The sequence below is a fragment of the Oreochromis aureus genome, linkage group 12 (genome assembly GCF_013358895.1).
Source record: "Oreochromis aureus strain Israel breed Guangdong linkage group 12, ZZ_aureus, whole genome shotgun sequence".
NCBI lineage: Eukaryota > Metazoa > Chordata > Actinopteri > Cichliformes > Cichlidae > Oreochromis > Oreochromis aureus.
The window spans coordinates 37,855,503-38,432,218 of NC_052953.1; the positions used below are offsets into that span (position 1 = coordinate 37,855,503).

The 576,716-nt window shown below is 41.1% G+C and overlaps 10 protein-coding genes and 3 long non-coding RNA genes across 18 annotated transcripts; 7 read left to right on the top strand and 6 right to left on the bottom strand.

Moving 5' to 3' along the window:
• The first annotated feature begins 1,643 nt into the window (after positions 1-1,643).
• Positions 1,644-18,062, top strand: LOC116327390 (serine/threonine-protein phosphatase 6 catalytic subunit-like). Its single transcript, XM_031748973.2, has 7 exons — positions 1,644-1,788; positions 9,482-9,577; positions 9,747-9,812; positions 9,925-10,066; positions 13,214-13,293; positions 14,714-14,923; positions 17,174-18,062. The coding sequence occupies exons 1-7, from the start codon at positions 1,714-1,716 to the stop codon at positions 17,420-17,422; spliced, it is 918 nt and encodes a 305-aa protein (XP_031604833.1). The 5' UTR covers positions 1,644-1,713; the 3' UTR covers positions 17,423-18,062.
• Positions 18,063-19,692: 1,630 nt separating this feature from the next.
• On the top strand, positions 19,693-42,311 carry golga1 (golgin A1). 4 transcript variants are annotated; one of them, XM_039620743.1, is made up of 25 exons: positions 19,696-19,922; positions 20,740-21,022; positions 24,029-24,119; positions 25,299-25,373; positions 27,991-28,092; positions 28,999-29,096; positions 29,174-29,206; positions 31,363-31,491; positions 31,662-31,831; positions 31,988-32,099; positions 32,195-32,278; positions 33,528-33,653; positions 33,847-33,942; positions 34,678-34,773; positions 34,932-35,027; positions 35,244-35,384; positions 36,182-36,256; positions 37,112-37,201; positions 37,312-37,414; positions 37,531-37,691; positions 37,915-38,076; positions 38,192-38,251; positions 38,579-38,803; positions 38,915-39,001; positions 39,422-42,311. In XM_039620743.1, the coding sequence occupies exons 2-25, from the start codon at positions 20,894-20,896 to the stop codon at positions 39,497-39,499; spliced, it is 2,619 nt and encodes an 872-aa protein (XP_039476677.1). In that variant the 5' UTR covers positions 19,696-19,922; positions 20,740-20,893; the 3' UTR covers positions 39,500-42,311. The 4 variants fall into 4 exon arrangements, with proteins under 4 accessions (XP_039476678.1, XP_039476677.1, XP_031604826.1 ...); XM_039620744.1 differs by lacking the exon at positions 31,363-31,491 and having other exon boundaries at positions 19,693-19,922; XM_031748966.2 differs by lacking the exon at positions 27,991-28,092 and having other exon boundaries at positions 19,700-19,922.
• A 3,337-nt stretch (positions 42,312-45,648) lies between these two features.
• On the top strand, positions 45,649-48,249 carry rpl35 (ribosomal protein L35). Its single transcript, XM_031748974.2, has 4 exons — positions 45,649-45,792; positions 46,255-46,391; positions 47,294-47,375; positions 48,060-48,249. Exons 1-4 carry the CDS (start codon positions 45,790-45,792, stop codon positions 48,207-48,209), a joined length of 372 nt encoding a protein of 123 aa, XP_031604834.1. The 5' UTR covers positions 45,649-45,789; the 3' UTR covers positions 48,210-48,249.
• A 1,483-nt stretch (positions 48,250-49,732) lies between these two features.
• On the top strand, positions 49,733-54,942 carry LOC116327392. Its single transcript, XM_031748975.2, has 4 exons — positions 49,733-50,650; positions 53,111-53,220; positions 53,320-53,538; positions 54,047-54,942. The coding sequence occupies exons 1-4, from the start codon at positions 50,202-50,204 to the stop codon at positions 54,241-54,243; spliced, it is 975 nt and encodes a 324-aa protein (XP_031604835.2). The 5' UTR covers positions 49,733-50,201; the 3' UTR covers positions 54,244-54,942.
• Position 54,943: 1 nt separating this feature from the next.
• On the bottom strand, positions 54,944-106,866 carry LOC120443059. 2 transcript variants are annotated; one of them, XM_039620751.1, is made up of 6 exons: positions 106,748-106,866; positions 95,325-95,400; positions 60,127-60,326; positions 58,821-59,045; positions 57,187-57,328; positions 54,944-56,210 (listed from the first exon to the last, which is right to left on the bottom strand). In XM_039620751.1, exons 3-6 carry the CDS (start codon positions 60,269-60,271, stop codon positions 56,081-56,083), a joined length of 642 nt encoding a protein of 213 aa, XP_039476685.1. In that variant the 5' UTR covers positions 60,272-60,326; positions 95,325-95,400; positions 106,748-106,866; the 3' UTR covers positions 54,944-56,080. The 2 variants fall into 2 exon arrangements, with proteins under 2 accessions (XP_039476685.1, XP_039476684.1); XM_039620750.1 differs by lacking the exons at positions 95,325-95,400; positions 106,748-106,866 and adding an exon at positions 63,789-63,928.
• A 3,917-nt stretch (positions 106,867-110,783) lies between these two features.
• LOC120443061 lies at positions 110,784-119,016 on the top strand. Its single transcript, XR_005615109.1, has 3 exons — positions 110,784-110,923; positions 112,200-112,312; positions 118,835-119,016. It is a non-coding gene; the product is annotated as an uncharacterized LOC120443061 (long non-coding RNA).
• Positions 119,017-119,145: 129 nt separating this feature from the next.
• olfml2a (olfactomedin-like 2A) lies at positions 119,146-145,067 on the bottom strand. Its single transcript, XM_031738791.2, has 8 exons — positions 144,793-145,067; positions 132,105-132,368; positions 131,348-131,455; positions 131,026-131,202; positions 129,128-129,365; positions 123,801-124,100; positions 123,404-123,589; positions 119,146-121,514 (listed from the first exon to the last, which is right to left on the bottom strand). The coding sequence occupies exons 1-8, from the start codon at positions 144,859-144,861 to the stop codon at positions 120,904-120,906; spliced, it is 1,953 nt and encodes a 650-aa protein (XP_031594651.1). The 5' UTR covers positions 144,862-145,067; the 3' UTR covers positions 119,146-120,903.
• A 5,048-nt stretch (positions 145,068-150,115) lies between these two features.
• Positions 150,116-280,249, top strand: nr6a1a (nuclear receptor subfamily 6, group A, member 1a). 2 transcript variants are annotated; one of them, XM_039620540.1, is made up of 12 exons: positions 150,116-150,209; positions 150,765-151,107; positions 192,127-192,174; positions 230,957-230,980; positions 263,939-264,169; positions 267,445-267,500; positions 268,362-268,522; positions 269,174-269,404; positions 270,823-271,077; positions 273,365-273,486; positions 273,567-273,719; positions 274,980-280,249. In XM_039620540.1, exons 2-12 carry the CDS (start codon positions 151,041-151,043, stop codon positions 275,108-275,110), a joined length of 1,479 nt encoding a protein of 492 aa, XP_039476474.1. In that variant the 5' UTR covers positions 150,116-150,209; positions 150,765-151,040; the 3' UTR covers positions 275,111-280,249. The 2 variants fall into 2 exon arrangements, with proteins under 2 accessions (XP_039476474.1, XP_039476475.1); XM_039620541.1 differs by lacking the exons at positions 150,116-150,209; positions 150,765-151,107; positions 192,127-192,174; positions 230,957-230,980 and adding an exon at positions 245,853-246,118.
• On the bottom strand, positions 200,579-211,470 carry LOC120443011. The gene is made up of 2 exons (XR_005615061.1): positions 211,007-211,470; positions 200,579-202,212 (listed from the first exon to the last, which is right to left on the bottom strand). It is a non-coding gene; the product is annotated as an uncharacterized LOC120443011 (long non-coding RNA).
• Positions 280,250-329,371: 49,122 nt separating the features above from the next.
• On the top strand, positions 329,372-346,288 carry LOC116319456 (nuclear receptor subfamily 5 group A member 2). The gene is made up of 7 exons (XM_031738794.2): positions 329,372-329,612; positions 331,065-331,183; positions 331,523-331,664; positions 332,205-332,860; positions 340,074-340,193; positions 341,099-341,246; positions 344,334-346,288. Exons 1-7 carry the CDS (start codon positions 329,591-329,593, stop codon positions 344,585-344,587), a joined length of 1,461 nt encoding a protein of 486 aa, XP_031594654.1. The 5' UTR covers positions 329,372-329,590; the 3' UTR covers positions 344,588-346,288.
• A 1,197-nt stretch (positions 346,289-347,485) lies between these two features.
• Positions 347,486-384,408, bottom strand: LOC116319451 (adhesion G-protein coupled receptor D2). The gene is made up of 15 exons (XM_039620577.1): positions 384,337-384,408; positions 384,188-384,243; positions 383,913-384,039; positions 383,625-383,728; positions 383,294-383,396; positions 380,542-380,695; positions 375,086-375,219; positions 373,832-373,947; positions 371,754-371,874; positions 355,467-355,508; positions 355,295-355,348; positions 355,054-355,201; positions 352,817-352,875; positions 352,696-352,726; positions 347,486-350,426 (listed from the first exon to the last, which is right to left on the bottom strand). Exons 1-15 carry the CDS (start codon positions 384,370-384,372, stop codon positions 350,419-350,421), a joined length of 1,293 nt encoding a protein of 430 aa, XP_039476511.1. The 5' UTR covers positions 384,373-384,408; the 3' UTR covers positions 347,486-350,418.
• Positions 384,409-405,999: 21,591 nt separating this feature from the next.
• LOC120443188 (adhesion G-protein coupled receptor D2-like) lies at positions 406,000-422,370 on the bottom strand. The gene is made up of 10 exons (XM_039621304.1): positions 422,101-422,370; positions 421,832-421,889; positions 421,516-421,740; positions 420,803-421,432; positions 419,142-419,264; positions 418,307-418,401; positions 416,977-417,267; positions 411,804-411,915; positions 406,236-406,370; positions 406,000-406,112 (listed from the first exon to the last, which is right to left on the bottom strand). The coding sequence occupies exons 1-10, from the start codon at positions 422,143-422,145 to the stop codon at positions 406,000-406,002; spliced, it is 1,827 nt and encodes a 608-aa protein (XP_039477238.1). The 5' UTR covers positions 422,146-422,370.
• Positions 422,371-472,837: 50,467 nt separating this feature from the next.
• On the bottom strand, positions 472,838-477,868 carry LOC120443198. Its single transcript, XR_005615227.1, has 3 exons — positions 477,815-477,868; positions 476,591-476,800; positions 472,838-473,135 (listed from the first exon to the last, which is right to left on the bottom strand). It is a non-coding gene; the product is annotated as an uncharacterized LOC120443198 (long non-coding RNA).
• Between the last annotated feature and the right edge of the window lie 98,848 nt (positions 477,869-576,716).

Consider the following 576,716-nt stretch of genomic DNA (forward strand, 5'->3'; position numbering starts at 1 on the left):
CGCGGTTCACAAATAACGGCTCACTTGACCGCGGTTCTATGCATGATGCGGTGAAGACATTTCAAGTGAAGCTGGTCTTCTGAGAGTCACAAATGCACCAGTGCAACTCCAAAAGTTGGTTCTGTTCATCTGGACGTAGCGTTTTGTGGGAGAAACGTTTCGTCACTCATCCAGGTGACTTCTTCAGTCTCAGCTGACTGCAGGTTTCCCCAATCTTATAAACAGTACATTTGCATAATGACTGAAACCAGCCCACTGAAGGAACAATGGGCTGGGAGGTCAGTTCCTTAATCATAATTATGCAAATTCTCATGACCATTGATCAACAACCACTGACCAAAACCCACTGATCAAAGAACACTGATCAATGTCCATGAGTCCCATTCACAGAGAGTTGGGGAATGGCTGCAATCACAGCATTGTAAGATGGCGAGAGATGTACCCTTAGGCCCCCTCCTCGATTCAGAGATGGTCTTTCCCTTTTCACGTAAATGGCCTCCTGGACTCCGCGCTCAAACCAGCGTTCCTCCCTGTCCAAGATGTGGACCAGTGCAGCTTGCCTCACTTTCCCTGTTGCCAAGTAATGTTGAACCAATTCGGCGCAACAGTGTTCCCAAATGGACACTTTGCTGATAAACTGAGCGCACTGAGTTCGCACAGCGCTTTGGTGACTTTGAAGCGCAAAAAGAGAATTTCGAGCTGTTTCACAACCCATTTACAGTTGACGTGGAAACTGCACCTGTGCAGATTCAGATGGAGCTGATTGAGCTGCAATATAATGGGACACTCAAGGCAAAGTTTGACACTGAAGGGCCCACACCGTTTATTGTTCCATTCCTGAAGTAATGCCCCAGCTCCGTCTACATGCGGCTCGAACCTTATGTATGTTTGGTAGCACATATCTGTGTGAGACGCTGTTTACAGTGTTGAAGATTAACAAAACAGGAGTCGTCTCACTAATGAACACCCGCAGTCCATCCCGAGCATCTCGACAACACAAGACCTCACACCAAACTTAAACGAACTTGTTGCCAAAAAAAGATGCCAAGCATCCAGCTCTGACAAAATGGCATAAGAGCAAAGAAAACTGAATGATTTGTTGTTTTCTTAACTTTTGCTGAAAAGCAGAAATTTTATTTAAATTTCCAGTTTGTTTTTTGCATCATGTTCATATTTTGAATTTGCATCATTTGGCAGGAGATATTTTTATGAAGAGCAAAATATTTTAAGTTTATTTTATTTTGTATAAAATGGCACAATGGCAACAAAATCTCATTGTTTTGATTTGTTGTTATTTTAGCGTTTACTTAAAAGCACAATTTTCATTTATTTTGTCCTGGGGGTATTGGCAGCATGTTCATATTTCTAACAGGATATATTTTTATGGAGAGCAAAATATTTAAAGTTGCAGTTAAAGTTTTTTTTTTCTAAGTTTATTTATTCTGGAATATTCCTGTCTATTTTTTTTCATATTTATATTTAAAAAACACTGTTTTATGTGTTCAGTAAATGTTTATCTTGTTTGGCCCGCGAACCTAGAGTGTGCCTTGAGTTTTGGCCCCCTGTGCAATTGAGTTTGACACCCCTGGTTTAACGTAACAGAGTTGCATATACAGTCATATCATATTTCGGTTTGTGACGACTTTGAAATGACGTTAGAGAGGAAAACGCTGAAGTGTTGCAGGAAGTGACGTATATAACTGTCTGGGTACAATGGCACCTCTAGATTTGGATAAATATGCAGAGATTGCAAAGCAGTGTAAATACCTCCCAGAAAACGATCTTAAGGTAAATGTGACTTTCTTGACGCGTTTCTGATGAATCCGTGTTGTGGGCTGATAATAACGGCGCACTCTCACTCCTGCTGTCTGTTGGAATAGCGGAATTAGCTATAGCTAGCTAGTGATGCTAGTCTGTTGATTTCAATATCTCAGACAGTAAATAATAATTTATCTTAGCTGTCATAGCACAGTTAAAGTCTAGTAACATCCTCTGAGATGTTATGGGAGCAGGAGCGACAGTGGCCTGAGGGATTGTTATTTTTTTTTGTAAGGTACAATAATATCAGCAGTGAGCCGATGTTGCTAGCTGTTATCATGTGGGCTGACCGCTGGGTTTTTCTCACCGGTCTTGGTTGGTTTCAAACGATTTTAAGAGTAGCTGCAGTGACCAAGAGTACCGTTCCTTTCCATCCTTTCAAATTCAGTTAAACTCCCCCGTAGTAGCCAGTGACAGTTTCATAGTTGTTATAGTTGGTGAAAGTCATTGTGAAACCGGGAGACTAGTTAAGCTAATCAGCGGTTTGTGAAAGAAAACAATAATTAATGTGCACTCAAAGTTATTGTCAAGATCTGAATTTAAAGGAAGCAGTCCTTCAGTTACTGCAAGTGACACTGACTGGCTACAAATAAGTTTTAGGTGACCCGTCACCTACGAGCAGAGGAAAAAATCGATACAGTAGTGTCATGATACTTTACATGATTATACTTAAAAGGATACGGGGACACAAATTATAAATATTTTATTAAACACACAATTATACTCTGGCAATACTGTGAACAATACAGCTTATCTCATGTGCCACCATCTGGAGATTTAGCTGCACAAATTTGCATCAGATTGGCTGAACTGAAAAACAGGAACAGGTCTCTCTTGTAAATGAGACAACACTGGAAGAATTCAGCTTGACAAACTACCTCCTAATTTAGAGCAAGCTAATAGTTCAGTCGCACAAGTACAATCAGAACCCAGATACTTTCTTAATCCCTAAGGAAATTCTGTGGTTAAATTTGCTCCAAGACAATAATATCAGTAACAGACTGAATTAAAGTTACAAAATAAAAGAAATAATATGTACAAATAGCTCAATTATTAAAAAAAGTACAGAGAATAAACTCTGAACTGTAAAATGTTGTTATTTGTTATTTTTACTGTTACTTAAATGTGCAAACGCGTGTAACTATTGCACTGTGTGCTGTGCATTAGATCAAGGAGTTCTACAGGGAGAGATGCAGCGAGTACAGGAAGGATTTCCTGTGCTGTTTTTTTTTGTTTGTTTGTTTTTGTAACCTTTCTTGTAATTTTATTTAGGTGGTCTTGAGCAATAGTTGTCCAAGCTTTCTGCGGGTCTTTCAGAGTTTGTATTTTGACATTGGTTACTTTTTTTGACCAAATTATACATTTGATTAGCACATCTCATTAGATGTAAACATCTAATTGGCAACAACTTTTTTTTTTTTTTTAACTTTTTATTTTGTGCTTTTCCAAATTAACAGTACACGCAGACGAAAGTCTGAAAAGGAACACAAAACAAAAACAAAACAAAAACAAAAAACAAACAAACAAACAAACCAAAAAGGACCAAAAAAAAAACAAAAACAAAACAAAACAAAACAAAAAACAAAACAAAAAACAAAACAAACAAACAAAAAAAAACTAAAAGTTATAACATACACCTAATCTGTGGGGGAAAGAGAATAAAAAGTAAATATACGCATATATATAAAGATGGGGCCAGGAAAGCCCAAGTTCCGGTCCTCTCACCGGCAGGTCCGGTTCCATCCACAATCATAACCTATTTGAGTGCAAAGTGGGAATAGAGGGGCCCCATTCTCTCGGGGCTCAGCCATCCGCCTTATGGGGCTGAATAAGTCTTGTAGGCTATCCATTTTGCCCACTGTTTTCGATGTTTGTCAGATTTCAGTCTCAGAGTGTAGGTCATTTTCTCCATTACATATATTTCCTCGATTACATCTGTCCATTCTTCCAATTTTAAAGGGTCACTTTTCAACCAGTTTTTTGTTATTACCTTTTTGCTTGACAACAACATAATTTTGAACAAGTATTGGTCCTCCTTTCTTACATTTTCCCATAATCCAAAATACATTACTCGTGCTCTCACACGGCACTTGTACCCAGCCTCTCTCTTCATTGTTACTGCAATACTTTCCCAATATGGTTTGATATGTTTACACTTCCAAAACACATGGGAATGATTGGCGTCCCGGTCTCCACATAATCTCCAGCAATGTTGGGGTATTTTCAGCTGCTTACTTTTAATATGGGGAGTAATAAAGAACCTAATCACATTTTTCCAGCCATATTCTCTCCATCGTCTAGAGCTGGTAGAATTATGCTGTGGGAGACATACGGATCGCCAGTCATCCTCTGACAACTCAAGATGTAATTCAGATTCCCACTTTTGTTTGATATATAATGTTTCATTCCTATTCAAATTTTGCAGACCATTATATAATTTCGTTAAAATTCTTGGTGGAAGTTTTTTATATGCGCCTGTTATTATTTCTATTATATGGCTTCCTTCTCTCAAGAGCTTCTTCCTAATTTCTGTATTGTAAAAATGTCTTAATTGAAAGTACCTAAATAAGTCTGATTTTTCCAGTCCAAATTGTTTCTGTAGATTCTCGAAGGATTTGAATGTTTTCCCGTCTATTAATGTGCTCATTGCTGTAATTCCTTTATTGACCCATCTTAAGAATGTACTATCCCATTGTCCACTTTGGAATTTTTGAGAGTATGCAGGCCAAATCAGTAGTTTACAGTCTTCTATAATTCTATATTTCTTCACTATAATCCACCAGAGTTTAATAGTGAATTCAGTAATGAGATTTACGTTCGTAGGCTGTATAGTTTCCTCTCCCAATCTTGCTTGTGGATCACATGATGAGCAGTAATCCGGTGAGCAGCAGTAAACAATATATCTCAGTTGGGCTGCATAAAAATATTCCTTGAAATTTGGGAGGGCAAGTCCTCCTTTTTCTTTTCTTAATTGGAGTGTTTTAAATCTTATTCTTGGCTTTACCCCTTTCCAAATGAATCTACTAACTAATTTATCCCATCTAACAAATTGTGCATCTGGTATATGGACTGGCAATGAAGTGAATAGATACAGTAGTCGAGGAAGCACACTCATTTTTATTGCCTCTATTCTTGAACTAAGGTCCATGACAAGGGGAGCCCATTTAGTCAAATCTTTTTGAATTGTATTACTTATCTTTACATAATTTGCCTCGTATAGTGTACTTATTTCGCTAGTTAGATAGACACCTAAGTATTTAATCTTATTTGAGTCCCATTTTAATTTATATTCATTTTGAATTGAATCTTTGGGGAAATAATTCACACAAAGTACTTGGGTCTTTAAAATATTTAGTTTATACCCTGAATTTTTGCCAAAATATTTTAATGCTTTAATCAGTTGGGGAAAGGCCGTATCAGGATCCTGTAAATATATAATTATATCATCTGCAAAGAGACCTATTCGTTGTTCAATTTTAGAAACTAAAACCCCTTTTAAGTCTGCACTTTGCCGTATATACTGAGCCAAAGGCTCGATGTACAGCGCAAAAAGGGCTGGACTCAGGCAGCAGCCCTGCCTGGTTCCTCTGAAGAGCTCAAAACTGTCTGTCAGGTCCCCATTTATTTTAACTCTAGCCAATGGCCTGTAGTACAAGGATTGTATACACTCAATGAAAAGGCTGTTGAAGCCCATTCTTTTCAAGACTGCAAAAAGAAACATCCAAGAAACTCTATCAAAGGCCTTTTCAGCATCTAAGCTCACTAAGACTGTTGGGATTTTCTTTTTATTAACTTCGTTAATTATATGCAATGTGCGTCGTATATTATCTTGTGTTTGTCGCCCCTTAATGAATCCTGTCTGGTCTTCATCCACCAGATCTGGGAGAAACAGCTCTAAGCGTCTTGTGATTATGGATGTAAATAATTTATAGTCCACATTTAAGATGGAGATTGGACGATAAGACTCACAGTATTCCTTGTTTTTATCTTCTTTTGGTATGACTGATATAATGGCTTCTTTCCAGGAGGGTGGAATTTTAGCGTGTTTTAGTGTCCAGTTAAAAGAATTTATCAAAATAGGAGCCAGGTCCTCTTTAAAGGTTTTATACCACTCATTGGGGTATCCATCACTCCCTGGACTTTTGTTAGGTTTCAATCTCCTTATTGCCTTATCCAGTTCTTCTTTAGTGATTGGTTTAGTTAAAAATTCATTTTGAGTTATCCCGATAGAAGGAAGGTCTAACTGATCCAAGTACTCTTCAATTTCTTGTCCGTTTTCCTGATCGGGTTGGTTATACAATGTTTTATAATATTTTTGAAAGGCATTTTTTATCTGTATTGGTTCATATAGTAGTTCCTTAGTGTTTGGATCTCTAATCTTATTAACTGCATTACTTATTTGTATTGATTTTAACCGTTTAGCCAGTATTTTGGTTGCTTTGGAGCCAGACTCATAAAATGTTTGTTTTGTGAATCTCAGTTTCTTCTCTGTTTCCTCCATAGACAGATCATTTAGTTGTTTTCTTACATCTTTAATTTTTTCAGCCAAGTCAGCAGTCAAGTCTGTATGCTGTTTTTCTCTAAATCTCTTAATTGTTGTTCTAATTTGAATTGTGTGAGCTTTTTCATTTTTTTGATATGGGTAGTCCTTGATATCAGATACCCTCGAGTTACTACTTTAACAGTATCCCAAATTATTGTTGGATCCATCTGTTCATCCTTGTTGTCAGCAATACAGAGTTGTAATTCTTTTTAATCTCTTGTACCACAGATTCATTGTTAAGAATACCAGTATTTAATTTCCACAATGATTTCTTATTCTGATTATTTAAGTGAATAGTCAAGTGTATGGCGTTGTGGTCTGACAGATCAGCTGTACCGATACTACATTCTATGACTCTATATTTATCGCTTCTGTTTATCAAAAAAAGTCTATCCTTGAGTGTACCTTATGGGCCACTGAGTAATGTGTATAGTCTTTCTCCAGAGGGTGTAATTCTCTCCATACATCGCAAAGATCTACTTCTTTTATAAGTAAATTAAGAGCCTTAGATTTCTTATTTTTGCGTCTTTTTAAGCTTGTAGTATCTTTAGTATGATTTAATACACAGTTCCAGTCGCCCCACATATCAGAGTCCCTTCACTAAAACTAATAATTTTTCTGATAATTTTGGGTTGCCCTCTGGAGGCATACACATTTATCAGGGATACCACATTATTACTAATCCTTCCTTTAACAGCGACATATCTACCATCCTTATCACAGATTACCTCTAACATTTCAAAATCAACCGTATTAGAAATTAAAGTTATAACTCCTCTTCGTCTGCTATTCTTACATGAGCTGTAAAAGATATTTACATAGCCAAACTTTTTAAATTTTTCATGTTCTTCTTTCGACATATGAGTTTCTTGAATGAATATAATCTGCGCCTTGTGTCGTTTCAATTTAGATAACAATCTACTCCTTTTAACCGGATTCCCCAGACCGTTGATATTGATCGAGATAATGTTTATTTTACCTACACCACTCATGACTTGTGCAATATGCAGTAACCATCCCCTCAGAGTTGAAAAAACAAAAAACAATATTACTACACATAAAACAAAAAGTGATCAAGAACTTGTGACTCCCAATCAGTTGGAGAGGGCAATCTCCCCCCGTGACCCCGTTGGTAGGTCTAGGGTACAAACCTCCATAAAGGGAGGGCCCTATAGAAAGTTTGAAAACTGAAAATATTGTTCCCATCTTATAGTCCAACGTATTTACCTCCATCCGGTGCTGCTCCTCCCGTGGTTTGAATTAATGAGGCAGCTCTATGGTATTCTAATCAGTTACAGGGGAAAGATGTCCCTGAACTACTCAACATTTCTCTGATATTCCTTCAGCTTTTTTTAGCTCTCTGCCCCGGGAAGTAGTTTGCTCTCGACTGGAAATTGGGACCCGCTTCCACTCTCGACACCTTCTAATTAACGCGTCTTCTTCCTCAGATTCCGCCGGGATCTGTACATCATATCCTCGCCTCTGCAACTCCAAAGCCGCATCTCGTGCACTGCTGTAGTATCTGGCTCCGTCCGCCAATGAATCCGCATGCTCGTGAAGGGGGGGGTTTGGAAGCGCACACCAGCGATCCTTTAGTATCCGTTTAACTTCTCTGTATTGTTTTGCGCTTTTGGACAATGTCTGGTGCATAGTCATGATCAAAATAAATCATCTTGCCTTTCACCTGAATTTGCTTCTTCTTCCAAACTTCTCGAAGTATAAGTTCTTTCGTTGTAAATTCCTGGAAATTAATAAGAATCGGGCGTGGGAGTTCTCCAGGGCGCGCTTTCCGTGTGGGAATACGATGGGCCCGCTGGATCTTGAGTTCCAGCCCGTCTGGGATAAGTATTTCGTGCTGTAGTAACTCCGAGACAAAGTCTTGGACGGATCTCCCCTCGGCGCCTTCCTCCACTCCAAACATGCGTATGTTATTTCTGCGGGATCTGGACTCTAAATCCGCCAGCTTGTTCTGAATTAACTTCTGTGCTGTCAAGCTTTGGATGAGCGCTTCAGTTAACTCCAATGTCATGTCTTCTATATTTCCCACTCGATCCTCAGCTTCCCCCATTCTCTCCGACAAAGTTTTTATGTCTTCTTTAATTTTGTCAAGTTTTCCGCCCAGCTCCTGCTGTAGCGTGTTAATATCTTGTCTCAGCCTTTCGTTATCTTGTTTCATTTCTGTTTTCATTAATTCGATAGCTTTTAGTAGCTCGCCAGCTGAGTCACTAATTATACTGTCAGGGCTCGTGCAAGCTTGTCCTGTTGCATTGTTAGTATTTGTTTTTGCGGAGGAAGTGGCTTTGTCCTGTCCCCTTGGCATTTTGGCTTCCTTCTGCCTTATTCCTCACCTACTACTTTTGTCTTGCTCAATGAAGTTGTCTGTTGACGAGTTTTCGGTGTTATCTATCCTGATTGTAGGGAGCAGCCACCATACACGTCCTCTCACTACGCCATGACACCCGGAAGTCCCTAATTGGCAACAACTTTATTTTTCAGTGTGAACAATTCCCAGCACATTGCTACACTTAGATGGAAAATCCACAGTGAAACACTATCAGTTATGACTGGCCTGGGTGGCTGTAGGTCAGGAGGTAGAGCAGGTCATCTACTGATCGGAAGGTTGGTGGTTCCATCCCTGGCTGCCCCTAATCTGCTTGCCAAATATCCTTGGGCAAGATATTAACCCCCAGTTTCATCCATCGGAGTATGAATGTGTGTAAATAGTAGCTAGAAAGCACTTAGAAGCAAGTGCTTGTGTGAATGTGGCATGTTGTATAGAGCAATTTGAGTCCTCCGGGAGAGAAGAAATACGCTATAAAAGAATCAGACCATTTACAATTTACCTCCTCAGAGGCCAGATCTCAACATTATTAAAGCAGTGACTAAAAACAGTAACAAAAAGCAGTGAACATCCAAGGAAGAACATTAGAATGCTTCAAAAAGCTTGGTGAACTATTCTTGAAGACCACTTGGTTAACAGAGTTCAGGCAGAATGAAAGTAGTTGAACTTCCCAGTCGCTCAGGAAATGCTTTAGATTCATACTTCTATTATGAAATTGGTTTTATTTGCAAACAGTGAGTGGCTTATGTTTTCTGTCTGTTATGCTGTGATCTGTGCAGAGGTTATGTGACTACGTGTGTGATCTTCTGCTGGAGGAGTCCAACGTGCAGCCCGTCTCCACTCCTGTGACAGTGTGTGGGGACATACATGGACAGGTAAAAAGGGTCTCAAAACACCCTGATCACTGATGTTTCTAAGCAACATGTTTACACTGACTCTTAACATAGTTTTCACCTTTTTTAATGTTGGTCTGGGTTTTAAATAAATAAATAACCAGGTAAATAATAAATAATAAATAAATAAATGTTTATGTCTGTGTTCTAGTTTTATGATCTTTGTGAACTCTTCCGAACTGGTGGCCAGGTTCCAGACACAAATTACATCTTCATGGTTTGTTTCTTCTATTGAGTTTGGAACACATTTATAGAAGCAGCTTTCTTAATTCGTTCTGTTTAACAGGTATGTTGGCACAGTGTCTGTAATAAACCTCCGTCATCTGTAGGGTGACTTCGTCGACCGAGGGTATTACAGCTTGGAGACATTCACCTATCTGCTCGTGCTGAAGGCCAAATGGCCTGACCGCATCACTCTTCTACGTGGAAACCACGAAAGCAGGCAGATCACCCAAGTTTACGGCTTTTATGGTGAGTTTTGATTCACAAAAGCTGATGAGGAGTAACCTTTTTTTTTACTTTGGAAAACAACAAATGAAATAATAATAATATAGAACTAACAAATAGATTGTGTTGAAATAGGACCAAAAAATCAAACAACAAAACAAAATATTTTTTTAAAGCTGCTTTTCACAATATTTAGTATATATAACATGCACAGTACTTTGCAAAAGCATTTTTCTCCCTTACTGATATAATATTTTTGCATATTTGTCACACTAGCGCTTAAACCAGGGGTCTGCAACCTTTTACACCCAAAGAGCCACTTGGACCCGGTTTCCACGCAAAAGAAAACACTGGGAGCCGCAAATACTTTTTGACATCTAAAATGAAGATAACACTGTATATATTGTTTTTTATCTTTATGCTTTGTGTGAACAACTAAGGTGTGTTGCTTATGAAATCCATGAAGTGCTACAGAGAAAATTAAATTATATTTATGTAATCAACACATTTTGAACTCTTGAAGAAATATAACAAAAGCAAAGACACCCAGCTGAACTAAAATGATCCAGCAAACAAAAACTGTTGTCAGCCGCCACCCTTATATCGCCTTTGGGCTGTTGGAGCCTTGACCTGACTCTTAAAAATAATTGGAAAAAGCACTATGTTGCTGAAAATGAAAATAAATATTTGCAAAATTCTGCCTAAATATGTATTTTACCTGGTTAATGCGCGCGGCGGGCGTGGTTTGCAGCGCCGCTGCAGGGGAGGCGGACGCACCTGAGCGACACCCGCAATCACGCCTCGCTGCCTTTACGTCTGCGCTATCTATGCTGTTGTGTTGTTGGTGGTGTATGTCGGGCTGTGAGCTGAAAAGCTACACCCGGCTGTATGCGCACAGCAACCGTGTGTGAAAAGTGCCCAATAAAGAGATGCTCAAAAGCATGCTCATGGAAACATGAGTGATTTGTTTACAATGAGACTTCTGCTCCTGAACCTCTGCGCACAGAGTCCGCAAATCGGGCTATCTGAAGTCAGTTTACGCAGGACTGTAAGCTGTCATCTGTCAGGCGTGAGCGGTGTTTGTCTTTAACATAGTTCACGGTGGAGAACAGCTGCTGACATAATGTGGATCCGAAGATCCATAATTGGCCTACCTGGGGTTGAAAGTCTCGATAAATGCACGGCGTTTCAAGCGGGTATACCGGCTTCGGCGAGTGTGACGCTTATTTTGAGCGATGAAAAAATAATAGAATATAATTTTATTTTTATATTTCAATATCACAATAATCTTCCAATTTAGAACTACGAGTTAAAAAGAACTAACATAAATAAAATACACCTCAGCTAAATACTTCTCATTTATTTGCCCAAACCAGGCGGAGCCGCACTATAAGGACTAAAGAGCCGCAGGTTGCCATCCCCTGGCTTAGAGTGTCTAGAAAAGCGCTATACAAATGCAATCCATTATTATTATCATTATTATTATTATTATTATTATTATTATTATTATTACTATTATTACTAAAATGTTTAAGATCAAGCTAATGTTTATATTAGACAAAGATAACCCAATTGTTAAACTGATGGGTTTTTTTATTGAGGGAAAAGACAATCCAAACATACCTGTCCCTATGTGAAAAAGTCATTGCCCCCTCTTATTATCCACCTTTATGGTAAGGTGAGTACAGTCACACCCAGGCCTGATTCCAGGCTGACATCAGACTGGAAACTAAGCCAACTACGGAAAACCACAGTGAGCACCATTATCCACAAATTGAGAAAACTTCAGTGGTGAACAGTGGCAGGCCTCCCAAAATTACTCCAAGAGCACATCAATGACCAGAAGGTCACAAAAGAACCCACAGCATCATCTACAGAACTTCAGGCCTCACTCGCCTCAGTTTAGCTCAGTGTGCATGATACAACAGTAATAAAATTCTGCAGTGAAAAGAGACTCTGCAGAAATGGCATCCAAGGCACAAACCATTGCTGACCAGAAAGAACACAACGGCTTGTCTCACATTTGCCCTGATCTTGGTGATCCTCAGCACTTTTGGGAACAATTCAGTTCAATTTTATTTATATAGCACCTTGAGGCAACTGTTGTTGTGATTTGGTGCTATATAAATAAAACTGAATTAACCTCCTAGGACCTGCCGTCCACATATGTGGACATCACATTTTGGGTTATTTAGACCAAAATACTCAATTTTGCTCTACATGGGCCTGATATCCACTTACGAGGACATCATACTGCTACTGTTCTATCAAAATTTTAAATGAATATCCTCATTTGTGGCTCTCATTTTTCTTAAAAACAAAAATAAGGTAAAAAAAAAAAAAAGAAGGTAATTCTTTGTTTTTACATTCATTGGGCCCCAATATGCCCAAATATCAAAGAGAAATTAAAAATGCATGTTGTGGAAGAGTTCGGGTCTTAGGAGGTTAAACTGAATTGAAAATGTTCTGTGGACTGACGAGACAAAAGTTGAACTTTCTGGAAAGTTTTCATCTTGTTGTTTAATCTGATGTAAAACTAACAGCATTTTATAATAGACAACATCACACCAACAGTCCAATGTGGTGTTGGTGGTAGTGTGATGGTCTCAGGCTGCTTTGCTGCTTCAGGGGCTGGACGACTTGCTGTACTTGATGGAACCTTGAATTCTGCTCTTTACCAAAATCTGAAGAAAAAAAAAACCTGAAGGAGTATGTCCGCTATCACTTCGTGGCCTTAAGCTGTCTCATCACCAACAAGTCCACCTCTGAATGGCTCAGAAATAACAAAATGAGGCTTTGGAAAAGCTTACTGAGTCTTTACTGAAATCAGACTGAGATGCTTTGGTGTAACCTTAGGCAGGACGTTCATTATGGCTCGATGAAAAAACAACTATGCAGAGAATGGTGGGCCAGAATTCCTGACTTTAAGGTCTCATTGCTAATTATCCCTCACTCTCTCTCTTACACGGACCCCCCCCACACACACACACACAGGGTTAGTTAGCTTTTTCTCTTAATAAATGATATTGTTATTTAAAAAATCTTTGTCTAATATTAAAACCTGTTTAAACAGAACGAAGTAAAAACAGTAGAAAAAGAAGCAGAAGAAGAACGAAATCAACAGATGGCGTTGCTTCTGTACCACTCAGCTCGCTTTTTTTATTCTTACAGATGAGTGCCAGACCAAGTATGGGAATGCAAATGCCTGGCGTTATTGCACCAAAGTCTTCGATATGTTAACAGTTGCAGCTGTGAGTATTCCACTGTTAATGTAATTTGTACTGTTATTACATCTTTCCAGATACATGACAGTGCTTATGCTTTCAAAGTGATTGTATGTAGGGAATGACAGCTTTTCAGAAGTGAAGCCAAAAAGTCTGCATCACTGAACACTAAACTGATGTGCACCAGCAGTTATCACAAGATACCAAAAGGAGAGGTTAGAGGTGCAAAACAGTCAGACAGTGAGACAAGGGAAGCAAAACTACATCGAATGGACCAGAGACAGACTGTCAAAATAAAACAGGAAGCAACAAACCAGGGAAACGCCTAACAAAGAGATGAAGATACAATGAAGCGCTAGATTAAACTGACAGCCAAGAAAGGTAAATGGATTGGTTCTTATATAGCTCAAAGCGCTTTATACAACTAATTCATTCACCCAATCACACAAGCACTTTTTCTAAACTGTTTAGTGCTTACTGTCTAACATTCATACACATTCACACTCTGATGGATGCATCGGAGAGCAACATGGGGTTAATATCTTGCCCAAGGATATTGCAGGCATGCAGACTAGTGGGATCAAACCGCCAATCTTCCGGTTAGTAGCTGACCTGCTCTACCACCTGAGTTACAGCCACCCCTGTAGAAAAACAAAAAATGAAACCAGGGATGAAAACTCAAAACACTTGGTCAAAGACAAAGAAGCATGCCAGCATGAGGCCATCTCATCTTTTACAGCATCGACAGGAAGGGAAGGGGCTAGCAACCGAACTTTAGAAAAAGATCAAACGGCAAATGTTTGAGAATGCTGTGTTGAGAACGTTTTTCTTAGCCAACAGTGTCACTTAGAAATATGATCTGTTTGTTTTTAGTTCAGTTGAGGTTGAAGTTCACGTTTGTTTATTTCGTATCATTTTATAAAAACGGTTTTCTCAGGGTGCTTGTTTTAAATGAATCCCTTTGCTGTCGGGCGAAAACTATGGCATCTTGATACTTTGCTGTCATTAACCACCAAGGAGTCTTTTAAACTCTGAAAATCACCCATCCCTTAGTCACTGTGAGACCTAAGTAACCAGGTTTAGTATTTCACAACTTTTTAAAAAATTTCTGTATCTTTGATGTCTTTGTTAAGTGCAGCCATGCACAGCACACAGCACCCTTGTCGCTCTCTAAACACTCAGTGGAAGTCAGTCTGTCACACACGGTTGCTCTCCTTGTCACAGTGTAGCATGTCAGAACTGCAACTCTTCAACTTGAGGAGATGAAATGTTAAATTTCTTGTGTTTGGGTGCTTCACCGTCATGTGGCACCTGTTTGCCATGTAGCACAGGGCCCCACATGGAACACTGGCTCGCATGTTATTGTGTGCTCGTGTAAAGTCTCAGAAGTATGACCCTATAACGCATCTGCGATTCCGACTATTCTTCTTGGCTTGTTTTCTTTCAGCTGATGGACGAGCAAATCCTGTGTGTCCATGGAGGGCTTTCTCCAGACATAAAGACCCTGGACCAAATTCGAACCATTGAGCGGAACCAGGAAATCCCCCACAAAGGAGCTTTTTGTGATTTGGTGTGGTCAGACCCTGAAGATGTGGATACCTGGGCCATCAGCCCCAGAGGAGCAGGTTGGCTTTTTGGTGCCAAGGTCACAAATGAGGTTGGTTTGTTATACTTGATTACTTTTGATGATGTTGATGTAATAAATGTCCTGCTACATGAAAATGTGTTTTTAGGTGTAAAATAATAGCTGTGAAAATATGTGGTTGATTACTATTGCCACAGCTGTAGTCAGATTCCCAACTGTATGAACTCATTTCAATGTTATCCTCTTGCTACATACAAACTGTAGCAGGCCCCGAGCTACTTTACCCATACTCCCTTCCACTTGCAAATGGCAGAGATCAAGCTCACCCTCAGCAGTTTGGTCAGCTGCTAAACTTTATTCATAATGAGCTGTCACTAGTGCTGCACAATTTTGCATAAAATGAGAATCACGATTTTTTTGCTTAGAATTGAGATCACGATATTCTCACGATTTTCTTTTCCAATATAAATATTTATTGCACTTATTAACTGCACATCAACTTCGTAACAGTTGAGACTGGACATAAAAACAATAAATGTCTCACTTGTCTACTCTTACGTACGAAACCTTAAAATACTTTTAACAATAACATTTTGAACAGTATTCTTTGCGTGTGTAAGGTGGTGAGAGAGGTAGGTAATAGGTATGGTTCTTAAAATGTAAGCCACAAATATTAACAAAATATAACGCTTGACATGACAATATGATAGTTGACCATGGCAGGACCACAACAGAGAACATAGTCCTTTTTTTATGCAGCCAGCTGCTTAAAGGTTTTTTGCCAAGAACACAAGTCGGTCAACATTTTGAGGCTTCAGTGAGGAACAGAGACACATTACAATGTTCCCCACTGTGCTGAACACCCTTTCAGAAGGGGAACTTGTGGCAGGAATACAGAGGTATTTTTTTGGCCAGTATAGACAGTCTTGGAAATTCTCCCTTGTGTTCCCTCCACCAGACTAAGGGGTCTGCTTCACTATCAATGTTGCTTAAGAGCAAATATGACTGTAGTTCTGACACAACATCTTGCTCAGGCTGGGATGGCGCCCCATTGCCTTTTGCTGCTTTAAGGAAGCTGCCTAAGGTCTTTCGGCTCTTCTTCATGGGGACAGCCGGGGATGCAGTTTAGGTGGGACTTTGTTTAAAAGAGAGAATATAATTGACAAAGCTCATCTTAACATTCTATTTCACACCACAGCGTAATACCTTTAAAACAAAGTACAATATCTAATTTTTTCTAATAATTTAAAATGTGTGAATATCATTATGAGTCTGATGTGATCTGATGTAAACATAATTACCACAACTGAAGTTATGCCAGTCATCTCATGTGTCAGTCTGGCTTTGATGGTAGTTTTTTTGTCCTCATGGATGTAGTCCATCTTGAATCTTGGATCCAGAGATGTGGCAATTTTGACTCTCATCGCCTTCTTTGAAACCAAAAAACTTCCACACGGAGGAATGAGAACCTTTTCTTGGAATTAATGTGGGGTTGTCATTCTCACCGCCATCAGCAAGCTTTTCCTCTTCGCTCATTGTGTTTTCTCCCCTCAGGCAGTTTCTCTCACGTGCTCTCCGTTGTTTTTTCTCTGCCAGCTGGCTTCTGTATCACGTGGTATCAGGCTCCGCCCATGTCATTTGTTGAGCAGGAAGAGTGAGCGCTTGTTTTCATGCAGATTATGTCCCGGATCAAAATGCGGTACAATCGTCATCTTTTCTTTCTTTTTTTTAAATCGTTGTCATTTGGAAATGAAATCGCACATGAGTATGAATTGAGATCGTGATTTTCTAACGTTTAATTGTGCAGCCCTAGCTGTCACCCTTGGCCTCTTCAAAGCCACGGGGCTCTGCTGACACAAACTGTGAACAGTCTGAGGTTAACTGGGATCCAGACTTGGTGTGTCAGCAGGCCACCATAGCTGGATGAAAATGTACTCCTGTATTTGAAGTACTTGTAAAACTAACAGCGTGCCAGAGACATGTTAAACTCAACTTTATATAAATGATGTAGTGAACATGAGGAGAGCGATATCATGTGAACAGCTGAAGTGAAACAGTGTTTACGTGTTTGTATAGGTGTAAAAACAGTTTGTGGCAGAGAAGTAGATTTTTTTTCGAAATAACATTTTTCAGTAACTCCTTCGACTTCTCTTACTATGACACAATTGCAGTGTTTGGAGAAATTTACCTTACAAAATCAATTTCTCACTTGAATTAGTTCATGGCAGCAGCACAGGATTACTGCATCCTTGTTTTGGGATTGTAATCATTTTTTTGCCTCCTCCTTTTCTTCTCTCGTCTCTTTCTTTTACAAAACTGCAGTTCGTCCACATCAACAACCTCAAGCTGATCTGCAGGGCTCATCAACTCGTCCATGAGGGCTACAAGTTCATGTTCGATGAAAAGCTGGTAACCGTGTGGTCAGCTCCCAACTACTGCTACCGCTGTGGCAACATAGCCTCCATCATGGTCTTCAAAGACGCTAACACGAGAGAGCCCAAACTGTTCAGAGCAGTGCCCGACTCTGAAAGAGTCATCCCGCCCCGAACAACAACACCTTATTTCCTGTAACCAGGTTAAAGCTCAAACACAGGCATTTATGCAGTGCACAGTGCTGACGGGGACAGTGGCATCAGCACTTCAGAGCCCATATACATTTAATACATTTAGAGTATCTAGAGTGCATTTTTGGTGCCAACTGTCAATTGCTACTCCCACTCTGTGCATTTAATACCATTATTCTGCAGCTTAAATCAGTACAGCAAAGGAGGCTTGCTGAGCAGTGTCCCACTGCTGGTGTGTAACAGAAAAGAAGAAAGTTGGCTAACCCCTGTAAAATATTCATATTTATAAATCAACATAAGTTGTCACTGCTAAGCAAACTGTGGGCAGTGTCCTAAAGACTCTTCTATTTTAGTTTCTAATGTAAATACAGCTGCGTGTCAGAGGAGAGCGCACTGCACAAACGGAAACGTATCTATCCAACCAAGTTTCAAAAGGGGTATCCTCCTCGTGTGATATCACAAATGAATAAATATGTAAACCAGAGAGTTGATGTATTAAATAAAATGTATTCTTTCCCATCTTTTTGGAAATATCAGTATTGTTAAATCTATGGTACCCAAAACATTCTCTGTAACTTTCAACAATCTGCTCTTGTAATTATATTTTTTCTGTGTGTTGCTTTAAATAAAGAAAACCAAAAAATTCAGATTGAACGTTGCTGCTTGGAGGAAGAGCCAAGAATGACTCCTCGGTTCATCTGCACTCATGAGCTTTACATGTTTGGTATTAGTGGTATGGATGGTATATCCTGGATATTGTGAAATGCCCAACACTTCATTTATTTTTGGAGTGTCATTTATTTAGGTAAAAGAAAAACCAAAACTCAGGCACTGCGTCACAATTCAGTTTATACTGAGTGCATGAACACACAGGTGTTGTAAAAGTTACAGCATTTTGAGTTTCATGCTTTTAAATGACACCAACTCCATAAAAAATACACATAAGACTGTTTTTATGAAGCCATCAGGAAAAAAACACCAACTGGGGGGTTCTATGATTTTTGCACGTTCATGTCTTACAATTAAACCCAAAAAGCTGAGCTGACAGATTTCTTCCTTTAGTAAAGCAGTTTCTTTATCATCTGGAAAAACTGAGACATACTGTTGAAACTTCTTTACACAGACAGGAGAGTTTCACAGGTCCGGCCCACTTAAGGTAAAGTGGACTGTATGTGGCCCATCATGTTAAATAAGTTTGCCTGAGCTTCCAATATATTTAGCTGTATGAAAAGTTGCATTTAAAATCTGCCACAAATGTTACTTATTTTATGGTTGCTACTTTTCTGCAGTGCTAACTAAAGGGCTGCAGCCTTTGCTGTTTTGACACAGAATCTAAAAAATGATGTTTTTTCTGTGTAAACAGGGCTGTGGGACGTCTTTATCTTCTTATTGCTGAGAATTGTAGCACATATACAATTTTGGAGATGCTCTGATGATGCAGTCATTTGCAATTAGTATTTGGCACTTTTCGGACTTGCTCAAATCCTTACACGTGGCCCCTTTTCCTGTTTCCAACACATCGAGTCTGAGGACAAACTGTTCAGTTACTCCCTAATGTATCCCGCTCTCTAACCGCCATGATGAAGAAATAATCAGTGCTATTCACTTAATGTGTCAGTGATAACATTTTACAGAAATAAATGTAAAGGATTAAAGAATTAATAAATAATACTTCACAGTTGTCTTTGAAGGCTCTCGGTCATCCAGGTCATCGTAGTCTAAGGAGCGAGGAAAGAAAAGCGTCTGGACTTCTTTGAGTTGCTTGAAGACGTTTCGCCTCTCATCCGAGAAGCTTCTTCAGTTCAAGGGTCAAATGGTGGAGAGTCCCAGATTTAAACCCTGTGGGGTTAAACTTATGAACTTCACAGTTCATAACCAATCGGAATTTTAATGACTGCTAAAGTAATTGAATAACTGATTCATTTATTTTTTTTTGTCTATTTATTTAATGCATATACTCTAAACCCTAGACTTTCTGTACTAATACAGGGCAGTAAATCTCAGGGTATTCACTGGATTTCATTTTTCCAAGACTTACAGTGGCTATCGCAATCTATACAATCTAATCGGCGGTTATCACAGTAATTTTGTATACAGTGCTTTTACATACGGTTTCTAAATCTTCCTGCTGGTTTTACATATCGTTTATATTTTATTTTTTTATTGAGCGTCTCTCTCAAAGCCACCGGGGATTCCCCGCTTAATTGTGATTGCTCTTAGTGCCTACAGGGAGCGCTACATTTCCCCACCTCTAACTCCCTCTATCCAATGAGCAGAGGGCTAATCGTGACGTCTTCAGTCATCTGGGGTGATTACGTGTAAAGTCTCTTGTATGAGCTGTAGCTCGCTGACTAGCACTGGCTAGCATCCCGTTGGAAACACAAAGTCTATAGCTCATATTACGGACTGCCACGGCTCCAGCCTTCCTTTCGGTGTTTGTAGAGAGCAAAAAAGGGCGTTTCACGCTCGAGAACCTCACGAAGTGACTTTTAATCGAAGTGAAAATGGTAAGAGGAAGGCGACTTCAGTGTACGGGCAGTGTAACGTCAGCTAGCATCACCGGTGGTAATATTAACTCTTATTGTTATGGTTAGAAGAGCTAGATGGCTAGCTGTCTGTCAGAATAGACTCTCATACCGTACTTTGTTTTTTCCCCTTAATTAATTGAACCCCGGGTTTGTCTTTGCTGCAGTTTGCGACTAAACTCGTTCTTTAGCTGTTGAGTAGGGTAGGATACTCTGGAGCCAGGCCAGGGGAACCGATTTAGTTAGGAACTGCCCAGAGTCAGGGACAGTTGTTGTGATGAGTAACTGTAAGGTTTTCAGAGCTGCAAGAAAAGCCACATCAATGACACAAACGTTTAAAGGGTTGGTACACTTGCAACAGGAACCACACAGAAACCTGTGGTCTCCTCGGAGTAACCAAAATGATTGGACAACTGGTGGAACCATGCTGGCTTCCCCGTGCCATGTCTGATGGGAAAACAGTCTGTTTTACTGCCAGTGAAAGTTTGTCAAATAGGGCTGTTAGTGGGCTGTAGTGTAGCCAAATGAAACGGCCAGGATTTTGCCCGTCATAGATGTGAGTCCAGCACATCTACCACATGATTCCAAAAACTGGATCTTGTTCTGGACTCATTTCAGCAATGTGACAGTGGTCAAGGTTAGGCTTCTGAAGAATGTATACAGTCTCCATCTTAAACACTCAAATAACACATTACATATCCTTCCCTGTTGTGATTTCCTAACATCTCATACCACAGTCACATGTTGTGCACTAAGCTTGTTCCTGGATATTTAATAACTTTCTTTTCTCATTTTGTAGATTTAGCAGTATGGAAGTACTATCAGGAACCTCCTTCAGGTGTTACTGCATAGGGAAGTGGTGCTGTCTGAGGCGACACAGCAGGGAGCCTTAAACTCTGAGCACTAGGTGAAGAAACTGAACTGCACCCAAGAAGAGAAACTGAAAGAAGAATATGTTTGCTAAGCTGAAGAAGAAGATTGCAGAGGAGGCGGCCACAGCACCTCGGAGTGGTGTCCGCATACCCCGTACCATCAGCAAGGAATCTATCACCTCAGTGGGAGCAGACTCCGGGGATGACTTTGTAAGTTCTTTAGAATTTTGACAGTTTGGTTAATAACATCAACCATCTATTAATACAAAAACGGAGGAGTAGACTTCAGACTTGTCCTTGTTCTTTTTGCTTTAACATGACAGAGAACGTTCACCTCTGGGTGGTCAATCAGTAACAGTTTGCAATATGTTTTCCTATATTACTTTAACGTGTTCACAGATCCTTGGAGTGCTGCTTTGCATTAAATATTAAATGACTGAACACAGAGATGATTAAGAAGTACTGTATCAGCAACAAAGTAAATGCATTTCACTTTGTTTCTTTATGCTTTTGAACTCAGTTTTTCCCACGTTGACTCTCATGCTTATTTTTTTAGTTTCATATTGTGTTTCACTTATTTATTTGTTGTTCCCTGTTTTTGCTGCTCTGCAGTAGTGCATCTACTAGTAGGTTTGCTTATGCATTTAAATTGTCAGTGTCAAAGCTCAGATAGGAAGGCCTCACTGTGCTTCTCTGGCAGCTCCTGTTGATGCTGAACATTGTGGCCCTGGTACATTAGTTATCCTCTGTGGCTGTCAGCAGAGCCATTCCTGGGTAGTAGACCTTAGTTTTGATGGACATGCCTATAGTAAAGGTGATGGTAGAGTGGAGATGGGCTCTTTTGTACTGATTGTGTGTCTTCATGGTCATATTTGAGTCCAATCTTAAGACCAACACATTTAATGCAATGTTGTGTATGTTATGTTATTGTACTTGACTGTTTTCCTTATTTAAGAACGTCTTTTTAAAGACAGTTGCTTCCATCATAGTTTGTTAATCAGATCCATCTCATTGTTAAAGCTCTGTTAGTAGCTCTAATAAGTAGCTCTCGAGAAAGAGGAAGCCAGACTCCTGAGGCTCAGTTACAGTTGGCTAAATAATTTAGTGAAGTTGCTTAGTCGCGTTACAGCTGGCTGATATGTTACTTTGTGTTTTTGGTTTGTAGTATAACAAACATAGTAGCATAGCTGCACACCCTGGCCAGCTTGTCTGCACAACTCTTACTGCTGGCACATGTATTTTTCTGTCATCCAATTCATTTTGTTAGAGCTTTCTTGCAGCTAACCAGCATTTGTCATGTGACCCAGCAGAACATCTTTCCATGAATTAAAACACTGGTTCTCAGATGGCATGCTGAGTCAAGTCCTTGGACTTGGAAACCAAGCAGGCCTTCTGTTAGAAATCTAGCCTACTTTGAAAGGCACTGGGCCCGACCCATAGACGGCAAGACTCAAGGAGTCTGCAATGGTCTGCCCATTGTGGCAAAATCCATGTTAATAAAACACTGGCAAAACAGTCAAAGAAAACTAGAGACACAATAACGGCAACACTCTCCAATAACATAGTGTAGATGTCCTGGTACACTGAGATGCTAGAAAGGCTGTCAGTATTGTCTTTGTTTGAAAATACAGTTACAAGAAGAATTGATGACATGTCAGATAGCATAGAGGCCTTTTCGTGCGGACATGGATACAGGTGTGCTTTGGTATATCTTGGACAAAATCTCAAATGACTGAACACTATAGAAGAGTGGCGTTCATACCTCCAGTAGAGCTCCAGAGACTTGGAGAGTTAATGTCAGGGCACACTCCAGAGCATATGCAGAGCTTTGCAGACTGTCATCTACATGTTGTAGCTGTTAACTGACAACAGTGGGCCGTGTTAAAAATATGCGGACTGTCCTGTACCCTAATCTTGTTTGTTGTACTTCTTTGTAGTGATGTAAAAACAGAGTATGAAACCATTAAAGTCGTGCCATGCTTCTCAGGGTGTTTTTCACCTTTGGTGTTTATCCTGTTTCTCTCCTTCATGGTGAGCCCACTTTTCAGCCAGTCAGCATTTGTTCAGTACCTGTTGTAGTCACATACTGCACACAGACTTCCAGTGTGATGGCACTGGTGTTGCTACTGCTTCAAAGTACAGGTCCTTTTCTACTTGCCTATGGTGTATCATGTAATATTTCTAGATATAACTACTATGTAGTTATGTGTTTTAAGCCTCAAGTTTCAAATCCTGCATAGTGCTTACATTCTATTAAGTTAGACAACTGACCATGTTTTAAACTTAATGAATACTAAACACTCCATATTTATCCCACTGTGAGATTTGTGATTAAGGTCATGGAAACTTGCTGGTCTTTGTTAAAACTTCTATCAGGAATGTTGGTGTTACTTTTGACTCAGCTTTAACTTTGGATACTGATGGTAAAGATCTGGTTTGTTCTCGCTTCCATCATTTAAGAAATATTGCCACGTTATGCTTGGCAATATTGGTGCCACTCTCTAAACTTGTCATTCATGCTTTTACTTTAACTAATAAGGATTGAAACAAAATAGCTATCTCAGCAAAACCTCCTGGTAACCTCTTTTGCTGGATGTGCAGAGTGTTACTGTGAGACTTCTAACAAAGTTGTCCAAGTCCACTGCTGATTTACTTACACTGGCTCCCTATTAACTTCAGAGTCCACTTTAAGATACTGGTTTTGACCTCTAGAGCTCTGCATGGACACGCACCAGTGTACATGCAGAGCAAACCCTCACATCCATACTTCTCCAGCAGGTCACTGAGGTCATGCGATCAGAACCATTTGACCGTCCATCACACTAGGCTGAGATCTAAAGGAGATGGAGCTTTTGCAACAGGGTCCAGGGCTCTGCACACTCTCCCTCTGAGCCTGACATCTGTAGACTTGGTGATTGCTTTAAAAAAACAGCTAAAACTCATCTTTTCAAACTTGCATTTGTGTAAATTTTTGTTTTTATGTTCCAGCATTATTTTGTTGTGAAGCACTTGGTGAAGTCTATCATGAAAGGTGGTATATAAATAAAACTTTGTTTTGCTGAAATCGTGAAATATTTGGCACCTTTTCTCTATAAGTGACTGAAAATACTGGTAAATCAGAGTGGCTGTACATCTTCTATTATTCTAACCAAACGATTGACCAGGTCCACTTCTATAAATGTCTGTATGTCTGGGTTTGTTTTTTGTTTTTTTCAGGCATCTGATGGCAGCAGCTCCAGGGATGACCTTCCTGCCCAGCTCCTCAGAAGAAATGATCAGATCCGAAGGCTGGAGGCCAAGCTGTCAGGTATGATGCACAAGGCTAATGTAAGCAGCTGAAGTGATGCAGTGTGCAGTTTTTAGGAGCAATCGGAGTTCAATTTAAATGCACGTACGCCTTGTATCAGTAATGGAGAAGGCTGTAAGCAATATAGCATGTCTTAAATGATAATAATAAGATGAGAACATCTAAATGATTTCAGTTTTATCTCACACAAGTTAAAGATGCATATGTTGAATATAGAATTATAACGAGTACAGACATTTGAGGATTCGCTGCATGAGACTGAGGCCTTTCAGCCAGGAGAAACCATGGAAACAAACAAGAAAATCATATATACAAATTTGCATTTAGACTTTTTATGGTCTTGGTAATAGAGTGTGAATGCTTCATGTTTATGAGCCTCACAGCAGTCCTGTTACTGCCCAGTGTGAAAGCTGGAGTTATTGTGAGCGTGTAAAGTGTATTATACGACTAAGGCAAAAGTCTGTGCTTAATCCCATTTCAATCAAATGGCAAACAGGTTTGAGTAGCAGGTGGGCGAGGCTGAAACAGATTTTTCAGAGCTGTTTGGCTCACAGGGATTACGTGTACATGCATCGACCTTCATATGTGACACATATGAGAGAAGATGAGGAAGAGCCTAATAGGCCAGTTTAAAGCAGGGCAGCTGATTTCTCTGCTCTCCATGCTGCAACGCACAGGCTGATGGCCATGAAGTGATTGTGTTAATGTCTCAGTGTGAATATTATTTTTACTATTTAACTGTGTGTGGCTTGTTTTTCTGTTGTAAATAAATATTGAACTACTTCTTTTTTCTTCTCAGAATAATGGCATCTTTTTCCTTTAGGTAGCTTTAATGACTTTCAATCCCTAGAAAAAGGTTAAAGGTGGCAGATTCTCATGCAGCCTTTAAACCATTATGGTTTTGTCAGATAAGCAAATCATCAGTATTTTTACCTTCCATTATTTCTCAACCATGTTTTCCCTTTTGTTTTCCCCCACTCCTTCTGTTCACCTCCTCTCCTGCTTCTCTCTTAACTGTCATCTGCCTCTTTCTCCTCCTTTGTGTGTGTGCCTCTTTCTCCTTGTTTGTGCGTGCGTGCATGCGTGCGTGCGTGCGTGCGCGTGTGTGTGTGTGTGTGTGTGTGTGTGTGTGTGTGTATTGTTGATACCCCACCCTATCACCCTACTTCCCAACACTAGACTACGCTGAGCAGCTACGAATTATGCAGAAGACCAAGGAGAAGCTTGAAATTGCATTAGAAAGGCATCAGGATTGTACGTACCTCTACTCTCCTCCCAATTAGCTTCCTTTCTGTCTCCTGTCTGTCAGCTGTACTAAACATTACCTGACACATTATCACTCACAGAGATGGTTCAGGGTTCCAGATGCTAATATCTTTAGAGGCTTTCTGTGGAAGTGCTCTTTTTCTTTTCTTTGAATCTAAAGTAGGATTGTTTTTTGTTTTTTCATACCACTGGTATGTAGTGTTCACAGCACTGATTCCAGAGCCATGCTTTGTCTGTCACTTTGCTCTCAGTTTGTTTGCTTTTGCTAAGTGGTTTCTCAAATTTGCCAGAAAATATAGCAGCAGCTCCAAAGGCAGACCATTAAAACCAAAGCTCCCAAACACAGTGTTTGAATGTTTGTTACAATAATGGTACACACGGTCAACATTTGTTACATTCTGGTCTATTAAACCTGGTACAGCCACCTATATACAATGGGATGCAAAAGTTTGGGCAACCTTGTTAATAGTCATTATTTTCCTGTATAAATCGTTGGTTGTTACGATAAAAAAATGTCAGTTAAATATATCATATAGGAGACACACACAGTGATATTTGAGAAGTGAAATGAAGTTTATTGGATTTACAGAAAGTGTGCAATAATTGTTTAAACAAAATCAGGCAGGTGCATAAATTTGGGCACTGTTGTTATTTTATTGATTCCAAAACCTTTAGAACTAATTATTGGAACTCAAATTGGCTTGGTAAGCTCAGTGACCCCTGACCTACATACACAGGTGAATCCAATAATGAGAAAGACTATTTAAGGGGGTCAATTGTAGGTTTCCCCCCTCTTTTAATTTTCTCTGAAGAGTAGCAACATGGGGTCTCAAAACAACTGTCAAATGACCTGAAGACAAAGATAGTTCACCATCATGGTTTAGGGGAAGGACACAGGAAGCTGTCTCAGAGATTTAAGCTGTCTGTTTCCACAGTTAGGAACATATTGAGAAAATGGAAGACCACAGGCTCAGTTCAAGTTAAGGCTCGAAGTGGCAGACCAAGAAAAATCTCGGATAGACAGAAGCGACGAATGGTGAGAACAGTCAGAGTCAACCCACAGACCAGCACCAAAGACCTACAACATCATCTTGCAGCAGATGGAGTCACTGTGCATCGTTCAACCATTCGGCGCACTTTACACAAGGAGATGCTGTATGCGAGAGTGATGCAGAGGAAGCCTTTTCTCCACCCACAGCACAAACAGAGCCGCTTGAGGTTTGCTAAAGCACATTTGGACAAGCCAGCTTCATTCTGGAATAAGGTGCTGTGGACTGATGAAACTAAAATTGAGTTATTTGGGCATAACAAGGGGCGTTATGCATGGAGGAAAAAGAACACAACATTCCAAGAAAAACACCTGCTACCTACAGTAACATATGGTGGTGGTTCCATCACGCTGTGGGGCTGTGTGGCCAGTGCAGGGACTGGGAATCTCGTCAAAGTTGAGGGACACATGGATTCCACTCAGTATCAGCAGATTCTGGAGACCAACGTCCAGGAATCAGTGACAAAGCTGAAGCTGCACCGGGGCTGGATCTTTCAACAAGACAACGACCCGAAACACTGCTCAAAATCCACTAAGGCATTCATGCAGAGGAACACGTACAACGTTCTGGAACGGCCATCTCAGTCCCAGACCTGAATATTATTGAGAATCTGTGGTGTGAGTTAAAGAGAGCTGTCCATGCTCGGAAGCCATTAAACCTGAATGAACTAGAGATGTTTTGTAAAGAGGAATGGTCCAAAATACCTTCAGCCACAATCCAGACTCTCATTGGAAGCTACAGGAAGCATTTGTAATTTCTGCAAAAGGCGGATCTACTAAATATTGATTTCATTTCTTTTTTGTGGTGCCCAAATTTATGCACCTGCCTGATTTTGTTTAAACAATTATTGCACACTTTCTGTAAATCAATAAACTTCATTTCACTTCTCAAATATCACTGTGTGTGTCTCCTGTATGATGTATTTAACTGATATTTTTTATTGTAACAACCATTTATACAGGAAAATAATGACTATTAACAAGGTTGCCCAAACTTTTGCATCCCACTGTATTTATAAACTCATTTGTTGAGCTGTGTCTCTGACATTGTTTTAAGTTACTGTATTGACTGTGATGAACTAAAAATGGGGCTGATAAGAAATATCAAAACCCGGTTGGGTTGAACAACAAGACCAACTTGCTTGTGACTCAGTAAGTGTAGAAATATAATTTTTCCACTTTGTTTAGAGAGGAGGATTTGATAACTTGGTCTGTGTGTAGCTGCTGCATGTGGCAGATGCTGATGCAAACAGAGTTTTTATACCTGCTGTAATACAAGCAAAGCTAAATATATTGGAGTATGCAAATATTATATGTTCACACTAAAAGCCTTGAGCATTAAACACACACTGGCAGAACTTCCTTTTTTAAAGTTTAGTAACAGGTGATTTGCAAAATCTTTAAATGTTAAACTTGACTTTTTGGCCATCTATTTTAGCAAACTGACTCGGTTAATCTGGAAACACTTCAGTTTGTCCCATCTCTTCCCTTGAGTACACTCCAACCTCAGCATCTTGGATTGCAGCTGCTGATTTTATTCCTTGTTCTGCTCTGCAGCCTTCATGAGGGTTGTCCAGGTTCAAGTAGAGCGACCCTCATGCTCACAGCAGATCTCAAGACTAGAAGAGAATCCACTGACCCCAGCTGCTATCGAGGATGGTAGATTTGGAGAATGCCCCGAAATGATATTGGGGACAACCACAACAGCAACATGGCCACCAACCAGGGAAACATAAGATGTGAAGCAATGGAGCTGGCTTGCAGCAACTAACCATTCAAATTAAAAGCAAAGTGAATGAATAAAATTAAATACACTTAATATATAGTACTATAATATTGACAAAACTCTGAACTTTGCCTAAATGTTAGGTAAACATCTTTTTGAAAACACAAGGATATCTGTCCTTCACAAAAAATAATGGATTTGTTCAGGGAGATAAGTGATGTAAACCTTATGAAAGTAGCACCATGGATCGTGTGGCGAATGAGGAACTGGTTAGATGAGAGCTTATTGGACCATCCAGTCAACAACATCCTGAATGAGCGAATCTCGGAAGAGTTAAACATTGCATCCTTAGCACTAAAAATATCAGCTGTTCTCTCAAAGTTCTCCCTGAAACCTCTCGATTTAAAGCCCCACAGCGGCCTCTCTGCCGTCACTCCCTGCTTACTTCATAGTTTTCATTCATAGTAAGATGGACTTGCTGTTCTAAGATTATTTGTCTTGTGTTGTAGTAATGTGAGTTGAACTCTGCAGTTTCTAGGCGTTCTAAGCTTTTAGTCTAGATAACTTCATTTCTTTAGGGTGGGTTTGTTTTGTTCTGCACAAATGTCGTGATAGCATCTTTACTATCTTTCTGTTTCTGCCATGTGTCACGCATTCCTCGTCTCTGCCTGTTTTTGCTTCTGGGATGAACACACTTCTTAAACTGACTCCAACTTTTCACAGCTACTAACGGTGCCACTCTCTGTGCTGTTTAACATTTCTGTTCTGCTTGGTACATACAAACCTTTCTGTGTCCTGTCTGTCTGTCTGTCTCTTTCTCCCTCTCTCTCACTGCTCAGCATCCATAAAGAAACTTCAGGAACAGAATGACTCTCATCAGGCCAGCAGAGCCAAAATGGCAGAGGGGATGGCTTTAGCGTTGGAGAAGAAAGATCAGGTAAAGATGCATTCTGTCTCACTTATTATAGAGTTCTGATTTGTTCACACTGAATACTTTCTATCCTTCTCCTGCAGGAGTGGATGGAGAAAATGGCCAATTCAGAGAAAGTAAGTTACATTTTCTTGTAAAACATGTAGAACAAATATAATTCACGGAGGTAACGTCTTAGCTCTAGTAGGGAAAAAGTCCAGTTGTATAAAAATCTATGGCAAACTGGACCTTGGTTTCTTGTCCGTTTGACCTCAGTAAACACCTCTCTGATGGGTTTATGGGAGCAGTTGTTTTAGGTCATGCTAAATATGAAAGGATGTTCAAAAGAATGATAAAGCCCGGCAGTTTGTTTTTGGGGGGGGGATGACATTTCTGTCGCTGATATTTCTGTGCTGTTCACTGATTGGACTAAATGTTAAACTTGGTCAGATTTCTTAAAAATAAAGAAGCATTATTTGTTTCACTGGCACAAAGAGGGTCATATTTAAATAACAGAAACAAAATAAGAAGCGTGAAAAATGCATTACACCTGCAGTTGGGCAAATTGTCATTCTTTAACACCGATATTGCCTCAGAATTTCAGTCATTACATCCCTACTAGAATACCATTACTTTTTGTTTTAAACATGGGTTCTGTCTTCTTGGTAACCCCTTTGTAATATGCTGAGTTATTGCTAACAATGTGCAACTTTTGGTGTATATCCCATCACAAAGAAGATAAAGGAGACATTTTCCTTGTGTGGGGTAAAAGAAGCTGCGTAGTAATGCTAGAGACCTTTAGAATTGGTTCTTTCATAGCATTTGTCTTGTGTTTCACTGTGGGGAGCGCCCCCTGCGTGACCTCAACAAAATCTCAAATACCATCATACCAGCTCTTTTACACTTGCTCAGTGACACTGGTGTCAGGAGTGGCCAGAGCAGTGTTATATAATAGACTGTCATAGCCTCAGATGTTATTCAAACACCTCTTCTCTTGGTGACAAGTATACTATTGGGCAATAGCTAAACAGATTGGAGTGCACGACTCTGTCACTGCTTCTTTGTTCCCAGCTTTTCAGTTGCAAATTGGCTCACGAGAGGTAGCAGTGCTGTCCTGTAGCTGATGCTGAATCTAAGGTACCACTGGCATTTCTATCAGGAAGAAATACATCTTTACTTTTTACTCCAAGTTAACTGAAAAACGGTAATCTTCTTCTCCGTGCTTTTACCTGGTGGCTTCACAAACTGTTTAACTGTTTGTAACACTCATAGCCTAATCGCTAATCATGGCTATAGCTTCTGTGTGCTAGAGCGTTGTCTTACAGCAGCGGTCCCCAACCTTTTTTGCGCCACGGACCGGTTTATGCCCGACAATATTTTCACGGACCGGCAATGAGGTGTCGCGGATGAATACAACAAAATAAAACTAGTGCCGGTACCGAAAAAAAGAAGATTTATTCATAACACACGTAAAAAGACCCAGGAAAACCGAGTTAACGATAAAACGATAACAAAATAACGTTGAAAACCGATAAAAACCCTGAAAACCATACATTTCACACCTGAGCCTCAACTCTCGCGGCCCGGTACCAAATGACTCACGGACCGGTACCGGTCCGAGGCCCGGGGGTTGGGGACCGCTGTCTTACAGGACTCTGTATGAGCATAAGTAACATGTTTGAATCATAGGCCATCCCATTTCAGTGCTTCATGGCAGTGATCCCATCATTTCTTCAGGTTGAAGAGAGTAAGGCATTCTCCACCTTCAAGGTGTATTTGGCCACTATTACAGCCTGCCATGTTGGTTTTATGGTTTCTCTTAAAGGGAGTTTCTAAGAGGTTTGTGCATAACTGCCTTACCCCACACATTTGCTAGGTTTTACCAGTTGTCCCACCCTTTTGAAGCGCTGCCAGGGACAGTTTCCATCTAATGCTTGAATTACTTCAGCGTTGTAACTTTTAATCTAACTGGAAACCACTCTTAACCCTACACCATATCCTCACATGTAACCTAAGAAATGAAACTACGACTAGATGGCTTGGAAGGTTACTACGCAGTGCAGGCTTCCTGCACGAGCTTGTTTTGACTCTGTCTGCCAGCAATAGAGGTGGGCCCTGTCCTGACAGGAGTGTAGCCAGCCAGGACGGGCTAGTGTATTGGTATTTGAGCTCTTGGTGAGGCCATCACTGAACCGGAGTCATATCCATAATCTTAAGATTCTTGACACGTGCATGAATCCAATAAATGGTGCATGCGAGAAACGATATTTACCACAAAGGTGTGTTTGTTTAGGAGAAGGCTGCCCTGTCAGCTCGGCTAGAGGAGATGATGGAACAAAGCTTAGCACTCTTTCAAAAAAGGGACGACCTGGATGAACTGGAGGGCTTTCAGCAGCAGGAGCTCGCTAAAGTTAAACACATGGTGCGTACATGTGGTGTGCCAGCTTCTTCCTGACATTTTGTGATTACGGAAAAATGGCAGTCAGTTATGTAGTCGTACATTGATTGTACCTTAGTCCAGGACTGGCGAGTCTCTACATTGGTTTGAAAACACTTTACGATGTGGTATGATGGTTGGATTCTGTTTATCAGTTGCTAAGGAAGGAAGAACTGCTGAGCCAGCGAGAGCGGGAACTTCAGCAGAAGGAGGCTGATATTCAGTCGGCAAAGCGAGGGCTGGCCGAGGCTCGGGGGAAGCTCCAGACTCTGGAACGGCAGCACGAGGAGAGCTGCAGACTCAACTCTGAGCTGGAGATAGAGCGGTAAGGAAAATGCAACAGTCGGTTTTTGAGGAGGGAGTCGGCATTTTCAACATTTAATCGCTTGTTCTAGAAGTGAGCTTGGATTCGTTGTGGGACTGTGATTTATTTTGTGACAAAACACTGTAATTCAAAGAGCATTTTATTGGCTCCATGTAGAGAAGAGCTGCTGCTGCTCAGAGAGGAGGCTGACAAGAAGGTCGGCGAGCTAGAGGGACGATGCCAGGAGCTGCAGTCAGTCATCCAGCAGGTTTCTGAAGACTTCCAGAAGGTCAGCACACTACTACTGTACTACTACTACTACTACTATTACCACCCTCTCCAAAACTGCTTATTCACTCGTTGTTTGTTGACTTTGTTTTTCAGTCACAGAGTATGGTTTCCACGTTGGAGAAGTCCCTCCATGAATTACAGACAGAACATGATGCTCTGAAGCTGCAGCAGCAAAAGGTCAGAATGTGAGAGGCAGTAAAAATGTAGTGCCCTGCAGCTAAACATCGACAGTCTGTGTCTAACTTGTTTCTTAGTTCATACTTGTTTTTTTACGTCACCATTTTACAGTGGAAAAGCAAAAAGGTTGTCCTTTTCATTTATTCACAATAATATAAACCTGTACTATCCCTCTAAATAAATATTATGAGCTTTATTAGAGCACACCTGTGCCTATTTGATTTGATAAGACATGAAAGTAAAGGCACATCTGTTTTTATGAGGTGCCAGAGCAGAATGGTGTATGTCACAGTGAAACCACAATGCCTAGAAGAGATTGTCTGTATTGTGAGAGAGAATTGTTAGATTTGCTGACAAGAATAAAGAGAAGTGACCAAGGGCCTTGGTAAGACAGATGAGCAAAAACCCAGTGGTTACTCTGAATGAAACCAGCAGTCTCTTTGTGAACTGGGGAGAACAGTGTGTCACTCCACCAATCGGACATTTACAGTGAAGAAACCAGAAAAAACCTTTTCTTCACTAAGATTCCCAGCACAGTTTGTCAAAAGGTGCCAAAGTCCATCTATGAGATGTTCTAAGGAGCTTGGAAAGAAAAGCAACCAGACTTCTTCAAGTTCCCTGTAGACGTTTCACCTCTCGTCTGAGAAGCTTCTTCAGTATCTATGAGATGCAAAGTCTTCTGGTCGGATGAAAGAGTTTCAACCAGTACGTGTGGCATAAAGTAAACACCCAGTAAACACCCATCATGTAGTGGCAACATGATGCTGTGGGCTTGTGTACATGTGACACAAACTGGGAAACTCGTTGGAGCAGAGGGATGCAAAAACATGTCATCCTGCAGGAAAACCTTTGCACCTTTGACCTGAAGCATTGAGACACTCAACTGCAAGACTCAGGGAAAATTCTGGAGCGGCTCAGTTGGAGTCCAAGAAGACTTCAGGCTGTTCGTTCCTGCCAAAAATGCTTCGGCAAACTTGTTATTTTATTTTGAACAAAATTCACAAAACACCCCAAAACTTGTTATTTTTTCCGTGTTTACGTTCTTGTTGACATGTAAACAAATTGAATCCTCTTCAGTGAGTCACACATCATTATGGTGTGTGGAAGGAAGAGTTGGTGTGTGTGTTTGTTGGGGTTGTCAGAAAATAAGAGTGGATCACATTAGATTGTTCCAATTGTTTTAAATGCCGTGTCAGTCTTTTACAGCAAATGTTCTTTACCTGTCGTTGGCTTGTTGCTCCATCATCAGGCGGCTGTGACAGTGGAGGACAAGGAACGCTTGTTGGTGGATCTTCAGAAGAAAGTAACATCGTTGGAGAGACGTCTGCGGGGGAACCTGAGCCAGGATGAGCACCTACAGGAGCTGCTGCAGGAGGTTAAGAACAGTCTTGGGTTTACTTTATGACAGTAGTGCATGGCTCTCAGTTGACATGCTCACTGAGGTGTTGTGTTTTATGGGCCCACTGATGATGACCAAACAATGTCTTTATAGTCAGGCTTCATACTGAGGAAAAAAAGAAGCTAGAAGCACAAATATAAGTTTATAACTTTTTTTGTTGTCTTTCCAGAAATCTAGTCTGGAGCAAAGTCTGGACGAGACGAGAACAGAGCTGCTGGCTGTCCGGACAAACCACGCTGATACTGTCAGCTCTCTGGAGGCTCAGGTAAAACAGCACATTCATTCATGATGGAGAACATTATATGGGGCCTAATACACAAACCCTGTGTAGATAAATGTAATGTAATAGTCTGATCTTGTAGTCAGCGGTGTATTACCTTAGAGGGAACATAAGATTGAAGCTGTGTAAAGTGTTACCAGCTGAACAGAAACGCCAAGATGAAAGAAAAATAAATGGAGGCTAAAATTTAATGTTTTGCATAATATCATCACTATTTATTTAGTCTAAGGAGCTTGGAAAGAAAAGCGTCTGGACTTCTTTGAGTTGCTTGAAGACGTTTCACCTCTCATCCGAGAAGCTTCTTCAGTTCTAAGGTCAAATGGCCGAGAGTCCCAGATTTAAACCCAGTGGGAGTTTTCCCCCAAAGAGGGACAAAAGGACTCCCTGATGATCCTCTAATCACCTGAGCCAAGGTGTGAAAGCGGGTGTGGGTCCCAATCAGCCAGGGTTTCTGGTGAGCTCATTGTGAAACCTCTCGGATGAGAGGTGAAACGTCTTCAAGCAACTCAAAGAAGTCCAGATGCTTTTCTTTCCTCGCTCCTTAGACTACGATGACCTGGATGACTGAGAACCTTCACAGACACTATTTATTTAGCTTTTCTTTTTAAAATGTTCCCATTTAATTTCTCACATTAGTTATGAAGTTCTTTTTTTTTAATTACTGGTTTATTTCTGTTGTTCTCTTTTTAAAACAGCTGCATGTTTATTTACTCCTGTTAGGTGTCGAGGATGAGTGTCACTATTACTGAGCTGCAGACTCTTCTGCGACACAAAGACGACTCATCCAGGGCCTACAGAGAGAGGACAGACACACAGGTAAGCGATGACACCGCTCTGAGGAATAATACATGATAAAAGGATTCTAAGCTGAGATTGGAAAGTGAAATTGAAAAGACTTCACATGGTTACATTTTGTATGATGAAGCCTTGATGAGTATCCATTCATATCATGTTGATTGAATTGTGGTTTTCAGATAGCTCAGCTGGAGCAGCAGGTTGTAGAGAGCAATGAGAGGCTGAGCAGTGCACAGCAGCAGATCGCAGAGAAGCAGCAGAACATGGAGAAACTGGTGAGCACAGTTTGAGCCTTTAGAAAGGAGCCTGATATTCCCCACAGTGGGCAGCAGAGAAGAATTATTTACTAAAGGCTACAGTGTGCTGTTTCAAAGTCTGATCCTGTTTGTGCTCAGTGTTTTGTTTCTTTGAGGAAAAACGTGGACATTCAGCATGATTACAGTGAAAAGTAAAGAGTGCATGTCCAAACATACTTTTGTCCGTGTGCACAGCAAGGAGAGCGGAGTGCAGAGAAGGCCTTTCTGGATCAGCAGCTGTCTTTGTTAGAGCAGCAGAGTCAGGAGAAGATGAGCCGGCTGGAGGACTGCATCACCTCTTTACAGAAGGACAAACAGACACTACAGAGCAGGCTGGTATGTTTCCTCAGTGTCATTTGTTTTTATTCTGTTTGATAAACCAGTGTCTAATCTGTACCTGCAGACCCCAGAGTGAACATGGATGTTTTTCATATGGGATTTCCAAAAGAAGGATTAATCAGTAATAAGGTTGGACGGTGTGTAAAAAGTTTCCAACCGACAGTCGTCAGTCCAATACCAGACAACGAGGGATATATTCACACAGGCGCAGACTTTCGATGGGCGGAGCAATGATAATCATTTGATTTGCGCGTTTAAAATGTATAAGTTTTGTTTGGAGGAAATATTTTACTTTATTTTCTTGTTTGTTTTAGTGTTAATATAGCTATTTTTGGATTATTCATTTATGTATTTAGTTGGGATAAAAGGCTTGGAAGAGACATTTTGATTTTGAACTTACTAATTTTGTATTTGCTGTTTGGTCGAGTGTGTCAGACAGACAAACACTGGAACGGTCTGTAAACACGTTATAGTGGAAAAAAGAAACCAGTTTCTCTTTGTTTCCCTTCCCACCATAGTGTTTTTATTTAAATAAATGTTTTTGGTTTTTTGTGAACATAGGCTGCTGCCTTTCTTTCGTTCTGTTATGAGTTTGAAATGAATCGCTGCATTTGGGCGCACTCTGAGGAGGGTGCTGTTAAAACAGCTGTTATTTTTTCTGTTGCCTTTCTTAGATTCAACAAACATTATTAGCGAACTTACTCAACGAATAAATAAATAACTCTTTTAAAAACGATATATTCGTCCAATCACCAACCTTAATCAGTACTTGTTATGATGTGCACATATGGCAGGCTGATCTGGACAAGCGGATGAATGAGGTGGACTCTGTTCTGAAGCAGCGGACAGAAGAACTGGAGCAGTGCAGGGTAAGAACCACAACACACTGCTGGGCTGTTTTATTCAAGAATATGTACATGTATTTAATTTAAACAGTGATAACTGGGGGATGGGGTGGGGGCAAAACGAAAACTACTGGGACATAAAGAAGCTGAACAACCACAGAAATGGTCCAATCCAGAAAATGGAGCACAAGAGAAACGATCAGAAAATTCCAACACAATAAAAAGTTGTTTTACAACAAACAGCTTATTTCTGTTGGTTCGAAACCTCCATATTCTTCATAATGGAGCAGTTCACATTATTTGTCTTCTCTGCTGAATAACATGTGAGTTTTAGTTTTTTACCCCTCAGCATTAAGAGGCCGCCGTGCAGGCTGGTGGCTGGCTTGGACACCTGAGCCTGTCAGTGTGATCTACCAAAACTCTGAGCCTAGTCTGAATGTTCATTAACCTTTCATTTTCATTATTATCTTCTGCTTGATAGAAATCGAGTGTAGATTGTATCTAGTGGAAAGATTTTTCACTAAATGTTGGAAACGCAGTGAAGCAACACTTTGTTAGCCTTTGTGTGTTTCTGATATATCTGGTATATAATTATAATTTTGGCGGTTGTTCTGGAGAAGCGCAGGCTTATTGCTCACCCTGTTGCTGTTGTCACTGTTACACTGTATATTACTCACTAATATTACCAGTGTTCACATTCTTTGGCACATTTATTTCATTAGTCATCGTGTGTCGTAAGTTGTAATCATTTGTTTATGGCGCAGCTTTTTCACTCTGTCAGATGAAAAATAAAACTTTAAAGTTTATTTTATTTAATGATTTTTGAAAAGAGCGGAGGTTATTTGTAGCCCACATTTTTGGCCTGTTTGTGTTTCCCAGGTGGAGCTAAACAGCCGACAGACGCTGAGCACGGAAATCGCCAAGGCTCTGGAAGAAACCAGACGACAGAAGGAGGGCCTGCAAACACAGGTCTGTGGATAAACACACAGCACAAACACGAACCTAGGCTCTAATGAAATAATGTAGTAACTCTGTGTGTACATCACCTCACTGTTTGTGTGTGTTGTGCTTGATGTCAGGTTGCAGAGCTGAGTGCGGCTCTACAGAGCTCACAGCAGGAAGTGACCACTGTCACCGAGAAGCTAGCACTCAGAGAGGATGACATCAGATCACTCCAGAATGGTACACACATGTGCACTAAAGATTTTTAAAGACATGGCGCTTACTAAAGAGTCTGTTTTAGAATAATAAGAGTTTAAAGCTCTTTATGTCTCCAAAATATTGTGTTTGCGTTGCAGAGGTGCAGGGGCGACAGGCATCCCTGGTGGAGGTGCAGGAGGAGGCTGAGCGGCTGAGAGCCCAGCTGGAGCAGGTGGAGCTGGACAAAGACTCCCAGGTCACCAGCCTGAAGGAGGAGCTGCTCACACAGACTCAGCAGCTGGACAGCTGCCAGGCTCGGGTCAGCACCTGCACACGCTCAGACGTCTTTGAACATACTTGTCTCATATGGAAGTAGTACACAGTGCTGTATTTTATAATGTGATGGGTGTGCAGGTGATTTCCAGGCATTCACACTCATGAGCTCAATATTTTATCTTGATGGAATTTCTTGTTAAACTGAGACGGACTGAGTACTTTAATCAGATTGAATTAACAGTCCGTGTTTGGTGTGAACTGTCTAGATCTCCTACCTGGAAGTAGAGGTGGAAACCCTGACCGAGCAGCTTCACAGTCATAGTGTAGTCTGTGAGGAGGATCAGAACGGCAGTGTGACCGTGGATGACCTGGATCACATCCAGAAAGTCAACAAAGAGCTGGAGCAGGAGCTCAGTGACAAGAACAGGGTCAGACGCTTTTTGGCAATTCACATTTGGTCCTCCAGCTATGAATGAAAAAACTACATGCATAAAGGCAGGTAAACTCACCTCCACACATAAAACTCTCTGATGATGTTTGCAGACCATAAAGCAGCTGCAGCAAAGACTGGCAGAACTGAAGAGGACTTTGCAGAAAGAACTGGTAAGACACAATGAATGTTCAGTTTACCTACTGACGCTGGCTCAGTCTTATTTCAAAGGCAAAAAAATGATCTTTTCTTTGACCTTTTCTATTGTCTATCTATTCTACTTTTCTATTGTCATAAAATTGCCTGGATAAGCCAGAATCCTGCGTCATACAGGCCTCGGGTTCCAAAGAAATAAAAAACCTGTACTGTTGCTGTAGCCTAAAACAATCAAGTTTTTTCTTAATTGTTAAATTTGTTATTGATTGGATTCTGCCTGCTTATCGAGTGTAAATGCAGAATGGATGTGATTCTTGGTGCTTTTCTCTCTTCGTGCTCTGTAGAAATTAAAACCCGAGTCAGAAGCTGAAGGGAAGGAGAAGCCAACTGAAAGCAGAGCAGAGAAACCAGAGAGAGTTTGTCCTGACCCTGCACCTGCATCCACCCCGAGTCCCCCGACCTCCAACACCACAGTGACCAACACCTCTGACCTCAATGACTCAAGAGAAATTAATTTTGAGTATCTCAAGCACGTCGTCCTCAAGTTCATGTCATCCAGAGAGGCAGAGGTAACGACTGCGCGTGGCTCTGCAAGAGTCTGGTTTATGTTCACTGCATGACAGAGCCTAGCTGTGCTCCACACTCAGACTGAAGGTGCGCTGCTTGTTTTGCTCTGACAGGCATACCAGCTGATAAGAGCTGTATCTGTGCTGCTGAACTTCAGTCGAGAGGAAGAGGACATGCTGAAGCAGACTCTGGAGTACAAGGTGGGCGAATTCTTTGCAAAAAGACATCTCTACAAATCTCTGTGGGAAAACCTTTCTAGACTCAATCACTAGTTTCAAGTCTTATGAACATAACGTATGTTAAGTTTTTAAATTGTGCTCCAAGAACTAGAAAAGAGGCTCAAGCGTCACAAGTCACTAGCCAATGAGCATGTGGCGTCTCTTGGTCTGCCTCTCGACTGTCACATCTGGTTTTCAGCTTGAGGTTTCATAATGGGATTGTTGTCATTGCAGCTTCCTCCATCTCTTCTATACAGTCTGTGGTAGTTACTGTGCTTTGCCTTTATAGAGCAGACCAACCTCTCGATACAGCCAAATGTCATCACGTGTATTATAATGTCTTCACCTTTGCTGCCATGTACTCGGTCTGTGCTAATGATTACTATTCCGTTTGTGTTGAAGATGTCCTGGTTTGGATCGAAGCCTTCTCCAAAGGGAATCGTCCGGCCTTCTATCTCAGGATCAGCTCATTGGAGCTGATTTTACAGCAGAAAGAGCTGAAGTGATGAAGAGACTGAGAAAAAGACAGAGTACCTTCTTCCTGTCTAGCTCCCAACACTGAGCAGGACTCCAGCCTCCCAGTTTTTCTCTGGCTCTGTGGGAGGTGCTGATGTGCGGACAGAGGAGGGGCTGCACATCATCATTTAGGGACGAAGGCTTACTCATAATCAGTGGTGATTTTTAAATGACAGTTTTGATTTTTCTTCAATCATATGACACTAATCTGATGTTTTCTTGTCAGCAAAAAGTGAGTTACTATGTGAGACAGTGAGACATCACACAGAAGTAACACTATGACTGTTATTTTTGGGATCGCCTCGTTTCTGTCCTTTCTGTTGGAGCAAACATCAGCGTGACATGAAGCGATCTTGTTCACTGGACAGCTAGTTTAGTCTTTGGTTGCTGAGGGTCCTTTAGCTTGTTGTTTATCACTTAATTTTAAATCACAGAGGGCTTATTTAATGAAAACGTGTCACTTTACTGACCTGTACAGTTGGCTTTAGTATCAATGAGTTTATTTCATGGTATATAAATGGTTCACACTGGTGTCAAAGGACCAGCTGTTCTCACATTCAAGAATGCTGCATTGGAATCTGAAGAGTTAATCGGGGACCAGGTGTTTGGGTTTAATGGATTCATTTTGCTTCTCTGGTTATTCACTTGTTGTTAATCCTCCATTAACAGCTTTCCTTTGAGGACCTGATAGCCACCACTCCATTTCTCTGCCACTGAAGAAGTTTTTGGTCAATTGAGTCACCCAGAGACCGAGAGAAATAAAACACAACCAGTTCAAAGATTGGTCACATAAATATAGAAATTGCTCTAATTAATCAATACTTTCATTTGTTTTTTTAAAATTTGCTTTTAATAATTTTTGTTGTAAATTGTTAATGACAAACTTTAAAGGTGAATTAAATGGCCTCCTGTGGTCTACCTGCAGTACCTGCTTTGCCGTCTAAGGTGCAACAAACCACACTTTGGGACTCAACAGTTAAAGAAATCAAGGCTGTGATCAATGTCCAATATGATCATCATAATCTAAATTTTTCCTAATAGATGCCAATGCTGACATTTCTCCAGCTACCATGCATGGTGAAATGTAGTCGCTCTCTGTACTGTGGTGAATTAGAGATTTAAGATCACCTGTGTAATACCAATATGTGCCACAGTGTGGTGCAGTCACATTCTGATTTACAGAGGCAGCCTGGGAAAGAAAACTGATCTGTTTCAGATCATTATGTGTGTTATTATGTGAAAGCTGTTTGATACTCAGAGTACGATCTCTACGGGCTGTTTTTCTTTTTCTCTCTCCTTTAACACCAGTGTGAAAAATATAGACTGTATATAAATTCAACTGAAATAATACAAATGTGGTCAAAGTTTTCATACATTCATCATGTACATGAAGTAATTTATGGCTTGTATTTCTTTGAACTAGTTTTTTTTTTTTCTAGGGATGAATCATTTTACATCATACATGTTTCATGACACAAGGATACAGTCTCTCTCTCTCTCTCTCTCTCTCTCTCTCTCACACTCACACACACACACACACACGTCTTTATGTCTTTTAGCTTCACAGAGTCTATTAACTTCTTGTTGGTGATTGTTATTGACTAAAATTGCTAGTTTCTCTCTGTCATCATAAAGTTTTTGTTTGACAGCACTCACTCCATCATCCATTACTAAGAATAATGGGAAGTCCAAGATCGCAGAAGGAGCACTGTGAATTTACACAAGTTGGGAACGTCTCTTGGACCCATCCTTAAACAACTGTACTTTTTTTTTTAAGATCATCAGTTCAACAACTGCACATAAGTACAAGTTATTCCAGTGTCTCACCACCTCACCAATGTCTGGAAGAAGAGCCGACCTTTCATTTTGAAATGAGGCACATTTGGTTAGGAATTTCAGGAGCAACCCAGAAACCACCAAGGCTCGGGTCTGCTATGAACTGCTAACAGCTGCTAATAACAGCGTCCACAATGAAGTGAGTTTTACATCGCCATGGACTGAGAGAGTGCTGACCAAGAAAGAAGGCCCCACTCCAAAATGGACGTCTGCAAACTTGGCTAAAATTTGAAGGACATGAAGGAGCCAACTGCTCTTTGGAGACAATTCAAAATAAAAAATAATACCACCCAACAATACAAAACCCAATTCTTCTTCTTGTTTTGTTTTTTGTTTTGTTTTTTAAGTTATTAAAGACATGTACTGTATAACCACTCCACCCTGGAAAAAGAACCGTTGAAAGAAATCATTAAAGTCCAGAATGAGAGTTTGTAAACTCCTGACCGCAGCTGTATATGATAAAAAAGGTAAATGCTCTGTAAATAATGAAGGACATGCTCTGCCTTCACCTGCCTTTGCTGATGTAAATCAAAGTACATTCCACTTGGCTGTTTATAAAGAGAAATCTGTACATACTGTATGCATTGAAAACTTTATAAATCAGTGGATGTCAACAGTTTGATGTGATCGGTTCATAGTATTTATCGTTATCATAGACCTGAGCCCATACATGTTTCTGCCCGAGCTCGTCACACTGTCCACAACGGTGTCTTGTCCTGAGTGTCAGTCATGTGATTTGAAGTTTTATCTGTTGAGTTTGTATATAGAGAAAGCAAGAGTACATCTTTGAATGCAGATTTGCCATCATGTTTTATTATTACAGGTAGCAGACTGATGTGGTTATGGACACTCCATCAGCTTTTATACTCTGAGAATCAAAGAAATGATGAATGCACTTTTGAACCTGGTTGATTCTGCTGTGTTAAACACTCAAACAGCTTTTCTGCCTTTTGTTTTTAATGACTCAGTGATGTTTCTATGGCTGTTTTATTCTGTGACTCTTGGAGGCACCGCTGGTACCGAGTAGCTCAAAGTCATTCAGAAGGACGTGTTTGTTGTGTGGAAGTTGGTGGAAGCAGTGCTGTGTGTTGGTCTGATTATTCACATCAGCTTTTCAACAGCTGTGAATGTCCACTTTATTTAGATCATAAAGCGGTCTTAATTATGTGTTGCACACTGTGGCCACCATGATACCACACATTGGTTTATTATTATTATGAGGCCTCACCATTTATTTTTTTTTATAGAAGTGACCATATTTGGCCAAAAGGGTGGAATGCTAAGTTCTCAGCTAATGCTAGCAAACACACATTCCTGTTAATGATTACAAGTAAACACTAAACAAGTAAAACGATAATGAAATACAAAAGCTTTCCTTATCAGAACTGAAGAACAAGCTGATTGGTACCAGACAAGATAAAATCCATCAGATAATCCATTAAAATATCTCCAGTTTTGTGATCCTTGTAGTTCAGTTGGTAGAGTGCCATCAGCTACAGTTGTTAGCATGCTGCTAACTGTTATATCAGTATTCCAATAACCAATTTATGAAAAAACAAAAACTGTATGTGTTATGGTGGTGTTAATCCAAAGGCTTTCCAATGCTGTAAAACTGGCATTTGAAAATGGGACACTTCATGGTCTGACTTCCTTTTAGTGGTAGAAGTGGACACTAGAGGAACTGCAGTGATGGTTTGAACTTATAAAGCTTCAGTGTTTTTTCTGCCTCTTTGTTATCCCTTTAAAGAAAAATTGAAATTGAAAAAAAAATGCAAACCCACACAGATTAGAATCCTGTGTCCACAATTTATAAACTAAGGTGGATTCACGGTGCCTATTTTTGGTCATCTACAATTAGCCAGACCCCGTTCAGATTCACTCCCCCCAGCAAGACTGTCCTATGTTTGTAATAATTCTAATACACTTAAGCACAAGACAGAGCAGATCATCGTGCAATGAGCTGAAACATTAACCTGTTATTTATTATTATTATTTGGTTTTCATATGTACCTGTTTTCAGTGATTTCAACTTTAATAGGAAATTAACCAGACAAATAATTCTTTCTCTCTTTTTTGCCATATTTTTCAAGTATGAAAGAGTTCTGGAGGTGCCCCTGATGACCATGCAGATGATGGTTTTGGAGTTATACCGGGGAAAACTGATGTGTCAGGGTTTTTTTCCTAGCAGTAAACAATTAAGCTAAACTTAAAGGTAAATTAAAGGATCACGTAGTCTAGAGCCCTCTTTGTGAAGTAGTTTGGCTGATTAGTTGGGTTTGAAAAACAGCACCTGCCTACAGCCCAGCTGGAACTATACTAAATAATGTTATAATAAATACAGTTTAAAGAGGTAAAGGTGTTGGTTGCATTGAAGTATAAACAGAAATACGATTTATAAATAAAGTGTAATGTCCATGAGTGTTGGCAGTGCAGTTATCCTCCAATCAGGGTGGAGGTAGGGCATGTTTGACAGCCTGTGGGTAAAAACTTCTGTTGAGTCTGTTTGTCTTCGACCTGATGGACCTGTAGCGTTTACCAGAGGGAAGGGGGAAGTGAGTGTCCAGGGTGCGAGGGGTCTTTGATGATGATGCTGGCTTTCTGCTGAAGTCTGCCAGTATAGATGTCTCTGAGGGGGTTAGTGAAGTGCCGATTGCCCGCTCTGCTGCCCTCACCACCGCTGCAGTTTCCTCTTGTCCTCCGCAGTGCAGCAGTTGAACCAGAGTGTGCAGCAGTAAGTCAGAAGGCTCTCAATGGTGGAGCGGTAGAAGTTTACTAGCAGTCTTTGGGGTAATTGGGCCTGACGTAGTTTCCTGAGGAAGTACAGCCTTTGTTGTGCTTTCCCTACCTGGTGGGAGATGTTTGTGGACCAGGTAAGGTCGGCCGAGATGTGGACTCCGAGGAACTTAAAGCTTTCTACCCTTTCTACCTCCTCCCCATCAATGTAGAGGATAGAGTGCTCAGATCGCTTTGTTCTTCTGAAGTCGATTACCATCTCCTTGGTCTTGGCTGTGTTCAGATGCAGGTTGTTGTCGTCACACCATTGGTTCAGATGCTGAACCTCCTCTCTGTAGGCTGAATCATCGTTGTTGTCGATCAGTCCTATGACAGTGGTGTCATCAGCAAATTTTATAATGGTGTTACTGGTGTGGATTGGTGAACAGTCATGGGTGAAAAGTGAGTATAAGAGGGGACTGAGGACACACCCTGTGGGACACCCACATTCAGAATGAGGGTGGAGGAGGTGTGCTCTCCCATTCTTACGTTCTGGGATCTGTTGCTCAGGAAGTCCAGTATCCAGCTGCACAGTGAGCTGCTGAGTCCTAAGTTGCTTAGTTTATTAACCAGTTTGTGGGGTTGAACTGTATTGAAGGCAGAGCTGAAGTCCACAAACAGCATTCTCACATAGGTGTTACTACAGTCCAGGTGTGTGAGGGCTGTGTGAAGAGCTGTTATTATGGCATCCTCTGTCGACCTGTTTGCCCTGTATGCAAACTGGTGTGGATCGAGGTCTGCAGGGATGGCAGCTTTAATGTGTGACATGATGAGCTGTTGAAACATTTGGCAATTATGGGTGTTAAAGCAACTGGACGATAGTCATTCAAGCAGCTCACTGTGTTCTTCTTGGGCACTGGAACGATGGTGGCTGACTTAAGGCAGGATGGTACTACAGACTGTAGCAGTGAGAGGTTGAAGATGGTGGTGAAAACCTCTGCTAGTTGGTCTGCACATGCTTTAAGCACTCTACCGGCTACACCGTCAGGACCAGCTGCTTTCCTCGCGTTGACTCTGCGCAGTGTGGCTCTGACCTGGTGCTGCTCCAGCTGGATGGGAGCGTCGTCCCTCTCTGTAACGGCAGGATGGGTGATGGTGTCCCTGTTTTCTTGGTCAAAGCGGGCGAAGAAATGGTTTAGGGTGTCAGGTAAGGTGATGTCTGGGGAGTTGGTTTGTGTGCGACTGTCTTTGTAGCCAGTGAGTGTCTTGATCTCCTGCCACATGTTTCTGGAATTCTTTGTGTTAAAGTGTTCCTTGATGCGCTGTTTGTATTTGCGCTTGGCTTCTTTTATGCCTTTAACCAGAGATTGGCGTGCCTCTTTGTAGACTTGTTGGTCTGAAAATGAAAATAATACAATAATACAGTTGTACATTTTTGGTTTAGCGGCTTAATTTGGTCTGTGATTATATGAAAGTTATATAAAAGTGTTTTCTCCTTTCATTTGTTTGTACCAGTTTTGCTCCGGAGGAGTGTTCCACTGGAAGCGATTGTACTGCGTGAGTGGGTTTGTTGTTGAGTCCTCCGCGCCACGGTGGCGCTGTTTGCACGGTGAGACACTGAAATGACGAAGAAAAAAATCTCCGGAAACTGCTTTTTGTGAGCACGCGGTGCGTCCGGCCTTTCCGACGGAGCAGCGAAAAGGAACATGGTGGGGAGCTCTCACTCTTCGATTAACTGCCAAATTTTGGTCTTTAAGAGCCGCAGAAACCCGTCTGTTTCGTGCTATATGCGTTTATAAACTTCTTGGGTACTTGTTAGTGCGTATGTTGATAGGTAGGCTGCTACCAGAATAGAATAAAATGATTTATTACGGAGCGCTAGTACCGACCAGCGCCGCTCAGCTCAGTTGCTAACCTGAAGCTAGTGGAAAAAATAGCGACAAGTAGCTACTACAGCTGCGTAGTTTAACTGAAACATTTGGTACAAATAACGTATCCTTGTTAATACTGGTAGCAAATAGCTTGAATATTTCCCCTAAGTAATGCGAATGTGTAACGTACGGATGATGTTAATGTTAGCTCGTCTTGACTTGTGAATGTTAGCCGAACTGATGGCGTGTTAGATGCCCATGCTCTCCTTAAAATGTGTTTGCTTGTTTTCTGTGATTCAGGCCAAAATCAAGGCAAGAGATCTGCGGGGCAAGAAGAAGGAGGAGCTGCTAAAGCAGCTCGACGACCTGAAAAATGAGTTGTCCCAGCTGCGAGTGGCCAAGGTTACTGGGGGAGCTGCTTCCAAACTCTCCAAGATGTGAGTACTGAACATAAATCCAAATCTCAAGCGCAGCTTCCTCCTACTGAACCAAACCAGATGAGCCTTAACTGGTCAGATACAGATACTAGACTGACCAGAGTCAGGGATGCATGGGATGTGACTCATTTACCATCTGATAGAACTTGAGTAAATAATTTCCCAACCACAGTTGTAAGGTAATGAGAAATGTTCAGTTCTGCTGTTGTTTCGCTGGGTTAATCTAGCTAATAGGTTTGGATTCCATTGACGGCTCAGTGCTGACACTTAAAGAAGTACAGAATAAGTAATGGATGGCCAATGGAAGTCAGCAAGTTCAGAGTTGGCACACACAATGAAAGAGTTATCCTGGGGATACTTTTCTTTGCTATAGGTAACCCCATCTAAAGAAATTTGCATTTAGTTTAACAGAATTTTATATGGATGTTGATTCAATAACATGTGACTGCTCAGACTTTTAGCTCTGGCTGAGTTGTTGGCCATGTCCCTTTTAAGGTGTTTAGGAAGCAATATTCTATTAAAATGTGTAATTGAAATACCTGAGGGTGAATATGAACAATGACTCAAAAGCTAAGAAGAACAAATGAAGAAACAATATAACCAAAAATTATTGTTTAAAGACCCACGGATTTGTCTTTAAGTCTTCATTTTTGCCTTAACATCGGCAATTTCATTGACTTTGGTCCAGTATTTTAAAAGCTTGTTTGTACATTGACATGTGGTTCACTTTGTTTTTGTTGCCTGACCTGAAACGCATACACAACAAGAGATTTGTTAGAAACATTGCAGGCACAGTTGTAGTTTTTTTTTTTTTTTAAGTATATTAAAACAGCTTATGTGCTCTTGTCTTGGACACTTTCCTAAGTGGTTGCACGGCTGATTTTCCTGTTTATTCTTCACAGCCGTGTTGTTCGCAAGTCCATCGCCAGAGTCCTGACTGTAATCAACCAGACACAGAAGGAGAACTTGAGGAAGTTCTACAAGGTGAGCGCCTCCAGCTGTTCCCATGTTAAACCCACTAACATCTGCCTACTTCACTCTTCTCCTTCGATTCTTGCTGATGCATTGCAGCTGATTACCAAAATTACTTGTGACTGTATTTGATATTAACAAGTGAGAATTCTAAACAAGGTACGACCGTGATTGTGATTTGCCTGCTCTTCATGCCAGTAAGAATTACAAGTTAATTAAATTAATGTTTTTGTTACCACAATTTGAAAAAATGAAGTTTGTTTCCACCAACATAAATTTATAACAGTTAACATTGTTTTTTTGACTAAAAAAAGTAATCACTGTTATTAACAACAAGATTACTGACTTTTCTCCATTTAATCCAGGCTTTAAGATTGAAGAGATGTGTAATAGTGTTTTTGTTTGTTTTAAACACAGGGTATAAATCCTGTAAATCCTACTCTGACATTAGCCAGAGTAACGTTTAGGAACTTCTCCTGTATCACTCATTGTTCACTCTTACATGTTGTAAGTTTTAGTCAAGTGTAATCACAGTGTGATGTTTTGATGCATTAATGCAGCCATGCTGAGTTGTTTGCAGTGAACCCTCACACAAAACATTTTTCTCTCTAAAACCTGACACACCCGTGTTTGCAGATGGATTTTTGATTGTGATTTATGCTTTATAGTTTGACTGAAACGTGACTGTTTTTGCAGGGCAAGAAGTACAAGCCCCTGGATCTGAGACCCAAGAAGACCAGAGCTCTGCGCCGCCGGCTCAACAAGCACGAAGAGAGCCTGCGCACCAAGAAACAGCAGAAGAAAGACCTCCTCTACTCAATCCGCAAATATGCCGTCAAAGCTTAGAGGCATTTTCTAGTAACAAAATAAAATCTGTGGAAAATACTGTTTGTGTTGTTTCTCCATAAACACTTGCATGCATACATGAACCAGGCCATGTTTATATGTTATAGTAACGTTTCAGAAGTGTGCGCCTGCTCTTTAGTGTCTTTGTTACAGTCAGAGGGATTATTTGGCTTGTTTTGTCTGGAGCCTCTTAAAAATAAAAGTAGGCTCTGCTCCTCATTTGAACAGTCTCTACTGTGGAGCTCGAATCACTTTTTTCTGAACTATCCAGGACTTGCATAGTGGGCTTGTTTAAATGGGGAAAATCTCATTTTTGAACCCAATGGGTTTGGTTTTTTGTTTTGGTGGGGGGTTCAAAAAGGAGATACCTGAAGTTAATTTCAACAGCAATTCAAAGGGACATTTTGTGTTGCGTATTAATCTAATGACCTGTGTATAGCCAAAAGGACCACTAGAGGGCAGCACACTCAGCGCAGTAACATCCCAAATACGAATGGCTCGTGCTATGAATTTGTGAACAGTCTTTATTTCAGAGGCACTGTGGCAACTACGGACAACTGAGTCGTAGCACCTGCTCAGTATCAGATCTATCATGTCTACCAAAAGCAGCTCAGTGATGGTGCTGGGTTAAGTGGCACAACGCTGGAAGTCTCACTGCTGCCAATAACATATTTTACTGGAGCTGGTACACGATGTTTGGGGACGTATATGTATACCATTAGTCAGCAAACAGTGCCTCACAATATATGAACTTGAACTATTTAAAGTTATACAACCATTTAACTTTGTGGGGGTTTTTTAGGGCAACATGATTTCTGCCACAAACAGACACGCACATTCAAATAGATCTGAGAAGACAATCACCAATTCATATCAGACTGAGATGGTATAGAATTAATACAAAAGGCAAAAATTGATGACATGCAGCTCCTGGACCACCTGCTTCATGTACTTTGGGTGCTGGCTTTCATGCTGATGTGACTTTACACGTACAACTTATCTAAACAACTGTCTAACCCTTGATGTCAGTGATGTTCCCTGGTGCAAGCAGCTTCTTTCAGGAGGATAATACTCCCTGCTGTACTGAAAACATTGTTCGGGAATGGTTTGAGGAACATGAAGACAAGCTCTTCGTATTATCTACAGACAGTGTTGGGAAGGTTACTTTTAAAATGTATTCCACTACAGATTACAGATTACATGCCCCAAAATGTATTTTGTAACGTATTCCGTTACGTTACTCTCTTTGAGTAACGTAACGGAATACTTAGGGTTACTTAATATATTATCAAGCTACAACTACATGAATGTACTATTGCTCTGTGATTTATGACTATTACTGAAGGTTACTTGCCATACTAATAACAACTAGATTTTTAAATATAAATATAAAATGAGTAACAGTAGGGTGGACATTAGGTAAGGCTGCACTTTTTGCAGCGATCTCGTATAGAAAACTGTTCTGCATGTATATAAAACAGGTCCGTTACTCATATTTTGTACTTTTAAATACGTAACGCCGGTACATGTATTCCGTTACTCCCCAACACTGTCTACAGATTCCATCGATCTCAATAAATTCAGCATCTGTTGGATGTGTTTGATTGACAAATCCACACTCTATCTCTCTATAGAAGCTCTACCTTGTTCACAGGTTCAGTTCAGTTTAATTCAATTAAATCTTATTTGTATAGCACCAAATCACAGCCACAGTTGCCTCAAGGCGCTTTATACTGTAAAGAGCCTGCAATATTAATAATTAGCACCTCTAATAGTACTAACTGGTGCTAATCTCTTGAAGCCAGGATACCTTCACAGGTCCTGTGAAGTATGCATTGTATCAGTGCTGGTCTACTGTGTACATAAAGTTAGGAAAATGGTTTTAATGTGTGATGATGGAATTCTTCCATGAGGACACCAAGCTTGTCTGTGTGTATTTCTGTGTATGTAGAGGCATTAATCTGAGCTTAGTGAGTCTTAGGAATGTGAGGAATGGTAATCACCTTTACTCTAATTACTTTTCTACCCTCACCATACTGTCAGCTACACTTTAGGTACCTCACAGCACATAACTCGCCCTTGTCCACTGCTGCGGCTCACACTGTCAGTATGATTCCTAACACTGTCTTCCTCACACTATCTGTTTGTTTGGGCCTGTTTTGCTCGACTGCCTCCTCTCGTGGGAGATCGGCTAACAAGGCAGGCTGCTTCAGAGTCAACAGCTGCAAATGCATCATGGAGAATGGCAGCGGAGTTATAAACCTGAAGGCTATGGGAGATGCAGATGGTTTCCTGGGTCGTTTGAAGCCCGTGGCAGCAGGCAGTGTGGTCCCGGTGGACAGAGAGGTCCTCCTGTCCTTCAGCCCATGCCAGCATTTCTCCCTGCCAGATGACTTCATAGGAAGTGACTGCACCGATGTCGCAGCGTGCCTCATTGTCAGGTAGAACAGACGCATTACTATAGCAACCATGTAGATTTATGTCACACCAACTGTTTCTGGAGACTGTATTCGTTGCAGCACGTCTCTCTGTGAATTTGAGCTGTGAACAGTCCTCACCAGACTGTTTCAACCTCTGGTAAACATTCCAATAACCTCCAGTGGTTTCCACCATTGATTAAGGCTTCCTTTGTACATTGTGTGTGGATCCAATCCCAGGAAATGTTGAGCTGTAGACACTTCGCTTCCTTCACTCTGCAGTCATTTCTGAAGGAAACGTCTTGATTTATGTAAAGGAAACACAAAAACAAGGCAGTGACTCACAGCTTTTCAGCGTTTTCAGACTTTCTAAGAAAAACATTAAACATCTTTCTTCCATAGTTGTAGACCTGCTTTGTGAATGTGAGCATAGGTTTTCTCTGGAGCACTAAAGGCTGTCTTACGTCTCGCACAGGAAATTTTAACTATAAGACACCTATTTTCCCACATTCTAGTTGTTAATGCACCATTTGACCTTTTCCAACATCAGTATTGATGTCTTTAAAGGAACGCATGCTCAAACAATATTAGCATTACCTGACATAAACTGGAAAATACTGCTGTGAGTTTCTCTGTTCTGGATTGCTTAAAAAAATTCTGTGCAGGTTGCTCAGGTAATTTTATCCTGATTGTCCTATTTTGTAAACATGTTTGACTCTGTTGTGCTGTTTTGTGTTTTCATCATTCCAGGGATGGTTATGCACCGAGCTGACTGTTTATGTCTAACATCAGGCTTGTCTTGTGTCTTCATGAATGTGCATGTTCAGCTATAGCAAATGTATTTTATTTTCTAAACACCATTTTAATAGCTCAAAGAACCTTGAAAATCTTTCCAAACACTGCTCATTACATCCTCCTATTGCTCACCGAGGACTGTTGTAGTAGTTCATCTGTTGTAAATGTATGTGTTCTAAATATTGGGGGAGTGTGTCCCCAGCACTCCCCCCTGAAATCTACACCATGTTGTGACTCAAGAGGCTGTGCAGCTGCTGACTAAGATCACAGCACAGTGTGTTTGGGGGTAAAAAAGGCCCAGTTAAAGGAATTTACTGAGTGATGTTATAGTCTTATAGAAGTCATCTCTTTCCTTCAGAGTCTTACTGAGGAGATGAATGTACAATATTGTGCAAAAATCTCAACCCACCTCTCGTTTCTTTATATTTTAGCCCCCTTAAACCCTCAGCTCTAATGGGATGTGTTTTTTCTAGCCATTGTAAATATGCAGTTGTAGACTAATTGTTGCCTCTTTCTTTACTCTTTTAATTTTTTAAACTGAATTCACAAAAGTCTCCATCTGATAATTTAAACAACCTGTTTCCTCTAAATCCTCTTAAAGTGATGTTTGATCATTTGTGATGAAGGCGAGTGGTTTTTTCCCCATAAATGTTGTCAGGTTAGAGTTGAAGTCTTTCAGTCCAATGCTGTGAGTGTTGTGTGTGTATCGACACTGTAGCATTATTTCAGTACAGGTAAACTGAAAAGTTGCAAAGTGCAGTAGCTCAAAGTACTAACAATGAGAGGTGAAAGTAGTTCTTTAACTGCTTGTCGTGTAGCATGTTAGTGAGTGAGGTAAAGTTAGTACCTACCTGGTAAAATCTTTGCAAACACTAATAAAGAATGAAAACCACTTTGAAATCTCCATCCATCTTCTTCCTCTTATCCGGACCAGGGATGCAGGGGCAGCAGCCTAAACAGAGAAGCCCAGACCTCCCTCTCCCCACCTCCTCCGGCTTGTCGGGGAAACACCAAGGCGTTCCCGGCCAGAGATATCATCTCTGCAGCGTGTCCTGGGTCTGCCTTGCTCAGGAGGCATCCTTGTCAGATACCCGAATCACCTCAACTGGCTCCTTTCGATGTGGAGGAGCAGCGGCTCTACTCTGAGCCCCTCCCTGATGGCTGAACTCCTCACCCTATCTCTAAGGGAGAGGCCAGCCACCCTTCAGAGGAAGCTCCATGTCCACCTCTTGTATCCACGAGCTCGTTCTTTCAGTCACTACTCACAGCTCGTGACCATAGGTGAGGGTAGGGACGTAGATCGACCGGTAAATTGAGAGCTTTGCTTTTACACTCAGCTCTGTCTTCACCACGACTGACCAGTACAGCGTCTGCATCACTGCAGCACCAGCACCAAACCGTCTGTCGATCTCCCGTCACTCGAAACAAGACCCCGAGATACTTGACCCTTTCACTCAGAGTGGTCACTACAGTGGTCAGCTATTCAAAGGCTGTTTCCTTGTATTTGTGTCAGTGTTGATGGTATACTTAACATAAACCACTACATTGGACACTGATGTGTCTCTCCATACACATCAGTTGTCCACCTGAGTGGGCATGTAATAAACTCTTTGAAAAGTACATGTTTTAAAAAATGAAGTTCAAAAGGTGCCTCAATCCAACCATCCTCTGTTGTTCTTGTGTGAACAGGGATCACAGGCTCGGCGGACACATCAGCCAGTATATCAACTATGGAAACCATGAAGGGAATGAGTTCCACTACAACGACACACTAAAGCTGCTGTCTGTCTCCTACTTTGGTGAGCCTCACTAACACACTCATCCAACACATACAGACGTTCGCTACTGTGCTGCTATGACCCGACAGCCAACCCCTTCTTTTTCTACTCATGTCTCAGCTCACAACAAGGACCCAATGACAGTCGTGCATTACCACTGTAATCCAAATCAGTCCACGTCTATCATCCAAGAGCAGAGCCTGAACAGCAGGGAGCCCCTGCAGATCTGGGTGGAGAGCCTCTGTGCTTGTCCAAATGCCTGTGCTGTGGGAGATCTGGGTCTAGGCACCATCTTCCTCATCATCCTCTCCTTCAGTGGAGCTGCATACTTCCTCTTTGGTAATGGTTCGAATCCAATAAGTAATCCAAACCTAACAACTTACAAAATATAACAAAATGAAGTATTTTGTTACATTTTATAATCATGTTCACTCCTCAGCAGGAGCATGAAAGTGTTGCTTGGATTAAAAACAACATTTAGTGATGATGTTTATTGTAGATCAGATGTCAAAGTTCATGACTGTTCAAGATGAAAGTGATACAAAGCAAATACTGAGAGTGTATACAAGTAACAGAGTCCAAACATCAGGCCATATGCTCATTTAATTTCTCTGTGCAAAGTTTTGTTTAAAAGAGTTTTTTATAGTTTCTTCCACATCTTCTGTCAGAGAGAGGGGAACGTAGATGTTCACATAAACATAGCCAAGTTTCCAGTAATGCCATCAGCTGATGTAGAAGTAATCCCTGTGAGCCTAAAGCTCGGGCTCTCATCTGCTCTAAATACTTGTTTCTGCTTGTATGTCAGTGAGAGTCGCTCCCAGCTGTTGTTCCTTCTTCCTGCTGACAGGCTCCTGTGCACTGAGACCCTTTCGCAGCAGCAGTGGTGCCCAGATCTCTCCAGAGCACAGTGTGTGGTGCACGATCTGCTACCTGTGTGCCGACAGGAGGCCAGCAAGAAGACACTACACAGATGCGGCAGATTGCAGGCAGGACGACGAACACTGCAGCACGCCTCAGTCTGGCTCTGTTCTACAGTGTGCTTAAGGCATAAAATCACACACTTCTTACTGAACAAGTCAGTCCCTGCAGTTGTTTTGTTGAATCCTTAATAAAAGACACTTTAACACTAACAATCAGCAGTGATGATAGCAATAACATACTATCACCTTAAAAGGAGAACTTTAGTTTTAACCAGTAAGTTTTTCTTTGTACAATTAACAAATCAAACAAAAAAGAAATTTAACTCCAGTTCATTCATTGCACACTGCTGTTGGAATAATTGGGACTTTAAACTGAGTTTGTTTAGTCAGTCAAGAGATTTCATGTAAATAAGATGTGAAAATGCATGTTTGGCCTGCCTTTTTTATTGAGCCACAAGATGGCAGTAATTTACAGGATGGATGCAAACAGTCATGATAGAAACTTTACAGACGGCTGTTTTAGCTGTAAGGAAAGAAATGACTTTGACTTTACGTCGGCCATGAATGATCAACGATCAAACACTGCTCATCCTGCTTGTCCTGACAGAAGAGAGGACAAGACAAGTGACTGAAAAACAGGCTTTGTTTTCTGACACATCAGTGTGTCCCTATTGACTCTCATGTTAAAAGACTAAAATATAGCAATAATAATAATGGACTGCATTTATATAGCGCTTTTCTAGGCACCCAAAGTGCTTTACAATTCCACTATTTATTCACTCTCACATTCACACACTGGTGAAGCGAGGCTGCCATATCGCGCCATCGGCCCCTCTGGCTAACACCAGTAGGCGGTAGGGTAAAGTGTCTTGCCCAAGGACACAACGACCAGGACAGAGAGAGCAGGGGTATTGAACTGGCAACCTTCCGGTTACAGATGAGCTTCCCAATTCCCTGAGCCACGGGGAAGTTACAATAACCTGTAACTTGTCCACTTGGGTTTATAAAGCCTTAAAGTTAGAACAGTGACAACAATAACCAACAGGTGTACCAACAACAGGAGCTGTAGCTGATAGTGGACTGCCTGTCAGCAGACAACTATGGACTGTGTACCGGTGCCTTTGGATCATTTGTTTCCAGAAGGACTGCAGACGCAGAAACATCACACATTGTTATTATAAATATAAGTAAATTAAATGAGCTTTTTGTTTTATACTAAGAAACAAATGTCTTTAATGAAACAAAATAATCCACAAATTCTTCTATTCATTGATGGCTTCTCAGTTATTACAACACGAAACACATAATCAGGTAAATCAGGTAAACTGAATAATCATGAATCCTAAAACTGATAAAAGTCCAACATCCGTGTGAATGGAAGAAAAGCTGACTGTGGAGCATAACAAAATAAAATGTAAAATCACTGACAAACCTATATAGCTGTAGTTACAGGTGAACACACCTGACTAACACGGCCTTCAAAGTGACTGTTTGCAGTCTGGAACTGCTTGATCAGCTCATCACATGACTTCAGTGAACTCTGAGGTTTCTATCGCTCTATTAAACTCAAGTCTTTGGTCGTGGTTTGTTAGCAGTGTCCTGTTCTTTTCATTCTCGCGCTCTCCGTTTTCCACATTCTACGTTTTTCTCGTTTGCCTCATCTCGTCACTACAGCTGTCATTTATCCAGGTTTTATTTTGAAATCTGCTCCACTAACAGTGATATGTATTGCACTGGCATGTTGTCCACAGAGATCTCATTAATTTGACCTTTTCTCAAGTGTCCCTGCGGTGCATATACACCGTCGTCCATCAGTGGTCATCCGGCTCTCAGAGCAGAGCGTTGATGCTATATTCTGAGAAGAAACTACACCACCTCATTAGGGAGCCTGTGTGTTTGTGTGTGCTGGTCATGTGGTTATTCTTTTGAGTTAAACTGGCTCCGAAGGTTATCCCCTGTGATCAGTTGGTGTCTGTGTTGTGCTGTGGATTGCTGAGTCCTGGATTAGGCTCGTCTTCACTGGTGTGTGATGTGTGTGAGATGGTTAGTTTGACCTCATCTTCTTCAGCGCTGGTCTCCTCTGATAAATGCCTGCAAGGAAACACAACGAATACGTCCCAGTTTGAACCAGTATGATAAATGTGCGTGATACATAGAGCATAGTATATGTTTGTGTGCATATGCAGGAATACCTTAGCTGTTCCTACGAGATGTTTTAGACTATTTTTTAAAGCTAACTAATGTTTTGTTTTTTAGTTTGTCACTGATCTTCACCACATCTGGAATAAAACGTTGCTAGCCAGGATGTAATGGTGCAATAATTCCATCGTTCCTTTTGGAAGTTTTTGTTTTTTACTGATGATACTTTGCGAAATGTAATGAAAACGTTTACAGCAGCAGGGGGCAGCATTTTACCAGCAACTGTGTTGAGATGTTCCTGATTTCCTCCATAAATAAGAATATAAATAAGAAGAAACTGAAATAAATAAGTAGGTGTTCTTAAGGGTTAAGTTCTGGGTACGTTGATATACTACACCCTCTTGTGATACAGTTTCATGTTATATACAACTCTGTCGTGGTTGAATATCAGTTCCTATCTCCTGAACACAATGCACTGATGGGAATAATATACAGTCATTCTGCTTACACCCGGCTGTGTGGGAGTACTGCACTTGGCTCTGAAAAACAAGACAATGTTGTAAATGCTTAATAAACACCCAGTTCCAGTGAATCCCAGGGTCTCTCCCTGTCACTGCACTGTTATTTCACAGAGCTCCTTTTTATAAAACATCCTGTAACTTTATCCTTTTTTCCTTCTTTGTTGCATGGAACAATGCCATGGATATAACAAATCCCATTTAGGCCCAGCGGACATGACTTTCCATGCACTGCAGTTGCTCTAATTGCTTGGGAAAATAGTTTTTGTCTCCCCACCCTCGTACTGACATCACTTCTGAGACCTGTTTGGGAAAGCAGGGTGAAGACTACAAATTTTTATCCCAAACAAAGCTGAAAGTGATGCAGATTAATTGTTTCCTATGACTTAGAACAGCCTCTGTGCTCATACCTTATGTCCCGTCCGTCTCTGTCCTGCTTCTCATCTTCACACAGTGATGAAGGCAGATATAGATGGAGCTCTGAAACCTTTGTGGAAGCAGGATGCGTGTGTCGAGCCGGCCTCTCGCTGTCGCAGGGGGTTCTCGAGGTCTCTGTGCAGAGTGTGTGTTTCAAAGAGTTTATCACTCTAAGACACGCAGCTTTGAACTTAGACACATCTACACTGCAGATGTCATTTACCGCTTGATCTGGGTGATAGATTGGGCATGACTACATCTGAACAACTGTGTCTGCTTATCACTAGAGGATATCCAAAAGGCAATTACCCAAACTGCAGCAAAAACATCCATTAATCCAAATACACCAAAGCCAGTCGAATAATAGAGAAAGAATGCAAAACAGAGACTTTCATGTCAGTTGGCAATGAATTAGATTATTTGCTTAAGTCACCACAAACATCTGTTTCTCTCCAAAGCCAGAAGAAGAATTCATATACGCATGTTGTCTGGATATGATTATAGAAATTTACAGGCAGATGGAAGCTGTTGTGTTTGTGTGCATGTGTGTTGATCAAAAAGCTCTTTTAAGTGGTTAGCAGTGTGAAAAAACAGCAGCTTTTACCATCATTATTAACCAAACACATGAATACCAGATAGTTTTCAATAATAAAGACAATATTGTGTTTGTTTTATCAAATCCTCAAATCAGATCTGGTTTATTTTCATCAATCAAAATATAGAAGCTGAACATCAAAGACCTTTCTTAAATACCTATACATGAATCTGAATGACATCTATGTCTTACTTCAAAGAGCATTTACTAGGGTCAGGGTTGAGTTTGCTTAAAAATCACATTTTTAAAACCATAAGGTTACATTTCCAATGATTCATTTTGACATTAGAGATTTCATTTAAGAACTTTTATAATTGATTGATCCAAATGGTAACATTTCTATGAACAGAGGGACGTTAACTGAAGCCTAAGCCTAGATAGGATGGATGAATGTGAAGAGGCTGTGACCTTTCCCCCAGGTGGCATACCCAAATGGAAATCTGTGACATTATATTGTCAATGAAATAATTACTTTGAAGACAAGGAGCAGGTTTGTTAACTGACCACATTCAGTTTCTGTCTTTATTGGTCAACAATAAGACAGAATCAGTCTGCTGTTAATGTGGGACTGAATGGGCTCAAGTTGTGAATGAGATGTTTTTAATAATGTTTTTATGATATGGGGAAAAACTGTGAACATCTCTTTTTATCACTGCACTGAAACACTGAACATGAACACTTGAATGCAATCGCACATTTTTCCTGGTTGCAAGGAGGCTGCAGTCCTATTTGTACTTTAGTGTGACCCATGTTATCTTATAATGATGGAGCCAAGAAAAGCTGAGGAAATAATAACTTTTTAAAAAATATTTGTATTCATACCAAAGTGTAAGTGAGAATAAATAGAGTTGTGTGGAGCATTTTTAGGTCATTTTCACCTGTTAAACAAACATATTTATGGATCTAGTGTAGAGTAGAGTAATCACTAGAATTAAGCAAATGTAACATGTAATGAAAGCTGTGTGCCTGCTGTGAAGTGTAAACTGAAAACACATTGTTAACGTCATTAGCACTGGACGTGGATTCATTCACCTGTTCTTTCATCGACTGGATCTTTGCTTTGGCTCACAGTGGGAGCTCCACTTTGTGAGGTCATCTCAGGTCTGCTCCCAGTTTTGGACCTTGATGCTGGCTTTGCTCTGCTTTCCAGCCTCACCCTGATGCTGCTGAACAGTTTCTCATTTCCTCCCCCTCTGCTCTGTGGGATCACCCTTCCACTGCTGGGCCTCTGCAGGAGGGGGCAGCAGTACCCCTGCACTGTCACAGAAAATTGGAAAATTACTGTTCATCACATTATATACAATATTTAACAAAACAAACAGGAGTAACAGCACAAAACAAGTTTTTATTCTCCTGATATGTACACTTGTCTTTTCCTTTGGTGGTGGCAACATGATGTATTGGGTTATGGTTAGTTATCAATGTGCCACTGCCAAAGAACATGCACCACCAATACAGGCTTTATAGGTATGTTAAGGAAAAGGGAGACCTTGGAGAGATGGCGCCATCATAGTCCACATTGAGATAAATATCTTGTAAGTTCCTTCTTAAGGGGAAGCTCAAATTTTTAAAAAGTAAACTAAAATGAATAGAAACTAAACTTAATGTTAATCACAGCTGAAGGTGTGCTGTGGTAGTCTTGTAACATACAGGTGGAACTGTCGTGGATCAGATTTGTTCCTTGACGTCAAATAAAAAGCCGTGACAAAACACTGCAACATGTGACGTTACATAACATGGAATGACCTAACAAATACCAGCATTAAAAAAAATATGGAATGACATGACAGGAATATTTATCTTTCCACTGCAGCTGGTCTGTGTAACACTGACTGCAGTGACAGCATGTTGTCAAGACTTGACCAAGGTCCTGCACCATGAGTAAAATCAAATCAAACGAACAAACAATATAAATCATTTACAAAGAAAAAGTAATAAAAATAAAAATTGAGTAAAAATATAGCAACTAATATAATATATAAATTATAGTCAAGAATAACAAAATAATAAAAGTAAAAGATATGCACTGCAGAAAATGACACGGTACGTTACAGCTAGTCTGAAGCTGAACAGCCTAATGAAAAGAAGTGTGTTTTCATTTGGGAACTGAAGACTGATAGTGAGGTAGATGATCTAATCTGAAGAGAGAGAAGCTTCCAGAGTTTTGGGGCTGTGACTGAGAATGTTGAAGCCAAGCAGGAATTTGTAATTACTGGAAGGTACTGAGAAATAAAGTTAGCAGCATGGGACGCAGAACTGCTAGATACCATGGAGTGAGGCCATGTGAGCACTTGTATATTATCCACAATATTTTAAAAGTGATACTGCATGTAGTCACCTTGCAGGCCCAAACGCTCAGAGTCTCTGGATGAAAGCCACGTGCCTGTAGAAGTCCTCAGTCTACGTGGAAGTAGGTGGAGTCCTGTACCCTCTTGAAAGGATTTGGACTGAAAGTTCCTTCTTTGCTCACTGTGGTCATTCATGCTTTCACCTCTATCACAGTCCTGCCGTCATTCATCTGTCAGCAAACATGTTTAACTGCAAAGACAGACAGGACACAGGCAGTGAGCATCAAATGTACTGTACCTTTACTAGGTTTGTTTTTGAACGCTATTACATTAAGCACTTTTATGGGCCTTACAATTCTCATGAAATTAAGGAGTTACATGAAGAAAAATACTTCTAAGAATCTGCAACAAACTTCGTAAGAGCTGAAACATTAAAAAATATAAAATCTGCATTCCCAGAGTAAAACCATGATTTACATGTTACAACATAATGTGTCAACCACATGGCCTGGCCTGAATATTTCTTACTCTGCATACAGGAAGTCTGTAGGCTGTGCACAGGGCCTGGGACATCTGTACCGCATTAATTAAAATTCTTAAATTATTCATCTAAAGTCTCTCAGCAATGCAAAAAGTCATGAACAATTAAAAAAACAAACAAAAACGTTTTATTTTGTTTTCCTGTGCACACTAAACAACTCGACCAAATGTTTTTGTGTGTTTGTTTCTTTATAGTAAAAAGTCGAGAATGCAACCATTACTGCTCCATCTGCACGTTATTTTCAAATAAACGTAATTTTTTGGTCCACAAAACATTTGTGTAAATTTGTGTAAAATGCCCACAAAACTAAAAATTTCCCTAATGAGCCAAGATGACATGTTGATATATGAAATTCAACAGTCTGTAAACCAAAATATGAAATGTATTATAACACATGACTGACAACAAGACAGCAAATTCACTGACTGATTATCAGTTTAGTTACTCTTATGCTTCTTTCAAAGAATGCATACTCTTTTACTCCTTCACTAATTCACAATGTTGCTTTTTGTCATGAGATCAATTTGTTTGCATATGGATACATGCGTCTGGTATTTGTTAGACAAAGAATTAAAATTAAAACCTTTAGCGAGTGCGGTAGTTACTCAGATGTCTGTTGCGCACAGATATCTGTATTTCTCCTAGTGTCAGCCTACATCCAGCCAAACCTCATGACTGAGAGGAGCGAAAACAAAAATACACTCAGGAGTGTGCATCACCTCAGGGTCAACCCACAACCTCTGGGATAAAAATAATTGTAAACAGGGAGGGCTAGATTAGATTAACCCAGAAGGACCCTCTGGTTGTAATCTTTGTACACAGATATCTGTATATAAATATCCAGAATGGGCAGGCAAAAGACAAGTTACTGGTACCAGAAGGTTCCCTGTTGTAGTCCATCTGCAGCCTGAAATTCATCGACCAGTCAAATTTGAGCAGACTTTGCATGTATCCAGGTAAACAGTCCATGTGGAGAGCAAACGATGTCATTGCTCATTTGCAATCTCAAAAACAGTGACTATTGTTTGATGAGACTTTTTAAATAAATGTATCTGTGTTTGTTTGGGTCTGGACAGGAAGTCTGTGGACTCTGGAAAGAGAACTGAAAAAAAAAAACATAAAAAAACCCCCCATTAAATATAAACAAATGTAAAAATTGTGTGTCACATGTGAATGTGTATGTAATAATTTGTTGATGGACAAAATGTATAAATGATATACTTGATTCTATCCATGTCTTCTTTTTTTGTGTTTTTTTTGCAATATTTCACTCCAGCTTATTAATCAGCCAAAGACTCAGAGTTTTAGTTCATTTGAAAGTCTGACTCCGTCCACCCTAACCAGGGAAACTCATACAACAGTTTTAATTGTTGTTATCCACTTTCCACCCGATCCTTACTCAAAGTTTCTCTCTGACGCCTCAGACTTTTTATCTGATTTAGCAGCTCTGTTCTGTCTCTGGTTCGGTCTCCTTCCCTCGACACCAGCTGATTGTGGCAGATTACCGCCCCTCCCTGAGCCTGGTTCTGCCGGAGGTTTCTTCCTGTTAAAAGGGAGTTTTTCCTTCCCACTGCTACCAAATGTTTGCTCTGGTCATTTTGGTTCTCTGTATTATTGCTAGGTCTTTACCTTCCAATATAAACCACCTTTAGGCAACTGTCGTGATTTGGCACTGTATAAATCAAAATGTTTTGAACTGAATTAAACTGAGTTTTTAAATCACAACGTGACGGTTTTTGTGATTGTTCTTGTAATTTAAAATCCAATGTGGTAGACACAAGCCAGTGCGTTCCCAGGCTGCTCCGTAACCTGGATAAATGGGCAGGGTTGTGTCAGGAAGGACCTCTGGCATAAACTCTTTGGAAAATCAAACATTGAGTTCATAAAGAACAAGAAGAAAATCTAGATTAACTAGATTTGCCTCTGGTGCTGTTTGCCAGTAGGGTGCCAGTGGAAACTGTTGGCCAAAGACAAAGAGAGTGTGTGTGTGTGTGTGTGTGTGTGTGTGTGTGTGTGTGTGTGTGTGTGTGTGTGTGTGTGTGTGCGCGTGGAAAAGTACAGTGGTGTGAAAAATTATTTGCCAGTTTTTCCGATTTTGTATTTTTGTGCATGTTTGTCACATTTAAATGCCCGGTGTCAAAGCAATGGACAAGACAAGAAAAGTGAAAGACAGTGCAGGGAGGGTGGAGTGGGTGAAGACAAGTGTTAGGGATGTGACAGCAAGAGCAGCAAAAGTGAAAGATAAGGGAATGAAAGTAAGCTTTACAAGATTGTAGTGACAGGAGACTGAGCTGGAGGTTGCAGATTTAAAGATGTCAAGATTAAGTTAGAGAGGTAAGGTTGAGATGGTGTGGACATGTGCAGAAGAGGGATGGAGGATAAAGTAGACAAAGCATGTTGAACATGGAGGCAGGAGGAAAAGAGGAAGACCTCAGCAAAGGTTCATAAATGTAGTGAAGGAGGACATTCAGAGAGTTGGTGTGACAGAGGAGGATGCTAGGCTGAGATGGAAGAAGCTGAGACAAAGAAGTAAGCTTTCAGTACTTTGTGTCCTCTTTGTCATGTTGTTCAGTGTGTAATCCTTCTGTTTCTGTATGTAACTCAGTATGGTCCTAAAAGAAATAAAATGCTACCTAACCACAACCACATGTAACAGCTGGGTGCCCCTCCCTCACCCTAGGTCATGCAGACGGCCTCTTCCTGTTCTCCCAGGTGCTTGCTAATAGTGGATGATCCGATTGTTCAGATCCTCTCTCTAATAATGTGGGGCCTTTATCTTGCAAAATAAAGAAGCTTGAAAAGACTGCTGCTGTGAACTGACACTATCTAGATAACGCTGCATTTTGTGGTCAGCAGTAGACTGACTGACTTGTGATTAGAGAATAACCATTTGTATAAGAAGACTTGACAGATGTTCGTTTCTAACCTGGGACAATCCTGGCCAGGGGTTCACGCAGGTTTTTACAAGCCTACTTTAACAGCCTCATGGATTTTAAAGTAAAACAGACGGCATGCACCTTTGGAACGGATTTGGCCCTTTGGTTTCAGTGACTTGGACTTGCGGGGTTATCTACAGCATTTTAACAAGAAGCATGTGTGTGTGGCTAGAGTTACAGTTCATTACACTGTCTTTCAGCAACTTTCTAACTATGATAAAAGTTCTGCTCTTACCTGCTCTAATTCAAGTCTTTCAGCACGTCTCCCTGAGGAACCACATAGTGCAGTGTTGAATGAAATCCCATTTTGTAATGTTCCTCTGAGTATGGATCCACACCCAAATGCTGATTTTAGGAGCAGGCGTGTTACTGTAGTCCTACTCCACTGTTGCTAAGGAGCCGAGCGCTCGCTCTCTGGGTTTGTTTGTGGTTGGTAGGGGTGCTGGGGAGGTGGGGTGACATGTTTTTCTTCTGTCATAGTTACGAGCCTTGGTTTGTACGTTACAATGGAATTATAGTCGGTATGACTGCTTTCTGGTTACCATGTTGAAGGTCTTAAGCTCGACAATGGGCTGAAAACAGCTGATGGGGTTTATATGATCACACTCAGCATATTCATGATTTGACCTGTGGTGTTTTTCCTCCTTTCCACTGGGTTAATTGGTGGGAACTGTGCTGCTGGAACATGGCAGCAGCATCGAGATGCCTGTTAGTCCTGTGCCAACAGAGCTGTGGTTCAAGCTGTTAAAGCGTGAAAATGAAATCCAAACCAACTGTTGTAAACTATCCCAAAGTACAAGGGTTTATGGGTAACACAGACATAACATAAAAATCTGAAATGATGCTCATTATTATCTGATGTGAACACCTAATCAGGACCGTCTGAAAACGCTACTCGATACCAACATTATTCCAAGTTAGAGCTTGTAATGGCACATTTACATATAAAACCAGTTTATAGATGTAAAGGCTCTGTAAATAAATTACATGTAATATTCGCATTAAATGAACCTTTCGTGCTTCTCCTTATTTTCTGTAATAAACTCTTACATATATACTGTTACGTACATACTGTGGTGAATGTTCATATTAAGCATGGCTAAAACTTCCAAATAACGAGCTCAGTGGATGTACAGGTAATCGCTGCGAGCTAGAAACTCAGATTTCAGAATCCTCTGTTTTTTCTCTCTCTGTATAATTTCAGAGTGGGCTTAATGTTAAAAGGGGAGGGAACTAAAGCATTTTGTTTCAGAGAGAGGATGAACCGAGTAGCTGAACTGTGTGATTTTAATTGTACAGTGCAGCTACTTTAATGTTATTTGTCATCTTTTAAAAATTAACATTTATTATGAGTGAAACACTTGAGCCTAGACTTGCACTTGCAGCACTTTATTACACCCTACCTTGTTTTGTTGTTTCTGCGTTATGTGGTTTTGTGATTGGCTGAAACTGACCATGCTTATGACTGGGTGTATGTATGGATGTAGATGTATCTATATAAACAATACATGTTTCACTGTGAAAGGCTTCTTGTCTTATCTTTTGTTCCAAGTTCAATTCATAGATTTGGGTTGGGGAATAAAGCCATTCAATACAGTTTTTTTTTTTTTTTTATGTCATCAGTAAAGTAAACACAGGCAGACAGACACATATCCTCCAGTATGTGGTTGTGGTTGTGTCTACCTTTATCTTTGGTCTAGAACTCATATTTTAGTTTTACTTGAAGTATTTTTTGGCTGTGAGCTGTTTTTACTGCAGTAAAAAGGGAAAACAGCAGTTGGAGATCAATGGATGACCAAAATTACTGCCACCGTGTGAAATAAAGATGCAGTCTTATTGCCTTTGAAATGATTGCTGAGAAGATGGGGAGAGGACCAGGTGGGCAGCTACTCACAGGCAGGTAACATCTTCAGAGCAACTTTGGTCCAACAAGGTGGCAATAAAATGACAGTTGGCATGCTATCACTTATATTAGTATGGGATTGAGCTGACAGTTACAGTAATACAGCAATTAACGTTGATAAACTGGGAAAAATCTCAAATGTGCCACTGTCACATACACAGAAATTCACAGTAACCAGCATCCAGCAAGAACCTAATAGATTTAAAATTCAGAAATCCTCCACAAATAGTGATGTACTGTCTCTGCAAGAAAGTGATTTACGTGCAAAACATCACCAAAATGTGAGCACCGGGAAGCATTGGAGCAGTTATTTGAGAAATTTTTCTAATCTGTCTGAGAGACTAGCACGTGTTTCGCTAGTCACAAAGAGGTTGCTTCCTTTTACTCTAATATGAGTGAAGCATTCAGACACAATATTAAAACCACTGCCAGCGAATGATACAGATCACCTTGTTAAAATGAAATGCTCTGCTTGGAAACATCGTTTCCTAGCAATCATGTGGATACTTAGACACATATCACATCTAGACAGAACAAACAAACCTTCCTCTATGGAAACAGCACTCCCTGATATCAGAAGCCTGCCCCTGCAGGTTGATTCACCACAAAACCTACTCAGAGTTGGCTTGTACAAAAGACACTATGGCATCCAAATTCATGCAGAAGTCTTGCCTTCATCCTGCAGTGACTCACAGTTTGTTTTGGTTTTTTGATAGCATGAGGTAGACCTGCACAAGATTATACCAAAGATTTATAGACTAGAGCACCATTTTATGTGAGCATTGCAGAGACAAGAGTAAGTGCATGCAAAGATGCATGGCTGGGTACTGAGCTGTGTTACAGTAAGGCAGCACATGCTTTAAAATGCCTCATTGACTGACTTTGAATTGAGCAGGATTTCATTTTTATTTGGGTTTTCACCAACACCATTTTATAACAGTGCAATCAGAGATGTCCTGCAGGCAGCAACATGAGGGAGTATAACCCAGGCTGTTATCAGCCAAGGTAATAATTCAAAAGGTAAGCTACTAAAACTAAAGACGTCAGCTCAACATTACTCAGTGGATTTAAGGTGCTTTTATCACCACATCATACTGATTTAACCTAAACTGAGGGCAGGTGGAGAAGGAATTCATAAAGTCTGCACTAGGGATGGGTACCGGTGTCCGGTGCCATGATGGCACCGGTTCTGACATAAACGGTAGTAACCAGACCGAAAAGCAGCGCACATTTCGGTGCTTTATTTCGGTGCTTTTTTTTTCCTGAGCCAATTCTAGCCAATCATTTTACGTTTCCGAGGATAGTAGGCGGGGCCAGGTACGTACGTTCTTTCAGAGCAGAGCTACAGATTAAAAATGTCCAAGGCGAAGCGGTCAAAAGTCTGGCTGTACTTCACAGCAAAAGGTGCAAACTCAGCAGCCTGCAACAAGTGCTTTAAGCTGATACTGTGATACTGTCAAAGGAGGTAACACCTCAAATCTGATGAAACACCTGGCGACGCATAGCGTTTTTTTTTAAAGCCGAGAAATTTGCCGTGTTTGATAGCTTGCTGCGAGACCTCACACCGTGCACATCTACTGCGGGTGTGGTGCCTGTTATCGGACCTGGAGTTAGCAACATCCCCCCAAAAGAGTAGAGTCCTGGCCCCTAGCCCTGTCAGCATAGCAGAAATGATGAGGATGATGATGTCAGCAGCAGCCGTTCTCCTCTGCGTGAGTAGCTTCATGTTGTTCGTGTGTAATTAACGTTGAGTAGGCTAACCACATTATTACATTAATGCATGTAAGGTGAACTAGCAAACACCGTCGTAGTTACATGTGGCTGTCTTCTTGTTTGATGGCAGATACTCCCTTCACCCTGGCCAAAAAGGCTAAAATGACCAAAGAAAAAGTGGAAAACAGTTAAACATGAGAGGTTTTTGGACAAAGTTTGTGTTTTTTCCATTGTTTAAGCACTGCTTCCAGCCAAGAGTGAGACCATATATGCCCTATAGCTGCAGAAAAGGCTAACATTGTTATCTTTTTACAAAAAAAAAAACAGCTGAACATGAGAGGTTTTTGGACAAAGTTTGTGTTCTCCATTCTTTAAGCACCGGTTTGAGCACCGTTTGAGCACCGGCACCGTTTCAAAAGTACCGGTTTGGCACCGGTATCGGATAAAACCTAAACGATACCCATCCCTAGTCTGCACTGCATCTGTCTTCTGCTCCTCTGCTCTGGATAGTGCTGAGGAGAGTTTGTGGCCCTCAGGAGCCCATGTTAGTTTTCATTTGCATACAGATTACATACAGAGCTGTTTGGTAACATTTATATCTGGTAAAGAAAACTGAAGCTGAGCTGACGATATGGCTAAATGCACAACATAGCATTTAGCTGAACAAAACACCCTGTCACAGGGAGTTTCCTTCTACAATATGTTTTGTAATGTTGCATCTGTACAGCACCAAAAATCAAACAAGATTTGTGGGGAGTTCAGACCTTTGGTTTAATTCAATAGTCCAAAAGTATCGTGGAAACTCTTTTATACATACATGTTTGAGTCTCATGAGGAATCATACGCATTTACATAGTTTTAAATCTAAAGATTGGATCTTACATCCAAGTAATAAAAACTGTCTTAACTGGAGTGGTGAAACAACAGAAATATTCTGTACACAGGTAATGTTATTGGTGGGCTGTGACTTACAGAAAGGCAAGCTGAGATGAAGTATATCAAATCTGTTAATAAGAGGCTCCCTGCCTCACAGCCTCTTAGTTCTGTGCTTTCATCCTTTCTTTTGTTGGGGGGAGGGGCTTCCACCTTTATTAGATCTGAAAAGGAAACAGGGAAGTAGGGAGAGAGGAAGACCTTGAGTCAGAGTCAAAAGCAAAACTGCCACATTTAGTTTTGTGGCATATAGTCTGCTGCTCGACTCAGCAGGTCCCTCCTTTGTTAATGGGACTCGTACTCACCCATGATCAACATCATGCTACAGAGACCAGTGGAATCATAGTCATACAGAGTACAGCCACAAGATAGCAGCAACTAGGAAAGACTGATTCCCACAGGCGAGAAGCTTTGTGGCAGAATGCTGCTGGAAAAGAAAGAAGAGATCACTTCGGAATATTTTAATTCATGTATATTTTTAGATCTCGATGAAATACCACTGGATTATATTATATAATACATAAATGAACACAAATCTAATCCAACTGTAAATAGTATCTCTGCCCTGTGAACTTCTCAGATTTATGAATAAAGTTCACCAGGAAAATCAAAACTGTAAATCAAAAGAATGAGCCCAAGCTGTGTGAACAACCAGGAAACAAAAACACAAGCTCTGACAGCAACAGAGGGACAACACTGTTTATACATGGAAGACTGGGGTGAAAAACAAGACAGGAGAGAAAACCAGCTATCAGAAAAGACTCATACTAAACATGATACAGAGGCAGTGAAACACAGCTGCTCACAAGATAACCAATTTTAAGGAGGAAATACAGATCGATAACACCTTGGGAGGCTAAAATAATTAAATAAAAACAGGAACCAAACCGAATGTAACAAGAAATACAAACCCAGTAACATGACACACAGACCCTTGGCTGCAATACTTGTAAGGTCTTTACCTTACTGTAAAAAGCACCTTGAGGCCGTTGTGAGTTGGTGCTACATAAATAAAACTGAATTGAAACACACTGTCTGACTTGGTTCTTTACGAGGAGTTTTTACTTGTCTTTGACCAAAAAACGTGTCCATACACAGATGTTATTACACAGTAACAATGTAATTTCATGGCCTTGAACATGTCACCAGACTTTAATCTTCAAAAAACAGAGTGTGTGCAGTTTTGGAATCCATTCAATGAGGATGTTTATGTTTAGCACATTGGAAGATCAGCCTCATCTACAAGATTATATTAGAAAACATGTGAGTGCTTCCCACAGGCCCTGGGGACCGTGTTTCACATGACCTCTCACCACCACAGGAAAAAAGCGCTGCAGTGTTTTTCACCTGCCATTAGCTATTTAAGGCAGTTGGATGTTACGCAGCTCTACTGATCTGTGGTAAAGGCAGCTCAATAACACTGAGCAATGAAAGGACATCAATCATCTGCTTCTTTCTGGGACCACAGTTTAATCTGTTGCTGCAAGAGGAAACAAATGATCCCTGTGGGGAAATTGTGTTGCAGCAATAATAAACTGTATGAAATAGTTTTCCTTCTTTCCTCTCTCTCCTTCCAGCTCGCCCCTACTCATTAAATGCCTCACATCTTTATCCACTTTATCGGTTTCCCCATTGAAGCAATTAAACCTACCAATCCTCTGGAAGTCCTGCCTCCTCAAGCCATCGCCTTACTCAGATGTCACCACTACAACCACAGTGCATTATATTCTTAACTGTGATTTCTTCTTATGGCCCCTTTTGGTCACTTGGGCTAACACATGAAGACATGTTAATTTACACATCCAACACCAATTTAGAGTCACAAAAGAGCAGTCACACAGGAAGGCTGGAATATACTTCATAACTGGAATATCCAATAAAATGAATGAGGGTTTTATCACGGGGTCTGAGTAGTAAGCATTACTCCAAGTCATTTATACAAAATGCCATTCCAAGGGAACCTGCTAACACGCCAGCATGTGACAAACTGAGAACACAGATTGTATAAAAGTGTACTAGTACAGCGGTGCTTTTACCTGACTGCTGCTAACATTTGCTAACATTCTTCCCTGTGTGTGGGTTTCCTCCTACAGTCCAACATGCTTGTCAGGTTAATGAATGAATCTAAACTGACTATAGATGTAAGTATGTGGAAGTGTGAATGGCTGTCTTTCTGTGTTTTTCATGTGATGGACTGGCAGCCTGTTAATGGTGTACCCTGTGACATCAGTGGAGGAAGGAACGGAGGCATCTTGACCACAGTGCTTATACTGTAGGGCTACTTTGAGCATGTTAGAACTGCAGATAAATCTACAGTAAATGCACTGACACATGATGCTACTGAGATTTAATCCACATGTTAACCCTGGCAACACTCTGATGTCCAAAACAATGTATGTTTACACCCTGGTTGTTAATACGAAAGAAGCACGTCTTTCCACAGCCGTCAGTCTTCTACATTTCCAGTTCTACAATGAAGTAGAAGTTGGCAGTGAGTACATGTTGCTGTAAAACCTGCCGTACATCCACCCATTGTCTGTCTGCCAAAGGGTTGGCTGGTAATTCATATGAAGCTGGTTTTACTGTTATTAGAGCACAGAGGGGCTGCAAACACTTTGTTTGGTGTAGTTCTTATGACGCATTATTAGAACATGTTAATTCTGTTACAATAGTCTGTTAGAAATGAAAATAACTTACGGGATTTTTTTGGGAAGTGTTTACTAGAAAATTAAACAACTGCTGTTATTTTTCTGAATATTTTCCTTGCTCTCTCAGTGGACGGATTTCTATGGTTTGGGAAGGCTCAATAGAGTAGTAATAATTTTATGCAATAAAATATTCTAATTTTACTGTCCAAATTTACTAGATCACCTGTAGCACACACGGGGTCATATCATTTGTCATATACGTCAATAAAATCATCTAAAAGGCACAAAAACACACACACAGGTATTGTCGCCCCTAATTTTAGGTCTTTACAAAATCCAAATGCATGAGTTAGAAAAATAACGTCTGTTCAGCATAAAACTGTTATGAAAGGAAAATATTCATGCAGACGGGTTTTCTTCTTACCAGCTTTTTAATGCTTTAGGCAGTTTAACATGAATTTGGCTCACTTTTGGGGCTAGCCTCATCTGGCCAGTGCAGAAAGTACAGTTTTTGGCACTTAACCTTAACAAATGCAGTCACAGTCACTGTTTGGTCAGTCAAACACCCTGAGGGCTCGTCTAGACTTGTCACCAAACACCAAGCACTGCCTCAAACAGTTTTGACACCATAATTCCAGGTCTGTGATGCAATGCCTCCGCACTCTGGGCCTATGCAGCTGTAATACAGGAGACGTTTCCAGGAACTTTTTCCTCTCAGCTGTTTCAAATATTTAAATTAGACAAATGTTTCTGAAACTATTTTGCTTTCGATTCACTTTATATGGTTTGTGGTTCTGCAAAACGACTGCATTTGTTGCATAACTGGAACAGATTAGATCTGGAAAAGCTAAGAGTGTCCACAATTGCTTACTGTTTGATATGGGCCTGTGTGACATTTTCTCCCCCTCTGCCTGAGGAATCCCCCCTCTGAAAGGATTCCAGTGGGAACTGATGAGTGCAAATGTGGAAATATTTCACAACACTGCTGGCCTTGTCTAAAGAATCATTATGCCATTTACTTCTTGTCATAATTTCAGGGTGGGGGATTGGGGGGGTGGGGGTTTCCTGGTCAAAACATGATGTCATTGTGCATTTTCTCAGACTCAGAATATTGATTGCATTGTTCTTTGTGGGTGGGGGTCAATGAAGCTTCACTGGGTCAAACCTCCCACTCATCTTGGACAACACCGAGGAGGTGCTTCACTACACCTCCTGTGTCTTCAGCTGGGAGAAGTGCTACACTGTTACATGCTCACCGCTGCTAAAGCAGGTATGAGTAATGAAGCAAAAGAATCACCATGAAATCTGCTGTTAGCCTGAAGCTGTGTTTGTGATGAAAGTGTTTAGACATGGTACAAACTCTAAGGCATAAAAGGCAGATGAAAGACGCATGATCTGCTGTAGGCATAGAGGCCTTTTTATTTTGGCACACTAGAAAATGTGTTTCAGAATCAAACACAGTGTTTGCCTGCACACTATCTTATTTTATTTAATAATAATAAAAAATCCTCCTGAGCTTTTTCACTATTGATGTGCAGCATGAATAAGATCAGTTTTAAACTGCCATGGTATAACTATAGCTGTTGGGCACACTTCAGGGAACATTCACTCCTGGGCCAACAAAGATATTGGTGTGGTGGACATTAAATTTAGGATTAAGACTTTGTCACAGCAAGCAATCCAAACCATGCAGCAACATATCAATGACCTTGTGTTCTTAATGGGCTTATCTCATACTATGTCTTGGCTGAAGTTTGGTTCATTTTCGTTATATTATTTCTGCCCTAGAATGGTGTGCACTTTTTAAAGAACAGTTCCACCCTCATCTGCCATCTTCCCTGTGCTAATTTACATAGAAAGATGCAGACTCAGATTAAGCAGACTGAAAACTGACCTTCATTTAGGTAGAAGCAGCAAATACATAAGGCAGATGACAACAGAGTCAAATAATCCACACTGTTACAAACTAAGCATCAAACAGCAACACTGAATAACAGAAAAGAAAGTCCAAACCCAAAACACTGGATCATGACAATATTAACCCAAACATAGCTCTCTAACTGCCAGCCAGGTTGCACATCATATGCTAGATCAACTTCAATAACTCTCAAAACATTGCTGTTATTTAGTTTTCTATTTCTGTTTACATCCAAAGTACAGAGCTGTACGTTTTAGTTTATTAGAAAGACTTAGATATTCTGAACACGGTATTTCATCTTTAGGTGGAAACTAGTTTGCTAAAGTCCTGCTCCTTCTAACTTTGCTAAACCATATAAGTCCTCTTTTTCATGGATATTGGATGTTAACATTTATTGGAACACCTGGAAGAGCGGCCACGTTGATTTTTATTGGAACTTAAAGAATCTGGACTGCTTGCTTTATTTCGGGAACCCTACACTGTAAGAAATGTACATAAAAATTACAGTTAATAACTGTAAAATGGCAATGGTAAATTACCATTAAATCAAAAATAGTAATTGATTGTAATATGGACATTACATTTCTGTAAATTGGAAAACGGTGATTTGCTTTTATTTTTACACTGCTAATATGTTGAAAATGGTGCTATATAAATAAAATTGAATTGAATTGAATTGAAATGAAAAATATATTAATGTACTGTAATATGGCACATTGTCTTTGAAAACAACAGGAAAAATCTGTAACATTATTTACAATTAATCACCCTACAATTTACATAATAACTCTGTATGAATGACAATCTTTCCTGCTTTTTTCATTTGAATTTACGATTTACAACTGTATGTTAATTACCTAAAACATACCGTACTTTTAATTTTAACAAAATGTCAAAACATTGTTAGAATTATTGTGAAAATTACGGTGAAATGTTTTTAATATTAACAAGTTCAGGCTGTTTGATAAAACAGTATATGTTAACAGTACATACAAACAACTACTACTAATAAAAAAATATGTATATTTCTTTAAGTTCTAGAGTCTCACCAAGTATAACACAGCTATTTACAATGAAAAAAAATATTTCGTGGTATAGGGAGTTTTAAATCATGGATTTACCACTGTTCAGTCCGTGTTCAATCTGTTTGAGTGTGATACCACCTGCTGAAATTAAAATGAATCGCTCAAAATGAAATACAAAAAAAATAATGAAATAATGTGTAGTTTGCAAGGTCAAGAGCAGTCAATGAATGTATTGTAAAAGCTGTAACAATCAGTTTCCTTAAAGTCCATGTACGTTTGGGAGACAATGCATCACGTGTCTAAATCGTCACATCTCTCTCTCTCATATATATCTATCTATATATATCTATATATATATCTATATCTCTATATATCTATATCTCTATATATCTATCTCTATATCTCTCTCTCTCTCTCTCTCTCTCTATATATATATATATATATATATATATATCTGTCTCTCTCTCTCTATACATATATATATATATATATATATATATATATATATATATATATATATATATATATATATCTCTCTCTCTCTCATATATATATATATATATATATATATATATATATATATATAAACTTATGTTGGGATTTAGAGATTCTTTTATTGCTGCCATATACTCTGCCTTATGATAAATGCATTAATAACATGTTCTACAGTATTATTTTATCAGTAATATTGTTTACAGGGTTCATATTGCATTGAATATGTTTGTCATCACATTCATTCTATTCACAGGTTGAGTTCATTCTATACACAATGCATAACTGTGCTTGTTTAGAGTTGATGTTCTATCCAAGAGGGTTTTAAGCTTCACTGGTGAGAGTGTCCAGGTGATACATGTTGAGGGAAGATGAGAACATAGCAGGTTAATTGCATGCATGCTTACAATACACATAAATCTAGTAGCAGGCCTGAGCGAAGGCCCAAGTGTCTTCTGCTTCTTATTTGAGACCTGCGCCAATTCTGTCTACTTAGTGATTGAGGACGAGGGTCCATTATTAGCCCTTAGAGGCCCTGAAGCTTGAAGTTATTACCTTAAAAGGAAGGTGTTATCAAAGAGAGAAGTTATATGTCTGTTTATAGTTATTAGAGATGTACAAGATGTACTCTTGTCTGTAAACAATGACTGGACATAATGTATTTTTGACCTGTATCGACGTGTATGTGGGGGTGTGATCCTCTATGCTATAAAACCAGAACTCAGTGTATTTTTGTCAGAGCAAATAAGCCATATGCTGATGGTTGTTCTCCGTTGTCAATAAACTCATCGTTTGATTGTACTTTTCTGGGCCTCCGTCGTTTGTTGTCTGGTCTACAGTTGATCGATCTCGCTTCACTTAACACCCAGCACGCCCCTGCGGGCGGTTTATCCTTCAAGCTCGGGTCCTCTACCAGAGGCCTGGGAGCTTGAGGGTCCTGCGCAGTATCTTAGCTGTTCCCAGGACTGCACTCTTCTGGACAGAGATCTCCGATGTTGTTCCCGGGATCTGCTGGAGCCACTCGCCTAGCTTGGGAGTCACCGCACCTAGTGCTCCCATTACCACAGGGACCACCGTTACCTTCACCCTCCACATCCTCTCGAGCTCTTCTCTGAGCCCTTGGTATTTCTCCAGCTTCTCGTGTTCCTTCTTCCTGATATTGCTGTCATTCGGAACCGCTACATCGATCACTACAGCCGTCTTCTTCTGTTTGTCTACCACCACTATGTCCGGTTGGTTAGCCACCACCATTTTGTCCGTCTGTATCTGGAAGTCCCACAGGATCTTAGCTCGGTCATTCTCCACCACCCTTGGGGGCATCTCCCATTTTGACCTCGGGACTTCCAGGTTATACTCGGCACAGATGTTCCTGTACACTATGCCGGCCACTTGGTTATGGCGTTCCATGTATGCCTTGCCTGCTAGCATCTTGCACCCTGCTGTTATGTGCTGGATTTTCACTGGGGCATCTTTACACAGCCTGCACCTGGGGTTTTGCCTGGTGTGATAGACCCCAGCCTCTATGGATCTTGTACTCAGAGCTTGTTCTTGTGCTGCCATGATTAGTGCCTCTGTGCTGTCTTTCAGTCCAGCTTTGTCCAGCCACTGGTAGGATTTCTGGATATCAGCCACCTCCTCTATCTGCCGGTGGTACATACCGTGCAGGGGCCTGTCCTTCCATGATGGTTCCTCGTCTCCCTCCTCTTTCTTGGGTTTCTGCTGCCTGAGGTATTCACTGAGCACTCGGTCAGTTGGGGCCATCTTCCCAATGTATTCTTGGATGTTCGTTGTCTCATCCTGGACTGTGGTGCTGACACTCACCAGTCCCCGGCCCCCTTCCTTCCGCTTAGCGTACAGCCTCAGGGTGCTGGACTTGGGGTGAAACCTTCCATGCATGGTAAGGAGCTTTCTTGTCTTGATGTCAGTGGCTTCTATCTCCTCCTTTGGCCAGCCTATTACCCCAGCAGGGTACCTGATCACAGGCAGGGCGTAGGTGTTGATGGCCCGGATCTTGTTCTTACCGTTCATCTGACTCCTCAGGACTTGCCTGACCCTCTGCAGGTACTTGGTGGTTGCAGCCTTTCTAGCGGCCTCTTCATGGTTCCCATTCGCTTGCGGGATCCCCAGGTACTTGTAACTGTCCTCTATGTCTGCAATGTTGCCTTCTGGTAGTTCAATCCCCTCAGTTCTGACTACCTTCCCTCTCTTTGTTACCATCCGACTACACTTCTCCAGTCCGAACGACATTCCAATGTCACTGCCGTATAGCCTGGTAGTGTGGATCAGTGAATCAATGTCTCGTTCACTCTTGGCATACAGCTTGATGTCATCCATGTACAGGAGGTGGCTGACAACCGCTCCATTTCGTAGTCGGTATCCATAGCCAGTCTTGTTAATGATCTCACTGAGGGGGTTCAGGCCTATGCAGAACAGCAGTGGGGACAGAGCATCTCCTTGGTAGATCCTGCACTTGATGGTGACTTGTGCTATGGGCTTGGAGTTGGCCTCTAGTGTTGTGCGCCACATCCCCATTGAGTTCCTGATGAAGGCTCTTAGGGTCCTGTCGATCTTGTACAATTCTAGGCATTCCAGTATCCAGCTGTGGGGCATTGAGTCATAGGCCTTCTTGTAATCAATCCAGGCAGTGCACAGGTTGGTCAGTGTGGTCTTGCAGTCTCGGCTGACTGTTCTGTCTACCAGTAGCTGGTGTTTTGCGCCTCTGGTATTCTTGCCAATCCCTTTCTGTGCCCCGCTCATGTATTGACCCATGTGCCTGTTCATCTTAGCCGATATGATGCCTGACAGGAGCTTCCATGTAGTACTGAGGCAGGTAATTGGTCGGTAGTTGGATGGGACCGGTCCCTTCTTGGGGTCCTTGGGGATCAGGACTGTTCGACCTTCGGTTAGCCATTCCGGGTGTCTCTCGTTAACTAGCAGCTGGTTCATTTGTGCTGCCAGACGCTCGTGGAGTGCAGTCAGCTTCTTCAGCCAGTAGGCGTGAACCATGTCGGGCCCTGGTGCTGTCCAACTCTTCATACTGGAGACCCTTTCTTGGATATCTGCCACTATGATGGTTACTGGACCCTGTTCAGGGAGGTCGCTATGGTCTGCCCTCAGATCCACTAGCCACTGAGCATTGCCGTTATGGGTTGCGTCCTTCTCCCATATGCTCTTCCAGTATTGCTCCGTCTCCAGCCTTGGTGGTGCTGTTCTCTTATTGTTCCTTTGCCACTGAGAGTACATCTTTGCTGGTTCTGTGGAGAACAGCTGGTTTATCCTCCTGCCTTCTATCTCTCTGGTGTACCTCCTCAAGCGGCTGGCCAAGGCTGTGAGTCTTTGCTTGGCAGTTTCCAAGGCCTCAGGTATGGACAGCTTGCTGTATTTCTTATGCACCTTCTTTGTCGCGCCTTTCTGCAACTCCGTTAGTTGGCTAACCTCCCTCCGTGCTACTTTGATCTTGATAACTTAGATGAGGAGAGTACTATGTTAGCTGTCTGACTGTGAGGTACTGCAACAGCAGAGGGCACCAATACCCCTTGGAAGCGTGTAGTCCACCAAACCAACGAAGAAGACGATGGTGCCACTTCTAACGGTCTAAAGGGAGCCCAGCTGCACCCTGCCCCGAACCAACAACCTTCTCTTTCAATGTAAGTATATCATTAGACTTGAAACATATATCAGCTGTAACAATAGTTAGCTTAGTCAGTTTTCTTGTTGCATTGAAAGCGTTCCTCTGTTACAGGCTTAGCTTTCAGTCCCGTTTAGTTTTTTGGAAAGTTCATGCTAATGCAGCAGGTTGAAGATTTTAGCTAGCTTTACTGTGAAATAAACGCCAGTTTAATTTACCAGGAGCAGCTAAAGACAATGTTCCTTTTTGATTTCTGTGCCAAGTCAGTGAAGTCACTGAGGGGTTATGTATTTCATTGCAACCTGCTTCTGCCATCCTGACCATTGTAGAGGAAATTTAAAAAAAATATACGAGTTGGGTCAGTCATATACTCTGAATAAGCTCACTACACTTCTTAAAACTAAAACAACATTATCTGATGAGGGTATTTCCAAGCTTTGTGAGGTGGTCAAGGGATCCAGAAATGTGTAACAGGTGAGGAATCAGCTGAGTCTTCATCAGATGTACTGTGTGACATTAGTGATGGTCAGATATTCAAAAGTATTATTATTATTTTTTTTTTTTTTTAACCAAAATCCATTGTGTTTCAAACTACTGCTATACCAAGATGCCTTTGAAGTTGTTAATCCTTTAGGTTATCGAAATAAATAGATAAAACTGTAGTTAAAGGAACCTTGTTTTGCATGCTGGAGATAATTTGGGCTCACATTGCACTGGTGGCCTCTGCTTTAGTCGTGGAGCAGAATGCACCATAGAGATGTACAACTCTCCTGTTGAACACCTCAAGACTGAAGGTACACCAGATATAGAAGGAGTAAAGTTTGAGTCAGTTTTCAACTGTTTAAAATATTTTCACATCTGTCAGCCAGGTTTGCCATTTTGATTAGGACACAAAATTTTTATGGCATTTTGTCATATGATGTTGCGCTGTTTCTTAAATTTTTTTGTGAAAAAAAAAAAAAAAAAAAAAAAAAAAAAAAAAGAATGGTTCACCCACCCATTCTGAATTAGAGCATTAAACAGTTTAAATACTCTGACTCTGATACCTCTTCAAAGCCGTGTGAGATCAGTCCTCAAACAAACTCTCAGCACAGTTAATACAAAACTGGAACTTTTTAAGGCTGTTGCCTCTCATAATTGATGACGTGGTGGAATGGAAGATGGAGCAGATGATTTTTACCCCACTGCATCCAGACTGCAAATGAATCGCGCATGTGCGAAGCCACTGCTGGCATGTGATGCGCAGCAGCAGAAGAAAAGGACCTGTGAGGCTCAGTAACAGAGATTTTATTAGAAAACTACAGACATTTTACGCTGAAAAATATAATTTTTTTCCCAGTGCATCATGATAACTTCATTTCAGTTTGTTTCTTTTCATCAGCAAATAAAGGAGGTTACATATAAGCTACTTTTTTTATTGCTCAAAACTTGTCTGAATACAAACTGCACTTGTTGGTCGACTGTGATGTATGTGGCTGAAGAAAACAAATTGCTGTTATTTTTAGGTTGTACAGTCCTGATCAAAAGTTTTAGACCATTTGAAAAATGGCAAAAAATCATATTTTGCATGGTTGGATCTTAAGAAGGTTCCAAGTAGAGCTTCAACATGCAACAAGAAGAAATAGGAGTGAGGCAAAACATTTTTTGAGCATGCAATTTATTAAAAACAACGCTTAAACTGAAACAGGCTGTTTTACAGCTGATCAAAAGTTTAGGACCACACCTCCAAAAAACATGGGTAAACCCCCAAAACAGAAAGTTCCAAACTTGAACTCAGTAATTAATTGGTCCGCTGTTCTTGTTGATTACTTCATGCAAGTGTTTCCATGAGGTGAGTGGGAACATTTCTCCAAGTGGTGAAGAAGGCCACATGAAGGGCGTCTACTGTTTGGAACTGTTGTCCATTCTCAGTTGGATTTAGATCAGGGAAAGACGCAGGATGGTCCAAAAGAGTGATGTTATTCTCCTGGAAGAAATCCTTTGTCCTGTGGGCATTGGGTACTGTAGCGTTGTCCTGTTGAAAAACCCAGTCGTTACCACACAGATGAGGGCCCTCAGTCGTGAGGGATGCTCTCTGCAACATCTGGACATAGCTAGCAGCCTTTTGACACTCCTGCACCTCCAGAAGCTTCATTGTTCCACTGAAGGAAAAAGCATCTCCCCAATCATTGTGGCGCCCCCTCGTCTGTAGGGCATAGAAAACATCTCAGGCGGGATCTGCTTGTCATGGACCTCCATGTCCGGCGCGCCCTCCACGCCATTCACGGCCAGCACGTCTGCGACCCGCACGGCCAGCACGTCCGCGAACGGCGCATCGTAGATCAGGTGCCACACCTCGCTGTTGCTCACAGCAGCAGCGCCGCCGCCGCCGCCGTCACTGGACCCGGGGCAGGCCACCGGAACCGTTTCGCCGCGGCTACCGGACCTGTGGCAGGCCACCGGAGCTGCAGCTTCGCCGCCACTGGATCAGTGGCAGGCCCCCAGAACCGTTTTGCTGCTGCTGCCGGACCCATGGCCGTCCGCCGGAGCTGCAACGTTGCCGCCATTGGACTCGAGGTAGGCCTCCTGAACTCTGTTGTTGTACTGATGGGCCGCCTGAGACTGTTTTGTGGCGTTTTTCTTTTTTTTTTGCACCGCTGCGGGATGCGCGGTCTGACTTTGGGACTGTGACCTGGGAGGGGTTGTTGATTTGTTGTTTTTGCTTGTTTTGGTTCTGGCCCTCCGTCCTGGACCCCCCACCGCCCGCCCTGGGTTGGTTGTGCTGTGATTTTTGGTTTGTGTTTTTGTTTTAGGGTCGTCGGGAGTCGACCCTTTGAGGGGGGGTACTGTCAGGGTCCTGGGTCTGAGCGACCCAGGATCCCTGGGCAGTCATGGACTGGTGATGGTGTATGTATTTTTGGTGTTGCTGCTGCTCTTTTCCATGCTTGTAGATGTGAGTGTGTGTGTATGGGTGCAGGTGTGTCTGTACACTGGTTTACAGGCGCCTTCAGGCCTGGTGGGTGTGGCCCTGCTGGGGACTGGCCACACCCCGGCTACACACCTGCCGCTGATCAGGGCTCGTCGGGGAGCTACTTAGGAGAGTCTTGGAGCTCCCACCGACGCAGGGGATTGCTTGAGACTCCACGTTAGTCACCAGTTTAGGTTTTGTCGTTTAGTGTATGTCTGCCATTGATAAGTGTGCTGACGGCTGCCGCTATTGTTCCCTGCAGGAGGTGCGTGGGAGGCATGAAGAGCAGCGGGCACCGGGAGTGCCGACACACCGGAGCAGAGAGCACAAGGAGGATACGACACGGGAGTCTGGGGAAAACACGGGGATTTATTGTTGTTTTGCACCATACACTGTAAATAAACACACTGTCTACTCATAGAGCTCCGCGCCTGGGTCCTCATTCCCTACACGCCCCACGGTCTGCTATGCCGTACCGTGACAGTTAGCCCTGTGACAGACTGGTGACCTGTCCAGGGTGTACCCCGCCTCTCGCCCTATGAAAGCTGGGATAGGCTCCAGCGCCGCGACCCTGAAAAAGGATAAGTGGAAGTGAATGGATGGATGGATGTTAACTGTTTAATTTAATCATTGTCTCTACTGGTTTTTATTAATGTTTCTAGCAAATTATGACAAAAAGTCAAAGAATGTAAGTTTTATGCCAGTTAGCTCTATTATGTTTATTACCTCATTTGTTGGACCTTAATGTTTTTAGACGACATTCTGGCTGCAACAGCTGCCAATAATTTCGTGTAAATATGAACTTTTGAATAAAAAGGCATGTTTTGTATTATACAGCTCTTCTGTGCTTTGTCAATAGGAGACGGTAAACAAGCTTATTAAAATGTATTTTAACTGGTTTACTTTATATTAGTTTTTTATTTCAATGTAATAATTGCACAAAAACCAAAGTTCACTGTGAATTTTACATTTATCAACAAGTATACCGTTATGTATTCTGCATTATCACTATATTTTCCACGGTGAAATTCTGCCAACCACAGCTGCCAGTATTTTACCGTAATATTCAACTTTTTAATATTTATTTTATACAGTTTCACTGTATTTAACAAAGTAAGACTGTAATCAGGTCAACGGAATGTCTGTTGTTTTCACATGAATTTATGTTTAAATTCAGTCATTTACTGTAAAAAAAAAATAAAATTATTTACTGTGAAATTTAAGATTACCGAAATAGGATACCGTTTTGTGTTCTACATTTACAATTTATTTTTTACGGTGAAATTCTGGCAACCACAGCTGCCAGTAATTCACCATAAATTCTACAATATTTTTTTTACAGTGTAGGAGTGTTTGGACCCAGAATTGGCCAATAATGTCAAAATTAACAAGTGAAATACTTAGCAACCTAAATGAAAAAAATATAATTCATATGTCTGAAAAGGTTTACATTCAATGAATCACCCATATTCCAAAGAAGTGAACTCTCCGGAATGTCTTAAGAAAAAAAAACAAGTACAGTTTCAATAACACATGTATATCTCAGAATACCACATTCAGGCACTAAACTTTCATATCCCTCTACAGCATAGCGTTGCCCTGAGGCAACAAACCACATTTTCATGCCTTACACTGGCCCTTCAAAAAAAAAAAAATCACTTTTTTTTTTCCCCCCTCAAATAATGCTACCACACACATCTCTTTCCAATAAAATGATGAGTTGAAGGTGGTGTGACTTTCATTTGGAAGACCCCTTTCTGCAAGCTGCACTACATGAGAGACATCTCCATTAGGAGGTAAGATAAAGATCACTATTTTACATGTTTATAGTGAAATAAATGTATAATAAAAAATACTTGCATGTGCATGAATATGTTAAGAAGCATATTTGATTGTTTGTTCTACTTTTTAAAATTTATTTATACAGTAAAACTGTTAATTTTCATTCGTTGCCTCAAGGCAACACTGCGCAGTTAGCCCAATTTTTTTCAGGCAATATAATGCATTTGCATATGTTTGTACAGATGTGTTTGTGTGATGTGTTATATGATCATAGTATATGTTTTTTCCTTTACAATCTACTCATAATTACAGGACATTGATGTTAATACCTTTTATGGAAGGAAACCAAGGGAATGTGCATTTTCTGTCCTCAGAATGTGAGGACAGTGAGCTTTCAGGGAGTGACAGTGAAGTGGAGGAGTGGATCCCTAAATGAGGTTTGAGGGACACTTAGGAGCTCAGGGGTCAGGGGTCAGTTGGTAAAGTAACTGTGCCTGTGTGTGTGTTAGTGCCCACATAGCAAGCAGGTCTGGCCAGGATCTGGTATCAAGTCGGCACTGCTGGCTGACTTCTGGCATGATAAGACGTATGTCATCCAGATGTGGGCCAGGCCTGGCATAGATGGCACTGTCTATGTGATGGCATGCCACATCTGGCTTGATTGTGGCTTGGTTTATGTGGCCCAGGCCTACAGAAAACAGGTCTGGCCCAGATCTGGCATCAAGCTGGCACTTCTGACTGACTGGTGTTTTGGCAGAGTGTATGTCAACCGGATGTGTGCCAGGTCTGGCAATGACGCCACTGTTTAGGCAATGGCATGCCACATCTCAGGTTGTAGAGCAGGTTACAAACTGATCGGAAGGTTAGTGATTCGATCCCTGGTTCCTCCAGTCTGCATGTCAAGAGTGTGAATGTGTATGAATGTAGTTAGGAAGCACTCAGTTAAGCGAAAGTGGGTGAATGTGGCATGTTGTATAGAGCACTTTGAGTAATCTGGGAGAGTAGAAAAGCGCTATCAGTCCATTCACTGTCTGAACAGTTTCGGCATGTTACTTTTGCACTGTTTTGCATGTTCTGGCACATGTTGTTATTGCATGGCTTGATTAAGGTACACATTAGGCTGACATCTGGGGCCAGAGCTGAAACCGTTCTGGGCCAACACAGTGCCAGCAGTGTGTCTGCAACTGGCCCATGGCTGCACACCACCTACAGATGTGTAAGCACATTGTGTGGGCCTGATCCGGGCCATACCAATTTTGCTGTGTGGGTGTGTGTGTGTGTGTGGTCGTGTATTACTTATTGTTGTGGGGACACAAATTTCTTTACACACTCACATTGTGAGGTCTTGCCTACTTTATGGGGACAAATTGCAAGGTAAATCATCAATTTTAGGGTGAAGGCTTGAGTCAGGGTTAGGGTACATGGGGTTAGGGTCAAATGTTGGATGTATTTTGGTGTTTTATTATTCTGTGAAATGTTTACATTGTTTATTTGTTGTTTATTTATTTGTTCATCCTTGTTGTACTAATACAACTTATTATAGAATAACTTGGCATTTTACTACCCTTGTCACACAGTGTTGCCTTGAGGCAACAAACCAATATCTTTGGGGGGGGGGGTGTCAAATTTTATGATTGATATATTATTAGTGACCCTAAAGCTCCCCCAAAATAGGGAGCAATATTTTTTTCCCCAAAAATTAAAAAGTCATGCAGTAGAGGGATATGCAGTGTCAGGATTGAGTGTGTAGGCGCAAATGAAGGACACCAAGGACGAAACAAAAGTGAGGCTTTAATCGCTGATAGAAAGAGTCCAAAAGTAAGCTTAAAGCAAAGGTTGGTCGAATCACCAACTCAGAGGAAAATAACGACACTTAAACAATTATTAGAGTCCAAAATAAAATAAAAAATCCACAAGAAGCAGTGGAGCTCATGAAATAGTCCAAAACAGAATATTCACGAAAAACACTGGCGCTCAGGGAACAGTTCACAAACAGTTCAGGGAGCCGGACTGGAGGTTGACAGCACAGGAGTCCAGGAAGAAACAGTTTAGGGGGCCGACAGCATGAAAAGCGGCACTGCCACAGGTGACAAAACATTTCAGGATGCCAGCCACATGGAAGGTGGCGGCGGCGACAGAGCAGGTCAGGAGGCTGACCGTGTGGAAGGTAGCTGCAGTGCAGGGGAAGCAGGTTAATGGCCTGGAAAATGGCCGGTGATGATGTGGTGTGGTGGATGAATTTGGCCGTGCTGGACGTAACAAAAAGTGGCTCAGTGTTTCAACATTCGGAAGGAGGAACTGCTCTCACAGCTAGAGATTGACGAGTGCGATGGAAGAAGGATCGTTGAGTGCGAGAGCAACTGACCTGAAAGATAGGATCATGGCAAAGCTTGAAACTTGGATCCTCCGTAGCCAGTTACCAAGACTACGTGAAGTACCCTCAGAAGATCTCCTAGATGATGTGATTGCAGCACTACGGGCGATACCTACCGTGACCAATACAGAGACTAACCAATTGATCTACACTACAGCAGCAGGATTCAGTTGAACACCCACAAGGAGCAGTACATTCCATGGAGAAGTAGACTAGAGGCCAAGATCAAGGTAGCACTGAGGGAGGTTAGCCAACTATCGGAGCTGCAGAAAGGTGCAATGAAGGAGGTGCCTAAGAAGTACAGCAAGCTGTATATACCTGAGGCCTGGGAAACTGCCAAGCAGAGACTCACAGCCTTGGCCAGCCATTTGAAGAGATATACCAGAGAAGGCAGGAGGATAAACCAGCTGTTCTTCACAGAACCAGCCATGGTGTACTCTCAGTGGCAGGGGAACAATATGAGAACAGCACCACCAAGGCTGGAGACTGAGCAATACTGGATGTAGAGTAGACATCCAAGAGGAGCTGAGGAGTCAGCTGAATGGGAAGAACAAGAGCAGGGCTATCAACACCTGCCTGTGATCAGGAACCGTCCTGGGATAATCAAGATCAGGAAGCTCCTGACCATGCATAGAGGGTTTCACCCCAAGTCCAGCACCCTGAGGCTGTATGCTAAATGGAAGGAAGGAGGCCAGGGATTGTTGAGCGTCAGCACCACAGTCCAGGATGAGACAACGAACATCCACGAATACATCAGTAAGATGGCCACGACTGTCCACGTGCTCAGTGAATATGTCAGGCAGCAGAAACCAAGGAAAGAGGAGGAAGAGGAGGACCCATCATAGAAGGACAGGCCCCTGCACGGTATGTACCACCGGCAGATAGAGGAGGTGGCTGATATCCAGAAATCCTACCAGTGGCTGGACAAAGCTGGACTGAAAGACAGCACAGAGGCACTAATCATGGCAGCACAAGAACAAGCTCTGAGTACAAGATCCATAGAGGCTGGGGTCTATCACACCAGGCAAGACCCCAGGTGCAGGCTGTGTAAAGATGCCCCAGAGACAATCCAGCACATAACAGCAGGGGGCAAAATGATAGCAGGCAGGGCATACATGGAACGCCATAACCAAGTGGCTGGCATAGTGTACAGGAACATCTGTGCCGAGTATAACCTGGAAGTCCTGAGGTCAAAATGGGAGAGGCCCCCAAGGGTGGTGGAGATTGAGCCAAGATCCTGTGGGATTTTCAGATACAGATGGACAAAATGGTGATGGCTAACCAACCGGACATACTAGTGGCGGACAAGCAGAAAAAGACAGCCGTAGTGATTCTGAATGACAGCAACATCAGGAAAAAAGAACACGAGAAGCTGGACAAGTATCAAGGGCTCAGAGAAGAGCTCGAGAAGGTGAAGGTAACAGTGGTCCCAGTGGTAATCGGAGCACTCAGTGAAGTGACCCTCAAGCTAGGCGAGTGGCTCCAGCAGATCCCAGGAACAACATCAGAGATCTCTGTCCAGAAGAGTGCAGTCCAAGGAACAGCTAAGATACTGCACAGGACCCTCAAAGCTCCCAGACCTCTGGTCGAGGACCCGAGCTTGGAGGATAAAGACCGCCTGCAGGGGTGAGCGGGTAATACATATATACCGTATTTTCACGACCATAAGACGCACCGTACTAAAAGGCGCAGTCTCAGTTATGTGTGCGGTTACTGTATTTAACACACATATAAGGCGCACCTGATTATAGGGCGCATACAAGTATGCGTATTTAAAAATAAAGCGGGAGCAAAACTTAGTTTGGTACTCACATTTTTATTCTCGTAATCGTCATCAATCAAACCCATCGAAGTCCTCATCCTCTGTGTCTGAATTGAACAGCTGTGCTAAATCTCCATCAAACATTCCAGGTTCACTTTCTTCACTGTCAGAGTCACTTTCCGTGCCGTGCGGCTCCTCGGAAATGATGCCGGCTTTTGCGAAAGTTTGAACAACAGAGCCAGCAGACATGTTAGCCCAAGCATCTACAATCCATTCGCAAATTGTGGTGTAACTCGCCCGGCGCTGCCTTCCACTCTTGGTGAAACTGTGGTCTCCATCGGTCATCCATCGCTCCCACGCCGCTCGCAGCCTAACTTTGAACGGGCGGTTCACACCGATGTCCAGCGGTTCCTTTGTCAGGCCTCCCAGAATGACAGCAAGCTCACAGTTCATTTGTTTCACTTGTTTTTTCACATCAGCTGTGAGATGGGCACGCATAGAGTCACAGATTAAGAGCGATGGTGATGCGTGGAAAAAACCACCTGGTCTCCTTACATACACCTCCCTTAGCCACTTTTTCATCATTTCCTCATCCATCCAGCCCTTTTCATTTGCCTTAATGATGATTCCTGCTGGAAACTTCTCTTTAGGCAAAGTCTTTCTCTTGAAAATCACCATAGGCGGCAGTTTCTGTCCATTAGCATGGCAGCCAAGCACAACAGTAAAAGAAGACTTTTCGTGCCCTGTTGTGCGTATCGCTCCCGTGTGACTCACCGGGATGTCGAAAGTGAGCGGGACCTCGTCCATGTTTGTGATGTGGCTGGGCTGGATGTTTTTGTCGCCGATGTGTTTGCTGCAGTAGGAGCGGAAGATGGCCAGCTTTTCATTATAATCCGCTGGAAGTTGCTGCGCTACCGTAGTCCTGGTCCGGATGGAAAAATGGCACCGTTTCATGAAACGAAAGCACCAAGACGGACCTCCTTGGAAATGTTCAATTTTCATTTCTTCTGCTAGTGAAACTGCTTTTAGCCGAATGGTGACCGTCGAAACGCTTCTCCCACTCGTTCTTTGCTCGATGATCCACCGCTCGAGTCTTTCCTCCAACTCGGGCCACCTCACCTTATGACCGCGGAAACTCAGCTGCGTTTTCTTGACCTGCCGGAGCTTGTTTTCTAGCTTCCTCCACTTGCGAACCATCGATTCGTTAATCTTAAATTCTCTCGCCGCTGCTCGATTTCCATGTTCCTCCGCGTAGCTGATGGCCTTCAGTTTAAACTGTGCTTCGTAAGCGTGTCTCTTTGCCATTTTCAGGGTTGTTAAAACAACGATGTTCTGCATAACGCACATACCTGTTCTTTTATACAGCTATGTGCGATGTATATACCAGTACAGTCAACGCCCACACTTCACCCTTTAGCATTCTCATGGTGTTCTCTACTACGTCCTCATTACAACACACAGGGCGCACTGCACTATAGGGCGCGCCGTACTTTTTGAAGAAAATCTAAGACTTTTAAGTGCACCTTATGGTCGTGAAAATACGGTACATGATTCAACCCTCAGCTCCTCCATTCCCCCTGCAGAAGTATTCTTGGGTAAGATACTGAATCTCAAAGTGATCAAGCAGATGAAATCAAGTGAATCTGTCTGTGAGATTAAAAAAATAATGCTTAAGGCATAAAATAAAGTGCCCTGTGAATGAAGTGAGGCTATAGAAAAAATGCCTTAAGTAGTCAGCTAGAATAGAAAAGCACTATGTAAGTACTAGCCAATTTAATATTCATTTAATATTAAAATTGTTTCAAGGTCTTTCTTCTGGTGCTTTGTTTCTACTTGTACAAGAAGTTCTGAACTGACCAAACTGTAATGTTAATGATGTTTATTCAAACACAGAGGTAAGGCTGAAGGTCATTCTTTAAATAAAAATCAGTCAGGTACGTCTTGATGCATGCTCAATCATCCAGGTAAGTCAATCTCCAAAGGTTGATTCTGTTCATCTGAACGTTTTCAGTGGGAGAAACATTTTGTCACTCATCAAAGTGACGTCTTCAATCTGAGACTGAAGCATTAACATTATTCATCTTGTTACAGTTCAGTATTCTCCTGGGAAACCCTAGGTTGTGTTATTTTTAAAGTACTAATTACTGTTTGAGCATGAAGACGTTCATTACATTTCAGTCCAGTTCAGCTGCTCAAGTTTAACATGTTCTGTATAAAAGTTCAAATTTTGCCCTGAATGTGCTCGTAAAGTCCAACCTGTTCAACACAGAGAGATGGATGTATGCCCAATGATAATCCTGCATACAGGAGGAACATCATGGCTTTTCTCAGATTTAACCTGAGCCTTACTCGAATGATGAAAGTGTATGTGTGTATGTCTGTTCCTTAAACCCTCCTAGAGATGTCAATCAATCTGGATGAAATTTGCTATATAAACTGCCTGGGGAATTAAGATTATCAACCTTTATACAGGTTTGGGAATTATTTTATTATTATACCACTTGAATTAAAGAAACTATGTATATTATGTGTAGCTGATCTCAAACCAAACATCAACAATATATCTATGTTTTGTGTATGTTGTTGACATTATGTCTCCGTTATGTTATGTATATGTTGGTTAATACATTTTGCTAAACAATTGTTAGTGCAGCGAATCTTGCAAAATTGAAAGTTTTTATTAGTGGAGAAAGACATTACTCATGGGTGGAGTGTAGCAGGCAAGGATTTTCACACGTGCTTGCCAGTGTGAACCATATATCATGAGTGTTACAAAATGCCTAAAGTGCTCTGACCGCAGAGATGAATTTCAAATTAAAAAAATGTAATTCTTTGTTATGCTTTTAAAAGAAGAAGTAATGCTTTTGCACATAAATTGTGTGTTCTAAGAAAATAACCCTTCACACGATCCAAAGGCAACAATCTTGATTTATTTCCCATTGTGAGGTCAGTTCTGCAGGGACAGTCAGATTTATGTTTTCTGATAATAAGCCAAGTGAGATCTAGTGATTGCCACAGCAAAGGAATGTGTGTTTGCATGTCTGAAACAGCACAAGAATCCAAGGTAAACAGGTAATGTTTATAATATGAAAATGCACATTTACACTATCATATATTTTACATACTATAATCTATATTTTTATATGGATTAAATGATATAATCAAAAGTTTAAATTTAATGAAAGAAAATGATCACCCAGCTCTAGATAGCATCTTTCACCATATGGAAAAGAAATAGTAAAAACTTATAAAAGATTTGCATAAGATGTGGCCTACTTCATATAGTGAATCATATAAGGCTTATATGATTTACTCATGAAAGTGGCCACTTTCTCATTACTTTCATATATTGTTGTAGTAAGTATCCAAAACATACAAGTTTCATTTATATAATTTTTCTAGGGATCTTATATCTGTTTTCACTCTTGTATGCTTTTCATACAAGTTTCACACAAGACAGATACAAACTTTATAAGATTTATATATATCGTTTCCATATGGGTCAGCTCATTGCTTTGGATTCACAGCCTGCAGCTTTTGGCTCAGTGTGATCACACTCATAAGCCTAGTTTGCAACAACAGGCAGCCGTTTTCAACCATAAACGATGAATCCACTGTGTGCAACTAACTCAGCACCAAATGTCAGACACAAAAGGAGTTTTCAGCTGGTAAACTGGAGCAGCAGAAGCTCTCACAAGGCAGATAAGAACTAAAAGTTAATCTACTAGCCAAGCAGCAACATGGCTTAACTTTGGGGGTAAACTATGGTTAACTTAGCAGAGAGTTTTGATTAGTAGACTTTAGACTACACAGAATACGGACATGAAAAGTGAAGCAGGGGGTGGTTCCTGTCGTTGGATAAAGAAGTCTGAAGCAGCTATAAGGAAATCTATGGTAAAACATGGCTGTAGCTCAGAAGGTGGACCAGGTCCAGTTACACTCGCAGTAGCACAGGAACAGAGCGGGAGGGAAAGAGAGAGAAAGAGAGCCAGGGACAACAACGTCACATTAGAAAGGTATCCGGTCTTTAAGTCTGACGTCACTGGCCGTGTCTAGGCTCAAACTCAGCTGCAGGTCCATAAATCAAATGATCACTGCGGCATCACTGAGAGTTGAAAAACTATCTAAAGTCTTTCATCTGTAATAAAATGATCAGCATTCTGCTTTACTAGGTGTAACAATTGAGTTTAACATCCAGGCATCCATGAAAACGAAACGGAATTTATGACGTTTAACGGAGTTAGAAATTAGCAGCAAGTTAGCTCGCTAGCTTCCATCTAAATACAATATAGCATGTCCTGATTTTGGAAACAAATTCAAATGTACAGCTCTGCTATCACTTCCAACATAAATGAAGACAGAAAACTAAACAGCAGTGATGTTTGTAGGGTTACTGAAGTTTGGCTAGCAGTATATAACGATGTGCTACGTGACCGCTAGCGACACAGCTATGTTAGCATAATATAAACACGCAAACTTTATTCCACTTGATAAAAGTTAACGTGAGTTTTCTCGGTGGTCAGGAACAAATGTAATCTCATGGCAGGATGCTGTAAACGGACCAAACTTCAGCCAGGAGAACAACAGATCCACAAGGATGAATTGGGTTAGTCATTCATATACTGCTGCATGGGCTGGGCTGTAGCTACATCGTAAGGTTTTAAAAACTGAGCTTTAAAATGATTAGTGGTAATAAAAGCCGAGGGAGGTCAACAGTGATCACTGACTGTTTTTAGGAGCTTTTTGAGATTAAATAGAAGAAAATACAAAACATTAAACATGTTAACAACACAAAAGGCATATTAAACGCAGACTACTTTAGGCCCGGAAACAAGATTCGTCACGTCATCACTTAAAGACCGGATAGTAATCATCCACAACTATTTTCAGTTGTGGATGATAAAGGATTCAGAAAGTTTATTCATGCAGGCCCATATGACAGAGAATGTGCATCTTCTTTTTGTTTTGCATATTTTAATTTATATTTAATTGTGTTGTGGTTTGCAGTGTTTTGTGTTGTTTCACTTTAAATTTGTTTAAAAGGAAAAAGCTGAAAATTTAAATAGCTAAAAGTGGAAATGTAAATTGTTGTTTTTTGTATTATATGATTTATTTATTACATTTTATGTGGAGTGACTAAATAAAAGTATATTTACGGTGGCCCCTAGAGACAAAGCACGTACAAGCTCCAAAACACGTACGAGCTCCAAAACACGTAAAAAGTCCAAAACACGCACAAACTCAGAAGCACGCACAAACTCCAAAACACAACGGAGGTGCTCCAGGATGCTAGGGGCAGTGTTGAGCTTTTGTTACCAAGTTGCTACACAAGCCAAGAAGTACCAACGACCGGATTTGGTGTGTGGTAGTAACAGGTAAATGAACATTTTCTAAAAATTATTTGAATATATATGAGTGCCTGTGTATAAATACACAGGCACTGGAGTTTGTACGCGTTTTGGAGTTTGTACGTGCTTTGTCTCTAGGGGCCACCGTATATATCTATATGTAAACATATAAGTAAAACCATTAGTAATTTACATTAGTAATTTCTTTTGTGCATAATTTTATATTGTTGTTGATAATAAATTAATTAAAGCAACAAAACCACCTAAAGAGCTGGTTGGGAGCCGAAAGATCCGGCTCTTTTTAGTGAGCCAAGCCAAAAGAGCCAGTTCTCTAAAAAGAGCCGGAATTCCCATCACTACAGTCCATGGTTTTTATGTCTCACTTTAAACAGCTAAAATGGCCAAAACACTAACATCAAACTTCAAATTGGATGAACAAACCACTGAGAGACACTATGGTTATTACATACATCTGTTATGTATACGTCATGATTTGATTCATGAATCAAAACTGACCTCAGGCTGCCTTCTGTTAACTAATTTAAACTAACATTTGCTTGGATGGTAATGTCAACTTGCCTGGTAACTTGGCGAAGTGACTAAATTGGCCACTTTCATTTTTTGCTTGATGCCAGATGCATACCCTATAGCGGTGGTGTTTAGAACGCCACTGCTATACACTCATACTTGGCTAGAGCTTGTTGAGCTGAGAGGCATGCAGCTGTTTCTGGTTGTCTCTGCCTGCATTTCTGTAGGCCACTGCCTACAACTAGCAAGCTGGCCAACCTTACTGTAGCTTGTTTCCTGGCTATATTGTAAAATTATACTGTTATAAAAAAGATAAGCATACAGTTAATATCAACCACCTTTTTACTATGTGCTGGATGTCAGGAGGGCCTATTTGTCTGTTGAAATGCTTCGTGGCCATCTTTATGAACTTAAACACATTCACAAACATCCTCTGCATAGAACTGCTTGGTCTTATGCGGAGGATGTATTAAATAAATTGTATTACATGCATGCTAATTGCTAATTTTGAAGTACATCTTAATAAACCATCAGACAGTAAAGATAGCAGAGGTAAAGGCATGTAGCAAAGGTTTCAAAACCTATCTAAGACAGGAAACACCTGTTACACAAACTCCTAGGACATGATCACACGTATAGGTTTTAGGTCTCCTGTATTTATTCACAAAACCTAACCCTAGCCCACACTGAATGAGAACAAATTTACAGCAGCTGGAAACAGTATTTATAGCCAACATAGTTACAGGACCAGCTAAACATGGATGAACTGGTTACACCTGAAATTGACATTTTGATGCGTCACATGAGAAGTAACAAGATTCTGGCCCCGTGTTGACCTCCTGACTTCCATTTAACACATTTGGAAGTCAAATTACTTTGATCAGATTTGAGCTCATTTTTAGTGAAACAGCCTCTTGGCTGTTCCTGTGTTACTGTTTTGTTGTGTGCTGGGATATTAACACAATGTTCAGGGGCTTTTCACCTTTTCTTATCCAAAACACCAAACACACAATCTTAACATGACCTTACTCTCTCATTTCTAATCTGAACCAGTCTAAAGATTTCCAGGAAAGACCATATTGTACATACGTGTTGTGATTCTTACTGGTAGAACAATCAAACATGGATTTTAACACCACAGGGAAACAAAGATTCCTCAGAACAGAAAGAAATATGGGCTAAAATGTTCCTTTACGGTTTCTACAGAGAGGAACAACCTAAAAGAGCCAGCAGAAAATCCTGCTGTTGTGAGATTTTAGAAGTAATTTCCCAGTTATAATTATAACTTGGTGTATACCAATCCACAGAAGAGACAGGAAATACTAAAGTAACAGTCCACTTAAAAACATCGTAACACGTTCCAAATGTCTATAATGACAACATTGTTTTGTTGTTTTGTGCAAGCTGTTAACTTTAAATTATAGCCTAGTTATGATTTAAAGTTAGGCAAACTCTATTGGCTTTGTGAGTAGGTGCATGTAACATTTACAGTGGTACTCTCATCATTTGATCAAGTAAAACTTCAAGTTTTGTCTCATATTTACAGTGTAATTAAAGGCCGGTCCGTGAAAATATTGTCGGGCATAAACCGGTCCGTGGCGCAAAAAAGGTTGGGGACCGCTGTCTTAGAGCACATATTAAAATAACAGACAAACTATTCACAATGTTGCAACGATTATCACTAAGGTGCTGCACTTCTCTTGGGTCCCCACGAAAAATTTCCTGCTGCCATCTCTGATAGACATACGAATGTGTATATCTATTATAGTAGTTGCTATGGTAAGGATTAAGCACAGGGCACTACAGCGAACACAGAAAGCATTCTTGGCCACCTCCTGTATGCTTGCTTACTTGCACACCAGACTGTGACCCACTTACAGATGCGCCATCATACTGTTAGCCAGCAAGGTCTGTAGTCCACCCCATGTTCCTCTTAACAACTAATAATCCTGCTGGTAAACACAGCAGCATCCAGTCTGTGTGCTTCTTAAAACCCCAGGAAACTCTAATGTACATTATAGTACGTATGAAAGAAATTTGGTCCAATTTACTGACATCCTCAGTCCGTCTGTAATGACTAAAAACTGCACACTCTCTAACCACGTGTTTTATCTCCCCAGCAACCATTTCAGCCAAAGACGATAGGATTTTATTCTGGATTGTTTTGCTGGTGAACGTTTTTGGCTTTTTGTTCCGATCTCCTTTTAATTTTTTCTGTTTTATTTATATACCCCTAAAATCCCAATAACAGTCACCTCAAGGTGCCTGTAAGGTAAAAACCGTACAATAATACAGCCACAGGGTGACAGGGTTGCAAACCGTGTTCGACATTTCTAGAAGAATTGCCCTCGGTCTGCTCTGGCGTAGCCGGCAGCCAGCGGAGCCTGCAGGCTTGTCACTGCAGCCCACTGTGGGCTAAAGCAGGACTTTAAACCTGTTATACCTTTGAGATAACAAAGGAAAAAATGTAAGGATAAGCTCTGGTGGAATTGTTCTATGTTTGGATTAAAAAGGTATTAAGACACATTCCTTTAAAGACTGATTCAAAGAAACTCTCTCCAAGTTTGTTGGCTTGTTTTTGAAAAGATCATTAACTCATGAGCTGTTAAACAAGTTGCCAAAGTCTTTAAAGATTCAACTAAGCTTCCACAAGTCTCCACTGGCTACCTGAATGGTCAGCTTCTGGAAAACACCCTGTAAAACACCACAGAGGAAATGACTCACCTGGTTACCAGTTCAACACTGCTGATCCTGGAAAACTACCACTTACCTTCTTATTTGCTGTTGTTGCTTGTTTTCATTTGTGTTTTAGTTTTGTTGTTGCTCACTTTTTCTGCTGCGATCGGCTGGGGTGAGACAAGGAAAACAGGACAAAAGACATGCTGTGAAAGAGAGCCAAAGATTAATAACAAGTATGATTCAGTGCAGAGAGGTCTATTAACACATAGTGACTGAAGAAGAAACACCCAGTGCATCATGGGAATCCCCCAGCAGCCTACACCTATTGCAGCATAACTATGGGAGGATTCAGGGTCACCTGGTCCAGCACTAATGATATGCTTTAGCAAAAAAGGAACGTTTTAAGCCTAATCTTAGGAACAACAAGTAGGCCTGCAGTGTGAGAGCAAAGTGCTCTAATAGGGTGATATGGTACTACAAGGTCATTAAGATAAGATGGGGCCTGATTATTTAAGACCTTGTATGTGAGGAGCAGGATTTTGAATTCTGGATTTAACAGGAAGCCAATGAAGGGAAGCCAAAACAGGAGAAATCTGCTCTCTCTTTCTAGTCCCTGTCAGTACCCTTGCTGCAGCATTTTGGATCAGCTGAAGGCTTTTCAGCGAGTTTTTAGGACATCCTGATAATAATGAATTACAGTAGTCCAGCCTGGAAGTAATAAATGCATGAACTAGTTTTTCAGCATCACTCTGAGACAGGATATTTCTAATTTTAGAGATGTTGCGCAAATGGAAGAAAGCAGTCTTACATATTTGTTTAATATGTGCATTGAAGGACATGTCCTGGTCAAAATGACTCAAGGTTCCTCACAGCATTACTGGAGGCCAAGGTAATGCCATCCAGAGTAAGAATCTGCTTAGATACCATATTTCTAAGATTTTCAGGGCCGAGTACAATAACCTCAGTTTTATCTGAATTAAGAAGCAGAAAGTTAGCGGCCATCCAGGTCTTTATGTCTTTAAGACATTCCTGCAGTTTAACTAATTGATGTGTGTTACCTGGCTTCATGGACAGATAGAGCTGCGTGTCATCTGCATAGCAGTGAAAATTTATGCTATGTCTTCTAATGATGCTGCCTAAGGGAAGCATGTATAATGTAAACAGAATTGGTCCTAGCACTGAACCCTGTGGAACACCATAATTGACCTTAGTGTGTGAAGAGGACTCTCCATTTACATGTACAAATTGGAGTCTATTAGATAGATATGATACAAACCACTGCAGTGCAGTACCTGTAATACCTACAGCATGTTCTAATCGCTCTAATAGGATATTATGGTCAACAGTATCGAACGCTGCACTGAGGTCTAGCAGGACAAGCACAGAGATGAGTCCACTGTCAGAGGCCATAAGAAGATCATTTGTAACCTTCACTAAAGCTGTTTCTGTGCTGTGATGAGCTCTGAAACCTGACTGAAACGCTTCAAATAAGCCATTCCTCTGCAGATGATCTGTTAGCTGTTTGACAACTACTCTTTCAAGGATGTTTGATATGAAAGGAAGGTTGGAGATTGGCCTATAATTAGCTAAGACAGCTGGGTCTAGAGATGGCTTTTTAAGTAAAGGTTTAACTACAGCCAGCTTGAAGGCCTGTGGTACATAGCCGATTATTAGAGATAGGTTGATCATATTTAAGATTGAAGCATTAATTAATGGCAGGACTTCTTTGAGCAGTTTTGTAGGAATGGGGTCTAAAAGACACGTTGATGGTTTGGAGGAAGTAATTATTGAAGTTAACTCAGAAAGATCAATTGGAGAAAAAGAGTCTAAATGAATATCAATGGTACTGATAATGTTACATCTGTCAGATAATTGTGTGGATGCTTTAAGCATCCACACTATTGAGTTCCTGTTTCTCTTTATTCTTTATACTTTATTATTATTATTCTAGTTGCCACTTTTTCATTATTTTTTTGGCACTTAACTACTTCCACAATTTTCAGCCGATTTTCACCGTTCAAATTTTAAACTATTCTGCTATTTCTGCTAATGATCGCTATATCTTTTGGTGTTTATTACTGTTATACTTTTAAAATATTCCACTTTTTCCTTTAATTTGTCCCATTGAAATGAATGGGAAACTTCTGCAATTCTGCTAAATTTTGCTTGTTTTGAAACTTAACTACTTTTTCCTACTTTCACGTAGAACAACCATTCAAACTTTAAAATGTTCTCAAATTATTGGGCTATTCAGGAATAAATCAGATTTTTCAAATCTTTTACCGTTTTATTTTTATGCCTCTTAAAGTTTTGAGTTGGAAAATTGTGATTTTTCACAAAATACATGCGTTGTTATGGTTGCTATGCACTTGGCTTCCAGTGTGCCACTGTAGGTTTCGCAGTCTTCTCTTCATGTCCGAACAACTTCTTGCTACTTGCTCAATTTTCACTCAACTTCCACACATTATACATCAAAACGTAGGTATTTTTGCTGGCTTTCCGAAAATGTCACCATCATTGTTGTGAGACTTATAGAATTTTGGAAAATCTCCTCAGAGCAACACAAAGTCTGAAAACTCTCCATAGAAAGTCAATGGAGAGTTTGTTCAAAATCACCGCTTGATTTCTGTAATGAGAGGCATATTCGAATCGTCATATCTCCTTAACGAAGCGAAGTTAAAACATGAGGCTTGTCCCAGTATATCTTCAGACACTCCTGATGCTCACAATTCAAGAATTTTTTCTCACCTATTACCGTTCTGAGATGAGTTACACTTGTTTGAGCGTAGGAAATTAGTCCTTCGCTCAGATTTCTTCAGATTTCAAACTCTGAAATGAACCACTTTTTTTTTCTCTCGTCATAACTTTTGTTGGATTTCCACAGAGACCTGAAAATTTCCATGATTGTTCACCAAAGCCTGCTGTCTCTTACGGTGAAAAATGATATTGATACTCCAAATAGATTTAGAGTTAGAAAGCGTTGTTTGAGGGCAAGTCAAGGCAGTTTTGCTTTGCTCTACTCAGTTATGGTGCATTACAAGTCAAATATCTTTAATAATTCATATTTTAATGATACATTGTCAACACTTTAAGATTCCCCATCTCTTCTGAACAAAGCGGTGTAAGAATGACCGTTCTAGCCCCTATAGTTAGGAAATTATGGTCATTTGTTTGAGGGGAGTCGTCATTATGAGAAATAGACTGCAAAAATCCTGTGTCTCTCTGTGCTGCATGCACCTGTTTTGGCGGGAAAAAGTGCACAGGCTCTCTGATTGGTGGATTCAAATTCAGCAGCTCCCAGGCTGCTTGACTGAGCTAGAAACTTACTTCTCTCTCCTGTGTGTGTGTGTGTGTGTGTGTGTGTGTGTGTGTGTGTGTGTGTGTGTGTGTGTGTGTTTGTGTGTGTGAGAGAGAGAGAAAGAGAGGCGAGAGAGAGTTTTTATGGGAGCATCTTATTGTATGATTTAAATTCAATATATTTAGACTGGTTGACTGAATTTGATCCTGTGTGTGTCTCTCTGTGCATGTGTGTTTCCATATGTTTCCATATTTCTGATTGTGTGACTGTTACACTTTTTTTTGCTCAGTTTTTTTTCATTTAACAAGTACATTTGAAGGACCCTTAGCATGTTCAGCATTTTTTCAGCTGTCCATTTTGCTTTTCCAGTTTTTCTGTTTAAGTTATTACTATTGTGCTGAATCATACTATTTCTGCTATTTTATAAGATTTGTGCTAAATATAGTATTTCTACCCAGTATAGTATTTCTGATTAATTATAGTTTTTCTACCAAATCATATTACAGTATTTTTGCTTTTTATACCATTTTATAGGATTTTTATATTGCTTAATATAGTATTTCTGCTTTTTATAGGATTTGTGCTTAATACAGTATTTCTGCTAAATGTAGTATTTATGCTTAATCACACTATTACTATATATTTCTGCCAGCTTCCCAGCCAGCCAATCATATCTGAGGTCTGCAGTTTCTTCTCTCGTCATATCTCAGCGACGGATGTACAAAGAGTAATGAAAATCGCAGTCAAAGTACACCAAAGTCCGCTGATTCACCCAGTACAAGAATTATGCTCCTAGTCCACCTAGTTTTGGAGTTACACGACGTTTTGTAACTCAAAAACGGCGCTCTTTGCCTCACACCGCGATCTAATTCTGACTGCTCATCACCCTGTTTCCCAAGTGCTCACTGTCTTTCCCAGTGGCGCAGCTGGTAATGACACAGGTCTGCAACCCAAAAGTCGTGGGTTCAACTCTACCTTGGACAACATGTTTTTGCCCTACAAATTAATACACTATCACAGACCACTAATTCATATTCATCATTTATTACAATTCTGAAAACTTTTTACCAGCTTTTCTAATATGGACCTCACATTCTTCTTAACACTCCATGGCACAAATACTCTTCCCTTTAGGCTCTGTGAATGTGTGTGTGTATCAATATTTCTCCCATTTTAAAGTATTACTCCTCCATAATTGGATTTCTCTTAAATCAAAGTACTTTTACTACATCTTAGTACTTCTGCTCAATCATAGTATTTCTGCTAAATCATAGTATTTTGCCAAATCATGGTTTTGTGCCAAATCATCAGAATCGTGTTTATTGGCCGAGTATATGTGCAGACAAATACAAGGAATTTCGTTCCGGTAGATGGTGGCTCTCGAGCACAGCAATGTAAATCACACACACACACACACACACACACACACACACACACACACACACGTATCTATATATACATTACACATGCACACATACATACACAAAGCTGTGTAAACCAACTATAAATAACTAATCTAAACGTATATACATAAAATACAGAAATGAAATGAGGTGGAATGAATACTACAGAATGTACATAAGGTGCAGTTGCAGTCTGGCAGTGGGAGCAGTGTGACAGTTCAACTGTTTAGAAGGGAGATGGCGAGGGAAAGAAACTGTTCCTGTGTCGGGTGGTCCTGGTCTGCAGGCTTCTGTACCGTCTGCCAGAGGGCAGCAGATCAAAAAGTCTGTGTCCAGGGTGTGAGGGGTCTGTGATGATTTTCCTGCCCGTTTCCTGGTTGTTGAGAGGTACAGATCCTGGATGGAGGGCAGGGGCGCCGATGATCCTTTCTGCTGCCTGTACAGTCCGCTGCAGTCTGCACCTGTCCTGGTTAGTGGCTGCACCATACCAGACTGTGATGGAGGAGCACAGGACAGACTCAATGACTGCAGTGTAGAACTGGATCAGCAGCTCCTGTGGAAGACTGTACTTCCCCAGTTGTCTCAGGAAGTACATCCTCTGCTGGGTCTTTTGAGGATGGAGTTGATATTGGTCTCCCACTTCAGGTCCTGGGAGATGGTGGTACCCAGCAACTTGAAGATCTCCACAGTCGACACAGGGCTGTCTGATATGATGAGGGGTGGCAGAGTTGAGGATGTCTCCTGAAGTCCACTGTCATCTCTACAGTTTTAAGAGTGTTCAGCTCCAGATTGTGCTGACTGCACCAGAGTACCAGCCGCTCAACTCATCATAACATTTGTGTTATGTTATAGTATTACTACTAAGTGGAGGAATTTCTAAAATGTTACAGTATATGTGCTGATTACAGTATTTCTATATAATAGAATTTTGGCAAATCTCCTCACACCAACACAAAGTCTGAAAACTGCATAGAAAGTCAATGGAGAGCTTGTTCAAAATCACCACTGGATTTCTCTAATGAGAGGCATTTTCAAATCGTCATATCTCAACGCAGCAAAGTTAAGACATGAGGCTTGTCCCAGTATATCTTCAGACACTCCTGACGCTCACAATTCAAGAATTTCTTTCTCACCTATTACCATTTGGCCATGAATTGGGTTTGTTTGAGGGTAGGAAATTCATCCCTCGCTCAGATTTCTTCAGATTTCAAACTCTGGAAATGAGGCACTTTTTTCTCTCGTCATATCTTTTTGATGGATTTCCACACAGACCTGAAAATTTCCATGATTGTTCACCAAAGCCTGCTGTCTCTTACGGTGAAAGAATGATATTGATACTCCAAATAGATTTAGAGTTAGAAAGCATTGTTTGAGGGCATGTCAAGGCAGTTTTCGCTTTGCCTCTACTCAGTTATGGTGCATTAGAAGTCAAATATCTTCAATACTTCATATTGTAATGATAAATTGTCAATACTTTAAGATCCCCCCATCTCTTCTGAACAAAACGGTGTAAGAATGACTGTTCTAGTCCCTACGGTTAGGAAATTATAGCCATTTGTTTGAGGGGAATCCTCACTATGAAAAATAGACTGAACAAATCCTGTCTCTGTGCTGCATGTGTAAAAACAGGTGCACCTGTTTTGGGGGGAAAAAGTACATAGCCTTTCTGATTGGTGGATTAAAATTAAGCAGCTCCAGGCTTTTTGACCTACCTAGAAACATACAGGAAACACTGTATGTACAGCCCCTATTTGTTCACTTGCTTCTGCTGCTGCTGCTGTGTGTGTGTGTGTGTGTGTGTGTGTGTGTGTGTGTGTGTGTGTGTGTGACAGAGAGAGAGAGAGAGAGAGAGAGAGAGCCTTTTTATGGGTGTATCTTATTGTGTGCCTACTGGTGGTGGTCAGAGGGCCGGTGGCGCCAGTGTCCAGCAGCCTCACCTCTGTCAGTGCGCCCCAGGGTGGCTGTGGCTACAACGTAGTTTGCCATCACCAGTGTGTGAATGGGTGAATGACTGGATATGTAAAGCACTTTGGGGTCCTTAGGGACCATAAAAGCGCTATATAAATACAGGCCATTTACCATGTCCATATTTGTAATTGTGCAAGTTATTACTATTATGCTAAATTATAGTATTTCTGCTACTTTTCGGTATTTGTGCTAAATACAGTATTTCTGCTAAATCTTAGTGTTATTGCTTAATTATATTATTTGAGCAAAATCATAGTATTTGAGCATATTCTTTCTATTTGTGCCATAGCATAGTATATTTGCTGAATTACAGCATTTCTGCTATGTTGTAGTATTTGTCCTAAATCACAGTATTTGTGCAATGTTTAGGTATTTTTGTTTAAATAAAGTATCTATGTAATCTGGTACCATGGTTGCTAAAATCCTGTATTTCTGAAAAGTTATCTTGTTTCTGCTAAGTTACAATATTTATTCTAATTTCTGCTGCTAAGTTCTGCTATGTTATTGTATTTCTGCCAAGTATTATGTTTTCTTTACGTTATTGCAGTTCTGCTAAGTAATTACATTTTTGCTAAGTTCTTATGCTTCTGTAAAGTTATTACAATTTTTTGCAAAGGTTTTACAATTTCTGCAACTTTTCAGCTTTTTCAGCTAGTTTCAGCTGACAGCTTCAGCATTACAGCATCCACACTGCATTTTCGCAGGAAATGCAAATTTTTCTAGTTATGTATATTTTTTCTCTAATAGTTTAAATTTTATTTGTGAAGAAGTTCATGAAGTCATTACTAGTTAACGTTAAAGGAATGGTTGGCTCTGACTTTTTGTCAGCCTGGCTAAAGTGCTGGAAAAAAAAAACCTGGGGTTGTTCTTATTGTCTTCAATCAAGAGTTACTGATGACATTTTGATGGCTTCAGATGCTGGAAATCATACCATTCTGATTTGGTTAGATCTGAGTTCAGCTTTGTTGAGTTTGTAGTGACCCTGCGATGTTTAGTTTGTATATGTTACCTCAGTTCTTACCTGTATGCAGATGGCATTCAGTTCTCCTTTTCTTTGCAACTAACACGTTTTTACATACTTGTTATTTTACTTACCTGTTTGACTGCAGTCAAATATTTTTAAATTCTAATTTGAATTTAATTTGATCTTAAACTCTAACACAGCCTCTTATCACTGTTTCAGATAATGACACCCAAGTATCAAACAATGCCTTGGTTCTCCAAGTTGCTGTGCAAAGTCTAACTCTCTTTATGCTGAAGTTATCAGCTCTCCGTCTTTAGACACTCATGTCAAGAAGCTGACTCAGTCCTAATCTAAGAATCATTGCCAAGTTTGTGTGCGCCATTTCTAATGAGGAATTGGTGTAACTTGTTAATGCGTTTATCTCTTCTCATTTCATCTAGTGCAACTCCTTATTTACCTGACTCAACAAATCACCTTTAAATCTTTCCACAGTGCAGCTGTATGTCTTAACTAATTTTAGGAAGAGATAGCACATCTCGATTCATTTTAAAATCTTTTGACTGGCTCCCCGTTAGCTTTAGAGTCAATTTTAAAATTCTTGTGTTACCCTTTAAAGTTTTGAATTGTAAATCACCCCAGTGCATCTCAGAGCTTTCACTGACCTACTCTAACTGTTCCCTTCAGTCTGCAGAGCACACGCAGGTCTTTGTGCTGTGTTTTTTGTGGTGTATGGTACTTTGTGACCTTGCCTGTGAAAGGTGTGGTATAAATAAACTTTACTTATTAATAACACAACAGATAGTATAACTAATCAACAGAGACAGTCAGTCAGCACTCAAGGAATGTTCAATGTAACAGTTTCTATAGCAACAACATGCTGCATTCCAACAAGCTAATGTTTGTATCTAATGAATGATCTTATGGCCATGCTTCCTCTAAACTGTATCCGTCTCAAGTGGACCCAGTTTGAGACATGTTATGAGATGGGTACAAGACTTCAGAGTTGCACCACTGGACTTTAGTTACTTCCAGCATGGTTTTGTGAGAAAGAAAACTGGCTCACACACAGGCAACAAAAACACATCACTTCCTGTGAACTTTCCTTCCTATTGAGGAAAGACCGGACACAGTAAGCTGACTACAGGCTAAAGAACTGTGTCCTGTATTATTTATCAGGTGATATAAAACCATATAAAATCACAGATTATTTGTTTGATATCTGAACTCCACAAGCAGTATTTTTACGTTTTCAGAAATCCAGCCTTTGCAATTTCCTGAGCATACAACTCAGACAATTCCTCAGAAAGAATGTCCTGGAATTATTCAACCTTCTGTGCACACCCTGCTTTCCTCACTGTTTTACAAGTGAAATGAAGTGTGCTCTGCCAACATCTGGCAGTAAATCTACTTTCATATTTGACTGTTTATGATTCAGCCTGCTGTGATCCACCACATGATTCCTGTCTTTGAGAACGGCAGGATGCAGAAACTGGATTCCTCTCACTGATATGCTTGGCAAGATCATCTTAGTGGGTGAAATCACAGCTACGCCGGAATTCTGGCCGTCTCCATTCCTGTCCCCTGTCTCCAGAGAAAAAATTTCAGCTCACTTTTATCCCTAAAGCTGGGATTTTGCATGTGAGCTGAGGAGGTAAGGCTTAAGGAGGCTGTGAGGCCTCCACATGAAGATGACCACAAGCTGCTTTCTTTCGCTCTGTTCTCTTAGATCAGTGCAGGAGACCACATGTAAAAGGGCAGGGATGACTCACTTTTGTTTTTCCTAACTCCATCTACATTTACAGGGTGTCGGTTACATTCCAAATTAATTGGATTCACCGCATCTTGAGTACATATGATAATAAATGAAAACAGTACTTCATTTGAATTCTAGAGCTGATGGGAGATACATCAGCCATCATAATCCCGTAAGCAAAGCATGAGTCACCATGAACATATAGCCTATTGCACCTTATGTTTCACAACATGGGCAGCAGCCCGAGTTGTCTTATGTCACTTCCAGATGGTAATTTGACGTCTGTGCTGAATATTTGTCCCTGTGGGTCTGGAGGCATGATTTGGACCCCTGCACTGGTGTCTGTGTGAACCAACCACGAAGAGGGGATTACACAGGATCTCTTCCCTTTTGACCTGTGGGTGAAATTGATTTAAGCAGCAGTTGGCCTCAATGCATCATCTTTGCTGTCAAAAGTATGTCATGCTTTTACAAAGCGTCACTCTTCAGTGTGGTTTATTTTCAGCACTTTAAAGCTGACCAGGTTTTCAAACATTCTGTGCAGAGGCCATGCTAAGCAACACGCTGAAATTTCAGCACACTCCTGTATGCATATCTGCACTGAACAGCCTCTATTTGACCCAACATGTCAGCAGTTGCTCCTCTTCCTTGCATGTCACTCACAATCTTTTGCCTCTTCACTACCAAATATCAGCAAAAGACACTTTCACACAGTCCAATAAATGTTCTTGTTTCCTTATTCGAATCCAACGCTCTTTGGTTTCAAAGTATGCTTTTAGCTTCCTTCATTCCTCTTTTTTAGGAGTAATGAGTATGCACATATACTCAGAGTGAATTTTACTAGTCATTCATAACTTTTGGTTGGTTTACATTAGTAAAACACGTGCCACTTGGGAACCGCTGGACTTGGTGATTTGTGCTAACTGACTGGAAAGGTGTCTTTTTCTGTTTTCTACCATTATGGCTGTTTGCACCATCAGTCAAACGAGAAACTTAATCTTTTTAGGCTTCATCTCTGTATTGATTTGAGAAGAACAAATACCGAGTATAGTCCTGGCTCAGAGTATATGAAATAAAGACAGCTGCCTGTTTTGCACAGTTGGTACCAAACACAGCACAAAGCTGATGAATGTTAAGAAAACTGAAAGCTTGCTGTAAATGTGCTTAGCTGTTTTTGTTTTTGTTAGCCTGCAAATATAAATCTAACACTTCAGTCCTGTCAGTGATGCATTCCACATACAATTAAAAGCAGAGACTCTTCAGTCCACTGAATTTCCTTATTTATTCTAATCTGACAGTCTGCCTGCTCGTTCCTTCTCTGCATTGTTTGTGTTAAGCATGTTTAGCTAACATGAAACCCTGAAACAGTCACAATAATAATGCTCCTAAACTAGGAGAAGTGTTGGCAGGTCTCCGGCAGCTTCCTTCTCATGAAAAATGTAATAAAAGCCCAGTTATATGGTGTGGTCCAAAAGTGGAAGCCCACTAAATCAGCATGGATTAAACAAGTCCAGTTAAACCGGGTAACCTAGCATAATCAGACAATGTTCCAAAGAGCTTCTTATAACAAAAGGATTGTTCTTTTATTTTTTGGTTTGTTTTTAACAAAAGTGCTTTACACCATTTTCATATAAACACACACACACACACACACACACACACACACACACACACACACACACATCTGTGGCAGCTGAGCAGCCAAGCAAGTTTCTCACAGCTGCTGTTGGGAACAACTCGAGGTTTTCTGTCTTTCCTAAACAATTGGGATAATTAAGGAACTTGGGATTGCCAACCGTGCATTACTTAACAGTCCACCTCTGCCACACAGGCAACTTGAGTAATAGAGCAAGATGACAGAGATACTTGGTTTTCTAAGTCTTCATATCTTAATTAAATGTTCACTGGGGTTGAGATAACAACCCCAACAAGATAACAACACTTCTGTGTTCTTTAATTCAAGTGTTTCTTTTGGGTACACTTCAGTTAAACAGATGCAATATATCACATGACGCCTCTCTCTGCAGATGCAAACCAAAGGGACAAGCCTGTCTGCTTGTCCTGGAGAGGCAGGAAACAGACCCAAGCATGCAGACTTGGAGGCAAACATGAAGAAGAGAAGACTGACCTTTTTTTAAATGGCAGCAGCAAATCCACAACAACAGTAGAAACAGAAATTAAACTAAACTGAGGGCTTAAACACACATGAGATAATCAGGGAAAGAGACATAGCTAGGGAAAGTAAGGCACAGGTGAACAGAGTGAGTTAACGAGCAAGAAGGAAGCAAAACAGGTCAGGAGACTATCAAAATAAAACAGGAAACTAACGCTGAGACTGAGACACATGAGTTTGACCAACACAAATATAAGTGGCTCTGCTTTCACTGCTTTGAGATCAGTTATGATCTGCATATTACACGTGTAGAAGTGCGGTCATTGAAAATGAATAGTTATGGTTCCTAATGAGGTCTTGACAATGAGACCTAGGACAATATCTTGTCCAGGAAATCTAAGGGTTAACTAAAAAATTAAGGCTATGCAGGTTTAAAAATACAAGAAAGGGAGAGATATGGTTTCAAATATAGAGCTAGTATTAGGAGGCAAACAAGCCCTCTGTAATTTTTCATCTTAACTGACCAGTCATCTCTTACTAAGCACCTTGGGCAACCATATAATGGAGAAGAATTGTAATATCATCCTGTTCGTCTCCTTATCTGCACATATTTCCTGTCACCCACTGTGAAATCCCCGTATGTCTTACAACGTTATGTTCTACAGTCTGAAAAAGTCTGAGAGGGTCGATGATCCAAACTTCATTATCAGGAGGTGAATTCTAGGCATCATGCTGACATCTGTTTTTTAAACTTGAAACTATTTTGTGAACCTCGGGGCTCATAATGCATACACACTCATGTGCACTTACAGCAAATAATATTAATAAATAAGATTCTCATCCATGGATAGTTTGTTTACCCTGATGAAAGTCTTTTCATCATTCATGACAATTTGGATAGGTTTTAGACCCCCTTGACCCCGGTTTGATAAATTAAGAAAATGTAGCTCTCTGAACTATTATAATAAAAATATATTCATCTTTACTTGTGTAAAAAGTCTTCAACAAAAAAGCAATGAGAACAGCTATCAACTAGTGGAACAAAAAACTTCTCAAGGACAAAAGGAAGGAGACTGCTGGGGGTTTGAATATAATACACTGCACTAACAATAATCCCACAGTTCAGTTATAGCATCTTTGTTTCCTCTGGTTGACTCAGGAGACGCAGACGCCCCATCATGTTGGTTCCTCCCTGATGGCAGAGATGATAATAGGCTCCATTTTCTCATCCTACAAATGCTTTCACACAAAACGCTTTAACCTTCCAAGATTTCTCATTATGTTTATTAATAATTCAGAAATGCCCCAGATCACTTCCAGAAGTTCCCTGCACTATTGTCCAATGAATGAAGCCTGTGTGATTGTGTGCACGCAAGAGAAATATGTGTCATAGCTATTAGCCTCTAGACAACAGCTGTCTGTGGTGCAAGGAATAGTGGCAGTGGACAGAAACAGCAGAGCTGACCATCACTACAATGGTCTTATTCTTTATTAGCCCAGATTCCAGCTTCTGACACTCTGCCAGAATTCAGCACGGCTGATGAGGGATATGGGGGGAGGCTCGCTCTGTGCTGAGCTGCAAGTATGTGTGGGATTGCATGGAACCATCAGACTACACTTTGATCAAAGCCCACCCATAATGTCTCTTTGCAGCTGACATTTAGTTACACTTAAGTGGTGCTGAATACTCGAGCCTCATTAGAATTCCTAAAGAAAATCTTGGAGACACCCTAAAATCTTACAACTGGAGAGTAAACAAAGAGCCAAGACAAGTGAATGCTTGAGAATAAAACAATGCGATGGCATGCACTGAAACCATTACATGAACATTATGCAGCACTGACATACCAAAGTCAAGCAATACCACGCTTGCACAAGTGCAGATGTACTAAATATCAGCACTGCTCTAGTACAGGCCAGACTTCTACGTTTACTACCCACCTTCATTTTGATTCTAGGCTGTTGGATCTACATTATCAGGTTTGTTTAGATTACAGTTGGGTTTTGTTTTAGCCACGTACCTCTGATGTCAAAGTCATTATCCATGTCAGCCCAACTCTCACCTTGTGCCATCGGAATATGAAATTTATGTTTTTTTTTATTGTTCTTCGTAGTAATCAGGACAGAGATTATTCTGACAAATTCAAAAGCTATTTTCATTTCACTCAGAAACACATTTAGCCCGTCTTTCTCCTGTATGGGTATCTTGTGGTATAGATTCTTTGTTGGAAACTTTAGTTTGACTACTTGCACTGTCCCTTGTGCTCAAGTTGAAAGTCCCTGGTAAAATTTCAGATGCCAGAAATAAACTTTATTTTTAAATTGACCCAAATCTCAGGTGAAGTACCCATGACTGTAAAGGCAGAGCTTTCCATTGTCAGTATTTGATAAATCAACTTTACACTGGCTTCAGTTAAACATGGTCTTTAAATGATCTTGAAATCATGGTATTCTGTTTATACTGGCTCCTTCCACAGTATCCCAATATTTTTTGGAAATGGGACTGGACAACAGGTGTGTATTAGGTGCACCGTGAATAAATCCAACAAATAAATCTTGTATGTGACGAGGCAAAAAATTAACACTCCTTCAGCTGCAGAGTGGTGTTAATGTTTGGCTTTAGAGCTGGCCTCTGTTGCTGGGTGTGGCAGTGTGACAGAGAGTGGAGCTGAACTCTTGTTTGTGGGCTTTTATAAATGCCAGCCAAGAGCAGCTGTTAGGATGTATTTATCACCAGTGTAGTTTGCAGTATTCGCTCTGTTAACTGAAAGTTGAAAACAAAACCTAAACAAACTTATTGCAATCATTACTGTTGGACGTAAACAAAATTCAGGTCCCACTTGGTTATGGCGTTCCATGTATGCCCTGCCTGCTAGCATCTTGCACCCTGCTGTTATGTGCTGGATTGTCTCTGGGGCATCTTTACACAGCCTGCACCTGGGGTCTTGCCTGGTGTGATAGACCCCAGCCTCTATGGATCTTGTGCTCAGAGCTTGTTCTTGTGCTGCCATGATTAGTGCCTCTGTGCTGTCTTTCAGTCCAGCTTTGTCCAGCCACTGGTAGGATTTCTGGATATCAGCCACCTCCTCTATCTGCCGGTGGTACATACCTCACAGATAGGTACATACTGACACTCACTAGTCCCCGGCCTCCTTCCTTCCATTTAGTGTGCAGCCTCAGGGTGAAACCCTCCATGTATGGTCAGGAGCTTCCTGTTCTTGATGTCAGTGGCTTCTATCTCTTCCTTTGGCCAGCTTATTATCCCAGCAGGGTACCTGATCACGGGCAGGGCGTAGGTGTTGATGGCCCGGATCTTGTTCTTCCCGTTCAGCTGACTCTTCAGGACTTGCCTGACCCTCTGCAGGTACTTGGTGGTTGCAGCTTTCCTAGCGTGGTTCCCAGTTGCCTGTGGGATTCCCAGGTAATTGTAGCTGTCCTCTATGTTTGGAATGTTGCCTTTTGGTACTGCGATCCCCTGAGTTCGAACTACCTTCCCTCTCTTTGTTACCATCTGAAGATATATATGTGTGTGCTTCTCAAAAATAAAAGTAGAACGTGTTTCCAGTATAACTGGTCTGGAAGTAATTTGTCAGCTCTTCTCCAAGGGGGTTTCTCTCTGTCAGGCTAGTAAAAGAGTCATCACTGCTGTTCCACTTCTTATGGACAGAGTCTTGGAAGAATTACATGGCATGTTTTCACTAATGTATATCGATTTATTCACTCAGAGCACAATGTGGGTGGATGTGTATAAGGTCTGTAACTGTAATGCACAACATTTAGACTTGCAGTGTTTCTGGGGCAGAACAGGGAATGTGTGTGATGAAACTTGAATCCTTGCCCTGGGCAGGATGGGTCATCGCTGGAACAAAAACAAAGCAATAATAGAGCAACTGGTGGGGGGTGTTGAACAGCCTGTGTCCTTGGCTCAACTCTGAAATAACTAAGGTTGTAAAAACATGAGAAATTCTTTAAAAGCTTGGGCATCACAGAAAGAGTAGTTCTCATTCATTGTTACAATCTGAAGATGTTTTATCACATAATTAATCAAAAAAGGTCTGAGTGGAGCCTGGCTGGGTGTTTTTTCCTCATTCAGGTCGATTAGTGGGCAGACGTGTGGAGCTGCTTATATGAGGACTGTATTAATGCTCAGCTGTGACTGTGGTTCTCTCCCAGACTGACCCTGCCTACAAAGTAAGTCACTCGTACAGCACTTCAGGAGCACTTTCTCACTTTATTAAAAGCACTTTAACTAGCACTTGATTTATCACTGCACTTTAAGCATAGATTGGCACATCAATAACCATTTGGACACAATAGGTTTAATTGTTTATTGAATATTTATTGAGTATTTTAATAATTAGCAGGTAGCCTGTTGTTCCAGGTCCTGCACAGCTGCTCCCCATTGATTGTGGTGGTTGTCTGTGTGGAGGAGAGATTTGTTACTGGGAACAAATAAGGTCTACTGTTAGGTAAAACATAGGCACGTGTGTGCAAAGTCTAGAGGTAAGAATGTTGGTGCAAAGAAGCTGCTGTGAGATGTGATTACTCACCTGTGTTTTCTGTGTCCTCTCCGGGGTGTTTGGACAAATGTTTCCTCGGGGGTCCGGACACCATTCAAACTTCCAGGAGGGAAGGGAGTGTGGGGAATCTCTGTACGTGGGTTTTTGGTTTTTTTCATCATAAGCTTAAGGTGTAAGGTTAAAATATAAAAGATTTAATTAACAGAGAATGGTAAAATGTGTGTATATATTTACAGAATGTTGGTGACATGTTAGAATTTGGTAAAGTCACCTGAGAGTAAATAATGGTTTTGTCCTTACCAGCTGAGTTGGCTGCCATTTGTCATTAGATGAGGGAGTGGTTGCTGTTGTTGTTAGAAGGCTTAGACTGCCATTCAGTGCCATGCCTTTAGATATATGTGGACACCTCTGGCTTCCACCATACTGTGTCTCAGGCGTCGTCCTCACTGTAAATCCAGCCACAAAAGGCTGCCTTGTTACAGTGTGTTAGGAGACTCTATGACTGCGGCCTGGGTATATTTAGTCTCCAACCCCACTGAGTTGATGTCTTATTTGTGCTCTGTTGGTGATTTCTGGTCTGTATATAACCAGACTCATGAAGTAAAATAGGCCAGAGTACTTGCTATAGATTGTATATCAGTTCTATCATGCTTGGATTATATAGTTAAAGGTTGAGTTGGCTACGAGACGTGAGGTTGCGGATTTAGAGAAGCTGATAAACTTGACTATCCAAGTTGATATTTCCTTCTGTGCCAAGTCGTCTCCTTATAAGTGCAGAACTGAAGAAATCTGACAGCTAAAATGCACGCGAGGAAAAACAAACAGGAATCATTGCATCACTGACACTAATCATATTGATGGCCCTCACACTTTATAACACACTAACATCCATCTCCCTTTGAAGCCTGTTTGATCCAAGTCTGTTACTCAGATGACTGTGTCATCAGTTTAGGACCACCAGCATGTGGAGACAGAACCAGGAGGCCCTACACAGGACTGCTGATCGGAACCAATGCTTTAACCAATAGAATAAGAGCCACAGACCCTAAACATCATTCAGGTCAGAAAGTATTTTTATCATCTAAGCCAGCGGTCCCCAACCGTTTTTGCGCCACGGACCGGTTTATGCCCGACAATATTTTCATGGACCGGCCTTTAAGGTGTCGCGGATAAATACAACAAAATAAAACTAGTACCGGTACCGAAAAAAAGAAGATTTATTCATAACACACGTGAAAAGACCCAGGAAAACCGAGTTAACGATAAAAACGATAACAAAATAACGCTGAAAACCGATAAAAACCCTGAAAACCATACATTTCACACCTGAGCCTCAACTCTCGTGGCCCGGTACCAAACGACTCACGGACCGGTACCGGTCCGAGGCCCGGGGGTTGGGGACCGCTGATCTAAGCCATCACCTGTAAATTCAAAACCAGATATCTTGGTCCTTTTGTTGTTGGCAACGTGATGAATCCATCTGGCATTGGTCTCACCCTGATTTCTACGTCTCCCAGTTCAAACTGATACCCTCCAGTCTCTGTGACACACCTGCTGCTTGTGCTAATTCTCCCCGTTCCTCTTTATAGGCTCTGACTGCCAGTCGTTTATTGTAAGTCCTTCTTCATGTCTCTGTTCACCTTATTGAATGTTGTAAATAAACATTACTGTGAGGTTCTTTGTGATAGCGTGCTTTCTGGGTGCAATAAATCTGTAGCCATGACAGAAAAGGAATGTATTACACATTACCTGTTACTTTAAACTAATGCATTGCATTACTCTACAACATGATGCTCTGAGGTACACAGTCATACACAAGATCATTCTTTGAGTGTAGAAATATAAACACAAACCCAACAGCAAGGCTGAAGACGTCATAGTGTCTGCAGTGATTCATCTGTAGAAACGGGGGCTACAGTGCTACAAGCCTGACTGCTCATCACTGCGTCTGTTACCTGCTGGACAGCTTTGGCTGGTCGGATCAACATAAATTCAGCTCCAGGCGTTTTTCATGGCACCTTTTTGTTAGCATGTTGTCTTAACAGGTGCTGTATATAAGCAGCAGTAGATGGTGTGTAGTTTGCACTTCAGCTTTACGGTCTTGTTCATATAAAAGTTATGTGATTTCAGTTCACAAGAACTGAAATCACATGAGATAATCGTTGTCCAAATGCTGGAAAGAAAGGGCATTACTCTCTTAAACATTTGAGAATAATTTTATTGCAACTGAATAAGATTTATACGAATGAGTGGGCAGGAGTAACAGGATACCAAACAACAACATATAGGTAAGACAACTAGAAGCTGATAAACCTGTGGAATCAGCTGTCCTGCTAAATTATCTAAACTTTTTTACCCTCAGTACACAGGTAATACTGTAAGACCAAATAGTTCTTGGGCCCCCCGTGGCAACAATTACAGGCATGGCCAAAATGTTAGGTGGTAGAAACTTTAGATTGATTGTCCCTAGATTCTTGATCAGATTATCATAATCAGGAGTTTTCTGGGTGTGGATCTAAAATGTCAACTTCTGCTGCCTTCTTCTAGTCTCAAAATATCATTTTTAATCTCAGTAACATTTAAGCCAAATAAACAAGTGATTATATAATAGTTATATAATGACGGCAACTCAGCCACAATGTGGTAGGCCACATAAAACCAAAGAGCATGGTCAGCAGATGCATAGTGCACAGAGCAACTTTCTGCAGAGTCAGTTGCTGCAGACCTCCGAGCTTCATGTCTTTAGATTAGCTCGAGAACAGTGAGTAGAGAGCTTCATGGAATGGGTTCCCATGGCCGAGCAGCTGCATCCAAGCCGTACATCAGCGTAATGCAAAATGTCGGATGCAGTGGTGTAAAGCACACTGTCACTGGACTCTAGAGCAGTGGAGACAGGTACTTGTCTGACTGCACTGTGCCAAGTGTAAGGTTTGGTGGATTATGGTGTGGGGTTGTTTTTCAAAAGTTGGGCATGGCCCCTTAGTTCCACTGCAAGGAATTCTTAATGCTTCGGCATACCAAGACATTTGTCATATTTCAGTTTGAGTGAACAGTTTGGGGATGGCTACTTCCTGGTCCAGCATGACTGTGCACCAGTGCACAAAGACATAGTTAAGCAAGTTTGGTGTGGATGAACTTGACTGCCGTGCACAGAGTCCTAACTTCGTGTAGAGTGGAGACTGTGAGCCAGGGCTTCTCATTGAACAGCAGTGTCTCACAAATATGCTTCTCAAAGGCTGGTCAAAATTTCCCATAAACACAGCTGCTGCAGCTGATTAATCCAATACAGATAAAAGGCTCAACTGCTGAAAATACCCAAGTACACCCTCTAAATGTATGTTACCCCACAATGTATAGCTCAACCATTCTATTTCTACAGTAAATATCTGTACCATTGTATTCCGTTAAATTAATCAGACTATAAGTACACTACAGTAATTATGTGGTTTCTTTAAACCAGAGTAATTTTAGGGACTTTGGTTGTCCTAAATAAAACATCTACGTAATCAACAAACTAAAACAATGTAAAACTAACTGTTTCAAGTAATGTAGTTGAAATGTTTAGTGTATACTATAACTCCAGGAGCATAACAATAGACACTTTTACATCTCTGCAGTGCTGCAAATCTTTGAGTTGTTTTTCAAGGTTGGGGTAATAATTAACAGAAGTGAAGCCAGTTCAGCCTAATTTAAGAACTACAGCAGCTTTTGTTCAGCTTGTTTTATGAATTGTTTTTCTGTGCATTGCAGCAGCCTCATCTACTAAAGCACACTGTTCATTTTTCTTTTTTATTGCCTTGTTTATAGCTGTATTTCTCATTTCTTCTTATCATTAGTCAGGTATAAAGATTGCTTTGTTTTGAATTGTGCAACATTTGTCTTTGTTATTATTTCACAAAATAGCGTTATTGAAATGTGATGACAGCAATAGTTGCCAACAAGTGGAGCTGGGTGTGAGATTGCTTTGAAACCTTGATACAATTCTGCACAACTGATTCCAATGTTTCAGTATTTCACAAAGCCTGCCATTCATTACTGGCAGGGAGCGTACAGGGAGGCTGCGAGACGCTCGGACCAAGTTTGAAGGAAAGACATGAGGGGAAGAAAACTAACTGGCAAAGGAAAACAGAAGTTACATAACGATAAACAAACAGGAAAATGTGGCTACAAAAGGAAAACAGAGGGAGAAACACAGTGAACTAATAAACTGAAATATAAATAGTAAGTTCGACTGACCATGACGGGCTCAGACTCTTGTACCGTGTGCTTTTTAGTCAGTTTGTTTAAGGAATTGATAAACAAGTGACACTTCAAATGAATCCTCATACATTTTGTCTCAAAAGTTTTCCACCCAGATGAAAAAGGGTGGAAGGTGTCAGAGGCTGGATGAGAGGCTGTGGCTTTCCCTTGTCTTCACTCGCAGCCCCACCTTTGGGCAGGGCTCTCATTAACGCACCTGGTGGGCTCACCTAACAGCAGTCCAGAGATCATGAGCCAGTGTTAAAAGTCAGCAGCTTATCTACCCTCCACCAATTTGTCTGCTAACCACTGTTAGTACATCTCACTCTGGTTCTTGCATTCTGTGTTTTTTATGTCTCATCTACTTTCTGTCTGTGCCTCCAGTGTTGCTACGGAAACATTTCCGGTCTGAACACTCGCCTCTCTGGATGTTTGGATCCTGGACACACGCTCAGTTTCACTCTGCCCTCCTGCCTCCCTCACCGGAGCGATCGTGGCTCAAGAGTTGGCAGTTCGCCTTGTAATTGGAAGGTTGCTGGTTCGAGCCCCGGCTCGGACAGTCTCGCTCGTTGTGTCCTTGGGCAAGACACTTCACCCGTTGCCTACTGGTGGTGGTCAGAGGGCCCGGTGGCGCCAGTGTCCGGGAGCCTCGCCTCTGTCAGTGCGCCCCAGGGTGGCTGTGGCTACAATGTAGCTTTCCACACACCTGTGTGTGAATGGGTGGATGACTGAATGTGTAAAGCGCTATACAAATATGGGCCATTTACCATTTACCTTGGGCTGTTGGACATTCCCAGGTCCATCTCTCAATTCCTGCACAGTCGTCAAGGATGATCACCCTGCAGCCGTTCCCCTCCCAGGACACTCTGCGTCTACTTTTAAAATAAGTCCCTTGGTGTTAGGTTATTTAGTTCATCCTCACCCCGGTTTCCCCTTATCAGCTAATCATTCTCTCTTTCCATCCCAGAACACCTACGCCTGTGTTACATGTTTCCTCCGTCTCATGAATAGTTTAGGCACTCTAGTTCTGTCCCACACAAACATTTCCCTGTGAGACTTTTTCTAAATAGAATCTGTGTTTTGCGCCTCAGCCTGTCCGTGTCTCATTCTGCCTCTTTGGGTCCACGTTCTCGTCATTGGTAAAATCCTACTCTAAGTCTAGGCGGGGTATTAAAATTTATCTCAAGTGGATGTTAAGAGGTTAAACTCGAGCTTGAGCTCATTGAACAGATACAAAGAAAACAAATTCTAGAAACCAAGAATGTAAGCAGTCGGAATAGAAAGATCTGGCGCACACATGCCCTGATCTCCAAGAGGCTTTGGCAACATGCTGACTGTACAGCTTGGTTTAATGCACAATAATGAATATGAAGCAAGGTATTGCTAAATGTTCACTTTATCTTCTTATTTATGTAATATTACTTCAGTGATTTATTAAAGTCCAGATGCTGCACAGCTCTATTGTTCCTGATTACTGGCAGATGCATATTCCCCTCACACAACCAACAGACTGGGCTTCTTTCCTTGCCAGAGATGTTTGATCAGATTTGGAAAGGGACTCTACAGCTCCATTTGTTTATTTTATTTATCTCTGCATGTGCCAGACTACCTGTTATCTAGTCATGCCAAAATCAGTGGGTGTTTCAGAACATCTTTGTCTGTGCATCTCTGACAAAATGTTGATGCGAGGTCCTGACACAACCTCTCCTCCTCCATAATTTCCAAAGGCCTTCATTGTGTGTAACACAATGGCCTTCTTTGGTGTGCTTCTCACTGCCTAAACCTCAGGGAAGCCCCCCTTTGCAGAGAACATGGGACATTATTGAGTGTGTGCCAGTTCTCTTAGACGAGCTCAGAGAAGTGCTTCATAATTGGATTGTTATTCAGTATTAAAGAGGATTTCATGAAGCTTGGGGATAGAAAGAGGACTGATTCATTACACATTTCAGTGCATCTCTAGAAAGGATGGTGCCACATACTCACTGTCCCCTCTCTGCTCTTAGATCCTGTTCAGCTGACCTTTTCTTTCTGCTACAGGAAATAACCCAAAGGGCTTTAATTAAACACACATTGCCGTTCTTTACACTTGAGCAGTCGTGAGTCCTATTTCCGTTTACACTTTATTTTGAGCCCGAATGTGTTTGCAATATGTTACGTACTTTAAACTTTCTGTCTTCTACTAATAACTTAAAGCTTAACTTGAAAGATCTGTCACATGGCACGAATCTACATTTCTTTTTGGAAGAAGTCGCAGCCATACTATTGTGTGCAAATCACAAATCCACGGCACGCCAATCATCCCGTCGTTTCTTCTCTTGTCTCCTAATCATAAGCAGAACAAAGCCAGAGCTGGACAGTTTTTATTTCGGTAAAAGCTTTTTAATTCGTGTCCCAAACATGAAAATTCAAAAAAATAAAACATGGATGGATCTGCAACCTGATCGAATGAACACTGGAGGGTTCTGAGCCAAATGATTCGATTTGGTTTTGAAATCTTCATTAAATGCACTGGGTGAACATTCATTTGCTTGATGGGTTGGACTACATTATCAAACACATCTGATGTCCCTGACTGATTCAGTCTGTCATCACAAATAGTTTTGCTTTATACCTTTTTATTTGAGGGGCATGGTTAGGGTATGGTGTTATTCTAGAACTAAAGATTGATGCCAGAGATGATATGTTTGTTTTTTACACTCTCAGCCGTGTTCAGCTGAGTTATGCATGGATGTGTATGCCTTTATGTTTACACAGAGGTCCAGATTGTTGCAGGGCTGGGTGTGTATCTTTAAATGTGGCTGAATCACGCAAAGGAAGTTCCTCTTAGTGAAGAAAGGCCTCAGTACAGTGGAGGCCTGTGAGGGGGAGTGCCACCTTAAATGAACTCAATTCCACCCATCCACATGAATGATATTGCTCAATAGTATAATTTCTGGCTCCACAGTGCAACATAGGAGACCAAAGGTTTTCTATTAGAGGTACTGTGATGCCATGATGCTACATGATGCTAATAATGGGGAGGCTCTGCTGACATGAACAGGAGCAGGTCAAGATTTATCCTGATTTATCCATACAAGGCCACAAATTGTCAGCGTTCATCACCACAGCATGTGTGGACATCATTATTCCATCACAACATGTTCAGTTTTGTGATAGAGTTCATGACTGGACACACTGTTAGTGCCGTACTCATCAAATCTACAGTCTTTTCTTACACCCGTTAATGAACCTCGATATACGGGTGTAAAAATGAACATTTGAGTTCACCAACAAAATGAGGACCACATGCATGAAAGTACCACACCCATCATTCAGCTCAGTTTATTTTTGTGTCTCCCTCTAGAATTGCATGACTTGGAGCTCGAATTGGAAATGTTTAAATCTGCAGCCAAGATGCAGACAGCATGCCCTTATTACCATGACCCGGGGCTGCTCCTTATGCTGTATTTTGGGACTTCAGATCAAGTGGAGCATGGTGAACTTTACCCAAGAACTAAACACAGCTCATGAGAGCGATGTTCTCCAGAAATCAGAGCATCTGAGTCACTGGTGGTCATCAGCCTTCAAGAGGAGGTGGCGAGGGAGGGGCGAGTCCTGCCGTGCCATGGGATTTAACTGGTCGCTGTGGAGTGATTTACGAGGTTTACAACAAACTGTTATAATGGAAATTTTATTTCATGGCAAAGACACACAGCAGGTTGTAAGTGCTATGTTTATGTTGCATAACATATCTGTATAAAGACTTGAACTAATCACTGCAAATGGCATTACAGTTATGACTAAACTTGCAGAGCTCCGAGATGAAGCAAACACGAACGCTGTATAATCTTCTATAAAGAGTTACCTCATGGGCTTTAAAGCTTATAATCCTCAGTATATGTTGTCAAAACAAACAAACAAAAGAAAAAACATTCATGTTTTAATGAAGACGGCACAGCTAATGGTGACTGATCACACGTGTTCCTTTCCACTGTTATAAAAAAAATACTCAATAGTGGTCATAGAGTTGTCAATAAAATGAGTAAAGCTTCATATTTCTTTTATACAGAAATGTAACCAGATCCATGGAAAGAGAAAGCTGTATGCTATTGTCAAATAAATTCCTGAAAATATATACAAAAAACTTTGTGTACATCATTTGTTTTATCTTTCATATTTGACACATCCCTCAAAACAACATCAAAGAGACAGGAAGCACCGTGACGTCGGAGTAACAGTCAAAGTGGAGTCACAATCAAAGTGCTCGGTCTGAGGATGGATAAGATGGCAAAGTGAAAAGAAAGTATTTCACAAAAGCAGAACTGTAGAGACAGAAATAATCTCATTGGTTGAGTTAAATGCCAAAGGGAAGGAGCCTGACAACCCTTTCATACAAGTGGTGATATCTTGGATAGCTAAAACTTGCTGAGATGTTGGTGGTAGAAGCTGATCCTGTTGTAATGTTCATTGGCACATCTGTTGTTGGCTAACTGGTGAATTACTATAGATAGCAAGCTAATACCTAACAAGGCTGGACTTGTGGCATTGATGAAGGCCAAACTATTTTAGTCTTTATGCTACAAGTGTTACTGGACCCTCCTCTCTGTGATGTCCCACCACAGGTTTCTATTCTGCTTCTAGAACATGCCAAAGTGACCTATGGAATAATATCAGGACAATACTTTGAGCTTTCTAAGAGATGCACTGCACTTATGTAACTGACTATATAACACCACAAATACTACGCCTGCTTTTAAGAGCAGGTTATACTAAGCTTTATAAGGAAACATTTATGACTAAAGCTAAGCTAATCCATTATCATAGCGTACTTCACTCTGAACTGTTGAAAAGCACCAGTTAATAGGTTGGCACTGCTTACTAAAGTTTAGCCAAAGTTAATATGAGTCATTCAAAACAAGAGGAATGTTCTGCCACCTTTGACAGTGTAATCGAGTTAGGAGTAGAGAATTCGGTCAGTAAACTGGAGGAATGACTTGCACAGCACAAACACTGCTTCAAAATGAACTCATTTTGAGCTTCTGTGTGATGTAGAAACAACAGTTGTCTATTTTAAACTTTCATTTCTCTGTAGTAAAGCCTGCCAGCCTGCTGACATTTGATAAGTGAACATCTCTGAGCTTCTTGTCAACTTTAACTGAACTAGTGAGATTATTTCCACTGTTCCCTGACCGTGCTATTAACATATTGTACAGTCATATCCCAATACATGTTGGAGGCAAATGTGCTTCTTGGTACACTTTGAGGTCTGCTGTTTGAATAGCGTGCATCGTACTGGAAGGCTGGTGTAAGTTCGTCCTTTGTCCCGTTGAGTCCAATATGGCTGCTTCTAGGCTGTCGAATACTAAGAATCTTCTTTCAATTTCGGTGCCATGCAGGCGAGTCTACTGCTAGCAAATCTGTAGCGCAAACTAACTACGCTAACTCGTCAACAAAGTTCACCCGATATGTGACCTGGTGGCCGTTGTCCCAGGCGTACAAAAGTTTTTCCTTTGGGTTGTAGTCAATCTGGGTGGTGAAGGAGTACTCGTTGATAAAGGGCAGACGTGGGATGGCTTCAGTGTTGGTGTGGGTGTCATAAGCATAGCTCACTTCACCTTCTTTCTGGTTGTACACATTGACAGCATACAAAACGCCACAGATGATGAAGCAGTTTCCATAAGAGTTCCTCTTGAGGCCCGTTGTGTAGGTGGTTTCCTTTTTTAAGGACAGGTCTCCCGGATCGAGTTTACTGATGACAATCACCTCTTGGTCATTGTAGTCATAGTCAACAGAAGGATAGATCACCCACAGTCCACTTTCATCCACTGCAAAATCAATGTCGGAGTGGCCCCTCCACTTCCAGGGAGTGGTGTCCTCATAGACGACATCGTGCAGCAGTGTCCACGCTGCCACGTATCGCATCCTCAGGTCATACTTGATGATGTTCTTGGTGAAGGCCCGGTTATAGTAGAAAGCTCCGTTGTAAACCACGTGACCTGTGCCTATCCAGTTGTAAGGCAGTTTGAACAGGTTGCTCCAGCGCCCTGGGGTAAACGAGAAGATTCAAATGTTAGCTTTTGCTTATTTAGTAGGTAACCTTAGAAGTCCTAAGTCTCCTTTGCCAATGAGCAGCACTTTTTCCTGCATCGAGTCCAATAACTCAAAGACTGCTACACTGCGATATAAATAAAGAACAGAATATGTTTACTTGTAGTCAACCTACCTCTAGTCAAATCTACTAGATTGCTAGTAACTCATCAGACAGGCACAGGGTCTGGATTAAGTTACTGTCCAGCCCTTTTTATACGACTTTTCCACAGAACATTCAAATGGAAAACTTTTTAACCAAAGCTACAATGAAATATTGAAAGTACACGACTTCATTTAAAAATGTGGCAAGTTTGTGCGGGGGTTTTCAACCCTAACCCTCGATGCACTGGTGGTGAGAGGTTGTACTTTTTTTGGCCTTTTTCAGCTTTGATAGACTCAGTGAAGAAAAGACAGGAAAGCAGGGGCAGACATGCAGCAAAGGGCCACGGGTCGGACTCAAACCTGGGCCAGCTGCTCCCAGCTACATGGCATGTTGTCGCCCGCTCAACGCACTGAGCTAAACGGGTACCTGAGGTTGTACTTAATACTGGAGCTCGGCGATAGGCTGCAGTAGCATATGTTATGTCTATATTTAAAGCAACAACGAGTACATCTAATTTCATGATTTTTAAGAGTTTTCGTTCCTCAGTATATAAATTCCAAATGATTTTCTTTTTTACCAATTCAGCCTTGATTCTGTATTTATTAACTTAATAATTAAAATAGTATGCTTTATTATCATTTTAATTGTCCAGCACAGGAGATTTTGGTAGATGCATTAAATATGTTACAATGTATAGAAAATAGAAAATAGAGATGTAACCGACTGATACATCTTCATGTTGCAGTAGAGTGATTAATTAGCTTTCACATCCTCTGCTGTATATATAATTTCCCCAACTGCTATCCTAACCTTTCAACCACATGTCTAATTTTGATCATGATGATAACTGAGGGCCAGTGACGGACAAAAACAGTGCGTCCCCCACCCCGTTCCCCTTTATACACATGTGCACACACACTAGGCCCATCCCTGAGGCCATACGCTTAATCCTCCTCTGCTGTGCCCAGTTCAAAGGAAAGGCCAGAGCACATGTCAAGGAACAGCAGGCATCACCGCCACTCACCAAGATACCTAGTCATCCGCACACAGCTCTGAGCTCACCACGCTGCAGGACGCCTCACATGTAAGTGCGTTTAGAAAACCCATTGTCCAACCACATCTAGATCAACAAGTCAAATCCTAAAAGAGGAGATCATCTTAACTCTCTTAGAGAGTGTAATCCAATTCCTCCGTTGATTTGGATGTAAAAGGAGTGGAATTTCCCACCCACTGGAGCCATGAAACAACCAAGGCCTACATTCCACAGATCTCATCAATCTCACAGAGCTCATTGGATTATCAGCAAGAATCAGTGTCACAAATGTTAGAAGAGAAAACACAGCTATACGTTAAAGCAGTTACACAAGTATGTTGGGATCAAATCATGTAAAAGACGCAGTAAAAATATCTTTTTGTGAAAACTGTAGGGACTATAAGTTGCTTTAATAAACTTCAATTCAAACTGTAACGCAGACTAAGACATGGCTAACTTTACATTTCTAAAGAATTAGTTTCACCCTGATTGTAGTGGCTGCTCAAGCTCATTGGGGCATACATAAAGTTGAGAACACGATTAAAGTAATAATTTATTCATCATTTTTGTATCTAGGCATTGGGTCTTGGAGAGGTACAGGACAACAAATGTTATTTAGCTCAGTCATGGCCTGAGGATGTAGAGACATAATAGAGTTGATGCCAAACAGGTATTGTACAGAGCACTGTCAAAAGCACCATTTGCACCTTGTTTGAAGTTGTCCAGGTTCCGGAACTCCACGAGGTTGTTGCCGTAGTAATAGTTAGTGACGTAGATCTTGGAATCCTTGGCCAGGGGATCCTTCATCCAGGCACCTTCATTACGCCCATAACTGTGCTGCTTCTCTGGCAGTTCAATCGATGCTAAAGTCCCCTCACAGTTGAGGATCTTTCCTGAAAGTAACATAAGTAGAACATTCATCATGTATGCCTGGGAGAGAGTGACTTGCATTACCATGGGCTTAAATCAATTTCACGCACAGACATGTCCTGGCAGAGAGAATGTCCCAATGTTCTGCTGCTATAATGGTCTGTGTTACTGGAGTCAAAAGCCTGAAACCCAGAGCACGCTGAGCTCACTAACAGCAGAGGATTTATGACATACCTGCTCTGTGGAGATTAGGTCGGCTGTTGTTATTGGAGTTGTCGAGCATTAGCATGATAGTCGGAGCTGGTCTTTCAGATGCTGGTGGACTCTGAGTGGACACAGTAGTGGGTACCGAGGTGGTGGAAGTTGTGCCGCTGGTGGTAGTGGTGGTGGTTGTAGTTGTAGTGGTTGGAGCTGCTGTGGTTTCAGTAGGTTCAGCCACAGTGGACTCGACAGTTTCAAGGACTAGCTCAGCTTCTCTGTCCTCAGACTGGTTTTCTGTGACGTGATGGACTGTGTACGTTTTGGCAGAATGGTCTAAAATGGAGGGCAGAATCACACGAAGTGACATGATTGAACAACAGTGTTGGAAACAAGTAACATTCATTAAAAACTTCTACAGATTACATATTTAGTCATTTACTTTGTATTAATACAACATTTAAGTAGTTGAAGTTATTATTGCATTTAACTCTGAGTGAACGTGGCGTTCCTCTAACACTCCAGCCAGCGGTAGACTGAACATGAATGAGGCACTGAGCAGGTCCCAAAGGTCTCCTGATCTAAATCTGTACACTCCTGTGATCACAGTTGGAACGAGGCTTGTTTCCAGACTTGTTCTGGTTCAAGCCCGATCCACCCTTCAACCCACAGAACCAAAATGTGCCAGACACCACAGGACAATCAAGAGATTCTCTCCGCATGTCCAAACTGGTCAGAGCTCAGTCTGCTACTACATTAATTTGTGGCTAAAGAGTAAAATGTTACTGGATAAAAACATCTAGCTGAAAACACATACATAAATTTAAGAGTGCTAAACCTGCTTTGCAAGCTAGCTGCTGAAAAACTGATTGGAAGTCACACAAGTACAACTATAACTTCAAATTTCCAGTAGAATCATTCGCATATAAAAAACAACACTAACACTGTTTGTTCGTCTTTATGTAACTAAATACAGTGACTTCTCTGACTCTGTGAAAAAAAGTCTAAATCTAAAACTCCAAAGAGTTTGTTTTCATTGCAAATAAAGACTCCAGTGAGACTGCAAACCAAGGAAAGGCATCCCTCAGGCTGTGTGGTGACAGGAGAAAGTAATGACGTTAGCTATTTAGAGCTGTAAACAAGCAGTTTTGTGGCGATGGTTACTTTTGGGTTAGGTAGGTATATTGAGTTTTACCAAGGGCTTTTAAACCATGGATCATGGCACACTACACAGTGGATACAGCTCGTTGACAAAGGGACAAATGTAACAGCCTGCAGTGCTCCAGAAGTTCACATCTAAGGCAAATTATGTATGAATGATTCTGAATGATCCGGTTTGAGACAGGATATGAAATAAACTGTTTACCTGTTAACCAATCACTACCCATGTGAGTTGTTTCAGTCCTCTTTGTTGGGTACGATGGAGTGTTTAGCCTATTCTGAAGTTCTAGAATAGAGCTCATTAAATGCTGTATAAGGGTTAAAATCCCGATGCGTATCTAAAACAAAAACCAAGCATTAAATGACATATGCTTGACTACACTGTTGTCAGTGTGAAGACATCGCAGCAAAGAATGCTGATACTAAAGTACAAGATAAGGTGGCGATTAAAGAAAGAACTTCTGGGTTATTATATTATGGAAAATCTTTCAGTTGGCAATAAATGTTTCAAACATCACAGATCCATAGAGGACCATTAAACGTCTTTCTTATTATTATACATTTGCCCATAAGGGGGCACCTCAGAGCTTTAAATTACTCCAAAAATCATGGTTTGAAATAAAGTGATTGGTAAAGATACCTTCAGTTTATGTTATTTCTACCAGAACACCCAGATGAAGCTTTAGAAAGACAGGAAGCCAATAACCATGAAAAATTCTTCTCAATATCCATATTCTCATGGCTAAAGATGAGAACACTATTCATAAAAGAGAAGTGGAAAAGGAGGGAGATTTCAGTATTTAAGGTGAGAGCTAGAGAAGAATAGATCAGTATGTCAAGTTAAATTAAACTGCAGTAATTCTGTTATAGTTTTTTATTTGTTTGTTTAAAATTCGGATGTTCACCTGCAAAAACACCATGAGCACATTATGACAGCTGTTTGAAATAATGGCTGGAGTTTAAAAAATGTAGGAAGTAATAAAGTGTGCTCAATAGACCACATGAAATGCCCCCACAACCTGAGGCTTATGTGGGGATGATTCAGGGTCACCTGATCCAGCCTTACCTGTAATACCACACAGAGTAGATAGCTGGTTAGCCACATGTTTGTGAAAACGCCGATGTTTACTTTGTTTAAAAAAAAAAATGTGATTCACATTTGCTTCTTGTAACCAGCGCTGTTTCTTGTGCTCATAGTTATAGCATTAATTTATATGGTACATATGGTATTTATATGCTGTGTCTCAGTCTGCCCATCAACCTGCTTATTGGTTCCACTTGCACTTGTGCTACAGTCAGGTGATTTTAATTAGGGACACTCTACAGTGTGGATATGGACATGCTTTTACTTTTATTGCAGAAAAGGATGAGAGCACAATGATAAAGTACAAACTGCATCCAGGACAGAAACAACACCATTATGCTGCTAACAGGTTTTACAAGCACCTACACAGACACCATGCTAACGCTAAGGTAGCTAAGCTGACCCCAGCTCAGCAGTTGAGCAGCCATTCAATTCAATTCAATTCAATTTTATTTATATAGCGCCAAATCACAACAAAAGTCGCCTCAAGGCGCTTTATATTGTACAGTAGATAGCACAATAATAAATACAGAGAAAAACCCAACAATCATATGACCCCCTGTGAGCAAGCACTTTGGCGACAGTGGGAAGGAAAAACTCCCTTTTAACAGGAAGAAACCTCCGGCAGAACCAGGCTCAGGGAGGGGCGGGGCCATCTGCTGTGACCGGTTGGGGTGATGACCATGTGTGTGTCCTCATTAGGACAGGGATTTGTGTTGGATTTTGGGGACTGTAGCCTATTAGTTTATATTGTTAAATGGTAATATAAGACAGACAATGTCCATATTCAGGTCATTACATTAAAGTAAAGTGTTCTAGGTAACATGTGTAACGCATAATACTTTTTTGAGTAATGACCCCAACTCTTATAACAACAACAATGGGAAATTTCTGCAAAATGCACAAACATTTGACTGCAGTGCATGAAAACTATGTGCAGAAATGCGATGTCTTTGGTTTGCTGCTTAGCGATGGTGGTGACTGTCAAAGCAAAGCCAGTGAGAACCCAACGAGAATCGATTCTTGCTGCTTTGAGTGGTCAGTGAGAGAAGAAAAGCGCTATATAAGAACCAGTCCATTTACCATTTACCATGAGAGAATCCATAAGAAATGGGATAAATAAGTGATAAGTGATAAATAATGTGATAAGTGATAAGAGATAAATAATGTGATAAGTGATAAGAGATAAATAAGAATAAAAATAAGTGATAAATAATTAAATCTGAACTGCTGAGTTCTTATCAGTTCCCATCCATACTGTATACACACACTGAATGCTTACTCTCGTTGTTCTTCATTAAAAAACAAAAATAACAACAAAAACAAACAAATAAAACAAATGTTTTGCTCCTTTTCTTATAGATTCAAACTGCTGTTGCCATTAGTGGTTTTGGTAAAATGTACTCAGTCTCCTTCTGGTCCTCATACAGTGACTTTGGTCCTGACAGACAGATGTGGGGAGCAGTGCTACATAAGCAGAGACCTTCTTAACATCCTCCAAGCATATGGAGCTTATGGGCACCAGTGGCAACAATATTCTGAGAACATTACCAGAATCCTTTAGAAAGAATGCATGCTGGGTAAGTGTTCAAGGACGGGGCCTTCATCTGTGTTTAGTAAAACAGATGGGCTACACATTGCACTACTTTTGGTTCCATATAGATAAAAAGACCCTGTAAAATGCTTTGACATGGTAATGAAGATATGCAAGGCCATGGCACATGATGCCACGTTCTAAAGAAAAAGCATTGCCATACATCAGTCTCAGTCTGGAAAGGACTACTACAAGGTTTCAATGTCCCGTGAGGTCAGTTTCATCGTTAATATGCAAATGAGCACTGATTAATGACCATGTGTACCATTCACAGAGAGTTGGTGATTGGCTGCAGTCCAGGTTTTAGACTTTGGTTCCAAAGGTGACTCAGTCTCACAGACCCCCATGTTGAAATGGCTAATTTAACAACACTCTGAACGTGTTTACAAAATGGTTTTGACCTTTTTTTGTGTCTGACAGCTTTTGCAATCAGAATTGCGATCTGAATGCAATGTTGTGCCAAACACAGTTGGTTTCTGTAAATTCTCTACAGGCTCGTCTTGTTGGTTGTGACCTTTGTGGATAGTTTCCTCCACCATAACAGCTGCAGAGTGGGTGACTCAAGTTATCCACTTGGATAAGAGTGACGTTTAAAGGAAACTGTGATTGACAGGTGTGCTAACACAAAATGTGTGTCACTGTAGCCAAATGTGCCGAGACGCACATAAAGCATCAAGCTTTCCCGGATGAATAAAGGTCCCTGCACCCGTGCTGCAGATTATGGAAATGAAGCCGAACAGCGATTTGACAAGAGTGGGTGGGCTCTGTCAGATTCTCATACATAGCAGAACACAGCGTGTGACAACCTTATGTGCGTGTGCCCTGTGCAAACGCAGCATACCTATTCACTCAACTAGACTTAAAGAGGTTTGGAAGGAGTCAGGAAATGTTTTCTCTGCACTGGTGAGGGTCCCCTCACGTCATTGTGAGAAGTGAAGCAGAGGCATGTCATGGACATGGCAGCATTGCATTGAGACAGCATTCCATCAGCTCCATGTGTTTTGTCATTAAAAGATTTGTATTTCCTGCTCGCTGAATGTGCACCAGCAATCCAATTGGACACTCGCTGGAACAGCTTTGCTTGAAACAACACCGGAATAAATCTTGCATTATGGGGATCATATGTGCCACACAGTGATGGATTCCCAGTTTTATTGGCTCAAGTGTAGAGTTTGCAACAAAATTACAGCTTTATCTCACACTTATTTAAACATTCTCAGGAAGGCTTTCTGCTGTACTTTACTGGAAATCAAATCGAGCTCGTACACGCTCTGGTTCCATGACTCTGGCTGCAGGCTGATCCTGATCCAGGAAAGTATCACGTAGGGTCAGATTAGATTGCTGAGGAAACTAATTTGGATCGTTTTCAACACCCACAGTGGATCACACACAGATGATCGCACACACATGGGAGAGCAAACTCAGCTAAAGTGTGAACACGCTGTTTGTTTTAGCTCGTGGAGGGCGGCGTTCTACGAACACACCGCTACGCTCTGAGCATATACAGAGAACCAAAACCCTCACCTCCTCTGTGCTCATCCTCGTCGGCTTTGGAGGCCTTGTAGTACGTGATGCCCCTCACCACGCCAGGCTGGTGGCCAACCACCTTGGTTTTGACTGTAGGATCAGGCTTTACCAGTTTCCCATGCTTAATGACCTCTTTCTTGGGCTTGACAACCTTTTCTTTGGGAGGTTTGAGAGGGGGTTTAACAGCAGGGCTCTTTTTGTTGGGTATTTTTACAGCCTCCTTGGTTTTTGTAGCCTGGAAAGAAATTCACATTATGTCAGGATATTAGTAATAGTGGCCTGTGTGTTTTATATGTGCGTGATTAGTTCAACCTTCAGGTGTGAGCATAATGATGCAAGTAAGCGTAATATAACTGATGACTAATCTTACCATTACTACTACTACTCTTCTTTTAGAGGTTTACTACATCCTTCTCTTCCTCCATATTAATGTATATCTATGTTTGTTTATCTCTATTTCTCTCGTACCAGTCAAAAGTCTGGACACACCATCTCATTTATTGGTTTTTCTTTATTTTCGTTGTAGAGTCTCACTGAAGCCATCAACACTATGAAATATGAAACATGTTTTATATTTTAGATTCTTCCAAATATCCACCCGTTGCTTTGATTACTGCTTTGCACATTCTTGGCATTCTCGCGATGAGCTTCATGAGGTCGTCACCTTAAATGGTTTTCTGACAGTATTGAAGGAGTTCCCAGAGATGCTGAGCACTTGTTGGTCCTTTTGCCTTCACTCTGCGCTCCATCTCATTCCATACCATCTCCATTGGGTTTAGGTCAGGTGACTGTGGAGTTCAGGCCTCCATCTCTCTCCTTCTTGGTCAAATAGGCCTCACACAGCCTGGAGGTGTGTTTGGGCTCATTGTGCTGTTGAAAAATAAATGATGGTCCAACTAAAAGCAAACCCGAGGATGGCATGTGGCTGCAGGACGCTGTGGTAGCCATACTGGTTCAGTGTGCGCTCAATTTGGAATAAATCCCCAACAGTGTCACCAGCAAAGCACATCACACCATCACAACTCCATCTCCGAGCTTCGCCTGTGGGAATCCATCCATTTACCGTTTCTGTGTTGCAGTAAGACGCGGCGGGTGGAACCAAGATCTCAAATTTGGACTCATCAGACCAAAACATCCTTGTGTTTCTTGGCCCAAACAAATCTCTTCTGCTTGTTGCTTTTCCTCAGTCGTGGTTTCTCAGCAGCTATTTGACCATAAAGGCCAGATTCACACAGGCAAACAAGGAAACAAGGCAAAGGATGGCTACTTTGAGGAATCTCAACTATAAGACATATATAGAGTTATATATTATCAATTTCTTCTTTGCTAAATAATTCCATATATCTTGCTTCATATTTTTGATATCTTCAGTTTGTATCTACAATGTAGAAAGTAGTAAAAATAATTTCCAAACTTTTGACTGGTACTTACTGATAACAGTGGTTACATTTTGCAACTCTTTTAGATGCAGTATTCACCCATGTCCTTCAGCTTCTAGTTAAAGTGTTATTTCAGCAAATGTCCCCCGAGGAGACCCATAAATTCCTTTAAGAACGATGCACAATATTTTCTCAGCAATGTTTTCTTGAACATGGTTACTCAGAAGCACTAAAAATACAATAATACAAATGTGACGCAACATAGATTCCAAACCGTTTGTTTTGTTTGGATTATGACCAATATTTTAGCTAATCCAAGTTTGTAATGCCAGAACTCAGAAGGCTTTGATGACAAGGACATAACTATGAGCATGTGCTGAGTTTGATGTAATTTAATAGTTTTGTGATTTAACTAATCACACACAGTACTGCTTTTAAAGTCTGTCACATACCCGTGCTGGTAGCAGCACAAAGACGCTAGTGGCTGAAAGCTTAAACTCTGACGGTGTTCCTAACCTGTGCTTTGCTCTCAGTTGAGTCTTTCTGCAGCAGCTGCAGGCTGAGGCTGGAGATCTCCTTCTTGATGCTCATCATAATGTTGGAGTAGTTCTCGTATCTCTTAAACTGGTTGGTGAGGCTCAACATGCTGTCCCGGACGAATTCATTCTCACGTGTAAGGTTTGTCTTGATTGTCTACAAGACACCATCATTAAAGTGACATTTCTCTGTCCATGAGATTAAAAAAGAAAAAAAAAATCACAAAATCCTCAAAATTCCCAAGCCCATGCATCCTGATCGAGACTTTGATTATAAATATGTCAGTGTGGGTTTTGCCTACCTCTTCTAGGGTGTTCATCTGAGACACCACCTTATTGATGTAGGAGTGGACTTTTAAAAGATCCATGCTGTAAAGTGTTCCCTCGAGGAGGTCCACCATAGATTGGAGCTGTTCGTTCATACAATAAAAGGAGAAGAAACGGCATTAATCATCGTCTCCTCGTGACACAGCTGACAGCTTTATGTGCTTCTGTTTAACCACAGTAATCGCTGAAGTGCCCTCCAAAGGCATTTACTATGATTGCCACTGTTGACGTTCACTCTGCCTGAGTGCTCTCTTCTATCTCAGTCCTTTATGTTGGCAATCTACTCCTAAGTGCAGTCACTGCATGATGAGATTTATTAGGTTAATTCATTTTTCCAAGTGGAGCCAGAGACATCAGAGTGGCCTTTAGGTTCATGTGGTACAGTGTGCTTCCTCTGTTTGTGAAACATGATTGTGTGATTCTGTGCAGAGATGGTTATTATTGCTTTGCCTTTAGTTACATTTTGCTAACTAAACTAAACTAACTAAACTTAACCAGACTGACTAAACTAAAATAATGAAACTAAATGCTGTTTTGTTTTCTGTAAAATGAAATTGATTATGTTTACTTTCTTCATGACTTCATCTTTTCAAAACTTCACAGGATTTTCAGTTTCTGAATTTCCTGACTCCTAGTGGGGGGAAAACAGGCTCAATAAAACTGTTTGTGTTTTTGCACAAACGCATGCTGTGACTCTAATAATCACAGTGACTGTATGCTGCATGATCTCACCTTTAATAACTCAGGGGCCTGTTTCTTCAGCTTCTCCATCTTCCACTCGTTCTCACAGGGGTTGAGAGAAGACGGCGGGGCTGTGCACGAGCACTTACAGTCTGATCCAGAGCTGACCGTCTCCACTGTATAGAAGTCCTCCACACGTACGCTGCCACTCTTCAAGCGCAGACATGCATCCTTGCTCAGAGGGCGCATGATGCACTTACAGCGGCAGTCTGACCCTTCTGACGTCATGCGAACAGGCTCAGTCTCTCCGAAAATCTGAAAGAAACAATGTGATATATGTCATTTTCTGTGACATTGTGTCATATATGTTATTAGGTACTTTGCATACACAAAGTGGAAAATGTCTTCATTCTAATCCTGTCTTGAGCGAGCTGCTTCTGTATTGCTGATCTGGATGGTACTGTTGATCTACCAACCTTTTTCGGATTCAGGAGACAGACACTATCTCTACTTTCAAGATTAGGCTTCAAACTTTCCTTTTTGCTAAAGCATATAGTTAGGGCTGGACCAGGTGACCCTGAATCCTCCCTTAGTTATGCTGCAATAGGTGTAGGCTGCCGGGGATTCCCATGATGCACTGAGTGTCTCTTCTTCACTCACTATAGCTGTGTCCCAAAACGTCGGCTGCATCCTCCGGAGGTTGCATTTGAAGGCCGATTACGTCACAGCCCGGCGACGAAGGCTGTCCCAATTCGTCGACTCCTTCAAATGCGGCCGACAAATGCGTCCTTCATTTCCCCGAATTTGAAGGATGGCTCGGGTGTGTCCTTCGTGGCCCACCATATCCCAGAATTCATAGCGTGGTCCAGCCAAATTTCAGCTGCCAACAATGGCGGCCGCTACTAAGTTCTAAAATTAGTCTTATTAATCTTTCTGGGTCACAAAATAAACTTTTAACATATTTTCAGGCGAGAAAGTAGCTGTGTAAACTTCAAATATCTGCTTGGTTTATCAAGACATCGCATATTTGCAAAAGTGCGCCGACGTTTTCGGAGATGTCTGTTACCCACCCGCTGGATAGCAAACCGGGGGGGGTGTTCAATGGTCACTCCAGCCGGTGAGAGCAGCGGACTCCCGGCTTCATCGTTTTCAGACCCCCGCTCTTTCGCTACTCAGGTTAAACATGATATATAAGTCAAAGGAGTTTGCAAAGAAAAGCGTCTGGACTTCTTTGAGTTGCTTGAAGACGTTTCACCTCTCATCCGAGAAGCTTCTTCAGTTCTAAGGTCAAATGGCCGAGAGTCCCAGATTTAAACCCAGTGGGAGTATCCCCCCCAAAGAGGGACAAAGGACCCCCTGGTGATCCTCTAATCACATGCGCCAAGGTGTGAAAGCGGGTGTGGGACCTAATCAGCCAGGGTTTCGGGTGAGCTCATTGTGAAACCTGGCCCCACCTTGTCATGTGAATTCCTGAGGTCCGATGGCCCAGGATGTGAGTGGGCGTTAAGGCGTCTGGGGAGGGAACTCAAAACTGGATTATAGATGGCAGACAGTTGGTGTCGTAAACCACCACCTCTGTTCAAAGATGGTCGCTCACAGTGGACAGATGGCTTCTTTCACTCCTCTTTCAAACCATCTGTCCTCTCTGTCCAAAATGTGAACATTGGCATCCTCGAAAGAGTGACCTTTATCCTTAAGATGCAGATGGACTGCTGAGTCTTGTCCTGTGGAGGTGGCTCTTCTATGTTGTGCCATGCGCTTGTGAAGTGGCTATCTGGGACTCTCGGCCATTTGACCTTAGAACTGAAGAAGCTTCTCGGATGAGAGGTGAAACGTCTTCAAGCAACTCAAAGAAGTCCAGACGCTTTTCTTTGCAAACTCCTTTGACTACGATGACCTGGATGACTGAGAACCTTCACAGACATGATATATAAGTCACTCGGATAACTTAAAAATGTATTTGTTTGCCTTATTTCGGTGTTTTATTTGTTCCGGAGTAAATCGGTTTGGCTGAGATCAAAGTTATTAGATTATTAGATTAAAGAAAACTTTATAAATCCATCGGGTGGGTTCCTTCGGGATTTTCACACAGCTGAATAAACGTCAAACAAAGAACTGATTAAACCGAAGTGTGAGACGGTCGATAATTTACGCCAGTGTCCTGTTATATTTTAGATAGCAAGGAGCAGACGGCCGAGTTTATTAAACTCCACAGACACAGCGGTGACGCAAATCTGAAGGCTAGACCGTCCCATTTCACAGCCTCGCACTTCCGGCCTTCTCGGTCTTCGAAGGACCCGGCCCACGTAGACCGCGAAGGCCGGGTCCTCAGGAGGATGCAGCTGACGTTTTGGGACACAGCTTATGTGTTAATAGACCTCTCTGTATTGAATCATATCTGTTATTAATCTCTGTCTCTCTTCCACAGCATGTCTTTATCCTGTCTTCCTTCTCTCACCCCAACCAATCACAGCAGATGGCCCCGCCCCTCCCTGAGCCTGGTTCTGTCGGAGGTTTCTTCCTGTTAAAAGGGAGTTTTTCCTTCCCACTGTCGCCAAAGTGCTTGCTCATAGGGGGTCATATGATTGTTGGGTTTTTCTCTGTATCTATCATTGTAGGGTCTACCATACAATATAAAGCACCTTGAGGTGACTGTTGTTGTGATTTGGCGCTGTGTAAATAAAACTGAATTGAATTGAATTTTGAAGGTTGTGCTTTACTGTTCCTTCCTCTACCAGGGAATCCACAGCTTTTCCAGTCATCCAGTCTAATCCCTGCTGGATTTTAATGAGTAATGAATGTTTTTTTTAATACAGGGAAACAAAGGGAAGGGAAGGAAACTGATCTTGAAAAATAACAGCGTGTTTCCCTTCTCTGGAGTTTTAATGGCTGTGACTTGCAGGAAGACTTCTGAGACAAACATAAATCATTCGGCTGCATCACCAGCTGGCCTACTGCTGCCAAGCATGATGCCAATGCCTCTGGCAGGCCATGGCTTACTTAAAAAACAAGAAGCAAAATACGGCAGCCTGAGCAGACATTTTCAACCTGAGGCATGTGCAAGCTGACATGATGGAGAAACCTTTCACACTAGAGTTCATTAATCTTCAGATTTACTGGATATTTGATGAAACATTCAGGTGATGATGGTAACTTGGCAGTCGGAGTTCTCACACTGAAACATTTACACTCAGTTCTTGGACTAAGAAAGTTCTCCATAGTGTTCAGTCATGCCTTGTTTCAGGCTCAGGAGCCTGCTAATTCAGAAGACTGACATCTTTTCAAACTGTCCATTATAGCTGCTTTGTTGTTAAGTGATGCAAACAAGTTGTCATTCTGCCTAATGTCCTTTAAGACCAGATTGCGTGCAAACACAGAGGGACTGCAAGCTGTCAGATAAAGTCAGTAAAAATACTCAGATTTACAGCTTTATCAGCTAACATTGTGCTACTGAGTTTAGCCATCAGTAAAACATATAAAAATGATACAAAGCAACAATGTGAGACCAAGACTCCCCACATTTAATTGTAAACCACATTGTACGATAACAGTAATTGTTAATTACCCCTTAGGGATAAATAAAGTCTTCTGATTCTGATTCTGTAAGCAAAGGCTCATTATTTTACCTTATTTAAGTTAGCTAGGTATGTATGTACCATTGGGTGCTTGTAACTTCTGATTAATTGATGGCACTATAGTGATACTCACATGTACAGCACACTGTAAGCTGTTAGCTGATGCATGACAACTGTTATGATCTTCGTCTTTATTACCAGCAGAATGAATGAATGGCAGCATTTTGTCTAAACGTCTAAATTCTAATAATTGTTTTCTCGCTGTGGTTAAAAAAAGTGTTTCTCAGTCTGCAGAATTGTTTTTTCAGACCATAATTCAAAGTTATTACTGCTGGGACCATGTGTTGGAGGAGGTCCGGCCTGTCATCCCTCCCTAGAGAGATTTAGGGTGTGCCATAAATCACAGGACAGGTGCACATGTGGGATCACTTTGCTGAGATTCTTCATTAATGAGCTGTGGTTCAGCCCTCGCATGACTGAAGCTTGGAGGGAGGATTTGATCCTACGACCTCACGAGCCAACATCTTTGAGTATAGTGACTCTTTTCTAAGCTTCGATCTTTGAAGCTTTATTTGAAAAACACATTCACAGAAAGTGAAGTGTTCAAAGTGTTACACCTGCACACTTGAAAAGTTACTCTCTGAGCTGATCTGTTTGTTGTACACGGTGCAACATCCAGCAGCTAGCTGTAAATCAAAGACTTACACTACGATACATTTACTTTGTCTGTAAATGTGACAGAAGCCACCTCATAACTGTATATATTGTGTAGGCACTACTGGTGTAATGTTGATGATTTATGGACTATTGGAATTGTCACAACATGGCTTATCTCATGCACCACCGTCCTCAGATAGCATTAGCTAAAGACAGTTAAATCAACTCAACGGCAAAAAACTAATAAGACTGGACACAATTCAACTGGACCGAAGATGTGAGGCGCTTTATTTTGTTAATGTGACATTTTTTCACAAAGTTGGACCAAGGTAAAAGTGAAGTCGAATTCAGCAGAATTTGTTGCATTAACTGTGAGGTGATGCACGGGCTGTGGATTCATACATATGTGGTTATCTCACAGAGGACTGCTGCACACTTGTGAGGGTTAGCATCAGTTGGATGCGGTTAAGCTGGACTTCTGCGAAAGGTTTGAATGACAGCGCTGTCTAGTCTGTCTGCTTCACATTCCCATTTTCAGGATTAAAAATAGCTGATAAAACAGATACTGATGAATTTCACTTTCTGCAGTTTAAAAAAGGCGACTCAATATATCACAATGTGTTACTCGACAGCCTGCTGCTTGTACAATCACTTGTGCAGACGGCTCAATATGATGTTCATGTTGACTGTGTAGATGTGTCTCCCTCTCCTTTGACTAAGCTAACACGTTTAATATGGATACAGATGATTACTGGTTTGGTCAGAGGAAAACAGCTCATGTATTCATTTGTCAGCGTTTCCATTATTTGCATCTGACTGGCTGCAGGTCACTGAGAAAGACTCCTACACAGGTTCTATGGTGCTGAACTATGACACTTTGATGGCCTGCATGGTCGGACTGTATGGAAGCAGCAGGCTGACGACATGAAAATAACCTGCATGTTTGTTTTTCCTCATCTTTACATGCAAATGAGACTGTGAGGTATTAGTAAATATTTAACGTTCTCCACTGATTATTCTGGACCTTGCTACAATGCAAAACACAGCGAGTCGACTATTTACATAAAATCTCACTTATTTTTTATATTGTGGTCGATGGTATATTTTTTGAATTTGTGTCTGTGTCTGTGTCCTGGTCTGAACACAGCTTTTGAAGCCTTGTTGTAGTGCAGCCACAGCCTTAGTGATGGCAAAGAGGGTTAGTGGTAAAGGTGGTGGTGGGGGGGCTCATTAGTGAAGGAATGCAGGCCGAGTGATGGGAAAGGTGTAGAGGGTGTTTTGTTTTGGGGAGGGGTGTGGGGGGATGATTTCCCCTACTCTACAGTACACATACTGGGAGGGGGTCTTGATATGGGGCAGGACTCCTGTGTGCAGAGCCCAGGTAATCCTGACCCATGTCAAGTGTAAAGGCAGCAGGCTGACAAATCACACACATGAAAATAGAAGGGATTAGCAGATTAAACTTCTTTAGCAGGGGCTCTGCCTATGGCCCCGCTGAGCTGCATTGTTCAGCCCCAGCCAAACACCAACCGCTGCATAGCAACATCAGCTTAGCTTTCTTTAAGGTGGAAAATTCCAGCAAGATTGACTTTGGTGCTTGGTTTAAAGTCAAGAAGGACTGAGTCATTATCTTGTGGGCTTTTTTGTGGCACCTATTGTGAACAACCTGAATCCCTTTGCCGGTCAGAGCAGCTGCTTCCTCCATCTGTCAAAACAGATGTGCCTATATGCCTAACTGACCATCCAGCATCCCATGCCAAGCTGACCTATCAGCATGGGAACAGCCAACACAATTAACAGTGCTAATAATTAAGAGTACAGCGCATTTAACGCATGCTTTGAGCTCCGAGTCTTTGGCCTTGACCTATCAAGTGCAGTCAAGTTTCAGGTCAAAAAGAACACGGCTCAAATGTGAACTCATGTCTGCACGATGGGAGGAAAAGAGCCTGCACACTGCAAGGAGCTCTATTAGATCAACTGCTGCAGCCGTTAACAGCTAACGTGCCCTGACAGTGATGAAGTGAAACCCCAATTGTGCTCAGGATTGTTTAAAACACACAACGTGCTACACAAAAGGCATTCATTAGCCACTGAGTTTAAGTCAGTGTTTTGGGAGCACCGGCCTGTTGTATCTGCAGCTGTGCCCGTACAAACAAGGATATCCTCCCCTTTTAGAGATCTGCCAGCTGCTAATCACTGGGACAACTGTGTAGTGATGAAGGCAGGCATGGCAGGTACAGTATGTTCAGCTGCATCTTTCATCCTCCCTCAAACCCAAACATCAGCACTCTGTCTTTCTTTGGAACCACTTTTCCACAAATGCCCAGAGAGGGCACCGTGAGTTCTAACCCTAACCCTTCAAGATTTATAGCATGAACTATGCCTTTAAAATCCTCATCATCTCCTTTCAAGGGTACTCAAGACCCAAAGCGTGATCCACGTTCCACTCCAACCTGATTTTTAATCTAATTAGCCGTACTGAAGACACACTGTGCCAATACAAAGATTAACCTGGTATTTTTATTAAAGCCTTCAGTCTGGAGGTGAACCTTGAAGTCGCTGGTTCAGACAAAACTACCAGCATTAGCACGCGGATGTTAATTAGCTCAGCACAAAGTGTATCAAGCACTCGCAGCTTTTAGGGGTACACATCTACATTCCTGCTGAATCTGTGTATCTGAGCAGATAACACTTCAACCTTTCAGTCTCTACTGAAAGACATATACACTTTCATGAGTTTCATTGTAGCCACAGTCATTTTACAAAAGCTCAGAAAAGTACTAAACACAATTTTTTTATTACACATAATTATTTCGTCGGTTTTTAAGGGTGCAAATCCGCTGAAATCTCACAGATGCAAATCAATCTGTCATTGTGGCACTATCGTAATAACTTCAAGTACAAAGACACGCTTCCCTAATTATTAGTGTCTGCGTTGTGACTTCAACCATGAGTGGAATGATTGCTGTTGCCAAAGCCTTTTCTCCAGATGATTTCTCACCCCAGATGTTTATTGGAGCCATTAAGAGCTGCAAATTCCTTCAGTGTTCAGTGACACAGATCCTCTACTCCATTTTAAAGCCATTTATCCAACAAACTGATTCAACCGTGAAAAACAAATGCAATGCTTTGGTGGTATCAATGTGAATGCTATTTTTACTTGAACATAACTATTCGCACAAATTCTGACTTTTACATTGAAGTTAAAGCTATTTTATAACTTGTGCGCTTGGTTTATCAGCGTGTCCTCACAGTGAACAGGTTTCCACACAGTTCTTCAACAACACTGGCTTCAAAGTAAAAAAAAGGTCAAGTACGGCTAGCATGAAGAAACGCGCATTTTGAATGAAAACCTAGCTAACTAGCCATGACCGTGCTTAGCTAAAAACCTAGAGACCAGCAGATCTGATATTTAAATGAGATATCAGTCGGATACTGACCCAAGAAGTTTGATTAGATAATGATGAGGACAATGAATTCAGTTTTATATTGTTTTGTCTTTATTTTGCAATGCAACAGCAGAGCTAATGTAGCATAGAGGAAGCTAACAGTAGTTTACAGGTATTTCACGCTGCAACATCAACATCTTCTGTTTGTGTGTTTGTGAAAGTTTTTGACTTGTCAGCAAACTGTTGTTAAAGTGTGCTAAGATCCAAGCATGACCATGGATTACTTTTACCTTATCTAAACAATCAGACTATTGATACGGTGCAAAACCTGTTGGTAAGCTTTTAACATACTTACATAGTTGTCAGTGTGATTAAATGTTATTTCACTTTAGATGAAACAGGAGAAACAGCTGTGACTGTAGCCTAGTAACTCTGCTTTGATGTGAAATAAAACAAGTGCAAATGTATCATGAATGATTTATTTTTTCACTTTATTTATCATGGGCCTGTTTTCATTCATTATCTCAGTAATAAATTGCAATTCATATATTTGTGTTTATTTCTTACATTTAATTTTATAAAGTTGGTTACACAATGTTTTCATCAGACATATAAGAATGATTCCCAGTCCGTTCCTGACAGTAAGGGATACAGATGATTAAACACTGATATCAGATCAGTACTGGGCATCAACAGCAGAGGTCTCATTATTGGATCGGAATCAGAGAAAGCTGGACTGGGCCATTCCTCAACAAAACTAGTACTACTATTTGTTAATATTTGGCATCTCTTCTAAAAATACTTTAAGGAAACCTGCATTCATCCTGTTTTCCTTCTTTCACCCCAACCGGTCGCAGCAGATGGCCGCCCCTCCCTGAGCCTGGTTCTGCCGGAGGTTTCTTCCTGTTAAAAGGGAGTTTTTCCTTCCCACTGTCGCCAAAGTGCTTGCTCATAGGGGGTCATATGATTGTTGGGTTTTTCTCTGTATTTATTATTGTGCGATCTACTGTACAATATAAAGCGCCTTGAGGCGACTTTTGTTGTGATTTGGCGCTATATAAATAAAATTGAATTGAATTGAATTGAATTCACACAACGATGAAAAGAACAACACAGAGGTCACATGACTTTAACATCACCCCTGCTGACCTCTCTTGTTCAGTATGATTAAGTTGAAGGTTCTCAACAACTTCTCTGGTCTTAAAAGTTTCACAGTTTAAACGTGGAGTTTATGTTTCAGGTGAGGGAACCAAAAGTGCAAAAAAGTCATCTCCTTCCTGCTGTAGGTGTCCAGACGACTAACTGTAGGATGGATGTAGCTTCTGGGTCCGAAAAGCAAGGAGCCCTAAACTTGGATTGTTTTACCACCAGCAGCTGGTGACTCTCTGGTTTCAGGAAGGGTTCTGGTATTAAAGACATCTACGGGAAAATTACCATTGGTTATCTTGCTCTCAGTGAGCTCAATCTCTAGTTTCAGGTCTACTGATTAAAATACTGAGATTATTTGGTCAGTATCAGAGTCAGAGCGAGGGATAATCCAGAGTATAATCACTGGCCGAACAATTTTCCAGACACTGGTGTGTGCACTGTGTGAAGGCTTCATTAACAACACTTTACTATTTACTTCAGATTGTACACAGTAGGAGAATTTGCAGATAGTGAAATAAATCTGAAACATTTTTCTTTGACTCTTCTCTATTACAAATTGAGCTCACACAGGGTGAAAAGGGTCAAACTCTTGTAATATTTAAACATAAGAAACTATATAATGTATCTTTAAGGAAAGGGGCAATAATAAGAGAACCATGTGTACCAAGCAAAATCACATCTTAGTCAAATTCTCGTAATGTACAGAGCTGCAGAGGATGAACCAGTTGTGGGGAGAACAGGTTTTCTTCAGCCTCGGTGTGACAGACACACGAGTCTCTCATTTCCCACAGCTTTGTTTTAACCACAAACAGAGACTTGACTGTCTGCAGACTGATAATGTTGACTCTTCATCAACCTCCATGTGACACCCCCAATTAAATGAAGTCGTGTTGGCACAACACAGCATGACAGAAATGTCATTTCAGGCAACATTTGAAGACTACAAGGCAAACTGCAGCACCTGCAAGTCCATAAATATTTAATCGCGCCCAGTCTCTGCCAAATGGCACAGACTGTCTTGCTGAGGCAGACTCAGCACCCCACTCTGCTCTTTATTCCTCCCTACCCCCTAGTTGACCTTGTCCTGATTGTCCTCAGGTTTGTTTACAACCAAAATAAAAAGCAGGTGCATATGCCGGTTCCCACGCCGCCCTCCGGTGCCCTCGCTGCCCTCCTTCTGAGCAAGCTTTGTCTCTGACTGAAAGCACCAGTCCGACTACAGTAACAAGGAGTCAGCCATGACACTGCTGCTGCTCAACGAATGAGGCATGACTTGATACTGATATAGAGCTAAAATAATAACTAAATGGCATCAAATTGTTTGTGTAGATGTCATAAAAATCTCTATCATTTTCTGCTTTTGATGTAAAATTGTTGAGCAGTTGGGGACGGCTGTAGCTCAGGTGGTAGAGCAGGTCATCTACTAATCAGAACGTTGCTGGTTCAGTACTTAGCTGCCCAAATGTGCATGCCAAATATCCTTGGGCAAGATACCAAGTTTCTCCCCAATGCATCCATCATAGTGTGAATGTTAGAAAGCATAGAAAAAGTGCTTTTATGAATGGGTGAATATTACTATATAAGAATCAGTCCACTTGCAATTTCGAAACCTTACTTAGAGGAATCATAAAAATAAGTGCTACAAAAATCAAGGCAACGCTAAAAAAAACTGCAATTCCTAAAGTGACCAATTGAGGCTGACTGCATCCATCCATTCTCTTCCACCCATCTGTTTTTAGAGCCGTGCAAACATTGGGTGGACATTCAAGCTCCACACAGAAAGGCGCTGGTCAGATAGTGGAGTCAGATAAACCACACAGGGCCAGCGCAAACTGGGTTTTCGCAAAAAAAGCAACAACAACAAAAAAAAGTTTAGTATTTAAAAAGAGAGTGACAAGAGGAAGAGGAACTTTTATATGTGCGCCTGACCCTGCTGCATGTGTATTTCCAGGAGTTCCTTTCTCAAGGGACAAAATATAGAGAACAGAATATAATATTTATATTGCAAACTCATTTATTAACGTTTGCGTCACAGAATTTACTGCTAATTGCACCAAAAAACATCATGTCTTCTTTGTGCTCAATATTGGAATGAACTGACTGCACCTGTGTTAAGAGAATAGTACAGCATCTGTAAATCGCATGTAAAGCTAACCACACCTATTTGGGGTTTGGACTCACACACTATTTTGTGTATTTTAGCACTTATTAGTAGGTATTTGAGCATGTCTGAGGTACTCACACAGTCTATAAATGAGCATTCTAGTGTTAGCTGATAACTTAGTAATCCATTCACATTTCTGGCTGCAAAAACTCCAGGTTTGGAGGAGGTGAAGGGGGAAGTTCAAAAGCCAGTGTAATGTCACAGCACTACAGCGACCAGTTCCACTGTAACCTCCAGTCCATGTTATTATAAATGTTTCTCATAAGTGGACAACACATTTTAAAGCCTCAACATCAGCATTTTGTCTTTTTTTTATCTTTTCTGAACAAGCCTCAGGACATTTTTTTCCAAGCCAGAAATTCCAATATTTAGATGCAGGGGACTAATAAAATACTAGAATTTCATTCACTTAACCTGAAGCACAGACTTGTTGGATGGTCAGTTCCATTAAAATGCTCCAAAGCACAAACACAACGAGAAAACCGGCCGAGTGACTGAAATGATCAAAAGTGAGATTTAGCAGATGGCGTTCACCTACAGCTGCCTCTTGACACACCTGTCTATCAAAGCGACAATTTCCCTAACTTTGAGCCTTTGTATTAAAAAAGTGAGAAATGTCCCAGCTGTCAGACGTGTTCATGTGATCAGTTCTGGTAGTCCATGGGAACTGACTTGCTTTTGGAACTAAACTCAAGTCCATTAGAGGAACAGCGAGTTTGTGCTCTTCCTTATTGGCTGTTTTTCAGCCCCAGTGGCTGCTCATTGGTTACTGACTGTTTTGACCAAGTATTGTGGGTTGTATGAGCTGTTACCTAATTTATACATTTTGCCACAAGTAAGCAGACACCTGCTATTCCAGCTATATGTACTGTTGAAAGTTCCAAAATGAGTACGCTGCTTTGGAGTTTCCACGCATGGAGTTGCAGGCATTTGTTCAGCTTTAAAGTCAACATGAAAGATTCAGACGTTATGCTTCAAATGTTAGACGAGTTCTTTGGTCAGTTGGGAAGAAAAACATGTTCATGTAGCTGGCTTTGTGTATTGAAATGGTGCAAAGTGACACAAAGCTGAAAGCACTGATGGACACATTATCATTCCTCTTCACTGGAACTCAGGAAAGTGTTGCTAGTACTGCTACTCCCAATGTTACACCTCGAACTGCTGCTATGCATGTACCACTTGTACTAATAATGGGTTTTACTCTTCACTGACCTACACTGCTGCTAAAGGGGCCACCCTGATAGTATCAGCAGCAGACAATTGTTGACAGTCTCTCTCTCTCACACATATACAGACAATAGTGCCTCTGGTCTACAGGCATACTGAACATATGTTTTATCTTCTGGCAGTGTGTGTGTGTGTGTGTGTGTGTGTAACTGGATTAAGCTGAGGGAGAGTGAGGGCTTACTGTAGTCCAGCAGCTGTACAAACACGGCAGCCAGATATTACCGTTACCCCACTGAGTGCCATCTCTCCCACACTCTGCTGCCACAGTCCTGAGCGCACTGGAGGTGTCATTACAGGCACCTATGGTTACTGTTGTCGCACAAAAGCCCTCATTGGGAGGATTACCTCGAGCCACAAACAATGACACAGAACCCGAACCATCTGCCGACCTTAGACAGGAAATTTAAAGCTCCGGCTCGAGGGAGGCGTTCGGAGCCACTTATTTGTCTGACGGAGAGCCTCCGTGAAATGGATCACAGTCAGAGTTGCGCATGAGCACAGAGTGAGCGCTGTTAGAATTTGATTTGAAAACGCGCAGAGAAGTCCCACAAAGTAAAGTGTTCTGGGTCTGTTCTTACCTTGCTCTGTGAGGACGCATTTTTACACAGAATCAGCAGACAGGCCAGCAGCTTCGTATAGCTCCACATTTTCTCTCGTGCGTCAGTTTGTGCGCATAAAGTTTAGAAATCCAAAGCGGGAGGTGCAGCAGGCTTTCCAGAGCGCTGCGCCTATTTCAGCTCCATTTCCACTTTGCACAGAACAGGGTTGTACAGTATGCGGAGCCTGTGCGTGTGGATGTATGGATGGCTGGATGTTGGTGCGCACTCTGTGTTCAGCCAGGCGCATAGTGTGCATCATCCGTCATCCGCTATCTTCCGCGGATGGGAGGGGTTTACACGCTAATACCCATAATGTGTGTGTGTGTGTTCACTGTGTAGAGGACGGATAGCTTCGATTTAAAAATATGTGCTTAGAGAAAAAAAAAGTAGAACGATTATTATTCATAGCCACTAAATTAAACTACTTTATAAGTGACTGTGATTTGGATTTGTAGTTTTCCATCCGTGCATTTAACTGTTCTCCGACACTGCGTCGCTCTTTGCAAGTTTAAAGGCGGTGATGAAAGTCGCATAGATTTTCACAAGACTAAGCTCTAATATAAACTTGAATGCCTGTGGCGCCACCGTCTGGACATTGATCTGGCGCATTGTTGAGTACTTCTGTGACAGATCCCGAACAATCTACAGTACTGCGCAAAAGTCCCGACCTACCCGTGTTCTTGTAGCTCACCATTTTCAGAGGATTTTTTCTCAAGCCAATTAAATGAATCGTTCAAGCATACAACACATTTGTGTGAACACATATCAGAAAACCTCTGGCATGATTTTGTGCTGCTGACATGAAGCAAAAGACAAAGTTCTCAGACGAGCTTCAGTCTGGGCGCTTCTGAGGCTGACGGTAGTTCACCTGCCTGATGCTTCAGCCTCCTGTGGAGGAGCAGTCAGCAGAGACATCTGCAGGACATGAGGAAAATAGCATGTTTAATAATAATTGTAGATAGAGCCACTGCAGACTACTGTTATAGATCCTTATTTGGGTTTCCTTTGAAAACATCTGAAATGTCCCACTCTGAAGGCGAACCGCTGTTTGAGGGGCAGGAAAACTAACTAATTGTAAACGTTTTTGTGTGTCTAACACAATTATTACAGCTTTGTATTTTCAAATTAGTTGTTGGACTTTTTGTTTTTATATCAGTTTACTTTCTGTTTCCAGAGCAGGTTTGCTGATTTCAGTGTAGTTTTTATATGTTTCACTGTTAGCTTTAGTCTTTTTAATTATGATTGTATGGGGATATATGTTAGAGGTGAGATTAAAAAATCAGTGCAGGTAATGGAATAAAAACAACTCTTTCAAAGCCACTGACTCACACACATCTCAATAAACACCTCCATCAAAGCCTCGTCACGAACAAATATCACAACCTCCTTTTGTGTTTTTTTTATTTTATTTTTGTTGCTTTTCCAAGTTCAGAAAAATGTTTGTTTGATTTTTTTCAAGAGTTGAGTTTTTATTTTTATTGCAGTGAATAAAAAAGTGTCCTTCACATCTAGCTTTAGTTTAGTTTTGGTTAACTATGACAAACTTGGTGTCTACATTTTCCCCGTCTGAGAATAGGTTGAAAAAACTTTAAAGAAAAACAAGTCTGTTCTCTGTTTAAAAGAACCTCTAAAGCCAGGAAGTATCCTGGGCACACAGATGAGTATGAGTACCAGTGCAGCAACTGAAAAGGAAATAATAAAACAAGATAAACAGGACCCACAGAATTCCACTCGCCACTGGTTTCCTTAAAACCTTGGAGGAGTGTAATCAACCTTTCCCCCCCATTTTAATTCATTTTTAAGTTAATGTAAATTCTTTTGTGGGTTCTAAAATAATGAATTGTTGCAAAAGTGTTCTTTGAAACATTGTAATAAAGTACTACTGAGCACATCTTATTCCACGCTATTGTTTCATGCTTGTTTTGACCAACCTTGATCTGTTACCTGAGGACACTGATAGAAATCCTGTTATGTGTGTGTGTGTGTGTGTGTGTGTGTGTGTGTGTGTGTCATATAAAACCCCTGATGATCAAAGCGGCTGAAACAATAACAAACTAACACTGCAGGGGGATTATCAAAAACAAGGCCCCAAACCCGAATACTACTGTGCATCTAATCACACTCAATTCAGTTCACCAGTTCACAACAACAGACAATGTGTCAGGTAAAACCCAGCAACATTAGAGAGAAAACCCAAAGTAATGTGATCCTGTCTGAGCAGCAGTTATAAATAAATAAATAAATTTTTATTTATATAGCACCTTTCAAGACAGAATCACAAAGTGCTGCACATAAGATTAAAAGTCATAAAAAGATTTAAAAAGAGAAAATAAAACAGGCAAATAATTAACCAAAAGCAGTTTTAAAAAGGTATGTTTTGAGTTGTTTTTTAAAAACAGCTACTGAGTCCACAGTTCTTAATGCTTGGGGGAGAGAGTTCCACAGTCTCGGGGCCACATTGGCAAAGGCTCTGTCACCCTTAGTCCTCCTCTTAGTATTTTTTATAGCAAGTAAGCCCAGATCAGATGACCTCAAAGACCTGCTAGGGACATAAGGCTGTAGCAGATCAAAGATGTAGGCAGGTGCCAGTCCATGCACAGCTCTGTAGGTCAAGACCAGGATCAGTTGATGGTGAGTGGAAGGCAAAGCTTTTTTGTAAAAGAACCAAAAGTACAGAGTAAAGTTACTGACACATAGGAGTGGCAGTGGATTTATCACAGCTGTTTCTACATCATGATATTTTCAATTAAGGTAAGATGTCTGTGAAGGTTCTCAGTCATCCATTTCATCGGGTCAAATGGTGGAGAGTCCCACCCTAGAACTGAAGAAGCTTCTCGGATGAGAGAAGCTTCTTTAAGTTCGAGCAACTTAAAGAAGTCCAGACTCTTTTCTGTCCAAGCTCCTTGGACAATTAAGGTAAGGTTAGTGGGACTTGTAAAACATTATAAACATAAACATTAGAAAACAGAGAGCTGGCACTCCAAAAAACACGTATGAGAAATCCACAACAGCAGCTGGTGACCGGAGAATAACTCCCACAGGAAAAAAAAAAGACAACAACAATAACTCTGAGAAAGTCACCAAACTTTTTAAGCTGTTTTTAATCCCTTTTGATTGGTGAAATGTGAAAAATGCTCTGTTAGCTTTTATACATTTATACTTTTGTTGTCCCTCTTCCAACTTTAAAAGACATATTGATATCACGAGCTTAATTTAAGGATACATATTTTTTTTTCAACTTCTGCAGTGGCTTTATGCTATTATCACATAAACATAGAACTTAAATGGTTGGTTGTAATAACATTGCTTTTGAGTGAGGATAAATATGTGACATATGTTTTAAGCTGCCAACAAAAACACGTCGGGTAATATTAAATGTTATTAAATAAAAGGTAGGTTAATTATTCGCATGAACAAATGTTTCTCTGGTATGGTGGCTGGTAGCCTTTCAGCTCGCAACCCGCTTTTTCACACACAGAGACTTTGTGGAGAGACCATCAGAGGGCGCTACAACCAACAATTTATTCCTCGCCCTACCGTCTGCGACTCTCCGCAGGATGGCAGCAGACCTCATGAAACCAACTTTGACTGGTGGGTACGTCACTTTGCTCCTCCAGCTTTAAAAAAGCGCTAGTTGTTTACTTACAGGGATTCACGCGTAGTACACTCAGAGAAACGTAGCCAAGGTTAGAAACGTGCAAAAATGTCTTTCTTAAATTGCAGATGCAAAGCCGGAGACGCATTTTCTCCAGGCGAAGGAGTGGATCAGTGAACTAACCACAGGCTAGGACAGTTTATTGTGAGCGCACAGTGTCCTCAACACGTTTCCTTTTGTTTTACAGTTTTCGAGTAGCTAGCTAGTAGCAGCACAAGCTGATAAAAGCCCCCTTTTTCGTTTGAAAGAGACCCGAGAGTCCCTACCCAAAGTCTGCTCTGCATAGGCCCTTCCACCCAACCGCCTCCTCGGTCGTGCTGGTTGTCACGATTGCTACAGAAACACTGAACTACTGTGAACCGATTACATTAAGCTCGCACTACAATAACCTATCGCCAGTATGGGTGTTTAGGTGTTTCATTACCAAGCTTTATAATACTGCGTTAGTGCACCTTACAGCTGAAGGATATTAGTAGAATTCAGCTGAGGGGACAGTGACTTTAGTGGGCGAGCCTGGACCTTCGAGGCCCGTCCGAAAACCCGACGCTGACTCAGCGAATGTTAGAATCTGTCTGTGGTTACTAACAGAACAGCTGTCCGGTAACTATGATTAGCATTATCATGCTAGTTTTCGTCTTGTCGTGGTAAACGCTGGCCTTGGATTTTACCAGGGACCAGAAAAGGGCGGTTACGAAACTCCATGTCCCACAATTCCTTCAGACCAATAAGGCACGCTTGTTACGTAATATCTGTTGTGTGTTTGTGCTGCTTTCGCGTTATGTCGGAAAAACCACAATGCAAAATATTAAATAAACCATTCAGCAACAATGCTGAACAATCTAACGCCGAATGGTAATGAAAATAAAACGATTGAAAAGTTTTCAATTAGATTTAAAATACATTTAATAATAAAGAAATCTCACCTAATACTGTGCTTTCGGATGTGAGTTTTAATGTTCTCATTATGAAATAAACACACAAAAGTAATTCATTTTGATCTGTTCAAAGGTCTAACAAAAAATAAGTTTATTTGAATTATTTAATGAGCATAGTGAAGATGATATATTTCAGTTATTTAATTATTAGCTTAGGAAAGCAACTTCTGGGGCGTATTCTACCAAATCTGTGTCAGGCTTATGTTCTGGATGTTTTTCAAATTAGTAAAATGACCAGGAAGTATCTAAGTAACTTGACAAAAGCTGGTCAAATTCTCTAAATGCCAGGAAAAGTTGCTTTGGTGCTTCCTTTCTTGTGTTATTTTAGTGAGGATACACAGGACCACCCTTTACAAGGGAAGGAGATAATGCACTCGAGGCCTTTTCAGTCATATCTGCTGGGTTTCCTGTCATATGAGACACAGGATTGTAATTTTGAACAACCATTTCATTTTTCTTTTGTAACTGCTAGCCCATATGTCAGTGTTTTCATGGTTTGGATTTTCATTTTTTGTAACCCTTTCCAATAAATATTTCTGAAATACTTAGAATGTTTTTGAGACCCTAAATACAAATCTATTACAGAGCTGGTTAAAAAAGGTAGCATATAATGTGTTAGTAACTGTGCTTGGGCAACTGGACAGATGGACCTGGAGTAACACATCACTGTTTAAGTTGAGTCAGGCCTAACTACAGACAATTCAGCAACCGTCAGTCATCCATCACTTGGTTTCTCTGAGAATTATACTTCAACAGGAGTTTAATCAGACGTTCCTCCTTCTACCAGACACACATTTTGGAAGCTGGTAGGTGAAAAATTCGTTTTCTTGTAGGTTTTACTTTTTGAAAACTGTGACTTGACCTACTCTGCTCAGTTCCAACTCCACTCCTGAACTTTATTAGGGTAGCTTAGCTATTTGTCTTTTACTGGGCCTTAGTACAGCATCCTCTCTTAATCAAGCTGTTTATTTCCTTTCCTCCTTCCCTCTGATTGGCTGCCCCTAAAAATAAAACTTGTGGTAGGTGTGCTTCTGTTTACAGTTGGAGCTGTTTGCTTGAGATGCCCATATTAGGGACACCTGCTATCATCATAAAGTGTCTAAATTAGAAAAAAACTGCCTGAAACTGAGTGTTTAGAGCAGTGTGAAGTCAGAGTTTTTGCTTCTCAGATATACACTGACTTCATCACTTGAGCATCCGAAACTATACCCACTAATGTATAGAAATATTAAATCATAGATATGAAAAAATACTATGTCATTATTATGTGAAAGGATTTCAGTCATAATTATAAGATGATGTGACATTTTGCATAGAAGCCTTTATTCACGACTCCCATCACCACTAATTGATGTAAGAAGCTGCTGTCCACCCTCCTCGAGATCCGTAAACGCACCATCGGTGGGGGGTGTGGATCCTTGCTGACTGGAAGCAGGAGGGTCAAAGCATGGGACCGCGGTTCGAGTACTGAGGCAGTCAAGCTAAACACGGCGACCAAAGCAGCGCCAGCTTCACTTTAGACCGAATCGCCGGTGCTGTCATCCCGCCCCTTCACCCCTACGCGCGTGGTTCTTTCTCCGCGGCGCGAAGGGGCGACGTCGGACTCGGGCTGACTCGGGTTCAGTCCATGAAGGAGGATGGAGATACAGAAGAGGACGAATGGGTTCGACTACCCGGAGAGAAACGACGCCAAGCCAGTAAACGGTAGGAACAGCCTCCTTCGCGTCCGCACACGAGCACACGTAGCCCGGCTGCTGCTGTCCCGGGCACTGCTGCTCACCTCAAAACATGAGCGCGTGGCTGTGGCTGTGTGATCAGCGCCTCATCACTGCTGCTGCACGAGCCTTTCACGTGCACCGCAGCCTTTCTGAAGCGGCGCTGATGAAAACACAAGTTTAAAAAAGCAGCAGCGTGATTTTATTTTTATTAGGCTCGGAGATGTTGGTAACGAAGTTAGCAGTGTAGCGCGGATTGAGTTTGTTTTATTGGTAGACGTGACTTAATTGTGTGTGTGTGTGTGTGTGTGTGTGTGTGTGTGTGTGTGTTAGGGTTAGGTAGCAGAGTGAGAGAGAGAGAGTTGGCGCTGGGCTCGCTGGGAACAGAGGTCGGAATGTTTTTATTTGGAGGTGGTCAGTCAGGCTCGGGAAGATCGTAAAAGGTGAACTTTTGAACTTGGAGAATGCCCCGAAGCCTTTAGTCCTTTAAGTCCTCAAAATCCGGCACTTCACAGGATGGCAAAAAGGCCATAACAGAGGATGCGTCCATCCCCTCACTGCACCGGTCCCGCTGACTTTTGTTTACAATGGCACAGTGCTGCTGGAAAGGCTTCTTAATTCGGGTTTCTAATATTCTGTGATACTGACCAGCTCCAGGCTCAAACTGAGCCCCACAATGCCTCGCAGCAGACTGTCCCAGGCGCCAGTCCCATATCGTGCCCCCATGTGGGTGACTGAAGATTTATTGACATTTCCAAGATTAAAATTCCTTTAACCCTGCCAGCCCTGAGGACACTCAACGTGACTTATGGGGATATTGGGGTGGACTTTGTGTTCTGATCCACTTAATAAGTCTCATTATGAAGATTTAAGACTGTTTAAGAAACACATTACATAGAAATGTCCCCCTAAGAATTTTCCTTAGATTTCTGAATTTAATAGTAAAAGTAATGCATCCATTTTTTAGACTTAGTTTCATTTTAATAATAAAATTATTTCGTGAATGTACCCCAAATTATTTGTTAGTTTCAATTAAACATGAATAATTTAATATTTTTTAAAGTATATTTTGTGGTCAGGACTGCTGCTTGAATCGTTTTAGGCATTGTCTTTGTTTCACTGAAACAAATCCTCTGTGGGTTCCAGCAATAATCAACAGAATAATCAATAATGACAACAACAGCTTGAGCAGTTCTACAGATTAAATGATTTCAATTGTAGCATAAAAACACGAGTAAAGAAATACACCCAAAAAAGTAAAAAGTATTTTGTAAAATGTTTTGAAATCATTTTTAAGCTCATTGATAATTCTGTAAATAATGTTTTTCCTGCATATTGTTAGAATATGTCTCATCAAAATGTTTATTTCACATCATCATGTGAAATAAACATGATTAATTCATTAGTACCTGGTCTTAAAATTCAGGATATGGCAGGAATTTCTAAACATCACACATGACTGAAGGAAACGAATAAACACTTAATCTATCCGGTTATCTATCCATTTGATCATATACTGTAGATAAATGGATAGATTATTCCACATTTTTTTGGTGGTCAAACACAAAACTTGATGATTAAAAATGAACGTTCAGCTTTCAGCTGTCGTTCACACTGTAACACCAAACTGTGAAACAAACAATACTTATTATTTACCCATGAGTCAGTATCTCTAAAAAGACTGATAGCAGCTGATTCAATGGTCAGCGTTATCTTTGCAAACAAAATGGCTTATTTATCATTTATAATTGTTTGCAGAATAGAAAACAGGTAAACAGAAATGATAAACAGGAGTAAATACATGAAAATAAAGTAACAGACTGAGTATTTGTAACAGTATTTTACTTTGAATCGTTTTGGCCTGATGTCACGCAGCATCAGCTCGTATATCCACACATCCCTACTTTCTCGTTTCATCTGAGATTTGCTCTTGAATGTGATCACTTTGATACTTTTTCGTCAAAAGATGTTTAGCAGAGTAAGTATTGTTGTTTACTTTAATGTGAGTTTATTCAGTGTAGTAATATAAACCAATTTGTGAGCCTGATTTTAATCAAATACTTCCAGCTCTTCACTGCAGTTTGTTGCTTTTCTGTGTCATATGGAACAGTAAACAGCGTGTGTGCCCCCCCCCCACTCCCCTGCCCCCAACACACACACACACACACACACACACACACACACACACACACACACACACACACACACACACACACTCAGAAGGGACAGGAAAAAAAGGAGAAGATAGGTTTGATGCAGGGGTGAAGTATAAGTGTGGAGCCATGTTTGGGTCTTGGATGTGTGTGTGTGTGTGTGTGTGTATGGGGGTGGGGGGGTTGGGGGGCGGGGGTCTGTAGACTGGCATGAACTGGTTGAAACAAAGTGCTTTGTCAGCCCCTGCTCTGCTGGTGCATTTGTTGTGTGTGTTTTTCCCTTGGGGCAGAGTGAAGGGGGTAGCTGGCAGTGGGTGGGACAGGGACAGGATACAAACACCACCCCCCACCATCCCACCCCCGATTCTTGAATGAGCCAGGAGTACAGTAGAGGAGTGTGGGGGTGGAGTGGAGTGTGGGGGTGACGGGAATGTAGATGTGATCCATCATGTTGTGTTTTTTTCTTTCTTAACAACACTTTCTCTGCTGCCACAATATCAGTGTTAGCATCAGCACACACACACACACACACACACACACACACACACACACACACACGTGTTTTCATTTCATTTAAGTTAATCAAGACAAAAAACAAAAATCATTGTAGCACCTTCAGCATTATAGTGATTCTTGTCTTTCAGTCGAGCCTTTTTTGAATACACTCCCCACCAGGTGGTGTCGTGCTTGGTGTGGTGTTTAAAAAAAGAAAAAGAGAAATGTATCAAAGAGTGATAATACAAAACAAATATAATGTATGTTTCCATTTATAATGAAAAGCTCATTTTCCTCTGTGGATGGCAGAGAGAGTTCACTGTGCTGTAAACTGAAGAATGTTGGCTCAGTTGTATTTCATGAAACAGGAATGTGAAAAATATTTTCTGCATTCTGTAGACTCATATAGAGCCTTGAGTGTGCTCTTACTCTATGGCTGTGAGTATTTTGACATTAGATGGTGAGTGTTCATGTGGACGTCTGTGTTTTGTGACGGTGTGGACTCGCCCATATTGACTTAACATCACAGCGCACCATCTACACATGCATTCCAGGCGGTGGCTTTTAAAGAAGTGTAACAAGAATGACTGCTTGGCTGTCTGTGTCTGCAGTGGAGCGTAACCAAAGCGTCAGATCTCTCACAGCTCACAGGTTGAACTATTTTAAGTTTTAACAAATGAAGGTGTGTTATCAGAAGATCCTGTCAGTGCTGCAATAAATGCACATCGCTGCAGTGAAAAACAAACTAATAAAACAGTTGACTTTATAATGTGACCCTGGTATAGATTGGGTTTATCACACAGGCCAGTGGTCAGTGATTAGACAGATTTCTAAAATGATGGATTAATACAAAAACCTACAAAAATGTGCTGTTGTAATTACATTACAATTACATGTTTTGTTTTTAAAGTATATATTTGTCATTAAACATACAGAATATCCAGGAATATTTATATATTTTTATTTTCTTTATATATCAGCAGCTGTGAACACTATGATAGTGCCCTCAGTCGTGTCCAATGTAGAAATATCTCTAGATTTTCAGGTTTTCCTGTATCACTGCTGCATCTCCCTTGATAATATGATAAGACTTTAGTAACAACATCAGGATCTGTTTGCTCTTTCATGATTATCCCACATACCGAGAGGACATCTGGCCTGATTGGTTTAACCTTCTATTTAGATGTCAGAGGTCATTACAGCTAATCTCAATTTGATTCTTGACCCAAGACAACATGCGTCAAGTACAATCTGATTACATCTACTGCAAAATGTTTAATATAACCCAGAGACTTTTTTCACCCTCACAGGGAAACATTCACCTCCCTGATTTCATGTTAAGATGAGAGAATCTATTAAAGACAAGTTAGTCCATTATGAGTGGTGTAAACTGAGTCCTCATCAGTTCCAGAGGCCTAAATGCTGCAGTTCCTTCATGCTGATGGTGCTGTTTCCAGGCAACACATATTGCGGGTCAGCTGGTGATGTAACAAAATGGATGGGATAAAAGACAAATAATGGGGAGATTAAATTGGCTAAACACCCTTTTAAAGGAACTAAAAGAACATGTTGGATGGATTAATTCAATTTTCGATAATGTTCTGGTTTGGTGTTCCAAAATGTTCCCCTGCAACAAGTGAAATATTTTAGTTTGGTGCTCGATTATTTCCGTTTGCTTTCAAGTCCCCTAACAAAGATCTTGTCTTATAAAATCTTGATAAAATATTTTTCCAGTCCACTATGATGGTCTAAGCCTTTTCCACTTCACTATGCTGTTTTCAGTTCACAAACACTTCCAGGGCTTTTTTCGCCCTGAGTCTTCTCCTAAAGTTTTGCTTGTTGTTTTCTTGTTGTGTGTGCTGTGATGGACATGTTGGGGGAGGTGCGGATGAGTGCTATGGGAACGGCAACCAGGGATGTTGCTCTTGAAGCATTAATGGCCCTGGTCTCTGCTGACCTCACCGTAACCCAGGAAAGTATTTACAACCTTCACTTGATCCATGAGGTATGGGGCTGGGACTGCTCTCTCGCAGAAGTTTGCTGCCTTGATCCTGGCATAGGCTGAGCATCTAACAGCTGCTAATGAGCTGTGGGGGAGGATGATGAGGGAGGACATAGCATGCTGCTGTGAACCATATTTTGAGTGGGACTGTATTACAGTAAGTATAATTGGTCTGAGGCTGTTGGCAGTGCTTTTGCCAAGCTTCTGTTGTTTTTGACACGAAGCCTGGGCCAAAGGCTGTAAATGGCTTCAATTTGAGTTTGAATTTGGGTGGAAGATGAGTTTATAGGCAGCTGTAAAACACTGAACTTGGTATGCAGAGTAGGATGCAGTTGTCTGGGAAGTTATAAAAGAGCAGCTGAGGAACTACAATATTTCCATTTTAAACGGGAAAAATAGGGACTTCTGTTGCCACTTACTATAGCTAGGTGTCACTTACTGGGATATCTGAATCAAAGATTTGCCTAAAGCAGCTGGTGACACCCTGGAAGTCTTTAGGGAAATATGGGTCTTTCCTAATTGGCTAGTGGGTGATTGCTGGAGGTTGCAAGCTGTCACTGGGTGAAACTAGTTGCAAACAGTGTGCTGCAAAAACCTTGTGTTCTCATTTTCAGCAGGTTGCTGTAGTCATCTTTAGTTTGCATAATAGATCACAACTATCTGCAAATGCTTGCTAATAAATCAGGGAGCAGTAGTGAAACTTGAGAAAGTATGATACAAATTGGAAAACGAGAATGGTGACCTTCAAAGTAAAAGTTGCACCAACATATTTCCAAAGGTGGGTCAGTCAATGCCATGGTCATGCCAGTTTGGTTTTCAAAAAATCTCTGCATAGGATTGGTAGTTGTTTGTGTAACCTAACATGTACCCTTAAGTACGGCAGTTTTATAAGTCATGTCAGACAAGTTAGGTCACCTCAACTAAAAGAGTAGCCCGTACCCATTTCCAGCCATTGCAGGTCATAGATGCATCTTTTGAAAGAATAGGAATGGATGGAGTTGGCCTTCTTGAAAGAAGTTAGAAGGAACCATTACGTTTAGTTATATTAGTTAGTTCCCCCTCAGTTTAGTAAAAGCTAGACATGTTACTCATTGTCTGATGCAGATTTTTTTCTTTTTTAAGCGTACAGATTTCTAGAGAGGTCCTCACAAACTGTGGGATAAAGTTTCTGTCCAAACTTCTACAGCAGGTTTATCAGTTTTTAGGTATAAAGGGTATTAAAACCACCCTATACCACACCCAGTTATATGAACTTGTGGAGGGATTTAATTGGACATTGAAGAATATAATGGGCACATTGGGCTCAGACTAGGACCAGTGGTTGCCTTACCCTTACAGAGGGAAAGGACTTTCCAACTAGCACAGCAGGTGTTTTTGTTTCTCCTTACAAGTGACAGCAAACCAGTAGCCAAGTAGCAGAGGCATTACAGAATTAATAAGAGGCTTTGGTAAGGTCAACTATGAGCTATATATACCTGACAGCAAGAAAACGAAACATAAGGTTTTCCACATTAACCTGTTGCAGGAATTCTAGGTTCCAACGCAACAGTCCATGCAGCAGGTTAGGCAGCAGTGTCTTATTTTTGTCAGGAGAAGAACAAGTAGAACAGTTTCACCCCACAAACAAAGCAGAGCTGGGTTTAGTGTCTCTAACAAGTCTTCAGGCATCCCACCAGAAAAATCTAAGAACGCTTCTTTACAGGTTTTTCAGGAGGAATCTGGTTTTACAACACAGGTACAGCACAAAATACATCTGAGGGAAAATGCTCCAGCCTCCAGAAAGTTCTACAGAATCCCAGAGCTCCTGGTGCCACAGCTGGAGCTTGGGTAATTGAAACATCAACAAATGGTGAAGCCTAATTGTGCTAGTCCTAAAAAAGATGGATCAGTGAAGTTCAACTTTTAGCCCTTTTCCACTAGTACCCACTGGACTTAGCTCGGCTGACTCGACTCGACTTTTAGGATTTTCCATTAGGTGGTAGTACCAGATACCAGGTACATTTTTAATACCTACTCTGCCAAAATCCCAAGCCATCTGAGTCGCCGATTGGCCAGTTAGTGGTGTCACTCTTGAGTCCTGCACAAAAATCAAAACCAGCATTTTTGAAACCCAGCAAGAAGTGAAATGGCTCTCCAAAGTCAACACTGTGGTCCAGCGACGGTGTGCAGTCCTGTACCAACAGTTTAGAAGCAGGTATATCATCGCCTTGATGTCCACCATTGTTGTGTTGTTTGACATTGTGGGACGTTCAGCTGCTTTGCTACAACGACCCATATCACATTGAAGTGATACTCAGTTGTATTGGAAAATGACTGAATCTGATTAGCCGAGTGGGTACTAGTGGAAAAAAATTGGAATTAGTCTTCAAGTTTGATCCCTTACCTGATACCTCGCATTGATGAACTCTTGTGAAGGGTGGGGAGAAGCTGTGGCCACAGTACCAGAGACAAGGAAAGTGACAGCCTTCAAACTCCTTTTTGGACTGTTTCAGTTCAAGATACAGCAAAGTTTCAGCACCTCATGGACCAGGTGGTGATGGATCTGTGTGTTCTCCACCTCAGATTTGCTGGCTTCATGAGCGGTCCTAATAAATGTAATCAGACACAGAGGCAGGTGGAATACCTTGAATATGAGGTATTAATTGGACATGGACAAGTCAAGACTTTAAGTGGAGAAAGTGGAAGTAATTCATGCATACCAAGTGCCCACAGCAAAGAGGAATCTGCTGGCTTTTGTAGAATTAGTGGGGTGGAACAGTAAATTTATTCCCTACTTTGCAGAGAGAGCAGCACCTCCCTGGGATTGAACCACCAAGCTACAGATTAGTACCTGACCTGAGACTCCTACAGCCACCCCGTTCTCTTCTTTTATTTCTAAACAGCTCAGTAGTCCCCCCATGCTGAGAGCACTGGTCATTGGAAGCACAGTCAGGACACTGATTGTTTCACAGTCAACAGACAAGATACACACCGAGCTCTGTGCACATCGTCAGGAAAATGCTAAACGGTTACTCTTCTCATTACTTCAGCACACATGCGTTGAGTAAATGCCGCCTGTTTGGACACTTCAAGTTGGTGGTTATGAAAGGACTCAAGAATGCGTACAATGTAGTAATGAAAATGTTCTAAATTCAGTAACTTGCTGCTTTGCTTGTGTGAAACTAGAGCTGGGCGATAGAACGATAACGATATGTGTTGCGAAATAACTTTTTCTCGATAGAAAAATTAAACTATTGCGATAGGCCTCATCTCTCGTGTCCTCTTAAAAAAAAGAAAAGAACAGCCAATCCAAATTAAGTAGCGCAGAGCCGAACCAATCACAGCTGCAGCGTCACGTCACGTGACTTGTTAAGTACAGCACAAGCGCCAAGGCGCACATGTGTATTTGTTTTTGCAGCCGTGCAGCCCGGGTAATGAAGGAAATTAGTTTGCCGACTACAGAAAAATCAACCGAGAGCGTGAGCGAAGGTTACCGAAGAAAAAACAGATGATGGTTCCAATGCCGGAGAGCTTGTCGAACAGAAGGGCCACAGAAGTTCCGTAGTGTGAAGGTATTTCGCTATTTCAAGTCTGACAAAAACAGAGTAGCGCGCACTGTAAATTGTGCCGAAAGCAAGTCTGGAAATACAATAAAGCGGTGCATGCTCAATCTCTGACTGAAAGCGCTGATTCGTCATTCAGCTTTTGTCAGACTAAAGTAACTGTTAAAACTGTTTGAAAAGCTAAGCTATACAACAAGGAGAGATTGAGAATTTCCTTTTAGTTCTCAGTTTATTTGATATTGACAAAAGTTAGTCAATTTTGTCTGTTCTTCTGTAAAACAAACTAAGATTTATTTTTAGAATTAATATTTTCTTTCTAAGTGGAATTGACAATTTAGTCTGTTTTGTTTGTTCTGTTTTGAAACTTAAACTCTTTAGCGGCTGCCTTTTGTGTAGTTTGCAATATTTGCCTTTATTTATCTGAAACTGAAGTCTCATGTTCCTTAAGTACATCTACCCTGTTGAACTTATTATGGGAAATAAATATTTAAATCAAAACAAGCTGCTGATTATTTCACATTTTACTTGTGAGCAACGGCACATTTAAATCTTACAAATATAGTTATTTGGCTTATATCGTGATATATATCGTTATCGCCTGAAATGAAAAAAACATATCGTGATATGAAAAAATCTTATATCGCCCAGCTCTATGTGAAACATTAAAGCACTATTCATATTCAGTCAGCCCAGATAGTACATAAAATATGTATTTTATTTCTTGTTATATTATTATTTTTTACTCCTGAAATAGATGATTTTACTGTATTTTTTCACACTTAAAAGTGAATTAACGAAGAAAAAGTCTAGACTCTTGGGCAGGACATTTCTTTGTGTTTAACTGCGCTGCTACAGAAGCTTTATTTATTCAGGACAAAGTAAGAAAAGGCTGAAAATGCCAGAGTTTCCCAGCTAAAACTTTTTTTGTCATTTTAACATTAATTATTGCAACTAATTAATTTGAAATTCATTTTCTGTGAGCTCCTCAAGAGAAGCTGTACAGACGAGGACACATTACAGTCTGCACCAAATCCTGATTAATGTTGTTCCCGTTTGGTGTAAGGCCTTTTTTGAGAATACTGTAAAATGTTCTTAATGAACAAGCAAAGTTTCAGCTTTTTCATTCCTGTTTTAAACTCATTTATATTGCTGTTCAGCCTGTTTTTGTACCTGTAAATCAGCTAATGCCGATGGATTGTAATGGGACACATGAGCAAACTTAACAGTTGTAGGTTTTGGTTTTGTTCAGGAGTGGGGGTCGGTGTGAGCATGAGGGTTGCAGCAGTGGTGGTGTTGAAATTTTTTCTGTCAGTTAGCTGACAGACGACCACCACAGCCAACTAACATGAAGTTTATAGGTTTAGTTTCGAGCTGGTGTAATAGGACAATATCGCCTCATTTTTAGTGTAAAAAAGTGAAAAATGTGAAATACATTTGGAGCATCCTTACAGTGCACACTGAACCTTGTGGCTCCATAAGCAGACTCAACTGTTCCTGCTGTTTTGTGAGATGATTATTATCAGATGGCTGCTGCAGGGCTTAGTTCGCACAGTGCTTGTACACTCACCGGCTGTATGAGGCAGTAAAACTGTAACCCCTGGTATGATGAAAGGGAAGTTGCTCCTTTGAGCATGTCAGCCATGTGCCCCCCTTCCCCCCACTGACCACAGCCTGACCCTCAGTGTGACTACCGTCGGGCTTACCACAGATAGACACAACGTTCACCAGCTTCACACGGATGAATGCTCTATGAAACATTTATCCCACTGTTTCATGTCTAAAGTGGGTAATCAATTCAGTCTAATTATATATTGATGAATAATGATAAAAATAATATCAAATGATAACATGCATTGAAATAAGTGGAAAAATACACACTATTCAACATAAGCAAGCCTGTTTCTGCAGGTCTGCTCTCACCTTGAATTTAATGCTGCATTTGTTGCCTCCTGTGCAGATCTAACATAACCAGTCTGCCTTTTCTTCTCAGACCTTTGACATCAAATGTTCTTTTTTTCAGCCAGTTCTTTTAGAGATGGTTGTGTGGAGAAAATCTGACTATATCCTCCGTTTCTGAAACACTCAGACCAGCCTGTGTGGCACCAGTAACCATGCCACCTTCACCGTCACCTTTCTCCCCATTTCTGATGCTCTTTTTGAATTTCAGCAACCCCGTGTCTGTCTTTATTCTTTAAACTTGGGTCCTCTACCAGAGGCCTGGGAGCTTGAGCATCCTGCACAGTATCTTTGCTGTTCCGAGGACTGCGCTCTTCTGGACGGAGATCTCGGTTGTTGTCCCTTGGATCTGCCGGAGCCACTCTCCCAGTTTGGGAGTCACTATTGCCATCACTTGGTAAAGGTATATCTATTACTACAACCTCTGCTTGTCTACTAATACTGTGTTGGGTTGATTAGTCATCACCGCTTTGTCCATCTGTATCTGGAAGTACTACAGGACCTTAGCTTGGTCCTTCTCAACCATCCAAGTGGGCACTTTGACCTCGGGACACCAAGGCCATACTCAGCACAGATGGTCCTCTATGCTATGCCGGCCACTTAGCTACAGCGTTATATGTATGCCCTGCCTGCCAGCTTCTTGCACCCTGCTGTGATGAGCTGCATTTTCTCAGGGCCATCTTTGGTCTTGCATGGTGTGGTAGACCCCAGACTATCGATCTTGTACTTAGAGGTTGTTCCTGTGCTGGCATGATTAGTGCCTCCAGCGTGGCTGCTGCATGCCGTGCAAAGGCCTGTCCTTCTGTGGTGATTCCATGGAAGGACAGGCGCTCTTCTTTTTCGAGTTTCAGTGGCCTGAGGTATTCACCAAACTGTTGTGGCCATCTTCCTAATGTACTTTTGGATCTTTGTTGTTTCATTCTGGATAGTGCTTCTGACACTCACTGGTCCTTCCTTGGGTTTAGCATAGTCTTGGAGTGAGACCCTTCATGCATGATGAACAGCTTTCTTGTCTTGATGTGTTTTAAAGCAATAAGATTACAGATATACAGCAACTACATATACATATATATATATGTATAAAAATCTATGTCAGTACGAAAGAACTTACATAATATCACACCTACACAAAATGCTATTATGGTCTGTTCTACACATGAAAAGTCAAACATTTTTGGAAACTCCTAAAATATCTGAAGCTTAACAGAACTATAGCCTGTACAGGGCTCTTCCAGTTTTCAAAACAGACAATGTGTTATAGTGAAATGCTGCTGGTGTCTTAGAACTGTGTAGTCAGGCATGGAGTAGTCATCATTTCAGCCCATGTAAAGCGTGTGCTGAGAAGTTGAGGGGCACTGGGACAGCAGCATCACACGGTCAGGGAGAAGCAGCAGAGAGGACAGAGTAGATGCTCCTGTGTGCTGTGTTACACAACAAGGTCAAAGGTCATGTGTAGAGGTCAAAGGGAAGACCGCTAAGCAGCCTCTGAAGCCAGCCCTCGAGTTCCTTAACAATCTGTCACATCTAATGGAGCACTGAGCGCTCAGAGTCCGTCAGACTGAAAGTCAGATTACTGATTGTTTTTTGAAAGGCTGTGTTTGATTAAGAGTTTTACCTGTGGGGAAAGGTATGAGGGACTTTTGGATCATGTTTTTTATTTAATAAACTTGGAAAAACCAATTGAAAGCATCGTATTTATAACTCTGTCTACCTTCACTCTTTATTTACCCAGAGTTAATAGAGGCCGCCTGGTCTTATTTGGTAAGTTTAGTTCATTTATTTTATATTTACTGTGGAATGCAGCAACAGTTTAAAGTGAAAAACAACAACATGATTCTTCAAGATTATAATGAAGTGGAAACTGACATTCAGCATGAACAAAATATGAGTAAAAATCAGTGTGAAATATGAACTCTAATAAATGTGTACAAAGTTTTTGAGCCTTGTGCGCTCAGCTTTCCATATATTGTCACTTTTATACGGAAACTGTCCAGGTGTTTTTGTGTGGTAGATACTAAAGCAGTGCTCTCCACCTGGACACAGAGACCCACCTTGCACCGCTCACACGGCCACGGCGTTTTCCTTTTTGAACTTCCTTAGGTGGCTATCGCTGCCTTAGACTGTCCTCCACTGCTGTTTGTGGAAGGTGTAAATGGTTGAAGCTGGGTGTCAGTGGGCAACCTGATGTCAATGAAGGACCAAGGAGATGAGCACACAGGTCTTCTTGGAACTCCTGGCGAGCCCGCTGTTTCTGCTGGTGTTTGGCACATGATTCTGGGTGAATTATGAAGCTGTTAGTAACAGAAAAGACCAGGAAATAATGGAAAACTATAATGTACCAGCTCCTAGTTTTCCTGTGGACTGAGTGGGTCCTTAGCATCAGGCCTGATGTGTCCAATCCTCCCATGTAGCTGTTTGATCAAGACAAACTTTATCCTTCATCCATGCCACTTTCCTTCTGTTTTTCTTTTTTTCTGTCAATTGACAGTAAAATGGTTCTCCACACCTGCCTCCCTCTGCTCTGTGTGTCATTAATTCTTACCTGTGAGTGAACTATGGTGGCACATGCATTCCTATGATGTACTGTAAAGTTCTGTAAAGCTTGTCTTCTCCTCTTTCAGGAACTGTTTGAATCTTCTCTCTCCCTCAAATGAGGAGTTTCATTTATGTGAACTGCACATGGTAAAAGGCACGGCTTATTTTTCTGTCTGTGTTCAGACAGCAGTAGCTTGTGAATGCTTTGTACTACCTTAATATGCCAAATATCCCCCGTAAAGCTCATCTTCTCTTCTTTCTGAAACTTCTTTTCTGTAACACAAACGGTGACTGAGTTATGGTCATTTAAAGAGTGCTTGTAAAATGGGTGCTCCAGTGGGCCCATGGTAACAATGAACTTTTCCCAAGGACTAACAACCTCAGCAAGATCTCTGCTTGGATGCATCTCTTTTCATTTCTCACTGGTCATGTGTCCACAGCACATTATTTTAACTTCTGTTTTACAAATCTGTAGCTCTATACGTTTTTTCCCCAACCGTTATACAACGTATAACATGGCTTCATTTTTGTTCTACAGTTTTGGGCAAAAAAGTTACAAAAAATAAAAAAGGCTTTAGAGAGTCTTTTGCCTAATCTAAACAGGTTTTTTTTTACTACAATAAAAATGGAGATTTCTGAAGAAACTTTTAAATTAACAACAATATCATTGGACTACAGTCTCTGTTTTTACTTTTGCTTGCTGCTGTTGCTCTTAACCAGATTGACATCATCTTCAATTGTTGTATTTATGTAGATGACTGGGGAGATGCTGGGAAGCAATCATTTTGCTCCTGTTATATTTTAGCTTTTAACATGGAAACATGTATGGATCAAATAATGTTGAATTCTGGATATGGATTTGTAAGCAATGAAATTTGAAATAAGGGGGTAAGAACAGGAAAAGTTCCTGTTCGAGCACACACACATTCTGTTGACGTAGATATATACATGAAAACGTGATGATTTTGAAGTTTTGTTTTTCTTTTTTTCTCTTGTTATTTCAGTTATATTTGCATGCTTGAAATAATATTCTATCTATCTATATAAATTTTAAATCTCATTATTATTTATTTTTTTTAAATTCCAGTTCCAACAGTAAATAGTTTAGTCACTTGTCATTAAGTGTGATTAAAGGTAAGTATCCACAGCTGGCCTATGCAACAACCAATGCATTGCTCATGAAAGATACTTGAAGCACTATTTTAGTAATTCTACTGTTTCAGTAACCCTGACAAATTCTGGAGAAGTGTTTACCTTTGCTGATCGTGGCTAAAACGGCTCCATTTGATCTTACTTTGCTTTCTGCAGGTATAGGTTTGTTGGGTCATGCTTCTTTCTGATGCTGATGTTTTATGGACTAGAATTTACATACATACCTGCACTCTGAATGTGTCGGGATGATACTTCAGTCTGAAGCATGGAACACCTGGGGACCGAACCACCGACCTTCCACACCTCCCACCATGTACATTCTGCTTGTTCATTAGAGCTGCAGTCGAATGATGCTCTCCTGTCTCCTAAACCTTTTAGCCAGCAGGCATGTGGATATGTCCAAATGTTTTCCTGCTCTTCTTACTCACTTCACTTACCTGCCATTTCTTTATTATATATGATGTTTGTAGTTTGTAGTAAGAGGAGCCTGAGAATCACGTTCTACAGAATATATGCGCATGAAGTTTATGACTATTCTGAATCTGCCTTATGATTCCTAAAAAGTAGCGTATGTAGACCTGCAAGCTAAATGTTTGTACTCTTAATTTCTTCCGTCTTTTTAAGTTCATGACATGTTTGATGGAAAGCTCATTTTAACATGTTTACTACAAGTTTCTATTAACTTTACAAACACACATTCCACAGGCTGTGCACGCACTGGAAGTACCTCTGACCCAGTGAATGTACAGTTAGACTTATTTAGCGGCCAGCTGGATAGGATGATTCCAGTAAGCAGCACGGCTAAAGCCAGGTGGTCGTATAACAGTGACAGCGTCTCCCCTCTCCGCTTGGTTATAACCCATCTGCTCCTTCAAGGCTATCTAAGGCAAGCTGAAACTCCTTACTGTTATGCATGGGTGTCTCTGCAGGAGGTGGGGTGGGAGATCAAGTGGTGCCCACAGGGTAAAGCAATCCTCTCTACTCTGACCTCTCAGCAAGCGCAGGATTCATTATGTCCTGCTGTTGTGGAGTGAAAACAATGATCTATCTGTGGTCGGCACTTCCTCTCATCCATCTTCTCGTCAGGATGGGTGATTGATTAAGCAGAGAGCTGACGTCACACAACCCACAACTGCATTGTTCATGTACATACCAAACGAGACAGTCATAAGCTTGTCATAGCAACATGCTATTACAATCTTTGAGTTTCTGTAAATGTCGTGTAATCCTAGTTATGAGTTGTAGCATCCTCAGTAAGTAAACCCATCACTCTCAGCTCACCCTACAAGAGATACTGAGAGAAAGCTAGTTGTCATGAAATGGCTATGGGTAAAATTACTACTGGATACTGTGTATCTGATATCTATCAGCAGGATTATATGCACATAATACAGTTTTAATTTGCTGACAACTTAGAGTCAGTGTTGGGGTTAGGTTTATATCTAGCTGTGTTCCAAAACGTATAGAAGTACATGTATATAAGTGTATACTTGATTAAACGGGTAGATTCTTCTCATTTCTGAAACATTTGTTTAACATTTGGCTAAAAAGGAGCCTAACCTCGAGTGTTCCTCCAGCATCCTGGTAGAATTTTATGGTGTTATTTTCGTGCCTCTATTCTGAGCGCATGTAAAAATCATTTTGCAAATTAGGGCTGGGCCATATTGTACCGTTCACGGTAATACCGGTACAATGTTAGGCAACGATAAGAAAATGAAATATCGCGATAGAATATGGGTAAAACGCGCATGCGCAGTGCCTTTGTTTTCATACGCACATGGCCGAAAAAGCACGGCGGCAACTGAGAATGAGAAGGGGGAAAGCGGATTGTTGAGTGAAACGATGAACCAGAATGGGTTTGTAAAAATGGTGCCACTTCCGTGATGTGGAACTGGTTTGGTGTTTGTCCGTCAGATACACAACAAAGCACATTTTTTTTTTGTAGAACGTGCAAGCGGGCCGTCGTTATTGCCGTATTTGTTGGACTAAGGTGCTCGTAAATCTGGGAGTAATCTGGTTAAAAAGTTTAAAACTGTCTAAATTCTTTCATCTTTAATAAAACGATCAGCATTACTGCTTTACCAGGTGTAACTATGAAGTTTAACATCCAGGCATCCATGAAAACCGAATTTATTACATTTAACGGAGTTAGAAGTTAGCAGGAAGTTAGCGGAAGTTAGCTCGCTAGTTTCGCTAGTTACCTAAGCATGATATAGCATGTTCTGACTGAGAGATTTCTGAAAAAATTCAAACGTACAGCTCTGCTATCACTTCCAACATAAATGAAGACAGAAAACTAAACAGCAGTGACGTTTGTAGGGTTACTGAAGTTGGGCTAGCTGGTATATAATGATGTGCTATGTGATCGAATAGAGCAGCTGTGATGGAATACAGTATTAATGAATCAATGGTACAGAAGTGGAGGAAGCAAGAAGAATGAGTTGAATAAAGTTTGATTTATCTGACTGCTTTGTTTCGCTTAATGTGCCTTATAATCCCGTGCACCTTATGGTCCGAAAAATACAGATTTGACTTTTTTATTTGGCACACTGCAGTTTAATGTTGCAAAGCACCTCTTTTTAACTTCAGTGGATATTATACATGGTTATGCTCAGGATGCTTCAGGCACTTGCAAACACCAGTATCCACAGCTTTCTGAATGGCCCACATGCCACTATAATACAAAGTTCACTGCACATTGCTTGCCACCTCTGTAAGCGCCTCAGGTTCTCCGTGTTTTACACTTGTCATCTACTTCTTTTCTCGTAAAAGGCTAACTTTTTTCAGTTTTTGATGTCATGAAGTCAAAGTTGTGGGTCCATTTTGCTGGTACTGCATCCACCACAAAGAAGGTTTTGGTCAATATTTCAGTGTTTTGCCAGCAAACAGTGTTAACCTTCAACTTCACAGGAGACTGAAAAATATGGTTAGATCACCACACATGGCCTACTCATTCTTAACTCTTGTCCTTCACCAAGTTCAGGCGTGTGATCACAGAAAGGGAGGACATATGGTGGCAATTTTTCTTTAATTGGCAGGCATTGGTCGGTATTTCAAACAAACCTCAACTGTTACCTAACAGTCCAGCTTTTTATATGCACCGTGCTTATTGAGGATCACTCTATGTAGTCCTATGAAAACAAAGTACAGCCTTAAGATTGATCAACAGCACCTGGCTGCTACTGACAAACACACCTGATTAAGTCAGCAAGTGTGACTTTACATTCAAAGACGGCGAAACAGACAAAAAAAAAGAGGAAGTTTATTTCCAATGGTAACAACTGTTACTTTAGGTCAGGGGTAGCAGTAATGAATTAGAATTTAAATATGTGCTGCTCTTCAGCATCATTGAAAACACAACCACAATGGCCAATTAAACATATAATGAGATCCTGATAAATATTATGTGTGGTCCTATGGGTTAAATAAATAAATAAGTAAAAATGGATGATTGTCTCCTTGATGTGCAATAGCACCAAGTGCAATTTTTCCTATGTAACAAAGTATTTTATTAGTACTTATTAATTAATTAATTACTTATTATTACTTATTGTACTGTATGTTGCATGTTGTTCTGTTCATCTTATTCTACTCTATTGAGAGCAAATGCCAACAACTGAGCAAGAGGGGCTGTTACTGTGTGTGTATAAGGATAATAGCAAACACTGAAATAGATTTCTTGCATGCAGCAATGAATTTTGTTCACTCAAATTAAACTTTTCTTCACCTTAAATAATTTTCTCCTCAAAATGCAACATTTGTATTTGCAATAGAGCAGGGCGATATGGCCAAAAATATATATCACGATATATATTTGAAAATTTGCGATAACGATATAACTGACGATATAATTTCTGCGAGACAAAATACAACTCCACAACTTTACTAGCCCAAACACCCCCCATCCATTTATTTTCACTTAAACAAGCAGCTGTTTTTTATGTGCATTAAAGCTATATAAAAATTTAACAGTGCAAATGCAAATTCCTTGCTGAAAGTTTAACCAAAAGGCATTTCCAGTAGAAATGGGCTGACATATCCTGAGCATAACCATGTATAATATCCACTGAAGTTAAAAAGAGGTGCTTTGCAACATTAAACTGCAGTGTGCCAAATAAAAAAGTCAAATCTGTATTTTTCGGACCATAAGGTGCACGGGATTATAAGGCACATTAAGCGAAACAAAGCAGTCAGATAAATCAAACTTTATTCAACTCATTCTTCTTGCTTCCTCCACTTCTGTACCATTGATTCATTAATACTGTATTCCATCACAGCTGCTCTATTCGATCACGTAGCACATCATTATATAGCAGCTAGCCCAACTTCAGTAACCCTACAAACGTCACTGCTGTTTAGTTTTCTGTCTTCATTTATGTTGGAAGTGATAGCAGAGCTGTACGTTTGAATTTTTTCAGAAATCTCTCAGTCAGAACATGCTATATCATGCTTAGGTAACTAGCGAAACTAGCGAGCTAACTTCTGCTAACTTCCTGCTAACTTCTAACTCCGTTAAATGTAATAAATTCGGTTTTCATGGATGCCTGGATGTTAAACTTCATAGTTACACCTGGTAAAGCAGTAATGCTGATCGTTTTATTAAAGATGAAAGAATTTAGACAGTTTTAAACTTTTTAACCAGATTACTCCCAGATTTACGAGCACCCTAGTCCAACAAATACGGCAATAACGACGGCCCGCTTGCACGTTCTACAAAAAAAATGTGCTTTGTTGTGTATCTGACGGACAAACACCAAACCAGTTCCACATCACTGAAGTGGCACCATTTTTACAAACCGATTCTGGTTCATCCGTTTCACTCAACAATCCGCTTTCCCCCTTCTCATTCTCCGTTGCCGCCGTGCTTCTTCGGCCATGTGCGTATGAAAACAAAGGCACTGCGCATGCGCATGGCCTCTACTGGCCACTGTACGGTCAGTCCACGGTTACATTTAAACCTAGTTGACATTACAAGCTCCAGTTGCCTAGGTAACCTTCCAAAGTACTTACCAACCCCTTAAATTTCTATGAATTGTATTCTTCGTTATCACTGACAGTCACTTTAGTCACTCCACTAGAAGCTGAAAGGCTCAAGTTGGGACCCACTCGCTGCATGGCCAGCGGTTATTTGTCCCATCATCGCTTCAAGTCATTAATTGTTACTTCTTTCTATCATGTCCAGTCGTCACATCACTCTAAGTCAGTTCCTGTGTGAAGACGTCTCTTCAGGCAGTTGCAAACACCAGTATCCACAGCTTTCTGAATGGCCCACATGCCACCGTGGACTGACCGTACAGTGGCCAGTAGAGGCCTAATGACTTGATATTAGAGATGAGACTTTTTCCACTCAGTCATTCCCCAAATCTTTTTGTGCTCCAACCACATGGACTTGAGAATACTGCTGTATTCTCATATAACAAAGTGTTTGCCTTTAATTATTAACATTAAAGTTTAACTGCCCGAGCGTCACGACAGAACGGCGATCTGATAAAAGTGGTCAGTTTTTGTGTCTTTATTAGCACGAGGCTGCTGAAGTCAAAAGGGGGGCAGGGATTATCCTTTTAATGGGCTTATTCACGGTATTCAAAGACACACTTGTGACCTCACTCATGTGACCAATAGCCAGGTTACTCTGACATTAGATACTCTGCCACTTTTCTACTAGGGGTGGGTTTTTATAATCGATTTATCGATTAAAATTGATTCTGGCTTGGATAACGTAAAATCGATTCATTAAAATCCTGAATCGATTTTTTAATATAAATTTATTTTGCCCGAAATGCCAGAATCTCAGGTGAAATCTCACAAAATTTCAACAGCCACCAAACAGCTAAGACAGTAAGTGAGAGCAGGAACACGGATTCTGCACAAAGACGTAAACACACAGCGTGACACGCGGATCAGAATCAGTGAGATGTCGCCTTTCTCACGGTCGGGGCTGAAAGCCGACAGCTCGCTGATTCTGATCTGTCATGGTCCGCGCTTTGTGTTCACGCCCTTTTGCGCTGATTCTAAAGCTGTTAGTTTGATCTCTCTCCAAACAATATTGACTGAACCAGCAGCAAAAGAAGATCCAAACTACGCTTCACATAAACAACAACAACTCTGACTTTTACTGTTTTGCTTCCACCACGATGCACAGCTCTCTCTCTCTCTCTCTCTCTCTCTCTCCCTCTGTACTTCAAGAACAGTTTCCCGTCTAAAAATCTGTTTTCTGCATTATTCGCTTGCTTGTTACGCACCAGTCTACCGTTGTTTACAGCGCTGTCGCCTCTGTTTTTTTTCCCTTTTACATTCTTCCGAAAAGGAAACCTAATTTCTGCCGTTCAATACTGAACCAATTTAAACTTTTTAAAATTATGCAAAATGTAAAACGCTTAGCCGTGTCTCTAAACCGCTGTAACGTCAGAGGTAATGTTCATGTGTTGATTAATGGTTTTCTTTCATTTTTGATGTACTGCAGAATATTTTTATAAAATCCAGGCCAGGAAAACCACCTTCATGTTTTTCTGTGTTTTATCTTCAGCTACTTTGACACAAAGGCATCTGCTGTGATGCTCACACCTTTGATAAAGTCTTGCGTGTGTCAGCTTCCTTTTTATAGATACAAAAATATGTCAATGTACTGATCTGAATTATAATATTTCTGACTGTCAAAATTTCCCAGATTTAAATCGAATTGAATCGAATCGAATCGAATTAAATCGAATCGTGGATCGAATCGATTCGGGACCTTGTGAATCGGAATTGAATCGATTCTAGAAATCAGTGACGATACCCAGCCCTATTTCCTACATCCCTGTCAGTCTTTCCCCTCTTTGCAATGTTCAGTCTTTTAAAGCAGGCTGTTCCAGTTTAACATGATGTCCCAGAATGCTGCTGGGTGGGTTTTTTAGCAATGAAATCAGAATGGCTCTAGTCTGGTTGGCATGGCAGATAGAGACTAAACTACTCGGATAACAAACTGGCGTTGCCCTCCACTGGCCATGTGGAACCCTAGCCCATCTGGGACAGAGGAGCCTGGACACTGATGGACTGATAGAGTTGCTGCATGAGTGCTGTGGAAGATCCCTGTGCAGTGCTAATGGCTTCAGGTTGAGAATTTCAGTAGGTTTAGGAGACAGGTGTATATTTAATATGGAGGAAATGTAAGTCTTTGTGGTGTTATGCACAAACATGCCCAGCCTTCTCAGGATGGTACCGAGTTTATCTTGTATTGTAATACACATTTACAGTCCTGGGTTGGAATACTACTTACACACTGCAATATATAAGGCGTGAAATCATTACAAAGTGAGGCTTTCTTCTTTGTAACCACACTTTAGATTTTTGAGCCGTTAAGCCAGTAATTTAGATTACATGCAAGTAAGACTGGACAAAAAGGCGGATGTTGTTTGTTACACTCAGTCATTGCTTGTCCTTATTTAGAGGTGTCAGGCTGGTATTAAATTCATATATTTTAGGTTACGTCCACACCGTTTTCTCTCCATGTTGGCCTCCCGTCCACACTGAGACAGCGTTTTCCCCAAAGGAAAAACACAGCGTTTTGAAAACGCTCTCGGAAATGCATACATTTCAAAACAGAGCTGTCCCGTCGCAGTGTGGACACTCGAAAACGCAGACTTTCGAAAACGATGACGCATGTTGGTCATATGATGCAGTCATGTGTAGGGATGGGTATTGATAAGATTTTCACGATTTCGATTCCATTTTCGATTCTGTTTAACGATTCGATTCTTTATCGATTCTCTTATCGATTCTTATTTTTAAAAAGGAGAACACTAAGGTCGATTAGCTTAGAACTTTGTTTTATATCTTCTCTTTGAACAAGATAGAAATTTAGGAGTAACATGGCCTTACAAACCCAACAGTGAGATCTTAAGAGATCCACAGCCTACGGCTCTTCAATGGGGTGTCACAGGGTCCCCAGGAAAGAAAACTGTAAATGTAAAATAATAAAATAAATATTCTTCTGTAGCAATAACAAAGTATAACATAAATTATTCTGTAGCAATTACACAAGAATATCCAGTAATGTCCCTGCCTACAATTAAACACATTCACTTACCGAAAATCGGGGGCATCTGCTGTGGCACATGGGTGCAAGCCTTTGACCACAAACTTAGTCACTGCTCGGTGACATTCGTCTATCCTGGCCTGAAAGGAGACGCTAACGGTAGACTGCAGCGAGAACTGCCAGCCAGACTCTGTCTCTCTCATCATGGTCACCTAAATGCACAGTAATGGCAGGTTTTGCAATAAGGCAGATCGCGCTAACATAATATGCACTGTTAGTTGATTATTTACCTGCCGCATTAACGGGAGAGGACGTGCAAACGTTACCGCTGCTGCTGCTGGGTTGAGATTCACGAGTCCGGAGTGGAATTAAAAACACGACATTCATTTAAGTTCATCGCGTGTTTTGTGAGCAAATGCTTTTGCATATTCGTAGTGTTTCCTCCCTTAAATGAAATATCTACTTTGCAAGTATTGCAAGTTGCCCCGTTGTCATCTGTTCTCGTAAAGTATAACCAAACTTTTGAGCGTTTGAGCCGCTTAGGCGCCGTGTTTCCTGCCAGGTAAATGACGCTCCGCAACGTGGTGACGTCATTCGGGGCGACTAGAATCGATAAGGGAATCGTTTGCAAAAATGGCAAACAATTCCAAGGAATTGAAACAGTGGGAACCGGTTCTCAACAAGAACCGGGTTTCGATACCCATCCCTAGTCATGTGACCACTTAAACCAAGAAGGCGGACGGCATTGGACAGCAGTTGTTTTGTTTGCTCACAATTTTGGTAGTTGAGTCGTCTTGCGTTTCACACATGCGCGGAACTGCAGCGTCAGCGTTTTCGGCCTTTTTAGTGTGGACGCGCAACTCTTTGAAAACGACTGAAAATGCTAGTGTGGACGTGGAGCATTTTCAGACGAAAACACCGTTTTCAAATCTGTCTGGGCTAGTGTGGACGTAGCCATAGCCTGTTGTTGTCTGCAAATGCAGAAAATTACATTTGGTCACAGTTTTTGCAGCAGAAGCAGATTTTATATGAACTGATCAGATTCTCATTGATTCAGTGGTAGAAGCTCAGAGCTGCCCGTTCTGATAGGCTGATGCAGTATTGAGCCACTTGTTATAAAGATTGCATTGAGCATGTCTCCATCCACAGGGGGACGGGAGGCGGTATGTTATTTTGATAGCGAGCTGATTAGGCCTGAGGTTGCAGAGGTTTTAAAGGTGAAAGGTTAAAGATGCAGCCTGTCATTGTCCGCACACAATGGGCCACAGCGGAGCAGGCTCTGCTGCATTGGCTGCTGCTGGAAGCCTTTCCAGCCTCAGGCTATCACAGTCAATAAGCCGTCATGAGGATTAGCAACAGAGACCACACACTGGAGAGCTCTGCTGCTGGTCCGTTATCGACAGACACGACAACCTTGTACGAACCGAAACAAGACTTGATCCCAGTCACATAAACGTTGTTATTAAGAGCTGACGAGAGAGAGCAGAAAGAAAATTGGAAAATGATGTGTGGCAGGACCGTTCAACTGCTGTGCTCTCAGCGTGGCCTTTTACACACACTGGCCGGATATTGAAAAAAGACTTTCCTGCAACACATGGTAGTTTTACATTTTAAATGTGTTGTTCTTGCTTCCAAACACCCACCATTTCCAATAATCTCATTCAAATCTGTAGTGACTTATATTCAGACCTCTCGTACTGTGTAATTCGTCTGTTTGAGCCGATACAGGTCAGAGATGCTTCGCCACACAGCACCAAAAAAGCAGCAGACATGATGCTCACTTTGATGTAATTGCTGATTTAAAGTTTAGTGTCTTTTACATATCACATGAAAACAAATGGAAATAGAGTAGTAGTCAGTTATGCTTACGGTTCCAGCAAGTGATAAAATTCCTTCAAATGAAGAATGTAAGTATTCAGAGCCATCATATTGCAGCATGCCACACGCTCCCCAGAAAAGACAGCAAAACAAAGCCAGCAATTATTCTTCGGTTTGTGAGTCGCAAAACAAAGATTGAGTTACTGAAACAGGGTAAGAAGCTAAAAGGGACCGGTGTGTATTTAAATGAACATTTAACGAAAAAGACTGCTGAAATTGCAAGACAGGCACGCAGCCTGAGAAAACAAAATAAGATACAAGCGACATGGACGAGGAACTGCAAAGTAATGATAAGACTAAATGGCAATCCCGAAGAAGCGAAAGTTGTGATGATAAGAGAACTCAAAGACTTAGAGCAATATAAATAATCAGGAATCTGCTATGGAATCTATTGGAAAAGTGACGATTGGATAATGAACAGTGGGTATGGAAAGTGTTTCTGGCCTTATGGCTCAAAAGACAATGGAAAAAACAAAACAAAAACAAAAAACACATAAATGACAAGTTTGGACACAGATTATAGGTTTCCATTCAGAGATATTGAAGAGGAAGACTTTGTTTATGAAAAGGACTGTGCTTGTTGTTATTTTGCCACACACACTGAGAAAACCAACTTCAAAACGTTTAACTATGCAGAGCACAACATGCATGACCCTGAAAGTAACATTGACCCAGATAACCACTTCTACAATAACAATAATAGTACTTGTGAGTACTATACAGATGACCAATTCAATATGAATATTAAAATGGCAAATGCATTGTCGGTCATACATTTCAATAGTAGAAGCCTGTATAAAAATTTTTCTAAAATTACAGAATGTTTAAGTAAGTTAAAAAAGTTATATAATTGCAATATCAGAAACATGGCTCGATAATGAGAAAGTTAGTGAAATGGGACTGGAAGGATACAAATTATTTACAATGAACAGGGTGAATAAAAAAGGAGGCAGTGTTGCTTTATATGTAGATAAAGTTTTGAAATGTAGTCTGATTGAATGTATGTCAAGCATCATAGATGACGTATTGGAATGTGTTACTATTGAAATCCATGTTGAAAAAGTTGCATCTATAGGACACCAGGATCATGCCTTGAGACATTCAATGAAAAACTTGCTGCTATGTTTAGCAACCTAAATGATAAAAAAGTGCAAATAATTTGTGGTGATTTTAATATAGATTTGCTAAACCCAAATGGACATCAGAAAACAACAGATTTCATCAATACAATGTATAGTAACTCCCTTTTCCCTGTAATTATAAAACCAAGTAGAATAACAATTGATACAGCTACATTGATAGATAATATATTCACAAATAAAATTGACCATGAAATAGTAGGTGGACTTCTTATAACTGATATAAGCGATCATCTTCCTGTTTTGCAATTTTTCAAAATTATTTTGGGATTAAAACTAAAAAAGAATCAAACATTTGATATGATACGACATAGAACAACAAGAGCCATTGCTGCCCTCCAGGTGGACTTAAAGGAACACAATTGGAATGAGGTTTTTGCAAATGAAGATTCAAGTAGTGCATATCAAATCAAAATCAAAATTTATTTATATAGCACATATTAAAACAACAGTGTTGACCATAGTGCTTCACAGTCAGTAAAAGCATGAGACAATTAAAACAAACAATAAAAGAGGACAACAAACAACAGGTAACAACACAACAAGCTAGACCAGCCAACTAGTCAGAATCAAAAGCCAAAGTAAAAAGATAAGTTTTAAGACGTGATTTAAAAGACTGTATAGACTCGGCAGTACAAATATGAACAGGGAGGTTATTCCAGAGTCTTGGTGCCACAGATGCAAAGGCCCGGTCACCTCTCGACTTCATTCGAGACCTAGGTTGTGCTAGGAGCCTGTGATTGGACGATCTAAGTGCTCTGTTGGGATTATATAAGTGGAGTAGTTCAGAAAGATAGCTGGGCGCTAAATTATTCAGAGTTTTAAAAGTGAACAAAAGAATTTTAAAATCTATGCGATATTTAACAGGGAGCCAATGTAATTTGGCTAAAATTGGAGTTATGTGTTCATAGATTCTCGTACCTGTTAAAAGACGTGCAGCTGCATTTTGAATTAACTGAAGCCGGTAAAGAGAAGAGTGTTGGAGGCCCGAGCAGAGGGAGTTACAGTAGTCCAATCTGGATGTAATAAATGCGTGGATAAGCTTTTCAAGGTCCTTTAAAGGAAGAAACGGCTTTGCTTTGGATATCTGACACAACTGGTAAAAGCAGTTTTTTACCACAGTGGAGACCTGTTTCTCAAGTTTAAAAGAGCCATCCAGGAACACTCCGAGGTTTCTTACAGTGAGCGAGAGATGGCTAGCGAGAGGGCCAAGGGCATCAGCTAACTGGTCTGGCGGAGTGTGACTACCAAAGACTATGATTTCAGTCTTATTCTCGTTCAATGTAAGAAAATTATGTGACAACCAAATTTTAACTTCATGCAAACAGTTGAACAGAGGTTGCAAAGAAGCAGACACATCGGATTTCAAAGGTGAATAAATCTGGATATCATCGGCATAACAGTGAAAGGAGATGTTGTATTTTCTAAAAATTAATCCCAACGGCAACATGTACAAAGAGAAAAGAGCAGGACCGAGTACGGACCCTTGAGGCACACCACAATAAATAGGGGCAGAAGCCGAGGAGTGTTGCCCCATAGCAACAGAGAACGACCTCTCTAAGAGATAGGATTTAAACCAAGATAAAACCGTACCTTTGAGACTAACATGTTCCAATCTTGATAGAAGAATGTTGTGGTTAACCGTGTCAAAAGCAGCAGACAAGTCAAGTAAAACTAAAACCATGGAATAGCCAGAGTCAACAGTTAAAAGAAGATCATTAAAAACTCTAAGTAAGGCTGTCTCTGTGCTGTGGCGAGGTTTAAACCCGGACTGAAACTTTTCATTAATACCATTTGCATCTAAAAAGGCCTGAAGTTGTTTTAGAACTACCTTTTCCAATATTTTGGAAATAAAAGGGAGTTTGGAGATCGGCCTGTAGTTAGTGAGAGCATTAGGGTCAAGGTTTTTCTTTTTCATAATAGGTTGCACAACAGCAAGCTTAAAGACAGATGGTACACAACCTGATGACAATGATGCATTCAGCAGAGATAAGATACAAGGACCAATAACATGTAAAGCTTCCTTAAAGAAACGAGAAGGAAGAATATCATGCGAGGAACCAGAGATTGTGAGATGATCAATTATATCTTTTAAAGCAGAATAAGACACTGGCTCAAACTGTTGAAAGACAGTGATATGATGCATTCCTATCAACTGTAATTTCACTATATGAAAAACATTGTCCTTTAATGAAAATCACTAGAAAGCATCACAGATCAAATAAGCCATGGATCACAAAGGGGGATAGAAGATGCATGCAAAAAGAAAAATAATCTATATAAGAGATTCATAAAACAGAGGACAAAAGATGCTGGAATAAAGTACAAGTTATATAAAAATAGATTAGTAAATATTATAAGAACAAGTAAGAAAGAATATTACCACACATTATTGGAGCAAAGTAGAAGTAACACACAAGAAACATGGAGGATATTAAATAGTATAATCAAAAAGGGCTCAAAAAATAAGAATTATCCAGACTATTTTAAAAAAGATAAAGATATTGTGCTTGATAAAACTAAAGACACTGCAAATGAATTTAATGATTTCTTTGTAAATGTTGGCTTTAATTTAGCAAAAGAAATTCCAGAGTCAAGAAATAATAACGACCTAAATAAACATATTACTCAGAATGTGTCCTCCATGTTTATTGGTGCTGCAACTCATAGAGAAATAATTAACATTGTGAAGACATTTAAAAATAAAAAGTCCACCGACTGTTTTGGTATTGACATGAAATTAGTTAAGAGTATTATAGAATATATAGTGCAACCTTTCGCATACATTTGTAATCTGTCCTTTCGAACTGGTGTGTTTCCCTCACAAATGAAAATAGCAAAAGTTATTCCAATCCATAAAAACGGAGAGAGATGTCAGTTTACCAATTACAGGCCAATATCACTACTCCCACAGTTCTCAAAAATTTTAGAAAAGTTATTTGTTAATAGACTTGATAAATATATGGAGAAGCATAATCTCCTAAGTGATAACCAATATGGCTTTAGAGTGAAAAGGTCCACCTCGATGGCAGTGATGGAACTTGTAGAAGGGATATCTAATGCAATAGATAATAAGGAATATACTGTTGGTGTTTTTATAGACTTACAAAAGGTGTTTGATACAATTGATCATTCTATATTAATGAATAAACTAGAGAGATATGGCATAAGAGGGATAGCATATAAGTGGATGAAAAGTTACCTGGATGACCGATATCAATATGTCGAAATCAATAATGTAAAATCTAAGCAGTTGAAGGTAACTTGTGGTGTTCCTCAGGGCTCTGTGCTGGGCCCTAAATTATTCATATTATATATAAATGACATATGTAGTGTTTCCAAACTGTTAAAATGTGTATTGTTTGCGGATGATACCACTCTGTATTGCTCAGGTAAAGACCTAGAACAGCTTCTGACTACAGCGGAAAAGGAGTTAAATATATTAAAAAACTGGTTTGATGTAAATAAGTTATCATTAAATATAAAGAAAACAAAATTGATTATTTTTGGCACTAGACAAATGAAAAATGTATCTAAAATCAGGGTAAATGGAATTGAAATTGAGTGTACGAAAATAAATTTCTTGGAGTGATAATTGATGATAAGCTGAGCTGGAAGTCTCATATAAACCATGTGAAAACAAAAATGTCAAAAACCATTGCTATTCTCTACAAAACAAAGCATGTCCTGAACAAGAAATCATTATACACACTTTATTGTTCTCTGTTGCTTCCATATATGACTTATTGTCTGGAGATATGGGGTAATGCATATAAAACAAATACTCTTCCTATTTTCAAGTTACAAAAAAGAGCTATAAGAATTATAAATCAATCAAACTATATAGAACCAACTGACATCTTGTTTATTAATCTGAATACCCTGAAATGTTATGATTTAGTTGAATATAAAATGGCACAGATAATTCATTCCATTTTTCATTCCATTTTATTTATACAGCGCCAAATCACAACAACAGTCGCCTCAAGGCGCTTTATATTGTAAGGTAGACCCTACAATAATACATACAGAGAAAAAAAACAACAACAATCATATGACCCCCTATGAGCAAGCACTTTGGCGACAGTGGGAAGGAAAAACTCCCTTTTAACAGGAAGAAACCTCCGGCAGAATCAGGCTCAGGGAGGGGCATTACAATACAACATTACAATATTAGAAATGCTGGAACAGCTTCTTTCACTTATTAAACTGGGCTATCGGGAGGGTAAATCAACTCTGTGTGTGGCATCTGAGAAAAATGCATATGATGACCACATTACATTCATAATGTATAAAGCACAAAATAACTTGCTTTGCCCCGTACTCAGAAGCTGTTTAAAGTCAGAGAGAGTCAATATGACTTAAGGGGAACAGATTTCTTTAAAAAAAAAAACAAATGGTAAATGGCCTGTATTTATATAGCGCTTTACTAGTCCCTAAGGACCCCAAAGCGCTTTACATATCCAGTCATCCACCCATTCACACGCTGGTGATGGCAAGGGTGCCCCAGGGTGATGCCACCCTGGGGCACACTGACAGAGGCGAGGCTGCCGGACACTGGCGCCACCGGGCCCCCTGACCACCACCAGTAGGCAACGGGTGAAGTGTCTTGCCCAAGGACACAACGACCAAGACTGTCCAAGCCGGGGCTCGAACCAGCAACCTTCCGATTACAAGGCGAGCTCCCAACTCTTGAGCCACGATCGCCCCAAAACAAGATAAGGACAAATATAAAGCAGAGATGTGTTTCTGTTAGAGGAGTTAACCTGTGGAATAGTTATGACAGTGATTTAAAAAGGTGTAGTTCATTTTCCTTGTTTAAAGACATGTTTAAAAATAGACTATTAGAAAAATATATAAATCAAGAATGAAAAGAGCAAAAATAATAATACTGAAACTCTTGATTGTTTTGCTTTGATGTAGTTACTTATCTAAGGTGGAAAGTTTGTTTGTTTGTTTGTTTGTTTGTTTTTTGTTTGTTTTTGCTTTGCTTTGTTTTATTCTTTGCTTTGAGCCCTGTGTACAGGAGCTGCATGCAAAAAGATCTTTTGTTAAAAGGGTTGGCGTAATAAGCAAATGCTTCAGCCAATACCTTTTGATTAGCCTTGTCTCATGCTTTCTTGCTTTGTGGTAATCTTTATTCTGTATTCACTGAGATATTTAAATGCTAATCAATAAAAACAAATCAATCAGTAAAAAGGAACAGTGGTTATTCAGAAAGCAGTGAATACTGTGAATGCAAGTGCCCTAAGAGACATCTTCACACAGGAATGGCAGCGATGTGTCGAGTGGACACCATAGAACAGCGGTCCCCAACCCCCGGGCCACGGACCGGTACCGGTCCGTGTGTCATTTGGTACCGGGCCGCGAAAGTTGAGACTTGGGTGTGAAATGTATGGTTTTCAGGGTTTTTATCAGTTTTTAGCGTTGTTTTGTTATCGTTTTTTTCGTTAACTCAGTTTTCCTGGGTCTTTTCACGTGTGTTATGAATAAATCTTTTTTTTTTTGGTACCAGTACTAGTTTTATTTTGTTGTATTTATCCGCGACACCTTAAAGGCCGGTCCGTGAAAATATTGTCGGGCACAAACTGGTCCGTGGCGCATAAAAGGTTGGGGACCGCTGCCATAGAGGGAAAAAAATATAATAAAAAAAATGAACGACTCCACGATGGGGAAAAAGTGCTGGCCATGCAAAGAAAAGTGGGTCCCAGGTTAATCTTTTCAGCTTCAAGGCGAGCGCCTAAACTGACTGTCAGTGACAATGAAGAATACAATTAAAAGAAATGTAAAGAGTGATAAGTACTTTAGAAGGTTACCTAGGCAACTGCAGCTGGGATTGTGAACTGTGGTTGTAGTGATGAACGATAATGTCTATGGACCACGACGGTGCTCCAATCAGTGTTTTTGCTCGTCCCCCATTTTTCATCATTATAATCATACGTTGATAAGACACTAAAATCTTGCTTGTTATAGTTTTCATGTTGAATCTCCACACGTAACAGATGTGACGAGGCTTAATGTGACTGCATTTGCAAAGACTCTTGTCTCAGTTTCTTTCCCACTGCATGATTTTGTGGCTGTGTGTGACGAGGGCACGATGAAGAGTGCCGGAGACACAGGTGAGAATTTTTTGGAAGAAACAAAACAAAAAAGCAACAAACTCTTTACTGTGGTATTCTCATATAACAGAGGGTGTGTTTTTAATTATTAACGTTGGTTTCTAACAGTAATAGATCTCCTGCTTTTGTTACAATCTTATGGACAACACCAGTGGACGTGGAAACATTTGGCAGCACTGACGCTGTGTCTGAATCCAGCTTCACAGGGCTATAGTCGTGTTAATTGCTGTGAGCCTCACAAATGGAATCCCACTGATGCCCATTGTTGTGTGTGTGGGGGTGTGTGAGGAGTTAACACAAAGCACTTTTAACCAGGCTACTGTTAACCATCTTTAATAGATAGATAGTTTTTATTACTCATGTATGTTTCTGAAGTTTTGGAGGCACCAAAATACATTTTGTGTAAATGAAACTGTAAACGATAAATATATATGACTGTCCACAGTTCCATTCTCTGACCCGCACTGATGTGGAGACAAAATTTCTGAAGCCTGAACCCTAAAGAACAAAAAAACCCTCTAAAGCAGGGGTAGGCAACCTTTCTGATGGCGAGTGCCATCTAAAATTTCCTCAGAGGTCAGTGTGCCATGTGATTGCATTAGCAATAAATTTAATAACGCTCTATATTAACAGTTACACACTATATAGAACCACTTTATAGAATTATATTTGTTCACAGATGTTGGCAGCTATCAGCGAATAGTTATCAGCTATTTTGAAACAAAAAAAAAGACACTTTTTATCAATAACAAGAACTCCATGACAGCAAATGAACTGTACAACAGAAAATACAAATGCTATTTATGGTCTCCTCACAACAATGATAAGTAAAATAAACTGGGCCAATATGGCATGTTTGTTAATACAGGGATACACATGTTAATGTGATCTCTGGTCTCCCACTCAGAGACACAGGTCTCTGAGCGGCTAAGCGAGGACACTCTTCATGTGAGAGAAAATCTGCTCACACAGATATGTAGACCCACATACTGTCAATAAGGCCTCTGCAATGTTCTGAAGACAGTTAAACTTGTCAGGTAGTGATGTCCAGCAGGTGAAAATGCAAGCTCCATGAACACGCACAGCTGTGGATTCCAGCTGCTTCGATGTTGCATTAACTGGCATTAACTCAGCCAGTTAATGCGAGACAAATCTAGCTGCTCATTAAAGATTTCTGGTTTGATCAGAAAATAAAACATTGGTCCACCTGAAAGTCCCAAAAACGCATTGGGAATTCTGTCACGAGTCTACGGATGTATCCGTGTATCTCCGTGGTGCTGATGCTGCGCTGAGCGGAAAGCTCCTGAAGCTTTTGAAGTGTCGGAATGTGGAAAGCTAACAACTTCCCCCCTCAAACAAGAGAGACGGACTTGCGCCAGAAAAGCCGATCAGCTGATCATTGATCAGTTTCATGATTGAAGTAGCAACAGGAGGGGGAGAGAATGAGAGAAGAAGAGGCAGCTGTGCAGCGTAACGACAGATTAACTCCAGCTTTGTGTCTTTTTCCATTGTAGCTGAAGTCCGGGACAAACTGCGTTCCTTTTAAGCTCAATACGAAACGCGTAATATTTTCTCTGAATACGAGACGATTCCGTCTTTTTATGGGACGGTTGGCAACTCTACTAACTAACCTTATGAATAAAATAAAGTTCACTACAACAATGCTGATGAAAACTCCGTCATGCTAGCTAGCACGCAGCACGAGTTATTGTAACTGACTGTAAAAAGTCAGCACAACGAAAATAAACTGCACCTAAACTTGGTTTATTTCTGACCCAGATAGACTGCAGGTCATAACTTCTTACCTGAAGTTCAGTTCACCTGACACTCGGACCGGTGCTGCCTCGGGTCTCTGCTCCTCCTGCCTCCCCTTTCCCTCATCCACCTGCTGGCCTCCACCACTTGCTAATGTTACGAATCAGTGGAAGCTACGCCATAGCCACCACCAAACAACTGAGTTATTTTTACACACCGGCCAGCATCTGGCCAATCCACCACCTTTCATTGTTTATACCGCTACCAAAAAAAAAAAAAAAATCATCGGCCCACCGAGCGTGCCATCAGTTAACCCTTCGCGTGCCAGCTGTGGCACGCGTGCCCAGGGTTGCCGACCCCTGCTCTAAAGTGAATAAACGCGACTTTTTGTAACAGGTTATCAGTGACCCGTTAATGATGAGGCTTATCTTAGGTACATCTGCCATACCTAAACATGCCTCTTATAACTGACCTGTATTTGTAGGAAATGTAAGATAAAGACAGTTGGTGTAGACACATAAAAGTATGTTGTGGTCCTTCACTCGACAGGTTCCAAATGCTTTGAGTCACATGACCGTATAGAGATATATTGGCTGGAGGTGAACTTCTCTGTAGTTTGAGGTTAAATCCAAACTTCTTGTCTCACTTCAAAGCTGCAGCTTCTCAGAACTGTGTCGAGATGGGGAACATTCAGACATTTGTGCTTGTTACATGGGTGTTACATATGTAATGTATGTGTGTTCGGCTGACTGAGGCACGCGTGTGTTCGTGTGTGTGCTCCAGGGAGAACATATGCTCTGGTGTTGGAGGGGGGTTGGGATGGAGGGGTGAGGTGCAGGCAGCTGGCGTGTGTCGGGTCAAGGGTCTACAGCTGTTGATAGCAGGGTGGTACACTGACACAGATGGGGGGGGGGGGATTTATGCACCAACATTCTGCACCAGTCTGGATGTGACTGATGGAGTTCGCTGGGTGCTATGTAAGTGAGAACCAGTCAGTTGGTGGTTGCACAGATGGCCAGGCTGCTGCAGGAGGTGAGACGGGGAAAAAATGTGGGTCTAATAAAGCTGAGACAGCAAGTGGGTAACCAATATGAAGCAAACAGACTTGTGGGGTTAGGGGAGCCCGATGATGTGTCAGGGTGTGCATAAAAGATCCATAAAAAATGTTTTCCCACTGTGTGGTCCAGCGCTGTCAGCTTTTACTGTTACTACTAGTTTGGTGGAGACTTTGAGTCTTTGCGTACAACAGTTCTTCATACATGGACGCTTCAAGGAAAAGTGCTGTAAAGTGCTTGTTTCTTACAGAAGCAGCATCAGATAGGAAGGTAGCAAGGTAGGAAGTATTCCCTGATCAGGGTTAGGGTTTGCTTCATGACTAATGAAGCCACTGCACACCCACTGAAGCCTGGTCTCACAATAACCAAGTTAGCAAGTCAAAATTAATGATAGTAAAAACAAATGTGCATGAATGAAGACACATAAGATATGAAGAAGCACAGCTGTATTAAAACTACTCATGTTAAGTGGTGGAGGAATTGTGAGTTGATCAGAGTTATAATAATATTTTTTAACGATATGAATATTAAAGGTAAATGTGCAGGACATTAAAGTTGAGAATATTCAGACGTTACAGCGCTCTGTGATGGCAGGTGACTCACAGCAAAGCACCCGAACCTCATCAGGTTGCTTGTGAAAACTAAATTGACCGAACTAAGATCAAACCAGAGAAATGTCCTCTACATTTTCATTCTAAGATATTCCCCACATCACTACAGCACTACCACCAGTCTGTACTGCTGATTCAAGGCAGGATGGATCCCTGCCTGGATGATGTTTATGACAAATTCTGATTGTACAATGTAATTTTTCCAGTAGAAATTGAGGCTTGTCAGACTGGGCAACATTTTCCAGTCTTCTATTGTCCAACTTTGGTGAGCTTGTGTGAACTGTAGCCTCAGTGTGAACAATGATGGCGAGGTCTTATGATTTTGGGAGGTGACTGTGGTCTGCTCTTAGGTCACACCTTTTTGACACCACACATACACAGCTTCAGCTCTGAGTGGGTCTGTCCTTTATTATTGCTTCCTTGTAACTAAGAGTGAGTACGTCTGTGGAGAACAGGCCGTTCATTCTCTTGATCTCTGCTTTATTGGTAGATTTTTTATTTTAGATTTAGATTTGTGAGTATTCTGTACTGTCTCAGTTACTTCTCATTGTTTTGTTGATTTTTATTTTGGTTCACTATTTTTTGACGTGTAGTTTTAGTTTACTTGGACGCAGGGCTGGACTGGAACAAAAAAATCAGCCCGGGCATTTTGACTAGTGACCGGCCCACCAGGTATTATAGGAAAAGCCATAAAGCCTTTGTATGAAAACAAACACTGTTGTGACAGTGATGTACACGGTTTTGTTGGTATATATGTATCAGTCTAATCTTAAACCTACACCGTCCTCCGTATTCTGGTATTCTAAACAGTATTTACCGGAAATATTAAACAACTTAACTAATAGGTTTGCCAACTCCCGGAAAAAAAATAGGGAACCACCCCCCACCCTCCGCCTCATGATGCACACAAACCAATAATTTTTCTACAATAATTAAATAGATTCAACATCTTTCTTCAACAGAACTGCAGACTGCACAGATGGTACCTTCCCAAAGGAAAAAGTAGTATAGCTTACTAGGGTATATTAGACTTAATATTTACTCTATACAATAATGGACTTCTATACATTTTAGATCAGATTAAAACTTTGGTTGTAAGCTTCAGATAATTATTTATTAAAAGCGAGACATTTTAAATGAGAATAACAAAGAAAAGTATATCTTTGTGCCCCCCTTTCCCTGTTAATGCCCCCCTGGCAAAACTTTGCTAGATCCGCCCCTGCACAGTTACCAGCCGTCAGCTACTTAGAAAAGGATCCTGGTGTTATTTGTCTCTCAGAAACAGTTTATAACTTCAACTCATTCATGTCACCTAAAAGGTAAACCTGTTTCTCCATCACCTGTTTGACTCTGATGATTCAGTAAGGACATCTCCTGGTTTCATCTTCATGTTTCCCTCTCACCACATATCCAAACGGATATCATGACCAGCAGCTTTCACAGCTGTGGCTCCAGCAAACATCAGCTGATACAAGAAATTAATATTAAATAATTTCTAACAACAGCTGATCAAGCTTAAACGTGCTGCTGTTGTTTAGTGCGACATCCACTGGTTTCCTCTTTCTGGCGCGAAGTGGGCGATAAACATAAGAGACTCGGGACTTGCGACAGAAAAGCTGATCAGCTGATCATTGGTCAGTTTCATGATTGAAGTAGCAACAGGAGAGGGAGGGGGAGAGAACGAGAGAAGAAGGCGATGGCCAGTCCAGCTATGCTTGGACGCCTTGTTGATTCAATTCAATTCAATTCAATTCAATTTTATTTATATAGCGCCAAATCACAACAAAAGTCGCCTCAAGGCGCTTTATATTGTACAGTAGATAGCACAATAATAAATACAGAGAAAAACCCAACAATCATATGACCCCCTATGAGCAAGCACTTTGGCGACAGTGGGAAGGAAAACTCCCTTTAACAGGAAGAAACCTCCGGCAGAACCAGGCTCAGGGAGGGCGGGGCCATCTGCTGCGACTGGCTGGGGGTGAAAGAAGAAAAACAGGATAAAGACATGCTGTGGAAGAGAGACAGAGATTAATAACAGATATGATTCAATGCAGAGAGGTCTATTAACACATAGTGAGTGAGAAAGGTGACTGGAAAAGGAAAACTCAATGCATCATGGGAATCCCCGGCAGCTCACGTCTATTGCAGCATAACTAAGGGAGGATTCAGGGTCACCTGGTCCAGCCCTAACTATATGCTTTAGCAAAAGGAAAGTTTGAAGCCTAATCTTGAAAGTAGAGATAGTGTCTGTCTCCCGAATCCAAACTGGAAGCTGGTTCCACAGAAGAGGGGTTTGAAAACGGAAGGCTCTGCCTCCCATTCTACTTTTAAATACTCTAGGAACAACAAGTAGGCCTGCAGTGTGAGAGCGAAGTGCTCTAATAGGGTGATATGGTACTACAAGGTCATTAAGATAAGATGGGGCCTGATTATTTAAGACCTTGTATGTGAGGAGCAGGATTTTGAATTCAATTCTGGATTTAACAGGAAGCCAATGAAGGAAGCCAAAACAGGAGAAATCTGCTCTCTCTTTCTAGTCCCTGTCAGTACTCTTGCTGCAGCATTTTGGATCAGCTGAAGGCTTTTCAGCGAGTTTTTAGGACATCCTGATAATAATGAATTACAGTAGTCCAGCCTGGAAGTAATAAATGCATGAACTAGTTTTTCAGCGTCACTCTGAGACAGGATATTTCTAACTTTAGAGATGTTGCACAAATGGAAGAAAGCAGTCTTACATATTTGTTTAATATGTGCGTTGAAGGACATGTCCTGGTCAAAAATGACTCAAGGTTCCTCACAGCATTACTGGAGGCCAAGGTAATGCCATCCAGAGTAAGAATCTGCTTAGATACCATATTCTAAGATTTTCAGGGCCGAGTACAATAACCTCAGTTTTATCTGAATTAAGAAGCAGAAAGTTAGCGGCCATCCAGGTCTTTATGTCTTTAAGACATTCCTGCAGTTTAACTAATTGGTGTGTGTTACCTGGCTTCATGGATAGATAGAGCTGCGTGTCATCTGCATAGCAGTGAAAATTTATGCTATGTCTTCTAATGATGCTGCCTAAAGGAAGCATGTATAATGTAAATAGAATTGGTCCTAGCACTGAACCCTGTGGAACACCATAATTGACCTTAGTGTGTGAAGAGGACTCTCCATTTACTTGAACAAATTGGAGTCTATTAGATAGATATGATACAAACCACTGCAGCGCAGTACCTGTAATACCTACAGCATGTTCTAATCGCTCTAATAGGATATTATGGACGACAGTATCGAACGCAGCACTGAGGTCTAGCAGGACAAGCACAGAGATGAGTCCACTGTCAGAGGCCATAAGAAGATCATTTGTAACCTTCACTAAAGCTGTTTCTGTGCTGTGATGAGCTCTGAAACCTGACTGAAACTCTTCAAATAAGCCATTCCTCTGCAGATGATCTGTTAGCTGTTTGACAACTACTCTTTCAAGGATTTTTGATATGAAAGGAAGGTTGGATAATTAGCTAAGACTGCTGGGTCTAGAGATGCTTTTTAAGTAAAGGTTTAACTACAGCCACCTTGAAGGCCTGTGGTACATAGCCGATTATTAGAGATAGGTTGATCATATTTAAGATTGAAGAATTAATTAATGGCAGGACTTCTTTGAGCAGTTTTGTAGGAATGGGGTCTAAAAGACACGTTGATGGTTTGGAGGAAGTAATTATTGAAGTTAACTCAGAAAGATCAATTGGAGAAAAAGAGTCTAACTTAACATTGATGGTACTAAAAGTAGCTGTAGATAATATTACATCTGTGGGATGATTATTGGTAATTTTTTCTCTAATGATAAAAATTTTATTTGTGAAGAAGTTCATGAAGTCATTACTAGTTAACGTTAAAGGGATTGTTGGCTCAGTAGAGCTCTGACTGTTTGTCAGCCTGGCTACAGTGCTGAAGAGAAACCTGGGGTTGTTCTTATTTTCTTCAATCAGTGACGAATAGTAAGATGTTCTGGCTTTGCGGAGGGCTTTCTTATAAAGTAGCAAACTATTTCTCCAGGCTAAATGATGATCCTCTAAATTTGTGACACACCATTTCCTCTTACGAGTTATCTGCTTTAGGCTACGTGTTTGAGAATTATACCACGGAGTCAGGTACTTGGATTTGAGGCCTTAGTTTTCACAGGAGCTACAGTATCCAGAGTCGCATGCGTAGTGAGGAGGTAAAATTATTAACAAGATAATCGACCTCTGTTGGAGTAGCGTTCAGATAGCTGCTCTGCTCTATGTTGGTACAGGGCATTGAAGATGATAACAGTGGGTGGATTATATTCTTAAACTTAGTTACAGCACTTTCAGAAAGACATCTACTTTGATAAAGTCTACTCTCCACTGCTGTGTAATCAATTATTGTAAATGTAAATGTTATCAGGAAATGATCAGACAGCAGAGGGTTTTCAGGAAACACTGTTAAATGTTCAGTTTCTATGCCATATGTTAAAACAAGATCTAGAGTGTGACTAAAGTGGTGGGTGGGTTCTTTTACATTTTGAGAGAAGCCAATTGAGTCTAATAACAGATTAAATGCCATGTTGAGGCTGTCATTTTTAGCATCTACATGGATGTTAAAATCACCCACAATAATTATTTGATCTGAGCTGAGCACTAAATCAGATAAAAAGTCTGAGAAATCAGAGAGAAACTCTGTGTAAGGCCCAGGTGGACGATAGATGATAACAAGTAAGACTGGTTTCTGAGTTTTACAGCTGGGGTGGACGAGGCTAAGCATCAGGCTTTCAAATGAATTAAAAGTCTGTCTTGGTCTTTCGTTAATTAATAGACTAGTGTGAAAAATTGCTGCCTGTGTCCATATAGTGTATAGACACTATATGGACAATGGATACAGCTTTCCAGTCTTAAAGTGGAAGCACCTTAAAACTGCATTCATCTCATAGGCCAGCAGAGGGAGACTCCTCGAGCTGCCAGTTGTGCTTTTCCCCTGCTGAATGACCTCACATAACACTTTCCTGAGGGGTGCGTGATCTTCATCATTACTTTAAATACAACATTATGCTTATATTTTAAATTCCAGTCTCAGTGGAGCCAACAGGATGATAAAGCAGTATATGCATCACTATATGATACTGCAAGCCTGTGCTGCTCCTCACATGCTGCTTAGTTTAAAATCACCAAGAGGATCAGAAAGAGTTTCCTTACAGGCTTCACACTGAATCTTTCATAAAACGGCCTGTTGTGGTGGGAGATTGGTCACAGGGGTGAACATGAGTCATGAACCAGAAGGAGATAACAGATCATCTGAATCTATTTACACAAAAAATAACTTAAAATAAAGGAGATTGATGCTGAGTTTGCTAAAGTAAGACGTGAACGTTTGTGATGAGGTTACAGGTGAAAAGATGTTAAACCTCTTAGGACCTGGCGTCCACATATGTGGACGTAACATTTTGGGACATCTAGACCAAAATACTTAATTTTTCTCTACAAGAGCCTGATATCCACTTACGAGGACATTATACTGCCACTGTTCTATCATATGTGGATCTCATTTTTCTCAAAAACAAAAATTAGATAAAAAAAAAATCTGGTAATTATTTGTTTTTACATTCTTTAGGTCCCAATCAACCCAAATAGCAAAGAAAAATTAAAAATGCATGCCATGAAAGAGTTCGGGTCTTAGGAGGTTAAGACACTTTGTTTATTTGGATTGAAACATCTTTCACACATCCATGATGCAAGTCTCCTATTTCACCGTGAGATCTAGTATCAGAAGATGGATAAGCTATCTTCATAAAAGCATAATAGTCTTAGGCTGTGGTGTTTAAACAATATTCTGTTGGTGTGTGAATCCTGTACCACTGAAATAAAACAGGATGGATCCACACTTTGATGTTGTTCATGTGAAATTATGTTCCTACTGTCTGATTGTTGCAGTAGAGATTTAGAGATCAGACCTGGCAACATTTTGTGGTGAGCTTGTGTGTCAGTTTCTTATGCTTAGCTGCCTGGTGTGTTCTTCTGATGTTGGGCTTCGGGGGGCTTTCTCTACATGCATCCTACTCAGTCAATCCTACTCAGCTCAGTATGTCTGCTCTGCTCACTGTTGTTCCCACTGTGCTGTAGCCTCCAGACTTCCAGCTTAAATGAATGGACTGGTCTTAAATGGCTTTTCTGCTCTACCTGAGCACTCAAAGTGCTTTATGTAACTTGCCTCATTCACCCATTCGCACAAGCTTTCTATCTAACATTCACGCACGTTGGACATCTCCAGTACATCAGAGAGCAACATGGGGTTGGTGTATTTGGCGTGCAGAGCAGAGCAGCAAGGGACTGAACCACCAACCCGTTAATAGACGCCCTGCTCTACCTGCTCAGCTACCCTGAGCAGTAGCATTGGTCAGTGTGGATGTATGGGCTACAGGCACAACTCAAGTCTGACTGAACTGCTAAACTAAAAAAAGCCAAACTTCCTGCTATCACTCTTGTGACTTAGAACAGTTAATTGCACTTTCGAGTTTGTGAGTCCTTTTTGTTAATGTTATCATAATTCCCAGTATTCTGTAACATTTGGAACACTAACCTCGTACCTCTTTTCTGCAGGTTTTTACAGTGATCATCAGCTTGAAACTGAGCACAACAACAGCATGGGTAAGTTCATAAACCTGCACTTACCTGTCAGATTCCAATCTTATATTCCCTTACTTTCCTGTTTTATTACTAATCAAAAATATTTAGTTACATTTGCCCCCACTGTCTGTTTACTCCAAAAAACATTAACTTTTCTGGTCGAACAACACTGAACCTCACTTTTAGTTTCTTGATCTTGGAAAAGATCTTTAGAGAAAGATCTCCCTCTAGTGGTAAAGTACAGAGTTGTGAATTAATAAATAAGTTCTAGTTTCCAATTAAAACCACAAGAGGGAGGCATAAAGCCAACGACAGCCGCTTCCATTCAGAGGAGCATGGGGAGAGTGAAATCCAACAAGTGGATATGAAGTGTTTAAACACATTTACACATTTCATATGTGTAAATAACGAGTGGTAACAATGGTCTGTGATCTCAGACAACTTAAATAAATGAATGAAATAAATGAGTGCAGAGCTACAACGCAAGGTGTAGAAATGTGTCAGGAAGACGTGACTCCTGGTTTCAGGGGAAGCTGGCTGCAGGGGGACAGGGTGAGGCAGTGGTCCAATGTTAAGGTCCAGGTTCAGATGAAGTTCACACAGGACTCCCCTGGCTGCCATTGGAGCGCCAGGTGGCACCATGGAGAGGGTCATAGGTCATGCACAGTTCAAAAAGTGCTGACCTCACCGTGACTCCACGCTGACCTGTTTGTGTGCAGCTCTGCTCATAGTTCCTCCATAAACCTGCAAGAGGAAAAAAGGCTGTGTGTGTGTGTGTGTGTGTGTGTGTGTGTGTGTGGAGGAGGGGTCGCTAAGAAGTAGAAGGAAGCCAGAGAGGAACTATTAAACCTGCACACACACTGAATGGTGGGCATTGTCAGCTTGCTGCAGGAGAAGGCGTGGATTTATGAGGCCAGGCATGATTGGGTTGTAAACTTGACGAGGTGGGTTCGCTCTGTTAGCCCTATTCTCCTCCCAGGATGCTGCAGTGCACGCACTGGGCAAGGGTGACGCAGAGGTCAAGGGGGGCTGAAGAAAGGCTCCTCCGCTTGTAAATGCTGTGACAGGGCTGGGAATTCACAGACCTCCATTCAGTGACCAAAAAAAGCCAGGTCAGGGACCAGATAGCTGAGTTAGCAGCAGCTGTTTCCAACACTAGCCCAGTACATGAAGTCCTAATATCAACTGTGTTATCTCTTAAATGTTTTTTCTTCACTAGAATTTCTATCTCTGAAGGTGAATCGTGTATTAATGTGGTCACAAAGCAGCAGATGGTCATTTATTGGAGATGGATTTGTCCACCATAGGGCTGTAAACCTATGACAGTGTGCTGTCCTGGCCACAGATGTTCAGAGCTCTTTGGGGAAGGAGGGTAAAGAGGTGAAGTCCATTTAAAAAAGAAAGAGCTGCACACTTCATCACTCACATGTTCATTTCCATCAGTCACTTCTCTCATTGGAAGTTAACCATTTAAAAGTCAAATTCATGCAAATCTCTTGAATTCGTGCAGCAGTGACATTTGATTTGATTCTGAGAATAGTTAACTGAGCATGTCAGAGATGAACCTCGGGCCAAAAACACTGAGTGTGTTTGAATTAATAGAAGGTCTGTCTTGAACAGGGAGCCATGGAAGTGCCTTTATTACTGGGAATAATATTTTCCTGTGTATGTGTAAGGATCCCGGCTGCTGCATTTGAATGTGCTGAACTAGTTCTACTGAAAGTCCTACAGGTACAGCGTTACAATAATCTGACCTGCTTGTTATGAATGCCAGGTCAGAGTCAGGTTTTTTTTACTTTTGATATATTTTTCAAGTAATTGGAAGGAGTTCTGGTGGCCTTATTAATATTATTATTATAAAATTATTAATAAGTTAAATCTGATCAAATTTAGACAAATGAGAAATATCTGTCTCGTCTCAGAGTTTTGAGACATCAGCAGTTACTGTCAGTGCAGCTCAGTGTGAAGTTAGAAGATCAGAGGAAAATGACAAGTATAACTTTGTATCATCTACATAAGAGCAGTAGGATACATTATAACTCTTAATATTATTACCAAAATGGTAGATGTAAAGGTTAAAGAGTAGTAGACCAAGGACAGACCCTTGAGGAACCCCTGACTGAAGCCTGTGCAGATCTAAAGTAATCGATCAACATATTAAAAGTTTGACCCTTTAACTGTGATGTAAACCAATCAGGAACCTGACCTGTTAAACCAACAGAATCATGAAGTCTTTGAATAAATATTAAAGGGATCAAATAAAACCACGACTGTGAGTCACTGCTGGTCTTCAGGTCCTCGGTGACTTTAGTAAGAGCTGTTACTGTTTCTGAAGCCTTATTGGTCCTTATCATTACAGACTGTGAGAAGTTATTCATACAGCTGTTTGTAAATGTTTTTTTCCCAAATGTTTTGCTGAGAAAGACAGTTTGGAAATATCTATAATTATTAAATACTCATGGCTCTGGAGTAGTGGAGTTATTACAGCACATTTGAGAGAAACAGAGCTGGGTGGATGGGATCCAACTGAAATGGTCTCTAGATTTGTAGAATTAGCAGGTATGTGGACTTTGAGCTCACAGCAGTAGTGTGATAAGAATGTGAAGCAGTGCTAGATAAACTAGAACAGGACACATTACCTCTAAAACTAGAACATTTGTTGTGGAAGAAAGAAGCAAATTCATGACATTTAGTTATTGAAAAAATTTGGTGAATGTGGTTTTGGAGTGATTAAGTTGTTTAAAGATGGACGAAAATAAACGACTGAATTAGACTCATTATTGTTAATCAGCTGGAAGCTGCAGGGTTGGGTAATGGGTCACTTTATTTCAGTGAAGGACATTTCCATAGGTTTCAAAATTAATTTGTAGTTTATGTATATTTTAGATTTTAAATGTAGTTGTTAATTTCGTGTTTTGAGCTCTGCCTCCAGTCGCCCCTGTGCTGACCTGGTCCTCATTCTTCTCTGACCCCTCCCCTTCTGTGACCAATGGCTTATCAGTGTCCTTTGGTGATGGTCTGTGGTTTCGTGGTTAATCATTACCAGGTGGGGATGGGACTTTCTCTTCTCAACTTTGTCCCTGAGCAGTTGGACTGGCTGGATCTGTACACACCGTTTCTCACTGAGTCCTGTAACTGTTCTACTCAAAGTAGAAACAAAGCAAAATAATGTAATATATGTATTTCATGTCCATCTTAGTGCATGTGGACTTGTGGTATATAAAGAAAAAGAGGCCATGAAATAGTTTAAGAACACCATTTACTTCTTTTTGCATCTATCAGACTGTACCTGGTTGACCGCGAGCAAAAATTGATACATTTAGTTTGTATATCAGTTTTGTTCCTTCAGTTATCATACCGAAATTCATTCCCATAAATTGGTATGACAAATAAATACTTTATAAAGGTAGGGATGAGCTCTTTGTCTCCACTGTCACTCTGTGTTTACTCATATGGAATATTGCAGGGTTTTTACCTCACGTTCATTAATTAATCAGTGACCTCTGCAGTGGTGCAGATTACAAATGATGAAGGTTAAATGTTGACATGACACGTAGGACGGGTTTTATGATATTTATAATATTCTAATATGTAAGTTGTTGCTTTGGCTCAGCTGTTGGATGAAAGTCATGCGAAGTCCTTTCATGTCATTGTTCTCATTGTTCGCTCTGATGTGCTAAAATATTTGCAAACAGTTACAGTGTAACAGTGAAATGAAAGGTCATAGAACAGCAGAATACTTTATCTGTGTGGTGAATTTGCTACGGCCCTTATTTTCCTGGTGCTGCTGCCCATGGACGGGGAGTATGGGGAGATGTCAAGCTGATCATCAGTAGTTTGTATCAAGGACAGGACTGTTAGAAAAGGAGAAGATGTGGAATACGTTTCTGGAGTTGTCATCATTCTGACAAAATAAACACTCTTTACACAACGTCAAAGCTGCTTCTCATTTGGTTTTACTGATAGAGTCACTACACAAAAAGTGTCACGTGTTAAAGGCTTTGAGGCAGCTGCAGACCAGCGCTGTGTTGCTGTTTCGGACGATGAGATCTGAGATGTGCTAAAGCAGCTGACCTGTAATGCAAACGTGCCTCGTGAATGCACCACTCCACAGCTCACACCATAAGGGGGCAGTAGATCCCTGCTGGACCTCCATGTGACGTATGATCCCACGTGCCACCTGGACCCAGTGAACTCAACACCCATATGGAAGTACTTGGCCTGTGCCCAGCACATGCCTTTCCTTTGTCCTCACATAACTGGGCTAACTTCATATGGCTGTGTCCAGAAGTCATTCAGGATCACCAGGTTTTGATTTTCCTGCGTGCTACACAGCAGAACAGTCAAACACTTGCCACTGCCTCCTCTTTATTCCCTTTAGCTCCCATAGAGTGGATTTCACTGTTAGAAGAGTAAAGACAAATTTCTTCTTCTTTCATTTCTCTTTTCTTCTCCCTGCTCAGAACATGGCGGGGCTCTGCTGACCTCTGTGCTTTCTCATCGTTTTAGCCTTTAATAATTTATGTTGTGCCTAGATTTCATTCGCTGTGCCTTTTTTTTTTTTTTCGCTTGATGCGAGTCGTGTTGGCGTTGGACTGCAGGTCAGCCTGTGGAGTGTTTCCAGGTCAGGGAGAAGTGGGTCACGCAGTTCCCAGTGTCAGTGCCTATAACTTCACAGTGTATGATGACAAAGCCTAACACCACAGGCATAAACAAACACAGTTTGTGTGGCCCTGATATAAGTAGCAAACCATATCCATCCGCCGCGTGCAGGCCTCTGTAGATAGTCCACTTTACTCACAGTTGCAGAGAACCTGCGCTGACATCTCATTTACTCAGTTATTTGTACATTAGTTCCTCACTGAATGCCAGCACAGTTTACCTGGAGCTTTAGAAATGCAGCAGACTTAGAGTAGCTCCAGTTTATAGAAGACGAGTGTTTTCTGCTGCAGCAGAATCCCAAATAAGAGGATTTCTTTACAAAGGTCGACATTTAAATTTATTCTCTCTACATTCATCTTCAGTTGTTGCTCAGGTCAAAGTATTTAACTTTTCAGTTCTTTCTTTCATAAGATATTGTAGTATTTTAAACATGGATTTGTGCACGGAGTCTATTTTTTGCTCCCTTAGTGATAATACACAGATATGTACGCAAAATGGATCTGTGTCCGTCTGCTGCTCGGTAAACCAGTTAAGAAGTGACGCAGGCTGCTCCTCAGTGCCCCCTCCAACACTTTCCCACTGTAAATGTAAAACACACACACACACACACACACAGTTTGGGGGTCTACTCTGGCTGGAAAAACATCAGTGTGTTTGAAATTTCCCAGCATGTTAACATAACCTTACAGGGCAATTACAGCACGATTATTCCCACATGTCTGTATCTCCTCCAGTGACATATGGAAATAAGGCTCAACTGTTTCCCTTAAAAAAGTGTATATATTTAATCATATTTAAGGTGATTATAAACTGAAGTCATAATATGTTTGGGTGCCGGTCGTGTAATTACAAAAAGCTAAAATTCAACGCCCCACAGCTGCCATGTCCCTGACAGGCTTGCTTCTAGCCTTGGAATTCCTGGAATGTCATGAAGTATGATTGACTTTGTAGCTTGTTGTATTTCCAGCCTGACTAAAGGAAAACGAGGCCACATTAACAAACAGGAGCAGAACTATCGCTCAGGCTTTCAGTTAGTAATGGAAAACTTGGGTTGTGGAATTCAGCATCTGGATTGTAGTGGGAAGACCGCTTCAGGCAACACACCGAGCCCCCTGCCTACGTTGGGACTGCCCACACTGAGGGAACAGTCACCAGAACATAACAGTAATGCTAAAGAAATGCAAAGTGGTGTCCTTGATATTCACACAGAGCCAGGATTCAGGGAATCACCAAACAATCACATGAAGCCTGGAAAAAAGAAAAACATGCTTTAGTCATTCTCAGTAATGCATCAGTCATACGATACAGTGACACCAATAATAAACAGATGATAAGATTATACAGGGAGTGGTTCTAATTCTTCCTTTCAGTGACATATTGTATTCTATGATATATTAATGTTCTTAGATTATCCCATGTCCGAGTTTTTGTTTGATCCAAAATGTGTCACTCTGCTGATGTATGGAAAACCAAGTTTCAGTAAAATTCTTCCTTCCTCACTTTCGGAGCATTTATGATTAAGAAATTAAGAATTCTGTCCTTACATATGTGCACGATTAAAACCCAGTGTTGTACTAGCAGGTGCTGGGACTCTGACAGGCCCACTGTGGGTAAAACAGTCTTAAAATCTTCTTTGTTTGTGTTTTTAGATGATTTTATGTGGACATTGTCTAGACCAAAATACTAAATTTTGCTCTACAAAGGCCTGATATTGACTTACGAGGACATTATACAGCCACTGTTCTATTGAAATTTAAAACAAATGTCCTCATATGTGGATATCAGACCCTTGTAAACAAAATCAGGTAAAAAGATAATTCTTTTTTTTTTTACATTCATGAGGTGCCAATCGGGCCAAATAGCAAAGAGACTTTAAAAACGCATGCCATGAGTTCTGGTCTTAGGAGGTTAAGAGAAATCGCTTGCTCCCTCTGATCAACTTATTTTTTGAATGTAATTGCCATAAAAAAGACAAAAAAGTAATTTTGTAGATGTGTTTCAGTTTGCCCCCCCCCCCCCCCTCCACATCAAACTTCTGTTCATATCAGAACTTTTCTACTTCACTCAGACACCCTGATATGTATTTATGAAAAGAATCTAGTAATGATAAGAAGTTATTATAGTGATAATAACTGATAGCATTACTGCAGTAACTTTAAAGTCTTATAGTTCATGTTGTGATAAGACATGGTGGATTTTTACAATCAGAATTACTGTGATAAAAGTCAAAATGTGATATTGTGACAGTCCTTTTGTTAGAGATGTGCTGTTACTTTGTGGTTATTGTGTAATTTTACACTAACGGCTGCACAACAACAGTGGATAACAACATTCAGAATTCTAACCGCACACAGACACACAAACAAACAGACACACCAGCCGTGTGACGGTGCTCGCTGTGCAGAAGGTGCAGTATACATATGGACAATCATAATCCTGCTTTGGTATGCTTTCAGAAATGCACAACAATTTAAACTAAGTGATGTACTAAACATGTAATATGTGTATGAAGTTCTAGAGCAAAGGTGTATGTGTGTTCTGTATACTGACTTCATCTGCCAAAGCAGCATTTGAAGAATTTGCTGCTGGGATCCGTCCACACAGATAGTTTCAGGATTTATTAGTCCGGCTAATAATGTTTCTGAAATCGCATGTTTAAAATGACCGTAGTAGGTTCATGAGATTGCACATCATTAGAATCCTTGTTACCCTGAATAGTCCTTATAAACAGAGGGCTGCTGGGTAATCAGCAGCTCAGGGTGTGTTGTGTCTCAGTTTACCCAAAGAGCTAATTCCTTTCATTACTTTGGAAGCGTCAGAGCTGGATGTTACTTAAACCTGGGTGAAAACCAGGACAAATTATGGCTCTACACACCGCTAGCTGTTAACAAAAAACTGGTATATGTTTGAAAAAGTGTTCATAGGGCAGGATCAGTGATGGTAATTTAAAATAAGTCTTATGTACAGATGCACGCAGGGCTTCTGTGTGTGCATCCAGTACATCCATTACTCCCATGTTACTGGGAGTTAAAGTAGCATCTGCTGCTGCTTTGGCAATCTCAGACTTCATGTGTGTCACAATTATTTCTGTGAACAATTATATTACACAACATGAGCTCCCCTCCACAGGAGCCCGGCCCCAGTCACATTCACTGCTTTATTATCTGATCAGTTTCTTCATTTGGTGAACCCACCCTCTCTTCTGTCTTTCTCTTGGAGGCCTTCTACAAAACAAGCTTCTTCTTTAAACCCAGTCTTGGTGTTTGGGTAACGGGGTGTTTGAACCGCAGTCTGCATTCATTGATCAGTGAGTTATTCTGTTGCAAACCCACCGACAGCAATGAATGTTTATTGCAGCCTTAAGAGTAAGCTCTTCCAGAGGTGCAGCTCCTCTGATGAGATCTGTGCAGGAGACTCGATGGTGACAGGCTTGATCCAGAGTCCATGTCCAGATGTTGTTGTTTTGTTTTTTTTTCTTAAATGTTGCAGTTAATAAGAGCAGAACTAAAATCCAGAGTCATTTGTGCTGTGGTGTCCCTCAAGGTACAGTCAACGGTCGATGGTTTTCAGTCAGAGCTCAAACTCACCGACAGCGTTGAATGTTCCCCACGGGCACCAGAGAGTGACTGTTTTACAAACACAACATTTTAGTAAAGTAAACATTGTAAAATGTGTTGAGTTGTAAAGTTGTAAGAACCTGTAAATAGGATCGTCACTATACTAGGATTTCAAACTTGATACTAATATTCAGTAAAATACTTGATACGTGATGACATTTTTATTATCACAGACGGGGAAATGACAAACTCAAGAGACAATTTTCAAAATATAGATTAGAGCAACTCTTGTCTGTCCAGATCTATTGAGCCACAGCTTTGACATCATATTTTCATCCTGATCAAATACAGTCGCTCGCTGTTTCTGTCTGGTTCTCCGTAGCTTTTTCTCTGTTTCAGTCTTGGACTTGAAGAGAAGAATAACATTTTTAGACATGAATAATTGTGAATTAACACTGACTTCAACTGAATAAGGGAGCAGCTGAATATATCTGAGTAAATGTAGCTTTTTTGACTGTTAATGTTACAGGGTGTCAGCCTTTCAGATGTTTTGCCAAGTTTGTTTTGCTAATAGTCAGCAAAGATTGAAAGTTTAGAAACGAGTTGCAATGTGTCAGCAAAATTAGCTTGTGTGCAGGCTGTTTCTTTGGTTAACTCTACTCTATCAATAAACATTGAGTTTATTAGCATTGCTTACTTTTAAACGTAAACTGTATGCTAGCATTGCAGAAACGACAGCCATGAAGTTAGCTACTGTACTGTATTTTATTAGCCTGTGGTTGCTAGCTGTTACATAAAAACAGCCTGAGTAGGTAAAATCATTTATAACAGATCTTCTGGGGACTACCCAAAGCTAGGAAACATTGTTTACCTGGCATGATATCATTAGCTCATCAGACAGTGTATGTTTGGTAGTAGCTATATATTGGTAGCTAATATTCTAATAATATATGAAAATCAATCTTGCTGCCATGAACCATCTCAGGCCTAATAAACATTGAATCATATACTACTTGAAATGTATTATATTGAAATTATTTTAGTTTTAATAATAAAAATCAGCAGCTGTACGGGTGTGTATGTAAACATACTGGCCTTTAAAGGGTTAAAATCCCCAAATAATTAAATATGATTAGTTTTTAAAAAACTGATTTTTTTTTTTCACAGCTTTTTTGGGGAAGCTGTCATTTTGTGGCCTCGGTTCACGAGTGTCAGTTGTCTTTTTTTAATCTGATGTTACATAAATTGCTGCGATCATACAGCAGTTTAGGGGAAGGTGTCTGTCGAAGAGCATTGAATTAAACTAACTGCATTCAAATACTGAGCAGCTTGATAGTTACTTTGTTGATACATGATACATGAAGTACATGTTAAATTATTACCTGTTGGGTAGTAAAGTGCTTTTGAAAAACCCATATTTGTCTCACACAGACACAAGTTTTCCCTAAACTGCTCTAACATCAGGTGTGCCAGACTTTTCTGTGTTATGTGGTTATAAAGGTGAGAAATATTAACTTTGAAGGTAATTTTCCACAAAAACGACAAGCTGTGCTGTTTCACAAGCCTTGGTGTCTGTCAGTGTGTGCTGCTGTGTATCTCTTGGCCCGTGTGGAGTGCCTCCATGCCAAAGCACGTTACCACCCTTGTTGGCGTGCAACCTCGAGTGATGGTGACGAGAAGCCAGCAGGAGCGAGCGAGGAGAGGCGGTGATGCAAAGGTTGTGGTTTCCTTTAATAGCCTCGCAGACACGATGAGCGCCATCGTCATCGTCTTCATTTTCACTGAACTACCAAGAAGACTCGTGTGTCTGCGCTGAGCCTGTGCTGCTGTCACGTTCAGCCTGAAGCAGAAAAGAACAAAAAAGAAAGCGAGGGTAAAAAATCAGACAAGTTGCAACTGAAAAGACAAAAGATAAGAGTCAGTCAGGCTGGTGGAAGGAGGCGAATGAGCGTGATCAGAGAATGCTGCCATGCCCCACAGCTTAAACTAGTGCACTGCAGTGTTGAGCTAGTTAGAAATTACTGTTCCCTTTACCCTGCGCTGAACCTCAGCTACTGCTCTGGGAGTGCGCCTTCCTGTGTTCGCCTCTTTGAGGTTGGAAAATCATGCAGTCATGTTTTATTAATGCTCTCTCTGTCTCGCTCTCTGTCTCTCTCTCCCGTTTTGCCTGCTTCCCCACAAAAGTGAAGAAGAGACTTGGAACAATGTGTTTTATTTGTTCTGCATCCTCTTTTCACATTGAATTGAGCCGCTTTATGTAGGTTGAGGTTTTGATTTGGAGGGGAACTGAAACCTGTTAGCGAGCTCGGGAATAGATGATGCAACTCATTGTGCAGAGATTTGTTGTGCAGGATTAGTGTTGAGATGGTGGATGTGCACATTCTCCTGCTTTCTGCATAATGAATGATCACTTTGGGAAGAGAGGCACGATTCACTCCCTCCCACTTTGACACAGTTCACTGACCATAGAGGAGACATCACCGATGTCCGAGTGTTGTCGCCCCAAATCATCCGAAACCTGGAATTCTGAAGATTATTTGTGCATCAAAATTGTCCCGTTTAAATAAAATGACCAACATGGCATCACAGAAAGGCTCTCTGATAAATAGATAAATACTTCTCTGTATTGGACTGTAGCTTGTGAATCACTTGGTATTCCCACGTGAATTTATGAGCCGTGGTCAGGCAGACGAAACGGTTTCTTTTCACTGAATAAATTCTCCCTTGTCTACCTAATTTCCTGCAGTGTGTTTGCTCTCAGACGAGGTGGGAAGTAATCATTTTTCAGGCCCCTTGGCTCAGGCTTCAATGGCTTCCCCTCTTTGGCATTTGGACTTGTTGGCTGCGAGCCCGAGATGCACAAAAGCTTTCCCCCACTCAACTCCCACTTCCCGTGTGTTAAGGGGCTACGCATCCACGCCATCACCTCAAACTGACGACTTATTGAACAGTTTTAGGTGTGGTTGTACTTCCTTTTTTCCTTTGAGTAATACTCCTACTGGCGTGGGTATTATCATAACTGAAAAAGTTTGCATAACTGACAAACTTTAAAAAAGTTTAGGGTGTAAAAATAGCCGAGGGCAAGCATGAGAGGCTGACGGGGCCAGAGGGAAGAGTGCAACAGTGTGACTGAACCAGTGTGAACCCTGCGTCGTCAGCACATTCCTGGGGTTGGACAATGAGAAGCACACTGTGTACTGAGTGGCGCTGCCTGCATAGCTGGCTGCTGTGCAGCCAGGAGTACGTGCTGCCTGAAATGAGGCCAATGCAACACAGATGCACAAAATTCTGCAAAATGAGCTTCAAAGTTTTGAGATGCAGATGTCAGTAATGTTAGGCCTCAATGAGCTGGGGAAAAGTGACCAGGGTAACTGTGGCACTGTCACTTGCCCTTTGGTACCATTAACCCTGCTGACAAAGTCTGATGACCTAAACACTTACTTAAATTGAAAAACGTGGTCTCTGTGGAAATTTATTCTTGGAGTAGAACAGGAGGCCATGATTTTTATTGGACTTGGATTTGTTAGATTTAAGGTAACTGATCCTGGATTAGAGGCTGAATGATTCCAAACTCCTGGAAACTCACAGTATAAAATCTTCGTGCCCTTTTCACAAATGCTGCAGGCACCCATAAGACCGAACATATTTAGGAAATGTGTAGTATCGGTTCCTGCCGCTGACCATCCAAAACTTTCTTAACATGTGCGCGTTTCCTCTGACAGTACAAATGTTATGCACCTAGCATAACTGTAGCCACAGTTAACCCAACACTCCCAGCACAGCTCCAGTGCTCGTTCAAAAATAGGCTACTCGGGCTGGGAGCCTGCCAGCATATGCTCTCACACACTTTCCCATTCCATCAAGCCTCTTGACAATGATCATTATACGGTCCACTGGTGCTGTGAGACATCTCCTAATGGAAGAGCATGAGGAGATTAAATCGCTAAAATCACTTGCGCCGCGAATGATCCTCTTGGTGGGCAAACTCAATCAAACCCAACAAATATGCCTTAATTGCTGTGTCAGTCGCAAAATAGGCTTAAAGTCAGATTGGATGTTTTAATATCTGCTCGAATTAAGAAGTTTATAATGAGATGCTGCAGTGCAGCGGGGTCACTCTGTATCGCATTTAGCTGTCACACGATTCCAAATAGAGCTGTAATACTGGCTTCATGTCATGCATTCGGGATGATGTCACTGGATTGATCTTATATTTAAAACTGACACTTCTAGCTGCTTTGATTGGTAAGAAAAATGAACAAATCGCATCTTAAACATTATTGTTGGTATTAATTTGTCTGCTGGCAGCACTGCATTCAAAACACAGGTACAGAGAGTCTGTGTACAGCGAAGCATCTTATTAATGCAGTATTTGGTTTTCGAATATTACATTTAACACCGGTGCACAGTTACTGTGACACCCCAACGTCAAACATACTTGTTTGGGACGTCACAGTTAAGTTCAGTTTGAGTTGAGTAGGTAGGGTCAGATCATAGAATCAGTCATCTCTGCATCTATAAGCATTAATCTAGTCAGATTAATCTAAACTTTATGTTGTTTTGGCAAAATGCAAACGTGTCGAGGTGGTCAGATACTCTGTAACCTCGACTCTAGAAAAGCACACAAAGATCACTATTATATTGTCATTTTACGTAATATTTAAACATCATGATTATCTGTGACAAAGGTTGGTGCTGCGTCTCAAAGCTCTGGGCTCGGCCTATTTCAAGATTCAGCGTTTGTCTACAAGTACCAGTTCTCCGTTCTGACCAAACACAGCATTAGAATATTTTCTATGAATATTTCTGAGGATCTAGCGGATGTTTACAGTCATTCATAAGCATACTTGCTGAACTTGCAGCGTCCATGCCAGGCCTGCTCCAGTGCAGGGACTTCCTCAGGCGGAGTGCCAAGCCTTTCCAGAAACTCCCTGCCTCCACGTGCCATGGATCATCTCGTCAAGGCTCCAGGGGTTTCATTTGCAACTTTAGCTCGTGGCCAGGCCAGCGCCTATTCCTGCTGCCAGTCCCTTCCTCAGCATTAACCCGTGACTCTTTCTTACCTCTCCCCTCCATCTCCTTGTCAGTTCCTCGTTGCAGCAGGCTTGCATCCTCCCCTTTTCCCTGCTGATTGGCGTGCTTCTGTTTTTCCTCTCTGCCTCTGCACCTTTGAACCCGGCGTCGATGCACTTGATCGCGTCACGTCAGTCTGGCTGCGGCTGACTTATCCACTCCTGCAGCACGCCTGAGAGAACTGCACTGTATGTCACACTGCTCTCTCTTCTCCAAAGCTTTGTCGGCTCATTTCGGTCGTGAGCACCAAGGCTGATGAATATGTATCTGCGGCTCTTTCCCGCAGCAGTTTTGAGGATCTCTAACAAAGCGGGATGAGAGAGCCCTTTGTGGCTGTCTGCTGGATTTAACCGTGACATTTCTCTGTTGCCTGCTGCCACTTTTTATCTTCGACAGACTTTATTCCCAGGTCGTGCTCGCGCCCCCCTTTGAACGCTGCCATTGTCAAAACTCAGACCCGCAATCCGCATTTCAGCTATGATATATATCGTTATTAGCGACATACAGTCTCTTTGAGCCTTGGTGCCTTAGTTGAGTCAGAAATGTTTCGCTAACAACACTGAAAGAAGCCAAAAAGCTCACTTATGGTACATAATCCGTGTTTTTTAATATGTGAAGTCGCCGCAATGCAGTGGCGAGAACTCGAGGATCAGCGTTTCCTCTGCACTCCAACCGCAGCGAGCGGTGAACCAGGCCGTCGCCATCTTCGTCATTGTCATCATCATCATCTTAAACCACTTTCTGCACCCACCCCACCCACAAACAATGGCACAGAGCGAGGGGAGTGAAAATTCTGATTTCATATTTGTGTTATCAGTGGGAGGCAGCAGGGGAATAACCTGGATACTGCTCAACCTTTATTCCCGCCCGTGCCGCCTTACAGCCAGGCGCGCTGGATGGAGCTCGCTCTGTGAGCAAAGCCGCTGTCAGGTGTAGTGAAACACCTCGTTGTCACACCCGTGATGTTTCAGTCTTTACTCTGCCATCTCTCTTTCCTGCACCACCCTGTCCTCCATTTTTAGCGCCGTTCTTCCTAAGCTAAACTAAGCCACTGCGCTCCGTTTGTGTTTTGTCTTTATTTTATTTCTATGAAGCCACGTTACCCAAACATCACAAAGCATTGCACCCCTTCCCAGCAGGGGATTGTGGGGACACTGTGCCCTTAATGCGCTGCACTGCGCTTTGTGCTCTGTTGACCCGATCAGCTCCGCCTAAGCTCGAGTTAAGCTCATCTTTTTTGTCCTACTGTATTTATGAAAGACGGGTGACCGTCGAGCAGATATCGACGTTTGTCGGACACTGCGGTATAACTCGGGGACGTCTGAGTTGGAACGCCGCAGAGGTCGGAGTCAGCTGATCCTCTGCGGTTTGACGGCAGAGTTGCCGAGGCCGCTGCTTTTCGGATAGTCGCTCAGGGACTTAACCCTCCTGCTTTGGCACCTTCCCCCTCTCCCTGTGTCTCGCTCTCTCTAGCAGAGGAAAATCTCTGCTGAATTTGTGTCTCCTTTCAGATTTCTAAGAGGCGTTAAACCTTTCTGGATTAAAGAAGGTAATCTGACAGGCAGAAGATTGTATTAGCCCGAGTGTTGGCAGAGCTTTTAATTTCTCCTCTCTTTTCATCCCCCCATCCCGACTGCCTCTCCTGCTGACCTGCTAGATGGTATTATTGTGTTTTTCCTTTTGAATTACAGCAAAAACATCCACATCTTCCCGCTAGTCACGCTCCTCTTTTCGTCTCGCACGCTCTCTATCCCACTCGTTCCATATCTCGCCTTCCTACCTCTCTTTCTCTCTGGCTCTTCCAGCAGTGACAGCATACTTGCGTGAACCCATGATTTATCATTTGCTAATCCGTGCTGATTATGGAGCTTTCCACGCGGCCCTTATCTGTTGCTGAGCTCGCTTTTCACTCCGTAGCTGCCAATTATCTTTGAGGCAGCCTGCAAACAGATCTGTCTCTGTCAGCCAGCTGCACAAGCGCCACCGAGGCCTCTTACTCTGTATACACAAGTGTGCGTGCACCGGAGCGCTACCGACAGCCTCCCTGGGTACATGTATTTTTGGTCCGAGTGCTTATTGAAATGTCAGTACTGAAAAAGCTCAATAAGGTCTCGCCGAGCCCCACTGCAGAGGGGAGGGACGTGAAGATGAAGGCTGGAAAAGTAACCTCCATCATGCACACTGGAGCCCCAGAGACAGCCACTACACCCTGAAGTTTGCATGTTAGTGTATCAGCATCAAGGTCAGGGATTCGTGTGAGCTGCCACCTACGCAGTCAGGATGGGAGAGCTGGGACGGCGATGCCTCGTCGTGACTCGCCCAACACTTCCTCTAGCTGAGTGACGGCACGGCCAGCTTTGGCATTTGACAGCACGAGGTCATGGAGGGGAGTGAGGCCTTGCCCGCGGGGAGGGTATGCAGATCACGGCGGCGCTCAGCTGACGCGGCGTCCAACCGTCAGCGTAATGGGAAGTGACATGCACATCAGAGCAATGTGGGTCAGAGCTCCAGACGACCAGCCCACGGCCTGTATCTGCTCCGCCTGTCTAATCTGCTGCAGCTCGACCAGACGAGGCTCTCTAATCGACCTTGATATTCAGTGAGCACGCATTACCATCTCCCCTTGTGCTTCAAACACACTCACGCACACGCACGAAGGGACCATCTGAGACTTTTAAAAGGTTCAAATGTAGCGGCGTGCCATTGTACGATGATAATTAATTGTCAGGGAGGAAGGAAACAAGCAAGCGCGGCACGCTTGGCCTCGGGCTCTGCAGCCATACGTGACAGGCCAGTTTGAGTCTGTTTGGACTCGACGATGTTCACGAACTCACCGAACTTGCGTTTATCGCACCGTCTCTGCTGCTGTTCCTTTGATGTGTTTAATCTCCACGCTGTCATCACTTTTAAAATATTTATGTGAAAGGCGGAATTCAAATGCCGGGGCCTGCAGTTTTTCTGCAGTGCGATGTGGACTGAGCTGTGTGTTTTTTTTTCTCCAGTGGCTGTAAATGGGTCGAATGGACACACAGCTTAACAGGATTCCCATGACATGGTTGGCGTCTGAAGGGAGGAAGAGGAAGGGAAAGGAAAGGCCAGGGAGGGGGCGGCAGTAGGAAGAAGCAGCGGTGTGGGGAGGGGAAAAAATAGCAAACTTTTTTGTGAGTGTTTGCTAAGCACCTGTGTACAGAAAACAACTCCATCCTAGCTGGAGGGTAATGACACATGTGCTGAGCGGGGGGGCGGGGGGGACTTGAAGTGTTTTGACATTTTCAGCTCAAACAGGATTTTTTTAAGCAGAGGGAAGAGGCCCAGAGGAGTTCAGCCTGCGCAAATCTGCCTCTGCCTCATCAAAGGCTGTAATTTCCTGTTCATTTCAGGCCCCCATCCCCCAACCCCGAGCTCTCGTCTGCTAATCCCACCTCTGCAAAATGCCCCCACTGTCCCCCCCAATCCCAGGGCCCTCCTGCTGGTGTCCCGCCTGCCTACGCTTCAGCCTGCTCCACTCCGGGCTGGGGACTGGGGAGGCTATACGCTTTGTGTCAGCAGGCTTGTGGCAGAGCGTCGACAAATCCTCATTGTCCCGCGCGGGAGTGGTGACAGAGGAGGTGGATGGGAGGGGTGGAGGAGGCATCGCTGTCTGGTTTCTATTCAAAGCCACATATACACACGTGTGTATGTATATCGTACACACATGGGCCTGCGAGGGCACAGAGGGGTTTACACAGCTCCAAGCTTGGGACCAAAGTCCATCCAGAGCACAGGTCACAGAAGCACTTACACAACCGCTGCCTTCCCTGAACTGATCAGCCAATCAACAAGTGATAACCGGACCCGAAGCACCAAGAATTCAGCAAAACACAAAGAATCCCTCGAGTTCACGTTATCAGTGTGTCAGCACAGGACTCTGTAACATGCGATCCTTTAACAGTCAACAAAGTCCTCGCATGCAGACAAAACCCTTGTGTGTTAGCAGCTGCATGTGGGCCGAAGAGTGTAGTTTCCACTCAAAGCTTCTGTTGATTGGAGGTTACAGAGTGTACAACTTCAGCTGCCGGTGGTGAGGGCTGAGATGTGTATCTGGGTAACAAGACTCTACATGTAGAGGCATTTCACAGAACGACTCTGTACTCTGTGCTTTCATGCCCTCGTCCACTTCTGTATTTGAAATTAATCTTTTCCAGACCGCGACTGTTCTGTTGTCGTCGTCGGTTTTAGTCCTAAAGCGATTATACTCGTCTGTAACAGCTGCTTTTTCTTTGTCATCACCAGCCCAGACTTTATGTTAGCGTCTGTATGTGTGAGCTGTTTGTCCTGGTGTTAAGCCTGTGTGATGGCTGTGGATGTGTTTTCCTGCAGTAGCAGCAGCCATGATGCACATCTGTGATCTGGGGAGATGTTTTTGTCAGTTGTTGCTTCCCCCTCACGCACGTAGCTTTGTTTTTTGTTTTTTGGGGGGTTTTTTTTGCAGTGGATTAAAAGCTTTGGACAAAAGCAGACCGGGACTAAAAAAAAAAAAAAAACTGGGACGGCCTGCATTTCCTGTTACTAAATGCATTCCAAAACCAGCGACCCCCACGCGAGCTGGCGGGGGAAACCAACGAAAAAGGGAATAGAAAAAAAAAACAGCCTGTGTGAAATCGCAGTTTCTCTTATCCTTCCTCTTTTGTCAGCATCTATATTAAAAACCACCTCCTACATTTACATTTACTTTGCTGCCTTTCTTAACTTATTGACATGCCATTTTTGAACTGGACAGGGTCAGTATTTCTTCTACACAAAGCAGCACTGAGAACATTTTAACTGTGACAGCATGTAAGATTATTTTTAGCTCATTCAACTGATGCATCCTCTGCCTGCTGAATGAGCAAAGCATGCTGGGGGTTTCTCAAAGCGGGAGAATTGCAAGGTGAGCACGCCGAGAGGCAGTCATGAAGCAGAGCGTGGACACCCCCTTAACCCCGACCACTCTAACCCTTGTGCTAAAGCCGGGGTGTCACCTCCCTTCCCCTCACGGAGCAGCAGCAGCAGCTGGCTGACCTGTCCCTCCGCTGCAGCCTCTAATGGCTGACCTGCCCTGTCTGGCCGGCCTCTGCTTGCTTTTGTCCGCTGTCTGCCTCAGTTCCTCCCCACTCAAACACTGCTGCTGACGAGCGTGCCCCGTATTCCCACAGAGCAAGCTGAGGTGAAGAAAAAAGAATATCCAGACAGACAGACAGACACACACACACACACACACACACACACACACACACACACACACACACACACACACACACACACACACACACACACACACACACAGAGCCTCTGTCTGCTCTCACACAGTTTTGGACAAACCGTACCAAGCACTGAATAAAGAATGCTGCTTTAGCTGGAAATGAAAACGTTTCTTTGTCTTTTTTTACTAGTTTAAAAATTGTTTAAATAAAATAGCAGCTATTGGTTTGAGTGAGATTTTGAATGGACTCTAATTTGAAAGTACAGAAGAAAGAGTGAAAACATGCTTGAATCCGTCACACTGGAATTGAAAAAGACAGACGAACAGTTCAAATACTTACGTCAAGTGCGACCAAAAGTTCAGCGGCAGCGTGAAACTGTGGTGACTGGACGGAAGGAGGGAAAAATCAAACACGAGAGCAAAAAGCTTCCATATGCGAGGAGAAACCTCATTTAGACTGGCTGAGAATTCACTGCTGAAATGAGTTGAACGGGTTCCTCTCGCTCACTGTCTGCCTGTCTCTCTCCCAGACACACACACACACACACACACACACACGGATACATACTCCTGACACGCAGTCTTTCAGCGTGATCTCTCTGCCTCTAGTGGGAACTCAGCCAGTAGTTTGCAAATACAAGTGCCTTACAAATCTCTCCCTCTCCCCCTCTCTCGCCCTCCCTACCTCCCGTTCCTTCCGTGCTTTTACACAGATAAACAAGCACACGCATTCCCACATGCATGCACCCCCCACTTCCTTCACACACACGCGCGCACACACAAGTCTGGCGACGACACAAGTTATTGAACTGCTCCACATTTTCTTGCATGCACTATATATGAGGCGGTTGACGGACAGCAGCACATAGTCATGTGTGGAGCCAGGGCTGCTGTGATTGGCTGGAGGCCTGGGAGCCGAGGGGGAGAGGCGGAGGATGCCTGCGATTGGTCCGAGCTCAGACCATTGAAAGCAGAAGATTTTCTCTATTGAATGGCTGCTGCTCTGGGTGGAGCCTGAGTGACACTGCTTGGGGAAAAAACCTGCATCCGGAGAGTTTTGTGCCTTTATTGGAGTGTTAACAGCTGTGGATGAATGCTGTGGAAGTGTGTGTGTCACAGCTGGGACACTCAAACAAGGTGGTTCTGCACAGAAAAGACATTTTAAATGATTAATCAAATATTAGATAGTGCTCAGTTTAATTTACACGTTTTCTTTTGCATTAGTAAGCTTTCTAAACACACCAGACTCTTATTCTTTTTACCATATTTGAAAATGTGCTTTTACTTATTTGTTTTTAAAGATCAGAGAAGGAAACAAAGCTGGCACATTAACTGATTGGCTTTGGTCAATCCAATGTTACGAATACATCCTTAATCGATAATGCTGGGGCTGCACCAGTATTTCTGTCAAATGTCAGAAATGGTCAGTATTGACTTGGATTTTATTTATATGCTTTTTACACGGACTCGAGGTTCTAAAACTCTGTGCTGAAGAGCTGAAAGTCATCACTTTAAAGAGGGTTTTTTTCTTTAAGTTGGTTCAAAATGCAACAAAAACACAAATAAAAATACAGGAAAAAGTAACAATAATAACAATAATAACAAATATTTTGTTATTATTGTTCTGGGTCAATGCACATGTATCAAAGTAATAATAATATTTATCTGGCTGTCTTTCACATCATATTACAGACGTAATGCTGTGGTATTTTTGAACCCTGAAAAAAAACCCTCAACAAAATAAAAAAGTGAATAGCAGGTCATGACGTATGATATTAATGAGCCCCGATAATCCAGTGGCTCCCGCATAAACAGGAAGATTAGGGAGTTGTAAAGCCACCAGTCTCACACGTGTGGTTATCTTGTAGTGTAGGTAGCTGTGGTGAGCGATCATGTGGAATGGCACTGTGCTCTGGTGCGGCATTTATCAAACTGGCGGCTGCAGACATCAACATATGCGTCCTGCTGTCTTCAGATGGCTGCAGGGATTTTCTGAGCTGCAGAAGTTTTTTATGCACTATAACCAGCTGTGGTCATCACATACTCCAGAAATCACTGATGCTGATAAATACTAGCATTCCTGCTTTGAGAACATTGAAAGTTTTGATGACAATTTAAAAACATCTTTTGGCAGAGACATATTTTGTAGCATTAGGTAACTTACAGATTAAGCTTTATGCTGTTATTTCTGCTCCAACTGTTCCAACTGAGATCATCAGAGTGGAAGCAAAGTCACGTTGTCCCAGAACCACAATATCGTTTTTTTCACAAGCACCAATTAAGATGACCTTCATTTGAATTACTTTGCACCTGTTTGCGCCTCTTCCCTCACCTGCGCGCCATGCTTGGAACATCAGAGCGTCACACAAGTGGGTACATCAGATTTCAGGAATATCCTAAACTGTTACAGTGCTGCGTGTACTGGTGTTTGACACTGTGCTAGTACGAATCCATCCATTCCACTTATCCTTATCAGAGTCTCCACAGTAGGAATTTAAAAAGTGATGTAGGTAACAAAGTCAAAGGTGTAAAACTATGTAGTGTTTTGGAATTGCATTCAGACTCTTTAGAACACTGAAATGGACGAGTTCTTATAGACGTTGTCTACTATACTCAGAACTCAGTTCTTTCATTGTTTTCATCATTTCTTTCTTTTTCTTTTTTTTTGGCTTACTACATTTTTACAGCTGGAGCAGGGTTTTTAAAGTTGTTCTTTTTTGTGGATGTTTGCGTAAATTAAAATCTGACATTTCACCAGACATTTAAAACCATGCTATGCACTTATTATGGTTTGAAAAGGATTGGGATGAGGGGGTTCATTGCCAAAATGCTCGCTGTAGTGGAGGTGGTTAAGGAAGATCTGGAGTTTATTTAGCCTGAGCTGGTATTTGCCCATACAGCACTTGGTATCTTGAGGTTTTTGAGAAAATGTGAGTTTTTGCAAGAAGGAATAGAACTCTGTTTATTACAGAGCTGGATTTCCTGAAAGCAGTCCCTCTGAAGGACATTACACAGATTTCTCAGTTTGTCTCTCCTGGTGACTTTCTTCCATCTATGGTTTTGGTCTTTGGCACGTATGTGTGGCTACACACCATTTGATGGATGTTGTTCTGCGACGTGAAGCTTGGTGATTGGTGTGTTTTCTGAATCTCGCTTTGGTCACACAGAAGGTAGAAGACACGAGGAGAGTGCTAACTGTGAAGCTGTCTAAGTTTGGGTTTGGGCAGGCAGTAGTGATCTGTGTTGGGAAAGGTCAGATCCTTATTTAGGCACAGGTGGGTTGTATTGGGGTCTTCAATGTTCCAGCTAGCTGAAGTAAGTTTGCCACTATTTCACCATGTCCGCCCAAAACAAAGAAACCATCTTTGAGGTAGCCGTCACATTAACTTGTCCAAACGCTTCCTTTTAGCGTCTGCTCTTTGTGTTTGTGACTGACTCATTTTGATTTCTGTTATCTTTTTTTAATCTTAACTGATACATCTGTTGGTATTATTTCTTCCACATTTGAGTCTGTGTTTAGAGTGAGGACACCACATCCCTCAGGCTTGTCGCTGGATTCAGTTCCCCTCCTTTTGTTTACTTTGGTAAGCCGACGGTCCTGCTGATGTTTGTTCTTGGTTATTTATTTATTTTGTCATTTGGCAGAATCTATAGGTATATTTTATTAGATGCATTTTTGCATTGGTGTGTCCTCGCTCTCGTAGTAAAGCAAATGTGCGTGTGTACGTGTGTTTTCGCCTTCCCCCTGAGTGATGACGGCATAGTGAGGCCTGGAGTGCAGCCAAGTGCTTTCATTCACACATGATTAGATCACTCTGACCTGGATAACACGCAGAGCTCCACACTCGGCAACACGCTGCTGCATAAGCCTTTTGTTTGGCTTTAACAAAATACCTCCCCGGCTTCACTTGCCTCCCAGTCACACTGGAATGATATTAAAGCGGATGTCAGGAGAGTCGATCCACCAATCCACTTCCCTGTCATCTAAATAACGTGCGTGCCGTTTCCTCACCTGAATTGTGTCCTTACCGGCCGTATGCAGAGATTTTTTTCCCTTAGGTCATATTACATTTGAGTGCAGCGAGGGAGTCACAAAACAGCTTTGTTGTCATTCTTGTGTCTTGTTGTTTTGTTGTTGGCTTGATGCTGTCTGGAGATGTTAGGATGCGTCACTGTCCTAGAAGTATTTGAAGACAACTCCGCCGGAAAAATGAAAGCATCTTGAACTGTTTTGTGATCTAATCTATTATGGAGCAGATTTTTTTCAGTAGAATGTATGTTTTATGATTGCTTTGATTATTTCCCTGCTTTTGACAACATATTTGAAGATATTTTACTCTAAATATATAAACAATCGATATCTGCTTCTGTCCCATTATCTGTTTTAGTAATGAAGGATTATAACATTGTCATTTTAAGAAGTATTTACTGATGCAGTTTATTTGTTAGTCTGTGTCCATCCATCAATATTTCTGTACAGCCAGCAGATGCTGGCCTAGCTAAGCTAAAATTCCCATTATATTCAAATACAAAGAGATGTACTCTTACTCTTAATGCCATTGTAACTGGATATAATTAACCTACAGGTGCCTTAAGAGAGAGTCAGTTAATATTGTAAGTGAACAGGATGGTAATCTGGCATACTGGGCATTTGGCCCATCAATTGAAGGTCTGCTGCACACCGGCCATAGAACAGAGAGCCTAGGTGTTCTTTTATTTACTGACAGTGTATTGCCCAATCAAATCTCTTAACGCAACTGTGTTCGCCCCTGTGTTCGCCCCTGTGTTCGCTGTGCACCTGTGCTCCTTATAGAACAGTTGGAGAAGAAGGTGGAGCTGAAAAGCTAAGAGAGAAAAAGAAACTACAAATAAATGCAGCAAATTTGTAAAATTAACTGACATGTTAGCTGTCGGGGCTGCATCTGTTACCCCATCATCAGCCAGCAACCAGCAACATCTAGTAACAAGCCCTCAGTCACAGGAGGCCATGGAGAAGTGCAGGCGGAGGGACAGCAGTCCCAACAAGTGAGTGAGATAGAGACGGAGGAAGATGAAATTAACATGGTGTGAAAATAGATGGAATATTTGACCGTGAGCCACTATTAACAGCAAAAGTATGGATTTGAATTGTTACACTACAGTGCAGCTAAGATGTCCTAACACAGCAACAACAACAACAGGACTAACCTGATTAAAACCTGTTTCAACGATTATCAAATGACAATAATAATAATAATAATAATGATAATAATGATAATACTAATAATAATAATAATATACACTACCAGTCAAAAGTTTTAAGACACCCCAATTTTTCCATATTTATTACAGTTCAAGTCGTTCAGTCCAGTGAAATAGCTTGAAATGGTACAAAGGGGAGTGGTGAACTGCCAGAGGATAAACAAAGGTACAGTTACTCAAAACTGAAAAATAATGTACATTTCAGAATTAAATTCTTTAATTAATTTAAAGCTGTTCTGCAGCAATGGAGGTTGGTCAAGCCTTGAAAACTGGTCTGTCTGCATAAAAGCAGTGTTGGAACACACTGTGGTACCACACCCTCGTCAGCATCAGTTGAACAGTATTGTACTGCAGAAAGTAGTGTGTTGCTACAAAAATGGGGGGAAAGGCAATTAACAATAGAAGAGAGACAGACCATCATAATATGTATAAATGTAGGTCTGTCCTACAGAGAAATTTCAAAGAAAGTCAAGGTGTCATTGAGTACAGTTTCCTTCACCATCCAAAGGCTCAGAAACAAAGACCCGACTGAATCAGAGGACAACTTTCTGAGAGTTAACAGCTTGTGTGATAGGCAGCTCAGAGCTTCAAGCACAGCTTAATAGTGGTCGGAGTAAGCAAGTCTCAGTTTCAACTGTGAAGAGAAGACTTGAACCATGAAACACCGCTGCTACTACTGAAGGCTGGAAGAAGAATCAAAGCTCGAAATCTTCGGTTGATCGCGCAGGATCTTTGTACACTTTCGAGTAGGTGGAAGGATGGTTCCACAGTGTGTGGCATCAACTGTCAAACATGGAGGAGGAAGTGTGATGGTCTGGGGCTGTTTGTTGGATCCAGGGTTGGTGACTTGTACAGAGTGAGAGGCTCCCTGAACCAAAACCGCAGCAATCCTGTAGGTTTGTGAATGGAGTTATACGCACTTTTCTATGAAATTAACAACTTTTTGGTAATTTCGCAGTTGGAATAGCCTTGAATTCAAAAACAGATGCATGGCTTTAAGAAGAAAGCTTTTATTCAGACATCAGTACGATCCAGAATATTCTTCAGCTGTGCTAAAATGCTGGATAAGCCTTTAACTCGACCACGTCAGGTTGGGTCATAAAATGTGCTGCTAGAATACAGTCGAGATATTTGCTGAAAATGTATTCAAAAAATACTTTAATCTTTAATGTTTTATGAGTGTTTGTTTTCATTAATAGCTGATATTTACATTTGTGATAAACTTAATGTTTAATAGAAATGTTTCTTTTTCAAAGCTGATTGCAAAGTGATTTTAAACTTTTGAGTGGTATGTATGTTCAAACTGTTGTCCTGCACTAACACATAGAGAGTCGGGAAGTTACAACGTACCATGAGGTGATGATGTGGTACAACTGACAGTATTTGAACCTAAGTATGCCAAATAAAACAAACATATGGATGCTTTAAAAATTAATTTCTTCTGTTTATCTTTCAGAATTTAACATATGATAATAATGATCATTTAATACATTATAATAGATGTTCCGGTCATTTTGGTAAATGCCACTTAACATATGACAGTAGAGACAATTGACACAACAGAGAGACGTGCGGCGCTTTGCGGACGAGCTATTTCAGCCGGTCCTTTGATCGTCACCTTCAGTCTGAAACGGTGGAAGTGTGTCGTCATGAAAGGGTCTCTTATCTTTCCATTCTTTCTTCACTTCTTTGCTTCAGTTTCCAGTGTTTGTGCTAAGCTAGCTTAAAAACATCCTGCTGAAAGTTTTAAAGTTATGCTAATGGTATGAAAACTGCAATTTCACAGTGATGTTTTCCTTTTTTATATGTGACAACGGCTCAGTTTGCATCTCCTCCTTTAGCAGTCGACACTACGCCTTCACATTAGCATGTTTTTCTGTATCGAACATGGCATCTTTTTAAGGGATCAGTTAATTACCCTGCTGGGCCTGTCTCTGAAACACCTCTTTGTTGTGCTAATGCGCTCTCTATGATAGCATCGCCATCCTTAACCTTCTCCATGTGTACAGATAACCCGGAGGGGGTGGAGTGGTATATGTAGGGTGCTGGGAGTTGGGTAGTGGGGGTCGGAGGGGCGTCGTTGCAGCACGTCCTCCAGCTGTGCCTATGCGATGACAAGCCTGTCCTCAGCCTGCCCTCTGCCAGACTAAACATAACACGCAGCTTCACCTGCAGGGCTTCCTCGATGCCTCTTCCTTTCCTTTTTGTGCTTCCACTTGTCTTGTGACTTTGGTGAGGATATGGGGCGATGCGGGATCACAGGCACATGTCTGCATTGCAAGCTGTAGTTAAAGCAGCTGCCGTTTCCTACTGCAGTGTGATTGGTAGGTTGGTCTCTCACCAATGTGCACTGGCCTGGCTGAATGCACTGAACCAGGTTTTTTGTGCCCATAGCAGTTTCAAGGGAGTCATGCTTGATCTTTCTGGGCCACATGGAAACTAGGTCAGTGTGCTGCGCTGTCAGTCATGTCTCACTCTTGTATGTATGTATGTGTGTGTGTGTGTGTGTGTGTGTGTGTGTGTGTGTGTGTAATAAAACTGTAAAATAGGGCTTTTACATAAGGATGGGATGGCTTCCACAGATATGCAGTGTTGCTTTTATGGAGATTCTCTCAAACTGCAGCACAACTTCCTCAGCCCCCTCCTTACGCTGCCACATAGGGAGCGAGCAAGATAGAAAGAAACAGAGAGTGGGGGCGGGATGAAATTCTCATGCTTGGTTCAGATCCCTAAGAATGCTTGGGAAAGCAGGATCTTATTATCACAGCAAATTTGCAATGTGCAGAGTGGAGGAGATTAGATGCGTCTTGTCTTTGAAGTGTATTTTCCAACCATTGTGTGATGGCAAATTCCATCAAGTGTTGGAGGCAGCCATGATAAGAGGCACGGGTTATGAATGCTGCACCATTAAAAGCTGTCATTTGAGCAATAAGATGAAACACTCCCAAACTCCTGCTAAATGGAAAAAAAATCTTGCCTCATTTGGGCTCTGTCATTCATAACTGTCTCACAGATACTAAAATAACAAGGTGCACTCGATGGCCTGGATGAATGTGTCAGAATATGTGGACTGTGGATTATAGTGTATATAAATGAGTGGATATTGGCTTGTGAATAGGGGATATTTTCCTCTCAATCAACTCTGTTTATTTATTCATTTATTTACAAAGGACTGACTGAGGGCTTATGTTTCCAGAGATCCTACTGGACTTTGATCAGGCTGCCTTGGTATGACCTCAACTCTTTGACCTTCACTTTGAGCACTGTGGCGTCCCAAGAGTTTGGTGTCAGGACATGGCCAGTGTCACCAAAATAAGTTCCCTCCTCCCAGACACACTCCTTTCCTCCTCAGGGGCTGCAGAGTGAAGCGCTGCCTGAAGGAACCTGCCTTAGGAGTGATATCAGCCTGGGCCTCAGATACTGTTGCAGCTTCAGACCAAACACAAACAGCACAGAGCTGCAGGAGGTGTCTGAACATGCACATGTACATACTTCTAACACAGTTGGTCTACTTTGTCTTTGACATCAAAACTGTGGCGGTCTGAGTTTGCAAAGTGCAGAATAATAAATTGATTAAATCCTTTTAATGTTCATTCTTTCAGCGATTGTTAGCGCTCGCTGGTGGGATCCTTTAGCTTATTAGTGGCTGTGAACGGTGGATAACTTCTGAAATGAGCGAATGATTTGCCTGGAAACAAATCTTTTGTATGATTGAAATATTTGATCCAAACTGTGACTGGCGTCTCACAGGAACTGTATGTGAATAATCAAGTTTTTACAGTTAAGTCTAAGGTTTGTTGGGCAAAAATATATATTTTTAAAAATGTTCCTCTGTATACAACCCCAGTAGGTTTTCAAACAAAGTATGGTAAAAGTGCAGAGTTGATCGATATCACTTCCTTATCAGTTAGGGTTAGGTAGGTTATCGATCCTCATTGGCTCTTCTTTGAGCATCACCATCATCACCAAGTATCATATCAAAGACATCACATTTGTGCAAATTCATTGCACGCCGTATGGCCAAAGCTTTGTTCATGTTGAGGTCATTACTCAAAGAAGTCATAATTACACATATTACACAGAACTCTTTTCCTAAAAGTAATGCAGTATGTTACTTAATTACTTCCTATCTGAGCACTCAAAGCCCTTTATACAACTCATTCATTCACCCAATCACACAAGCACTTTTTCTACTGCTCTACCTCCTGAGCTACAATCAGTCCATGATTCTACAGGGTGGGCCATGTATATGGATACACCGTAATAAAATGGGAATGGTTGGTGATATTAAAGTCCTGTTTGTGGCACATTAGTATATGTGAGGGGGCAAACTCCTCAAGATGGGTGGTGACCATGGTGGCCATTTAGAAGTCGGCCATCTTGGATACAACTTTTGTTTTTTCAATAGGAAGAGGGCCATGTGACACATCAAACTTATTGGTAATGTCACAAGAAAAACAATGGTGTGCTTGGTTTCAACGTAACTTTATTCTTTCATGAGTTATTTACAAGTTTCTGACCATTGACTGTAGAAAACATGGACGACGCGACAGCTCCCCAAAAATGAAGCCAAAACGTCTCTATCGCCCCCTGGTGTCTGGCTGCAGTATAGGTCATAAACCCCGCCTCCTCCATGCTAGCGGATGGGACTGGGATCAGACTAAAATAAATTTATTCTCCTCAGATAATTTTCTTCCAAAGATTCTTTCTTTTGTTATCAATAGTTCTCATCATGCTGATTGATGTCCAAGGGGTCTCCTTTCCCATAAGTTTGATTCTAATTCCTACCGCGGCGATGATAAATTGGGGTGAAACGTCATCATAGCAGCTTTGACTGGCAGCTGCAGTCACGGAGAAACTTGCGTATCTGTGTTCGGGAATAGCAGCTAGAGCGTAGGCTCTGAGAGGAGGGCCAGCGCCACGCCACGAAAAACACGACCGAGTGTTTTAACCTGACAGCCTGAGGTGTTCTTCAGTAAACTGGACTACCCGACAGAAGGACCCGAGGCCTCGCTGCACTTTTTAGGTAAGTTAAACGTGTTTGTAAGCCAATCCGTAACTACCGTCCTTAGCTAGCTCCTGAGACCTAGCTAGCTAAGATGAGCACTCGGCTGTCAGGGTTCGTTTAGCTAATCTGTGCAGGTGAATGAACTTACTAAAGAAATCAAGAGAAACGCCCCGGGCTACTCAGTCACTAATTACTGTTACTGTACTTTTATTACAAGTGTTATACTGTAAAAGCAACAGGCTGCACGCTGCTTCAGCTCCTGTGCAGAACTGAATATTAAACTTATGCAAACAACAGCATGTTTTCAGGCTCTTGCCACATCTGTAAAGACAGTAACATCTTTTTTAAAAACTTGTACTTCAGTAACTCCTCATTAATCAGGAACTATGGATTAAAGTACTGTAGTGTACTGTAATACTGAAAAAATGTAAGAGAAGAACTTCAGATCCTGAGTGTGTGAGGACAGAAGAATCAGCTTTATTTCAATGTTGAGGGATAAAATTTATATCTGAGTTTGATGGTTCTGTTCTCTTTGTGATTACAGGAGCTGCCCTCAGATTCAGACCTCAGCACCACCCAGTGACAGCAGACAGATCATCCAACATGTTAACTGCAAAATGAACTGATGAAAACAGTACAAAGGTTAAAGTACCACATGTGCTGTAGTGAAAGCTGCAGCTTTATTGATAAAGTTGAAGAGAAAAAAACAAAAGGACTAATCACTCATGTAACAGTGTCACTATATATCAGCGTTAACAGGACCTCAGTTTGGTGTTTCACAAAGCTGCTGATCTCAGACCTGCACAGCTTCCGTTTTAAACACTTGATGTACTCAGCTGCATGAAGAGCATATGAGATTTTCTCTGGCACAATTAAATAAAACCTGATGAAGGTCAAAGGTCGTCACTTGTATGTTGAACTACAAACTTGTCATCTGGAATTCTTTCACAGTTTTTTGCAGACAGTGTGTCATTTACCATAAAGTGATGCAGAGTTATTCATACCAGAGTGACCAGAGAGGATCATATATTTTTAAATATATAACTTTCTACAGGACTGAATATAATATCTTTATGTAAAAGTCCGGAGCCTCTGGGGAGTATCCGAGTATTTATAACATTACACAAACCAAAGGTCTCCATCACAGTGTTCATGAAATGCTGGGTTTATCCATCTCCTGGATCGGGCCCACGGAGGAGTGCTGAAGATTTCCTGTGAGGGAGCTGCTGGTGAAGATCATGAGTCCTGCTTGATCAATGCGATGAGCTTCAGTCTTCCTGGTGTTTCTTAAATGATGCCTCTTTCAGTGGGTCAACAGAACTTCTGGCACAGGACAGCTGTGATGAAGAAAGGGAAGAAGTTTCTCCAAACCTCTGGACACAGGAAACCCAGCTTGGTCCTGGTGGTCTCCCTCACTAGTTTCTCTCCAGGGTGAATGTAGCTGTTGATATAATATGGACTCTATTATTAAATGAAAAGAACAAATTAGACTACACTACTGAAACGTTCTGCTGATGTTTTTAAAGTCTCCATGTTACCAGGCTGTAGAGGGCTCTGAAGATTCAAACAGTTTTAGATCCATTACACTCACAGTCTTATGTTAAAATCTCAAAGGACAGCATTATATTTTTGATATTAACAGTAACTCTGGGCCTCTGTGGAGTGTGCAGATGATCTCATCACTGTCTAAAAATGGATAACAAACACAAGAAGTGCTGAATCCTTCAATAACACAGACTATTAAGAGTATTAGGTGTGTAGCATCGCTAACCAGCTAGCAACAAGCCTTCAACACAGTGCGTATGCTAGCGGCTAATCTAGCTAACGAATTAACAACAGAGTGATTTTAGAACTATAAGATGATAAGCTGTGTGTCTTTTTTTTATAACAGTGACATGGTTGTATTTACCTTAATTAAAGGAGTCGTCAGTCGCGGTAAACCAGCAAAAAAACTCGAGCAGCCGGGCTACGTAAAAAGTGTAGAGGGGCGTGTTTGCGGTCACGTCCAGCGGGTGTGTGGGCGGGAGCGTTACACAGTCGCTCCACCTCAAGTCACTACTGCGCAGACTCTGGCTCCAAATTTGCAAGATGGCAGCCTCCACAAGCGGGGTATTTTGGCTTCATTTTTGCACAATGGTAGTAGGCGGAGTCGCGTCATCCATGTTTTCTACAGTCAATGTTTCTGACCACTTATAAAATGTGTTCAATGTGCTGCCCATTGTGTTGGATTGTCAATGCAACCCTCTTCTCCCACTCTTCACACACTGATAGCAACACCGCAGGAGAAATGCCAGCACAGGCATCCAGTATCCGTAGTTTCAGGTGCTACACATCTCGTATCTTCACACCATAGACAATTGCCTTCAGATGACCCCAAAGATAAAAGTCTAAGGGGGTCAGATCGGGAGACCTTGGGGGCCATTCAACTGGCCCACGACGACCAATCCACTTTCCAGGAAACTGTTCATCTAGGAATGCTCGGACCTGGCACCCATAATATGGTGGTGCACCATCTTGCTGGAAAAACTCAGGGAACGTGCCAGCTTCAGTGCATAAAGAGGGAAACACATCATCATGTAGCAATTTCAAATATCCAGTGGCCTTGAGGTTTCCAGTGATGAAGAATGGACCCACTATCATTGTACCCCATATACCACACCAAACCATCACTTTTGTTGTTCCAACAGTCTTGGAGGGATCCATCCAATGTGGGTTAGTGTCAGACCAATAGCGGTGGTTTTGTTTGTTAACTTCACCATTCACATAAAAGTTTGCCTCATCACTGAACAAAATCTTCTGCGTGAACTGAGGGTCCTGTTCCAATTTTTGTTTTGCCCATTCTGCAAATTCTGTGCGCCGATCTGGGTCATCCTTGTTGAGATGCTGCAGTAGCTGGAGTTTGTAAGGGTGCCATTTGTGATGGGTGGTCTCGTAGGGTGTCTTGCATTGGAATCTGCTGCAATGACCCGGTTACTGCGTTCACCAGATATCAACACAATTTCGATCTGCTCCTCACGTGTTAACCTCTTCGACATGTCAATGGCTGTGAACAAAGAGAAACTTGTAAATAACTCATGAAAGAATAAAGTTATGTTGAAACCAAGCACACCATTGTTTTTCTTGTGACATTACCAATAAGTTTGATGTGTCACATGACCCTCTTCCTATGGAAAAAAAAAAAAGTTGTATCCAAGATGGCCGACTTCTAAATGGCCACCATGGTCACCACCCATCTTGAGGAGTTTGCCCCCTCACATATACTAATGTGCCACAAACAGGACTTTAAAATCACCAACCATTACCATGTTATTACGGTGTATCCATATAAATGGCCCACCCTGTACTTTAGAATCATAGAAACAGAGGCTGTTTTCATCTATTTGTTACCTGTTGAAGTTCAGGATCTGGCTGCCTGGCTGAGGTCGGCGTTCTCTCAGCTTTAACATCACTCTGGGTTCTTGTTTAGCTTAGCGTTAGCATGCTGTCTATGCAGGTGCTTGCTAAGAGCCAAAGTTGTGTTAGCAACATATTGCAGTTTCTGTCTCAGATGCTTGGATTCTGTTTTTTATGTAATAAAAATAAAAGTAACGTCCATGTGCGTGCTGCAGACTGTGACGCTGTTTCACTCCTGCAACACACGAACTGAAATCAGCTGTTTGTAGCACAGCTGCAAGAACTGATAAGCAGGCTCAATAGACAGGTAGACTAACAATTCTAAGGAATTAGACTACTACTTAATTCCCATTCCTAATGGAAGCCAATGTTGATATTATTGGTTTAAGTTGTCGTGAGTATCCGTGGAGGAGGTCAGGAGAGAGGTACAGCAGGGAGTGTTTACAGCTCTGTCACGGTGTGGAGTCTTTAAGAGGGGTTTCGGTTCTACGTGAAGATCCTCTGTCACTAAGTTGCAAAGATTGTTTGATGTTTGTACATTAAATCCATGTTTCTAGAGATTTCAGATCTACCATTTATCAGTTCAAACATCCAACGACATGAATGCTTCAAAAGCATCAACATCAGCTCTTCTCTGACAGCATGGTGGGAGTTTCTGAAATTGACAGTCTTCATTAATCCCATGCAAATGTACACCTATCTGGAATAACCCTGACATATTACAAAACAATAATATGATAAACTTTCCAGATTGCAGTGGTAAAGGAATCAAATATTTAGAACATATACTAGAAGGAACAGAATTTATTTCATTTGACAGACTAGTTACACAATATGGGATCAACAAGAAAAGATTTTTAGAATATCACCAAATTAAATCCATAGTAAAAAAGAAATTTAAACCGGGTCAAGTTGAATTACAAACACCACCAAGTGTGGTACAATTTCTTACTCTTAAAACCCCCAAATTACTATCCAAAATATACAGAATGCTTTCTAAAACAGATGAATCAATATCACTTCCTATTGCAAAATGGGAAGCGGATTTATCAGTTAACTTAGACCAAAACTTCTGGTCTCAGATTTGCTTAAAAACCTTTCATCTAATTAGAAATCCCAGTCTTCAATTAATTCAATACAAAATACTACATAGAGTGCACTATACAGGTCATCGGATGTTCAAGATGGGCTTTACGTCTACCAACAACTGCTCACACTGCCAAACCAATTCACCGGACAATTATATCCACGCTCTTTGGTTCTGTCCACCAGTTCAGAAGTTTTGGCGCAAGATATGTGAAGACTTATCAAAGTGTCTGAAATGTAACATTCCAACTTCCCCTTTAGTGTGTTTGTTGGGCAGCTTAGATAATGTCACTTCAGAAAAGAATATAGCCCATATGGTTTTCACTGCCCTATGCATAGCCAAGAAAACAGTCCTCATGAACTGTAAAAATAAAAATAATCTTAATTCTAACCAATATAGAAATTATCTATTAGATTACATTAGTCTTGATACAGCCTCTGCCACCACATCAGATCAATTGCTCTGGGCTCCTTTGATCAGCTCCATCACCTGGTGGGGGTGGGGGGTCATAGTTTGGTCCCACCTTTGCTGTTGTGATGGGTGTGGGGGTAGGGATGGGCTTAGGGCGTCGGGGGGTTCCCCAGGAGCATCTTCCTTGGGGGGCTCAACCCGGGGTAGCGGTCATGGCCAATTAAGGGCTCTGTTGGCTCTTAGGTGACGGTTTCCTCGTGGCTGCGTGCAGCGGGGCTAGGCGAGGGTCTGTGCTGACCAACGTGGGTTACTGACCTGGTAGCCTGGCTGCCCCTGGGTGGGTCCGGGACGGGCGTGAGGTTCTGGGGGTGCTCCTTCTCTGGGCTGGGGCCCTGGCCGGGCCTCGGGGGCTTGGGTCCGGGTTGGTGTGTTGCCGGGGTTGTGGGCGGGTGGGTGTATGGGGGCCCAGCCCTGGCGCAGTGTGCCACCAGTGCATCGAGCCACCTGGGGGGCTCTTCAACTGGTGGGGGAGGTTGTCACATCTTGCAGGAGCTTTCCTCTCTTCAGGAACTCTCTCTGCAGGAGGGGGAGATACAGGAGAGGTGGAGGAAGCTCTCAGCCTGGGCGTCTATTGTCTTGTGTAGTCTGGAAGATGAGTGGATGATGGGGTGGGTGCAGTTTTCTCTGTGGTGGGGTCAGGTGGACTGTCCCGGGTTCTGTGGGGCCGGGCGGCGCTGCTGCACTGGGCCCCGGTCCGGATGGGCCTGGGCCCCCTTACCCTGGCGGGTTGCAGAGTATGGAGGTGCCTACTGGGGTCAGCGTGGGAGCTGGCCCCAGGGAGGGGTCACTCGCCCCTCCCTTCCTTCCCTCCCCATCTCCAGCTGCCTCCCTCTTCCCGCTCCACCACAATCACCCACACATGCAGGGCCTTGGGGTAAAGGTGTGTCACCAGGGTGCAGAGTAGGCATCCCCCCCCCTCTGTCCCCTTCTGGCTGCCTCTGCCTCAATTTTATCCCACAACTTAGACGTTCACATTACTCACACTCTCATTACACATACATATAGGATCTTGGGGGTGGGCACGCAACACGGACTCCAAATTACCATCAGGGTGTACACCTTACCCCTGGCGTCGTTGCCCACCTCTCAATTTTAAATACACGTAGACATTGAGGGCTAGCAGGAGGGGCTATGTGCTTACCTGCTGCTCTGGCAGGTAGCTCCATGCCCTCCTGGGTTTTAAATGCACCTTAGAACACACATGCATCAACACTACATATGAGCGGGTGGAGGGAGGTTTGGAGTCTTCACACACCCCCGTTCTCTGCAGCCTGCTGGAGCGGGGGGGCTAGGAGGAGGAGTTGGCCGTCCGACTGGGGTCTGGAATGTGGGGCCTCCCTGCTGCTGCGGAGTCGGGGCGGTCTGCTTCTCCCCACCGCAGGGAAAAGGGTAACACCACCTGGGTCTGGGTGCAGTTTCCCCTCCAGGGCAAGGGTACCTAGACCCGGTTCTTAGAGTACGCTTGGGGAGTGTGATTGTGTGTACAGCGTCTCTTTATGTCTGTCTCCACGTTGGTTGAGTGTAGAGTAATTGCATATGAGAGCATGAGGGTGAGAATGGATGTTTGTATCTGTGTGTGCCTGTATGTCTGTGTCTATATGTCAGGTTGGGTATCAGACGCCACCTCTCTGAGGACATCTCAGGCCCTCCAAGGTTTGGAGGCCTATCTCCCCCCACCACTTCCCCTGCCGGTGGCGGACGCCCTCAGACATCGGTGCGTTGGTGGTTCTTTGTGTCCGGGGATGGGCGTCCAGGTACACACCGGCTCACTCCTTGGTGGCTGCTTGTCGGGGCCTGGAGCTTGGGGCTCACTCGGGCCCCTTTGGGGGTGGGGTGCCCTCGGCCTCTCGGCCTGGGGCTCGGTCACTCAGGCACAGCTGGCTGCTGGCGGAGCTCACGGGCACGTCACTGCAACCCCCCCTGGCTTCTGCTCCGCGGCTGCTGAGTGACCCCTCATCTGGGACTCTCCTCAGCTCTTTCTGGGATAGCATGCGCTGCTGCCCCTCTGTTGGTCTTCCTTGGTCTCTTGTGTTCTGGGGGCCTCTGGATGTCTGGAGTTTTGATCTCCTCCATACCTGCGTCATGCCCTGGAGGACGGGGCAGTGGCTCCCCCACACCCTCTAGCAGATCATTACATGAAGGAACCTTTTAAAAACAAGCGCGTCCATGCTCACAGGTGTACACACGGGTGCTCACACACACAAACTACACCCTTTTTGGCTCCTACCTCAAAGCACACTGTGCGCTGTCGATCTTACGTGCTGCACAATAATGTTTAATATTTAGTATTTACTGTTATATTCCCATAGATCATTGTGATGTTGTTTATTCTATTGCTCATTTTTTTCTGCTTGTTTTCTCTTTTTTCTTTCTCAACAGGTGATCCAGGTGATCGATATATGTATTTTTTGTCTGCTTATTTTGTTGGTTTTTTGCCCTTTTTCCCCGTCCCTCTTCCCCGCTGTTTTTCTTTCCCTCTTTCTTTCTCCCCTTTCTTTTCCCCAGTCAAGTCTGTCCCGTATTCAGCAAGTGAAAATAAAATAAACAATAAAAGGTGAATCAAATAGACCATTATGGCAAGGCTGGGATGGTCAATTTGGTAAAGTAAATCCGTTGGGCATCTTTCTTCGCCTTTAGACAATAATTCTGATGGCAAAAGAGCCAAACGGGACAGGTTAAAAAAAAAGAAAAAAATCCATGTTTGTGCTGTTTCTGGTCAGATCGTGCTATGTATAATGCGTGCTGTTTTTAGCTGGCAGTTTGAGGAGCTCTGGGAAGTCCAGCAACAGTTTAGGGTCCTCTCCCTTACTAAGCTGCAGATGTGTGACACAGCACTGTGTTTCTTTATTCAAAGTTCAAATTGATTTGATCAAAGTAACCTGATAGTATGAAGACTACGTATGTTGGTGTGGCCTCAACCGAAGCCTCAGAAAAGAGTACTCCCCCACATACTTGTGCTAAAATATTGAGGTGGTGTTTGGGGAAACCTTCCCACCGAGCTCAGCTTCGGTATTTTTAGACTAAGTAGAGGTCTGAGAAACAACACTCATGATCCCCCACCCTTCTCCCTTTTCCCATCTCTCGTCTCTGGAGGGACTCGTCTGTTCCCTGCTGGATGTTTTTCTTTCTAAGCGGATGAATGTGAGGGTGATGTATAGAGTTTCCTCAATCATGTGGTGTAAATATGGCGTCTGCATCATTAAAGGCTTTATGAACTGTTTTCTATTTTAATGTCTCCACACTGACAGCTAACGGATTCCTCCCAGGTGTCTCCATCTCTGCTCCCATATGTGTGCATATGGAAAAATTGCCCATTCCTTCTGTTTTCTTGTTGAAGTGGAACTATTGCAGTGCTGTATGCACATCCGAGGGCCCGCATGCACAGAATAATTCATTTGATGCTTTGATACGCGATAATGGACCCAGTAAGGTATTATTCATATGCCCCAGATCTCTTTAGAGAGTATGGCTTCTACAAAGTGTCCCACTATCTTCCTGAGTGCCCCCTCCCCTCTTTCAAGACACTCTCATCATTTATTATTTAAATCCCTCCATAATTCATCCAGCGCCCGCCAATACACCCTTCTTTGCTCATTCTTCATTTAGTGCAAATTAGCACGAGCTCTGAATGTGCATTTGTGGAAAAGTAAGCAAACGGAAAGAAATGGCAGCGGGTCGGTCCGGTGGATACAACTCGATGCTTATTTCCTCAGTCCTGCCTGTGATGTGATGCCATGTGACATATTGAGTCTAATTTGTAGCCTAAAGAAGCAAACAGCTGTGGCCTATTTTGTTTAGCTGTTGTTCGGGTGATGTCACCGTTTGTGCCTCATAAGGCTGCCTTGCTTTTGGCAGTTGGTGTGAAGATGTCAGGAGGATTTTGTTAAGCTGCTGATGAAGAGGACAGGGGTTGTGTAGCCTTTAGATAAGTCTGATAAGTCAACCAAGGCGGGTGTGTGCAGTTTGGAAGACATCTATTAACCAGTGTCACAGATTCACACATACATTGTTACTATATTTACCTATGTTGGACTGTTGGGACGTTCACAGAAGCCACAACAGTTTTAGCCCAGGAGGTTGCTGCCAGCGTATAAACGTGTAGCCTGAGCGCAATGTACGACCACGAAACTGAAACTAACCCGAGCCAGCCTGATGCTGTTGTCGTTTACTAAGCAAACTAATTACTCAAAACTCATTCAGCTGTTTAGCACCCACGATACTTCCTGTTTAGAAAGGGAGCGTGTATAATGAGCTCATCAGCAAAACTAGAAACACTTTTGGACACTGCTGTCATTTTACAGTTAATTTCTGATGGAGCGGCATCAGCGAATGCGCTGCATGCAGTGGTGAACTCACTATATACTGTATATTTTTGGTCTCCACTTAACCGGTTGCAGCAGATGGTTGCCCCTCTCTGTTCTGGAGATCTCTTCCTGTTAAAAAGGAGTTCTTCCTCCCCACAGTCCCCGAGTGCTCCTCATTAAGGAGCGTCTGATTGTTGGGTTTTTGCTCGAATGTTGCCGGGTGTTTTTGTTTGAAGCAGCTTGAGGTGACTGTTGCTGTTAACTATAAAATTGTATTTAAAAGTTGAAATGAATACTGAGTAGTATCCAACCCAGGGCTGCACATCAGTTGATTATTGAAGAATGTGAATAATAGTTTAAGGGGATCTTAATGTAATGTGGTATTACAGTGTTGACTGATTGTGCTTCATTTGCTCACTCGCAGAGAAATGAAGAGTCTGCTGTTGTTGTTGTGGTAGTTTCATTTTAATGGAAAGAGACATAATATCGATCAAAAATCCAGAATTTTAAAAAAATTCTGATCAAACTTAAACTTAAATAATAATTTCGGCCTCTGTACTGAAGCACGTGCGTGACTTAACTGCACAGTAGTGCACTGCTGAACTGGGTTCAATATTCATACCTGCTCCTTCCTCCTGTGCAGGTCTCAGCACGTCAGCCTGCGTCCCTGTTTAGACATAACATTACTGCTGAAAAAGCCCACAGTCTCACTGCCTAAATATGCACTGACGTTATATATCTGTTGATCATGCATATTGATAAGAGTTTTGTTTTCTATGTCCACAGATGCAGTCGGGGAAAATAACCTAGGTAAGTGGAATATTTTGGGAGAATTCAGATACGCTGTGCTGAAAGTTACTGTAAAGATAACAAGTCAAATATCAAACGACTGAAATACTGTGGCTTGGTTTTTCCACTCCTACTGCCAGAGTTAATACTACAGCTAGCAATAATGCTAGTATTAGTACAGTCTAGATACGTGGCATTAATTCACCTTCTACAGCACACATCGTGTTGGACCGTGTAGCTGCCTTAAATAATAATTTTCCATAAAAGTCGTCCAGTTACACTCTTTTCTAGCCTTTGGCATCACATCTGCCTGGTGACACATTTAGTGGCTCACACTCTTCTCCTCATGTTAGTATTATTGGACATTAACTCAGCTCAGACTCATGTACCTGTTTCATGCTTGTTGGGTGGCTCACTGAGATGCCCAGCACTGATCAACATAGTCAGTGTAAAGCTCTGTCACTTTCTCTCTCTGGTGATTTATTTGAGAAAAGGTCGCATTTTATTTTGAAGTGGACATTTACTTAATATTTATGAGAGATGTGAGTTTGCTGTTTTTGAAAGACGTCACATGGACTACAGAAAGAGAGACTGATGCAGAATGTAGAGTCTTTAACAGCACATGGATTTCTAAATATGCGTTTACTTAAATCAGAGGCAAATGTGCTCAGGTGCCATGTTTAAAAATTACAATTTGAATGGTCATTGTGTGACTGAGACATGCACAGAAATACTGACTGATGCAGAGCAGGAAGAGACATCTGAACGTTTGACCGAGCGTTACATCCAAGAATGGAACAGCCACAAAAAACAATAAAACATTTTGTGATTGGGTGTTAATCAAACACTAATTACCTAATTAATTAATGATAAAATGATGGCCTGATTCACATTTTCATTGCCTAATTGTAACGTGATTGGGTGTTAATCAAAGAGTCTGCCACGCTTATATAGCCTGAGGAAAATAAACATTTGAGAATGTGCCGCTCTCCAGGCAAACTGTAACAAGACGTAGACAAGACACTGTGGGAAATGTGAAGCTTAGTCAAAAAACAATGTGGACAATTTTGACTTGTTCTCCTTGACTATGGACGAGAGCTGAGATGCTGGTGACACGGCCCAGTTGTTCACTTCTGTCAGATATCGAAGAGTTTAACGTTACAGAAGAGCTAGCAGCAATGCTCCGAAAGGAGGATGACAAGGAGTGATTTGGGGAAAAAAAGAAAAACTGCAGATGAAGAATTTGAACAACAAGCAAACTAGCATAGCACTATAAAAATAGAATTAGTTTTTGTTTGAATGTTAAATAATGATAAAATGATGGCCTGATTCACATTTTCCTTGCCTAATTGTAACATGTACTCTTCTATTTCCACTAAGCAGTTTATAAAGAGATAAACTTAATATTGACAGAATGGAGTTCAGCTTATTGGTGCCACAAAGCAAAGGCCAGCAAAGGCCAGCAAAGGCAGGGTGGGGGGGTGGAGACCAGTGACAGAAGGATGGCAGCAAGAGTGAAGGCGAAACCTGCTGTGATATATGGTCCTAACAAAGAGACGGAGCTGCCAGGGAGAAGGTCTATGCTCATGCAAACGATGGGTGTGGTACAAGAGGAGGCTAGAGATGACGTAAGATGATCCACTGTACAACTTCTAAAGGGACATAAGGCGCAGTGTCGATGAACGGGTCTGTTTTCATACATAAGCCGCATTAAGCGAAACAAAACAGTCTTTACTCAACTGATTCTTCTTGCTTCGTCCACTTCCGTACCATAGATTCATTAATGTTGAATTCTCCTGCAGCTGTTCTATTCCCATGTTGTTGCAGTATATTAATGACTAACCTCGTATTGTGGATGGATTATCTCAGTTGTTCTCCTGACTGAAGTTTGGTCCGTTTACAGCATCCTGCCATGCGATTGCATTTCTCTCTAACCATCGGGAACCCTCACGTTAACTTGTAAAAAAGTTAGCGTTTATCCTCCAGCTTCACTGTGTTTATGTTATGCTAACATAGCTGTGTAGCTAGCGATCACGTAGCACATCATTATATAGCAGCTAGCCCAACTTCAGTAACCCTACAAACGTCACTGCTGTTTAGTTTCCTGTCTTCATTTGTGTTGGAAGTGATAGCAGAGCTGTACGTTTGAATGTTTCAGAAATCTCTCAGTCAGAACATGCTATATCATGTTTAGGTGGAAGCTAGCGAGCTAACTTCCTGCTAACTCCGTTAAATGTAATAAATTCTGTTTTCATGGATGCCTGGATGTTAAACTTAATTGTTACACCTGTTAAAGCAGCAACGCTGATCATTTTATTAAAGATGAAAGAATTTAGACAGTTTTTAACTCTCGGTGATGCCGCAGTGTTCGTTTGACTTTGGGACCTGAAGCTGACAGAGTTTAGGACCCAGATTACTCCGCGAGGCTCCTGACTATGGTAGCCGTAATGCTCTGACAATCCATCAAGCGGTGCGGCTTCGTAGCTTAGCAAAGTCGTACTAAAACATTTTTGACAGATGTTTGAGCACCGTGTACCACATAAAATCGGTTCGAGGTCAAGTGCGACTTATAGTGTGGAAAATACGGTACATAGAAAATAAACAAATAAAAAAGAACTACATATAGAAAATGAATCAAAAACAATAAAAACACACATAATGTAAAATGCATATACATACCCCCATTAAGCTGTGTCTAAAAATACATAAAATCAAAAAGCAAACACAATAAAATATCTTTTTCAATTTTAGTAACAATGTAAGATGTTTATTGACAGCTACAGTGTAAAGTGTGTAGTGTAAAGTACCAGAAAATAGACATGCCCAAAGCTCAGTTACTTGAGTGATTAGTATCCTGTACTGGTCACATATGCTGTGGGTTTGGACATTACTCCATTTAACTAACTCAGAATTTCAAAACCACCTTTGCATGAGAGGATTCACCATTCATCAGCACCCAGTTACTGGTAACAAGTACAACATGGGACATCTGTGATTGTAAATCCACAGAAGGTTATGGACATTATACAATGTGCGGTGTGTCAGAGCAGCAGGTACAGGAGAACTCTCTATTTAAATATTAAAAGCGCCACTTCAGACCTCTTCTGTGCAAGCAGGCAGCAAAGTGGAGCTAACTTTAGCACCTGGAGGAGCAGCATTAACACAAAGCAGCTGTATATTCGGTTAGTTGGGTAGGTGAGTTCAGCTTTCCAAATGTAAGAGCACGGCCTTGGTACTGATCAGCCTTCCACATGTGCTCATGAACAGCTGATTATATCCCTGAACTAAGAAGCATGCTGATGATGACATGTGTTCAGTGTCTAAAGGCCTTTAGAGTTGGTTACTGCTATACTTGTGTGTAGTTTGCTAGTAACAGCACCTACTTCCGGGATGCTGTGTCCACACTGCTGCTGTTCAGGAAAAAGCCACAGGCAGAAGTTTGTGGTTGCAGGTTAGCTTTGGTAGGTTTATCAGATTAGATCATGGTTCTAGTTCAAATCCAGCCTTTCAGTAACATTAACCATTTCTTAGAAAGCATGTCTGCGAAAAAAAAAACACACGAACAGCAATGTTTACTGCCGGTACAAGTTCCCATCACGTCCCCTGAGATTTGCATGCAGGGCTCCTAAAGGCCGAGGTGAGACGCAGCCAGCCCGTTACCTCTTTGTCTCCACGCTGAATCCAGCGAGACCGGCGTCTCCTGGTGTCTCTGCCTTTCTGATTAGAGATCTCCTTGGGGAGTAATGACAGAATTGTGCTCCTGTCAGTTCCTGCTGCTCAGAGTGGGCTAATAGTCATGTTAGCGCATGCAGCATGTCATTAGCTCTGCGCTAGTAGCCCGACGAGGGGCGAGTCTGTCATTTTGAGGCTAAATCACAGGGCGGGTAGGCCGGAGATCACAGTCACAGCGGTTCTCTGTAGCTCCAGTGTTTCCGCCCACCCTCCTCTGGCTCGCTTAATATGCACCGACTTACACATACTGTATTAACTCTGAGGAATTACTGCGACGTGGGCTGGAGAAGGCAAATGGAAGTCAAAGAGAGCCACTCTGATGGCTGCTGATACAGCGATCATTCAATCAAAATCCTAATTTGAAACACACTGCTTATTTCTGACTGTGATTGGATGATTCATGGTTATCACTCGGATGATTAGCAGGCTTGCGTAGCATCTATCAGAGCATGGGCTAATCTGCTTTGATTATTAGCCTCTAAGCCTTCCTTCCATGCTGGGCTTGTCGAGTACGGAGTGATGAGAAATTGCGCTCTCCTCGTGTTTGTATTAATCTATCTGTGCTCACTCGCCAAACTGATAATTGCATCGCCCAGGCTTCAGATCACCCCCTCCCCCGAGGAATGTTTTCCTGTAGCCTTAAACATGCAAACATTCCTTTGCACCCGTGTGTAACGTTCCAGCGTATTAATAAATTTTTACAGAGTAGATAAAATTTGCACATTCTTACCGTGACAAACAGTCTCCACCCAAGTTGGGTTACATTAGTTTCAGGTGTTTGGGTTTGTTCACCCCGAGGGATGCTAGTGTGGTTTGGCTCTTCCCCTTTGCGGTTTCTACTGACCATCAGTGGACGTGTGCACCGTCAAACCTGAAGACAGAGTCTGCTGACGCTTCAGCGTGCAAATCAACAGTCTGTATGGAGCGTCTGTTACATGTATGCATGCCATGGCAGAATGCTTCTATGCACAATAAAAACTTCTGCACATTTTCCAGCTCATTGGTCACAGTGGGCTTCTAATGCTAAGCACAACTTGCCCCGCAGCTGAAACTTTATGGGGAATAAGCTGAGCATGATATATTAAAAAAAAACGTTCGAGCCCGTGGCTCCATAAGAAGATAAGAAGTTGATCTGTTTTTTGATCCACGTGAGGCAGATCTTTGCAAAGCCGTGGGTTGATCCGTGAATCTGTGGGACGAGCTGATAATTGCGAGCGAGCGTGACCGTGTTATACAACACGGGCGCATCTTTACCCGGCGCCGTGACCTTCTCCGCTGAGATTTGCGTCCGCCTAACTCTGCCCTTTTGCTGGGGCATGTTGTGTAAGTGAAGGGGCCACGACATGAATAACATTGGTATTTGTGCAACATCCTGTGCTGAGTGGAGAACTAACTGGAGCAGGAGAATGGCGCTGTTCGGCGAGGTTCACGGCTGTTATTCCTACAGGCCATGAGCGTGAAAGCAGCTAATGACATCTGACAGTTCTGGAGCAAGAAGAGGAGGGCTGGACAGAATGGGGTGGGGGGAGGTTGGGGGGGTTAAGAGATAGAGTGGGATGGAGAGGGGGTGGCTGTGGGAGTGTATGGGGGGGGTGAGAGAAATAAGGGATGAGCTCGATGTGGACAAAGCAGGGATGAGGGATACGGGAGGGGAAGGGCTAAAGAGGCGAAACTGTTGGGACCTCCTATTGTTAGCCACTGTAGAAGACGGCCTCCCAGTGCCACCACTTTGGGTTTTTACCTCTGTCAGCATGAGATGTCCAAATATTCTAGCCAGATGTCGTCCAGACCTCAGAGCTGAAGGTTGCCGGTCTTTAAATCTTAGATATCCACATCGAGACTCTCCCCTGAGTTCAGGCAATGGCTGCCATTTTAAAATCTGCCTTTGAGGGAATTCCAGAAATGTTCTCAAAGCATCCAACACGCTTACGTCCTCTCAAATATGTTTAGCCCCCCCGCCTCCTCCAAAAATAACCCCCAAAAATCACCAAAGTGAGTTGCCAAACCCCAAAAACAGACAGACAAAAGACTGGGGGTAGAGGTGGGGGGTGAAGATTGGGGCGGTGACAGATGGAGTGGGAAATGAGTTGGGATCCCACTGTAACATGACAGGCCCCAGTCCCACTCGAGCTTCAGCAGCACTGCTTTTGAAGATGGCGTAGCAGGCGCCGTGCTGCCAGACTCACCTGTGAACCCGACACAGCGCAGCGATCTTATTGTCTCACCCTCCTTCAAAATAAAGGTGTGAGGTTTACGTCTGCTCGCTGCTTCGTGGCATTCAGACAGATAGTCTGCATTCGAGTTTCACGGTGGGTGTTGGTGCCCCCAGCTGTTTTGTACAGGCTGCGTGTCAGTGAAGTTTGGGGTGGGGTCTCCACTCTAAACCCCGACTGCAGGTTGTACGTTTGGGCTTGTCTGTATTGGTTTGAGCTATGTGAGCACTTTGAAGCATAATTGTGCTGCTGTACTCTTACAAAGCTGCTACAGAGAACTGTGAAAATCATTTTCAGTCTCCAAAGCAAACGAATTATGTAAACGGGCTTTTGACAGCCTCATACAAATATCTGTACTTTGATCCAAAGCAGTCGTCCACCAGTGGAAAAGAAAGCGCTTCTGGTAAGAGAAAGCAAACATCAAAGGTGGCACTGGCTGTTTGGCTGTAGATGAGACGATCAGGAGGCGAAGCAGCCCTCAGCACCCTCCTCCCTCAAAGCTGCCGGCCCACATCTATACATTGTGATGGTTGTGGTCACACGCTGCTCTGCAGATTGTTGATATCTGTGAGTGAACAAGTCACCTCATGCTGCTGACTTATCTGGCTCTTTGTCTTCTGAGGGAGAGCTCAGAGGGGCTCTGTGTCTGTGTGTGACTGCCCTCTGCTGGGGGATGGTGGTACTGTCGCAGTACAGCACCTCCATCACCACTGTAGCCTGACGATGATGTGATGGTGCAACAGAATGTTTTGTTTTAACGAGGTAACATCTTTCAGTGCTTTGGTGAAATGATATACACGTGTCCTTTGTTTCCCACTGGGCTTAAAGGCAGCATAAAACCAAAGTCATGCAGCTGCTTGCATGAATTCTGATTTAGGATATTTCACATTCTAGAAGGTGTATTAACAACGGGAACAAGTGACTGTGTGGTTACCAAGGTTACTGCTGTAATGTAAAATATGTTCTGGAAAAAAACCCATTATTCAACATCATTGACATCTGTAAACCACACATTTGTCTGTAAAGCAGTAAATACTACTGCATTTGTCTTAGGCAAGTAATCACATTACTTACTACTGATATATTTATATATGATGGCAGAACAAAATCTGAAACAGAGAATCTGTAATAACTGCTGACAGGGTACAGGGTCGTGATATTACATGTGTTTTATAGCAGAACATACAGTACCCGAGTTTCGCACCGGGAAGGATTAACATGTAATCTTAATGACTTTGCTATTAAATTATTGCCAACTAATCAATACAGAGAGAGAGAGAGGGCGTCGGTCAAACAGTGGTGTGTTGTCACTTTTGGGAAATTGTGCTTGAAACTCAGTGTGGAAAAAATCACGGCATGGGGGAAGTCCCTCCTCCTGTCCTCAATCTTGTGACGAAGGCATGATTTCACCTTTGACCTTTTGTCATGCTGACTTGGCCCACTGTTCCCACAGCTTGAGCATGAAAACTGGTCAATATTCATTTTTTCAAAATAAAAGCTAAATGAAGGAAGAGCAGACTGTTGATTAGGTTTTTGGTTTCATATGGAATAAAAAGATTGAGTGAGCTCTCAGAGATTTTTTGTATTTAAACTTTACAGAGCTAACAGTATTACAGAAACTATAAGTGTCCCATAAGAAATACTTAAAGTCACCTGAAGGAACAGAACAGAAACAGAGTGATGCAGGACTCATTTTTGCTTCAAATATAAGCTGATAAATATAAAGAGTCACATGTTGTGTTCATAGGCTTGTTCCAAGGGCAGGCACTTTAGAAACCAGTTTCATTTCATGGTGTACTTTTGGTTTTAATTACATAAAAAAAGCAAAAAGTTCATCAAAGATTAACCAACTTGAATCAGTCTGCAGAAATGCAAAGTGCCTTGCTGGATTACATGCAGTCCGCTGTTCCTCTGCATGTCTGTCATTAGCAACATGCAGCTGTCTCGTCGCATATGTTAACATCTGCAGTCCGACCTGACAGCCGTGCTCACACAGTGATGGCACCAAAGGAAACCATGAAGCGTCATATTTATGAGTCATCCTGGGTAATGATTAAGATCAGCCTCCATCAACATGAAGGCCTCTTTTTAAAAGTCTGGGTTACTTTGTTCTCTTAAACGGACTTTTAACAGAAAGTAGAATTACATGAATGAACAGTTTCTCGTATAAACTGACTGTTAGTCATTGAACTTTGATGTTTTAACCTTCCATGTGTTTAATGAATGGTTGGCATAATGATGGAAACATCCACTCTGACTTCCCAGTGCAGGAATATCTGAATATGTGTGTGAAACAGAGGCCAAAGTGTTGCACTTCACCTTGGTCGAACGTTAAAGGTTCCTCCTGTGTGTAAAGGCACATTGCAGCTCTGATGTTGGATATTTTCTGCTGTGCAGGAGTTTGAGACCATTAAATGCCAACATCAGGGTTTTTGTCTCTGACAATTCAAGAGCTTGTTCTGCAGTCGCTGGTGTGTCCATCCAGCAGTCATACAGAGAGATTTCTATTAAAGCAGAGCTACAGAGAGACCACAGACCAGTGTTTGCTGGGGTTTTGTAATCGGGATCAAAGGAATTCTGGGAAACTGGTCACAGAAGAGGTAGTGGATGAGGCCGGCCAAAGGAGCTATTAATAACACTCGATCTTCAGGTTGGCTGGAGGAAGATCTACACTGAAGGTTACGCTGTTGTTTGACATGCAGCCTCATTTGGACTTGTTAGAGTGAGTGTTAGTGTTACAGCCAGTAATATTACTGTTAGATGGATTTCTGAAAGGCTGTGAGATACTGAGCTCATATCACAGTGTGATTGTTTGGCCTGATGCAAAATGGAGATCCTCCTGGCTGCTTGGTGACAGGCAGATGTTACGCAACCTGCTAGCTTTTTCTTTTTTTATCTTATTTTTTCTTTTGCTACATTTTGGATCCATTATTTGCTTTGTTTTTATATGTTTATATTTAATGTGCAACTACTGAAAACTACTTAAAGAAAAGTTATCCAGCTCAGCAGAGAGTGGTGACTGCAGAGGAACGGACACGCAGCGATGTGGCAACCAGAGCTCGAGGAATGTCAGCAACCTGGAGCAACGACTGGAAAAACACCGAGTTACTCAAAGTGGGAAAGGCCCAAGTTAATGTTATGTGAAAATGTAAAATAAGCGAGAGAAACTGGCTGCTAAACATTTCTTTTAGGTAGATCCGACCTTAAGATGGTCTTTAGAAGCTAATAGTCTGGTCCATTAATGCTTAGACGTCATCATTTCTGTAAGTTTCCTTCTGTAATTTAAATGAAGCGCAGACTTTCAGCTTTCATTCAAAAATATTCCCGTTTATGAACAACAGCTATTTTTATACATCGTCCGTCTTTTTCAGAAGCCCAAACATAACTGGGAGAACTTGCAGCTTTGGTAACAAATGTGTACCAACATGTAGTTGAAAACCTTTTGTTGTTTAATCCTTTACATTATGGGACTTTATTATTACGGGGATTTTCTTCCCCGTGTTGCTTCCATAAACAGATCCCATGAGATTGTTTATATTAGTATCTACATACACTGATCATGCTAATGTAGATCCAAACAACATAAAATTAGCATGTTTTGTATTTTGCATGCAGCATGCAGCATGCAGCATGCTGTGCTTCATTCAGATTGAATGTGATGAGCCCCACGCTGTCCAAACCCCCGACTGCACTCAGAGTTTGACCAGCAGATGAGTCAACCTGTTTTTATATGGATGACATATTTAGAAATGAAGTAAAATAAATTACAAACATAACTAAAGGAAAGAAGACTGACTTTCACTCAGTGAAATCTGGTGACCAGGTCACCTCAGTTTTACTGTATCTGCCTTTTGGGAGTCCAGCGAGAGAGCAGCTGCATGGATCCCTTCATCACCAAACGATTACCCCCAACACTGATTTTAATCATGAATCAAAGTGTTTATTCTACTGGCTTCCACGATTTTTCAGCCTCCTATAGAAAATTAACTACGTGTTACCACATGGTGCTTGGATCATGAACCGTGAGATTTGACTGACCGAAGGTCAGACTGTGACTGTTGTGACTGATTTATATTTAATAAGAAATACAACAAATCATCAGCAGTTCGGCTCTTCTGGCAGTACAATATTACAGTATTAGTAGTACAGTGTTAGAAACCCAGCTGTTGATGATCTGAACATCAGGAAACGTTGACTGTAATCTGACACTGTCCTTATAGAACAGTAAAGCTGAGGTGACTTGTTGGGTTGGTGAAGTTGTTATTGAATACATTGAGTTGGAGACGAAACTGTTATTCAGTCTTTTTTGTTAGGTGTGTGGGTCCAAAATAAAATTGTGTGTAACTCATGAAAATCCCACCCTCGATGTGGTCTCATTCATCTGCAACCAAAGGACGCATGGATTTACCAAAACACAAGAGAAGGATTTGTAAGCGGCTTTTATTTGGTCCTCTGAACATTTATCATTGAGAACAACTTTGCTATTAGGAGAAGTTTGTGAAGGTTTCTGTGCTGGCCTTTAGGCAGGTTTTAGTCTGTAGATCAGAACCTCAAAGCTCTGAAGGGAAAAGAATGAAAGCTAAGTGTTAACAACAGTCAAAAATGAAGCGCTGTGGGTTTGCCTGTCTGCGTTTCAGTGTTTCGCTCAAATGCTAGAATCGATGGATGCTGCCGGTTGCTTAGAGAAATGGTGTGTATGTTTGCAGGAGAGCAAGAGCTGTGCCGCCTGTTTTTCTTGAAGCTCTTTGTCTGAAGAGTGGAGAGGTTTGTGACAGTGTGGAGAGGGGGAAGGGAGCTCAACCAAAGCAATGCCCTTTGTTACCCAAATGTTCAGGGAAATTAAGCAAACAAGCCACAAAACAGCTCATTCCAGCTGACTTTGTACCGCATCAGCATTTAGGTACAGAACTTTGATTTGTTTTCAAAATGTTATGCAGCCTATATGCAAACATACAGTATCACAACTGCATGTTTTATGAGAGGCTAAAATGCTAAGAATTTGTCTTTTTCATCATGTGACGTCGAGGCAAACATCAAACTATGCATAGAGTTTGATGATTTGGTTGTTTAATCTGGTCTCAGAGCTGTGAGAGGAAGCCTGATATCGACATCCTTTAACCCTACACTGCATTGACCCGACGTGTAGTTACAGTTAAAAGGGATTTCATACAGTGTCAGCATAGCCAACAGCTCAGGGCCAGTACAGAGAACAGGACTGCCACATTCTCATATACATGTTATATACATACTCTGTCTTTAGTTTTAGTAAATTGAAGCGTGAGTCTCAAAAAGTCTTTTAGATGTAACATCGTTTTATAGTAAAAGGTTTTATAGCACAGTATGTGATGACAACACTTTGTGTCCTAATGCCGCAGACAAAAGCAGGAAGATGTTCTTTGATTTTAGCTATGCTGTTATGCAGCCGTAGCCAAGGTAACTGCCACATCTGAGTTAGGTGTGTAACCTGGCAACAGACCTGGCATGTAACTACAACAGTTAAGTGTACTGGGATAATGAAGTACCATTATGACAGCGCTGTGATCCTGTGAACATATTGTTTGAAGTGTTGCTGAAGATGATAGTTTTCCTTCATCCAGCTGCTGCCCAACCTGTGCATTGCTTTGCAACCTTGGCTCCTCGTTCACTTTGTATATCAGTTCAGTTTTATCTTTGTAGTGCACATAAGCAGCTGACTTGGCGATAGTGGGAAGGAAAAACTCCGATACAGACTCATTAAAGGAAGTGTTTGAGGCTGCTGAACTAAAGAGGAACGCAATACAGGCAGTGCAGAACCTAACTGCATGAGACTTAAACTTGTATTTGCAACAACATAAATACTAAAAACTCTGTAATACTAGAATAGATGCTCTAAAATCTCATTAAAAGCATGTCTGTGTAAAGACTCAGATTGTTATCAAAGACAGTTGATAACAGTAGTAAAGATGATAGAGATATACGAGCTCCTTTCTGATGCACACACACAACGAGCAAGAAAGTGATGTTGCAACCCAAACAAACTTTTTTTTTTACTGTAATCAAATCAAAACCACCTCTGGTTTAAATAAATCACTAAATCCTTCATCAAATCACCTGCTCAAGTTTGTAGCTGCACCCATCTACTGTCAGTTTAACACGGCTTCAAAGTTCAAGTTAAATAAGAGCTGTGCACATGCAGACAAACCCTTCTTACTATGTTTATTTAGTACTGCTACTTTAACCTCGACTCAGCTCCAGAGATGGGAGACGATGACATGTTTGCTATTTGCCCCATGAGCAAAAGACATGTTACATTTATGTCTCAGCAGTGAGTCTGTGAGGTCTTCAGTAGGCAAAGAGTGAAACTGCATCACGGATGCATCACAAAAGCTACACAACTATCAAAGATGCACATGCGATACAGGGACTTCTAATGTTTTGCATGTCTGTCTGTTCATTTCCACTCAGTGTGATTTGTGTTATATATTTAATCAAATATGACCGTGGTGCCATATTCAATGCCAAGCAGCATAGATATGTGTGGTCTGTTTCAAAGACAGTCTGAACCTCTGAGTGACAGAAAAACCAAAAAATGAATAAATAAGATTTTGCTAATTTAATCTAAAAGCACATTTCTGCTTATTATTATTTATCTGTTTAAGAAAAGAAAAGAGTTTTTATATAAGAATGATCATTTTAAACTGGTAAATGTTGGACTGCTGTACACACACACACACACACACACACACACACACTCTCTCTCACACACACACACACACACACACACACACACACACACACACACACACACACACACACACACACACACACACACACACACACACACACACACACACTCTCTCTCACACACACACACTCTCTCTCACACACACACAGTGGCCCATCCCAGGTAGCGCCTCCCTCCTCATGACCACAGATAGGGCGCTCGGCGCTGTTTTGTCTCCCATTGACTTCAAGGTTAAAGGCAACATGGCTGATTATGCTGTGGGAGGATAACTGCTAAGGTCAAGGGTGACACATGGTACATCCCTCCCCCACTGCACGGCCCAGGTTTGATTTGTCATCAGTATCGAGCTGATTCCACTTGGGGAGTAAAAATATTGTATACCAACAAAGCCTGTGTCTGTTAGCATTAAAGTTGTTTCTTCCTGCCAAGGAGACGCTGTGTGCTGCTGTGCTTCCTGTGCATAACCTTTGAAAATGTCTCTTAAGCAGGACTATAAAAGTAAATAAAGGGTTGCTATGAGAACAAAGGTTTTATCTTGTCAGCTCCACAAATCTCTGTATGTCAGCAAAAATCTGCATGTGTAAAATTTGCAGGTTCAGGATGGTTTTCTCTCCCTTTGTCCCCTGGTGAGGAATACTCAAACGTGCATGTACAAATATACTGGTCAGGTCCTTCGTACGACACGTACAGACTCTCGTAGTGTAAAGCTACGTTTGCTCACCAGCAGACGACACACTTTTAGGTTTTCTCTCTCTCTTCTTGACAGATTCACTTAGATTTTGTGTTTGTTGCCCAACCACTGCTACTGTAACACACAGATATTCTTACACATTATCAAACTATATATTGATGGAGTCAGTTGATGGAACCACGAATTCTGCTCTCTATGAGAAAATCCTAAAGGAAAAACTTCAGGCATCAGTTTGTTCCCTGCATTGTTCCGAAACACATCCGCACATTCACCTCTGACTAACTGAATGAAGGATTTGGAGTGCTCGCATCAGTGTCTGGACTTGAATCAGACTGAGATGCTTTGCGATGAATTTTATAGGCCGTTCATGCCTGAAAACCCTCCAGCTGGATCAGTCAAAGTTACTTTTTCACACCTTAGAATAACTTAAAATTGAAACTGCATTTTGTTTTTACTCAGGTTATTTCTAATGTTACAATTTGTTTGTTAGGTTCAACAAATATGCAAAGAAATAAATCATTGAGAGGCAAATGCTCCTTTTTGCCTCACAGCTGATCAGCAGATTCTGAAATGCTCAGACCAACAATTATTGCTCTTAAGCAACATGTTCTGATGCTTGAACTTCAGCAGGTCGTCCAGAGAAGAAGAGCTCAGCCCACAGTGGATTTTGGGGCTGATAACGGGAAAGGATGCATTAGGGCTCCTGTGATATTAGGTGTTTGACCACTGTAATCATGAAGTAAAGTGGTCCTATTATTAGGACATCTATAGAAAATTTGGAGAGGCAAATGCAAGAATTATCATTTAAATGCATCTGTAAATATTTTTCTTTTTGCCAAATGTATTAAATACTAAAAACAAATTTTCATTTTAAATGATCGATTACTGTCGCCCGTGCTTTTTCTTTGGATAGCTCCTAACTGCTAACATGGTTTGGTCGACTTCTAAATGGTAGGAAGGCCAACATGCAACACAACAATGGAGCTGGGATGTTGCGGCTCTCACCAAGGTGTTTGGTTAAACTCCTGCTGACCCTGCTAAATGACTCATAATCAGATAATAAATATTTCCACCGTGTTGTGAAATCAGTAAGCAGAACCTTCGCGGCTCCTGGTTAGCATCCTTACTCTAATCCACGTAGCATTAGTGTGGTTTAGAGATCGGACGGCAGCTTTAGCATGAAAACATGTGAAAGGTGGGAATGTGCAGGAACACAAAGTGGCTCTGTGCGCTGCTGTTTGGCTTCCTGCTGTGTTGTAACCAAGCAAGGTGAGAAACCTTAGCTTTAACCTGCTTCCCCTGTTTCGCTGAGCGTTTCATATAGTTAATGTCATTGTGTTTTGCCAGCTTGAACCTGTGTTTATGCTCGGGCATGCACGTCCTCCTCCCAAGTGCCAGAGGCGCAGTTAAAGGGGAGGCTAATTTGGGTGTGAGGGCTGGGAAGAAAGGGCGGGGGCAGCATTGTTGAACGCCAGTGAAAATAGGACTATCATTTCCACTCAGATAACCCCTAGCTGTCATTGGACCACAAGCCAAGCGGTGACCCCGGGGGCTTGAACTCTTGCCGGTCATGTGACCAGGCAGTAAAGTGACCAGTGGTGTTGCTGGTCTCTCTGCGGTCAGAGAGGGGCAGGCTGTCGAGGAAAGAGGTTGGTGGGGGAGAGAACAGAGGAGCGGGGCAGAGAAAGAAACCGAGAGCAATGTGGAGAGCAGGCCCAGTGGCTTTTTCCTTTAGCAGAGTCCATGCTTGAATGGGGTCCAGGCAGACTGGGAGAAGCATGAAATGGATACATGGGAAGGTAAGGAAGGATCGCTTTCTTTTCTGAATGCGTCCCACTTACAGGTAGTTTAACTACATCTGAGTGGAACTGAGAATATATTTGAAATGTATGTATCTCAAACTGCAGTATTGGTTTCTATCTAATATTTTGAGTTTGAATAAAAATGTGATGCATACTGCGTGTGTGCAGGTTGGCAGGATAAGCCCTTTATGCTGTAATTAGTTAATGATTTTCCGGCCGGGCTAATGAGCAGAGAAATCCCAGCTTGTCAGAGCCTCACTGGCTTGCAGCACTTTGTTTATGTGCCTGTTGTGACGTAGCTCCCTGCTGCAGTTGCACACTGCACCTCCATATGTGCTGCTCTCTGGCATGTTGCTTACTTGTTACCTATTTCTTTCTTTTGGCTGTTTTATGCAAATGATGTTGTGTGCTGGGACAAGAGAAAATGTCAAAAACAACAAACTGCTTTTTGGCACTTTTCACACTTTAATTCCACCCACCACACCACCCGGCTGCTCCTCCCTTCCTCCTTCCTCCTTCCCTTCCTTGTATTGCAGGAATTTGGAATGGGGTCCTTTCTCACTCTTAATATCAACCCCACGTGAGAGGGTATCTTTTTGGGCTTCTGTCATGCAACGTTTCATCTCGGCTTGGGACAAATTGGACGGACGTCCACAGACACACAGCACTTTCTGGCCCTTCGATTGATGTTTTCCTTTAAGGACTTTGGTTTGGCATGTGGAGGAAGCATGCTACTGTACTGATCCCCTCCCCCTCCTTTAATCCCCTCAGCCTGGTTGGTTTGTGCTCAAGCTGAATTAGGGTTAAATAGCACTGCTGCACCTCAACATGAACACCTTCTGTTTTGCAGTAGTTCTGTGTGTGAGGAAGATTGTATTAAGCCCAAACTAATCATGAGGAAGAGGGAGAAAACAAGCATAAGAGGTTGTTTATGTGGATGAAGGGGACAGAGGCTGTGTGAAGATCAATAGTAACAGTGGGGGGAGGTCAGGGACTCCTGTGACTCAGTAATGCTCACCTATAACACGGCTAAAGACGCTTCTCATTGCAACCACTGCTTTTCCCCTAATTTCACTGTGAGATACCCGCCATCTCTCCCCGGCCTCGTAAAGCCAAACGCCAGCTCCATCGCGCTGTGGATCTTTGCTTTCTTGTTGTTTTGCAAGGGTGTGTTATTTCAACTGCCCCTGCACCCTTCCCCCAGGACAAACACAGACACACACTCAAACAGGAAAAAACTTATCTGATGATTTGCAAATGCAGTTTTTGCCTCTGGGATTATTTACAGAGAGCGACGTGTTTGTTTAGAATGAGGCAAAACTGGCATCCGATTTTTAATGCAGGCAAATTTACAATGTTTTGGCCCCTTCTCTGTGTTATATGGGAGCGGGAGGTCATCCTACTGTCTTTAGGAGGTCCTGTATTTTAATACAGAGCAGATTTAGCTCTTTTATGCTATTGTGTATCGCAAAGCATGGACTGTGAAACTTCCCACATGGTCTGCATCAGGATGAACTGGCAATTTAGACCTGTCATTAAAAAAAAAGAAGCTCAGGGCCAAACAAGCTGAGCTTTACTGCTCTGCAAAACAAATGAGAGAGGAACAAGGTGCAGATCAGCACACACACATCTGTGAGCAGGGAACAGAGAACTGTGACACTACAACAAATCATTCCTCCGGTGCATTGCTGGATACTTTTCCACAAAACCTTTTAGAAAAATGTGTCAAATTATCAATATAAGGACTCACAAGTGTTAGCAAATTCCCGAGATGGCACAAACTGTCTGGACATGAGGGAATACAGGAAGAAGTGGGAAAAGGATGAGGAATAATAATGTTTGCTTTAAAAAACAAAGAGCGGGGATCCAACAGGGAAACAAGTCTTAGCAGTTTGTTTGTTTCTATCATGGCTGACTCACATGTAAAACATGTCACCAGGTAATCAACATCAGTCAAATCATCATTAAGTCTGTGTGGCTCAGCGGTCACATGGTGGATGTTTCCATGTACTAAGCAACAACATTTGCACATCGGTCGCACATTTATGGCAACAAAGTTTTTTTTCATCCTTGTTCAACACACAACTCCTTTGACATAAAAAGAAAGAAAATAAGAGCGGCTGAGGGAAACATTCAGTTGGACACGAGTTTCCTGGTTATTCTATGCTGTTCATGGGAGTAATAAATGGGAGCTTGTGAGGTCATTTCAGTTTGGCTTACAATGAATCCTCCTATGAGGAAGCAGCCTGTCAGTGCTGTTTTTGAGCAGCATGAAGCAGCTACATAATAAAGTGTTTCACTTGATAGTGAAACACGGATGTATTCACTCACAACAGCCTTTTTTATTGTTTTGGCACATTGTTAATTTTACACTGGATACATGTTCAAAGATAAAAACAGAGGTGCTGTATTCCTGGTGTTACATTTTTGTGAACCATAAATCAGTAATACGCAGTAATCCTGAAATCTGGTGTTTCGTTTCTGTTTTTACTGCTCGTTCTACAGAAAACTCTGATTTTACCTTTTTTAACACATTTTTGTGGCATTACAGTTTTTCTGTTACATTTCAAACAAAAAGTCTAAATTATTTTGAAATAACATTTTTTCTGTTAAGTTAAATTCTTAAAGCTCATTAAACCATAGATGGCTTATCAGTAGTTCAGTTGGTAAGTTTTGTTTTTTTTAAGTAGAGTATTGTCAGCCTTTTACTAACATGCATACATGCTTTAAAAAACCTAACACCAGCACACTTTACATGGAGACACAAGACCTTATGTGGAATTAACATTTGCTAAATAAACATTTCAAATCTCCTTTCAGATGAAATCAAAGCTGAGACAATGAGTCAGACTCCTGTGGTCTCTTTCCCTCAGAATGTCACAGAGTGGCATTACATGCTCCTGATATTAGCATTACATTAATATGGAGCCTATCTTTGGTGTGGTATTACTCAATGCTAATGATTTAACCTCTGAGTGCGGGTGTATATTATCAAGACAGCAATGTCAACAGGTCAGTATTGTTCTCGCTGATGAGCCCGATCTGCAACTGCATGCACATCACTTTCAAGATTAGCATCACAGTGTCGGCCGCCAGGAATGTCAGATCAGAGTCCCAAAGGGTCTTCGCATGCCTTTAACCTCTGTGAGTGTGGTCATGTACATTCCTGTCATAGTCGCGGGGCACATCCTCCCCTCCTTCGAGCCCCAGGTAGGAGAGATAAGCTCGAGAAGAAAAAGAGATACGAAGAGGAAAATGAGAGGCTGAGGGACGGGAGAGAGGGAGCGTGTCGGCGGCGGAAAAGTACAGCAGATTCCTGCAACCCCCGATCCCTGTCTCAGCTGGGCATGATTGTGATGGAAAGCCTGAGACAAAAACCTGAAGAGAAAACCCTTCATTGGCAAGTACTGCTCTGTCAGCCTCTCAAAAGGCTGCTTTACACTATACATCAGCCTTTGTGTCTGTGGGATGTGGACAAAAGAGAGATTTGGCCACGATACATCTCTGTTCCCAGCATGATGCAGCTCAAAGAGGGTCAAACCTGGGGACCTTCCTGCAGGAATCCACCATTCTGACTGAAAAAGCCCCGTTCGTGCACATTCAGCTCATTTGCTCAGATTCTTTATATTTATTACAGTGAACGTTTCCTGGAACACACGGGGTTCAGTGAGGAGATGCAGGTGATGCTTGTTGAACACTGAACAGGGCTTAAAATGTTTGACTTGCATCTCCTGGTTTGCGTTAAAGTTTGGAATGAAACCCAGGCTGACCCCCGGGAAACAATGCAGCCTTTAATGAGCCCTGGGGGGTTGGGGGTGACTGTGTGTTTGACACAGAGCATTGGGGGTTCTTGCAACCAAGAAGAGAGAGGGAGAGAGAGAGGGTGGAGTTCAAGATGAAGCAGTGCTTTTATGACTCCTTATCGTCACCTCGGGGGGAAATTTATCGTCACCTCGCCTTTTATGACCTTGTGATAGAGTGGTAACCTGAACATTTCTGAAAAGAGCCTTTGAGAGGATGAGAAATATTGCACTTCAACTGCAGAATGCTTTAATCTCATGCAAAACCTCACTATTACACCAATACGTCTCTTTGTGCCGTGTCACTTTTCTCCACAACGGTTTGTCTGATCAAGCCTCAAACAGAAAACGGTTATTCAGCTGTCGTCTCAGTTGTGTGTACATGTGTGGAGATGATGGCAGTTTCTGCCTTCACACTTGGTGTTAAAGTCCAGTGTGATCTTTGCTAGCATGCCAGCATTAGTGTCAAACTACATTCTACATACTGTGTTTCCCATACTGCAACTGCAAGCCACAGCTTTTCCCTGCACCTCCCTCTGCTGGCCCAGTCTCTTCCACCAGGTCAGGAGCACTGAACAGTAGGATCGTGTTGCATTGTAAGCAAAAGATAAAAAAAACCACATTTTCACAAACATGTGCATACATTTTTTGTCAGCTTATTATTTTAAGTTTTCCATTTAGTCGTACTAACTAAATAAAGACAAAAAGTCCATCCATCCATAAATGACTGGCCCATCTGTGGCTCGTGGACACACTTGTTGAATCGCTGTCACCTCACACTTATATCATTCCTCTGTAGAGCACCTACACTTTTACCCAAAATCTTAAAATGACTTCTGAGAACGTGGACTTTCTACAAGAGTTCTGAGAACTATGAAAATATTCCTACAGGAGAATAGCACTTTTAGTTTGATTGTTTATCAGAACGAGATTAAAAGCTGAGGTCAGATTGTCTAAGCACTGTCTGGTTTTCCGAAACGCTCTTGTTAAGAATTTTTAGTCGATCTGGAATAAAAGCCAAATAGACAACGAGCCACCAAGATAAAAAGCAAACATCAGCTTCTCTTTATCAGAACATGGCTAATCCACAAAAATGAAAGTTCCTTGTCACAGTTCAAAAGATATGAAATGCTTAATCAAGTTCAAAAATGGTTCTCAGACATTCAAAAACCTTTTTTGTTTGTCCTTCACTCTATCTTCTAATAAAACATGTGGCATAATACTCAACACTATTATCCTTTTAGTTTATTTTTTTTTCTTTTTTCTTATTTTTACTTGAATAGTTTTTTCCTGGAAAGCAATCGGAAACTGGAAGAAACTTTTTTTGTGTATATAGAGAAACACAGGACGTATTTGGTTGGTAATGTGAGCAAGCTTTATGATAGAAGGTGTCAGCTTTACAGTTTTACATTTATGGCACTCAGAGTAATTTTTGTTTTTACATGCTTTTACTTTGAAAGGCAGATTTTTTTTCAGTACGTGTTGCTTTTATGTCTCTGTTTTTGCTTTCACTTGAGACCTAAGCCATGTGGGAAGAGTTCAGTCGCATGTCAGAAATGTCAGGGTCAACTATTATATTTAGAAAGTCATGAGTATTTAACTTCGGTCATCTCCTGGCAGAAGGAGGAGCGATACGATGTGACATGGGAGATGACGTGTGTGAAGGTGTGAATCACTCTGTTTTATATGGCGGCCATGCACTTGAAAGAGGGTGAGAGATTTGGCAAATAAGCCTGAATGAAGGCAGCTAATAGCTATTGTGTTTTTAGCTCAGTGAAGGAAGTTGGGTGTTTCACGTGGGGTGGCCAGTGAAATATGTGGTTTCAACATGTTCTCTGAATGGGCGCTCAGGCTGACAAATGGCTGGCTGAGGAGGTGACGACGCATTTTATGGCGCCACAGTACAGTAGAAGGATTTATTTTCTTTTTCTTAGGTCTGAATTTGTGCTGCTGCTGTTAGAAGAACAACAGTTCGTTGGGTCTTTATTCTTCATGAAGGTGTCACTCTGCTTTATCCTAAAGCTCATCAGCTGTGAAGCTCTTTCTATTCAGACTGAAGTTTGGCTGAACCGCCCATCACTTCACACCTGAGTCGTCTCAGTAAAGTTTATTCAGTTTTTGTATGCAGATGCTTAAAAATACATTCTAAGATTTCATATAGTCGTTCAGCAATCCAAGTTTCAGTGTGGAGCACACACTTGTTTTTGTGTGTGCCGATACCGAGCAGCAGAATAAATTCACTGTGAGAGACTAGAGTCATTGTTTCATGTGTAACATCACACTAAAAATGGAACAAATAGATATAGCCAAGAATATATATACATACATACATACACACACACACACACACACACACACACACACACACACACACACATATATATATATGTATGTATGTATATATATATATATATATACAAAAGAAAAACAAAACACCCCTCTCGCCCCTGCGGGCGGTTTATCCTTCAAGCTCGGGTCCTCTACCAGAGGCCTGGGAGCTTGAGGGTCCTGCGCAGTATCTTAGCTGTTCCCAGGACTGCGCTCTTCTGGACAGAGATCTCCGATGTTGTTCCCGGGATCTGCTGGAGCCACTCGCCTAGCTTGGGAGTCACCGCACCTAGTGCTCCGATTACCACGGGGACCACCGTTACCTTCACCCTCCACATCCTCTCGAGCTCTTCTCTGAGCCCTTGGTATTTCTCCAGCTTCTCGTGTTCCTTCTTCCTGATATTGCTGTCATTCGGAACCGCTACATCGATCACTACAGCCGTCTTCTTCTGTTTGTCTACCACCACTATGTCCGGTTGGTTAGCCACCACCATTTTGTCCGTCTGCATCTGGAAGTCCCACAGGATCTTAGCTCGGTCATTCTCCATCACCCTTGGGGCATCTCCCATTTTGACCTCGGGACTTCCAGGTTATACTCGGCACAGATGTTCCTGTACACTATGCCGGCCACTTGGTTATGGCGCGTTCCATGTATGCCTTGCCTGCTAGCATCTTGCACCCTGCTGTTATGTGCTGGATTGTCTCTGGGGCATCTTTACACAGCCTGCACCTGGGGTCTTGCCTGGTGTGATAGACCCCAGCCTCTATGGATCTTGTACTCAGAGCTTGTTCTTGTGCTGCCATGATTAGTGCCTCTGTGCTGTCTTTCAGTCCAGCTTTGTCCAGCCACTGGTAGGATTTCTGGATATCAGCCACCTCCTCTATCTGCCGGTGGTACATACCGTGCAGGGGCCTGTCCTTCCATGATGGTTCCTCGTCTCCCTCCTCTTTCTTGGGTTTCTGCTGCCTGAGGTATTCACTGAGCACTCGGTCAGTTGGGGCCATCTTCCCAATGTATTCTTGGATGTTCGTTGTCTCATCCTGGACTGTGGTGCTGACACTCACCAGTCCCCGGCCCCTTCCTTCCGCTTAGCGTACAGCCTCAGGGTGCTGGACTTGGGGTGAAACCCTCCATGCATGGTAAGGAGCTTTCTTGTCTTTATGTCAGTGGCTTCTATCTCCTCCTTTGGCCAGCCTATTACCCCAGCAGGGTACCTGATCACGGGCAGGGCGTGAGGTGTTGATGGCCCGGATCTTGTTCTTACCGCTCAGCTGACTCCTCAGGACTTGCCTGACCCTCTGCAGGTACTTGGTGGTTGCAGCTTTCCTAGCAGCCTCTTCATGGTTCCCATTCGCCTGTGGGATCCCCAGGTACTTGTAACTGTCCTCTATGTCTGCAATGTTGCCTTCTGGTAGTTCAATCCCCTCAGTTCTGACTACCTTCCCTCTCTTTGTTACCATCCGACTACACTTCTCCAGTCCGAATGACATCCCGATGTCATTGCTGTATAGCCTGGTAGTGTGGATCAGTGAATCGATGTCTCGTTCACTCTTGGCATACAGCTTGATGTCATCCATGTACAGGAGGTGGCTGACAACTGCTCCGTTTCGTAGTCGGTATCCGTAGCCAGTCTTGTTAATGATCTCACTGAGGGGGATGTTATATTGGTTTCACTGGTAAAAATAAATAATTGAAATGGGTATATATTTGTTTTTTGTTAAGTTGCCTAATAATTATGCACAGTAATAGTCACCTGCACACACAGATATCCCCTAAAATAGCTAAAACTAAAAACAAACTAAAACTACTTCAAAAACATTCAGCTTTGATATTAATGAGTTTTTTGGGTTCATTGAGAACATGGTTGTTGTTCAATAATAAAATTATTCCTCAAAAATACAACTTGCCTAATAATTCTGCACTCCCTGTACATGGAAGCTCCTGTCAGGCATCATATCGGCTAAGATGAACAGGCACATGGGTCAATACATGAGCGGGGCACAGAAAGGGATTGGCAAGAATACCAGAGGCGCAAAACACCAGCTACTGGTAGACAGAACAGTCAACCGAGACTGCAAGACCAGACTGACCAACCTGTGCACTGCCTGGATTGATTACAAGAAGGCCTATGACTCAATGCCCCACAGCTGGATACTGGAATGCCTAGAATTGTACAAGATCAACAGGACCCTAAGAGCCTTCATCAGGAACTCAATGGGGATGTGGCGTACAACACTAGAGGCCAACTCCAAGCCCATAGCACAAGTCACCATCAAGTGCAGGATCTACCAAAGAGATGCTCTGTCCCCACTGCTGTTCTGCATAGGCCTGAACCCCCTCAGTGAGATCATTAACAAGACTGGCTACGGATACCGACTACGAAACAGAGCAGTTGTCAGCCACCTCCTGTACATGGATGACATCAAGCTGTATGCCAAGAGTGAACGAGACATCGATTCACTGATCCACACTACCAGAATATACAGCAATGACATTGGAATGTCATTCGGACTGGAGAAGTGTAGTCGGATGGTAACAAAGAGAGGGAAGGTAGTCAGAACTGAGGGGATTGAACTACCAGAAGGCAACATTGCAGACATAGAGGACAGTTACAAGTACCTGGGGATCCTGCAAGCGAATGGGAACCATGAAGAGGGCGCTAGGAAAGCTGCAACCACCAAGTACCTGCAGAGGGTCAGGCAAGTCCTGAGGAGTCAGCTGAACGGTAAGAACAAGATCCGGGCCATCAACACCTACGCCCTGCCCGTGATCAGGTACCCAGCTGGGGTAATAGGCTGGCCAAAGGAGGAGATAGAAGCCACTGACATAAAGACAAGAAAGCTCCTTACCATGCATGGAAGGTTTCACCCCAAGTCCAGCACCCTGAGGCTGTACGCTAAGCGGAAGGAAGGGGGCCGGGGACTGGTGAGTGTCAGCACCACAGTCCAGGATGAGACAACGAACATCCAAGAATACATCACGAAGATGGCCCCAACTGACAGCGTGCTCAGTGAATACCTCAGGCAGCAGAAACCCAAGAAAGAGGAGGAAGGCGAGGAAACATCATGGAAGGACAGGCCCCTGCACGGTATGTACCACCGGCAGATAGAGGAGGTGGCTGATATCCAGAAATCCTACCAGTGGCTGGACAAAGCTGGACTGAAAGACAGCACAGAGGCACTAATCATGGCAGCACAAGAACAAGCTCTGAGTACAAGATCCATAGAGGCTGGGGTCTATCACACCAGGCAAGACCCCAGGTGCAGGCTGTGTAAAGATGCCCCAGAGACAATCCAGCACATAACAGCAGGGTGCAAGATGCTAGCAGGCAAGGCATACATGGAATGCCATAACCAAGTTGCCGGCATAGTGTACAGGAACATCTGTGCCGAGTATAACCTGGAAGTCCCGAGGTCAAAATGGGAGATGCCCCCAAGGGTGATGGAGAATGACCGAGCTAAGATCCTGTGGGACTTCCAGATACAGACGGACAAAATGGTGGTGGCTAACCAACCGGACATAGTGGTGGTAGACAAACAGAAGAAGACGGCCGTAGTGATCGATGTAGCGGTTCAATGACAGCAATATCAGGAAGAAGGAACACGAGAAGCTGGAGAAATACCAAGGGCTCAGAGAAGAGCTCGAGAGGATGTGGAGGGTGAAGGTGACGGTGGTCCCCGTGGTAATCGGAGCACTAGGTGCGGTGACGCCCAAGCTAGGCGAGTGGCTCCAGCAGATCCTGGGAACAACATCGGAGATCTCTGTCCAGAAGAGCGCAGTCCTGGGAACAGCTAAGATATTGCGAGGGGACCTCAAGCTCCCAGGCCTCTGGTAGAGGACCCGAGCTTGAAGGATAAACCGCCCGCAGGGGCGTAGATGGGTGTTTTTTTTTCTTTTTATATATATATATATATATACATACATACATATATATATGTGTGTGTGTGTGTGTGTGTGTGTGTGTGTGTGTGTGTGTGTGTGTGTATATATATGTGTGTGTGTGTGTGTGTGTGTGTGTGTGTGTATATATGTATATGTGTGTGTGTGTGTGTGTGTGTGTGACACAAATTATGGACTCGTCCAGAGTCACCATGGGCCTCTTGGCTGCATTTCTGATCAGCGCTCTCCTTGTTCGGCCTGTGAGTTTAGGTGGACGGCCTTGTCTTGGTAGGTTTACAGTTGTGCCATACTCCTTCCATTTCTGAATGGTCGCTGAACAGTGCTCCGTGGGATGTTCAAGGCTTGGGAAATCTTTTGTAGCCTAAGCCTGCTTTAAATTTCTCAATAACTTTATCCCTGACCTGTCTGGTGTGTTCTTTGGACTTCGTGGTGTTGTTGCTCCCAATATTCTCTTAGACAACCTCTGAGGCCGTCACAGGGCAGTTGTGGAGCTGTTTTGCAAAGAAGAATGGGCAAGAATTTCAGTCTGTAGATGTGCAAAGCTGGTAGAGACATACCCTAAAAGACTGGCAGCTGTTAATTGCAGCAAAAGGTGGTTCTACAAAGTATTGACTCAGAGGGCTGAATAATTACGCACACCCCACTTTCAGTTATTTATTTGTAAAAAATGTTTGGAATCATGTATGATTTTCGTTCCACTTCTCACGTGTACACCACTTTGTATTGGTCTTTCACCTGGAATTCCAATAAAATTGATTCATGTTTGTGGCTGTAATGTGACAAAATGTGGAAAAGTTCAAGGGGGCGAATACTTTTGCAAGCCACTGTATATATATATATATATATATATATATATATATATATATATATATATATATATATATATATATATATATATATATATATATATATATATATATATATATATATTTACCTCAAAGCACACTGTGCGCTGTCGATCTTACGTGCTGCACAATAATGTTTAATATTTAGTATTTACTGTTATATTCCCATAGATCATCGTGATGTTGTTTATTATGTTGTTTTTTTTTTTTTCTTCTGCTTGTTTTCTTTTTTCTTTCTCAACAGGTGATCCAGGTGATCGATATATGTATTTTTTGTCTGCTTATTTTGTTGGTTTTTTGCCCTTTTTCCCCGTCCTCTTCCCCGCTGTTTTTCTTTCCTCTTCTTTCTCCCTTTCTTTTCCCCAGTCAAGTCTGTCCCATATTTAGCAAGTGAAAATAAAATAAACAATAAAAGGTGAATCAAATGGACCAATACGGCAAGGCTGGGATGGTCCATTTGGTAAAGTAAATCCGTTGGGCATCTTTCTTCGCCTTTAGACAATAATTCTGATGGCAAAAGAGCCAAACGGGACAGGCAAAAAAAAAAAAAAAAAAAAAAAAAATTTGTACATTTTCCAATATTTTGTTATCATAAACTATCTGTCATCGATATTCATCCAAGTCTTCTTGGCAGTACCAAGGAGAATGGTTGGTTGCAGTGAGTTTGTGTTCCCGGGTTAAAGTGTGCTCACTGTTCTGGAAACACTTTGGAAAGCTGTGGCTTCCCGACTCGGACAATAGTCTTTTGGTTCCTTCTGTCACATTTTCTCCTGTTTTCCTGCCTCCATGTTTCCACCCTCCACAACATGTTTCCTTATAGAAGTAATGTAAAGCCCTTTGTTTAGATCCTGATCTTCTAACATCGTCATGGTGATACAAACAGAATAGGCAGGTATGCACGTTTAATGAATCCAGTGTTCATTTTATGTATGCACTTGATTTTTTTGCATTTATAATAGTGAGTAAGACTCTTTGAGATTACGAGTAAGGAGAAGCTGACAGGGACAGCGTGTCCTCACATCATCTGAGAGCTGTGTACTTATTGCTCTGAGTGTGTATTATGCTAGCTTGTCACCTTGCAACAGGTGCACTGCTGCTGACAACATAGAACTGAAGTGAACATCCACTTACTTAACAGCCAGTTTGTGCCTGACTGTGCTTTAAATGAACCTCTTTATAAACCAGAACATTGTACAGTTCATTCAGGTTCATTGGCACTTATGTGTTAATACTTTAATATGTTGAAACTCATTGAAAAGTCACCGTGTCTGTTATGAATCTGAATTATAGGACTTTTCATGTAAAGCCTAAAACAGGATGAGGAGCTGCAAATGTAGGCTGCTCTTATTGTTTGTTAATGTTAATATTTCAGAGCCAGTGTTTATGTTTCATGTTGTTTCTTCCTCTTTATCTTTGAGGTCAGTTATTATCATATCATAGCTTTCCATTTCAAATGTCAAACTTTTCAACCAATCAGATCCAGAGGGAACTTGGTGTTAGTCTGCAAAAGCAACTAAAAGTACGGCGAAACTATAGTAGTCAAAAAAACAAACAGTCAAAATGTATGCTCCAGATTATGAGCATCAGTTTCAGTGTCACAGAAACCAGTATAGAGTGTGAAGCCCTGGGAAGGCTGTGTCCATTTTGGATCGCACCAGCAGGCAAACTGATCTTTAGTTTGTCATATTTAAGTGCATCGACTGCTGTGAGTGGGCATCATGTGTCATATGCTGCCTGGTCTAAGCCACAGGGAGTGTTTTTGTTTGTACATGCGTGTGTGACTTCCTGTTTTGTGCTACCTGCAAGGAAGGACAGCTGTGCAAACTATCCTGATTTAAAGAGAAGCTAGTTCCAGAGTGGGTTTGAACATTTTTGATTTTTAATGGTTTGGAAACGTAAAAATGCTCAAAATAAAGTTTTAAAGGTCAGATGTGAATAGGTAATATTAGGAAAGACAATGAGATGTTTTTATTGTTTTATACTCAAGAACATAACCTTAAAAACTGAATCTAATAAAATATTAGCATTGCATTAATCATGTTTCACTTACATTGCTTTTAAGAAAATGATCAAACGAGGCAGTGCCAGGAGACGTTTCTCTAACTGCTGGGGCTTTCTCTCAGAGTCGACTTAACCTGTGTACCGTATAGAGTTAATCACCAGAATAGTTAAATTCTAATCCCAGGACGGGCTCACCGTGTGACGGCCCATTGTCTCGTACAGTATAGCTGCCCCTGCAGTCTTCAGCAGGCAGCAAACTTAAACCTCACACCATTTAAATGGTAATCTGTCTCAGGGCTTTAGAAGTCCTCTATTCACCATTCTGGGAGAGGCTTTATGCCACCCCCCCGCCCCCCTCTGCCTCCTTCTAATTACTTTTAGTACATGAACCCGGCAGCCTGCTTATCCAGGCCCCTCCCCTCTCTCTGGGAGGCTTAGCTCTCACCTCAGTCACATATCTCTTTCTGATGAGCTGCCCCTTCAAATTATACACGCACAAAAGTTTAATCCCACTCATTTGAATAATAAAGATTATGTTACTGTGGTCTGTTTATTGTCAAAACACTGTGCCTCCTAATCAGGATGCATGACTGGGTCAACCATTTACAACAGCCACAGTATCAGGTTTCCTCAAGCCAGCATGTCCCACGAGCTAAACGGCAACACCTCACTGTGTGTGTGTGTGTGTGTGTGTGTGTGCGTGTGCGTACGTGTGTGTGTGTGTTGGATTCTTCTGGTGATTTAGCCACACACACACACACACACAACAGGTTCAAAAGTCATGTTCTTTAGTGTGTGATTTTTGTCAAGTGCACAGGTGGGTTTAATGTTAAGACTCACCAGGTGAATCTTCCCAGGATAAAGTAGAACACTTTATTAAATCAGTACCAAGTCATTTTGTCATTATTCCAAAGTTGGTTCATTCTTTGCTTAAATGCAGGTTGATTTAAAAATGCCTGTATGACTTTAGTTGGGTCTAAAAAGAAAAAAACTTCACATTAAATTGATAAATAAGGTTTGATTGTTTGTTTGTATGTTTGGCAGTTTCTGAGCAAGAATGAGGCGTTAACTTTAACTGCTCTATTTTATAGTTAGAGGGATTCAGAAGAAGGGCCCAGCACAGTACATATAGGTACAACAACAAGCTCTAGAAGCCTTCATACAGTCAGTCTCAGGAAACATGTCTGTCACCATGACTGGCTTTCCCACCACAGCTGCAGTGCAGTGCATTAGACACGAGTCTTACATTAAAAAGATCTACAGGTTAATCTTCAAGCTCAGCAGGCAGCATTAACCTACCGAACAGCAGCCTCCTTCTGACTTGTCCGTAATGGCCGTAGCCCTTTGTCATCACAGCCGCTGGTCACAGCAGAAAGGACAGTGAGTGGACTTCATAATACAAGATGTCTTGTTGCTGGCCAATAACAGACAACCAAACACAACTGCTGGGTGAAAAACAAACATACAAAAAAAGAAAATCTAAAAACTGGTACCTCAACTTATTTTATTTCTTTCATTTTTAAAACACAATATACAAACAAACATAGGTGAGTGCTGTATATAAAACATGGGCATTAGGAGGTTGTATCACAGCTGAGAGTGTACCTTAAACCTGCAGATGGCTGGCAGGGAGTGCCTTCTTTGTTAATAAGGACTGGTGTTACATGGAAGTCTATGACAAAATGGCCCTGGACCCATTTATTGGATGATATTGGTTAACATTTTCCCTGATAAGTTTATGGTTTGTTGCAATTTAAAGTCTTATTAATTATCAGACAGTGGTTTTAAAGTCTCTGCACACCCGAATGAATGACAGGTGCATCGGACCAAGATATATATTTTTTTTTAATAAATTCTAATAAATTTAAATCTCAGTTTTCACTGTTATATTGAGTCACAACATTTCAGCCCAAATAACCTTCTAGTATCATCCATCCATCCATCCATCTTCTTCCGCTTATCCTGAACGTGGTTGTGGGGGCAGCAGCCTAAGCAGAGAACCCAGACCTTCCTCTCCCACCCACCTCCTCCAGGTTGTCCGGGGGAACACCAAGGCGTTCCCAGGCCAGGTGAGCGATATAATCTCTGCAGCTTGTCCTGGGTCTGTCCCGTTGCCTCCTCCCATTGGGACATGCCCAGAATGCCTCACCTGGGAGGTGTCCAGGACGCATCCTTGTCAGCTCACCTCAGCTGGCTCCTTTCGATGTGGAGGAGCAGCGGCTCTACTCTGAACCCCTCCCTGATGGCTGAACTTCTCACCCTATCTCTAAGGGAGAGGCCAGCCACCCTTCGGAGGAAGCTTCTGCCGCTGTTATCTTCAATGTCATTGTTTTGGTCACTACCCAAAGCTCATGATAGGTGAGGTTAGGGACACAGATCAACGAGTAGAGTTTTAGCTTCGCTTTTACGCTCAGCTCTCTTTATCACGATGGACCAGCGTCTGCATCACTCCGTCTGTCGATCTCCCAGTCCTCTCTCTCCTCACTTGTGAACAAGACTCTGAGATATTTAAACTCCTCAGCTTGGGCAGGAATTTGTCCATGACCCAGACTGGGTACCCCACCTGTTTCTGGGTGAGGACCACGACTCAGGTGCCAGAGGTCACCTACTAATCAGAAGGTTGAGGGTTTGATCCCCGTCTGCTCCAGTGTAGGGCCAAATATCCTTGGGCAAGATGAAAACCTCCTTTCAAAAATATTTGCAAAGTCAGAATTAAAGATGATATTTTCCAAAGCTTTGTGTTCAGACTGTAAATGCCCAACACAGACACTGAACACTGCAGTGGAGAAATGGAGGCCTGACCCTGCACCTGTGGACTGTTTGAATGGCAGCATCACTCCACGTTAATGGAGGCCTGCTCTTCTATGCTCCTGTTAGCTGTGAAAATATCTCTCAGCATTACTAACCAGCTAGCAGTGTTCATTTTGATAGTAAATTCAGATTTATCCTGATAAGGAGACAAATGTAAGTGCGCAATTTTGGAGAGACAGCAACACCCACTCATTAACATCAGCCAGAAATCTCTCCCTACACCTGTGGATGAACAGGGCGAAATATGGAAACAGACAAAATAATAAATACCCCAAACCTCAGGTGGATGATCAGTGATGGGAGCGTAGTGCCCCGTCCTGCAGAACTGATAAATAGAATTGTGCATTTTCTGTCTGTCAGAAAGTGTTTAAGAGGGTGACCATTTCCAACTTCCTGGCACAACGTGTGAGTCACAATGGAAACTTTTTCAAAATGACTTTCTGTTCAAAGTTGATGCTAAATTTATATACTTGTCAGATCCAGTTAATCCCAAAGATCAAAGAGAAAAATGAATGAATAAGAAATCAAATTCAGTTTTTCCTCGTCATTGTGTATGTTATAAAAAACAGGTTGATTATCTGGATTTTTAGCAGGTGTAGCTACTGTGGGTGCAGTGAAACTTCACACATGGTGCTTGATGCTTGTCTGTTTTCAGCTCAGAATCAACGTGTCCGCTTGTTAAGTTAGAAATGAAGTTAAATTAATAGTTTTTGCCTTGAGACATGGCAGTTAATACAAGGGACGAACTGGCAGCTGTTATTTAAATCAGCCTTAAATATAAGAAAGTTAGGCAGTAAACCCTGGATAAGAGTATGTTTCAAAATTTATTAATTATTCCATTAAATTAATAATATGTATTCCTAATTCATTTTCATAAATCCATTTACTTACTTCTCCTTTTTTAGTTTAGTTTTTAAAAGATCATTTTTTTAATTCTGAAAATTTGAAAACATTTTCCACTGAATTATCAAATAATGAATAATATTATTGTCAAAATACAAAAAAAAAATTGTATTTGTCGCACAATTCACAGTAAGTAACAAAACGACACATATTTCGAGGCTCTCCTGGTCCTTCATAGAGGAGGGGTGGAGAACTGCTTTTTGGTGTGTGTGTGTGTGCGATGAGGCTTAACTCTGCGAACAGCCGAGAACACGCGCTGTAACTTAATTCTCAGCTTCCTCGGTGAGTTTCATTATGTGCGTTCTGTGGCCTGGAGGTAGATGGAGGATTAAGGAAAGATTTTCAGCAGCTTCCTCAAATTGCTGTCTTTCCAGTTTGAGAGTAGCTCTGTGATTAACAAAGTGTAGCTTCACAACGATGGTCCTGTGTTGGCTCCGGCTCTCTTTGATCCTCTTCCCCTCCTTCATGCTGTATTTCTCCTTCTGCACTTCTTCTCGAATCACCATGGGACCCGTTTCCCTTCTCACTGTCTTTCATGGTCAGCCAGCTGCCACACCAGTCTTACAAACACACACTGGTATCATTTTAACTTCTATTTTACATCATTTTATCCAGGACATCAAATACATGTGAGCCCATTCCCCACATGTGTTCCTACCACCCTCCCTTCATAACTACTTTTCATTGTTTGAGGCAATCAGCCAAAACTGTGCGCTCTTTAAGGAAACAGAATGAAGGTTAATGATTGAGGGGGCGCCTGTGTGGAACATGTGTGCTAACACTAAGGATGCAACAGGTGCTGGCTACAGTAATATTGTCACATATTGTTACCTGAAGCAAGTTTTGTGAAATGTCAGGTGTCGTCTAAGAGAGCGGCGTCTTTATCAGAAACTGTGAGGAAGAGGAGAGAAAGGAGATGCTGTAAACAAATCAGCTGTGTCCTTTGAGCTCATTCAGACCTGCAGACATTTCTCAGCTCTCCATTGTACTGCCTGTTATACCTCCACTTTCACTAAATGAGAGTTGGAGCTTAAGAATCCTTTGGATTATCCAGTGCCTGGCTAGCACTTAAGGCCCAGCCGCCTTCGTGATTTCAATTAAAAATGTGTGCCTTCAGCAAGGTTTTTGCTCCCACTACCTTTTTTTAAGCTTTAGATGAATTACAGTAAAGACACTGATGGAAATGGTTCTAAATCCTCTCCTGTGCCCACTCTCCTTCCATCTGCAGATGATCCAACTGACCAGCGTACTTGCCTTATCTGTGGAGATCGCGCCACAGGCCTGCACTATGGCATCATCTCCTGCGAGGGCTGCAAGGGCTTCTTCAAGCGCAGCATCTGCAACAAGCGCGTGTACCGCTGCAGCCGCGACAAAAACTGCGAGATGTCACGCAAGCAGCGCAACCGCTGCCAGTACTGCCGCCTGCTCAAGTGCCTTCAGATGGGAATGAACCGTAAAGGTAAAGTAGATGTTTCCAGCCACCAAAAACAGACGTTTGTTTGGTAATAAATGTCTGACTCGTCCAGTCGTGGTAACCATGAAAAAAGAACTAGTACCCAGACCAGAAAAGAATCAGAGGTACTACAGTAGTCTTTGAAGGTCGTGTCTGGAGAGCTTGAAAAAGAAGGTGACTGGACTTTTTTAAATTTGACGTCTCTGAAATGAAACGTCTTCACAAACTTCCAGTCACCTTGTTTTTCTAAGACTGGTTTTAACAGTTATTTTTCAGTACAGTACACTATCAGCCATGGCGCTGAAACCAACGGCAGGGAGTTTTTTCTATCCTCTAAGTGTTTCATGCTCTGATGCATCCATCGGAGAGCAACTTAGGGTTAATGTCTTGGCCAAGGATATTTGGCATGCAGACCTTGGCAAGCACGCGGGGATCGAACCACCAAACTTCCAATTAGTAGGTGACCATCTGTACTCCCTGAGCTACGGGCAACCTTTGATTTAAGCATTCATGTGGACTTCACTGTGACATGTGCCACTTACTTAAACACTGTTGTAGACGGAGCACTTCCCCTGAATATCCACAGCAAGCCTGATTCAATGAGGCCACACGTTTAAACCATCCATACCTCAAGGATGGACTAACAGATGCTGTTCCCTGGAACAACACTGACAGTAGGTTACACGATATGAAAAAATGAGTTTGAAAGATGCTGTAATTCATCTTAGTAGCTAACGACTCCTCATAAAGCATGTGTGTAGTCTGCTTTAGCCCAGCTTACAGTCACGTTCTGTATTCCAAAGCAATATTCAGTTACACTTTTCCAAAAACCACCTTATAGTTAACATGTGACCGGTTTAAGATGACATAGTAACAAGATGCAGCTCTGCTGAGTCTCTGTTTTAACTTGTGGTTAAAGTTCAAACTACATAGCAGTTTTTAAATGTTGCTGATAGGCCACGTTACACCAGAGTTATGATAAAACATCTACACAGTAGGGCTGTTCGATATAACGATATATATCGGATGACGATAGAAAAACGTCTATCGTTTCATTTTACGCTATTGTTTGTTTCGTGGTGTCGCAAAATAAACTGTTTACGGCAATATTTTTCATCGTTTTGATGGTCACTGTAGTGGCTATATTGATTTCTTAAAGTTCTCTCTTTCTCTTATATTTAATATAACCACACTAGGGACGGACAAGCGCCTGTTTTTATGCGTTGTCGTTAGCAACAACGACGGTAAAACCATCGCGTGTCCGCTTGTTTATGTTCCACATAAACCTTTCACAATAAAGCTCAAGATCCTGTTGAGACTTTTCAAAATAAACTGAATCACGTGAAAGAGCAGATTATTTACGGATGAGAAGCAAAAAAGAGCCGTCAGGTGCTAAAAAATAAACCTTAGACTAAAACGTTAGAACAGGCTTTGCCCCGCAGCACGCTGTGTAATAAATACTCACAAAGAAAACGGCGGCTGTTACAACTTATGTCTATAAATGTATCGTTTCATGCATCAGTTAAAACACTGGACTCCAGCTGCATGACGCGCAGCTGGAAACACTTCCCGCAAGTCGAGCTGCCCGAGATTCACAGAATTTACAGAAAATGTTAAATTTTTGTGATTTATATCGTTATCGCGACGATAGAATTCTTATATCGGGATATGAGATTTTGGTCATATCGCACAGCCCTACTACACAGTGCTTTTTTTCTAAATAATATATGTTTAGTGCAGGAAGGAACAATGAACATGGCCGCGCTAACAACAACAACAAACCAAGGAAAAATGCCTCCCCCTTCCTATTGGTGGAAAAATGTACCAATCCAAAATTGATATGGCTGAATGTGACCTTTGTTGTTTAGGAATAGGTCAAAGTTGTGGGAGAGAGTTAGGGATATCGATAGGGAGCTTTGAGATGGGAGAGATTTGTGATGTTTGGAGTGTGTGGTTAGTGTGTAGTGTAGCTGTTTGTTTTGTTCTGTGTGTCAAAACAATAAGTACACCACTGAATGTCACAGTCAAAGACAGGCTGCAGTGTCAACGCTGCGTGCAGGTGGAAGACACCTCCTGCTGTCTCATAGTGGACACAAACTATTTTTTGGAGTTGCACAATAACTTGTGTGGCGTCTCACTGTGACACCTAACACTTCTCTCATTTTTCAACTTCTCATTTTCAAGTTATGAAAATGATTCACTAAATATGTTTAACTTTTTCCTACTTTTATGTTTCTTGTCTGATTTTTAGATCATTGTGTTAATGCAGTACGTCACAATGAATAAATAACTGTAAAATCAGCCATGTGAGATCGTGCTGAAAACAATGAAACCAAACAAGGCGAGGTAAACGGTTTTTAAAGGTGAAATACAAAGTAGTCAAATCAGCCCAATAAATCCTGAAAGATGAGGTTTAAGTTTTTGGTAAAAAGGTGTTCACAGTGCAGATTTGTGGCACTTTGTGTAAATGTAAGCTGTAACAGAAACTCCCCCTCATGTTCAGTAGCTAGATTGTTGTACTTATTGGGCTACATGCTTATTTATTAAAAGGTTCTACAGTACAGAAAATCAAAATTCATATTTTTTATGTTACTGAAACTATGTGGGCTAAAGAAAAAAAGAAGGTTACACACTGTGTATATGAAACATGTGTATAGATCTGCCCCTGAAATTTAGATGTGTCAAAATCAGGTTTTTAAGATGTCTGCTGAGTGGCAGAGCTGCTTCTGTCGGGACTTTGCCCCGTTTATCTGTGAGCTAAACAAACAGCTGCTCGCAAAGTCCCTGAAAACCTGGAAAGGCTTAAATGTGGCAATTCTACCAATAAATCTGTGTTTCTCCCTCCTGGACTTTGGGAATGCTTAGTGACACACACACACACACACACACACGATTTAAGAAAGCAGATCGGAGCTGCAGTTTTTCTTCCACAGACACGTGCTGCCCCCATGTGGCTAAAACTTGTAAGTGACTGTCCTCATGGCCTTATTCTTCAAATGCCTGTCTTAGAATGGACCCAGACACACTAATCACAGTGACTTTATCTACACTGAAGAACCATTATGTAACACTCGCACACAAACACTAAGACTGTGAAATGAAATGTACTTTGCTTGTAAGTGTATCGAAAAAATATGACTGCCTGGCAGCAGAAAAGCTGTATTTGGAAGTGGATGGTGGGACAGTTTTGCGTGATGTGCTTTAGCCACTAGGGAGAGCTGTGACACTGATCATGTTTGGTTAATGGAACAAATGTCTTTTTCCTGCTTTTTGTCATGTAGCAATCAGAGAGGACGGCATGCCTGGAGGGAGGAACAAAAGCATTGGGCCTGTGCAGGTAAATGGACTGAAGGACTGTGTTGTTTGTGGCGCGCGCTGACCTTTCCCTGGCTCCGAGTCAGCCTGAGCATCATCGCTGTGGCTCAGCCTCTGAGGAATTGTGCTTACAGTAAACCCACTCAGATCACAAGCCATTAAATAACACAGAGCTGGAGTGCTGCAGTCCTACTCTTCGGGATGCTCATAATGAGAGCGAGCCCTGACCTTGTTATATCATCTGTATAATCGTGTAGCAGCTGATTAGTCCCCATTCAGCGGTGCCTTCATTATTAACATGAAGCAAGGGAACAAATGGTCAGAAAAATGTGTGACATGAGGATAAGTACCACTGAGCCGCTATTCACAGGGAGGGACGCGGTCGATTCATTCGGGCTCAATTGAACGAGTCAAAACAGAGAAACACAGCTTCCATTAAGAACCAGCGCCCTTAATGAAAGGAGGACCTTTCTGTCATGAATATGGAATGAAAACGCCTGTTACAGTATTTGGGATGAACTGAAATGAAAGTGAATTGACCTCCCACAGACACGAGACGTGGTATGTGCAGGCTTGCTGAAGCCTTTCAGAATGCCTTTTGTCTGTGTTTTCTGCTCGTGCTGACCTGCACAGATCTTATTATTTTAAGTGTGTGACTCATCCAATCAAACGCGCGCACACACACACGCCTCTTTTCTTTCTGTGTCATTATGTGATTGTGTCCTTGCTCCTCAGCATTTTAATGAAAAGCCGTGCGCTGCTAGTTGGTGCTAATCAATTGAACTGATGCACATGCGTGGATGTGCTGTAAGCTCCAAACCTCCCTTTGTGTGTGTGTGTGTGTGTGTGTGTGTGTGTGTGTGTGTGCGCGCACGTGTTCTAGATAACAGAGGAGGAGATCGAACGGATCATGTCGGGCCAGGAGTTCAAGGAGGACGCCCCGGAGCACACCTGGGGCAACAACGGCGACAGCGACCACAGCTCGCCAAGCAACGGCGCCTCGGAGGGCAACCAGCCGTCGCCTGCCTCCACTCTGTCGTCCAAGTGAGTCGTTCATCTCATCCGCTCAGCTACGCGCCACTGGCACTCGCCCCATCTTTGAGATAATGAGCCGGCCCTGACAGTCTAACACCTCGTTCCCATCTCACCCAGACTTTAGTTAAAGTATTCATCGGCCAAAGAATGCCTGAATATGCAGCTCCTCAGGCTCGCTGATGACAACCAAACACAAAGAGCTCACCGCACTATCTGCTGTTCTTGCTTGGAGACGAGCATATTGTCTATCTGCACTCATCAAGGACAAATATTGTCTAGGTACTTGCATGATGGCATTTATTTTAGTCTCATTTTGTGTAAACATCAGGTTTTATCTCAGCAGCCTGAAAACTATTCAGGGGGATGGCTTTTTTTCTTTTTTTTATGAGATGGAATTAAACCTTGCCAGAAATGAACAGCAAACAGAAAGCCTGCATCGCATGGGCTCGTGCACAGGCCCAGAATGCAAAGTTTAGTCTGCAAGTTTGTGAAAAAATGCAAAGAGTTTGATTGGGGATGAAGCACAGCACATCAGGGTGAGGTTAAAGGAGGGTTTGCCTGAGAAATGCAAACCCCGACGTGGTGAGCCAGCGTGTTTTTGTCCCCTCAGTACTAACAAAATCTGGATTACTGTAACCTTTGACCTTTGTGTGCTTCCAGTCGCTCCGCTGAAATGAACGGCTACACAGCAGCCCTGCGGGACCAGTACATTAACACCTCCATGCCCACGCATTACCAGCTCCTGCCTCACCTGTTCAGCTACGCCGCCCAGTCTGGCCTGCTGGCCTCTCAGCCCCGCAACCTCTACCCACAGTCCCACCCTCTGGTGCAGCAGCTGGTGGCTGCTGAAGAGCTGACCCCTCTGACCACTCCAATGCTTATAGAAGAAGAGTGAGTTCATACTCAGCATTATGCATTGTGTAGAGGCGTGGCCAAATGAAAGGAGTGCCGCTGGTTTCAGAAAGCACAATTCTCAATTAGATACAATTAGATACTCATTTTGTAGCAAACAGTTCTTCCCAGTAAACCAAACTTGTTAGTCTTTTTCTAATTGTATGTCGTGAACGTTGCCATTTACCTTGGTAAGTGAGGTGTAGGTGTGTTGGAATAGGAATTAGGCTCTTGTGGAGAACCTCTGTGTTAATATTTTGAGAGCCTGGCACCCTCACAAGCTTTCCAACAGGAGGATATTCTCTGAATATAAAGTTCATGCCACAGAGAGCTAGGATCATATGTTTTTGGTCGTTGATGCTGACTGCGTGAGGTTTTCTTCACATATTCTTCTTCATCATTTCTTCCACTTCCACATACACTGAAGCATCCCCACAGCATTAATTCCCACCATCAGTGTTCTTGGGCTTGCCTTTCCTTTCTGTGTACAAACACTAGCAGTGTCCCTGTGACCAAACAACTCTGGTTTTGTGTTATTTGACCAAAGGACAAAGGATCTTTATCCAGGTTGTCCTCAGCATACTGGCCTTGAATGAGTCTCTTCTGCAAACGTGGAGCTCTTCTGGTCTGCAACCAAACATCTCCTGCGTTGTGAGCTCTGTGCTTCATTACTTTTTCCTTTTCCCCCTGAAGTCTAAAGTGATTTGTTTTTGGCTTGATGCATTTTCACGTGGCAGCTCAAACTGCTGCCAACGTTTTTATAGTGCGTGTAAACTGGAAGATACAACACGCAGCGGTTTGTGCTGTGGCTCAGTAAAAAGGTCGGTTGTTGAGTGGGTGGGATAATTATATTGACCATGATAAGTGTTTTTTTCCCAAAATAATTCTGTTATTGTGAACAGATGGAATTTATGTTTTCTAAAGGAAGTTAGTTAGAAATGCTCTGCTGACATTTTCCTGCTCTTTTAAAAACACCTGAGAAAAAGTTAAAGTTATTTTTTCTCCTCGTCTGTATAAAGGTCAAAATTTGAAGTCTGGGGAGGTTTCTGATTATCCGTCCTCATTCCTCATTATTTTACATTTATTCCTCAGCTGGATTCAGTGAAACGCTTTAGGAAATGGCCTGAAGTCAGCTGCTCTCTGTTGGTGACAGAGGTCTCATGTAGAATTTTGGAGATTTAGTTGAAGGCTAAGCAGATCTCCTGCGTTGTGAAATGAGGAGAATATAGAGGGACAGGAAATCAGACAGGGAGGGACGTGAAGGCCGCTGAAAACAGGAATAAGTAAACTACAGCTGTGTGTTGTGGAGTGGAATGCTGTTTTGAGCCATGTCAGGTCCTTTTTGACACAATCAGAGTTTTCCTGCCCACCTCATATGTGTCCATCCTAACCACGTGTCGTTATTATTTGCTCACTAGGTACAAAGTAACACAAGTGGAGCTGTTTGCTCTGCTGTGCCGTCTGGCAGACGAGCTGCTCTTCCGCCAGATCTCCTGGATCAAGAAGCTGCCCTTCTTCTGTGAGCTCTCCATAGAGGACTACACCTGCCTGCTCAGCTCCACCTGGCAGGAGCTCATCCTGCTCTCCTGCCTCACTATCTACAGTGGCCAGATCTTTGGAGAGCTGGCTGACATCACCGCAAAGTACACGCCATCTGACGACGAGCTTCAGGGGTGAGTGGCGAGTGCTTAAAGAGCAAAAGGAGAAAACAATTGGTTGTTTCGTTTATGAGCTTTAGAATAACTTGAATTATTGAAGAGCCAAGAAAACACCTACATTTACTCCATTTAGTTTATAACTATTAAATAACTCCCCTGTCTTTCTTAGAGGTGCACAGAACAAACGATATAATAGATGGACACTGACGTCGTCCACTGGTTTCTGAGCTCTTGTTTTGAAGCCTTAGGATTAGTTTGTTTTACCATGGCCACCGTGGTTTGAAAAAAACAAACAGACAACAATAACATGTCATGAGGAGGGGCGGGTCTGCTTGCTCATTGGCTTATCAGCATCATTAGCCAATGAGCAAGTAGAACCAAGTTGAACCCTCCTTGTTGAAGCATAGGATTACTTATATTTCCAAAAGAGACATTATTTTTGTATTCAATAAAGGCCAAAAAAAAGTTATCAAGAAAGTGTTTAACAGAGGTCAAGTCTTTTTGCAACTACAGCTATCGCCATCTGGTGGCCGTTATGGCATTTCTGCGTTGACGTGCTTTTACCAAAGTAGAACCTGCAGTCAGCTGTGCTTCACTTACTGCTCTCAGAAACTTGGTTTCAGCCACGGCTGTTTTCTCTTTTTAGGGAAAGAGCTATGTGTGTACCCACTAGCAGACAACCGATAGAGTTAGCAACTAGCTAACTTCTAAAGCAGATCTTAAAGCAAAGTCAGCGTATGAAAGACAAGAAATAGGGCTCCGAATGATGGCTTACAGTGCAATTTGTGTGCTGGTATTGTAACAAGACAGCTGTTTGTAACTTTGTAACTGTCATTCAAATCATTTATTCATATAGCACCAAATCACAACAGCAGCTATAAAAACTCTACAATAATAGTTTTTTGTAGAACGTTTTGTAAAACCTTCTTGGAATGTTACAGTTAGACTTTACTGGGTTAGCAACATAAATCATTTATTACTATTACCATTACTATTGACTAATATTGAATTAGCATATTTCCCTCTAGTGTTATGTAAGCCTATTCCAGTCCTATGTTTGTATCACTAACAACGCAAGCTAGCTAGCTGGCACAGACAATGACCTTTAGATTGTGGATGTTTTCATATTATTTTCTGTCATCAATAATAGAAATATTAGCCTTTTAGGAGCTTTTGAACCTGAAGCATCTGCAAGCTAAAAAAATCTCCACAAGGCTGCTGATGAGGGCTGGTAAGGAGGCTAACTGTTTAAGCGACAGTGCAGAAACAGCCAAGGCTAGCTTCTATGCCAGCTTTTATGCTAGCTTTTAGCAGTAGAGAACTTCTGAATTACTATATAGTAATTTTGTAACAGAGACCTTGCCAGACACTGAAGTTAAGTAGCTTAAGCAAGAAAAACAACAAGTGATCTAATTCTATAGTCATGATATTGATACGTAGCAGAAAGAACTGCCTTCATTCGTGTTGTCTGTTTTGATAATTCAGCCTCACCCACAGCAGTCACAGTGGGGCTGTTTCACTATAAGATATTAAATGTTTCTTTTTAGTCTCTGGGAGCTGTGCTAATTCAGTGTTTCAGTAGAAATGAGGACAGCAATCAGGAATTCAACATTCCCTCTGCACAGCCAAGATGTTTCACTTTGTGAGCTCATCATCTCTAAAAGGGTTTAATATTTTTCTCCAAGTGTTATTGCTGGGTGAGGCCCAGTGAAGTGGTCCGTGAAGAGGAGGACTCCTCAGAGCTGAGCTGTGGCTAGCACTGTCTGGCATGTTCACTATATACGCTTGTTTCTCTTGAAGTAGAAAAGGATGCGTGGGGGAAGAGAGGGAGTGTTCCTGTGTAAATCAAACATGTATAATTTGACCTTCTGACACGTTCTCCTAATATAACTCTGCTGCTTCAGTCAATTTGCCCACAGTTTAGTGGTTTTAGACGTGGACGTTTGATTTACAGTGGCATTGTTGAAGTTTGTGAAAGAGATTAGAAGTGCAAGGCAGAAAATTGATGTTTAAAACGTGGAATGAACTTATGAATCTTCTCTTCAAAAAGCTGTGGAATGAGCAGGATGCTTTAAGCACTTTTAATAGATCTGACATATTTCCTCCCTCATTTGCTTTGCCTTGTCCATTCAAGCATGGAAGCTTAAGATAATGGTGCTGAGGGGATTTTTGTCTTCTTTTTTATGTGGATTGTAGTGGGGACAGCAACTCATGGTTTGAGTTGGAGCCTTAAAGGCACCGTCTAGCTTCATAGATCTGCGTTTTTTCAGCTTAACTGACAAGTCTGTGTGTGATTCCTCAGATTCAGCGAGGATGGGATGGAAGTAATGGAGAGGTTGATCATTCTGTTTCGCAAACTCCACCATTTAAAGATCAGCAATGAGGAGTACGCCTGTATGAAAACCATCAACTTCCTCAATCAAGGTAACAACAAAATCTCCAGCGTGTTGAGTTTTTGCCATCGCGACCTTCCCCGCTTGACTTTGATAGCTTCTGCTCCACAGATATCAGAGGACTGTCCAACATCTCCCAGCTTGAGCAGCTGAATAAGCGCTATTGGTGCGTGTGTCAGGACTACATTGAGTCCAAGTACCCACTGCAGCCTAAACGCTTCCCTGAGATCATGATGTGTCTGCCGGACATCCGCTGCATCTCAAGTAAGGCCTCAAAGAACTGTTTAGACTATTATTGAAGACTGACTTTAGAAACACATTTAGATACTCATATGCTAGTTTTTTGAACTTTTGCCCACTTTTGTCAGAAAATGTGATACTATCCAGTGTATTGTGCCACACCGATTTGTATTCAGCCATGAAAGTCGAAAAGCCTCTTTTTCAGTTTCTGTCCTTATGACCTGTGTTGTTCCTCTACGGTGCCATGTCTTTGGGGAGAAACACTGCAATGCCAAAACCCATTGCAAAATTTTATATTTAATTAATTATTTGGTTAAATTATTTGAGCTAATGGGATAAAAGAAAACATGGCTTTTGTTATTAACACAAACACTATAAAAAGTGCATTCACCCTGTAAGACCCAACCCATCAAAAAATAGCCAGAAAATTCAGATTTTTTGGAGCTGAGATATTTATCAACCCTTATAATAAAATCCACACATTTTATTTTGTTATATCATGTTGTGTATGATTTATTTTTTGTATTCCATTTGACACATTGGGCGTTTTTGGGCAACTTTTTGTTAACAACAATGTTAATTTTAGACAAAAAAAAAGCTGTCCGTAACATTTTGAAATTATGGCAAGTATTGATCATGTTGATGAGACTGAGGTCTCAGAAACTCATGTAGTAAATATGATACAAAGATACACCGGGTTTGGCTGGAAAGCTAGCTTGAATCACAATCTAGTTACTTTTGTGGTTTTACCTCATAAATTGAATCAAACACAACCAACTGGAATGTTCAATTTTCTAGTAATAAATACCATCATGGCCAAACCTTTGGATAAATAGAGACACTTTGCATACATTTCTTGTATTCGCCAATAAAACTCTTTGAAACTTTTGAATGATTGGACGTAACAAGTAATCTAAATAAAAACTGAAATAAATGCTACTGCCAGTAATTTTGACCATGAACAACAAGATGAAACCGTAAACTAGACGTAACTGAACCAAAATCAGCTTCATAAGTTCTAAAAAAATAAATGGCCTCAGTAAAAGTTGTGACAAAGAAAGGTCGTTACACTTTTTACACGTAAACCTGTCCAAATTAGACCGTCTATCTGGGCGTCTATCTGGGCACACTGCTGGACCCAGCCTCTAGTGGCCGCCAGAGGAACTGCAGCTTTCGGCACTTGGGCTGCCTTCTGGACACGACTGTGACCAATGAAAATGTCGGCTGTACAGAAGCTAAGCTAATCACGAACTAAAGTGCCGTGTGTCTCGGGTTTCTTCTCAGCAAAGCTGGTGAACGTCCCTCTGGAGCAGCTCCCTCTGCTGTTCAAAGCAGTCTTGCACTCCTGCAAATCCAGCCTGACCAGCTACAGGACCGGCCCGTCGCCCTGCGTGACCGCCTCCACCGGAAACTAAACCCTCCCCGACACCCGAGTCGAGGACTGGTCTCCCCTCTTGTGAATGTGACAAGCAGCTAGTTTGTTTTTTGTAACTTTTTTCTTTATATATTTATTACACGACAGAGCTGAATGTATGCTGATTTACACTGTGCACATGCTTCTGTACAAAACAAATGCTCGTAGATGCATTGGTCTTTGGAGTTTACAAGCATGTATCCATTTTGCTCCATGTGTCAGTGTTGCCATTGTTAGAGCTAGACTTTAAAAGAGTTTATTTTATACAGATGGGGCGCCTAGGCATGCGCGACGAGTGTTTTGAGACTACCTCAGGAAGATGTTGTTGCTATTTTCAGGTACCTTTTCTTACTGTTAAATGAAGAAAAGGTCTAAACCAGTCTAAACCAAAACCCTGTGGATGCTTTGGTACCTCAATCAGAGATGAATGTTCAAAGAAGCTGCATAAATCAGTCTGAAAAACAGTTTTTTGTTACACTGAAAATGCAAAATGAATTAGCAAAAGTACTCTCAGACATCCTACTTTTAGGAGGCGGTCTTGTCAATTTAACATTCCATGAGTTAAGGTGACAGTTGTTGGATCTGTGGGATCATTGAATAGGAGCATACGGGTATTTTTTAACAATCATAGACTAGGGATGTATGGCTTTATTGCAGGGGAAGGGGCGGATAGCTAGGTTTGCTGTTTTTCTTTTTATTATGTTTCTCTCTTGACCAAAGTGTTATGCAAAGACTATATCAAGCGCCCGCTGATGGGTAGGGAGCTGACAGCTCAACAAAACCCTTTTCTTATCCATGAAGGATGAGGATAAGAAATGAATCAGTCTGTTTCAGAGGCAAGACGCTCTGCAGGACAGAAAAGTTCCACATTTCATTGCAAACATGCGCGTTTTCTCGCGTGCACACATATGCACAGAGCAGACATGATGGCTCTCGTTTTTTGCTCTTCATTGCCAAGGAAGATGGTGCACTTTCGCTTGCTCTCGACACAGCATATCTGGCTGTATGTGATTAAAAATGTGCGAGCTTCACGGGTGAAAGCGATATACATCGATCAGCCACAACATTGAAATATCGGGGAAGTTTCTGATGTATTGGGACATTTGGGTCTGTCAGCCCATCTGTGGTCTCTGGCAGTGGCTCATGTCATGGATAACGCTTCCTGCAGACTGAATTTTGAGCTTGGTTCGATTTGAGGACAAACCACGCTTTCCCATAGTCCTGGGGGAGACAGTTGGTACTGGGGCATGCCATCATTTTTAACAAACACCACTTTACTGATAACCCAAGCTTAGGGTTGGGTTTTTGCTTTACTCACAATTGAAACAGGCCCATAAATTTTAATTTTAATACATTTTAGCCTTGGGGAAGGATTTTTATTTGGGTGGTTGGATGTTATTGTAACCCTAACCCTATATGGGTTGGCTCCACATTAATCCCGGCACTCAAGCTCTCCCAGCAGAGCTTTGCATAGAAACAAAGTAACGATTACTTTTCTCTTCACCTGTCCGTGGTTTTAATGTTGTGGCTGCTTGGTGTTGCCCATCTTAGTGGAACCCACTGAAACCAACCATTTAAAAAATCAGTGTTTATTGATCGATCAGTTTTGCTTAAGAGGTTAATTTCGATTTTTCAAACCAGTTGTTGAATTTCAAAGTTCTATTGGCCAGTTTTGAATGGCAATCAAACGTTTTTAGATGTAGAATGTAAATCAGACCACACTTGGTTTCCACGGGCATCAGACCGCGTGGACATCCAGCTACGGTCCGACTGTTTTTAAATGAGATGAAAGTGAAAATACCATTTATGCAGAACTGGCTTAAAGTTGAACATCTAATCACTTTAATCCAGCCGTAAGTGGACTCGGTGTGATCGACTAGGGCTTTACCTCAATCAGTTTAGGCCAGGTTTGGAGAATTTTAGGGGATGTACCCCTGGCTTGCATACCCACAGATATGCACGTTGTTTTAAAAAGTGTAGCCATAGAGAAATGGTCTTTATTTTTAAAGTGTGAGATGATCTTTTCTGACCACTTGAAGTGTCTTTTCTGGCAACTTCACGATTTGCGTCATTTGAAATGCAGACAAAATGCAGTCCCCGCAACAACTCCCTTTTTTGCACACGACAGTGAGGTTTGGAGACCTTAACCCTTGATCTTGGCCACTGCCCACCCAATGTGTTCCTCTCTCAGGTCCCTGCTGACCTGGATATATACAGGGTAAAGTGAGTGTTATGTATTGCATTCAGGAGTTCGTCAGTGACCATACTGATGTACTTGTAGTATTAGTAGATGTAGCTTCCAGGACATTGTAGGTCCTGTTGTAGAAAGGTGTTTTTGTTTTTTGTTGTTTCAACTTTATTTCCCTCAAGGTCCCCACCCCACCCACACTCCCCTTCATTCAGGGAAAGTAGAATTAGTTTGCAGGGCAGGTTTTGTAAAACTCTCAGCATTGATGACGGACGAAGCAAAAGGCATCTTTCCAATGTCACGGCTTCCCTCCCATTGTGCGCAGCCCTAACAAAACCACCAGTCCAATCCAGCGTTCCTTCTTGAAATGCTTCAGTTAGCCTCTTTTTGTCTTTTGAGTTTTTTGAATGTTTTAATGTACCTTTTGTAGTTTATAATTAAGAATGTCTTTTTAGCTTTTTTGGGTTTGATTTGGAGTGAAGACAACACCTATCATTTTCTAAACTTTGGCTGATTTCTTCATTATTGTTGTTGACGTTCACTTGTTCACTGTGTTCATTAAAGAAAGTATTACTCAGGCTTTGTCAGCAATGCTTTACATGCATGCTGCTGACATTTTGGATCTGTTTCTGTAATCTTGGAATAAGTTTAAACCTCAAATGTTGTGCTGTGGAGCCGTCTCTGGAGACAAAAGCCTCATGTTCATCCATCAGGTGACCAGCACACCACACAGGGGTAGGGTTACGTTTGAGTCACGTGCCAGACGAGCACAGTTTGATAAACTCTTAGGTTCCAAAGTTAATCTTTGGGTGGAATAGATGTGAACCTAACCGTTACCATGGTAACCAGGTTACCATGCACCTGATCACCGGTGAACCACTTGGGTCCACATTTTCAGAAAGTCTAAGATGTTTAAATTCTTCAGTTTTGTTTCAGGTGTTTCAGGTTGTATAAAAACAGCTCGACCAAACCCTGATCCTCCACGGGTCGCTGGCTAACTGCTGGATGTTCAGATTTTGCAGAGATGAACAAATCCATTTAATGTTGCCTTTAGCGGTGCTGAAATGTTTGGCTTTTAGCTTGAGATAGCTGCCTCCCTCCCAAACAACTGATAGTGTTATGTTTTAAAAAAAATCTCCTTCATTGGCTACATGTAGAGGCAGCATTCCTCCACATGTATTAACTCTGAAAACATTAAACCAAACTATCTGACAATATTACATTATCATGTAGCTTTGGTGAACCAACCCTTTAGATCACAATATCTCAGGACACGTCTATGTACCAAAGGTCTCAGTGTGATGAAACGGTTCAAATCCCCTTAAACGCTGCTCAGAGACCCTGTCAGACTGTCCCATGTGTCTGTGCAACACTGCCAGAAAAACAGCAAAATGACTGGAGGAATGCACTGATCACACTGAGATCTGACAGTGGAGCAGGATCTGAGGGGTTTCTCCTTTAATGTGATGCCAAACAATATCTGCTTATCAACAGTGAATCCCACTGCAGCCACCTTTACTGGCAGCACTCTCACTTGTTAAACGTTACAGTTTGATACACGCACGCTGGTGTTCTTTTTTTCACTTCCTGTGTTTGTATTGGTTGTGTGCAGACAAAGGGATGTGTCATTTCTAAACTACCTCTGTATTTTTCACAGTGTTACTAATGTCAAACACGTGTTTTTCTTATTTATTGGTTTCATAACACCAATGTTTTTGTTGACCTTACAGAGGCATGTGAACCACCAACACTTGTTTTCTTCTTCGTTGCCTTGTATTCCTCTCTACCTCAGGTACTTTTAGGGACCCTCTTCCTCCTTTCTTTCTTTTTTTTTAAATGTGCTGTTTCATGTTAAATTAGCGTCATCTTATATTTCACTCCTACCCTGTTATCAAAAATCACATACCAAAGATGAAAGAATGTCAATGACAATGTCAGTGCACTGATTAAGCATTCATGTGATATGTTCTGGCTGAAGTTAACCAGTGTTGCATTTTTCCATGTTGACCTTATCCAAATATGCCTCATTATCTGTTGAATGGCTGTTTGCTGAATTCGCCATACCATGATATGCCTGTGTGTGTGTGTGTGTGTGTGTTTGATTGTTGTTCGTTGGTGAAGCAGATAACACACTCAGTATTATACCCCAGCAGCCGGTGCTGCATGTGATCAGTTGTCAATCGCAGGATGTAACCGTGGTCAGGCTGACACTTCCTCCTGTTTACTCACTCGTGTAACCGTAACACTGTGACCACAGATGGACGGACCGCTGTGGTGTGAGCACTGGGGCTGGACACAGGACGACACCCAGGCTCAGCCTTTAAAGTCGCTGTCCTGTTGTTAATGGCCTTTAACGCCATCAACTCATTTGTAAGTGAGACGTTCAAAAGACTCACTTTCCCACAGAAACAGCTTGTATTCACCACACTTTCTATAGAATGCTCGTCCACTCCCTCTAGTTTTTATCTAATTTGCTTTCCCTTGTAACTAGAAGAACAGGAAAGTGGGTGTGGCTTCTAAACCAGAGCCAGAGATGACCATTTTAGGGATTCCTGTTCAAACTGACTTCATACATGTTGGTGGGCCTGAAGCATTGTGTTTTTACGCATACACACACACATATAGACATTTAGGCCCATATTGCTTGTCCTGGATGGAGCACCATCCCCTAATTCCCTGTAACTGAAAACACTATAGACAGAACAGCAGGTGTCCAGCTGTCAGAGCTTTGTTACAGGCACACGAGGAGCACACCGGCAACATATCTCAGGGAACAAATGGATTCATACACAGTCATCAGAAACTGAAACGCCATTTATGTTTTTTCTCTTCAGAAATCTCTTGTCTGCTCTTGTTACTTTAACTACCTGTGAAGAATGTGATCCATTATGTGTTAAAAGCATGTTTAGAATGTGTTAGGACTTGAAACAAAATAAATGTGAACATAATGCAAGTGCACTCGGGCTGGCTTCCAGTTTCTCGCTGTCCGACTCTTGGCTTTTCTACGGGGAAGATGATAGAAACTAATGAGACCGTGTTCCATTCAGTCACTGATAGGCAGAAGGTCTGCCGTTAAAAGCTGAGAGGACCGGAATTTGGATGCGTTTGTCCCTGACCTTCTGCTTCGTGTACTCCAATGTGTTATTCACAGTGAGATAGTATCATTAGGATAAACACAAAGTGTGTTTCAGCCTGGAAAGGAGTTGTCTGCTTTAAACATGCCAGGTCTGCTCATTTACTGCAAGTCATGGCAACAAATAAACTTATTTTTTAAACACTCTTCAAATATAATGTGCTGATAAGAATAATTTGCCTGCCGTTGTTTCATAAAGGCAGCTTTAAAATATTTCTTATCCGTTCGGGTGCTCTAAACAGTTGGCATTTTAAATAAGCATTCTGGATAATAACTGAACCCCCCTAACTTTAGGGGGGTGCACACTGAGATTCACCCGAACGTCATTTGCATGTCATTCCAGATTAATTTATGTTCTTAGTCACTAGTTTCAAGTGTTACTGAATAAAATATTAGATTTTTGAAATGATGTTCCCCACTGGAGTTGGTAATATTTAATGATTGTGTACTACAGTTTCACAGTCAGAGCCACCCGCCATTCATGACGTGTGGTTTCAGATGGTGATGACAAAAGCTCATAGTTTGAGCCTGAGTGTGCTGATCACACTGAGCTCCATTTCACTAAAGTTCGACTCTTTCATTACCACACAGCACTGGAGTAGGTGTTAAAAGAAATGATTTTAAATACTAATCTGTCACAACATAGAGAGTTCTAAACCATCGTGGCAAAAACATGGCGATGTCTGGCATATGGATTTTGACAGACTGTCCTGGGTTACAGCAGAGGTCCCCAACCACCGGGCCAAGGACCGGCATCGGACTGTGGGTCATTTTGTACCGGGCTGCAAAGAAACAATACACTTGTTTTATTTTCATTAGTCTTTGGGGTATTTCATTTTTCAAAAAATGTCACTTCTGCACTGGAGTATTTAGTTTACAGTTTACACACACACACACACACACACACACACACACGTCACACACACACACACACACACACACACACACACACACACACACACACACACGCCTGCACACACACACACACACACACACACACACACACGCCTGCACACACACACACACACACACACACACACACACACACACACACACACACGTCTGCACACACACACACACACACACACACACACGCCTGCACACACACACACACACACACACACACACACACACACGTCACACACACACACACACACACACACACACACACACACACACACACACACACACACACAGGTCCTGGCCTCTCAGGGACCAGGCTTTTTCCTCACATTGGAGTTTGCAGTTTGTGGTACCTGAGCTGTTTGAGAACAGTTTACACAGTATGTTAGACAATAAAGAATATAGATGTTAAAAAAAAAAAACTAAAACAAAACATAAATTATGGTCCAATTAAAAGCTTCATACAGTACAGATATAAGATATAAACTGCTGTTGACTAGCATATGCATTGTAACAAACAGGGGCCTCAGTGGACGAAGCATACACAGCCACGAATCAGCAAAACCTTCTTCATGTATTCTCCACACTTTGACACAGGCACAATCTGGGTTACCAGAAGATCACAACAATAGTGAACTGGCAAGTTTTTCATCCTTACAAATGTAGCAACAGGCTTTCCAACTGTACAGGATTTATTGTTACAACAATGATCAAACCCAAATTTTCTTACTTTTTTTGCTAGGCTTAGTAGACCTCTACAATCTTTTACCAAGTTATATTAGACTGAAAACATAGCTCACAGGATACCACCATTAATGTTTCTATTTAAAATGTATCATCACTTATAGTGTCATTTGCAACACTTTGTAGAATAAAAGTAATGTAAAATAAAGCAGTTTATTATATTCACCTTTAGCACTCAGTAATCACATTTTTAAAATTATAATATTACAATAGGGGACAAATTTCTCTGTAAATTGATCCGTTACAAACAAACCTCAGTAACTCCTGCAGCATTTTACTTGATCTTATTTTATCGTACTGTTCCTTTATGATTGTCTAATGATGGGAAATAAAGCCCCAGTGTCCTGTCGGCTTCTTGTCGTGTCGTGACTTGGACTACATCTTATGTAAACTGTACAGCAGATGCAACCACGTGGTCAGATGTGGTTTGATTACAGTTTATGGTATAGTTTTCATCTAGGGATCAACAGATGATCTTGTAATTACATGCATCATCCTCTAAGCTCAGTGGCACTATTTAAAGCGATATGGTGATGTCATTTGGTATATCACAACACTACATTGCCAAAATTGTTCAGTCATCCATCGAAATAATGAAATTCCGGTATTCCAATAATTTCCATGGCCACAGGTTTATAAAATCAAGCACACAGGCATGCAGACTGCTTCTATAAACATTAGTGAAAGAATGAGTCGCTCTCAGGACTCATTCTTTCACTAATTCCAGTGTGGTGCGGTGACAGGATGCCACCTGTGCAACATGTCCAGAAATTTCCTCACTACTAAATATTCCACAGTCATACTGGCATTAAAACAAAGTGGGAATGTTTGGGAATGTTCTCTGGGTACCTCAGCTTTGTGCCACTGCTCACAGACATGCATGTTACACTAACTGGTGATTCTAAATTGACCATAGGTGTGAATCGCCATCTCTCTATGGTGACCCTGTGAGAGACTGGCAACCCATCCAGGATGTACCCTGCTTCTTGTCCCATAATAGCTCTAACAGGCTCTAGTCCCCATTCTAACCCTGAATTGACAAAGGGTCAAATAATTCAGCAAGGAAGGTGTACAGAAATGCCATCCAAACACATCCAGTGCAGCAAGATGCAGGTGCTTCTCAGCATATATGAAAGAATAAAAGATGGGGAACACAAAATTTAAAAAGAAGAGGGCCTCGTCCAGCAGATGGAAACAGGGATTGGTATATTATCTACTCGGATGCACCATGTTTTCCAAACTCACCAGCCAGCCCTCTGTAAAGTGACTGGTACTTATACCTTTGTACTCAGCTGATCACTCAAAGGACTTGCTACTAAGTCTCATTCACACACATTCATATAGTGCCTAAGCGGTTTGTAATTCTTCTCTGGGGCTCATTACACTGCCCAAGAAGTTAGGGATCGATTCACCGACCTAGCACTTTACATTCAACCTACTTTAAAAATATTCTTAATGTTTTGTTCCTGAATCGGGCACATGTTAAAGTGCACACACTCATGCACACAGGTCATCTTGTCAGTGAGTGATGGTTCTAAGTGGGGCTGCTGATTGCATCATGAGCGCAGAGCAGGCTGGAGGTCCAGGAGACATCGCTTTATCTCCTCAAGGCTGATGGAGTGGCTTTTAACAGGTTGTCCTAACCCTCCTACCCCCAACCACCCGCCACCCCAACTAGCCTCTAATCAGATCACAGCTAGTCAAGGCTGCCGATTCCCTTGGGCACAACACCACCACTGACAACTGGAGGGCTCGGGTGGTGGGGGTGTGACAGGATGGATTTCAGACACGATTATGTAAGAGCCCAGAACCTGAGGCTTACTATCTGCAGGAGATAACCATCTTGCAGCAAAGGCGTGTTTATTTGCCTCGTGTGTTGGTGTTTCTGGTCTCACCTTGGCACACAGCATCACACGCTGCCCTTCACAAATGCTAGCCACTGAGATTGTGTTATCTGTACCACAGTCCAACATCCTCTCTCTTTGATAAAACACATAGATGTTTTACACAGTGATAAGATTCCTGGCCTGGAGCCCTCAGTTGTACAGGACAACCAATGCTTCAGAACTTCAGGATGGAATCTAAACAGTCAGGATTTTTCTCTTTCCATTCTTTATTTCATTTAAGCTTCACAATTACAATTAAACGTTCTCTAAAGAAGCGCTTTTTTCATCTAATGGGTCTTAAATCTACAAAATAGAATAATTTATTCAATAAAAAGACCCAAACCAGTCAAAGTCAGGTGAAGTAAGTTAATAGTGATTAGTAGTAGTTTTTATGGCTACCTCATGACAAGAATCTCAGGTTCTGTTTTCAACCACACACCATGTGTTCAGACTGATTTTCTCACCATCAGTAAGTTCAGGTAATCTTGGTGCACCATGGAAATGAAGCTTACACCACGAAAGGGAATCCATCCCATCCAAGGTTTGTTGTCATTATCCATCCTCTTTCATTGTAGTGGAACCCCAACTCCACGGCAGATGGTTATTTCTCTCTGTGATATTGTGAAATCATGACTTTTCTTTCTGAAGTGCCAAGAGATGTCTTATGATTTGGTAAATATATAAGTCAGATGAATGTTAGAGAATTTGTAATGTGGCAACTCCAAACACAACATGAATCAAAAGCAACTGTGTATGCGCTCAAGGTCATGTGATCTATTGAGTGTAGGCTGTATATAAAGGATGGACATAGTCACCTGGTCTGAACAATGAAGCCCATGATGCACATTTAAGTTTAATGTTCACACACCTGTGAGGTTTTAAATGCATGATTGTTTAGTGTGATACCCCCAAACTGCTCAGTGAACACTAAAGCTAAATATTTTGGCGATAACTTTAAAAGCATTTGAAATATATTTGAGCAGTGGAATTCAGATTTTGAATGTTTAGCATCAGTCCTTCATCTTTAAGGAAGAGTTAAAAAGAGGTGATGATGTCCAGGCAGAGTGTAGCTGAGAGACTTTGAGCAAAGGAAAAGCAGATTGTGGGTGTTTGGTGCTTGCTTTTTTGCATGTCACTGACGTAACACCTGATCTATTTGTCTTTTACAACAACTTTGTCAGAAAAAAGTCCAACTGACCAGCCTAGAAGAACAGTTTCTTAGTATCACAGGACATTTTTAGTTTTGGCCACAGATGGAAAAATGTGATCTGACATGTCCTGGTCAAAAATGACTCCAAAACTAGTCCTGGAAGCCATGATAATGCCATCCACTGAAGTACCTGGTTAGACGCCATGTTTTGAGGTTTTTAGGTTCAGATCCAAGAACTTCAGACATTTATGGCTTTTAGACAAGAAATTCATTTTGAGTATAGTTTTTATTCTTTGGTTAACTGTATTTCATAGCCACTAAACTATGCTGTCATTGTTTGACATGCTGCTTTAACCAAAATATTTTCTGCTTATTCATTTTCGATGCTCAGTATAAATATTCTAAGAACCGATTTGTCAGCATTCAGAGAATTCTCCTTAGGTGTGTTATGTCAGGTGTGTTTCACTGATAACACAGCTCTCAAATCTGTGAACTGTACAAAAGCACAAAGCATTGATTCAGTCAGTGAAGTTGTTACTTTGTACTTTGTGATGAGAATACATCACAGTGCACAGATATCAGATGTGCTGCTACATAAATCTTTCAAGCATGCGTCCCAGTTAAGGTGAAGGACTTCCTGAGGACATATATTTATTTTGACTAATGATGGTACAATAAACACAAAATTCTCAAATGCAGATTCAGGTTCGGCCAAAAGTTTCGCCATATTATATGTATGTGTAGTAGAAGGCACTACCAGAGCTATACCATACTGTGCAAAAGTCTCAAGCCCAATAGCAAACATACATGGGAATACAACCTATGGGATAGTCAGTACAATTCCAACAAGCTTAATAGTCAGTATTTGGTATGACCGTCTTTATCATGCAATAAAACCTGAGCTGGAAACAGCTGCACTACTCTGCTAACCCAGCAATCATATGACTGCCTATGAACAAGCGCTTTGGTGACAGAGGGAAGGAAAAACTCCCTTTCAACAGGAAGAAACGTCCAGGAGGATTCAGGGTCACCTGATCCGGCGCTAACTGTGTGCTTTATCAGAAAGGAAAGTTTTAAGCCTTTGCATGTTATCACTTCAATTTATGAGCACCATTAAAGCACAGGAAGCTCTCCTGAATGATAGGTGTCGCCACTCAGACTATACAACTGCATAAGCACTGATAAAGAAGGAAGTTTCCTAATTGTGTAAGAATGATCATAGTGAAAGAAAATCTCATCATCCTGTAATTAGTGTCATTTAACCAAACTGTAGTTTTGGAACAAATTTAGAACAAATAAAGAAAAAGCAACAGCAAAAATTATTGTCTGTAAAGACAAATATAATACATTGAAATGTAGTAATGCTGTATTAGAGCTGTATTATATTAATTAGAGGGAGCCTCCTCAGTGAGTTTGATAAAATGCAGTTTGTCTGTGGAACACAGGTTTCATGCTAATGAAGAGCATTATGAGATTTGTACTCTCAGACGTACATGTTCAGTGGTGCCTTACAGCTTTGTGTGCTAAACATGACAAAAGTCCATCAACACTTGGAGGAGATTAAATGGTTCATTTTTTGCTGTCTAAGGAAAAAAAGATCAAAATAACAATGAATGAGAATAAATAAAATACGGTTTTAAGATGTTCACGTACGTACTCTCATTATATCCTATTCTCTACATCCACCCACACATTAATTTAGTTTTGGTCGACTTTATTTGCGTCACTTGAGAGATGTGTCAAGGTTAGAACTGGCTGTGCCGCTTTACCTAAACTCCGCCTGTTTTAGCGTCTTCTGGCGCGCACACTCCACCACGCTCCTGAAGCGTGCCTTCACCTGGTGTGGTCCTCCTCTGGCCCTCCTTCGTACGCTCTTCCTCTCATCTTGTTCCCCTTGACCCTGACATGCTGTGACCTGAGGCTGATAACGGGACATCAGACCGCCATTCCTCACCCTTTGCCAGCTGACATACTTCCAGCAGGAAGGAATAACCTTGTTCCCTCACATTTTTCTCTGTGCTCCTGAATCTAATCCCTGGTTGTCTCTCTTTTTGCTTTCATTCACTTTTAGTGATCCAGCTGTGTTAAAGCCATACAAATAAAACTAGTTATGAATAACTGAAACACTTGTTTCAGATTCTGGGTCTTTCACGTGTCGATAACTGGGACAGAATTGTATTCCAACGATATGGAGGGAAAAAGAAATGACGTTCTTTATGTCCGTGCATTTATCTTCATGGGCATGAAGACTTTTTCTGTTAAAATGTTATTTATCCAAACTGGCAAATATCATACAAAGAGAGTTGGTTTAATGGGAGCCTACACACTACCTGAACCCCGAACCTGCTCGTTGGTCCACGGGCCTTTAATCACACTCAGGACCGTGGCATTTATGGAGGACCACACACATCGAAATAAAGATTTCTGTGGTTAAATCATGAACTGTACAATAAATTATGCATCTGTAAATTCATTCACGAACTCATTTTTTATTATTTTATTAGTAATTTATTATTTAATAATTATATTTTAAACAAAAACTATTTTTAAATCTATTTTTTCCACTTGAATTATTAATCCATCAATAAATACTTCAAATCCAAAATGAATTTCACAACAAAAGAATTAAATTCTCAATAAAAACTTCATTTTAAAAACATTTTCCAATTCCAAATTAGAAAACAGATTTTTCAAAATCTTTTTTAAAACACAATAAAAAAGAGAAATAATTAAATGTTTTCAAAAATCAAAGATTTATTTCTCACATTTAAAACGGTGATTCTACTCCTCATTTCAAAATCTCATTTCTGAAATCCTGACGCAGTGCAAATCAGCCCCACGGTGCGATGCTTGTGCACTACATTGTTATAAACTGTATACTCCACTCAGTCATGGATGTCAGTGATAAATCAGCAGTGATTCACCTGCAAGTGTTTTTAACAAACTTAGTTTGTTGTAGAATTCCTCAGCAGCTGTGGAGAGATGTATCTGAATATCTTCTGTTTCACTTTTCCTGACCTGGAAGTTGAGGATGGCCGATTCCTGACAAGGACACAAACCTCAGCGGTGATCATGGACGTTACATCTTCTGTACAGCAATTCCAGAGAGAGAGCAACGACCACTGATTAGGATCAGACAGAAATCTGTCCACCTGTAAAGTTCAGTATGACTGTGGTACATAATACAAAAGAATACAAACTTTATGTGAATAACTTTACTCTTCTTAAATATAACTCATAAAACAAGTAAAAGTACAAATGTTACAAGTTAGAGACTTCCTCGGTAAGTTTAGACTCTTTCAGAGTGATTTTAATTGTGTGTTAAAGGAGAAAGAGATTAGGAGGTAAAGTAGAGGATGCAGAGTCCATCATCGCTGAGGCCGTCTCTGCTGCATGAAGTCCAGTTTCTGGTTTCCCGTGTGTGTGTCTGATGCCCCAAAGCTGACTCAGAGCTGTAACACCGTCCATGGCTGCGGTATGGAACAGATGTGGGTGTGTCCTCGTCTCCCAGAGGAGTCCAAACTGTCATCAAACAGAAGTACAGACACAAAAACATGTGAAAATATAAACAACAATCAGCAGTGATTTAACTACTGTAAGACCTCTGTGAAAATTATTTCCACATCATTCACAGTGTATGTCACAGAATTCAAGGCCTTTATAAGCAGAGCATACAGAGAGAAGTACTAAACCGGGGGTCACTAATAGGGATGGGTACCGGTTCTGACATAAACGGTAGTAACCAGACCGAAAAGCAGCACACATTTCGGTGCTTTATTTCGGTGCTTTATTTTTCTTGAGATGTCATTCACTTTGGATTCTAGTCAATCATTTTACGTTTCCGAGGATAGTAGGCGGGCCCAGGTACGTACGTTCTTTTAGAGCAGAGCTACAGATTAAAAATGCCCAAGGCGAAGCGGTCAAAAGTCTGGCTGTACTTCACAGCAAAAGATGCAAACTCAGCAGCCTGCAGCAAGTGCTTTAAGCTGATACTGTGATACTGTCAAAGGAGGTAACACCTCAAATCTGATGAAACACCTGGTGAAGCATAGCGTTTTTTTAAAAGCCGTGAAATGCACCATATTTGATAGCTTGCTGCGAGACCTCACACCGTGCACATCTACTGCGGGTGTGGTGCCTGTTATCGGACCCGGAGTTAGCAACATCCCCCAAGAACCCGAAGAGTAGAGTCCTGCCCCTAGCCCTGTCAGCGTAGCAGAAATGATGAGGATGATGATGGCAGCAGCAGCCGTTCTTCTCTGCGTGAGTAGCTTCAGGTTGTTCGTGTGTAATTAACGTTGAGTAGGCTAACCACATTATTACATTAATGCATGTAAGGTGAACTAGCAAACACCGTCGTAGTTACATGCGGCTGTCTTCTTGTTTGATGGCAGATACTCCCTTCACCCTGGCCAAAAGGCTAAAATGACCAAAGAAAAGTGGAAAACAGTTAAACATGAGAGGTTTTTGGACAAAGTTTGTGTTTTTTCCATTGTTTAAGCACTGCTTCCAGCCAAGAGTGAGACCATATATGCCCTATAGCTGCAGAAAAGGCTAACATTGTTATCTTTTTTATAAAAAAAACAGATAAACATGAGAGGTTTTTGGACAAAGTTTGTGTTCTCCATTTTTTAAGCACCGGTTCGAGCACCGTTTAAGCACCGGCACATTTCAAAAGTACCGGTTTGGCACCGGTATCGGATAAAACCTAAACGATACCCATCCCTAGTCACCAACAGGCAGACCGCGGTCCGAGTCCGGACCCAGACGCCATCCCATACGGACCTGGACCTATAGGTAACAAAATATTCAATTACTTTGAATTTTGACGGGGTGATTCAATTTTAAGCGATTCAAGACTGAATGGACCGATGCATACATGTTCATTCTTCTGGCTACAAGCAGCAAACCCGTGTGTCTCATATGTTCAGAAACCGGGGCAATGTCAAACGCCACTATGAGACAAAGCACAAAGCCTTTGAACAATCATACCACCCAAGTCTGTACTCAGGTCCCAGAAAACTAGCAGTCTCAGAGCCCAATACGATCAATCCACCAGGATCTTAACTCATTCTTTCACTGCCCAACGGCATGCTCATGAATGCTCCGTCGCAGGATTTTAGGTCAACACAAAAAGCCCTTTACAGATGCAGGTGTTGTCAAAGAGTGCATGCGTGGAGTAGCAGAAACATTACTTGAGGGTAAACAAAAGAAGAGCTTTGTGACAAAATAAAGCAAATACCTATGTCAGCATCAACAGCCACAAAGAGAAGTGAAATATTAGCTCAGGATGTGCTATCCCAGCTGGAAGAAGCCATTCATAGGACACCATGTGTAGGCTTGGCTGTATTCTGATGTGTCTGACAATGCTCAGCTGATAGTCTATGCAAGGTTCTTCAATAACGATAAGAAAGACCTGTTAGGTGTAACTTCCCATCAGAGCATTACAAAAGGAGAGCATATCTACCTGGCCATTAAGGAAATGTTAACAAAGCCAAATCAAATGGTTTCAATAACCACAGATGGAGCCCCTGCCATGATGGGGAGACAGAATGCAGCTGCAGCAAGAATGAAAGAGGACAATCCTGAGCTGTCTGTCCTATGCTCCACCCTGTCAGATGAGTATGCTGGAGTGATTAAAACAATGACGAAAATGGGCATCATCTTCTTGTCAGCATCGCATGCTCAGGGAATTTCTCAGAGAAGTTGATGCACACGCTGATGATTTTCTGCTTCACAACAATGTGAGACGGCTCAGCAAAGGCAGGGCATTGGAGCGATTTTGGTCCATCAGAAGTGAAGAAGCAGCTTTCTTGGAAGAGCCAGAAAGGCATACAGCAACAAACTTTTCTCTCTTTTTAAATGATGAGAAAAACATGGATATTGTGGCTTTTTTGGTTGATATCACTTCACACCTGAATGAGCTGTCCGCTCCTTTCAGAGGAAACTTGAAGTGTTCAAAGAAGACCTGCAGAGACTATGCACACTTCCCAACAGTGAAGGAACAGGTTCAGGAACAGAGACATGTGTCCTCTTTTGTTGACTTTGTTGATGAGCTGATTGAAAACTTCAGCGTAGGACAGCAGCTCACCATGTTTATAAAGAACCCATTTCTCATCACTGATGTCAGAGGGTTCTCAAAGGAAGTCACACAGCACTAAAGTGGGCAAATGCTGGGCCTCTCCAGATGCAGCTGGTTGATCTTGGCAGATGTGGCCCTGAGAGAGCAGTTTGGAACAAGTGAACCTGTTCCAAACAGGTTCAGCACCAATGTTTTTTTTCTGGCTGCAAATGGTCTCTGAGACAGCTTTCCCAAATCTGAGGAAAGTAGACCATGTACATCTTGAGGACCATGTTTGGTACCAATGAGGGGCTACAAAAGGAGGAGATCACAGATTTACAATCTGGTAGGAAAAGGTTATAATGGTGTGAATATAAGGGGAAGAAAGAGAAACGCGATAGAGCGTGATCAGAAACTGAAGAGCACAGCAGCTTACAAAACAATTTGACAGCTGCGACCTAACATTTTCATAAACTAAGATGCACATTCGCACCTCCACGAAGGAGATATCCAATGCAAAATCGCCCCTAATTTGACGCGCAAAATTCGCACGTGCGTGCGAACCGGAAATGTGGGAATGTGGGAGGGATGTGGGAGGAAGTTGTGCCAGATGGTATCTTTGCTAGATGGCAGCTGTCGAGCTAGCATTTGAAGAGAGAGTCTCCCTTCTCTATTTACTGTGGAGAGCAGAGTATCGGCGTAAAGGACGTCCTCGCCGTACCTGGGTCCATCAGGTCCTCCAGAGGCGTGAGCAGTTTGGTGAGTTTCACCATTTGCTCCAGGAGCTGCGCCTGGACGACAGCCGCTTTCAGCGGTACCACTGTCTTTCACTCGCCCAGTTTGAGGACCTGCCGTCCCGCGTCGGTCCAAGCATCGCCCGCCAAGACACCAACTACAGGCGCTCAATCCCACCTGCAGAGCGCCTGTCCATCTGCCTGAGGTTAGTAAAAGTGTTTAATACGGTAGTCCTTTATTGATACCTGTGCTAATATATGCTAAGCTATCCGTTTATACACTGCTAACATGGCTGTGGTATGCTAACAGTGAATGCCGTCATTGTTTACTGATAACAAACTGTGGTGTGATACTCGAAAGGTCTCATCAAGTCCCAATTTAATTCAATTTATGCTGTTATCAGTGTTTGCAATGATATCATGGCTGTGGTGTCTATCAGTGTATGCTCTCGGTGTTTGCTGATATCAAACTGTGGTATGAGGACCACTGTTGGTTAATCTTTGTAGTGATACTCACTCCTTTTTTTTATTTAGACCTGGTTTAATTCTGGTATAGTTGAATATTTGTATATAATCCTTGCAGCTGTCAGACTCTATAACAGGGGTCAGCAGCCTTTCTTTAAACTGAGAGCTAGATGAAATTGTGAACAGTTTGGTTCATCTTTAGTTATATGGTTCTATCTAGCATATTCTATCTTGATAAGCTGTCTTATCACAGGTTAATTTTTCAAAAATATTAACAATGATTTAAGCAAGGAAAGGGCTACATGTCAACATACAACTCTTTATTTCTATTAATGTCTTACATCATTCCTACCTGATTGACATGTTGAGGAATTATGAGTGATTGGCTCACTGTAGGGGTAAAAGTTGCTACTAATCAAATTATGATATGGTAAAGTTAAAACAAAACACAACTGACTGTTTTATATTATATCTAATATATGTTATGTAATTATCCTTATAATTACAAAATGTTTTATGAAGATTTATGTTTTGTAATTTAAATCTGACATCACAAAAGTATTTTGGAATTTGAATAATGTATTTTGTAACTGCAGTACACATAATACTAATTTTGAACAATTTTGTCCAGGCTCCTTGCCACCGGGGACTCCTTCAGGACCATCGCGTTCAGTTTCAGAGTCAGTGTGTCCACAGTGTGCCAGATCACCCCCCAGGTAGCGACGGCCATCTGGGACTGTCTAGTATTTATTATTGTGCTATCTACTGTACAATATAAAGCGCCTTGAGGCGACTTTTGTTGTGATTTGGCGCTATATAAATAAAATTGAATTGAATTGAATTGAATTAGTGGACGACTTCATGGCTGTGCCTTCACCTGGAAACTGGCGGTCCATCACAGAGGGATTCCAGGAGCGCTGAAACTTCCCTCTCTGCTGTGGAGCTCTGAATGGGAAACACGTCCAGACAAAGGCGCCCCATATATCACATAGGAGACACACACATTGATATACACTAAATATTTATTCCATTTCTTTTTTTGTGGTGCCCAAATTTATGCACCTGCTTGACTTTGTTTAAACAATTATTGCACACTTTTTGTAAATCCAGTAAACTTCTTTTCACTTCTCAAATATCACTGTGTGTGTCTCCTGTATGATATATTTAACTGACATTTTTTATTGTAACAACCAACGATTTATACAGGAAAACAATGGCTATTAACAAGGTTGCCCAAACTCTTGCATCCCACTGTATTAGTATATTCTGTCATTAGTATAATATGAAATAAATTCTACATGTGTCAAGTCGTGTGCCAACATTTGCTGTGTAGTAGAACTGAGACATTAGTCATTATAAAAATTTATTTGAAATTATATTAAAATTCTCAAACAGAAAAACATTAAACATAAATATATAAAATATAAGTATTTACAGAGAGGCAGGAATAAAAAGGACCCAGCTGCTCTCCAGAGCAGGAACAAGGCTGAGGAGGAAATGCTCCATTGGAGACTGGCGTGGCTCTTCAGGGACACCAGGATGGCCAGCTCCACCGCCGATGGACCGTCCTGGGACCAGTCCCTCATCTGCCTCGGAGCTGTCCTCCTCTCTGGGCCTGTAAAACAGCACAAAACACAAAGAAATGAGAAGGCTGCTACTAGATTTTAATTTCAACATTGAAAAAAAAACAACAGGATATAATCAGATTGGTTGTAGATATTTAGTAAAGGTGATCACAAGGGAATCCCACCAAGTAAAAAGCTATCAGTGCTTGCTGTACATACCTGTGGGTGCAGCAGCAGGAGCTCAGGGACTGGGGAGCAAGGAGAAGCAACAGGGGATGCTCTGCTGCAGAATCAGTTGGTTCTGTCAAGACAATATTAAATGTTAACAGGTTGAATACAATAATCATAGAGAAAGTATATACAGTGGTCCCTCATTTATTGCAGCAGGGGTTGTCAGAATAACTAGCCCCTCACCATGCACTTTATACACTTTTTTCCACACACACGAACAGTAGTCACAATTCTCACAAGTTGGTTCTCAAAGTGCAAACCTCTGTAGATTGCAAAACGTAAAAGTATATGCCGTGTTTTGTCTTCATCTGCCTGCCACGTGCGCCTGTTTTTGTGCTGTTCTTTCTATTGGACGTGATGGTTATCAAAACCAAACATGATAAATTTGGCAAGCAAGAGACATGACACGGAGGAGATTTGTCAATCAGGCTGCAGAATGCAATGCTCTACAGTGCAATAAAAAATCAGCGAAAAAGCGAGGCAGTGACGGATGAGCGGGACCACTGTGTGCTGTTTATTAATAAACAAAATATATTCCTATTTGACAACATGCATAAAAGCAGAACAGTATTTGTACATCAGTGGGAAAATAGCGGTGGCTTGCTAGCTTTTGTGCGGCTTCCTCGGGTCAGTGAAAAATTTCAAAAGAGAAATGAATGAACTCACCAGGTTGCCCGATCTCTTCACATTTCTTCCTCCAAGCTCGGTCCTTTATATTCCTGTCTCGGTACAGAAAGCAGCTGGTGTCGTACAGCTCCGGGGGGTTTGCTACGGCGTTGATTAGCCTTTCCTCCATATTGAATGAAGTATGAAGGGCGTTGGCTGGATCTGCCCCTTTGACTTAGGTCAGAGCCACGTCACCAGGCTGGCTCCCGATTGGTTGTCGCGGCGCAAATTGACGAATTGACGAGTTCAGATTTTTCCAACTCGAGCGGTAGATGAGATACGCGCGTATGCACAAAATGCAACACAAAAACTGACACGCGTGGTTTTATTCGCGAGTCAGACGTGCTGCTGTGACGCGCGTTTCACGCATTTTCGCGTTTTCGCGACGCAAATCTGCTTCCGAATTTTCGCGGGACCACAACCGCTCGTCATCACGCTTCTACATTGACTTTACATGTAAACCTGACGCTCTGGCCGCGTCTATCACGTTCGGTGTGAACACACCGTAACACGGGGTGAGAAATATAAGTCCCGACATGTGTGGTATCCACAGAAACCTCTGAATCTCAGCTAAAATCTCATAGAAACCATTTCTACACAACGGAAACAAGCCATGATTAAACGAGCAGTTACGTAAATGCGCACAAGTCAGCTAAACAAACAAAACCGAACAAGAAATTCTTCAAACTTCATGTAGCCAGCTAAAGATAGGCTAGTTATCTTCCAGAGCTATTACTGACTCCAAACACCAAGTTTCACCAGGCTCCGACCAAAATTCACTGAATGAGCCGCAAAAGAAGACCACAAACACACATCGCGGCGCAAATGCGCTAAGACAGAAATCGGCTTACTGTCCCGATTTCCTCCATTATTTTCGCCGGTAGCCACGTGATTATCAGCAGTTACCACACCTACCTAGCCGCATCAGAGCCATTTTCGTCAACAACCTCCATTTTACACCCACCTACAGACACGTGACTGGACAGACGTCACATGCAGTAAATTTGGGCCGACGTGGGTTTTGGCCTTGTAACTTCTGATTGGTGACCCTTATGAAGAGAATATCGAGGGAACAGTTTACCCTGCCCGGGATAGGGTTACCGGGGCCCCGCCCTGGAGCCAGGCCCGGGGAGGGTGCCCGAGTCACCTCTCTGGTGGGGAAGGAGCCTGAGTTAGTGCGTGAGGTTGAGAGGTACCAGCTAGATATAGTCGGGCTCACCTCTACGCATGGCTTGGGCTCTGGAACCAGTCTCCTGGAGAGGGGCTGGACTCTGTCTTAGTCTGGAGTTGCCCCTGGTGAGAGGCGGCGGGCTGGGGTGGGTATTCTAATATCCCCTCGGCTTGGTGCCGGTACGTTGGGGTTTTTCCCAGTGGATGAGAGGGTTTGTTCCCTGCGCCTTAGGGTCGGGGAACGGGTCCTGACTGTCATCTGCGCTTATGCGCCGAGTGGCAGTTCAGAGTACCCAGCCTTCTTAGAGTCCCTGGGGGGGGGGGGAGGTGCCCCATCTGGAGACTCTGTTGTCCTGCTGGGAGACTTCAATGCTCACGTGGGTAACAACAGCGAGACCTGGAGGGGCGTGATTGGGAGGAACGGCCTCCCTGATCTGAATCCGAGCGGTGTTTTGTTATTGGACTTCTGTGCAAATCACAGTTTGGCCATAACGAACACCTTGTTCGAACATAAGAGTGTCCATAAGTGCACGTGGCACCAGGACGCTCTAGGCCGCAGGTCGATGATCGATTTTGTAATCGTATCACCAGACCTGCGACCATATGTTCTGGACACTCGGGTAAAGAGAGGGGCTGAGCTGTCAACTGATCACCAGCTGGTGGTGAGTTGGATCAGGTGGCGGGGGAGGATGCTGGACAGACCCGGTGCACCTAAACACGTAGTGAGGGTGTGCTGGGAATGTCTAGCAGAGGCCCCAGTCCGCGAGATCTTCAACGCACACCTCCGGCAGAGCTTCAACAGCATTCCGAGGGAGACTGGGGACATTGAGTCCGAATGGACCATGTTCAGCGTCTCCATCGCTGAAGCTGCTGCATTGAGCTGCCGCCGCAAGGTGGTTGGTGCCTGCCGTGGTGGTAATCCCCGAACCAAATGGTGGACACCAGAGGTGAAGGGAGCCACCAGGCTGAAGAAGGAGTCCTATCGGGCTTGGTTAGCCTGTGGGACTCCGGAGGCAGCCGACAGGTATCGACAGGCCAAGCGGAATGCGGCTCGGGCAGTGGCTGAAGCAAAACTCGGGTGTGGGAGGAGTTCGAGAGGCCATGGAAAAAGACTTTCGGACTGCCTCGAAGAGATTCTGGCAAACCGTCAGGCGTCTCAGGAGGGGAAAGCGGTGCTCTACCTGCACTGTGTATAGTGCTGGCGGAGCGCTGCTGACGTCGACTGAGAGAATTGTCAGGCGGTGGAAGGAATACTTCGAGGACCTCCTTAATCCCACTGACACGTCTTCCGAGGAGGAAGCAGAGTCTGGGGATGAGGGAATGATCCGCCAATTCCGGGGCGAGGTCACTGAGGCAGTTAAACAACTCCTTGGTGCCAGAGCCCCTGGTGTTGATGAGGTCCGCCCCGAGTTCCTGAAGGCTCTGGATGTTGTAGGGCTGTCCTGGTTGACACGCCTCTACAATGTTGTGTGGAGATCAGGGGCGGTACCCCTGGATTGGCAGACCGGGGTGGTGGTCCCCATCTTTAAGAAGGGAGACCGGAGGGTGTGTTCCAACTACAGGGGGATCACACTCCTCAGCCTCCCTGGGAAAGTCTATGCCAGGGTGCTGGAAAGGAGAGTTCGTCCGCTAGTCGAACCTCGGATACAGGAGGAACAATGCGGTTTTCGTCCTGGTCGCGGAACACTGGACCAGCTCTTTATCCTCTCAAGGATACTTGAGGGTGCATGGGAGTTTGCCCAACCAGTCTACATGTGTTTTGTGGACTTGGAGAAGGCATTTGACCGTGTCCCTCGGGGTGTCCTGTGGGAGGTGTTGTGGGAGTATGGGGTGTCTGGCCCGTTGCTACGGGCCATTCGATCCCTATACAACCGTTGCAAGAGTTTGGTTCGCATTGCCGGCAATAAGTCGGACTCGTTCCCGGTGGGTGATGGGCTCCGCCAGGGCTGCCCTTTGTCACGGTTCTGTTCATAATTTTTATGGACAGGATTTCTAGGCGCAGCCAAGTGGCGGAGGGCTTTCGCTTGGTGGCCTGAGAATCTCATCTCTGCTTTTTGCGGATGATGTGGTTCTGTTGGCTTCATCAGGTGAAGGCCTCCAGCTCGCACTGGAACAGTTCGCAGCCGAGTGTGAAGCAGCGGGAATGAGGATCAGCACCTCCAAATCTGAGGCCATGGTTCTCAGCGGAAAAGGGTGGAGTGCCCACTCCGGGTCGGGGATGAGTTCCTGCCCCAAGTGGAGGAGTTCAAGTATCTCGGGGTCTTGTTCGCGAGTGATGGGAGAAGGAGCCGGAGATTGACAGGCGGATTGGTGCTGCGGCTGCAGTGATGCGGACGCTGCACCGGTCCGTCGTGGTGAAGAGGGAGCTGAGTGTAAAAGCGAAGCTCTCAATTTACCGGTCGATCTACGTCCCTACCCTCACCTATGGCCATGAGCTGTGGGTAGTGACCGAAAGAACGAGTTCGCGGATACAAGCGGCAGAAATGAGCTTCCTCCGAAGGGTGGCTGGCCTCTCCCTTAGAGATAGAGTGAGAAGTTCGGCCATCCGGGAGGGGCTCAGAGTAGAGCCGCTGCTCCTCCACATCGAAAGGAGCCAGTTGAGGTGGTTCGGGCATCTGACAAGGATGCCTCCTGGGCGCCTCCTGGGTGAGGTGTTCGGGCATGTCCCACCGGGAGGAGGCCCGGGACAGACCCAGGACACGCTGGAGAGATTATATCTCTCGGCTGGCCTGGGAACGCCTTGGTGTTCCCCCGGATAAGCTGGAGGAGGTGGCTGGGGAGAGGAAGGTCTGGGCTTCTCTGCTTAGGCTGCTGCCCCCGCGACCCGGCCTCGGATAAAGCGGATGAAGATGGATGGATGGATGGAACTTCTGATTGGTTGAAGTGACGTGAACTGACATCGTTTCTGTGATCCTATTGGCTCAAACGATTAAAAAGAGGTGTCAATCATGCAAATTGACCAAAAGAAACCAAAGTTACAGCCCCTCAGAGTTTAAAGGTCCAGAGGCCAATTAAATTCTCCATGCGCACAGCAGAAAAGGGCCATTACCATGTAAATGCGCGGTTAATTCTTCAAAAATATATTTAAAAAAAAAAAAGCATTTTTAGGCCTGTTAATAAAATTAATTAATTTCTGCTCTTTAATACTTAAAAAATTCAACTGGCATGGTGTCCAATGTGTGCCAAAATTGGACATTTTTGTACAACGTCTGGATATTCATGTAATGGCAATTTTTCACTGTTTCACTTTACATAAATCTTTGCACAGAAGATGTTTATATGGTGGTTACTGAATTTCTGGAATGAAATGTGAACTGGGGCATATTTTTAAAAGGGCTATATGCTAATAAATTAAAAAAAATTTGCGAGGATAAAATCTACTTACTTTTTCTGTGTTCCAGTCTCAGTAACTTTGACACAGTAATATCTGCGTCAATATTTACACCTCTGATGAAGTTTCACAAATGTTAGCTTTATTTTGATACCAAGATTGTTTACACAGAGTTTTAATTGCAGAGAAATAATCAATTAATTTGGGCCATTTCATTTTCGAGCAGGAAGCTCAGAAACCCCTTTGGGGCTTAAGAGGTTAAACTAACGGGGCTACGTGCGGTGATGCTAGTGTTAGCCATGTTAGCGCGTTACCTTCAACAGGTGGTCAGGCTTAGTCCCCAGGTGCACACTGGGAGGTCCAGCTCTACGTTTCACTGCAGAGCCTCTTCATTCGTCACATATCCGTGTCGGGCAGAGTGTAAATCCCGAGGCTGAACGGCCTTTGTACAAGCAAACATACAATTCTTAGCAGTGCAAACAGTGTAGCAAACCCAGGCAGCCAGCAGCCTGTGTCAGTCCAACCAATCAGAGGGTCCATAAAGCCAGATTGTGTTTCATCAATAACCAAGTCAAGAACCATCTTACGTCTGTTAGCTAAAATTAGAGCAAATACTTTATAATCATTATTTAATAAGCTAATTGGTCTTCAATTATCAATCATTAATAGGTCCTTATTAGGCTTTGAAATCAACGTGGTGTTACGTTCTTGCCTAGGCATGTATGAACGCAACAAGGAGTTGGCCCACTCACACACCACCCAAGTAAATACACAAACAACAATATCTTCTAAAAGTGCTAGGCAGCCATTCATTTTGCTTCAGCTGTGAGCAGTGCCAAAAATAACAAACAAAACTCCCTACTGGTCCCTGTGCTTTCCTACACAAAATAAAAACCAACCAAAAGACAATCCACTTACCTAACTTTCTAACAAAAAAACAGGAGAAAACTTAATCAACAAAAATGGCTTCTCACGCCTACTAGGCTGCTGCAATGAAGAATATGTACAAGGTGAACAAAATACATGAGTGCAACTTGACAAGACTATTTACCACTATTTACAACCTAAGATTCTAACACCAGACACACGAGTGGAACATGGTGGATACACAGACGGACCAGCAACCACAAAGACAGAAGACGCGACTTAAATACACACAGAGAAACACAGGGAGATTACACATAGGTGGGGAACACAGCTGGGGATAATCAACCAGACGAGACAGAGGTAAAACTGAACACACTCACATGAGACGCAGACCTTCACAATAAAACAGGAAACGAGAACACTACACCAAAACGCAGACCTGACACTGAGAGACAGACAGAATGACACATGGAACCTGAACTAAACTAAACGTGCGATACAACCGAGAACAAATCCTTAAACATGACATAAAACAAAACACTGACAACATTAAATCATAACAGTGGTCAAACCTTGATTCATCGTACTGGGAAGTTGTTGGTTTCCTATACTTTCTGTAAAAACCTCAAGAAGAAAGGGAGACAACTCTTCAGAAAAAGGTTGATATAATTCTGCAGTAAGACCATCTGTGCCTGGAGATTTATTATTTTTTAATAGCCCAATTGCATCTTTGACTTCTTCTAGTGAGATGGGTTGATCACATAATATAGAATCTTGTTGGCTGATAGATTTAACATTCAGTGATTCTAAGAGGTGATCTGAAGCTTCCTGAGAAAATGTAGAGCTATAAAGTTCCTTATAGAAATGACTACAGTGTTTAGAGATTAATCTGTAATCCTCTGTTATAACCCCATTTATCTTTAATTTGCTAATATTACTTATGCTTGAGTGTTTCTTTTCTAAGCTGAAGAAATAATGAGAATTACGCTCACCTTCTTCAAGCCATTTAGATCTGGATCTGATAAAGGCTCCTTTTGCTTTGTCTGAGTATAAACAATCTAATTTATCTTGTAATATAGCAAGGTTCAATGTATCCTCTTCAGTTAAAGTGTCAATTTGTTTATTAGATAACTGTGTAATTTGAGAGATTGTATTTTCTTCCTCTAATCTTTTTGATTTCGCATTGAGGCTGCCAACCTTCCTTAAATATTTGCCAATTTAAAATTTTAGTAATTCCCAGTTATTTCCAAACTGTAAATTTTTTTGAGCCATAAACCAATAGTTTGAGATCAGTTCTTTAAAATCCTTTTTCACGTCGTCTTTCTGTAATAATGAGCTGTTGAGTTTCTAATATGTAGATTTAACAACAGAAGATTTAGGGAAGGAAGTTATTAGGACAAAACCACTATATATATTTTAATATATATGGCTTTATGATCTGTTGCTGGAGAAGGCCATGCACCTACATCTATGCTGTCGCTATCAAAACATTCCGAAACTAACCAAAAGTCTGTCCTTGAATGTCTCGAGTTGGAGTTGTTGCACCAAGTAAACATTTTGGTATGAGGATATTTTAATAGAATAGAATAGAATAGAATAGAATAGAATTCAACTTTATTGTCATTGCACATGCACAGGTACAGGGCAACGAAATGCAGTTTGCATCCATCCAGAAAGTGCTTTAGCCGTGATATAGATATATTACAATATATATTAGCAATAATATAGATATGTAAGTATATTACAGAAATGGGTCTATTATGGTATGTTATCATGTACACGGTATGAAGTATGTTATGAATATTCTATAACTATACGTATGTACAGGCTGTAGTGAGTACAAGCTATGTACAGGCTATGAACAGGATATAAATATGAAATAAAAACTATACAGAAATCTGAGATATACAGTTACAGAAATGTGAACTATGCAAGTTATAAACAGTTGTAGGATTAAAAATTATCGTATGTACAGAATGATATTTACACAGAACTATACAGTAGTGCAGTTAAGATAAGTGAGATATGTGGATAATTGTGATAGTGATAAAGTGCTAGTGGTTGTGGGTGTGTGTATGTTCAGTCCATGAGTTTAACGTGGGTCAGATGTCAGGAGGCAGAGTTCAGGAGTCTGACAGCTGTGGGAAGAAGCTGTTCCGGTACCTGGTGGTCTTAGTCCGGAGGCTCCTGTAGCGCCTCCCAGAGGGCAGGAGGGTGAAGAGTCCATGTGATGGGTGACTGGGGTCTTTGATGATTTCCCAGCCCTTTTCAGACACCGCTTCCTGTAGATTTCCTTTATGGCAGGAAGTGGTGCTCGGCGATGCGCTGGGCAGTTTTCATGACCTCTGCAACGCCTTCCGGTCCGAGGCAGAGCAGTTCCCGCACCAGACTGTTATACAGTTGGTCAGGATGCTCTCGATGGTGCAGCGATAGAAGTTCACCAGGATGTCTGAGGACAGGTGGTTCTTCCTCAGAGTCCTTAGGAAGAAGAGGCGCTGGTGAGCCTTCTTGACCAGCTTGGAGCAGTTGGTCGTCCAGATGAGATCCTCGGAGATGTGGACACCCAGGAACTTGAAGCTGCTCACACGCTCCACAGCCGTCCCCTTAATGTGGATGGGTGGATGTGGGTCAGCATTCCTCCTGTAGTCCACGATGAGCTCCTTAGTCTTCTCGGTGTTAAGCAGCAGGTTGTTTCTGTTGCACCACTCAGCCAGACGATCCACCTCCTCCCTGTAGGCGGTCTCATCGTTGTCACTGATGAGGCCAATCACCGTGGTGTCATCTGCAAACTTAATGATGGTGTTGGAACCATCAGCAGGTCTGCAGTCGTGGGTGAAGAGGGAGTAGAGGAAAGGGCTCATCACACAGCCTTGTGGTACACCGGTGTTCATTGTGATGGTAGATGAGCAGCGGTTATCCAGTCGGACATGTTGGGGGCGGTTGGTCAGGAATGTCCAAATGTCTATGAGCTTAACAGCTTAACAGCTTTCAATGTAGTATTAATTCTATTTGAATGTCCTGGAGGAAATGTATAATATAATATAACATATAATATATTAATATATTAATATATTAATATATAATATAAATATATATAAATAAATATATAATATAAAATAATTTGGCATTTGGAAATTTATTTAACCAGCCATTTTCTTTTCAATCTTCAAAAATAAATTATCATTTTCTAGCTTCGTGTTAAACCCATATATGTTGAAAATCTGTTTTTTTTTAACTTGGAATTGGAAAATTACGGAGCGCCGCAAGGGACATTGGAGAAAAAAATGAAGAACTTTTGCAAGATCTTGCAAAAGTTTTGCGAGATAGGAGACAGACATTTTGCGCAACATAGGGCGCATGCTTCGCAGGTCGCATTTGAAGGCAGTGTCACTATCCGATCTGTACCACGCATGTGCGAAAGGCGTCTACTTCAGCTCGAAGCATTTTATGATAGTTACGGGTCAGAGTATTAAGATGTGTTAAGATGTTAACAATAATAAGTATCTCTTAAAGCAATGAAACATTTCAGTATAATGTACACAAAAACAAAAAAAAAGACAGAGCGAATGAGCCCTATTGTAAACTGAATTTGTGTCATTACAAATCGTGTTTGTGTATGCGTTAAATTTGATTTAGTGATCGTCGAGTTTGTTTATGCTTGTCTGTGTGGAGAGGATTGATTGGAATAGTTGATGATGTTACGGTTTGACGTAGAGGACTCAATCAGATACAAATGAGAGAGTTTTATTTGCAAGTCCACCAAGTGTATATACAAAAAGGTGCAGGGGAAGTGCTTTGTACAACAGGGTGAGGGACGGGCCTCCAGGGAAATCCAGGGGGAAGGCACGTGCTCTCCAAACAATGCACACACACGATAGCAGGTTCTCACTCCAACACTCGCCACTCTGGAATCACACGGGGAAGAATCCAGGAAGTCTGTAGACAGGGAGACATGGTTAAATACAAAGCACAAAGAAACACTCGACTTAACTTGCTGTGGCTTGACTTTCACTGACGCGTGGCAGACAACAATCCAGCGAAGAACAGCAGTCACCTCAGTCACCTCCTGGCTTAAATGCTGATCTCCTTGATTAGGCTCAGGTGTTTCCTTTCTCCGAGGGCGTGGGCCGAGGGCGTGAACCCACAATGAGTTCTGCCCCGGCGACAGAAAGGAGGAGAGAGAGAGTGGAAGTGAGAGAGAAAGATAGAAACCTCTGATCAGCGTCCAGCTGATCCTCCTGGCTGTGACAGATGATGATGTCTGCTATCACTGTCAATTGTCAGTAAACACTTAATATGGCTGATGAATCTTCACGTGACACATTACTAAGTCTGTATTGTTAAGTCTGTAATTAGGTGCCATTCTTCTTATTTTACAGCACTGTTGTTCAATCGGGGGAAGATCTCCGTTGAGGAGAAAAGCATGAATTTGTTTGTATACGGAGGTATCCATTGTTTAAATGTCCCGGGCAGTCGAAAAGGAGGCAGAGCTGTCAAGGAATCCTAGGAGCTAACTGGGCGGTAACCGTGTCATTCAAATATATTAACTGTCGCAATGTTGGCAAGCAAAGAGAAGAAGTGACGTAAGATTTGCACATGCGCTGTACGGATCAGGTAGTGACAGGCCGAATCGATCCTTCGTGGCCCAACCTATCCCAGAGTTCAAAGCGCGGCCCAGTATCCTACAATGGAGGCAGCTACTTAGTTTTAATATTAGTCTTTATGGGTCACAAAATAAGCTTTTAAGATATTTTCAGGTGTGAATGAAGCTGTGTAAACTTAAAATATCTGCCCGGTTTATCAAGACATCACATATTTGTAAAAGTTCGGAGACGTCTGTTACCCACCAGCTCAAAGCTGACCGGGAGGTCGAGGCCCACTAGAGCCGGGGGGAACACCGCACTCCCGGCACATCGTGCCTCAACCTCCTGGTCAGCTTTGAGCTGGCGGCCTTCGAAGGATGCGACCTGTTCTGCGAGATCTCACAAAAGTTCATCTTCAATTTTTTTTCCTCTAATCTCCCTTGCGGGGCTCTGTATGTTTCAGTGTACTTTATATTGTGTAAAACTTATTAGCTTTAGTTGGTTTTGTCCTACTAAACACTGGGCATAGGATAGACGTGCAGATCATGTCTATATTTTGTCTTTCAGTACTTGGCCAATTCTGGACATCTATAGAAAGTCTCCATTTTTCAAACCATTGCACCATTTCCCTCAGTGTAATATATGAATGTCTGAGCCTCTGTACTGATATTTCATTAACATGTCTGTAAAAACTGACATGATCAAGCACTAGTGTTGTCAACCTAGCGGCGGTGGAAGCGACACAATGTGCCAGATTAGGAGCCTTGCACGACCAGCAGAAACAGCACCCAAACATCGGCCTGCACCAGAACTTGTGACTTCAGTTTCATCACATGGCTCTGACTGACAGGAGATGAATGGTAAGCGTAAAAGTGCCAGACCTAAGAGGGTTCATGTAAATGTCTTTTCACACTTTTATCTTTGCTTTAGTTAACTATAATAGACTCCATCTCCACTGTCATACATTCCTATATGGCTAAACTGCTTTCTCAGTTTCAAAGAAAACTGATTTTTTTCTCCCACATCTGCTGAGGAGGTTCTTAAATAGTATTGTTGTTATTCACCGATAATACACAGACTCACAATGAAGACTCTATTTGGAGGAAAGCCGGTTAAAGTTTTAGAGTTCTTCATCTTTTTAGTGAAGTTGTAAAGATTCTTCAAATGTATTCATTAGTATTTTTCCTTTTCATTGTCACATGCTGCACTCCATGTGCCATCTTCCACCTCAGTGAAGTGTGCTGTCAAATACAAGGACATTTCCAAGAAAGTTCAACATAGTTTTGCTCTAATCAAAACCAAATCGTAGAATGTTTATATTAGCATACCGTTTTTCATATTCAATTTGTGAAGAAAAAATGCAATAATGTGTAGTGAAGTGGAAAAAAAACGTAAAATGTGGTTTCTATAATGCATTCACCACTGGGCAAATATATATTTAACATGGAGGCAAATTTAATTTAAACACACACACAGACAGTCTGAGAGAAGGAGAGGCAGGACTGTGGGGTAAAGACTGGTAAAGAGAGCTGGCTGGTATGATGGAGAGAAGCAAAGTAAATATACTGAAGACAGAGTTACTGTGATAGAAAACATACGTCAGAGAGAGGAGTGGCAAAGGAAAAGGTTTACAGTGAGTTGTATGTGAGGCTGACACTGAGGAAGAAGACAAGGACTTTCACTGTATTGACTGGCTCTCTTCTTTGGAACCAGTAACCAGTTTGCATTCAGCACACAGACCCTCTCTCTGTTTTTAAGAATGGGCTGCAGTTTTTCCTTTTTGCTAACCCCTGATTGTTAGTGTTGCATCAGGTGAGCCTGAATCCTCCCTTAGCAATCAGTCTAGGTTGGTGGAGAGTGTTTCTTCTTCGCTCACCTCTTTTGACTCTTGATGTTTTTATACACCATTTAGTATTTAATAAATAGTTAAAAGGTAATATGATAGTTAATTAGACAAGGTCTAATAGTTATTTACTGTTAAGAAATGACTGATTGGGGATCTCAGTTTGGTTTTGTTTCACTCATAGTTTCGTGTTTAGTTTTTCACTTTTACTTTCAACAGCAGTTTGCTTTAGTTTGGTTTAGGAACAGAAACTGTGAGACCAGTTACATAAAGTGCATCACAGAAACACCACTAAAAGACAGTGGTTTTGACTAAATGGCACAACACAGTACAATCTTATATAAACAAGAGTGTCCAACACAATCTGAGTGCTTGTGGGCAAGTAAGGTGGGGGAGTCAGTGAAAGGGCGATGGTGGAGGTTCAGGGTTTTGTATGTCTGTGGGGTGGGGGGTGTTCAAAGGGAAGAGTTGGTGTGTGAGAGAGTCAAGAGGGACAGAGCAGGGAGAGACTTCAGCATCCTGACAGCCTGATGGATGAAGACTCTTCAGTCTCCTTCCCGATGGCAGCAACCTGAAGAAGCTGTTGGATGGATGAGTCACCTGTAATGCAGAGGGAGGGTGTAGTAGATGTCCTGGAGGGAGAGACACGATCCTGTCATCATAGAGCTAATAATCATTTAAACTCAAACACACAATTATGACCAATTTACATTCACCAATTAACCAACCTTCATGTGAGCTGCTTTGCATTAAAGTACAATAAGTAAAATAAAACATGCATCACAGGAGTTCACACAACCTGCCATTTATTATCAAATGTTTTATCAACACTCCACATGCATATGTAAAGAAAAGCAAACGTAGCCACTCACTGCAGTTTTTTTTTTTAACATTTGTTAACATTTCTTACATTATCTGAAATGTTAAAGAGCTTTACAGGATAAAAGACTTTTTATTTGGACAACAAAACTACTTAACCATATTAATCCTTGGAGCACGTATGGCTCAAAGGGAGGGATCCACCAAGTAAGCCAAACTGCTGACCGTGTGCAGGAGCTTCTTCAGCTCCTCTCTATAAGAATGTTTACAGCCGGTCTCTATGAACTATTCCTAACATTTTTAAAATGCCCTTCAGGCTCTCTCTCCCCTTTAACGTACTCCCTTTCTGGAGCGAGAGTGTTTTTTGTTCGTTGTTTTTTGATATATATTTATGGATATAATCAACTGCAAATTGAAGATGATGCCTATTGGGTTTGATCCCTTTAAAATCTGTCCTCCTCACCACATAATCACCATTTCCAGCATCGCTAATGCTAAACATTATTTTTTTATTGCAGCATGAGAGCAGTGCAGAGAAATGTTATTATCTGGACACCAGATGTTCAAGTGTAGATTTATCCAGAATTACATTCATTTTCAAGGCTGTGACAGGGTGGTTGGTAATTAGCCGCCATAAAAGATGCTTCTGCAAAACCATGAACATCAGACTCAAGAACAAGCAAAACACTGAAGCGAGAAAGGCAGTTCTGAATGCACTTACTTACAAAACAGAGTGGCAAAATGTGAACTCAATTAAAATCAATGGAGTCGCTTTCGTTGTTAGTTCCAATGCCGCTCAGGGGCATGTGATGGTCCAGATGCCCCTGAGTAATTATGCTGTCAGTGAGTACATTCAAAGGTACGCATACTGTTTCTGTGAATGCCTACAAATCTTTGACAGCACAGTAACCGTGTGTTCCTTTCATACAGGGCAGACTCGTGTGTTACTGTGATGTGTGTGGAACACACTGACATTAGTACACTTGTATATCTATTTGGCTGATTGATATGGTTTCACAGTGTTACATATGGTTTTTAATGACAGTTAACATGGTTGAATGAAAGGTCAGGGTCTGAGGTTAACCGTAGAGGAAACTTCTCCTGTGGTGAACAGCAGAGGCCAGGTTTGCAAAGGCTCATCTCTTACACGTAGAACATTGTGACCCTCACATTGCATTTAATCTTGCATCCCCGTGCATTGTTCACAAGTGTGTTTTTTTGTTTTGGTGTTAGTTTTTGTTGTTCTACTTTTTTCTGTAGTTGAATTTGTCTAAATGGACGTGACATGTTGCAGCTTGCAACATGTCATGTTGCAAGCTGCAGTTTACTGTTCACCGCTCCCTCCTCTCACTACAGATCACAATGTGATCCCCAAACATCATAGTTGCACTGAGACTGCTGCTCAGAGCAGATCCCTAATGTAATCCCATTCCCACCTTGAATCAGCCTATCACTCCTACTGCACATCTCACCACTGTCTTGCTGTCCTCATACATGTCTTGCACCACGCTTATATACTTGTCTTCCACTCCTGACTTCCTCATGTAGTGCCACAGTTCCTCTTTTGGCGTGCTATCATGTATTAGGAAGTGTTCTCCCACTTCCTAATATCCTATTTTTTGTTTGTCACACTTAAACAAGTGTAAATATTGTCACGGTCTGGCAGGCAGACCGTGGGGAATGTTGGAGATAGGACCCAAACGCTGGACTTAGTGGAATGAGCAGTGCATTTATTTACAGTGAGGTAAATGTACACCACACAATAATTCTCCAGAGTGCTCCCTTGACTCCCGTGACGTGTCTTCCCCTAAGTGCTGATATCCTGTGCTCTCTGCCCCTGTGCCTACGCACACCCCGTGCGTCCTGCAGTCCTGTGTTCCGCTCTCCTCCTGAGGAAAAACAACAGATGCAGCCGTTATGGCACCAACTCCAGCAGGCATACACTAAACAGCTCTTTAAACACTGACATGGAGTCTAACTCAACGATCCTGCACCGAAGGAAGCCCCATCGCTCTGTTATGTAGCTCCCCCGACGAGCCTGATCAGAAGCAGGTGTGTGGGAACATAGGCGTGACCAGCAGCCGGCAGGACCACACCCATCAGGCCTGCAGGTGGCTGTCCTTCATCCTCCAGCCACACCCGCAGACACACACACACGAACACACACCAGCATGGAACACAAGAGCACAGTGCCACAAACATACATCCAATAATAACAATAATGATAATAATAATAATAATAATAATAATAATAATAATAATAATAATAATAATAATAAAGGTCCACACTGTTCACGGACCCCGAGTCCCCGGAACCGGGTCCGTGACAGTACCCCCCCTCTAAGGGTCGACTCCCGGCGACCCTAAACAAAAAACACAAAACCAAAACCACCGCACAACCAACCCAGGGCGGGCGGCGGGGGGTCCAGGACGGAGGGCCCCAAAACCACTCCAACAACTCCACTAAACAACAAAAAGGAACACCTCAGTTCATTAGTCCAACCCCAGCCCTAATGGCAGCGGACATAGTTCTGGCAACCGACCCGGTGGGCGGCAAAACAGGTGAGATCTACTGTAGGTAGGCAGAGGCAGAAAACAGTTCCGGAGGCCTACCTCTAGTCCTTCGGAGGGAATGCTGGACCTCCGGCGGACGGCCATGGGTCCGGTAGCAACGACAAAACAGTTCAGGGGGCCTGCCACTGATCCAGTGGCGGCGAAGCTTCAGCTCAGGCGGCCTGCCACAGGTCCGGTAGCAGCGGCGAAACGGTTCCGGTGGCCTTCTCCGTGTCCAGTGACGGCGGCGCTGCTGCTCCTCCGGCGGCTTGCCCCGGGTCCAGTGGCGGCGGCGCTGCTCCAGTGAGCAACAGCGAGGTGTGGCACATGGCCGATGACGCGCTGGTCGCTGACGTGGACGCACTGGACGTGGATGGTGTGGAGGGCGCGCCGGACGTGGACGGCGTGGAGGGTGCGCCGGACGTGGAGGGCGCGCTGGACGTGGACCCTGCACACTGACCCCCCGCATAGGCTGATCGGATTCCTCCCGTCCACCGACCTCCGATGGCTGTGCGCGCTCCTCCGGCCTGCTGAGCCCCTCTCTCGATGGCGGGCACTCCTCTTGCTCGCCGAGCTCCTGCTCCGGCTGCAGCTGCAGCTCCGGCCCCTGCAGCTCCAGCTCAGGCGGTGCGCGCTTCTCCGGCCCGCTGAGCACCTCCTCCGGCTGCGATGCGGGCTCCTCCCGCTTGCTGAGCTCCAGCTCAGGCTCGCTGAGATCCTCCTCCGGCTGCGGCGCGGGCTCCTCCGGCTCGCTGAGCTCCACAGTCGGCGAGGCGGGCTCCTCCGGCTCGCTGAGCTCCAGCTCGGGCTCGATGAGCTCCTCCTCCGGCTGCGACGCTGCTACAGATGGTCGATTCGGAGGCGAAGATGGTGATGCGGTAGCTGCAGGTGGTGAAGATGATGGTTGAGCGGGCGATGTGGAAGGTGAAGCCGAGAGTGCCGCGGTCGCTGCAGTCTGATGGGACGCTGGTGGAGGAGTAGCTGCAGAGGGTGGAGGTGATGATGGCGTGGCAGCTACTCGTGGTAGACTGGACAGTGATGCAGGAACAACAGACGGGTGAAATGATGGCAGAGTTGGTCCAGCAGGCATATCGACCTCCAACTGAGGACGAGGATGAGAGGCTGACTGGACTACAGACTGAGTTACGTGCTGGGCAACAGGCTGTGCTACGAGGTTAGCATTCACACAGTCCAGTGAATAAACAGATGAGGCGAGTGAAGATGAATTGTCCATATGACTCACCACAATCGGCTGAGGGAAAGCCAGGGAATCTGGCGGCGGTGAGGCGTGCCGGCGGCGCGAACGTCGCTTCCCAAACGATGCCAGGGCCGGCGTGTCTGACTGCGGTTCCACCAGCCGGCCGGGCAGGACAGCAGCCGTGTTGTTTTGAACTGCTGGTCCTTCGTCTGCTGACTCAGCAGATGCTGCGGGGGTGAGTGGAGAAGTGGTGAGGTGCAGAGAGTGTGGGAACCGTTTCCCCCGCAATGGAGGGTCCAACAAGTGAGCTGCAAGCGACGGTGGGGAAGCTATCTGCCTATGAAAAAAGAAAAAGGCAGCAAGGGCTCCCAAGGAGGTCGCCACATCCTCCTTACCCGGACAGCCCAAACCAAAAAGCTCAAAGCTGGAACTTGCCCTCAGTATGGTTATAATCGAAATTAATCTCTTAATGTCCAAAAAGCTCACAGAAAAGGTGGTTGAAGACAGGAAAGTATAAAAAAATACGACCTGTATGTGTCTCTGATGTGGATCTGCCGCCTGGATAATGCTCCGATAGTAATTCCAGAGCTGGGCGAGCAACTCCTCTTGTGAGACGGTCCTTGAGTCCGCTGGGCCCATAATGGCAGGATCGTTCTGTCACGGTCTGGCAGGCAGACCGTGGGGAATGTTGGAGATAGGACCCAAACGCTGGACTTAGTGGAATGAGCAGTGCATTTATGTACAGTGAGGTAAATGTACACCACACAATAATTCTCCAGAGTGCTCCCTTGACTCCCGTGACGTGTCTTCCCTAAGTGCTGATATCCTGTGCTCTCTGCCCTGTGCCTACGCACACACCCGTGCGTCCTGCAGTCCTGTGTTCCGCTCTCCTCCTGAGGAAAAACAACAGATGCAGCCGTTATGGCACCAACTCCAGCAGGCATACACTAAACAGCTCTTTAAACACTGACATGGAGTCTAACTCAACGATCCTGCGCCGAAGGAAGCCCCATCGCTCTGTTATGTAGCTCCCCCGACGAGCCTGATCAGAAGCAGGTGTGTGGGAACATAGGTGTGACCAGCAGCCGGCAGGACCACACCCATCAGGCCTGCAGGTGGCTGTCCTTCATCCTCCAGCCACACCCGCAGACACACACACACGAACACACACCAGCATGGAACACAAGAGCACAGTGCCGCAAACATACATCCAATAATAACAATAATGATAATAATAATAATAATAATAATAATAATAATAATAATAAAGGTCCACACTGTTCACGGACCCCGAGTCCCCGGAACCGGGTCCGTGACAAATATTATAAAAAGATAACACAAGTAAACACAAAAGGCAGTTTCTATGTGAAGTAGAAACAGAAAATGAGGACGGGGGCAAACACACCACTGCACGCTCAAAGCAAACATGTTTCTTGGCATGAAGCTGAACTGATGGTCTTCACCTCTTTTTTTAACCTAGTTTCAGCATATCTTCTTCCTCATATCTTCATAGTATGACTCATCAACGCGATCCCCCTGGAGTTTCTACAGTACTAACCATCACCTTTGTTCCTCAGGCTTCCTCTCTCACTCTCTCGCTTAGCTGCCCTCACTTCCTCCTTATAAATCCTCGGCACTTCCTGATTCACTTACTTCCTTCTTGTCTTTCATTTCCTTCATTTGGGCAATACACTCTTTTCATCCGTTAGTTCCATCTTGATCCTTAATGAGCCTAAAGTGCTGCAAATCATTTCCAGCTCAGTTTAATTTCAATTTAAGTTAATTGAGTTTTATTTATTAAGCACCAAATCACAACAACACTCACCTCAAAGTCCTTTACGTATAAAGACCCAACAATAATACAGAGAACCTAACAGCTAAATGAGCCCCTGTGAGCAATCACGTTGTTGTGATGAACAAACCTCCAGCAGAAATAGGATCAGGGAGGACGGCCATCGGGCGCGATCATCTGTAGGTGAGAGGAGGGAGACGGGACAAAAGACACACTGTGGAAGAGAGCCAGGTAATATTAATAACTAATGATTAAAATTATAAATTACTATGATGATAAATGACTATTATTACAAAATGCCCCATAGTTGCTGGGATAGACTCCAGCACCCCTGAAATGGGAGGTTGAGTCAAATCACACAAACAAAATATTTTGTTGTGAGAATGAGTGAAGAAAAGCGAGAAACTGATCAAATCATTTATAGAGTATCAGAGTCCCGCTGCCTGCCTTTTCTTCACATGGCCAGTCCACTGCTGTCAGTAAGAACAAACAGAGCAGGAAGACAGTGTCACAGACAAGGTCAAATGCTGGAAAGTACTACGAGATATGCACAATTTGGAATTTCATGTAATTTGTTGCCAGCAGTCATAACAGACCAGAACACCGGGCTCATCTAGGTGTGCAGCTTTTCTGGAACTACATAAGCATTTATGTCGTTGATAGTCGTGTTTATAATGCTCAATAGATACATAGATAGATTAAAATCAATATTTTCACATTGGATTCAACCCATTATCATACTGAGCAAGTAGTTTTGGTGCTTAAACCCAGTAAAACCAGCACAAGCTGAAAGTCAAAGAGGACAGAGTGATCTCTCCTTTAGTTTGTGAGGTGTCTTTCTTTCCCATCTGCCTTAATGATATATTCATCAGAATCAGAATACTTTATTGATCCCCAGGGGAAATTATTTTGGTTACAGTGCTCCAGTTTAACAGTAACAAAGACAGACACTACACTAAGTAAGAAATAGGCACAATATATACAATGTATATACATGCATATAGATATCTACATATACATATAAATCACATATTGATAAATAGCTGAATGAGAAGAAGAAGAGGAGCGTGTGCGAAAAGGGTGTAGCTATATACAACGTGTTAGATGGAGGAGTTGTACAGAGAGAAATGATCATGTATCATATGTTGATCGTACAACGTACACACAACACCACGAGATAATGATGAGAAATGCTTTCTTTACCCCACACCTGTGCAGTTCTGTGAGCCTACCTGTTCAGTAAGTGATGGTCAGGATTATTCATGATTAACAGTTTATTCAGTTATGTCTTCTACGCTGTAGCTTCCAGAGTGTCCATGTAAGTATCAGTTTAATGTGGAAAACTGTGACTGCATTCAAATCATTTTCTGTTCTGTGTTTGGGTTACAATATTTTAATGTGTGTGAAAAGTGATATTAAAGCAGTGCTGTACAGTGATGAGATGCAGATTAGTCATGTTTGTTTGACTGAACATCAAGTTGAATCATAAATCATTGATTCAGCAGTGTAGAATTATTAATAAATGAATGTTATCATTAATATAACCTCTCATTCATTTTCTGAAGTGTTTTGTAAGTAAAACGTATATAAGGTGAAGAGCCATGTGGTCAGGATGTGAAAGAATGGTAAATGGCCTGTATTTGTATAGCGCTTTACTAGTCCCTAGGACCCCAAAGCACTTTACACAACCAGTCATCCACCCATTCACACACACATTCACACACACATTCACACACACATTCACACACACATTCACATGTGATTTACTGTTTTTGTGTCCGTTTGTCTTATTGTGCGTTTTCTATTGAGCCACAGCAGCTTATATTTGCTCATCAATAAATCCTTTGAAAGTTATGATTTGAGTCTGTATTACTATATAAACTGTTTTCTCCCCATTAGTCGATTTACCCTCAAACAAAGTAAAATGCCTGGGTAACAGTAATATTATTAGATTATTAGTAATTACATTTGCTTCATAGGTAAATGTTTCTTTCCTCATTAGCTGTCTTTGTCAATAAGACGTGCTGCAGATTCCAGTGGAAATAGAGCCAAGCAGTGATAGTGACACAGTGATTTAAAGGACTGATGTAAAGCTTGATAACAGCTTTATGCTGTTTAAGATGAAAAAACAACATTTTAATTGGTGTTTATTTTTAGTTTTCCCTTGACAAAGATGGTTTTCCTTGCTTGGCCTGATGGAGTGCTATTGTATTAAAGAAAGTCATTTCTTACATACCTGTTAGTATGATGGGTTTAGCTTTATTGCTAAATTGTCTGTTGGTAACATGGCCACCATTTGTAGTTTATTTGATGCTGAACAATTCTTATATATATCTTATATAAAGCTTTTCTACTTTATACAACATGCCTCATTCACCCATTCAAACAGGACTTTTTTCTACAGCTAAGTGCTTTCTGTCTAACATTTCATGCACATTCACACTCCAACGAACACATCAGGAGCAGCTCAGGGTTCAATGACTCGCCCAAGAATGCTTTGGCATACAGACTGAAGCAGCCAGGGATCGAACAACTAACCTTCCAATTAGCAGAGGTCTGGTTCTGTCTCCTAACAAAACCATTGTGTATTCATTTAAATATTATATTGATAACTATTGTATATTATATGACTATGTTCCATAAAGCTCAGAAATGGACTGGCAACGTATCCAGAGTGTTCTCCACATTTCGCCCAATAGGCTCCTGTACCTACATGAGTCTGAATTAGTTGGTTAAGAATAAGGATGAATGGATGTTTTACATAAATTCCCCCATTAGTGGGTTCATTTTAAATAACACCATTTCCAACTGCTTCACATAGGAATTCAAGGAAGTGGTTCATTATACAGTTTCTGCCAGCTGTGATGGATTACTATACAGGAGATATATTTAAGTGCAATCAAGGTTGCAGTTGAGTTCAGTCTTAACTAACAATGTTTTTCTATTGTTAACAGAACACAAAAGCCAACTTCACAGAGAAGCACGGCTAAGAATAGGACCTTTTCAAAATCAGGAACCTTATCAAGGGCAAAAAGTGGTGATTTACTATCCCCCCACCCCCCCTCCAAAAACACACAGACACATGCATAGAAACCTCAGTCTTTGTATCTTGTGCCAAACGTAGAACGTACAACACTGAGATGATGTTATTGGGCTGTTTTCCCATGTGGCTGTGGAAAAAAGTGAGTTAGAATTTTACCTTTCAAAAACATTTAAACAATTCTTCATAGAATAATTTATTGCAATGAAATTACAGTCAAAGTTTTGCCACAGTAAAAATGATTTCACATTTTCATATAAATTCTTGCTTATGTGTCTATAAACCCCACTGACTTATCTAGTTTTTGAAAGCTAATTAAAGCCATACATTTGAAACAGTGATTTGCTGTTGTGAATGCTCTGAATGCTTGATCGTGATGTGATGAACCACTCAGCTGCAAATTATTACAAGTTGACACAAAGAGAAAAAACTTTGTTTTCTGGTAGTTAGTGGTGAAACACTTTACATTTTAAACATTAAAATCACAAAATCAAGTTCAGTGTACTTGCTGCCATCGGGAAGGAGACTGAGAGACAGCTTGGTCCATCAGGCTGTCAACTAACAAAGTCACCACAAACAAGCACATCAGGGTCAAGGGTGCTTCAGGTGTGTGGAAGCAGAAGACAAGCCCCATTTCTACCAGAACACACACACACACACACACACACACACACACACACACACACACACACACACACACACACACACACACACACCTATATAAGAAAGACAGAGGAGAGGGCTTACGAGAGAGACAGAAAGTGTTGAGTCATGTGGCGAGCACAGAGGGATCGTGACACATACATGGTTACATTTGTGAAGCGGACCCTTTGGTTTCCAGGCTGTGACTGATTGTAGAGGCAGAGGTGACCATAATAAACAACAACAGGAAAGTAAAATTGTTTAAAAAAAAAATTCCCAACCAAATGTGAAGCACATGACCACCACAACATACAGTACGCCATACTATTTATTAAATAATTACATTTCAGATGCTTCCACCGTGGCACCAAAATGGCCTAACAGACAACAACTGGCTACAGTTTCTATGTTCACACACTAGTCAATCAATCCTCTAACATAGCATAACATACCTGGTAATTTATTAAAAAAAACAAAAAACAAATCATTGGATGAGTGTGTGTTAAACAAGCTCAGTTTAAAATGAAAAGCTGCAGCTAACATTAAGTCTTCTGGAAAAATGATCTGTGAACATTCCCTGAATCTACCAGTTCAGTGGAGGATAACCCAGTAACACGTCAGTCTAACTGAGCTGTGCTGATATTTTATCTTCTTCTTGACTGATTCTTACCCAGACTCACAATTGTTCTCTATGATGTGGACTCCATCCAGTTCAGGATCATGGTGTGGTGGAGCCAATCCAACTGTCAAAGATCAGGGTACATCCTGCACAGGTCACCAGTCAAACTGCATCACTTTCCCATCCTGTGGCATTCATATGTTGCCAAATTCTGTAAAGGATGAATGGGATCCAATATCGGCTATTACACCTGATTGTTCTATTGGACTCTTGTACCTATGACAATCAAATAACTGATGTTTTTACAGTCTTAATCAGATATTCCATTGACTGAGTCAACAAAAGCAGAACATTGGATCAGCTCTTTATCCTCTCAAGCATATCTGAAGGTGTGTCAGAGTCTAGGTCGGTTCTTGCGAGCTATTCTGTTCCTGTATAACCATTGCAGGAGCTTGCTGGCAGTAAATACAAGTAATTCACGGTGCATGCTGGACTCGGCTGGACTCGGCTGCCCTTTGTCACCAATTCTGTTCATAGTTTTTATGGACAGAATATCTAGGTGTGGCCAGGTGACTCCTACTTCCCCAGAATCTATTTTGCTTTTTGCAGCTGATGCAGTTCTGTTGGCTTCATCGGGTGGTGGCCTCCAGCTTGAACTTTAGTGATTCACTGCTGAGTGTGAAGTGGTGGGAATGACAATCAAAACCCCCAAGTCTGAGGCTATGGTTCTCAGCTGCAAAAGGATGGAGTGCCTGCTTTGGGTCAGGGAGAAGTTACTGTCCCAAGTTAGAAACTGTTCGTGAGTGAGGGGAGAAGAGAGAGGGAAACTGACAGGTGGGTTGGTGCCGTCGCTGCTGTTAATGCATCGGTGCACTTTACCATAGCTAACTGGCATAGCCAATTATTTTATGCTCAAATATACGCATACCGCATTATTTATCTAGAGACCATCAGTAATGACTTAGTGCCACATTAAAGGGTTTTTCTAGCTCATACACATTTTGCATGTGGTCCCCCATGTGATTTGTGCAATACCTAACTCTATCTTTGTAACCTGTAGTTCTCCTGATCCAGGTGAAGAGTACCTCATTAAGAAAAAAGGAACAAAAGCCAAAAAAATTCAAATGCTCTGTTCTTTCAGGCATCAGGCCTACGTCAGGGGTGTAGCTCAGGAGGTAGAGCAGGTCAGCTACTGATCGGAAGGTTGGTGGCTCAATCCCTGACTCCCCCAGACTGCATGCCAAATATCCTTGGGCAAGATATTAACCTCAAGAGTGTGAATGGTAGTTAGTGAGCATTTAAAAAAGCACAGAAGATAGTGAATGTGGCATGTTGTATAGAGCGCTTTGAGTACTCTGGGAGAGAAGCAAAGCTTTATCTAAGAATCAGACATTTTACACAAAAGTAGTGTAACAACAATGGGAACTCTGAGTTGGACTGCACTGAGTCCACTCATGTTTATTTTTTGGTGGGAATATACACGTAGTATTGTGGCTTCAGGCTGTTTGTAACTCTGGATAGATGTATTATTAACTGATAGATGTATTATTTGGGGTCCCTTTAAATCAAGCAGAATTCAATTATTAGGTTCTTAAAATTATGCTTATGTATAATTTTAACCACTTATCAGGCAGTGGTGAAAATAAACCAACAGGGGGCACACGTCAGCCAGACAAGTCAGTAACTATTAGCAAGCAATCACTATTTTCCTTTTTAATAAACAAACCATTTAATGCAACATTTGTGCAGGTGAATCTGGAGTAAATTTAAAGAAGCACTGTGGTTTATTGTATGGAGCACAGAGATAAATTAGGGCTTTTTGTTTTGACCTTGTAGGACAACACTGCGGAAAAACCCTGCCAAGTTTGCTTTCTTTCCATGCTATTGTAGTCATTCTATTTAATTTCCCTTTTCTAAGTGGCTTGTTGTGGTTGTGCCCCGACTTGGTCAAGGACAAACATGAGGACACTGAATGTGGGCTGTTTAGCACAAAATCTCACTCTCCGTCTTTTCTTATCATGCAGCACGAAGCCCCGATGCTCTCACCTGTTCACAAAGCTCTCAACTCAGCTATAGATTACCCAATTTAGTTATATGAATTGGATTATATGAAAAGGCTGTGTGTCACCAGAGACCTCCTGCTGAGGATTTCAGTATTTCTAATTCCAGTGATCAGATTAATATTATTTGGTAAGGTGCTCTGTAAGACCAGGTCATCTGTATGGAAGAGGAATATTGTCAAAAGAAAAAAAAAAATCTGTGAAAACTTGAGGGATAAATTTGTATCAAAAGCCAATTTTTGAAGCTAACTTAGTGCCTAACTATAACAGTTTTATAAACAGTGTATGGTTTCAGCTGAAGCACCTTTTATTGTCGATCAGTCTATGCAGGCAGATTTAGTCACTTCCTAAAAAATAGCCCCGATTTACAGCATGGAAGAATGAATGGTAATAAGACTTCTTGTGAATACTGAGCAGTCAAATTAACAGTCACAAGGAATTTTGTGTCCATGTGTGCTTTAAAAGCAAAGCACATGGATTCATAAGAGTGCGGGATGAGGACCTGGCCTCTCATGACCTTTGGACAAATCCAGTGAATAGCTGAAAGTTTCACTGTAAAAGCGTTACATAAAAACAGAACGTCTGCTCTTGTAGGGAATGTTTATACAATGTGAAGGACAGTCTGAAGACTGTGCCGCTGTTGACACTCCTGGGTTCTCTGACTTTGATAAAATGTTTGATTTTCTTGTGGTAATGGGCCATTAGCAAAGAAAAGTACTGTCTGTTAAATTGTATATACTTTCAAATATCATCCTTCCAGTCTAACAGAAAAAATAAAATAAATATTTGGCCCACACAGAAGTCGAGCTGCACTGGTGCAGTAGCTGATCATCTACTAAGCACACCCTGATGCTTACAGCAACATTTTTGAGTGCAGATGATAAATATAGATTATAGGTAAATAAATAAATAACCAACAGTGATGCAAACAAACTAGAACTAAGGCAAAATGATGCAATAGAATATATAAACAATACTTTATTGAATTATCTCCACCAAGGAGTTTATGTTGTTTTGTTGTGTTTGCATGTGTGAGTCTGTGAACACAACAGCATGAATTCTCACGAAAATCTGTAGAGGTCTAGAATGGGGTCATATTAACAATCCAATAATACAGTTTGGCTTATATCCACCAAGGTCTCGAAGCCTTATAACTGAGAAACTGTGAGTCTTATAAGTGTGGTACGTATGGTCAGCGTTTACAAAGATTTAGCATTGTCACATTTGACCTCTGATCTTAATTTTACATTTCAGACCGATACTTCAAGTTGACCCCAAAACACATGATTTTTTCTTCAGTATGTTTAAAAAGAAAAACAAAACAACTTTAATACAAACAAAATTCAGTTCCCTTAAAAGTAAATACTGCTGAGAGAGTACGGCATTGCATTGACGTATTGAAGTGTTGTATTGCATTGATGCGGGTTTGCACTCTCACAGTGCTTTCTTGTTATTCATATATTCTATATATCCCATGCATGTGATATTCCTGAGTTTGTGCAGCATGTTGGAGACTGTAGTGTCTGTAAATGACATGCAAAACGTTCCATATTTCCAAAAAGAAAAGACGTTTGCGGGTCAAACTGCAACAGTCAGTAATTGTAAATACTGTCACATCGTGTCCATAACAGGAAACAAATTCAGTGGTTCCCCTCAAATCTTTTTTGTTTTTCAGTAATTGTGCATCAGTAATGACCTTAACACGTATGCTAACCCTGTGAATTGGTAATTTTTGCTTAAAAATTACTCTTCAAAATCTTGGAAATAAGAGGACAAAGTAAAGGACATGATTCTAAGATATACACATCAAAAGTCTTTCACATTTTGTCCCATGACTGCCTGCTGTTTGCTGTCATTTAAAACCCTTTTTTCTCCTGAATGCTGCTGATTTATTTTTGCCATGTATGTAACTGTGCACATAGATAAAAGCAGAAGAGAGACAGATGAAGTGAAGAAAACATTAGGCTGCTTCATTTAAAGACAACTTGTTAAAAAATATTGAAGTAAGTGCAGTAAAAACTTTCCATCTAACACCAAGGTGGTACACAAAAACACCAAATACTCCAAAAAGTTTTTCAAACTGAACATTGATGTTGATGCTAGAAGGGGCTCTTTCTGCCCCCGAAGAGCGAGAGCTGTACTAAAATGTTGATGTTTTGTGCTGATGTCAGCAGTGGTAAAATGGAACTGTAGTGTAGTATAGTAATCTTTTTGCGTCACTGTGATGTCATATAATGTTGTATAGAAAAAATAATGAGCTCAAACAAAGAAAGTGCCAACGTCCACTAAAATTAAATCTGTCATTGGTTTCACACACAATTTGAAAATGAAATGTTGAAAACTGTGGATGCTAGAGCGCTAACAAACTTCAATTCAGTTTTATTTATTCAGCGCCTCATCACAGAAACAGTCACCTCAAGGCAACAGTTTGTTTTTCCTCATGTGGACAAAGAATGTAAAAAGATCCCAACATCCACTAAGATCCATCGTGTCCCTGGCAAATTGTCCAGGGTTAGACACATGATGCTTAAAATGCACAAAAAATAAGAAAAATGACCTTTTCAATAAAGTTATCGACATTCTGGCTTTATAGTGTTTCCATTAAGAGCTTTCCTATTTGGGTCGTACAAACAGGAGATAATCCTATAAAAAGAGGTGGATGTTAATCAAACCCAAACAGGTCACAGGTGACTCTGTGAAAGTTAAAAAGATTAAGTTTGTTATTTAACACGTCAAACTGACTGGATATCTACTTACAGTGTGTTTTTGCCTGCCATCAGTGTTGAGCATACTGAGGAGTGTCCATGTCACAGCTCATGTTTGTAGCACACACGGATGCCTCATTAAAACAACCAAAGTTAGGTTGCAGTGAAATGTGTTTGATCTGCAGAGTTAATGAATAAAAACGTCTTTTAGAAGTAAATGACTGACATATCTTAATGAGTTGAGTAGTATTGAATTACATAGTAATATGTAGAAAACAGAGGCAGAGTCTACCACCTGCTGCCCGCACTGTGGCAGCATGTTAAAGACATCTGAAGTTGGAAGTAAAATGTCTTTCCAATACAGAAACTGCAGAATGAAAGTGAATCAGTCCATTTAGCCATCCCTTTGAGTTCCTTCCAAATAGTCTGTGGACTGCTGGTTATGGGAACGTGTAACATTTCTCGTGACGATGATACAGAATGAATCAGAGCAACTGAGCTATTCATCATCACAGTAATAGTTTCAGTTCTGGGGATCATAGCCAACACAACTCTCAGTGCTCAAGTACTGTTTATATTGCTAATCTAAAAACCTTGAAGCTATTCTGACATAGTGATTACAACCGCTTCAGCTCACTGGATTATCACGTAGTGATGCAGGAAAAACAAAATCCCCTCACTGGTATTTACATAAACCCAATCTTACTCGTTTTGTTTCCAACTTTCCAGATCCCACTAACACAGATACATATTTGGACACACTTGGCATATTGTCCTGACAGAGCAGCACCTGACAAAACGAATGTTTCCTGATCAATAGTTTAACTTCTTCATTCAGTAGCTGTTAAATCTGTAAACTGTGCTTCGGTTTGTATAACATGTCTAACGTGTTTACAGTCCCTCCCCCAATAACGAAGATAATGTTAGCTTAAACAAAATGAACCAACCCCAGTCGTAACCCTAGGCAACCAGAACATGTCATTGGGTGGCTGTAGCTCAGGTGGTAGAGCAGGTCAGCCACTAATCAGAAGGTCGGTGGTTCGATCCCAGGCTGCCTCCTGGCTGCATGCCAAATATCCTGTGTGCGTGAATGACTGAATGTAGTGTAAAGCGCTTTGGGGTCCTTAGGGACTGAGTAAAGCGCTATACAAATGCAGGCCATTTACCATTTAAAAAAGCAAAAAAAAACCCCAACTTTTGTTTTGGCAGTCAGTGAAACAAAGAAATAATTGTTCTAACTGATAAACACCCCCCAAAAATTTAAATATAAAAATGGCCAAAGTTTCCCCAAAGTATAGGTTGAGGTTTGTGCGAGGGTTAAAATGATCTAAATACCTGTAATGTTTGACACTAAGCATTATTTTGACATGTTGGTAGAAGGAAGTCAGGCTCAGACCACCAACACTTGCAGAATGCACTGAAAAAAAGACCATGTTTGATTTACTTAATTCAACAGTGGACACTGGTTGCACACAATTGTTTTGCTTTGGCAGAAACTTAAACAACTGAGTTAAATCAACACAACTTATTCATATTCAATAAACCTGTGCGTTTTGTGTTCATAAAACTCGATTGAAACATGTTTAGATGAAGTAAGTTGAGCTCTTGGAATATTTTAATCCTTCACAATTTTGTCATTTTATTCCAACACTATTCTATAACTTTTACCCCAATACTACTTGGTTACTTAAATACTACATGTTGTCTTCATATTACATAATGTTCAACAAAGTCTGGTTTACATAAAAATTGAATGGATGGTAGTCATTGTAAGACTACCATCCTCCTATCTTTATCCGGGTTGCAGGGGGGCCGGGGCATAACCCCAAAACGATAGGTTAAGAGGCAGCAGGGTACACCCTGGACAGCTCACCAGTCACATACAGACAAACAACCATTTGCAATCACATTCGTGGGACATTCAGGATCACCAACTAACCCAACTCTAATTGCATGACTTTTAACTGTGGGAGGAAACCAGAATACCCAGAGAGAACCCGCTGCAAACTCGCCAGGTTGTGGATTTGAATCTAGGATCTTCTTGCTGGGAGGCAACAGCATTAACCACCACGGCACCAATCCAGGATTAACAAAAGCAGGAAAGCTATGATTTCAAGGCTTGATGCAGAATTTTCTGTACGTTTTTGTCCTTGACAGGTTCATCCACAATAAATAGCGATAGCATACATGTGGTGTGTGTGTAGTTGTCTGCCTCTTAAAACTCCAGTGATTTCCCTGCAGTTTGACATCTCATGTGATCATGTGAATTTCATGAGTCCAGCAGCTAACCACTCTTACTAGATTGTATCATGTCATCTCAACAACAACAAACTAAGTTGTTGAATTTCATACAGATCCTACATGATTTAATTACGTTCACCATAGAAACATGAAATTATTTTGTTCAAATTACAAGTTAGACTTTTGTAAATGTAACAACCACCCAATGTCCTTTTTCCGGTATACTGAAAAAAGTAGAGGCAGCTGCTCGACTTGACCGAGATGGATGCCTTCCTCAAACCACGATCCAAAGTGTGCGAGATGAAATCATGTGCAGTGTCGCAGGATTTAACATTGCTATATTATTGACTTACCTCACTGGAACATGATATGAACAATTTAATCTACCCTCTCTGCATATCATGTAGTTTCTGCACTATATAGTTACACTTAACTTTAAAGCATGAGGCAACTGTGTTGAATAAACATAAGATGCTTACATAAATCCAAGAGATGACCAATCCCTTTTTTTCAGTGTGGAGTAAGATAGTTCAAGCCAAGTTTAACATTTGTTCAGAAATAAGGAGAATTGTAATCTGCCTGCTTTTCTGCATCTTTATCTTCATCACAGATGGGTCTGATTCCTGTCAGCGCTGGGATTTCATTCTGCTTTGATGGGTCATTGGAGTCTAATCATCACATTGAATATCTTAATAAAACATGTTCAAGTCATTCAAAAGTGCTGTCCTTGCTGAAATAGATATATATAGGATAGGAAAGTTTTGTCAAAGTGTCATGAAGTGCACATAGGAACACAGGAAAAAATGGTGGAGCTGCATCTGTAGAGAATCTGTGAACATGGTAATCCCAACTTCTGACTGTTTAAGATTTAGGGCCTTTTTTCTTTTCTTTTCTTTTCTTTTCTTTTCTTTTCTTTTCTTTTCTTTTCTGTGGAAGCACACAGACCACACCAGCACTACATGACTGGAAAAAGGGATTACAGAGAGCCAGTATTTCACCTTTAATAATCTACTGGTGACTCTGATTTAGGGTTGTGTTTCTTTTCCTTAGAACTTTTGGAAATAATTTTACCAGAAAAACTGTTCTTCATGCTAACATGTGCGAGCCTTCATTTCAGATGTGTCATTTCCTCTAATTTCTGAAAATGTATGTAACTAAAACTAAAACCAACCCTAATCTTAATCCCAGACCAGTCGACAGCGGACGATAGCAGACTACCTCTCCAGGATTTCTTCTTAAGCAATCGCAGTCAGACCCACAGTCTGATTTTCTTTCACACTTGCAGCAAAGTTGCATTAAATTCTTCAAATACATGATGGTAGAGTAAAACTACAAATATGGGATGGAAGGTAGCCTTGAAAGCATGGCAGCTGAGAAATTTTTCCAAGAATTGAACCCATTTCAGTTTTTAATATTGTTGTGTAATGTATACTTGTGAGTGACATACACAGAGGCCCATTCATCATAGTTCAGATTATTTTGCTTTAATTATTTTTTTTAACAACAGCCAACTCCTGTAAAAGAGAATCAATAAGCTGACAATCTGAAATCTTACAAATTATCTTTAAATTTTCCAAACAAAGAAAAACATCCTGCTGTCACTTTCACCCACAGTGATTGCAAAGCAATCAGCTTTTTATCCACAAAGATCCTGCAACTGTAGCACAAAACAGCTGTGTGTGTGTGTGTGTGTGTGTGTGTGTGTGTGTGTGTGTGTGTGTGTGTGTGTGTGTGTGTGTGTGTGTGTGTGTGTGTGTGTGTGGGAGGGGGGGTAGATGAACAAATAAAAGGGTGAAGTCAAAACAGCAGCCAGGCCGTAGCTCTTCTCATTTATTTGTTGTACAAATATATCTGGGAGACAGAGACAGAGTTGTCTGATGCTTAGCTCACTGACCTGTAGCCACAGCACACTTGCAAAACAAAATCATGCCAGAGACAAACAGGAGATAGGCCATATTTCTTGGTCCCTGTGACAGAAGGGTGGGGTGAGGTGCTGGGATGGGGGTCTCCTCCTGCCAGCTTGTCTGGATAGGTGCCCTGAGCTCCCTAATAATTGGAGCTGCAGATATAGGCCAAGGCAGGACCTTGTTGTGAGGTCAGAAGGGAAGCACAATGATCGATAGAAGCAGTCTCCCTGAGCAAACACTCGAGTGGTAGATATGTGCTGTGGTTAGCTTAATGATCTTTGCATTAAGCAGTTAGAAACAGACATAACTCATCAATGTCCACCAACAAACTAGGGAAAGGGCAGCAATGATTAATAGTATATTAAATCTATATGTTTAAATATCCCGACATCCTGAGTACACTGTAAAGTTAAAACCTCAGTTTTATATTTTCTCATTGTACCAATAAAGGGAAAATGAAAAGGGGACCCTTAGTGTGTATGTTACCATGACGCTTATAAAATATCCATGACTATTTATTTTGATGCCACGTCAAGGCCAGCTACAGGCACAATGTGCTGCTACAGTGTGCCTCGCAGCCATGAGGAAAACTAAACATTACAAAAACATTTTAAACGTGTAAAATTCAATATCTGCACTAAAACTGTGTGAAATCAGATTTATGATGTAGAAAACGCAGATAACCAGTTTTCTTATGTTCCCATGTTACCACTAGGGGGTGCCAAATTTAAAGGACTCCAAATCAATACACTGCCTTTGAAATCTCATCAAGTTATGTATTTTTTTGTCATCAGGTTTACCATTCTCAGAAAACCACAGCTGTTGTTTTTCTTTTTGTCTGGATATCTTAAACTGCTGCAACACACATACTGAGGAAAAAACAAAGCCAGGAGCACTGAAGGTGCAATCAAGCTCTTTAACTATGGTGTAGACACGAAAAGAAGTGGAGCAGTAGTATGTAAAAGTATATGAACAGCACTGTGGAGATAAACAAAGTGCCAGACAGGATTCTCCAATGCTGGAGAATGGAGAAGTGCACTGGTACTGATTTTCAAGAACAAGGGTGATGTGAGGAACTGTAGAAACTAGAAGGTCAATAAGAATCTCACTGCATCCAAGAGAAGAACTGTGGTGCTGTAGGAGAAAGTGACAGAGAAGTACATGACAGTGGTGCAGGAAATGCATTACAAGATGGGTTCAAGGTGGAGGTGGGATTACATCAGGGAGCTCTGAGCCTTTTCTTGTTTGCAGTGGAGATGGACAGATGAGCTCAGGTAGGAGGTTTCCTAAGTTATGATGTTTGCACACATTACTGTGAGTGAGAGTGGGGAGGTGGTCAGGTGGAAGAGAGCCGGGATAGCTGAAGGTATACACTGGAGAGAAGACGAATGAAAATCAGTAGAAGCAAAACAGAATACATGTGTGTGAATGAGAGGGAAACAGGTGGAAACAAACAAAAATAAATACCTGGCATGTGCAGAGGAGGGTTAGGGGATAGACTGGACAAAGTACATTCAATATGGAGCCTCCAGGCAGAAGGAAACAAGGAAGAGCTCAGAGGAGGTTCATTAAGGTGGATATTCAAAGGGTGGCTGTGACAGAGGAGGATCCCAGGGATCGGATGAAACTGTAACTGTTTGGAACTGTTTTGTTGCAGTTTTATTATGGAACAGGTGTCTCATGTAAATGAGACCTTGAGTCTCAGTGGGCTGAAGGTAATGAAGGTTAGATAAATAAATAAAATGGAAACAGATGCTCTGCTGTGGCGGCAAATAAGACAAGAACCCAGACGAAGCGTGCTAAGCAGCCGACACTGAAATTTCATTTTACCAAAACTGAAGTAAAAAGTCGTTGTAGGTCATAACATAATATACTTTTACTCTGATAATCCATTAGAAATGTTGGTAAAGGCACCAAAAGCAAAGCATGGCAGAAATGCTGCACCAGGGAAACTATCCAAAGAGGTCAGAAGTGTTTTTCATCCCAGGCTGTAAATGCTGCAGTTTGTGGAACTTCATTTTTCCGCTCTGGATTTTGTCCTTTGGTAATACTGTCTTCATTACATCACTGGACCTGTTTTCTTGTAAACTGAAGAAAAACAAAACAAACAGGCCCACCGCCTCAAGGACAGTCAGCGGTCTGTAAAACTGTTCTAATATGAATGAATGTGAGAGTTTTGCAGTACAACTGCAGTTACCATTGTGTTCATCCGGTCTTTAAAAATCACACTGGGGGCCTAACAGTTGAGGACTCTCAGCTTTGTCCGTCTCACAGTGACCCTCAGCGCCCTGACGGAGCTTCAGGAGCCACCCACGGCTTCCTGCATCAGCTAACAATAGGCAGTTGGACTTTTTCTTTGCGCTTACCAAGCGAAATGACTTGTCAGAGTCAATTATTATTAATGGCGATGTGTATCGTTTTGCTGAAACACACTCTTATGTGCTGGCACCACTCCGTAGTATGTAATCAATCAGCAAGTGCAGATAAATATAGCAATCTGCCTCATGAAGTAGCAAACATGGTCTCAATAGCCAATACGCTGATAGACCTACTAAGCAATATCTATATGTAGGCCTATAAGGAGTTAGCCTGTAGCATAATTAGGTTAAGGGTTTTTAGGCTTATAAGATTAAACATAAACTCATTTTTATCACTTCTGATTACATAAAATGTGCAACACACTCACATAAAAACTAACAAAACTACAGTAACAATATATTTTAGAGTAATCGTACAGAAATACCCTAAAACACTAAAACACCATGTTATCGTAGCCTGTTTCTTTTTTTCTAGTTATTATTATTATTATTAACGCTAAATTATTTTAGGCCTACCAGAGTTGAAACAATGCTTTTTTACTGTAGTGCAACAATGTGGATCATTCAAATAATGAAAGAAGAAAAGAAAGAGAGAAAGAAAACACTCGTGTTTTATTCGCTAAACGTCTGAAGCTGAGCGCTTTTCTAATTTTCTCTGACAATTTGTTCATTCACTTGCACGTCTGGTGCGTCTCCTCCATCGGCTCGGCTCTTCTGTCCAGGCATTTTTCTGTGGCTGCAGAGAGCATCTGTCACATGACTCGACATCCACCAATAGCAGCGTGGCAGCCTAACTTTGGCGATAAGGGAATCGCAGTAAAGAGCGAGCGAAGGAAAGGAGTTTCACTCTGAGCTCTTGAATGGTCATCATCGTACTACACTTTCTATTGGCCCTTCTGGCTCCTAAAGCATCCCCGATATAGACAGCACTCACCCGGAATTCTGTTGGCCTTTCTTTCTTTTTTATTTTGTTCTCCTCTGCAGCCCATGCAAGGCTGCTGCAACACCTACATCCAGGTTTTAATCATCAGACAATCATCACTGCCTGCCTGCTGTCTGCTGCTCAAATGTTGGGAGACAAGGCTCACGGTAAGTGCCTCCGTTTTCCGACATGGCCTTCTACATTGCAGCTTTTGTCACCTTCAGAGCTGTGACTTTTTATTTTTCTTAAATTCTTGTCAAGAAACAAAAATCAGCGACATGCAGTCAGAAAAATATTAAAAGAAATGCAGAAGCTCCAAAGAGCGACAACGCGTCGTTTAATTATTAAGTTAATTAAGACTGTTTGAAAATAAGACGGCAGCATTTTTTTCTCATTGCAAATTTCAATTAACTGAAACAATCATCAATCCAGGAAAACATCTGTAATTTTTTTTACATTCTTTTAAAATCTTGAAATATTGCTGCTCTGTGAAAAATATGATATTGGTTATGATCTAATAATAATAATACTACCTGTAAAAGTGCGAGTCCTCCACACTTCAGCGGCCTTCATTTTCGTTTTACCACCGATTCACTTCAGTGTGTGCAGACAGTTTCTACAGAAACGTCAAAAAACAAAACAAAAAAAACCCAAAAACAAAAATGGTAAAAATAAAAATCTAAAAGTAAACATATCGCAGGATAATAAATCACTCAACCGCCGTATGTGTCTGTAGGTTCATGAACGACGTCAGCTTACGCAAAGTGACTGAACCAGATGAGACTCAGCAGCGAGTCAGATCAGGTGAAAGCAACAAAACCACAACAACAAACTATAAACACATTTCATTGTTAAGAATAGTTTGTCAGTTATTAAATAATGTAACAGAGAGTCTCATTGATGCCGATAGTGGCTGTATGTAGATTTTTTTATTTTACTTTTCTTAATTTAAAATAAATAAATAAAAAAACAGGTAGATATGCGTATAACGTTTTTTTGACGGTGTGCCTTCGTAGAGATGTGCTTCTCTAACAACAAACAAAATTAAAACTTCAGTTTACTTAAATAACCTTTGAGGCAAAAGTCCTCACTTTGGATGAATACATCCGCTCCTGTGTTTTTCAGCTAATTTATTTGTATTTATTTTATTTGTTTTTTATTTATTTTTTATTTTTATGAATTTAAAAATATAATTTATTTATTTAAAATTTTATATAACCCAATAATTCCACTCCTACATAACATTTATTTAATTGTATGATGGAAACACAATTCATAATTTACATCCAGAAATGCGTGTAAAATAATTAAATGATTTATTGCAATTTATGTATGTAAATTTTAGAAAAAATCATATTATCTTCATTTCACATCAGATTCACATGAAAACAAACTGTCAAAGTTCGAGATGAAACTACAATAAATTGTAGGAAAATGAGAAAGTGCCGTCATTTCATTCGAAAAGTAAAAAGTCATGTTTGTTGGAATAATGCATAATATTACGCGAATCTGTATTTTATTTTATTCGCTTTTATAATTGATAATTCTTTAAAAAACACGGCAGAAATAATTATCAGAGGCTCTTTGTATGGTAGACTTACTGTGCGTGTGTGTGGCAGGTGTGACTTTAAAGGTGATGGAGTACACATACGACGAGGACCTGGAAGAGCTGTGTCCTGTGTGCGGAGACAAAGTGTCTGGATATCACTACGGCCTGCTCACCTGTGAGAGCTGCAAGGTACGCAAACTGTAGCCATGAGCGAGGACTTGTTTTTTTTTTTTTTTTATTTGAAAATTACCGCAAACCGCAGACGCCAAAACCTGCTGCTAATTCTTTCTTCTCCACCTTTTAGAAATAACTGTTGAACTTTGTCTGAATTTGATTTCCGTGAAACATAAATGCAGGGAAAAATGGGCAGTTATGTTATCCCAATTTAGCTAACGTGTGGAGATTTTAATGTTAATTAAATATCCTTCAAAATAATTAAATATAAATACAAAAACGACAGTCGCTGTCGACCTTTTATTTTGAAATCTAAAACCAGTCGTTTGATACCAGTGTGTCGCTCGTATTCAGGGCTTCTTCAAGAGGACAGTGCAGAACAACAAGAGGTACACGTGTGCGGAAAACCAGGAGTGTAAAATAGACAAGACCCAGAGGAAAAGATGTCCCTTCTGTCGGTTCCAGAAATGCCTCAATGTCGGGATGCGGCTGGAAGGTAAACTATTACAGTAATAATAATATTATTAATAATAATATTAATAATAATAATAATAAAATAATGAAACAGGGACATTTTGCCTGTGAGTTGCCACCATTTATTTTATTATGATAAAATAAATATAATAAATAATATTAAAGTCTATCTGAGTCCACTTCTTCATGCGATGGTGCTGGCTATCATGCAGTGTTTCCTGCACACATGGGATGGGATTAATTCCCAGACAGCAATGCAAAGGAAAGCACCTGCTTCCGTAGCAGAAAAACGACACATTCTTGTCTTGCTGATAAAATTCTGGAGACTTCCCGGGGGAGAAGGAGTAAAGCTGCACAGACTCCTCGGGGATTCTTCTCAGCCCTAAAAAGGGAAGCAAAAAAAAAAAAAAAAAAGACCAACAAGGCTGTTATTTACTTTGTAGGAATACTGTGAACAAGAGTTTAGTGTTCATGAAGCTCAGCACGTCTGCACAGTGTAAGAGACAGTAGATGATTTTTGGGTATGTAAAGCTGTTTTCTCCTTTTGTCTCATGTGTGACAGCGGTGCGTGCAGACCGCATGCGTGGGGGTAGGAATAAATTTGGCCCCATGTACAAGAGAGACAGGGCCTTGAAACAGCAGAAGAAAGCTTTGATACGATCCAACGGTTTCAAGTTGGAGAGCACGGCTCCTCCACCAGCCTCTCCTCTGCAGGCAGACTACGGCTTCACTGGCACCTTGCACACCCTTCCCACCATCTCTAAAAGCCTGCTCCCATCCACCCCGAGCTCCATCACTCCCACAGACTACGAGGCTAATCTCTACGGACCCCCGTCTTTGGGTATGGCCATGCAGTCACACGTGCCCCTCACCACCCAGTACCAGTACACAGCCTTTCCCGGAAGGGCAATTAAAGCCGAGTGCCCCGACTACACCAGCTCCCCTGAGACTCTTACAGGATACCCTTACCCAGACATGTACCCCTCAGCCTCGCCGCAACCCCCCAGCCTGCCGCCGCTGGTTCTGGAGCTGCTGCGCTGTGACCCGGACGAGCTGGTCGTCCAGAACAAGATTGTGACTCACCTGCAACAGGAGCAAAACGGCCGGGGTCGGCTGGAAAAGCCCAGCACCTTCAGCCTCATGTGTCGCATGGCAGACCAGACTCTGTTCTCCATAGTGGAGTGGGCTCGGAGCTGCATCTTCTTTAAGGAGCTGAGGGTGAGTAGCAAACTCTTTACCGTGTCGAGTGTTTGAAATGAGCTGCACATGGTTTCACTTGCAAAACATGTGACAAAGACACAATACATGTACATACAGACTCCATGCAGTATTTTAGTAAACCTGAGATCTACTAGAAAATGCTTCATAACCCAAAATTAAATTTTTCATGTGCGCATTCACCCAAAAAGAATCTGTTTGTTTATATTTGAGGGATATTTTCTCTGACTCAGCCGCTTGAATCCCACATTTGGTTTTCCAAGAATTCACAAATAAAAACTGAAATAAAAGATACAAAAGAAAACACATATTGATCCAGTGACAATCAAGACAGTACCAATCATTAGTAAAAGCCGAACATTTCTGAAGATCTTTTATGGTTATGTCTAAAATATGCAGAAGTGAAAAAATAAAAGTTCATCACGCTCATAAAAGCTTTTTACAAGGACAGCTGGATCCATTCTTCCTTTGTTTCTGTTTGCTTTTTGTCAGAAAAACGGAACTTTGGTGCTGCAATGTTACTCTTTCTGAAAAGGATTAAGACGAGGGCTTGTTTTAAGTCTTTATTAATAAGTTCACAGGCTTTCAGGCCCAACAAATACATGAATGCAATTCAAATTTGATGAATCTGGCGCCCACGGCTGACTCACAATCCATGCAGTCCATTCAGAAAGTGTTCACAGCACAACTGCTGCTGTTATCACGTTCTCATAGAGGCCGGGGTCTCGCTTCCTTGAATTCATGTGAATGCTATTTCTGATTTCACACTTCTCAAATGTCCCGTTAATTTTTACTGCAGAGGAGAATTTCTTTTTCGTAACTCTTAAAATATGTTTTTTTTCTTCTAAACAAACAGAAAGAAGTGCTATATTAAACTTCAATAATTATGATGTACGACAGTAATGACAGATTAAAGCAAAAATAAGGGTCTTTCTAAGGTGTTGAGCTACCAGAACAGCTTTAATTCTTCAAATCTCTCTAAATCTGCTGAAGGGAGAAACACCATTCTGACAAAAATCTTCTCTTATTGGGTCGAGTATGCTGGTGACACATCACACAGGTGTGTGATTGGGCTGAGATCTGGTGTGTGTGAAGGCCAGTGCATAAACCTGATGATCGTGCCCTGTGGATGGGGATAAGCGAACCTAAACCATGGCAGCAAAGTGCCTCACAAAGCATAACAGAGTCAGCCTAAGGAATTGATGCTTTTCCTTTAATTTGTCACCCATCCCCATTATTACATCATATCATGTCCTGTTACAGTCACTGCCTTCAATAAGATTTTCTTGAAAAATCAGTGTTCCTGATATTGAACTGTTATTTACAACACTGTACAGCTGTAATAAGCTGGAGTTGGACTAATGAAGGGTGAGTCTGATGTGTTTAGCTGTGTAACAGAGTACTTTCAGCCTTGTATTTCCTCCTGGTAGGTGATAATATCACACACACCTCAGAGAATAATGATCAAACATCTATCTGTGTGCCGACCCGGCTGTGTAAGCTGTAAGCTTTAGCAGCACAGTCAGAATGAAGACAGAATTTACTGCGCTGATGGCACTGCTGCACGCACACCTCGTATTCTGAGTGAAAATGGAGAATTATTATTCTTTCCTGACAAATCAGACAGGTAACACAACAAAGAAGAAAATATCACCTTCTTCAGTAAGTCATGATATGATGTGTCTGTGCTGACGAACAATCACCTGTCAACCAGCCATGGCCAAAGGGATTCTACCAATTAAACAGTTTAACTAGCAACAAAAGGTTGATGCTGTCCTTGGTGAGATTTGGTCCTTGGTGTCTTTTCATCAGATGCAGTTTATTTACTTAGGTACAGTCAGAGCAGTTCTGCTCCTTTCCTGCTTCACACGCAGTCACGTCTAGATATTTACTCCTGGGCCTGCCACAGGCTTGGATGTAAGGAGCCAGTGGTTCATATTCTTGCATGTGAAAAGCATTGAGTGGTTTCCTTATGACTGGATTTACTGCTTGCAGCAAAAAGATCATGCATACAGCACTTTATACAGTCAAGTCAAAAACTAATCATGCAAAATTACCAAAAAAAGAAAACACAAGAAAAACAAGAATGATGACCAGATAAACCCATCTCTGACTCCAACCTGCATGCAGGGAAATGGAATTTGAATTGTAACAGTTCTTTCCATTGAACTCGGTTTTTCTTTCTCCAGTGACAAACACTCACCCCCACCCCTCTCTCCCCCATTGTCAGAGGCCAAACAGTTATGTTTTTTAAAATGTTAAACTGAGGAAATAAGAATGTTTTTCCAACATCCTTCATGGGTTTTGCTCTGGTTTACAGATCCAATGAATTTTTGCTAAGTGGAAATTGTCCATAGTTCAAACAGCATAAATTTCAAAGTTGACTTTCACTGTCAGTGGGTACAGTACTGATCTACCTTCATGTTTAATTTTGATCTTGGCATGCTTGACTAAATGCTGCTAATCAAAAGGATTAATTCTGACAAGTAAAGACAGCATTTAATCTTTTGCAACATTACACAAAATAAATAGACGTAACATCTTATTAGTTTCAAACATTAAACACAGTATTGGGCCCTCTGATGTTTTTGTACGATTTTGTAAGCTCTTTGTGTGTGTGTGTGTGTGTGTGTGTGTGTGTGTGTGTGTGTGTGTGTGTGTGTGTGTGTGTGTGTGTGTGTTTGGAAAGCTTTATTGAGTAAGTGTAACTCACAGCCTCCCAGCTTTTATAACATTTTATTCGAGCTCACTGTCCTGCTTAAATAGCAACTCAAAGTATGAACTGAATGGACTAAAAATGATTATTTGTTTCTGAGAACATCGATGCATGCTGATGAATTTATTTTATTGTTACTTTGTATGTTTATTGTCTCAGAGACAAAGCTCCCATTGTGGGGATGATGGTTTTTTTGGTTACATCTTCTCACACTAACACAACGAGGTATCTTTATACTGCGTCTGTGCCTGTGTGAGGGCCAAACTGCTCCTCAGTCTCAGCAGCACAGGAGGAACACACAGCAGCTCATCGTATTTTGTTATCAACAAATATCATCAGAATATACAGTGAATTTGAATATTTGATCATTTTAATCCAGCTGCAGACATTTAATTCTTTCTTGACAGAAAAGTCACGAGTTAAAACAAAACTACTGATAATGTACAACGTGTGTGTTGGTATACAGTTGACACAATTATGGTTAAAAGCACAGTACAAAATTTTAATCAAGCAATACAAACAATTTATAATTTCAAATAAAGTAATGCAATTTTTTTTGTTAAATGGGATAAATATCCTCTCAGTTTTAGTTAAAAGGATGTTCTAGTGTTTGGTCCTGACAGCTCCTCTAAGGAGGTCAGGACCTTGGCCTCCTCACCAGTAACATCAAATCATCTGCTTGGGATCATCTTTGACCAACATCTAAATATTGAATCTGACTAAGCTCACTAAGCTTGCTAAGCTCATCCAGTCTCGTTTCCTTCATCGAAGATATTTCCCCCCAAAATCAAATCTTTACTGTCATTCAGTCATCAGGAACTTTAACTGCTGCTCCTGCTTAGCCAGTGTCCTGTTGGTGCAGAATACAGCAGCAAGACAACAACTACTCAGGACTCACATATCATACCTATTAGCGCTTTCCAGTTTGGCTGAATCTGTGGTTTGTTTTATACGACTGCTGAAAATACACCTCTGAAGATTAGCATGGGTTATGCAAATAATTCATGTTAGTCTTCAAATAATGCAAACTAATTAAAAACTGAATATAAGTTACAAAGATGATTTCTTTTTGCTAATATCAAATTATTTACTCATATATATAACCCGGCAGCAGGAAATCAATGAGAGCTAACCTCAGCCTTCTGTAACCTTAGGCTTTGTTATTTAATATAAAACATTTTAATCAGACTTAGAAATAGTTGTAATTACACAGCATCTAATTTGTAGATTTAATTTAAAAAAGCACATTATTATAATTAGTAGCAGTCATAGTAGTAGTAGCAGGACTGCTAGTACATGCTGCACAATTATTTTTCCTGCTTGGACATTGGCAAACAGATATAATTAATCATGACAGAACAATAAAAAACAATAATAAATAAGTGTGGTTCTTTTTTAACCCAATGTGATGGTATTATAATATCTGATTTATATAACATTCTTAGTAAGATATTTTCAAGGAAATATTGCTGGCTATATAAATCTGACAAACAACAGACTGAATATTTACGTTGGACTGGTTTGGTTCTCATGGATTTCATGAAATGTTTAATTTTAGATGTCAGACTCTAGACAACAGCTTTCAAAACATAATTATATCGCTTCAGATTTGAAATATGTTCTAATTTGCATTAACCCTCACCCCATGGTTTCTCCAGGGTTAATGTCTAATTCCCCATCCATAAACGTTTTGTCAGGCCATGTACCAAAATACGGAAAAAGATGAATAATTCTGGTTTTCTTCTTATATCCTTATTTTGAAGTGACAGCTTTTCTCACAAGTTTAATTTCCCTGCCAGGAGTCTCCTTTTATACACATCCAATGTACTTGTGTTGACAGTTACACCATTTTTATGCACAGTGGACAGCCAACATGGACAGTGAGAACAAAGCTGTGCATATTTTGCCAAGAAAGCCTCCCGCTGAAAGAGCCGTTTCCCTGGGCTGGATAATTACATTCCATGACGATAACGGGGGAATGTCAGCTCTCCACCGCAGCTCTTCTCTGCGCTTGCCTACATTGTTACTAAATTATTTGCAGAATGAAAGCTATCGATTGCTGCAATTTCCCCAGAGGTGGCCTTTGTCTGTCATATGTTTGACCTTCTACTCACCTGGTGATGATGGAAAACGTCGCTGAGATGCACACAATGAACACAAACGCTACTAAAGGCCGGAAATTTTACTTAAAATACATGTTATTCATGAAAATATGGACAGAAGGCAAAAACTGCATTTTGGAATGACTGCAGGGTCAAACTTATTAAATATCACATCTAAATATTAAATCAGAAACTTTGGATTAGTTGAATGTTGCTTTCTGGTGATGAATTATTGTTTCAGTCTTGTACTGCTTTTTGCTTTCTTTGCTCCCCAGAGTGTGTGATATATTAGTGAACTAGCATCTCCCTATGCACAGGTTTTTTGTGTTCAAACAGTTCTTCTATATTTGTGACTGAACACAAAGGTGCTTCTCTGCCTGCACTGCATCCTGGCACTCAGAGTGTTACTGCAGTACTCCAAGTGTTTCACTACTTACTAAACACAGGTGCACAGCTAGAAAGCAAACAATCCCCAGGTTTGGTTGAAAAACTGTCATATCACTTCTCTATCAAAGCTCAGAAGATAAATAACTGACTGATTGGCATGCAAGAAGCTCTGGTACTATATTCCCATGTGTGCACCGGGATTGCATGCAAATTCCTGTTCCAAAGTTGCCACTTTGACCAGAACTGTCTAAACTAATATATTTTCTTCAAAGTCACTAACACCATATTTGTTAGCTGGCAGGGCCAAGTCTCTGCAACTCAGAATGTAATAGCTGTCTTTGGAAGATCAAGGCTGGAAACAGACCTAGAAGGAATGGTGAAGTACATTCATGATTCTCTACCTCGAGAATAAAGCTGTGTTCATATCAGATCATTCTGCCTTGCAGTACTTGGGCCGGTATAGTTGCTGGAACGCTTTTGGAACCCTTAACAGTTAAAACAAGGGTTCAAGCTGATAGCTGGAATCAAGTTAAAGTGTTCTGAGATATAATCAATAATGATTTAGATTTTTTTGTAACCCTGTTCTTTTCTGTTGTTGTCGTTACATAAAAGCAAACTTGAATCATATAACTGTGGCTGTCCAATAAGAAGAAAGTAGTATTACAAGTGTTACTGCTTAATATGAAGAGTTTAACCAAGTTAAACACTTTATTTTATCAATGTGAAAACCAAATGACTCTAATGTCCGAGCAAGAAGTGATCTGTTAGGTTACTGCTAACACAACAAAGTATAGAAATAGAATTAGGGTTTGGTTTTGCTGTTGCTACATTCAGAATCTAGAAAATTTTTGTTTCTAATTTTGCTTATAGCTTTTTTAACCATATAGGTGATGATTTTTAAAAATTCCTGAACTTCCAACCCTGCCCTATTTCATGACCTTTTCCATATGCAACACAGATATCGCTTGGAAAATATCATATCAGCCAATATGGTTGGCTGCTTTGCAGAGGGACAGGGACAGTATCAGCGTACGGTTGCGATGTCAGTAAAGGCAGCAGACTATGACAGACAACATTTACAGTTTCCTGTCATTTCATAAAATATGGCCCTCACAGGTAAAATATGACACTTGACAGGTATATACCTGACATATCAGTTTCAACCCAGCAGAGACAGAAACATTAAGACTCCATGTGGCAAATGAAATAAATGCCTTCCTTCTACACTCAGCCTGCTATTTCTGAGCTTTTTTTTGTAGGCTGCAGCTGAGTGTCCAACTTCTCTTGGAGAGGAAGCAAAGGAGGTCGCCGAGACCTCTTGCTTCCTTAACCCCTTCCTTTATCACTGCACGCCCAGACCCCCACCACTGCACCGGTGCAGATGAGTGTTGTGGCAAGATTGCAACCTCTGTGACTGATATATAGCTTCATTCAGATGGACTGTAATTCTGTCAGCTCCATGTCAGATGAATGGGGTCTGGGCCTATTAGCAGCTGCGACCGCAAAATTACTGACTGCTGTGTCCTTCACTTTACAGACAATATTGTGGCAGGAGGCTTATGGGTGTGATACAGTTGGGTAGGGGGAAAACACATATGCACCCATCCCCCAGAGCAGAGCAGAAAAGGGAAAGGTGGGGGTGCTGGGAGAGGTGAGAAGGCTGGAGAGGTCTTAGGTGTTGCTGGGCCAGTATGAAAGGAAAGTACACACACACACACACACACACACACACACACACACACACACACACACACACACACACACACACACACACAGATGCTGTTTTTGCTATTAAAAGCCTAATTTTTTCCCCCATAATCTTTTTTTTTTTTTTTTTTTTTTTTTTACCAAACTGGTGACAGTGGTGTAAATATTTTTTGTCTTTCTGGTCAGAAACGAGCTTAATGTGAGAGCGAGATTATCAAACAATATGAGATGTCCCTGTATGCTTTTGTTTTCCACTGAGTTCATCTTTGTTCTTCCGTCTGTCTGTCTGCTTTTCCTGAAGGTGGGAGATCAAATGAAGCTGCTTCATAACTGCTGGTCTGAACTGCTGGTCCTGGATCACATTTTCAGACAAGTGCAACACGCAAAGGAAGACAGCATTCTGCTGGTGACTGGCCAGGAGGTAACAACTCCCTCGCACAACTTCCCATCAGCACACCACCCAGTGTGCTCCATCCAGAGGAGTTTTTTTTTAAAACTGTTTTTGTATAAAAATATATATACACTATGTTTAGTAGTATTCATTTATTTTTCACTGGCTGTTGATATCTGTACTAACATATTCTTACTGATCCTAACAGTAGTTGAAATTCTAATGCAAAATCCCCATGCTCTAAACTAAATATATATAGAGAGAGACATATGTATCTCATCAAAAAAACATGTAGTTTTTTTTTAATTTGCCAACAATGATTAGTGAAATTCATTAAACTTAACAGACATATAGAAAAAAAGGGAACCTGTGGAAAGGCTGTTTAACCAATTAATCTCTCAAAGTCCAGTTTAGTGTTAAAGTTAAGACTTATGTTTTAGGCTTTCAAATCGTGGATCCTGCAATTTATGTTTCTTTGTCTTTATTTAATTCATCTTACTCGTACATCAGTGTTTGCAGGCATATATAATTCTGGTGGTTAGGCTCTCATTATTGTGAGGTGCAGGGAATCTGGAATTTCCCCTGGGATCGATATTCTCTACAAAATGGGCGTAATTAACCTTGGGGAACAAGTAAGCTTTAGTGTTTGGAAAGTCAAATACTTAACATGACACTGTGGAAAAGAATAAAATGTCACACCTATGTACTCAGAGGTGATCCTAGCCTTTGGGTTTTGAATGTAATCGTGTCCACCGGCTCACTGCTGCCCCGTCCAGGGGGGAGTGGATTTGTTAGCCACGTGCTAAACAGGCAAATGCTTTAATCCTTTGATAGGCAAAAAATCCTCCAACGCGCTAACCCGGGGGATATTTGTCTTTTGCTAAAGTCTCATGAATATAAGGGGCAAAGGAAATGACCAGTAGCCCGTGTTGCAGGTGGAGCTGTCATCCATCCTGTCTCAGGCTGAGGGGACACTCTCCAGTCTGGTCCAAAGAGGTCAGGAGCTGGCAGCGAGGCTGCGGGTGCTGCAGGTCGACCGCAGAGAGATCGCCTGTCTGAAATTCCTCCTCCTTTTCAACCCAAGTGAGTCATCTTGTTTGTGCATCATTGCTGCGATACAATGAGGGGATGCATTATGACAGCAAATAACTACCATCCGACACTGTTATCGTAGCTTCCATCAACTTACTACAATGTTTTTCACAAACTGCTGATAAGTTTATCAGCTTAGAGGCTGAAGGAGGAGACACAATACAGACATTTCAGATAGAAAGTCTCTTCTTCTAAAAATGATTATTTAAGTACAGTAAGAGGGAACCTTTTGACCTTTTTTGCAAATAAAACTGTTTTGAAAAGTGTGGACTTATGTGTGTGGTCTGTAAATCACGTATTTTTCAAAGGCTAGCAGATGCAAAAATCAATCAACTTCATGGAGCTGCACGGCCATACTGATGCTGTCTTTTCTCAGATTGTGAATAGCAACACTGACATCCTAATGAAAAAAAAATGTCACAATTGCAGATAATCTGCAGGAGCCTTTTTATCTATGAGGTTACAAGTGTTTTCCAAACTGGCCTTTTTCCCTCCAATAAATTCACTTAATTAAATTTCTAGGCTTGACAAAAGCTGTTATTAACAAAGACATCCTCCTCCATTGTCCACTAATGGCATTCAAAAGAAGCGTAATGGATGGGTCTATCATTTGATAGCAGGACCGGCATTCATGTAGCGGCTTGTGCAGATGGAGAGAGCATAAATGTGGCTCGAACAGATTCCCTGAAGTGTTTGCTGTTTAGCGCTGGCAAAGCAGGGAACAAAGAGCTTTTTGAATGAGGAGAGCACTTGTCATAGGCAGAAAATATTTGCTGCCTTTGGCAGTGGCTCCTTTGCTTGCTCTGTTGCTTTCCCTCATCTTCAGAGTCAGGTTTGTCAGGGGTAATTTAATTGCCCTTAAGCAGTTTGAAAAGATGATTCAGAACATTGATTCAAAACATTTAATTACTGCGTGAATGGATTCTCAACGATGGGCTCAGCTGATGCTGAATGCCAGTCCACCAGAGGGCTCGGCTATTGTCTCACATGCACCGCGCACACATAAAAACACACACGCAGCCACCCACATGCAGTCACCTTACTAAATACATAAAGTATAGGTACATCATACACATAAAGCCTAGTACGTAGTATTTATCCCTAAAATGAATGATTTATGAGCGCTTTTAAACCGATTTTGAAATCAAGCCAAGTCCTGCTACACCTTTTGCTCTGAGAGGGAAAAAATTTTCTTTTCTTGGCCAGTTCTGGTTGGTCAGTAATGGCCTTTTCCAAAGGTAACCTTTACGTCCAAATTTGGCTGAAAAGTGAAGCCGACTTTTCATAATAAAAAAAAAAAAATTAAAATTGAATATAGATCAGACCCTGATCACTGGTTGTGATCAGACAGGTCATTGTGTGTTGCATGCTGAACTTGTATGGCCCTCAAATCACTTGTAACACACGTTTTGGTCTTTGTATGCTACTTTTTTGCCATCCCTTCCCAACCTCCACCCATCCATGGCCGATAATGGCCCCTACCTGTGCCTGGGTCTGCCGGAGGTCTCTTCCTGTTAAAAGGACTTTATTCCGCCCCACCATCACAGTTTAAAATGTTGGGCTGAATTGCTGCTATATAAATAAAACAGTTATACTTGGCAGTGCAGTGGTTAGCACTGATAGGGAGAAAGGTCTGGATGGATTCAAATCTGCTGTGTGTTTGAGGAGTGCACACGTGTTCAGCGCTCTTCCTTTGTACCAGAGGAAACGTTCGTTGTTGTCAAAAGTGTCTTTTTAACATATTTTTGCTGGGTGGGAACAGATTACAAACACCAACCACAAAGCTTCCAGAACCTTCATACCTGTGGCATAATGAGCTGTTCATGTTAATGATAATGCAGCCTTCAAACTGGGCTGAAATGAACCTTCAGCATCATCAAACAGCTAATAATACTGTTCATTCATCGTTTTGTGCTCATGACAACCAGGCCCCGCCCTTCGAGTTAACAGGATTGTTTCCTTTGGGTCTGCACGATATGACTCTGGCTGTGTCTGTTTGTGTTTCTGATGCCATTGGTACAACTGCAACTTCAAGGTGAAAATGTGCAGCTGTGGTGAAGATGAAAAAACCCTGTATATATATATATATATATATATATATATATATATATATATATATATATATATATATATACATGTAAAGCCAAGGTTAACTTACATAACACAATAATAGTTAGATACTGAAGAAATGTTTCTAAATGAAAATGGTCTTCTTTAACACAGAGCTCTGCCGGCTATGATCAGTGTGAATGTAAATCGCTCCATAAGTCTTTAAAGAGGTAACTAATTTTCACATTGGTGTGAAAAACATACATACAAATCTTTTCTGAAGCATCTCCCAGTCCTCACTGGTCCATAGTTAGCTTTTGATATTAAAACTTTAGTCTCAAGCAGACAGAAATGTGAGGAACAAATCAAAAATGTAAGTTATTTTACTTCAAATGGCTAAATGGTGCTGAGTCAACGCTCATCACTGTGGTGACCCATGTAAGGTTTAGTCTAGGGCGTGGTTGTTTGTTAAGCCACAAACATAAAAAGATGTGTTTGTTAACTGGTAGATTTTTTTCAAGTTTTGGAAAAAGGAAACATCCGTCTTGTTCCAGCTCTACACTGTACTGATGTGCTTCATTCCCACTTATAGCTGCCAAAGTTTACAAAAAATTTAAATAGCTTTTGATGTTTGTAGGCTTGAATTTATATTTTTTCTACACTGATTGAGTGACTGAGTTTGGCGATATGCATTTTATACATAACATCCTCCATGTCTGACAAGCCATTCAGGGTTATGGGTAGGGTTTAACATTCTTTATAGAATTTTTGCATAGTCTGAACAGGCTGCCAATGTCAAATTTTATATATGAGACAGACTTTACACAACATCTGCTAGAAAAGCCACATTTCTACTGCAAAAATGTGTCTGTTTACATATGACTTCAAACCCAGTATTAACCAAATCGACCTTGGTCAGCTCACCGATGATGTGGCGTATATTAATATGAATGAATGATTTCTTTCTCCACTTGTCAGCCGGTTTGTAATTGCTCACACATTAACCTGAACCAATTTTGCTCTTTTTAGATGTAAAATTGCTGGAGAACCAGGCGTTTGTGGAGGGCGTCCAGGAGCAGGTGAATGCTGCTCTGCTGGAGTACACCCTGTCTGCCTACCCTCAGTTCCAAGAGAAGTTCAGCCAGCTGTTGGTACGGTTGCCGGAGCTGCGCTCCCTCAGCACGCAGGCCGAGGACTACCTATGCTACATGCACGTGAGTGGAGAGGTGCCCTGCAACAACCTGCTGATCGAGATGCTGCACGCTAAGAGGGCGTGTGTGTGAGGAGCGTGAGCAGGACACTCTGCCACCATATATTATTTGTCTAGGTGAGAGTGTGTGTGTGGACGGAAAAGAGCGAGTGACAAAAATGTTGAATGACACTAGACAGATTCCCCCGGGTCACCTTTGTGACACATTTTTATGTTTTGCGTTGGATGGAAAAAAAAAGTTCCTTAAAGTTTGGAATTATAAAGCTACGTCTGTGCTCACCGGTAGTTTGGAGATTTTGAATATTAATGTTTTCATGTCCTGCAGAGCTACGTTAATGTGACCTTTATAAACTGGATTTTCTAACTTGTTTTCAAGCATCTAAAGTTCGACCTGCGTATAGAGTTACATTCTATCTATTTTGAGCAAATATAACATGAATCCCAGACAAGATTTTCTACATTCCACAGAGCTGCCCATCAAACAGTTACTCTTTAGATACATGCCATTCATTGCCACCTTTTTCAATCTGTAACATTCACACCCAAAATATCTTTGTCATATCGCTACCAAACTTTGAAATTTGCCGTCACATCACTGGATGAAGGTATTTGCTGCATGAGCAAATGTTTACTTTGTACAGCAAATATTTGCTTTGTCTTTTCAAAGTAATATTTTAATACCTGAATGAGACGTTTTTGATCGCAGTATCTGATGCTACATCCTAGATGCTTGTCCTAGATTATCTTTATTATTTTGATGATGTCATGTCGTCAGACTAGAGTAGCACTGCTAGAGAAACCCAACAGACATAAATAAAGTTTAGTTTAAATCTATCTAGATGTTAATATATTGATAAAGCGAAGGCAGTCTTGAGAAAAACACATTAAGTGTTTTATCAAACAACAAGAACAGAAAATGAGAGAGAAAGGCAGAGAAGAGAGAGACAAACAAAGCAGGAGATAAAAGAGAGAAACTGTACACAGCAAAGCTTTGGAGCGGAGAGGAGCCGACGGGGGAGCTACAATAGACACATCAATGTGCACTTGGTAATGACAATGACAGCAAACAGAAGCAGAAGGAGGCGTCTGTAATGTTTGTCCTTCGGCTCAGTCCTTAATGATGCAGCATCCCTAAAAGGTGCATCTGGTCACATGTGGTTTCTTGGTAAAACTCCGTTCATCCATTCATTCACATTGGTGTCACTTTTCAACACACCGAGGTACACGCCATCAAGGAGCGATGCGTCTCACACGGATTTTGATCAGATCATCAAAACTTACTGCCTTCAGTAAGTTCCTTTGTTTTCAGAAAATCACAAAAGGAGGTGAAAACCCACATCTCAGTAGCCCTTGACTGCTTTGTGCTTCTGCACTGAGATATAAATCTTTATAGAAGTCATTTAAATAGTTTCAATTTTCCTTGAAAAACCATGATTTAAGCAAACAGACAAAACAAATTTGTGAGGACTATTTTCAGCCACCATTTGTCCATGTGGTGGACGGTAGCAGGACAGGGGACTGTGTCCTGACTTTGCTTAAGTTATTCACACTTTTCTGTCCTGTGTCACGCTTAAAGGGGACCTATGCTGTTCACTTAGAGAGTAGCTTTAATTACAGTTACAAGTAATGGTTAATATACATCACACTACTGGGGTGGCTGTGGCTCAGGTGGTAGAGCAGATCAGCTACTGATCGGAAGGTTGGTGGTTTGATCCTTGGCTTCCCCAGTCTGCATACCAAATATCCTTGGGCAAGATACTAACCCCAAGTTGCTCTCCGATGCGTTCATCGGAGTGTGAATGTAGTTTAGTTTGCACTTGAGTTTAGAAGTGCTTGTATGAATGGGTGAAAGAGGCATGTTGTATAGAGCGCTTTGAGTCCGGGAGAGTAGAAAAGCGCTATATAAGAATCAGTCCATTTACCATTTGGACACACTCACTTCGTTATCGATCTGAAACAAGCTCGTTTAGCTCCCCCCCCTCCCTTTAAATCAGCTTTCTTCTTATTGGTCACAAACACACACAAACAAAAGGGTTGAACAGCACACGGGTGGAGCTTCTGTGGTCACAGCCAGGTGACCATGTTTGGGATGCACACCTTCAAACTTATTAATAACTGAATTATTGGCAGCTTCTAAAAACAAAACAAAACAGTGAAAAGTATAATATTGTATTATTGTTGCGTCTTTACTGTACAGTATAAAGCACCTTGATTTATATAAATAAAATAGGCTCACAGGGATTTCTCTTTATTTGACTTCATCATTTGAATGTTTAATATGAACATTCACGACTGTAACAGGATACAAGACAAAATATAAAATTAGGAACTCCACTATAGATTCCCTTTAAGTGACGGCAATATTTAGAGATATCTGATGACTTTGCTAATGCATTTACTTGTTTGTTTGTTTTTAAAATTATGTATATAAACAAAAATCAGATGTTATTCTCATTTGTTGAAATTTGACCTCCAATTTCCAGGATAAATAGTTAATTTGTTCATTCAGCCTTAAGAGTGTTAGAAGAAGTTATTTATCTTCATTTTCCACCCACTACTCAGTCATGTATCCATTCTGATGACATCATCACTGTGTGACAGCGAAGCTGCAGTGGTGTCAACCAGAGCAGCGAGACAAAGCTAGTTTACAACAACCTGTGCAGCTGACCTGTTGTTGTTGACGTGTTGCTTAGTGGGCATTTCTCTTTTCCGTAGATAGATTTAGTGAGCACTATGTGAAAGAGCAATGTGTGCAACGACACGTGGAGCCATCAGAGAAACTTTGTACCACAAAAAATAATGACAGTGTGCTTTAAACCGAGGCAGTCTGGCATCCACTGCATCGCAACCCTGAAGTCTGTGTTTGTAGCATCATCTGTGGCACTTCCTTTGTTGAAAAGTAACACTTGTGTGTTCTGTCCCACACAGTCGGAGTGACAGGGAGAGTTAAAAACAGAGTCAAATGTTTTAATGTTGTGCAGCTGTTTAAGATCATTTGTTATTGGTCCACTGATGTGAGCGTCTACCAAGACAATCACTCCTCCAGCCTTACCTTTACGTCTGTCACACCACCTGCACACACACACACACACACATACACACACACATACACACTTAGTGTTCCAATTGAGATAGTTATGTGTAATCACTCTGTATAGTATATTTATGTTGTGAAGTGAATATCTGCTGCAAGCTAAAGATACATTTCAGCACAAAAAAAGTTCTCTGCTTTATGTTGAGGTCAAATTGCTACTATTGTGGAACTGATTCTCTTGTTTTCACTTTCTTTGTTCTGGTCTTGGTTCACTCTTTTTTTTCCTGTGAGTTGAGCGTCTGTCCTGTCTTAAACTGAAGTGCTTTTCTCCCCAAAGAGAGAGTGACCAAAATCTTTTTTTGTTTTTTAAATATATTTTATTGTAACAGCATCAAACCAATAAAATAAAAAAAAAAAACAATGACGTAAAGCTCGATTGGTGTGTTGGCTGTTTTTACACAACATTCATCAGCTTTGCACAAATGACACACAGCCTTGTCTCACCGTGGAAATATTCCCATCAGTTATGTTATGTTGTAAAACATGAGCGACATCCTGACAGGAATGTCAGCAGTTTGAAATATACAGCAATTATACTGACAGTTCTTCCAAAGGGTAACATGTCTTTTAAAGATGTTTTTATTTATGCATTTAAAAAATATTTTTAACCTCCCAACATCTACCAGGTGATCAGTGACCTGTCTAAGGTTTGTTTGTTAGCCACATGCTAAACAGGCAGACTAGATGTCTGACAAACAACATGTTTCTGTCAAAAGCTTCTCCTATTGGCGTTTCAAATAAAATTCTATTTAAAGGTGTAGATGTTAATTTAATCACAGACAGGTCGCCAATGATCTGGTGGATATTAAGCGATTAAGGATGCCAGAACAGAAATGGTCTTCCTCTACTGTCCAACTACATAATCTCTAAACATGCATGATCTATAAAAACATGTTAACTTCTTACTTTGATATCTGAATCAGCTGCTGCAGCATCAGGCAGGTTGGAGTCCCCACAGACATACAGCATATCAGCACAAACAGCCTACAGCACATATCGCTCTGGCAACGATGGGGAGCATCGAAACGGCTGGCGTGTAGCACCTCATCTAGACCGTACCAAACAGGCTGCACACGTAGCATGTAGGTTAGGGAAGCTTTTAAGTTCTTTTGATCTTTTTGACCAAGTGTCCCATGTTTCGTGGGCCTGCACAGTATTTTGATCATTTTTCCCCCTCCACATACTGAGACCGTTATTGCTGTAGAACATAAGGTAATACACGAGCATACAGTTACTGTGGCAAATAACACGAGACAGATACATCCGATTTCAGACATTCTACCACACAAACATACTCATTGCTCCACTTGTTTGTGGAGATCTGGTCAGTACAAATCTGTTTTTTACACTCCACTGCATGTCTACAGTCTTACTTTATGAACATTAAACCCACATTAATAATCTGGGTGGCACACTGAATTTGTTCCTTTTTCTCATCTTTAATGCTAAGCTGGAATTGGAGCTTTTTCCACTGAACTTGTGGACAGGAGGAAGCAGAATGAAGCCTAGCATTTACTGTGCCTGAAATTTAAATGAATGAGAGAGCAACATGTCTAAATGGGAAATATGATTAGATAACCATCCCATATACAAAGACACTTGCACATGGTTGTATTAGAAATTCTTTTGTAATATTGTTCCATTATGGCAGCAGCTTCCAGTTGTTTCCTCAATATGATGCAGAATTCCCTGGAACAGTTTTCAAGGAGGTACTTTAGATCTGCAATCACAGAAACCTGGAAACAGCTCTAACTGACGACAGGAGCACCGCGAAACACCTCAGAGCTGATGTTATTTGGGTGAAGTGAGGGTGAAGGTTACAGTGACAAAATTATATTTGTCTACAGACATTTAAACAAGTGGCCACAAACTCAAAGGTCAAAAATGAAACATCACTAATGTGTGTCTGATTATATGTACCTGTACATAAAAGATGGACACACAAGTTTCCTCGTGTTTTCTGGACTCAGTATTTTGCAGCCTTAATGTTGATGTTTTGGGTGGAATCGTGCTGGTGTTCTGTGCAGGCCCGATCCACAGATATGCGCTAATTAGTGCTTAGCTGAAGACAGACTAATAAATGCAGACCAAAATGGAGCACACTGCCCCACACAGTATTTGTCAGATAACGCTGATGGTGGAGGAGTTAGCAAACACCAGTTGGTTACAGGTGCCTGTCAGTAAAAGCAGCATCAGGCTGTAAACATGGTTTTTAATGCTGTCGAGTTTCCGGGGACTGATTTGGAGCCTGCCTCAAACGTCACGTGGAGAGACTGCAGTCTCTATTCTGCTGGGATTTTTTTTTAATTAAAAAAAAAAAAAAAAAAAAAGTTCAATTACCTTGATAAAAATTCCTGACATCACACTTGTGCCCTTTTCTCTCATTAATAAAAGATGGAATGATAGACTCTATTGCAGCACTGCGGGTCACCTGTCGGACATTGGATTCGCTCAAAGTTAAGTGTGAGGTCGTAAAACCTGCTTCTGACTTTGCACTTTGAACTGAAAAACATGGACACATTGTTCTGGAGCGGTCTGAAGCAACAACAGTGACAAACCAGAGCACATTTTTGCGTGTGGACTGCGTGTCCGGGGATTTAAAAGCCTCTTTAGTCCAAAGTTTGCCAGATATCAAATGAGTAAATTGTCAGACGGATTCTGATGAGATCTGAGAAGAGGACAGTGACGGCATCGGCGCTTCATCTTCATCCATTTTTCTCCTCCTGCAGTGCGCGGTCCTCTTTCAGCGTGACGACAATGATGAAGATGCATGTGTAGATACTGAGTATAGGTTCCACTCCATTTGTAGTTCAACAACCTGCGTTGAAATAGCAAAGTGAAAGGCATTAGCTATGACTCCCGGCTCCGTCTGACATTTAATGCTGTCTGTGTTACGGGAGTGAGAGCATGTTTGTGTACAAAAGAGAAGAGAGGGACAGAGAGGAATGAAAGGCTGAGCGAGAGAGAGCAGGTGCTGGAGTGGTTAATGGCTGACAGCATGAATGGCCAGCGCTGAATTTTTCTGATTAAGGGAATGAACTTCTGCTTTGTCTCTGCTGTCAACAATGAACGCCCAGCAGCACTCCAAACCATCCTCCTAGACGCCTAAACATTTAATGAATCTATTCCAAACTTCCTTCTCTCTACCGGCGGCCAATTTGGAGCCATTGAAGACAACTTAGCCCTCTGGAAATATGGGGACCATCTGTTGTGTGTGTCTGCACATTCATCTTTATGAAAGACAGCTATGCAGCCTAATGCTACACGCTAAGCAGGAAATAGAGACAATGGGAGAAAAGGTAACCTGCCCCTCCTTAATTTTTGCACCTCAGCTCTCTCTCTATTAAATGTGGATTTTCTTCACACCATTGGAAGGAATCTCATCACCCTGAGTGAAAAATTATAGCTACTATGTTTTCTTCTGCTTTCTGTGCAACAAGCATTGAAATTACTCTAAAAACAGCATTCCACATTCTAACAGCATTATAGAGCTCTTAGACTATTAAAAGACAATATCAACAAAAGCCCACTGAAGTATATGAGTCACTTCATTCAGCCAACTCAAATGTCAAATGAGGAATTTGAATGAGCATAATTGCAGATGCTTATTTCTATTTTGTTCTCAAGGCTTTTTTGAATACGCCATGTAATGTGATTTGAAGGCAGATAAAGAAGAAACAGGTAGGACTCAAAGCACTCCTAAAACTGGAAGCTGTGAAGGCGCAGAGGCCACAGATGGATATTGGGATTTACAAAGGTAGAGGCAGCCAACAGCACGCAGTCATTTTCAGAAACCTATAGGTGATGGCATTGACCAAAGTCATCTCACAAAGAGTGAATAAACGCAGGTCTGCCATCAGAGGTTCTCTGATCAGAAAGATCACAGAAGTCTGCTTCAGTATGGAGCACCCACCATCAGGCCAGGGTTAAGGTTTCATATGCACATAGAAACAAGGGTTTAATTCCACACTCGTTCTATACATCCGGTCAGTGTAATGGTAGGTAGATTTGTACCGACCACTTAAGCTGCTTTAACTTTACACACCACTTACAGTTCATCTACGGGGTTCAGTATCTTGCCCAAGGACACTTAAAACTGCACACTGGAGGAACAAGGGGCAGGTTGTCCCCACATCAGGTAGTGCAGGGACAACCTGAACCAACTCATGAGCCACAGCTGTCCATAATTCTAAGCCACAAGGACACTTGTTGGCTACTAGACAACAACTGGATATTAAGTGGTCAACAATGCACTTTACTTCTCTGGTATTGACGCCGGCAACGAGCTGATAGGATTTCACAGATTTCATTTATTTTATGACCCCCTGAAATCTTGTGATGGTCTATTTTTGCACACCGTGATACATCCAGTTTGCCTGTATGAAATGGAGTGCACCAAGTGAAGCCTGTGAGCGAGTTCAGGCATACATCACTTACACTCACATGCCCCACTCCTCGTGTCATATACCAAATATATCCTCCCTGTCTGGCAAACTATTTAAGCTACCTGGGCCTGGTGCTTCAATGCTCCTACACTTGTGTGTGTTTGAACGTAGATGCCAAGCCGACTGTATTCCTCTTCTGTAATATAGTAATCAAGTTTGAGTTGCCCGACTGAACTGACTATGTGGACATACAGTTTAAATGATTCAGCAACAGACTTCAAATCAATTCAACTCAAAAATATTCATTATTTTCAACAACTGCTGTTTGTTTTTTCAGAGAGGGTGTCTCTGTGTGAAGAAGAGCTCCTGCTGCTGTTTACTGTGCAGTTCAGTCACTGCTGCTCACATCAGACCAAAACAGCTCATGGCCTTTAATTCAGTCGTTCCACTTCACTGTTCACCTTCTGCCCTGCATTGCTGTGTTTGCTGTCAGTTTGTAATTATTTATCGCTGCTTCTCCTTATTTCTGACTTTCTGCTCTGTGCCACTATTTCAGCTCATCATGTTTGATACTTTCTTCTTTTCCTCACAAGTTCTCTTTACATTATTTTGTCTGTTCTGCTGTTGAACTTGTGTTGCTTTATGTTCACAGCACATTTCCAACCAACTCAAACACAGTATCAGGGGATTTTAGCTTTGTACCCGATGGCTTGAACCCCGTCAGCTGTACCACCTGTTAACGACAAAAACACGATACATTCATAATTAGTCAGCAGATGTAATAGAAAACATTTTGTATTGATAATGCATACGCATGACTTACTTGGTTTCCGGATCCTTGGTTCAAAAAGAAACTCACAAAGCTCTCCTTTCTGAAACTCTCTGCAAGCACAAAATACACCTAATTGTATTTAAAGTTTGCATTTGTCTTTGAGGACACACACAGTTACTTATGCAAGGTCAAAGCAGTCATATAAGCACATCACAGTACAAAGGAAGCTTTATAAAACACAGAATGAAAAATGCAAACAATCTGAATGACAAAAGAGCATTATGAGAATTTTCATGGGCAACTTTTTTCCTTTTGTTTCTGCCTCTGTTTATTAACAATGAAGCGTTTAATCACCGCCTTATGTCAGCAGGACAGATGGGATCAACTCATCTATGAAAAGAGCCGAGTCTGAAGCACACTATTATAACGTATCTTTCATTTAATCATCATGGCTAATGACTTCTGAGGGAAGGCTTGTTCAGAGACGACGACCTTTCAGTGACCTGAAATATGGAGAATAGATTTTTGTTGTGGTTTTTAATGACCTGCTGAAGGTTGGTCCAGCACCCCTGTCAGGACTGTTTGAAAATGTTGTTTTAGAGAATTTACATCACAAACATTACAGAACATATTATTTGGCACCGATATAGTGATGCAGCAATCACAGCAATGTGAGCAGTCGTCTTTTAACCCAACATGTTCATAAATGATGCTGACAGTGCGTTTAAATACGCTGCTGAGGTGTCCTTCACAAACATCGACGTAACAATCTGGGCAAGTTACTCATCTCAGTAGACCTGACTCACATCACAGACAGCTCGTCATCTCTAATAGCATATTGGAAGCAAACATGCTCTTTTTCTTGACCTTAAATCAATTTAGTTTTTATTTATATAGCTCAATTTCACAACAAGAATCATCTCCAGGCACTTTATATATATTAGAGTAAAGAATTTCTAATTCTTTACTGTCAGTAAACACTTGGTGATAGCAGGGAGGAAGAACTCCTTTTCACAGGAAGAGGCCTCCACTGGAACCAAGCACATGAGGAAGTTATCATGCTTCTACAGGTTGATGGTCCCCTAACAATAAGTTTTATGATAACAAACTCACTCATATTCACATTCACGCCTGGACGAGTTTTCCAGAATCATTTTGAGATTAAATGTTTCTAAAGGTCACAGTGTTGTTACTGAGTTTGTGCCTTCGTCCAAATACTGAAGAAACTCACCTAACTAACCTTCTACGGCAGTCCTACAAGTTTGCTTAATGTGTGCATTAAAGTACATATCCTGGTTCTATGGTTCTCACTATTCTTCTAGAAGTGAAAAATAACTCGTGCAGGACGTTTTGTCTTCAAAACATGTCTTTAGTTTAACTGAAGGATTTGCAGCTAAATATAACTGCACCACAATAATACTTCATTCACTGTTTTCTTATGATAATATTCACAATGGCCAAAAGTCAGTTGATGGTGGATGCATCACATCCACAGCATCTGATAAGTCTGAAGGATGGGCGATTTATTATATTTCCCACAATAACAGTTTTTAAGTTCTTTCACTGATTTTGTAACTCACAAAGACTCATAACACTGAAGCTGGATCAAGGTGATGTTTTCTTTCTGTCTCCAGAGGAGGCAGCCGCTGTGTAGTCACGGTGTTCACAGAAATATCATTCAGCTATACTGCAGCGGGATTGCTTCACCAGATAGGGTCATAATCAGATTAATTTTGTGTTATGCATTGGTCGATAAACCTGTTGAGTCATAAATGTATAAAGTGTGATCAAACATTATAAAAAAAGTTATCCAACTTCGGTTTTTAACCAGCCAAAGCCAAACAATAAGACAATTATGGCAAACTGTCTGGCACTGAGGTGAGGTGAGGCCAATATACAGGCAGGTCTGTACATATTTAGATAACCAGGGCTACAGAGCCTGAAAACATGTAGATGCTAATAATCACTGTCTGTTTCACGGAGTTTGCAAAAAGCTTTTTTGAGATTGCTCCACCCACCTCTTTATTCAGTTTTGTTCTCAGTATCTGAAACTGTGTTGAGGTGAGAGCAGACTGGGCCATCTAAAAACACCCGTTTCTTTGGCTTGAGAAACACTTTCTTGCAGTATGCTTTGGGTCATTACTTATTGCACTGTACATCTGACCAGTGCTGCAGCATTTGGCTGAATCTGACATCTTCTAACAGCAGACACATGATCAATAAACTCCAATCAGTGTTCTTAACAAAATGTGTGATATTTGAGTGAGGAGCACATCACGTCAGCTCACCGTTCTTGATGACCATGGATGTGGAAGTAGTGCCGGCAGGTGCAGACGTCTCACTGGTCTCGGGGCTGGAGGTCGTCGGTAGGCTGTGGCCCCAGGAAGTGATCGGAGTCCTCTGAGAAGGTAGGAAGCTGGTTGGCTGGGAGCAGTTCTGCCAAAACATCATAACCCAGTCCATATTTCAGTCCACTTTTCTGAAGAGGGAATTTATTTTCTGTTCTGATGGATCCTTCTGCTCACTCACCGTGAAAGATAAGGCCTTTCTCTTTTCTTTGATCCTCTTTATGGCATTCCTCACCTAAATGAGAAGCAGTCTTTACAACCACTGATTGGTCCAAAAGGCTGGCAGCCTCACATAATGCACAAGGATGTGCTCTGATTTTGCAGGACAAAAGCTGGACTGAATGCATTTTTACCTCACTGTTGTAAACAGCATAGACTAAGAAGATGTACAGACCCTGTGGAGAGAAGAGAGGTGCACTAAGAAGCACGTATGAAGACAGGGAAGAATCATCTCCATCTGACAATATGGATTTCACTGCTCTGTTTTGTAACCTCACTCAAACAAAGCTTTCATACTGTGGTACCGTCATTCAATGTGGTTTTCTACTCCTGACAAGAGCTGCAGTTACAGTCAGCAAATTTCAGCTTTCAGCTCAACTGAATGCAATACCACAAATTTTAGAACTGCATTTCATGGCTCCCAAAAGCTGATTCTGTTCATCTGGACGTTTTCAGTGGGAGAAACGTTTCGTCACTCATCCAAGTGACTTCTTCAGTCTCAGCTACAGGTTTCCTCAACCTGATAAACAGAGCACTGACCATTGATCAGTGCCCATGAGTACCATTCACAGAGAGTTGGGCTGCAACACAACATTGTGGAAAGTAATCAGATGTTTTGCTTATAATGTAACAATATGGTAAAATATAATAATTACATGTAAAATACTGAAATAAATGTATAGAAATACTTACTGAGACGTGTGACCACTAACCATATCATATATTAACTTGTCCAAGTGACCCCAGTCACACAAGCCTAGAATTGTCAGTGACAGCTGGTGACCACCTGTCGCTGGGTAAAATGTGTCTTACCCAGTTGGCACAACCCTTTTTGTGATCGCTTTGTGTTGGGAAGCATTCATGTAACAAAGTGTTTTGCAGGTTACCTCTGTGGTGGCCATCTTGTTTTCCCAGTAAAGAGGAGGCCTGCTTCAATTGCAGCTCTTTTATAGGCCAGTCTGAATTGAGAAGGCGTGGTCTTTAGAGTATTTAAAGGGAGCAGGAAATGGGTTGGGGGCCATTTTGAGACGTTGCTGTCTGTATGTGCATGATATTGGCAAGAGGCAACTGTTACGACCCGGCTCAAAGCCGCAACATAAAAAAGGAGACGAATATCAGAGTGAGTGTGACAAGAGGTTCTTTCTTAAAATGGCATAGCAGGTTCGCTAAAATGGCTGGTGCCACCAAGGCAAAGACAAGTGATCTCCCTGGGAAGCTTGCCTCAGGTATGGTTTTATCCACACCTGACTAGGTGTTGCCAATTAGCACCAGCTGAACACATTGAGATGATTAGGGGCTGCAGAGGGACGTAACAGCAATAAAGCAATTACTTCAGTTAAGACAGAGTGAAGTCTGTTTCCCTCACCGCGTCTCTCTGTGTAACACTTTGTAGGATGGGTATTGATAAGATTTTCACGATTTCGATTCCATTTTCGATTCTGTTTAACGATTCGATTCTTTATCGATTCTCTTATCGATTCTTTTTAAAAAAGGAGAACACTAAGGTCGATTAGCTTAGAACTTTGTTTTATATCTTCTCTTTGAACAAGATAGAAATTTAGGAGTAACATGGCCTTACAAACCCAACAGTGAGATCTTAAGAGATCCACAGCCTACGGCTCTTCAATGGGGTGTCACAGGGTCCCCAGGAAAAAAAATTGTAAATATAAAATAATGAAATAAATATTCTTCTGTAGCAATAACAAAGTATAACATAAATTATTCTGTAGCAATTACACAAGAATATCCAGTAATGTCCCTGCCTACAATTAAACACATTCACTTACCGAAAATCGGGGCAAATGGGTGCAAGCCTTTGACCACAAACTTAGTCACTGCTCTGTGACATTCGTCTAAATGTGACACAAACTGGAAATGGAGATTAATTGCCTTCAAAGTAAAAGCTGTACCTTCTGAAAAATGCCTGCTGTAGCACTGAGGCACAAGTTTCACTTTAAAGGCAAACCTTCTCCATCTCTAGTCTGTGTCACACTTTTTCAGTTGCATTGCTGCTCAACAAGTATTTGCAGACAAACATGCAACTTTGGGGAATGAGCCAGCAATCAAAACAATACCTAGGAGGTTTTTACTGCAGCACCTTGCAACCGCTTTCACCCAGCAAAAGACAGCACCCTCCAGAAACCACTGCCAAGCAGTAACCAGTATTAGTATCACATCCACTATAGCAGAGAATTATTGACGTGATGTGAGAACTCAACAGGCTGGATTCACAGATTTTGAATTCTGTCAGAATGAGGCTGTCAGACGCCCAAATCAGAAATAAAATACTCAGCAAAGAATTCCTCTTCTTCATAATAACTCCATTTTATAAGCATTTCCAATGTAAGCATTCTTTATCCATCCTGTGTACAACACATCCACCACCACTCCTCTTCAAATATCCATATACTGTCTCCAACCTGAGCTGACAGACTCATTTCTAATTGCGTCTCTCCTTATTACTCCCAAAGACAATGTTAGCATCTCCCATCTTTTTGTTGTGCAACTCTGTCTAAACCAGATGTTGACTGATCTCACTAGCATGTTGTGAAGCTCTCCTTGCATTCTTCCTCCACCTTCATTACCTCTGCTTCTTGCATCTTCACCGTTACACCTGTTGCCTTCCCATTCACACATATATATTCTGTCTTCTGCTCCCGACATACATTCCCCTTCTCTACAGAGCATACCTCCACATTTCCAGGTTTTCCCCGCCTGCTCCCTCCTCTCACTGCAGATCAGTGTTGTTTAATAACATCATAGTCCAAAGAGTCTCCTGCCTGACCTCAACTGTCAGTTTGTCCAGCAGCATTTAATCTTTGCCCTCACTTGCTGCTTCTTCTTTAATCCTAAAGGTACACTAAAGACTGCTGATACCACCTTGCAGTCTCCTGCACCTTTTGCACAGGATTAGTACACCTGTGGGCACCTTCCTCCTCTCTTAGAACATAAATCACGGAACAAAAGTTGAAACTGAGAAAATTTATCATCTGGAGGGAAAAATATGGTGATTCAAAATGTCATGGTGTCAACAAATCCCCAAAAAGTTGGGACAAGGCCATTTTCACCACTGTGTGGCATCTCCCCTTCTTCTTACAACACTCAACAGACATCTGGGGACCGAGGAGACCAGTTTCTCAAGTTTAGCAATAGGAATGCTTTCCCATTCGTGTCTAATACAGGCCTCTAACTGTTCAATCGTCTTGGGCCTTCTTTGTCGCACCTTTCTCTTTATGATGCGCCAAATGTTCTCTATAGGTGAAAGATCTGGACTGCAGACTGGCCATTTCAGTACCCGGATCCTTCTCCTACGCAGCCATGATGTTGTGATTGATGCAGAATGTGGTCTGGCATTATCTTGTTGAAAAATGCAGGGTCTTCCCTAAAAGAGATGACGTCTGGATGGGAGCATATGTTGTTCTAGAACCTGAATATATTTTTCTGCATTGATGGTGCCTTTCCAGACATGCAAGCTGCCCATGCCACACGCACTCATGCAACCCCATACCATCAGAGACGCAGGCTTCTGAACTGAGCGTTGATAACAACTTGGGTTGTCCTTGTCCTCTTTGGTCCGGATGACATGGCGTCCCACATTTCCAAAAAGAACTTCGAATCGTGACTCGTCTGACCACAGAACAGTCTTCCATTTTGCCACACTCCATTTTACATGATCCCTGGCCCAGTGAAAACGCCTGAACTTGTGGATCTTGCTTAGAAATGGCTTCTTCTTTGCACTGTAGAGTTTCAGCTGGCAACGGCGGATGGCACGGTGGATTGTGTTCACTGACAATGGTTTCTGGAAGTATTCCTGAGCCCATTCTGTGATTTCCTTTACAGTAGCATTCCTGTTTGTGGTGCAGTGTCGTTTAAGGGCCTGGAGATCACGGGCGTCCAGTATGGGTTTACGCCCTTGACCCTTACGCACAGAGATTGTTCCAGATTCTCTGAATCTTCGGATGATGTTATGCACAGTTGATGGTGATAACTGCAAAGTCTTTGCAATTTTTCGCTGGGTAACACCTTTCTGATACTGCTCCACTATCTTTCTGCGCAACATTGTGGGAATTGGTGATCCTCTACCCACCTTGGCTTCTGAGAGACACTGCCACTCTGAGAAGCTCTTTTTATACCCAATCATGTTGCCAATTAACCTAATTAGTGTTAATTGGTCTTCCAGCTCTTCGTTATGCTCAAATTTACTTTTTCCAGCCTCTTATTGCTACTTGTCCCAACTTTTTTGGGATTTGTTGACACCGTGAAATTTTGAATCAACATATTTTTCCTTTAAAATGATACATTTTCTCGGATTGATTACAGAATACATGCCCCAAAATGTATTTTGTAACCTATTCCGTTAAGTTACTCAATGAGAGTAAGGTATTCTGAATACTTTGGATTACTTAATATATTTTCAAGCTTTTTACAAGTACATGAATGTACTATTGCTGTGTGATTTATTACTATTACTGAAGGCTACTCACCATACCAATACCAACTAGATGTTTAAATCTTAATATGAGTAACAGTAGGTGGACATTAGGTCAGGCTGCACTTTTTGCAGCGATCTCGTATAGAAAACTATTCCGCGAGTATATAAAACAGGTCCGCGGCTCTGAACCGTAGTAAAGGGACCTCTGGCTAATACGTCGGGTTCCGTGTCGGGCTCGTAGCTGAAAACTAGCTTTACTTTGTTGTCTGGGTCAACTTTGCTAGTGAGAAACAGAGAGAGGCGTTGAAAGGCTGCTCCAACGGAACTTATTGTTTCGGAGGAAAACACGAACACAGCGTACAGTCGAGTCTTAATAGCTTACTTACAACTGGGCTCGTCAGGCACTCTTTTTGGCTGCAGTGGTTATTATTATATTTACATGCTTCCAGCTCCCGTTTCTGCTCGGTCACAGCTCCTACTTTTCAACTCTTTCTCCCTCCCTCGCTCACAGACACATAACGCAGCACGGACTACACTGCCCATGAGGCCACATTCTTTAGGGCTATGCCTGTAACACTCTGCCTATTGCCTTCATATTAAATATTTTTTGTGAATAATTTTTTAAAAATATTTCTTCACGTCATTATGCGGGCCGCAAGTAGGGGTGACATGGGCTGCGAGATTGAGACACAGGCATTAGAGCCTCTTAATGCGTGTTTTGTTTGGGTTTCCGTGTGGAAACTAAAAATAGAGAGGGCATAGCCTAAACAGGAAAATACCGCCGTGTAAATGGCGGTATTTTCTGTGCTTTCAACAAAGTAACTGTATTCTGAATACCACCTTTTTAAACGGTAACTGTAATGGAATACAGTTACTCATATTTTGTATTTTAAATACGTAACGGCGGTACATGTACTCCGTTACTCCCCAACACTGCCCATGGCTGGCTTCTGTTATGCTAGGTCTTTATTAGGGGGGTGGCGCTGTCACTTGGTGTTCGCTCGCTTTGTGGTATAGTATCACTTCCTGTTCCTGCTCAAACACAGTGGTGTTTCTGAGTAGCTTTTCTGCTTAGCAATTTAATTTAAATCTTTTGATACATCCCTTTTTCATAGTATAATCTTAACGTGCTTCATCTGAATCACCCTTTCTGTGTACTCACTACCTAATTTATAGCCAAAGTATTCACTCACTGTCTCTTTACTGTTTCGCTAGCTTAGCTTAGCTCGTAGCCGACTCGTTAGCACCATGGCTACTTCACCTGTCCCTCCTGCACTTTCCTGCTCATTGTGTCAGATGTTTAGTTACTCCTCGGCCTCCTTTAGCAGTAATGATACCTGTAACAAATGTAGTATATTTGCAGCTCTGGAGGCCAGGATTACTGAATTGGAGACTCGGCCGCACCCTTCATTCACCCGTAGCTAGCCAGGCCCCTGTAGCTGGTGCAGCCGAAGATAGCGTGAGGCCCGCTAGCTGTTCCCCGGCAGACCCCAAGCAGCTGGGGAAAGAGGGCGGCTGGGTGACGGTGAGGAGGAAGCATAGTCCTAAACAGAAGCCCCAGGTACACCACCAACCTGTTCATGTGTCAACCGTTTTTCCCCACTCGGCGACACACCCGCTGGGGTCAAACTCTGGTAATTGGTGATTCTGTTCTCAGACATGTGAAGCTAGAGACACCGGCAACCATAGTCAATTGTCTTCCAGGGGCCAGAGCAGGAGACATTGAAGGAAATTTAAAACTGCTGGCTAAGGGTAAACGTAAATACAGTAAGATCATAATTCACGTCGGCAGTAATGACACCGGTTACGCCAATCGGAGGTCACTAAAATCAATATTGAATCGGTGTGTAACTTTGCCAAAACAATGTGGGACTCTGTAGTTTTCTCTGGTCCCTCCCCAATCAGACCAGGAGTGACATGTTTAGCCGCATGTTCTCCTTAAATTGCTGGCTGTCTGAGTGGTGTCCCAGAAACGATGTGGGCTTCATAGATAATTGGCAAACCTTCTGGAGGAAACCTGGTCTTGTTAGGAGAGACGGCATCCATCCCACTTTGGATGGAGCAGCTCTCATTTCTAGAAATATGGACAAATTTATTAAACCCCCCAAAATATGACTATCCAGAGTTGGGACCAGTTGCAGTCTTACACGCCTCTCTGCAGCTTCTCTCCTCCTGCTACCCCCAAAACCCATCTCCATTGAGACTGTGTCAGCTCCCAAAAGACAAAAACAAACCAAAAACCAGCAATAAACAACTTAAACATAAAAATCACAAAGAAAGAAAAATACAGTATCCACATCTGAACCAAAGAGTAAAACAGTGAAATGTGGATTATTAAATATTAGGTCTCTCTCCTCCAAGTCTCTGTTAGTACATGACTTAATAATTGATCAACAAATCGATTTACTCTGTCTTACAGAAACCTGGTTGCAGCAGGATGATTATGTTAGTTTAAATGAATCAACACCCTGAGTCATTCTAACTACCAGAAATCTCGAAGCACAGGCCGAGGGGCGGTGTGGCAGCAATTTTCACACCAGTCTATTAATTAACGAAAGACCCAGACAGACTTTTAATTCATTTGAAAGCCTGATGCTTAGCCTCGTCCACCCCAGCTGTAAAACTCAGAAACCAGTCTTACTTGTTATCATCTATCGTCCACCTGGGCCTTACACAGAGTTTCTCTCTGATTTCTCAGACTTTTATCTGATTTAGTGCTCAGCTCAGATAAAATAATTATTGTGGGTGATTTTAACATCCATGTAGATGCTAAAAATGACAGCCTCAACATGGCATTTAATCTGTTATTAGACTCAATTGGCTTCTCTCAAAATGTAAAAGAACCCACCCACCACTTTAATCACACTCTAGATCTTGTTTTAACATATGGCATAGAAACTGAACATTTAACAGTGTTTCCTGAAAACCCTCTGCTGTCTGATCATTTCTTGATATCATTTACATTTACAATAATTGATTACACAGCAGTGGAGAGTAGACTTTATCAAAGTAGATGTCTTTCCGAAAGTGCTGTAACTAAGTTTAAGAATATAATCCACCCACTGTTATCATCTTCAATGCCCTGTACCAACACAGAGCAGAGCAGCTATCTGAACGCTACTCCAACAGAGGTCGATTATCTTGTTAATAATTTTACCTCCTCACTACGCATGCGACTCTGGATACTGTAGCTCCTGTGAAAACTAAGGCCTCAAATCCAAGTACCTGACTCCGTGGTATAATTCTCAAACACGTAGCCTAAAGCAAATAACTCGTAAGCTGGAGAGGAAATGGCGTGTCACAAATTTAGAGGATCATCATTTAGCCTGGAGAAATAGTTTGCTGCTTTATAAGAAAGCCCTCCCAAAGCCAGAACATCTTACTATTCGTCACTGATTGAAGAAAATAAGAACAACCCCAGGTTTCTCTTCAGCACTGTAGCCAGGCTGACAAACAGTCAGAGCTCTACTGAGCCAACCATCCCTTTAACGTTAACTAGTAATGACTTCATGAACTTCTTCACAAATAAAATTTTTATCATTAGAGAAAAATTACCAATAATCATCCCACAGATGTAATATTATCTACAGCTACTTTTAGTACCATCAATGTTAAGTTAGACTCTTTTTCTCCAGTTGATCTTTCTGAGTTAACTTCAATAATTACTTCCTCCAAACCATCAACGTGTCTTTTAGACCCCATTCCTACAAAACAGCTCAAAGACGTCCTGCCATTAATTAATGCTTCAATCTTAAATATGATCAACCTATCTCTAATAATCGGCTATGTACCACAGGCCTTCAAGCTGGCTGTAGTTAAACCTTTACTTAAAAAGCATCTCTAGACCCAGCTGTCTTAGCTAATTATAGGCCAATCTCCAACCTTCCTTTCATATCAAAAATCCTTGAAAGAGTAGTTGTCAAACAGCTAACTGATCATCTGCAGAGGAATGGCTTATTTGAAGAATTTCAGTCAGGTTTCAGAGCTCATCACAGCACAGAAACAGCTTTAGTGAAGGTTACAAATGATCTTCTTATGGCCTCTGACAGTGGACTCATCTCTGTGCTTGTCCTGCTAGACCTCAGTGCAGCGCTCGATACTGTTGACCATAATATCCTATTAGAGCGATTAGAACATGCTGTAGGTATTACAGGTACTGCACTGCAGTGGTTTGTATCATATCTATCTAATAGACTCCAATTTGTACATGTAAATGGAGAGTCCTCTTCACACACTAAGGTCAATTATGGAGTTCCACAGGGTTCAGTGCTAGGACCAATTCTGTTTACATTATACATGCTTCCCTTAGGCAGCATCATTAGAAGACATAGCATAAATTTTCACTGCTATGCAGATGACACGCAGCTCTATCTATCCATGAAGCCAGGTAACACACACCAATTAGTTAAACTGCAGGAATGTCTTAAAGACATAAAGACCTGGATGGCCGCTAACTTTCTGCTTCTTAATTCAGATAAAACTGAGGTTATTGTACTCGGCCCTGAAAATCTTAGAAATATGGTATCTAAGCAGATTCTTACTCTGGATGGCATTACCTTGGCCTCCAGTAATGCTGTGAGGAACCTTGAGTCATTTTGACCAGGACATGTCCTTCAACGCACATATTAAACAAATATGTAAGACTGCTTTCTTCCATTTGCGCAACATCTCTAAAATTAGAAATATCCTGTCTCAGAGTGATGCTGAAAAACTAGTTCATGCATTTATTACTTCCAGGCTGGACTACTGTAATTCTTTATTATCAGGATGTCCTAAAACTCGCTGAAAAGCCTTCAGCTAATCAAAATGCTGCAGCAAGAGTCCTGACAGGGACTAGAAAGAGAGAGCAGATTTCTCCTGTTTTGGCTTCCCTTCATTGGCTTCCTGTTAAATCCAGAATTGAATTCAAAATCCTGCTCCTCACATACAAGGTCTTAAATAATCAGGCCCCATCTTATCTTAATGACCTTGTAGTACCATATCACCCTATTAGAGCACTTCGCTCTTGCACTGCAGGCTTACTTGTTGTTCCTAGAGTATTTAAAAGTAGAATGGGAGGCAGAGCCTTCAGTTTTCAGGCCCCTCTTCTGTGGAACCAACTTCCAGTTTGGATTCGGGAGACAGACACTATCTCTACTTTCAAGATTAGGCTTAAAACTTTCCTTTTGCTAAAGCATATAGTTAGGGCTGGACCAGGTGACCCTGAATCCTCCCTTAGTTATGCTGCAATAGACGAGGCTGCCGGGATTCCCATGATGCATTGAGTTTTTCCTTCCAGTCACCTTCCTCACTCACTATGTGTTAATAGACCTCTGCATCGAATCATATCTGTTATTAATCTCTGTCTCTCTTCCACAGCATGTCTTTCATCCTGTTTTCCTTCTTTCACCCCAACCGGTGGCAGCAGATGGCCCCGCCCCTCCCTGAGCCTGGTTCTGTCGGAGGTTTCTTCCTGTTAAAAGGGAGTTTTTCCTTCCCACTGTCGCCAAAGTGCTTGCTCATAGGGGGTCATATGATTGTTGGGTTTTTCTCTGTATTTATTATTGTGCTATCTACTGTACAATATAAAGCGCCTTGAGGCAACTTTTGTTGTGATTTGGCGCTATATAAATAAAATTGAATTGAATTGAATTGAATATTATTGTTAATAATTTTTTCTTGTTAAATTATTGCCTTTGTGTGTAAAAATAAGCATGTTTTGTGTGCATTTGTTGAAAAAAATAGCTCTTAGGAAAACCTTTGTGTTCTTAATAGTATTTTAAGTACATATGTCCAACATGTCTTTAGTTCTTAATTTTTTTGATTATGAAAACAAATGTAATTTTACTAAAAATGAAAAAAAATTTTTTTTGCATTATTAAGTTACTTTTGTTCTCAGGTCATAGTTAAAAACTACAGTGTATAAAATGAATGATAAATGTAGACTGAGATGTCGTGAAACAGTTAAATACTGCAGTCAGTTTATTGTATGATTAATAAGTAAACAGTTATTTGTTTTCCAATGTTTAAAAATGATCTAGAAACAAAAGAAATCCACAGTGGTGCAGGGGCGGATCTAGAGAAATTTTCTTAGGGTGGCATGAGGGTGGCAAAGAAATCAAATGGGGTGGCAAAATCAAAGCCTTTTTTTTTCCCCAAACACATATGCAGGTGGTTACATATGGTTAAAATGATTCAAATGCAGTAAGTATACACGTTTTTCATATAAATATAGTCTATAACTTAATTATTGTCTGTAGCCCACATAATTACACACTTTAGTTGCATAAAACATGTGAGTTTTGATCTTATGTACTGTATAGCCTGTATAATAAATAAATATGTAGCCCAATAAGTATGAAATCCAGAAAGCTACACAACATGGGGCGGTTCATTTACAAATACAAGTCTAACTTAAGTTTCACTGTTTTTTGTTAGAAAACAATCACATTGTTACAGCTTAAATTACACAAAATGTCAGTAATCTGCACTGTCATGAACAAAAATTTAAACCTAATTTTTCATGATTTGTTGGATCTCTGAGGTCTGAAATACAACCGGCCATTTTTGACTCCTTTTGAGTTTACGTTTGTATTTCACCCTCAAATTGTTTCATTTGATTTTTTCCCCCTTGCCTTGTTTGGTATCTTTTCAGCTCAACTGAATTTAGTTGTTTTTTTCACTGACATACTGCATTAGTATTACTGATCTGAAATCACACAAAGAACTTAAAATCCTAGTAGTATTTTTTACTGTAAAAAAAAAAAAAACCCACAGACATGTTGAGTAAATTTTTATAACTTGAAATGCAAATATAAATTGTACATTTTGTAAACATATACAACTATTTCTCTAAAAATGCAGCCAATACACCTGCCGTTTTTTTTTTTCATTTTGTACAACCATTTAAAAATATTACTAAAACTAAAATGAGAGAACAATCAGGTTTCACAATAAGAGGCCCCACAAATGATGTGTGCCAGTAAAAAAAAAAAACAACGTTTGTCCACCAAAAGACAGAGGAGAGCAGCACAGGGACTAACCTGCAGGCCTGACAACAGCAGGTGTATCACTCCGCTGGTTTTCTACTTAGTGACAGTGTTTACATTACAAATGTGCCTTTGTGACATTCATTAGTGCCCTCACTGACACACAAAACAAAACGACTACACAACAGAACAACTACACAAGACAACACAACACACTAAGTATACACTCCACACTAAACGTCACAAATCTCCCACATCTAAAAACTCTCTCACTCGCTCGCTCTGTCTCGCTGCCGTTACCGTCACTCCCAAAACTCTCCCCTCTTCCTAAACAACCAAATCCCACGTGTTGACTTTTTTTTTTAAATTAGTCGACATGGTGCATTTTTCCACCGATAGCAAAGAGGTGGCTTTTTTTCCTTTCTTTACTGTTTTCGCGCTGTCCTTAGAAAACGCTTAAAGCACACACACACAAAAACATGACGACAGTATTTAGTAAAAAGCGTGGCTTATATATATTATCATAACTCTGGATTTACTGGCCTGTAATTAAAATTTAAAAACTTTGAACTCCGAACTTTCAATGTGGGCTGAAATAGAGACTCAGCGTGGCTGCAGCTTGTTGCTATGTCAGCTTAAAACAGTCATGTGATTTGGAGGTGCAGCGTGTCCGTGGACCCCAGAGGGTTAACACTCACCTTCCTTCCATTTCCAGAGTGTAACATCCAACCAAATGTGTAAAATCCGAAATTCCATGGTGTTGTTCAAAATGTGCTCTGGCACAATCATAAGCATCGCTTGCTACTGAAAAACGAGAAAAAGCCGGTCCTGCTATGGGCTGAACCATTTGTTAATGGTGGAGGGGGGGGGACACTATGCAATATATTCAGTTTTAGCATTTATATTCACTGTTGACTGTAACTACGCTCAAACTGTTAATGCTATCTTATTTTAATAAACAACACTGTCATATGCAAAACTGGGGTGGCACTTGGGGTGGCAAGGGATCATTTTAGGGTGGCACTTGCCACCCCATGCCACCCTTCTAGATCCGCCCCTGCAGTGGTGTGATGTTAAACATTAGGGGTGGGTTATAATAATCGATTCATCGATTAAAATCGCCTGGCTTGGATAACGTGAAATCGATTCATTAAAATCCTGAATCGATTTTTTAATATAAATTTATTTTGCCCGAAACGCCAGAATCTCAGGTGAAACCTCACAAAATTTCAACAACCACCAAACAGCTAAGACAGTAAATGAGAGGAGGTACACGGATTCTGCACAAGGACGTAAACACACAGCGCGGACCCGCGGATCAGAATCAGTGAGATGTCGCCTTTCTCACCCGACGGGCGCTGCAGCTTTAAGCGGCTGCGCGCGCTCCCGCGGACGGCAATCACTTTCTGGCACAACAACTGCACGGACACGGTCGGGGCTGAAAGCCGACAGCTCGCTGATTCTGATGTTTCGGCGGGTCCGCGCTTTGTGTTCACGCCCTTTTTGCGCTGATTCTGAAGCTGTTAGTTTGATCTCTCTCCAAACAATATTGACCGAACCAGCAGCAAAAGAAGATCCAAACTACGCTTCACATAAACATCGTCACGAAATCACTCTGACTTTTACTGTTTTGCTTCACCCACGATAAAATCACACTTCATGCACAGCTCTCTCTCTCCCTCTCTGTACTGTTTTCTGCATTATTCGCTTGCTTGTTGCGCACAACTCTACCGTTGTTTGCAGCGCTGTCGGCCGCTGTTTTTGTTTTTTTGTTTTAAATACTTCCGAAAAGAAAACCTAATTTCTGCCGTTCAATACTGAACAAATTTAAACTTTTTAAAATTATGCAAAATGTAAAACGCTTAGCCGTGTCTCTAATAAAACCGCTGTAACGTCAGAGGTAACGTTCATATGTTGATTAATGGTTTTCTTTCGTTTTTGATGTACTGCAGGATATTTTTATAAAATCCCAGGCCAGGAAAACCACCTTCATGTTTTTCTGTGTTTTATCTTCAGCTACTTTGACACAAAGGCATCTGCTGTGATGCTCACACCTTTGATAAAGTCTTGCGTGTGTCAGCTTCCTTTTTATAGATACAAAAATATGTCAATGTACTGATCTGAATTATAATATTTCTGACTGTCAAAATTTCCCAGATTCAAATCGAATTGAATCGAATCGAATCGAATTGAATCGAATCGTGGATCGAATCGATTCGGGACCTTGTGAATCGGAAACGAATCGATTCTAGAAATCAGTGACGATACCCAGCCCTATTAAACATGTGTTGTGTCTTTTCCTGGAATAACAATTTTAATTTCAGACTTTGCTGAAGGTGCAGAAGACATGCAGTCTCATAAATGCTCATGTAAATACACAGAGATAGAAATATATACTGCTGTACTATAGCTACTGTACCCCCCTCCACCATAACCTGCAGTATGTCTAACCTCAAATGTTATGTTATTATTCTTTCTCTCTACACCCTTGTTTTTTCTTTTTGTGGAAAGAAGAAGAAGACGGGCTGGCCCAGCATCCTCCTCCTACCTACATGAGGAAAAACTCCTACTGTAGTGTTATCTGCCCTCAGCTGGACACTGGCAGTAAATCTAAATTAACTAGCAGCTCTCTGAGGGTCACCCAGGGGCTAGCTCATTTTGATTAAGTAAAGACCTGGGAAGGGCAAAGAGGGGCGGGAGGTTTAGGAAAGGACAAGAGAAGAAGGAAGGAGGCAGAGAGGGAGATGTACAGAGACAGTGTATGGAAAGTGGGAAGTAAAGGATGAATGTGAGAGAGGAAGTGAGTTCTGTGTTATCAGAGCTCGAGGTAGATGTGGTATGACCTGTTGTTCAAAGTACTGACTGCCACCTCCCACGCACGCACGCACGCACGCACGCACACACACACACACACACACACACATAAACAGAACACCAAGACATATTAAAGTATTTTGTGGTGAGCTGGTGCAGCTTGAAATACTAGTGGTGCACTTTTAGAGCTCAAGTCAGTGATGTCACTTCCTGCATCGTCGTGATTCTATCAGATAAACAAAACTTGTCTTCTGGCAGCAGATATATAAACATCTGCCAAAAGTTCTTCAAACCAACTACTTGTTGAAGTTCAGTGATATAGGAGGTGTCTCCAGCATCACACATACACACACACACACACACACACACACACACACACACACACACACACACACACACACACTCACAGTAAAAACAACAGCAGATTTCACAGCAAAAAATAAAAAATCATATTACTACTAAAATACTGACACTAATGACTACTTGCACCATGATCCTGTATGCACTGTTTTTATGTATTTATTTTTTCCATGCACTATCTTGAAACTACTCTGTGAAACTACTTTGTGAAACTACGCTGCAGATGCTTTAAATTCTGTAAAGGCCTGTGCTGGAGATGTATCTGTGGCTGCATTCTCTTATGAAAGCTGATATTTGAGGTATAACTGGGGTTAATCTTATTAGATATAAGTCCCTGTAGCAGTAATGAAGAAATGGAGCCTGCAATGCTATTTTTTCTTCTTTTTCCTGTAGTGTGGATGTTTTCTGTCTCCTTACAACCTTCTTCTCTTTTCCCTTCTCTTCCCTTTACTCCTAACTTGAGGCAGATGGCTGCTCCTCCCTTAGCCTGGTTCTGCTGGATGTTTTTTCCTGGTGCTTGCTCATAGGTAATTATCTTATTGTTGGTGTTTCTCTCTAATTTTGTTGAGCCACTGTCATGAATGGGCTTGAACTGAAAGGCAGCCTGATTGCTCATCTCTGTTTCAGGTACCTGTTGGCTTTGGTTGGCATACACTCAGTTTTAAGGCCGTACTGCATGTTATTGCTACAAACTGTGTGTTAGGTTATATGTATATTGTCTAGATGACTGAAGAATGTATCTATAAGGACATCACTGTATCAATAATGTGATTGTAATGTGATTTCACATTACACAATACTTCTGACATTATATACGTATGCTGTCTTTGGGAATAGTGTTAAAAAGATTGCATATATTTTCATGGCTATGCAGATCATATCTTTGTTTCCCTCTTTACAGCAAAAGAAACAAAAAAATGCTCTAAACCTTTTTTTAATACATTTAAACATTTTAACAGTAAACCTTTTTGACAAAAGTAACCAAGTAATTGATTGCTTGAATACCTAATTCAACCCATTACAGTTAAAAGGCTGCCTGAATGAGCCAGTGGGAGATTCTTAAACATTTATTGGGCGTTCAAAGACTTTCCACACTACACAACACTTTCAGCAGTTCACAAACACATCCATATTGCACTTTTTAAACATTCTTTTTTAATCACACCCACTCACTGACTGATGCACCTGGAGCTACTCTCAGTATAGAATTGTTCCCTTGAAAACTCGGATTGGAGAAGCCGATGTTCAAAGCACCGACATTCCAGTTGGTAGATAACCCCAATACATAAGCAACTGTAATGTTGCATTAATTATGATTAATGAAGCACAAATGTTACTTTTCACTAGACAGTCTACATTCACACCTCTGCTTTCTAACCATATTGTTATCACAAAACAACCAATACTTGCTATTGTCTTTTTCTTGTATCATTTGGAGTATGCGGTTATCTGAGAGCATCTCATTGGGCAGTTACCTTCAGGGCGTCCTCAGTACTGTTTGGTCCAAACACCTCTGTGGTGTGTTTTATTAATGTGTCACCACGCAGAGCTTGTGTATTATATGTTTATGTATGCCATTTACTAATTTAAGAGCTTATCCTGTAGATGAAATGTGCACGTCATAAAGCCAGAAGTGTGGCTTTTGGCATCAAAAGTCTAAATGAATGATTTCATTTGAGCACACAGTTAAGAAAGCACAGGTCCCCTCTCCGAGAAAATCAAGAAGAAAGATTATATATCACATTGACACATTGTCTAAATGAATACAATTCAGCTGCTGTTTTGTTTCCCTTTGCAAGTAACCACTAATATTACAGCAATATCCAAAGAGCTGGGGCTTTGCTTACCTGGAAGGAGTTGAGAGCAATGAAAATATAGGCAACTACCACAGACAGATGGACAAGCACGCCACACAGCCAGGTCAGACCTAGGACAGGCAGCAGGATCAGAACTGGGCGGGTCACAGCCCTGCAAGCACACATGTACATGAAACATCGATGAACACAGGGTGTGTGCAAACATGAGCTCGAGGTCTCACACCTATGAAAGAAAACTTCACCTTGTGTTGATTCCTGAGTACCTTTCTTTCTCTTTGTTAATCCTGTTATAAAACTTGAGGACAGACAGACAGAAGGAACGAGCAAAGTGGAGTTTTCAAGTTATTTTGATGACATTTTCTTCTCAGATATTTCCTCCTTGAATTCTCATCAAAGATCTCTCCATAGCTAAAGATTTTACCGCCTACCACAGTCGTGCTCCTGTTCCTTTGCAATCTTTCTTTCAATGATCCCGGTGCTTATACGGCCAATAACCATTTCATGGGGCAAGGCAGAAAAGGTTGCCTTTGTTCAAACCACTATTGTTGTCACACTGCTGCACCTGGGTAGAGAGATTGAGTTTTCAGACTACACTGTGTCTGCAAGGACAAAGCCAACACTCTCTTCCCTTTTATTTTTGAAAGTCGTTTTCCCTCTAATCTCCTCAATTGACGTAACACTGGCACAGACTTTCAGTCTGTTTGTGAGGGAATGAAGAGACAGCGAGAGCGAGAGGGGGAACAGCTTTGTGGCATTACCATCGGGCTGAGATAAAAAGGAAGAGAGCTGCTTGATGCTGGGTTGAAGCACTTTGTTTACCTGAATCTGAAATTATCAGGTAAAAGACAGCAAGACTTTCTAATTTTAGTATTTTGACTTGTGCATTACCCTCTGACAAGCACATTACTGAAGAATGCCCATACATTCTACACAGAAATTATATACATATATATATATGTAAATGTACATCAAATGATCATTTCTTCCTTGCCTGTAATTAATTTAACATCTTAACCACTTTTTAAAGAATATCTGCTTATTTGGATTGAAACCTGGACTGAAAGCTTTTGACAGAAAACTAACATTTATAGGATGTAATGTGAAATATATTTGCACTGTTTATAAAAGTAACATTTATTTTGGCCTAAAACAAAAGACACACCTTAAACTGGTCGATGATGAAAGAGTGGATATTAAGGGAGTAAACATCAAATTGTTTGGATTCATTGTGTCCAGAAAATGAGAACCCGACTGTGTCTGAAATAATATTTATGTAAAAAACAACAAAAAGATCTCCATTTTACGAGGAAAAGAAAAAAACATATCGTGGCAGGGCTACTAAGTTTAACTGTAGCACTACATACAGAACTGATACATTATTACTTTGGTGGAATTTGTGTTTGCTGCTCAGCATTTGGAAGGCACTAATACATTTTTACATGTATGGAAAGTTAAATTAATAGTTAGTGTAGCAGGACAACAACATTTTGTTGTTTCTGCCACAACTTTAAGGGCAACAATGACTGTTGCATAAAATGAACAAACACTGTACTGTACAACATCTACAGAGAGCGTTTGAAACATTAGCTCTCCTCTTCCTCTGTGCCTCTTCCCAATTCTGGTAGGGAACTCATTTTTTCAGGTATCCTAATCTTAAGATGACTTGATAGGAACAGAAATGCTAAATGGGAGAAGGGAACAATCTTGTCCTTTAATGTGAGAAGAAATTCTAAAGTATTTGGAGGAAAGTGCTTTAAAGAATAACAGTTGTAGCAACCACACGCGTGCGCGCGCGCGCACACACACACACGCACACACAAAGAAACAATTGTGCAGGGCCCAGGTGTTAAGCTGATAAGCACTTACAACTCCCACAGTAAACTCCCAGTCTCTCACACTGTCTCTATTCATCATAGGTTGCTCAACCAAAAAGAAAATAGTAAGCTTGTGTGTATCTGTGTGAAGAGAGAGAGAGGCATACGAGAGGGAAAGAGAGAGAGAGAGAGCGAGTTTGGCCAGACAACAGAAGAAAAAAATCGCAGGAGAGCACAGAAAAAGCAGGAGGAGAGGGAGTGACAGAGAGTGCTACAAACTTTATTGTATCTCACCAGGTAAGGTCATAGGTCTGCATCTTTGATGCTGAGCTTGGACTGAGCATCTTAGCACGACGACGAGCGCTGGAAACAGTCACCATGACAACCCGACACAGCACAACCGCATTGACCTGCAGGCAGAGGACAACAGCATCAACACGGCCTCCAGCAAACACATGACGTGCCACTGCAGAACCACTTGGCCTCCAGCTCACATGAGGAGGAGGGAGATGTTCCCCTTCTGCTCAGGCTGCAGGAAATCAAATCACAGCAAACAGCATTCAGTGAATGCAGTGTACGTTATTTCAGTTTGCACAGCTCCTGGCCTCTGTCGGGTGGAGGCAACAGAATATACAAATAAAGGAAACACTCACTGTTATGATTCTGCAACAAATCCAGAATGACCTGATACTCTCATTAAGAAATCCAGATATTTGTTTATATATTTGTATTTTTATTAGTAAAATTTACCGTATGAATAAGCAAACCAAATGAATGCATTTTGTCATAAAGCATTTTTAATAACCTTTTAAAAATATAGAATTTGCATTTTTTGCCCCCACATTTGAGTAGCAGGTTCTTTCCAGCTGCTTGTTGATGCATTGTGATGTCATTTTTGTCTACTCTCTAGTTTGTGTTTGGATTGGTGACTCTGTGTTTCCCTCCCTGAGCCTGGATCTGTTGAAGTCTTCCCGTTAAAAATGGGCTCTTCCTTCCCACTGTCTCCAAGTACTGCTCATAGGGAATCATTTGATCTTTTGGATTATAATATTCTCTTCTAATATGGCGGTGTTTTAACCTTATAATATGAAGTGATTGAAAAGAATGGGAACTGCTATGTAACACATTTAAATGTTCTTAAAAAAACATAAAAACACATACATAAGATACGCAAAGTGTAAAGTCTCTTCATCAGGATATAAGTGGCTACGAATAAAAATGTTATTTTTTGTAAACTTTCTTTTCAATCTCACATTTGTCACACATAACTTAAACGTTCTACTGTTAAAACTGACTGTGTTCGTAACAATAGATGATCTCTAATTTTTTAGTATAAGGACAGTTAATTATGCGGTTACTGTTGGGGCTTAATTATGGCAACAGCATTCTGTCAGATTATGTCTATAGACACAGATTTATTACATCATCTATAAACTTTCATGAAATTTGGAACAAAATGTGCGACATGAAATTTTGTTTGCTTGGCCAATAAAGATACTGAATAGAATGAAAATCAAGGACAGATACAGCAAAAATAAGATTACATACTGTCAAGACAAATATCACAGGTCCCACAAAGGCCCAGATTGTATCGGTCTTCACATTGAGCCAGCAATGATCGTCTGCTTTGTATTTGTCCATGGATATCACCAGTGTTACTCCAACAACCAGAACAGGCACACCTGAAAACAGTTTAATAACAGAACAATTGCATATCACGTAATACTATGTGTTATATTATCATATTATTATAGTTATATATTTTTACTTCATTTACAGTTTTTTGTGCTTATTAAATTGGTTTTTGGATTTTTGTCTCAGTTTGGTGTGGTATATTATATTATTAGTATGTTAGTGTTTGGTTTTTAAAGACATCATTTTTATTATAATGTGTGCATTTTTCAAATAAATTTTATAAGAAGTTATAAAAGACACAACAGACTTTGTCTGAGTCTCATCCTCAATATGCACCAACGCCAGTCACGTCTGTCATGCCAGTTCTTTAAACAAAGACCAAATCCAAAGATATTTCCCCTAATTTTAAATTATTTACTTTTGTAATTCCACAATATGAAAGTTTTGTTTCTAAAGTTGTGTTTTTATTTGTAGTTTTTAGTTTATTGTGCTGAACTATACGAGCCTTGGTGTGCTGGTGTCACAACAACAAAGGCAGAGGCGACACGTTTAAAGACACGTTACTTCAACAGAGGAGCGCTATGAAGCCTGTCCCACTGAATATCTCGTCTGAAGGGTAACACTCTGCACATCTACATGCAGAGATGAGAGGAACACCTGAAAACTGTTTGTGCTTCACTTCTCATCATATGACAAAACACGCAGACTTACAGATGGATCTGGGAATTTTGAAAGTCAGGCACAGCTGCAGGAAACTTGTTTTGTTTGGTTTGTTTGGCTATTTATTTTTAACTGGGTAAGGTTGCAAGTAGGAATCATGTCTAGAATGTAGAAAGAGTTCATCTGCAATTTTGACTGATTAACTACTGTAAGCATGTGTAACATGTGGCTCGCCATCATTCTGCTTTTTGCAGATGATGTGATTCTGTTGGCTTCATCAGGTGATGGCCTCCAGCTCACACTGGAACGAATCGCAGCCAAGTGTGAAGCTGTGGGAATGAGAATCAGCACCTCCATATCTGAGGCCATGGTCCTCAGCCAGGAAAGGGTGGAGAGCCCACTCCGGGTCAGGGACAAGTTCCTGCCCCAAGTGGAAGAGTTTAAGTATCTCGGGGTCTGAGTGACAAGAGAAGGGGCCGGGAGATTGACAGACGGTTTGGTGCTGTGGCTGCAGTGATGTGGACGCTGTACCAGTCTGTCATGGTGAAGACAGCTCTCCCTTAGAGATGAGAAGTGCGGTCATCCGGGAGGGGCTCAGAGTAGAGCCGCTGCTCCTCCACATCAAAAGGAGCCAGCTGACGAGGTTCGGGCATCTGACAAGGATGCCTCCTGGGCACCTCCAGGGTGAGGCATTCTGGGCATGTCCCACTGGGAGGAGACTCCGGGGCAGACCCACGACACGCTGGAGAGATTATATCTGTCGGCTGGCCTGAGAACACCTTGGTGTTCCCTCGGAGAAGCTGGAGGAGGTGGCTGGGGAGAGGGAGGTCTGGGCTTCTCTGCTTAGGCTGGTGCCTCGTGAGCCGGATAAGAGGAAGAAGATGGATGGATGGATGTTCTCTATATCAGGGGTCTCCAATTCCAGGCCTAGAGGGCCGGTGTCCTGCAGGTTTTAGATGTGTCCTTGGTCCAACACAGCTGATTCAAATGGCTAAATGACCTCCTCAACATGTCTTGAAGTTCTCCAGAGGCCTGGTAATGAACTAATCATGTGAAATGTTTGTGCTTCAAGATTTGAACTGAAGACCGCTGACAAAGGTAATAGTAGTAAACATGGATTAGATGTCAGATTGTTATTCTGAACCCAAAGGTCTCCTCAGTGTCATCTCATTGTTAAAGGTTTACAAGTGGGCCAGGACCCTGAGCTCTGAAAACACTGTGGAAACTTGTGTTGGTTCCAAAACCAGAAAAGGTGCCAGAACTGTGGATCTACTGAACACCATCAGTAGATCCAAGACAGACTCAATCAGCAAAAGTCCTGTTAGTAGAAGGCTGTGCTAGATTTAGAGGACAAGTGACATTGTTAAAAGGAAAAGGGTACTCCAAGTCCAGTTTTTAATAAAATTGCATATTAAATGGGAACTCATTTAAATAATGTGCGTTGCACATCTTTCACAGTTCCTTCCCTGGTCACCAGTACCAGGCAACTGACACTGCCAAGCTACAGATCAAAACACAGTTTGGTTGTTGGATGACTTCTGTGTTGTAATGGTGTTTAGTGACAGCAGACATGAACACATGTTTGAAAGGAATGAAAGTTGGATTAAGAAACATAAGTAGAACTACTTAGTGGCCAATATGTGCTACAGTGACTTCTACATTTTACACTTTTAATGTTGCAGCATCTTCTCTAGACTTTATTCCCAAGAAGTCAAAGACAAGTAAAGCTAGTTAACTCAGTCTTCTTCACAATCATTGTCTTACTTTGTAGCAGCTGAACTACGTAATGTAGCTTTATAAGTGACCTTGTCAGGGATTTGTGAACACACAGTAACAATAAACGTGTACTCTCTCTCTTTGGTTAGATTATACATTAAAAAAAATGAAATTTGGTGGTTGTTACATGTACAAGATTCAAACTTGTAATTTGAACTAAATAATTTCATGTTTCTATGGTGAACGTAATTAAATCATGTAGCATCTGCATGAAATTCAGCAACTTAATTTGTTCTTGTTAAGATGACATGATACAATGTAAATGGACTGATTCTTATATAGCGCTTTTCTACTCTCCCGGAGTACTCAAAGCGCTCTATACAACATGCCTCATTCACATAAGCACTTCTAAACTCAAGTGCAACGTAAACTATATTCATACTCCGATGAACACATCGGAGAGCAACTCGGGGTTAGTATCTTGCCCAAGGATATTTGGCCTGCAGACTGGGGAAGCCAAGGATCGAACCACCAACCTTCCAATCAGTAGCTGATCTGCTCTACCACCTGAGCCACAGCCACCCCAATGTAGTAAGAGTGGTTAGTTGCCTGGACTCATGAAATTCACAAGATCACATTAGATGTCAAACTGCAGGAAAATCGCTGGAGTTTTAAGAGGCAGACAACTACACCCACACCACGTGTATGCTATCGCTATTTATTGTGGTTTAACCTGTCAAGGACAAAAACGTACAGAAAATTCTGCATCAAGCCTTGCAATCATAGCTTTCCCAGTTTTGTTAAGCCTGGATTGACAGCTTGGTGGTGTGATGGTTAGTGCTGTTGCCTCACAGCAAGAAGAGCCTGGGTTCAAATCCACAATCTGGCTGGTTTGCAGTGTGTAATTAGAGTTAATTGGTGGTTGTTTGTCTCTATGAAATAATCAACCCCCATATTGGTTCATTAAGCAAGACTAGCAGTAATTGCCTGGATTAACAAAGTAGTTGTTCAAACAACAAGATTTGATTGTGTTTTCCTAAAGTTTTTAACTTGTGTAGAATGAATTAAAACAAATTTCACTCTACATACGTCAATAAATCACTTCAAGTCAATGTAAGTATATTACGTTGATCCAACGTAATCTGATTACAATAAACCATCAAATGCCAAATGTGTTGGTTTGACATGGTCAAAAATGTGTTATTGTACTTGGTTCAATCATGTGGAAATAGGTGCCATGATTAAACTGTGTTCATCCAACAGATTTTTTTGAGAGTAGCTGTATCCTTTGAGGAACCACTTTATAGACAGAATAATTTGACACTGTTGTTAAAGCTGGCAGCTGTACCTATTTTTGTTGTTAATACAAATTTTGTCAAAATTTTATTCAGACTGCTGAAAGATTCTGACATACTTTGCAGTTATTACATTTAAATAATGCACAAATAGCCCTAAAGGTGAGCTTTTAAGGAGAGCCAACCAAACCAAAATTAACTGGCAGTTTAAAATAGACAACTATTCTTGTTGTATTTATGCTGCTAAATGTTGTTTATGCTACACTGAGCCTACTCAACAAAGTGAACACTCAAAATGTGTCCTTTCTTTACTATCATTGAGGCCACTTTGGTGAATATTAGTGATGTGTCGTGCACAAAAGCATCGGCTCTTTGTAGTGAGTCAGAAGAGCCGGCTCCTTTTTTAAAGGAGGATGTTTTGTGCTGCCACAGTATTTAACTGTTTTCCCACATTCATCACACACAGCATCATTTCTATGCTGAATGTAAACGCAGTTATGATCTGTGAACAAAGTCAAGATTGTGTGTTTCGTGGTCTAATGTTTTGTGCCTCGGGGTTCTCATTGGCTCCCACTCTTGCGGAGGTGTAGCACGCACATGAATGAGAGGCGGAAGGCGATTGTAGTTCCTATTAACAGGGTGTTTCCGACTATTCCGCTAATTGCCGCATTTACTTTTGTCTGGATGTCATATTTATGATTAAGAACAAATTTAATCAAATTAGATATTGACATTTTCATATGGGAATTGATCCTGAAACATTAAACGCTGGTAACGGAAGTATCAATTTTTCAGGATCGCTCCTCACGCCACTACCCCTCAGTCAGTGAGTGAGACGAGGACAGCGGTGAGGAGGAGAGTGCGAGTGCATCGCAGAAACATACATATAACTGACACCAGTAAATGAAGCAGCATCTGGCTGCAGTTTAAAGAAGCAGATACTAAGAGGAGAAATCACATCAGGCCATCCAAGCTGAGGCATCTGAGTTTTCTGAATGTCGACCTGCACTGAGGACAGACTGCTGAGTTTGTTCTGTTTCTGTTCTGTGGATTTGTTTGCAGTGTTTTGTTTTTGTGTTGAATTAAAAAAAATAAAAAATAAAAAGTTTGATTAAAATATTAAACTAAAGTAAGAATGCCTGCTTTTGTAACAGAACAAATACACAAAATTAGGCAATTATAAGGCTTCTCATACAAACACTAAATGCAAAAGAGTTATCAACACACAAAGCATTCATATTTGCCGAATAAAGTTTAAATATGAGGCTACAGATGATAAAAAATTAAGAGCCATTTGGAAGCCAAAAGACCCAGCTCTTCTTTGGGAGTCGTGCCACAAGAGCCGGCTCTCTGAAAAGAACCAAACTTCCCATAACTAGTAAATATTTGAAGATTTAGGAAGATGAAGAGTCTTTCTGCCATTATCAGGAGTTTCTTTGAAAATTAACTGTTATAAAGTATTGTGATATTGTAAAGTTGATTTGAAAAGATTGTATTTAAAGATGATGAAATGGAATTAATCCTTGTTGGACTTCTTACCACTATAAAATGGCAACAGTTTCTAATCTGATATTAAGTATTTGATATCTGACAAATATCAGATATCTAATCTGATATTTTAGAATGAATATGTTTCTTTCTGAATGTCATAAACCAGACTGAAACTTGACAAGCTACTTAAGTGAGATTAGAGTTTACCCCAGCCAATGACATAGTAGACTTTCATCCTGCGGTCCTCGCTGATATTGACAGACACGACTTTACTCCACAGTAGCAAGCCCTCCACCAGCATCCAGGAAAAAGAAGCCATGAATAAGAGATGAAGTAGTGCAGTCACCAGGAAGCATGCTGCCTGCAGGATTTAAGGAATACAAAAGCAAAGGTGAGCTGTGGGCTGAGCTGCATTATTAATTACATCCCTTAATGACATCATCATGGATGAAAGCGATTTTGATGTCGGTCATGTCTTTGGAGATTTTCGTAAAACATAGCCATTAATTACTAGTTAATGGTTATACTTACTTAAAAATTATGCTGATGACACATGGCTCTATATTTCTGCTATGCTCACAGACTACTCACAGCGTGAAGTCATAACATGCACTTATATCATTTACTGCAGTGCACTTTCTCTTAGGCTTTTGCTGAGTCACTGATCAGATTATAAATAGATCCAGGTAGTAATAAACTGTCCCGCACATATGATCTTGAAGCAGCTCCAGCACTTCCCTTCGTATCTTTGGAAAACTTGCCCTGCCTAACTAACCTGACGAACCTTTCCAAGAGTGTATACCAGTGGAATGAAGTGGTGGAGAAAGCCTTGACAGCTCTCAAAGAATCGTTTGCTGCAGCAGCAGTACTCATTCACCCAACACAACTCAGCAATTCATTGCAGAGGCAGATGCTTCGGATCAGATACTGGGGATGCTTCAGATATCCTCTCTCAAAGTAAAGAAGGAAAAATCCATCCCTGGGTTTTCTTTTCTCAACCCCTTTCCCCCGCAGAACTGGAGGTTGCTGGCAGTGGCAATGGCTTTGGAGGAATGTCGCCACTGACTGGAGGGAGCCAAGCATCCATTTATCATCTGGACTGACTAAAAAACCTTGCTTATCTCAAAGTGGCCAAACATCTGAATTCCCATGTAGGCCCTTTTCTTGGCGTTGTTTAACTGTGTTTTTACTCACAGACCCAACTCTTGGAACGTCAGACCCGATGCCCTTTTCCGTCAGTTCTTGCCCTCGGATGCCTCCGCAGAGGAGACCGTTATATTATCACCGGCTGTATCGCTGGGTTTCTGATGTGGTAGAACGAGTCCCGGGTTCCCTGATCCAGGTAATGAACCATTCTCATTTTGATCCCAGGTCATCCATTGATGGCATACGGCCAGGTTCACATGCTATCCAGACTTGGACTGCATGATAATTTTCCTGCAATGTTTGTTTTGGTGGTCTTCAATCAAGAAGGATGTCCGGGAGTATGTATCAGCTTGTCAGGTGTGTGTCCAAAGTAAGGCTTCCAGTTCCATGCCCGCAGGATTCCTCCGACCTCTTCCTACTGGGCGCCAGAGGACCAAGCCTGCCTGGGCAGCAGCATTGGTCCCACATGTCCCTGGACTTCATCACCGGCCTTCCTCCCTCAGCAGGTAACTTAATTATCCTCACTATTGTTGACCACTTTTCTAAAAAAGCCCATTTTATCACCCAAAGTGCCATCCGCACTGGAGATGGCCCAGCTAATGACTGATGATGGGCTCCAGCTGCACGGGATCCTGGTGGACATCGTGTCAGACTGTGGCTCTCAGTTTGCCTCGCAGGTGAGGGAAGAGTTCTGCTCCATACTGGGAGCCCAGGTTAGTCTTTCTTCTGGATTTCACCCAGAGACTAAAGCTCAGGTGGAAAGGACAAATCAGGAGCTGCAGGCTCTGTGCCCAACCTGGAGTTCCCAGGTGGAACTCCAGGTTGGCCTGGGTCGAGTATGCGCATAACTCCCTGACATCCACAGCGACTAGGCTCCCGCTGTTTGAGGCCTTGTTAGGCTATCAGTGATCCTTGTTGCCCTCTGTGGAAGGTGAGTGTTTGGTACCACCTGTTCAACATCATCTCGGCAGGTGCTGGCAACTCAGGAGGGCGACACAAGCAGCCTTGCTCTGGACAAAAGAGCAGAATAAACAATGTGCCGATTGCTGTAGGACACTTGAACCTCATTACTCACCTGGTCAAAAGGTTTAGCTTTCCAGCAAGCGTGTTCTGTTACAGACTGAATCCCGCAAACTCTGCCCTAATTACATTGGAAGATTTGAGATCGACTCTCTAATTAACCCTGTCACTGTTTGTTTGTAGCAGTCGTGGAACATGTGCATCCATGTTCCATGTCTCTCAGTTCAAGCCCACCGTTTCCAGCCACTGTAAATAAGTTCACCAAACTTCATTCTGAGTCTGCGTTTGAGTCTTGACTCTTTTAGACTATGACATAAAAGGAATACAAATAAGCTCACAAACTGAAACATAACCCGATGAGAAACATAATTTTATTCATTTAAATATGAAATGTAGTGAAAAAAATCATAGTTATTTGCATATTCTTCACACTTAAATGTTTCAGATAAAGCAATTATCAATAAACAATTGATAATAAATTATCAATTTATTAAGAGCAAAAAGCTTTTTACAAAATTCACATTCTGATAGCGTAGGATTAGGATCAACACTGATGCTGATATCAGTCTAAATGACCTATAAAAATTCAGATATTTTCCACTTGGGTGTCAAAACAGGATTTTTCTTTGTTTTTAAATGGGGGATATTAATTTGCTCTACCTTAAACCCCAGCTGGGTTTGCCAGTAAATATTAAGAACATAAAGTTCTCAGGATTTCAAAATTGCTTGATTTAATTTCATGTATTTTTATTTTTAAAACACTTGAAGTGTTCAATTATATGCAAAGACTCACCTCATTTTCAGAAGCCCAACTGCTGCACATCAACAACAGCTCAGCCACTCCCAGAGCAACTATAAGGTTCTTATGGACAGTTGTGCGGTCTGATTTAGGGACACTGTAAAAACACACACATGCAAGAACACACAGTATACATATGTGAGCAAAGCTCTTACAGCAGTTCTCAGGATTAAAAAGTTTTACTGCGATGCTGTTCACACATCTACAGAGCACAATGTTCTGCTTTTTTCCTCTCCATTTATTGATGGGAATCTAGCAGGGTTATATGAAATGCTTTTCACCCTTGATGCTTTACAGAGTGTACTCTGTGACGTTTGTGACTCACCCCACGGAGATGAAGAGGATGAAGGTGAAGAGGAGGCCACACAGAGACACTCCACAGCCAATGAACGTCAGCACCTGCAGAGCTTTTTCATTCTCTGGGCTCCTCTGACACAGTAACACACATTTATACAAACACACACACACACACACACACACACACACACACACACACACACACACACACACACACACACAGAGCAAATGTTGTATTAATAGTTCATAGTGAAGATGAAAGCACAAATAAAATCCATAGTAACATAGCTGTGATAACTCAGTACAGGAATATTACCTGGGCTTCATACACCTGCAGCAGTAATGCAAAATTGGTGGTATGGTTGCAGTAGCACACAGTATATCCATATGGTTTGGACACTATTTCACAGCCCTTGGTATTCCACCACCCACCAGCTTCTGGGCTAATAAGACACAATTTATTCAACAAACACAATTTACATATGTACATCCCCATTTTTGATGGAAAAATTACATTTATTCTGGTTTTATGGGGATTTTAAAAAAATTCAAAATACAAATCCTTAAAAAAAAACCTTTATTTTTACTTACGTTAGATTAAAATCCCAGAAGGCACACACTGGATCATACACAGTACCATCTGGATTCTATTACAAATGTAGAACATATGAGAAATATGAATATAGTTATAAAAATGGTAGACATGTACAGTTAGGAGAAAATAGAGATATTTTGTTAACCTGTACTCTATGTTGGAGCTGGAAGCGAACTGCCATGCTAACTGGTTGGTCATCTCCCAGTACTGTGGTAGAAATGACTGAAGAACCCAAGATGGTGCCTAAATACCTGGTTTGGCACAAAAGATTGTGAATTCTCACAGTGAAAGCACACAAGGTAGAGCCAAGTATAAAGAACAGGGCAACAAAACCTTTTATCTGAAAAAAATACTGATGAATCTTTGCACGTTTGTAAGGTCTTTACCTTACAAGATAAAGCTACTGTTGTTGTGATTTGGCGCTGTACAAAAAAACCCCAGAATTAAATAACCTGAGGATGAAATTTCAACAGTACAGTATGCAGAAATGTTGCCATGTTCTGTCAGTTACTATGGGAATGTTACTGTTGAAATGCTTCTGAATGCAGCGCATTTTTAAAAGTGTATTATATATTATTATACAGATTATTTCATATAGATTTTCCGGTCTTGTTAACTATAAAGAGAGAGCTACACCTTTTAATATTCTGTTTTTTCTGTTTTTGACTATCATGACTACTTACATTTTAGATTCTAACTGAAGGCATCAAAACTATGAATGAACACATATGTATGTATTAAACAAAAGTGTGAAATAACATGAAAAAACATGTTTTATATTTTAGATTCTTCAAAATAGCCACCCTGTTGCTTTGACTAGTGCTTTGCATTCTCTCCATGAGCTTCATGAGGTCGTCACCTGAACTGGTTTCCAACAGTCCTTTTGCCTTCACTCTGTGCTTCATCTCATCCCAAACCGTCTCCATTGGAATTAGGTCAGGTGCATGGGCGTAGATTTGGCATGGACGGAAGGGACATGTCCCCACCAATATCCAGCGATTATTGAATTGTCCCCACCAATAATTTGATCTCTTCGAGTAAAGAAAAACAAACCCGATAGAAAGGAAAAAAAACCATCTGTCATCGTCTCATTCACCCATTGGTGCAGAAAGAGTTAAATTACGTTCTCTACTGGAGTCCTACCTCATGTGACAAATATGGCCAATGTGATTGGCTGTGCCTTTCAGGGAGCTCTGTTTAGTTTTAGCAGCGGTAAGCCTGCGCTGCCAAGACCTGCAAGGAGGAGAGGAGGATGGCAGCAAAAAGGAAGAACCTGGATATAAGAAAGTATTTTTTAAAGAAACCTGTAAGTCACTTAAAGTCAAGCTCACTCATAAAATGTGTCCGTCCTAATAACGTTACAGGCTATGCTAGGCTTTGGCCCACATCAGTCTAAAATTGTATGTAACCATGAATAACGTGTTTTGGAAACTAACTGAACAACAGGCAGCACTATTAGTTATCTCAGTCTCAGAGCAGCATTTCTAATTTTGATTGTAACTGTCAGAGAAAACGGCAGCCTTGAGTAAGCCAGGATATTAGTTTACAGAGGCTGTTAAAATTATATGTCTAACGTTAAAATGTTGGTGACACAATAATTTCATCCTAATGGCACTGACATATTCATAGGGTTAATTTTTGAGACAATATATCATGAGGTAGTCATGATTTTGCAAATATTCCACCTTGTAGTGCAGTTTGCACAAACTGTTTTAAAAATGCACTCACCCTACAAACATTACTGATGAGTCAAGATCTGCACAAATTGACAGAAACACCGAAGCAGCTACACATTTTATTCTTATTGTCATGTATGTCCTATTTGTCAGGTGACAGAAGAACCAACACAAAGCTCAGAGAGTAATGGTGACACAAGATCACAGGTGAAATTGGATGATGACTTGATGGTGCATTACTGTATTTGAAGCTCATGTGTGACTGCATGTATTTGGAATGTCTCACTGTTAATTATCAGGTGACAGAGGCAGCTCTGCCATGTTGTAGCTCGGACAGAGGTGAAGAGGCGAGGTCACAGGTGACTGACTGATGATTTGGTGCTATAGATTAACTAGTATTTATTATCATGACAATTGTTAGGCTGCTGATGTAAAATGATTCATTAGTGTACATTTGACAAAGAATCTGAATTGACATGTCTCACTTTTTATATGGCTCAAATCAATGTGTTATTTTATCAAGTGGCAATATGTCCCAGTGCAGTCAGAGGGGAAGAGCCAGGGCCAAAGGTGAGGCACATCAAGCACAGAATAATTTTAATCTGAGGATAAAACGCAGGTACTGAGACTGAAAGAAGCTTCAGTGCTCTCAGAAGACTAAAAACATGGCTATGGTCAACAATGACTCAAATGAGATTAAACAATGCTGCTGTATGTCCACCAGGAGAGACTGGACAGTATAGATGTAAAACAAATATGCCAGCAGTTTATCTCAGTTAATGAGAGGAGAAGGCATGTGTTTGGCTCCTTCACATAGTGGACATTGAGTTGTTGTGTGGGACACCAGTAGTCCATGTCTGTTGCTGTAACAGTAGTTCATGTTTAGAAAAAAAAATCCCAGCTCAATGATTTGATCGGAGCAACAGTGCCTAAAATGTTGCATAATGTTGCTGCGAGATCTTTTAGTTTGCGGTAATCTTAGATGAGTAGTTTTATGGACAAAAACCACCAGGTCATTCACTGTTCCTGTCCGAAAGTCCCCTTATATTTCAATCGCATCGCTATAAGTGCAATGTTAATTTCTACCGATAAGTTCCACTTTGTTCTTACTGTTTGCTGCGGTGATGACGTCACATGCTTTTACGACGGTCCTGCCGTATCACGAGTCCGAGGAGCACTAGGCATGTTTTTCTCCATGGTCGTGTCCAAATTCATGGGCTGCATCCTCCTGAGGACCCGGCCTTCGCGGTCTACGTGGGCCGGGTCCTCAGAAGGTTGGGTAGGCTGGAAGTAAACGGCTGTGAAATTGGACGGTCTAGCCTTCTGATTAACGTCACCGCTGTCTCGGTGGAGTTTAATAAACTCGGCTGTCTGCTCCTTGCTATCTAAAATATAACAGGACAGTGGCGTAAATTCTCGACCATCTCACACTTCTGTTTAATCGGTTTTCTGTTTGACGTTTATTCAGCTGTGTGAAAACTACCCAGGGGATTAATAAAGTTTTATTTTATCTAATCTAATCTAATCTCTTTAATCTCAGCCAAACCGATTTACTCACGAACAAATAAAACACTGAAAAAAGCCAAACAATATCCTTTCTAGGTTGTCTAAGTGACTTATATATTACGTTTAACCTGAGTAGCGAAAGTCCGCGGTGATCTGAAAATGATGTGCCGGGAGTTGTGCCGTTCTCGGCGGCTTCAGTGACCCTCGAGCTCTCCATTAGCTATCAAGCTGGTGGGTAACAGACGTCTCCGAAAATGTCGAAGCACTTTTGCAAATATGCAATACCTTGATAAACCGAGCAGATATTTGAAGTTTACACAGCTACATTCTCGCCTGAAAATATGTTAAAAGTTTATTTTGTGACCCAGAAAGATTAATAAAAGTAATTTTAAAAATTAGTAGCGGCTGCCATTGCCGGAAACTGGAGTTTGGCTGGGCCGTGCTATGAATTCTGGGATATGGTGGGCCACGAAGGACACACCCGACCCATCCTTCCAATTCGGGGAAAAGGAGGACGCATTTGTCGGCTGCATTCGGAGGAGTCTACGAATTTGGACAGCCTTCGGTGCGTCGCTGTGACGTAATCGGTCTACAAATGCGGCCTCAGGAGGATGCAGCCCATGAATTTGGACACCACCCATGAGTGCGGGGGAATAGCGATCTCCAGCCGTGTGCGTTCCTGCGCAAATGTGAGCCAGAATCCCTCCAGTTCTACGAGTCCATTTCCACTTATAACATGGGTTGTACTTTGACGTTAATTACAGGGGGTTTATGCTAGGAGATTTATCGAGATTGGTAGAGGCATGTGACTTACCACCGTAGCCTTTGTTGCGGGTTGGATCTGTTTACCGCAGTTGGGTTATTTAGCCACTAGAGGGCACTGAAGACCATGTAATTGCTGACCTTTCCTAATTTGGGGGCATTAGGTCTTTTTCCTGCCTGTTCTAATGGGATTGTGGGACTTTCTTATGTCAGAGCATTCAGCTGATTATTTGTGTTACAGTTCATTATATTGGCATGATGTTGGGAAGTGACGATTGTTATATTTACATGTGATAATTGTTTCTCCTTGTTTCTTGTTATTCAGAACCACACGTCTGTCCACCCCTCCCACACTTGTTAAGTATGCTACTGCTGTACTGTTGAGCTGCTGTTAACTTCCATTAAAGTATATCCGGACATCATTCTCTGTGCCCCACTCTCTGACCGGAGTTTAAGTCCTGAGGGAGCTATCATCCCAGCATCCCAGAGATAACTCTCTAACAAGTGGTCTTTTGAGCCAGATAGATAGCTACACTGAGGACGACATGGAATTTAAGCAACAGGATATCCCTGACATATCCGTGCAAAGCAAAACTCAGCGAGAGAGACATCTCCCAGCTTACTTTGATGATTATGAAGTTGAATATCAACCCAAATCAGCTACATCAACTGATAAACCAACAGCAGGCACAGCGGCAGGGATGGCTATAGATCAGCGCTCTGCCAAGCCGCGCTCGACCTCTTCACGATCACATGCCTCAGGTTCTCAATGCAGCAAACCTAGATCCCAGGCTAGTGGACACTCACCTTCGGGAGGCTCTATCATTGCAGGGCTAACTGATTTGCAGACAGCAATGTTGGAGGAGAAGATGAAGGGCATGGAGCTAGCAGAATTGCAGCGGCAGATGATGGAAGAGAGTCTAGCTGAGGAACAGTGTTTAATCTTGGATGCTCAGGCCCGGGAAGCCCTCAGTAAGAAGGAAGAACTATTCATGCAGCAAGAAAGGCAGAGACGTCAATTAGACGAAGAGGCACGTACTGCTCACAACACCAGAGAATCTATTACCAGACGTCTATCAATGCAGCGTCGACTCAAAGAGAAGGAGATGGAGCTAAAGAAAGCTTCCCTCATTGCTGCTTTCCTTCGTGATCAAGAAGATGGGTTGCCATCATCTAGACCTCTAAATAACTGTTAGTATGACTCGGGGCTTCAGCCTTGCAGCAGTGGTGTAAACTCACAAGTGAATCTGTCGGAGCAGCCAGCACATAACAGACAGGGACGTAATGTGACCAGCTATGCGAATGCTCTCCCACCTTCGATCTTGCCAGTGGATGCATCAGTACCAGATACGCAGTCTTTACATCCCACCAGCTCCTCGGCTGACCCTGAGCCGGTATCTGAACCTCTCCATGGGTGTCCAACGCAGCATATCCATCCTGCTATGGCTACTCCCTCAGCTGGTCATCAGTATGTTCTGCAGCTAGGTGTAAATCACCCCCCTACCACCTACTCAACTCCGGCTCTCCGACCTGCAGCAGAGGACAGCTCTAATATCCCTAGCAGACAATCACAGCCTCCTGGAAAGGTGAAACATCAGGGATGGCTTCCTCCAGTGCCATACTCAACACCCAGTCAGTTTCTACCGCTTCCTGATTTACAGTCCCGCCTGCGGGATAAAGTCGGACCAACTGGCTGTGGGCCCACGGCGCCGTCTTTACAGTCAGAGATACCGTTGCCACCTACTGACAGCAAGGGCAACAACTTGATGGAACTGCTAATTGCCAGCTCGTATGGGATCCCCAAGCCAGCACTACCTTCTTACGCCAGTGGTAAGGAAAGTGATTTTGCGCTTCTTAAAATGGCTCTGGACAGTCTGCTTGGCAGCCATATTCATCTCACAGAGCAGTCCAAATATCAAATCCTTCTGGAGCAGTTAAAACTACCAAGTGCTTACAAACTAGCACAAGCATATATGCATGATCCCCTGCCATATACTACAGCACTCCAGGCTCTCCAAGACAAATATGGTCAATCCTGCCAGCTCGTACAGAGTGAGCTTGGATCTATCCTGAACTCTCCCCAAATCCGGGTGGGGGACCCAGAAGCCTTCGACAATTTTGCTCTGGATGTGCAGGCTTTAGTAGGTATGCTTCGATCACTGGAAGGTGAAAACGGCTACGAACTGCGATGTGGCTCTCATGTTGATAAGTTACTGAGCAAGCTCCCAGCAAGCTACAGAGATGGGTTTGTTGAGTATAGCCTCAGTCGTGGGATACTGAGAACTGGAACTGACAAGACATATACCCTGCCAGATTTTTCGGCCTGGCTCCAAGTGAAATCGCAGGCCAAGCGCATATCCAGTAGGGTAGCCGACATGTTTCAGGACCAGACCAAACAAGGTCAGAAAGGCAGGAAAAGCCAAAGGTATCCTTCCACTGTGTATTACAACACAGACAACAGGAAGGGGGATGGAGCTCATCTGGAACCAGGTCATCGGACACCTCCCATCAAAGGGAAGATTAAGCCAAAACCTTACTGTCCATACTGTGACACACGTGAGCACTACCTTAATCTTTGCCCCAAATTTAAGACACTGTCCACCACCCAAATTGCAGAGTGGATCAAAGATAAAGGTTGTTGGCGTTGTAGACGGAATCACGCACCTGATGTGTGCACCCTTAAGGCACCCTGTAAAGTGTGCAAACAGCAACATCTTACCATGCTGCATGAGGTTTGCCGACAGGAGCCTAGGAAAGTCCTGATGGTTGGCACTGCCCCAGATACGTCCACCATCTACATTGATCACCCAAACCGTCCTCATAAGGTCCTGCTAAAAGTTGTGAAGGTGTGTCTGTACAATGCTGAGTATTCATTAGAGACCTTTGCTGTACTAGATAATGGTTCTGAACGATCCATCATCCTACCACCAGCTGTGCAGCACCTCAATCTAGGGAAGGAAGCCAAGACGCTTCCATTAAGAACTGTTCGTCAGGATGTGATTCACCTGCAAGGGGCCTCGGTCTCCTTTGAGATTTCCCCTGCCCATGATCCTAAAGTGAGATACCACATCCATCATGCCTTCACTGCTGACAAACTGGGCCTCTCTGAGCACAGTTATCCAGTTAAGGCACTCATGCAAAAATATGCGCAACTGCAGGGACTCCCACTTTCCCCTGTCGACAGGGTGCAGCCTTTAGTCCTTATTGGCTCAGACTTCCCTCATCTGCTTGTCCCAACGAAACCTGTACGGTCTGGCCCTCCTGCGGGTCCATTGGCAGTCTGTACCCGCCTTAGATGGGCTCTGCAGGGTCCAGCTAACTTAGCCCAGTTCGCTGTGGAAGAGCAACAGTGTCTCTTTACTGGGTCCCCAAGCAATGATCTCCTTCAACATGCAGAACGATTGTGGAAGGCGGATGTACTCCCATACACAAATGTGAAGACCGCGACACGTTCTAAGGAAGACCAGAAAGCACTTGAAGCTCTTGAGCAGCGCACAACCAGAGTGCAGGTGGAGGGAGTGACAAGATATGCAACGCCCCTCCTCTGTCGCAATGACAGTCCTCGTCTCTGGGCACCCAGGCTGGCCTTGCTACCACAGCTACGGAGTACTGAATGTCGGATAGCGAGAGACCCAGGGCAGGCTGAAACCTATTGTCAGGAAGTGCATAAACTGGAGGTGGTAGGCTATGTTGAGAAGCTATCGCCTGAGAAGGTGGACTGTTCGAGCGAGTCATGGTATCTACCCCACCATGTAGTTCACCACAACAACAAGGCTAGACTTGTATTCAACTCCTCATACCAATACAACGGGCTAAGCCTCAACAGCCAGTTGCTTCCAGTTCCAGTTCTGGGACCTTCACTGCTTGGGGTCCTCCTCCGCTTCAGGGAGCATACTGTGGCCATAAGTGGTGAAATCAAGGCAACGTTCCACCAAATTCGGTTGCTGCCCGAGGACAGACCTCTGCTCCACTTCCTATGGAGATCTATGAGGAAGGATGAGGAGCCAAGCGTGTACGAGTGGCAGGTTCTGCCTTTTGGTACAGCGTGCAGTCCTTGTTGTGCCACCTATGCCCTCCAAAGACATGTCAGGGACAACCACCAGGGTAATGAAGATATCTTGGACACGGTGGAGAGGGCCTTCTATGTCGATAACTGTTTGCATAGCCTCCAATCGGCAGAGGAGGCTAAGACACTTATAAATCAGATGCAGGAGTTACTCGCTAAAGGGGGATTCGAGATTAGGCAATGGGCCAGTAATGTTCCGTCGGTGGTGGAGCACCTACCAATGGAAGCCAAAGCAGCCAGCACAGAGCTTTGGCTCTCCCAGCACAACCAAGACCCAGAAGAACCAGCTCTGGGCCTTCGTTGGAACTGTCTCACTGACCGCCTTGGATACAGGCATCGACTTGTGGAGTACTCTCTGCCCACACTGAGAAATATTTACCGGGTGATGGCATCACAATATGATCCTCTGGGCTTCCTCATACCCTTCTCAACTCGAGCAAAGGTTCTAATTCAGGATCTTTGGAAGGCAGGAGTTGGATGGGATGAACAAATCCATCCTACGGGAGAAGGAACTAGTGGACTTGCCACAGGTGGAATTACCAAGATGCTATGTCCCACCAAGAGCAGACACCAGGAGACCAGGTAGAGAGGCTCACATATTTTGCGATGCCTCCGAGAGAGCTTATGGAGCCGTAGCCTATCTGCGAACACAGGACTCCCGAGGCGACGTCCACGTGGCATTCATGATGGCGAGGTCAAGAGTGAGCCCCTGGAAACAGATTTCTATGCCACGTTTGGAGTTATGTGCAGCTCTTGCCGGAGCCCAACTGGCTAAAGTGCTCGAGACCGAGCTGGCATTTCAACCCAGTGACATCACCCTATGGAGTGACTCAACAACAGTTTTGACCTGGATCAAATCCGATTCATGCCGCTATAAGGTCTTTGTTGGTACCAGGATTGCCGAAATACAAGATCTTACTGAGGTGTCAAGTTGGAGATATGTCAACACCAAGGACAATCCAGCTGATGACCTCACGCGAGGGAAAACCCTTCTCGAGCTGAGTCAACCAATCCGTTGGACTCAGGGCCCACCTTTCCTTTTAACGAACCCGGATACCTGGCCAACTCTCCATGAAGGCGAAGGGCAAGGGGACAATGGGGAGCTGAGAGCAACAGCATTCTGTGGAACCACCACCATATGCAGTCCGGAGCTAACGGTGCCAATTTCCAATTTTGGCAAATGGAGCGAAGTGGTTAAGGCTACCCATCGGATCCTTCATGGGGTCCACTGGAGTTGACTGCTTCGGTCCTTACAACATCAAAATAGGACGGCGGACCGAAAAGCGTTGGGGTATCATATTCAAATGCATGACTACGAGCTGTGTGCATCTTGACCTGTTGGACAGCATAGATACAGATGCCTTTCTCATGGCTCTGCGTCGCTTTATTGCACGCCGGGGCAAGCCATATGAAACTCTATCTGACTGTGGCACCAACTTCAGGGGAGGAGAGACCGAACTGCGGTCTAGTTTCTCAGCTCTTGAAGCCCCCATTAAAGAGCAGCTGGCGGAGCAGAAGATTGAGTTCCGGTTTAATCCACCAGGTTCCCTCCATTTTGGAGGTACTTGGGAACGGGAGATAAGATCTGTGAAGACAGCTCTTCAAGTGGTGTTGGGTGGCAATACAGTCACAGAGGCAGTTTTGCAAACTGTGATGGTCGAGGTAGAAGGGATCATTAATGCAAAGCCTCTCGGGTATGTCTCTTCGGATGTAGTGGATCCAGATCCAGTCACACCCAACTTATTGCTAATGGGGAGACGAGATGCATCACTCCCCCAGGTGATTTATGCTTCGAGTGAGATGCTGGGAAGACGGCGATGGCGCCATAGTCAGATTCTGGCGGACCATTTTTGGTCCAACTTCCTGCACCACCATCTGCCGGATCTTCAGAGGAGACAAAGATGGCAGGGGGAAGTTGACAACTTAACCACAGGACAAGAGGTTATGGTGGTTGACTCACAACTACCGCGAGCACAGTGACCTATCGGAAAGGTGGTCAAGGCCTGTCCAGGGCCAGACGGTTGGGTGAGAGCGGCTGAGGTGACAATCAAGGGACAGACATATCTTCGACCAGTTGCCAGATTAGTCAGACTCTCAGCCTGGGAGGATGAGGAGGACTGTAAACCCAATGATGCTTAGACTTTCGGTTGAAGAGCAAATTTACTACTTAAATTTGGGGGCGGCTGTGTCCGAAAGTCCCCTTATATTTCAATCGCATCGCTATAAGTGCAATGTTAATTTCTACCGATAAGTTCCACTTTGTTCTTACTGTTTGCTGCGGTGATGACGTCACATGCTTTTACGACGGTCCTGCCGTATCACGAGTCCGAGGAGCACTAGGCATGTTTTTCTCCATGAGTGTGGGGGAATAGCGATCTCCAGCCGTGTGCGTTCCTGCGCAAATGTGAGTCAGAATCCCTCCAGTTCTACAAGTCCATTTCCACTTATAACATGGGTTGTACTTTGACGTTAATTACAGGGGGTTTATGCTAGGAGCTTTATCGAGATTGGTAGAGGCATGTGACTTACCACCGTAGCCTTTGTTGCAGGTTGGATCTGTGTACCGCAGTTGGGTTATTTAGCCACTAGAGGGCACTGAAGACCATGTAATTGCTGACCTTTCCTAATTTGGGGGCATTAGGTCTTTTCTGTTGCCTGAGATATGCAGATATTCTTGTTTCCTGCCTGTTCTAATGGGATTGTGGGACTTTCTTATGTCAGAGCATTCAGCTGATTATTTGTGTTACAGTTCATTATATTGGCATGATGTTGGGAAGTGACGATTGTTATATTTACATGTTATAATTGTTTCTCCTTGTTTCTTGTTATTCAGAACCACACGTCTGTCCACCCCTCCCACACTTGTTAAGTATGCCTACTGCTGTACTGTTGAGCTGCTGTTAACTTCCATTAAAGTATATCCGGACATCACTCTCTGTGCCCCACTCTCTGACCGGAGGGAGCTATCATCCCAGCATCCCAGAGATAACTCTCTAACAGTTCCCTTAGTGTTAATGTATAAGAGATATTGGTGTACTATAACTGAAGTAATGTTGTTAAGTCCTTAAAGTCATATTCTTTTATTGTCATGACTGTATTTGAAGCTGTTTTTATTTTTGTATGATACCTGATTTATATGGAATATGGCTGAAGTAAACTAAAGCCTAAAATACGTAGTCAGTTATTTGTTTAATAGTAATTTAACATTATATAATTCAGATATAAAACTATGAATTGTAATTTTAAATGGTTTAAAAGCATGTAGAATAGCATATGTAGGCAAGTATATTTCTCCTTTATTTTTAATCAAGAAGTAAAGACAAAAAGGAAGAAAAAAAAACAGAAACAGGGCAGGGTTCGGTGGTTGAGTCATCCGTCCCCACCAATGCCAAAACCAAATCTACGCCCTTAGTCAGGTGACTGTGGAGTCCAGGCTATGTGGCGCAGTACTCCATCACTCTTCTTCTTGGTCAGGATGCTGTGGTAGCTATGATGGTTCAGTGTGCCTTCAATGTTGAAGGCACAGTGTGTCAACAGTGTCACCAGCAAAGCACCATCATAACAACAATCCCCCTCCTCCATGCTTCATGATGGGAACCATGCATGTAGAGACCATCCATTTACTGTTTCTGCATCACACAAAGTCATAGCAGGTGGAACCAAAGAGCTCAAATTTGGACTCATCAGACCAAAGCACAGATTTCCACTGGTCTAATGTCCATTCCTTTGTGTGGCCCAAACAAATCTCTTCTGCCTGTTGCTTTTGCTTAGTCCTGGTTTCTCAGCAGCTATTTGTCCATAAAAGCCTGATTCACACTGGAACTCTGTGTGGCATCCATCTGGGCTCTAATCTGAGCTGCTGTTAACTTGTGATTTCTGAGGCTGGTGACTCGGAAGAATTTATCCTCAGCAGCAGAGGTGACTCTTGGTCTTCCTTTCCTGGGGCGGTCCTCATCTGAGCCAGTTTCATCATAGCGCTAATGGTTTTTGGGGACATATTCAAAGTTTTATCAATTTTCTGACTGACTGACCTTCAGTTCTTAAAGTGATGATGGAGTGTCCTTTTTTTAAGTAGCTGATTGGTTCTTGCCATAATATGAATTCTAACAGTTGTCAAATAGGGGTGTCACCTGTGTACCTGGCTGACTTCTGCACAACACAAATGATGGTCCCAAGCGCATTATGAAGTTAAGAAATTCCACAAATTAACCACGATAGGGCACACCTGTGAAGTGAGAACCATTTCAGGTGACTACATAATGAAGCTCATTGAGAGAAGGTCCGAGAGTTTGCAGCGCTCTCAACAAATCTGGTGCTACTAATTCCTACAGATGTTCCAACTTTCTGGTTTACTTCCCTCTCTGTCTGCATAAAAGCAGTGTTGGAACACACTGTGGTACGATACAGTTGTGAGCATCAGTTGAACAGTATTGTAACGGAGAAAATAGAGTGTTGCTACAAAAATGGTGGGAAAAAGGCAATTAACAATGAAAGAGAGACAGGCATTTAACATTTAAAAATGTTGGTCTGTCCTGCAGAGAAATTTCAAAGAAAATCAAGGTGTCAGTGAGTACAGTTTCCTTCACCATCAAAAGGCTCTCAGAAACAAAGACACAACTTAATCAGAGGACAAGTTTCTGAGAGTTAACAGTTTGTGTGAAAAGCGGCTAACAGGACAACAGCTTCAAGCAGCTTAATAGTGGTCGTAGTAAGCAAGTCTCAGTTTCAACTGTGAAGAGAAGACTTCAAGCTGCCATTGCTAAGATGTCAGAATAAGACAAAGAGGCTTCGATGGGCCATGAAACACCACCACTGGACTACTGAAGACTGGAAGAAGGTATTATGGACTGTAACTAAATGTGAAATCTTCGGTTTATCACGCAGGATCTTTGTATGCCTTGGAGTAGGCGAAAGGATGGTTCTAATGGTTGGTTCAAATCTAAAGACCTGCCTATTTTCCAAGGCCTTTGGATCTCTCTGACACCACTTTTATTCTGTTTTAGCTATTCTCATCTTTTATCTCATTGGATGATCTATGCATGTGTATACGTATATATGTATTTTATGTTCACGTATGTGTGCTTGTGTGTGAATGTGTACACTTTATATGTATATGCATATTTGCATGTGCACATATATTTTTACAAACATATGCATGTCTCACAATGTTTTCTATAATGTTTTCATCTTATCTATTTTAACTCTTTTTGTTTGATTATACTATCCTTCCATTTAGCACTTTGGGCAACACTTGATGTCCTTTAAATGGGCTATATAAATAAAGATGACTTGACTTGACTTCCACAGTGTGTGTCAAACATGGCGGAGGAAGTGTGATGGTCTGGGGCTATTTTGCTGGATCCAGGGTCGGTGACTTGTACAGAGTGAGAGGAACCCTGAACCAAAACAGCTACCACAGCAATCCATGCAGTACCCTCTGGTATGCACCTAGTTGGTCAGGGGTTCATCACACTGCAAGATAATGACCCAAAACATAAATCCAAGCTCTGTCAGAACTACCTCAGGAAAAAGTACAAGATGGTGAGCATGGAGTGTCCAGCACAGTCTCCAGACTTAAACCCCATCAGGTGGTTTGGGATGAACTGGACATAAGAGTGAAAGCAAAGCAACCTACAAGGTCCACATTTATGGAAACTTCTGCAACAAATATGGTAAGAACTTTCTGAAGAGTATTGGATTTGTGTTGTAGAAAGAATGCCACAGGTGTGTTGAGCTGTCATATCTGCCAAAGGTTGCTACTTTGATGACTTTAGAATACATTTTGGTCTATAAATTAATTCCATGATTTCTTTTGTAAACTCTAATTGCTTATTTGCTTTCCTTTCAGACTGCAATGAGACATTAAACTGCATAATTTTCCATTAAAAAATGGAAAAATTGGGGTGTTCTAAAACTTTTGACTGGTAGTGTATACATGTGGGTCCTGTGCAGTGTCTTCGTAATTCCTGATTCCACAGCTACCACTGTTGCATTTAGCTTCCACATCTTCTCTAGCTCCATTTGCTTGAGCTTCTTGTGTTTCCTTTTCCTGATGTTGCCATCACTTGGTAAAGCTTGATCTACTACTATGGGGTTCTTCCTCAGCTTGTCCACTACTACTATGTCTGGTTGGTTAGCCATCAGCAGTTTGTCTATCTGTATCTGGAAGTCCCACAGGATCCTAGCTTGGCCATTCTCAACCACCTTTGGGGGCATGTCTCATTTAGACCTTGTAATCGGAAGGTTGCCGGTTCGAGCCCCGGCTTGGACACTCTCGGTCGTTGTGTCCTTGGGCAAGACACTTCACCCGTTGCCTACTGGTGGTGGTCAGAGGGCCCGGTGGCGCCAGTGTCCGGCAGCCTCGCCTCTGTCAGTGCGCCCCAGGGTGGCTGAGGCTACAATGTAGCTTGCCATCACCAGTGTGTGAATGTGTGTGTGAATGGGTGGATGACTGGATGTGTAAAGCGCTTTGGGGTCCTTAGGGACTAGTAAAGCTCTCTACAAATACATTTACCATTTACCATCCACATTACTCACACTCTCATAACACATACATATAGGACCTTGGGGATGGGCACGCTACACGGGATCCAGAAGACTGTCTGTGTATACAACCTCACCTCTGGCACCGATGCCCACCTCTCAATTTTAAATACATGTAGACATTGAGGGTTCTTGGGAGGGGCTATACGCTAACGTACTGCTCTCTGGCAGGTAGCTCCATGCCCTCCTGGGTTTTAAATGCACCTTAGAACACACATGCATTAACACTAAATATGAGCGGGCGGAGGGAGGTTTGGAGTCTTCACACACCCCCGTTCTTCTGTTGCCCGTTTGGGCGAGGGGCTGGGAGGAGGAGCTGGCCGTCCGTTTGGGGTCTGGAATGTGGGGCCTCCCTGCTACTGCAGAGTCGGGGGCGGTCTGCTTGTCTCCACCCCAGGGAAAAGGGTAACACCTCCTGGGTCTGGGTGCAGTTTGTGGCTGACGCCCTCAGACATCGGTGCGTTGGTGGTTCTTGGTGTCCAGGGCTGGGCGTTCAGGTACGCACTGGCTCACTCCTGGTGGCTGTTTGTTGGGGCCTGGCGCCTGTGGCTCGGTCGGGTCTAAGCTCTTTCCGGGAGAGTGCCACGGTTGCCCCTCTGTTGGTCTTCCTTGGACTCTTGCGCTCTGGGGGTCTCTGGATGTCTAGAGCCTGGATCTCCTCCATACCTGCTTCATGCCCTGGAGGACGGGGCTGTGGCTCCCCCTCTAGCAGATCATTACATGAAGGAACCTTTTAAATACAAGCGCGCTCACGCTCACAGGTGTACACACGGGTGCTCACACACACAAACTACACCCTTTTTGGCTTCTACCTCAAAGCACACTGTGCGCTGTTGAGCTTATGTGCTGCACAATAATATTCAGCACTGTTATATACACATAGATTATCGCGATGATGTTGTTTATTATATTGCTCTCTTTTTTGCTTGTTTTCTCTTTTTTTTCCTCAACAGATGACCCAGGTGATTGATATATATTTATGTATTTTTTGACCCCCACCTTTCTTTTTTTTTTTTTGGGCCCTTTATCACCGATCCTCTTCCCCGCTGTTTTTCTTTCCCTCCCTCTCTTTCTTTCTCCCTTTCGTTTCCCCCAGTCAAGTCTGTTGCGTATGTAACAACTGAAAATAAAATAAACAATAAAAACAAAGGTCAATCAAATGGACCAATATGGCAAGGCCGGGATGGTCCACTTGGTCTAGTAAATCCGTTGGGCATCTTTCTTGGCTTTCAGACAATAATTCTGATGGCAAAAGAACCAAACGGGACAGAGGGAAGAAAAAAAAAAAGAATCTGCTGGGTCTTGCCTGGTGTGGCAGACCCCAAGCCTCTATCGATCTTGTGCTTGCTTCTATGCTGCCATGATTAGTACCTCTGTGGTGTCTTCAGTCCAGCTTTGAGATTTGTATGATTTCTCAGTATCAATCACTTCTTCTATCTGCCGGTGCTACATACCCTGCAGGTGCCTGTTATTCCATGATTCTTCTTCTTCCTCACCTCCTTTCTCAGGTTTTTACTGACTAAGGTATTCACTAAGCAAATGATCAGATGTAGTCATGTTCCTGATACACTCATGAATCTTTGTTGTTTCATCCTGAATAGTACTTTTGACACTCACTAGTCCTCAGTTTTCTTCCTTCAGTCTCATGCTGGATTTTAGGTAGAAACCTCTGAGCATAGTAAAGAGCTTCATGATGTCATGTCTGTCATGATGTCAGAGGTTTTTTATTTTATCTCCTCCTTTGCCAGCTTATTACCTTTGCAGGGTATCTGATGACTTGGAGGGCATGCGTGTTGGTTGCTCGGCTCTTGTTCTTCCCATCCAGCTGATTCCTCAGAACTTGCTTTACTCTCTGTGGGTGACGTGTACAATTGACTTGAAGTTGGCCTGTTGTATTGTTTGCAACATCCCCACTGAAGTCCTGATAAAGGCTCTTCATTCTGCTGATTTTGTATGGTTTTAGGCATTCCAAGATCTGAATCATAGACATTCTTGTAGTCAATCCAGGCGGTGCACAGGTTTGTTAGTCTGGTCTAACAGTCTTGAGTGATTGCTATATCTATCAGTAGCTGGTGTTTTATTCCCTCTGGTGTTTCTGCCAACAGAATTGGCAGAAACAACCCAATACAGTATTAATGTATTGACCCTTGTGCCAGTTCATCTTAACCGCTATGATGCCTGACAGGAGCTTCCATGCCGAAACAGGTTATTAGCTGGTAGTTGGGTGGGACCGGTCCCTTCTGGGGATCCTTGATCATCATCAGGAATTCAGTGGGGATATAGCGAATAACACCAGAGACCAACTTCAAGCCAACTGCCCCCACTACCATTCTGCATAGGCCTGAACCCCCTCAATGAGATCATTCAGAAAACTGGCTACGGATGTTTTTACTTTACCAAGTAAAAACTTCCTTTTAAGAGGAAGAAACCTCTGGCAGAACCAGGCTCAAGTAGTGGCACCCATTTGGGTGTGGGTGACGGGATTAATTAGCTAATATGACACTAACATGTATTATTTGTGTAAAATAATAATTGAATAATTTCTCAGAACTTAAAGCATGAAGTGGTGCCTCATGATTCAGAAATGGCACTGGCATTAACAGACACCATGGAATATGATAATATCAGGAGAAATTTGTCTTTGTCTTTGTCTTTGTTTCAGTAGAAGCATCAGTACAACAAACCGATGAAATATTGGGTTTGAGCAGTAGCTTCCTCTGAGTTTATTATGGATCTGGCAATAACGAAGGACAAATTAACTTTTAAAAACCCATATATTTTATAAGGACTTGGGTTATATGACATCATACTTGGGCAACTGCTTTTTTAAGTTAAACAAAAAGACTTCTGTACATAGCATAACATACATAACACAAGTACATCTGTACTGTTACTCTCTGCAGCTAGTTGCTGTTTTCCTAGCGGCCTCTTCATGGTTGCCTGTGGGTTTCCAAAGTACATGTAGCTGTCCTCAGTGTGTGCAATGTTGCCTTCTGGTAGTGCAATCCCCTCAGTACCTTCCCTCTCTTTGTTACCATCTGACTATACTTCCCCAGTCAAAATGACACTCAATCCTGTTGCTGTAAACCCTTGTGGTGTGGATCAGTGAATCAATGTCTCATTCACTCCTGGCATACAGCTTGATGTCTCCCCACAGGTTCACCTGCTCTCACCTGTAACAGACCCTTGTCTGTTGCCTTCAGGTAGTGCAACAGACAAAGGCCTGGAGAAGCTGTGGAGAACATTATGCTACCTGTAACACCGTTGAGAGTGACCGGTTTGGTGGTGGGTCACGCCATGTGCAGATGTCTATATACTAGTCAATGGCACCCTGACAACCGTTAGGACCTACTGCACCTGCATAGGGTTGGATAATAGGTCCAAGGATTTCATGTGCACCAGGAGGAACCATGAAATCCTTGGACCTATTATCCAACCCTACGCAGGTGCAGTAGGTCCTTGGTTCCTCCTGGTGCACAACAATGCCCAGTGCTATATGTAGAGAGTATGTGGATAGTTCCTGGAGAGTTTAGGAATTGATCCACTTGAATGGCGCCAACGCTTTCCTGTCCTAAATCCAATAGAAGACTTCAGGGATCCCATCCAGTACCACCAAGTTGCATCTCAGACTGTCCATTAGCACAGTGATGCTCTGGTCCAGATCTGGCAGGAGATCCCCCAGGATACCATCAATCATCTCAGTAGGAGTTGATGCAATAAAATTTCAGCTTAATGGACTAGCCTGTTTTTTTTCAGCTGTCTTTGAATTCCCCCCTCTGTATGTTGATCATTTTCATTTCCATCAAACAATGTGGCAACCTGACACCCAGAAGGTATCCGTATAGAGATATCTATATAGATATATATGGATATCTCTATGCACCACCAGTCAAAAGTTTGGACATATTTTCTCATTTATTGTTTTTTCTTTATTTGTATTACTTTCTACATTGTAGATACATACCAAAGACATGAAATATATGAAGCAAGATATATGGAATTATGTAGCAAAGAAAAAAATGATAAATAACTCTAAATATGTCTTATATTTTAGATTTCTGAAAGTAGCTGCCCTTTGCTTTGCTGACAGCGGTACAAACCCTGTGAGCTTCAATGGGCTTCATGATGTAGTCACCTGAAATCGTTTTCACTTCACGGGTGTGCCTTGTGAGGGTTTAGTTGTTGCCTTCTTAATGGAGTTGGGAACATCAGTTGTGTTGTGCAGAAGTCAGGTTAGTACACAATGTGACAGCCCTATTTGACAACTGTTAGAATTCATATTACGGCAAGAACCAATCAGCTAAGTAAAAAAAGGACACTCCATCATCACTTTAAGAACTGAAGGTCAGTCAGTCAAAAAATTGCTAGAACTTTGAATATGTCCCCAAGTGCAGTCGCAAAAACCATCAAGCACTATGACAAAACTGGCTCAGATGAAGACCGGCCCAGGAAAGGAAGACCAAGAATCACCTCTGCTGCTGAAGATAAATTCATCTGAGTCACCAGCCTCAGAAATCGCAAGTTAACGGCACCTCAGATTAATGCCACACAGAGTTCCAGTAGCAGACACATCTCTACACCAACTTTTCAGAGGAGACTGTGTGAATCAGGCCTTTATGGTCAAATAGCTGCTAAGAAACTACAACTAAGGAAAAGCAACAAGCAGAAGCGATTTGTTTGGGCCAAGAAACACAACAAATGGACATTAGACCAGTGGGAATCTGTGCTTTGGTCTGATGAGTCCAAATTTGAGCTCTTTGGTTCCACCCGCCATGTCTTCGTGCGACGCAGAAACAGTAAATGGTCTCTACATGCATGGTTCCCATCATGAAGCATGGAGGAGGAAGACTGTTGTTAAGATGTTATGAATGCACACTGAGCCAGCATGGCTACCACAAAATCTTGCAGCAACATGCCATCCTGGTTTGCGTTTAGTTGGACCATCATTTATTTTTGAAAAGGTCAATGACCCCAAACAGGCTGTGTAAGTGCTATTTGACCAAGAAGGGAATTTGAGTCCTTCAAGACTGTTGGAAAACATTTCAGATGACAACCTCATGAAGCTCATCGAGAGAATGTCAAGAGTGAGCAAAGCAGTAATCAAAGCGAAGGGTGGATATTTTGAAGAATCTCTCTATCTCTCTGTCTCTCTCTGTTCTCTCTATTTTTATATGATAATAATAAATGAACCAGTCAAACTTGAATCAAGATAAATGGTGTACTGTTGTAAGGGATATAATTATTTTTACATCTGTGTACAGTGTGAAATTCTTAAAATGAAAAAAAAAAAAAGGTTATAATGTGAAAAAAAAAAAAACTTGATGCAGTCTAGCAATACATTTTTTATACAATAATGTAATACCAGCCAGGTTTTCTTTATTCAACTAGAGCATTAAAATGTCTATAGCACACTGGATTAGTGTATGCTGTATAACTTTGAAATTCCTTGATGTCTTGGTTCCCAACATTAAAAAAATATGAGTATTTGGTTATTGGTTATTAAAATAGGAAAATAGTAATTTACAGCCTCAGCAAAAAGCTAACTTACTAAGCTATAACCATTTCTGTACTGAAATAAACGGAGAGATTTTACAGTGCACAGGTTCACTGGTTTCTCTAGCTTCTCACTCTGAAGCCAATAACTGTATTTTTAGTTTTCATGAAAAAGTTTATATAAATATATAGGTGTAATTTTTCATTTTGACAGATAAAGCTAAAATCTTGAGTAATAACTGATTGTAATTTGGTAGTTTTCAAGCATGGGAGGTGGAGAACCCTGTATACTGGTTTTGTGGGCAACATGGGGAAATGCCTTAACTACTAATAAGTCACAGGTTAGGTGAGCTGCTGCTGCTGTTCTGAGCTTTACTTCTTTATTCAGCTGAACAAATTATACCTTTTATAAGCTGATATTTGATGAGCCACGATGGCTGTTCTTCAGCTCCTAGTCAGTATAAAGCTTTCAAATCATTAAATTGGACTTTAGCAAGCATCATAATATTAGATTGAAATCATTGACTCCTTCTAGAAACAAGTCCTGTAACTAAGCAGTCATGCTGAAATGCATCTAGGCATTCTCATAGTGAAGAGTGCTGCGGCTCATTTAAAACCATAGTGTTTTAATGCTTTGATGTGAACTGTATGTCATCAACATTTAGGAAAATATGTGGCATATTGTCCAAAGTCTTCGATTTTGTCTTAAATCTTCACACTAATCAAAATATAAGAGAAAGTCATGTATTTTCTTTAAAACCTTATCCAAAAATGATCAACAATACAGACTGTTTGTCATGGTTCTGGGTCGGTGACCCAGTGTTTTTGATTTTGTACTCTTATTTTTGATATTATGAATTATGACAGTTTGTTTTGGTTTCCCAAGTGTTCATTCTGTGCTCCCTCTGTTTTCCGTCGTCCCTGCCTGTGTATCCCCTCTAGTGTGGTCAGGTCCCTGTGTGAAGCCCGCGTCTCGGAGTCTGTGTCCTTGTGTGTGTGTGTGTGTGTGTGTGTGTTTCCTGTTTTATTTTGAAGGTCCGTGTCTTATGTGAAGGTGTCCTGCTTTGCTTCCCTGTCTCGTCAGTCCTGATTTCTCCCAGCTGTGCCCTCCTTCTGTGTCTCATTCCCCTCGTTACTTCCCAGTGTATTTAAACCCTGTGTTTCTCTGAGTCTGTGTCGCGTCGTCCCTCAAGCTGTGTGTTTCCTTGTGTGCCTCCCCGTCAAATGTAAGTTTATATTTCCCAGTTTAGTTTTGTATGCTTTCCCCCTGCCAGCAATAAAGCTGAGTTTTGAGTTCATCCTTCGAGTCTGAGTGTCTGCACCTTGGGTCCTACTCCTGCCTGCCACACAGCGTTTCATGACACTGTTGGCTGTAATGCTCCTAATGCTACCCAGTGATATGCAGTGTTAAATGGGAATGACTGATCCAGGTGCTTACTGGGACAGTTATTTTGAAACATGGTCTAAACTTAACTGCAATTTCATTAAAAACTATATGCACCAAATATCCAGTTGAAATTCATCTAAAAGAATTACTTAAACAAATAAGGTTTTAAAAGCCTTTTGCTCTGGGAGTTACTTCTCTCACATAACTCCAGAATAATCCTCCATATAAACGTGAACATAAACTGCAGTGCTGTAAATTATATTGAAATTTTCATTTTATCAAATGTTAATGTTTGCTGAAAAGTCCCATCTTTCTTACATCACAGTCACAACTTTATGGATAACACATGACAATGGGTTAAACTTGGGCTGGTTTTTACCTTTGGCTGCCATCAGTGACGGTGGGCTCCATGGTGATGTTCTCCTCAGGATTGAAAAAAGGCCGCAGAGAGCCATACCATATGTTGACGAGCGTGAGGTTATGGAAACCTGCACATGTGATAAAATACGATGGCAAAAGTTTGCCAGGTTGAACCAAGAAAAAGAATACGTTTTGTTTTTGCTTGCTTGAAGAGCAAGAGAGGGAAGATGGTTTTTGTAGCAATCTCCTACCATTCTTATGGAGATCCTGCATCTTCTGATGTGGGACTGAAATACAGTCTAGGATGGTTGGCTTCTCTGTTTCAGGTCCACAAAAACTTGATCCTCTGGATACTTCCTGCAGCTTCTGCTGCTGCACCACCAATTCTACGAACAGGTTTAAAAAGTTTTAGATACATTATTTATCATTTTAATGCTTATATTACATAACATACTAAAAAAGAGAAAAATATTTACTCATGTTATATTCATTTAGTAACACATGTTTACACTTTTTCAGTAACAGGTTTAAACCAAAGTCTCAAAACAATGACAATAATGTGAATTACAAAGAGGACTGAAAACATCTTAGCAGAAAGCTAAGATACAGAGGTGGGAAGTAATGGAGTACAAATACTTTGTTACTGCATGTCAGCAGAATTTTCAGTTATCTGTACTTTACATGAATATTAATTTTTCTGACAACTTATTACTTTTACTCCCAACATTTTTAACACACATATCTGTACTTTCTACTCATTACATTTTCAAAACAGGCCCATTACTTTAGGCTTAGCGGCATCATTTTTAAAGCGTTTATACTTAGCAGGTAAATTGGGCCAGACCGAGTGCACGTGTCCATATGTTGTAGTCGAGCTTCTAGAGGAATAAACATGAGTAATGTTTCTACTAGAGATGGCACGATACCACTTTTTTATGTCCGATACCGATACCGATATCATAAATTTGGATATCTGCCGATACCGATATGAATCCGATATTGTGTTTTTTAATCAAAACTGTTTTTTTTTTAATATCTTGCTGCATTTTGTATAAGTTCATACTCAAGTTTAAATAAACAACAACACTAAAGCTATTCTGTTATACCTGTGTGTAAAAAATACACTGCACCCAAAATATTTCATAGTTCAGCAACACTGATCAATCTAATAAACTTAAACCTACTCCATCCTTCCTATTCTGGTATTTTAAAGAGTACTTAGCAGAAATATTAACCAACCTAACTAATAGGGTTGCAAACTCCCAGCAAAAAAAAAAAAAAAATAGGGAACCACCCCCCACCCTCCACCTCATGATGCTTAATCGATGTAATCAACTTTAATTTGATGCAGGGTGAAAAAAAAATGCACAGAAACAAATTATTTTTCAAGAATAATTAAATAGATTCAACTTCTTTCTTCAACAGAATTGCAGAATTCACAGACGGTACCTTCCCAAAGGAAAAAGTACTATAGCTTACTAGGGTATATAGACTTAAGAGTTACTATATATAGTAATGGACTTCTATACATTTTACATCAGATTAAAACTTTGGGTGTAAGATTCAGATAATTATTTATTAAAAGCTACATATTTTAAATGAGAATAAGAAAGAAAAGTATGTCTTTGTGCCCCCTTTTCCCTGTTCATTCCCTATCGGCCCCCCTGGCTGCACTTTGCTAGATCCGCCCCTGCACAGTTACCAGCCGTCAGCTACGTAGAAAAGGATCCTGGTGTAGAAAGTAATATTAAATAAATTCTAACAACAGCTTATCAAGCTTAAACGTGCTGCTGTTGTTCCGCCGCTGGTTTCCTCTTTCTGGTGCAAAGTGGGCCAAAAACAAAGAAGAGAGACGGACTTGCGACAGAAAAGCCGATCAGCTGATCGTTAAGCAGTTTCACGATTGAAGTAGCAGCAGGAAGGTGAGGGAGAGAGAGGCAGTCGCTCCATATATCGGTTGTTAAGCTTAACATGGGAACGCTTTACAAACATTCAGAGATGAACTTACACACTTGCTTTACTTCTCTCTGGGATAACTTCCTCGGAGACGAAATGCTGGTTTGGTAGCGAGGCTACAAATACACACAGCGTCTCTATCACATGAGGCATACTGCTCCTACGTGCTACGGTTATGAGCCGAGTTACGCCGTGTCGCAAGTTTTGTGAGATGCTTTTTTTGATACTTAATGGATCGGATTACATTTTTTATTTTTCGCCGATATCCGATCCAGTAATTTAGGTCAGTATCGGACCGATACCGATACGTAATATCGGATCGGTCCATCTCTAGTTTCTACACAACGTAACATTTGTACAAATTTTCCCCCAGCCCAACAAACATCAGCAAACACACAAACTGTTTGTGTACAGTTAATACAATAATATAATATAACATATAGTATAATATTATAATAAAATATTACACAAGGTCATTCTCCCTGTGAATAATAATGGATGTCCTTCAGGGAGCTACGTTTTGCTTTCTTTCTTTGAGTACATTTCAGAGACTGTACCTTTTCACTTTTACTTGAGTAAAGAAGTAGAATCAGTACTGCAACTTTTACTGGAGTATGTATGTCTGTACCTTTGCCACCTCAGCTAAGATAGAACATCTTTCGTAGCAACATTAGTATATTTCTATACTGCACCAAACCAGGACTTTAATCTAATGATAGACACTTTCTTGTTGCAGAGGTGCTTTAAGCTTTATAAGTTTTAAAATTTTGTATTTTAACGTAACTCAAACATCATCAGACCTTCACAAAAGTCCTGAAAGCAGATAAAATAAACCAGACAAAGAAATGAAACAGAATAGACTGTAATTATTACATATCTGTGAGTGGGAGATCACATTTGCGGCCTTTTGCTTTTAGTATCAGTGACTTTCAGATTAAATATTATGTTATTATTAATGTTATTATTAGTGATAGGTTCAAACTAAAGATGTCACCCAGAAGCTACATAGTTGCCATTTTCTTAATAATTTTTCCACCAGAACTCTGAAGTGATATAACAAGAAATTGAACACTACCTTGTGTTTTGAGGTTTTATTGTCTTGTAGTCTTGTCTCAGACTCTCTATAATTCAATTACAATTCAATTCAATTAATTATACAACACCAAATCACAACAGCCGCCTTGAGGTGCTTTATATTGTAAGGTAGACCCAACAATAATACATACAGGGAAAAACTGGGGGGTCATGTGATTGTTGGGTTGGGGGGTCAGCTGCTTCATGGTGTGGCTAATAAAGTTCAGAGAATTTGTTAGTGACCATGTTTACATTTGGCTGTGAACAGTCAAAGTTTTTTTTAATCTTCTTTGGCTCGATGAAGTTTGGACTTTACTCTCATATTTTATTTTTTTATTTTCTCCATGTTTTATTTTTCAAGGCTAAGAGTGAGCATTGTTTACATGACTATTGTTTTTCCATCGGGTTTTTTAATTGCTACTACCAGTGCTGCATTCATGTGTTCATCCAGTCAGGATATATTTAAAAAATACTATGTTATTTTATCCCAAGCCTAAGAATTATTGATTCTTTGGAAGTGAAATTTTGGAAGGAAATACTTGTATTCAGTTTGAGAGCATCTGAGTTTTGTTACTTATGTTTCTAGTTTTGGTTCTTGTTTGCATTCATGTCTGTTCCATTTTTCATGTCCAGTCTGTCTTTGTCCCGTCTCTGTGTTCTGCCTTCAACGTCTCTTGTTGCCATCTGTCTGATCTGTGCTTTGTCCTTTGTCTTCCCAGTCTGTCATGTCTCCATCGCTGTTTAATCCCCAGTTGGTTAAATCAAATGAAGAACTGAATTTATTTCTTCTCCTCACATACAAGGTCTTGAATAATCATGCCCCATCACATCTTAAACACCTCATAGTACCTTATCGCCCCAATAGAGCACTTCCCCCTCAGGCTGCATCCTATTTGTGGTTCCTGGGGTTTTTAAAAGGAGAACAGGAAACAGCTGTCAGGACCCCTGTCTTGTAGAACCAATTCCCAATCTGGATTCAGGAGACAGACCATTTTTCTACGTTTAAGATTAGGCTTTAAATTTTCCTTTAAAAAAAAATTTTTTTGTTATGCCTGGATCAGGTGACCTTGAATACTTCCTTAGTTATGGTGCAATAAGCCTAGGCTGCTGTGGGCTTCCCATGATGCACCGAGTGTTTCTCCTTCACTCACCTCTTTTCACTACCTCTCTGTGTTTATCCACCACTTTGCATTTAATTGTTTGTTATAATTAATCCCTGGCTCTCTTTAACAGTCCGTGTTCTGTCCTGCTCTTTCTCCTCATCCCAAACCAATCGTGGCAGATGGCTGCCCCTCCATGAACCCAGTTCTTTCTTCTTGTTTTTCACCTGATTGTTGGGGTTTTCTCAGTATTTTTGTAGGGTTGTTAATATAAAGTGACCTTACAATATAAAGCGTCTTGAGGAGATTGTTGTGATCTGATGAAAGTAGATGATAGCAATGGACAGGCTGTAACAGGCTGAGAGTGTTAAAATGATGTCAATCTGTAGTGATTCTTCATATTCTTCTTTTCCATTGTCAGCCAGTGCTTGTTCATAGGGGGTCATCTGATTGTTGGAGGCTTCTCTGTATGGGACTTAATCCAGTCTTATCCTTGTCTTTGGACTTACTGTAAGACTTTGTTTTGATGGTGTTGCTTTACAGCGGGGAAATAATGATTTGATTCCATGATGAATATGTAACTTTGCACTTTTTGGTACTGTTATTTTATTGGAGAAAGACAGAATATAAATTAAATATCTATATGGATACAGACACATCAGCCAAGTGATACACCCAACATATATACACGTCATAATATTCTGGGCAATGGAAATGCAACTGAAACTTCTCAGTGTTAGATCATCCCACCTAGACACCAAGTATTTTGACTTGACCGGGCAGACTGGGCTCTAAATAAATTCAACTGTTTTGTGATTTCAGGTGGAACAACCCTGCTATGTTTCCTCATATATTGTGTCATATTAAGTTAGTGTCACATAGTGAAGAAAGGTGAAAATTATTATACAAAGTGACCACCAGCAGATGAGAAGGCATATACTTAAGATTAAAATAAACACAGGTACACAGGTGTGCATTGCTTGTTTGCGGAGAATTTGTTAAAGCAGTAGCCAATCAGCTTTAATTGTCATATTTGCACTGAGTACATCAAAATCCACAGGAAAATGGCACATTTTACCATTTGAGCAGTGCAATAAGGAAGTGTCTAACAGATCAGTTTAAACATCGTTTGGATACAGTTTAATCCATAAGCGTCTGAATAATAACATCACCACAGTGGATTTCATTAAAAACCATCCTTATAGTTCAAATGATACTTGTCAACTGAACTGGCTGTAGTTCCTAAACAGCTAATTCAATAGTTTTGTTGAACAGTGTCTTATGATCCATGTTCATGAATACATGCTGGAAAAAAGGTCTACAATCTTAAAATTAAAGCTAAGATACATTCTGCAGTTAATCATAGTATATCATTTTGTTAAACGTGTATTTGATTATCAGTATAAAACTCTTTTTTATGTTCTGTTATTGTATTTTTGTCACCACTGCTGAATAGATCTCATCTTCCTGAAGGTCATTTGTTACATAATTGCATTTTTTTCAGAAGCTTTCTAAAACTGCTTGATGATGAAGCCAGAGCCTGGCTCAAATCTGTTATACCTTTGTGTCCAAATTCCTCTGCTCTATTTTCACTTTTAAGCCATTCTAATGTGTGTGTGTGTGTGTGTGTGTGTGTGTGTGTGTGTGTGTGTGTGTGTGTGTGTGTGTCAGAGAGAGAGATAGACTCACTGATGTTGGGGCTGCGGATGGTTAGGTGATTGGTTTCTGCCATTAAGCGAGGGCTCAGGCTGGTCACCATTTGGTCAATGCTTTTGACCACATCCATGGGGCCGTTCACCACCTCAAACACAGACCACGAGCAGGTTAGCAGCAGTGACACGTGCCCACTATGGCCTGCTCACGGCAGTCATCAAACCGAAGAAGGCAGATCTCAAAATGGCCATTCATTCAGTACTTTTATCCCCGTTAACTCTTTCCCACACTGTTGTAGCTGAACAGGGCACATACACACCTCAGTGGATAGGCCTATAATGCAGCGTACAATCAGAGATTTCCTGTTGTCTGTATTGAAAACCTGCATTCTGATTTCAATTTGCCCATTGAAGAACTGAGCCTTGGAGACAGAGCTGGGAGCAGAGCAAGGGAGGGAGGTTTATGGATGAGCACATGCACAGTTTTTTTAAATCGCTCATCATTGAGTCTGCGTTGAGTTGGCCTTGGAGCACTGAGAGTCCTGAGGGGGAAGGGAGGCAAAGTGCTGAGAGAAACACTTGTCATAAGGCAACCTTTATACAGATCCATACACATCAATAGTGCAGAAGCAGAGGAGGAAAAAATAACAGAGCCTGGTGACAGAGATGAGGGAAAACACAGTGGAGCGAGTGTGAACAGGGTTACACGGATTTTTTTACTCAATAATTAGAGAAAATTTGGGAAACTCTGGATGACTAAGCAATGACTTGGAGGCAGACTTTAAATTCATCAGCTCTGTTCTTCATCACTGAAGCTGATGTTGAGCTCTTATAACACAGACCATAGAAGCATACTGTCCTCTGGTGGATTTGAAGGAAAATAACACCTACCTTCCTTCCTACCTACCAAAACCACTCACTGGAGCGTAAGTGGGACAACAGCCTTTTCTGTTGATCCTCAAACTTCCCATCTTTTGATACTGAGCAGTGATTAGACCAGTGCTCTCGTCACCTAACTGAATTTTTGACACGTTTCTGTGAGGTATAATCTTAAGGTCTATTAGGTCATTTAATATGTATGTAGGGTTATGTATAAAGGTTGGGTAAAATTCACGTTCATCACTTTGCCTGTTTGGAACCTCCAAACAGAATTCTAAAGCCAATCTAACATGTGGCATCTTTTATTTAGCATCTGACAAAGAAAAGAAACATCACCAATCCTGGATCAATCAAGAGTCAGCTATCTCATTCTGGAAAGTGCTACAGGCAGGGAACCACTTGTAGAATTAATTGGTTCTCAAAGTTTAAAAAGTTATTTTAGCGTAAAGCAGCATCGCAAATTAGGGAATGTAGTCACAGGTGTTTACCTAGCAGTGAGGTTTTATTACCTGGGTCCTGAAAGTGTGGGCCATGGACCATCAATATAAATATAATATGATGACCATAAATAATAGAAAGTGTACCAAAAGATTTTTCACAGTTATGGGATTCAGCAAACCATAGTGACATCTAGAACAATTTCTACACGTCTTTAGTACATTTCAGTTTTCAGGTACAAGCACTCTCTTTTCTTGCCATTATCCCCAACTGGTTTCGGCAGATAGCTGGCCCTCGCTGAACCTGGGATTGGGTCATGTGACATGGACTGGGTTGTTTCTACTCTGAGCACTCAAAGATTTTATGAAAGCTGCCTCATTCACATAAGCACTTGTTTTTCACACAAGTCCTTTCTATACTCTGATGAATGCATCAGGTTAGTACTCTGACCGAGGATAATTGGCACGTAGAATGGAGCAGATGGGGATCAAACCAACAACCCTCAGATCAGTATGTGACCTACTAGGTTGTCTGGTGGATGTTTTTTTTCTTCTTGTTTTCTCTGTTTGTATGGTAGGATCCATAGCTTACAATATTAAATAAAGTACTGTAAGAGAACAATGGTTACTATATAAATAAAGTTAAATTAAATTGAAATTTTTGTCACATAATTACCGTAGTTCTCGGGTCATGAGCCGCTACTTTTTCCCACACTGTGAGCACTGCGTCTTATACTGACGTGCGGCTAATGCATATTTTTTTTCATGCGGCCAAAAACATTTTGCCTGGTAACTGTCACGGTCCTGGGTCGGTTCGACCCAGCATTTTGAGTTTCTTATGTTTTAGTTTATTTTCTGCATTATGGATTGTTCCTTATCCTCTGGTGCTTTGATTGTGATTATAAATATGTCTTATTCTTGGTGAGGGATTAATTCTTATGTGTATGGTTTTTCTCGGGATTATTAGTTATGTGCTGTTTCTTTGTGATACTGTTTTGATTATAATTATGTTCTGATTCTGTAGCTATCTGATGATGATGATGATGATGATGATGGTTGTTATTATTTCTGGTTTAGGTTTTGTTATCTTGCCCTCATGTTTAGTTTTGCTTGTGTTTAGTCTTCTCTGCCCGTATGTCCCTCTGTCTGTCCATGGTGTCTTGTCTGGTCCTGTGTCTGTTAGTTTCCTGTTTTATTCTGAAGGTCCTTGTCTTACGCGAGTATGTTCAGTTTACGTTTCCCCTGCCTCGTCAGTTGTGATTTTCCCCAGGTGTGTTTCCCTCCTGTCTCTCATCCCTTGATTACTGCCTCAGTGTATTTAAGCCCTGTGTTTTCCTGTGCTCACTGTCGCGTCGTTAATGTCTGTTCACCCTCACGTTATCTGTGTGTTCCGGCTGCCTGTCTGCTTGCTTAGTTTATTTCTGTATCCTCAGTTTAGTTTAGTTTCGGCTTCTCCAGCAATAAAGCTGTGTATTCTGAGTTCACGTCTGCCTCCGAGTTTCGCATTTGGACCCTCCCCTCCATCCGCCTGCACACAGACCCTTGACAGTAACAGTAGACCAATAAAATTGATAAGTAGTATATATACGGTATATATTTTTACCGGTTGTCAAGAGACGTTGTAATGTTGTTTGTGCACTGTTCCGTAAAAAAACCATAAGCAACGTAATTTGTGTGTTACCGATACGTACGTATACTTAAAGGTAGCCATGTTACAGGCGCTGTTCGAGGAAAAAAAGCATTTGCAGTATGTATTTTTGTATGTTACCATAACGTTTATCTCACCTTACGGATTAAATTAAACGTTAAAAATCCTCACGTGTAATATTTCTGTGTAAATATCTCATATTACAAGTGAAACGCATATGGCTTAAAATCCGGTGCAAGTACAGAATTGATTTTCTCTCTACAATTCGAGCATGCGGCTTTTAATCAGCTGCACTCTGTAGTCCGGGATTTACGGTACATAATATATGTATAATGTATAAGTACAGTAAAATCCCAAGGTACCATGAAAAGAAGACACGCATAAAGAAAAATTCCATGTTTTTGTTTTTTGGAACAATAGCTAGTTAACATAATTAGTTAGTAGCTCAACCATAGTCCAGAGCTTAGTTGGACTTAAGTTGCAGTGCCATTTAGCAGCGTTATGGCTTGAGTGTAAACTTTCCTCCTCATTCTTTCTGTCCTGGCAGCCAGCACATGGCAGTTTGTTATTAAGGTGGCTGGTCCCCCTGCTGTCCTCTTGGCCGCAGATGTGCAACGTTTGCTGTCTGTCCTGCAGATTCAGGAGGTTGAACTACCTTCCTGAGGACCAAATGGTTCCGTCAGATGTGTTTCTACTTCCAGGAGGTGATGCTCCAACTCAGGATGCAAGGGTAGACGTGAGCACCCTGGGTGGGAATTTGAAGCCCTTTAATCATCTGAGGTACTCATCAGGACTATATCCCTGAAACTAATTTTATATTAATTGCATAAACTTTAAAATTCAATAAATTTTCAATAACAAAAGGTTTGCAAATCTATATTTAACTGTTAATATTTAGGGATGCAACTTCTGTGGATGATACAAGCATTATGTCTGTGTGCTTTTGGTGTTTTCTAAAGGTTAGTACTTCATACCTCAAATACTTATAAAGAAAGGAAATAACAGAATTCGATAAATGGAATCTGTCCAAAACAAAAATGTTTAAAGAGCCCATTGGTGTGCTGTGTGTGCATCATAGAAGAGTACAGTGAATTCATTTTTGTTTCTAAATGTATTTTGAATTTATCAGGATCAGCTCTTGAATATAGAGAACCACACACACTCTTAAATCCACTCCCACGGTGAATATACAGATCACCAGTGAACCCACTTGTTAGTTACTTTAACTCAAGTTACTTTAAACACATGTAGCAAAGTTTTAATTCCAAATATAGAGTGTACTAAACATCAAAACAAACAGAAAATCAACGATGAGTTAAGCAGACTTTTCCTGCCTTGATGACGGTCCATTTTAGCCACGTCGAGAGAGAGAGAGCAGGAGTTTGTGCAGTTGCTACAGCAGAAGCATGTACAGTAGTTCTTCAGCATATAAAAAGAATAATGACCCTTAGAAGCTGCCATTATTCCATTTATTTGAAAATCTATTCCTACTACTTGAGCTGAGGATCCTTAAAGGAAGAGTGGGTCAAGGCTGACAACTACATTCTTCTATCTGACTGTACAATAGTAATCAGGTCAGATGTAGAGTCATACATGGCGCACATTTGGAAACAAAATATGCATTTAATTCCCTGAGAGATGGAACATGATCCCTAATGTTTAGAATAACTGTCGTAGGCAATGGTTTGGGCCAGACACATCCCATTTTTCCCTGGCTGTATCTTAATTGCCCCTTGTCTTTCTGATTCTGATTCTGGCAAACTAGAAAAAGTAGTGCTTTCCAACAATCCTGCAAGTAATCATTTGGGCAGCTTCTATTTTTAAGTTTATTCTAATAACAAAAAGAGAGAAAGATTTTTTGGTTTTAGAGGTTTCGGAGCTGACTGTTCAAACAGAAGATGCTGAAGAGAATGATGACTGTGTTTATTTGTGAATCAGGGTAAATGAAGCTTTGAGTACTCAAGTAGAGTAAAAAAGTACTATGTAAGAATCAGTCCATTTATCCATCAGTTTCCTTCTGTTCACCTAATCCTGGAGTGTGGGCTTGCTGCTGCCTATCCCAGCTATCACAGGCTGAGAGGCCGGGTACACCCTGACCAGGACTGCCACAGGGCAGGAAAACAAGGAACTCTAAGCACTTCTGGTACAGTCTGAATGACAAGTTGAGGTTGTGTAAAAAAATCTGATATTGTGACACTGCAGGTAAAACCACACAGTCAGTATCAGAGTCACTCAGTATGAACTACCTCTTTGATGGCTTGCCACTTTAAGGTGTCTTCTTCACTGATGATGCTGTCAGCCAAGCTGATGAAGTGCTGGCTGAGCTCCTGTATGCTGTCCTGGCTGTAGTTAGTGTCGTGGGTAAATGGCTGTGAGGGGACGTCTGCAGTTAGAGACAGAAGCTGTATGAGGGACATCATGTCTGCTGGCTGCAGTCCCTCGTCCCGGGTGTCCTCCAGGGCTTGGACAGAGACGTCAAGCAGGGCAGATGCCTGGGCCAGGCTGCTCAGCCCTGATGGCTCCGGGCCCAGCATCAGCTAGAAGAGGAGACAGCGACACTGAGTTTTTAGTGTGATTAATATTTACTAATAACATTCTATGACATTAGGTAATTTGAGTTCATGCATTTTTATTGGTGTTTTCCTGTTTTCCTGCCACCAAATTACAAACTTCACCTGAGTGGTAAAAGCCTAATAAAGAATAAGAAATAAAATTTAAAAAGTCTGGATACAATTATTGTCACAATTATCATAAATAGCACAATAACAATATAATCACAATGTGTTTAGGAGGTGAAAAATAATAGTTATGTTATTTGTCAGCTTCATCTCTGATTTAGTTTTAATTTTAAAAAATGCAGAATCATGTAGTTGGCAGGATTCACTAACTGCACAAAAGCATACAAAAAGAAAAAAAAATCTGATTTCCTAATGATAGCATGATCTGTATATCACTGACACACTATCAATATTTCATTTTTATATGTTGCAGTTACCCCTCCGTGAATCGCTCCCTTATCATGGTGGAGGGGTTTGTGGTAGGGTCCCTACCAGGGGGGACCAGACAAAGAGCGATTCAAACCCACTATGAGCAGAGATCAAGGGAACTGTTCACCCTGCCTGGGGTAGGGTTACCGGGGCCCTGCCCTAGAGGCAGGCACGAGTAGGGTGTGTCTGGTAGCCGGGCATTAGTCTGGGTACAGCCTGAAAATGGGACATGAGCCCACCCTCCTGTAGACCCACCACCCTCAGGAGGCGCATTAGGGGTTGGGTGCAATGTGTTCTGGGCCAGGGGTGGCTAGGGGCAGAGACCCTGGCAGACCGATCCTTGTCTATCAAAACTAGCAATTGTTACATGCAATGTCACCTCTCTGGTGCGGAAGGAGCCTGAGTTAGTGCGGTTGAAAGGTACCAGCTAGATAAAGTCCACCTCAACCCACGGCGTGGGCTCTGGAACCAGTCTCCTGATATTTTTCAATGCAAAGTATGTTACTAGATTTAAATAAAGATATAAAAAAACAAATAAAGTGCAGTTATAAAACATATAAAACATGTAGTATGACATGTAGAAGTGTACCTGGCTCTGGTTGGAGAGCTTCATCAGCTGGCTCATAAAAGCAGTGGGCTGAGAGCTCTGAGAGTCACTCATCTGCTTCATTTTCAGGTAACGCTCTGTGCCAAAAACAATATGACATGAATGTAGGTGATATATAGTAAGGGCAGCATGCACTGCTGCTCACAGATCATCACTCAGTCCTGAGCCTGCTGCCTCCTAGAGTATAACACTAAACTCAAATCCGAAGTGACCTCCCTTACTTAAAGCTCAGATAGTGTAATTTAGTTACAGGAGGCAAAGAATTTAGACTTTATTACTCAGTATTAATACTCAGTCGAGGACTGTGACTCCTTGAAACCATTTTTACCATAGATCAATTCTTTTGATCAACATTTAGAAGAAACTTGGGGGGGGGGAAAGATCTGTGACTTCCTGTTTCCTACTGACAGAAGAAGTAAAATGAAGCTATGGAGAACAACAGGAGCATCTCCAGGGGGTGGCAGGAGGTGGGAGGGGCAATGGGAAATCAGAAGATTTCATTAGAAGTGACTACAGTGTAGGAAGTCAGTGTAGAAAACATAGAGGATCATTTTCATGGTCATCTTGGTAGGCATTGGTTTTCTTTTGTTTTTTGAAGGAGTACAGCACCAACTCCACTCACAAAGCAAATCCATCTTTACAGCTCATGTGTCAAAATATTTCCAATACAGCTGAAAATTGCATGCAAACAGGAAAGATGTGACCCTGACCTGACTTCAACGCTCAAATTTAAATGGCTTAAACTGGTAGAAGGTAAGAGGTTAAATAAGTCACATCATGTACCAGACCACTGCAGCGTACAGCCTGTGAGGCTCACCTCTGCTGCTCCTGCAGATGAAAGGCAGGAGATGGAAGCAGTCCATCAGACCCAACTGTGGAAGCTGAGCTGACCAGCCCTGCAATGTTCTGCAGCCCCGTAGCTCCACCTGCTGGTGTACTGCTGCAAACATGTACCAATGGTCACACAAGACAAGAGTTAGAATGAAAAAAATATCTGAAGCCTTATTAGGTGAGAATTAATGGACAGGGTATGACATTTCATTAAAGCAGAAAACTGAATAATGGTTTTAAATTATATCAAACTGCATCTCGTTAATGTGCAAACACAAATGAAACCTATCTTAGTGCTGATATTAAAAAAACTGCTCAGATCTAGTAAGAGGAAATATGGGGGAGTAGTCAGCACTGCTAGGAGCTGTTCTTTCCCAAGCCGCCCCCCCACACACTGACTGAGCTCTGGGAATCCCCTCCAGTCATCCAGCCCTCCCTGCACACTTTCTTTCTGCTAGTTCTAGAAGCATCTAAGACTTTTTCTGTATAAATGTAATTCTATGATTTTATACTAAAGTAAAAATAAATTATAGAATGTGACAGAAAGGCTTTTCTGTGATGCTTTGTGCAAGAACACATGAAATTGTCATAAAGATTTTCTTTTTTGTGTAGACAGTACAGTTAGAATCAGTTCCTCCATAGTTAGAATAACAGGATGTAATTATTTTTCATAGTTTAATTTTACTTATGACTATACATCATAAAATTTTAACTGTTTACTGTTATTTTACCCAAGTATTTTTTTGTCGCATTCTTAAAAAAGTAACTATTTCAGTCCCTTGACTGTTTTATCCACTGACTACCTTTTACATTTCTCTTCTCATGTATTCATAGGTTACTGTTAGCTAATTCAACTGTTTATTTGTTCTTGTAAGCTAGGCTATCAGCCTGGTTCATCTGGTGGCCAAACCAGGTTGACTTTTGTTGTGAATTGGCACTAAGTAGATAAAGCTGAATCAAGTGGATTAAGTTATATTTCTGTGTTACATGTGGCCAGCTCTAACCTTTACATATGGATTTTGAAGCATTACTTTTTAGTCATTTATTTTAGCTTTTTCAGTTCTTTAATAAATTGCATAGATTACGTTTAGCTGTCCTGTTAACCTTAAATTTACTTACTCATCACAGCTGTTTAGCTATTACAGTTATTTAACATTTTTAACTATTTATTCATTATTTATTCATCTTTCAGTTGCTTGCATGTTATTCTGTTTTAGCTGTGACATTTTAAAATCGTTTATCTGTTACTTTTAACTAAAACCTACAATAATTTTAAATATTTATCAGTTTTAGATCAAATCTTTATAGTTTACTGGATAGTTTGCGCTACCTGGGATGTCTTTTTCTTGACTATTTTATATTTCATTTTTTTAAATTTTTTTTTAGTTGTCATTCATTTTTAAATTTGAACACTGTCTAATTATTACACTTCTCTGCTAGCTTTCCATGGCAGTTTGACTTTAACCCTCTGACAATGTGCATATTTTTAAAAAAGCTACTCTGCTTTACTTTGTATTTCTCCTTCGTAAAGTAGGGCAAAAATCATCAAAGCAAGACTGACAAGGCCAACAAAGTATACCAACAAACAACAGCTCTTATTTGCAGAGAATAAATTTAAGTTATAGATTTTAAAAGGTTTCATCTTACCCGGGCAAAACAAAAGGGCCTGCACCTCTTTGACCACAGGGTGGCTACTAAGGAGCTCAAGGTTCCAACTGAAAAGTAGGTCCTGGGTGACTGGTGAACATTCATTTAGGAGACGGACATGGCGTGATTCTAAAGACATGTTCCAGACATTTAGGTCAGTTATATTTCCAAAGAAAGGCTCTGTAAAATTCCCGCCAAAAGAGTCTTGGTCCTGACCCAGGATCAGAATCCCATCACCGTAGATATCCCTAGAAGTGTCTGTGCCTGAGCCTGTGTCTTTCCTGTCTCCGTCCACATAGATAGCCCAGTGGCCACCACTCCGCTGCCATGTGACACAGATTTGATGCCACGCACCATCATTTGGGAAGGATGCCTTGTATGGTAGGTGCTTCCCATGAATGATGAGCGCCAGCAAAATGCGACCCTGCATGTCTGCTTGGCCTCGCAGCTGGAACTCATTGGTAAAGACAGGTGCAGCGTAGGAAAATATGGTCGACACCTCGCTCCACCATGGGTCCCACTGAACTCGAACACAAACACTGACAGATGAGAGGGCTGGGAAGGACTTGTTGACGTGTGCAAAGCCCTCACGCGACTCCTTTGGAAACTTTAGAGCTGAGAACTGCAAATCTGAAAGACGAGAACAAAAAGGTGTTTTACTTAAAAACAAAACAAAACAAAAAACTGCAGCTTAAAACTGCGTTTTCACTCACACTGCTGGGAGAGTGCCACAGGCTTGGAGGCTACTCTGCTGGAATCCCTGACCCAGACGGATGAGTGAAGTCCAGCCTGCTGAAGCAGCTCCAAGACTTCCTTCTGGTCTGAGGTGATGAGAGAGCTAAACCGCCCTCTGCAGAAGCTGTCGGCCCTAGAGAAGGACAGCGAGTCATTGACCAGCTGGAAAGCCCAGTGTGGTGTTAGATACACCAGTGTTTCTCCTAGAAAGTCAGACATATATATGAAGTTTCATTAAACATGGATAATATAGAGATTTTATTTAGCCTTGAGTGGAGAAGCCAGAATTCTCACCATTTGAGCCCTCTACTCTTTCTGGCACAGCATGTGTTGGCTCACTTTCACATCCCACCTACAGGAGAAAGAAAACCAGTTTACCAAAATACCAAATTAAAAAAAATGACCTATAATCATCAGTAATTTGGAATTCCACGTTTTAAATGTTTGTTTGGGTTTTTTTTTTTTTTTTTTTTACATAAAAAAGGTAACAACAATGAAAAAAAGCACACATCAAATAATTTGTATCCATTTAAATCATTATGGAAAAATGAGAAGGTTATTACCTCAAACAGGAAGAGTATGAGTCCAGTAAGCAGGGTTCCCATCATCTCTAAGCCACCATTCAGGTCACCAGTGCAATTATGAATTATATTTCTGCTAAATCTAGATAAACGCCACTGATTATGAGCATTTACGCCATAAACATTTCAGATGTTGCTGTGAGTAGTGCATGACAATGCTGGTGGCAAGCATGTGTCACTCTTCAACAGCTGGTTCTCAAATATTCAATTTTTCCCCCAGTTTATGGGTGTCCTCTGCCAGATGTTAAATCCCTTCTTTCCTCCAACCAGTACAAAAAGTAGTGTGAGGTAATATGGGAACAAGATCCACCTACACTGGATAATGGAACCCAAATCCAGACTAGTACTGCTAATACCTCAACAACAGCATTCGATATATGCTGCAGTCTGGTCTCCTGACTGGGAGAGAGCTGGCGATCCCAGTGCGTCTGTCCAACAATCCCAGTCTCTCCTGTCTCCTCTTTGCTACAGACTCAAACTCCTCCCTCTCCTTTCTGCCTACCACCCTGAAACCATTGGGCTTTGTCATGCAAATAGAGCCATTTTTTAAAAGAAGCCTATTTACGTAAGCAGTGTCAAGCATTTGCCAGAGAGAGTTCATCAGCAGCAGCAGGGTGGCAGACATTTTTACTGTATGGGCCTTATTTATGTTTACTACAGAACACTTTGTGTTAAGTGGGACATCTGTTTCATTCTTGTACTTCAAAGTTAGTAAAACATTAGTGCCACTCATGTAATCCACCCACAAAGTTTGTCTTTGTAGCCAGATTTTATCAGGTGGCTTTGTGCATCATGTAAGCGAGCTTTTACAAGCATCAAGCATCTCCTCAATACCTCACCTTCACAGTACACTTCCTGCATCAAACAGGCATCTTCTGCTCTGAGGTTTATCCAGTGGCATTGCACTGACTATGTGACAACAGCAAAAAGGGCAAGAAACATAGATACATTTTACAGGTTGTAAGCAAACCACTGGTTAAACTGGAACTTATATAGCACTTTTCTAGTCTTGTTGGCTGCTCAAAGCATATTAAACTACAAGTCACGTTCACCCATTCACATTGTGTACTCTTCAAACACTACATTTACTGTACCGGTACAATTAACCTGACACACATGGACTGTTGGAGGCAGCCAGAGTACCCAGAAGAAAACCTAAAAGAAAACCAAATTAGTTATTTCTATTGTGTCATCCTGCAAGCTGATGCTTGTGTAAGAAATGTTGCTAAAATCACTAAGCAACAACAAGAAATCCAGCCAGCAGTCGTACATTACAACGACTTTATGTCTGACAGTTTTAAGTACATGGAGTAGTAAAAGTATTTTCCAAAAACTACGATTATTGTCTTATACTGCAGTAGTACTGTGCTAAAGCTATTTCCTCCAGTCAGAGGCACAGTTGAGGTGAGGTTCTCAAAGGTGCAGAAACTCTGGTTACTCCTGTGTTCATGTGTTCGACAGCTTTGTGATTCCACATGCCTTCCCCTCACAAGAACCTGTAATTCAGTTTGCTAATGCCAAAATATCATTTGATCTAATAAAGTCAACAGCAACTACAAGTTCAGCGACCAGTCAGAACACACTTCATAAAATGTTTTAACTGATTTGCATGGCACTGAGTGAAATAAATATTTTATCCCTGAGCCAGAATTGTCAGGTAGGAGCAGTCGTCTACAGCAACTGGTTGGGCTGAGGCAAGGAAGACAGAAAAAAAGACAGGCTGTGGAAGACAGCCAGAGGTTAATAACAGCTAATGATTAAATGCAGAAAGCACATAGAGAAATGAACAAGGTGTCAAAGAATTCTACTATTCTAGACAAGACTGTAGATCTGCACAAGGCTGGAAGGATCCATCTTTGAGAAGCTTGGTGAGAAAGTGACAACTCTTGGTACAATTATTTGGAAATGGAAAAAAATATATATAAAATATACAAATATACAGGCCATTTACCATATAAAATGACCATAATTTGCCATTGGTCTGGAGCACCATACAAGATCTTACCTCACGGGGTGAGGATAACCATGAGAAAGATGATGGCCCAAAAGGAGAAGCTGGTTAATGTCTGGGCAGGCAAGTGCAGTTGTGACCACAGTCACCTAGGACACCATTGGTAACACACTATGCTGTAATTGATCGAAATCTCTCACCGCTCTCAAGGTCCCCCAGGTCAGGATGACACATGTACAAGCTTGTTTTAAGTTGGCCAATGGATATCTTAATGATTCAGAGGAGGCTTGTAAAGAACGTTCTGTGGTCAAATGAAACCAAAATTTCATTTTGGTTTCATTTGAAAACAAATGAAACCAAAACAAATGAAACCAAAATATCCTAGTCCAGTCAGGGCTGGACTAGGATAAAAAATCGGACCTGGAATTTTTTGTTCCAGGTGGCCAACCGTGATTTGCTGCATCTATTACTACTTTCTTTTTCTCTCTTATCTTGTCAGCTCTACCTTTTCTTCTACACTAAACTCTTTTCTACAAGGTGTGTGAGTGTATAGTGAACAGTGTTGGTCAAGTTACTTGAAAAAAGTAATCAGTTACTAATTACTGATTACTTCCCCCCAAAAGTAATCCCGTTACTTTACTAATTACTTATTTTCAAAAGTAGCTAATTTCTTAGTTACTTAGTTACTTTTTAAAAACATGATTTACAACCTGAATAGGTGATAAAGCGATAGATCTTTCAGCCCAATTCTACTTTTTCTGCATAATCCATCATACAAAATGTAATCAAATGGAAAAGTCTCTTTTTAAAACTTGTTTTATTAGTTTTAATCTTTTAACTTTATGCATCAAGCAAAAACTAAATTATATGCAACATTCTCTGACTGGAAGAAATGTGTTTAACATTTAAACCTATTTTCTGCACATTCCAGCACATAAAATAAAATTATTTGTGTTTACACTCACTCTTTCAAATAGATGAAAGTAAAACACAGCAGAAAATAAATAAAGTCAAAGGCTAGTTGCTCTATTTTCACCTGTAAAGCAGGACTGGGCGGAGGCGGAGGTTTACCCTGGTGCAGGTGTGCCGCAGCGGTCAGTGGAAGAATCAGCGAGTTTCTCTGTGAGTTTCACATTACAGTCGTAGCGCACTCGGTGCTTGCTTGGAAGTTTAGGGGGGTTTTTTTCGCTGTAAAAAGAAGTTTTCTTCCCACGCACAACGGACACTAATGTTTTTGTCACTTTTTATGGAATCAAACTCAAAATAAGGTCAGTACTTCCACGCTTTTCACGCTGCACGCTCATACTGTCTCCGCACTCGATATATTATCCATTGTTGATCTGCACACAGCTGTTGTCACGAACTTCGCAGTCGCTTACGTCACTGTCATGAGACACTCTCGCAAAAAATCACGGTTTTAGTAACGCAGTAACGCAGCGTTCCTACGTGAAAGTAACGGTAATCTAATTACCGTTTTTGCAATAGTAATCCCTTACATTACTCGTTACTTGAAAAAAGTAATCAGATTACAGTAACACGTTACTGCCCATCTCTGATAGTGAAATTAGGCAAAGGGCCAGTTGCATTAAGAGATTTGACTGGGCAATACAATGTAATGAAAATAAATGAATGGACTGCTGTCAACGCTTATAGGGCTGATGCACAGTGGCCCTTCAATTGACTCATTAACCCAAATTTCTGTCAGCCCACCAGGCTAATGCCCAGTATGATTCAGTAGAAGGACTAGATGTTATAGTCCCTGATAATGCATTGCTTTAAATGGAGAGAATCTTGAGGGATGGCTGTTATGAGGAAAGGCAGCCCAGAAACTTTACCAGCAGCACACATCGCTGTGTGCCTCAACTTTTGGTCTTTTACCCAGGCTAATCTGCCATTTTTGGGGGATTAGAGAACTGATCTAGATTATCATATTAAGATTTGGGACACATCGTCAGTAGTGGACCTGGTAGTGCAAGATTACCAGTCCATCCATGCCCACAGTGGAAACATTAAGTTTTGGGCTGCTTTTCCGCTAAGCGTACGGAACGATGGGGTCAATAGAAGTCCTAGGTAGCATAAAATGTTAAACCTTCTTCCCTAGGCCAGAACAACAAAGATTGGTTGTGGATAAGACCTGAGCCTGCACCTCCAGAGAGTCCCAGTGCTATGGAAAACATCGTGCCTGGTCCCAGTGACTAAGATGAATCATCCAGTGGCACTAAATGACTACAGGCCTGTAGCACTGACCTCTAATACTATGAAGGATATGGAGAGACTTATCCTGGAACACCTCAGACTCCTGGTGAGAAAGTCACAAGACCCTGTTTGCATACCAGCCGACTTGGGGGTGGACGGTGCAGTGATACATGTGCTGCAGAGAGTGTATTCCTCACTCGATAGACCCAAAACCACAGTTCGGATAAGTTCTATCGGCCTTAACACGATCCAGCCCGGGCTGCTGAGGCAGAAGTTGGAGGACATGCAGATGGAGGCTCCAATGGTGCAGTGGATCAGTGACTACCTGGTGGGCAGACCACAGTTTGTGAGATTGCAGAGCTGTGTGTCAGAGAGTCTGAACAGCAACATAGGAGTACGCCAGGGAACTGTGCTGTCCCCTTTCCTCTTCACCATCGATACGGCTGACTTCAAGTACATCACGGAAACTTGTTTCCCCCAGAAATCCTCTGATGACACAGCCATTATTGGAAGTGTTGGGAAGGGAAGAGGCGTACAGAGGACTGATTGATAGCTTCGTGAGCTGGTGTGAGGTGAACCACCTGCAGCTGAATGTGACCAAAACAAAGGAGCTGGTGGTGGACTTTGGCAGAAAAAGATCACGACCCTCCCCTGGCTGCATTGGTGGGACTGATGTCGAAATATTCATATCCTACAAGTATCTGGGAGTTAAACTGGATCACAAGCTGGAGTGGTCTGCCAAGACGGACGCTGCCTACAAAGAGAGTCTGAGCCAGCTTTACTTCCTACGAAGGCTCAGATCCTTCAGTGTCTGCAGCAGCTGCTCTATATGCTTTATCAGTCTGTTGTTGCCAGCACCATCTTCTTTGCTGTGGCGTGCTAGGGTGCAGGCAGCAAAGCAAAGGACGCAAACAGACTGAACAAAGTCATCAGGAAGGCCGAGTCTGTTGTTGGCATGAAGCTCGCCACCCTGGAAGAGGTGATCAGTGACAGAATGCTGCCAATCATGGACAATGACTCCCACCCTCCACAACACACTGGACAATCTGAAGAGCAGTTTCAGCAACAGGTTCTTTCAACCTGGCTGTCTGAGGGAACGTTACAGGAGGTTGTTCCTTCCCGCTGCTATCAGACTCTTTAATTCATCCACTTGGGTCAGATCCACACATATGGAACAGAATTAATCACACCTCAGTGCACCCTGTCACTTTGTACACCACAACATATTTGCACACATACTTGTCCTTTTATATTTATTTGTATATTTATATCTCTATATTTATCTTAATATTTATCTATCAATATCTGTTTCTATACTCATTTAATATGAGTGCCTGATGTTTGTTGTATATTTGCTGCTATGACAACACAATTTGCATCTGGTATTAATAAAGTTTCTCTGATTCTGATTCCAGGATGATGATAATCCAAAACATACCGACAACAAAGGAGCAGCTAAAGTCCGGTGTTGTTCAGCAACCACTGAACGACACAGGAAATCATTCCTGCCTGTGGCCATCTCTCTGTACAACTCATCCACTTAAACACACTGTTTACTGCAATAGCTACACCCTTCTTGCACATGTTCTTCCTTTTTCAGCTATTAATAAGTGACTTTTATGTATATATATATGTATGTATATATTGTGCTGTTCTTACTTAGTGTATTGTCTGTCTTTGTTACTGTTTGTTTATACTGGAGCACTGTAACCCATGGGCGTAGATTTGGCATGGACGGAAGGGACATGTCCCCACCAATATCCAGCGATTATTGAATTGTCCCCACCAATAATTCGATCTCTTCGAGTAAAGAAAAACAAACCCGATAGAAAGAAATAAAAACCATCTGTCATCGTCTCATTCACCCATTGGTGCAGAAAGAGTTAAATTACGTTCTCTACTGGAGTCCTACCTCATGTGACAAATATGGCCAATGTGATTGGCTGTGCCTTTCAGGGAGCTCTGTTTAGTTTTAGCAGCGGTAAGCCTGCGCTGCGAGGACCTGCAAGGAGGAGAGGAGGATGGCAGCAAAAAGGAAGAACCTGGATATAAGAAAGTATTTTTTAAAGAAACCTGTAAGTCACTTAAAGTCAAGTTCACTCATAAAATGTGTCCGTCCTAATAACGTTACAGGCTATGCTAGGCTTTGGCCCACATCAGTCTAAAATTGTATGTAACCATGAATAACGTGTTTTGGAAACTAACTGAACAACAGGCAGCACTATTAGTTATCTCAGTCTCAGAGCAGCATTTCTAATTTTGATTGTAACTGTCAGAGAAAACGGCAGCCTCGAGCAAGCCAGGATATTAGTTTACAGAGGATGTTAAAATTATATGTCTAACGTTAAAATGTTGGTGACACAATAATTTCATCCTAATGGCACTGACATATTCATAGGGTTAATTTTTGAGACAATATATCATGAGGTAGTCATGATTTTGCAAATATTCCACCTTGTAGTGCAGTTTGCACAAATTGTTTTAAAAATGCACTCACACTACAAACATTACTGATGAGTCAAGATCTGCACAAATTGACAGAAACACCGAAGCAGCTACACATTTTATTCTTATTGTCATGTATGTCCTATTTGTCAGGTGACAGAAGAACCAACACAAAGCTCAGAGAGTAATGGTGACACAAGATCACAGGTGAAATTGGATGATGACTTGATGGTGCATTACTGTATTTGAAGCACATGTGTGGCTGCATGTATTTGGAATGTCTCACTGTTAATTATCAGGTGACAGAGGCAGCTCTGCCATGTTGTAGCTCGGACAGAGGTGAAGAGGCGAGGTCACAGGTGACTGACTGATGATTTGGTGCTATAGATTAACTAGTATTTATTATCATGACAATTGTTAGGCTGCTGATGTAAAATGATTCATTAGTGTCTATTTGACAAAGAATCTGAATTGACATGTCTCACTTTTTATATGGCTCAAATCAATGTGTTATTTTATCAAGTGGCAATATGTCCCAGTGCAGTCAGAGGGGAAGAGCCAGGGCCAAAGGTGAGGCACATCACGCACAGAATAATTTTAATCTGAGGATAAAACGCAGGTACTGAGACTGAAAGAAGCTTCAGTGCTCTCAGAAGACTAAAAACATGGCTATGGTCAACAATGACTCAAATGAGATTAAACAATGCTGCTGTATGTCCACCAGGAGAGACTGGACAGTATAGATGTAAAACAAATATGCCAGCAGTTTATCTCAGTTAACGAGAGGAGAAGGCATGTGTTTGGCTCCTTCACATAGTGGACATTGAGTTGTTGTGTGGGACACCAGTAGTCCATGTCTGTTGCTGTAACAGTAGTTCATGTTTAGAAAAAAAAACCCCAGCTCAATGATTTGATCGGGGCAATAGTGCCTAAAATGTTGCATAATGTTGCTGCGAGATCTTTTAGTTTGCGGTAATCTTAGATGAGTAGTTTTATGGACAAAACCCAGCAGGGCATTCAGCGTTCCCTTAGTGCTAATGTATCAGAGATGTTGGTGTACTATAACTGAAGTAATGTTGTTAAGTCCTTAAAGTCATATTCTTTTATTGTCATGACTGTATTTGAAGCTGTTTTTATTTTTGTATGATACCTGATTTATATGGAATATGGCTGAAGTAAACTAAAGTCTAAAATACTTAGTCATTTGTTTAATAGTAATTTAACATTATATAATTCACATATAAAACTATGAATTGTAATTTTAAATGGTTTAAAGGCATGTAGAATAGCATATGTAGGCAAGTATATTTCTCCTTTATTTTTAATCAAGAAGTAAAGACAAAAAGGAAGAAAAAAAAAAAACAGAAACAGGGCAGGGTTCGGTGGTTGAGTCATCCGTCCCCACCAATGCCAAAACCAAATCTACGCCCTTGCTGTAACCAAAAATAATTTCCCCTAGGGATCAATAAAATATTCTGATTCTGAAACATTTGTGGAGGGAACTGAACTGTTGAGATGCCAAGTGGCAGCCAAGAAACCTAAATGATGTAGACAGTGTTTGTAAAGAGGAATCGGCTAGAATACCTCCTGAGACGTGTCTAAATCTGGTGACCAACCACAAGTGCCTTACTGCTATATTTGCTAAGAAGTGTTTCTCCACCAAGTACTAAGTCATATAATTTTCTTGGGCATCAAATACTCATTTCACTTACTGACATGCAAATCAGTGTATAACTTTTATGTCATGTGTTTTTGGTTTTGGCTGATATTCTCTCTCTCAGTGAAAATGAAACTACCATAAAAGAGATGGCTCATTTCTTTTTGTGAAAAAAAACATACAGATTCAGCAGAGGATCAAATAATTATTTCCCCCACTGTAATAGTGCTTGATCTTTTTGCAATGGATACTCTGGCTCATGAACTTACTTCTAATTTAAATATGACAGATTTTTGTTTATAACCTAGCTGCTTTGATTCTCAGCTATTCTGGTTTCTTTGTAGCCATTGTGTCATTCAGAACTGCAGTCACCAATAACATGACAGATAGTGGATACAACCAGACCACCTGCCCAATCATCTTGCCTAATTTGCCTTTACATGCACCTATCTAGACAAACTCACAGAGAGACACTGATGTGCTCAAATGTAAGACAGAACATTCCTGATGCCCTGTATGCAGTTTCCACAGTAAGGCTAGCCATTAGTATTCCACACAGGTACAAACTCAGTGTGAAAAACTGGACAAAAGTCCACAGGAACAAAGTCTCCTCCTGTACATCGCTCTCACTCATGTTTTTTTTTTCCTGTCACCTGTTTATCGAACTGAACAAAAGCCTTATTTTTCAATCATATCAACATTTCTGACACTGGTGTAACTCAAATACTTAGACAATAGCTAGGACACCTCGGGTCTAGGAATGTTTGTGTTTATTTGGCGTAGTTCAAACAAACAACATTTCAGCCTATCACTGTACAAACCAACACACACTAAAGCCATGTTTGCTGTTTGTTCTTGCAAATTTGAAACCTGTATTTTAAAAAACATAATATGTCTCCATGGATAATCCAATCAACCAATCCAGTGAAGCGATGTGAAAATACTAACTTTGTTACCATCAAAGGAACTTCAAGACAAACATCTGACTAAATAAAACGTCTCTTTGACTGATGGTGGAATGTGACAGCAGTGACAGCGAGTTCATTTTAAGTCACAAATATTCAGTGACTCATTTTGCCCTTTGAACTAAACTTCAGCCCCACACAACAGGTTCTCTGTCGTCTCTCAGCTTTATAATTATTGTTAGACCTAAAAACCCAAGGTTGTGTAAAATATACATGAAAAAATGAGGAAAAAAAGATTTGCAAATATCATGAGTACATATTTTATTTATAACAGAATATGGAAAACATCAAATGTTTAAAATTACAGTTAATCTGCCCAATGTGATGTTTATGTTATGTATCTATTTTTTCCTAATTGGTGACTCTCGGCCTATATTCTGAGTAAGTATCACTGTTGCTTTTTTTTTTTTTTTTTTTTTCTCAATACCCAGTTATGTTGCAATACCAAAAAGCTGTTTGTTTTTAGTGCCATTTGCTTTGTAATTGTACCATTTACTTTGGTTAATAGTTGATACTGCATTTAAATTTTCCTCCATAAATTCAAAATGATCTAATATTTTTCATGAAATAAAATGTCTCAGTTTAAAAATGTAATATGTTGGATTTATGAAATTTGCAAATCATTGCATCCTTTTTAATACATTTTACACAGCATTTAAGCTTTCTGGGCTTGTAAATGGTCTTTACCTTTGTTAGGAGACTTGGATTGTGCACTAGGAATGCAGTGCCAAACGAGAACGTTAAAAACACGATGTCTGAAGCTGACTGATTTACTGCATGAGGTTAAACAGTCAGCTGTGCCTGTCAACCAACTGTGGCCCCAAAATGAGTTTCCAATATCAGTTTGTTTGATGACAGAACAGTTTTCCATACTCCCTCAATTCATTTCAAATGAGCTTTGGCTCAGAGAAGATGGTGGCGTTTCTGTGTCATGTTCACACATACCTTCTGTAAGGAAGAGGACTCCCTTAATATAATATAAATAAATATAGTATCTGTATAGCACTTTAGAGCACACCTTTCACTTTATTAAAAGCACCTTATCAAGCACTTTATTTAGCATTGCACTTTAAGCATGGATTTGCACAGTAAAACATTTGCACACAAGAAGTTTAAATGTTTATTGACTATTTATTGGGAATTTCAAAATCAGTTGGTAGCCTTGTTTCAGATCCTGTACAGCTGCTCCTCATCAAGGAATGTGGTGGTTATCTGTGAGGGGAAAAAGAATGGTGATTGAGATTGTGATTAAGGCTGACCAGTAAGGAAAGCTAATGCAAATGTGTGTGTGTGAAATCTAGGAATAAAAGTGGTGCAAATAAGTGTTTGTAAGATAATGATTACTCACCTTTCTTGCCTGTGTCCTCTTCAAGGTGTTTGGGCAAATGTTTCCCGGCGGTCCAGACACCATTTAAAGGTTCCGGGAGAGACCATTGGTAAAGAGAGTGTGGTGAATCTTTTTGTGCTTGGGTTTCTGGGTTTTTATAATATTGGGTTTGGTGTAAAATTAAAGTGTGATATATTTATTAATATAAAAATGTGAAATGTATTTGTGTTTATTTATTCTAATTGCTATATTGTATACTGTGGTGGAAGGTTGGGATTTAAGAATTTACCTGAGAGTGGAAGAATGGTTTAGTCTGTGACAGCTGAACATATTTAATCGATATATGTATTTTTTTGTCTGCTTATTCTGTTGGTTTTTGGTTTTTTGCCCTTTTTCCCCGTCCCTCTTCCCTGCTGTTTTTCTTTCCCTCTTTCTTTCTCCCCTTTCTTTCCCCCAGTTAAGTCTGTCCCGTATTCAGCAAGTGAAAATAAAATAAACAATAAAAGGTGAATCAAATGGACCATTACGGCAAGGCTGGGATGGTCCTTTTGGTAAAGTAAATCCGTTGGGCATCTTTCTTTGCCTTTAGACAATAATTCTGATGGCAAAAGAACCAAACGGGACAGGTTAAAAAAAAAAAAAAAAAAAAAAAAAAAACATATTTAAGGCTGCCGGTTGTCATTAGAAAGGATTGATTGTGCTGTGAAGAAGCTCGACCAGTTAATTGTTGTAAGGAGAGCTGTACAGCAAATAAATACTTTTTGTTCCACTACACTTGCCTTGGTCCATCTCACTGTGTTTCCAGCCGCTAAGGGCTGCCCTGTTACACCTTCTTTGTGTGATACATCTTTAAACTGCTTTTGTGGATTGCACGAACTTCTTGTCTTTAAGAAGGGGGACTCGAAAGTGTGCTCCAACTACAAGGGGGTCACACTTATCAGCTTCTGTGGGATGATCTATGCCAGGGTGCTGGAGAGGATGTCCACTAGTTGATCTTCGATTAAAGAGGAAAATGGGGTCCTGGTTGTGAAACACTGGATCAGCTCTTTATCTTCTCAAGCATAATTGAGTGTGCATGGAAGTTTGCATAGCCAGTCTACATGTTCTTTGTGGACTTGAAAAAGCATTCATGTCCCTCAGGGGATTCTGTGGGAGGTGCTTTGGGACTATGGCGTGTCTGACTTGTTGCAACGACCCGGCAACAGCTTGGTTCGGATGGCTGGCAATAAATCAGATTTACTATCAGTTGATGTTGGACTTTGACAGGGCTCCACCTTGTCACAGATTATGTTGATAATTTGTCTTGGTCTCAGTTAACTCAATTCAGTTTTATTTATACAGAGCCAAATTACAACAACAATCACGTTTTATATTGTAAGATAGACCCTACAATAATACATATGTATAATTTTTAAGGACAACCGTATAAAGTGGAAACAGCGGGCAGAAGATTTTCACTGTAAAAACCTCAGAATCTCCTCTCTGATTTTTGTCGATGACTTGGTTCTTTTAGCTTCATCAGTCGGTGGTCTCAAGTTCTTACTGGAGCAGTTCACAGGCACGTGTAAAACTGTGGGAATAAGAATTGGCACCTCCAAGTCTGAGGCCACGAAGGATGGAATTCCCACTCCAGGTCAAGGACGAGTAGATATCTTTAAGTATCTCAGAGTTTGTCGTGGTAAAGAGAGATAAGCAAAGCTGATGATTCACTGGCTCCTACCTTTACTTGTGGTAATTAGATCACAGATGCAAGCAAGGGATACGTGCTTTCTCCAAAGGTTGGCTAGAGATAGGAGGAAGAATTCAGTCATTCGAGAAGGAGCTCCTGGTCGTCCTCATTGAAGGGACCCAGTTGAGGTGGTTTGGGCATGTCCTACTGGGAGGAGGCTCCAGAGCAGATAAAGGCCCAGGATAGACCCTGGTAAAAATCTAGAAAGAAATGTTTTATTAGACTGTAAAGGCACTCTCTCAGAAAGACTTTGTACTAATTTTCAGTGACTATTCCCCAGATTTAAACCATGATAGGAAAACGCTGACCATAAAACAATAGAGGCACCTGATCCCCTCAATGTAGGGGTCAAATATTGCATTGGTTCATGTGTAGCCACTAATTGCTTCTTAATGTCATTTAACTGAACATTTATTAATGATATTAAAAAACTTAGAGTGGTGCCTCTAAGTTAAGTTCTGAAGCCTATTTCTGAAATCTAAGTAGAGTTTGACATGTTAATTTGCATATATTTTCCTGCTGAATGTCTCTTTCAGACCACATGTTATAGTGCAATTTCACAAGGTTAAAAAAGTAAAAAAATAAAACTCATTACACAACCTCCCACTTCCAGTAGGCCTTTAACCTAAGATTTAGCTCTATGTTTAGCTGCCAAGACCACAACTTTATTGTTTTCATTCACTGTCACAGTTTTTTTTTTTTTAGGTTGTATGCTTTTGGTTTGCTGTAGCTCACAGAAAGAACTACAAGAGTCTGAATGTTAGAAAACAACAAAATACATTATTTGACGACTGAAAGTCTAAGACAGTAGAATACCCAAGCTTTAGAAAAAAGCAGGAAAGAAGCAAACTCTTTATATTCCTCAGCTCTAGTTATAGTGTAGCAAATTCCTAGTAAACTTGGCAGCTGGCGAAAACAGAGAGTGGGTCAGCTGCAATCCAGCAAACTGGGTCATAAAACCAGTGGCAGTCTACAGAAATGCAGAGCAAGAGATGCTAAGGCATATCTTTGTGCATCCCAGAGCAATACCACATGATAAAAGCAACCCTGACCTACTTTACAACAATAAAAGATTATTTTTCACAAAAAGACACAATCACACTTAACCTTTCAAATATATATTCTCCTACCATATGTGCAGACATAATTGCAACCTATCTGGAGGCTGGAGTGAGAGCACTTAGTGTGTTTATGCATACAGAGTGTTTTCTTTACACTATGAGCTTAGTGTGTAAATAGTTGTTCAGAGCTCTTTTTACCAGAGCCAAATCAACACAATAGTCCAAGAAACTGCACTTCAATAGAGAAGCATTCAGGAAAGGGCTATTTGGGTTCTGCTTTAGTAAAGCCACATAAATCTAACATCTTCATACCTTGTGACTGTCTCTAAGAGTTGAACCCCAGTTTTTGGGTTTTTCCAAGTTACTTTTTTCCCGAAGCCAACAACATCTCTAGTCAGAGCGCTCTTCATCAACAGGCCAGCAGAGGCTCACAAAAGAGGCCCGGACTAATTGACCTCCTCCCACTGCTCACTCTTTCCTCCACTGTAACTTTGCTGCTGCTGCCCCCAGTGCATTTCCATGACAACCCACAGAATGTAAGAGAGGTATGGAAACGTCAAACACTTGGTGGGCGCACAATGTCACACACAAAAGACCAACGACCTACATATGGAGCGAAGATGAAGGCTGTTCTCAGAAGAACAGGCCCAGCAGAGGAAGGACAGAAATGTTGTGACAACCCCCTCAAGCTCCTTCTGTTTTAATCTCATCCACCTGCTCTGGGATGAAGATGACTCCAGCATGTAAACCTGCACCTTGTAAGAAAAATGAGTGAAAATAGAGCAGGCTGTGAAGGGAAGACCCTTTTACAAAAAAACCAAAAGAGATTTCTGCTTGTACTTTATGGTGCTTCTATTCAAATGAAACAGCTGAAACGTAGTCTGAAACAGCATAAAACCACATGTAAGGCTCAGGCGACACATATTCGTAAATCTGCAGACTGAAGATGGCGGAATTTTCCATAGTAATCAGTTCTGGCTGGTTAGTGGCCATGTTTGTCTGGGCTAATCTCGCAACGGCAGATAGCCTTTATGGCCACCCACTGGCTATCAATCAGACACACTACTGATGAGCAGCAGCAGGGGTCACGCCGTCGCCACGGAGACTGTCTTTAAAAGCAGCCATATAAATGATAGAGGGTGTTGGCAAGATACAAAAAGAATGACAGAGGCAGAGAGGAATGAGCGACTCTGGAGTTAGTTGTGTTGTCTTTGGACTGAAATGGACTGCAGCTCACAGGGGACAATGCTGAGCTGTACCAACCTCTATCCACCCAGAACAAGAAAGTGAGCTCCACACTGGTAACATCAGTTTGCCAAAATGAAACATTAGTATGTACTTTCATCTTGCATCTGAGAAATAGTGTTAGAACATGACTGTTCTGAGCAATTGCAACTTAGAACAGTTGTGATTGCTTAGAATTACAACTGTTTGGAAGTTGGCTTTGTAGGCCAAGTTCCAAAAGTAGGAACCAAATACACACTTAACATAAACCTAAAAGTAAATCGAAAATCATTCCAAATCAAAACTTTGCATTTAACCCTACTCAATAAAGTTGCAGTGAATGAACAATTACCAGTTAATCTAACCCCACATCTTTGGGCTCTGAGATGAATCACCCAGAAAGAATCCACAGAGACACGGGCAGAGCATGCAGTGTCTGCACAGAAAGAACCAGTGCTAATTATTGCACCACCACCGCCACAAGTTCTGTCATTTCATAAGGTTTAGCAGATAATAACATGAAGCTTTGGTATATAAATGTTGTCACTTTATGACTAAGAGCAGAACAGACTGTTACGACCCTGGACGTTAGATTTTCGGGAAACAGATGTGCCACTGGTCATTCTGGGGGACATAACCTAACCATTACTGCCCTGGCTTATGAAGCTATTTCCATCAGCTAGACAAGTTGTAGATTATGGAAGTTGTTGACGAGTTGCTTTGTACCACATAACTTTTTGTGAGACTCACAATTAACAGTTTACTGAGAGGGACAACAAATAGGCTGAGGAAGCTGATGAAGGGAACAACTATGAACATTTTTAACACACTGGAGAAATCATGTAAACTCTTCAAGGATATGACCTCATAATCATTGCAAAAATAAATAAATAAAAATAAAAAAAATGAATAAATGCTGTTGAAAAAACCCCACCTTTTATTGTGTTGCCAGAGACAGCCATCAGTTTATTTTACTAACCTGTATAGTTATATGTTCATTATGTTAAACCACATACCATATTTTTTGGACCATAAGGCACATTAAGCAAAACAAAACAGTCAGATAGGTCAAACTTTGCTCAACTCATTCTTCTTGCTTCCTCCACTTCTGTATCATTGATTCATCAATGTTGAATTCTCTCACAGCTGCTCTATTCCCATGTTGTTGCAGTATATTAATGACTAACCTGGTATTGTGGATGGATTATCTCAGTTGTTCTCCTGACTGAAGTTTGGTCCGTTTACAGGATCCTGCCATGCGATTGCATTTGTCCCTAACCATCGGGAACCCTCACGTTAACTTTTATCGAGTGGAAAAAAAGTTAGCATTCATCCTCCAGCTTCACTGTGTTTATGTTATGCTAACATAGCTATGTCGCTAGCGATCACGTAGCACATCATTATAGCTAGCCAAACTTCAGTAACAATACAAACGTCACTGCTGTTTAGTTTCCTGTCTTCAATTAAGTTGGAAGTGACAGCAGAGCTGTACGTTTGAATTTTTCAGAAATCTCTCAGTCAGAACATGCTATATCATGTTTAGGTGGAAGCTAGCGAGCTAACTTCCTGCTAACTCCTAACTCTGTTAAATTTAATAAATTCTGTTTTCATGGATCCCTGGATGTTAAATTTAATTATTACACCTAGTATAGCAGCAACACTGATAATTTTATTAAAGATGAAAGAATTTAGACAGTTTTTAACTCTCAGTGATGCCGCAGTGTTTGTTTGACTTTGGGACCTGAAGGCTGGACCTGACATGTGTGACCCATATTACTCCGTGAGGCTCCTGACTACGGTAGCCGTAATGCTCCAACAATCCATCAAGCGGTGCGGCTTTGTAGCTTACCAAAGTCGTACTAAAACATTTTTTGAGAGATTTTGTCTAAGTGACTTATATATTACGTTTAACCTGAGCGAGCGAAAGTCCGCGGTGATCTGAAAATGATGTGCCGGGAGTTGTGCCGCTCTCGGCGGCTTCAGTGACCCTCGAGCTCCTGGCTAGCTATTGAGCTGGTGGGTAACAGACGTCTCCGAAAATGTGGGAGCACTTTTGCAATCTTGATAAACCGAGCAGATATTTGAAGTCTACGCAGCTAAATTCTCGCCTGAAAATATCTTAATAGTTTATTTTGTGACCTAGAAAGACTAATAAGAGTAATATTAAAACTTAGTAGCGGCCGACCCATCCTCCAAATTCGGGGAAAAGGAGGACGCATTTGTTGGCTGTATTCGAAGGAGTCTACGAATTTGGACAGCCTGCGTGGCATCGCTGTGACGTAATCGGTCTACAAATGCGGCCTCAGGAGGATGCAGCCTATGAATTTGGACACCCCCTATGTGCACCTTAGCATATGCTACTTCCGGTGGGGAAACTCCTGTATAGCGCTTCGTTTTCCGATGTGATATTCGCTCCTTGTTTACGGTTGGGTTTTCCAAAACAAGTCAACCAAATGGATGAATCAAGTGGCGATTTACATTTCTCAAGATGTCTTGGGCATTTACTGAATATATCTGTTCATTGTCTTGTCAATATTTTTTCCCCCGTGCCTCAGAGCAAAAGAGAGAAAGGATTCAAATCTTATATTTTTCAGTATTCGCGGGTGTTATGATCTAAAAAAACCAGCGATAGGTGAAATCGAAGTAGCGAGTAGCCAACTTTATTTTTTACAATTATTTTAGATGTTTTAAGGCTGTAAAACCCCTCACTACATACTTTATACACTTTTCTCAGACAGACATGAACATTTTCACACTTTTCTCTTTTTGTGCACTAAAAAAAATCCACAAAACTGCAAAGCTGCGCCATAGCGAGGGACCGCTGTAATATTGAAGGTACGTCACTTACCAGCAATCATTCATTTATTTTTTTCTGTGGCTTTTTTTCATGGTTTGTTGACATGCTGTGTAGGTGTGTACTTGGCTAGCTGATATCAACATAACTGGGGAAACATCTGGCTTTGACTATTGTTCACCTGTAGTTTGAATGCTGAACATTTGCCTGTTTAAATCATAAGAACTGTCACTATACAGAGATGTGCTTCTGAATGTGGACGATGTGTCTTCTGATTTTGTAATGCAGTTCTGCTTGTGTTGAGTGATGTAAACAACTAATCGATTTACACTCTTCAAATGTCAAAATTGATCATTTGATTTTTTATGACACAGTAATGGTGAGTGTTCCCACCTTCTGCTCTTTGTAACTTAACGTAATCTTTCCGTTTTCGTGTTTTGGACATGATTTTGGAGTCCACCTTCGCAGTAGCGATTGACAGCAAAATAAAGCTATGGGAAATGTACAAACCTATATCCGGTCGTAAAACAAGAAGTTAGCATTTTCTCATGCACAGGTCTATTATCACATTCACAAGATTTTCAAAAAAACACTCTGACCTTTGGGTCGAGGTCACTGCGATTAGAAACTGTCTGAGATTTTGAGCACCTGTGGTATCCATTTGAAGCTTCTACGCTGCCTCGTTCTCAATTCATTACCTTTATCGTAGATGTCCACAAAGCCCTACGCTGATGGGGTGACGACAATACCCCATCACAACACATTTATTGATAAAGTAACAATACGTTCATTTCACAATGCATCTCAAAACACATTCAACAAAATGTTACGTTAACAGATAATCAAGATGTCTTTGTTTTTACAATATTTGTTTTAGTGCAGTTAAAGTGCAAAGTGAAAAACATACCACATTTGTTTAAGTAAAAAAAAAGAAAAAAGTATGAATTATCCAGGGATGTTTGCTTCACTGGGGAAACTGCTGTAAAATCATCACGTGTGTTTCATTTGGCAAAAATGTTTTTTAAGAACACATCAAAACATGTGTGACAAAATGTTATCAAAAGCTTTTTTTTTAACAAGTGAAAGTTGCTTCAAACTATCATAGGTGCTTTGTATCCACTCTGTGTGAAATATAACCAGAGGTGGCAAAAGTACAGACATTCTTTTTTTATGCTGAAGTAGTGATTCAGCTTTTTTACTCAAGTAAAAGCAAAAATGTGCTTTTAAATGTACTTAAAGTTAGAAAGAAAGGACAGTTTACCAGCTATTTTGTGCAAACTGAACCTTGTAATAATGAAGTAATTGTAATACATGGGATTACAAAACTCTTTTGTCTTTTCCTCCACACCTAAACAGAACAGTGAGTACAGCTGGGGGTTGTAGTGGCTCAGGGTGGGAAATGATCACAGTAATTTCTACTGTCAGCTTCTGTAGATTTTCTGTGGTTACTGACTTTGATCAGCTGACCTGTGCTGGTGCTGTTCTGACTTTAACTGGTCTCAGTTTTTACTGAGTTTTCGTGGATTTACACAACTGTATTCAACAGGATGTAACCGAATATATTACAAGTTATCTTGGCAGATTTTAATTCCCTTCACTGGAGTATACTGTTTATAATAACTTATAATAAATAGCATAAACATTTATCTAGCCTAACTCTGACCATGAACGCAGATTTACTGTAAAGTCGCCACAGTACAGTAAGCTAAAATGGTTATGCTGCACTAAACTGTTGTGTATCTTAATGGCAACTTTGAATAACACAAACCTTTCACAATATGAAAAATACACAACTATTAAAAAAAACACAACTTTACATCATACACAGACCCAATATCTGATTAAAAATGAACACATTACATGTAAGCTTTAAATCTCCAGTTTATCACATGCGACTGAGCAGTCTTTACCTTTAAATGTAACCTCTCTTCTTCCTCTCCTTTCCTGCCTTTTCTTACTTTTTTCTCCATCTGTGAGTGAAAGCTTATTCTTCTCTCTTTGTGAAATACAGCAGCTGTACCTTTACGTCTCTTTTTATGTGATCAGGATGTATTTTTATGAATCATTGTTCCCTTCATTTAGGTTCACATCGGTTTGACGTCTCTCTGATCACACTTTTACACATTAGAGTGCTGTATCATGAATGACACAGCAATGAATATCCAAAGGTGTTGTTATTTATTGTCTTACATCCACATGTATGCCTCCACTGACTCAAATCATTATTAATTCATTTTCTTTCACAGCCAACTTAAAATATGTGATTTTGATCAAATTAGTTGTCATATATCAAATTAAAAGTAAAATAAATATAAATTTAATGCATTTGTCGAAGCATTTTTTGAAAATAGTGTCATGCATAAAGTGGACACTGATCAACTTGTCAAACTGTGTGTGTGTGTGTGTGTGTGTGTCAGTCCTTATATGAGGTTGATAATGTTTCTTTTTGCCACAGTGCCACCATGTGGTAAACCAAGGTAAAAATGTGTATTTGCATATCTAATGTAATATCTGTGTCTCTCGCTCTAACGCTTTTTTGCATTTAATAATTGAATCAGTTATACACAGTTTTGTGCAAATACCTACACATATCTTTGTAACTGTATTTGTATTGTTTATTGTTTTTTAAAAATATCTGGACATTTTCAATATACTTTGCATGTAAGTGAAGACCGTTTTCCAAAAACAAGCTTTTTGTAATAGAACTTTTAAAACAACAACTAAAAGAAAGTCATTCAGGTCATAACAAGATGTACAGCAGTAGTTCATAAAATGCTATACAACATTATGACTGCAGTTCTGAACAGCTCTGAATCAGGAACTCTGCAGTTTTCTATTGTTTCTGCTGTTGTGGACTGGCAGCCTATCCAAAGTTTACCCACCTCTCCCCCAATAACGGCAGGAACTGGATGGATAAAATACATTTATGAAGAGAAATGTTCTTAGTGGATCACTGGCTCTATCAATGTTGTTTTAGTACACAAAATATAAGCCAGAAATTTATTCTGAAAAATGAGTTAACGAGACAAAGGAGAGGAGGAAAGGTGAGTATGTGTGTCAGAAAGAGGGCAAGAGGGATAGATGGAAAGCCATCAGCCACTAGGTGGTGCTCTGGTGTAAGACTTGAGCATCTCCAGTCACACTCAGTGTGTGTGTGTCTGTTTCTGTGTATGTGTGTCTGTGCCCAGGAGAAGCTGTCAAAACATCCATCCCAGTTTTCCCTGCCTGTCTCTGCTGATCAGAGAGCAGACAGGTTTCCTGGTCTCGTTTCACCCGCAGTCACCTGCAGCCGGCCTCTGCAGAGATGACTGAGGAGGAGGCAATTACAGGAGCAAGCAACGGAAAACAGATGTGCAATTATGAGAACAGAGGTTTGCACTTAGCCTGCTCATTGCCCCAGCGTCATCGCTGCAATTCACAATGCAATCTGTGGCAGCCAGATCCACAAACAGCTAATTAAGTCCTCATCATACCTAGAGAGCTACAAGCACTGATCATCACAAACACAACTCAGAGTCAAATCTGCTGCTCATCACGGTGTGCTCAACAAAATAAGCATCACCTTTCATTACCCTGATAAATTCTGAGACCTAGAAACTGAATTAAAATATGCTTTCAGCACACTCCTGAGGTAGTAATGGGTCAGTCAGCTGCTGTGAATTAAATCAAGCACTCACAGTTATATATATATATATATATATATATATATATATATATATGTATATGTATATATATATATATATATATATATATATATATATGTATGTATATAAATATATGTTACTTACACGTTTCCTTACATTTGAACAGCATTTCTGATGTGTGATGATTCTGATTTGTGGATGTCACACTTGTCTGATGTACATCTGAGGCCGGCACCATGAAGTAAGATTTTGGTTTTACTTCAGGTTTTCCCTGGAGTTTCAGGTGGTTCATATCCTACCTGGATACATCACAGTGGCATTAACCTACTCTGGAGTAAGTTATATCTATAGTGTAACACAATTCAAAATCCAGCACAGGTCAGGCATTGGTGGTTGCTGAGGAAAGTCACAAGTTGAAATGTGTCTGTCCCTCTGCTGCAATAAAGCATGAGAGTATTATACACTACATCACAAGTGCTGAAAGTTTCATTCAGTTCATTTAGAAATTCTTTGAGCACTCAGCACTCAAAACGCTTTCCATTACTTTATTGAGTTGAGCACACCTGTTTTTTTTTTTTGACACTTTCATATCCATGTGGCAAAAAAGCCTTTGGAATATTTTACACTATTACACAAGCACTCTTTTCTGAAATGTGTTTATTCGTTTGTTACACAAGTGAACTGGAAAAAGAGACCAGCTTCTCTGATTTTAGTTGCTGGACATGATCTCTGGTTCCATTAATGCTTAAATGTTCTACACCTCTACACCTGTGCTGAAAAATGAAGCCAGTAGGGGAATGTTTAAAAGTTTCTGTGGTAGTAGTACAGTGCAAAACTGTGTTTTGGGTGGTTTTTTTTAATAACTAAACAATTTGAACTTTAATCAGGAGCTTACCTAACTTGACTGACTGTTTGGTGACATATCTGTTTGCTATGCTGAACTTCTGGCAATTGGAGTCAGGAACTTCTCAAATGTGTTTGTGTGTCGATGTTATGTTTTACTTTTGTTACTCCGCCCTAAGTATCTTGTAAACATGTCTGTATGATGCACTCGTACAGTATTGATGTAGCTAGTATTAAATGGACTTGCAGCACTTCTGTACTCTACGTGAGCCCTCACAGCGCTTTACACAACTTGCTTCATTCACCCATTCGCAAAAAGCACTTTTTTCTATGTAAGTGCTTCTATCTAACAATAATACGAAAGCAACTTGGAGTTATTATCTTGCCCAACATTATTTAACGTGCACATTGGAGCAGACGGGGCTCAAACCATCAACCTTCTGATTAGCAGGAGAACCACACTACCTCCTGAGGTACAGCCACCTGCTGATAGTCACCAGTGTTATCCGTGTTAGCAAGCTTTACAAAAAACAAAAACATGGCAGCAGCCAAAGCTGCTAAATTCACTGTGTCGTAGAAGGAAAATAAGATAGACTATTTTTAAAACACTGTAACAAAATCTAACACAGAAAACACAGAAAGAGGACACAACTTTCACTTTGACAGTTATTTTTAGCCAAACTTAATGTGATTTCATTGGTGATTTCAGTGAGTCTGTATGTTGGATTGATATGCTGACAGACCGGCTTTAATGAATATCACGACTTACGTAAGGACCCATTGCACTGTTTTTCTTGGCCTTCATGCATTAATTACACTGCAGTTTGTGGTGTCTTGGTTGGTTTGTGGTAATGACACGCAGCGCTCTGTTTATGATTTTTTTTTTGTTTTTGGTAACGTCACTTACACTAAAGTATTTACAACCAACAGATAATGAACAAAGATAATGCACCACCTCACCTTTGGCTATTGCAAATAATTGAATTTAGAAATATTTCTCTCATGTGGATGCCTCACAGCAAGAAGGTCCTGAGTTCAATTCCACCATCAGGCCCGGGTCGAGTTTGCATGTTCTCTCTGGGTACTCTGGCTTCCTCCCACAGTCCAAAGACATGTAGTTAGTGGGGATAGGTTAATTTGAAACTCTAAAATTGCCCATAGCTGTGAATGGTTGTCTGCGTCTATGTGTTAGCCCTGCGACAGACTGGTGACCTGTCCAAGGTGTACCCTCTCGCTCTAAGACAGCTGGGATAGGCTCCAGCCCCCCCGTGACCCTGGAAAAAAAAAAGAATAAGTGAATGGATGGATGTCTGATTTACTCGCCCATACCAGTTCAGGAAACTTCGAGTGTGGTGCTGGGAAGAGCTGTGATTGGGTCATATGTGGTCAGGAGCAGACTTTGACAATGCTCGATTTGTTTTTGCTTTGCAGTTTAATTATCATGCTCATTTAATTGTCAGAATCCCAAATGAACATTTGATGAACTTTGCAGCCTTACTATGTGACACATTTTAAAATTACTAGTAGATAGAACTGTGCTTTTTTAAGTGGAAGTGTGAAACACTAATCCACTTGCTTTACTTCTCTTTCAAACCTAGTGTGCTGTCTCTTATTAATAAAAGTGTTGAAACTTGCTGACAGAGAATGAAGTAGGTTTCAGCTGAAAGGTTTAGCACACTGAAAAGGACAGCTTAGCTGTGACCCAGCTCTCGTTGCCAGAGTAGGAAGGGGGACTCTGGAAACATTCCTGATTTTATTCTTGCTTATTATTGTTAGAGAATCATCACGTACATCCATGTGCTGTAAAAGGAGGCAAAATAAACTCTCTGTACACCTGCGACACCACAACGTCTGAATGGCAACAGATCAGACGGCAGCAACAACCTGGGGAAATCTTGACACCCAAATTATTGGTACAGCCCAAACAGAATGGCTTCCATCATTATTAATCATTTTCATTGATAGCTTTCTCATGTTGTCTGTTACACGAAGCTGTGAGGAGGATAGGACTCCTGAGAAGACAAATAAAATGTCTTCATAAAAAATATATTTCCATTAAGGTAGTAGCACTTCAGAAAACACACGAAATCCTGATGCTCAGTAGCTTCTTAACGTTAATGTTTCTACAAAGAAAAAGAAAAACCTGTCCAAAAGAGTAGGATTAATGAGTATCTACATTTACATGTACTGTACTTTTCCAATGCATACACTTAATGTGGTGGAGAGTACAATACATTTAATTAAATTACTGTATTAGTGATTAAAAAAACCTATATATAGTATGACAGCAAATACTCAAACGTGTCTTCATTTATCTAATTTCCTGTAACATACATGGTTTACTGGGCTTCACACGATGCTTCTGAGCTCGCACCAATGAGAAAAGGTACTGTAGTTGAAGGATCTATCAGCCAGTGCATTGATGGTTCCATAAATATGAAAAATTAAATAAATAAGTACATAAAACATTAATTAATTAAATAAACGAATAAATACATAAACAGTAGCGATTCAGGAATATGGGCATGACATCATCCTCGGTTTTGCTTTGATGGTTATTTTACGCAGAACATCATTTTTCTCAGGAGAAACGGTAAATTTCTCTTACTCGAAGAAAGTTTGAAGCTGCACTTGAGCCCAGAAGTCTCTCTCGGAAGCTTCACGAGCTCTGGTGACATCAACATGGCAGTGTGTGAAATATATATGTTAGTGCAGCTGGCTAAGCCTACAGGTTAGTCAAGGTCATACTAACATTTGGCTCTGTGACCTGCGGAGCGCTTCAAGTTTATCACTTCAACATTCAAACCGGGAATTTCTGAATGGAACGTTGCACAAAATGTCAGCTTCAGCATTCCTGCGTCCACTGTCTCTTTGATCTCTCTGCAAGAGCCGTTTCTTCAGCACTGCACAGCTCCAGAAAGTCACTCCCTGCAAGCATTCATGGTGTTGCATTCAAATGAATTAAAAATGGAGAGCTCCCAGTGTTGCACAACGTGGGACGCACACGGAAGCCTTTACTAGTCAGTTCCATGGTGCTCTCTGTAAGTTTGAATTAATGGCTAATTTCTTTGATAGTGTTTGTGACTGCGTTCCTGACTATACAAAACTCAAGACTTCCACATGAGGCAGCATTCGAAGACTTCCCATCAACAGTGTGACTGCCAATCCTGTCGGCTATTTATACGCTGACACACCTGAACTTTCCCCTCTCCTTTTGACTTATGTATGCCCCTGCTGACTGATGAAAACACAGAGGCCATGCGGAATGAGCTGCGCCTCTGCTGATGAGGGAAAGATTGAAGGACCCAAATGCGTTTCCTGTGTCTCTCCGGGCTTCTGAGGAGATCTGCTGCTTACTCAGGAGTGAAAGCCTCAAATTAAAGTGTGTGTGCTGACAAAGGACAAATGGGATTTTTCCTTTGCGCAAACGGTGCAGGATTGTGTTGGCTTGCTCAAAGTGCCAGGGAAAAATGTCTCCTGGTCGACACCTCTAATGAAACATGCGCATGAAATTAAGGTGTGCATATTGCTGCTGATGTTTTGGTTGTACATGTATAAAGAGGTAGAGGAAAAAAAAGGAAGATATAGAGGAAGGGAACAAACAGAGAATGAGAGATGCCGCTCTTCTCTCCTGTGTATAGATGTGTCTTTCGTACCCTTGAAGCAGGAGTAAACTGAATATTCATGAGTGAGCGTGAATAAGTGCGCTGTCATCTGGCAATGTCACTGATAAATGAGAGGTGGATCTGCATGGCGCTCCAACGGCCATCCATGGAAAACCACAGAGGCAAGGGTGCATCAGGTACAAAGAAGGCTTGCCCTGGAAGCAAGCGAGATGAAAGGGTTAACTCCAATCTGTGCATATATTAAACTTTAGAAGGCCATACAACAGGCAGGCGGGGTCGGGGTGAGTCTTCCTCCACACAGTCTCAGAGCAGTTTGCAAGAAACTCATGACATGAGCAGTACTCGTCTTAAATCACCTCTCTTTCATTACATTTTGTCTGGAAGATGGGAAACAGGTGCAATGATTTATTAAAACACATGCAAACATACATGGAAATACTCTATAAAAGGCAAAGTCAGAGTTTGTTTAATTCCACGGAGCTTGAAAGTCAATATTTGGTATGACCAGCTTTTTTCAAAACAACTTGAACCCTCTAAAGAAAGCTTTGGAATAACTGTTCTTTGGATGCTGGCTGCCTTTGGTTTTGTCTTCTGTGAGGATGATCCCACATTGTTTCAGTAATGTTAAGGTCAAACCTCTGAGACAGCCACTGTGTGTTTTTCTATTCAGGTATGCATCCAGTGGCATCTTTGGAAACTGAAGATGATGCCAGTTGAATGCTTTGCACACAGTATTGGATGGTGGAAAAATAATGAGCAGTTTTCTCTGCTCCTAATTTTGAATTAATATTGGAAAAGAGCCCTGAAATGGGCCCCATTCTGTTATAGAGCTTCTACTGTATTTCTAATATGGCTGTAGGCACTGTTATACTGTTGTACCTGTCTCTTGACAGCACTCCAGTCTTTAAGTCTGACGTCATTAGCCGTTTCCGGGTCCAAACTCTGCTTCAGGTCCCAAAGTCAAACGAACACTGCAGCATCACTGAGAGTTACAAACTGTCTAAATCCTTTCACCTTTAATAAAATGATCAGCGTTGCTGCTTTACCAGGTGTAACAATTAAATTTAACATCCAGGCATCCATGAAAACAAAATTTATGATGTTTCAATGGAGTTCAAAGTTAGCAGGATGTTAGCTCGCTAGCTTCCACCTAAACATGATATAGCATGTTCTGACTGAGAGATTTCTGAAACATTCAAACGTACAGCTCTGCTATCACTTCCAACATAAATGAAGGCAGAAAACTAAACAGCAGTGACGTTTGTAGGGTTACTGAAGTTGGGCTAGCTGCTATATAATGATGTGGTACAGCTATGTTAGCATAATATAAACAGTGAAGCTGGAGGATGAACGCTAACTTTTTTCCACTCGATAAAAGTTAACGTGAGGGTTCCTGACGGTTAGGGACAAATGCAATCGCATGGCAGGATGCTGTAAACGGTACATGATTTTCATCTGGAGTAGAAGCACAGATACAGAAAAAATACTCCAGCAAAAGTTGAATTACTGTTTCACCTTAAGTACTTAAGTAAAAGTGAAAACTTTAACTCATTTATTATTATTTATTTATTAATAAAATAAAGTTATGCTAGTACATTTTAGTCTTTTCATTCTAATAAATATACTCAGCTTAAGTTATGTAGAACATAACCAGAGAAAAGGATGGTGGCATTTTAAAAATCGTTCTATTTTCTGTTGCCTACATTTGAGGATGAGTTTCATGTAACATCTAAACAGAAAAATGACTACAATTAGGGGATAAAGTTGCATTTAACAGGTTGTTGTATTGGGGGAAAGACTCACAAGTGATCTGAACAATTTTTATTGAGCTCACAGGGAGATTTTCTGAGTGTACATGCTATGTTTGGCTGACCTGAAGTTCACTGCTCTTTGTGGATCGACACAGCTGAACACGATATAAGCAGATGTTTTATAAGTTGTCTTGGCTTATTTCCCTCTGCTACACTAACAGAATACTACTCTTCATACTAGATGGTATAAAGTTGGTATGAATGTGCTATTCAGTGAATGAATCTAGGCACCATCAGTTTAAATTCAAATTAATCTCTGTTACATTTTGTGTAACCTCCGACTAAACATGAACACCACATTCACTCTACAGGAGACTAACACAGACCTTTACTGTGATTTCATCACACCATGGGGGACATTTCTGTGATTCTATCACAGTACAGCAAGATTTTAACCTTTTTATACTGCACAAAGCAGCAGAGTATTTTCATGCAAACTTTAGATATCACAGAATTAGTAGATTTCATTTTATTTTGCAAGGCAATTAACAATATATTAAAACATTCTTTTCTTTATATATATATATATATATATATATATATATATATATATATATATATATATATATATTTATTGAGATTTTTGATATAAGAAAAAAAACAAACAAAGAAACAAAACAAACAAAAAACAACAGACAACACAACAGCAAGGGCTAAAACACACAAATAAGACAAAAGTTTATACTGCAACAACAAAAATAGTGCTTCAACACTGGGAATAAACAAAAATAAAACGCTAAGGTGGAAGGCTAAGTTATTGGTGATCGATCTTATTACCAGAGAATTAAAACATTCTTGACATCACATACAGATTCAAACTAAATCACCAAATCACAACAACAGTTGCCTAAAGGTGCCTCATATTGCAAGATAAAGACCCTACAATAATACAGAGGAAACCCCAACAATCAGATGACCCCCTATGAGCAAATGCTTTGGTGACAGTGGGAAGGAAAAACGCCCTTTTAACAGGAAAAAAACCTCCAGCAGAACCAGGCTCAGGGAGGGACGGCCACGGGAGGGGGGGAAGACAGAGTAACCACACACTGTGAGTAACTGCACTAACTGCTGAATGTTGTTAAACTCATACTGTAGAAACACTGTATCTGAATTTACCTGCCACTTACTGTAAAATGCTTATCCCTCTCCTGCAGGCCTACCTAGATGCTGAAGTACTATGAACATCTGCAATGTTCATAGTGTTCCACGCTAACCTGTGACAGTGGCGCTACAAATGATGAATACATTATATGGTTTAGCCTCTTTTATTCCATTGTATGCAGTAACCTGGTGACTAATACACCTTTACGACATTAATGCGTTGCTGTTTAGACTCAAATCAGTTTGAAGATGCGCGGTGACTTGAAATTATTATGCTCATCACATATTTCAAATCAAAAGTAACGAGCCTGGTTTGAGTAGAAAAAACAGACATTTGTGTTAAAATGTAGGGAGTAAGAATAAAATGCTTTCATAAAAATGAATACCAAAGTTCTGAAAAACAGCTGCCATTTTACTTTCTCAGACATCCAAATACCACAACTCCAAGTACTGAATAAGGAAACCTTCCCCTTTTACAATTTACCCAGTGAACAAGGAAAGAAATGAATAAAAAAGACTATAAAGAGTAGTATTCATAATATTCACAGACCGTAACCAGTCTATGAAATTCAAAGTAAAATGATTATTTTTGCATGTAATGTTAACTAGATAGTGAAAGTTGCTCATTTATGAAACATCAAAGATTTATAAGAACTAATGTCAAGAGCATTAAATTATTGCAGGGCTCTCAAAAGCAGTAACTCGCAGGTTGACCAAATCAAGCCTAAACCAGGCTACTATATTAAACCTCAAATAAAAATTAATTAATTAAATTAAACAGATAATGATGCTGTTTTTTTCAACATGCAGCTTTACAGGTTAACACATACCTTTAAATTCCACTAAAATGGATCAGACTATCCTTACAGTTCTGGAAAGTTTGGGTTGTATCTTTAAGGTAGATGTTACTTTGATGTGCAACACCTGCTAGATCCCTTCTATTTTGTCTTATTCATGAGGTTTTACATTTAAATAGAGATAAATAAGCTCTCAACTCACAGTCTTTTTTATGGGTGCCTTAAAAAGACACAAAAATAACTTCATAAAAAAGGGCAAAAAAGATTCTTTTCCTTTCACACATGGCTTGACGAAAGTCGGGGGGTCTCTTCTCTGATTCCTGTTTTACAGTCAGTGAGTCCACGGTCCAGAAAACCCCTCTCATTTCTTCTGACAAGTTCTTACAGTTGCTTCTCAATCCCCAGTGTCTATCTCCTCCTCCTCTTCTTCCTCCTCCTCCTCCCCCTCCACGAGAGAAGGAGGCTGACAAAAATGGATAATTTCACCACTGATATTTTGATATGATAATTTTATTCATGATGCCACTCCTCAGGCCACTGTACAGCTCGTCTGTACAAGTGTAAATGAGGAGTGTTCCAAATGTAAAATGTTCTGCTGAGGGTGATCGACTAGGCTCTGTGGCCAAAACAAGGCAATATACAGAACGAGTTGTGTTCCAGTCATAGACTTGTCTGGCCCACACCATCTCCAGTCGGCTTGCCTGGCTCCACCAACATAGACCAGATGGCCTCATCCTCAGGCGGGGAGAAAGACAGAGAAATAAACACAAAGTGAGACTGAGTGAGAGAAAGCACTGGTGCTTGACATGTCCCAGAGGTGCCAGGCTCAGTTATATCCAACACTGGGTCTAGATGCTACTGGAGCTCATCTAATGTTAAGACTAACTAACTGGAAAAGCCTAAATCCCACAAAACTGTCATAGTAGGTCACCATTTTCCCCTATTGCTATCTCATTCTGTCTTATTACACATGAGGGCCTCCTGTGCAGAATCAACCAAACAAAGCGAACCCTTAAAGCAACTTTTAGTAAATTTCACTATTTGCCAGAAATGTGTTTCGACTCTTATTCTTCAGTGTGCTTTTAACCCTCTCAAGGCAGGTGTTGCAGATTTGCAACAGTTAAAACACTAACAACCTGATTACCCCACATACATATTTTATGAGTGGCAAGGCAAGTTTATTTATATAGCACAATTCAACAACAAGGTGATTCAAAGTGCTTTACAGAGATATTAAAAACAAAAACAAATAAAAAGCATGATTTAAAATTGATTAAAACAAACAAACAAACAAACAAACAAACAAACAAACAAAACAGTATATAAAATCAAAAATCAGAACAGTAGATAAAATCAGAACAGTAGATAAAATCAGTAGTTAAAATGTAGGTTTTGAAATTTAAGCTTAAGTGCGGATTTGGTGCTTTATTCAAATGCAGCTGAGAATAGGTGAGTCTTCAATCTGGATTTAAATAAACTGAGTGTTTCAGCTGATCTGAGGCTTTCTGGGAGTTTGTTCCAGATATAAGGAGCATAAAAGCTGAATGCAGCTTCTCCGTGTCTGGTTCTGACTCTGGGGACTGATAACAGACCGGATCCAGATGACCTGAGGGATCTGGAAGGTTCATACTGGGTCAGGAGGTCACTGATGTATTTCGGTCCTAAACCATTCAGAGCTTTATAGACCAGCATCAGAACTTTAAAGTCTATCCTCTGACGGACAGGCAGCCAGTGTAAAGACCTCAGAGCTGGACTGATGTGGTCCACTTTTTTGGTCTTAGTGAGGACTCGAGCAGCAGAGTTCTGAATGAGCTGTAGTTGTCTGACTGATTTTTTAGGTAGACCTGTAAAGATGCTGTTACAGTAATCAAGCCTACTAAAGATGAATGCATGGACTAGTTTTTCCAGGTCCTGTTGAGACATCAGATCTTTTATCCTTGAAATATTCTTGAGGTGATAGTAAGCTGATTTTGTTAATGTCTTAATGTGTTTTTCTAAGTTTAGGTCTGCATCCATCACTACACCCAAATTTCTCGCCTGGTTTGTGGTTTTTAGGTGTATAGATTGAAGTTCTCTGGTGACCTGTAATCGGGGTTTTTTTTTTTATAATTTTCCCCAAATATCAGATTTTTCCTGTAACTAAAACTTAATTTGGGCCTGAGAGGGTTAAGAATGTAGATGTGAAGGCTGTATTTAATGTTTTAAAGGAATCTTTTAGTATTACACTTCCACAGTGTTTGGGGGAGTGGCTAATTCATGGTCTGTTTTTATATCTCTTTGTGTGGAATGCTTTAATGTGATAAAGGTATGCACAGGTTGAGGGCCGATTGGTTAAAAACAGGCGTGAACACAAAAATAAGTCAACCACAAAGAAGAAGAAGCAAGAAAAAACATAAACCGTCAAAAAAACCCACCTTAGAAGCACAACTTTGGCTGTAGTGGAACACTTTGTTTCACTGAAATACAAGTGTTTGTTGTTTCTTACCCGGGGTTAAAGGGGAACCCTAAGTTCTGATGTAGCAGTCCAGCGGTCCCCAACCCTTTTGGAGACCGCTTAATGTCAGACAGTATTTTCACGGTGTTGCGGATAAACACAACAAAATAAAATGATACAACCAGGACAAAAACTGTGGTATTTTTTAAATATAATAATAAACGTGAATTCACTGTGTACTTGTGCAACTTTATCAGCAGCGTCCTCCTGAAATGACAACATTGAGAGTAACATCCTCCTCTCTGTCCCTTAATGCTCTCTGGTCGCTATGGTAATGCATAAATATTTCTTTCAAAATAAGACACACAACTACAACACGGGAAAAGACCCCGGAAAATCGAGTTAACGATAAAAACCCCGAAAACCATAATTTTCACACCGGTACCGGTCCGTGGCCCGAGGGTTGGGGACCCTCGGGCACTACCACTCTGCCCTACAACTCTAAGGTACAAAGCTACTGTTTGACATGTATCACCAGATGCTGTGTGATTCATCATGGCTAGTTTCCAACCCTTAGCCGGGTGGAATTTGGTAAGTTTTACTGGAGAACATCATTAGCTTAAATTGAAATTGAAGGCTCCTATTTGGCACTTACAGTTGTGGTTAAAAGTTTACATACACTCATCTTGGGTGTGAATATCTTAATGATTTATTTTAACTGTTCTTTTTTCAGGATGGAAGGATTATGAAGCATACACCTATAATGATTTGAGGAAAACAAGAGTTTGGCACACATATTTTGGACCTTGACTTACGACAGAGCATCACAATTTTATATAGAGGCTCTAAAATATACACACAGCTCCACTAATATTTGATAAATGTCTCTTAGCAATTTCTGCCTGGACCACATTGTAGCCATCAAAAGGCTTCTGAGATAATTCTTACTTGACCAGTCGTCTTAGCAGAATTGGTCGGGTTCATTTAGGTTGATCCTAGGATGGACCTGACTTATAAGCATAGCCTATCCATCCCAAAACCATTTTTGATGTGTGTTTGGAGTCATTATCATGTTGGAACACTCAGTTAGGTCAAATTTGGCGATGCGCTGATGTAAATCTCTTTTTTGTGAGGTGGAGGAGACAGGACAAAAGACACACTGTGGAAGAGAGCACGAGTTTAATAACTAAGGATTAAATGCAAAGCTGCATATAAACACATAAAGTGTCATAAAACAGCTGTGTGGAAGGCAGAATAAATTAAAAAATCAGCTTTAATGCCATGTAAAATACAACAGATACAGGGCAGGGCCAGAGAAACTGAAAACCAGGAGCACAGAGCAGGGAGACATGCAACCATGTGGTATAATGCAACATTGATGCTTCTGGTGGTACGGCCGGAGATCAGTGTCGACCAAGGTGATGGAAAACCTTAGGTAGGCTTGGCTGAAGATGGTGAAGGAGAAGACGGACCCCCTCAGGTGGTCACGTCTGGAAACCACAAAAACTATTTTATCAGTTCAAAAACAAAATGTAGACTCTCACTCTCACTGGCTCAGAAACACAAAATACAGTCTTTACGCTGGAAAGCTCATGAACAAAAAACACAGAAACTAAATCGGTCAGCTCAGGAATAAAATGATCACTTCCCAGTTCAAAATCAGAATACTGAATTTACTTATACACAAACTTGAGTCAGACTTATTCAGGATGTGGCCCTATCAATGAGCTGCAAGGCTGCAGTGGCAATGGAGATGTTGGGATGCAGCAGTAACAATGTGGCAGTGGATTAAAAGAGTGGGGAGGAAGCTCACGCCTGAACTACTCATGCTGAAAAGTTCGTACTGCGATTTTTGCTGGGTGAAAGTGTGTCAAGAAACATGAGGACCCAAGGCTTGGATGGCATGAAGCCCTCAAACATAATCAGGTGCACCACTCTCTTATATACATCTTTGACATTCTGCTACTAATTGCTCAAACTCACTAGGAACAAACCTTCAGTCCATCCATCCTTGTTCTGGTATATAACAGCTGTGTGTATTCAAGACTTATATGTGAGGAGAAGCATCTAAAATTTGGTTCCAGATTTAACTGGGAGCCAATGATAAAAAGCTATTATAGGAGAAATGTGGTTTCTCGTTCACTGTCTGTACTGCTGCTGCAGCATGCTGGATCAACTGAGGGCTTTCAGGGAGCTTTTAGAGCAACTTGATAGTAATGACTTACAACAGTCTACTTGTTCAGCATTACTCTGTGAAAAAGTTTTTTTCTAAAAATATCTGTAATTTTAGAGATATTGCAAGAAAACTGTCAGTTTGTTTAATATACACAGTGAAGGAGTGTGGTCAAATCAGAGTCTGTTAGATAGATGTTATTCAAACCACTGCATCAGAATACCTGTAATACCTATAGCATGTTATAACCTTTGTAGTAGACTATTGTGGTCAACAGTGTTAAATACTGCACTGAGGTCTAGCAGAACAAGCACAGAAATGAGTCCACTGTCCAAGATCATTCGTAGCTTTCACTAGTGCTCTTTCTGTACTGTGATGAGTTCTGAATCCTGAAAGTCTTCAGATAAACCAGTTAGCTGTTTTACAACCACTCTTTCAAGAATTTTAGAGATAAAAAGGAAGTTTGTACATTGGTCTCTAACTAGATAAGATAGCTGGGTCAAGTGATGGCTTGTTAAGTAAAAGTAAAAGAAACAGTGGACAAATGTAACATTTCCCAAGATCTAGTAGGTCGTATCATAAAAAAAGGTAAAAAGGGTAAATAATAGTTTGTTAGGGTAATGGAAACACAGTACTTCCACAAACAACAGGATGGAACATTATTGTGAAACAGATTAAGTAAAGCTTGACATGCATTAGACATACTATATCCAAGCACCTGATACAACTCTGATAAAAGGCGAATTTTGAGGAAAAAAATAAATTGACCATTTGGCACATTTGTTACCAGTGTACATGTCGTTCTCAGATATGTAAACTTTAATTGCAAGTTGCATTTATTTGGCATAGTATTGTGATTCTGTTGTCCATGATGTGAAGTCTAAGAATCACACTGAGCACCTTGGGAAAAGCAAAATGTGCAGATATCCTTTAAGATGTGCAAAACTGCCAAAAGAATGTGAGCGTATTCAAAACATGCAAACCGAGTGTCATTTTTTCTGTCTCGGTAAGACAGTTCAGGACCATCATACAGATGGCCCAATGGCTCCTGCTCAACTCCCACTGCTCTTTGTTTTCATTCCTCTCTTTTGGTGATAATGTATTGTCTGCAGGGTGTCTAATGATCCCTGAGAGCAACCATATTCCACTAACAGGCACTTCTGTCAAACACATCACCAATGCTGTGCTCATTGATTTGTGTTGCCTTTAAAATGGGCTGTTTCCTCCACATTGGGCACAGCTGTAATTGCATCTTGCTTAAATGATTCAAATAAGGCCTTCTATTGCTCGTATCTCCGCTTCCCCTCCCGCTCGTGTCACTGTCACCCTCACTTATTTCATTACGGATTCAGCAGACTTGATAAAACAGCAGGGGTGCCCCATTCCACAGCGCTTAGGCAGCCCGGCTGAGACAAAGAAGTGGTCAAGCGGGGCAACAAATCACACCAAATGGAGCGTTTGCTCTTTGTGCAGCCTAGTTATGGAAAACTGATTGCAGCATCCCGAATACTGAATAGGCGTAATAAATGCTGAAGAAGGAGGAATCTTCTACTAATTGGATGGAGGGGGTGAAAGTACTGGTATTCCCCTTTTTCTGTCTAGAAATTAGCTCTCTAAAGAAGCCTCCAGCACCCCAACACCACCTTTTACCTGTTTCAGCCCCCCTCTCAGGTCCTCACGGCCTCCCTTCTCAGACCACCTTCATCCTAGTTATTGGGAACTCTGCGGCTCACAGGGCCAGCCTGGATTCCCCATCTAAACCTTCTAAGACCATCTTGAATAACATGCACAGTCCCCTCACTGTCACCACCAAATACAGTAATATCAGCACCAAAATTATGCACACTGAAATACATGACATCAGAGCTCGATAGAAGGAGTGACAGCTGGGTTCAGGGATTACAGTCTCCTTGGACTAAGTTGTCTGAAGATGACCTTGTGACCTGTAGTGAGAGTATGGAGCAGGTGGAAGAGTGTCTAAAGAGGTAGAGGTATGCTCTGGAGAGAAGAGGAATGAAAGTCAGTAGAAGAAGACGAACATGTGTGTGAGACAGAAAGGTGAACATGCAAAGTAGAGTAGACTTAGTGAAGGTAGAGTTTAAACATCCAGAGCAATGACCAGTACACAAGAAAGGTGACGAAGAGAGTGCAGGGAGGGGTGGAGAGGGTGGTTTTTGAGGTGGTAGTGAGACCTGCTATGATGTATGGTTTGGAGACCATACGCCATAGACAAAAAGGCAGGAAACTGAGCTTGATAAAGCAGATGTGAAGAGGATAAGATTTTCATTGGGGGTATTTAGAGTGGTCAGTATTAGAAATGAGTACATCGGTGGGACAGCTCAGTTTGAGCGGTTTGAAGACAAAGTTAGAGAGATGAGGTTGGCATTGTTTGGACATGTGCAGAGGAGGGACGGTGCATTCGGATCTTCCAGGCAGGATAAACAAAGGAAGATCCAAGAGGATGTTCTTGTACCTTGATCAACCTTCTGGATGGAGGAGGACATCCAGGAGCAGCTAACAGAAGGAGAAGAAGAAGCTTTCTTCAGTTAAGGCTGTCTGTTCTTATTCCAAAGGTGAAAAATAAAGCAGTTTTGTTAAAGCTGCTGCTGTGTCTCCTTTATGAAACTGTCTTTATGCAGCGACGCCTGGTTTTATGAAGGCTTACCAGTGTTTTAACAGTTGAAATAAATCTTTTCTAAAACTGAACCAAATATAATTTTTTCAGTGCCTAAACATAAATTGTGGTTTGAATTGAAAGACACTTAAAACGAAATGAAATCGTGAGTGGAAAAAAAGCAAAACCAAATAAAAAATATGACAGCCTGAAGGGGATGCAAAATATTTTCTCCTGAAAGATAAACCTGAAACCTCTGTAACTTCCTTCTAGGGTTAGAAAAAGTATTCAAAGTAATTCAAGTCTGACAACTGTACCTCCATTCTCTCTAGTATACATGAAAATGTATTTGTCTCCATCTAACCAAGAAGCCAGGATTCCTTTTTGGTTTTAGCAAATCACATCACAACAATTTTCTGATCACTTTGAAACCATTTCTGTGTTTGCCCTCAAGCTAAATAACAGAAATGCTACCCAATATGAGCCTTAGCCTCTTAGGTGGGGATCTTTTGACTCGTCCAAAGTCGATCTTAAATCTTACGTCCATGCACCTCCCCTCAGCAACACCAAGCTTTGGAACAACCTTTCTGAAGAGATCAAGTAGAAGTGATGAGTTTTATTTTGAGGTATTTTTATGTGAAGTAGTCCTTTCATTTTATTACTTTCATTTTTATATTTGGACTCATTTATACTGACAGTTTGCATCATTTACTAAAGCTTAACTTTATATATTACTTAAGCTGGTCCAGTAGTCTGAGTAGAGTTAAAAAGACCCGAGCATCCGCTCTCCTCAGAGCCTTCCTATCTTGTCTTTGGGCTGACTAATAAACATATTGCACTACCCATTCTCAGCTGACAGGCTAGTTGTCTCTACCTGAAGCTTCAGATCTCCTGGACGCGACGATGCTGGGGTAACGCACAAAATATAACAGCCACAATGAGGCTGAGCAACATCTGAGAGGGATGATGGAGGATTCTGTTCCTTGAACAGTGTTAATTTTCCAACCGAGTTAGCTGCAAAAAGAAAGAGTGGTCGGGCAGGTGCCGATGGATTAGCTAATGTGACAAGTGTGCTGGGAAATATGACAGCATCTGTCTCATAATAGCACTGCCACGTAGGGAGAAGACAAGACAGACCATTTAAAGGTAACCCGAGAAATTCACATGTTATCATAGCAAAGCTTCTCCTTTTCACAATAAAATAAAGATGTTCAAAACCAATATGTGGCCATATACTGTACATCAATATACATGTGCTGTGGGTCTCAAAAGTATTCCATGGAAGTACCTTTGTCTGAATGGACTGCAAGTGGTCATAAAAGATGCAGGCCCTCAGCTGGACACTGACTCCCCCCAGTCAGATGAATAATAGTACAAAGGGCTGCTAAATCATTGAGACAGCTTCTCTGCTCTGTCCAGACTGCACCGGTCCAGCACAACACTGCTAACAGATCAATGTGGAGGACATAAGAGGCGTCGAGGCCCACGATCCTCCAGACGAAGCCTCGGCTTGCTTTCAGCGCGAGTGCTCAGAACTCAGGAGGACTTTCAACTCAGCCGTTTGTGGTGGGGAAAAAAGGGGCTGATTAGTTGGAAGCATCAAAACCTATTTTGCATAATAAAAATGGGAGGCTGTTTCGATAAATCTGAAACGGTGGAATTCTTAGAAGTTAAACGTGAAGAGTCTGATCTGTCCTTTTACAGATGACAGAGGAGACTAGTGGACAAACTGTCCTCGTTTCCCTGAGCTATAACAATGATCTTGGGAGGGTGGGGTGTCTGATTGTCTTGCACTGTTGAGGAAGTGACCCAAATACGGGGCAAGGTCACTGCAAACCAATTTCATTTGTGTGTTAGCTAAGTGAGTTGCCTGTGGCTGGGAGACAGAGAAGGAGAGAAAGCATGTTGTTTAAGTAAAACCCTCAAGAACATTATGATTTATTTAAGTGAGGAGAAAATATGAATAATGTATTGGCTATACGGAGCATGAATCTCTTTTGTACTAATTGTCAGGAAGGCTTGCATCCAGTGTGTGAGGGGTGGAGGGGCTGGAGAACCCAGAGATCACAGGGGCGCTGTGGCTCAAAGCTGCTGGTCCTAGAGCCACAGCCATTGACTTGCAAATGAGCTCAAGGAGGCTAATTAATGGAGGGGCTAATGAAAGCAGTGGTTGGGCTCCAGTGAAGAAATAATCTGGGACCCCTATTTCACTTTCCCCCTCTTTTCTGACTTTCTCGCGCTCTCTCTCTCCCCCATTCCCTCGCTTGATCAACCTCTCTCTTCCCACAAGATGGCTCGTGCCATTGAAGTTGATTGCAGTGCGCATCAATATGTGAACAAAGTTGTTGGTGGTGGGGTGCGGGGATGGTGGCGATGGTGGGTGTGAATAGAATTAGCATTCATTTGAAGAGAGCCCCCTCCTTCTTACAGCTCTGTTATTTATTCTGTAGCTTTTGGCACATTTTCTGGTTCTCCACTCCCAGGAGGAGAGTTAGAGGGAGATCGAGCAGGGTGTTTAAGATGTGTGACGTGCTATAATGGTAACTTTTGCACTTTTTCTTTCTTGTTTGCACTGCAGAGTGTTAGGCAGCAGCGAGAAGAGAAGTCGCCCTTTCCTCTTTGCTTGCCGCGGTGATCGAAGGGTGGAAGTGCGTTCAAAGATCAGATGCTCTGGCCTGCAAAAGGCTCTTTTTACTTTGAAGCAGTGTGACTGCTCTCAATACCAGCGGAACTCCTTGTGACTGGTAACACTGCTGCTGCTACTGTGGATACTACATAAAAAAACCTTTAAAACTGGCTTTTGCCACATTGTGCAGAAAAACACCACAACTTCTATGATTCAGGCAAATCTCTTTGTAGTAGTGTCCAGTCATACTAATGATTAGTGATGACATAATGAATGAAAATATAGCATAATAATAGCATATAGCTTTGCCCTTACCTATTTTTGTGTTTTTGCCACATATATATTATTTTAGCTTTTCTCATTGATTTTGTACCTTGTAGCATCACCTACAAGGCCCATGTCATGACATTTAAAAGATGCACGAAAAGTACAATGTGTGAAGACATTTCATGCAGTTGATGTAATGAAATCACATCAACAACACTAACTTACAACTTAGAGCCGATGTGTCATATGCACCTCTACGTCTACACTAATCCAGATAAATTTGAAAACAGTCTTTTCGTCTAAAAACGCTCCACGTCCACACTATTGTTTTCAATTGTTTTCATCCACACTGAAAACACTACATTCCTGTACTGCACATGCATGAAAAGTAAGATGATTCGACCTGCATGTTTTCCGTCTGCCATTTTTTTACTTTCCGGTTTTATCTGGAGCTATCTGCAGCATGTACAAACTGATATTGATCTTTAATAAGGCTGTCACAATTGAGAGCAAACAAAACAACTGCTGTACAATGCCGTTTCGCCATCTTAGTTGAATTGGTCACATGACTGCATCATAGGACTAAAATGCGTCATCGTTTTCCAAAGCCTCCGTTTTTGCAGTCCACACTGCAACGCAAAAAACAGCGCTTTCAAATTTATCCGCTTTGGAGAGCGTTTTCAAAAAGCTCAGTTTTCCTTCACCAAAAACAGCGTCTTAGCGTGGAAAGAGGGAGAAAACGGAGAGTAAAAGTTGCGTTTTCTAATAAAACGCGGTCTCAGTGTGGACGTGGCCAAAGACGTCTCTTCTGTCAGTTACAGTGTTACAGCATGTGCATCGCTCTCATTTAAGGAGTTCACTCGTTTCATTCTCCATGAATCTTGTGAGAGTTGCTGTTGTTGGAGGATCTACAAAGCGTTGGTTTTTCTCTCTATATATTTGTGTTGTCATTCTATAAATGGCATCAACCTGTCAGGGACTGAATAAAAACTAGAAGGCTAAATCCACCATGTTCACATAATGATAGCTGGAAATAGCCCCTTAGTCCTTGGATGACCATCAGTGTTTCCACTGCTTTAGCTTCCAGTGCTATTGCTGTTTGATGGTCACCTTTATTACAATCACTCATAATACTCTTATTCTGTTACCTCTGCTATAGACCATTCCAAACTCAGCCAGAACTACTATTAACAGGACTACTACTTCAAATACCACTGCTTTGAAGATTGAAAGTGGTCACGTCACAATGTGAACTTTTTCATGCCGTGTGAACACTTCTTCTTCTTTTTTAATATATCTTTTCTAGTTTATTCTGTAGCTTTTGGCAAATTTTCTGCTGCTCCACTCCCAGGAGGAGAGATTGAGAGAGATGGAGCAGGGTGTTTAAGCTGCATGACAGGCTGTAATTGTAGCCTGTTCACTCCTTCTCTCTTGTTTGCACTGGAGAGAGAGTAAGGCAGCAGTGAATAGAGAAGTCACCCCACCACCCCTACCCCTACCATCCTTGCTGTGGTTGGTTGGAGGGTGAAGGCGCGTGCTTGGATCGGATGCTCTGCCCTGCAGTTGTATCTTGTTTCTTTGAAGCGGTGTGACTCCTCTCAGCCACCCCACCAGCCCCCGGCACTGCCACCGTCTACAGGGTCCTGCTGTACAGAACCGTGCCGCTGTTTGAAGATATGGAGTGAAAGGCTTCTCGCCTCGACCCCTGCTACTGCCACAGGCACACACACATACATTGATACGTACACATGAATGCTTTTCTCTCTCTGTCTCTTTCACACACACACACACACACACACACACGCGCACACACACACACACACACACACACTCATACAATCAAAATCAGTCTCAGCTTCTTCTTGTTACCCTTTGATATGCGCTCATGGTCTGACTCCCACCCTCTCAGACCCCAGTAACAAGCAGCAACAGTGGTCTTAGAGTTGTAACATAACATTTTATTTAGTTGTGTTTTTATCATTTATTCAGGGTAAGCATTGGTTGCTGCAGCTTGGCACAGATTTAGGTTCAAAACAACAATCTGGCTTAACTGGAGAGATTTTTAAAAATGTTAATAAACTGTTGGTTAACTATAGCTTCCTTATATACAAATATATACTGTGCAGATGGGTCAGATGCTGATGTGTAATGGCCCTGTTTGTTGCGAAGTAGAAATTCTTCGGCAGCCTGTTCTGGAGCATCCTGCTGGTGTTCGACCACATCGAGATTCACTGAGTTTGCTTTCATCCTTTGTCCTTTTGCTTAAAGCCGATCCTGAGTAATTTTTGCAGTGTGGCAGGGTGCATCGTCCTCTGAAACAGCTCTTACTACAAAGTTCTTTTTCTGGCTAATGATAGTCTTCCAAACTTACAGCGACATTTCTTCGGACCTCATATTTAAAATGGCAGTGAAAAGCAATAAGATACAGATTCAACAATCTGAATCAGCTTCAGATATTATGTCTGCTTCATTTGTCACAAAACAACAAGAGAACAGGCTTCACCTGATCATGACACAGTGTGTCGCTGCCAGATGTCCCATTAATTTTGAGCCTCTAAAAATCAGGGAGTTTGTAAAACAAGGGCTGTCATTTCTAAACAGTCGGTGCAAAATTTCTGCAAAACTCCTCGAATGAAAGCTGAAATTCTGCACTTTAAACACAGTTTACTGTTTGACCTAAAATCCACTGTCGTCATGTAGAGGTAACATTCATTTTGTATTTGTTTAAGAAATTATGCACATAACTGTATTCAGTGGCATTCACATCAGTGCCAAGATCCAAGATTTCCCAGTAGAACAAAGATTCAATGAATGGTATTAACTTTTAAAATGAGGCTAGTCAATGTATGTAGTAGTAAGTGACTATCATTCAGCACATTTTTAAGCTTTTAAGATCCGATGGCCTCAGCATTCAGGACACCAAATATTTGAACACTTCAGAGGCTGATTAGGACTTCAGTGTGCACGTTAAGCTTAGGATCAGGACTTGTTTACTGTAAGTGCTCCAAACCATGTGACACATTAAAAACTAACCTTGTGTGTGTTTTCTCTTTTCATCGTGTGACATTTGAGGTTTAATGTTGGTAAAGCTTGTAAATCCTCCTTTTAATTGATGCTCGAAGTTAAACTTTGTTTTATGAACTGGGAGAACAGCCGCACTGTTCATATTATTGGTTACCTCATGAGGGTTATGTGTTTTATAATGGGAACCAAAGGATCTAGAATTGGCTAATGGGATCAGCCAGACAGTTGTTTTTATGATATGCAGACTGAGCTGTCAGTGTGCATCACAAACAAACACCCGCTGTTGGCCACTCTCCAGGGAACATCAAGTTTTGAAAGTTTGGCACTTTTCAGGTGATTGGACAAGCCATATAACTTAAAACAATGAGAAATTTAATGTAGTAGTGATTATCATTTATTAAAGTGATGACTAAAACAGGCTCCACTACCACTGGCAATGATTACTATGAACAAATGTGTGCTTAGCACCGGATCGCCTGATCAGATGATTGGTGGTTCAGTCCTTAGCTTAACTAACTTAAGCTAAATTTAATGCCTGGCCTAACTAGAGTTCAATTAGTATGGCTTGTAGTTATAGATTTATTAATTAGCTGTTGTTTTATTTTTGCAGATCTCGACAGTTTTATTGCTGATTGGAACAATGGCTAAAAAATTGAGCGATCCTTTAATATCTGATCCCTGGTACATACGCAGTGTTTCAGTCCACTACCTGCTCTTGACTCTTGGTGTGGCCTTTCCTCTGGTGGTTTTTTTCACACTGTCTCCTGCCTGCTAGGTTACTGGTTCACTGGGTTGGTAGAGACCCCTGCCCTGCCTCCCTGTAGCTACTCCTACATTTCCCCAGGTATGTGAACCCCATATACCCTCTGCCTTGCAACCCCTCTTGCCCCATTTTCCCCAGTGGGGACCAGGGGCTGAGATGGATGGTGAGGCAGAACACAGCCCCCCAGATGGGCTGATTTATGGTGTCTCCTTTCGATGCAGGCAGTACAGAGACCCTTGGGGATGAGTCTGAAGAGCGCTGGGGACAGCCGCCGTCTCAGACCTGACGGCCCCGGGCTCCCAGTCCACCTTGATGCCAAGTACCAAACGGCCACTCCAGAATGGTTGCAATCTGTCATGTAGGCAGCGGAGGATCTTCCTTAAGAGCAAAAATATAGAGAGCAGGAACAATGAGTCTTGCTCCCTTCCTCCCTCACCTCTTCCCACAGACATTGATCTACACTGCAACAATTTATTATATCACATATGGCTGCTGTCGGGGGGATGCTTGGAGACACTTCCACGTTTTTTTTTGCAACCAGTATAAATATAGCTACATTACAGGCAGCTGAGAGAAACCATTTTTGTACTGTCGTGACAGCATATGGATACTCAGATCTCAACCCTGAGCTCTGCAGGACTGAGACTATTCTGCAATAATAAAGTCATTAAAGGTGGTATAGCCAAGGATTTAACAAACCATTATCATAAACTAAAAACCTGAAAAATCAGAATGTAAAACGATATTTTTGAAAACTGTATATATACACATATACTCACACCTGACATTTTTGCTCTTCTTGAAACTTGTTGAGAGGGTAGAGTGCCAAGTAATGATTTTATTCTAGAAAGCTTGATTAGCAACCTGCATCCATCATCTCTATATGCACAGATACAGACACCTGTTATAGTAACATACAAATAAAATACAAGAATGTCATTCACCAGAACTGAAGGATTGAATTTTTGGACTGTCTATGCATCATAGTCGGCTATATTAATTGTGAAATAATTTCATGAAAATTATGCTGGAGTGGTCCAGTTACGTGACGTGGAGGGGCTAGCAGGAAAATGCTCAGCTACAGCTAGCTTTGTTGCCACACTGTCAATTAAGGTAGCCATAGCTGTACTTTCAGATCTTAACTCTATCCTTTGTTATTTCTTATAGCTGATGAGCATATTAATATAGATTTCTGTTGTGCTGACTTACGTCTGTGATTGCTGCTCGTTTCCCACAAATAATTGGAAGCAAATAGTCTTGAAGTGGCCCACACCACTGTGTACGTTTCAGCTACAGGAACTGCTCCAGTAGGACCTAACTGTTCTTTAGATTAAAATACTTTAGATGAGGTACTTCTGAGAGCTTTGGAAAAGATGCTGATTTTTTAAAAACCAAGAAACCAACCAGAAGCAAGACAGAGAGCAGATTGCTGGTCCCACAAAAAAATGAATATTTGGCATAAAAAAGGAAAACAAACCTGGTTTCCTCTGTTCCTGTTGTTTTTGTTTTGTTGGTTTTTTCACTATGATCCATAGTTATTCATGAAATTAGATTTAGTTACATTAGACACAGATGCAGCTGTTGCAAAACTAATGAATCACCTCATCAGTCTTTCAAATGCTAATATGACTGATTAAGACCATTCAAATTTACCTTGCTTCTGATCGTGTTGCTGTAATGGAAGGGAGGCAACTTTGAATTCTGTTTTAGAGTTGCATACACCAAAGCTAATAAAATAATTTAGGCAGATATATAAAAACAGACTTAAAGGGAAGCTGTTTCTGAATGCCCACAGCTCTACTGCTCTATCTGTGAGAGTTCACTCATTTTCATATAGCAACATAATTCTTTCTATGGCATCTTGCAAACAGCATTAGCATGCTACATGCTACAAGGTTGTAAGCCAAGCACGTATGACAGAAGCTCATGGCCTCAGGCATCACTAAGCAAAATGCAAACTATGCTTTATGGATTATATAATCCACTATTATTTGACTGTTGCAATTTAACTGAAGAGCATTATGATGAAAAATCAACAAACGGCCCACCAAACAACACATCTCAAATCTCCATGGAACGCTGTTTTGTCTGCACAGTGAAGATATTTCTGTCTTTATTAGCTTTTTTCTGATTCCCAACACTGTTATTTCCCTTGAATCTCAACGGGCCATTCGTGAATACACAGATGAAAATTGACAATAGGCGAAAGACAATATGAGGAGGATCAGTGGTGCTGTGTTATCTGTGTTTTTTGAAAGTGTTATTTCAATTAAAAAGCGGATAAACTGCTGATTAATTCAGCACACTTCCCAATTACAGATCAAACAGGCCTCCTGGGGGCTGCAAAGCCCCAAAGATGGCAGATGCCGAGCACATATTCAGGCATATTTCATAGGGCTATGAAATATTGAACTAGTGTGTGGCATTGTGGTACCGCTGGGTGTCTGTGTTGTTGGGGCTGTATGTAAATCTGGCTGTGACACCCCTGTCTGCAGCAGGAGACTGATATCTGGGACATGTTGGGAGCTACTACAGGGAAAATGATGCAATGTGAAGCTAAGACGCTCCAGACAAGTGCAGTATCACATTCTGCTTGCTACAGTGGAGCAATGTTGGTGCAACTTTGGAGACAAATTAATGTAAGATGTGCAATGATGTTGGTAAAAGTTCAAGTAAGAGAGCATGTAAAGCATGGATTTGAAGACAAACAGAAAAGAAGGATTTTGTTCGTTCGGTGTTCATCTGAATTGCACACCGAATCTTAAAGAATCAACTAGAATAGTCTTTAAAAGTTTGGCCTTTAGTATAATTTGATATTATTATACTGAGCAAACTGAAAAAATTGCTACAGATTTTATGACATGTAACACTTGCAGACCCTGCTGTATCACACAGTGACTGTATACCACATTTACTTACAGGCAGTTGTTAATAAAATACACAAATCATCAAAAAATGTGGACATGCATTTTAAAAGTCAATATAAGCTTTTTTTTCAATGGTCAAGTTAACAAACATTGTTTGCCATTGACAGTTTTTATTATTTTTTATTATTTATTATTAGCTGTCTGCATCTTTCCATTTACAACAAGCAGCCTGGGTAGCAAAGCCTTTTTATTATAAAATAGGTACATATGACTTCTTTCTACTTTTAGTTGTCAGAATTTACCTTCACTAATTACAACAGGCGAAATTATTCCACTGAGGGGGTTAACAGTTATTCAGTACGTGGTATAGCACTGGCAGTGCTCACTAAGAAGTGCATCCAGCTCTACTGGTATAAATCAGTGACATGAGCAAGATTATAGAGCTGCAAATGTCTCCAAAACACATTTTCAATGCTTCAGAACAGAATATTTAATTTTAATTACATTTTTTATTCCTCCCTTACAATAAGACACAAATCTACATCCAAGCTTGTTGTTTTACTTGTTTTATGTTAGGTCCGGTTTATAGCGGCAGAGAACACATCAAGCAAACTTTGTTTTGTAATTTGACATATGAACATGTCTGGGTGAAAACATTCAGTGAAAACAAATTCCAAAATAAAAACAAGATTTTGAAACAGAACAAAGACAAAATAATGACTGTTCGATCTGAGAACTGTGACTCTTCCTCCAGACATATTTACTCATTCAGAGTTTGATGCCAGTAACACATTTTAAAAAAAGTTGACAGGAGTATCTTTATCACTGTGTTTCATCATCTTTTAACAACACTCACTAAGTGTATGTTACCTGAGTAAACTAATTGTTTTCGGTTGCATTTTGTTGTTTCCATGTTCTCCTAATCATATAGTTTGAAATGAGGGCAGTGTACTTGTATGAAGACACCCCGTTGGAAAAACTTTATCTGACATTGTCCGGCTGAAGTATGCAGCTTTCACTAAAAAAGACCCATTTATATGTTATTTCAAAACCACCTGTCCCACATTCAGTGAATCATGAATGGTTTGAGAACTTGTCCTGAACCCATGCAATCATTTTACAACAGAACTGTGCCCATTTTTTAAAATAGTTTAAATCAGTACCAACTTTAAACTTTGTTATTTGAGTACAGTAACAATTCTCATGTCAGATGTTACTCCTCATGAATCTTTTCCTGTGTTTACTTCTGAAACATGTTGTATACCCATTAATTAACCCCATTAGCTGAGACATCACACGGCGATGCCTTGTTTTATCTTTTCCTAAGAAATAGTGAGGATCTTAGGTGGTGTCAACCTATCCTGACGATAGCTTCTTACACTACAAGATTCATGGAGAGCATTGCCAGCCTTCCCTCCCTTAGTGTGTCCATAACTCATTTGAGTGTAAGCGCAAACAAACTGCTGTAACAGCTCTCTGGACAGGAGTTTGTATGGTCCAGTTATATGATGCTGCTCTTCTCTCACTCTGCCGCCTCCCAAACAAGCCTGCGGCACTTTGTAACCACCGCTTTATGTCCCAAAAGACGGCAGACCAATAGTTGCTGAAATCCGATGTGACCATAACACATAAATCATCTTTTAAGCACTGAGAAGAGCAGGTGCAGGCATAAACAGTGTCGACGCTGCTTTCTCATTGATGTAAATAATTTATCAAACCTACACACACACACACACACACAAGACTGTTTATTCCTTCCCAGTCATTGTGTAATCCTCAGACGCCATTTTAGTGGAGGGTCTGTCAAGACACACACACTGGCACGCGTGCACAAACACACGCACACACGGTCAGATTTTTAGAGGCGGCCCTGTCTGTCGCCATAATGAATCCCACTGTGATCACTCTGGCAGTTGTGGTCATCACTCTCTGACCAACACACACACACACATGCAGACTCCCCCATTCTCTCTCTCTCTCACACACACACACACACACACACACACACACACACACACACACACACACACACACACACACACACACACACACACACACACACACACACACACACACACACACACACAGAGGTCCTGCTGACTGTCTGCTCATTCATCATGCGACCCCTCATGGAGTTGCTTGTGGGAGTCTGGGGATGCAATGGAGATGGAAGAGGAGGAGGGGAGAGTTGGTGTTGGAGGTGTGCGGTGGTGGTGGTGGAAGTCTAGTAAGGGTGTTGGAGCACAGGATGTGGGGGAGCCTGGGTGAGAGAGAGGGATGTGAGCAGACAGACAGAGAGGGATGTGTCTGTACACGCGAAGGATGGAAGAGGAAGAAGCCCTCATGGCTCTGTGCCTGGGGACTTACAGGCAGAACTGGAGGGGGTGGGGGTGCAGGGGCACTCTTGGATTAAAACCACCCTTTATTCTTCTCTCCGCTCTTGTGCAAAAAAACCCCAGCCACCTCAGTATAGTTTTGCTTTGGTTTGGCCATGCATGGTCCACCAAAGAACTCTTTTCTCATCCCCTGGCCATTATTTTGACAAGTGTTTCCTCTCCCTCTGCCCGCCAGCAGCTCGATGTTAGCTTCCCCAGGAGCGTTAAGTGCATATCTAAATAGTTGATGAGCACTAAGCTGGAAGGGGAAAGTGTCGCCGGTGGCGCCTCATTGAAAGCTGCCTCAGAGACACCCAGTGGGACTGCTTTAAACAACCAGGCGTCCCACTGCTCCGCAACCTGGGAAAGGAGATGGTTCCGAGCCCAGCGGGTTCCTCACCTCTCCAGTCTTTTAAGATAATTATCAGAAGACACGACGGTGTTTTTACTCCAATCAAACGATGGAGGTAAAAATGCAGATGGAGCGGATGTATGCAGGGAGATTCACAGATTTAGACTTTCTCTTGATGCTGTTATTCTTCATCAATGTATTACAGTACATGAAAACGTGCTCCTTTATTTTGGGGGGATCACGTTTCCTGTCAAACTGTTTTGACAGTGACTGTTAATGATTTCTTACATTTCCCAGCCATCAAAAGAAGAAGTGAGAGAGGTTTGCTCTCAGTTCAAGTCATTTTACATGTATGAGCATATGTGAACTTTGACAGTGTCTTTTGTCAAATATGGAACAAAAAAAGTCAGCATTTATGTTTTAGTGACAAGGTAATATCTTCTTCTAATACAGTTTCCATTATGTAACTATAATTTATTTTATGTGCTAAAAACATCAATTACAGATCTACACCTTAACTACACCTTAAATCTTGCCAGTCATGAGAAGACTTTAATGAAACAGCACAAACCAGGGACTTTCTAGAGAATCACACTGCATAAATAATAACATAAAATAAAACACGTAAACGTTGAGGAGCTTTAATATGAAACATCCACCAGGTCAGAGCTGTTTGGTGTTACAACCCATTTACCACCTACACGCAATTTGTACCTGCCTGATGCATCCAAATCTTACAACAGAAAAACTGCCAAAATGCATAAACTTGATTTCAGTTCAGTTTAATTAATATTTAGTTTTACAGTGCTTACTGACAACAGCAGTCAATAAGCAGTCTGTATAAGGTGAATGTATTACATTCTATCTTCATCTAAGTGGTTTGCTGGGAAGCTGATGAATGTTCTCAGTTTGCATTGCTTGTCAGTCTTTGTGAAAAGATTGAGGATAAATGTTTTAATGTAAATTTTGCATTACCAAGCATTATGGGAAAAAGTCACATTAAAAGTCTTTGCTTGTTTAAGAAACGAGAAGTAAAATGATGCCCTGGATAAATGACAGTATGAGACATTCAGGAGTTACTGATCACATGCTTTTATTTTGTTGATAGATTGATGGACTAAATGAGACAGAACTGGAACATGTGAATTCAATTCAGTTGTATTTACATAGTGCCATATCATACCAACAATTGCCTCAAGGTGCTTTATGTTGTAAGTTAAAGACCCTGCAATAATACAGAGAAAACAAAGACAACCCCAACGACCTCTATGAGCAAGCTCTTTGGCAATACTGGGAAGGAAGAACTCCCTTTTAACAGGAAGAATCGTCTGGCAGAACCAGACTCGGGGATGGCCATCTGCTGCAACAGGCAGAGAGCTTAGAGTTTGGCCAAGAAGTTTTCAAGGTTGACTGGGATGTGGAAAATCAAAAAACTGGATTATGCGACGTGTAAACTGGCTGAAAAACAACTTTTAGCAGTGGAATAGTGCCAAGAAAGGCCGCTCTTTACACACAAAGGTATTCGACAAACACTACATTGAACAAGCTAATCATCACATGGCATATCACAATTACCAGATTACCCATAGCATCTAAATCTCATATTGCATATTAATATACCATTTAATGAACTCAACTGTAATGTGCATTTAGCAGCGGACCAAGTGCACAGTTTTCATACGTATGCAAACACTACATGGGCAAAATTATAACCCAATGCAATGCAGTATTAACACTGAGTGAATAGAGCGATGTGCTCTGATGGGGTGACATGGTATTATGAGGTCATTAAGAGCAGATGGGGCCTGATTATTTAAGACCTTGTAAATGATGAGAAAGATTTTAAATTTAAATTCTTGATTTAACAGGAAGCCAATGAAGGGAAGCCAGTATAGGAGAAATATGCCATATTATCACCATACTAGTACCATATCACCCCAATAGAGCACTTTGCTCTCAGACTGCAGTCTTACTTGTGGTTTCTAGGATATTTAAAAGTAGAATGGGAGCTGCCTCCCATTCTACTTTTAAATATCCTAGCCTTCAGATTTTAGGCCACTCCCAGTTTGGATATAGGAGACATACACCTTCTCTATTTTTAAGATTCGACTTGAAACTTTCCTTTTTAATAAAGCATATAGTTATGACTTATGGCATTAGATATACTACAATAGTGTTTCTTCTATCAGCAGTGTTTATACAGTACTTTGTATTTAATCATTAGTTATTATTAATCTCTGGTTCTTTTCCACCGCGTGTCTTTGTCCTGTCTTCCTCTCCTCACCCACAACTAGTCGCTGCAGATCAAATGGCCGCTCCTCCCTCAGCCTGGGTCTGCTGGAATTTTCTTCCTGTTAAAAGAGAGTTTTTCTTTTCTTTTCTCACTCAGGAAGTAAGCGCCTCAACACACCAACAACATCACCAACAACATACTTCATCCAGGTGGAAGAGATATGCTTACAGTCATGTGCCTGTCCACCCTGCACTGTGCAATCATAACCAGTTGATTCCAGTCAGAATCAACTGGTTATAATTTTGCGCATGTAGTGTGTATAATATACATTAACATGGAAGATTGACTCAATTTGGAGCCAGAGTTATGTGGCACCAAGAGGAACCATTTTTTGTGGCATTTTTTGTGGCACTCGTGCACTGGCTTCATTTTTCAGGTTGCTCCATTGTTACCTAAAATAAAGTGTCTCAAAACAGCTTTGGGATGCGACAAAGAAAGTATTGTCTTTACTGATGTAGATATTATCACAGGCAGTATTTTATCATCACATTTAGAGTGAAAAAAAAAACGCTTTTTTTTAAAGTAAGCAAGAAATGCTTGTGAAATATGATGTGTCTGGTAATTATAAAGTGTTATGTTGGTTCAGAATCCTATATCTGAAATGTAAATATCATCATGGCTAAAACATGTGCTAATTAAACAATGCGTTGTTTGGTCTTAAAACTGGCCTCCACATAACTCAGGGGAAATATTTCCAAATTATTTTGGTGTTTTTCCAACAGCATGTGAAGGAAACAATAAGGTAGTTCAAATAATTTGGTTTACAAATTATTGTCAAAGCCAAACACGGCTCTTATGATGGAGAATTCTTGAATGACCCAAAACGACAGTATGAAGTTGAAATGGTTTATTGCCAGGTTCACACAGAGATTAGCAAAGAGGAATTAGGTGGGGCACTGAGGAGCACCACCAGAGGCCACTTCTGCCAGACAGGAGAAAGAGTTAGTGAGTGTGACTTAATGAAAGGAAAACTTAACGTGCAGAGTGAACTGGATTCTTATTTGGATATTCCAGGAGCTGAGTGGATTCTGACTGGAATCAACTGGTTATGATTGCACAGTGCAGGGTGGACAGGCACAACTTTTCCAAAACATTTCCTCTGGTCTGCATTTTGCAGCCCAGAGGAAATAGTGTCAGTCGGGCAATATGAGCCCTTCAGCCGATGAGAGATGTCATCTGAGCAAGTATGCTAGCACCAGGGACCACAGGACTCATCAGAGAGCCTGATTATTGTAGCCAATATATGACAATTTGGCAGAGAGTAGAAGCTTGAGTTGGTTCTTAAATACTGGTTGCTTCAGGTGTGAAGGGTGGGATACCAGAAAGCTCCACAAGCAGGCAGAGCCTAGGGCAGGACCTGCCCACCTTCAACTGAGGGTAAAACAGTTAATGAAATCAATGACATAATGATGTAACTGAGAAACAGTCAAGTGCTAAGCTGCCATGCACGGCCAAATAGTCTCTGTGACTGCTTTGCACAGTGAGAAAAAGACAACAAAACAATCACCTTTGAACCCGCTAACATCCACTGGATCACTGGCAGCTAGTCTGGGTTCATGTATATGGTTTTCATTGCAGTAATGTTTGCTTATCTAGCAAGTGTCTAAAACAAGATGCAAGCCTAACCAAGTCCCCGGCGAAAGGATGGATAAGAAGTGGACTGGCTTCCTTTTTCCTTTCCTTCGGCTTTGAGCAGATTTCTTTTCCTTTACCTGTCTGCCATCAAGCTGTTTTCCTGGTTTAGGGTGTCACATGGAGAAAGTCTACACTTTCCAGCTGTTGTTGCTGTGCACATGTTTCTCAGTGTACGTGCACTTCCCTCTCCTCCTGAGAGCTGGGAGTTGATGCCCACACTGTGGCAGTGCAGAGATGGAGGATCTGGCTTGTCCAGAATTGATGTCTCTTGAAGGCGTTTTGTTGTTGCTCACCCCTACACCCCAGGGACCATTAAGCTGAAAATAATTGGCTCTGAATCTCCTCCCTTCATCGATCCTTTAGAGTCAGTGAACTCTCTGAGACACAAGCGCCAGTGTATTCAGAGATGGAGAAATGTACACACTCTCTCTCACATGTGCATGCGTGCACACACACAAACGGGAAAAGTGGAGAGGGCTGTGAGTTAGAGAAGAGAAACGGGAAAGAAAGGCACATAAAGATTTAAACATGAGCAGTCAACAGCTCAATGTAAGGAAGCACAGGACTCACAACAGCAGACACTCATTCTCAGCAAGGGTTCATTCAAGTGAATTTCCTCATTTCTAAAGATGTAGAGTTTTTGTTTCCCTTTATGAGATGAAACGGGAACAGTGGCCCAAACACTCCTGAACCTCCATTTATCTCCGGTGACAGTCACACTGGCCCCACATCACCTCTATCAAAGCTGGAGCACAAGCCGGCAACTGGCCAACAGAGGGAGCCCATGCTATTCCACAGATAGGCCATGCTGAGGAGCACTACATAAAAGTCCCTTCATACTGCACAATATTCAAATTGTCTTCATACTGAGCAAAAATAAATAAAAAAAGAGGACTACATGGAGTTTATTTATTATATCTTATGTCTTTGTTTCACCTATTTTCTATAATATTTTATATTGAGGCATCTATACTGGCACTTTATGTTTGTAACATCTGCTGTCATTGGCATCCTGTGTAAGGCCAAGCATAGAGTTTGGATTAACTTCATTTGAACCCTTTTAATAGATTAATTGAAAACCCCGAGGCTTTATGTAAAAAGTTACATCTTTTAGTTTCTAAAAAAATAGCTTATTCATTAAAGCCTTAGTCCTAACTCCACATGGTGACTGTGGATGTTAGGACAGTTAATAGTTATTTCTTTTGTCAACTTCAAGGCAACGGAACGAGCTGGAAACACGCGGCATGTCTTCACCTTAAAATCTGTGACACAGCCAGCAGACATGCAGACACGTTCTTTTTAAATACTACTTCTCTCCACCTGATGATAGCAATGTGTAATCTGTGTAATCTAATCTGTGTAATCTAAGCTGGTAAACGTGTCTCCTACAGTTAAACAGTGTTAAGGTAAACGAGACGACTGAACCATTGTCCCCTGTAGTGTGGGGATCTGATGTTTGTGTTATGATTTGTGAAAGACAAACTTTGGCTCAGTGGAAAGACTCACTGCACAAATCAAAGTGGCCCTTATCGCTTACAGAGCTTCAGAAAGACAAGTACCCAGATCATTCAGAATGACTCAGTGGTTTGGGGCCTACTTTGGACCAATGTCACATGACACTCTCTACCACCACAAAATCCAAATAAGGGTCTTATGAAGACTTTCCTATTTGTTTTTGTGTATCTTTAATAGTTGCATTCATTTATTGATTTGAAGAGGAATTATGTGTTAGAATAGTTTAATATAAAGAAGAAAAAGCAAACATTTGATGCAGTTACAGGCTCATCTGTTGTAACACGTGTGCGAAATGCTTAAAAGTGGGATTTAAATGATAAGAAGCTGGATTGGTAAACATGGCGTGCTTTTGTCTTCAATTACCTCCTTCAATCTTCATGTAGTCAGGTCCAGATTTAATGAAATCTATATCCATCCGTCTTCATCATTTGTGTGGTTGCTGGAGGACTCCGTGGTGCCGGCACTCCTATCATCAATACAGGCGGACGAAGGCCGCTCTCGGTGAAGAATTGATGGCCACCGAGGACACAACAGGGGGTGTTCATCTTCAGTATCACTCACTCCCTTTCTGGCCTTTACAAAACAGAGAGGTTCATCACCATGAATATATTTACATACCCTGTCCATCCATAATGTGACACCAAGGTAATTAGACCTCTTCATATTCATACGTCAGAGATGACATGAATAATAATCTCATGTCCCCACCACTGGAAATAGGTCAGGGATAATTGAATTTGTTTATCGTATTTTCTCCCATTAAGAGTAATCAGATAAGTAGTGGGGTACATCCCCATGACAGAGTCCTTCACCGCTGATGAACCATCACATTAATTGAAGTTAATGGGCAGAGCAAAGAGCGAGAGAAAGTGAAGGAGGGAGCTTGTATGGATGAGTGCATCAAATGAGTGGCAAACGGCGGGTTGAGTTTGTCCTCCCCGTGCTCCCAGGGCTGCATATACACATCAGCGAGCTGGGTAATCAAACACAAAAATGGCCTACATAAAATATTTACTCGGATCAACTTTTCATAAGCTCCCCACAAAGTTTTAAGGCTATCCAGCGTGCAGTGGGAACACGGCAGCCAGCTTCCCAGTTAGTCGGTATGACTGCCGTGAACATGTTCAGGAAAACATGGGAAGGAAAAGTCGATAGCTGTCGGCTGGCACCCTAAAGGCTTTCCAGTCACTCTTTGGTTCGCTCATACATTACTGTCACTCAATAAGCTGCTTTATAACAAGCAGATATTTAGCTTTGCATAGTCTTTATTAGGGATGGGGGATTTAAAAAAGGAGAACACTAAGGTCGATTAGCTTAGAACTTTGTTTTATATCTTCTCTTTGAACAAGATAGAAATTTAGGCGTAACATGGCCTTACAAACCCAACAGTGAGATCTTAAGAGATCCACAGCCTACGGCTCTTCAATGGGGTGTCACAGGGTCCCCAGGAAAAAAAAGTTGTAAATGTAAAATAATAAAATAAATATTCTTCTGTAGCAATAACAAAGTATAACATAAATTGTTCTGTAGCAATTACACAAGAATATCCAGTAATGTCCCTGCCTACAATTAAACACATTCACTTACCGAAAATCGGGGGCATCTGCTGTGGCACATGGGTGCAAGCCTTTGACCACAAACTTAGTCACTGCTCGGTGACATTCGTCTATCCTGGCCTGAAAGGAGACGCTAACGGTAGACTGCAGCGAGAACTGCCAGCCAGACTCTGTCTCTCTCATCATGGTCACCTAAATGCACAGTAACGGCAGGTTTTGTAATAAGGCAGATCGCGCTAACATAATATGCACTGTTAGTTGATTATTTACCTGCCGCATTAACGGGAGAGGACGTGCAAACGTTACCGCTGCTGCTGGGTTGAGATTCACGAGTCCAGAGCGGAATTAAAAACACGACATTCATTTAAGTTCATCGCGTGTTTTGTGAGCAAATGCTTTTGCATATTTGTAGTGTTTCCTCCTTTAAATGAAATATCTACTTTGCAAGTATTGCAAGTTGCCCTGTTGTCATCTGTTCTCGTAAAGTATAACCAAACTTTTGAGCGTTTGAGCCGCTTAGACGCCCTGCCAGGTAAATGACGCTCCGCAACGTGGTGACGTCATTCGGGGCGACTGGAATCGATAAGGGAATCGTTTGCAAAAATGGCAAACAATTCCAAGGAATTGAAACAGTGGGAACCGGTTCTCAACAAGAACCGGGTTTCGATACCCATCCCTAGTCTTTATTATGTTTAGGTACAGCGTCACATTAATTTGCTTTATGGGCAGTTTTTCCTTCCCACTGTCGCTCATAGTATTTTCTCAGGGGGCCTTCTGACTCTTGGGGTTTTCTTTCTGTTATTGTCGTGTTGTTGTGATTTGGCGCTACATGTATATAAAAAAGAACTGACCTTTTGGTCAGCAGTGGTTTTCACCTGCTGTGGACCTTAACTGGGACAAGTGAGAGCTGCAGTTCTTTAAATGTTGTTTTGGGGTTTTTGTTCCCTCCTGGATGAGTTGTTGATGTGCTCTTGGAGTAATTTTGGGAAAGACTCCTGGGAAGGTTTACCACTACTTCAAGTTTTCTCCATTGGCTCCCAGCTTTAGACATGACTTTGTGATATTTTTGTAACTGATAGATGTGAAAACGTTTGTTTCCCAGATTTTTCTTTCGATTGGTTGATGTTTTTGAGATCTTTTAGCCAACTACACTGATTTCTCGATTCAATGGGTCTGGCAGCAATCACGTATTGATGATCATCTTGTGAAACTCAACTCAGTTTTACAGACAGTTACTTTTCACACAGGGCCAGGTAAGTTTGGATAACTCATTTCCCTTATTAAATAAAAATCATTTAAACACTGTGTTTACTCAGTCTTTAATATTAAAGGTGCTTGCTGAAATTTGCTCTGTCCATGCTTAGATTTGGGGGATTAAAGCCATTCACTAAGCTTCATTTTGGGAATTCAAGAGTGCCTTAGTAGCAGAGGAAATACTGTGAAAACCAGCACCTACAGAAATTAAAATTTTGTTGACAGAAATTAAGAAGAAATTTAGTTTTACATTTTAATTGGCAAGCAGTGTGTCAAAACTACAAAGTAATGCCCATTAAGGACCAAATGGAATGAAGACTAATACAGAGAAAAAAGCCTGAACGTGTCAGATGAAGCTCAGGAACTGTTAAAATCCGAGACTGCACCGCTGTAGTTACCTGCCAAAGCGAGGCAAAGGAACGCTACTGGTATAACAAGGCTTGACGGGGATCTCAGGAAGCAGCAATGCACACAACAATCAATAGACCAGCCTCGGAGGAAGAGCATGGGGGGAACCAGACTTCACAACCAACCTCCTCTGAATGCATTAGAGCTCCGTTCCTCCACCCTCACTCTAACATGGCTTCATCTAAGAGAGAAAAGCACTAAAGAGGAAGAACGTGGTGACAAGTCGTATGAAGAGAAGTAAACCACTGACAGAGAGATTCCTTTGTGGGGCTGATCTGTGGAGAGAGCTCCACTCCTCTACTCACAGCAGGCTCTGCAGCGCTTCCAGGTGGCTCTGTCACTTCCCCTCAGGCTTTGTCTGTGAGTGTGTGTTTTTGTGTGTTCTCATGCTTCTATGCTTGTGAGCATCAGTTTGAAGCTTTTAGAGGGTAGATTTTTAGTCCTCATGTGTTTTTTTTACATATTCAAGGACAGTTTAGAAGCAGGACTGTATCAGTGCGTGCAGGGCGGACTCAACGTGGTAATTTTATATGACTGAGCAATAACATGTTCCTCAAACTGAACTGAAGCAATCATTTGTCCCTGTCAACAAAAAGCATTTTATTATGTAACAGTCCATCACAGGGGTGACATTGAGTGATAGTGAAACAGTTAAATCAAATTGTTATTAGTGATACTATGGAAGGGGCTGACAAGGGTTAGGACAATATTTTGGTTAGAGCTAAAATTACAACTTTGCAAGATTCTGTGTGCAATATTGAAGCACTTTTCATGCATTTGGGTTTTTTCTGGTTTTTTTTGATATTGTATGAATGAGTTGTAACAGAACTTAAAAAAATAGAACTTCTTTAACTTTTGTACTTCCTCATGGCTGGGATTTAATTTCTAGATAAAGGACTCGAGGAGGATTTATGCTTGCTCCAAAGCACCTTACCTCAATGCCTTTCTTTCACTCCCACATAGCACCAGGAATGTGCAGAACTTGCTAACGTTAGCTTAAAAATGTAGTCCACAGTATGAACGAATCAGTAGCTTTAAGCATAAGATAGTGTCCAACATCAGGACAAAAATGTTTACTTTTCAGTTGCTCACCTGTTGCTCAAGAAATAAATTAATAAGCTGAAGTCCAGCCATCCAGTCATTAGCTATCCATCCATTCTCTTCTGTTTATCCTTGTCATGTTCAGGGGGCTGGAGTATGCTGCCACTGGGCGAGAGGCAGGGTACACCCTGGACAGGTCACAGTCATTAGCTAAACTCTACAGACTCAAAATATGCAAATCAAGAAGACTAGAAATATCCTGATGGAAAAATGACAGAATGTGTTCAAGAATAACATATGCAGCGGCCATTTAGTGGACTGTAAGAGTATGGAGGTGTGCAAAGTCAGATTTACATGGATGTAAAGCTCAGCGCTTAATATTGTTAGTAAAGCGTATGTACAGCGACCTCTCTTTAACAGGGCTGTGCAAAGTTCAGTAGGTGGCTGTTAGTGACACAGGGGGCCGGCGGGTCGCTAGCAGTGCCGTCTCACCCCCTATCACCCCAGGGTGACCTCTCCTAAGTAATTACTCCTGTCACTCAGTCATCTCACTCTGTCCCCACCCAAACAACATCATCTCCATGACGATGGATACATTGATGCTACTAATCACTGTCTGCCCTCTGGACAACCCGCCTCCTCACTTTTCCTTCAGATCACCTCCCCATCTCTGTGTTGTGCATCCTTACAGCAGCTCCCCTGTTTTATATTTGCATAATTTTACTCGCTAATTGTAGTGGAGGATGACTGCATGTTGGACAGTCACTGCTGTTGGAAGTGATTTTAATGGGGGAGACATGGGATAATGGCGGTGCCCTCTTGCCCTGCTTCATGCCCAGGCCTCATTAGGGTGATCAGGGAGAGCCAGTCAGAGAGGGCTGCAGTTGGGGTGAGAGGGCACAATACAGCACACTTTTTTATCTAAAGATAAGCGTCATGGAAATATTTCATTACGGTTTGGCAGTCTTGCTAAACTTTTACATTTTTTTAAAAACAGTAGTGATGTTGAGAAATTGTTGCCCAGGGATTTTATTTATACAAACACTGGGTGACTTGGTGCAAGGTCTGCTTTTGTCTGGTCATTAATGAAAGTGTACAGTGCCACAGAAAACTATCTGCCCCTAGTTGATTTCTTACGCTAGACATTTGCGACACTTAAAAGTTTCAGATCCTCAAACACATGTTATTATTTTATTGTATTGTATTAGTCATAAACAAGTAAATACAAAATGCTGTTTTTAAATGCGGATTTAATTCATTAAGGGAAGAAAGTCATCCAGACCTGCCAGGCCGTATCACTGTGGAGAAATGTTGGCCCAGAATTGTTTTCATTCAACCATATTGGACAGTTTTTGTCCTTTCAAAGCATCTCACTCTGATTTATGTACAGACTCTGATTTGGCCACCCCAAAACATTAATATTGTTTAAGTTTTTTTGTTTTACTTTTGTTGGGCCATTCATAGGTGGAGATTCTGCTTTGGGATTTATCTGGTAGAGAGCAGAATTCATGGTTCCCTCATCCATCACCTCCTGTTTAACTGCTGCTATGATGTTATTTTTCTAAAATGCTGTTTTATGCCAGATGTAATTGGACTCAAACTTTCCAAAAAGTTCCATTCTTTTGAGTCCTTAGAATATTTTTTCAAGTCTTGGGGATATTAAGATGTGTTTTGGTAAATGTGAGACAAGATTTTTTTGTTCTTTTTTCATCAACAGTGATTTTTTACTCTTTCCCACTGGTGCCACTTTAGCCCAGTCTCTTTCTTAATTGTTAATAATATAATAATTGTTCTTGTTCTAAGATTAACATCACATTTGTTTAAGATCATGGCAGGATGTGTTGCTTTTTGAGATTTTTTTTTAACCTACTTAGCTTCTTTTTCAGCGATTTCTTGACTCAACAGGTCTGGTAGTGATCGGGCTTTGGTGTGGCTAACAAAATTGACCTCAGGGTCCTAAAAACGATTAAAGGATTAATCCTGTATAATCTAAAGAGTGCAGCTACCTTTCGACACAGGTATCGAAAGCTTATTTACACAGGTGTGAGTAATATTGAAATGTTATTAAATTAGGAAGGGAAAATTGTTTTTATTATCATCTGTTTAAATGTCTGTGTCCTGTGTTCACCCACACTTCTATGAAATTAATAATTATTTTGTAAGAAGTGTAGTGAATGAAATCAGCAGCTTCAAAATGTGATTTCTTGTTTTAAATATCATGTCAGTTGTTTGAGTCTGCTGAGTTTACTCTTTTATTCATGTTGAACTATGTTATCTTCAGCATTGTTCATAGATGCAGCTAAAGAAATGGGAACAAATGTGTTGTTGGTTGGTTGGTTGTCATCAGCAAACACGACACTGGTTCTTTTCTTGGTCTAGTTCCATTTTTATGCTTGCATGATTCAAAGGTTCCTCTGAAATGCACAAGGGCTGAACTGAGAAAAAGCAATCAGTGTATGAGGAAAAGGTTTGCGAGACCATCACAGAGCCTGGAGATCAATCGCTCAAGACCACTAAATCATTATGAGGAAAAAAAGTCAAACAAAAATGAGGGGTGGCTCATTTTGCTCATTGACTTTTGTCCATTACTGTACTTTAGTAGCCATGCCGGTTTGTTGTTTCTTTTGTTTTACACAGCATCTAAAACTAGAAGCTTCTTGGAGAAGCCTGCCCATTTGTTGAGACATTTTGGTAACAGCTCCACTGACATAAAAATGTATTTTCTCACAGGACTAATTGTTGTGCTGTTGGTGACCCTTACTTTTCTGGCACAGTCAAATTTGAGATTTTCCCAGTACTAAATAAGTCTTTTTTTTTTTTCTATCAATCACAGCTGTACTCACAGTACATCATTACATATTATTATTTCATTTTTCTTAAACTTTTTTCACTTGATTTTGATGGATGTTTACAGCTTTCATTTTAAGCAAATATTAAAGCATTATTCCACCTGTGATTTGAATATGTTAAATGAAATGACAAGTTGTAAAATATTTATTTCTTCAAGACTCAAACTGTAACCTGTAATTGGTGATCCTTTCAGTTAGTGCTACTAGACATGGCAACAAATCCCTGTCCCTAAAAACCTTGTATTTACCTTTAAGTCTACTAATGTAAGTTTTATAAAGATTTTATTAAAAGCAACATAGCACCACACCTTCTCCTGGAACACCACAAAAAAGCAGCAAATACTCTAAAGTTTAATATGACAGGGAAAGGCTTACATTCAAATAGGCTGGTCAACAGACAACTTAGTCCTTTCCATAAACACCACATACATTTTAAGGTGTGACATATTCGTAACGGTGTCATGTGGTTTCTTTGGGCAAAATGTACAAAGTCACTTCAGCATATGTTCATTTTCTTTTATTCATTATAAGTTATTTTTATAGTAAAGTGTAGTGGTTACTTAAATCTTAGAGAGTTTAATGTGATGGAAAATGCTGGAACATCTGTGAAGTTTTGTGCAAGTCTGTGAGAGAGCACTCCTATCAACCTCTCGTGGAGTAATTGTCTGTTTCCTGGAATCTTTTCCATGCTCTTGAGACTGTGCTGCAAGATACAGCAAAACTCCTGGAAATGGCACATAATGATATGGCATCCTGGAGTTGGAGTACCCGTGCAACCTTGGTCTACTGTAGGTATGGCCAATGCATCTGTGCGTCTGTTGTTAATTCCAATAGCACCAATGCAGCTGAAACTGATTAACAACATCGTCTGTTACTTAACCGACCAGATCAATACACCAGAAGTTTGAAGGACTTGATGCCATAATCTGATTAAAAGTTCCTTTATTTTTTTGAAAAGTATATTAAAAGTTTATGTGAGTCTTAAAAGGTGTGTTACCCTCACTTACATAGTCACATCTCAGTCTTTGACAGAAAAAGAAACTGAAGTATACCACACACACACACACACACACACACACACACACACCAAACTGACTTATTAAAAGACAGAAAGGAAGGTGATGGGGCTGGGGTTGCAGAGGGGCAAAATCGATGGCCGTTCCCCCAACCTCAGTCAGCGGAGAGTTAAAACGCTGTTAAACTCAAGCCGAGCGGACGCTCTCCCTAACCAACCAGCTTCACTCTCATTGATTTTTTATTTAGCTTCCAGCAGTGATCTGTCTTCCAGTGCACACAGAACACTGAGCCTCCATAGCCTGTCAGCACATAAATCAGGCCCCATTGAGCCTGGCTTGCCCCAGTGTGCAGGGAGCAGTGTGTTAACAGAATTAAACTCTTACTTAGTCTTGCTTCCAGAGTGGTAAGTGCAGACCCACAAAATAAGACCAGACAGAGTTCCTGAAATGACTTTGTATTTGTATCTTTATTTGTTTAGAGGTAGACAACACAATTAAGAGCATCTGGAAACTTATTAATCCTCATTTTAACATTTTGATGATATAAAATAGGCACAAATACAAAACAAAAACTTTGTATTAAAATAAAGGTTAAAATTTCTCCATCCTCTTATTTTATACTAAAGAAAAAAGACTATTCTCTGACAGATGCCAAGCAGTCACTGATCCTCTTCTATAGTTTTCTCTTTACCAACCTACAGGAAGACATGGAAATCCCGATTTCCATGTCTTCCATGGAATTGGCTAAAGATTAGTACACACAAGTTCAAGGAAATTGTGCTGGGCTAAACCTCCCCTGAAAAAATGTTTAATATCCAGGAATTACAAAACTGGAAATCTTACAGAGCATTAAAAAAGCTCTACATTATTTTGCTATGTTTAAAATGTCAAATTCCTCCATACACATATGAGTAACAGTTCAAAACAACCCTGAACTGCCCTTGATGCTATGTAAATTTCTATTTTTTGCTTCCAACTTTGAAAAATGCTGTTAAAAGCATTGATAACAGTCTCATCCACAAAGTGTATAGACCATTTAATTGGGGTCCAGTCCTGTACTGCAGGATGAGGTGACTACACTGCCGTGTCCATTGTTTTTTGATGAGACATATCTCTCTATGGAACACTTCCAGGTGACCTGACTGACTGACGTGTACTATGCACAGTTTTTTTAGAGCAACCTTACCCCTGCATCTTCTCAAATACAACAATGTATTTGAGAATTTATTTCCTATATTGACTTCTCTTCATTGGCTCCTTGTAAATCCAGAATCAGATTCAGTATGTCTGGTTCTACGTCTGGTAAACCAGCAGGTCTGTCTGTAACCTGAAGTCTCGCAGGACCCTAGACCTGTTCTTCTCAACCATCTTTGACTTTGTCTCCCACTGGGACTTTGCGACTTATAATCCATGTAAATCACATATATTTCTATACACTATCCCAGCCCTTCGGTCCTGTGTCTCAGTGTATGGCATCCCAGCCTGTATTTTATATTCTGCTATTATCTGTTGGTTAGTCTCTGAGGCATCTTTGCACAGTAAATGGACTGATTCTTATATAGCGCTTTTCTACTCTCAGGAGCACTCAAAACGTTTTATACAACATGAATCATTCACCCACTCATACAAGCACCTTTTCCTGTAAGTGCTTTCTATCTACCATTTACACACTTTTGTACTCTGATGGATGGATTGGAGAGTAACTTGAGGTAACAGGAATATTTGGCATGCAGATTAGAGCAGCCAGTCAAAATACCAACCTTCCGATCACTAGATAACCTGCTCTGGATCCTGAGCTACAGCCACCCATAGTCTGAACCTGGGTCCTGTCAGCTGTGGTACACGCCTGCTCCTATGGATCTTGTGCTTAAATGGTAAATGGTAAATGGCCTGTATTTATATAGCGCCTTTCTGGTCCCTAAGGACCCCAAAGCGCTTTACATATCCAGTCATTCACCCATTCACACACACATTCACACACTGGTGATGGCAAGCTACGTTGTAACCACAGCCACCCTGGGGCGCACTGACAGAGGCGAGGCTGCCGGACACTGGCGCCACCGGGCCCTCTGACCACCACCAGTAGGCAACGGGTGAAGTGTCTTGCCCAAGGACACAACGACCGAGACTGTCCGAGCCGGGGCTCGAACCGGTAACCTTCCGATTACAAGGCGAACTCCCAACTCTTGAGCCACAATCGCTTAGGGCCTATTCCTGTGCTGCCGTGTGCTTTCAGGCAGCCTTTTCTAGCCACTGGTAGGGTTTCTTGTTGTCAACCACTTTCTCTTTTTGTCAATGTAACATTCCATGTAGGGGCCTGGTCATCCATGATATTTCCTCTTCCTGTTCTGTTCCTTGTCATTATCTGTCTTCAGCTGCCTGGCATTCTTGGAGCCATCTTCCTGATGTATTCACAGATGCTCTGTGTTTAATCCTGGATTGAGGAACTGAAACTCACTCATCCTCTTTCCATTGCTCGTAGACTTCGAGTGAAGACCTCCATCCATTATGAGGAGTTTTAGTATATTGTCATCTTGCCACTATTGCATCATCGCCTCTATCTCTTCCTGTGGCCACCTTATTATTCCAGTTGGGTATCTGATGACCAGTAGAGTTCATGGATTTATTGTTTAGATCGCATTCCTACTGTTCAGCTGGCTTTCAACAGCTGTCTTACCTTCTGGAGGTACTCTGAAAGTACTGTAGATGACCTTTGGGCATCTTTAGCATAGTTCACAGGTACTTGCACCTGTCCTATGAATCTGGTATTCTACCTTCTGGCAACTCCACAGCTTCATTCTGGAAAAAGTTTAAGTCTCAACTTCCCTCTGTTTGCATCCATCCTGCCACACTCATCCAGTCTGAATAGTATGAATGGTGAAGTGGATCAGTAAGTCTATCTCTCATTTGCTCTTTGGAATACAGCTTGATGTCATTCATGTACAGGAGATGTCTCTTCTTTGTGTGTGTGTGTATAAATACTGTATAAATACTATATAAATATATATACATAAATGTGTGTGCGTGTGTGTGTGTGTGTGTGTGTGTGTGTGTGTGTGTGGTCTTCATCCAAGTTATAGCAAGAAGCTAGGAGAGACACAGAAACAAACCAATGAACAAAACTAATGGAGGGAAGCATGACTATCAGACCTCATGATAAAAAGCTTGTAATGTACATGGAACCAAGCTTCTTTGCAGTAGCTCTATCCTTTCTGTTACTTGCTGTATTATGGGACAGCACTGTCCATCAACCACACATTTAAAAAGTGGGGAATTTGACCAAAAGCGGGTTAAAGCACTTACCGGCCACCCAAGAGACCAATTTACAGTTCATTCCCTGCAGCTGTGCTCCTGGCTTGGCAAGGCACTCCATCCATCTTAATGAACAGTATTTGTGGGTGGGAACAAAGTGAGGACTCGTGTCACTGTTACCTCACTAGTGACTCCTACAGGCTGGCCCTGTGGATTGTGTTTACCAAGTTCTTGACTTTTTGTAATAGTGAATGCATACTTTGTAAAACAAAGTCAATGCTGTAAGGCTTTGCAGTATCTGACAAATTACCTGGACCTTAGCGCTTAGATCTGTAGTTCTCAAAGTGAGACCCATGGGCTAATCATTACAGTCCGGCAGTTAAAGGAGGTGGCAACCCAGCACATTAATTTACAAACTCATGATACTTTGGTTTTATCAATATGTTCAACCTCATTTTAAACATTTTAAATATTAATGGTATTTCACTTATTAAAAATTGTACTCAGATACAAATTTGGTTGTGCAAGTCAAAGCCAAATTTAAGACCTCCATAAACCATATCAGTGACTGACTGTTTCAAATGGTTTCATAGTTACAAATAATATAGCATGTCCTTCTAAAACAACACGAGAAACATTTCAGGGTAAATATAAATATTACTGCATGATTAACCTGGTCATTGTGCATGTATGCTCTTATGACGTTAGAAATTCTATTTACTGGAATAAAGTTAACATTTAACAAACGTATACACTTAACATAAGTTGTCTTCTTGTGTTTTATCTTAGATATCACACATTCAGACTTTCATAGTAGTAGATGCTGTTTTTAAATTAGTATTTTTTAATGAGTGGTATATGTGTGAATCTAATTTGGTAGAGTAAAGTTTGCATTTATTTTCTAAGTTGTACGATAAAACCTGTAAGATTGAAATAAATGTGTGACTCTTCTCACTCTCCCTGCTTTCTGCTTTTTCAGACATCCTGAAGTTTAATAGAATTGCTGGTAAGATTTCTTTGAGGCTCTGGACAGCACTTCTCATGTTACATCAAACTCTAGAAAAGGAACTATTGGACAAAAAGACAACAACTGGGTGTGAAGTGTTTCTGGTTTTTGAATTTAATAATCTTCAGTGTGTGTTAATCATACTGCACTTTAATTAGAATTTAGATGAACTCGTTTTATTTCCTGTTTGATTTGTGCTTTGACTTGGTAAAATTGCCTCTTTACTGATCATTTCTGCTTTCTGATGTTAGATTTGTTAGTTATAACTGTGATGTTATCCTCAGAGGCATTCACTGCTAGGTGACTCCAGTGAAGTCATGCTGTGTAAGTTCTTACACACAACAACAGTTTGGTCCCCACATATTTAGCTTAGAGATGCTACTCTGTCTGCACAGTATATAATGAAGCCAGCGAGTTTTGGAACAGTGATTTCATGGCATTATCACATGTCCAGTATCTATGGCAGCAATGTGATAACGCAGCTTGATTGTGTATCTTATAATTTGGTGTTCTAAAGAATTTGATTGTTTCCTTGCAGGAAAAAACAAGCCCTCCATCACCATTTGGTGTGCTGACTGTAGTCAGTGAAGATGGTCCTCCCCGTTCCACTTAAGGGAAGTACAGTAGATATAATATCAAAAACTTGCTTCAGGGAGTCTGGACTTACATATAGTTTGCATTTGGATCACCCAAAATCTACGACAGTCAAACACTGGTTCATTTATGCTGTAATGTTTGGACTGGGACACAAACCCACCTTTAAAATGTTGTACAGCATACCAAGCTTCATGTTCTCTGTTTGAATGTAAAACACATTGGTTGACTGAGGTAGAGACGGCACTCGAGGCTGAAGAATAAATGAGTTTTATATGAATAATTAGAAAGTGAACATTTAAAAGTATTCTCTCTTTTGTCTGATGATTTCTTAATAACATTCACTTTTATGAATGGATTACATAACAGAGGGGAATACATTTCATCACAGTAGATGTCTTTCTAAAAGTGCTGTAACTACAATTCATCCACTGTGATCATCCTCTTCAATGCTTTTCTGCCAACACAGTGCAGAGCAGCTACCTAAACTCGACTCCCACAGAGATTGCTTATCTTGTTGAAGGTGTTATACCTTCGCTCTGTACAACTCTTCATACTTTGGCTCTTCTGAAAAAGAAAGTCTAAAATCAGAATTGCTTGCCTCCCTGATATAACTCTCAAATACACACCTCAAAGCAGATAACCCTAAGCTTGGAGAGGAAATGATGTCTCACTAATTTAGAAGATCAAGATGGAGTTTGTTGCGCAATAAAAAAACAGAAAAACCCTCTGTAAAACTAGAACATCTTACTGTTTATCACTGATGGAAAAACATAAGAGCAACCCAAAGTATTTTAAATATTTCATAACCATCTGTGATATATATCATTATGTACACCTACTTTCAATGCTATTGATATTTATTTAGACTCTTTCTGTCTAATGGATCTTTCTGAGTTAACTTTCTGAGGAATAATCACTTCCTCCAAACAATCAATGTGTAGATCTCGTTCCTACAAAGACTCAATTATCTACTAAGATTCATTAATGAATTAAATATGATCAACCCATCTCTACTAATGAGCTACATATCACAGTGGTAAGAATTAAACCATTACTTAAAACACCATCATTTGACCCAGCAGTCTTAGGTAATTATAGGCCAATCTCCAACCGTCTCCAAACTTCTTGAAAGAGTAACTGATCATCTGCAGAGGAATGGTTTGGTTGTGTTCAATCACGGTACAGAAACAGCACTAGTGAAGGTTAGAAATGATCTGCTTGTGGACTTTTCTCTGTGCTTGTCCTGCTAGACCTCAGTGCAGTGCTTGAAACTGTTGACCATAATATTACTGTAGGTATTAAAGTTACTGCACTGCAGTGGTTTCAGTCGTATCTGTCTAACAGACACCAGTTTGTTGAATAGGGAAACTTAGTCTACACATTAGTGTTATTTATGATGTATCACAGGATCTGTCCTACAACAAATTGTCTTTACATTATACATGCTTCCTGTAGGCATAGCATACATTTTTATTGCTATGCAGATGATACCCAGCTCTATCTATCCATGAAGCCAGATGAATATGAATATGAAGACCTGAATGACCTCTAATTTCTTGCTTCTAAGTTCAGATAAATCTGAGGTTACTGGTATCTAACCAGTTTCTTATCTACTCTGGATGGCATTACTTTGGCCTCTGATAACACACTGAGGAATTTTGTTTTTACCAGGATATGCTCTTCATTTCACATATTAAACAAATATGTAGGATGTCATCAAGCTGTATCAGGCAAGCAAAAAGAATAAGAATAAGAATAAGAACAACTTTATTTATCCCGGGGGAAATTCTTTTGTCATGTACATGCTCAAAGCAGCAGGAGAGACAGAGGAACAGATGAAATAGATATAAGATACACAATATATACAATAAGAATAGTGTACAGTAATATACAGTAGGATAGTGCAAGACATAGTATCGGATAACTCTAACAAAGTAATATATATAACTATATCCTGGTGAATAAATAACTTAACTATCAGTGCAGGCGGTTCTAGAAAGTGACAAGTATTGTGCAATAGAATAAAGGGAGTAGCAGCGTATGATGGGGGGATGAAAACAAATATTCAATAAGTACTCTTGGGTAATATTGCACGGTCTGGAGGGAACAGAATAACATAGGTAATAGTCTCAGGAGAATCACCTACAGAGTGAGGAAGAGTTAAACAGTCTTATTGCCACCGGTACAAAGGATTTACTGTGGCGGTCAGTTCTGCATTTTGGGGCAATGAGTCTTTTGCTGCGTTTGCTCCGATGGTCCATCATGGGGGCGTGCATGGGGTGGGAGGGGTTGTCCATGATAGAAAGAAGCTTTTTTAGCATTCTCCTCTCAGACACCTCCTCCAGGTTCTCAAGTCTGACACCCAGGAGCATCCAAAGCATCCAAAATGTTACTACATGAGTAATAACAGGGAACATATGTCCCCTATATTGACGCCTCTTCACTGGCTCCCTGTTAAGTCCAAAATCACATTTAAAATCCTTATCCTCACTTAGAGGTTCTTGATTAATCAGGCTCCATTTTATCTTAAAGACTTCAAAGTACCATACCGCTATAATAACACTGGCTTACTTGTGGGCCCTAGGGTTTTTAAAAGTATAGTGGAACCAGCTTCCAGTTTAGATCTGGCACAAAGTCATCCTCTCTACTTTTAACATTACGCTTAAAATTTTGGTTTTCGATAAAGCATATAATTAGGGCTGACCCTGAATGCTCCTTTAGTTATGCTGCAACAGGCCCAGGCTGTTTGGGGCTTCCCATGATGCACTTCTTCACTCACCTTTTTTTCATTCACCGTGTATTAATACACAACTCTGCATTTATTGATTAGTTATTATAAATCTCTGTCTTTCTTTAACAGTGTATCTTTTGTCCCGTCTTCCTTCCCCACCCTCAACCAGCCGCAGCAGATGACTATCCCTGCCTGAGCCTGGTTCTGCCAAAGGTTTCTTCTCCTTAAAAGTTTTTTTTTCTTCTCACTGTCAGTAAACTGCTTGCTCATAGAGGGTCATCTGATTTTTGGGATTATCTCTATATTATTATAGGACCTTTACATTACAAATAAAGCAGCTTGAGGCAACTGCTGTTGTTATATGATGCTATATAAATGAAATTGAATTGAATTAAAATGAATAATCAGTAACAATTTAAAATTGTGTAACAATTAAATATAAAATTTAAACTTAATAATAATTAAAATATTAATAAATAACAGCAGCTACAATAATAGCAGTATGCTTTTTATTGTTTAGCAGAACAGTCTCCAGCATGTTGGCTGAGTTACACTTTTGGATTTGGAAAATAAAAATCGTGATGATTTAACTGGATTACAGGAAGTGTTCAATTTTTAAATCATAGTTTCACTGTGTGTATATACCTAAATTAAGTTGTTTTATTGTAGTAGAAATGTCCAAGTTCATGGGTGATGTAAAAAAATGTAACTGAGTTTTAATGTAATTAAGTTAATTTGAATTTTTATCAAGCAAAACATGGTCTGAATGTGAAACTGCTGCTATTTGCTGAGGAAATTTCTGTAATTATTGTTGTTTGAAACCAGTTTGAATCCACATGTCTGGATTCCTCCGTCAGTTTGCACTGAGATCTTCAAATGACTGCGGCTATGGAAAATGAATCCTGACCACCCTGTGCACCACTTCCATGACATGTTTCAGATCTACCACCTCATACCAAAAAACCTGCAAATATTGTTATATTTAATCTTCTTTTTGTATAGTATTATATTTTGATTTAATTGTTATGTATTTCTATTTAATTGGTTGCTGTAAAACAGTAATTTCCCAACATTTGCTGTAAGTAAAGTAGTTCTCAACTATGTCCATTAAATTCATATTATCGCAAGTGTGGTTACATCTGAGATGCAATGTGAGGTGAAAACTTTCAGTGAATGTGTTTCTTCACATCTCAAAATATCTTTTAAAGTCTTCAATATTAAATTGTTTACAAAAGAGGACCCAAACACTGAAAGCTGTACAGGTAGAGCTCCAACAAGTAGGAAAATTCAAAATGACACAAATACACAAGGAAGCAAGCAGGAAGTGGTGAAAAGAGACTAAACACTGACAAAGGTGAACTGTATAACGAGGTGGCACAACAATGAGGCACAAGAGGAACCAATTAGGTCAGAGTAGACACTCAGAAAGATGGGGCATGACAAGGGCCCCATTCTCAATACATGACTTAAAGATCAAAGATCAAAAAGTGATCCAGGATCTGCTGATCCTCACTGTGTGGAGTTTGAACATTATCCTTGTGCTTCTGGTTTCTTCTGGGTACTTTGACTTCCTCTCACTGACAAAAACTTAACTCAATTGAATGTCAGTTTGACGTATTTAGATGTAGAATAAGCTGTGTATGAATGGTTGGTTAAAATGTGACTTATAGTCTAAACCTCTTTTAGTAGAAGTACATTCCATTCACCAAAGTTCTAGTCATTTGAATGAGAACAGCAGAACAATATTCAGGCTACAGAAGCAATCCTTGTATTACTCGTGAACTGCTCATTGAAGGTGTCTGAATGTGGTTTTAGGACGTCATTAGATGTTTATGCGTGTCACAAGAAAAAACATTCTGCTTAGGGGTGGGTTATAATAATCGATTCATCGATTAAAATCGATTCTGGCTTGGATAACGTGAAATCGATTCATTAAAATCCTGAATCGATTTTTTAATATAAATTTATTTTGCCCGAAACGCCAGAATTTCAGGTGAAACCTCACAAAATTTCAACAACCACCAAACAGCTAAGACAGTAAATGAGAGGAGGTACACGGATTCTGCACAAGGACGTAAACACACAGCGCGGACCCGCGGATCAGAATCAGTGAGATGTCGCCTTTCTCACCCGACGGGCGCTGCAGCTTTAAGCGGCTGCGCGCGCTCCGGCGGACGGCAATCACTTTCTGGCACAACAACTGCACGGACACGGTCGGGGCTGAAAGCCGACAGCTCGCTGATTCTGATGTTTCGGCGGGTCCGCGCTTTGTGTTCACGCCCTTTTTGCGCTGATTCTGATGCTTGTTGCGCACAACTCTACCGTTGTTTACAGCGCTGTCGGCCGCTGTTTTTTTTTTTTTTTTCGTTTTAAATACTTCCGAAAAGAAAACCTAATTTCTGCCGTTCAATACTGAACAAATGTAAACTTTTTAAAATTATGCAAAATGTAAAACGCTTAGCCGTGTCTCTAATAAAACCGCTGTAACGTCAGAGGTAATGTTCATATGTTGATTAATGGTTTTCTTTCGTTTTTGATGTACTGCAGGATATTTTTATAAAATCCCAGGCCAGGAAAACCACCTTCATGTTTTTCTGTGTTTTATCTTCAGCTACTTTGACACAAAGGCATCTGCTGTGATGCTCACACCTTTGATAAAGTCTTGCGTGTGTCAGCTTCCTTTTTATAGATACAAAAATATGTCAATGTACTGATCTGAATTATAATATTTCTGACTGTCAAAATTTCCCAGATTCAAATCGAATTTAATCGAATCGAATCGAATCGAATCGTGGATCGAATCGATTCGGGACCTTGTGAATCGGAAACGAATCGATTCTAGAAATCAGTGACGATACCCAGCCCTAATTCTGCTGAATATCACACAGACAGAAGATCAAGCATGTCTCACCACTGGCAGCCATCTTTAACTTTGTTGACAGCACTGCCAACCCTCGGCCTTCTCTCAATGAGCTTCATGATGTCGTCACCTGAAATGGTTTCACTTCATAGGTGTGCCTTGTCAGGGTTGATTTGTGGAATTTCTTGCCTTCTTAATGGAGCTGGGACCATCAGTTGTGTTGTGCATAAGTCAGGTTGGTACACAGCTGACAGCTCTATTTGACAACTGTTATAATTCATATTATGGCAAGAACCAATCAGCTAAGTAAAGACAAACGACAGCCCATCATTGCTTTAAGAACTGAAGGTCAGTCAGTCCGGAAAATTGCTAAAACTTTGAATGTGTCCTTAAGTGCAGTTGAAAAAAGCCATCAGGCGCTACAATGAAACTGGCTCACATGAGGACCGCCCCAGGAAAGGAAGACCAAAAGTCTTCATCTTTCCAAGAGTCTTCTATCCTCTGCTGCTGAGGATTAATTCATCCGAGTCACCAGCCTCAGAAATCACAAGTCAACAGCACCTCAGATTAGAGCCTAGACAGATGCCACACAGAGTTCCAGTAGCAGACACATCTCTACATCGGCTGTTCAGAGGAGACTGTGTGAATCTGGCCTTTATGGTCAAATAGCTGCTGAGAAACCACGACTAAGGAAAAGCAACAAGCAGAAGAGATTTGTTTGGGCCAAGAAACACAAGGAGTGGACATTAGACCATCTGTGCTTTGGTCTGATGAGTCCAAATTTGAGATCTTTGGTTCCACCTGCTGTGTCTTTGTGTGATGCAGAAAAGGTGAATGATGGTCTCTTCATGCATGGTTCCCACAGATGAAGCTCGGAGGAGGTGGTGTGATGATGTGGGGGTGCTTTGCCAGTGACACTGTTGGGGATTTATTCAAAATTGATGCACAGTGAACTAGCATGGCTACCACAGCATCCTGCAGCGACATGCCATCCCCTCAGGTTCGTGTTTCGTTGGACCATCATTTATTTTTCAACAGGACATTAACCCCAAACACACCTCCAGGCTGTGTGAGGGCTATTTGACCAAGAAGGAGAGAGATGGAGTGCTGCACGAGATAGCCTGGCCTCCACAGTCACCTGACCTAAACCCAGTGCACATGGTTTGGGATGAGATGGAGCGCAGAGTGAAGGCAAAAGGGCCAACAGAGTGTGCAAAGCAGCAATCAAAGCAAAGGGTGGCTATTCTGAAGAATCTAAAATATAAATCATGTTTTGAGTTATTGCACACTTTTTTGCTTACATAATTCCATATGTATTCCATACACAGTTTTTGTGCCTTCAGTAAGAATCTACAATGTAAATAGTAGTAAAAATAGTATAGTAAAAAGAAGGAACACACACACGTAAAGGAAGCACTCAAAACATGTGGTTATCCTAACTGGGCGTTCATAAAGTCAGCAAAGAGGCACAGAAAAGAAGATCAGACACCAGCGAGGGAGGATAAGAAAGACAGACGCAACAACGTTGTCATCCCCTATGTAGCCGGTGTATCAGAGAAACTCAGGAGAGTTTTCTCCAAGCACGACATCCCAGTGTACTTCAGACCCAGCAACACACTCAGACAGAAACTGGTTCACCCGAAAGACAAAACTCCAAAACACAGATTTAACAACGTGGTGTATGCTGTACAGTGCAGCGAGGAATGCCCAGACCTCTACATTGGAGAGACCAAACAGCCACTTCACAAGCGCATGGCACAACATAGAAGAGCCACCTCCACAGGACAAGACTGAGCAGTCCATCTGCATCTTAAGGATAAAGGTCACTCTTTCGAGGATGCCAATGTTCACATATTGGACAGAGAGGACAGATGGTTTGAAAGAGGAGTGAAAGAGGCCATCTATGTCCACTGTGAGCGACCATCTTTGAACAGAGGTGGTGGTTTACGACACCAACTGTCTGCCATCTATAATCCAGTTTTGAGTTCCCTCCCCAGATGCCTTAATGCCCACTCACATCCTGGGCCATCTGACCTCAGGAATTCACATGACAAGGTGGGGCCAGGTTTCACAATGGGCTCACCCGAAACCCTGGCTGATTAGGTCCCACACCCGCTTTCACACCTTGGCTCATGTGATTAGAGGATCACCAGGGGGTCCTTTGTCCCTGGTGATCCAGGGAGTTTGGGAGTTTCCCCCCAAACTCCCACTGGGTTTAAATCTGGGACTCTCGGCCATTTGACCTTAGAACTGAAGAAGCTTCTCGGATGAGAGGTGAAACGTCTTCAAGCAACTTAAAGAAGTCCAGACGCCTTTCTTTGCAAATTCCTTTGACAATGTAAATAGTCATGAACATGAAGAAACTTCAATTCAATTCAATTTTATTTATATAGCGCCAAATCACAACAGAAGTCGCCTTAAGGCGCTTTATATTGTACAGTAGATCGCACAATAATAAATACAGAGAAAAACCCAACAATCATATGACCCCCTATGAGCAAGCACTTTGGCGACAGTGGGAAGGAAAAACTCCCTTTTAACAGGAAGAAACCTCCGGCAGAACCAGATATGATTTGATGCAGAGAGGTCTATTAACACATAGTGAGTGAGAAAGGTGACTGGAAAGGAAAAACCATTAAATGAGAAGGCAAACTTTCCTGTCCTTCGAACTTGGGTTCTTTACCAGAGGCCTGGGAACTTGATGGTCCTGCGCAGTATCTTTGCTGTTCCTAGGACTGCACTTTGGACAGAGATGTTGGATGGTGCTCCTGGGATCTACTGGTATCACTTGCCTTGCTTGGGGGTCACCGCACCGAATACTCCGATTACCACTGGGACTGCTGTTACCTTCACCTTGAGAGTTCTTCTCTCAACCCTTTGTACGTCTTAAGCTTCTTATGTTCCTTCTTTGTTGAAGATACCTTACAATATAAAGCGCCTTGAGGTGACTGTTGTTGTGATTTGGTGCTGTATAAATAAAACTGAACTGAACTGAATTTGGTATAGCTACATCTATCACTATGGCTGTCTTCATCTGCCACTACTATCTCCGGTTGGTTAGCTGTCACCAGTTTGTCTGTCTGTATCTGGAAGTCCCACACTATCTTACACACATATATATAATTTCAGTGGTCACAATAAAAAAAAACAAGTTTTTTTCCTCTAATAGATTTCGATTCAGGATTTCTTGAGTGTGATTTGTCCTCCTTGTTAATGCTTCTTTGCTGAGCCAAATCATAGTTCTTATTCGTTAAGAGTACTATTAGTTGTTCAACAAAAACACTATTTAAAAAAATAAAAATATACTCCATGCTATGAATTTGCTACAAATTTGAAAACCTCCAATATCCTGTTTGTTGCCTCACTTGTAAGCCCACTGATGAGTAGTGTTATCATTGATGGTGGAAGGAACAAGAAATCGTGTTTCTCAGGGATGGATTTAATGTGGTCTTTCATGACAAAGGTAGGTAGCAAATGTTTAAATGGTAACATGAGAAGGTCTGAGAGGATGAAGAGTTAGGCAGACAAAATAAAGACAAAAAATAGCCAGAAAATACAGGCCAAGAAAGTGTGCCTAATCATTGTGAGCACACACTTTCTGTTAATGATCCACTTTCCTGCTACTCAGGGTGTTCTGCTGGGTGGAGGGTCATACGCAGAGTCCGAGCCGAAGTGAGAGCTCCTGTCATCTCAGCCATCACTAATGGAAGTCCCAGCAACCAACCACCCCCCCCTCCTCCACCTCCCCCGCCCTTCAGAGCAAGGGCACTGTTAGCACACATGTCAAGTCCAGGATGGAACAAGAAGGACATTCTGGCAGAAAAAAAGAAGGGGGGAAAAGGAGCGGCAGACCATTTGCATACGCCTGTGATCCTAATATATACAGGTTACCAACCTCCGAGGTTGGAGTTCAGCCTTGTTGCCGGGGCAACTGGGCTGTTCTTCCCATCACTAGCTCGTTAAAGAGCTGCGGGAATAGGAACAGGTCCACCAACTGTCCTCATCGTGCTGTGGCCATGTCTGTATGCGACCTCGCCAAGTAATGAGGACCTCCGCCATGACATCCATACACAACACACAGACACACACACATGCGCACACAAACACAGAATAAGACAGCATCACACACCAATAACAAACCAATACGATTACAAGTAAAAACACCAGAACACACAAAAAGACATCAGACACCAACAACACTAAAATGCACAAAAACATGAAAAATTAAAGCATGTACATTTGCACAGATATACAACTGCCTAGTCACACATACACACACTCACACACATACACAACAATAGGTTGACAGCATTTCAGCAGCTAACTGAGAAGCATTTTTCAACAACTCGTCTTTAAACCTTAAACCATCCCAAAAAAACAAGCTTACTGAGTGAGTGTTGCACCTCTCCGTGGCTTTCTCAGCATCAATTAGCATGTTTTTGTGCAGCTGAGCGTTTCCTCTGGTGGGCTGAGGTAAATAAGGAGATGGAAATGAGGTCCAGCGCTCTAATCCAGCCAGGGTGCAGGTCTCACAGTAATCCCCCAAGAGCTGCTTGGCCTGGGGCATGCAAAGGGGTAATCCAGCCCCCTGGGACCTCATCCACCAGCCTGTTCGCACACACACACACTCACGCACACACACACCAACACCCACATATATATATGTGTGTGTGTGTGTGTGTTTGTGTGTGTATGTGCATGTGTAAGACAGAGAAAAAGAGAGACAGCACAAATCGCCCACTTGCTGAAAAGGCAAACTTTAGGTGATCTCTTTAGATAAGGGTGTTCCAAATTTCACTAGCAAGTGTTTCAAGTATTTATTTTTTAGTTAAAATATGTTGTTTTAGATAAGCTGAAAAGGGTAGCTTTTGACAGATTTCCTACAATCCACATTATACAAAATAGGTTTGATATACTTAAAGACAGACAAGTGTTTGGTTTAGATTATGATGATAATAATTTTTTTTGATTGAAAGGAGAGATTCCATAGTAAAACACAGAATTTGATGTGCTGAATGTGCTCAATCAAGTGTTGTAGATGATCAGAATACTGTGATTCTTGTTTCGCCTTGGGGAGACTTTTGTTGTGATTTGGTGCTATATAAATAAAATTGAATTGAATTGTTTCTAACATGTTTAAAATATCTAACATTGGAAAATAAATATTAATTTCCCCCTATGAGCAAGCACTTTGGACACAGTGGAAAAGAAAACTCCCTTTTAACAGGAAGAAACCTCCAACCGGCGTTTTAAGTAACAGTTTAACTACTGCCAGCTTGAAAACCTGGCCGTTAGTCTTTAGTTCCTCCTATACCGTACGGAGCATTGGGCAGCTAATGCTTTCTATTGTTGGCGATCAGTGGCAGTTGCTTCAGCTTCATCCCAGTTAATGCCATTTAGTTGTCTTTAGCGCAGGTCCACCATGTGTTTCAGTAGTTTGAGAGATATCTCGTCTAGCCCAGCTGCTTTGCCTCTTTTGAGTAGGTGTACCACCTTCTTCACTTTACTGACAGCAATTGGGCCGACATTGACGGCAAAATCTGCTGCCAGCTCCACTTCGCAGTTGGGCCGGTCCCGGTTGATTCAGTGTGCCGTTGAAATATTCAACCCATCCTTTGTCTTGCTCGGCTGACATAAGAAGGGCTCGTCCATACATGCTGCGTACAGGGCTGCCATGTCCACTTTGAGCTCCTGTCAGTTCGCAGACAAAGTGCGGTAAAGAGTCCTGGTGTCATTCCAGTAAAGAGTCCTGGTGTCATTCCAATCGGCAGCTTCATATCTTTCGATTCCATCATTCACACTTGTCGCAGTGGCAGCTGCGTGTGACCTGTATGGCAAGTTCACTGTAAGTCTTCTTTGCTCGCTCATGTGCCCCTTTTGGGAGGTTGGGGTCCAGGGTCATCTGGTCCTGGATCGATTTCACCTGCCGACACTTGTCAATAAGATTCCAGGAGTGATCTGAGATTCAGCACTCCTTGAAGCTGCCACGTCACCGGCCCACCTTCGAGTTTGAGGCGCTGCTGATGGTTGTCTTGAATTCATCTCAGAGCACATCCAAATTTTCGCCTGTGGTTTCCTGGGCAAGGAGCTGAAAGCGATTTCGTAATTCGATTTGGACTTCCTAGGTCACTCTTGCATTGTGCAGACATCTAACATTAAAGGGGCGAGGTTGTTTCTGGTGAGATGGCAGGCGTTTCAGGCTGAGTGTGCAATTCGCAAGGAGAAGGTGATGATCAGAGTCAATGTCTGCTCCTCGTCGAACACTGACATCACTGATAGCTGATGGCCAGTGAAAGGAGATGCACACATAGTCAATCTCGTTCGCATATCTACTGCTCAGGGCTCTCCATGTTGCCTTGTGGATGCACTTATGATTGAAGAATGTGTTCTTGATGACCAATCGATTTCATGTGCAAAAGCAAATCATCTGATGAATAGTAACATGTTCTAGCTTCAAAAAGGTTTTATTTTTTGTTAATAGAACAACAAACTATTTCTCCAGGATAAATGATAATATTCTAAATTTGTGAGATACCATTTCCTCTCCAGCTTACGAGCTATCTACTTTGGGCGTTTGAGTTTTACAAGAGAGTTAAGTACTTCTGATTTGAGCCCTTCATTTTCAGAGGAGCTACAGAATCCAGTGTTGTGCACAGTGAAGATGTTAAATTATTAATCAACCCTCGTGGGAGTAGAGTTCAGGTAACTGTTCTGCACTGTGCTGGCACATGACATAGAAGAAGAAGATCACAGTGGATAAACTATATCCTTAAATTTAGTTACAGCGCTTTCTGAAAGACATCTACTGTGATGAAATCTATTCCCCACCGCTGTGTAATTCATTGTTGTTAATTTAAATGTTATAAGGAAATGAGGGTTTTTCAGGAAATACTGTTTAATGTTCCATTTCTATGTCATATATCAGAACATCTAGAGTGTCATTATAGTGGTGGATGGGTTCTTTTACATTTTGAAAGAAGAAACTGAGTTTGATTATATATTAAATGTAGTAGTATCTAGGTGGATGTTAAAATCCCCCACAAGAATTATTTTATCAAAGCTGAGCACGAAAACAGAATAAAAGTCTGTTCAATTCAATTTTACTTATACAGTGCCAAACACAACAACAGTCGCCTGAAGGCGCTTGATATTGTACTGTAGACCCTACAATAATACAACAGAGAACATACAAGACACCCCCCTAAAAAAGATGAATCAATATCCTTTCTATTGTGAAATGGGAGGCGGATCTATCAGTCAGCTTGAGGTGGGCGGGGGTCGTGGTTTTGTCCCACCTTGGCTGTTGTAATTGATGGATGTTGGATGGCTCTGGTGGCTGCATGCGGCGAGGCTGGTGGGGTCTATGCCGGCAGAGGTAAGTTCAGTGGTACCTGTATTGCACCAGTGTGGGTCTGGGGTGGGCTTGGGGAGTTGGGGTTCTGGATGTGCTCTGCCTCTGGGCTGGGATTCTGGCTGGGCCTGGGGGGCTTAGGTCCCAGTTTGTGTGTTGCCAGGGTTGTGCGTGGGTTCATGTGCAGGGGCCCTCTATAACGGATGGGAAGTTTGTTACCATCTTTTGCAGGTGTTCTCTGGTCTTGTTTAGTCCACTCTGCAGGTGGGGGTGATCCAGGAGAGGTGGAGGGTGAACTCAACCTGGGTGTCTATTGTCTTATGTAGTCTGTGAGTTGACTGAATGTTGGGGTGCGTGTAGTTTTCCTCTGCGGTGGGTTTAAGTGGGCGAACTCTGTGGGGCTTGGTAGGGCTGCTGTAGGGATGGTCTGGATGGGCTTGGGGCCCCTGCCCTTGATGGATTTTGGGGAATGGGGGTGCCCATGGGGGTAAGCGGAGGAGCTGGCTCCAGGGAGGATGTCCGGGGCTCTCCTCAGCTCTTTTCTGGGTGGCTGCCCAGCTAAGCTAAGTGTCAGGCTTTCAAATGAAGTAAATCTGTGTCTGGGCTTTTGTCACTGATCGTCACTGATTTCTACAACCGATTCGATTCCAATTCACAAGGTCCTGATTTGATTTGATTCGATTTTGAATCAGTCAGAAATATTATTTAACCTTTAACCTCGGGTCCTCTACCAGAGGCCTGGGAGCTTGAGGGTCCTGCACGGTGTCTCAGCTGTTCCTTGGACTGCGCTCTTCTGGATAGAGATCTCCAATATTGTTCCTGGGATCTGCTGGAGCCACTCACCTAACCTGGTCTCAGTAGTAATCAGAGCACATGAGACCACTACTGAGAGCACATGACGGGAGGTCAGCTGCCCCAACAAATTTTGTCAACTACTGTTAACACAAGCACATGGTCCTTCACATGAGAGCAGAAATCAGACTGTAGAAGAACATGGAAAGCCTGTAAGTGGCACCCTCACATGGGAGATAGTGGAAAGCTATGTGAGGGAATGCAACACCTGCAATTAACACAACCCAAAGCAGCTGTAGCAGAGTTCAAAAGGGGAGTTTCCAACATTGGATACCCCTTTTAAGGACATCAAAGTGGATTCTACAGACATGAGGAGCTGACCAAAGGACAACAAAGACTATGTATATCTCCTTGTGATGGTAGACAGATTCACCAAATAGGAAGAAGCAACACCCTGCAGGAAAAAAGACACAAACCCAGTCATAAAATGGCTGAGAAATGAACTGATCCAGTACCAAGAACCATCAGATCCGACAACGGATTCCACTTTAATAACAAACATCTAGCAGAGGTGGACAAAACTTTTGGCATTACTCATCGATGCAACATTTTACCATTCAGCATCGTAGAAAGAGCTAATTAAATTTTATAGAGGAAAATAGCCAAAACCAATATTCGTGTATATAAAGGGTATGGCAGATTTGCCATGTCCAAAATGAAGTTACGTAATAACAAACACTGGTCCACATGACTGAGGTTTTTCCCCTAAAAATAACCAATTACGAAAAAGTAGAATACAACTAGCAGGGGCATATGCTAGGATGCGGTGCTGCAAAAGAGAGAAAAAAGTGAAAAGAAAAGAAAGAAAAATGTAACCCATTGAGTTTAATTTTGATAAATCCAATTATAATATACAATTACACCCAGAGGATCAAGAATAATTTAAATGTATGCTAGCTTTGCATATGCAACACATGCCTGATAACTGTTCTGTCCTGAGCTTTTGTTTCCTATAGTACCCAACTTGACCACACCACCAGTTTTCGTGCCACAGGCCGTAACAGGAGGGTGACTGCACGTGTCTGACATGGAGGTAAGTCCTGACAGGCTAACAACACCATAAATGTCACTTGTGGTCAAATTCCTCAAAATTTTTGACACCAAGGGCAGATTTGTTTTGGTTGGTGGACGAGAGAAACTGTTAAATTTCCTGCTTGTACTGGCACAATGGTCCAGTTGGGACTGCCAGCAACAGTTATAGGTCATAGGCCAAAATGCAGTAGTCCGTAAAATTGAAATAGACACATTAGACAATTTTAATACACATTATTATTTTTGCTAGCGTATCTGGATGATTTCCACAGTGTTTTACCTCATTTTTTCACATCTTACATTTGGCTTTTGTTTTGTCCAGCTCTTCGCTGTCTCCACATTTCTTGAATCCAAAGTGCTGCCAGACATCTGCCTTCAGGCTTGGTGCGCCTTCAGGGGAGTAGCCATGATGGTTCATGGACCAATTTTCCTTTCCACTTTCACCAAAGCACTTACTCATAGGAGGTTGTGACTGTTGTGGTTTTATGTGTTTTCTTTGTATTAATGTAGGGTCTTCACCTTAAAATATAAAGCCTAAGGGCGGAAAAGTGTCTAAACCTACCCAAAAGTCTTTGCCCCTTAAACCTACTAGTTGTGCTTTTCTTGGCTGCAAGAAATGTAATTAATCATTTGCAATAACTAGCAATGAGAATTTTGTCCTACACTTCTTTACAAAATTTGTTTTCATTTAGCCACATTGGAGAGTTTTCCAACATGAATCGCATGTTCAAGGTCATACCAAAGTAATCGATTTAAAATCCGGGTTTTGATTAGGCCAATCCAAAACCTTCATTTTGGTTTTCTTGAGCCATTCAGAGGTGGACTTGCAAGTTTTTGATCTTCATCCTTCTGCACAAGTGTGATTGAACTTCACAACGTAAACTGGTGGCTGGTTGTTCTCTAGAATTTTTTGGTAGAGAACAGCATTCATGGTCTATCAGTTATGGCAAGTCATCCAGGTCCCAAGAGCAGCAAAGCAGGCTCAGACCATCATGCTGATGTTCTTTTTATGAGATGCTGTTTTAGTTTGAGGCCATCCAAAAAGGTTAGCTTTTGTCTCATTAGTCCACAGAATATTTTCTTAAAAGACTCAAGACGGATATTTTTTAATCCAAAATGAAACTAGCTTTTTCGCTCTTTTTGGTCAGCACACTGGTTTTTGCCTTGGAATTCTCTCATGGATGCCAGTTTTGTCCAGTCTCTTGATGAATCCTGAATACTGACCTTAAGTGAGACAAGTGAGGCCTGCAGTTCCTTACAGTAGATGTTTTTGCTCTTTAAGTCATTAAGTTGTTCCTGGATTATTTTTGGTACGCTGGTCACTCCTGGAAAAGTTCACCACAGTTCCAAGTTTTCTCTATTTGTAGATAATGGCTTTAACAGTGGAGTCTTAGAAATGTCTTTGTAACCTTTTCCAGACTGAAATACATCAGCGATGTTGTTTCTCAGCTGTGACTTTAGATAGTAACGTGACACGTTGCTTTCTAAAATATTTGAACCTGCTTAACTTTATCAGACAGATTCTATTTAGATGATTTCTTGATCCAACAGGTTTGGGTGTGGCCAGAGAAATTCAACTCACCTTTAGAAAAAATGTGGCCAATCACATTACAATCTGCAGTAACTAATGTCCTTGTGACACTGCCTGATTGTTTCACATTCATTGACCAACTTTCACCTTAGGCTGTTGACAGTAGGATCCATCCATGGTCCACAGGGTTGGAGGCACAGCGAGCAGACCTGCAGGCTAAACCCTTAATAAGCATAGTGGACAGTATGACTCCGAGAAGGCCAGCTTTACCTAAGTTAGCATTAGCCAGCCAGAGACCAGCCATGGGTTTCAAGGCAGTGTAAAAAAAACATGTTACCAAAATATACAGGGCCGGCATGCTCTTTGTCTGCATCTCACCAGCGTCCATCAGCACAACTAGTGTGTGACAAGCACGCATGCACAAATCTTCATAGAGCTTTTTCCTCATGTGGATGTGCTGATCTGTACATATACTCACATGTCTGTGATACGCTCATGCGAGTTGCTCTTATTGACTTTTGCACAACAGCCAGAATGCTGCTCAACATCAAAAGAATTATTCATTTTTGCTGGGAGTTTAACCAGCTCCCTTCCACCTTTAGAGGCCAATTAGCACCTGTAGTGTAATGAGGCTCGACAGCATGTGAATGTTCCACATAATTAACACAAATGGCATTAAGCAACTGCACAACGCCGGACAGCATGCAGTGCAGGTTCTCTGATGAAAAACTATCTGTCAGCTTGTCGCCTGGCTGAGTGGTTGAGTTGTGTTGCATTAGTGTAACTGATTCACAAGATGTGAAATCAAGACATGGAACGGATCACATTGACTTTTGTCTGACAGGCCATGGATGAGTGAGTGCTTGTTCAGATTTGTCAGGCTACAGAGCATTGTGTGTGACTATGTACCTTTCGTAGCTGTGTATGTGTATGTTTGAGGTCCGCAGAGAGGTGGTGTGACTGCGCTGACATGTGTCCAACAGCATTGCTCGCTCCTGGGCCTCCCTCTCACACTCCACTGGCCTGGCTCCCCTGAGCGCCATGCATAATGCAGTAGGCCAGAGACACCACCCTGCATGATAATGTGCACGCACGTGCCAGCTGTGTGTATGTGCTTTGTGTGCGACTACCACAAGAACGAGCAAGCAGGCATAGATGTTCAGCATAACAATACATGTGCATGTGTGTAGGAACAGTGAACATGTAATCCACAATAGCATGCACTTATGCAACATATTGTTTTTCAGTATGTAACAGAGCTACGTGATGAAACAAAACATCAAAGAAAAGCTGTAAATGAATCACATCACAGATTGTTTTGGACAGTTGTAATACTGCACGAGACATGGACAAATTCAAATGTACTTTAGTGCTTAATTAAGTAAATGAAAGCATTCATTTTCAAATATATTTCAGTAAATCTAGTAGGTGTATAATAAGTGCCACCCTGTGCTTTTCTGCCTCTAAACTGATCACAATAGAAAGCTCTACCAGGTAGCTAACAATGCCAGAAATCCACTTTGTGAAAAAAGTCTTTTTGACAGTGAACTGTCTAATAAAATCAATATTTTATAACATGTTAGATTCAAAATGAAATGAGTGAAGAAGAAATGCTCAGTGCATTGTGGGAAGCCTTCTAGCAGCCTATGCTTATTGCAGAATAACCAAGGGATGGTTCAGGGTCACCTGATCCAGACCTAACCTGTCAAAAATGAAAGTTTTAAGTCTAATCTTAAAAGCAGAGTGTTTCCTGAAACCAAACTGGGAGCTTGTTCCATAGTAGGAGAGATGATAACTGAAGGATCTGCTTCCCATTTTGAAGACTCTAGGAACTCATTTCCTAGTCGACTAAATGGGGGGAAAAAATGACTACTGACTAGTTTAAAACTAAGACGCATTTAGATCTTAAATTAAATTTGAGAACTGTTTAGTGATGAATGTCAAAAACTAACAACAATGGCGTTTAAAACCACATCACCTTCTTTAACAGTGAATCATGGCACCTAAATGTGCGGCACCTCGCACTGTGCGTTATCCACATTGCACGTTATTCTCTAAACAGACAAGGAAGAAGACAAACACTTGAAATAAACCAATGTTAAACATGATATAGAACATGCTACTACAAAAGATCTTCATGTATTATCACATATTTTAATTTTTATGTTTTCATTATTGATAGCTTTTAAAGTTAAATCATAAATAACTGTTTGCTGAGCAGGGTCCTCCTTTGCATACAGCTCCATCATTTCAAACATGGTTTATAGAATATGATGATAAAAAACAATAGAACATGAGGTCAACCAGTAATATTAATGCATCTAACAGTGATGGGGAACATTTTTATCCAGAATAATTATTTTTACTTTTTGTACAATTTTCCACAATTTTCCTAAAGTTTTTATGAGTAATGAGGTGTTTTCATAGTGTTTCATTGCTTCCTTTCCCAAATGAGATTCAATCACTTTTCACAGTCAGCTAACATTAAAGATTACATTGTATATTATAAGATATTTTTTCATCTATTGAGGTAATAATTTAATTCAATTATATTTATAGGGCAAAATCACAACACAGTTGCTCAAGTCACTTTATACTGTAAGGTAAGACCGTACAATAACACAGAGAAATCACATAACCCTCATATGAGCAAGCGCGTTGGTGACAGTGGGAAGGAAAAACTCGCTTTTAACAAGAAGAAACCTCCAGAAAAACCAGGTTAAAATGATTTTTGTATGAAGTGAATGTGCATTAAATGCATTGCTAGCCTGACTTTAGCGTCTCTGTCACCATGTTGCCATATTACGCTCCCACCAGCAGTCTTGATAAAAAATGATACCTTCTCTAAGGAACAATTATCCCTGCAATAAAGGATGGAGCCTGTGAGCAGAGAAAACACAAACAAACTGGAATTCTTGTTCTCTTCACTCCACACCCAGTCACAATAGTGACTGTGCTCATTATGGCTATATATAGTAGTGCTGCTTGTGGCCTTCATTAGGCCTCTCATTTTCTGGTAGTAAAGGGCATACTGACTCCTCCGTGCTGCCCTTTTACTCTGTGGCACCATGGAGCTGTATGCAAAGGAGGACCCTGCCTCTCCTAATAAAGACCTTCATTTGGGCTTGAGGAGAGATGAGCTACCAGGCCTGATTCACACTGTAATTGTTATGGCATCATTACAGAATGTCCTTTTTGGAGAGCTCCAGATAATTTAATTCTCGGTAAAGAGGTCAGATATGCACGGGCCAAAAGAGTTGAAGGGTACATTACCCCAGTCGAGTACATGTTTCAAGTTTGGCTGACATGTCCCCAGTGGAGGATTTGACATCCCAAGTACTAAGTAGGCTGGCAAACTGCCCCTGGCATCGGGGCATCCAGATGGACATGGCTTGACCATGATCAAAGCTCAGACACTGTCCTCCATCACCCTGAAGGACACAACCCCAGGCGCCTACTCTCCTCTCACTCCCCTTTGCCCAGCACCCACTTTTCTTCTCTTTCTTGAAACAGTGGAGCAAAACAGGCGAAGAGTAGCACACTTGAAGTCTGTGGAAATTTAAGCCGAAAACAAAATCAAAAGCCAGATATAAAAGTGAAAGTAGGAAAGCAGGCTAGACTGTGTGTTTCAGAGATTTCAATAGTCTGGTATTGTCTCAGGCATGAAGGAGGGGAGAAGGGGAGCAGATCAGAGAGCCGTGCCCAGTGAGGGCTCAGTCTGCTGGGGGCAACGCTTCTGGCAAACCCCCTTACCCCTGCTCTGACCTGGAGGATGCCCTGACTGCTGCATGCTCCAGACACAGTGGGCAGAGGAGCTGCGCTGAATACCAACCAGCTGCCCACTTCTCGGGAAGCTACACACAACAGCAAAGGAAAACAATACTGGACTGAACTGTAAATGCTGGATTTTGAGCACTATCAAAGAAAGTGAGGGTGAGATGATTTTAATGCAGGAGACGCGGTGGAGAAGCTGCAGCACGGAGCAGCACAGGAGACAAGCGTATTCCTAGCGACGATTTAAAGGGTGGCTTGTGGCAGTTTCTCCACTCTGCCCGTGGTGTGAATGATAGCGTACAAGCTGTTTCCTTGTATCAACATGTTGAGCAGCTCCTCATAACATGGCATGTCAGTCATTCTGATTGAGGCCGAGGGAGCGTCGGTGACAGCCCTGTACCCAGGTGTCTGAGCCTGACTGGTCCCATTATCGCTGGGTAGTCAATGGCTTTAACGAGACCCTGAGTACGGGTGTTCAGCTCTGCCATGATGCAGCCGCTTCCCTTGGGAGCCCTTAGGAACAGCCCAGAGACCCTTGACCTGCGAGCTTGGCGCTTCCTGAAATGCCACACAGCTCCAGAGGCCTTTCAACCACATGGACTTCTATAAGTAATCAATCACCTGCTTGCTGTCTGACCGCTTGGGTCAACTCACTGCCAGAACCACAGCTACTGGGAGCAGGTGGAAGAGAGCCTGCAACTATAAAAGGATAAAGTCAGCTATTCACAAACTTACTTACAGTAAGGCAGCCGTAGAGAGGGATGCTGACTTAAAACAAGCAAGACTGATGAGCCATTGCACTGCTGTGTGAAAAGCTGAAACAATATCCATGTTTTTCCTCCCTGACAGGCAAGTTTTGAGATCATTTAATAGTCTAATTTGCCACAGTGGTCACGAGGTTTGTCAGTCAAACTGTGAATAGTGTTTTAGCATGGAATTTGTAAAAACTAATTTAAAGGATAATTTTACTTTTTGTACAATTTTCCACAATTTTACTACAGTTTTTATGTGTAATGAGGGGTTTTCATAGTGTGTCATCGCTTCTTTTCCTCATTGAAATTCAACCACTTTTCACTGTCAGCTAACACTAAAGATTATATTGTATATTATATAATATTTTTTTCATCTATAGAGGTATTCAATCCAATTCTCTATATGGCAAGGAAGACAGGACAAAGACATGTTGTGGAAGAGAGCCAAACATTAATAATCACCAATGATTAAATGCAGAGTTATGAAACACATAGTCAGTAAAAAAGGCGAGTGACGAAGAAACACTCAGTGGATCATGTGATGTAGGTCTCTGTAAGGCAGTCAATTATTAATTCATGTACTAACTTAGAAACGAAAGACCTAATGTTTAAAAATCCACATTTTACTGTTTTACTGAACAAAAAACTTGCACGTTTACCACCTATAAATGTTAGGACCTTAGAGGGTTAGCAGAGTATTACAAGAAATGTCTGAAAAAAATAAACTTCATTATCAAGTTTTTGATAATACTTTCATGAAAAGGTAAAACTAGCAAATCTTATTAACTTTTGACTTAAGCAGGTCATTTTCAATCATATTACAGATTACCATTTGTAAAGTTGCTCAAAGAATGATACATTGATCTGCATGATTTTTGTATAAAGTGAATGTGCATTAAATGCACTGCTAGCCTTATGTTAGCAAGTTTGAAGCTTTGAGATAATTTAATAGTTTTCATTTGCCACAGTGGTCACAAGTGTTTGTCAGTTGTTTTAGCATGGACTTTGTAAAAAGTAATTTAAAGGATGATTTCAGTCAGTTAAACCTGGTACATTTTCCATTAATGTGGCCGTTACAGTCTGGTTGGACATGCTAACAGTGGCTGGCATGTTGGCTCTTTGGAGCAAGAAGTGATCATCATATTAAGACGAGATAATGGAGCCCTGAGGCACGAGTTAGGGTTAGAAGTTGGATCCACAGGCTGCATGGCACAGTGATACGGTGGTTAGTAGTGTTTCTGTGTGCACTTGCTTGTTCTCCCAGTACCTGTTTGGATTTCTTCCAGGTACTCTGGCTTCCTCCCACAGTCTAAAGACATCCATGTTTAATTAATTGCTGATTCAAAATTGAGTATTCATGTGAAGTAGCTAAAATCCTTGAAGTGCACAGAATAAGGCAACCTAAGAATATTTCAGTGGTTAAAAAGTGATTTGTTGTCTAACATGCTTTGAGTGGTTAGTAAGACTAGAAAAGCACGATGTAAAGCGAATGTCTTACAAATCTGCCAGTCAGTGAAAAAGTGAAAAACTATAAAAAATATTATAATTTAAAAGAGGGAGGGACATAGGGTGACACAACAAAGTGGAGAAAGGTGCAGAGGGGTGGACTGCATCTTATGCGGAAGCTGCAATCTGAAAGAGACAGCAGACTACAAAATGGTGTCAGGTGAGAACTTAGCTAGACTGCATTGGAGTGGTACTCTGTTTGATGGCTTTGCAAGAAGAGGAAATGAGTGAAAACAGAGACAATGATTAAATGGTGGAGCACTGGAGCTGAGACAAGTTCTGGGTGGTACAAATGGGCCAGTAGACTATGAAAGTACAGCTCTAGTACTATGGGAAACTGTGTTTGGTGTATCAAAGGAAAGAGGATACAGAGACTTCAGCTGGAAAGGATGTGCAGCAGGTTAGAGTGGTTAAGGATCAGAGATGGGCAGTAATGCATTACTTGTAACGCGTTACTGTAATCTGATTACTTTTTTTCAAGTAACGAGTAATGTAAGGGATTACTATTGCAAAAACGGTAATTAGATTACTGTTACTTTCACGTAGGAACGCTGCGTTACTGCGTTACTAAAACCGTGATTTTTTGTGAGAATGTCTCATGACAGTGACATAAGCAAGTGCGACGTTCGTGACAACAGCTGTGTGCAGATCAACAATGGATAATATATCGAGTGCGGAGAGAGTATGAGCGTGCAGCGTTTAAAGTGTGGAAGTACTGACCTTACTTTGAGTTTGAGTCCATAAAAAGTGACAAAAACATTAGTGTCCACTGTTCACTGCGTGGGAAGAAAACTTCTTTTTAAACCCCTAAACTTCCAAGCAAGCAGCGAGTGCGCTACACTGTTAGACTTTTCATCGCCACTTCACGGTAACATACTGGCGTCACTGTTGCCAGCGTCATACCGTGACGCCATGTTACGGTAGCTTACCGTTCTGCAGGATGATACCGTTTTTTGCTGGTGTGGTATAATACTCTTGGACAAATTATGGTAACGCACCGTAGCTTTTTTTTAATGTCGTTATGTCGTAAATTACGTCAACAAAGTAACATCATACTGTGATTAAGAAATTGGTATACTACCGTTTATTCACGGTATGTCACTGTAAGCCCGCTGCAAGGTAATAAACTCCAATATATTAACCAGTAACTTACCGTTATCACGCATCATCAGTACCAAAAATATTCATCTCTGCTAGAGGATACCGTGTCCCAACAGGCGGTCATTTACTGTTTAACAGGTCGTAATTTACCGTAATTTCAGTTAACAGTAACATACTGTAAGAGACTGGAGGGTTCCAAAAAAACTGGATGGATGGATGGATAGATAGACACACACACACAAAATATAATTCATGTGCTTTACACCACTTTTTATTTCAGTTCTGATTTTCCTCTGCAGAAATACACATTTCCAAAATCAAAAACTGAAAAGAACTGAAAACATATTTTCATTGAGGAAGCATTTGTTTTTACTAAACCATGTAATCCATTATTTTCTCAGATGGTTGTATAAACAATAACGATATTATGTCATATCCATATCATGGCAGACAACATATGCTCAAGTGTTGGGTTTTCTTAGTTATATTTTGTAGGGTCTTAAACCTACAATGTGAAGTGCCTTGGCAGTCATTTTGTTGGCACCATACAAATAAACTGAATTGTAATGAATATAATATCAAGCCCCACACTTCTGCCTTTATATACACTTTGTCCAAAATACTGGCTCACACCACCAAATCAATGCACAAAGCAGGGTCCACAAGGACATGGATGAGGTGTGTGGTGTGAAGGAACTTGACTGACCTGCACTGAACCCTGATCTTGCTTTGTGGACTGAGTTCATTGATTTGTAGGGTGAGCCAATACATGTGACAATTAAAGTGTAAGTAGCTGCAATAATTTTTAACAAACGGGTAAAAGAAGGGAAAAAAATCAACACTGTTGCACTCAAAAAACCTGTTGGACAGAGACAGCGTCTTGCAAGAGGGCAAGAGAGCTTGTCTTCATTGTTGCTCATCTTGTGTAAATGTCCAGAAAGCATGGGCCATGGATCATCTGTGGAGACACAGGAAACAACACATTGGTCACTTAAATTATACAAGAAATTCACTAAAAATGGCAAAAACAGTTACCTAATTTGAAGTTTTCCACTCAAATTCAGTAAGCCACTGGAGGAAAGTTGTGACATGAGGGTTAATGTGAACAACCTTTCGCTTCACAGTGGTCCCAGTCCTTCTGCTTGTCCCAACCTTGGAGGTACATTTTGTTCCCTCTTCAGGGTTTATCCTTACAAAAAACCTTGCACACGCTGACTCCTGGTATTCCAGGTTCAATACATAGAATGAACCAAAGAAGACTGACATTGCATCAGCAAAGATGTTCTCTTTGTCCAGCTCAACAATTACACGCCCCTCTGCACTCACCATCCAGCAGGTGGCGGTCATTGAACTTTGTCCTGTATGTATAGGGGCAACATGTTGTCATTATGCAACATAAAATAATTTCAATACTTCACTTCTTCACACTGTCTAGATAGTCATAAAGCAAATAGCTATGTACAGTTAATTATTAATGGCCTTATGTACATAAGTCCGTTTTAACATATTATAATTGTACATAATTGGGAATTATTCTGCCCATTAAACACACCTAACAAAGAGTCAGCCCAGTTAAATTACCAGAGATGAATCAACTGTATGGTTATTTTGGAGTTTATAGTTTGTTCTGCTGTTAAACTTTACAGTATTGACTTCAGTATTTTTGCTGTTGGTGTAGCTAGATTACTATGTTGATCAGTAATATGTAATGTGAAATTTGATATTGTTACTTTGCTGGATTCACTGAGACACATGTCCAACAACCTTGGTTTATAAAGGAAATTACAGAAATTTGAGCTAACAAAACAGAGACTGGATACCTGTGTCCACGAAAAGCTCCTGTGCCAAACAGAAATTTTAATATGGTCTAATCAGCTCTATTTCATAAATGACTTCTTACCAAGCATAATCAGCCTTGGGGTGCTTGGCAGGCTTTTAACATGCAAACTGAACAATATAAATTTGCGTGCACTGAAGCCACAAAATTTAGAAATACACAGTTGCAAAAAGTTCAGTGACCAATTACCTTTCCTGAATGACATATGCAATGCAAAAATATGAGTATTATCAATAGGGACCAATTCCCAGTTTTACATGATCAAAATTATTCACAAAAGGCTTCAATAAACAGAAAATGTGTGCCGACAAGAGAGCAGTGCACAAAACGAAAAGATATTTGAGCTCGACGCTTTAATGGGTTTAACATGACTTAGTCAGCACTCCGCACCGTACAGGTAGTACAAGCACACCTGAAAACACTGACCAGCTAACAGCTTTAAGCATTTGGGCGCAACCTCGGTAGTTCACCGATTCACCTGTTGCAAACGTCCAAGTTTCTATCAAGTCTCATAAATCCATCGGCAACTATTACCTAACTAGTCTTTTGAGTCTCCACATTCATAGCTATTGACATTTTGTCTTAGCATTTGAATGAAAATATCCTGGTAGGGTAGCTTAAAAGTCAAAACAAACAGTAATAAGAACGCATTTCGGACTTCTCTCGAATAAGTGAAAAAAACACTTACCTTCAGACTGATTAGCTGGTGTCAATCCAACTTTAATGTGTCCCATGTCAGTCCGTTTTAGGGAAAAAGTGTTAAGTGGTTTGATTTAATTTTGGGATACTCCCGCATGGACGAGCAATTTGGAGTCTAGCAGAGTTATCACGAATAGCATACGATCTTCAGATATAATCCAACCTTGCATTTAACCCGATTGAACATCCAGTTACCTCTGACTACTTCTAAGTTGCACATGTTAACGGTCTCATCATCACTCTGTGCTGCAGCGAACTGGATCTGTGGCACAGAATAGTTGATGGTCATGTTGCTCTCCTGCTTTGCAGCTTTGTTTGAGTGTGAATTGCGGCTTAAACGTGCAAAACTAAGAGAAGCAGATCAATATTTTCTTCTTGTTGTTATTTAATGGTGGTTGGCAACCAGCGAAAGGAGCATTAACCACTCGAGCAATACTTTCTATCCCCATTGTTGTTTTGAAAGTGAATACCCGGCGTGTGCGTCATACGTCACGTTGTACGTCAGGTGAAGGTGTGGTGTCGGCTATCGCACCTGTCGCATTAAAAGCTTTAAAAACGTAACAATTGCTTTAAAAACACAACCCAACGCGCTAAACTGTGATAATGTGCAGAGCATATTATTAGGTTAGTTCACTGTAGTTAGGCAGAGGTGTCTTAAAAGAACCACCTTATACAAAACAAATGAAGGTCCAGAAAGAATAAGAAGAGAAAAAGGAACACCCTGCTAAATTAAGTCATTTTTAAACATTACTACAAAAATAAGTATACTTCAATTATATTTCCCAAGTATACCTTACCTAGTACGTATACTAATAATGCTTCTTGGGACTATATTGGCCCCGTTTTAGTACATAACAGTATTCTTGAAATTAACTTTTAGATGTACTTTTTGTTCACCATAATTGTACTAGCATAATGTCATAATGTCTACAAGAGTATAATTAAAATATACGCGACTCTATCACAATACTAACCTTACAAGTATACTATTAATTAATAGCATTACTAATGTTTCACATTGTTTGACTTAACAAATACATTTATTAATATATGAGGTTCCATTCAGTTCAAGGAATTAAATTTTAGTGTGGCTGCAACTTACTCCTTAAGTTAAAAATTATGCTGTAGTTTATATGTTATACTACTTTCACAGTGAATCACATTTTATGGTAATACACTCTGAATGAGGATTTAAGTAATTACTCTTAGATCTACAGTAGAAAACAACAGAAATCCGGATGGTGTAATAGTATAATCTCAGTAACATCACCAGTTGTTACATTTGCTGTATTTTACAGCTGTTTCCATGAGTACGGTGAGTTACCGTAAAAATAATGTAATCTCATGGAATTTTCCCACAATTACATGCAAATTACAGTACTAAACTGCTAACATCCTTTAGAGTTTTTTACTGTTGATTTTGCAGTACTAAGCTATGGAAATTACTGCAAAGGCTAACAGTGTACGACGTAATGTGAAATTCACAGAGAAACTCCCGGATTCTTCCACTGACCGCTGCGGCACACCTGCACCAGGGTAAACCTCCGCCTACCCCAGTCCTGCTTTACAGGTGAAAATAGAGCAACAGGACCGCTAGTCTTTGACTTTATTTATTTTCTGCTGTGTTTTACTTTCATCTATTTGAAAGACTGAGTGTAAACACAAGAACATATTTTATTTTATGTGCTGGAATGTGCAGAAAATAGGTTTAAGTGTTAAACAAATTTCTTCCAGTCAGAGAATGTTGCATATAATTAAATTTTTGCTTGATGCATAAAGTTAAAAGATTAAAACTAATAAAACAAGTTTTAAAAAGAGACTTTTCCATTTGATTACATTTTGTATGATGGATTATGCAGAAAAAGTAGAATTGGGCTGAAAGATCTATCGCTTTATCACCTATTCAGGTTGTAAATCATGTTTTTAAAAAGTAACTAAGTAACTAAGTAATTAATTACTTTTGAAAATAAGTAATCAGTAAAGTAACGGGATTACTTTTTTGGGGAAGTAATCAGTAATTAGTTACTGATTACTTTTTTCAAGTAACACTGTTAAGGGTAGAGGTGGAAATGTGTTAACAAGTGAAGAGGGTGTGTTGAGAAGATGGAAGAAGGACTTGGAGGAGCTGATAAATATAGAAAATGAGAGAGGAGGGACAGTTACTGAATTAGGTAGTGTAGAGGATTTAAGGTATCAGGGATGACGTGAGGGCAGCTTTGAAGAAGATGAAGAGTGGACAGGCATGTGGTCCAGATAACATACCTTGACCAGTTTGTTCAATACAGTTTTAGAGGGTGAAATGATGCATGAGGAATAGAGAGGAAGTGTACTAGTACTGGTTTTAAAGAACAAAGGTAAGTGGCAGTAATGTTTCATGCCAAAAAACAGCAGTAGTTCCAAAACAAACAGTGCACTGTTTGTTTTGAGAGTCTTGATGGAGAAGTATAACGGAGGTCAAAGAGAGCTACACTATGTCTTTGTGGATCTAGAGAAAGCAAAAGAGTAGCTGTGATACTGCATGAGGAAGTCAGGAGTGGAACAGAAGAATGTGAGGCTGGGTGGGTTGATTGGATCAGCTCTGAGCCCCTTCTTGCTGATGGTGATTGACAGATTGGTCAATGATGTCATCCAGGAGAGCAGATGACACTGTGATCTGTAGTGAGAGCAGGGAGCAGGTGGAAGAGAACCTGCAGAGATGGAGTTATGCACTGAATAGAAGAGGAATGAAAGTCAGTAGAAACAAGACAGAATACATGTGTGTGAATGAGCAGGAGACAGGTGTAAGAGTGAAGCAGCAAGGAGCAGAGGAAGTGAAGGCAGATGCATTTAAATACCTGGAGTCAACCATCCAACAGCAGAAGAGAAATGAAGAACAGTGCAAGGAGGGTGAATTAGGTGGAGATGAGCATCAGGGGTGACTTGTCAGAGAAGGGGTAAGGAGCAATAATGAAAGGAATGATGATGCTATAATTTATGGTTTGGAGATGGTGGCACTAACAAAAGCAGAAGGCTGAGCTGTTCAGAGACAAAGTTAGAGAGGCAAGGTTGAGATGGTGGACATGGAGGAGGAGGAGGAGAGGAAGACCTAAGATGAGGTTCTTGAATGTAGTGAAGGAGGACATGCAGAGGGTGTGCGACAGGGTGAAGTATGAAGATGATCTGCTGTGGTAGCCCCTAAAAGGAGCAGCCAAAAAAACACAAAGTTTTTCAACAGTCTAAAAATCAGATGACACCAACAGCACTGGCATAGCGATGAGATCCAGCTCAGTGACTGAATTTAGTGGTGGTAATAAAGACAACTACATATCCCCAGTTCAGGAAACGTATCTGTCAAAGCAAATATACCTCTAACTCTTCAGTAAGCCTCATCCATATCCTTAAGTGTAAACCAGTTATATTCTTAAGGTATTGACAATTTAGACATTTTTATATGGAATGATATATATGTCATAACAAATGCACAGTGGTTAAAAAGCCCATGACACTTGTGTGCCCACAAGTGTCATGGGCACACTTAAACAAGCATAAATTCAACAATCACACACATAGCTCTCAGCAGCTGCGTGCACAAAGAGTCTGCTGCTGTTTCACACTCGTGGGTAGCTCTCCACCGTCTAACTCACTTTTGACATTTTGGAGGCGGAGCCCAGAGAAGGACGGGGTCCTAATGTGATTGGTCACTTTGATGGACACTTCAGGTTCAGTGATAATATAGTTGCATATCATGTTGAAGAAATATTTGAAATCCAAGTTCTGAAGCCTCTGTATCATTGCTCTGTTGCTTCTATGATTTAAAAAGTAAATCGTCATAAGTAGAAACACGCATCATTCCTAAGAAACAGGTCAAATTGTTTCTTAGGTGAGTAAACTTAACTTTATATAATGTGAACAAATCTAAAATGTGTTGCTGCCAGTGCTTTACGCAGTGAACAGCTGTGCACATCTGGCTGCAGAGCTCCACTCACTGAGGTTTCGGGCTCCACTGTAACAGTTCATTCAGATAATATTTCAGGTTCTTTGAACAGACAGTCTGTGGAGTGGACAGAGAGCGGGATGTGACAGGATGTCTTTGGTAAGTAGCTCATTTTTCTCAGCTAGTGTCTGATAAACAGTTCAGGATGTTGTTGTTATCATGTTGTGTAAATCTAAAGGGTCTTGCAACTATATTACACACCATGCTTGTAGCTGCTGTGTGCTAATTGTACAAAGTGTTTATGCTTTGTGGTTATCTCTTTGCAGATAACCAGCAGATTAACTTTAGTTATGCCTGTTGTAGATCCATCACGCTGGTCCTGGACCTGCAGACCACAGGGAAACACTACACATCTATCTGGTGACATATAAATACAACTCAAGGAAATTAAGAAAATCACTTAAGTTTACAAACGTTTATGCCGAGCAGTATAACAACTCATGTTGATCAAATTTTTGTGATAGCCTGGACTCCAACTAAACTTTAAATAAGTTTAGGGACATTCTTTTAAATGTAAATAATTGTTTTATACAAATACACCATGTTTTTTAAAAAAAAATATTATACTGAGCTCACTAGAATGAGTTAAATGCAGTTTGGTCAAGGCTTTAATGTGCATGTCAGCTGCAGTATGGTGAGGTTGCTGCTCTGCTGCACTGCTCACCTGCTGTATGTCAGTTCTGGATTGAACCAGCTACCCGCCACAGGGGCCAACTGTTCTGAATCTTTTGTTTCTGATGTATGCAGCTGATATCAAAGACACATATGATGGATTGGCAATCAGTCTATGCTGGGCTTAATTCATACTACTGAAGCAATAGCTGCCAGGTTAGCATTTCTATCAAACAGTAGTGTTCAAATCAAAGAAATTTTAGCTTTAAGAGGGTTATAGGATCACATGATATTCAGAAATGAAGTTTCCAGTTCAGTTCCAGATGAACTACTGAATATGATTTTTTTAAACTGAACATTACTGACAGTAGCTTTACTCCAAAACTCTCTGCTGGTAAACATCTTTACGCCTTGTATTGCAGAAACTCTCTGCAGCACTGCTCCGTTACTACATTAACTAACTTCACCCCTTTGTTTCCCCTCCCACATTGGCCCGACCTCAACTCCCCCGCGCGGCCCAGCTCAGGAGGAGATCGTCCCACTCCAGCAGACTTCAGTGAACTATTTCGCCCCACCTCCTTCCCTTAACTCCTCTCTCCCTTCCTCCTCCTCCCCCCTCTTACTAGCTCCCACTACTGCCTAACCATTGATTTCATGTTTGGGCTGCCCGCATTGATTTTCATGCAGGTTCATGGATCACACTGCTGCTTCCTCCATCTCAGTAGTACAGTGGGAGGCAAGGAAAATCGTCTTTGACTGTTGCTGCACAGAGATGCAGCAAAAGGCCCTCACCCTTAACCCCCCACCACTTCTTCTTGCAACTGCGTTTTCACCCTACTTCCTCGTGCACCACTTTCCTCTCCACCCAAACCTGTTTCTTTTCCCTTTTCTATCTGCCCTTCAACACCATATCCAGAGTGTTCAGAACCTTACTGGCATATCGTAACCATCAAGTGCACTCAATGCAAATGCGGCTCCTGTGCACACTTATGTCAAAACAAAGAAACAACAAAAAAAGATTGAATTTTTCACTTTTCAGACATTTTAGACATTATTCGTAGTTAAAATGTACTAAAGACTTTTCTCATGTTCTCCTCTTTCCCCTGTTCTCCTGCCAGAGAAACTTATCTGCATGGATGTCTCATTTCCTGAAATTCGTGTCGACACGTTTGAGGTATAAAACAGGATGCATAGCTATATCCTTTATGGAAATCTTTTTAGCAGGAACTTAAAGGGATGAGCTGGAACAAACAAAGTGAAGTAGCTCTACAAATGTTTGTAGACCTTTGCATTTTGAAGCGTATCTCAGCATTATTTAGATGTCTGATTGTTTAAAGTCATCTTTAAGGTGTTTCTTTTGGATGCATAAGATTCCTTACATTGTCACTTTGTGGTTGTTAAAGTCTGTTTTTATTGTTGTTTTGTTTTGATCAGATAGATAGCAATAAATCCCTAATTAATTGCATCTTTTATCTAAGATAATCAACTTCACAGTCAAGTTTTCTGCTTCCTATTGTTTGTTACACTCTGCCACACTGATTTTAAAGAAAAGTAAATCCTTAAATAGTTCATGGTTCTGTTATCTTCATCTTACAGATATAAAATAACAACAGATTGGAACAAAATACCGATACCACATTTTATATTTAAATGCCTTTGCTTTGAAATAATGGATCTGAAGAAGCACATCGTTAAGCATGTGTTGCCCCAACTCCTCAGTGCTCATTTCACATCCTTGTGCATCTCTGGTAGGAGGGACTGAGGCACAAGGGAGGAGGAAGCTAAAATGACAAGTGAGAACTGAGAGGAAAGACAAATAAGGACTGGAATCACAACAGAAGGAAACACACCAAGGGAAGAAGCAAGGCACACCAAGTGTCTTCAAAATGAACCCTCTGAGTGACGCGTTGGAGTCGAATTCCTTTTTGGTGGGAAAAAAGTTTAAAAAAAAGTTTTTGATGTGTGCAATTTAGCACAATTCTTTACTTTGACCTGTGATTGCCAAGAGTTGGGAGAATAATTTAGAGGAAGAAAAATGACATTCTGTTGTGTAGATAGACAACACTGATATGAATCTACTGAGACCAAATTCTGTATATGTCAGGTAATAGAAATTTAATGTGAAACCACCCAGCTTTGCATTCACTAGTATTTATAGTCTAACTACTAATTGGGTCATTTTAACCACCAGCTAAAGCTGTGAAGGGATGGGTTTTTTTGTTATAACAAGGATATATTTAAAAAACTGACCAAGTAGTGTTGGTGCTCTGTCTTGGGGAAATAAGTATACCAGTTGTCTGATGATCCCATTGAAAAGGTCCAGTAAGCACCAACATGGTAGAGGGTCTGATTCAGGGACTCGAATTAGTGAAAGACACGTTTCCATAGCTGTCTGTTAGAAGGTCACAAGTTCAGGTTCACAACTTATTGTACAAACTCGACTGGAAATACTGATTGGTGATTTTATTCCTTGATCAAAGCCGTCGCTATGTGAGGACGAAATTTCAAAAATCAGAAAAAAATAACAGTTAAAATAAATTCCTTACATATTTGTACAGGAAGCCTCTGAGATTACATAAAGGAAAATACGTTTACAACAAGAAGTGACTATCCTTGGGTGAAACAAGCAAAGATTATTAGCAGAATGGATGTGGTATATTTTGTAGTTATATGAATAAAAATATTCTGTAGATTAAAATGACACATCATGCATTGCACTATAAACTCTTCTGCTCAGTCTGTTTTCAGAGTGAAATAAGATCGGACGACCGCCTGTTGCTGTCCTCGAGCCTTATAGTTGCCAAGCGTGTCCTTCAGGTGGCGTACGTCCCAGTAAACGGGAATGGCTTTTCTCAGTCCTTGTAGGCTTTGCAGAAGTGTAGGAGTGTAGCAGCGCTGAACTGTGAAAGTGGCAGAAATGTCACACATTTCATTTGTGTGACAGAAAAAAGCCCCTGCTGTGTGGGGAGCCATCGATCTGACAAGTTATTACAGAGCAGCGGAGGCAGGAGGAGGCCGTCACCACTACGACACTGACAACAGCTGGGGCTCTCTCTCGCTCACTCTTTTGCTGTCTTCTTATCTCTCCCTACATATCACATTGTCCTCACCTACATCCCCAGCCTCTTCTCTCCTTTTTTCTCTTTTTTCAGCTCAGTTTCTGCTTTTTTCTCTCTTCTGCATCTAAAATCAGACTCTTCATTTTTTTCCTTCACCGTGTTCTCGCACTTGTTCTTTTACTACTCAGTTTTTTATTTTTTATGTCTCTGTGTGTTTAACTCTTACTTTTCTCCTTCTTCTTTTCACATTCATAGTCTGTTTTGAAGTTTTACATTTTCTTCATACAACAGAGAAAGACCTGGACCTGCACAATGACCATGTAAAATATATTCATTCAGCAACGTAGTCATATGTGGCAGAAAATGGAATATGCTGTCATGGACATGCAGTGGCCTAGACTGAGATATTTGGGTATCTTTACCTGTTCTTGGACCCAGACAGGCAGTAGAATTAGAGGAGTAGAACTCCTTTGTATACAAGGTCCGATTTTCTCAAGTCGTTCCATTTAACAGTCAGATGGCAGGTGGATTCTGAGCAACTCATTAGTGACTTTTCAGGTAATTAAACTTGCATCTGTTTTTAACTGTTTTTAAGTTTTCAGCAGAACTGTTCTGACTAAGCGACATCCTGCCAGTTGCAATCATGATTTCACCACTATGTCAGATTCTTATGAACACAGAGGGACGTTATTAGAGTCAGACCATGGTTAGACTGATGGTTTTTAAAACATAAGAAATAAACAACTCTAGACTGCAACAATGAGCAAATGTTCTGTCAAAAGAGGCCAAACTGGTAATCATGCTCATGAATGTTCTAAACCAGCGGTCCCCAACCTTTTTTGCCTCACGGACCGGTTTATGCCCGACAATATTTTCATGGACCGGCCTTTAAGGTGTCGTGGATAAATACAACAAAATAAAACTAGTACCGGTACCGAAAAAAAGAAGATTTATTCATAACACACGTGAAAAGACCCAGGAAAACCGAGTTAACGATAAAAACGATAACAAAATAACGCTGAAAACCGATAAAAACCCTGAAAACCATACATTTCACACCTGAGCCTCAACTCTCGCGGCCCGGTACCAAACGACTCACGGACCGGTACCGGTCCAAGGCCCGGGGGTTGGGGACCGCTGATCTAAACAACTTTCCAGGAGGCGAAAACAGGACAAACACTTGGGTTGGACTAAGACTAGCAACTCTGCCACACTAAATGCTAATACTTGCGAAGGGGTTTAGCAAAGTCTTCACTGACTTTGACAATTATTATTCTTCATTATTAGTAAAGGACTGACTGTCTTTCTAAATTTGAGTGTGCTTAAATATAAATTAAGACATGAACAAAACATTCCAGTTGACTGATGAATTCTTGTTTACATAAATAAAAAGTGTATTAAATGCAACCAATAGCTATATATCTGTGCATCTTTTATCTTTTATTCTAAAGTAATTTTAATGTAAAAATCGACATACTGGTAATGGAGAGATGTCTTTCGTAGTTCTTGTAACAGTGGCAATAAAGACCTATCTTATCTTATCTTATCTTAAACAATAGCTCACTGACGTAGAAAAAGCGTAGTAAAAGGTTTTGTGAATTACGTTGCATAAAGCACTTTGAGTGCTCATGTAGAGTAGAAAAGTGCTATTTTGCATCTTTGTGCAGATGGATTTATATTGCAGCAGGTGAGCTCAAAACTTCAAACATTTTAAGAACTTCTTATAAAAACCAAAGAGGGTAAAAGACAACTGACTATTCTGTAGTTTTGTCTATAGTCGCCTGACCTCAACTATGCTTTAAGAGAAGCAAACATTCCTGACATCACAAGAAGCTCTTTGGAACATTGTTGCATCATGCAGGAAATCAAAGGATGGACCAGCTAGCTCAAGTGTAGAATCCCTGTGTATGCTGCCAAAATGTGTAAGAGTTTACTAAAAAAATATCATCTTGGTCATGTCCATCATCATCAACAACATTTTTTTCTTTCTTTTTTTAAGAAAAAGAATTCTGTATAAAATGAATTGTCTCAATCTGCATGCAGGTAGATATTCACCAGGATGTTCAATAATTGGAGTAACACCTGCAGCAAAACATCTCCAGCCATAGTGTCCTTCATTTCATAATAATGTAATAATTCATAGAGAAAGCTTTCCTGTGCTGGCACTACACTAACACAAAAGGCTCTCTGTTTTCTGACAGTGACCTTGCCTGCAGGTGAATTGCACTGTGCATTAATTCTCTGACAAAAGAATGAAGGCTTAACCCAGTGCTGAGTGCAGACATTAATACAAACCTGCTGGAATCAGACAGTCTTAGTGGAGATAACGATACAGTGAAATGTGAACCAGTACAGACAACAGGACATCATTTCATCTCATCAGAATGTCTGTGATACTGTGGATACCAGACGTGGAGCTAAAAATGAAAGACATGCTTTAAGGATTAAATAGACGTTCATCAGAATCCTACTGGCAACTCCAATAGTATAATTTTTAAAATTACATCTAGACATCTAAACAGGCGTTGATGACATTATCAGTCAATATCATATCAGCTATATTAGTATTATTATTATTTTGTACTTTAGTTTTATTTTTGCTTTTTAAAATGATCAGTGAATTGTGTAAAATGAAAAACACACAGTTTTACCTTTATACTTTTAATGAAAATGGTATTATGTTCATGTTTAGCTGTAATCTAAAGTGTCAGCACTATGAGGGGATGTAGAGGCTCACTGTCAGTCATTCTGAAGCAGAGCAGACATCTCCTCTGGGCTCTGTGTCAAATCACACGCTGTCACGCAGCTCTGTGTATAAACACGGTTCATTTTACATCAAGTGCCAATTGAAATCCTAAAGTCTTTGTTTTGTTTGGTCCTCTGGCTATTTTTAGTTTGAAGATTAAAAATATAAAATGTAAACATTTGAACGTCTTCTTTGTTTGGATTTAGACTTTATTAAACAATATACTGAATGAACATAGGCAGTTTAAGTTTATTTTATTTGTCAAAATGTGGCCACAATATTTGGTTAATCATATAAATATAAAACCAACAATCCTTATTTGAAATGATTATACCACAATCGAAGAACAATACATCCACAGGATCTTTATAAATGCTGCAATTAGTATAAAAGAAAAATACTTACACAGAAACACTGACAGTTCCACGATCCCAAACAGTGATGCCTCCAACAGTTAGTGGACTACTACCAGAGAAAGCCACCAATTTGCTATTCATGAAAACATATTGCAATATAAGGTACTATGATTGCTGATCGATAGTGGTATTAAGGCCTTATGCTTTCAAATTATGTGTAACTAATTCTATTCAAGTTTTTAAAAAAGAGGACAAGACAATGGTGCGTACACCTGGGTAACTGATTGTCTAAAAATCATAGTCGTCCTGCCACCTCTTTGAATGTTGTGCTTTTCTTTTATTAATACCTATGTATGAGAAGATGTTGTCTTAAAACGGTTATAAAATCACTGACAATCTCCATTCGTCTCAGTTGCAGTGCGGTTGGCAGCTCTTCAGCTCTGGCAAGCCTGTACAGCCAACTGTCAGACAAACAGGTAGGAGGAACAGAAGAAGGTGTGGGGAGTTACAACCCCAGACTGATGAATAACCCTCTTGATTGATGCTGGCCTTTGTGCACATCTTGATGCTGCTGCTGCTGCTGTTCTGACACAAGTCTGTTGCACAGTAATGTGTGATCAGAAGAAAAGGGCACCAGAGGCTCGGATCATCATTCTGCCCAACTCCCTTGTCACCTACCCCCACCACCCTCACGCCAACATCAACTGGATAGAATCAGACTTGACACCAAACACACATTCAGCTAAGTCAGCTGAGCATGAGATGGGAAGAAAGCAAACTGTGGGGCCGAGTAGAGAAATATGAGGGTTAAAGATAGGACATAGCAGTTCACTTGTTAACTATAATCATATTTTTAGCTTGTGTGAACACCTCATATTTAATGACAGAAACAATATGGACATGTTTGGCTCTTACTTGGTGTATATAGTTTATTTGTTGCTTAAGAGTTGGGTAGTGTTTGCTCCATAAAAGTTTTGATGAAAAGGATAAAACTTCAGCACCACTTGGTGTATAGACACGGATCTCTTATAAGTTCCTGGGATCATCCTGAAACACAAGGACTGGACATTAGAGGAGGGACATTAAGGTTTCAACAGATGAACCTAAAAATAAAAGCCATGCTGAAAGCCACCCAGATGGACAGCACAAAATAATCTTGAAGGGGGAAATTGGCCAAATTTAAATAAAGTTTAGTTATCAAACACCGTTATGTGTCTAATGAAACAGTAAATGTTACTTGTTTAACTTTTTTGTCATTTATTAGATGTTCAGTATAAATAAACTGGTAATGGTTCTGCATTAAAACTTTAATGGCCTATCTGATCTGCTATGTTCTGCACTGCTTAGTGAGTTACGGTAAAGATAAAACAGGAAGAGATACTATTAAGACAGCCAACACTATGGAAGAGTCCTGGCTGGGTAAAACACTTGAGGTAATTAGTGCTGCTTAGGTATAAAAGGGTCTTCTCCCTTTTATAGGGTAACAGAGCCCTGTGCCGCTCAAGTGCTCACTAATAGCAGCACTTCAACCACAAGAAGAGGCTGCAGTGAAGGACAGCTAGTGCTTGCAGTTTTTTCCACTATCATTCACCACAAGACGGCACAATGACAGGTTCGATAGATTGTGTTGAACTGAAGAGTTGCTCCCTGCAACTGCTGTACATGCTGTGTCAACGTATCATAGCTAAGCTCTGAACCCCTGCCTGCATGTTTTCATTAACAACAGTATGTGTTTTAACATTAAATAGTTAGATTTGTTTCCATTTTCTGCTTTCTGTGTTTATCCACAGGTTTGTCATTTTCACTGAACAGTCACCTCTGGTGTGTCATGTGGTTTGAGACGATTAAAGGCCTTGTCAAAAAAAGGAAAAGTTGCCACCTCCAGCTCATGCAAATGCATAAATATCTGTACCCCATGTATCAGTATTATCTGCAGACAACAATGAAATTGTTTAAAATGAAAAAAATGCCTGGTGTCATACCCCTGTGTTTCTGTAACATAAATCTTAAACCAACGTTTTTCCCACCACTAATCAGCTTGAGAGAAACTAGAGTTTACCTGCATCCTTTTCTCTCTATCACCTGTTTAATACCTGCCCCTGATTAAGGAAATGTGCCCACGTTAACTGGTGATAGTCACAGTTTCACGTTGGCAGACAACAGAATGGAACGTCTTCACAATTTTTGGGACAATATAAACAAAGGTACCTTCTTTCGTAAGGTGTTTACCCTCAGAGTGACTTGTTCCATTTAAAATTGATAAACAGGTTTAAAAGAAGGGATGGACACTGAGCAGCATGGAAACAGGCCAGAAGTTTAAAAAACAGGCTGGAATAATTTGCTTCTGATCATTCTTGATGTGACTCTGCTGGCTTAACCACATGTTGGTCCCTGATGTTCTTGTTGTGTCCTTCCCATCAACTTTTTAAAGCAGTGCAGCTGCATGGCTGAGCTATGACCCTAACCTATAATGATTAGCCTTCATAAAAGCAAGCATTTATTGTAGTCATTTTGTACATTTAATACAATACATTTAATAAGCAGTCTAAATAATATTATACAGTATGCAGTTCAGAAAAGGCATACATAACTAACAGCAGGTTACATTATAGTCCTGAATCATGTCATGCTGTGACTGTAGAGTTAGTAACGTATAACTTAAATGAAGTTGAAGAAGAATTAGTACTCATAACCCAGCCTTGCAAGTAGAGTCTGCCATCAGTAGGTAGTTGTTCAGCTTGTTGATAATGGCACTCATCTTGTATAGCTTCATTTTATGTCCATGCTTCTGGCTTGGCAGCACATCTGTCTGCAGTACACAAATATTAGCTGACAAAACTCAATGTCCTGGAAATGACCACATGACATGTTCTCAAATGTAAAGATCGCTTACACACGTCTCTTACACACTGGAAGCATTTCACTCATTGCACTGTGCTTTGAAGCTGATGGACAGCTGACTGTTGACATGGTTGCCTAAGTGACCCTGTAATGCATTTGCTACCCAGTTATGTCAATCAGCTGTATTTTTCACTTTCATTGGTAGTGTCTTCAGACACTCTTCAGTCTCTCACTTAAAGGTTTATCACGGGTCCCACTCACTGTGTCCTGTTTCACCTGTAGCTGCTTGAAGTCACCGTATCGTTTACTTTCTATGGTCACCACCTTGCAGCAAACCCTGTTTCTATTATAGAAGTTGCCAAAGCTGTTTAACTGGTTATATGACACCACCACCATGGCAGAATACCAACAGGAAGAGGAATCTATAGCATATTACTGTTCACGATTCTGTATGTGTCATTTAATTGTTTTTTTGTCCCCAATTTTATTCTGCACGATAATGTTTAAATTATGAAAAGTGGTTAAATGCGTTTGTGTGTACACCCTCCAGAAGTGGACATGCCTGTTACAAACACTGTAGCATTGATTTGATCATAGCAAGGGAAAACCGTATCAGGCAGCATATACGTGCACTCCAGACACATCTGACCAATAAGGAACTCAGCTGTTTTCACGTGTTTCGTTTAAGGATTTTTTTTTACCTGAAAATTTCTTATTGTTAAAAGAATTTGGACAAAGGGAAAATCCTCAAAGTTCAGCTCATCAGCTGATTGAGACCAAAGCAAATGAACTCCAAATGGCGTAGGGCACATCTGTTGGACAAAGGAGAGTAGACAAGAGGAACTGACAGCTCAGACTACACAGGAACTAAAGAGATTCTAAAGACTGACAGCAACGCGTGAAAATGTATCTAAATGTAAGAATATGATGTTTCAACACAATTTATGTTGGCAAGTGATAACATTATAAAGAGGATCATTTTATATAATGTGGATGGAATAGACTGACATTTATATAGCTCTTTTCTAGTCTTACTGATGACTAAAAGAGCTTTAGACTGCAAGAGGATACTCATTTTTACCTTTAAATTTTATTTTAAAAAATCTGCAATACTCTAACATTACCTTAATAAATCAGTGGATTTGAAACCTGACTCTTTTTTTTCTCATTGATAAGTTATAAGCTCCATTGTATTTGTACATTTTGGACACAAGCTGGAACATTTGTAGTTGTTTTGTTGTTGGTTAAATCCCACTTTTCAAACCCAAATAAGGTCTAGTGCTAAATGAAAAATGTAATGTCAGTAGCATTTTTGTTTACAATATAGTCCACTGAGACAGACAGGACGTTTGACGCCACATGTGATCGCACTAATACCCACCACTACGTCCATCAAAACATAGCCCACTGTGGGGTATGTTTATAACTGCTGCCCATTCAGTCCATTGGAGCTAATGTTGGGTGACACTCAGACACCCTGGCTGATGTGTTTTGGCACTGAGAAGATCCCAGCTGTGCATTTACATATGCAATGACCCAGATTAGCATCCCTCCTCACACTCCATCGACACTGATTAGAGCAGTCTAGTTAAAGTAACGCCTGTCCAGCATGTCCCAGTGACCACAGCAACCTCTTTGTGTGAATATGCACACCAGTCTCAGCTTGAATGCTCACTGGCTTGACAATGACAGCAAAGAAGGTGAAGTTTGGATAAGCATTAATTAAAGAATTCATCCTGTAAAAAAAAACAACTGATTTTTTTGTTGATTTTTAAATCTTTGAATTCATTAAGTCATTTACAGTATATTGAAAGAGTTGGAGAATAAATTAAATGCTCTTTTCTGTCTGCAGGGATAGCTTTGATTTGTTTAATTTGTTGATATATATAATATTAAATCAGCAAACAGTTTTATTGAGAGAATTCGATGAAGAACTACTGTAAAATATACGCAGCACAAATGTTTTCTGGTTTGTATAGAGTTAGCAGGATTACCTTCACACTTGAACATGTAGAAGTATGAATATAACTATATACCACTATACTGACAACAGAATATAGGTATACTGGTTTTGAAGATAACTCTGCAAATTAAATCAGAAAATAAAAGTGAAAAAAGACAAAATACAAATAGAACTCCATCCTTTAGCTTTGACACTTGAAGCCTAAGACTGAGGAAAGTGGACCCATGGACTTCCTTCTAGTTCTTTATGTGGTATGCAAAAGCAGAGACATTAAAACATTTGTCACTATCACAAGAATCTCTTTGGAATATTGTCAAATTATGCCAGGAAAGCGTTATTAGTGTTATTAGGTTTGAATTAATGTGTGGAAAGAGGCTCAAATGAATACAAAGAGATTCTAAGTTCATCAGCACTGCTCTTAGTCCACTTTTAACCTCATATAAGGGTCAAAGTTTTTATAGAAAGTCTGTAATTCGGTTTGAAATCAGAACTGGACCAGAGACAGAATGACTGTTTGTTTTATGGTAAATGGGCTGGTTCTTGTAAGGTGCTTTTCTACTCTATTTGAGCAATCAAAGCACTTTACACAACTTGCCTCATTCGCCCATTCACGCAAGCACTTTTTGCTATGCTATGGTTTTTCTGTCTGTGCTTTCTATCTACCATTCATGTTCATTCTCTGATGGATGCATCGGAGAACAACTTGGGGTTGGTATCTTGCCCAAGGATATTTGGCTTGTAGAATCAAACCACCAACCTTCTAATTAGCAGATGACCTGCTCTACCTTTTGAGCTACAGTCACCTCTTTCACTGTGTCCCTGAAAAAGCAACAGTGTAGTGGCAGGCCTATTCATTAAAAGATTGCAGGTGTCAACCATTTGCTACAAATGGGCATTCAAAACAATACAATTAAAAGAAAAGCTAATCACATGTTAGATGGCATATTTGCAACTTTCAACTTTTGGCTTGAAAACCACTGACTTGGAGAATGAAATCAGCTGGTGGGTAAATCTGCAGTTTATTGGTAAGTAATTGGGATAATCATTTAACCATTCATTGCAATAATTTACCTTTGTTTAAATGCTATTTTTGGTGCCACTACATATTAGCTGCTGATTTTCTTTTAACATGTATTATATGGAGGAGCCCCCATGCAGACCACGTACGCATAGACAGCTCAAGGAGCGAGTGTCGCCAGTGCAGAGAAGTGTGTGCATGCACGGCAGCAAAGAAGCAGCAGATCGCAGCTTGTCATTAGCAGCATACGCTCCCATTCATTAACTAATTGCACTTTATTATGATGTAATCACAACGTCGGCAGTGTGTGATGACAAAACCTAAGCTGTGGCTCTCCAGCCAGAGCCACTCCCTGCACTCCATGCAGTAATTGCCCTCTTGGCTTTGATGAATAAGGAGATGATTAACCTTAATTTCCAAACAGCATCTGGGCTTTAGCAGTGAATGAATTACAGGAAAATGGATGTGACTAAGTGACTTAATATGGTAAATTGGTTGAGCATCTGAAGTGGCTCCAGTGATGATCTATTAGCTCAAGGCCTTTTCTCCTGCTGCTACTGATTCCAGGTCGGATCCTCTTCAGTGAGTCTCTGGCTGTGAGTCGAGAAGCCTACTGTCCCTGTGCTGCGCCAAACTAATCATCCACTTCATGCAGGTAAAGCTTCAGCCACTACCGCGCATGGGGGGAGCCCAATTATGTAATCTAGACAAATTTATCCCCAGCACATGGCATAATGGGAAGCTATCTTAACTAATACCCAGCTTGTCACAAAAAATACACTGAAAAACGAGCACTGAACGGATGCCACAATGTCCTATCCCTCACATTCCACTCCATGTTCACTTTTAATAGGCGAGGGATTTCACCTCCCATTCTCTCAGTGTACCCGCTGTCCAGGAGAAGAGGCTGCTTTTTTGCTGCCTAAGCAAAATGTAGATTGCATGAACAAAAACTCCACTCGCATGGCAGTAAATATGATGACACTGCAAGCTTGTCTTTTGCCGACAAAGTTGTAATCCTTGTTTTTTTGATGAAGCAGTGAAAACAACCGACTATGAGAGCACGGCCAGATGTGCGTTTAAGGATATGAGCAATCCAGGCACCGTCATCCCTTCTCTACTTCTCACTTAACACTGGAAGAACAACAAGGACAAAGTGAATTTGGAGACTAGGAAGGAATGACAAACCTGTGTGTGAGTTACAGTGCAAATGAGTTCTGTAAAGAGCTAATTGTACGCTTTAAGAAAAGCACTTCAGAGTAAGGTGTGTGCGTGCGATCGCTGTGCTCTGCTGTGCTCTGCTGTCTATGTGTGCACGTCTTTTTGCCTAAAGATGCAACGGGCTAATTTTGCTTACCAGAACCATTTTTGCTTATCAACAGAAAATGAGGAAAATATGGATCTTAGCTCATTATGGTGTTGTTTATCTTTACCCAAGTAACCCATTAAACCTGGGAGAGAGCCGCCTTTAAACTGTGAGCATGTTAGTTATGTGGTCTCAGTCATTGGAGGAGGCTACTCATTACTCTTTAATGTGCTGAATAAACATTTCACAGCCTCACCGTTCCCCACTATTGTTCACATTGTTGTGAATGCAGCATTTTCTTATTGTTAGACCACGCCAACAGATATGCTCTGCAGTGCACGCAAACCACCAAACCAAAGGGTGCTGTGGGTGCACAAAGAGGTGGGGGTTAACTATGTTCTGTATAGAAGACTGCCTAAACACTTGACTTACAGGCTGCTTAGTGGTGACAATGCTGGCAGAGCATCATTTTATACTGGAGAAAGATGGTATGATACTAATCTCTTGTCAAGTTTAAAGAAAGAATTTCTGGAAATGTAAATATAGATAGGAAACAGATAAATGTAGCCGCTATATTAAATCCTCTACTTATCGTAACAGCAGTGTTTAAAACGGCTAAATATGTGAACTCTATGTGGAAACATTAAGTATCTTGTATATAATGTTGAAATATTTGGCTTAAAGTAACCGATTAATAACATTAAATGTTACTCATACTGGGACTACAAAGTTTTATTACTATACTCCATTTTAAGGGATGGCAGACAAAAATGTGTGGTTTTTCAGAGAAAAAATACTTTTGAAAGTTTAACTAAAAAGCTGCGTATAGACATCTACTGTCTTTATGTGTCATATGTCTGGTTTTATGTTGGTGTGCAGAGGCTATTCGACTAACTTGTTGTTCAGCCTATAGCTCATTATTTTCCCATTTATAATTTTTTTAATAAAAAAGAAATATGAATAAATATTGTGAAAATCTGCTTGATAACTGAATTTATTTCCAGTGCAGTGGCTCTTTATTTTAGCATTTATTGCTTTTTCAATTACATTGAGAATGCATAATCAGCAGCTTGTTTGTGTTTTCTCTCTGTTCTTCTCTTCACTTTCAGATACATTTACTGGGCTGTGCTGAGCAGTGTTCTCATCAAGGGGAAAACAACTAGAATAAGACTGGCTTTAAATTAAAAAGCAATTCCAACCAATGAAATCACTTTGACAAACTATGCAGACATTTAGGTTTTCACATTTGAAAGCTGTTTGATATCGAAGAATCGAAAAGCAGTGACAGACATAGTATTCCTTTCAAAGCATCCCATCTTACATGGTTGTGTACTTTGTGAACATATAATGAATTAAACCAATACACAAGAACAATAATGATTCTGTCTGTTGATTGTTTTAATTGCATGAAGGTGTCTAAAAAAGCACTTAAAACAAAATGATACACTAAAGTTCTGCACTAAAGCATGTACTTCTTCAATATTGAAGCCACTTATGTCCGTTAGACCATGTACCATATCGCCCTGTTTTGGCTGACAAACACTGACAAATTAGAAAAGACTTGTGCCAGCTTAAATACTGGGTGGTTAACACTGCAAAGCGGGGGACTTAAATTGTGCTTCTATGTGCAATCAAAAACATTGATCCCCACAATGAATTTGGCTGCATCAGAGAGCAACTTGAGGTTAAGATATTTGGCATGCAGACTGGAGCAACCAGAGATCAAACCACCAACCTTCTGGTTAGTAGACCTCCTGAGCTACAGCCACTCCAAACTGATACATGAAAAAAAGCCAAACAAACCTATTTTTATTGACTCCTTGAAAATTACTCAGCCTAACTCAGGTATGTTTTTGTGTTCTAAATCTTTCCTAGGCTGGATACTATTCATTATTACTATTCATATACATAAAATATATAAATATATATATAAATATATATAAAGAAGAATTGTATTATAATATATACTGATAACCCATAACATTTCTTCAGTTTTATTTTTTTGCACTGTATCAGTGTAAGGAACTGAGCAGCAATGCACAAGAACAAATGTGAAAAAGAGAATTTTGATTTGAAATAAAAATAATAACAGCTAGAATCCATCAGGGCCCAGCAGCTATTGAGAATGGTCCAACTAAAATGTAAGTTAACCCACTCTGACAGACACAAAGGGGGATATTTCCACAAACATTAAAAGCAAAGGTATAGACCAACCACAGCTCCCCTGGCAACTGAACTCTCACAGCAGCAGCCTCACCCAGCAGGACAAAGCAGCAAAGCTTATCCACAAACATTTAAAAGAAACCCAACAATAAGCCAAAGTGTTCAGCACATCTCTAAACTCAATCTCAAAACAATTAAGCATTTGCAGGATGGAGAGAACCCATAATTTCACCCATAACTTCACGTTTCTTGACAGCAGAGGTGGGACCAAGTCATTGTTTTGCAAGTCTCAAGTAAGTCCAAGTCTTTATCCTCAAGTCTCAAGTCAAGTCTCAAGTAAAGTCAAGCAAGTCAGAGTCAAGTCGCAAGTCAAGACAGACAACTTTCAAGTCAAGTCCCAAGTCCGAAACTTTGAATTTCAAGTCCTTTCAAGTCTTTTTTTTAACCCTCTGGGGTCCCGGGTATAATTGGCCGTTCTTGACTACTTTTGATTTTACTTCTATATTTCACTTTTAAAATATGTTTTTCTTGCCTTGTTTGGTATCATTATTTACAGCACAACCTCAAATATCTGAAATTTGAGTTATTTTTTTCATTTTGGTATACTATATTAGCACAGTTGATCTAAATTCAGACAAAAATTCAGAATCCGAGTAGAAAAAAGTTATATTTTTACATGTTTAACGAATCATTTTCATAACTTGAAATGCAAATAGAAATTGTACATTTCTAAAAATTATGCACAAGTTTTGCAAACAACAAAGTCATATGGTACTATTTACCTAAAAATGCAGCCAAGGCCTCAGGCGTTTTTTATATAACCATTTAAATCTATTTACAGAACAATCAGGTGTGCTGCATCAAATAAGAAGGCACACAAATTATTTGTGCCAGTCCAAAAAATGTAGTTTGTGTTCAGTATAAGACAGAGGAGAACACCACAGGCCTAAACCCTGCAGGTCTGACAACTGGAGGTGCAACAGTCCAGTTTTCTATGTGGAGACAGCGTTTACACTGGAATCTGCCTTTGACAGCTTTTTTAGATCAAATATGAAATTCAGCAGTCTAACCGACACACAATACAAAACAATAACTACACAACAAACTAACTATAGCCTCCAAACACGCTAAACGTCACTAATGTCTCACATGAAAACTCTCTCTCTCTCTCTTTTTTCGCTCGCCCGCTTTCCGTCATGGGTGTCACTCCTAAAAACTTCCCTTCTCCCTAAACAACCAAATGTCACATGTTGCCTTAGCATTTTTTGATTGGCTGACATGGTAAACTCTAACACCAATAGGGAAGGGGTGTTTTTTTTTTCTTTTTCACTCGCAAGTGGAGAGCGTATGCTAGGCTGTCTGTAGAAAACGCCGTTTTTGTCTAGCATCCCTGTTGAGAATAACCTTTGCAAATAAACAACAGCTAATAATATAAGATCAAAGTATTTTATTTGATGTATTGACATAAATGACAGAAGAAAAAGGCCATGTATAGCAGGACTACTCAATTACACACTAAGGTGGGCCAGATTTTCTAACCAAAAAAAAAAAAAAATTTTCCTGGCTCAGACATGCAAAAGTTAAACACGACCATACACTAATTGCAAATTAAACACAGTGATTTTGAATTGTGATGTGATGGTAAAATAAATATTTGTCAGTCTAAACTGGGTTAAATCTACGGGGTTAATGATGGGGAGGAGACGGAGAGAGACTGAGTACAGCTACAGAACCCACTTTCTGAAACGGACCCTGCTCACCATTCACCGACAATTCTGAGCTAACAAGTTGCATGTTATTCTTGGATGCGCTTGCAGGACCGGATTTAAAATAGCATGACAAACATATCATACCTGTTAAAGCCAAACAGTATCATCAACGTAGTTCGAAGAACATTTGCTAATAAGATGAAGTTAGCTAAGTCAGCTGTCTCATCGTAGCAAAAAAAAAAAAAAGCACCACCCACCCGTTCTTTATGCAACTTCAAATGTCGGACAAAGTTGGAAGTTGTTCCATCTCCGTCTGTGATTCTCTTCTTGCATGTTTTGCATATTGCATTTCGTTTTTGTTGACTACTTCGTAGTTTATGTACCGAAAGAAATTACTCTTGGAAGCATTTTTGGCTCGAGCGTTTTTGTTCTTGTTTTTTCAAATCTGGTTAATTTGATTGGCTGTGCTACAGCCCACGCTCACATACATACGGAGTGTGGTAAGAATGAATGAATGAATAAAGTGAATTAATGGTCCGCACTTTTTATATAATATGTATGTTAAATTTTAGATTTGGGTAAAATATCAAGTCTTTTCAAGTAAACAGGTTCAAGTCCAATTCAAGTCCCAAGTCACTGGTGTAAAAGTCCAAGTCAAGTCACAAGTCTTACAACCTTTTTTCAAGTCAAGTCTAAAGTCATAAAATTAATGACTCGAGTCTGACTCGAGTCCAAGTCATGTGACTCGAGTCCACACCTCTACTTGACAGACCTCAGACTTGCGCAGACAGCATACGTTGAAGACAGCTTATGTTTGAGGGTCATAGCTGGTGGTAAGAACTAGTTATCCAGTTACAACCAAGCAGTTTTCAGAAGCAGCAAGCCAGAAGCTGATGCATCAGGAGAGGAGTGCATTACTGTGGCTGTTTTCATTCACAAAGCTGCCACTGTTAATTATCCCTCGAGTCAGAATGCCAAAGCCATGCTCTGTGCTAGCTTCTCAGAAGCTAAAGCGCACGAGGACAGAACAGAACTCTGAGGAAGAGTGCTGTATTAACATGCTATTGTGTAACTGAATGATGTAGCAAGTCAAGCCACTCATTGTCTTAATAAAAAAGAGCTTAAAACACATAGAAAACATCTGAGATGTGCCTGTAATATATGTATTTATTTGTAAACCCATGGGATCATGTAGTCTGCTCTGCACAGTCAATGTTCTAAGTACTGGTTAAACTCTAAAGGAAAGCTATATTCTTTACAGGTTACTGGGGGCACTATTAAAATGCCAGTGCAATTCAGATCAGGGGACTGAGCATCAAATATGCATACATGGCAGGGAGCGGAGAGACATGAGGGACACTGAGTCATTGGTATTCTAGTAACTGGTGCAGTCAAAGGTGCAGGGTTGAGGTGGGGAGTCAGAATCAGCCCAGCAGACCCAGGGCAGCTTATTGGGATAGAGAGGGAGCCCAGTCACTGGGCTTAGACAGGCTCAATGCAGGGCTCAACTCATCACACGCCTGTCAGACAGACACCTGCCGCAGTGAGAGCAGTCACATACGTGGGCACACACACACACACATACACACACGCTCACAGAGTCATGTTTCCATAACTTCAGACAAAATTACATTGACTTGCAAGTGACTTGACGGTAACTGTTTCCTTTAGCCAAACCTGAACTGAAATTTGCGTAAAAAGATTAGTTCCCCAAAAATAGTCTGTTTAAAGCACATACATGTGCTCTAAACACATGCATGTGTACCTATCTGTACACCTGGCACTTATTTTCATGAAGCTCTAACAGCTGATAACGGTGTGAGTTGCAAGGAAGCAGGATTTTGATTGGAGCAGTTCCTTTTAATATTTTCTGAAAGACACAGGAAAAGATTCAAAACGTTATGTTGTAATGAACTTGTTTTTGGCTTATTTTCACTCCCTTTTACAATTTAATGTTTTTGAGTTCTAGGTCCACAGCTTTTTGCTTTTCTTCCCAAAACAGTTATTTGAATACAGTAGGGATTCAAAAACTGTTGATCGAAGACTCTAAAGTTTAATGTGGTTAAAAACAACGACAAACAATCAGAATCAGAATCATCTTTATTTGGTCAAGTTTATGTGAGCAAACAAGGAATTTGACTCCGCTTCACTTTGTTTTCTTCATGCAAGATAAAAGAAATAGATAAAAAGAAAAAGACAATTTACAAAAAGTCTTAGGAGCTATACAAACTATGTGGCAAACCGATTAGTGCAAATGTGCATATTTGCATATGACCTGAATGATATAACAACAAAAAGACAAAAACCAAACAAACAGAGAAACAAAAAAAACTTGCCTGATATCGGGCCGGAGTGAACTCATTTGACTTTTTTCTACTTTCATTTGACAGTCTAACCAACTTTAGTGGTTGTAGAGGAGAGACCAATGTATCTGCCCAGAGGTAATGTTTTAAATTAAATTACATATTGACAAATTACAATGTGTCAATATGTAAGGCAATTATTGGTGTTATTATGCATTCTTTCACTGTTCTTATTCCTCTTATTACTTAGCCCTGGAGCACAGCTTGATAATGGCACCTGATGGTGCTGATTGGCTAATCATTTGTTCTTGTGTTTTTTTCATATCACAGTACCTGATGGGTCACCTCAGTGGGATTCTACTCTTGCCTCTGTACGATGTCAAAAAGAGAATAATTTCTTAATAAGGTTATCTCAGTTACACAGCTCAGGCTGTGTTGACCTGTTGACCTCCCATTGACCTGCTGCTCAAGCCTTCTGTTTGCCAGCAGCAGCCAATCAGAAGAGAGTTGGCTTAACAGGAGTCAGAAATGAAGTAAAACAGCTTGTTTCATAGAACATGAAGTTTATTTTGCACATCTGATGTGGCTGACTGTGACATATCCTGTGTAGACATAGATAAGGGACTGAAGTTGTCATGTACACTACATTGCCAAAAGTATTCGTTCATCTGCCTTCACACATGGACTTGAGTGAAATCCCATTCTTAATCTATAGAGTTTAATGTGTTGTAAGCCCACCCGCTATAACAGCTTCAGCTTTTCTGGGAAGGCTTTCCACAAGGTTTAGAATCACTGTGGAGCATTGAACGTAATATTTACATGATTACTTTTATGCAAAGCAGAATGCTGGGAACCAAAGGTAGGATTAATTCAAGCATTATAATATAGTAATGCTATCCAAATATGCTAAAACATCAGCCAATATTACCTTAATATGAGGTTATCACAATTTAAACTCTGTATAAAAATGTGAAAATTCAAATTCACAGGCATTACCTTCTTATTTCTAGCAGGTTATCACATTGTTACTAAGGTATTTTGCTACTATTACTAATTGGTTTTGCCTTCCTACCAAAACTTGAAATTGATTGATAATTTCCAGGCTGAGATTAACATGTGAAAGATTTTTAAGGGTTGGCAGCTTTATTTTTGAAGTTGGACAAAAAGAGGTGAAAATAGTTAACTGAAAACACAGTTTCTATTTCTGCAGTTTCTTATACAGTTTTGAACTTAATTTCTCTCAAATCTTATCAGGTGAGATCAGTAACCAACACATGGAATGCCGTTGTTAGTCAGCGTTGGGATTTCAGGCATTTTTGGACTCATCTCTTGCTCTGAGGGATGAGTACTGAGACGGTTTAATTTAGGAAGATGTAGTGAACCTGCAAAGGTGCCCCACTTTTCTGTTGCTGCTTTTCTTATGGTCTTAGGTTGATCAGACAGGTGTGTTTTCGCACTATAAAAATGCTTTGTGTGACTTTAATGATGTCTCCACCAATTTGGTTGTGCATCTATGTTGTTGGTGTGTGCACAATCCGACAGATCGCTGTCAGAGCTGCATTCTGACTGTGAGATGCGCTGCCACAGCCAAGTGCACACAGCTTGCTTGTGTCACATTCAATTATGGCTCTTCCACTTTCCATAAGACAGTAATTGAGCCGGGGGCACTCCCTCTATTTAAAACCACAGGAGCTCTGCAGTTCTCATTGTGTTCCCTGAAAGCTCCATATCTGCTGATTTTCACCAGCTGAAGCCTCCCCGTGGGACTTGGTGGGAGCATCGGAGAGATAGGGTGAACCAAGGTTGGGCCAGGGTGCTCCAGGCACTATTGGGGCAGTATGACAATAAGACACACTACCAAACAGTCAACCACCCACCATCTTCACTATTTCGAAAAAAAATAATCGTTCCATCCCTTAAAATCCTGGAAGTCAGAATCTACATTTCAGTCAAAAAACCCAATAACCCCCCAAAAACAAAACAAAACACAATTTTTTTTTCCTGATATTCAGAAGTTGTTTTCAGCTTATACTCATCATGACATTGTTGACCACTGCTTTCTGACTGGTCATTTGAAGTTATTTGAAGAGTCACTGAACATGGTTAATTGGCCCTTTAAAAGCCAGTAATGTAATATTTTAATAATAGAGCTCTTATACACGCTCCATATGGCCATATGGCTCTGATCAAGTTCCAGCAACGAGAACTCATTATATATGTTACTTACAAATGAATCATGATAAGGTACTTTAGAAGCTAATCAAATTAGATACAAAAATAAGGTGAACACCAAGAATGCCGTTATCATCACCATCCTCCACTCAGGGGTGTTTCTTGTGGGGTTTTTCCATATTGGATATGGGTGGGGAGGGACCATGTGTTGAGTGGGAGCAATCCTGGCACTAGTGTTTTACAATTGCATTGCATAAATACACAGTAATTTCATTCTATGAAAAAGAAGTAGGAATGTGCATCAGCTGGTTGTAGCAGTAAAGAGTAAAGTAAGGATGATATTTGACAATGCAAACAGTATTTTGAAATTAAATTACTGCACTCTTATAGACAGAGACCTCTGATGAGTTGACTAGAATCTGCTGCAGCTACTCTTCCTGTTTTGGGGTTACAGCTCCTAACGCTCTTATTACCACTGGGACCACTTCAGACTTTACCTTCCATAACTGCTCCAACTGTTCCTTCAGGCTGTGGTGCCTCTCTATTTTCTCATACTCATGTTTTCTGATGTTGCTATCTGCTGGGATTGCCATATCTATGCATGGCCTTCTCCTCCCTGTCAGCCAACACTATGTTTGGTTGGTCAGCCAGCAGCTACTTGTCTGTCTGGAAATCAAAATCCCACACAATCTCTGCTCTGTTGTTCTTAGCCATCAAAGATGGTGTCCCCAGTTGAGACTTAGGGACTTCTAGTCCATATGCGACATAGATGTTCCAGTATACTGTTCTGCCACTTTGTTGTGCCTCTTAGTGTACACTTTGCCAGCTTACATCTTACATCCTGCTACTATACGTTGGATATACTGTTTTGCATAGTATACAACTTGGGTTCTGTTGACTCAACAGCTTCTTCACTGCGTTGCCTTCAAGCACTGGGTGAGCAAAGTACTTGTTGAACTCCTTGAGGAACTCACCATTGGTGCAGGTAGAAACAGGCCAAAAAGACAAAACAAACACCAATCTAACTCGCTGTGGAATGGTTCCGGCAGCGGGGAGGTGATGCCATGATAAGCCAAGAGGAACAGTATACAACAAGTACTCAAATTCAACATGGAGCAAGACTGCCAAGCACTAACGTGTATTAGCAGACGAACTGGTAAAGACTAGTTGGGTCCGCTGGTCTTAGTTACAGCCAGCTGGAATCACCACTAGGTGTGGACAACAGTTGAGATGATGAGGTGGAGACCACAGCTCTGTCGAAAAACACTGCCACTCAGCCGAACCATGACAATATGATCCTGGGTTTTATTTATTAACATTCTCTAATTGGGTTTTTTGACATTCTTAGTTATAGCCTTTAGGTATTTTCTTATTATAGAAATGCCTCTTTATTTAATCATTCTTTCTTGGGTTTTTTTGTAATCTGGTTTGTGTTTGTATGTGGAATTGTTTATATTTTGATTTCTTGTTTAATATAACCTCGTATCTTGCTACGTCTTTGTGATTTTGAAACATTCTGTTGTATTTTGTCTTGTATGTCTAGCCACTGGGTTGACTTCATTTGTTCGTCTGTGACTTCGTTTCATCTCATTACTCTTAAGTTACCAATGTGCTTGATTGTCTCATGTGTGTAGCTGTAACCTTGTAAGCCTTCTGGATTTGACTCAAAAATCTGTCAATTTTTTCTTTTGTTTTCTTTTTTTGGTCAATTCTTTTTGATACGCATCAGACTTTCTCCTCATTTTTACATATGAAATAATCAGAGGTAAAAACACAAAAAATGAAATGGGAAAAGAAAAGAAAAACGAAAAGATAAAAAAGAAAAAATGTGGTATGTATGTGAAATGAAATATTTGTGTGGTTCTAAGTCTGCAACAGTTCTGTTCTCAATTCAATTCAGTTCAATTCAATTTTATTTATACAGCGCCAAATCACAACAACAGGTGCTTTATATTGCACAGTAGATCGGACACTAATAGATACAGAGAAAAACCCAACAATCATATGACCCCCTATGAGCAAGCACTTTGGCGACAGTGGGAAGGAAAAACTCCCTTTTAACAGGAAGAAACCTCCGGCAGAACCAGGCTCAGGGAGGGGCGGGGCCATCTGCTGCGACCGGTTGGGGTGAGAGAAGGAAGACAGGATAAAGACATGCTGTGGAAGAGAGACAGAGGTTAATAACAGATATGATTCGATGCAGAGAGGTCTATTAACACATAGTGAGTGAGAAAGGTGACTGGAAAGGAAAAACTCAATGCATCATGGGAATCCCCGGCAGCCTACATCTATTGCAGCATAACTAAGGGAGGATTCAGGGTCACCTGGTCCAGCCCTAACTATATGCTTTAGCAAAAAGGAAAGTTTGAAGCCTAATCTTAAAAGTAGAGATAGTGTCTGGTAGTGATGGTAAATTTGATTCTTTTTACTGAATCGAGTTTTAATGAGTCACTCACCAAAGTGAATCGGGTTTTTTGAGTCATTTGAGTCACTGAGTCAGTTGACCAGAGAGTGCAAAAAATGTACATTTTCACTCAAACTTAATTTGTTTCTCTTTTAATGTAAATCCTACTGCTAAGATGTGTGATTCTTAAAGAAAACAACTATTTTATATAGCAAAAAAGAGCAAAAGAATTTCTAAAGGGAACATTTCTTTTGTTTATTTTTATTTTATTAGTATTTTCCTTACATGTGTCAAATATATATTTTCTCATCTAAATGTCCACTGAGCTGTGAGCCAGGGGGGCGGTAGTCTTGCCTATAACATTGGTTGCCAACGAAGAAGAAGAAGAAGTAGCTGCGAGCCAGGAGGGAGGGGTGAGTGAGTGAGTGAGTGATTCGTTCGCTCTATGATTCAGCACAGGAGGGAGGGGTGAGCGAGTCATGAGTGATTTCGCGCTCTATGATTCAGCACAGGAGGGAGGGGTGAGCGAGTCCTGAGTGATTTGCTTACACTACGATTCAGCACAGGAGGAGGGGTTAGTGAGTCATGAGTGATTTGCTTCCCCTACGATTCAGCGCAGGAATGGCGGGGGTGAGTAGCTCAAATGTGCTGTTAGCATGTTAGCAGAGCGTTGCTACTGTAAACCGAGGAGCTATTGTCTTGATGTGAGCTTCTACTCAGGGTTTTTTCTTCCAGTTCAGAGCAGAAATGTTTTTGTTAAGATACTGGATGTTGTGTTTTTCTTCACAATTTGAATTATAAGCTAGATATATTTCTACTAGTGAAATTAGTTTGCTAACAGCAACAGGGATGAGTCAGTGAGTCAGTTGCGCTTGTGAATCATGATTCACGAGTCAGTAAAGTGATTCTCGAGTATTGAACGATTCGTTCATGATTCGCGCATCACTAGTGTCTGTCTCCCGAATCCAAACTGGAAGCTGGTTCCACAGAAGAGGGGCCTGAAAACTGAAGGCTCTGCCTCCCATTCTACTTTTAAATACTCTAGTAACAACAAGTAGGCCTGCAGTGCGAGAGCGAAGTGCTCTAATAGGGTGATATGGTACTACAAGGTCATTAAGATAAGATGGGGCCTGATTATTTAAGACCTTGTATGTGAGGAGCAGGATTTTGAATTCAATTCTGGATTTAACAGGAAGCCAATGAAGGGAAGCCAAAACAGGAGAAATATGCTCTCTCTTTCTAGTCCCTGTCAGGACTCTTGCTGCAGCATTTTGGATTAACTGAAGGCTTTTCAGCGAGTTTTTAGGACATCCTGATAATAGTGAATTACAGTAGTCCAGCCTGGAAGTAATAAATGCATGAACTAGTTTTTCAGCGTCACTCTGAGACAGGATATTTCTAATTTTAGAGATGTTGCGCAAATGGAAGAAAGCAGTCTTACATATTTGTTTAATATGTGCGTTGAAGGACATGTCCTGGTCAAAAATGACTCCAAGGTTCCTCACAGCATTACTGGAGGCCAAGGTAATGCCATCCAGAGTAAGAATCTGCTTAGATACCATATTTCTAAGATTTTCAGGGCCGAGTACAATAACCTCAGTTTGATCTGAATTAAGAAGCAGAAAGTTAGCGGCCATCCAGGTCTTTATTTCTTTAAGACATTCCTGCAGTTTAACTAATTGGTGTGTGTTACCTGGCTTCATGGACAGATAGAGTTGGGTGTCATCAGCATAGCAGTGAAAATTTATGCTATGTCTTCTAATGATGCTGCCTAAGGGAAGCATGTATAATGTAAACAGAATTGGTCCTAGCACTGAACCCTGTGGAACACCATAATTGACCTTAGTGTCTGAAGAGGACTCTCCATTTACATGCACAAATTGGAGTCTATTAGATAGATATGATACAAACCACTGCAGTGCAGTACCTGTAATACCTACAGCATGTTCTAATCGCTCTAATAGGATATTATGGTCAACAGTATCGAACGCTGCACTGAGGTCTAGCAGGACAAGCACAGAGATGAGTCCACTGTCAGAGGCCATAAGAAGATCATTTGTAACCTTCACTAAAGCTGTTTCTGTGCTGTGCTGAGCTCTGAAACCTGACTGAAACTCTTCAAATAAGCCATTCCTCTGCAGATGATCTGTTAGCTGTTTGACAACTACTCTTTCAAGGATGTTTGATATGAAAAGAAGGTTGGAGATTGGCCTATAATTAGCTAAGACAGCTGGGTCTAGAGATGCTTTTTGAGTAAAGGTTTAACTACAGCCACCTTGAAGGCCTGTGGTACATAGCCGATTATTAGAGATAGGTTGATCATATTTAAGATTGAAGCATTAATTAATGGCAGGACGTCTTTGAGCTGTTTTGTAGGAATGGGGTCTAAAAGACACGTTGATGGTTTGGAGGAGGATGTTCTGTTTTTATGTTCTTTCTTTCTTTCTACCCCCACCAAACAACCAGGTCGCTGTCCCTTTTTGTTCGCAGATGTCAACAGACTCGATAAACTGATTCGTAAGGCCAGTAATGTTGTGGGGATGAAGCTGGACTCCCTCAAGGTGGTGTCGGAGAGGCGGATGTTGTCCAAGATAAAGACAATGTTGGATAACACCTCCCACCCACTCCATGACATGCTGGTCAGTCACAGGAGCACGTTCAGTGAGAGACTGAGATTACCGAAAAGCACCACTGAACGACACAGGAAATCATTCCTGCCTGTGGCCATCTCTCTGTACAACTCATCCATCTAACACACTGTTTACTGCAATAGCTACACCCTTTTTGCACATGTTCTTCCTTTTTCAGCTATTTATTAATAAGTGACTTTTATGTATATATATGTATGTGTATATTGTGCTATTCTTACTTAGTGTATTGTCTGTCTTTGTTACTGTTTGTTTATACTGGAGCACTGTAACCAAAAATAATTTCCCCTAGGGATCAATAAAGTATTCTCATTCTGATTCTGATTCTTTTGCCAGTACATGCCCGGCATGTTGCCTTCTACTCCAAATCCAGCTACTTGGCAAGAATTCAAACCAGAATGGATGGCCAGCAAGCAAAACAAGCGTAGGTTGTAGTTCTGCCCATTCGTGGGGTTTCCCAAGCGAGTAAGAGGTGTCAGGTGTGCCCTGTGAAGAGGGACTGGAAAGTGCAAAACGTGTTGAATGTGATGTAAGTACATATGGAGAACGTGTGCTGTGCTGTACTGTCGGTAGGTAGGGAGCTTTTGGTCTTGGGGAATAGTCCGTTGTGCAAAAGTTGGTGATTGAAAAAGAAAAAGAAGACAAAGAACAGAACAACTTACAAAGATGAAAGAAAGAGGCTTATGGCAGGTCAAAATTACCAAAGGGTGTGGAAGAGTTAAGCAGTAAGTAGTTCTCAGTTGTTAGGGTAGATGAACTGAAACGGGAAAATCCACTTGCTAGCCGTAATATTTGGGTTTGTAGAGCACCTTATGAATGAGGACAGTGTCTATGACAGCTTGCCTGAGTCAGGTGCACCAGAGAAGCTGGAGTCCGACACTTTGACTTTTCCTTGCCAGCCTGTGTGTACCAAGCCGCACATTCAGCTGGAAAAGTTATTTCATGCAATAGAATAATCTCTTTTCCCAAACACCCAGGAGACAGTTTACAGCATTAGTCGTTGCTACATGCACAAAACACCACAAACATAACTAAATTTCTTACCGAAGCACAATCGGAAATAAAATACATCAGCATGTCCGCAGGAGAAAGAATTCCACTTTACACTCTCCTTCACTTACATTCACTGGCACTAATTATGTTCTCTAAAGAACATTAAGCAATTATTTCTTAAACCCAGCTTCACAGACAATTGTTAATCTTTATGCCTTTATACATTTATACATTTATACATGCTTTATGACCAGTTATTTTATATTTATTAGATTTTACATTTGGACTCAAAGATTTATTTTTCTTGATAAAATTGCTGAATTTTAAAATGTATTTATTGCTTGTAAAAATGTACCTGTGGAATGACCTATGAGGATGATTTTTAAAGGAGGACAGTCTGCTTGGAGCTTCTTAACCTATTCAAAGAAATATGTAGTCTGATTTCAGATGGTATATTTTAATAAATGCACCATATTTTATCTTCAGGGTTTTTTTTGTAATTAAAAAAGTGGGCTATCTTCTATACATGGCTTACTATCCCAGTTATGTAGTTATTACCAGGTACCAGTAGCACAAGACAGCTGATATTACTGGGCAGAGCTCAGAGAAATGGTGGAAACAACTGTGGAAATTCAGCCAAAATTTTCCACACCCAGTAAACAAAACAAGCACAGTTTTGATCTCTCCTGTCCTCGTAAGTAGTTTTCCCACTAGAATCCCATTTTGACATACAGAATATAATCAACAAGGAATCACACACACACACACACACACCGACAAATTCCTCCAAACTTTATGCATCTTAATGTTGAGGCCCTTATAGCAGACGCCAGGGATGAGGTTTGTTTGAAATAGCAGGGGCCTCATCACCCGATCCCTATAATGATTCCCACTCTTTCTCCTCTGACACTAAGGAAGATGAAAAGCAGAGATCCAAATCACATTAACACGAACTGACTTATTCATATTTAGGCTGATTTCAGTCCATAATCTCTTAGCTCAGATGTTCAGTAGGCTTATTAATACATGAAAGAAAAGGCCTAAGTCTATAAATCTGACATGAAATTTTAAACACTCTTGCATATCTTGTCTTTCATCTGTTTTAAAGGAACTACCCTTCACTGGTGGATTAAAACATGCTTGCCACTGAGCACCAGTTAAACGACTAGCACTGGTTAAAGACCACCCTCCATGTTAATGAAACTCATAGCTACCCTGTACTGCTGCATGTATAGTGCAAATCCACAGGCACTCCAATAATTGAAATGATTTGCTTGACATTCTTCCCTTTTAGGAAAAAGGATGTGGAGACAGATGATGTGTCTGCTTCCCATGACCACTAATAGGACACATAGCCTACAAGTTCAAATGGCTCCTGGAGCTGCCATCGTCACTGCTGAAGTATTTTGTACCAAAAAGTCAAATACAAATTATTAATTAAAACAAGTGCACAACTAGACTACATAGTATGTGGGCAAAAAGTACAGATAACAGCACAAGTGTATTTCAAAAAGTAGTATACATTTTAACTTAATATAGGGTTGAAAGCATTCTATATACTGTAACTTCCTACTTCCTCACTTGAATAGAAAGGAGGTTATAGGACGATGAACGTGACAACCTGCTAAATATTTAGCAAGTTAGTAATATTGCTGTGAGTCAGTGGTGTTTGTGTCAGGGAAAGCAAGGCAAACAGTGCTTGCCTTGCCAAATCTGTCTTCCTTCTCTCTCCCCAACCGGTTGCAGCAGATGGCCCCGCCCCTCCCTGAGCCTGGTTCTGCCGGAGGTTTCTTCCTGTTAAAAGGGAGTTTGTCATTCCCACTGTCACCAAAGTGCTTGCTGGGGTCATATGATTGTTGGGATCTCTCTCTTTTCATCCCACACAGCGCTGTCATAAAGCACCTCACCTATTTGCGTCCATCCTTTACATTACTGTATCTTTGGGGCCTCAGTTGGCTGTTTTCGCTGGAACCTGCACTTGTTTTGTACTCATAGGAAACTGTAGCTCTCTCTATTATGCCCATGTGTCTGTGTCCTTTTAAGAATGACAAGCTGGGCAAGCTGAGACACTCTTTTTTTGGTAATTTGCACATACAAACCTCTGGTCTTTCAGCACCTGGGCCAGTGTGCCAGGACTCAATATAAAAAGCCTTTAGGGCATAGTTTTGGTTGGCTCTGAGACACCAGGTTGGACTCTGGCTGCATTAGGTTTGGTTTTTGCTTTTGACACTATTACATGCATCATCTTCCACTCATCCATTCCTTCACATACTACTGATGATACTGATTACACACACCACTGTTTGTTTTTGACAGTAGGGTTTCTTTTTTGTTTTATTTGTTTTAAAAGAATAAAGCAGCTTGAAATACATTCCTAACCATGTCTGGGGTTTTCTTTGTCATGACCGTACGGCCCGGTTCGTGACAAGAAAATGTCACAAACCGTAGAGAAGATGGAGTTTGAAGAACTTGTTAGGAACTCATTTTAATCATTAGCAAGGAAAGCTGACCATGGTGGAGAGCAGACAGCAGATCTGCCTATTTCTGATCTAATAAAACAGTTAAGTTGACACAGGCTCAGTAGCACTTATAGTTGTTACAGATTAACAACTGTGAGAATATCTGAATGTAATACGTCTAACCGTTTTGCCATCATTCCACCTTCATTTGTCATTCATTTTTTCCCCCGTGAAGATATTGATAGTTAGCCATTGTTTAAAAAATTCCTCTATCACGTGTCATTGTCAGCTAATAGGAATTAATTTTTGGTAATACAGTAGATATTTATTTAACTAGTAAGTAATAAGTTAACAGTTATATTTTACAATTCTTCAGCCATGAAGGGGTAAAAACAGGTGAAGATGTCCATGTAGAGCGCAGATAGGCAGAACAAATGGTTACCACTGTGGCTAAAAACAGCTTCACAAAGGAGCACAATGCAAACTTTTCTGCATTTACCATTTAGCAACACATATTATTTGAGGGATCATGGCTGCTTATGCATAATGACTTTCGCACATTACATTAAATAGGAAGGTTGTAGGTAAGTATATGACTCTTAGTTTTGATTCGTCTTTTTCTTCATCTTCACCAATGAATAATGTGATGTCTGTCTCATTTTACCTTATGACTTCACTACATTGGCAGTGGTATGAGTACACTGCAAGAGTCTCTCCTCACTGATCCCTGAACTGCAACTTGCATAGTGTAGAATTACTCTTAGGGAAAAAAACACTGCAAACAAAAGAACCATTTCTGAATTAAATTTTGCTTCTATTGTGCACCAAATGTGATCATACCAGGGTAGAGTTGAAAACTTTAAACCTACAAATCACTGTGATCATTCTGAGGCAGAACTTGCCTCCTGGACATGGGATACGTGGTTTAGCACTTGTTCCGTAATCGATCATGACAGATGTTGTGAAATATGAGCAGGAGCAACATGCTCTTTGAGATCTTTAACAGCCTGGTATCCAAAGTTAAAAAGCTACGTGTCCAGGGTTAAAACTTGGCCAAGCTCTACTCATGTAAAACTAGAACTCTGCCAAAAATCTGTCTTAGGTCAGGTCTCCCTTTCAGAGTGTGGGCTGTGTTATTGCACAGAGTCAAGGCTTTACTCAGTGAGTCTGCTAGTCAGGGCCTCAGGCCTTGGCACTCCTGATGGCTGCTGGCTGCTAGTAACCCTTACACCCCTCCTCTTCTTCTTCCCTCCTCATGTTCATTGTGAGTCCGCGGCAAGAATCTGGGAGAGTAGAAGGACCCTGGCCTTGCAGACTTTGCTCCTCTCTCTCTTAATGTTCACCGCATGTCCCCCCTGCCTCGCCCCACAACCTTCTCTTCTACTCTCCCAACATACCGCCCATCTTCTCTGTTAAAATAATGCTAATGCAGAGGTCAGCAAACCAGCACACGATTTTCGGAGGCCAACAGCTCCCGAGGAGATGCTTTTGATTTTCAACTCCATTGAGCTGCACTTATTCAATATTTACTCTCCAAGACCTCTGCATTAATTTACACCATACTTCTAAGACAGCCTATCCAAAAAACTCCTGCACAGGGCCTAATGCAGGTCTCTTAAACACCACTCCCCCTTCGCCCACCTCCCACCCACTCCACATTCACCATTAAACCGCCCTCTCTGTAAACTCCAGTGTAGGCTTCATTCTTTGCTCATCTCTGACTCCTTCCTATCCACCAGTGGGAAGGCCAATCCTGGGCTAGTTATTGTTGTTGCGCTGTTCTATCATTACTACTAACCTTGACTTCTGGCTGCTTGCTGTAATCACGTGGAGCCACTGGGGAGGAAGTTTGGCCTGGGGTGAATTATTAATTAGCAGGGATGGTCCTCCCCCTCAGTGCTCCCTGAGAGAGCAGGTGAGGAGCAGCGCAGAGGTGGGGGCGTATTTCATACAGGCGGTAGGGGTTACCCACCATGCAGATGGTATTAACACACCTATCAAGGTAAGAGGGATCTGCACTCTGGGCTACTCGTGGAATTGTTAAGCAACACAAAATCGATAAGCAAGAGTGCATTATTTCCTTCCATGCATGATGTGTGCCTCCTACTCTCTATCCCCGTGTAAGTCTGTACAGCATGACGGCAGTGGAGCTGGGTGGGGTGAGGGTGTTCATTAAGATGAACTTCACAGGCTTCCTCACAGGGGACATGCTGGAGGTTGATGAATTCAAGTTTTCAACTAATGATCAACTTCTATATGAAGTGAAAAACAAAGCAACGCTTCCTAATACTTGTTATCCTGTACTGACCTTTCCATACCTTGCCCCAAGCACACATGTGCACAATAGAATCAACACATACACATCATATGATGAAGCTGACACAACTCCCTTGTACAACAACACACCTACAGATGCAGAATATAACAGAAGTCAGGACGACTGACGTACATTTACCTTGCAGTATGTTTTGGAGAGCCTTTTTCAGCTGTTTGGCGGATTCCCCCCTGGGGTCATCCATTTCCCAGCACCCCTGACTTTCCCCTTCTAAACAGTGGAGACTACAGGGACTGGGACCAAGGCTTTGATCTTCACACAACTCCCTTAAATCACAGGGAAGAAGCAAGGATTTTCTCCAAAGGGTGTCTCTGTGCTCCCATTCCCCAGGAGAACTCAGCCAAGTCATCTATGAAAGTGAGTGAATTGCAGAGCAAAACAGTGTTCCCCTGGGTACAGGAACAGATACTCTACCAGTCACTTTACTTCTTTTCTGAGAAACACAGGTAATGAAAAATTTATCACTGTGTGATGACAGTACCTGCAGTGAGCATACGCTACCTGTTGTGAGCAGTCACATACAGTAAGAAATGTGCCACCATGACAAATGTATTTGCTAAGCTCTATTTCACAACCTTCAGTAGTTATTTAAATTATCACTAAAGTACTAACTGAGCCTTTTATAGTTGTCATTTCCAAATGGAAGAATAGATATCAATAAGTGTCATATCTCGAATTTGAAGGATCCAATTAAATATTTCTAAGGCATACAAGCTCTGTGAATTTTAGTAGGTGAACTGACTGATTACCTAATTACATTTTCATTATCTTATAAGTGCTGGCAGTCGCTTGGTGAAATTGATTTCAAAGAGGTGTCTGCCCGCTGCCGTTAGTGAGTGTTTGCAGATAATTTTTCCATGGGCAACCTTGGCAATCTTATAGTGACCAAAGCAACTGCAAACGTGCTTATTTGTGCAGCTTCACAACCAGTTTCATGTGGTAAAGCCAGCAACAAGTAAAAGTCCAGGAAGACACATTTTTCCTGAGGGACAGGAGGTTGTGCAGCGTTTGCCAACAGGTCTCTAGGCATGTGTCACTGAGGCGTAACAAAGTAGTTGCCAAGTTCGTAAACCTAACCTAAATACTTAATGGCAGCATGAAAATGAAATGAAATGAAAAAAGAACATTTAACAAATCAAGTCACAAAAAATCAGTTCAATTCAATTTCAGTTTACATAGCACCAATTCATCATGACAGTCACCTCAAGATGCCTAATAGACTTCTACAAGATAAATAAGTGGCTGATGTTGTTGCCCACATTTACGCTTGTGTCTGGTTACATGTTAAATATTGTGTGTCCCGATGTTTCATATGCTGTGCCAGTCGGTAGAAAATATAAAATGCTGGGACTTTTCTTTTCCCTCTTGGGTCCTTTGTTTCTTTTTCTTCTTCATTTGAGATTTTGGGTCAGTCGTTAATGGTGGTGTACTGTGTCACAAGATGTTAAAGCTATTACGTTTTCTTTCTACATTTTCATTTTTTCATATTCAAACAGTATTTCGCTCTTCAAAATCTGTACTGAGGATCTCAGATGCCCCAGGAAGCTACCAATTTGTCCCAAACCAAATGTGAAATTTGTACAACAAGAAGATTTCAGAGTGATATTGTTAAAGCTTCAGAACCCACCGTTTAGTTAATGTAAGTCCTTACCAAATCTCTAGGAAAATAACCTACACCTTAAATATGTTTGGTGAAATCTGCACACATGGATTGATAATTTTGTTTGAGGTTCCTAACAGCTCTAGTCAGAACATACTAATCTGTTCTCATTTCCAACTGTTCAGATATGGACCCATAGCATATCATGGTACTACAGGGTGGGCCATTTATATGGATACACCGTAATAACATGGGAATGGTTGGTGATATTAAAGTCCTGTTTGTGGCACATTAGTATATGTGAGGGGGCAAACTCCTCAAGATGGGTGGTGACCATGGTGACCATTTAGAAGTCGGCCATCTTGGATACAACTTTTGTTTTTTCAATAGGAAGAGGGCCATGTGACACATCAAACTTATTGGTAATGTCACAAGAAAAACAATGGTGTGCTTGGTTTCAACGTAACTTTATTCTTTCATGAGTTATTTACAAGTTTCTGACCACTTATAAAATGTGTTCAATGTGCTGCCCATTGTGTTGGATTGTCAATGCAACCCTCTTCTCCCACTCTTCACACACTGATAGCAACACCGCAGGAGAAATGCCAGCACAGGCATCCAGTATCTGTAGTTTCAGGTGCTGCACATCTCGTATCTTCACACCATAGACAATTGCCTTCAGATGATCCCAAAGATAAAAGTCTAGGGGGTCAGATCGGGAGACCTTGGGGCCATTCAACCTACCCACGACGACCAATCCACTTTCCAGGAAACTGTTCATCTAGGAATGCTGGGACCTGGCACCCATAATGTGGTGGTGCACCATCTTGCTGAAAAACTCAGGGAACGTGCCAGCTTCAGTGCATAAAGAGGGAAACACATCATCATGTAGCAATTTCAAATATCCAGTGGCCTTGAGGTTTCCATTGATGAAGAATGGACCCACTATCATTGTACCCCATATACCACACCAAACCATCACTTTTGTTGTTCCAACAGTCTTGGAGGGATCCATCCAATGTGGGTTAGTGTCAGACCAATAGCGGTGGTTTTGTTTGTTAACTTCACCATTCACATAAAAGTTTGCCTCATCACTGAACAAAATCTTCTGCGTGAACTGAGGGTCCTGTTCCAATTTTTGTTTTGCCCATTCTGCAAATTCTGTGCACCGATCTGGGTCATCCTCGTTGAGATGCTGCAGTAGCTGGAGTTTGTAAGGGTGCCATTTGTGAGTAGCTAATATCCGCCCGAAGGATGTTCGACTAATGCCACTCTCCAGTGACATGCGGCGAGTGCTACGCTGTGGGCTCTTGCTGAATGAAGCTAGGACAGCCGCTGATGTTTCTTCATTAGTGACAGTTTTCTTGCGTCCACATTTTGGCAAATCCAACACTGAACCAGTTTCACGAAACTTAGCAAGCAGTTTGCTAACTGTAGCATGGGAGATGGGTGGTCTCGTAGGGTGTCTTGCATTGAAATCTGCTGCAATGACCCGGTTACTGCGTTCACCAGATATCAACACAATTTCGATCCGCTCCTCATGTGTTAACCTCTTCGACATGTCAATGGCTGTGAACAAAGAGAAACTTGTAAATAACTCATGAAAGAATAAAGTTACGTTGAAACCAAGCACACCATTGTTTTTCTTGTGACATTACCAATAAGTTTGATGTGTCACATGGCCTCTTCCTATTGAAAAACAAAAGTTGTATCCAAGATGGCCGACTTCTAAATGGCCACCATGGTCACCACCATCTTGAGGAGTTTGCCCCCTCACATATACTAATGTGCCACAAACAGGACTTTAATATCACCAACCATTCCCATTTTATTACGGTGTATCCATATAAATGGCCCACCCTGTACTCTACTCCAGCAGTATAAATTTTCAACATGCACTATCTTCTGTGTTCGGGAGTAATGGAATACACGTACCGGCGTTACGTATTTAAAATACAAAATATGAGTAACTGTATTCTGTTACAGTTACCACTTAAATAGGTGATAGTTGGAAAGACGGTTACTTTGGTGAAATAAATGGATTACATGGCGGTCAGTTCCTGTTTCATTTGTTAGGCTATCCCCTTTCTATGCCTTCTCCAATTTTGGTAATTTCACACATTGCCGGAAACCCGAACAAAACATGCAATAAGAAGACGCTAATGTTTTTGTCAATTTTTACAGACTCAAACTCAAAGTTAGGTCAGCACTTCCATGTTTTCTATATTATCCACTGTTGATCTTCACACGTCTGTTTCCACGGACGTCACACACGCTTACATCATTGTCATGAGACACTCTCACAAATAAAATCATGGTTTAGTAACACAGTAATGCAGCGTGCTTATGGGAAAGTAACAGTAATCGAATTACTTCTTTTGCAATAGTAATCCCTTACTTTACTTGTTACTTGAAAAAAGTAATCGGATTACAGTAACGCATTACTGCCCATCTCTGCTGAAGGCTGCAGTACAACCTGCTAGCTGCAAATAATCATGTGTAGTTCTGAAAGCAGACAAAAAGAAAACATATCACTGATACAGAAATAGTTTTCTATATGAAATCACTGCAAAAAGTGCAGCCTTGCCTAATGTCCACCCTACTGTTACTCGTTTTATATTTAGACTTAAAAATCTAGTTGGTATTGCTTTCAGAACTACACATGATTATTTGCAGCTAGCAGGTTGTTAATGCTGTCCATCAAGTCTAACAGTCTGCAGTCTATAAACTAACATCAGCTAATGCTGGCTAACAATGTTAGCTCGGCGGCGAGTAATGGTAATAAATCACACAGCAATAGTACATTCATGTAGTTGTAAAAAGCATGACAAGTAATCCAAAGTATTCCGAATATGTTACTCACACTGAGTAAGTTGTTGTATTCTGTAATCTGTAGTGGAATACATTTTAAAAGTAACATTCCCAACAATTACTACGTTGCTATGAATGAGGACATTTTAAATTAAACCCTCATATTTCACATAGATTGGAGAGTACTGTTAGGATCTCAGTAAATGTCTAGTGTTATTCCTTTTTAATGGGTCCACCCTCGCGGCAGAGTCCTGGTTCTTCTGTCTCTACTCACCTGATGTTGGCAACAATCATTGAGGCTGTACTTAAAGACCGGCACTGCCATCATTTCTTCGCCAGTCCGTCAGCTACCTCATGATGGTGACCAGGCTTTATTACTTCTTGTGTTTTTGCTCTTGTTTTGTACTTACCAGGTTTCATTGTGTCTACAGTTCTCCTCGTAAATTCATCAATGTGCTCACCTGCAGTTAATTACCTGAACACTGGTCATATTGGTCAAGATTCTCCAAACCTCTCCTCAGCCTCATTCTTGGTATATAAATACTCACCACCTTCACCTGCCTCCCCCAAAGCTTAAATGAACTCCACCTGCAAGTAAGCCATTAAGTCCAATATTCCTCTCTCCTTCTGGTACTTGCTCCTACTTCCCCACATTTAACTACACCCTCCCTGTGTTGCAGTGTCTCACGTCAGTGAGTCTCTGTCTTGTGCTCATATGCACCCAGGGGTTCTCAATGTTACCCTTGTGTTTACAATAAAATACATAAATCTTGGGTCCACTCCCACGTACTGGCCTCCAGGCCCCTTTGACAATTACATCAAGTAATGTACAATGGAAAAGACAACATTTTTCCAACTTTCAGCATGGTGGGAAAACAAGAGGGTATTGCAGGTGAATTATTATGTCATCTCAGGTCATGTTTAGGACATTCTCAAAAGCAATCGTGTTTTTCATGAGCTAGTCAACTCAAAGAATACAAATACACATACTTAGACAACAACCAACAATATTGGTCACTATACATTTTACGCATTTCACATTAGAATATTGTAATTTTGTGCAGATCCAGTAGTTAAACTGAACTGGAAATGATCCTGAATGACATTCTGATTTTTCCAGCTAAAGAGTAATTGCCTCTCAAAGGTCTTTTAGTGCATACTATGGTAAAATGAGTTCAAGAAAAACTAATGTGACTCTATGGCTCCACCTGCACAACCTACACATATCCATTTTTCCCTCTCATCCTTATCCTGTATTCATGCTTTCAAATGTCAGTAAAATTTCGCTCCTTGCTAAAAAGAATAAAAGAGGTTAATGTCGAATAATGTCATGCTCAGAGGGAGAGAAAACTAAGAAAGGCATAGCCAGATGTGTCATGGTATTATTACAGAGCCTGCTATAGTGGTCAATTGGTTTCCCGCTACAAGTATATACCAACTGACCACAAATTCAAGCAGGTATTCCACAAAACTGGGTGGTATCATTATTTGTAGTGAGTCCTAGTACCATCTCCAAACTGAAGGGGAAGTGCCAGGTAACAGAGAATGTCAGACACAGGTGGCAAAGTGGGTTTCCCAAGAAGACAACACCACGAGAACACTGTTTCCTCACTCTGTCAACACTTAGGAACAGTAAGCAGTCTTCTGCAGATTTGCAGTCAACACAAAATCATGATTTGGCCAATGGCTCTCTACCCAGACAATCCTGACCAATCTGCACACAGACAATCTCCGGTCTCAACGGAGACCTGGCACAACTGGTATTAATGATCACATCTGTTTTTGCTGGTGTTGGTAAAATGTGCACTGGATAGCGAACATGTGACCCTTACTGTATGTTCCAAAATGAGTCTAGATTCTGGATCATAGGGTCAAAGGGTCAAGAGAAGATGTGGAGGCTTTCATAATGATTGCTGTATCGATAACAGCAAAATAACAGGATACCAGCCTTTGATGGAGGCAGTGTTATATTGTGGGCAGCATCTCACTCACTGGAAAACAAGGATCGTAATCATTGCAGGCAACTTACAGAGAGATATCGAGATGAGATCCAGTAGGAGTTGCATATCTCCACAGTCTGGGGCCGAAATCTATCCTCCAAAATGACAACATTCACCCACACAGAGTGGGATTTATCTACAGAATTTGGGAGTAGAGAGACTGGCCTGCCTGCAATCCTGACCTCAACCCCATTGAACATTTCCAGTCAGCTTGGAATGCTGTTCATGGCAGAACGACCAAGACAACCACATCGGCTGATTTGCATCTAATGTCGGTTAAAGAGTGGGATGTTATCCCACAGCAGTGTGTGATCAGGCTGGTGACCAGCATGAGGAGCAGGTGCCCGGCTGTGTACAGTTCTTCCACATGTTACTGTTACTAAATCATCCAATCTGAAAAACAACATCAAGAGTCAACAGCAGAAAAAGCTGTTCACCATTGGCAGATTTGGGATATTTTTCATGGTACGACCACAAATGCATTTTCCTCACAGATGCAGCACCACATACAGGGAAATAAGGAAGCTTTCAACAGGATAGGATTATAACAAAGAAATAATTAACCAAGGGCAAATTTCCTTACTTTTTTTTTTTTTTTTAGCTTAGTTTATATTATAATGTGACAACAGTGAAGATGGTCGTAGAAGAACTTGTGAGGGAAAAAGCTTTTTAAACCTTTAAAAAGTAAACATTTTTAATTTGTTTTTTTCTTTATTAATCAGATTTAATTGGATATTCTGTATATGCAGAATGTTCAGGTGACCAAACTAATGTTAACATTAAGCATTGGTGTGTTGCAACCACAGAGTTGAGACATTTTGACCATCTATGTTTAGGACTTACTGAGGTAGAATTTAGGCTAACCATTTAAAGATCAAGTAAGTCAGATATATCAGCTATTTTCATGTATTTAAAATAACATATGTTAAATAATAATGATTTAATAATATTTTAAAACAAAGTAAAACGTGCTGACTTTCATCCTAACAGCCCCTCCTTACATTTTCTTTTCCTCTTTTACAAAATGATGTTAGTCTGTTTTCTCTGTTTTCCTCTTGTCCTGCTGAGCATCGTATCCTGACACATTTCATAGGTTTCCACTATATTTGAATCCTTGAACTGGGTTTTAATTCTTTGCTTTTGATGAGAAAAAAAAACTATGTTTATGAGGGTAATTCATCACTTTTATGAACGTGTTCTTCCGCTGAGGCTGAGTGTTTCTGAAAAGAATTATGCCTCAGAAATTAAGAATGTAAGGATGCCTGCGGAGGCAGGTCCACAGGGAGTCGTTTGTGGTCCTACTGTAACTGTGCAGTGCTGCGGTGGTGCAATAAAGCCCTGGATTTTTTTAAAGGTTTCAAAGTGGCTTTCCTGCATTCGCTTCTGTCAGCCATAAATTAAGAATAAACACAGCTATATATGGGGTGCCCATAAATGCCTTCATAATTCATACCTTTTGGGAGAAGCTCAGGTAGATTAAGTCATTTCAGTGACACATAGTGTTACTGTGTGAATAATATACCCCCAGCCCTCTACGCTGCTTGTGTTCCTGGTCTCCCCTTCCATAGCTAATAGCTTGATCTCGACATTATTGGACAATAAAGGGACACATAACATATTGCAGATGATTAGACTCCTGGGTATATAAAGCGTAGCAGTGTAACAGACCCTGATATAGCATTACAAGCACTCTGTCATCAATGAGCTTTTGATTTTTTTTAACCAAATGTAGAAATCATAGTTTGTTCCACCATCATCTATCATTTTTCTCCTTGTTTATTTTATCTCTGTACCTGGTAGTTGAAATAGAATCAGGATTTCTGTGATAAAACCCACAGCAAAGCCATTCCACTTCTGCCTTTCTGACATGATTTTGATCCTCTGTATACTCTTAAGGATGGCGGGCGACTGGCATATGGAAAAGCCTTAAAAATACAACAATACAAACATAAGGTCTATGCAGCTCTGCAGATCTGATGCTCATAAGCCAACAGAAGAGAAAGTCGTAAAAGATATAATACACCTCAGAAAAGAGAATCCAAGAGAGCTGAGTGCCAGATTTCTGATCAAAGCACCTTTTGAAGTTTGCACGGGAGGTTCATGATGTGTGTGTGTGTGTGTGTGTGTGTGTGTGTGTGTGTGTGTGTGTGTGTGTGTGTGTGTGTGTGTGTGTGTGTGTGTGTGTGGAAGAGAAAGATAAATCATATTTGTGTGTTTTCTCTAGATATCTGTTTGGGTGTCTGTCTTTGTCAATGTAACAAAATGCAGTCAGCAAGCATTACAGTGAAATATGTGATACAACAAGAGACAGTGAACAGTGACAAATCACATGATTAGATCATATCTAATAAAAATGAAATCTCAAAAGGAAAGTGATATCATCAAGAAAATTAAGGAATGATTTCTTTTCTTGGACACTTTTCTGTGTGTAAAATACAAAACAGAGAAATTTGACATTTGATCCAGTGATGAGTTTTTATAGCTACAACTGCAGTGCTAACACTCTGAAAAAGTGACAATGACCAACTTATTTGGCTAAAGGGGGCTTTGGCACAGGTCCGGTTAAAATACAGCATTTATCTAGCACATGTTGAAAAGCTCCTCTATGTTTGAAAAATAAAGTCAGTATGGAAGCACCAAAAAAATGTAGTTTTTGGACTGCAACTTGAGACTGAATCCAAAAACGAGTTAATCTTCACAGACTCCAGTGTTAAAATACATAAATTAGTAGCAATTACCCATTATGTTTACATTCTGGAAGAACAAAAAGTCTCTGTGGCTACTTTCCCTTTAATATAAACTGCACTGGGAGCAATTTTATTAGATAAATGACCATTTGGATACTGTTAACACTTAAACATAGGTGGGCAGCTAGTTTGATTAACAGGTGTACTGACACAGGATGATTAGTCACTAACTCTCTTCAAGGTCTAGATTGCTGCTAATTAGAGTAAATAAACTTAACCTATCTACAGTTTTCATGGTGGCTTTTGGAGCCTTTTAATAAAAAGAAAAAAAGTGGTGTTCTTTGTGGTACAGATCATCCAGTTGTTTTAGTTTCTAGTGTTTTTATTAGTCATCACTTAGCACTATTTACCACAAAATATATAGTTCAAAGATGGAGCTTGCTATCTTATACTGTAAGCTAATAATTTAGGCCTTCACCCTCTTTCCAAATATTGTAGGGTGACCATATTTTGATTTCCATCAAAGAGGACACTTGGCCCAGTCATGAAGAACTTCCATTCAATCCTTCAAATCACGGTTAAAAACCTATTTATTTAGCCCCGCCTTTTCTACCAGTTAATTCTTGTTTGTTAAGTTAGTTTAATGCTTGTTGCTACTTTCGTTCTATTCTTAACTATTTTAAATTTTTCTTGACTCTTTTATCTCTTACACATGTTGTTCTATTATGCTTTTTTATGTATTTCTTTTGTTTCTGTGTTTTTAATGCCATCAACCTGCTAGCATGTTTGGTACTTTGCCATGGCCTTCATCTTTCTCTGTTACTTACATCTGACCTTCTTGTATGTTAAGCGCTTTGGTATACCACTGGTTTTTAAATGTGCTCTATAAATAAAGTTTGTTGTTGTTGTTGTTTAATAATACTGTTTGCTTAAAGAAAACTTTAACATATTTAAATGATGCTCTCTCTGTGTAGTTAATGAATGGTGAAATAAAAAATGTCCTATAGGCTTTTACACACTAACAAGAGCAAAGAAATAACTTAAAAACCTCTGGAATGAAATAATGGTACAGAAATAATGCCTCATCTGTATAAGAAAAATTACCAGTACCGGGACTGTATGAGGGAAATTTCTTTTGCAGTTTTTCTGAAAAGATGCACTTGCGCTTTGGCATCTTTTAAACATCATCAGCGCTGTCTGTCCCGTCTGTGAGCGCAGAACAGCCACTCACAAAGCAGCAGGTCGGGGATGACGTCACACATATGGGTCCTCTGTAGGAAAACGCGGCCATTTTCATTAATCTCGAAAATCCCCCTGTACAGGACATGAAAAGTCCGGGGAAAGGGACGGTTGATCACCCTAAAATATTGTCACTTGTAGGTCCAAACATCAGGCAAGAGTTGGGGTACACCCTGGACAGATTCTAAGCCAGCAGTTATTAAAACCAAATCTGTATCTGGACACCAGTACAGAGTTATAGCTTTGTGAGGTATTGTATCTGTATAAGACTGATGTAGCTATACATAGGAAAAATAGCCTGATGGTGGTATGGAGCCATATAAATTTGATGGAATAAGGTCAATACAGTTAGGTCCAAGTAAGCAAGTAAGTAAGGACAATCACGCAATTTTTGCAATTTTTGTAATTTTTGTAATTTTGACTTTGCGCACAAAGACAATGGATTCTAAATCAATCAGTACACTAATAACATCATTTTCCTGCCTCTAAATTAAAATAAAACTGAGGTTATGGCAGTTGGCCCTAAAAATCTTTATATTGCCATACAGAGTCAATATACTTACTCTGTATGGGATTACCTTGGCCTCCAGCAACACTGTAAGAAAACTTGGAGTCACTTTTGACCAGGACATGTCCTTCGATACACAAATATGTAGGACTGCTTTCTTGCATTTTCGTATTATTTCTTAAATTAGTCACATCCTATCTCAAAAACTAGTTCATGCCTTTATTACTGGACTAGTGTAATTGAATGTTATAAGGCTGTCCTAAAATTCCTTGGAAAGTCTTCAGTTGATGGCTGACAGGGATTAGAAAGAGAGAGCAGATTTCTCCTACATTGGCTTCTCTTAATTGAGTTCAGATCCAGAATTGAATTTAAAATCCTTTTAATCACATACAATGTCTGGAATAATCAGGCCCCATCTTATATTAAACACTTCATAGTACCATATTACCCCAATAGAGAACTTTGCTCTCAGACTCCTGGCTTGCTTGTAGTTCCAAGGCTGCTGGGTATTTGAGTATTTCTTCTTCACTTACCTTTTTCACTCAATATGTGTTTATGAACCACTCTGGATTTAATGTTTAGTATTTATTCATCTCCGCCTCTCTTCCACAGCGTGTATGTTATCCTGTTTTCCTCCAACAGGTCATGGCAGATGGCCGCCCCTCCCTGAGCCTGGTTCTGGGGAAAAAGGGAGTTTTTCCTTCCCACTGTCGCCAAAGTGTTTGCTAAAAGGGGGTTGTTTGATTGTTGGGGTTTCCTCTCTATTATTGTAGGGTCTTTACCTTTAAATATAAAGCCCCTTGAGCTGACTTGTTGCAATTTGGCACTATAAAATTAGAATTAAATTTATTTTATTATCTTAAAGATCACCTTTAAATAATTGTTAATAACAATCTGCTGCCTAAGGTTGTGTCAGTTCATCACCGCCCAGACAATTTATTAAAAGCATCAAGCATATGGGACAAATAATTTTGAGTTATATTTACTTGAGTTGTATTTGCTTGAGCAGAATTATGAGGGAAGGAATTTCACAAGAACAAAGTCCTTCAGGCCCAGAGTAAGCACCCTCAGTGGTGCTTGAGTTTAATGGCCCCAGAGAGGACATTGCCCCGTACCTCTATGAGAGGAGCTCTCCTGAGTCAAGTGACTCTGATGGACTGCCCCCTGTGCCTGATGCTTCTCTGGCATGGGAATGGAAGACTAAGGCGTTTCTGAGGTGAAGAGAAGGATTTGTATGTGGCTTATTGTTCCCAATCTTCCGGTGCTGCCAACAACCGAGAGTCTTCCATTGTGCAGCACACAGAGCAATAGAACCCAGTCTTTCATTCTCTTTAGGACAAAGGATACATCCTTCAGTCTGCACCAATCTGTTGATGTTGTCTGCCCGATATCTTAATCCCTTTTAGAAAAATAAGAAAATCCTTTCCCCCCAGCACGTATGCATTTCTAACCATAAAGCGGGCTTGTGTCGACTAAGAGTCAGTCCGTGTTGTCAGGTTTTTACTGTGTTGATGAGAAAAACAATAGTAAAGGATATCTTTAAAAAAGCTGTATGTTCTTACAGAAGTGTTTTAGAAGTGGTCTCTGTCTTTGAGTCATACGTGTTCATAAAGGTCTTTGTTTCAGAGAGGTATGAAAATCAGTGTGCAAACATACTAAGCATACAACTTTAACACAGCTGAAACTGTTGATGATGGAGACAAAGATGTTTTTATTTTTCTTTCATGGAAGACAGATTGACAATATAAACTAAAATGCCTGTTTATCCATCCATCCTCTTTTTTGCAGAGCGAACAGAGTGTGTGCTGCAGAAATCTCACTCAGTAAACATGTGCATCATTATCCATTCAACGGGACATTTGTTTACTGTGCCCCCATTTCCAGAGAGCCCAAAAGCAGGCTGGTGGAGTGGGAAGCCTGGAACAAAAGCCTTTCTTCCCCACCCGCCTGGGCCTCAGAAATGCTCACCACTCAGCCAGTGCAATGCCTTTCACTGAGCTTTTGGCCGCTCATGAGTGACAGTTGAATCACACTGAACTTTTCCCAAGTACAGGAGCCGGTGTGACTACACTGTAGAAATATTTCAGCAAGACTCAAACACAAAGTTGTGGGTTGTTGAGAACACCATTAACTAAGAACTAAAGAATGTTGTTATGATTTGAGAAATAAAGAAATGAAGCTTAAAAATTACTAAATAAAACTAAAGTTTTGCATTTGCAAATAGAATGGTTTAATTAAAAAAAAAAAGCTTTTAAAGTAGAGCTTTAAAACCAATAATGAAGTGAACTTTTGGGTTGTGGGAATTTGGCACCAAAATATGAAAAAACAATATGAAAAATACTCTGTGACACTAGATGACAACAGTGTCCAAACTTCACCATCTACACAAGGATGGAGCAGCTTGTGCAGATAAAAGAGGCTGTAGATAAAATAATAAGTAAAGCTTGGAGAATTATTATGTATTTAGAATAAAAAATAAGAGGTCACTCAAAGAAGAAGAGGAAGAATCTTCCTAAAAATGTGACTGAAAGTTGATCGAATCTAACAAAATGACACAATGAACAGACTGAAAAACTGAAAAGATTGCATTTGACTTTCTATATTAGTTATTAATTTGCTGCTCTGAATTGGTTTACCACTTGGTAATTCCATACAACCTTAAAGCATGATAGTGCAATAATAACTCTAGCCCATTCTTTATAACTAGTTAACTAGTTATGGATTACCATATGACAACTGTGACAATATTTAGCACATTTTTTTTGCAAAATGGCAAGATCATCTAATGAAATGCTAACGTTTTAGTTAGACGATGCTGACAGTTTGCTGACTCTGAAAGTGTGTCCTGTAAAGTGGCATTTGGGGAATATGAAATGGTCTCAGCAAATCACATATAGAACAAACTTCAACTGAAATTAATCAATTAATTAATTTTAAGTGTTGATTTTCGGAGCTGTTGTCAGCAGCTACTTTTTCTTTAACAGTAGCTGCTGAGTAAATTTAACCCAAATCTAGTTTTACAGTGTACGGACAAGTGCTATTGTATGGAGAGCCAGGCCCAGCTGCATAGCTGGGAGGTCTGCTTATTGTCTCTACTACATAAAGGCAGGACAAGCTGGAGACAAGGCTTTACAACTCAGCCCAACAAACCACTGCAGAGCACACGCACTCACTGACCATGTCACTGATGCATCAAGAGACGCGGTGTGATGCTCCTTACCTAAAAAAGCAAGCGATGAAAGATCGCATATTCAATCAAATATGAGAAATACTTTTTTTTAAACAAACTCACCTCATAAACACTTATGACATAGGTCACATATGCAGCTTTGGTGATTAATATTCTCACATTTTAGTGGGATGTAGTGTCCTCTCTTTCTTTCTTTCAATGTCCAAACAATAGAGATTCGTCTCTTTACCTCTTTAACGACTCTTTCACAATAGCTGTTTTGAACACTGTGGAGTTGGACACATGGGTTCATGTTCGTCCTTTCAGGTGGGGTTTATGTTGATGTCTGAGTTAAAGAGAAAGCTGTCAATCATTATTTGAACTGTCTTATTGTAATGATACCTGTCCCCAACAAATGACTACTTGCAGTTTCACTGTGCTGAATGCATAAACTCTGTTTCTATATAAATTCTGCTCAGTTTTTTCCTCCAGAACAGAAATGGTCAAAAGACAGCAAAAAAGGATGTGAGCAAAAGGAAAGTAGCAGAGTACGGAGAACTAGCAGGTGTTAAAAGGAAAAGCTCTTTTATCCACTACACACAGCATGGTTACTTGTCCTTCTGCAATTCAAGGGTGAGTTTGGCAGTATTAACATGGTTCATGAGTCCATATTTGGTTAGGTGGTTTGTATACCTGTACATTTTTAATGATTCATATTCATTCTTTTCATCCTTGTCTAATATAATGCAAAAAAGTCTGCAGCTGCAGTTGTTGAGATTTGTAGGAGTTGTTTTCAAAGAATTCACAATTTAAATCTATAGAACAACTATTTCACTAGTCTTTATATAAAGTTTTCATTTTATGGTCAATAATTAAGTTTCAAGTTAATCCCAAAGCTTCAAAATAACTACCATAATAAGTCCTCTTAGAATCAGAATCAGAATCAGAATCTGAAAGGGCTTTATTGCCAAATGTTGAGCAGGTTTACAACATTAGGAAATTGCTGCGGTACTTAGTGCAAACATATTGTCGGATAACGCTTAAATAAACATAAAAATAAGAATTAAAAGTGCTAAGTAGATAGATATATACATGAGTGCAGGTGGTGATCAGTGCCAAACATGGAATGATGCAGTGAACACAGTGTAGGGTCACATGTTAGTGGTGCGAACAGTCATGTGGTTATTGTTCATGAGTCCAACAGCAGAGGGGAAGAAACTGTTCTTGTGGCGAGAGGTTCTGGTGCGAATGGACCGGAGCCTCCTGCCTGAGGGGAGCAGGTCAAACAGTCTGTGTCCAGGGTGAGAAGGGTCAGCTGTGATCCGAGCTGCACGCCCCAGTGTCCTGGAGGTGTACAGGTCCTGCAGAGATGGGAGTCTGCAGCCAATCACCTTCTCAGCAGAGCGCACAACACGCTGCAGTCTCTGTTTGTCCCTGATAGTGGCTCCAGCGTACCACACGGTGATGGAGGAGGTGAGGATGGACTCGATGATTGCGGTGTAGAATTGCATCATCGTCCGTGTTGGCAGGTTGAATTTCTTCAGCTGCCTCAGGAAGTACATCCTCTGCTGGGCTTTCATTATGACGGAGGTGATGGTGGGCTCCCACTTCAGGTCCTGGGTGATGGTGGTACCCAGGAAGCAGAATGAGTCCACAAAGGTGATGGGGCTGTCAGTCAGGATGATGGGGGGGAGTGGGGCTGTGTGCTTCCTGAAGTCCACAATAATCTCCACTGTCTTCTGGGCATTCAGCACCAGGTTGTTGTGGCTGCACCAGGACACCAGACGTTCAACCTCCCTCCTGTAGGCAGACTCGTCCCCGTCCGAGATGAGTCCAATAACGGTGGTGTCATCTGCAAACTTGATTAGCTTGACAGACTGGTGGGTGGAGGTGCAGCAGTTGGTGTACAGGGAGAAGAGCAGAGGAGAAAGAACACAGCCCTGGGGGGAGCCGGTGCTGATGGTCCGGGAGTCCGAGACATTCTTTCCCAGCCTCACATGCTGCTTCCTGTCCGTCAGAAAGTCAGTGATCCAACGGCAGATGGGATCAGGCACATTCATCTGGGAAAGCTTGCCTTGGAGATGGTCTGGAAGGATGGCATCTGAAGATAGCTATTAAAAATAATCACAATAATAATATGGTGGAAACATATAAATTTCTTTCTTTGTGAATGTATTATGTTAAAGCTCAGCTTAAAAAAAATACAGCAGCATTATGAGAATTCTTGAGCAAAAAGAAAATGTGAGAATAATATTTGCAGTAATTTGAGAGTAGAAGCTGTTTTCTCACAGGGACAGTTAACACTGGTGAGGTTCTTGTGGAAAAACACTGTTTTACTTGTTATCTCAGGGACGGGGTACACATCTGTTTAAACCTAAACCTGTTTTTATTATACCCAGAAATAATTATTAAAGCATTTGATAAAGTATAATAAAGTAACATAATTTTGTAATAATTAACGTATTGAGCTATGTTACATTACAGCATGCTTAAACCTGATTGCCCTTAGCTTACACTACAGGATGTATAACTGTTTGTTATACATTAGGACTCAGGCAGCAATAAAGTGACACCAGCCAAATTTTATCTCCTCCCCTGTTTTTCGATTTTTCTACCATCTCATATGTTTTATGTTGTATATGTCATGTGGTCCTATTGCTCAGCTGCCTGTTTGCTCTTTGTATCTGTATTAAACTTCATTAGACTCATAAAACTGGTTGTGTGTGGTTATACTTAAAAATATCTAAAACATTGTGATCGGACATAGGATGTTTGTTTTTTTTTCAATTTTTATTATATTTACAAATGAAACACAAAATCACTGGAGACCACAAATGGCATGGAACTGGTTGTACGTAACAGATTTTAAATAAGTGCTCCATTCAACATTTTTAAATACAAAAAAAGGCTCGAAAAGGAAGCAAGATATTCATTCATCCTTTTTGCTGTTTGCTTTCTTGTCATATTATTGTTTCGGCTCTCACAAAACTCAGGTGATGCATGTGGTGTGCATCCCGTGCCCTGCTTTCTGACCTGAATGCACATGCAATGGATCAGCCTGCTGCTAATAGCGAGAGCCTGCGCCTGTGGCCTTTACAGCGTGCGCAGAATAAAGTTCAGGTGTCAGTAGTTCAACTGATTTATAATGGTGAACAGGCTGTGATTAAGTGCTGATGTCACAGGATTCCTCACCACTCATTTGGGGAATCAAGTAGTTTGTATCCAAACAAGACGAATGGGCCACTGGCTGCTTGTAACCTTTTTCATGTGCATGTTTCCTCCAATCATATGTCACTGCTCCTTGGCTCTTTCAGCTGACTTTATTTATAACCAAGCTTCTGTGTGTGTTTGTGCAATGTGTGCTTAATGTAAATGTCTGTGAAGCAGCAAAATAACACAGTAACTGTTGTTCATACTTAATTGTATTGTTTGCCTTTGTTGTGCAAATTGCAGGTTCAACCATTATCTTACAATGTGGCCGAGGATTGGAGAATTAACCAGGCAAACTGGGCCACTGCACAATCTATCATTTAAATCCAATGTAGGATACCAGAAATGTCTTGACTGATTTAAATCTATCTGATCGCCAATTTATTATCGTCTCATCATGTGTCTCATGTATGGTTCCTATTTCTGTCACTGCATGGTATACCTGTTTCAGTATATTCCCTTTGTGGAGTTTAATGGATTTCCTTGTTGATCAACATGAACCCACGAATGAGAAATGAATTCAGTCACATGGTGGTAGATCTGGTGTGTGGTGCAGCTGGTACAGACACAGGAGCCTTGCCTGATCCTCAGCTGGTCTTTCATTGTGATGAGATCCCCACCTACAACACGTCACTACTCATGTAACCATGAGTAGTAACACCCGCAACATTTAGGAAAAGCGATGTCTTGTGTATCCAACCCAGGATTGTATTGTTTTCACCATAAATGCAAACTGCATTGTCCGTTGGCTCTGTGCTGACACACAGCGGGGTTCACCACAGTCAAATTTGTGTTTGACTGTGGTGAACCAGAATCTTTGTGCTCTCTCTCCAATTTTGACGTCAGTGGTGAAATCACAGCACTTTTTGACCAGATTTACAGGTAATTTCATTTTTTTTTACAGGTAAATATCTTTTATTAACATAAATATCCCCTAGAATACACACACTACAGCTACAAACTGTATTTCAATTACATTTAATCACAATTTTAATTGTTTTAATATTTACCATGATTATTATTTAATATTTTTATTAAGTTTTGTTACAAAATTGTTCATTTCCATAACATCTGATTAACATCTGAAAAAAATCTTTGGATGTGAACTAGCCAGGATTCATGAAAGTAGATGACTTGGTCACACAAACACTGAAAATTACACCACACAGCTACCAAATTTAACACAACATAATTCTAAGTACATTTTACCATGCTTCTAAGTTAATTATTTGATTTGAAGTATTAACAGTAATGATTTGTGGGAAAAACACAAATTAATGAAAAAAAATATTACAGTTAAAAAGCACAAAAAAGTGAGTGTGAGAAAGCAAAATCGATATACTAGTTTAATTTAGTTACACATACTAATTTAACTTCATTGTCTTCATTTACAGTGCAGGTTTGACATTACCTGAGCTCCATGTCAGTGCTGATTGTACAGTGTTAACAGCAGGAGGAGGGCATTGGGTCTCACCAGGTTATAACCAGCACAGACAGTGACCTTGATTTTTTTATTATTCAGTTTTAAATTGTGTAAAGATTTTGAAACATTACAAGGCATTTCTTTGAGAAGCATTGTTTTATTTCCAGTTCCTTAAAAAAACGACATGGGTCTGTATCACACGTTGGTATGAAACAAATGTAACAACTGTTATAAAATCTTATCATTTCAAACAGAAAATGAGCTTTTGAAATCTGCATTTCACTTTATTTCACAATAAACATTTAAAAACTTGTAATCATGTGTGAACAAGACTGTAATTTGTCATTTTTGCTATGTGGCGTGTAAAACTTGCAGAGCTTAATATCTCAAAATTGACATCAATTTTTACATGAATGATTAAAATAGAATTCTTTATTGAGTGTTGCTGAACATGATCATCTAGTGTGTCATCTCACCTTAGAAAATCATGTTCAAACATTTGACTTGGACATGTCAGAACTGAAGGATGACTCTGTTCATCTAAAAATAGTGTTCGTGCCACCACAAAGAAAGACATCTCATCTTTCAGTGGAGTGAACATGCATGCCTGTCAGATGAAGCAAACAGTGGACCTTTTTAAAGAGACCTTTGACCTTTTCATCAGCAACACGTTTATACACAGTGTCACACGTTCCTTAAGTGATAAAGGTTTTTCAGATTTTACATTTCAGTTAAGTTAGAAAGTTGTGAAAAATGAAATAAGTCAAGCTGCAGCGTGCAGCTGTCTGCAGAGGTGGGTAGAGTAGCCAAAAATTTTACTCAAGTAATAGTAGCACTACCTCAACATAGTAAAAATAAAAAGTAGCCGTCCAAGAAATTACTCAAGTAAGAGTAAAAAAGTATTTAGTAAAAACAGCTACTTGAGTACTGAGTAACTGATTGTAACATCTGATGTAATGTTCAAAAACGAGACAGAAGGACAGACAAAAATTTAACGTTTTAAATTTGGTATTTTAAAGACTACATATAAATAACATGATTACAAAATAATACATTTACTTGAATAAAGTTACCTTACTGCTCCAAATGACACACAGGCTCAACAGATAGAATAACATTAAAGAAGTCTCACTTTGACATAAACTGCAGGTTTGTGTCTGTGTCTCATGCATTTTTGGTTAAAACGTGTTTAACCATTCATTGAAGTTACTTACCCTGAGCAGAGTAGCCAGAATTTCTTTCTCAAGTAAGAGTAGCGATTTTCTAAAATAGTTCAAAAAAACTTAATTTGAGACAATACAGATTATAATCAAGTGAAATAATCTGCTAGTGCACTGACAGAACACTTGGAAAGTTTTCTTGAAATAAGAAAAATATTTAGACTTCAGACAGTTGAGAAATATCATAAAAACAAGTGTTAAATCGCTTATCCCAAGTACTTTAAGTCATATAAACTCAAAACTAGCCTGCCAGCACTTCTTTCAGCATTGCTTCTTTCTCACCTCAAGAGAAAAGAATTAAAATACCAGCAACTAATCAAGCTGATTCTTCTGAACCACCAACCACCCAGCAAGGAAAATATGGACGTTCAAATTTTTCTCATTCTATGTCTAAATAGCGTTTCTTTTTAAATGAGCAACTTTTTACTTAGTTCTTGCATGATTTGGTACCAGATAAGCTCTTCTGGTTTGCCTTGTAAAACAAACAAACAAACAAATAAATAAAACGAGACACCACAATGGGAATTTTTTTTGTGAGATTATTGGGCAATAACTTTTATGTCAACACACACACACAGTCGTATTCATATCTTAGCCAGGACATCAAAATGACATAATGCTTTTCGCTAACCTAACCCCTTAGCCTAAACCTTACCATAACTTAAGTGTAACCCTGACACTAAAACACATTTTGAGTTTAAAAAAATGTCTTCAATCTCGTGGGGATGGGCAATTTGTGCCTGTTGGTCCACGAAGTATAGTAGCATTCCAATTTTTGGTCCTTACAAAAATGTCTAAACATGTACACACACACACAGACAACAACAACAACAAAAAAACAGTAAAACATGTCAACACTGATTTGACCCATGACCAGAAGAATTTAAATTCAATTCAGTTTAAATTATACAGCTCCAAGTCACAGCAACAGTCACCTCAAGGCGCTTTATATTGTAAGGTAGACTCTACAATATTACATATAGAGAAAAACCCAACGATTCACCTTACCACTAATTCTCTGTGTCCTTGGAACTCAAATGTGTTCACTCATGCTGTGTTCAGATAGTGGTAGTGGAGAGTGTCCCATTATTAGTCCAAAATCACTCATAACTATTGAAAAGTGGTGACGGAAAAAGTCATGGCATGTATTCTGGCAGATCTTAGGGACAAAAGTCAACAACTAAATGAACCATTTACTTCACAAGCTTCATCAAAAATGTCTTTGTTGATGACAACCTTGTAGGCAGAAGCGGAACATGCAAACTCCACACCAAAAGGCGAGACGTTATCAGGAGCTTTGAACCTAGAACCTTTTTGGTGTGAAGAGACTGCACTAGCTACACCAGCATGCTTGTGTAGCACAGCCCTACATCCTACCAGCAGTAGGATGCTGTCACCAAAGGTCTGTGTTTCCTTTAATTTGTATATTCTGTCTTTAAATGACAAAACTTAGCTCATGTGCATTCTCATTGGCTGCTATGAAAATTCTATCTGACACTGAGAGGTGTTAGACAGGCCCTGTGAGTAGGTGGAGATTTCATTACAGGATATCTTTATGATATCTACAGCTTTTATAGAAGAAAATTTTGGTTTCCACTTTGTGTGTGTGTGTGTGTGGTTTTTTTTGGCAGGGGGGTTGGGAGGGTTGTCTGTGTGTGTGTGGTGGTGGTGGTGGTGGTGGTGGGGGGGGGGGGGCGTAGCAGCAAATCTGGGACAGATTTTTTACACTGAATGTGTGGGTGGAACTACGTGAGAAAATGTGTTCTCCTTCCCTCTGCTGTGCATGTGTGCGTGTGTCTGTGTGTGCATGTTGGTTCCATGCTACTCATTGCACAGCCGGCGGCAGGATGATGGGGCCCACACACACTGGAACTCCTCAATTATTCTGGTTATGTGTTATCTACAAAGACTTCATCACACGGTGTTTCAGGGAAGTTTTCACACTGCTAGGTGAATCAAAATGCCAGTGACATCCATCCTCGGCCTGCATGTCATCTGTGAATAAACAGGGTGTCAGTCTGGCTGTGCTCCTGCTACCTGCAGACAGCCTCTGTCAGCATCAGACCAGGAAATGCCACCTCGCTGCTGACAGCTGCCTGTGCTGCACTCATACTGGCACCCGCAGGGAATGAGCCCGGCAGCTCACCAACCGGCTCTGCGCGCCACCACGCTAAGTACAGATCCCCAAACCTGCCGCTCGCTGCCCTGACAGCACTTCACTATATATCTAAATAGACCAGGAGCCCGGCGTGTCCCAGGGAAACTTTTACATTCCCCTCCATTCAAGGAGGATTTGTCACCTGGGAAGGAGGATAATGAAGCAGTGTTTCTTCTCTGGTTGTTCAAGGCAGTCCTTTCCTGCAGACATGGTAATGGCTGGATTGGATTAAATGAGCTCTCCTACTTGTCTGTCAAGGTGAGATCTGTGAAACTTTTAGGTTTTGTTTTAAGCTGTAAGGGTATTAAATGAATATGATTAGGGTGCAAAATGAAAAAAGTCAGGTGTTTGACTGAAGACATTGGCTTTAGATAGTTTTAGTCATAGCTGATCTCGCTGCCAAGGCTCCCGAGCACAAGATACGCAAAGTCTCCTGACATTTATGAAATTGCAGGAGTACTGCTATTCCCTTATGTTATATTACAAATGATGTTTTTAAAAAACATATTTTGTTCCATTAAACAGAAAGGGCTTCATTAAGTAAATGTTGAAAATAAACTACAAAAATATATATACATTTTTTCTAAAAATGGGGCAAGTGCTGGGCCAAAAGAATCATACAATACACCAAAAACCAACAACTAAAGATCAACAGCGTGCACACTTTGAGGCTCAGACTCAAACAATTGGAAACAGCATCGATGAGAAGGGACCACATGATTATTAACATTCAGAACATCGCATTCTTAGTGGTGTAAAGAAAGGTTAATCTGGAGCAAAACAAACCATGGGTTATCTTTATTAGTAAGAAGCAGGTTTGTGCAAGTAGATATTGATATCGATCATTTTTGAGTCACATTGATTTTTTTAATCTCATTTGCTCATTCATGCAGTAAATTAATATGATTACTATCATAATAAATTGAATCTGCCTCACTATAGCTTCATGTTTGATGCTCACATATGACTGACATTTGCAGCAAACACATGTCCTGGTGTGCACTGGTGTCTGCACTCAGGTTCATGTTTCATGTTGCTTTTTTACATTTCATTTTGCTGCATTTCTGTTGGTGAAACTCTGTGCAGGAGCGACAGGTGATACTTTATTGTGACTGTACATATACTGTGAAACTGTGGAAGCAAACTGGACCGTACAAAAGAACTACAAGTCTAACCTCCATTAACGTTCGCTAACTTATAACAGTCAGCTAAATCAGTTAAAGATGAATGTCATTGTTTAAAGCTTCATGCAGAAATAAACTCCCAGTGTGTGTGTTTCACTTTGACTTACATTTTGTTGAGATTTGGTCCACTCATTGTGGAGGGTGGATAATCTCCTCTGCTGCGCTGTGGTCATGCTATTAACCATTGACAATAACAAAGAGGAACTATAGGAGGCCTGGACTTTGGAAAAAATTGCCCAACCCTAATAAAGAGTAGCATAAAGCATTCAAAAGTCAATTCAATGCAATAGCTTCATTGCAATGGGGTACATAGCTTAAGTTAAGGGAATGCTGTGTGAACTGTAACTGACTGTGACTTATGGTATCAGATCCAAAACAGAAACAATGAATTGTGAAATAAACAGATGTTGTTTTAACTTTACACTCCTTGTTTTCAGACCACTCAATCCTTTATTCAGCCGAGGGAAAGTTGTTTGCTGGGTCAGGCCTGATATAAACTTCTGGGGGAGTCACTGAAGAGCATTTAACACAACCTATGTAAGTTGTGTCATTGTTGGTGTCAGTGTTTTTAAGGGACAAACATATTTGTTGCACAAGGAATTTGTGAGTCCTTATATTTATGCTATAATTACAATTCCTTATATTGAGATGGTGATTATTATTCTCTCACCAATAAATTTAAAAAGTAGCTGGGAATGCATGGGAGGAATTAACAGTACAGAACCGGAGATTACAGTAATTGAATGTAGTTACATTTTCATTGAGGTGCACATGAGGTTGCACGGTCCAGAGGCTTTTGTGGTTAAAACATAGCGATGGCGTTGATCATCTGCTAAAGCAAAAATCCCCAGTCATTCTTAGTATTTGCTGCCATGTCTTTTTAAAATGTGTGCTTTTATCAGTTGATCTTAAAAAGGGCTTGTTAGAATATAATAAGAAGAATATATTGGTTCAACTCAGGAAGTTATGCTACACTTTAAAATGTACACTGTAAAATTCTAAATGGCATATAGTAGAAACATTTAATTACTGTAAAATGCAGAAATCCCAAATTTTACAAGGAAAATATTTTTTCCGTAAAATTACACAGAAAATATGTCACATAAAGTAATTAATTTGCAAAATTAAATTTAAACTACAAATTCCTTTGAATTGTACCTTTAAACTTTTTGGCTATTTAAAAATATTCATACCTCAATTAAATCATTTTTATTA

Excerpts from the sequence above, each read along its gene's own strand:
- LOC116327390 (XM_031748973.2), top strand. The coding sequence starts at position 1,714 with ATGGCACCTCTAGATTTGGATAAATATGCAGAGATTGCAAAGCAGTGT. Across the intron at positions 13,294-14,713 it reads ATATGTTAACAGTTGCAGCT|CTGATGGACGAGCAAATCCT; the intron begins GTGAGTATTCCA and ends GTTTTCTTTCAG. Across the intron at positions 14,924-17,173 it reads GTGCCAAGGTCACAAATGAG|TTCGTCCACATCAACAACCT; the intron begins GTTGGTTTGTTA and ends ACAAAACTGCAG.
- golga1 (XM_039620743.1), top strand. The coding sequence starts at position 20,894 with ATGTTTGCTAAGCTGAAGAAGAAGATTGCAGAGGAGGCGGCCACAGCA. Across the intron at positions 31,492-31,661 it reads TCGCTAAAGTTAAACACATG|TTGCTAAGGAAGGAAGAACT; the intron begins GTGCGTACATGT and ends TCTGTTTATCAG. Across the intron at positions 39,002-39,421 it reads AGCAGACTCTGGAGTACAAG|ATGTCCTGGTTTGGATCGAA; the intron begins GTGGGCGAATTC and ends TTTGTGTTGAAG.
- rpl35 (XM_031748974.2), top strand. Across the intron at positions 46,392-47,293 it reads GCTTCCAAACTCTCCAAGAT|CCGTGTTGTTCGCAAGTCCA; the intron begins GTGAGTACTGAA and ends TATTCTTCACAG. Across the intron at positions 47,376-48,059 it reads ACTTGAGGAAGTTCTACAAG|GGCAAGAAGTACAAGCCCCT; the intron begins GTGAGCGCCTCC and ends CTGTTTTTGCAG.
- LOC116327392 (XM_031748975.2), top strand. The coding sequence starts at position 50,202 with ATGGTAATCACCTTTACTCTAATTACTTTTCTACCCTCACCATACTGT. Across the intron at positions 50,651-53,110 it reads GCAGCGTGCCTCATTGTCAG|GGATCACAGGCTCGGCGGAC; the intron begins GTAGAACAGACG and ends TTGTGTGAACAG. Across the intron at positions 53,539-54,046 it reads AGCTGCATACTTCCTCTTTG|GCTCCTGTGCACTGAGACCC; the intron begins GTAATGGTTCGA and ends TCCTGCTGACAG.
- LOC120443059 (XM_039620751.1), bottom strand. The coding sequence starts at position 60,271 with ATGAATGACCACAGTGAGCAAAGAAGGAACTTTCAGTCCAAATCCTTT. Across the intron at positions 59,046-60,126 it reads TGAGCGTTTGGGCCTGCAAG|TGCAGGGGTACTGCTGCCCC; the intron begins GTGACTACATGC and ends TTTCTGTGACAG. Across the intron at positions 57,329-58,820 it reads TCCAGTCGATGAAAGAACAG|AGACCTCGAGAACCCCCTGC; the intron begins GTGAATGAATCC and ends CACTCTGCACAG.
- olfml2a (XM_031738791.2), bottom strand. The coding sequence starts at position 144,861 with ATGTGGAGCTATACGAAGCTGCTGGCCTGTCTGCTGATTCTGTGTAAA. Across the intron at positions 131,456-132,104 it reads AGGCCCCTGAGTTATTAAAG|CTCCAATCTATGGTGGACCT; the intron begins GTGAGATCATGC and ends ATGAACGAACAG. Across the intron at positions 124,101-129,127 it reads CGAGGATGAGCACAGAGGAG|ACCATTCTGCCAAAACGTAC; the intron begins GTGAGGGTTTTG and ends CCTCCATTTTAG.
- nr6a1a (XM_039620540.1), top strand. The coding sequence starts at position 151,041 with ATGGAGATACAGAAGAGGACGAATGGGTTCGACTACCCGGAGAGAAAC. Across the intron at positions 267,501-268,361 it reads AAAGCATTGGGCCTGTGCAG|ATAACAGAGGAGGAGATCGA; the intron begins GTAAATGGACTG and ends CACGTGTTCTAG. Across the intron at positions 273,720-274,979 it reads GGACATCCGCTGCATCTCAA|CAAAGCTGGTGAACGTCCCT; the intron begins GTAAGGCCTCAA and ends GTTTCTTCTCAG.
- LOC116319456 (XM_031738794.2), top strand. The coding sequence starts at position 329,591 with ATGTTGGGAGACAAGGCTCACG. Across the intron at positions 340,194-341,098 it reads TGCTGGTGACTGGCCAGGAG|GTGGAGCTGTCATCCATCCT; the intron begins GTAACAACTCCC and ends CCCGTGTTGCAG. Across the intron at positions 341,247-344,333 it reads CCTCCTCCTTTTCAACCCAA|ATGTAAAATTGCTGGAGAAC; the intron begins GTGAGTCATCTT and ends TGCTCTTTTTAG.
- LOC116319451 (XM_039620577.1), bottom strand. The coding sequence starts at position 384,372 with ATGGCAGTTCGCTTCCAGCTCCAACATAGAGTACAG. Across the intron at positions 383,397-383,624 it reads ATCCTCTTCATCTCCGTGGG|TGTCCCTAAATCAGACCGCA; the intron begins GTGAGTCACAAA and ends GTGTTTTTACAG. Across the intron at positions 371,875-373,831 it reads CAGACCTATGACCTTACCTG|GGCTGTGACCCGCCCAGTTC; the intron begins GTGAGATACAAT and ends GTGTGCTTGCAG.
- LOC120443188 (XM_039621304.1), bottom strand. The coding sequence starts at position 422,145 with ATGATGGGAACCCTGCTTACTGGACTCATACTCTTCCTGTTTGAG. Across the intron at positions 417,268-418,306 it reads AGCTCTCCAACCAGAGCCAG|CTGATGCTGGGCCCGGAGCC; the intron begins GTACACTTCTAC and ends CTCCTCTTCTAG. Across the intron at positions 406,113-406,235 it reads GCAGGATCTCCATAAGAATG|GTTTCCATAACCTCACGCTC; the intron begins GTAGGAGATTGC and ends TCACATGTGCAG.